Source organism: Anolis carolinensis, chromosome 4 (assembly GCF_035594765.1).
Source record: "Anolis carolinensis isolate JA03-04 chromosome 4, rAnoCar3.1.pri, whole genome shotgun sequence".
In the NCBI taxonomy this organism is placed as follows: Eukaryota; Metazoa; Chordata; class Lepidosauria; order Squamata; family Dactyloidae; genus Anolis; species Anolis carolinensis.
In genome coordinates, this window is record NC_085844.1 from 175,744,191 (window position 1) to 176,231,777 (window position 487,587).

Sequence of the window (487,587 nt, forward strand, 5' to 3'; positions counted from 1 at the left end):
CACTGTAGAATTAATACAGTTTGATTCCACTTTAACTGCTATGGAATCATGGGAGTAGTAGTTTTACAAGTTCTTTAGCTTTCTCTGCTAAATAGAACTGGTGCCTCACCAAGCCACAGCTTCCAGGATTCCATAGGATTAAGCCTTGGCATTAAATAGGTGTGAAATGCGTTAATTCTACAGTGTAAACGCCCCACCTAGAGTTATGTAATCATAACTGTTTCATATTTACAACCCCCAGTTTAGGGGACACATAAAAACCATGGGAGCCCCCCAATCCCCATTTAATGAGAAGCAGCTGCTGTGATTGACAGTAATCTATTCCCAATCACTTTGGAAACAGCCGACGAATGTTCCCATCCACCCTTTTTGTGATCAATCTTCAGTGCAAGGGGAAATTGTGCTTCTCTCTGTTGTAACCAGTATTGTGCACACAAGAGGGTGGGGACACCATTTACCTGCTTCCAAAATACCAGAGGAATAGACCCCTGTTGATCATACCCACTGCCTCCTAATTATGTGAAGATTTTGGTAGTTAGGCTTGGATTTACTGTATAGCCATGTATCTATGAAGGTTACACATTTATTACTCAGCAATATTCTGAGTAATATTCTGTGTATGTTGTACTGAATTACAGCTCTTAGATTTGAGTCAAGCAGTATTTGTGTCTCCATGTTGGACAATATATTAATTCCCCAATAAATAGTGGTGCCAAGCTCATTAATTGTCTATGTTTTGAGGGATGCTGCTGGTAATATATCGTTAACCTTTTGAATTTCAAATAATATTCTTGTTTTCTTCTTTTTATTTCCCCTTCTGCAGTTGTTCCCATGAATGTCAGCTGCACACGAACAGAATTTCAGATCCTAATCCCCACACAGTCATTGGCCCCGCTGGAACGAAACAAGATCTATTTAGGGATCCCATCTTGCCCTGCACAATTGGTTGGCCTGAACTTTAGGATACATGCAAGGTTTGAAACCTGTGGTACAGAACCGCAAGTAAGTGACCAGTGTAAGAAGAAAATATCTATTCATTAAAGATGGCTTGGCTGCCAAGGCTGGGCTAGTTCTACAGCCCAATACATTTGGGTTACTCCTGCATCAAGACCAGTTAATGTTCTAAAACTAAAACTAAAAATAAAATGTTTTAAAAAGAGCAGTTAATGTTCAATATGTTATTGAATATGTCAAACAAGCCTGGTTAGCAAAATCTTCCTTTCAGGATTGCCAGGTTGAATATAAATTGCTGTAATCATTAATAGATTCTAGATCAATTAGAAGTACAGTCGAACCTACATATTCATTGATTCTGTATTCATGGATTGAATCACCCATGGCTTGGAAATATTCTGCAAAGAATTCCAAAAAGCAAATACTGTAATGATTTTTGCCATTTTTTATTTATTTATTTATTTATTTATTTATTTATTTATTACATGCATTTATACCCCGCCCTTCTCCCCGAGGGGACTCAGAGCGGCTTACATTCTGCCACGAGGGCCAGCAACAAATATACTATAAAACAAAACAATTAAAACATGATAAAAACATGATAAAATCGTGATAAAAAGTATATAAAAATTAAAACGCTGCAAGGCAGCGACATTGCACCATCCTCCGTCATTCACTACTGCTACAATTACAGATTTGCGACCCAATTACATCAGCTAGTGAGCTTATTTGCTGAATGCCTGGGCGCAGAGCCAAGTTTTTAGTTTTCTTCTAAATCCCAGGAGGGAAGGGGTTTGCCGGATATCGCTGGGGAGGGAGTTCCACAGCCGGGGAGCCACCACCAAGAAGGCCCTGTCCCTCGTCCCCACCAGCCACGCCTGTAAGGAACTCCATTTTACTATATCATCATATTGTATTTAATAGATTTTGGTATCCATAAGGATCCTGAAACCAAATCCCAGCAAATACCAAATGCCTACTGTACTTTTGGGCTACAGTGGTGCAGCAGGTTAAACTGCTAAGCTGCAGAACTTGCTGACCGGAAGGTCGGTGGTTCGAATCTGCAGGATGAAGTGAGCTCCCATTGTTAGCCCCAGCTTCTGCCAACCTAGCAGTTCAAAAACATGCAAATGTGAGTAGATCAATAGATACCGCTTTGGTGGGAGGTAACGGCACTCCATGCAGTCATGCCAGCCACATAACCTAGGAGGCTTCTACAGACAACGCCAGCTCTTTGGCTTAGAAATTGAGATGAGCACCACCCCCCAGAATAGGACTCGACTAGACTTAATGTCAAGAGGAAACCTTTATCTTTACCTACTGTACTTATAAAGTTCAATCAGGTGAAACTACAGCATGTCTCATGTCTCCTACACCATTGCCTGAAACCCCACCTTTTAGTTACTGCAGCCACTTCCTTAACTATTTATTGGCCACTAGAGATCAGTTGAGATTGGCAGAGAAGTGTTCAGCTCTTTTCTGTTGCCTGATGTAGTGATATAGGATGTGTTTCTCTACACTCCACTGCCATTAAATAGCTGGGATTGAGCCACAACAGCTAAGAAGTGGATTGGGGAGTAGGGGACTGAAGAGGAAACATGGTGTAGTTCCATCTGAATGAATTTTATATACTTCTCCCTATTTCAAAATCTATTGAGATGCAGAAGCATCTTCTATGTTTGTCCTGGTAACACTACTTCCCATCTGGCTTACCTGTCAGTGAAATAGCTTTGTTTGTTCAATACCAATAACAACAAACTGCAAGGCCACAGTTGTACCAGTAAATTAATAAGGAAAGAAAGCGAAATATATTATTTAAAGGATACTATAAACATAGATATTTATCTAATTCACCTTTTATTGCCAAGTAACTCAAGGTGGTAGGCATGAGCTCATCCGGACACACATGTATTCTCCCAACCTCTGACCTGGGATATATATCACCACTAAACTGCTGTCACAAGCGGAAATCTCACATTACTTTCTTACAATGGCGGTTATGTCAATGCATGTGCAGTTGAAGAGATGAAAAGAACTCCTTGGAATGGGACATCTGCTAACATTTCTTGTGCCTTCGTATTTTCCTGACAATGTTTTCTGGTCAGTGCCTTGTGGAAGTACCGACTGACCTCTGTCACTTCCTCTTCTGTCTGCCATGTTAACCTCAGGTCACACTCACTTGGAATAGTGGGTCTTCCCGTTTGGAGATAAGATGAATTTACTGTCTTTATTATACTCTGAAATCAGTGATCTGTGACCTAATGCTTGAACAGAAGTTAGCAATGCAATTGTGGTTTTGTATTTGCTGCTTGCATAGTATCCCATGTGGCATCTGAGTACAGACAGAAAGATCCCTGTGACTTAAATTTTCTTTCAGGGTAGAAGAACATTCCCACACTCAAGTTGATAGTCTGGTATAATAATTTTTTTTTCTGAAAGACGTCATCATAATAATAGGAATGCATACCCACTGCCACTTATGAAGTGCTGTGTGTTTACTATGCAAAATCCTTCCAGATGTTTGCCATGTGTTAAATTATCTTCAGGTTGCACAATTTAAAACGTGAGGGCCAGGCTAGATTCATTACTAAATGTGTCTACACTTTGCATTAAACGTGCATGTTCTTAAACGTGAAAATAGTCTCTGGAAAGGGCTGATAATTATTGTAATGGCAGGGAGAGAGGGAAGAAGGTTAACCCTATACTCTGCTGATGAAGTCCCGACAAAAATCATTCTGAGCCTCTTGTTTGCATTGGGACCAAATCTCCTATGGATGCTAAGAACAGCTTCTGGAAGAGGGATACTTTAGGCAAGTAAAAGGCATAGGAGGCATGCTGGCCCCTCTCAAGCTCTATTAGTGTGTCTGTGCCTTCAAGTCACCTGTTGATTTATGGTAACCTCATGAATTTCATAGAGTTTTCTTTAGTAAGAAATACAGAGAGGTGGTTTGCCAGTTCCTTCCTCTGAAATATAACCTTCCACACCTGGTCTTTGTTGGTTGTCTCCCATTCAAATACTAACCTAGGCTGACCTCTGCTTAGCTTCCAAGATCAGATAGGATCTGGTGCCTTTTGTTGAGGATTGTGGATGATAGGTAGAAGCTCTTACGAGTGCCCATGAACCCAGAGTCACCATGCAGAATGATGCACCACTCAGCTTTGCAGAACAAATAACACAGGAACCTTTACTAAGTCCAAGAGATGAACGGAACAATGGTATTTACAATAGTCCCTCTGATTGCTACAGAAATCAGCAGTCATAAGCAGTCCTTTCTTAGTCCATAAATCTTCAGTGAAGGTCAGCAGTGAACAAGTCCTCAGAAATAGTCAGGCCTCTCTGAATACAGAGCCATCTTCTTTCCAGCCAGTACTCAGTAGACTCACACACATGCACAGAGAAAAACCTGCTCGAACTGGTTCTCCAGCAGCAGGACAGCAACAGTTACAAATCTATTCCCAGGTCCTTGCAAACTCAGCCAATCAGTTTCATGCATTTGATTTTCCAGTTAACACACATGAAGTATCTTTGCAAACCATGACACCTTTAGGATAACCCAGTTAAACACCACACCTTGGGCTGCTTTTGATTTTGAAAAACAATGCCAGGAACTGATTCTGTATCTCCTGCATCATCTATAGGTTTTTGCTGTGGTCCCACATAGCAGTAGGCACCAGTTCCTATAAATACAAATTATATTACTAGCCTAATATAAATGGGCACTGTGATTTATGGAGGCTAAGGTTCACATAAGAATCTGAATGTAAAAAAAGCCCTTGTCTATGATCAGAGTGTGGCAACGGGCAGAGAAAGAGAAAATATAAAATGTCCTTTCCTATCTAGTACATCTAATTACTGGGCCACTAGCTTAATAATCAAAGGTGTTGAGATTCCAAATTGCTCATTAAAATCTTCTTGAAAATATGAGGATACGTAATGCCAGGTAATGCATTAATTATTTAGATTATTTTCAGATCTCGGTCTCTAAAACCATAACCATAACAGCAAAGTCAGGCTTCCTTGTGTCACAGTTTTTATTGGTCATGATGAGATATCCCTCAGAGATAAGATCAGCCTGCATCTCTTTATTGTACCATTTTATGATTCTGTGAGGTGTGAAATCAATCTCTTTAAAATTCACCTAGAACAATTGTCTAATAACCAGGGGTATTTGTCAGTGTATTTCTCAAAACTGATGTCACACACAGGTCAGATGTACAGCAGCACGATAGGATGTTAACAATCCTCTTTTGCTTTTTCTAGTTTTATAGAGTTTGAGAAGCACTCTTCCTGGCACCAGATCTGTTAGATTCTTTTGTGCGCTCTTCCCTCTTTGAACAGGAAAGCTGTACAAGCATTTTAATGCATGTTCTGATAAAGACATACATTGATTGACTGATGTACTCTGCTTGGGGAGGATATGGCATACCTTTAAAATGTAAAGGATTATTCTCCAGCTCTGAGTAGCTCATAATCAGGTCTGTTGTATTGATTTCTTTGCTGCTTGGTGTGCATCCACAGCATCTTCAAGTCAGGTACTTATTTCCACCATGTAAATATAGAATAATACATGCACGTACTGAATATCACAGGAGAAAAGCATATATCTTATCTTTCTCTTGTTAAGACTGGTCTTATTTGTAAGTCAGCAATGTATTGTGGTGTGAGGGCCTCCCAACACAGTCATGTAGTGATGGACAGCCAAGAAACATCTGGCTATATTACTGTATCCAGGTGCATGGTAATGAAGGCATCATCTTAGATCTACCAAGGGTGCTCCAAATGTCCTGGAGGAAATTATGTGTCAACTGTAAAGACATAGCCAGATACTTCTCTGCCTTACTCTCTAAAAGTACCATAAATACCATGAAATATCAAATGTCTTTCTAGCACAAAATTAATGCGCTGCAGTACATCAAGACAGAATGGAATCCATGATATTCTTGCAGGCAAGCTGATGACCTTTAGGCTAGGGAGCACTCCAGTTAGGTGGATTTGCAGTTGGTTGACAGACCAAATCCAAAATGGTGCTTGCCAATGGTTATTCTTCATTCTGAAAAGAAATAATTAGTGGGAGTAGCTCAAGGGTCTGTCCTTCAAAAGGTGTTGTTTAACAGCTGTATAAATAACTTAGATCTGCGCTTTCCAAACATTTCATGTTGGTGACAAATGTTTTATACATGCATCATTTCATGATACAGTAATTCAGTTTTACTAGCAAACCAGAAGTTAAACCAACCCCTTATCAGAGATGTGGACACATATATAAGTCATCATAATGAAATGTATGGGGACACAACATATCTCCTGAAAATCTTTTATATTTTTAAAAATATACAATTTATTGTTATAATAGAGTCTTGCTTATCCAACATTCTGCATTATCCAAAGCAGTCTGCCTTTTAGTAGTCAATGTTTTCAATACATTGCAATGTTTTGGTGGTAAATTCGTAAATACAGTGATAACTACATAATGTTACAGTGTATTGAACTGCTTTATCTGTCCATTTGTTGTAAAACATGATGTTTTGGTGCTTAATTTGTAAAATCATAATGTAATGTAACATTTAATAGGCTTTTCCCTCCTTATTATCCAACATTTTCGCTTATCCAACATTCTGCCAGCCCCTTTATGTTGGCTAAGCGAGACTCTATTGTATTTCACATAGACCCAGGAGTTTCTCATAAATTCATGCAGTACACCTACCCACTGTAGCCAACACACTAATGTATTGTGACACACAGTTTGGAAAGCTCTAACTTAATGATGAAATAGAAGGAACACTTATTACATTTGCAGATGGCACCAAATTACAGGAGGGGACTAATACCGTAGAGCAGTGGTTCCCAACCATTGGTCCTCCAGACGGTTTGGACTTCGGCTCCCACAATTCCTAACAACTGGCAAAATGGCTGAGATTTCTGGAAGTTGAAGTCCAAAAAAACTGGAAGACCAAAGGTTGGGGACCACTGCCCTAGAGCTCAGGGACAGAATTTAAAATAACCTTAACTGATAAGAGACCTGGGCCAAAAGTAACCAGAGTGAGAAGAATGTCAGTCAGGTGCTGCCTGAGCAAGAGGGGAACAGACCCCCAATTTACGGCAGGGTCAGCAGCTTCCTGCGAAGTGAAATGAGCCAAAATTCAGTAAATAGCTGTATAGCAATGGTATCTACTCATTTATAACTTCCCAACAGGATTCTAGCCAGATTTATTTATTTTATTTATCTCTCACTTTCTCCTGACATATCTTTGTCCCCTCCTTGACTGCTTAAAATATAAGATCCCAGAGGATGCATTCCTTAAACAGCTAAAGACCATAGTCATACACGTCTATACATGAATTTCTTAATGTCTCCTTACACAAGGAAAATTCATAATTGGTTTGCTATCTAGTATTCCTTGATGGTCTCCCATCCAAGTATTAACCAGGACTGACTCTTTTCAGCTTCCAGTCTCACTAGAAGTTCAAAAAGTGTGCAGTTATGCTGCTTTTTTTGGCTCCAATCCCTACAAGCTGAACTAGTATGTTGAGAACCTGGTAGAGTCCAAGTATAGCAACCACAATATACTGCTGTTGAGCCATGTTCAATTTGATTAACTACCAGTTAAGCAAACTAATTTGTATATAGTGTTGTATATAGCTGGATGGCCATCTGTTGGGGTACTTTGGTTGCGTGTTACTGCATGGCGAGGGGTTAGACTGCATGGTCCTTGTGGCCTCATCCAATTCTTTGATTTTATCATTTTTAAAATAAAAATAAAAAGCTGTATAACTGATACATGTCACAGAATCAACCTAAGACAACCTCTCATCTTTACAAAAATGAAGGTATTCATAAAGCATTTCTTTCTATTTCTTTTTTAGAAAAGAAATAACACCTCTGTGATAGTCAGCAATCTATACATTGACTTTTCAGATGGAAATCAAGAAGACATTCACCAATATGAAGTCCAATGTGAACCTAAAAGGAAAGAGGCCTCTGTGAATCTTATCTCGGGCTCGGATCCCTATAGGTTGAACCAATACGCTGAAAACCTGGTAGAGTCCCAGCAGGATGATGTAGAGGCAGCAGACGCATATGAGACCAAAAGCCAGGACACCAGTGATATCGTCTTCATCAGCATCTGTATTCTTGCTGGTGTCCTTATGGTGATCGCGATTGTTGGATTAGTTTTGCTGTAAGGATGTTTATGCTTGGACTTCATCCATCAACAGAAACTGAAGCCTCTTTGTGCCTGAATACCCATTCAGTTTTTGTGCCAGCTACTTAAAGCATGCCTGAGAGGCTATGAGGTCTGGAGTCAGATCCGGTGGCTGTTTTCAATGACACCTCACATCTGCAGTGCCAGGTCGTTCTGGACTCCGGCCAGCCTGCATCTCAACAGACCTTGCTCAAAATCACAGTCATAGTTTGGGCAATTCCAGATACTACTGCCAGTTGAATTCCATCTAGTGTTCTCATTTGTTCTCTCTCTCTCTCTTTTTTTTTTCTTTTTTTTTTCTTTTTTTCTTCTTTATTATGGATAGAAGAAAACTGTACAAAAGCAGATGTTATGTAGAAGTTATATGAAGACTGTCACATCATCTGAGTCCCCTGATGGGTGACAAGGGCAGGGTAGAAGTGATGTAATAAATAAATAAATAAATCTGGTCCTGTTTACAATTTTGTCAATGAGGAAGAGCAATTTTAAATAAAGGTAACATCTGGAAGCAACCCAAGTCATTATATGAGCACTCCTGTTCTGTCCCCCAAACCAGTTCAAATAAAATTGTCCTTCATTGTCACATTACTAAGCATTGTATTTGTAGGCAGTTGTCCTTCTCAGAATTTTGAGGATGTTTTTAAAATATAAATTGCATTAGCACGATTTCTGTTCTTCACAGCACTTCTGTTGATGAGTGTGATGCAGTTTACAGAGAAGATGTGTGTGGAGAAGAAGGAAAATCATGTCAGGGTACAATTACATGATAGAATTCATACAGTTTGACACCACTTTAACTGCCATGGCTCAATGCTGTGAAAGAATGGGCATTGTAATTTTACAAGCTCTTTAGCCTTCTCTGTCAAAGAGTACTGACGCCTCACAAACTACACATCTCAGGATTCCATAGGATCGAGACATGGCAATTAAAGTGATGTCAAACTGCATTAATTCCACTGTGTAGAGACTCCGGTGGCGCCAGTGGGTTAAACCACTTGCTGATTGAATCTGGAGAGAAGGTTGATCTCCCTCTGTTAGCCCCAACTTCTGCCAACCTAGCAATTCAAAAACATGCAAATGTGAGTAGATCAATAGGTACCATTCCAGCGGGAAGGTAACAGCGCTCCATGCAGTCATGCTGGCTACGGATAACACCAGCTCTTCAGCTTAGAAATGGAGATGAGCACCAACCCCCAGAGTTGGACACGACTAGACTTAATGTCAGAGGAAAACCTTTACCTTTAATAGACACACCATGAGTGTACTAAAGCAGTGAAAAAAAGTCTTAGTATTGAAAATAATTACGAGTAGACCAAAAAATAAAATAGTGATATATAACACCGTTATAAAAACCTGGTGCCATTCCACAGTTAGAATATTGTGTATAGTTCTTTCACCACATCTTTTAAAAAATGTAATAGAGTTCGGCAAAGGTACGGAAAAAGCAAAACACATTAAGAGGGAGGGTGGAGTAAATTCCATATGAAGAAAGACTTAAGAAAGATTTCTCTAAGAGGACTGCAACACTTGAACTGCTCTTTAACCCTCCTGATTTTGTGAAGAAACCATTGATTAACAAGCATTAACAAGTAACTAATCCACATTAAGTGATCTTGAGTATATAACACCTCCCTCCTTAGGGAAAGAATCACAGATTCCTGTAAATGTGTGGGGAAAATCACAGCAGTCTATAAGATACTTTGGAAGAGAAAGACTACTCTATTACATTATTCTTTTAACCTATAATACAGAGGGATGTTGTTGTAGCCATTAGGTACATTCTTTATATACACTTTCTTTAGATACACTTAGAAGTCAGATTCTGACACAATGAAAATCTTCAAAGGCCTTGAGCTCTAGTATTCCATCTTTTTTCTGCATGAGAAAAGAGGGAAATATATTCACCTTCTCATAATGAATGATTTAGCCTGTTTGTGAAGTAGACTCCTAATAATACAGCCTATACTTCCATCCAAAGTTATGATTTACTTTAAAATTAAAATCTCCCAAAATTATTTTTTTCTCAAGTATATTTGTAACAAACTACTAGAAACTGTAGCTAAAGTCTATTATGTTTAGAAGATAAGAATAAAGTGCTCATTAGGCTCTTTCCAGGTTCTTCACACACCTGAATTGAAGACAGGAATAGATACAAAACAATCCTTTGAATTGTGACTTTACCTTGTCTAGGTACTACCGAAAGCAAAATTTATATAATTGAAAGTGATCTTCAAGAAGCCATCTTTTCCTGGTAGTTTGATTTATGATTCTATTACTAGATATGGTAATCAGATATTTAAATAATCACTTCTTAACGCATGAGAAATTCGTGGTCTTCTACTTAAATATTATCCACAGTGCTTCCTGAAGGAAGTCGGTTTCAATAAATGACCAAGACAGACAGCTGTTGCAAGCCCTCAAGCTCTTTATTTCTAAAGTGTTGCACACACCCACAATGCTTCACAGATTTCTGATACCTCGTATCCTAGATTTAGCAAAGGAGATCAGTAACCACCGTACTAATGGTGTGGACCTGCTATAGCCTAATTACCTGTAATAAATGGGAACAGCATTTCCATTTTGCTTCCTGAATATTCTGTGTTATAGAAAATTTCAGGAATGGGCAGAATAAATTGGTATAAAAATGTACTCGTTGCTGGACTTGTGTAGTGGAAAGGGGTGTTGTTTAGGGATCAAATACATGGTATTCTCACATATTTAATTACATAGTCCAACAAAAAAATTGTGTTTTAGTTTTTAGGCCTATTCCTGGGGTTATTTGGGGTGCTGATTCAGCAAATTGCATGGAATAGAAAAACATCAGCTCTAGTTTTTTAGATATGATTATCATGATTTTTAAGGGGTGAGAAGATCAAGATTGATATATGCATATGTTATGTATCTTGAAAGCTAGAGCTGATCAAATATACCCAGAAATAGGTCTAACATGTGAGACACCAAAATGTGTGTTGACCAGTATAATACTTTTATCTGGTGTTTGCAAGAAAGCCTTATGGGATGAAAGTTCCATCTATACCAGTAGTTCTCAACCTGGGGCTCCCAAATGTTTTTGGCCTACAACTCCCAGAAATCCCAGCCAGTTTACCAACTGTTAGGATTTCTGGGGGTTGAAGGCCAAAAACATCTGGGGATCCCAGGTTGAGCGGCAGAATGTTGGATAATAAGGAGGCATTAAGGAAAAGCCTATTAAACATCAAATTAGATTATGATTTTACAAATGAAGCACCAAAACATCATGTTAGACAACAAATTTGGCGGAAAAAGTAGTTCAATACACAGTAATGCTATGTAGTAATTACTGTATTTATGAATTTAGCACCAAAATATCACGATATATTGAAAACATTGACTACAAAAATGCGTTGGATAATCCAGAATGTTGGATAAGTGAGTGTTGCATAAGTGAGACTCTACTGTACTTCTCCTCCTTCTGCCCACTACATCTGCAGCAGAAGACAGCAGAAGATGTAGTACCTCTATGTCTCCTGGTGTACTTTCTCCACCTGGAACGCTTGCTGGAGAAGGCATGGCAGAAGAACACAGTTTTAACCAGTTGCCTTTTTCCTATATCTGAGGAAGAATGGCTGTCTAATTGTGGTTTTTTAGTGGTGAGTTGAATAACATCTTTAAATTTGTGGTTACTTTAGTTTTTTCAGAATGTCTCCCATGATTTCCTATAGAACAGGCTCCCCTATTTATATCAGTCTCAAGTTACAGTGCAAGTCCAGGAAGGAATCCCAGATGTAAATCAAGACTCATCTGTCTGCTTCTACACTGCCACATAATCTGGATCAGAATGTGGATTAAAGAAATCCAGTCCCACTCCGGAGACTCTCCTCACACACACCCAGGAACTGTGAAAATGCTGCTGTGGTGTCTACAAAGCTCCCCTCATACTGAAGCAATCCAACACAATGATTTTTTTACCCTGTTTGGAGAAATGGGTGAGCATTTTCTACCCCCCCCCCCCCCCCCACACACACACACACAATATAATCTGGATTTTACAGTAGTCAAGTACTCAGCTTGACTACTTGTCTGCATTTTAGTTAAAGAGATAGAAAAATCTTAGTAATGCAGTTTTATTGACATATCTGCCTTAAAACTGACACCCTACTCTAATTTCCTATGCAAATTATTTAGGTTTTTAATTATTTCCCTACTTTCACCTCCTTCTGTTTGTCTTACTGGTAATCTGTATAATCTGTCATCTGAAACTATGCTACTAAAATAAAATAAAATTTAAAAGATTTTTAAAACAGAATTTTCACAGAGATGCTCAGAGATGTAACAATGCCTCCAAATATAAACATACAAATATGGCAGAATTTCATTTTTTTTGGATGCATGTTTTTCTAAATTCTGTGTACTAAAAAAAGACATCTAGACTAAATAAAATAAGACTGTTGAAACAACACTGCAGGGGCAAGGGTAATATAACATAACTCAAACTTTTGCACAGCTATATATACACAGTTGTGAAGATAAAAGAATCCTACTTTTAAAAGTGTAATCTGCACTTTTCTCTTCATAAAGAAAGGCTTTGTAATCAGGGTCTTGACAGAGTCAATGTTTGTTGGAGCAGTACATTGATAAATGAAATATTTATGAGTGAAATATTTGCCAACTGTGTTAAGCTCCATTAAGGAAACATGTTTGTGTGCTGGGCCACACTTTGGAGAGAAGGTCTGCTCTCCCCCCACCTTCCTCAGTCCTTTATGTTTGCTAATTGCTACGTATATAACTGTCAGCTTGGGACTAGTAACAATGGCTGACCATTGAGACAACTTAAGAGATATAATTAACCTTCTTCTGTGGGTGCAAATATATAGCCGCATGATAATGTGTTGGTCAATACTTACTGGTTGTGTAATCTCATTGACACATGCTTGCAGTCCAGTTTCACACATATTATTTGCCTGGACAAAAAGCACATTCATCAGTGTCATGTAATCTTGTCACAGATGTCATTTTCCCTGTGTAAGAGGCATGCGTATCCTGAAAATGAAATGGGAGTAACAGTTCTCTCTCAATATCACAGAGATTGTAGTGATGACAGTCCTGTATTAATCCCCACTTTTCCAGGCACTCTGCCCAGCTTCAATGGGCCCCTCCCTTGGATGCTAATTGCTGCCTCCTGAGGAGAAAAGTGATGGGACAATATGCAAAAAGCAGTGGCAACAGTACTTTCAATAATGTGCTAACATGGATGATGCATATGTCCCCTGGGCTGCAAGAATGTCTATCAGTTAGAGTTGCCAGACTGACATCTAGAAAGGGCTCCTGTGCTGTTCATGGTTCTATAGAAGAGGGAATTTCGGCAAGTGTTGCTTGTCATGCAACCAGATAGCAAGCAACACCTGCTGAAATTCCTGCTTCATGTTTGGAGCCCTCAGGGTTACAAATAAAGTCATGATTTTTTTCTTTAAAAGATTGTTGCCCCCAAATGCCCACCAGTGGCTCAGGAAGATGATGATGATGATGATTATTATTATTATTATTATTATTGCTCCTCAAAGCACAGTAGACAAAAAAAACAGTACAAGAAAACCGCACTACAAACTAGAGCTGACAGCTGGCACAACAAAACATTGCATGGAAAGTTCCTTGACAAAATTGAAGGAAAAGCTGATAAGGAGAAGACCTGGCTTTGACTCACAAATGGGACACTGAAGAAGGAGACAGAGGCCTGATCCTTGCAGCCCAGGAACAAGCCATCAGAATAAATGCAATTAAGGCCAAGATCGAAAAATCAGCTGATGACCCAAAATGCAGACTGTGCAAGGAAACCGATGAAACCATTGATCATATCCTCAGCTGCTGTAAGAAAATCGCACAGACAGACTACAGAGGCACAACTATGTGGCCCAAATGATTCATTGGAACTTATGCCTCAAGTACCACCTCCCAGCAGTAAAGAACTGGTGGGATCACAAACCTGCAAAGGTCGTGGAAAATGAACACGCAAAGATACTGTAGGACTTCTGAATCCAGACTAACAAAGTTCTGGAACACAACACGCCAGACATCACAGTTGTGGGAAAGAAAAAGATTTGGATCATTGATGTCGCCATCCCAGGTGACAGTCGTATTGACGAAAAACAACAGGAAAAACTCAGCCACTATCAGGATCTCAAGATTGAACTTCAAAGACTCTGGCAGAAACCAGTACAGGTGGTCCTGGTGGTGATGGGCACACTGGGTGCCGTGCCAAAAGATCTCAGCCGGCATTTGGAAACAATAGACATTGACAAAATTACGATCTGTCAACTGCAAAAGGCCACCCTGCTGGGATCTGCACGCATCATCCGAAAATACATCACACAGCCCTAGACACTTGGGAAGTGTTCGACTTGTGATTTTGTGATATGAAATACAGCATGTCTATCTTGTTTGCTGTGTCATACAATAAAATAATAATCATAATAATAATAAATCTCTATTTATATCCTTCTTTTCTCCCTAAACGGGACCTAAAGCAGCTTACAACATCATATGAAAGACATTACAAGACAATATACATATGTAAAACAATAACCTATAAAAACAAATTTACAATAAGAAATAAACATATTTAAAAACATTTGTCTAATACAGTTATTATAGGTAACTCAACAAGACAGATAGTAATCTTAGCGTGACTCAATAAAAGTTAGCCTTCCTGTCATTACAGCTAAGTATCTTCAATTCATCAGAAGCTTGCGTGAACAGGAAGATCTTTAGCTGCTTTTAAAAAGATATCAGGGAAGGGGCTATTTTAACCTCTTTGGGGAGGGAGTTCCAAAGAATTGGAGCGGCCACCAAGGAGGCCCTCTCTCTCATCACCACCAACTGCATTTGTGCTGATGGTGGCAACAAAAGGAGGGCCTCACTAGAAGATCTTAACGTTCAGGCAGGTTGGTATGAGGAGATGCGGTCAGATTGGTAAGTAGGACCTGAGCCGTTTAGGACTTTAATGATCAAAACCAGCATCTTGAATCGGGTTTGGAAAGGCATTGGCAGCCGGTGCAGGTGCTTTAGCAAGGAGGTAGTATGCTCCCTGGGTCCAGCACCTGTTAATGACCTGGCTGCAGATCTCTGAACTAATTGAAGTTTCCACACACTCTTCAAACATGCCTCCATGGGCACATATCCATTATAGAATTAATGAAGTTTGACACCACTTTCACTGCCATGGCTCAATGCTATAGAATCACAGGAACTGTAGTTTTTCAAACAGATGCAATCAGCCTTGCTAGGTGTTCCAGATTTAAAGGGACAAACCCTTATTTGCATAAAATGTCCCGCATCCCAGTTTGGGGCATGAATTGTTCTTTAATTCTACCAAGTGAGGGGGGGGGGGTGCTCCCTCTTTGTGGGGCTTGAAGGGACTCTCCCTCCCCACTGGGAAGAGCCTCCAGTTACACATTTAACTCCTTACATGCTGCTCAGAGCTGCTTCAGACCTCTTGGTTGCAGTTCATGAAGGGAATTAACAGAACTAGTCAATGGATTTGAACTTCCCCTTGTTGAATTCTAGACTCTCAAACCCATCTAATTTACATATTATGCCAATCATTTAATTATGCATGCTCCAATTTGTATTTTATTTCATTGTATCCCTTATTTTCACTGTTGACACCTAGCAACCCTGGATGCAATGGAGGGGTGTATCCCTCCAGGCAGCCTGTTACTCCTCCATGGTTGTCCAACACTGCCTTTATAAGAAACAGGCTGCCTAGAACCAGGCTCCAAGTTTTGCTTCAGAATAAAAAGCTTACCTCAATCTCAGACACCAAAGTTCCCCCTAAGCAGGAGCTGGAGCTGATTTTCATTATATCCGCAGCAGGTTGGCTGAAGAAAGTCACTGACCTCGGTATACTCTTTCAAATGTGCAACTATAAAGGTACAAGAACTAAATTGTCAGTTAGCTGAACTGCTACACATGCATGGAGTTTAAACTGCAAATATAAACTCCTTGATATGGAGACACTCAGATTAATCGAGGAAGACCCCTTCTCATCTCTCCATGATGATAACCCGCATCTCCCCACGTTGCAGCTCATCCTGTGTCAACAGAGCAATTTGCACTCCAGATCTGTTCCTGTCCATCTCTGACCTCCCTGCCAGGTGCTCTGACCAAAGACAGAGTGATTAATGTAATTTTAACCAAGAGTAGCATTTCAGGACAAGAGCAGACCATGTAACTCTGTCCTCCTTTTCATCCGAGTGTTTGCATCCTGTCATGTTTCCTCCTTGTAAGTGCTTGTCCTGCTTGCTCTGGCCTATGTTTCTTGGTGGCGTCTGAGATTACAGGCTAGAAGTGATCTGTTCTGCTCCTTTATTGGCTGCTTCCCTTGTTAAGAAAGAGTCCCTTTGCACTCCTTTCCTGCTTGGTCATTTGTTGGCTTTGCTTCCTGCCCTGGGGCATTTGACTTCTGTCAGTAGGATCTGGAAGCTGCTTTCTCCCCGTCCTTCAACACTCCGCATGCCCCTCTCATGTCCTCTTCTAAAAAGCCCCCTTCTCTGCTAATGAATACAGGCCTCATATTCTTAACCCCCAAAGGAGCTTTATCAACCTCTTCTCCCGCCGCTGAAATGCCACTGTAATATCATCAGGCTAATCGACAGTAATTCACCTCACCACCCTGACTTAGGAGGCTAATAGCAGAAATGTCATTCTGCATTTAGAAGGGGTCTCCTATCCGGGAGACCTTCAAAGAGCTTTGCAAGCTATGAGTATGTACCAGCTAATGCAAGTGCTTATGCATGTCAAAATGTCTGGGCATATTAAGAAACGCGTGCCGGAATAGTATAAGATGGAGGTTTTGCAACATTTGAAAGAAGTTAGCATGGGTCAAGACGGCAAAGGGGGCAATGTTTTTGTCTTAAACTGGAATTAATTCACATCTGATGGCACTTTGGTTAATATTTACTGAATTCTCATATAATAAAACAGCCACACTGCACTATTAAAATACTGTTACTCCGCTTTAACTGTTATGGCTGCATCCTGTGGAATTATGGGATTTGTAGTTTAGTGAGGCCCAAGGTCTTCCTGGCTGAGGATCCTAAATGTCCTTTTCCAAACTGCAAGTCCCAGAATTCCATGGGATGATGCCAAGGCAGTTAAAATAAATAAATTGCACCTTGGCAGTGTAATGTAATAAGGATTCACATTAACCTTCCTTTATTAGTACCATAGTAAAAAGTACTCTAAAAATACAAGGCTACAATAGGATAGTCAGATGCAAAGGGTAAGACAGCAGATATTTGTGAAGTTAATAGTCAGACGATATTAACAAGTGCTGCTTTTCACACCCATGCAATACTGTAACGTAAGATGCACCATAAGATGCATACTGCACTAATGTCCCACAATTAAAAGAATGAGTGTGTATATCAAGTTACTTTGGAGGGCTGCTATAACCCAAAAGTGTCCCAGGTATAGTCTCATCACCTGCAATACAGATATGATGACAGTAGATTTCATCTGTAGGAAATGATAGGGTAGCTTTTTGAGAGGGGAGAGTCTGTTTAAATAAAAGCTGAGCTAAACTGTTCTAAAGTCCAGTCTTTGCTTCTACTGTTGGGGAGAACAGACACACTGCCCTACATTCCAAGATATTTAAAAATGGGATAGTGATAATTTCCCCCCTGGAAAAACCAAAATGATAGCTTTACGATGAGCCAGGGAGTTATTTCTTCAAATATATGTATGGCAAACATTGATATTTACCTATTAGCTAAAACATTGGGATGGCTTACAAAACAAATGAGCAGAATAATGTTTGCAATTTTAGTTTCATATCTGTCACACTTTAGCCATACCATAAATCATACTGCAAATTGCTTCTGGTGTGAAAGAATTGGTCATCTACAGAGACGTTACCCAGGGGATGCCCGAATGTGTTACCATCCTGCTGAGAGGCTTCTCTCATGTCCCCGCAAGCTAGAGCTGACAGAGGGGAGCTCTAGAAAGGTAGAAGGAAGGAGGAAAAGAGTAAGACCACATTTACAGGTGGATAGGTTCAGTCAAGGAAGCCACAGTCCTGAGTGTGAATGGCTTGACCAGGACAGTTGATGATATAGGGTGTCTTGGAGGTCTCTCATTTATGAGGTCACCATAAGTTAACAACATTTTATAAAAACAATATTGTCAAACTTTTTTTTTTGGTTATGTGCATTTTGAATTATTCCAATTTCTGGCAACCTTTTCCTAGTATTTTCTTGAAAGATTTATGTAGAGCTTTGCCATTGTCTTCATCTTACAACCTCATCAGATATGCTATATTTGGTGGCGTACACTTGTTCTTCTTCAGTTTTGCTACAGAGCCTGCCATCTCCCATCCCACGTCTTGCATCTAATTCCAGTGAGGCTCCATCGCAAAAGTGAAGAGGAACCGGTATACATCACCACTGCTGCAACATGGGAGGCTTCCCGTGTTGCATTGGCAACAATGGGGGGAAGCCGGATAGCAGATGTTCCCCCCATGGGATGGGGAAATGGGGAAGCCGAGTGATGCGGGGCGTGGGGTGATGGGGTGACGATGCATGGTGAATCCCATGCATCGTCCTTAAAGTGATAAGGTAGTTAGGCTGAAAGGTGTGATTTGTCTAAGTTCACTAAGTAGGTTTCTATGCTGAGTGTGGATTTGAACCCTGGAGCCCAGATCCAAAACTTGAACCACTACACTACCTGCATTCCACATTCTTAGAGAAAGTTGACTAGGCTAATTGTTGGCTAACTTGAAAAATGTATCTAGAAGTAGTGTTGCATGGATAACAAAGGCAGAAAGCTCATACTGCCAGGACCTTTTGATGGACAACACTACCAATTCTTTCTGTATGGGAAGAGTTGTGACTGTGCATTTCACACACTGAGAGAGAGAGAGAGAGAGACAGAATTGTATAATCATAGAATGATAGGATCATAGAGTTGGAAGAGACCTTTAGAGTTGGAAGAGACCGAAACACTGGAGTGTTATGTGGTTTCCAGGCTATATGGCCATTTTCTAGAACAACCATACAGCCCAGAAACTACACAACACTCCATGGAAGATGTTCATTACAGTTGAATTACGACAAATACAAAACGTGTATAGTCATTATAGTATTTTCTAATAATATGGAAAGTCCACTGCAACATGGCTTAAAGGTTAAAGTGGAAGAGCAGTGATATCTTAGCATTTGGAGTCATTTGTCTGGGGCTGGATCTACACAGCCCTATAATCCAGTTTCAGAATGTGGATAAACTGCATTGAACTTGATTATATCAGTCTACACTGCCCTATAACTCATATCAATGCAGTTAATCCACATTCTGAAAGTGGATTCTAGGGCAGTGTAGATCTAGCCTGGAAGTATCCCAGACTTTACATGGGTCATGGAAAGCATTCCTTGGTCTCCTTTTTAATGGCAGGGTCACTGCCACCAAAGCTACATGACTGCTGCCACTATGTGGTGAATGCTGCGTCTGCTTAAGATTCACCTGTCAAGCAGCATTAAAGGCATAGAAGTACAACCTTGCAAAAAAAAGGGGCAATCCTAACAGCGTATTTCAAAAGGGTTAATTATTAAACAACAGAGGGATGTATATATGGTTACTTAGTAGTGAGAGATATGCCTTCTGCAGGTACTTAAAGAAACCATTTTATTTATGATTACAGTACATATTCCAGGGGAGATGCCATATTTCAGTAGTTCAGTATGTGTTTTGCATGCCAAAGTTCCACATTTTGTCTATAGCAATTCTGATTAAAGAATCCTTAGTAGCAAAGCAATGCTAGCCACAGCAGGGTAGACAATACCCCTGACATAAGTGAGGCCAGAATGACAGTGAAGAGAAGTTTTGCTGACCCAGTGTGTCAGCTAACTGTGATCTAGGGACATTCACTACAGGAAAAACGGCAGTGGAAGGAAGGGGTTTCCTTGACTTAAAATTCTGGAAGTACATTTAGCTGACAGAAAAGTGTCCTGGAGAAAGAATTGAAAGGAGAAAGAGATACACTGCCATATAATTCAGTTTCTGAATGTAGATTATCTGCTTTAAACTGGATTATATGAGTCTACACTGAAACTGGATTATATGGCAGTTTAGATGGGGCCTCAGGAACAGTATTACGCACCCCATTTCCTTCTGGATGGTTCTCTATTGCTTCCACTTTTGTGTTTTCCTGTAAACAAAGGGTTATAGGAAAAGCACATTAAGTTTATAACTGAATGTTATTCTCCAATACTCCTCTGAAATGAAACGAGATAACACCATGACATCATGAGGTTTGTGAAGGATGTGTAGTTGCTCAGGTGGGTCTCTCATTTTAATGGCCAGAAAGTTTGGCAAACAAATAACTATGTGAAACACATAGTTGTTAACTGATGTAAAGTTGGCTTCAACCTGTGGTGACCCTATGAATGAGAGATTTCCAAGACAACCTGTCATCAACAGCTTAGAATAATCGAGTTGGAACAGACCTCATGGGCCATCCAGTCCAACCCCCTGTCAAGAAGCAGGAAAATCACATTCAAAGCACCCCCGACAGATGGCCATTCAGCTTCTGTTTAAAAGCCTCCAAAGAAGGAGCCTCCACCACACTCTGGGGCAGAGAGTTCCACTGCTGAACAGCTCTCACAGTTAGGAAGTTCTTCCTAATGTTCAGGTGGAATCAACTTTCCTGTAGTTTGAAGCCATTGTTCTGCATCCTAGTCTCCAGGGCAGTAGAAAACAATCTTGCTCCCTCCTCCCTATGACTTCCCCTTACATATTTATACATGGCTATCATATCTCCTCTCAGCCTTCTCCCCTGCAGGGTAAACATGCTCAGCTCTTTAAGCCACTCCTCATAGGGCTTGTTCTCCAGACCCTGAATCATTTTAGTTGCCCTCCTCTGGACACATTCCAGCTTGTCAACATCTCCCTTCAATTGCGGTGCCCAGAATTGGACACAGTATCCCAGGTGTGGTCTGACCAAGGCAGAATAGAGGGGTAGCATGACTTCCCTGGATCTAGACATTATACTCCTATTGATGCAGGCCAAAATCCTGTTGGCTTTTTTAGCTGCCACATGACATTGTTGGCTCATGTTTAACTTCTTGTCCATGAGGATCTTTTTCACACATACTGTTGTCAAGCCAGGCATCCCCCATTCTGCACACATTTTGGGAACGGCTCTGAGTCCTCTCAAGGAGATGGAGCGGTATATAAATAAAGGTTTATTGTTGTTGTTGTTGTTATTCTGTATCTTTGCATTTCATTTTTTCTGCCTAAGTAGAGTATCTTGCATTTGTCCCTGTTGAACTTCATTGTGTTAGTTTTGGCCCATCTCTCTAATCTGTTAAGATCGTTTTGAATTCTGCTCCTGTCTTCTGGAGTATTGGCTATCCCTCCCAGTTTGGTGTCATCTGCAAACTTGATGATCATGCCTTCTAGCCCTTCATCTATGTCATTAATAAAGATGTTGAACAGAACCAGGTGCAGGACAGAACCCTGTGACGCTCCGCCGTCACATCTTTCCAGGACGAAGAGGAAGCATTGGTGAGCAGGGTTCTGTCCTGGGCCCGGTTCTGTTCAGGTATTGCAGGCTTAGCTCAGATATTGCAGGCTTCCTTGACTGAGTCCATCTATCTGTAATGTGATCTTCCTTTCTTCCTACTACCACCAATTTTACAAAGCATTATCGTATCTCATGATAGGCCCATAGTACAATAGGCTCAGTTTAGTCATCTCTGGGCTTTTTTGTTTTGTTTTCTTAACCCCAGCTTTTGCCTTTTCTTCCTTGACTGTCCTCAGTTCCAGAGCACCTGTGTTCAGTTTTAGGTGGAGCAATCAACATATTTTTCTCCTGCATGGTTTCAAGTCAAAACGCTCCTTGTATTTTAACCTGTCTGCTATCATATTGCTTTGAAGTTTTCAAAAGCTTTTAAATTGTAAGTCATCTTGGGGGCACTTTGGAGATTTAAAGGTGACTCATAAATAATGTTTGTTATGTATGTACAAATAAATAAAATAATTAAGACCCTTTCATGAACACAGTTTTAAAGCCTTGCAATATTATTTCATTCTTTATCTACTCTGATGTATTAATTTTCAGTGCTTATGAAGACAGTCCACATGTTGACATTAACATGTATGTATTAAGAAGGTGTGAGATTGCCAGCTTCCTAGCTATCTGTGATGTCAGGCCCTTTATCAGAAACCTGTTGTGCAAACATTAGCAAATATCAATGTGTCATGCTATGTCAACTTCACCCACTTATTTTTGCATAAACTGGTGTTAAGGCCACAAAAGTAGGTCCTGCTAGCTTTTTTCCTGGGAGGTTGGCCAACATAAATCCTATGAGCAGAAGTGGTGCAGAAAATGAAGGATGTTATCCATTAAAATTAGAGAAGCTTGAGTCAGTGGCAAGTTTGCCAGTTCTTTCCTACTGGCCATGTGCCTTTACCAACAGCCTAAAGAACACATATTAAACAGGCAAAGCTTTGCCCATCAGTGTAGCTCCTGCCAGTTTCCCAGGGCTTCTCTTCTGGCTCATGCAGCAGATGAAGTGACATATGCAAATAGTTGGATAGGAGAAGAGGGACTAGTAATTCTTAAGTGGACAGATTTTTAATGGTAACGTTTTTCTACTTTTAGAAACATGGATGTCCTAATCTCTTTGTGTTGGCTTACCCAAGCAATACAGGCCACAATTGCACACAATCCAGGTACATGCAGGAAGCCTAGTTTAACACTGATGGATGAATAGTGTGGTAGTCCACGCTGATCAGTTATTCCCACTTGCTACAGGAACAGTTTAATAAACCACAGGGCTTCTTTTATATTGCATTTTTTCTCTCTTGCATAGCTGCTCAACGATTTCCCTCTAACAAACCAGTGATATGTATTGTCTAAGGCTTTCATGGCCGGGATCACCTCTGAGGATGCCTGCCATAGATGTGGGCGAAACGTCAGGAGAGAATACTTTTGGAACATGGCCAAAACAGTGATAGTAAAGGTAAAGGTTTTCCCTTGACATTAAGTCTAGTTGTGTCTGATTAGGGGGGATGGTGCTCATCTCCATTTCTAAGCTGCAGAGCCGGTGTTGTCTGTAAACACCTCCAAGGTCATGTGGCTGGCATGACTGCATGAAGCACCATTATCTTCCCGCTGGAGTGATACCTATTGATCTACTCACATTTGCATGTTTTTGAACTGCTAGGTTAACAGAAGCTGGGGCTAACAGTGGGATCTTACCCCACTCCTCAGATGTGAACTGCCGACCTTTCAGTCAGCAAGTTCAGCAGCTCAGTGGTTTAATCCACTGCATCACCAGGGGCATTATTTAGGTTTGGTTGTAGAATCTTTCCCTGGATGACTATCAAAATCCTATATGACCTTTTACATTATGTAACTATATATACAGTGTTCCCTCACTACTTCGCTTTTTGCGGAGTCACTCCTTCGCGGGGAAATTTATTATTTATTTATTATTTACCCCATTGCTGCTTCTCCTCCTCAAGGCTGCCCCGGTGAGTGAGCAAGCAAGCAAGGGAGGGTGGGTGAGAGAGTGAGGCCAGGCAGCGGCGGCGGCAGGAACCTGGAAGAGGCGGCCAGGCTCCTGCTTCTGCCATCGCTCTAGCCGGGCTTTTGTCTTTCAAGAACAGCCTTAACACACTGTGGTAAATAAATGAAAACTGCTTTACTTCAGCAAAGTATAGCACATTCAGTGGAATAATGCAAAAAGAAACAAGGAAGTCATAGGGCAAACACAGTCTCTGGTAAATTAAATCAAACAGCAGTCTTACTTCAGACAAAGAAACAGCAATAAATCCAGATGCAGACTCGAAGCAGACACAAGGACAGTGAAGTGAAGGCATTAGAGTCAGTTTGTTACCAACAAGAGCTGGATGCATCTGCTTCTGTTTTATAGCTCTGAGTCCCCCCACAGCTGCTAGGGCAATTCCTAATTACTCAGCTGCTTTTCTGGCAGCTAATCTAGCTGAATGAAGTCTCTACTCTGTTTCCTTTCTCCTGTCCTGGAATGAGGGTACTTGCAAAGTTTCCTCCTCCGATTCCAACTCATCCTCAGATTCATGAACACTTACCTGCTCCCCTTCCTCTTCTGAAGAAGAGGAATCCCTAACATCAGGAAACGTGGAGGACTCGGAAGAGGTGGTGGGACTCGTGGAAGCCTGGCCTCCGCCATTGCTGCCCACCCTCACTCTTACTCTCTCAACCAGAAAAAAATGCTTCATGAACTGAAATATACCTGCACAAGAATGTATACTACTCAGTTTCTTAGTGGTAGCATGCTTATCTTAGTACAAGTTAGTCCTGGTGCATGCATCGAAGTACAACTGGTACCTTAGCCTGAAAAAATATTTAAATTGAAATTAAGACAAATTTAGATATTTTTATCTCTTTACAAAGGAGCCACAATGGCGCAGTGGGTTAAATCCTTGTGCCAGCTGAACTGCTGACCTTAAAGTTGGAAGTTTGAATCCGAGAGACGAGGAGAGCTCCCATCTGTCAGTTCCAGCTTTCCATGTGGGGACATAAGAGAAGCCTCCCACAGGATGGTAACACATCCGGGTGGCCCCTGGGCAACATTTTTGTAGACAGCCAATTCTCTCACATCAGAAGCGACTTGCAGTATGTTCTCAGTTCGCTTCTGGGCACAATAAAAAAATCATTTTACAAAGGACTAAGCAAGAGAGTATTTTTGGATTGTGGTGAAAAACAATTGTAATTATATATAGCATATATATTCTACAGATGTGTCAGGTTGTTTAAAAATAAGTTTTCACACAGGTGTTAATGTTTGAACATTGTTAACAACGCAAACCCGTTTTTCTGCCTACTTAAGGATGTCGAGTTGACAGTAATGGGTGGGGCAGAAAGTAAAGCTTAATAGACGTTTACTCATATCAGAGGAAACAGAAGAGGAGAAACCAATTTTCGGGGGATCTTGAATTGTGCGTCCTGAAAAGATACTTTGGAGGGTTCCATGACACTCTGGCGCGGCACGAGAGGAAATCCAAGGGCTTGCAGAAGAAAAGGTTAATGTGTTGTTGAAAGCTTTCTTTTTTTTTAATAATATTTTTTATTGTTATTATTGAGAAAATTACAATTATATAAACATATTCTATACATTTCCCCCTCTTTTATTTACATTCACCCCTGTGCTCCCCTTCCCCGGAGCCATCTCTTCTTCTGTAGTCCCACCAAAAGTTCAATTCTTCATTTGGAGGTAAATTCCCATCTTCTTTTTCCAATAATTTTTCTAGAAATTTTCTCCAAATACTTTCAAAATCATTTTTTTTACATAATCCCTTCTTTACTTTTAAATTTGATGTTAGCTTGTCATTCAGTGCCATTCGCCAAACTTCTTTATACCATTCATTAATTTGTATTTTCATTTCTCCTTTCCAATATTTGGCAATTAATAATCTAGCTGCTGTTAATAGCATGTCTATTAAATTTTTTTCCCTCTTATCTTTCTCATCCTCTTTTTTAATTAAAAGTAATATTTCCACTGGATTCCTTCTAATTTTTATATTCATAATATTTTCTATTTCCCTTATGACCAATTCCCAAAAACCTTTTACATGTTTACAATCCCACCACATATGCATGTAGGTTCCAATTTCCTGGCACCCTCGCCAGCATTTGTCATTATTATTCTTATTCATAATATTTAACCTTCTTGGTGTTAAATACCACTTCCAAATTAGTTTGTAATAATTTTCTTTTATTCTAATTGACATGTTTTTTAATTGTCTTGTTTTCCATATCTCCTCCCATTCTTTTTCCATTATCTTTGTTCCTAATTCTTCCTCCCATGATTCTCTTAATGTTAATTGTTGAAAGCTTTCATGGCTGGAATCACTGGGTTGCTGTGAGTTTTCCGGGCTGTATGGCCATTTTCCAGAAGCATTCTCTTCTGACATTTCACCCATATCTATGACAGGCATCCTCAGAGGTTGTGAGGTCTGTTGGACACTAGGCAAGTGGGGTTTATATATCTGTGGAATGTCTAGAATGGGAGAAAAAACTCTTGTCTGTTACAGGCAAGTGTGAATGGGTTCCCCTGGGGGAGAAGAGCGGTATATAAATAAATAAATAAATAAATAAATAAATAAATAAATAAATGTTATAATTGGCCACCTTGATTAGCATTGAATAGCCTTACAGCTTCAAAACCAGGCTGATTTCTGCCTGGGGGAATCCTTTGTTAGGTGGTGTTAGCTGGCCCTGACTGTTTCCTGCCTGGAATTCCACTGTTTTCTGAATTAATGATTTCCCCAAGATTAGGATTCAAGGTATCTTGCAAACTAATGCTTGCCCCTTACTCCTTTGAGTCATCCATGGAATGGAATGGCCATTCGGAATCCAGTCCAGTAGCTCTATCACTTATAACTTCGTCACACACAATAAAATCAGAATTTCTACACATTTATGAAACAGCAACCCACTGTGCAAGCTTCAACTGTGGGGGTGAGGTATTTCGTAGTTACTAAAATGTTGGTTTTTCCAACAATTCCTGAGTCAATTGGTAAGTGACTTATTTTTACATTCCACACATAGAAACGGACCAACTGGCTAATTTCCCAGTGTGGTGTTAATCACTGTTGCCCACTTTTATTACCTGCTTGTAAATAAAATGATGATGCTGTGTATGGGAGGAGATGAAATGCCCATTTCTCCAGATTGCCAATGCAGAGGCCTGGGGAAAGGGTTAATATAAAACTACTTCCTACGATTGCCAATGAAAAGGCTCTGGGAAAGATGAGGAGGGTTAATTTAAAACCACTTCTTACAATCTGGGGTGGTTTTTTTTAAAGATAAATAATCGAAAACCTGGAGGGGCAATGGGAGGAAATCTCAGTACAAACGATCCCAGGGAAAGTGCTGCTTTAGGAAAGGTGCTTCTGTTTCAGTCAAGGGTCTTGAGTGCCACCTTAAGAAAGATACTTCTATTTCAGTTCCTTAAGTGCAAATGACCCCAGTGCCATCTTAAGAAAGGTACTTCTGTTTCAGTCCAAGGGGTTTGAAGGCAGGGTTGCCTTAAAGGATGCCCGTTTAAAAAAGTGTACTTGAAATGGGAAGAGTCATCGCCTACCCATGTGAAGGGAATTAAACAGATGGTTGAGTTAGAAGCTGGAGGAGGCAATCTTAGTGCGATGGGAGCGAGTAAATTCATCTTTAAAAACAGATCTCATGAAACTCCACCCTTTCCCTCACTTTCCCTCATTTTTTCCAGCTCAATGTGATGAAGTCTTTAGAGTACAGTTTGTTATAGTATAGTAAAACTGGTCCTAGCATCCATAGTATAGCAATGCCCAAGTCAAGTTTCTTGGTCTTATCAAATCCAAAGTGGGTGGAAAGTCTGAGGTTCTTTTTATAAGTCTAGAAACTAGAAAAAGCCAGTCTTTCCTTTTGTTATTTATGAATGCTCCCATTACAAAATGCATAAGAATGTGGGTGAACTGCAATTCCCAAAATTGTGGGCCAATCACCCACAAAGCCTGCCAGTATTTACAGTTGGCCTTGTTGGGTCTATGTGCCAAGTTTGGTCCAGATCCGTCACTTCCTGGGTTCAGTGTTATCTGAATACGGGTGAACTATAACTCTCCGATGCCAAGGTCAATCACCCCAATCTCCACCAGTATGCAAGGTTGGCAGCGTTGGGTCTGTATGCTAAGTTTGGTCCAAATCCGTCACTGGTGGGGTTCAAAGGGCTCATGGAATACAGGTGAACTATAACTCACAGAGTTAAAGGTCAGTTACCTCCAAAGTCCACCAGTATTCCCAGCTGGTCATGTTGAATCTGTGTGCCAAGTTTGGTCCAGATCCATCATCATATGGGTTCAGTGTTTTCTGAATTCGGGTGAACTATAACTACTGGATGTCAATGTCAATCACCCCCAAACCCTGCCACTATGTAAAGTTGGCCATGTTGGGTCTGTGTGTTAAGTTAGTTCCAGATCCATCGTTAGTGGGTTTTGGAGTTTTCTTAGATTGCAGGTGAACTATACATCCCAGTTACTACAACTCCTATAAACATAGTGAATTCTCCCCAAACCTCTCTCTCTCTCTAGTATGTTCAATTGCTGTGTGCCACAGAAAAGAATAGGAAAGGGTTAAGGGAGATGCAGTGGGTGGGGTCATGCAAATTCCACACCAATTGAAAGAGAAAGGAACACTGGGATGTGGCTCGCTGTAACCTGCAATGTCCTTGGTGGGAGGGCTTTGGTGGCTCCTCAGCACTGGGCTAAAGCGGTTTGTGGAGGCGGGAGGCTATGTAAACGGACACCTCTGCCACATAGACACACACAGATTTTAACTTTTATTATGTGTATTAGATTGCTATTTTAGGATCTCATCCCACCAGTGGGAGAAAAGTGGAGGGAACCGTCTTACCCCACTCCCGCCTGTCTTTCCCTGTCTTCTGGGATAGCCAGTCATCCTACATCCTTCTTCATTGAGGTCCGTCTTTCCACCACTTTCTAATGCTTTCACCCAATTGGAGTCAGATAACACTCGACTCCTGAAGTCAGCTTTAGGGCTCAGTTTCCATGCGCTGTGGAAACAAAGCCCCACTGAGTCCCACCGGAAGTGTACTTGTGTTATATGATGTCCTCTGAGGGGCTCTGTTTCCAAAGCGCATGGAAATGGGGCCCTAGACCCATGAGATGAAGTCCTCGTCTGTTTTGTGGTAACTGAACATGTTTGGAGATTACAGTTAGCTGATAGAGTATTATGAACCAGAGGCTGATTTTAAGTTCATTTGAGGTACCCACTAGATTTCATAATATGGGCTGAAATTTGCATTACATGCTTGGATGCATTTGTCAAATCACTGGTGGGAGGATACAGTCTGGAACATCAGCACATAGAGTGCCAATTCTCTACTTGTTTGTGTCCTCTCCCAGTAATAGAGGAACACAAAAAATGTTACAACGGCTTTAATGTTCATGAGTTGGCATGAGAATGGACAGGAGTGGATCACCTATGAAAATTTCTGGATCACCTCTGGAAGTCTCTTTTGAAAGTACATCTCTTAAGAGATTTCCATGGGACATTACTGCAGAATCCTGGAGGTTGTGGTTTTATAAGATCTTTAGCCTTCTTTGTCAAAGAGTGCAGCAGCCTCACCAAACAACAATTCGCATGATCCATAATGTTGAGACATGGCAGTCAAAGTAGGGTCAACCCACCCAAGGTTACTCCTTGAGGTCACTGTGATAAATATGTTCCTTTGCAGCACCTACTGGTTTTGTTCATCAGCCTCAAGAGTTCAGCTGGCAGCCCTGTTTTCCAAAGCAGAATATGCAGAATCACTGGCAAACAGCAGGCTCAAACCAACAGGGCATAGCTTTGTCTTCTTTCCCATATGACACAAGAGAGGGGGGGGGGGGGAGGGAGAAAGGGAGGGAGAGAGAGAGATTATGGTCACTCTGTGAGCATAGTGAGCAGTGACCTCTACTGGCTGTCCCATGTATTGCAAGATGTATGGCTCAGTACTTAAATCCACTCAAAGGAGTCCAACTGATACCTGTTCATACAGGTGAGTTTAAACTTTTTTTTTACAAAATCCAAATAAATACAAAACAAACAATGCAGGGATGGAGTAAGATGGGAAAACTATAGCCCCATTTACACTGAACATTTAATGAAGTTTCAAAGCATTATTAAAGAAAATGGTTTCACTGTGCTGATGATTACATAGGAAATCCTAGAACCACTTTGAACCTCAGCTAAGGTAAAGGTAAATGTTTTCCTCTGACATAGTCTAGTCGCGTCTGACTTTGGGGTTTGGTGCTCATCTCCATTTCTAAGCTGAAGAGCGGCAGTGTCCATAGACACCTACAATATAATATAATAATAATAACTTTATTTTTATATCCCGCTCCCATCTCCCCAGAGGGGACTCGGGGCGGCTCACATGGGGACAAGCCCAGTTCCAAAATACAATAAAATACAGCATAATTAAACTAATGTAAGGTAAAATAGTATAATCATACAAACCAGCATAAAATATCAACATAAAACATTAGAACATTAGAGTCTGAACAAAATATACAAACTGTAAGATAAAATTCAGCAGACTCTACAAAAGGGAATTAAGGAGCTCATTACAGAGTTCAATCAATACGAGTGGGGTGTGATAAAGTGCAGTAGTTGTGGCCACTAATACCTAACCGGGACTATTTATTCGAATGCACATTGAAATAACCATGTTTTAAGGTCCTTTCTAAAGATGGACAGTGAGGGTGCCAGTGAGGGTGACAAGGTCATGTGGCCGGCATGACTGCATGGAGTGCCGTTATCTTCCCGCCATTATCTACTCACATTTGCATGTTTTCAAACTGCTAGGTTGGCAGAAGCTGGGGCTAACAGCAGGAGCTCACTCCGCTCCCCGGATTAGGTTTTTGGTTTTGGTGGTATCAAGAGGCATAATGCATGACAATCCTAGGATGCATTTACACATAGGATGTATTTACACTCTTTAAACTGACATGGCTTAATTCTATTGAAACTTGGAATTTGTAGTTTGGTGAGGCAATAGTACTCTGACAGGGAAAGCTAAAGACCTTGTAAAATTACAACTCATATGATTCAACATCTATTTCTGTTTTATTGACTATTTTAGAGCCTTTGACTGTGTGAATTGTATCAAATTGTGGCAAGTTCTTGGTGGTATGGAGATATCAAGTTACCTTACCTGTCTCTTGAGGAATCTGTATAACAACCAAGAAGCAACAGTAAGAACAGATCAAGGAACAACAGACTGGTTCAAGATTGGGAAAGGAGTATGGCAGGGCTGTATACTCTCACCCTCCCTATTCAACTTGAAGGATAACTTCAAGGGAAGGATATGAGAGGCACAGATGAAGTACTTTGGCCACATAATGAGAAGACAGGAAAGCTTGGAGAAGATAATGATGCTGGGAAAAATGGAAGGGAAAAGGAAGAGGGGCCAACTGGCTTGACCTTGAAGGGAGCTCTGACAAAGAGTCAGAAGTGACTGAACGAATATACAACAACATGATTCAATTGCACTGAGTTATGGCAGTTACAGTGAAGTCAATCTGTCTTAGTTCTACAGTGTAGATGCATCCTTAATTGGTTTTCATCTGTACATTTGTTATAGCTTCAACTTTCTGGGTTTAAAAAGGGTCTAATACTTCCAAGAGTAAATCTTGGAAAAAAATTATTTCAGCAGTACAGGTATGAAGAAAGTCTTGGTAATGAAAAAGAACTGGCCTCTTCCTTGATATAAGACTGATAATATCTCATGTCATTTTATGACTTACCATCTTCACACCAGTGCCCATTCCTGGGGATATGCAGGCAGTCTTCGAGTTACAAACATCCAAATTACACATGACTCATAGTTAGGAACAGAGGTGGGACAACAGGAAGTGAGAGAAATCTTCCCCTTAGAAGGGAAATCCACTCCTGGAAGAGTTATCATGGGGAAGAGGTGTCTCCATTGAAGCTTTGTCTCCGATCTCTGTTTCCACAGCAAGCCATTTTTTTTTCAAAATCCAATTATCACAGGGACAGAAAGTAAGATGAAATCTACTGAACAGGGGTACAGACAGCAAAACACACCCCACAAGGCTGTTAACCCTTCCCTATTCAAAGCGAACGCCCCCCCCTCTCTCTCTCTGTCTATATCTATATCTATATCTATCTATCTGTCTATCTATCTATATTAGCTTGGGGACCTGGCGGTGCCCGGGTTATTAGAAAAAGGCATTGTTTGTTTTGAGATGTTAGATAATATCATTGAAGTTTGGTCCAGATCTGTCATTGGCTGTCTGGATAAGGGTGAACTACAACTTCCAGATTCCCAGGGCAATCACCCCCAAACCCTGCCACTATTCGCAGTAGGCCATGTTGGGTCTGTGTGCCAAGTTTAGTCCAGATCTGACGTCAGCTAGGTTCAGTGCTTTCTGGATGCAGGTAAACTATAACTCCCAAAATCAAGGTCCATTCCCATTAACCCATGCAGTATGTTCAGTTGATAACGGGGCTTCTCTGTGCCAAGTTTGGTCTCAGCCCATTGTTGGTGAGGGTCACAGTATCAGTTAAGGTACTGCAAGTCCCATTATCCATGGCAGGTTTGGTCCAGATCCATGGTTATTTGAGTTAACAGTGCTCTCTGGATGTAGGTCAAGTACAACTCTTGTAAATCATTGTGCATTCTCCCCAAACCTCTAGTTCAGTTACTGATCAATTCTTCTATTAACTGTGTGCCATAGGTAAGGGTTAAGGTAGAGGCATGGGCATGGGCAGGGTCATGCAAATTAAGGAACCCTGGGATGTCAATTCTGGAAGAAAAGCAGAACATCTAGTATGAAATGGTCCCTGCATGAAAGCCTTCACTTGGGTGGGGGCAGAATGCTGTTTGTGAAGGACACTGGTAGGGTTTGGGCTGCATGTTCATGGCACTCACTATAACCTGCATGTCAGTGGAGGGAGGGCCAATGGTGTCTCCTGCTCAGTGGGAACTATAGCTGTTTGTGGAGATGGGAGGCTGTCTGTGCAAATGGACACTTCTTCCACATACATACACATTTTCACTTTTATAATGTTTATAGAAGATATAACTATCTATCTATCTATGGCTGGAGTTACATTTAAAAAATTATTCCTGTTCTGACTTACATAAAAATTCAACTTAAAAACAAACCTTCAGAACTGATCTTGTTCATAACTTGGGGATGGCCTATACTCTACAAGATGAGTCTGATTAGGTGATAGCAGGTGTCTTGACAAATATATTTTCAAGGACAGTAATAGTACAAGAAGAATTCTCATGGACTTCCATTTCTGTTCCAAATTGCTCACTTTCAGGGGTGTAGTTACAGGGAGGAAGACAAAACAAGAGTATTGTCCTCCAGTAAGAATTCCCCCGTGAAATGTTCCTTCTTCCCCCAATTTCTGACACTGAAGAGAATGAAGCACTGAAAAACATTAACACTCAGAATTCTTATATTTGTTCCATTCACATTCCTTTGGTAATTTTGCCTGTCCCTTTTCTTTAGATGACTGAACTGCATTTTTAAGTCTGCAGCTGAATAAAATGGCAGTTCCGAAGCATGAAGCATTATTTCAGAATTTCTATTGAATGCTTTCTTGTGTCACATCAAAAATAGGCATTCCTTCCTATATGTGAAATTCCAGTTTTTAAGACAGCCCCATAAGTATTTACATTAACCACAAGTAATACGGTTTAAAATAATTAGGGCCAGATTTTTAGCAATGACAATATTTCAAGCATTTCAAAGTCTCTGTATTTTAACATTTTCTGAGGCAGATGAAGAGCACTTATTGGATCAAAATACAGGAAAACGACTAGGATGTAAAAAAAAAAAAAAAGCTCCACCAGAGCCCCTTCCAAAGTATTTATTTAATAACTCTTTACCTTGGGTATTAACTAAAATATCATGGATTTTGTTAGTTCTTTAACACTGGCCCTCATTTAATTAACTGATAATGAAATTCCAGCCATATGTCAGTCCGTTTAGTTGCCTGTTTTACTTTGAAAAAATTTAAATTCATCCCATATTTCACTTACCGCAGAAGAAACTCTGAAGAGGTAAACACAGAATAGTTACTAGGCTTGCTCAAATAATTCGTTTTCCCCGTTTACCGTTATTGATTCGTTATTTTCGGTTTTTTTGAAGCAATATTGAATCTTGGTTGTCCACACGCCTGGATATCGCGGTTTCGAACCGCGATTGGCCGTTTTCCGTAATGGCGCCTTTTTTTTCGTTTTTAAAAAATGCTTTGTCAAATCATCCAAACTTTTTTAAGTCCACTGGGGCAATCTAGTGTGTTGTTTGCACCTTGTAGCCAATCAGAGAGCACGTTTAACCAGGGGGAGGGGCTGGTAGGACGTGCTTAATGAAAACAGCGTGCACACGCCTCGTGGCTCAGTCGCACTGGGAATTTTGGAGAGGGTGGAAGGGTAGATTAGATTTTGGTGCAGGCAGGCAGGAAACATTGCTGCGTCACAGCATGGCTGTGTGAAGACCAGGACAGGAGAAAAGGTGGGGTGGTCTGTGGCTGAGTTTGGTGGTGTGGGTCTTAGGTCTTTCTATTTCTTTTGTTGTTGCAAAGGGCTGTCCTGTGGGTGTTTTTCCTGTTCAAAATACAACTCCTTTGGGGGAAAGAAAAGGTTCCCTTTGTGCCTTTCCCAGTCTCAAACACCTCCAGGGCTGCCTGTGTGTGTGTCTGCCAGGGACGCTTTGGGAAAGAGTTGCATATCCCATACTTTGCTGTTCAAAATACAACTCCTTCAGGGGAAATAAAAGCTTGCCTTTGTGCCTTGCCTTCCCCAGTCTCAAACACCTCCAGGGCTGCCTGTGTGTGTGTCTGCCAGGGACGCTTTGGGAAAGAGTTGCATATCCCATACTTTGCTGTTCAAAATACAACTCCTTCGGGGGAAATAAAAGCTTGCCTTTGTGCCTTGCCTTCCCCAGTCTCAAACACCTCCAGGGCTGCCTGTGTGTGTGTCTGCCAGGGACGCTTTGGGAAAGAGTTGCATATCCCATACTTTGCTGTTCAAAATACAACTCCTTCGGGGGAAATAAAAGCTTGCCTTTGTGCCTTGCCTTCCCCAGTCTCAAACACCTCCAGGGCTGCCTGTGTGTGTGTCTGCCAGGGACGCTTTGGGAAAGAGTTGCATATCCCATACTTTGCTGTTCAAAATACAACTCCTTCGGGGGAAATAAAAGCTTGCCTTTGTGCCTTGCCTTCCCCAGTCTCAAACACCTCCAGGGCTGCCTGTGTGTGTGTCTGCCAGGGACGCTTTGGGAAAGAGTTGCATATCCCATACTTTGCTGTTCAAAATACAACTCCTTCGGGGGAAATAAAAGCTTGCCTTTGTGCCTTGCCTTCCCCAGTCTCAAACACCTCCAGGGCTGCCTGTGTGTGTGTCTGCCAGGGACGCTTTGGGAAAGAGTTGCATATCCCATACTTTGCTGTTCAAAATACAACTCCTTCGGGGGAAATAAAAGCTTGCCTTTGTGCCTTGCCTTCCCCAGTCTCAAACACCTCCAGGGCTGCCTGTGTGTGTGTCTGCCAGGGACGCTTTGGGAAAGAGTTGCATATCCCATACTTTGCTGTTCAAAATACAACTCCTTCGGGGGAAATAAAAGGTTGCCTTTGTGCCTTGCCTTCCCCAGTCTCAAACACCTCCGGGGCTGCGTGTGTGTGTGTCTGACAGGGACGCTTCCTGATTTTCCCAAGCCAACTTTGGGAAAGAGTTGCATATCCCATACTTTCCTGTAGAACTGGAAAGTACAGGTATCCCCTTGTAAATAAATAAAACTAACTAAATGTTATAGACTACGCTTTTGCAACAGTATATTGGCCAGAATATAACACGTTGCCAATCAAGATTCAACAAATATTTCCCACCAGTAACACAACACCTTACCATCATCCCTTCTGTTACCTGAAAACACTCCCCTTGTCATGAAGCGCTCAGCTGTACGCGGGTCTGGGGGAGCAAGTCCTGGTAGTGGTCAAGCCACGGCCAGGACACTGTGGGGGGCCAAAAAAGTTAAGGTGGGTCCCATACGTCTGGAACGCCGAACTATGGGAGTGGGTGGACTTGATGAAGAACCAGGCTGTTCTAATGCAGACAGTTCACAGGCATCCACCCGGAGCCGGCTGTCGCATGGAGCTGAGACAACTGGACGATCATTGGAACATACAGGTGTTGCCGTCCTGGAACTACAGGTGGTGGATAGTGAGGATATAGATAACCCCACCCCTCCACCAGCTACTGACAGTGAGGAGGAGGTAGAGGAGGTACTACCATCAAAACGTAGACTTTCTCATGCTGCTGAAAGGGTGCCCACGACTCCCATCTCTGAGGGCGTCGCCACAGTGGCTGTGGGGAGGCCAAGGTCAGCTCCCTGGCTGGACCGCTGACACCGCCGGTCCAGGAGGTGGTGAGGAGGTTGTCCTTTGCTGTACGGAAACGGCTAGAGCCACTTCTTTCCAGCAAGGTCCATATGCTGGCGGCCTTGTGTGATCCACGGCTAAAGTACAACGTCTGCCCAAAAGACTTTACCATGTGGAAGGCCCAACTTGTTGACCTTGTGAGGGAGGTCTTTGCTGCCAAGGTGGAGGAAACGGCCACAGCGGCCCCTCTTCCAGAACTGCCTGTCACCCCAAGCACTAGCGCTAGTGGCGAGACGGAAAGTCCCGCGGAGCCGGTAGGGGGTTGCCGTAGGGATACGGATCTCCAGCCGCGAACAGGAAACGTTTTCTTTGCAGAGACGGTGGCCATACTTGCCTGCTCTGAAGAATCCTCTTTGCTGGCTTCTGCTCAAAAGGTAGACTCGGCCGAATGCTCGGTCAACAGGTACTTTGAGGAGCCTCCTGAGATAATTTCTTGTGATCCATTGTCCTATTGGGCTTCACGCGAACACATGTGGCCGGATCTGTCGCACGTAGCCCGCCAGTTCCTCAGCTGTCCTCCCACCAGCGTCCAGAGCGAAAGGGTCTTCAGCATAGCGGGAGATGTAGTCACGCCCCACCGCAGCTTGCTGGACCCTCAAACAGTTGAGAAACTTGTTTTCCTGAAGGCCAACCTTCCTGTGTTGAATTTCCCAGATTTGGATTTTGAGGCCGACTGCTCCTAGAGCAACAGTTCTCCTCCTTTAACCAACTCTGCTTCAGAGTAACTTTGGCCAATTTTTTGGGCGTCCGGGCGGGGGGGTGGCCCCTTTGGACTCTGTCCAACAACTCTCTCCTCTATCCTACAATGCTTTCCTCTCTCTTTTCCCTTCCTTTCTCCTCTTTTTCATCACTCAACGTTGCCCCACTGACGTTTTTGGGTTCATCCATCTCAAGGGGCCGTTTCACGAATCATGTAATCATGGAATCATAGAAAAGTAGAGTTGGAATAGAACTCATGGGCCATCGAGTTCTCCCCCAAGACAGACGCAGGAAGTTTCATTCAAAGCATCCCCGACAGATGGCCATCGAGCCTATGCTTAAAAGCTTCAAAAGAAGGGGCCTCCAACACAGTCCGGGGGAGACAGTTCCACTCCCGAACAACCATCGCGGAGAGAAGTACTATCTTTCATTTGTCCCTGTTGAACTTAATATACTTTTGGCCCATCTCTGTATTCGGAAGTTACAAAACGTTTTCTCTCATGTAATACTGGCTCTGTAGAGGTTGAACGATATTCTGTGGAAAATTAGACCATAAAAGCCAAGGTAGATAATGCTTCCTCTTTGTGTTCTGTTCGGATTTCATTCAATTCCCTTTTTATTTTGGGGGGGGGGGGGAAATATTACCATCACGAGCCATGACTGTTTGGTCTTCTACAGATCCTCGCAGCTCCTGTACAGAAAGAGCACTGTTATATTTGATGTGGATACTTCAGATAATCATTTCAGGTGTAGGAATACGCCAGACTCTCACTTTACAGAGGTATACTATCTGTCCATCTGAACCTTTGAGGATGTCTTTATCCACTGGAATTACTACACCTCGACTTGGGACAGAACTTCTCTAAATTGTCATCTTTCAGTGTCCCATTGTCTAGAGCGGGTGTGGTTGCCGCAGTGGTCATGGGACGGCCGCCTTTGGGTCCCCTAGCCCTCTGCCCGCTTACGCGGAGGGTGCCTTTATAACTCGGAGGGGGGAATCATCAAAGACAGTGGTACTCCTCCGCCTTTGCCAGCATTTCTCCAAATGGTTGTCTAGTGTCCCTTCTCCTTTATATGCCGTGGTCTATGCTGTGGTCGTTAAACGGCCGCTTTTGGGTCCCCTCCCCCTTTGACCTGGCACGCAGAGGGTGCCGTTCCCCCTTCAGGGCGTGTTCCTTTGCGGCTGCTTGCAATGTGTGGGCGCAGGTTACCCAGAGTGGGAACTGCCTTTTGCTGGCTTGTTGGCAGGACGATAGAAGAGGTACACGGCCTTCCCCTGGGGTGGTGGGGTGTTGCTGTGGGTAGAGGCTTAAGTCGCAAAAACAAAAAACTTTGTGGGAGGGCCGTGCCGAATTCTCCGGGATGCATGCCGGCCAACTGTGGCCGGCTGGCTCAGGGTGGGGTCTTTGCTGCCCTTTGTTTTTTTCCCTTACTTTTCTTTTCTTTTTGCTGCCTCTCGGACTACGTGACGCCAGACTCTAGAGGTATATGCCCTACCCCCTTCAGGGCGTGTTCCTTTGCGGCTGCTTGCAATGTGTGGGCGCAGGTTACCCAGAGTGGGAACTGCCTTTTGCTGGCTTGTTGGCAGGACGATAGAAGAGGTACATGGCCTTCCCCTGGGGTGGTGGGGTGTTGCTGTGGGTAGAGGCTTAAGTCGCAAAAACAAAAAACTTTGTGGGAGGGCCGTGCCGAATTCTCCGGGATGCATGCCGGCCAACTGTGGCCGGCTGGCTCAGGGTGGGGTCTTTGCTGCCCTTTGTTTTTTTCCCTTACTTTTCTTTTCTTTTTGCTGCCTCTCGGACTACGTGACGCCAGACTCTAGAGGTATATGCCCTACCCCCTTCAGGGCGTGTTCCTTTGCGGCTGCTTGCAATGTGTGGGCGCAGGTTACCCAGAGTGGGAACTGCCTTTTGCTGGCTTGTTGGCAGGACGATAGAAGAGGTACACGGCCTTCCCCTGGGGTGGTGGGGTGTTGCTGTGGGTAGAGGCTTAAGTCGCAAAAACAAAAAACTTTGTGGGAGGGCCGTGCCGAATTCTCCGGGATGCATGCCGGCCAACTGTGGCTGGCTGGCTCAGGGTGGGGTCTTTGCTGCCCTTTGTTTTTTTCCATACCTTTTTTTTTTTTTTTGCTGCCTCGGACAACGTGACGCCAGACTCTAGAGGTATATGCCCTACCCCCTTCAGGGCGTGTGCCTTTGCGGCTGCTTGCAATGTGTGGGCGCAGGTTACCCAGAGTGGGAACTGCCTTTTGCTGGCCTTTGGGTAAAACGATAGAAGAGGGTGGAACGATCAAAGACAGTGGTACAGTCTCCCATCACCCTGAGAGGTTGTGATTGACGCTGTTGCTGCGGAACGTCCGCCTTTGGTTCCCCTTGCCCACTGTCCGCGCACACGGACGTTGCCGATTGCCCGTCAGGGCGTGTGCCTTTGCGGCTGCTTTCAAGGAGTGGGCGCAAGTTCCGTCTCGTGGAAACTGTTTCTTGCTGGTCTGTTGGTAATAACGAGGGTGGAGTGATCACAGACTGTGGGACAGTGTCCCATTCACCTTAAAAGGAAGTGTACTCAACGATGTGGCGGCAGAACGGCCGCCGTTGTTTCCCCTCGCCCTCTGGCCGCGCACGCGGAATCACTGAAAGAAGTGGGACACCTTGGCCTTTACCACTTCTCAAAATTGTCTTCTTTTACTGTACCATTGCCTTGTGCGGGTGTAGTCGAGAGTATGTGATGATAATCTTACGCAGAGTAAGAAGTAGAGAATCAATCCACTCAGAAACTCTTTTGCTATTAAAAACAATTACTTAATAATGCCTTCATGTTTCCTTTGGAATCAACATTTCTGCTTTGTTTCTACTTTGAATTACTTTCTACTCCATTACACACTATATCTTTCATAATTGTACTTCCTCAAGTTTACTTAAACTGTATACCAACTGAAGTCATTTCCCTCTATCCAGGTCATCTGCAGGAGAACTTTAATAACCCCTGAAGAACACACTAGTCTTCCCTGCAGTGGAACTGCATGGAAACATGTGCCTAACATCAGAGCCTTAAAACCTTCCTCCTCCAAAAAGCATTATAGGTCTGTGTGGTCGTTTGTAGCCTATTTAAGAATAGGTTGACAGGCCAATAGTATTTCGCACTGTATAGTTTTTTAACTGTCAAACTACCTCCTCTTCAGTCCTCGGACTAGAGCCGTGTTTTTACACCACTGTTTTTTAAGCTGGTAATGCTGTATGCTGACTGTGACTTCAGTTATATCTTATGTCTTATTGACCCAACATGAACACAGAAGAGTCTCACTGTTCAAAGCCGAACGGGCCTACCAGTGCTGAAATAAGCAAATTTCTTGGATTGGACTTGTTGAAGAAAAGCATATAACACATCATATCAGGTTATTATTTTCCAAATAAAGCACCATAAATGCATGTTATACAACCAAGGAGACATAAGAAGTCGTTCTATATGCTGAAATGATATGTTGCTATTGCTTACTTTATGAATTTAGCTGCAAAATATCACAATATAATGGAATCATTGACTACAGAAATGGCTAGATTTTTCCAGAGGCTAGACGGTTTGCTGTTATGGAGTGTATCTTTGTGTCATGGGTTGTGGTGTGTGGGCGTGGGGCCGGCCAACGGTGGCCGGCCCCCCGGGTCTGATGGGCTTGGGCCCACATTTTGAAAGCAGACGTGAAGAAAGCATGCCCTTCCCCCTGTGGGTTCAGCGGTGTGGGCGTGGGGCCGGCCAACGGTGGCCGGCCCCCCGGGTCTGAGGGGCTTGGGCCCACATTTTGCAAGCAGACGTGAAGAAAGCATGCCCTTCCCCCTGTGGGTTCAGCGGTGTGGGCGTGGGGCCGGCCAACGGTGGCCGGCCCCCCGGGTCTGAGGGGCTTGGGCCCACATTTTGCAAGCAGACGTGAAGAAAGCCTGCCCTTCCCCGTGGGTTGCGGCGTGTGGGCGTGGGGCCGGCCAACGGTGGCCGGCCCCCCGGGTCTGAGGGGCTTGGGCCCACATTTTGCAAGCAGACGTGAAGAAAGCCTGCCCTTCCCCGTGGGTTGCGGCGTGTGGGCGTGGGGCCGGCCAACGGTGGCCGGCCCCCCGGGTCTGAGGGGCTTGGGCCCACATTTCCTTTTTTTTTTCTTCTCTCTCTTTCTCTGGGAAGCGTGCCGGCCAACGGTGGCCGGCCTAGTATTTTAAAGTGTGGGCCTTTTTGGCGGTGGCTTTTTCTGTCTTTTCTTTGGTCTTTGCTGCCTCTCGGCCTACGTGGCCGAGTTTCCCCCGATGCACCGCCTCTCTCTTCTCTCTCGGCTGTCGTTCTTTACCCCTTTATGCGAGTTTGCACCGAAGCCTCCTTTGGGGCGGCGGCCCCTCTTTCTTCCTGTCTGGGAATCGTGCCGGCCAACGGTGGCCGGCCTAGTATTTTATAGTGTGGGCCTTTTTGGCGGTGGCTTTTTCTGTCTTTTCTTTGGTCTTTGCTGCCTCTCGGCCTACGTGGCCGAGTTTCCCCGATGTACCGCCTCTCTCTTCTCTCGCCGGCTGTCGTTCTTTAGCCCTTTATGCTATTTTGCACAGAAGCCTCCTTTGGGGCGGTGTCCTCTGTTTTTTTTTCTCTCTCTCTCTCTCAGGGATGCGTGCCGGCAAACAGTGGCCGGCCCGGCTTAATGTATGGGCCTTGTCGCCTGTGGCTTTTTTCTTTCTTTTCTTTTCTTTTCTTTTCTTTTTGCTGCCTCTCGGCCTACGTGGTCGGGTTTCCCACGATGCACCGCCTCTCTCTTCTCTCGCCGGCTGTCGTTCTTTACCCCTTTATGCGATTTTGCACAGAAGCCTCCTTTGGGGCGGCGGCCCCTCTTTCTTCCTCACAGGGAAGCGTGCCGGCCAACGGTGGCACGCCTAGTATTTCAACGTGTGGGCCTTGTCGGCCTACGTGGTCGACGTGTTTCCCACGATGCACCGCCTCTGTCTTCTCTCGCGGCTGTCGTTCTTTACCCCTTGGTGCAATCTTGCACAGAACCCTTCTTTGGGGCGGCGGCCTCTATTTCTTCCAGTCAGGGAAGCTTGCCGGCCAACGATGGCCGGCCTAGTATTTCAGTGTGTGGGCCTTGCCGGATGTGGCTTATTCTTTCTTTTCTTTTATTTTCATGAAATCAGCGGGGGAGGATGGGCGGGTTGTGTTTCCACAGAACACCACTCAAAGAAACAGTTAGCGGTATCCTATACTGTTCTAAATTGCTCGACAACAAAATGATAGAATCATAGAAACATGGCACCAAACATCATATAATCATAAAGCTAGAAGAGACCATCCAGTCCAACGCCATTCTGCCATGCAAAAACAATATACAGTAGAGTCTCACTTATCCAACACTCGCTTATCCAATGTTCTGGATTATCCAACTTATTTTTGTAGTCAATGTTTTCAATATATTGTGATATTTTGTTGCTAAATTCGTAATTACTACGTAATATTACTGCGTATTGAACTACCTTTTCTGTCTAATTTGCTGTTAAACAAGATTTTTTGGGGCTTAATTTGTAAAATAACCTAATTTGCTGTTCAAAAGGCTTTTCCTTAATGTCTCCTTATCATCCAACATATTTGCTTATCCAACGTTCTGCTGGCCCGTTAATGTTGGATAAGCGAGACTCTACTGTATCCAGAAATATCTGATGCTGTAACCGATATATCATTTACCGTCCCGGAATACTAGCCAGATGGCCCATGAATGGTCACAAAAGTCATAGAAATATGGTCACAGAAGTCATGGAATAATAGAAACATGGTCCCTAAAGTCATAGACTCAAAGAACCAAGTAACAGAATCATCCCAAAAGTCCTAGAATCCTAAAATGATAGAATCATAGAATCATGGCGCCAAACATCATAGAATCATAAAGCTAGAAGAGACCATCCAGTCCAATGCTATTCTGCCATGCAAAAGCAATATAACACTCTTGCAGGCTTCATCATTACTGGATCCGTCCTTCAGGACTTTGGCAAACGTTGGATGTGCAATGTTGCTATTTCATCCAAGGCAGAAATTCAACTCATTCTTGGATGGACAAACAGAACCACAACTGCTAACGTTCCCTTAAGGCAGTGTTTCTCAACCTGTGGATCTCCAGGTGTTTTTACCTACAAGTCCCAGAAATCCCAGCCATTTTACCAGCTGTTAGGATTTCTGGGAGTTGAAGGCCAAAACATCTGGGGACCCACAAGTCGAGAACCACTGCCTCAAGGGAGAAACTGTGGCATTACCTCCGAAGTGAAAAAATTGGAAAAACCAAACTCTTCCTTGAAAAGCTGTGATTGTCTAGACATGTGGGGGTTAAATCTAGGGCAAAGGAGGGTAAAAATAGATGGGAGGGTCCAATGTGAAAGGTTTGGAACCCCTCCCCTTATATATAAAACAAAGACTCCGCCTCCAATATGTGGCATTCAGTGTGTGTCCACACCAGGGTAGAATTGGCACCATGCTCTCCAGATCAGCCATGCACGTGCCACATTATGCCCCTTCCATGTTCAGGGAGTTTGACAGATGGAAGGGCTATCTGAGCCTTGCGAAAGTGGTTACGGAGATCATCGCGGAACGCAAGAAGGTCCCATTTCCATCTCAGAGTTGGGACACAATGGAGTACGACATGCAGCTAGTCCTCAACGAGGACAACTTTGAAACAGCATCACAATGGGTTAATGGAAGCAGTTCCAGCAGCAAGAGCTCCAAAGGTAGTGCCAATGGCCAGGCTTCCCAAAACAAGGAGATTTGCAATTTCTGCAAACACAACGGGGAATCCAAGCAGGTCTATTCGTCCCACCGGCTGAAGGGGATGGACGGCACCGTGGAGTGCCCCATCTTGCGCAAATACACCTGTCCGCTCTGCGGTGCCACGGGCGAAAAGGCCCATACTTTAAAATACTGCCCACTGAGCCAAGGGAAGAGGTCGCTGTATCGCAAGTGCGGACGTAACTCGGCTGGACGCAAGGTGAGGAGATAAGAAGATCAGGAGAAGACCGAAGCATTTATTCTTAGTTTTAGTTTGACTTTGTAAAAGAACAACATTTGATTTCGAGCATCATTAACACTCTTTACATTTCCTCCCACTTTGTTTCAGGTTTGGAGAATGGAAGCCCAATTCTCTTAGACTACATTTGTGAGTCCAGAAATGTTTTTTTATGTATATTGTTGCCTTCTTTCACATTTGTTGTACCTAGGTTATATTGTGTTTCTTTTAGATGTGTCAGTTGCCTAGTGTGATGACTCATGGGCCCTGCAGTCCTATTCCTGACAGTATTGTGGCAGATGAGGAGGAAAATATGGAGTTTTCCCCAGATTTCCGGTCGGAGTCAGAGCCTTGGCAGCTGCCTGAAGTTCTAGTCCAAGAACCAATTAAACCTGACCTTGGTGGGAACTCTCCCCCTTATGGGAGAAAACAGGCTTACACGACTGATAGAGGATCGAGAGAAAAATTTAGAAGTAGTGCTCGCCTTGCTGCCAAATATGCCACTGATTAGAAGTATTTCCCCTGAGAAAATACGGGGAGTCTTGCACCTGCAAGCTGGTTTCCTTCGCTCCCTGTTCTCTAGGGAAAGTGATTGTTGTTTGGGGAAACGAGACCCAATATAGGGAAATTGCGCGAAGGATTCCTTGCGGAGTCAATTCGTCAGCTCCTGGAGAGAGGTCATGTGTGTGTGGACTTCGAATCCTGTTCCTTGCCTCCTGAATCTAGTTCCAAGCCTTGTCCTCGTCTCACGGATTTACCACAGATCTTGTTCCATGCTTCAAGTTGCTTTGCCTTTAGCCACAGCTCCAGCCACGTTCCAAGTAACTTTCAGCCTTGTGTCAAGCTTCATTGGATTCAAGACTTTTGCTGTTTTCCCAACGCTTTGCTTGGCAAAGCGTGTGTTGCGGTTATTGGATTATAATCTTTGGACTCTAATATTTCATATTGGACAATAATCTGCTGGACTATATTTGGCCTCATTTGAAAGGTCTGCTTCTGAACTTTATTCTACACTTGTTTTTATTGACTTTATATATTCCTTTAATAAAGATATTAGATAGAATCTGGCCTCAGTGTATGGTTATTGGTGCCCAGCAGCCTAGATCCTGACACCTTGTATCATGCTTTTTTATACATATAATCATGTTTTTTACATATGTAATATCACGTTCCTTTTACATCTGTAATTGCCTTATATCATATTTTATATTGTGTTTTATATATGCAGTTACTTTACATGTTTCTTTTATGTATGGATGTATAATTTTTACATGTTTAATTATATTATTTGCAACTATAATTGCCTAATATCATGCTTCTTTTATATATGCAATGACATCATGTTTATTTAACGTATATAAGTGCCTTATATCATGTCCGGGTTATCATGTGTGTCTCCAGAGGGATGCAGCCCTATCCTTTGCAGGGAAAATATAGAAATATCTTCTAAATGGCTACTGTCTAGAATTTTGTTTTGTAAACAAAGGAAAAGTTTATATGCTATTGGAAAGAAAGATACTATTTTATGTTTAAATTTTGGAAAGGAATAGAATTGGTTATTATTACTGTGGTCTAACCTTCAATTGTTTGCAAGTTGTTCTAAAGTTTGGATCGTAGAGTTTAATAAACAGAGTTTATGGTTTTGGCATCAAAACTGTTCATGTTGTGCTTAAATGGGATTGAATTTTCTTTAATTTGTGGCCCATAATAGGCTGGTTATAAGCCTGATCTGGAAGGCAGCCAAGGCAAAGACCATTGAGCTGCTGAACTTGCAGACTGAAAGGTCCCAGGTTCAAATCCCGGGAGCAGAGTGAGCGCCCGCTGTTAGCTCCAGCTTCTGCCAACCTAGCAGCTTGAAAACATGCCAATGTGAGTAGATGAATAGGTACCGCTGTGGCGGGAAGGTAATGGCACTCCATGTAGTCATGCCGACCACATGACCTTGGAGGTGTCTATGGACAACACTGGCTCTTGGGCTTAGAAATGGAGGTGAGCACAACCCCCAGAGTCAGACATGACTGAACTTAACGTCAAGGGATACCTTTACACACACACATATGCAGGGACTACACCAATTTAACAAAGTTTCAGCCACAAAAACAAAGTTTCTAAAGTAGAGCAATGACTTTCACAGTAAAGACAACCCAATTTAACAGGAAATAAGACTTTCAAACCAGGAACAGATTTCTGCAATTATTAAAAAATGGTTTATTATAAAAGCTATGAAAATTTGCCAAAAATCAGAGGATAAGGGAAACGTTCCACATTTTGGTGAGCTATCAGTGTTAAATGTGTTCTACCACTGTACCAAGTTTGAAGAAGATCACTCAAAAAATGAGGGCGGGAGAGCCCCCTAAGTCCCCCCCCCTTCGGGCTGTTTTTGGGCCACCGCGCATGCGCGTCCGCCATTAACGAATTAATTTAGAAAATAACGAATTTTCGTTAATTTCGAAAAATTTTGGGGGCCAAATTCGTTATTAGCAACAAAAACGAAAAACTGCCCCCTCTAGTTTTGAAACGAGTTTAGAATCAAATTTTTCATGGATCGATCAAGCCTAATAGTTACACAATGCCGATCAACTTCTAGTTGTAGGATCCCAGTGTCTGAAAGCACCCATTGTTCAGCTATTCCCAGGGCCGGCCCCACTATTGAGGCACCTGATGCCGCCGCCTCGGGCGCAGGCCCGGGGGGGCGCCGTCAGGCTGGGCGGGAGGCGGGGCACCGCCCTGATGGTGCCCCGCCTCCCGCCCAGTGCGCCCTGGCCCGTCTGGCCTTTTCTAGCAGGCCAGACTGCAGCGGAGGTCCCTCCAGGCCGCAATCGCGGCCTGCAGGGACCTCCGCTGCAGTCTGGCCAGCTAGAAAAGGCCAGACGGGCGAGCGGGAGTAGCGTGGGAGGCGGGGCCAGCTCTGGCCCCGCCCCCCCGCCCAGCGTGCCCTGGCCCCGCCTCCCACGTTGCGTGGGAGGCGGGGCCAAGGCACGCTGGGCGGGAGGGCCAGAGTTGGCCCCGCCTCCCACGCTACTCCCGCTCGCCCGTCTGGCCTTTTCTAGCTGGCCAGACTGCAGCGGAGGTCCCTTCAGGCCGCAATCGCGGCCTGGAGGGACCTCCGCTGCAGTCTGGCCTGCTAGAAAAGGCCAAACGGGCAAGCGGGAGTAGCGTGGGAGGCGGGGCCAACTCTGGCGCCGCCCCCCCGCCCAGCGTGCCCTGGCCCCGCCTCCCACGCTGCGTGGGAGGCGGGGCCAGGGCACGCTGGGCGGGGCCAGGGCGCGGGAGGCGGGGCCGGTGGCGGGGGCGCTTTTCAGCACCCCCGCTTCACATTAAAAAATATCTCCGGCCGGCCCTGGCTATTCCTTCTGTGTAGAAATGATGCTGTGCTTGAAATGAGCCTCAGAGGTTTAGGGAAGATATAAAGACTAGTCCAAGACCAAGAAATTAAGCCCCTTTTGTAAATAGCAGTGTGTGTTCAATCTAATACCATCCAGACCTTTTGGCGGTTCAAAGCTATGTTTACCCCAGGAGTGGCGATGCACTTCTAAAAATAACAGGGTTTATGGTCACCCATCACAGACAGTGTTGGCATCTCTGTGACAACTCAGCCTGTATATGGCAGCTCTCTGCCTTTGCTTTTAAAAGCAGCACCAACAGCAAGTAGTTAGTTAGACACCCTGCCATTCTCCAGTGAGAGGCAGCGTGGTGTAGTGTTTTGAGCATGGGCTACAACTCTGGTGACCAGGGTCCAAATCCTCATAGTAAAGGTAAAGGTTTTCCCCTGACATTAAGTTTAGTCTAGTCCGACTCTGGGGGTCGGTCCTCATCTCCATTTCTAAGCTGAAGAGCGGGGGTTGCCCGTAGACACCTCCTAGGTCATGTGGCCAGCATGACTGGATGGAAAACCGTTACCTTCCCGCCAGAGCAATAGCTATTGATCTACTCACATTTGCAAGTTTTTGAACTGCTAGGTTGGCAGAAACTGGAGCTAACAGTGGGAGCTCACCCCGCTCCCTGGATTTGAACTGCCAACCTTTCAACCAGTAAGTTCAGCAGCTCAGTGGTTTAGCCCACTGCACCACCAGGGGCTCCCCAAATCCTCATACAGCCTTGGAAACCCACTGGGTGACCTTGGGCAAGTCACACTCTCTCAGCCCCAGAGGAGGCAAAGGCAACAGTTCCTTGGAACAAATCTTGCCAAGAAAACCCTGTGACAGATTCACTTTGGGGCCACCATGAATCAGAAATGATTTGAAGACACACAACAACTTCAAGTTGTTTCTTCAAGTGCAAGACCCAAGGCAGTTTACCAGAAATTAAAACCATACAAGTATAATCATATCAATACAAAATGTCTTTAAATGAACAATTAAATAAAAAAGTCTATTAGAAATACCACATTAAAATAGTTTAAAACACACTTAAAACATAATAGAAAAGATGAATGATAAGTCTATTAAAACTGCTAGATTAAAACAGTTTAAAATACACTTAAACATAATAGAAAAATAAATGATAACAGCAAATCTCACCGTGTTAAAATAATCTGCTGTCATAATGAGTTAAGAGGCAAATGCCTGCCTAAATAAAAAGCCTTTTGCTTGCCTATAGAAAAAGGGCAGAAGTAGGGAAAACTGAACTTCTTGTGTGAAGGAATTCCATAGGCTGGGAGCAACCACCAAAAAGACTATCTTCTGTGTCCTCACCAAACAAGCCTATGAGAGGGTGGAATTGAGAGAAAGCTTTCCCCCAAAGATTATTAGACTTGGGCAGTGTCATATGGCGAAACAATCTTTCACAGTGTCTGGACCTAAGCCATACAGGGCTCTATCAATCATAACCAGCACCTTGAATTCTGCCTAGAAATAGAGTGGTGGCTAGAGAAGCTGTTGCAATACGGGAGTTGAGTGTTCCTTGTAACCATCTACTACACCCAGCTTCAGCCTTGTGCTAAAAATTATGAGCAGTTTCTAAAAGCAGTTGTAGATAGAATACATTAAAAAGGTAAAGGTTTTCCCCTGACATTAAGTGTAGTCGTGTCCAACTCTGGGGGTTGGTGCTCATATCCATTTCTAAGGCGAAGAGCCAGCGTTGTCCATAGACACCTCCAAGGTCATGTGGCTGGCTGTCAGGACCCAGGCTGCAGAGCACCAATAACCATGCGCAGAGACCAGAATCTATCTAATATCTTTATTAAGGAAATATATAAAGTCAATAAAAACAAGTGAAGAATATAGTTCAGAAGTAGACCTTTCAGGAAAGGCCAAATATAGTCCAGGAAAATGATGTCCAATATGTGATATTAGAGTCCAAAGTTATAATCCATAAACCGAAACACACACTTTGCCAAGCAATAGTGTGGGGAGATGACAAGGTCTTTTAGTCCATAGAAGCTTGACAACAAGGCTAGAGCATAAACTAGATTCTTGGCAAAACAAGACTTGATGCGAGGCAAAACAAGAAGCAAGAACAAGGTCCGTGGCAAACGCGAAACAAGGCAGGCTTGAACTTGATCCGGGAAACAAGGAACTGGAGTCCACACACGATCTCACTCCTCGAGCTGACGAATTGACTCCGCAAGGTTTCCTTCGCGGCAAAACACCTAAATAGGGCCTCGTTTCCCGCCGAAAGAACACTTTCCCTGGAGAACTAAAAGTGAAACCCAACTCTGTCCAGATGCATGACTCCTTAGAATTTCCCAAGGGAAGCAGGCTTAATCAGCTAATTGTCTGGCAGCGATTCTGAGAGACCGGCGATTAGCCTCTCTCGCCCCTCTATCTCTATTACAATTGTCCTTTCTGGAAAACGGGGGAGAATTCTGCCCAAGGCTTGTTTGGCTGGATTCTTGAGGACAAACATCAACATCCTGCAGGTGAGGAGACTGAGGAGACTCCGGCTCTGGCTGAACCGGCAAAAATCCCATGTTTTCCTCTTCGTCTGTCACAATAGTACTAGGAACAGGACTACAAGGCCCATGAGTCATCACACTGGCATGACTGCATGGAGCACTCTTACCTTCCTGCTAAAGCAGTACCTATTGATCTACTCATATTTGCATGTTTTCGAACTGCTAGGTTGGCAGAAGCTGGGGTTAACACCCCGCTCCCCGGATTCGAACCGCTGACCTTTCGGTCAGCAAGTTCAGCAGCTCAGAAGTTTAATCCACTGCACCACCAGGGCTTCATTGAAAACATAACAATCATCCAAATAAGATCTAATCAAAGCATGTGTTCCCAGGGACAGATCTAATATCTCCAGGAGTGGCTTGTGTTAACTCTGCATACGTACTTCTGGTAACTGAGTTTTACAGCTCCCCCAGTACTGAACCTTTACTGGGTAGAATCGCCTACACATCTAAACTGCAGGAACCTGTGACAGTAGATTTCCTGCACCCCATAGCCATGCAACCACCTTCCAACCCTCACAAGTATAGGGGGGGGGGGGGTTGTCAGGAGAAGGTGCCCAAGAGAGATGCTCCACTCTCCTCCCACCTGAGTCAGCCCACATCTTCCTTGTGGTCCTCACTGTTATTCATTTGCTACAAAGATGGTAAGTAACAAAGGGAGTCAAGAAGGTCACAGAAGGATGGTGAGAAGTACAGAAAACCAGGAGGGCCTGGGAGGAGCAATGGGCTCCCCTGTACTGTTGTAGGTCACAACTGCCTAGCAATATCAATCCTTGATGATGTCCCTAACTTTAAGGCAAAGAAATCAGTATGACTATGAATATTGTTAGCTTTGGCTTGGGGCTCTTCCAGACAGGCCCTATATCCCAAGATCCGATCCCAGGTTTTCTGTTTATCCTAGATTATTTGCCAGTGGGGACTCAAATAATCCAGTTTAATGCAGAAAACCTGGGATCAGATCCTGGGATATAGGGCCTGTTTGGAAGGCCCCTTGGTTTTTGAATGTTGCATATATGAATGTGATTTTCCTGCTTCTTGGCAGGGGGTTGGACTGGATGAACCGTGAGGTCTCTTCCAACTCAATGATTCTATGATTCTATATTCCCCCAAGATCTACAGCAGTAGTTCTCAACCTGGGGTCCCCAGATGTTTTTGGCCTACAACTCCCAGAAATCCCAGCCAGTTTACCAGCTGTTAGGATTTCTGGAAGTTGAAGGCAAAACATCTGGGGACCCCAGGTTGAGAAACACTGATCTACAGTGATGAGAAGACACCTGTTTTCAATTTCCCTAGCCAAAATCTTTCAAAAGAGAGTAAACAGTTAACTAAAAATAGGAAGTTCCTGTCTTGGCAACCTGACTGTCGTATGTATGACAGGGAACTGCTGCTCCTTTCCTCTTCTATCCAAAGCAAGAAGAAGCTTTCTGTACCATTGCTGTTTCTTTAATTGGCTTGCTTTTTAAAATGGTTGTTGCCACCATGAATGATCTGTCATATTGTTGCTCCTGTCAAACGTCTGTTGGGGAATATGGGGAAACATGCCTAATGGCATCCTGCTTTGGGTAACAAGATTCCTAACACAAGATGTTGCTAGAAACATCTGCTTGCCTCATGGCTCACTCTCCCCTCCCACTAGTGCCTGTCAATGACACACATAAACACAGTCACCACATTTTCCCCTCCAGTGAGGCTTTTCATACCTGCAAGTCTTTTAGTTTCCCCTTTCTCCTGCCTGCTAATGCTCTTGGTCCAGGCTTTTTGGAATGTGATGCCCTCCAAATGGGAAGGTCTATAGTCTCCATCATTCCTTATCCAATTGATGCAATAATTCAAGGGTGTGGGATATAGAGCCCTCCAGATGTTGTTGGATTGTAGCTCACAACAGCAGCAGCCAGCAAAGCCGAAAAGAAAATGTAGTTCAACATCTTAAAGTACCATGTATCTCTTACAGCATAACAACACAGCTTTGCACAGCCGGAGAACATTAGGATGTTGGGAATACTGCAATCTGGAACAGTGACTACCAAGTCTGGAGCATAGAGGAGTCAGAGATAGAAAGAACTAAGGAAGGTGGCTGTTCAATTTCTGCTACTATTTTTGGTCATAGTCCACGCTGTTTCTTATCAGCCTTGGACCCATTTCAATATGGACAATTACTTGGTCCAGCAGAATTCATTGGAATTATAATGCATTTACGTTGATTTCACTGGCTAACAGATTGTTCCTGGGCTCTTTCAAAATCCTTATTTTAGATATGCAAGGATGACCATGTATAAGCAGACTGTGTTGTAGCAGTCTATCATTTTGGTAACTGAAAGGGACATCACATCACTCCCAGTCACATTTTGGGGACAGCCAGCATGGCACAGTGAACTACAATTCTGGAGATCAGACTTCAAATCCCTGCTCAGCGATGAAAGCCACTGGGTGACCTTGAGCCTCAGAGGAAGGCAAGAAAACACCTTCTAAATAAATCTTGCAAAAACAAAACAAACAAACCTCAAGATAGGGTTGCCATAAATAGAAAGGAACATGAAGTCACGTAACAATATACTTTTTACAATATATATATTTAAAATTATATGATTATACAATAATATCTTTTTTGTTTAAATATGGTAAAAAGTACTGTAAACATACAATGCAAATCCTTAAAATCCAAACACTTATATACAGAGAGAGTTCACAAAATATCCTTGTATACAAATGAAGTCCATTGTGTAATTACCAGTAATGTTATAATGTGTCCAATATCTAATACAGTTCAGGGACTGTGTTCTAAAATTGACATAAGAAGTTGCCACATTCCAGGTAGAACTATTGATCCATCTTCCCATTGGAAGCACATAGCTTCCCTAATCTCACCTAGAATGCTAGGAATTGCTAGGAATTAAACATGTCTCCTTCTCTATGTAAAGCATGTGCTCTACTATCAAACACAACAATCAAGCATTGCCCACGGTGGCACAATGGGTTAAACCCTTGTGCTGGCAGGACTGCTGACCGGCAGGTTAGCAGTTCAAATCTGGGGGAAACAGGGTGAGCTCCCCTCTATCAGCTCCAGCTCCCCATAAGAGAAGCCTTCCACAGGATGGTAAAACATTAAACATCCAGGTGTCCCCTGGGCAACGTCCTTGCAGACGGCCAATTCTCTCACACCAGAAGCAACGTGCAGTTTCTCAAGTTGCTCCTGACACGAAAAAGTGCTTTGGAAACATATTTTTTTTAAGTAATTCATTTTCACTTTGAGAATGTTGTGAAGGAAGCTATCATTTACCCCCTCAGGTACATCCAATGAACCTGCATCTTGATGGCACCAGGATATGCTCTCATGGAGAATTCGTGGTCAAGAAAGAAAGGGCAGGGCCACCTAGTAGCTTCAAGCTACAATTATGCAGCCCATGTAACATCAAGTGTGTGCTACAATATGTATAGCATGCTCATTGGATTGCAGAGAAGCCACAGAAAGTGACCTTCTTTAACATTGCAAGTGTGGGTTTAGTAGACTATTATATTACTTGCTAATTTTTTTCTTCCTGTTTATTCAAAAATAATATTACAAAGAGTGGCCTAGAATTATTTTAAAGAACACTCACTTACTAGTTTGTGGGCCAGAATTGTTAAGGACTATCTGATAAACGTCCAGCCCCCAGGGCATATAACACAAATGAAAATGTGCCTTCAAAACAAAACAAAAAGTAAAAATAGTTGCTACATAGTTTTAAAGGACCAGTATGAGCCAACATGGTGCTGTGGTTTGAGCATTGGACTATTATCTGGAGACATACTTTAATTCCCTGCTTGGCCATAGAAACTCACTGGATGACTTTGGATGAGTCACAAACTATCAAGAAAACCTGTGATGGATTTGCCACAGGATCGCCATACGTCAGCAACAACCTGTAAGCATAACAACGACAATGGCAACATTATGCCTTTGTTCTCTCTAAAAGTCATGCATCACAAATAACCATTACTTGCAACATATTACAGTACTTTAAAATGAAGCTATCCGTGAAGTTCTGTGAACAGTACTTCATCATTTTCTATGTAGAACTTTAGCAGGCCAAATCCTAGAAAAATGTAAGATTCCAGTTACCTTGGGGGCAATATATATGACCTGGATGCTATAAATGTGCATTTATTGTCCAAACATTTCGTTTTGCCAAAGAAAACTCAGCCCATGAAAATGGTGCTTTCCTGCATGATCTGCTCTATAAAATTCAGGACACTAAAATTCTCTATTTCAAGTTATTTTCAGCCCAAAGCACTATTCAGTTCTGACTTGAACTTGTACCCCAGCATTCAGAATACAGCCATTCTGAAATTTCTCATCCTTGCAATTCCATCTGAAGGCTAAACTCAGGATTTATGGCACATTTTGATTTGTGTTATATGCCCTGGGGGCCAGACATTTATCAGATGGTCCTTAGCAATACCTACCCACAAAATAGCAAGTGTTTGTGTCCCTAATGGTTTGCAGTTCCACGGCAATTGTCCCCACTAAAGATAGCCTGTTCAATCAGGCTTTCACAATGCCACGCTGGCAAGCAATTGGCACCTAGCATGGAGTAACCCTGTTTGCTAGGTACTGTAACACAGAAAAGGAAATGAAATGGCCAAAAGTACACATCTGTGTACTGCTTCTAGAGGCTGGATTGAAGAAAAGGATTAAAAATGTAAGGTTAGCCAAAAAATAATAATAAATAGAAACAAAAGCAGACCTGTATTGTTACAATAATCCTTCCATGTTTGTGGTTTTGACTTTTGTGCCTTTGATTATTCATGGTTTTGAATTGGAGTCGCAGTTGTGCAATGGGTTAAAACATTGTGCCAGCTGGGCTGCCAGGCTGAAGGTTGGGTTACTGACCTGAAGGTTGCCGGTTCAAATTTGTAAGATGGGGTGAGCTCCCATCTGTCAGCTCTAGCTTGCAGGGACATGGTAACACGTCCAGGCATTCTCTGGGCAACGTTTCTGTAGACGGCCAATTTTCTCTCACCATAAGCGACTTGCAGTATGTTCTCAAGTAGCTTCTGACACAATAAAAAAAAAACGGATTTGAATGAAAATGTTTTCTCTAGAAATCTCTTCCAGATTGACTCTAGGGTCAATTTCCTCTAATCAGGCTGGAATTGAGATTTCTAAAGAGTGCAAAGTGTGTGTGCATACACATCTACAGTCAACCATCTGCATTTGCTGCTCTTAGAAGTCCATGTTCCCCCTTGAAAGTGAAAAAGCACTCAGAATCTCCAGTTCTTCTAGTGTGAGTTGCTGTTCAGCTTCCAGCAGAAGATGACCACAGCATCATGCTGGAAAACGTAAAAATTTCTCAGGCTTAAAAAAGGTACTTTCTTTATTCATGGTTTTTCACTTTCAAGGGGGAACCTGTACTTCTAACAGCAGCAAATGCAGAGGGTTGACTGTATGCACACACACTGCATTTTAAAGATGTGCTGGGTGTCTTTTGACATACAGATCAGCTAAAGATTTTTTTTTTTAAATTGATCTCTCTTTTTCTATAAGCTTGCCTTCTTGAATGGAAGGGGGAGTTTGCCTGGGAAGAGGCTGCATTACTGAGGGTGGGTTAGAACTTAGGGAGGAGTTTATTGTGTGCAATGGATGTGGCATTCCTCCCTCTGGGATGCACAAAGCTGCGGCTCTGAAAGGCAGAAGGAAGTCGCTCAAGTCCCCAAAGAGGGACACAGGGCTCTCGCTCGGGCTTTTTCCTCCATCTCTCTGTCTTTCTCTCTCTCATGCTTTCCCCTCCTATTCTATCGGAGATGAAGCCAGCTCCCCCCCCCCCCCCCCCTGAGCTGGCACTGAATCAAGTCAGTGACACCACCAGCCTCGGAAACGTCTGAGCTGCTTCCCTTTGTAACTCTGGGGGATGGGTGGCACCAGATCACATTGCTGAGGGCTGAACAACAACAACAACAACAACACAAAAAATGAGGACGAAGAGGCAGGCGGGGGGGGAGGGGGGAGAGAAGGATGTGGAAGCAGAAGGAAGGAAGCCACAGACCACGCCAGGACACGGCAGCCGTCACTGCCTTCCCAACAAAAACCATCCTAGTCACCATCATACCCACTGCCAACACAATAGGGCTAATGTCATGTGCACAGAGGAAAATGTGGGATGGATAGGAAGAGAGAACGCACACAATTTCAGGGACTTCCACACTGAAGCATCCCAAGGAAAGGGTTTATCTAAAATTTATAATGGTGATCTTCACCACCACCCCTGTTAACCTGCACTAAGGGCCTTTTGACCACATATTTTCCTCGTCTGGTTTTTGAAATCCGCAACAGTCCTGATCTGTGTTCATTCATGTTCGCATGAATGACTGCTGCCTCCTGCTGCTGAACTCTCTGGCTCAGCCTCGATGGAGAAAGTGTTCAGAAGCAGACAATAACCGGAAAAATCATTGTGGGATTCCAGGGGATTATTTCGTTTCTACTTCAGCTTGACAGATCCAGGACTGCTAAACTAGGGAGGGCCAGAGAGCAGTACTCACTGCCACATTCTTTCCTCTCAGATAGGTTGAGAACAGGGACAGACAACCCACATTAGCCTCCTTGGGTCTTACAAACAAACAAACACATATCCCGCCCTTGTCTCTGGTAGATATTGTTGTGTTTTCACAATTTTTGGTTTCAAAAAAAGGCTTCTCCTGGACCAAAATTGACCCACGTGGTCCATATAATGTGATGGAAATGCACCCATCGCCCCTATTAGATGTTTTGTAGCATTTGTGGACAAAAACATATTTTAAAAATATTTTTGCAAAATTATTTTGACCCTTAAGAGTCAGGTACAATAGAAAAGTTCTTCTCTGCCTCTGGAATGCATACCACAAAAATTGACTTTTTTATTCTATGGCATTGAGCCATGGAAGTGATAATAGTGCCAAACCACATTAATTCCCCAGTGCGGGTAGATAGTAAGATTCAGAGCAGATTCACTGCCCCGTTGGCATGCAGCCCTCAGCTACCACCGCTCCTTGAGCCTTTTCTTCAGAACAGTCCAAGTTCCTCTGCTATCCATCCACTATAAAGCATGGACATAGCTGCATGGAGAGGTACAGCTGACCAAGGGGGGGGGGGGAGGGGTTAGGGGTTCAACCCCCCTTCTCGAAATTTGTCAAGTTTAAAAAAAAAAACCTGATTTACTCATGAATTTTAACTGATTAATCAAATCCCTATGAGTATCTACTGAAATTTATCTGTCTTGAGTGTCCACTGAAGTTTATCGATAGAGCCTGATTTCTAATTTATTTTGCGTTATGGAACTACTCTTCATGATTCACCAAAAAAGTTTCAAAACCCTCCCCCCCCCCCCCCCAGCCTGAAACATTTTTCTGGTTATGGCTCTGCATCTGACCCATTATAGCCTCAGATGCAATTGCTGGTTTACAGTCATGTGTAAGTGGGAGAAAGGTAAATATTTATTCAAGTTCGACTGGCCTAATTAATCCACTTCTATCACTATTTCCCTCTCTTCAGCTCAATGCTGGGTCATGGTTGAATGGGATGCTGCATACCTCCTGATGAATGCACATGGCCCTAGATACCTTCAACACCTTGATGGCCTCTTTGCCTTTGCTAATCCCTTTCACACTAGACAACTATAGCATTACTATCCCACTTGAACTGCCATGGCTGCATCCTAGGTGTTTATAGGTGGATGAAGCACTGGATCTCTCTGGCTGAGAAAATTCTCTAAGCTTCCCTTCACTGCAAACCCATATGACGAAACCCTGACAATTAAAACAGAATCACAGCATACCATGCTGTATGAAAGCCCCGCTGGTTACTTTATCATTTTTTCCTCTTCAGACCATGCTTCTTCTATCAATCCTCTTTTGCTCCCCTGTAGAATGAAATTCAAGGAGCCCCGGTGGCGAAGTGTGTTAAAGCACTGAGCTTCTGAACTTGCAGACTGAAAGGTCCCAGGTTCAAATCCCGGGAGTGGAGTGAGCACTCGCTGTTAGTTCCAGCTTCTGCCAACCTAGCAGTTCGAAAACATGCTAATGTGAGTAGATCAATAGGTACCGCTCCGGCGGGAAGGTAACGGCACTCCATGCAGTCATGCCGGCCACATGACCTTGGAGGTATCTACAAACAACGGCGGCTCTTCAGTTTAGAAATGGAGATGAGCACCAACCCCCAGAGTCAGACATGACTGGACTTAACGTTAGGGGAAACCTTTAACTTTTTAGAATGAAATTCAGCAGAATCGTACTTGTGAGTGAATCTTTTCTGTGTAACCCTCACAACTATCCATCCCAAAAGGGGTCTGGCACTTGAGAGGAACTAAAAGGTTAAAATCAAATAAGTTGCCAAATTAAGTTGGACATTTTCCAATGAAAAGGAACAGCTTAATTAATTTTTTCCCCATGAAAGCAATTGAATTAAGTTGGAATTTTAGCAGTTCCTTAATTAACTAATGAAATTAGAGACTCACTAAACAATCTTAAAATGTTTACTGTTTCCCAACTGGTTCTTTATCCATAGCATAATTCTCATGCATTTTTGCAGAGCTTCTTCTTGCTTTCTGTTAGGACCTTCTCAGATGCAGCCTCCTCTGTCTCTTCTCTCCGTTTCTCCCCGCACTGAAACAGATTCGCATGGAGCCCATCACATGACACAAGACAACTTCCAGCAGGACTCCATGGGGCTCTGTTTTGGCCCAGAGTGAAGAATACTGAAGAAGTGGGGAAAAGACAGGAAATATCCTGATTTCCTTGGTGGTCATCATGGTTCTCCTAACCCCTTTTAACTTGTTCAACTCCACATCTTCCTTGAGTTGTAGGTGGCCAGGCTTGAATCCAGCACTTCAAATCAAGCTGGAGCTGACTGCGAAAAAAACCCCAACAACAATACAGTACTGTTGCTTCCCAAGACTGGGCAATGAATGGTACATTCTGTTAATGCAGCCTGAAATAGAACTGACCTTTTGTGCCTTACCGGCACATTGTTGACTCATGATTGGTTTGTCATCCTCTCCATGGCTAAGATGCTTAATCATGTATCTCTGAAGTTTTTGTAGGTGTGAGGGCAGCTTGTTCTCACGCTGTAAATCAGCTTCCCATTAGCACAGCCGTAAGTGGGTATCTGATCATCTATTAGTACATTAGACACTTGCTGCGCTGCTTCCATTTGTGCACTATAAAAGCCAGAGTATTTTCTGTCGTGGCAATAGATCAACTTTTGAGAGATGCTTTCGGAGGTGAAGGCAACATCTGTTATGGCTCTGAGGCAATAGATAGGGCTGTGAAGCCAGAGCCAAGGTGAGGATGAAAGAAACTTTCAATTTTTCTGTTTCTTCATTGTCTTCATGACTCCAGCTCTGACTTCTTAATCTGCCATTTATCAGTGTTACATTTGATTCGTACGAATCCTTCCCCTTCTCCTGAACTGTTCTTCAGGGGCTCGTGATGTAAATAGAACATAGTAATACAATGGCATTGAGGTGTTACATCTTGTACAATAAATGAATGAACCTAGCTGAACTTGGGGCCAGTTCAGCTAATCATTCCAATTATTAACCTACTGTATATTTTTAGCACACTACTATTCCTTGTGGACTTTTAAATTTTGCTTTGGAGGTGAATAATTTTGCATTTTCTCCCACAGAATGGCATTCCTATTTTATATACCAAATTATTCTTCTGTAAACTGAGTATCCTCAATAACTATGTAAGTTTTGTGTTATTACTTATAAAATATATGAAGAAATTGGGCTTGTTTATCCTGGAAAGAGGAAGTGCCAGAAGAGGATTTGTAATTTTGAAAATTAATTATAGATAATAGTAATCAAGAGCATCAACCAAAGCTGACCATTTTTCATTTCCATTAATTTAAATAGGAGAAATTTAAGCAGAGGCTTAACAGTCCCACTACTTTCAATGAAATTAGAAAATAATTTCAGCTGGATTGTATGCTCCAAATATATGAGAATCACTTTACTGGATGAAATGTGTGGTTCTTTATTCTGTGAATGGCCACTAAGACGTCAATGGAAGGATTTAAAAGCAGTAGCCAGTTCAGATCATAGGCTTTGCTAACACATTCATTGGGCAGCTGAATGTTTCTGCCTCTAGGAACTGCAAAACAGTTAAGGCAGTGGTTCTCAACCTGTGGATCCCCAGATGTTTCGGCCTTCAACTCCCAGAAATCCTAAGAGCTGGTAAACTGGCTGCCCAAAGTTTCTATTATGCCTTGTTTGCTTCAATATTGTCTTGAGGATAGTGAGTTAGGTTGTATAGGGCACCATCCTGTGGCATCCTGTGGCACAGCATCCTCTTTGACTAAATCACTATGTGGAAATACTACCGACCCAGAGCACAAAGCGAGAAAGGACCTCTTAGAAAGAAATGCCGAATCAGCCCCAGCCACATATACTGTAGCTATGTGTGACCCAATCTGCATTGCCATATAATACAGTATGAAACTGCATTATATGATCAATGTAGTTTCATTTAAGGCAGTTTAACTGCGTTGGGCTGCATTATAAGATTCTACACTGACCATATAATGCAATTTTAAACTGCATTATATGGCAGTGTAGATGGGGGCTATGAATATATCCTCTAGAACAATGGTTCTCAACCTGTGGGTCCCCAAATGTTTAGGCCTTCAACTCCCAGAAATCCTAACAGCTGGTTTGAGAACCACTGCTCTAGAGAACATAGTGAGGATTATGTTTCTCTGCTCAATAACAAAGGATTCATATTGCCTCCTTGGTTATTTCTTTCTTTTTGTTTGTTTTGTTGTAGCTTTGCTATCATTCTTGAATTAACTGAATCACTTTCATTAACTGTAGTTTATTCTGAAAGATGATTTTACAGCATTGCTATTTCCTGCTAGGTATGAGCAACGTAGGAGTTACTGGTAGGTCTTCATGAAATCTAAAGGAATCCACCAATTAAACAAGGACTATAGCATCAAACCAGCTTGAATTAGCGGAAGGAAAATTGACATTCTTCCTTGCCAAAGTGACCTAAAGTGGAGAGAGTAATAAACTGCAAGACAGAGAGAAGTTTCACAAGCAGTGCATGCTCTCTAACAATTAGAGGGGCTTCAGCTCCCTCAGTGTGTCCCATTTAACTGGCAATAGGTCAGATACAGAAATTGAGAAAATTATGTAGCTGCATATGATTAACTTGGATAGTCTTTTGAATTGTATGCAGAATCTGGCCAATTTTGGCCTTTGGGGTCAAGCATGCTGAGAGCCAGCAAGGTGTAGTGGTTTGTACACTGGACTACAACTTCAGAGATCAGAGATTGAATCCCTTTTACTATGGAAACCTACTGAGTTAGCTTACCTAGCTTGGGCATGTCACTCTCTCTCAGCCTCAAAGGAGGCAAAGGCAAAATTCCTCTGAAAAAATAATTTCAGGAAACCCTGTAATAAGTTTGACTTAGGGTTGCCACCACTCAGAGATGACTTGAAGACACAAACTGTTCATGAATAATTAGAAAGGGAACACTCTGTTCAAATTCCATTTTATAACTGTTCTCACATTTGTGTCTTTAAAGTTAAGTAGACCCCCAGTGTCAGGAATGATAAATTGATCTGTTACATACCATTTGTGTCTGTATGTGCCTTCAAATCACCTGCCAAGCTGTGATGACCTCGTGAATTTCATAGGTTTTTCTTAAAACAATCAATAATCCGAAGTGGTTTCAGCAGCTCCTTCCTCACAAATATAGCTTATAACAACTGGTATTCACTGGGATTAAAAAGTACTGTTTGTTATTTTATTGGTTATATTTGTAATCTGTTCCTCATTCAAACAACTCAAGGCAACATATATATGTTTCTCAAAAAGGAGGTTCTGTTTCAATAGCTTACAGGACTAGACCTTACACTGTTTATTTTATGCAGGAAAAATGCATAATGGACAAAATGTACAGGCATAATTTTGAAATTATTGCAGTAGTGAATTTGAGAAATGCAATAAAAGAAACGTTTTGTGTTATGGTGAAAGACATCTTTTATTTTGTGATTAATCAACATGATTCTAGTGAGTTTTAATGTATGTCAACTGAGTCTGTTTCAAAATACAGCAATTACTCAAAACGAACTCAAGCAAGGACACATGAAAAAGATATACACCAGGTGCCTCGTACCGCTGCTACTCCTTACATCACCTGATTTTAGATGTCACTATTTTTAGCTTTCAAAACATAACAAAAATCATTACCTGAGTATACTCCAGGCAGCGAGAATGTTAGAAAAACTCTTTTTTTTAAATGTTCTTTTTAAACCAAGGTTATCAACATATTCCAAAAAGGAATTATGTGATAGAATAATTATAATTCTTTTCTCAATTGTTATTTTAGCGGTAATATTTGCTTCATATTTCTTCTTGACAGGGATAGTTTAATCTTAAGAACCAAGTAATCATTTTCCTGTCCTATAGACATTGTGAGTGAGAGATGCAATCCTTCACATGTCCACCCATTGAATTTAATAGGATTTATTCCTACTACTATAAGTTCTATCAAAATCACATTTCTAAGCAAATGTGATTCAAACATTGTTGAAAGTATCTGTGTGTGTGTGTGTGTGTGGTCACCTTTTGCTTTATTGTTGCTGACAGATGGTCACTGCCCCAGGACCAAAAACTGAGAGATTCTGCATGTCAGTAACACAGCTACAGAATGAGAAGTACATTAGGTTCTCCATTTTGCACAGATAAGTAACACAGGACCCTCACAAAAGAGGGAAAAATGTGTGGAAAAAAACTTTTTTTAACCTCAAGAGAAAATCTCACTTAAAATCTCTAGATGATCCAGTACAAATCTATGGTCAACTTCCACCAGACATTCATCACAAAATCATGTCTAAAGAAGCATTCTTTCTAGGAATCTAAACTCTATACACAGCTAACTTTTGGTGGAAGTTGTTCCAGAGTTGTTCTGGATGACCTATGGAGAATATATTAACCAAATCCATGAATAATAAAATCCACAAAAGTTAAATCTGCATTTGTGTAAGGCCAACGGTAGCTATTGTTTCTGTCATTGTGTTCAATCCTCAATGTTTTTTGTTGCCTGCCTATCCTGTCTACTCACCTTTAGTGAAGTAAGGCAAAAAGATGACAACAGCAACAAAACAGATCTCTGGGTAACTGCAAAGCCATCCCAGAACTGGGTTAAACATGTCTATCTAAAGGTCACATGGTTATCACTACCTCTACAAAGGGTAACTGAGCTGCAATTATGCCTTCTGTGTCAAAGGCTGAGACCTAACAGAATGAACAGGCTTTAATCATGTCACAGCAAAGCTACTAGGCTCACAGTGAGTCTGAGACAGATGTTTCTTCGTTGATTGGTGATTGGATGAGCTGCTGAGGGACTTTCCATCTGTCAAGCGAAGTGTGCAACCTCAATATGAACAAGGGACTCCATGGGTTAATCTGCTCACAGAGGAGGCAGAAAAAAGGACGACTGATGTAGTGGGATCATTTCCGCTAGTCTAGGAAGCGTCAGGGTTTGCTAGAAGCTAATGGGGAGCAGCTAAGCTTGTCCCATAGGCCCTGTCATGTTAGACTGACGAGTCTAATAGGAAGGAATGGCTTTGCTCAGACAGTGAACAGGATTCACACACAGATTCCCCTTACATATGAAGAATGATGTAGTCCAAAAAAATTTCCGGACAAGCATTTGAAACAACCAGCACAACTTAACTCATGGCTTGACAATACATTTTGATTTCCAATCCTACTTTTTTTAAAACTGTATTTAAATAAAGATTTAAATTGTTACTAGGTTTTAAAAACTGGCTAATTTCTGAGTACAGTTTGTTAAAGTTGAGGTGGCTAGCCAGCAGCCCCTCAAAGTCCTTCACCGTCTTTATACTTTTCTGGAAATAGCAACTTTCAAGCCTTTGAGCATTTTAGAATATCTAAAGACAATCTGAACAGTTAAAACTGTTAAAACAGTTAAAACTGGTGCCACGCACAAAACAGTTCGAAATTTACTTGCTGGGGTCAGGGAATTGACAGATACCTGGACCCATTTCTTTTATTTTCAAATCTTTTTGTAATGAGTGTTGCCTATTATTGAGAATTACAGCATATTACTCCCTTGCATTTTCTGGACTATCAACACATGTTATTCAGCTGTTTTCAGCTGGAGCTGGACCCTCATTCTCAACCAGGATGTTTCCTTATGACTTCGCAGAAATAATTCTGCTATCATAAAGATGTATGGTGGCTTCCTTGCAAAGAAGGGATAGGTGCAGGCAGATTTTGGTAGGTTATGTGGAAAGGCTAAAAATCCTGATATGGTTTGCAGGTTACCCACTGAAGAAAATGCATAAAAATGGCTTGAATTATTATTATTATTTTAAATTAAACTTCTCTTTATTTTACATATGACTTGTTACACTTAACAAATGAAACTATTAACATATGAGCCTGTTACACTGGTTTTATGGCACTGTGCCTGCATCCTTGTTCTTTCCTCTCAACAGTTCATATACATGATAATTAAAACAATCCACCCTGAATGCAAATCCCTCTTGCCTTCTAGCCAGTTATTTCTAGATGTTCTTTCTACCTATCATAGCATTTGAGAGAAGCGAAACATTTTTAGGAAAAACTCTTACAAAACTAGGTCTCTCTATGGTCATCTTTCAGTTTTTAGAACATTAGCAAACACTGCCTTGAAATAACACTATCCTCAAGATTATCTATGAAAGCGTCAAAAATAATTTAAAGAATTTGTGAAAATCCCAGTAATTGTTTGATGTTAAGTTTTCCTTTCCTAACTTCTTGCTTTATTTTCACTCTTCCTATGTTGACTCCTTCTTTTGCTTTCCATTATGAATATTGCCTGTTAGGAAGTTCATGCACTGAGTTGTTCCTAAAATCAGTACTGCCTTAACCATACATATATTATATAGAATTAATACAGAATTAAAACACAAGACTTTGGGGGAATGTGATTGAATTCATTAACATTCGTATCATTACAAATAAGATTTTTTTTAAATGTTAAAAGATTTCAAAATCATTACTAGATTTTATTGCTAACGGTGTTTGCCTTTGTTGGGGAAACAATCTCTCGAAAGGGCTATTTCCACATAGTAAACTGTATTCCAAAATAAGTTTGTTTTACTTTATTTTTTTAAAAAAATATATTACTGTGAACTGAAGAATGGATATGCTTAGAGAGTTTGATATGACGTGATATGAACGCATAGTACATGTTAAAGGAAGATGTCTTATATGCTGGCGGCCTTCCATTTATAAGCTGATTGTGGTCCCATTGCATTTGGCTCCAGTGTTTCTTTGAAGCAGACCCTGTAAGGCTCTACCTTATTTGCAGAGGAACAGATTTTGCCTCCAAATGATTAGCTCACTTTTCAATTAGTTACTTTCCATGCTGCTATAATATAAAGATTTCCTTTCCCCTTCCTATGTACTCTCCAAAGTGTACACCACCTCTTACATCACATAAGTACTGGCCCAAAAGATTTCTCAGAATGTTACATTATTCCAATACAAAGACTATTACATGATTAGTATTATCCTACTCATCCAAGAAAGAGAAGAGGCATCATTTCTTGTTACATGATATGCTTCGGCCAGCCACACAGCTCCCTTCTGCATCAAGCATTTTAGTTACTTTTTGTGGCTTTGCACAAACGTGTTAAGTGACAGTGTGCCACTTTGCACTTGTGTACGAGTTTCAGGCTTGTGCTTTAAAGCGAATACGAGCGCTCGCACGGTCCTGCGGTAGGGTGCATTAATGAGACGGGAAGAGAGATGAAAAGCTTCTCGCTCAATATTTTCCGCCAGCGGGTGCCCAATCTGAAAACAGAAAGTAAGAAATGAGATCCTTACGTTTAATAAGGAGACTGACTGTTTGAAATCAGAGGCTGGTTCCTTAATCAGCTCAAATTCAAGGAAATCCACTTCACATCATAAGTAAAACAGGAAGAGCAATTTAATTTCACTCCAGCAATTAAAGAACAAGGCACTGTGGTCAGCCACTTTTTGCCAACCCAACAGGAAACTAATCGGCAGCCAACCGGGGGTATCGGGTTCAAGTGCAATTATGAAGAAAGTGGTGTTGCCTCCAGTAACACGCACTGATACAGGACACTTTTGATAGCGTTTCAAACCCAAGTCTAAAAACCAACCCCTCAATGCTCTCAATACTTGGCAGGGCTGATTGGCGGGGTTGTAAAGGGAAATGTAGACTCTGTGAGCATGTGTAAGGAGGTGTAATTAAGAAAACAGAAAGGGATTTGCTAGATGTTAATTATGAAGTTATTGCTTCAACATGTGCCAAGCTATGCAATTTGGCACAGCTGAGACATCTAAATAAATTATATAGAAATAAATGAAAAGCAAGTACTGCCTACCAAAAAAGGTTTATTTCTCTTTTGGCCATTAAAGCTAAGGAATTTGATTGCTCAAGAGGATCCAGAAATGCAGTGGTTACTATCTTCTTGCTTGTTCCCTCTCTACTCTAGCTGCAGTCATTTCCTGCTTTGACCTGTATCTTATATTGAAATTAGGCTTTTAGCGTGCCATTGAAAGCAATGTACTCACCAGGATCACTCATTACACTGTTTTTTGTAAAATTGTGAATATAAAATGCAATGTCCAAAGCTCACTGCACCAATGTATTTGAATATCTTCTGTATCAGTCATAGGAAAAGCCATAATGAATCCGAACAAAGGCCTCAGCATGCTGTTCCCACAGTAGTCAACCAAATATCAATGGGAAACTCAGAAGTAGGGCATACGTGAAACAGCTCCTCCTCCTCTGTTCCAGTTCCCCAGCCACTGATTTACAGAGGCCTTTTGCTTCGAGTACTAAAGGGAATGTATATCCCCCATGACTACTAGTCAAAGATAGGAAGGACATAGAGAAGAGGCAGCCTCAGGGTGTTGAAAAAGATGGATATATTCTTACAAATATCTCAACTGTTTCAGTCTTAAAATATTAAATGTCTTGCTTTAGGGGAGTTCAGCTTTCAAACTAATTGCAGGGATACCAAAAAGAGTGTTTCCAATGGCTAGGCCTGGCAACCATGTTTCTGGTACTAAATGGAATATATATTCATCATGGCTACTAGCCAGAGATAGTCACATCCCCAATGAGTTTGTCCAATCTATTTTGAAGCAGCTGTTACTACCTACTTTGTTGATCTGTGGCAGTTTCTTAGAATGGGGTAGATGACAAGAAAGCAAGGAACAAGAAAGTTGTACCCAATGACAGTGGCTAATACACATCCAATCTGTTTTTGGCATGACAGCTATGCCAATTTTCAGCAGTGTGATTTTGACATTGTAGCCAGAGAAGACCACATAACAAGGGGCACAAAAACCTTATAGTATTGTCTATATCTGATGTACATGTTTTATATAGGTGATAATAATCTGTCCTGAACTTGTGTATCTAGCCTGTTGCTGAAAAGAGAACACATTTTGTAAATGTGTACTACTGCACAAATGTAGACAAGAGTGAGCAAGGACAGTGTCCAACTTAAAAGTAATTAGAACAACAACATTAAACGTTTGGATAAAGGCAATGGGTGGGTAATCTTCCTAGGAGTGTCAGTTTCATGGTCGACCATTAGCTCTGTTGCAGAAATGGCTCATAATTTTCTGACCAGTCAACAACGCCTCTGAACACTCCTCCTAAATTGTGCTTTGCAATTCTAGAGTGCCTTGACATGCGATTTAAGGATAATTAATGAATACATTAAAGGATAATTATTGTAGAGTTTAATATAGCTGGCAAACTGATCATTAATGCTTAGAGAGAATTCTTGTTATGTTCATTACTTAAGGATACCACAGGGATCTGATGTTTACCACCACTTTGTACACTATTGACCCTCACTGTAGGTTCTCACAATAAACTTTGATTTACTAATACTTAATTATGGATATAAGAATTTGCCTGAAATATTGAACATCTAAGAGGCTAAAGATATAGCACATAAAAGAACCAAGAATACATTTCCATGCTTTCCTTTCATTCCATCAATTCGCAGAATAACATTTTGTTTACATACTGGTCATGCAAACTGGATGGACCTGGAATAAGGCTTTGCAAATTTGGGTCATTCTTCTGGGAAATGCAGGCATGGATTAATCACTGCTAGAGGTATCTATGCTTTCTTTCTATCCAGATTACAGTAAGATACATTCACATCCACAGATTCTGCATCCATTGATTCTTCATCCATGGATTCCACCATCCACAACATTAATATTTTCATCCCCCAAAACAGAAAAATCTTCCTTTAGTCATGTCATGTAAGGACACCATTTTATTACACAATTGTATATAACAAGACTTGAGCACCCATAGATTTAGGTATCCAAAGGGTTCCTGGAACCAACCCAATCAGGTACCAAGAGCCCCCTGGATTCTCAAATATTCCAATAGCAAGACTTCCTCTGAAAATATCTTGGAAACTTACATTGCTTCAAAACACAGCTGTCAACTAGCTAACTGGGGTTGGTCAGGGGGAAATATCTTATCAGGTTTTAAAACTACTCCAGTTGCTATTGGTCTTTATCTGAAAGGAATTCAAAGTGACTGTGATCACTTTCAAAGCTCTAAATACATCGGGTTTCTGTTATATAAAGGGCCATTTTCTACTACAGTAGAGTCTCACTTATCCAACATTCGCTTATCCAACGTTCTGGATTATCCAACGCAATTTGCCTCCTGCCCCAATCCACAGCTGTTTCTCTAGGCTTTTTATGGTTTAATTTGCGACAATGTTGCTACTGTAAATTCATTTTATGCAATTCTGTCTTTATTTGTAGTCAATTTGTTAGTAGCCAATGTGTTTGTCAATTTTTTCAATATATTGCGTTGTTTTGGTGCTAAATTCAGAAATACAGTAATTACTACATAATATTACCATGTTTTGGACTGCTTTTTCTGTCGATTTGTTGTAAAATGTGATGTTTTTGATGCTTAATTTGTAAAATCATAATGTAATTTGACATTTAATAGGCTTTTCCATAATACCTCCTTATTATCCAACATTTTCGCTTATCCAACATTCTGCTGGCCTGTTAATATGGCATGATCTCTGCTGTGAGGTTCATTAGCAACCACATCTGTATTTTGAGTATCAGCCTCCAAGCAGGTCACTGAACAAGACAATCTCTCTCTCTCTCTCTCTCTCTCTCTCTATATATATATATATATATATACACATACACATACACACACACACACACACACACACACTAGCTGTGCCCGGCCACGCGTTGTTGTGGCAAAGTATGGTGGTATGGGAAATAAAGTATTGAGGAATTGGTGGTAGTTAAGGTAAAGGGTAAAGGTTTTCCCCTGACATTAAGTCCAGTCATGTCTGACTCTGGGGGTTGATGCTCATCCTGAGTCTACACTGCCATATAATCCAGTTGAAATCAGATAATCTTATTTTATAGGCAGTGTGGAAGAGGCCTGATTGAAGTGGCCCTGGGCTGAGTGGGTTGCTAGGAGACCAAGTGGGTGGAGCTTAGCCTTCTAACTGACAGCAGACCAAGTGGGTGGAGCTTAGCCTTCTAACTGGCAGCAATTGGATAAAAACAATTATTCCTCTCCCTCTAATTACGACTTTATTTTTCTTTTCTTTTTGTTGTATGAACGTAGAGGCATGGATGAGGGATTGTACTGCCAAGTTTAGTGTTTCTGGGATGTGTAGTTTTGTTGTTTTGTCCTAGGTCGAAATTTCATTACCTATATATATGTGTGTGTGTGTGTGTGTGTGTGTGTGTGTATATATGTAATGAGGAGTGTATAGAAATGCTCCTGTAAAACTACTTCAATTCAACTGTTTTATTTATTTAGAATGGCCATATCCTTCCATTAAAAGAGCACCCACTCTTTTAATCTTTAGGAAGGAGTTAAAGACCTGACTATTTAAACAGGCTTTTGAAAATGGCTAAGAGCATCAACCACCTCAGCGGATAGGGCTTTGAATGTTTGTTAGAACTACAATTCACAACGCTGGATATCCTGATCATAGGAATTGGCTGGTTTTAAACAGAATTTATATTTTTATTGCTTTTAGAGGGAAAAATAGTTTTTAAACTAATTATGTATTAATGTTTATATTATTGTTATTTTGTTGTATTAAATGATATGTGATCATTGTCTGGGTTATATTATTTACTGTATTCGTTTGTTTGTTGTAAGCTGTCCCAAGTCTCTTTGGGGAGGAGGGGGCAGGATACAAATAAAGTTTATTATTATTATTATTATTATTATTATTATTATTATTATTATTATTATTACACAGCTGCATTTTCGTGGAGACTATTTTAGGATAATATCATATTTGGGATTAATGCCTCTCTACAATAAATTCCTGGGATCAAAGCTGGCAGTGACTGACCAAGAATCTTGGGATTCATAGCACACAGCTTGATAAAAATGTTAGCCCAATGTGTGGCTCCCATTTAAAAAAAACAGGCCAGAATGGGAACTAGAGATAAAACTACTAAAACTACAATGCCCTTATCATACTATCTAGCAACCACATCAGGAATACATGCCTTAGGTAATATTGGAAAGGGAGTAAAATTATGACTAGACCACACCAGATGGAAAGATCATAACATTTGGGACTAAAAGGTGTATAAATAAAGGCATGATGCAAATGTATAAAATCATGCATGGTGTAGGGAAAGAAGACAGGGAAAAGCTTTTCCCTTCCTCTTTTACAATACTAAAACCATGGAAAATTCACTGAAAAATATGGTGAGATGCAGAAATGATAAAAGGAACAGTTTCTTTACACAGCACATGCTTGCATAACATCCAGGTAATTTTAAATCTATATATTTATTTAGACTTACTACTTTCTTCCCACTGCCTGCGAAGTGGAGACTGATGGGGTATATTCAGTTAAAATAATGGTGCTATTCAATTAAACCTGTTTTTTTCTCCTCCTTACAAAGAAAGTTCTGGAAGAAAACACCAATTTTGTAGCTTTTAAGCCTTTCTATGTTCCACTGGGGGAAATCCACTATGATGTTATACACAGAATACCTGCACTAGAACTGCAAGTTAAAAATAATCTCTTCCACAACAATGGTCATCTAAATATGCCTACAGTGCTTTAAAACTTTCTTCTTTTTAAAAACAGTCCTGTTTTGCACCCACATTATCTTAACTACTTGGAAGGTGAACTGGCTGCGCAGGGAACAGATTGGAGACTATATAGTTGAATCAAACAAGAGTTTAACCAACAAGAATTTCAGACTTCCTCTCCTCCAGGAGTCTCACTACAAAGTCTTTATGAGAAGATGTAAAGTCTTTGAGAGACAGACACAGTTCTGGCCAAACTGAGGCTCTTGAATCTTTATTTCTTTTTATTGTCTCTTTCTTGTATGGTGTACAACTGTCTCTAAGATGGCCTCAATATTTAACTCTGACTGGACTTGAATACAATTCTGACTGGACATATTACAGCTCCGACTGGATGTGCTATTTTGTAGACTTTCTAGCCTTCCTTTCTCTTCACCTTCCAGTCACTACAATGCTGAGTTTTCCAAGAACCAGAAGTGCATTGTCTGAGGTGAGGGAGGCTTTAAAGAAAAAGACAATATCTGGACTAAACCCCCACAGAACTATACATACAATGCTAATCCCCTCTAACTAAAAAAGGGGCTGAAATAGGGGTGAACAATTGAGGAGGCACAACAAGCCCCCTAAAACAGGAGGAGAGAGGCAAGAGAATGAACTGAGCTACTGTCACAACAGTTATTTATGTGCATTATGTAAAATGCAAAGCAAACCAACCATTAAAAAAACCCTCTGTGGCCACAGTTTAAATGTTACTTCCCATCTTTAAATCCAGCAATGTATTTCCTTTTGGAATCATCGCATATTGTCTTCCTAACAGACTAATTTATTTTTGTAAATGAAATATTTTTCATACAAAAACATTTCAAAAAGATTAACAACATATAAAACATACCTCGATCTCCAAAGCTTCAGCGAGCATTTTCCGTGCGTTCTGCCTGAGTGTCTCTGTTTTGGGATCACTCCTCACTACTATAGAGGGTCGGTCTGAATGATCCTTAATGAATGTCCTCCACTCAGAATACACCTCCTTGGCAAGAGCAGAAACATCATTGTCTGGATGCTTCCGCATCTTATTAACCGTATGACCTTGCAGAAAATGAAAGATAAATGGATTCGGAGTGCATAATGTATAAGTATATAGTGTAACACAGTACTTTGTTAACCTGAGTGGAACATCTGAAGACTTATAAACATTATTCTACACACACACCACATACTAGGAGCCAAATGCCGTGATAAAGAACAGCAGCAGCCTAGAGAAGAAAACCTAAATTGTGAGGTATTGATATTTAACTCCTTTGACAGCTATTTCTAGAATGACTATCTCTGCTATTAGCCATTGATTCAGAGGGGCAACTGGAACACATGAAGTCTGTGGAAAGTTTGCTCTATAAACTGCATTAGGAACTTCTCTTAGTAGTAGTTTAAATGATCCAAATAAATACAGGTATATATAGATATTGACATATCTGTCTGTCACTGTATTACATAAAAAGGTTGGATGTATTTCTACCAAATCTGAAGTGAATGTTTAGAATAGTCTAATTTAAAATAAAAATTATTTTAATCTCTATATTTATTATTTATTTCAGCAATATAAGTATTATCATACAATGTCTGAAAAACAATAATTCCCCCCCCCCCCTCTGTCTTATATCATTATATACATCAATTTATTTTCCCCATTGGAAAACAATAATATGATATAATAAAAATAAAAAAAATATTTTAATATATACAACATTTACTTGAAGTGGCCATGCAACATCCCAATTATTTTGCATTCATATGGAATAGTACATTTGGCAGCTGATCTGAAGGGGGGTGCTCTCTTAAAGACAACTGAAATGAATGTGCAACATGAGGAACACCCAAAGAGATAGGCAGACATCCTCCACAGAAGTTGAAACTGAATGTTTTTTTTTTTTTAAAGAATGGTTAATTACTCTCCTAGGAGCACTGAGCAGAAACACTAATAAGTACATAAATATTGTAAATGTAAGCTCTTTCAAGGCAGAGAAGGGAAGAAATGTAGAAGTCTTTTCAAAAGTACCTGAAAGAACTTTTTTTCCGGAGGCTAGTCGGATTTAAGGTAACATTATTTTAAAGCATCATCAGAAACAATTTTTAAAGGGACCACTTTAAAAATGTTTCAGTTTATTCCCACCAAACATGATGCATACTTCCAGTGAAAAATAAAAATGCTTTACCTATTTTTGTTGAACGTAAAACTTCCTTAGAGGGTATTTTCTTCTTTAATTCCATTAAGGCCTCTATTAAGTTCTCCTTAGGCTGCGCTGAAAGCTCTAGCATAGTTTTCCATCTTTTTATATCTTCAACAACCACAACTCTCTAGGAGGGAGAATCATCATTAGGAGACAGAAAAGACAGAAGTACTTATTGCAAATAAATTTATTGAGCTTTGTGTCACCTAATGCAGCTGTTATTGGGCTATAAATTATTGATGATGACAGGCAGTCACGTACAGAGAACTTGATAATCCAAACAGATGAATGCTTGTTTCACAGCAAGTCTCTGATATAAAGCAAGTGAGCAAGATCTAGAAAACAAAATCAACTCATTAGCCTGCCAGCTTCAGTTCACTTACTATTCTGAAGTGTTTTGAGCAGGCATTTCTCCTTTTAAAAAATCTTAAAACACCTTTGAGTTCTCCTAAACTCCATGGGCTGATGGTGAAAGAAGGGGATAAGAAAGCCTGCTTGACCCTGTTCTCTTTAGTGCAGTGGTTCCCAATCCGTGGGCTACGAGAATGAAAATCCGGTCTGCAAACCTCCTTCCTCTTTATTTATTCATTTATTTTTTTATTTCCACTGCTTTCTGAATCAGAATCCCAAATAACCAAACCAAATCTAAAGTTGACCAAAAACTGATTTGTAGCCCTTTTGGTACTAATGTTGGAGAGTGGTCCCTAGTAAAAAAAAAAGGTTTGGGAACCACTGGTTTAGTGGATGGGATGCCTGGTTCTCAGGCCACTGGAATTGAATCCTAAACAAATCTTAAAATCCTTCTGATTGGCCAAAGGTTTGGGGAAATTGAATAGTGTATATTGATTATTTGTTTAGTTATTGTAAATATTCAAATCATTTCTGACTTACAGTGGCCCTAATGAAAAACCTAGCACAGCGTTTTCTTGGCAAAATTTATTCAGAGAGGGTTTGCTTTTTGCCTTTCTCCGAGATTGAGAAGGCTTACCCAAGGTCACCCAGTGACTTTCCATGGAAGCAACAATTGAAAAAGGAAGTTGTTAGATAATATAAAAACAAATTAACTAGAAATCAGAAGCAGCTAGGATAGAGAATACTAAAGGAAAAACCAGATTTCAGGGACAGAAAAAGTTTACACAAGAAAAATTTGAAATCAAAGTACAGATCTGGTGGCAGCAGGAGAGCTTACGGTGCCTACTATGCTTGCCTCGGGCTTTTAAAGGACAATGTTTTTAAGACCAAGCCAAGAGGTGTTATGTTTTATGCAATTTAATAGATTTATGAACAATTTTATTGGTTTTAACTATGCATTAGTAATATTCCTATATTTAATTCTATTGTAATGTTTATATTCTTTAGGTTATAATTTGCACATTGTTATGATTCTTAGTCTTAGACATTTTGTCTCTCCTTTGGGAGAGAAAAAGTGGGATATAAACATATAGGAGGAGAAGAAGGAAGAGAGAAAGAGTTATTCTCAAATCTAATTTTCCACTCTTTCTTTCTGTCTCTATTTGGCTGAAACCGCCTTCAAATGTCCTGTCTTTATATGCTTCTTCAAATGTGGGTCAGTGTTCCAATAAAGAATTATGATAATATTAAGCTGAACCAACACCATTACAATTCATTTTTGTGTTGCTGTGAAGATCAAAATTCTCTTCTAACCATGCAGCAACTAAAATTCGCCCCCAAACCTACCTTGTAAGCAGTGTAGCCCCATTTTTCCCACCCTCTCCTCAACATGGCCATTTCTGTTTCGTCAGAGAGTGGAGGGAATTAAATGAGGACACTTCCATCTATTATCTTATAACTGGAGACACTGCAAGAATGTCATCAACAGAGCATTGTGAAAAACCATAGAAGTCCCCTGTGGATATCTCAAACATGGCCATTTCTGTATTGTCAGAGAGTAGAGGGAATCAATTAGGACAATTCCATCTATTCTACAGCAAGACACACTGCAAGGATTGTCATCAACAGAGGCTTCTGAAAGCCCACAGAAGTCCCCAAGGATGTCAACCGCAGCACATCCAGCCAAAGCAAAATACAGACAATCCCCAAGTTATGTACAGGATAGATTCTGTAGGTTTGTTCTTAAGTTGAACTTGTATATTAAGTCAGAAAATATTTATATATCTTTTAGCACTGGATAGCATAGCGAAGGGTTAACAACACTGTGGTGTTTGTCTTGCTGTCTGTGCTCTTATTCAGAGGATTTCTCCTTACTGTCTGTTCCTGTGATAATTGGATTTTGAAAAATTTGGCTTGTTGAGGAAACAAGGATTGGTGAGAAAGCTTCAGTGGAGATACCTTTTCCCCATGAAAACTCTTCCAGGAGTGAATTTCCCTTCCGAGGGGTAGATTTCTTTCACTTCCTGTAGTCTCGCCCCCATTCTTAACTATAAATCATTTGTAATTCAGATGTTTGTAACTCGGAGACTGCCTGTAACCAGATTTGTCCTCACTGATTCCCCTGCTCTAATACAATATGGAAATGTCTGTGTTGTAGAAGCTGTACTGTAAATAAATTGAGTCTGGCATGAACATATAACACAGTTATCTGTGGACTGCTTCCCTGCACACCTCAGAGAAAACATCTTTACAAATCATACTTGCCATTTTTCTACCAATTTTTTCTTACCTACTTTTTACCAAAAGACTCCAAATGTCTCTAATTTGACAAGCTTAGTATCTTAAACTATAATGCTGGCATGAACTGCAGCCCAAACTGAGTTTTGGGGATTGCAGCTGCAGGACAGCTCTAGTATAGTTTATGGCAGCTACAGTATATGATATATGTTTCTGAATGCTTTAGCAACTTAATAGTTCACTGTGTGACATTTTTAGTTAAGGATTCTGTCATTGTGACTTCAAAATACCGCCCTTCATTTGTCATTTATGTTTCAGAGTCCTAGCTGTCCTACATTTCTCTGAAAATAGCTCCTGCATTATTTCTATCCCCAGAAACCTGTTTGAAGTATAAATTAGTTATGTGAAGTGCAAGAACAACTGTAAAAGACTACATTATGCCTTTAAAGAGCTACAGTGGCACAATGGGTTAAACCCTTGTGCTGCTGAACTGCTGACCTAAAGGTTGGCTGAACTGTTGAACTAAAAGTTGGCAGTTCGAATCTGCGTGACAGAGTGAGCTCCTATCTGTCAGCTCCAGCTCTTGCCAACCTAGCAGTTCAAAAACATGTAAATGTGAGTAGATACATAGATACCGCTTCGGCGGGAAAAGGCAAAGAGATGCTCCAAGCAAACTTGCCGGCCACACAACCAGGAGGTGACAATGCAGACTCCTCGGCTTGAAAATGGAGAAAAGCACCTCCCCAGAGCCAGATATAAGCACCGTCTCCAGAAGCTGGAAATGAAAGGAGAAGTCTTTGCCTTTGTTTCTGTGTTTTAATTGTATATGACTATAAAGACATTGGATGTTTGCCTATGTATCTAAAATGCAGTAATCCGCTCTGAGTCCCCTTGGGAAGAAGGATGGAATATAAATAAAGTGTATTATTATTATTATTATTATTATTATTATTATTATAACTATTATTAGAATTTGTTTCTTTTCTGTAAGGAATCTTACCTTCAGAGACTCTATAGTGACTTGCTTGTAATTTTTTTCTCCACATTCTTTCTTCTTTGGTTGGCCTTCAGTTTTGGATGTTCGTATAACAAACTTATCCATGACTAAATTCTGAAACAAGTAAAAGCCACTGGTTATAGCAAGAAAGATCCTTACTTCTCTGTAGAAGAAGAATGCTATATAAGAATCAACATATGAAGTTGATATTGACCATGCAATTAACTAAAAAGCATAGTGACTATTAACCTGAAGATAGAGTGGAAATAATAAAGGAGAGATGGAAAGGAAAAAGATTTTGGGCTCTGTAATGGGTATTTTGGGATAAGGTCACAGATCGTCAAAGTGTTTAGATTATACATATGTTGTTGTAGAAAGCATACCTATGATATGTTAAATATAAGTTATTGTACATGACATACATATGATCTGTTCACCAGATCATAAGCATTCTAACCCACAGAAATAATAGTACATTGGTGGAGGTTTATGGTTAAATTCCTCAAAACAAAGGTGCTAGGTTTGGAGTCATGCCTTCCACTCTTGGCATTCAATTCCAAGGCCAGTTATCAGCAATGGTTCTCCACTTCTTTTTTATTATCTACATATATATAAAAGTCAAAGTTTGTCTGTCCCAGAAAGGTTGTTGTTAGGGGCAGTGGGCCTTCATGATGTCACTGGGAAAGAAAGGTGACATGTTATGAGAAGGAAGGAAAGAGCCACAAAGAGCCTTGTTGTCATAGAGACATTGTGAGGTAGGCCTTCTCAAAGCTGGAGAAGGGAGAAAGGGGAGAGGAAGGAAAGAAAGGGAAGGAAGATAAAAGAAGGGAAAGGAGGAGGAAGGGAGGAAGAAAAAGAAAAAAGGGAAGAAAAAAGAAAAAGAGGAAAAGATATGAAGGGAGGGAAAGAGAAGAAGGGATGAAAGCCGGATATAAACGCTAGTATAACACAAAGGGAAAAAATGGTGAATAGGATCAGACGTGTAATTGGAAGCGATCTATGCTATATTATTTAAAGAAAAGATGGGATGGCCGTACTGTCCATAAAGCAAAAAGATCAGAAAGACAGATGCAGAATTAAAGCAAGAGCCAGCATGGTGCATGGTTTCAGCCCTGGACTATGGCCCAGCCATGGAAACCCACTTGGTATGTCTTTCCATTTTTTAAAGATGCCTTCAGTCTCAGTTCTGGGAAATGATATTGTTATAATAATAATAATAATAATAATAATAATAATAATAATAATACATTTTATTTTTACCCCACCACCTTCTCCCCGAAGGGACTCAGGACGGCTAACAAAATACAGCAAAGTGCCACATATAGACAATATATAAATCTAAAATGGTAAAACCATTAAATTACAATCACACACATATATAATTACAATATAAAACACTTAACATTCATAAAATTTAGTCATAGCTGCGGACAAAATCAAGTTGTTTCCAATTGACACATGCCCAGTGCTGACGTGACGCCAACAGACTAACCCTTAAAAATCTATGTAAGATCAAAGGCTTGTTTTAAAACTGGAATGGAAGGCTTGAAGCAAGGGTGCTAGCCTAATCTCTCTAGGGAGGGCATTCCAGAGCCGGGGTGCCACCACCGAGAAGGCCCTCTCTCTTCCCCATGAACCGTATTTGGGACAGTGGTGGGACCAAGAGAAGGGCCTTCCTGGCAGATCTGAGCCCACACTGGCTCATAGAAGGAGATGTGGTCTTGAAGATAGGTTGGACCCGAAACGTATAGGGCTTTATGGGTAATAACCTGCACTTTGAATTGGAAATGTATCAGAAGCCAGTGGAGCTGCTTTAACAGGAGTGTAGTATGCTCCCTGAAGTTAGCCCCAGATAGCAACCTGGCTGCTGATCTTTGCTCTAATTGCAGCTTCCAAGCTGTTTTCAAAGGCAGCCCCACGTAGAGTGCATTACAGTAGTCCAACCTGGAAATAACTAAGGCGTGGACCACCGCTACAAACCTTCAAGTCATTTCTGATTTAGTCAGAAAGAGATTTCAACATGTAATAACTCCTTTACTATCTAGTTATTGAATTTGCAGTCCCACAGCATCATCATATACAGGAAATAAGACATTACGTTATGTGTGAAATATTTTTTCAAAAACATCAGATGCCTTTGTGACTTTTGACCCATCCTATGCATGAGCAGAACCCAAAAACAGTTTATAATGGAGATTAAAATGGGAACACGAACATAAAAAAAACAAATTAAATAAAACAACATAAAAATAAATGCCAAATAGGAAAAAAGAACAATACACACACACACACACACACACAGCGAAATACTGCATTTCGAGCAACCAGTGAATAACCCATAGGTATAACCTGTATTGTTTTTGGTGTTACATTGTTTTGAATGTTGTTCGACTCTTTGGGTCTCTTTTTAGAGGGGGGGGGGGAATCAGGATGATGATGATGATCATGATGATACCTGTTGAACTGATTCCTGTTCCAAGTAGCTGTAAAAGGCATACAAGTCCCAATCCTGGGACAGATATTATTCAGAGGCAGAAAAAGATGAGGAGCGACACTCCACAAGGTTTCCCAGACTAAATGGGCGAAGCTGGGCCTTTGAGTGGGAGCTCCAACATTCCCCTGGCTGCAGTTCCCAGGCGCCTCTCTTCCCAGCCTCTTGGACTGCATTTCCCGACAAGCCTTGCGCCGCACAGTCTTCCGGGCCGTGACGCATTCTTCTTTTTAAATCCCCGCCCACAATCTTGATCCTAGAGATAGGAAAGAGAAAACTCTAACACATATGGATGGAAGACTTTCTACAAGAGTTACTAAATGGGGATTTCTCTGTTGACCCCACGTTTTGATTGGAGCAGCTCATGGGTTAATGTGTTGTCGAAGGCTTTCATGGCCGGGATCACAGGGTTCTTGTATGTTTTCCGGGCTGTATGGCCATGTTCTAGAAGTATTCTCTCCTGACGTTTCGCCCACATCTATGGCAGGCATCCTCAGAGGTTGTGAGGTATGGAGAAACTAAGCAGAAACTAAGCTCATGGGTTTCCCCCCCCCCCCTCATTTGTTGTATTATTCATCCAATAAGTTAGGAAAACACTCCCAAATAAAGATGGAACTTTCTGGTTTCTTTAGCTCTTACTTCCTTATTTTTAATTAAGCTGTTTTTAATTGTTTCTTATCTCTTTAGGGATGTGCTGAATTCTTTGAACAGGAGATGTAACACTTCGAGTACATCCACACTGGAGAATTAATATAATTTGACACCACTTTAACTGCTATGGCTCAATGATATGGAGTTCCAATGCTTTTGGCTTTCTCTGCTAAAGAGACCTTGTGCCTCACCGAACTACAAATCCCAGTATTATAACAGGCCTTACCTTAAGTATTCCTGGTCTTGTTTCCCAATTAAGATCAGGAACTATGCACAAAAAGCACGACAACAAGCCTCCTGACTGCTGCTTCTCCTCCTCCTCCCTCCCCCTGAGCGGAGCCCTTCCATGTGGCACCTGGAAGCGGGGGCGCCTTGGTGTCTCCATTGTTCAGCCATTCTGGGGTTATTCGGGCTGCTGACTCAGCTGACCACATCAGCTCAAGTTTCTGATATGTAACATATGCCATCCAGTAGTCGCTATCTGCTTTCCCACAGAAAACCACATTTAATAATCTAGAGCTGATGTGGTCTATCCAATGCAATGGTCAGCTCTGCGGAAAGAAGTGGAAATAAAATTAAATAAATAAAGAGGACAGAGGTTTGCGGCCCTGATTTTTGTTCTCGCGGTCCACTGTTGGCCTGCGGCCCCCAGGTTGAGAACCACTGCTCTAGTGTGATGCAGTCCTAGATGCATCTCTAGAAATGTAATAGAGGGAAAAGGGGAGGCCTTCTAATTAAGAATTTCCTAGTGGAAAGCATTTCAAAATTTCCCTTTGCTATCAACCCATTATTTCCATTTACAGTCTGAATCCCTGTGTGGGAGGAAGTCCCATTAGGTGACGTTTTTAAAATACAAACCCAATTGTTTCCTGAGGAATAACATCAAAAAAACAAGAGACTCACAAGTCACTTGCCCGATATGAGTCTATATTTAATTCTATGCGCGTTTGGGGGGAGGGGCGCGGAACCGGAAGACGGAAGCTCGCGCAGAGCGGTTGGCAAAAAATAAACAACCGCCTGGCTGTGGCTTGGAGACAAAATGGCGGGGGCGCGGCGGAGCCGTTTGGGACTGGGGCCCTTCCTCTTCCTGCTCTCCTTCTTCCTGGGCTGCGAGGGGGCTTGGGGGGCCGAGGCGGAGCCCGCCCCACTCTCGCTGTCGGAGGCCTTTGAGCCCGCGCTGGGGAACACGGCGTCCTGCCAGCGCACCTGCCAGGACACCTACCCGCTCCATACTTACCCCAAGGTACAAGCGGCCCGGGCCTCGCGCAGAGCGGCTTACTCTAGAGCAGCCATGGACAAATTTGGGCCCTCTAGGTGTTTTGGACTACAACTCCCACCATTCCTATCTGGCTCAGCCCCCTTTCTTTTTACCTCTCAGCCCCTAAAGCGGTTGAGGGGTAAAAAGGAAGGGGCCTGAGGCTGTTCGGAATGGTGGGACTTGAAGTCCAAAACACCTGGAGGGCCCAAGTTTGCCCATGGCTGCTCTATGTTTATTGTTGTTCCTTATAACCTACTGTCCTCTCTTAAATGAGACCCATGGAGGCTTTCAACACTATTCGCAATGTAACAAATTTTGAAACATTTCTTGTTCCTGTTTTGAAAGTCTTCTTTCCTGTTTAATTGTGCAGTACTTAGAATCACAGAATAATAGAGCCACATGGGCCATCTATTTCAACCTCTGCAGTGCAGGAAAAACACAACCAAAGTACACCTGACAGGTGGACATCCAGCATCTGCTTAAGAGTTTCCAAGGAAGGAGCATTCACTGCACTCTGAGGCAGAGAGTTTCACTGTTGAACAGCTCCTACGGTCAGGAAGTTCTTCTTAACGTTCAAATATAATCTCCTTTCCTGTCATTTGAACCCATTGCTCCTAGTCCTAGTTTTCAAGGGCAGCTGAAAACAAGCCTGCGCCCTCTTCCATATGACACTCTTTCACATATTTATACATGGCTAGCATGTTTCCTCTCAACCTTCTCTTCTGCAGGCTAACCAGTTCTTTAAGACGCTCCTCATAGCTCATGGTCTCCAGACGTTTGCTCATTGTAGTTGCCCTCCTCTGGACACCATCCAGCTTGTCAACTTCTCTCAAACTGTATTCCAGGTGAGGTCTGACCAAAGCAGAATACAAAGGCACCATGACTTCCCTCAGTCTAGACACTATACTCCTTTGGATTCAGCCCAAAATCCCATTGCCTTTTTTAGTTGCTTCATCACACTTTTGGCTCATTTACAATTTGTTGTCCACGAAGACTCCAAGATCTTTATCACATAGACTGTTGTCAAGCCAGGCAACACTTATTTTGCATCTTTGCATTTCATTTTTTCAGCCTAAGTTTAATATCTTACATTTGTCCTTGTTGAAATTCATTTTGTTAGTTTTGGCCGATGAGCTCTCTAATCTGTTAAGATCATTTTTAATTCTGACCCTGCCCTCTGGAGTATTTGCTATCCCTAATAATTTGGTGTCATCTGAAAGCTTGATAAGCACAGTCTCTAAGCTTTCATCCAAGTCATTAATAAAAACATTGAACAGAACTGTACCTAGGAAACTACTTTGAATGTAGTTGTTCTCCTCCACAAACTTCTTTTTTGTGGCTGTCTTTCAATGTGCCATTTTAACCTTTTGTGCAGAATGTAGAAACAAGTTTTTTGTACTTTAATAAACCTTTTCCATGTTTTTATGATAGAACCATTTAAGAAATGAGATTTATAACCCAGAGACAAAAAATATGTTACATTGTGTTAATATTCTTATATTTATATTCAATTTTCTTTCTGAAACAATACTCAAAGTGGCTTACAACACTCTGTATTATTTATTATGTTTATTTCTGTTTTACATTTCTCTTCAGCAATACTCAAAGCAGCTTACAATACTATTTATTATTCATATATTTATATTCCGTTTTTCTCTCTTCAATGAGACTCAAAGCGGCTTACTATTGATTATGTACTTATTATTTATATTAATAATTATTATATAAATTTTTCCCACTGTCCTCTCTTCAACGAGACTCAATGCAGGTTATTACATTAAAAACAATACAGTTTTCCATTTAAAACCCACAACATTTCATGGGTGAAGGTGTTCTTGACTTTTTCCTTTTCGAAGGAAAAATTTTGTGAAGAATTATATAAATATTTATCTTTAAACATTTCAGTAGAGTTAACAGAAATGTGTGTATGTGTATACAGTACAGTATATATGTTGATGCTCACAAAAGTAGTTGTTTAGAATATAGCCAAATGAAAAAATATCATAATAAAGTCATTCATAATAATTAAAACCACAAAGCAAAACAGATTTTTTTCAAATATAACCACCAAGAGAAACAATAAGTAGTGGTGTCCCACTTTTCTAATTTTTTTTTAAAGTATTTACATCCTACTGCAATGGTTCCCAACCTTAGGGCCTCCAGGTGTTTTGGACTTTAGCTCCTACAGTCCTTAACTGCTGGTAAGCCGGCTGGGTTTTCTGGAAATTTAAGTCCAAAACACCTGGAGGCCCAAAGGTTGAGAACCACTGTCCTACTGGAAGCAAGAACCAAAAACATAAGCTTTCTAGAAAGGTGTGATCTTCAGCAGTTGAGAACTGTGGCTCAACAAGCCACTTGCATTGTCTCAAGAAGCTACATTATTTTTCATGCCTTGACCAGCAGTTTATGATCACCAGGGCATTCCTAGAATTTGATGGGAAAATTATGTAAGATGTCATATTTGGTATTTGCAATAACCTCCTACAGCTTTATGTTGATAATGTATAACAAGTGAAATCATATGACAATGGAACTACAACCCAGAAACTGTAAGGTTGAGCAGCAGTTTCCAGTCATATCTGCAAAATTTATTTTTGTGAATTGTGATCTACTTTGTTAGTTACATGCAAGTGTATTTTACAAAGTAGACATCAATTCACAAATTCCTTGTAGTTTCATCCAAACACAATTGTTTCATCCAAACTGAAAACAGTTCCGATCATCCTCAAGACTTGTTTAGTACTGAACATTGGCATACATTTATTGGAAGGCAATTGATGCAATATGTGATCTGTAACAGATACCTATCCAGTAATTTTTGCTTATGTGGGTCCTGTATCCCCACATCAAGCCAATAGTAGAATGGTGTTCCGAAATGACCGGCTCTACCCAGACTGTTCCAAAGCTGCCATTCTAGTTCATTATGGATAGCCATGGGGGTACACCCCTTAGATAAGGCAACTTAAAACTTTAAATATTAGCTCAGAATCATGAGGTAGTAAATTGAGGGTTTTAAATAATATTTCAAGACTGGTGCTCTGTTTGCATCTTAGAGGTTGAAACTATGCAGCACATTGTCTGTCTATGGTTTTGGGCTGTAAATTGTTTAGATAAGTGTTTATCTTAATAAGATGATATAAATAGTGATTCTGACTTGTTGGTATTTAAGGAAGAAGAGCTCTATGCATGTCAAAGGGGTTGCAGGCTGTTCTCCATTTGCCAGTTTGCAGATGATGGGATTGACTTGAATCAAACCAAGTTGGAATGCGATTCTGGTAAGATGTCTTTTTCAGTCCATAAAAGTGGCCCTCTACTGTAGTGGACATGACTACAAAATTGCTGCTATCATGTCCATTAACAAAGGAAATGTAACTTCATCCATAAACTTAAAACAAATGTGGAGATTGGGTTTGAATCCTAAACACTGTCTCGCACTTAGAAATTAACAACAACAGAAGGGAGCTACATAACATCTAGTCACAAAACCAACAAAACAGTTAAACAAAGACAAATTTTATACTGAGCAGTTTGCTTGCCTCTTTGGCTAGTTTTTGAAATCACATTTTGAAATAGTATTTATTGAAATATTACTTCCTGCCCTATATCACAAGATTGCTAGATGGCTTACCTTTGAGTGTTGCATTCTATTATATTGAAGTTAATGACTTATCCAAATGACCTAGAAGACATGTCAGTATTGGTGGCTCAGTTTCATCTAACCTGATAAAATTTACAATAAAACAGTTTCTGTATCAGTGTTTCAGTATTTCTAGGGATAGACTCTAAAAACAATGAGAATTAAATTGTATCATATTTTGAGCAATTAAAACTGCATATTAAACTTTGCAATGAAGAGGCATCAAATTTAATCCCAAGATAAGGAGGTTATCCTGTATAAAGAAGATTTGGTTCCTGGAACTTTACTATCCAAGCCAAAGCTAATTTAAATAAATAAATAAATCAGGAGAGGTAGAGAGCCGTGGATGGCGGGTGGGGGGTATATGAAACTGCTGGCCCCTTGGATACTGCAATGTTGCTTGAGGTACTAATTGAGGAGTCACAACTTTATAGTAATTGGTATAAAAAGTGGGTCTAACCTAATAGGGAAACTACATGAACAGGAATATAAAGATGATTTTAAAAGGATAAAATAAACCTACACAATATCTCTCAAGCACATAATACATTCTGTTCTAGTCAAACTGGTTTCTGTAATATAGTTTTATAGTTTACTCAGGCATAAAGCCTACTGAATCTAGTAGTGCTCACTCCCAAGGAAAAGAATATAAGGATGTGTAGGCATATATGCTTTCAAGTCACCTGTGGATTTATGGTGACTTCCTGGATTTCATTGGGTTTTCTTAGGCAAGGAATACCCAGAAGTAGTTTTGCCAGTTCCTCCTCTGAAATAGAGTGTACTGCACCTGGTATTCATAGGTTGGCTCCCATCTTAGTTTCTAAGGATACCTTTACAGAAGTATTATTTTATTTGCCTCTTTCTACAGTGTTCAAAACTGCAGCTATGAGAAGTTGCATCCCAGTGGCAAAACTGGAACTGAACATGAATGGATTGTTAGTCATTTTTTGTTTTTTGTTTTTTTGTTTTTTAGTATTTCTGTTACTCAGTTCTGTTTTTTAAAGAACTATTAATCCTGTTTAGAAGTACTGTAGTTCAAAATACAATTTTGGTTTGGCATGTTCTATTAGTGTAATAGTGTCACAACCTGGCTCCAACAATAACATGATGAAATGTATGGCCTTTAGAACTGAGGGAATGCCTGTTCTTTTACAGCTTGTTCTGAGGCATATACCTCTCAGTCTGATGAACAGTATGCTTGCCATCTTGGATGCCAGAATCAGTTACCATATGCTGAACTGAGGAGAGAGCAAGTAAGTACCAGCTTGCTGTTAAAATTAATCTCTGTCACTATATTTCTATTTTCTCAATTCATATTTTGTAACAAAGAAGTCTGTCACCTAGTTTGTTTGGTTTTGTTACTGCCATGTACTATATATTAATCTTAAAAGCAATTTTTAAAAACCTCAAACTATTTGCAGCTGATGTCCTTGATGCCCCGAATGCATCTTCTATTTCCTCTGACATTTGTGAGATCATTCTGGAGTGATATGATGGAAACAGCCCACAGCTTCATCACCTCCTCATGGACCTTCTATCTTCAGGCTGATGATGGCAAAATATTAATATTTCAGGTACTTGCTAATCTAGTGCAACTTTCAAACAAGGAAGAGGAAGGGATGATTCTTTTATAAACCTAAATACTGTGTCTAGGTCCATGTGGTATATTTGGAAACGTTGCTTTCTTAAATCTGAGTTTAGGGTATAATATGTGTGTCCATTTTAAAGTGCCATTTAAATGATGATCAGTGTTTTATTTTATAGTAATTTAAATATTTCTTCTTCTGACCTTCCTCTTCCAGGCAAAGCCACAAGTTCAGTATGTAGAAAGCTCTGATCAGGAAAATCTGAATTTAAAAGAATCATCACTTAACAAAGCAGCTCGTAAGTTATCTGAAAAAGCTTTATAGTAATAAATACCATTAACTAAAACTTAAAGCTATGGTAGACAGAGTGTACCCCCCCCCCAGGCTGTTTTGTATCCCCAGTCCCTTGAATACTCCCCCACTCCAAATGTGCAAACTCACCAAAAACATACTATTCTTTTTCAGTAGATCTGCCACCAGGAAGTCCACAGAATCACAAAGGATTCTTTGACGATGATGAAAGTGATGGCTTCTTCAAATGTATTTCAGTGTATGTACCAAAGGACATTTATTATAATGCCAAGTTTTTAACTTTGTTTGTGTTACAGCTGTACCTCTGTTTTGCTTCTGATACGATAAATAAATAAATAAATAAATAAATAGTATCTGTATATCTTAGCTTATTAAGCAATTTCTGAAAGAGATTAAATTTATTTAATTCTGTAATGGTTTGCCATGTGGAAGTAAACCCCCCAGCACAGTGGTCATGCTCTATCCTGCATTTAATAAGATTTTAACAAAACATTTATTAAATTAGCCATCTGACTGTGCTGTAACTAATATGTTATATTAAAACTACATGACTCCATCATAGTATCCCATCCTGTTCTTTATTCATTAACACAGCTTTCATACCAAAAGTACAAAGCATTGTTTCCAAACCCAACCAATTCTGTAATATTGTGGTTTTATTATTATAAAGCCAAATCTAAGGAAAACTATTGGTCCATATAGAACTTTGTCAGTTAATTTGAGAATACAAAGTGCTAATTCTGGTATTCTGATGAGATGTAATGTGTTTATTGCTTAAAAGAGCAAGGTTTTAAAACAAAATTATAGCCATGCTTTAAAAGTTAGCTTTAAGATCACAAAACCAATAGCCATCTTTTCCTAATTTGGATAAAATGGGAAGGTATGTTTAGCCGAAATTTTCCGATTTTCATTCAGGCATATTGAAAGATGGTAGACGGTAGGGAGATCATACAGACACAATACTTCTTTGTTAGTTCATTCTGATGTCAGCGGTTCATTGACTATTTTACTTGAGCAAATTATGGGAGTTTAGGCTTTTTATCTAGTTTCTTTTCTGAAATGTAAGGCAATTGATTTAGATTTGTTTTTAAAATGCTACTCAATATGGATAGTTGTAGGAAGGTTTTAGAGACAGAGAAATATAATTTCTGTATGCTTCAGGCTCACTTTCATAGAAATAGACATAAACATCCTATTTCCTTATGTTACAGAAATTCTGGTTGGATATTAACAACCACCCTTCTCCTCTCTGTCCTGGTGTTGCTCTGGATTTGTTGTGCAACTGTTACTACTGCTGTGGAACAGTATGTTCCATCTGAGGTAAGGTTAATTCCAAAATAGCAGACATCCTACTTCATTATATTCACTGATATGCCATGGTTTTGAGAAAGGATCAAGATGTTTCTTGGCAGAAAAGATATAGTCTCCTAATCTTGCTGTTAGACTATAAATAGCAATGCAAAACTGAATAATTGATTTCATTTAGTAGGAAGATGTTCATAGCTAAACTCTTGAGAAATGGCTTATTCAGGAGGTGGGTTTCCTGTACACCAATTCAGAATATTCTGAACAAATTGAATACAGCAATCATTAGGGAGTGACCCATACATTACATAACACACATATGTATTGCTTTGTTTGATTAGATTAAAACATTTAGCATGACATTTTGGGAGGCTATATACAGTCATTAGGAAATTATGATGACCATCTAAATAGCCAGGAATGCTGTGTCCAAAGTCTGTTCTAGTATTATAAGAGACTTTATTATTTTTGACTGATGCAGAAATAAACTGTGTTAAGACATTTATATAGAAATGTATTTACAGCATGCAGTTATTTCATTTCTGAAGGCCAACTTTCATAATTTTATCCCTTTCCCATGAGTTTGTCATTGAACTAAAGTTTAGAACTTAGCCATATCCTGAAACAAGATTGTAGTTCTTATCAAGGACTTACACCTCTTCCACATTGCCCCTATATCCCAGGATTTGATCCAAGATTATCTTCTTATCCCAGATTATCTGGCAATGGAGATTTATGTAATCTAGTTTAAAACAGATAATCTGGGATCAGATCCTGAGATATAGAGCAGTGTAGAAGGGGCCTTAGATGGGCAGATGGGTTAGTTGGCAGGGAAAGCCTTTCCCCTATTGGCTTCTGTCTGCCTGTCTTCCTTTCTCTCCTCCTTATTACCTTGCTGGTTAGACTGAGGCACTTCTACACAGCCATATAACCCAGAATATCATGGCAGATAATCCATAATATTTGCTTTGAACTGGATTATCCGAGTCTACACTGCCCTATAATCCAGGTGTTCTGTTTATCCCAGATTATCATATAGTCCAGTTTAAAGCAGAAAACCTAGGATCATATCCTGGGATATAGGGCCTGTCTGGAAGGGCCCTTAGTCTACACTGCCATATAATCCACTTCAAAGTAGATTATGTGGATTTTATGAAGCTGTGTAGAAGGGGCCTAATACATCCCAGGGACACATCTTTTTCAGAGCACATGGCAAGCCCCTGAGTCTTACATTTTGTTCTTCTCCTGTGAACATGGAGAGAAATAAGTTGTCTACTGTGAGTTAGCTAGTTAGATAGCTAGGCCCTATGTTATTTTTCCTACCTCGTCATGTAGTTTATTTATTTATTTATTTATTTATTTATTTATTACATTTATATCCAGCCCTTCTCACCCCTAAGGGGACTCAGAGCGGCTTACAAATAATATTTACATACAATACATTATATTATTAGCATAGTACAATAGTAGTATTAAATTACTATACTGTACTATATCATTAAATTGTAATATTAGTAATATTACATTTATTATATCATATATAATTAATATTATTATATTATATTATTATCAGTATTATATCGTAATACATTATAATATTATCAATATATGTATATACAATATATTATATTATTGTATATATTATTGTAAATTATATATATATATATATATATATATATATATATATATATATATATATATAAAATTAGCATGTCACTAGAGGGAAGGGCCTCATCATCCTCCAGCTGATTCCAAAGGAGACAAGATGGAACTCTCTTCCCAACTGGCTCCCTCTGCTCTGGCCCCAGAGCATCAGTTGGTGATGGGAGTGGGGCCATCAGCTGATGCCAAAGGAGACAAGATGGAACTGTCTTCCCGGCTGGCTCCCTCTGCTTTGAGTTCTTTGAGTAAAGTATATAACTTTGAAAACTTGAATCTGCTTCTGAATTACTTAATCCCAGTCACTCTACAGCTGGTTCTAGAAGCGTATGAAACTGATCCTTTTGTTGCTTTACCATTTTAAATGCTTTTTGGAAATTACCTCCCAACACTAAACATGTGCTCCTGTTTTTGACATGTTTACTCAAAAGTAATTTCCTCCGAGTATGACAGGACATATTCTCTTATGCATGTGTAGGATTATAGTTTTAATATGTATGCAACAAAACATATAGGAGTAAAAGTAATGTCTGAAATTGCTCACATCTAATAATATTTATTTTGTTGTTCTAGAAGCTGAGTATCTATGGAGATTTAGAATATATGAACGAACAAAAACTGAACCGATACCCTACTTCTGCACTCATGGTGGTTAAATGTAAGGCTGATGAACAAGAAGCAGGACCTCTACCTACAAAAGTCAACTTGGCTCAGTCATCAATATAGTTTTTAAAAATGAATTTGTTCATCTGATTGACATCGTTAACTCTGGAGATTTTTTTCCCAGTGAAAGGGCCTGAGGGAGCAGGTGGTTTCATTGTTTAGATTAAAATAAAGTCACAGAATCAATAACGAAAGGTTGTACTGCCATGGAATTCAGTCTTTTCCACTAGAGTTGGTCAGATGAGGTTTATAGTGCATTTACGTTAGTCTGCATCCTTTTATTTGCTTACCATAGGATCATAAATATTGTCTATAAATTGAGGTTGTGGGTATTTTCATATTAAGAACGCCTATTGGAATGTATATTTGGAATATGTTTCAAAACCTGTAAGGAATGTTTGGTAATAGAAGATGTCTTTTTAAGTTGTTTTCAGCTGTGGATAAACTAACATGCAGAACTCATTTGAGTACCTTTAGTACTTTGGATGGCTCTTTTCCAGAAATAAGAATATGTTCCTGTTCTAACTTCATGCCAATTTCTGCCACTGAAGTACTAGCAGTCAGCAATAAAACTTACTTAACATGTCTATATATTAAGGCACCTCTTCTGTGTTGTGTTTTGAAACAGCTGTTTAAATTTAGATTGTATTGTTTGCCTTAAGCTTTCCCAGCTTTACATCTGCTGTTTTTGAGAAAATTGGTTCCTAAAGAAACAACGTGACTAACAAATTAAATATGGTCTAGAATTCGACTTTAATTGGTGTATTATTTGACATGAAAAGAACCATAGCAAGTCTCAGGCTCACACACTTCTTCCCTTTTTGATCACTTGCTCACCAGAGTTGGAAGTAAAAAGCTCTTGCTTTCTATTTTAAATTAATCAGCATACCCTCGATTAATAAACTGGCTAGTGAGAAGAAACTTGTTTATATCAACCATGTTTGAAACAAATTCAGTTCCTTGAGAACTGTTACAGAAACCTGGTAAATTTCAATCTCTCCCTTTGATTTTAAAAAGAAAATCGAAAAGTAGATAAACCCAAAGCATGCTGCAGATTGTTTGAGTAATAATAACCCAGGATTTTCCACTATGAAATAACCAAGCCACTATTTATGTTGATTGTTCCTGGTTTATGACTTTAAAGTGCCCAGTTAAAATAAACCACGAAGATGAGATTTGCAATTAAATGTACTTCTTGTCCGATAACAACTCTAAATTACTAATTGGAAAAAGGAGCTTTCAAGTTCCTTTATTTGTTTTTGATGTAATTCTATACATTAAAATATATTGCATTGGGAATTTGTTGAGTCTTATTCATAAGGACTTCTGAAATGTTTGATAGCTACTTATTAACAGCTAAAAAATACTAGGAAGGCTTAATACCTTTAGTCTGTTGAACCTTACTATGTTTTAAGTTACAGAACATATAAAAACAACTATTGTGATTCTGAGGTGAAAGGGCAAGCCAGTGAAATCTGAATAACATTCTGCTGTCTCTAAATGTCACTACATATTGAACATATAAATAAACAACTGTGCAATATACAAAAAAACAAATGCTACTTCAAAGTAATTTTACTATGCAATGATTTCAACCATTGTTGCTTCATATTCTTTCAGGTTTCTGTCTATATATTCATGACAGATTTGTCTGTGAAAAACACTGAATTAAGCATTGCAAATAAGCTAGACTTCATACTTTAGGCTGAAGATACGTGGCTGTTGTTTTGGGGACCAATATTACTGGATTCTGACATTCATATTAAATAACAAATCATGGATGACAACCATTTTTAGGGCTTTACATACTCCTCTTTAGTGGGAGACAGCAGAGTTATCTGTTATCAATTTTTGAAATGTGCCATCATGCCTAATTTTAGTTGATCAAATAGATGTGACCACCATATCATGGTGATCACAATGTTTACTGTAATCTATAGTGAGCCCATTTCCACCCTAAAGTCTTGTTCAGATACTGATATCATCAGGATCACATTTGGATCTGTTCACACTAAGTAAAGTTCCACTGTGTAAAATGGCAGTAGATGTGATGAAAAAGAACAAAACAGCATTTTTGAAATGCTGCAAAATATCAAACATGGACTAAACATACTAAATGTTTGCTTCAGTTGAGGTGTTCATGTGATTAGTTTATCCAAAAGACATCATTTTGAGTACTTCAAAACCATTCAGAACCAACAAGATGCCATAATTTAAACCTGGGATAATTGAATAGTTTTAATTTGCTAAATTTAGTATACAGCAAGGTACCTATTTGTTCAACCTTGTCCCCATTAACATGCAACTCATACTAGCTGTCCTTATTTTTGGCATTTTTGAGTGGGATAAGATTGTTAAATGAAACCTCAATTGCAAAATAAATATATGGATGTGTTTTTCTGAAATCCCTCATAGGGTCTGATGTGTCATTTTATGCGTCCTCTCCCACCTGAAGTTGTCCCCCTGCAAGTGTCTTGCAGCAGTCTGAAGGTTTTACTAGTTTCTAAATTGCTGTGTTGTGCTGTTTTACAAATGCTTCCCTCAGTTCCCCAGCATCCTCAATGCTGGGGAACTGAGAGGAGCTTCACTAAATGATCAACATTTTACACCAGGATTGGTAATCCTCTTGGTCTCCAAATGTTATTTAGAATCATATTCCATCAGTGTCTGCGTAATCATAGTGAAGAATCCTAGCAATTGCAATCTAGAAACAGCCATATGGTCAAATAGTTCAGATCCATGCTTTAGGAGTTGGTGTGGATCACAAAATTATAAAACTTAGTCATTTCCTAACTCATAGTAAACAACTTTTGGTTAACCAGGTTAGGAAGGTGGTTTGAGAAGTCGGATCCTTTCCAAACTTCCATTTTTTTAAAATTGCCGTGGTTTTGGGTGTCCAAATTAAAATTAAAAAGCCACGAATGAACACTGAATTATTATAAGATTAAAAATCAGTCAATGTCTGTGAACAAGATTTGCAGACTAATTTAATTTAAAGGGTCTTTGTGGTATCAGTTAAAATGGAACCTTATCCAGATTAGTGGCTATAAGAAAAAACATACAAAAGGTTGGTTGCTATACTAAAGGAATTAAAGTTAAAAACAGTAATTGACTGTCTTAAGGTACGGAAACAACATTATTTTCCCCATCTACCATATCTATAAAGCCACTGATGTTGCCGCCACTATTGCTTTGGGACATCAGTGGCTACTAATACAAATAGCTGTAATATCACCTCCAGTATCAGTGGCAGGATCCCAACCAGTGGCATGGTTAACACGACTACAATGGCTTCTCAACCTGTTGGAGCTGCTTTTCGCTTTCACAGCCATTGTAACATGTACCATGTTATCTTCTGCCTGATCCCCCGTTGAGGTATTTGGATTGTGCTTGGTCTGGAACCTCCACTGCGCCCCCCCCCCCCCCAGTGCATGGCATTGGTGGTTATGCCCAAAGGTTTATTGGAACATGCAAGCTGACAATCCATCAAAGGGATCCCTCATAATTTCTGGTAAAAGCTGCAAGTGAGCTGATTGTGTGTCATGATCACTCATGCCATGCAACTATCAGTGTGTCCCCATCCCCATCCCCCCAACCCCACTGACATAGAGCACATGGCCAGTGGCCGAAAGAGGACAGGATGCTGCAAGGATGCATGAACTGGCTATAAAAGTCAGTTGTTGTGAGGTGTGAGAAGGTGGGCTCTATGGTATGTGCGAAAGGGCAGGCACCAGAGATTTTGGGTGATTTATGACATTGTAGCTAAGGCCCTATATAGGCGGGCAGTAAACAATAAAGATGTATGGTATCTTCAGCCCCTGTGCGTCTTGCCGTATTCTTTCAAGAGAAGACTAAACCTATAGCAACACAGCTGAAGCAAAGAACCCTTACACTGTGGTATTTGTTTTTGTTATCACTTTCCTTTTCCTAGGCATGGCTGAGTCTAACATTACCCTTTTGTTCTTACATCTGTTTCTCTTAGTAGCCAGGTAACACTACCCCAAGAATGTATTTAGTGGTTTGGTCTTATAAAACAAGGCAGCTTGGAAAAGTCAGTTCCTCTTCCTGTATTAGCAGCAAGATAGTTTGAACAGAGATGAACACTCAGTCAGATTAATTCCTACCTATGAGTTAATATAATCTTGAAGTAATTCATTGGAAAAAGATGACCAGAACTTACCCTCAGGTAATATCACTCATTCTTGAAAATGGTATTTGTAATTATTACTTTGAACATCAGATAAAAACACAAATTTACTGCATTCTTCTGTAATTTTTAATAGATTGAATTAAATTAATTTTAATCTCTGTGTGGTATTTATATGTTGCTGAAAGTATGCAAATAGGATGCATTTAAGTCAACAAAGTTTATCAACCAAATATATGGTAAGGTAAAGGTAAAGGTTTCCCCCTGACACTAAGTCTAGTCTTGTCCGACTCTGGGGGTTGGTGCTCATCTCCATTTCTAAGCCGAAGAACCGGCGTTATCCGTAGACACCTCCAAGGTCATGTGGCCGGCATGACTGCATGAAGCACCGTTACCTTCCCGCTGGAGTACCTATTGATCTATTCACATTTGCATGTTTTTGAACTGCAAGGTTGGCAGAAGCTGGGGCTATCAGCAAGTGCTCACTCCGCTCCCCGAATTCAAACCTGCGACCTTTCGGTTAGCAAGTTCAGCAACTCCATGCTTTAATATGCTGTGCCATCAGGGGCTCCTATCAACCAAACATATTTGATTTAAAAGGCCAGAGGATGCAATAATTTCTTAGTGTCTTGAAGACTTCCCCTACTCAATAAGGTATGTATCTTTTTTGTTTTAATTTCAGAATTTTGATGGAAGCTTCCTTGGTTCAGAAAAATCTCTCTCCGTGACTAAAAGAGGTAATTGGGAGAAATCTACATCCTTTTTCATCCTCTAAAGGAGTCTATTTCATTTCTCTCTGCCCATCTGCTATGTTTTACTGCACACACATTTTCTAGTTAAATACAGGCACTTTCACAGTTCCCAGCCCAAGTGAAATATAAATATTTACAGGAAAAGGCCTTTCAGTGTTTTGGGGTAATGACAACATGTTATATGCTTCATAAAAGGATGTCAATTTTAATTCTCAAACAACTAAAGACAGGGAAGATATGTGAGGCAGGTAGTTATAGAATTCAACAATCCCTGATTCTCGATTTAGCATTTTGTATATTTGAAAGGGACCAGCACTGTACATGCCATGATCCTTGGATTCTATCTTTGGCAACTGCACTTAAAAACAGTTCTCAAGAGACAGATTTCAGAAAGATCTGTTCTAGACATTTTGTTCAGTAACTGCCAGAACAGGAAATTGGTGGTTAAATAGGTTAGTTGCACTTTGACACTTGAATGATTAAAGATAGCTTTACTGGAGTCAGCTCATGACACCATCTGATGTTACTATCTGATGAGATTTGCAAAATATCAGCTGTTCTCTATGATCATGACAATATGAAACTTTTTAACGTATTTTTGATGTTGAAAAAAATAAATAAAACTAAGGGCAACTTCAGATGACATAGTATCACAGCACTGATTCCATTTAACCCCCCCCCCCCCCCCCATGATTTTAAAGACTCCTGGGATTTACAGTTTACATATCATTCTCAGCCAGAAAACTAACTACACATCTCCATTTCATGGTTAGGTACTACTGTGCTCTTGCTGATAATAATTTGTACCTGTCCTTAAACTGCAAGTCCCAGAATCTCATAGGATACTGTCACAGCAATTAAAATGGAATCATTGTGCTTTAATGGTGTCATGCATAGATTCCCAGCCTTTGTTCCAGAAACCCTAGTCTGCTTGGCCAACTGTTAAGATTTCTGGGAACTAAACTTAAAAACATCTGAATGACCAACATTTGGGATTCACTGTATGGTATGAAAGACCTCCTAGACTTATCTGAAACTTTTTCCCAACATTAATAATGGGTTGGTAAGTGTGGGAAAAGCAGAAAACTTTGGGCATTTTTTTATCATTTCAGAAGCGAATTTAAATCGCTTCTGGTGTGAGAGAATTGGCTGTCTACAGAGACGTTACCCAGGGGATGCCCAGGTGTTACCATTCTGCTGGGAGGCTTCTCATGTCCCCACATGGGACGCTAGGGCTGACAGGTGGGAGCTCACCCCATCAAACAGATTCAAACCAACCAACCTTCAGGTCAGCAGTTCAGCCAGCACAAGAGTTTAATCCATTGCACCACCGCGGCCCCTATATAGGTGATATAGTTGTATGGAATAACCTTGAGGATTAGTAACAACCAAAGTGACTTTTTTCAATTAAGGTTTAGTTAATGGTTGGCAAAAGCTGTAGATTTTGTAGTAAAATGCTGGCTTTTATTTGAAGCTGCTCTTTAATGCCTCTCTCCTTGGCAGGTACCATACGTGACCAACAAGATTGCTGCAAGTTTTGCACTCGAAGATGCATCTGTGTATCTGCCATTGGTTTTATTATACTTGCCATTATCATTGCTGCCATTGCAATAATTGTCACAGTTGGTATCCCCCCACGTACAGCAGGTCAGTCACTATTATGTTGACTGTATTATTTCCCACTGGACTAATTGACACGATGCCTTGAATATGTCACAATTATTTCAATATGTCAAAGGTTGAGCTTGTTGAAATATGAAGTGTGTGGACAGAATGAGAAACTGAAGCCTAAATCCAAGGTTGCAGTAACAATATCATACTTCCTCTTAACTCCTTCCTGGAGCTCTGGGCATTTCAAGAAAATCGGGTTTTCTGGATCTCCAGGACTTGTTTATCAGGGGAACTAGCAAAACCAGTTCCTGGAATTACAGTGGTTAACCAGAGTGTAACTATAACATAATATGCATCATTTTGTCATCATGTCCAGTTTACCCTTACCTCACAACCTCTGAGGATGCCTGCCATAGATGTGGGCGAAACTTCAGGAGAGAATGCTTCTGGAACATGGCCACACAGCCCGAAAGACATACAACAACCATGTCCAGTTTTGCTCTCAGGAAAATCTCTGTAACTTGAGTAATTATGTGCCCTCTTCTGCTGCATATTTAAAAGGAAAGCTGCCCATGGACTGATTTTGTAGGTACCTGCAGAGGACATAAGGGGTTAATTTTTGTCCTTGACATGGTTATATTTTTGATACCGAATCACCTGAAAATAGGTCCTGGAAATGACCAGAAGTACACTTCTGATTGTTAGTTTCAGATTTTCTGTTCAGCTGTGAGATTGTTTTGGAAAGGTGTAGCTGGAAAGCTATGTACTGAGCAAGCACCAGTCCAAATGGCACCTTGGAGGACATATCATATTTTTTATGACTTTGGGAAGGTAGGAGCTAGTAAAAAGTAAAGTAAACAACGGAGAACATCCAGTGAACTTCAAAGGAATAAAAAATGGGCGGAGTCCCATCTCAGGATGTTTAAAACTGGTCTTTTATTTACCAAAACATATTATACACATATGCATACAACTACACAAATCTCAAGAGGATAACACATACATGCACAGAATTGAATTACTGTAAAATTTTACAGCCTATAAATGCCCACTTCACATCAAAACTACAAAAACGTCTGTGCCAGGAATTCCAAAACCATTTACTAACAGAATTCATTGTCGTTTGAATGAAGGCGAAGGGTTGTTTAAACATAGTAGATGGTAGAAAGAACAGAGATAGCATTCAAGTGCACAAGGAAATATCTAGACTGAAGGGAAAGAACTTTCTGTCTAAAAGATAAAAGATGGTTATTGTAAAAGTTCCAGCTGCCACATATATCCCTTCTATGCTCACAAAGCCAAATGCCTAAATCAGTCATAGAACATACTTCTATGATTGATAGATCAACTCTCAAAGTTATATTTCAAATTTAGACTGTCCGAACCACTGCATCAAATAATGTATCATAAGTAAGATAGCTTACAATGGGCTTCTATATTTAATTTAATGGTTATTAAAACATTTCCTTTGATGTGCTGTCAGTTTGACTGATTTCATTAAATCTCAGAGCATTTGAAGCCATTTCCTTTCATTTGATTCTGATCAGAAAGTATATCATCTAGCAGAATTAATCATGCAGCTGCCAAAATGAACCATTCACTCATATAGCCTTCCTTAAAGGATCGTCAGAATATTTTGTACAGCTGTGTATTACACTTCTTCATTGAATAAACTCAAATGGTTTCTTTTACTCTTATGTGGATGTTGGATAATGACTGCCACGGTGGCGCAATGTGTTAAATCCATGTGCCGCTGAGCTGATGATCTAAAGATTGACAGTTCGAATCCGCAAGATGGGGTGAGCTCTCATCTGTCAGCCCTAACTCCTTGTCAATCTAGCAGTTTGAAAGCATGCTAGGTGGGAAAATGTAAAGAGATGCTCCAAGCAATCTTGCTGCACATATGACCAGGAGGTAACAACGCAGGCTTCTCAAATTGAAAATGGAGAAAAATGGAGAAAAGCACCTCCCAGAGCCGGAGATGAGCACCGACTCCAAAGCCAGAAATGAAAAGAGAAGTCTTTGCCTTTGTTTGTGTTGTGTGTCTCATTGTATGTTTGTAAATAAGGCACTGAATGTTTGCCTTTGTCTGATCTATAGATACTGTAATCTGCTCCGAGTCCCTCCTGGGAGCAGAGCGGAATATAAATAAAGTGTATTACGGTAGAGTCTCACTTATCCGACCTTCGCTTATCCCACACTCCCCCAAAATAAGACATGGTCTTGTATTACTTTTTGCTCCAAAAGATGTGTTAGGGCTTGTTTTCAGGGGATGTCTTATTTTTCCATATTGACTTTTAAAGTGAACTATATCTAGGGCTTATTTTTGAAATAGGGCTTATATTTCAAGCATTCTCAGAAATGCTGAAAAATCATGATGGGTCTTATTTTGGGAGAAACAGGGTAGGTGCTCCTTCATTCAATCCAGAGCAAGAGTGGGTGGTTCTCTTTCCTGAGTGAAAAAACTGGGAGGAAGAGGAAAGCTCATCTCCAGAGGGAAGGGAGGGAAGGGCAGTGAATTGCCCAGTTGGGGGGCCATTTGTATGTGAGGGAGGGAGGAGGGAAAAAGGAAAAGCGATGGCTCTCCTCTCTCTCTCTGCTCTTGGTGGACCCAGAGCCTCGCTCTCCTGCTTTGGAGACTTCTCTCCAACTCAGCCTTGTTTCCAAATCAATGGGAGAAAGGGGCTCATGATCAGAAGGAAGGAATTGGGTTTTCCAGTGTTGCCATTCCTCTATGCTCAATATGGGATTCTAGAGACGGTTAATCTGCAGTATATCACTGTGTTCCCAACTCTGGTCTTCCAGATGTTTTGGATTTCAAACATGATGTTTTGGCACTTAATTTTAGAACCATAACGTAATTTGATGTTTAATAGGTTTTTCCTTAATCCCTCCTTATTATCCAACATTTTCGCTTATCCAATGTTCTGCCGGCCCCTTTATGTTGGGTAAGTGAGACTCTACTGTATTATTATTTATTTATTATTCTGGAGACCAAGATTAGGATCCCCGCTCAGCTATGGAAGCCCATAGGATTACCTTGGAGAAGTCACACCCTCTCAGCCACAGTGGAAGGCAATTTAAAACCTTTTCTGGACAAGAAACCAGTGCCAAGAAGCCATTGTGATATGGTCGCCATAGGTCGGAAATGACTTGAAGCCACATAACAACAACATGCTTCCAAGGGTTAGGACCCACACTGCCCCTATGTGGAACTTAAATAACCTGAAATGTTATAAAAATGATAACTTCGTGAATGCATCTTCCCCTATGAACCCACACGGGCTCTAAGATCTGCTGGGGAGGCCCTCCTCTCAATCCCACCTCCATCTCAAGAGCAGTTGGTGGGAATGAGAGAGAGGGCCTTCTCGATGGAGGCCCCCAGGCTCTGGAACTCCCTCCCAAAAGAGATTAGATTAGTTCCCACCCTGGATTCCTTCCAGAAGGATCTGAAAACTTGGATGTTCACAGGTGCCTTCTCATAACTGATAATTAATTGTCCATGTGCTTTACCTAGGCCTTGGCCATTCCATGCACTTTATTACCTTTAGTCATTCCCATCTCTAGTCACTGAAGAATATGCATTTTCAGATTTCCATTCCCCTTAAAATGGCAAATGGCCTATGGTGCTTGACTACGGATTGGGATTACTGTCTATGTTTTAAGATAGTAATCCCAATTACTTTTGTAAGATGTCATATTATATGGTGATTTTATTGTGTTACTGTTTTTATTGATGTAATACTGTTTTGGGCTTGTCCCAGTGTAAGCCGCCCTGAGTGGGGTATAAATAAAGTTGTTGTTGTTGTTGTTGTTGTTGTTGTTGTTGTTGTTGTTGTTGTTGTTATATAACTAGGCATGAAGATCAGCCGTGGATCTGCAATTAGATGTTTGAATATACAGGGGATTTTTTTGTGTCAGGAGCAACTTAGGAAACTGCAAGTCGCTTCTGGTGTGAGAGAACTGGAAGTCTGCAAGGATGCTGCCCACAAGGATGTTTTTACCATCCTTGTGGGAGGCTTCTCTCATGTCCCCACATGGGGAGCTGGAGCTGACAGAGGGAGCTCACCTGCTTTTTGCAGATTCAAACCTCCGACCTGTCGGTCAGCAGTCCTGCCGGTACAAAAGTTTAACCCATTGCACCAACGGAGCTTCTGAATATGCAGTAATATAATTACAGAAATGTACTTAATCTGATCAGTGCCAGTATTTATAATTTATTATATTGATCTTATTTTTCAGTAAATCGTTTGTGTGTGACTACCAGTAACCAGACAGGCTTTTTATGTGACAACCGAGAGACCTGCATAACAGCCAGCCAAGTCTGTGACACAAGAAGACATTGTGCAAATGGGGAGGATGAGCAAAAGACGCTATGTAGTAAATGTCACAAAAATCTGAGTTTCATGAGTTATCTTTGCTTCATCGATTTCATTATTTCAAATAACCTTTTATCCTTTGGAATGTCTAGGCTTTTTTTCCAACCAGAGGCGGTCTACCGGCAAGGCCATTTAAGCGGCCTCTGGTGGTGCAATCATTCCGGGGGCGCAGTGAGGCCCCTGGGAAGATGGCGCCACCCCCGCCTCCTTCTTCAGGCCTTGCGGGCCTTCTTCGGCCTGCCCGGCCCACTGGAAGGGCCGACGCGGGCTCCAGAAGGCCCGCTCGGCCCACCAGAAGGGCCGACACGAGCTCCAAAGTGCCCGACGTGGGCTCCGGAAGGGCCAGCGCAGGCTCTGGAAGCCCATGTCGGCCCTTCCGGTGGGCTGGGCAGGCCTTCCGGAGCCCACGCTGGGCCTTCTGGAGCCTGCATCAGGCACTCCGGTGCCTGTGTCAGCCCTTCCAGTGGGCCGGGCGGGCCTTCTGGAAACCGTCTATTGGAAGCAAGGCAAATGGGGTTTATTTGTCTGTGGAATAATATCCAGGCTGGGAGAAAGAGCTCTTGTCTGTTGGGAGGCAGGTGTGGATGTTGTAATTAATCACCTTGATTAGCATTTAAAGGCCCTGTGGCTTCAAGGCCTGACTTCCTCTTGCCTGGGAGAATCTTTTTTGGGAGGTGTTAGCTATCCCTGATTGCTTCCTGTCTGGATTTCCCCTGAGTGTTGTCCTTTATTTAGGCTTTCCTTAATCCCTCCTTATTATCCAACATTTTCACTTATCCAACGCTTTTATTTTTCAGTGATTGGTTTGTGTGTGTGGGGGGGGGGGGGGCAAATTTCTGTTCGCCTATACTTGAAAATTATCTTGGACCTGCTCTGTTTCCAACATCTATATCTTTGTGAGACTGCCTAATAAACGTTGCCATAGTGTTCTCATAAGAAAAATGTTTGGACGTTAGGGGATAATCACAAGACTTTCATGCACATCCCTGCTAAAATGACATATTTTGTTTTATTTTATTTTGGTAGGTGACCTACCTAACAATCTTCCAGGTTACTTAATATTTCATTGCGGCAATCCCCGATATTGGATACCTGCAGACAAAAGATGCAATGGGATCAATGATTGTGGAGACTGCTCTGATGAAGTAGGAACCTGTAAGTCTGTTCATTTTAAGGTGCATATCACTGACAGATGCTTATGATTTATGATAGGCTGATAGCCGTGCAAGTTGTTTTTCTTCTGCACCAGCAGGATTTTTATGTTTAATACAGCAGAATTTACTTGTTTTGTGCGTTTCTTAACATCAACTCTGCAACCTATGTAACGAATATGCACACATTCTTGAGATGAACAATTTTATTCTGTGGCATGGCTTGAAACTCTTTTTCCCCTGACTGGGAGAGACTGATGATGTTATATCCTCCTAGTCTCAAGTGTCCCGATATAAATTGTGTGTGTATGTGTCTTTAAGTCACCTGGAAACCTCATGAATTGCTCATCAGGATTTCTTAAGCACCGAATACTCAGAAATAGCTTTGCCTGTTCGTTCCTCTAAATCAGGAATCCCCAAATTAAGGCCCATGGGCTGGATGCGGCCCTCTAAGGTCATTTGCCCGTCCTCCTAACTTTAGAGTTAGGGCCTCCCTAAGTCTGAAACAATCCTAATTAACTATAACATCAGACAGAAGGAAGCCCAGGCTTCCCACTGAAATATTGGTACGTTTATGTTGATTAAAATTGTTCTTCATTTTAAATATTGTATTGTTCTTTCATTTTTTTGCAGCACAAATAAGATATGTGCAGTGTGCATAGAAAAGTGTTCATTTTTTTTCCAAACTATAGTCTGGCCCCCCAACAGTCAGAGGGACTGTTAACTATCCCTCTGCTTAAAGCGTTTGAGGACCCCTGCTCTAAAATAGTCTATAGCACTGGTTTTCAAACTTTTTTGGTCATGGAACTCTTTAGAAGAGATTTGTTCTCTGCTGAAACCTAACTCTACCCCTGATAGTTTGCCAAAATATCAACAATTATTAGGTATATTATTCTGCTGGGCAGGAATACACAACCAAAGCCTCCTGACAGACAGCTATCCAGCCCGTGCTTGACAACCTCCAGAGGAGATTCTGCCACATTCCAATATATCCTGGATCATTTTAGGCTGTTTCAAATACTTTTCTAGATTTCTTATATAACGTCTAGTTTTTGAGCAAATTTTATTCTTGATATTTTATAAATAATATACCAATATCCCAAAATGTTTTTCATCTCAAAAACTATAAAAGAAAGAAAAATTCAAAGAAGAAATGTAGGATCAAAGTGAAAATTTAGAATCATAAAAATAGAGTTGGAAGACACCACAGGGGCCATCTAATCCAACCCCATCATGTAGGAAATGCACAATCAAAGTACCCTGGACAGATGGCCATCTAAGCTCTGTTTAAAAACCTCCAAAGAAGGAGCTTCCACCACACTCCGAGGCAGAGAGTTCCACTGCTGAACAGCTCTTATGCTTATTTATTTACTTACTTTATTTCTAGCCCTCCTCTCTCTACCCCAGAGGGGACTCAAAGCAGCTTGAACATCAGGAAGTTCTTCCTAATGTTCAAGTGGAACCTCCTTTCCTGTCATTTGAACCCACTGCTCCGAATTCTGGTCTCCAGGGCAGCAAAAAACATGCCTGCTCCCTCTTCCTATGACATCCTTTCAAATATTTATACATGGCTATCATGTTTCTCCTCAACCTTCTCTTCTGCAAGCCAAACATACCCAGCTCTTTAAGCCGCTCCTCATAGGGAATCATGGTCTCCAGATCTTTGATCGTTTTAGTCGCCCTTCTCTGGACACGTTCCAGGTTGTCAATATCTCTTTTAAATTGTGGTGCCCAGAATTGGATACAGAGTGATTCCAGGCGAGGTCTGACCAGGAATACTGTGTCCAATTGACTTCCACACAACCCTATATCCCAGAATATCAAGACAGAAAATCCCACAATATCTGCATTGAAAATCCAACACTGTACCTTTTATTCATTGGTAGTTTTTCATTTAAATACAAATTAGAGCTTACCTTGTCTAGCTTCCAAGATCAGATGGAGTCTGCTGCCTTCAGCAAACATTATTACAAAAGATGCCCTGACAAATTTTAGCAAATAGCAATATACTGGCCAACAGTGTGTTTGTCTACAGGAGTGTACCTAGGTACTGTCCACCTGCCTTATGCATCCAGTTAAGGAGCAGTTTTAATTCTTTGCAAAGGAGACAAAGCAGCTGAACAGTACAAAAACATATGCTGAGTGTCAGTTAGTAGTTGAGCTTTCTTGTGCGCAGGAGCCATGGCATTGCACAAGGGGAATTGTATACTTCCCGTGCCCAACACCTAAAAAGTAATTAATGCTTACACCTAAGCTACCAACAGAATTCTAGCCATACTTTGGATTTGCTATCTTTTTCCTGGTTTTTAATTTTTTTTGTCTTGCTGCCAAATAAGAGGGTCAGACAGGTAATAGTAGCTGAAGTGGCAACTAACCTACAGACTAAGAGGTGCATACAACTTCTCCATCTTGCAAGAAATTGTAAATATGGTGAATATCACAGATCTCCAAATTGGCTTGGTACTTCTCTAATGTCATTTTTTCTAGTTCATTGCAATATCAGTTTAGAATTGCACTAGCCAGTTAGGGTGACCAGACAGAAAGATAGGCAATAGTTTTGACACTTGTAATAATTGAAAGGAAGATTTGAGCATGTGCTGCTTTTTATGTCAGGATTAGAAAATGGCACCTACCAGAGTTGCCCTTTCTACATATTTATGGAAGGTACTTCATAAATATAAACTCTTCCCTATTGGATCAGCCTTTGACATGTCTCTTGTTATAGGGGCCAGCTGCCCTCCTTGTGGGTCTCAGTGGTGGAGCTGCACCATGGTTGTCTTTCATAAGTATTGTACCTGCATTCCCAGAAGCCTTTGTCGAGATGGCATACAGCACTGCTTTGACTGGTCTGATGAATATATCTGCACAAAGTGAGCAGCCAAGGACAGCAAACCTTCACACGATAATGGGAGCAAATCATCAAGTACTGTCATTGTGGAACCACCATTCATTTTAGAGCTTTGCAGAGGATATTTTATGTAGTGTTACATACAGCACTTCCAGATCAATTATTTGTCATCTTTTAAGCTCAGGAAGATATTTATAAACCTCAAAGACATCAGCAAATTGATCAAATTTGGAATAAAAGAAATCTGGACTTGACTTTCATCTAACTTCAAGAGAGAAGACATCACTCAAGCAATAACTGACAAACTTACTGCACAATTCTCTTGCTAAATAAAATGACAGATACACTATCTGTACTTCTGATGATGTAAACTATGTGTTTTTGTTTGCCCACTTTCAACTTACCTGTCAACTTTTGGATGAATTTCACTGGGTTTTATTGGGGAAGGAATACTCAGATGCGGCTTTGCCAGTTTCTGAAATAAGACCTACAACTCCTGGTATTCATTGGCAGTTTCCCATCCAAGTATTAACCGGGACCAACCCTGCTTAGCTTCCAGGTTCAGAAAGTTTTTGGTTCTTTACTAGTATCTATTCATACTCAACATTATGAAATGACTGAGGGCCTCCTGTACCAATTGTAGTTGAACCTTCTTTCCACACTCTCATCTCTGTTATTTTCTCTGAGGCTGGATCAAGACTTGTCATATAATCCAGTTTCAGAATGCAGATTAACTGCATTGAACTGGATTATATGGCAGTGTAGACTCATATAATCCAGTTATATAGTTAATCTGTATTCTGAATTATAGCATTGTGTTATATAGCATTGTAGATCCAGCCTCAGGAAACGATTAACGTTTGCATACATTTAGTTCAAACCACGTCAGCATGTTTGGTAACTTCTTTATCCTTGTATGCATTTTGACGAATGTTGTCTTGCATTCAGAGATTAAATCTTGTTAATTGAAGTGGAAGGCAAAAAGAAACAAAGGCCAGAACAATAGCTATCCAATAAAATGTTAAAAGACGTCAGTAATCATGGTTTTTTATTAGTTCTAGCTAAGGTCTAGTCTTCTTAGATAGAATAACTTTGTATGAGTTTCATACTTTTATGTAGAAGTTAATCATATTATAAAATGTAATCAGTACTTTAGAAATTGTATATCCAATAACCTGATCTCTTTAACTATATCCAGTTTCAGATTCCTTTCTGTCTGTTGTAAAGAGCCATTCAGTATAGCTAATGCAATAAACAAGTATTGCAAGTACTCACCGAAGTAAGCCAAGAATCTTGCATCACAGTATTTGACAAATGTTAAAAGCATCCAAATATTAATGGTACATAGAAACTATGCTCACTGTTGTAGAATCACAATAACCAACGTTGTAATTACATTATGTGTTTGCATAATGATTTTTACACTACATGTGTTCCTTGGCAAATACAGGAATATCTGAGAAAATATTTGAGTCACAATGGAGGCTATTTACATATACAACTATGAATCCTAAAGATTAGTTATGTGATGGAAAAATGTTGATTTAAAATGAAAAACTGTAGGATTATTTTGCAAACTTTTAACTTACATTAGTCATTAGTTGAAATATATAAATTTGTTGACAGAAAAATGACCGTTTGACTCAGTTTTTTGATACCACTGCCTCTTTTCAATAAGAGAGACACAGTATAAATTTACTTTATTAGAATTTTCAGCAATATCATTTTAAAAAGGGTTTCTTTGTAAAATACACAGCATTTTTATAAACTGAATTCAGTAAGAATTTAGCAAGTCCAAATCTTCCACTGAAAACGTAAAATGCTTTGACTGAAAAGTCTGTTCTTTCTGTTCAAGTGTAACACGCTTTTTATTCTGTAATTCTTCATTCATCTCAGTTTTTCCTTGCAGTGCAGAAAGGTTTGCCATATCTGTGCTTTTCCTGTAGAACTGCAAATTCTCAGAAGTCTTGCTTTGCTTCTCTTCTAGAAATTCTTGTAGAGGTTCTTCTTTTTTGCGTCTTTTTCCATCTGTAAAAGAGACCTCATAAATTCCCTACAAAGGGATAATCTTTTAATACAGCTTTATTTTGCTGTATTTGCTGGCTAGCAACATTAAAACAGGAGTATTTTAAAATACAGTTTCAAAGATTCAGATACTTTAAACAACTGAAGAATTCCAGTTGTGACTCATTAATTATTTTCAGTGAGAGTATCCTTTTCTTCCTATCAACAGCTATAGCCATGTTTTGTCAGAAGACGTCTATTGCAGAAAAAACTGGAGCCTGGAGAGGGCACAGACCAGAAATACTGTGGATGAATTCACTTTCTTATCCTTTTTCCCTACCTGTTGCTTTCTTTCCTTGCCCTCTTCCAGCCCCTCAAATGGCTGAGGAAGACACAGATCACTTGTGAAGAGACCTAAACTGATTGCTTGCTCAGGACTACTTTTGAAATGAAACTAAGAACTGATGGATATCAGGTATTTCTCTTTTAAATGGATCATGATGTGATGGAGGGGAGAGCTCTTTTCAAATTATGGGCTGATACAATTAAATGCAAGGTTCTGTGCCTTCAGCACATGCTTCAGAATTACAAAACACAAACATCTGTGCTGTAATCATACACTGCTCTGTTTTAACCCTGTGCACTGTTTGACTGGAGGTAGTGTGTATATAAATAACTAGCTAAACTCCCCAGCAATCTGTTATGAAGCAGCGTGAAATGAGCATTAGGTAAAAAAAAGAAGGAAAAAGCATCTAAAAATGTAAAGAAGCACCAACAGCAGTTTTAACAGACCAGAAGCTCATTGAGCACAGCAGTAGAGCGAATGAGCTTCAGCAATTACAAAAGCAGTCAAGCTTTAGACGCTATAAAAGACTGTATTGAAAGATCTATAAAGGAAAGTAAGGGTCTATCTATCTATTTAGCTCTTTGGAGACATCTTGTCTCTCTCCATGCTCACAGGAGAAAAATAAAAACGGAGGATTTAGGGACTTGCTATGTGGCCAGGAAACTTTGAATAAAAAGAGGTCTAACATTATAAAAATATGTCTAACCAACAAGATAACAGGAGAGAACAGAGTGGCAGGCCGACACAGAGGCCAATGCGGGAAGGGCTTTTCCCTGCCAACTAACTCATCTGCCTATTTCCCTGATGAGGACTATAAACATGTGCAGGATGTGGTTGAGTTCCAACAATAATCAGGGGAGAAAATGGGGGATTCCATGCGGGAGAGCCTTTTGAAAATTTCTGGGACCCACAGGTTGTACATCTCAATCTCGTATTAAACTGGATGAAATCAGCATATCCATCCAGTTCCAGTAAATCCTGTTCTAATGAATCCTTAAAAGTGTTGTTCATGTTAGGATCTAAAGAAGCTATTTGTCAGAAATATTAAAAATAACTAAGTATTTTTAATTTTAAAAATGTGAATCAAGCATTGAAAGGGTTAAATAAGCTATTGTCGCCCTGAGGGGAGTGAGTAGGAGGAAGCCTGTTAGAGTTAGTGGGCCAAAGCTAGTGTTGTCCTGAGGAGTGTGAGTAGGCCTCAGTATGAGAAGCTCCAGCGTGAAGGCTGCTGTGTGCAAAGTTCATATGTGAAGCTCCTGTGTAACTTCAGTGTGAGAGACTCTGTGGGAGCGAAACTAGAAGCTGTTTATCTGCATGAGAAAGAAGTCCAACATGGAAGGAAGTATAAAGAACTTTGTGTTATGGAAACCTTGTTTCTGTAAATAGTGCAACCATATTATTTTGCTATAAAGAAAAACCTCCAAAGGAAGAGATAACATTGTTCTGTGTGTTTTTGTTCTTTTTATCACTTTTGGCTACTGGTGCTGGGGCACGCTGCTGCTAGTAAGTTACTCTGTTATATGTTTATGGGGAGGGTCTTTTGGTAATAAGCCCACTTGCCCAACACTATTTGGGGCTGTTTTCTTGATTTCCACCTTCTGAGTCCCAAAGTCAAATAACTATTAAGAAGTAGGTTGCTTCTTCAGTTCCTGCAGCTGGTGTGTGTGTATCTGTTGTTCTTATCTTCTATTTATGCTTTAAAATAGTCTCAGTGAGCAAAAATACAGCCCAATTCTAATACTCTCTCCAGAAATAGTTCAAATAGTTTTGGTTTAGAAGTAAATATCTTTATTCAGTTACTTACAGAAACGTTGAGTTGATGTTCTAGATTTCATTTTTTCTTTTGCCTTAATTGATTCTAAGATTGCATGCTGCCATTGCAAGACAGTCTAGAAAAATTAAGAAAGGAGATGTTTTAACATCAAAGTTATTCACAAAGCTCAGAGAAAAGACACTAAGGGTCAACATGCCCTATTCAATATGAATACTAAACCAACATTTTAAAGTGCTGGATTTAAATGTTATATGTACCTTCTTTATACAGCAAAACAAGACATTGGGAACAAACACCCTTGCCAAGCACGATTTCAAGTTTGCTTGACAATATTAAAGTAACGTCTTCTGTTGTCGTTAATCTCATTTTAAGGTAACATTTTGTAAAAGAGTGAATGTCTAAACTAATACTGTACTCTTCATGACTCTAAATCCAATCTGAATGTTGAAGGTATTATAAATCCTTCAGAGGCTAACACAGGAGAGGAAGCACAACTATATTAAGACAGTAAGTCTTAATCAATACATACCTGTTCAGCCCAACCTTCTGTTTTGCAGTTGTTATGATCAAATTCTTTCAAAGACTCTTCAGAATGAACCAGACCTATTTTTGTTTGGATCTGATAAATGGTTGTCTTTGAGCACTAATGAAAAGGAGAAACCAAAACAGGTTGTGTAGGAGAACTCATTGCCCACCAAGGTCTGATTTTTATACCAACACAACATTTCTGACTTTTATGTTTTCCTTTTAGAATCCCAATATATATCAAAATAACATCTTTCCATTTCTGTATTTTAAATGCAGCACTCAGCTGTTTAGCATAAACTTTTTTTCACCTTTAGGCCAGTCCCAGAGAGATCCAAATAGTTCAGCTTTTTGAAAGAAAGCAGGTACCCAATTCCCATATGGGTGATTTCTGGATTATCTATACAAAAACAAAAAAGGATAGCATGTACACAAAGGTCATACATACTTGTTAAATAACACAAAGGGGATCAATAGGACCCCATGACTAAAAACTGTTCTATCATACCGACAAAGAAACATTTCATTGGAGAGGTGCTGAAAAAAATGAGAAAGGATTTGCATTTACTTAATTGGAAAACATCTATAACTTGGAGGGGTTGTATTAAACAGTTACTGTATTTATATTTCAAAATCTGAATATGAATTGTCTTGGAATTCTCAAGTACTACCAACTATAGAACACAGAATCAAAATTAACGTACATTCACACTTCACTGTAGTTAAGTAATATATGAACAATATATGGACTGTATGTTCAAATGAACAATACAAGATTGTTTGTTCTGTTACATGATATAACAGAATAAGCTCTTGTGTTAGCTATATTGTATGTACTGTCACTCATCTAATGGCAACTCATTCATTTTTCTTTCTCTCTGCAGTAGCAGACACTTAAATCATTCTAGTTTTTTTTAATTGACTAGGATTAACATTGAATTAAGAAGTATATCTAGACTTTAGACTGAAATCATACTTACAAGATAAATCTAGAACTGTTAGATTTTCAAGACCCCTTTTCATAATCCGAACAGGTGCAGTCATTTTGCGAAGACCAGCATCTGATAAGCAATTATCTTTCAGGAGAAGGCGAACTAGGCTAAAGTAACCAATAGATATGTTTTATACAGAAATCTAGGATGTTTTGTTGTTAACTATCATCAACTCAATTTCAGCTTACAGCAACAGTATTAATGAGAGATTTCCAGGTCACCCTGTTATCAACAGCCCTGTTCTTATTTTGCAAACTTGGCATTCATAAAATATGCTGCAACACTGTCAGGTTAATCTGAATTAAGGCTGTATATAATACATAAAATATTATTATTATTATTATTATTATTATTATTATTATTATTATTATTATTATTATTATTATTATTATTATCTGCATTTCTATACCGCTTTTCTCACCCCTGGGGGGACTCAAAGCAGTTTACAACATAATAAATGGCAAAATTCAATGCCTTACATATATATAAAATATATCACATATTTAAATCAAAAACATACAACTGTAGATTAAAACAATTACAACTATAAAAACATCAAACATAGACATATGTATGAAACATATTACAACAATTAACATAGATCCCTTCTCTCCCACCACCATCCCCCACCACCATCCCCCATCTCCCTCTCCATAGAGTTTCAACCTTTCTTTATATACCCTCCCTGCTCCCCTAGGGAGCAAGATGGTGGAGGCGTTGCTGTGGCTTATGGGAATCATTTGTTGGCCAGGTGGAATAGTAGTGAATAGCCTTGCAGCCTCAAAGCCTGGCCGTTTTCTGGAGTAGCAGAAGTAGCACCCTCAATCAAAGAGCCGCTTTGAAGCCTGGCTACTTCCTTTGTAGGGGAATCCTTGTTTGGCCAGCTTGAACTGCACTGAATAGTCTTGCAGCTTAAAAGCCTGGCCGCTTTCTACATAGGGCATCCTTGTTAAGCCAGGCTGAATGGGATGGCTTCAGAGCTTGGAGGTTTTCTATCTAGGGGAAATCTTGTTTGACCAGGTTGAACAGCACTGAATAGCCTTGCTGCTTGCAAGCCTGGCCGCTTTCTACTTGTGGAATCCTTGGTTGGCCAGTTTGAATAGCAATTAATAGTCTCAGTGTGGCAGGTATGAATGCTGCAATTAGCCACCTTGATTAGCATTTAATGGCCTTGCAGCTTCAAAGCCTGTTTGCTTTGTGGGACATGGTCCGGGAGCTCATGAAACATGTAGCATCCGTGTTTTTCTGGGCATGTAAGCGTGTGTCCAGATATATGTGTTTGGGCATTTGTTTTTTGTGTTATAATTTTCTACTGTTGTTGTCCTGTCTGAGTCGCTGTTGTCTGTCCCTTTATTGCAGTTGTGTGTGTACACAGTTCTATGCATTGGCTGTGCTCTTCATGGGAGATAGGGATTGGATGGGTCTGCTGATGCAAAGCTTTGTAGTGGTATTCATGTTGGTTACTATTGTTTTGCGTTTGGCTGAAAGTGGTGAGGCTAGAGGGGGTTTATGTCCCTGTGGAGTATTGTCTATGTTTGGTGTGTTAATTCTTGTGTGTTGCCTGGCAGTGTTGCTTTCCCCTATTGCAGCTTTTAAAAACTTATCTTTGAACTCAGTCATCGCGTTTGCGCGATGTCCTTTTAGCAATGTCCCTGACAGAATTCTAAAACAAAAAGTTTTTAAAAGCTTGAAAAGGGGAAAGCTTTCCTTCACCCTTTTTCCTCTGTCTCGGATATGGTTGTTTAGGGCTATTGTCCTCCTCCGTAGCGTTATGCAATCCGCCGGGCCGGCGGTTGGAATGCTTGCGCGCAGCTGCCTTTCATGCATGTCTGTCTTCCAAGGGTGCGGGCTGCTCCGCGCATGTGCACAGTGCAGTTTTTTTTGTTTTTTGGGAATTTTGAGTGACTTCCAGTTTGATTTTTTTTTTTTTTTTGGTTTTGCTATCTAAACATAGCGGGGATGACCATGTCTTTTGTGGCCAAATTTCATGGGTTTGGGGTGTGTCGTTTCACTCTTTAAGTTAGAAATGGTCAGAACATTTTTATATAGATAGATAATATTTTTAAAGAATTCAGCAAAGCCACTTGGCAGTTATCATAGATTTCTTTTGGCGATAGTAGAATATTGATCCAATGCAGTGGTTATACAGGACTCAAGACATTACCAGTTAGGGAGCACTTCATATTGCCAATATAACTAATGTGTATGATATTCAAATCCAACTTTAACTTGAATCAGTTACTTAGACAAAACCACTTAAATGTTAAATGTGAATGTCTCTCTACCTCTAGTATAATACAGGAGTGTATAACTCATTATACCTTTAGGAAGCAACATGGAAGAGACCTATTTCACACAGAAAGCTATCAAATCCCTTTCATATACTATTATAATTTGAGATCCCCTAATCATGCTTTCTGGCTTGGAAATTATAATGGAATTTTAAAAAATGCTAGGCTTAAAGAAGGTTAAATTTTGCTTCTTCACATTAACTTCTCTTTAGAGAATGCTATAAAATCTTAAAACAAACAGAGCAGGTTTTGTGTCTGCAGAACATAGCTTGGCCAGCATTTTCAGTTTTAACTCTTACAATGTGGGTAAATCCAATGTTAGAGAATACTATTTGAAAAAAAGAACTGCAAAAATAATTAAGTCAGCTGTGCAATGTACAGCGTATAAGATTTTATAAATTTCAAATATGATTCATTTGAAGGTCGAAATAATTTGAGCCCCTCCCCCCTTTATTTTCTTTAGATATCAGTCTATCACTTGCCCCCAGTAAATTTGTACCTGGATAGTGTTGCATTTGTGATATGTTGTAAGAGGTCATGATCATCTCCAAGTTTACAACAGGACAAATCCAAACAAACAAGACCCTGGAAGGATTTAATTTCTTCAAGTTTTTCAGAAATAACTAGATAGCTGTAAGGAGTAGAAACAAAAGTTAAGTGTTGCCTTGTTCAGTAACCTTTGTTCTTGTACGTTTAAAGTCAATATTAAATATAAAAAATGCAGCTAGTCATAGTAGTTGGTTCAGTTTAAATATATTGGACAAAACAAAATTGCTACAGAATCAGTTAAAAGATCATGTTTGTGAAACAATAATTGTTCTAAAGCCAACCACAAATAAGTCTGACAAAGAGCTAGATAAGACCATTCAGCCCATCCTATTTATTTGGTCCCATTTTAAATTAGCTTCAAGCAACACATGTTCCTATTTGCTGCTTTTTCAATAACAAATGGAACAATGTTCTTTGGATTAAGTTTCAAAAATGCCACTACATCAAAATTATGTAAGCTTACCTCTTTTTCAAGCATAGCGTTTGAAGTACTAAACTTCCGTAAACCTCTGTAAATTTCTGCAGGGCACAAAGTCCTGTTCTTGAGTCTGAAAACTTCTGTCTCGCATCTGCTGCATAGAAAAGCTTTTCTGCTATCTGCTCAGGAAAGCCAATCAATGAATCAACATGATTCATGTTGTCAGCAATGTAACTCAAGACTAAGTTGAAGAGAGATTTGGCCGAATAGCGCAGATTTCCCTCCTTGGTGTAGGTGAAGATGAAATGATCTGTCCTTCCGTTGTCATTACCTCTGTTCACATAAAGCTCAACAGAGAATCCTTTGGAGAACAGCCTTGAAGGCCCTGGATTTACAGCACGGTTGTTTACTCTTCCTGTATTTTTATTCACTTTATATAGCTGTCCATTTTCTCGAACATATATAGGCCCTCTATCAGGGAGATTTTCTTCATGGAGATAGTATGACATTCCTCTTGAAAATTTTTGGGGCAAAATAAACAAAGCAAAACATCAAACAAAGCAGCAGCAAATTCAATTTATGAAAGTGTCTTTTACTGTCATAGCCAGCTTATACTGTACTTCATAATTAAAAAACAAAAGAAAAACCAAGCTTTCAATGGGAGACACAGATATTGAATAAAGGCTAGAATCTATTCAGTATAGCATAAATATCCACTAAGGGAGGCAGACAAAATTTCTTCCTTTTGTAAAAAAAATGATATAGAAATTACAGGCATTCCCCAAGTTATTAACTATTTTTATGCATTTAAACTTGTAATCAACGGCAGTCTTCCCATGAATAGGAAGCCAGATGGTTTAGAAAGCATCCTTTTTGTGTTTCCTTCATGTGTAGGCAATCCTCCAGTTACAAACATTCGACTTACAAACGACTCATAATTTAAAAAGGGACTCATAGTTTAAAAAAGGGCGTGAGAACAACAGGAAGCGAGAGAAATCTATCCTAGGAAGGGGAATTCACTCCTGAAAGAGTTATCATGAGGGAAAGATGTCTCCACTGAAGCTTTCTAACCAATCCTTGTTTCTACAACAAGCCAAATTTTTCCAAATCCAATTATCACAGGGAGAGAAAGTAGGGTATAATCATTTGAATAGGGGCAGAGACAGTAAAACAAACCCCACATGGGTATTAACCCTTCCCTATGCTATTTAAAGCATACACACACACACACACACACATACATATATATGGCTGAAAATGTGTACTACAGTAGAGTCTCACTTATCCAACATAAACGGGCCGGCAGAATGTTGGATAAGCGAATATGTTGGATAATAAGGAGGCATTAAGGAAAAGCCTATTAAACATCAAATTAGGTTATGATTTTACAAATTAAGCACCAAAACATCATGTTATACAACAAATTTGACAGGAAAAGTAGTTCAATACGCAGTAATGTTATGTTGTAATTACTGTATTTACAAATTTAGCACCAAAATATCATGATATATTGAAAACATTGACTGCAAAAATGTGTTGGATAATCCAGAATGTTGGATAAGCGAGTGTTGGATAAGTGAGACTCTACTGTAGTTCCAACTAACATGCAAATTCAATTTATGAACAAACCTACAGAACCTATTTTGTTCGTAGCTTGGTAACTGCCTGTACACCACAGCCAGATGATTAATGTTTTCCATAATATTTTTAATAATTTCACAGATGTAACGAAGTTTGCGTCTCAATTGCCACTCTGCATTACAGTCTAGATGCAAGAGGGATATAATATAATAATTATAACAATAATAGGTTTGTGTGCCATCAGAAAGCAAATCTGTCACAATCTCAGCCAATTGGTCCACCCACACTGTAAAATTAATGTGTTTGGCACCACTTTAAGGACCATAGCTTTTCAATCTTCTTTGCCAAAGAGTGAGTGCCTCATCAAAATGCAACTCCCAGGATGCCATAGCACTGAGCCATGGCAGTTTAAGTGGTGTCAAACTGCATTAATTCTGTAGCATAAATGCACACAAGGTTGGCATTTGTGATTTGAGGACCATTACTCTAATTTACTTATTTCTTATCCCGCCTTCCTCCTCATAAGGACTCAAGGCGGCTAACAATGACATGACACTACACAACAGGATTAAAAAATATGGCAAATAAATATACCTTATATACTCGAGTATAAGCCAACCCGAATATAAGCCGAGGCACCTAATTTTACCACCAAAAAACTGGGAAAACATTGACTCCAGTATAAGCCGAGGGTGGTAAATTTCAGAAATAAAAATAGATACCAATAAAATTACATTAATCGAGGCATCAGTAGGTTAAATGTTTTTGAATATTTACATAAAGCTCAAATTTAAGATAAGACTGTGCAACTCTGATCAAATCATTATTCCCATCTTCTTCAATGTAAATGTGCTTATGTATCCTTTTAATAGAGTAAAATAATACATGTAATAATAATAATAATAATAAATACAGGAAAATACTACATGTAATAATAGAGTAAAATAATAAATTCAATAATAATAATAATAAGATCAGAGTGAAATAATAAATGCATTAATAATAATAATAATAATAATAATAATAGAGTAAAATAAATGTAATAGTAGCAACAATAATAGAGAAAAATAATAAATGTAATAATATCAATAATAATAGAGAAAAACAAATGTACCATATATTCTCGAGTATAAGCTGACCCAAATATAAGCCAACCAGGACCCTCACCCGAGTATAAGCCGAGGGGGGCTTTTTCAGTCTTAAAAAGAGGGCTGAAAAACTAGGCTTATACTTGAGTATATACAGTAATACAGTACAGTCTTGCTTATCCAACATAAACGGGTGTCAGAACGTTGGATAAGTGAAAATGTTGAATAATAAGGAGGGATTAACGGAAAGCCTATTAAACATCAAATTACGTTATGATTTTACAAGTTAGGCACCAAAATATCATATTTTACAACAAAACGACAGAAAAAGCAGTTTAATACACAGTAAAGTTATGTAGTAATTACTGTATTTAAGAGTTTAGCACCAAAACATCACAATGTATTGAAAACATTGACTACAAAAATATTGACTACTAAAAGGCAGACTGTGTTGGCTAACACAAAACGCTGGATGAGTGAAGGTTGGATAATCGAGATTCGAGACTCTACTGTATATAAATACAAAATATCAATATAAAATGTTAGAAAAACAATGAGTGTAAAAGATAAAAACACACCAAGGGGCCCTTCCACACAGCCATATCACCCAGAATATCAAGGCAGAAAATCCCACAATATCTGCTTTGAACTGAGGGCCCTTCCAGGCAGGCCCTAAATCCCTGGGTCAGGTCCCAGGTTTTCTGTTTATCCCAGATTATCTGGCAGTGGGGACTCATATAATCCAGTTTAATGCAGAAAGACTGGGATCAGATCTTGGGATATAGGGCTTGTCTGAAAGGGCCTGGGTTATCTGAGTCCACACTGCCATATATTCCATTTCAAATGAGATAATGTGGCATTTTATTCAGCTGTGTGGAAGGGGCCAAGGAGACCAGGATATGAATGTGCGGCTGGTGGGGACGAGGGAACAAGCCTTCTCGGCAGTGGCCCCCCGGCTCTGGAATGCATTGCCAAAAGAGTTCAGGCAATCCCCTACATTATCCAGTTTCCGTAAGGAACTGAAGACCTGGTGGTGTTTGCAGGTTTTTGAGTAATTACATTGGAATACCACCGATTTCTGGGCCTGAATATATTGCACAAGATTTCTCTAGCCTAAAATGATACATTTTAATATACAGTAGAGTCTCACTTATCCAAGCCTCGCTTATCCAAGCCTCTGGATAATCCAAGCCATTTTTGTAGTCAATGTTTTCAATATATCATGATATTTTGGTGCTAAATTTGTAAATACAGTAACAGGGCCGGCTGGACATATGAGGCTGCTGAAGCGGCGGCCTCGGGCGCTGGCCGCTAGGGGCGCTGTCGAGGCGTCGACAGCAGCCCATAGTGCCACAGCAGAGATTGCCCAATTCTCCCTTAGTTCCTGGACGCGGCCGCAGCTCGCCCTAACGACCTGCGGCCGCGTCCAGGAAGGGAGAATTGGGCGATCCCTGCTGTGTGCACGCACACAGCAGAGATCGCCCAATCCTCCTTTAGTTCCTGGACGCGGCCGCAGCTCGCCCTGGCGACCTGCGGCCGCGTCCAGGAAGGGAGAATTGGGCGATCCCTGCTGTGTGCACGCACACAGCAGAGATCGCCCAATCCTCCTTTAGTTCCTGGACGCGGCCGCAGCTCGCCCTGGCGACCTGCGGCCGCGTCCAGGAAGGGAGAATTGGGCGATCCCTGCTGTGTGCACGCACACAGCAGAGATCGCCCAATCCTCCTTTAGTTCCTGGACGCGGCCGCAGCTCGCCCTGGCGACCTGCGGCCGCGTCCATGAAGGGAGAATTGGGCGATCCCTGCTCTGTGCACGCACACAGCAGAGATCGCCCAATCCTCCTTTAGTTCCTGGGCGCGGCCGCAGCTCGCCCTGGCGACCTGCGGCCGCGTCCAGGAAGGGAGAATTGGGCGATCCCTGCTGTGTGCACGCACACAGCAGAGATCGCCCAATCCTCCTTTAGTTCCTGGGCGCGGCCGCAGCGCGCCCTGGCGACCTGCGGCCGCGTCCAGGAAGGGAGAATTGGGCGATCCCTGCTGTGTGCACGCACACAGCAGAGATCGCCCAATCCTCCTTTAGTTCCTGGACGCGGCCGCAGCTCGCCCTGGCGACCTGCGGCCGCGTCCATGAAGGGAGAATTGGGCGATCCCTGCTCTGTGCACGCACACAGCAGAGATCGCCCAATCCTCCTTTAGTTCCTGGGCGCGGCCGCAGCTCGCCCTGGCGACCTGCGGCCGCGTCCAGGAAGGGAGAATTGGGCGATCCCTGCTGTGTGCACGCACACAGCAGAGATCGCCCAATCCTCCTTTAGTTCCTGGGCGCGGCCGCAGCTCGCCCTGGCGACCTGCGGCCGCGTCCAGGAAGGGAGAATTGGGCGATCCCTGCTGTGTGCACGCACACAGCAGAGATCGCCCAATCCTCCTTTAGTTCCTGGACGCGGCCGCAGCTCGCCCTGGCGACCTGCGGCCGCGTCCAGGAAGGGAGAATTGGGCGATCCCTGCTGTGTGCACGCACACAGCAGAGATTGCCCAATCCTCCTTTAGTTCCTGGACGCGACTGCAGCGCGCCCTGGCGACCTGCAGCCGCGTCCAGGAAGGGAGAATTGGGCAAGGAGGAGGCAAGTGGACAATATCAACAGAAAGGAGGAAACCATGAAAATGAACAAAATCTGGCAAACAGCATTTTAAAACTCTAAAATCAGGACAGTAAATAAAGAAACACACTCTGAAAAAGGGAATTCCAGACATGAAACAACCTGGTAACACCTCCCAACAAAGGATTCCCACAGGTCGGAATCAGCCAGACCTTGAAGCTGCAAGGCTTTTCACTCTAATCAAGGTGATTAATTGCAACATTCACACTTGCCTCCAACAGACAAGAATTCTTTCTCCCACCCTGGACCTTCCACAGATATATAAACCTCTCTTGCTTAGTTTCCAACAGACCTCACAACCTCAGAGGATGCCTGCCATAGATGTGGGCGAAACGTCAGGAGAGAATACTTCTGGAACATGGCCACGCAGCCCGAAAGACATACAACAACCCTAAAGGGCAAATGTTTTTCCCCAGACATTAAGTCCAGTCATGTCTGATTCTGGGGTTTGGTGCTCATCTCCATTTCTAAGCCAAAGAGCCAGCCTTGTCCGTAGACTCCTCCAAGGTCATGTGGGATGACTGCATGGAGCGGCATTACCTTCCCGCTGGAGCAGTACCTATTGATGCACTCACATTTGCATGTTTTTAAACTTCTGGGTTGGCAGAAGCTGGGGCTAACAGTGAGGGCTCACTCTGGTCCCCCAATTCAAATCTGCTGCGGCCTTTCAGTCCAGAATTTCAGCAGCTCAGCGCTTTCACACGCTGTGCCATCAGGGGATATTATTTCCTAAAGGTTGTGAATATACAATATTTCTGATTGTTTTTTTTTGTCTGTTAGAGGCAAGTATGAATGCTGCAATTAGGAAAAATGATAAGGATGTAAAGACCTTGCAGCTTTAAAGCCTGGCTGTTTCCTCCCTGAGTGAATGTTTTGTTGGGAGGTGTTAGCTGGCCCTGATTGTTTCCTGTCTGGAATTCCCGTTTTCAGAGTGGTGTTCTATGCGATATGTTATGTGCTTCTGCCGTCTGTGGCCGTGAGAAAACAGAGGATTTACCAGACTTTGATGATGGGAATACTTTGTTGGGAGGTGTTAGCTGGCCCTGATTGATTCATGACTGGATTTCCCCTGCTTTGCTACACCCATTACAATGGTCCACGCTGGCGTGGCACTTCTGAAGGACAAGAGTTCACTTCCTGAGAAAGGAAGTGTCTCTTCTCCTGGGGCTGCGTTCTCCCAAACAAAACTGATCTGAAGCTAGTCCGAAGTCTGAAAAATCTTCTGAAGAGATATCATGACCAGGAAACCTTTGTGTAGTACTTGTAGACTAGAAATAACAAAAAAATTAAAATTGTTGCAAAGTTTATTAAAATATGTATTTATTAAAATGCAAGATTGGTGTTAATTCTATGTAATGTTACTATATGAACATAATGTTGTTAATAAACTTCTGGTTGTAAGGTAAACTCTTTTATCCATTCTATTCACCTCTACCTTCTACCTTTTATTTCTCGGTGATTGGGGTTTTTTTTGGGGGGGGGGGGGGCACCAAAATCCTGTTTCGCTTACACTTGAAAATTTCCTTGGGCCGGCCCTGTACAGTAATTACAACATAACATTACTGCGTATTGAACTACTTTTTCTGTCAAATTTGTTGTATAACATGAAGTTTTGATGCTTAATTTTTAAAATCATAACCTAATTTGATGTTTAATAGGCTTTTCCTTGATCAGTCCTTATAATCCAAGATATTCACTTATCCAAGCTTCTGCTGGCCCGTTTAGCTTGGATAAGTGAGACTCTACTGTATTGGGTTTATGGTTCCCGTCCCCTTGATCAGGTCATGTAAGTGTTATTTATTTCTATAATTGTATTTTTATTTTGCTTAATAATGTGTTATTATGTTGCTATGTAATGTTTGTGTTGTTTTTATGATTGGAAACCGCCCTGAGTCCCATCCGGGAGATAGGGCGGTATATAAATAAAGTTTTTTTTAATTATTATTATTATTATTATTATTATTATTATTATTATCCCCTGTTAGCCTGGGGAGCCCATTGGGTGAGTCCTTGGGCCCTTCCCAACAGCCCTATATCCCAGAATATCAAGGCAGAAACCCCCACATTATCTGCTTTGAACTGAAATATATGGAAGTATGGACTCAGCTAACCCATTCAAAGCAGATATTGTGGGATATCGGGCCGTGTGGAAGGGCCCACAAACTCTCAGCCACAAAAAAAAACAAAAAACAAACAAACCATGCTATGTTCACCTTAGGGTAGCCATATAAGTAACAAACGAAGTACAAAGGGCGCAATAGATGTAGGAAGACTTTGCACGGCCCTTTGAGTCACCCTCAGCTTTTTAAAAAGGAGAGAAACTCACCCCAGAGGCGCCAGGTTGAGTCTTGAGGAGGAGGAGAGAGGGACCACCACCAGCCAGCCAGCCATTCAGCCTTCGAGGCCAGGGCTTCTTTCCATCTCCACACAAGAGGCAGCAGCGCCACACACACAGAGAGAGAGAAAGCAGAGTCACGCCCGCCTCCTATTCCCCTGCTTCAAGACTTCTCTCTGAGTCGCTTTGTGCTCTTTTTTTATGTCCAGACACCACCGAAAGGCGCAAAACCCTGTGCAGAAGTCGTCCCCACTCTCCAGTGCCTTCGTCAGGCACAGAGTCCGCCTGCACTGCGTGTGGACGAGAAAAAGGGAATGGCGGGGAAGGAGCTCTAGACTCCGCAGAACGGATGCAATTTGACACCGCTTCAGCTGCCATGGCGCTAGGGCAGGCATGGGCAAACTTGGGCCCTCCAGGTGTTTGGGACTTCAACTCCCACAATTCCTAACAGCCGGTAGGCTGTTAGGAATTGTGGGAGTTGAAGTCCCAAACACCTGGAGGGCCCAAGTTTGCCCATGCCTGCCCTAGAATGAACTGGGCATCCCAAACAGCCATTGACAGCCACGAAAGGCGCCCTTTAATGCTGCTGCAGAGGAATATCTTTGCTTTCCAAGTGGACAAGACAAACCAGTCAGTTAGCAAAGTGCTGCCCCGTTTCTCTTTTTATTCCCCTCTCCTTTTTTTGACATTGTACCACGGTCGTTTTAAAAGTACAGTATATCTTTCTTATGCAACTCTCCAGAGGCTTAAAGTGGTATCAGACTGGGTTGCTGTTCATTTTCCGGGCTGTATGGCCATGCTCCAGAAGCATTCTCCTCCTGACGTTTCGCCCACCACTATGGCAGGCATTCTCAGAGGTTGTGAGGTCTGTTGGAAACTAGGCAAGTGGGGTTTATATATCTGTGGAAGGTCCAGGTTGGGAGAAAAGAACTCTGTTTGAGGCAAATGGGAATGTTGCAATTGATCACTTTGATTAGCATTTAATGGCCCTGCAGATTCCTGGCTGCTTCTTGCCCCAGGAAATCCTTTGTTGGAAGGTGTTAGCTGGCCCTGATTGTTTCCTGTCTGGAATTCCCCTGTTTTCAGAGGGTTGTTTTTTATTTACTGTCCTGATTCTAGAGTTTGTTTGTTTTTTAATACTGGTAGCCAGATTTTTTTCATTTCCATGGTTTCCTCCTTTCTGTTGAAATTGTCCAGATGCTTGTGGATTTCAGTGGCTTCTCTGTGTGGCCTGACACGATGGTTGTTAGAGTGGTCCAGCATTTCTGTGTTCTCAATAAATATGCTGTGTCCAGGTTGGTTCATCAAGTGCTCTGCTATGGCTGACTTCTCTGGTTGAGTTTGTCTGCAATGCCTTTCATGTTCCTTGATTTGTGTTTGGGCAATGCTGCTGCATTTGGTGGTCCCTATGTAGACTTGCCCACAGCTGCATGGTATACGGTAGATTCCTGCAGAGGTGAGAGGATCCTTCTTGTCCTTTGCTGAACATAGCATTTCTTTGATTTTCTTCGTGGGTCTGTAGATAGTTTGTAAATTGTGTTCCTTCTTCAGCTTCACTATGTGGTCAGTGGTTCCCTTGATGTATGGTAAGAAGAACACTTTTCCTCTGGGTGAATCTTTGTCTTTACTTTCGGGATTTGTTCTTGGCCTTATAGATCTTCTGATGTCTGTGGCGGTGTCAAACTGCACTAGCTCTACAATGTAGTTGCACTCTATAGCTGGACCTATACTGCTATATAACCCAATTCAAAGAAGATAATCTGAATTATATATGGCAGTATAGAAGAGGCCTAATTTATTTTCTGAATCCAGATTATCCACTTTGAATTGGAATAATATGAGTCTACACTGCCATATAATCTAATTCCATACAGATACTCTGGATTCAGAAACTGGGGGCCCTTCCACAAAACTGAATAAAATCCCACATTATCTGCTTTGAATTGGAATATATGGCAGTATGGACTCAGATAATCCAGTTCAAAGCAGATATTGTGGGATTTTCTGTCTTGCTATTTAGGATTATATGGCAATGTGAAAGGGCCCTTTGTTATAGGGCAGTGTAGAAGGGGCCAAAGTTGAACTTATGTGGACCTATGATGACCCTAAGGCGAATCTGTCACAGGGTCTTCAGGCAAGATTTGTTCAGAAGAGGATTGCCTAATAATAATAATTGGCCAAAGGTAGTAATAACAGTAACAACAACAATGGTAATTGCACAAAGTTTGCCCAGTGGGTTTCAGGTTAATAATAATAATGACTGCCCAAAGGTAATAACAAAAACAATAGCCCCAAGGTCGCCCAATAGATTTCAGGGTTGGATGAGAATTTGAACCTTGGTCTATATAATCCAGGTTAAAGCAGAAAACCTGGAATCAAATCCTGGGATATAGGACCTGTCTGGGGGCCCTTCCACACAGCCCTATATCCCAGAATATCAAGGCAGAAAATCCCACATTATCTGAGTGTGGACTCACATAACCCAGTTCAAAGCAGATATTATAGGATTTTCTGCCTTGGTATTCTGGGATATAGGGCTGTGTGGAAGAGATCCCAGACAGGCTCTATATCCCAGGATCTGATTCCAGGTTTTCTGCTTTAACCTGGATTATATAACTCCACACTGCCACATAATCTGGGATAAACAGAAAACCTAGAATCTGACCCTGGGATATAGGGCCTGTCTGGAAGGGCCCAGTTTCATTGAACTGACTGGGGCTTTATTCGAAGGCCCCTTCCAAACAGTAATATAACCCAGAATATAAAGGCAGATAATCCACAATATCTGCTTTGAAGTGGGTTATCTGAGTCCACACTGCCATATAATGTAGTTCAATGTAGATTTTATACAGCTGTGTGGAAAGAGCTTCTACACTGCCATTAAAAACCAGATTATCTGCTTTGAACTGGATTATATGGCAGTGTGGACTCATATAGTCCAGTTCAAAGCAGATGATGTGGATGATCTGCTTTGATAATCTGGATTATATGGCAGAGTAGAAGGGGCCTAAGTAGAGATGTTCAGGACTGCGATGTATAACCGCATCCACAACCTCCAATATTTGTTCTCTGCTTTATTGATTTATTATGTATATGTTTTTGTTTTGGGGGGAAACCAGAGCCACCCACGCACAACAAAGCACCCGCCCCTTCCGTCATTTCCTGCGAGGAGTTACAGAACCGCCCCTTTCCCCGCCCCTCTCAAGAGGCGCTGACTGGAAATCCTCTTCCGCACCTTGAGCGAGATAGTCCCGCCTCTTCCTGTCCTTCCTTTCCGGGTCCGCAAGGGTTGCTAAGCAACCGAGCAACTCTCAGGGCGGATGGATGAAGTGAGGGACTCGTTCTAGGCAAACCTGTATGAAGAGTGAGAGGAAGGCGAGATGAAGTTTACAGACTATTGCCTCCGCTCGGAAGGAGCTGAAGTTGTATTGGCAACGTCCAGTGATGAAAAATTTCCCCCCGAAAATATCATTGACGGGTAAGGTTTGATCCTGAGCAGAAGTTGTTTGCTGTGTGCCTTCAGTTCAGAAAATGTCTCACTTATGGCGACCCTATTGCTTGGCCATGCCTTCCACGGAGGCTGAATTTTCGTTTCCTCAAAGTTAGAATCCGAATACATATGATCTTTACTCAAGATGCTTTCCCCATAATATATAGTTCGTTTTGTCAATGTTATTGTTACCCTAGTAAATAAAATTATTGTATTGTCGAAGACTTTCATGGCCGGAATCACTGGGTTGAGTTTGTATGGCCATGCTCCAGAAGCATTCTCTCCTGATGTTTCTCCTGCATCTATGGCAGGCATCGTCAAACGTTGTGAAGTCTGTTGGAAACTAGACAAGTGGGGTTTAGGGTGGGAGAAAGAACTGTTGTCTTTCTACCTTGCGGAATCCTTGGTTGGCCAGTTTGAATAGCAATTAATAGTCTCGGTGTGGCAGGTATGAATGCTGCAATTAGCCACCTTGATTAGCAGTTAATGGCCTTGCAGCTTCAAAGCCTGGCTGTTTCCTGCCTGGGGGAATCCTTTGTTGGGAGGTGTTAGCAGGCCCTGATTGTTTCCTTTCTGGAATTCCCAATTTCCCTGCTTTCAGAGTGTTGCTCTTTATTTACTGTCCTGATTTTAGAGATTATATTGTTCTGTATTATTATACCACAGTAATTGTTACATATTATATTTATAATTTTATATTATCTGCTTAGAACTGGATTATATGAGGCCCCTTCTATACAGCTGTATAAAATCCACACTGAACTGGATAATATGGCAGTATCGACTCAGGATAATCCAGTTCAAATCAGATACTGTGGATTATCTGCCTTGGCATCCTGGGTAATATAGCTGTGTGGAAGGGCCTTGAGTCTACACTGCCATATAATCCAGTTCAAATTGGATAATTTGTATTTTATAGTGCAGTGTGGATGAGGCCTAAGTGCACTCTTCCTCTGCCCTGGGTACCATTTTGGCTGAGGGTGTTGCTAGGATACGAAAGGGGCACGGCCTAAAGGCAGGCGGGGGGGGGCTAAAGGCAGCAGAGCTTACCTTTCTAACTGGCAGTTAGTGGGAGAATGGCTCTTTCTCATCCTCTGTAATTTGGACTATTTTTCTAGATTTTTTTGATTGAAAGACATACCTTGGATGACTATGACTTTTGTGGCCAAATGTGGTGTGGGTTCAGTGGTTTTGCTGTTTACTCCATAATAAAGTGCCACATTATATATATATATATATATATATATAGAGAGAGAGAGAGAGAGAGAGAGAGAGAGAAAGATAAATATAAATATCAATACATTTTATTATCAGGATTATATTCTCTGATTTATATATTATAAGTTGAGGTTGCAGTCCTGTTCTGTCTCCGTGCTTAACTAAAAGAACTGGAAGGCACCGTAGCACAAAGGACAGATCAGAGACTATATTTGGCAAATCAAAATGTTTTATTAATAGACAAATTGAACTTCTCTTCGTCTTGGTTGCCGCTATAAAGTCTCTATAAGGAAACGAAACCTTTGAAGTCTATGCAGTTCTGGATGGTTATTGCCATACACCATAAAGTCCCGACATGACTGGATTCTATTATCTTTGCACTGACTTTAATACAATGTTGACATGACTTTATGTATCACTGTATTATACGGCTCTTTAATCTAATTTGAATACAATTCTGATGTGACTTGAATTAATACAGTTCAGATATGTCTTCAGTTAATAACATTCCGACCTGACGTGAATTTCTGCGCACCTTCTACCTTCCTATGCTTCCTTCCAGAACTAAGCGCTAACTGACAAATCCTAACTGACAAAAATAACAGCCATTTCAACGCTAGTACAAGCCAAGGCTAAGCTCTGCCCCTTCAGAACCTTAAAGGGGCAGGGCAGTAGGTTGAGAGCCTTCTGGTGGCATGACGTCCCAATTACTTGAAAATAGGATGCAATAAACACAGTGGGATCTAGACATATATAAGCATACGTTAGCCGCCATAGGAATAAAAATGACAAATTATATCAGAAGACTAACTTGCACACAAAAAAATCCTTTATTGGTTAAGGACTTTATCTGTGTACAGTCAAAATGGAATAACTTAATTCTATTCAGTGTGGTTTGAAGATGGACTGTTAGCTATCATACTAATAATATGATGGGGAACGGGCTTTAGCACAGCAGGTTAACCACCAGCTGCAATAAATCTTGCTAATCAAAAAGTTGGCAGGTCAAAGCCTGGGTCGAGGGTACTCAGAGGTCTTTTTGCCAGTTCTAAATAGGTAGGAATAAGTCCCAATTTAGTCACTTGATCTATTTGTTAGTAAATAGACATAGGCCCAATCTACATTGCCATAGAATGAAGTTTGAAGCTGTATTACATGGTCAATATAGAGTCTTCTAATGCAGTGTAACCTCATTGAACCACTGCTGTGGTTTTTAACTTTGAAAATGTTTTGATGGAGTTTAACTGTGATTTTTAGTGCTGTTTTAGTGTTTGCATATTTGTATATTTTAAATTCTATTCTAATGTTTTTATGTCAAGCTGCTTTGAGTCCTCTTTGGGAGAGATAAAGTGGGGTGTTATTATTGTATGGGTCCACCCACACGGTATTAATTTTAAAACAGTATGTTGGATATCTTTATTTTTCTACATTTTTCTATCTACAAACTTTATGTGTGGCAGATATGTCTGTAAATATGCATCTAACATTATACATTTATAAGGGGTATTTCACTTTGTTTTACTAGACGATCTGACACATTTTGGGCAACAACTGGAATGTTTCCACAAGAATTTATTATTTCTTTAAATAAATGTGTAACCATAAACAAGCTCACAATCCAGTGCTATTTAGGTAAGTTATATTATACTGCAATATTTAGTGTTGTACCTACAATATGTATTAGATTTGCTTTATACTTCTAGAATATAGTTAACTTTATATCAGGAAATGAGCACTTGTGTTTTAATTGTACATTGAGAAATAGCTCTCATTTTCATAAAATAATTAATTCAGGCCTTGACCTACATTAATTAATACTTGTAAACTTTTCATATCTATTTTAATACCCAAGGAAAAAAATAATCACAACTGAAAGTTAAAATAATTCTTGCTGTAAATTATACTTTTATCAAAACGATTTAGAAAGTAGTTGTAAGTGTGTGTCCTTGTTATTTATTTATTTATTTATATTTATTTTTCAAACTTATATGCCGCCACTCCCCTAGGGCTCGGAGCGGCTTACAAAAACCGGCTAAAATCAACAATTTAAAAAACATTTTAAAAACATCTTTAAAAAAAACATCTTAAAAACATCCTAAAAGCACCTTTTAAAACATCAGCAACAGAACTCAAAAGCCTGCCGAAACAGGTGTGTCTTACATGCCCTGCGGAAGGCCAACAAGTCCCGCAAGGCACGGACTTCAGATGGCAAGGTGTTCCACAGAGATGGCGCCACTACTGAAAAGGCTCTGCGTCTAGTTGCAGTTAGACACAAGGTCTTAAAACTGGGGACTTCCAGCAGGTCTTGGTCCTCAGAACGGAGGGATCTCTGGGGTTTGTAGGGGGTGAGGCGGTCCCTCAGGTACATCGGCCCTGGACCATGTAAGGCCTTGAAGGTAAGCACCATCACTTTGAAAGTGATCCGGTGCTCAATTGGTAACCAGTGCAGGTGCCGTAAGATTGGTGTTATGTGGCATCTTTCCGGGACTCCCGCAAGGAGCCGGGCAGCTGCATTTTGCACCAATTTGATTATTTTCTTTGCATGTGGTGTTAACCTTCCTTGAATAGGCATAAGTAAAGTACACCTGAAAATGGGATTTGGTGAGGCCCCATTCCTCTTTGGCAGGAAAGGCTAAAGGCCTTGTAAAACTACAAATCCCAAGGTTTCGTATCATTGAGCCATGGCAGTTAAAATGGAATCAAACTGCATTCATACTACAATGTAGGTGAACCTTCAGATGTATCACTTTATGTCACTTAATAGTTTTGTAGCTCATATTTTCATGAATATTGAGAATTTAGTCTTCTGTAAGTACTATTTTGTAATTGATTTTTAAAAGAGCAAGATAGCTGAAGGTATAACTGATATATATTTTTTAAATTACTACCTCTAGTGCAAACATTACGGATTGAAAAAAGCATGTCGAAAGAGCCAGTTGATTTTGAACTCTGCATTCAAAAAGGTAATTGTACTTAATATAATAGCTGAGGTCAAATAGGTCATTATATGATATACATTAGGGCTTTATTCTGCTTGTCATTCCCAACTGGAGTAGACTCATTTAACAGATGGAACTACATATTTTATTTATTAATTTGAAGGATATTCTCTAATAGGAATTAACAATTGAATGTAGACCTTAAATGGCAGTCATATGTACTTGTTGGACAAACATTTGATTGAATCTGATCAAACTCAGATTGAATTAGTGTGCACATATATGATTGGATTGTGAGTGGATTGGAACAGATGAGTAAGAATTGGAAACAGCAACTAATTCACAACATCTTTCGTAGTATAAGAGTGTATGCCTCTTACACTAATTAACTAAGGATCCTTCCACACAGCCATATAACCCAGAATATCAAGGCAGAAAATTCCACAATATCTGCATTGAAGTGGGTTATGTGAGTCCACACTGCCATGTATTCCAGTTCAAAGCAGAAAATGTAGGATTTTATTCAGTTGTGAGGAAGGGGTCTAAGTTACTAGTCAATTATTCAATTCATGTAACAATTAGATAATAGCCTTACTACATGCTTTACAGGTTCTTTGCAATGATTATTTTCTGAATAATGAAAGAGTCAGTGCATCTTGTTTTCATTTGGGAAGGCTTGTCCATGCATAGAGGGCCACTGTTAAAAATATCTCAATCCTAATTGCTACTCACTTGATGGAAAAAGTTAGGGCAATGGGCTTTGACAGGAAGCTTTTAAACTCTGGATAAATACTTTCAGGAGAAGCAAATACATTTAAAGTTTTTTTTAACGTAATTAAGTACTGGCTCCAATGAAACCAGTAACAAACTACCTGTAGATTTCACTGAGCATTTAATTTTCCACTAGAAGTAGATTGCTTTATTCTTCTCTAGGTTCTCAAATTTATAAGACAAACTATATGTCATATACCCACTTTTTTGATTATTTTTTTAAATCTAGAGTTGCAGTCTACAGAGGGAGAGCTTCAAATTGAAGAATTCTCTGTAAGTATATAGCAATGCAATATATACAATAAATAGGGAGAAATGTGTCAGCAATTTTAAAAAATGAACTGTATCTAACAGTAATTCTCAGTGTGCTCCATCGACGAAGCATACTGAGGGGCTCCACGGTTCGTTCCTTCTCCAAGCTTTCCCTTCTCTTTCCTACTCTTCCTCTTGTCCTCCTTGCCGCCAAAAGCCTTTCCCCATGGCGTTCCTTGCCCCAAAAAGCCTTTTTCCCTCCCCTCACTTGCCCTCAAAAGCCTTTTTTCCTCCCTTCCCCCACCCTCAAAAACCTTTTTTCCTCAATGCCCATAACCTTTCCCCCTTGTTTTGCTTGCTTCCAAAATCCCTTTTCCCTCTCACCACTTAGGGGGTGTTTTGATTGTGCTTTTCCTGCATGGCAGAAGGGGATTGGACTGTATGGCCCTTGGGGTTTTCCATTGAAATACTGTTAAAGTTTATGTTGGTCAAAAAGTCTGCCCATGCCTGATATAAATGTGTTATATATACTATAATATATAATAAAATATATAAACGTTTCTTGGGGCTCCACAATAAACTTTTGCTTTAAAAAGGGCTCTGCAACTGAAAAAGTTTGAGAACCCCTGCTATAGAGGTATCTTTGTGTTTGTGCATATGTCCATATATTACACTGGATAGCTAAAATGTAGATTATTCCATATGTCTAAAATTAAGGAATGCTGACAGTTACTGTTTGGGATTACTGATTTCCGTCTTGACTAGCTTTTTTGATAGTTTGAGATACATGCAGTGATATCAAAAGTATATTATTTACTCAGACATAAATGATTAATATTTTCCAAAACTCAACTGAATTTACTTCTTAGCTAGTTTGTTTAGGGTTTCGGCTTCTGTAATGTGCAAAAATTTTCCATTTATAATTAATGACATCTCAGTTTTTTGGAACTTAAAACTGATTTTTAAAACGTTTAAAGACTGACCTCAATCATACAGATCACCAGCTAATTTTTGTTACTTAACATCATGTTTCAAGATGTTACAGATTGTATTCTCTGTCTTTAGCATTTATAAGAGCACCGGAATCCTCAAAAATTAAAAATATGCTTAAGCCAGCCCCGTTGAAATGGATATTAAACATTTTTACGCGACTAAATTGTGCTCAGAATTTTATAACATTGATATTAATATGATTGTTTTTCTTTTAACAGTTTCCAGAGATGCAAGCTTCATATCTGAGATTCATAATTTTGTCCGCTTTCGATGCTTTTGTATCAGTGCATAGGGTAATAGCAGACGTAATAGCTTGATATTTTATTTCAAACTTAAATATTATTTCTGCAACACAGTAATAACATTGCATTGTGTAATACATTTATAATATGTTTTATAAATAATGTTTTGTTTGTTTTTATTAGAGTATTTTTCTGTTGTTCAGCATTTTTAAATTATTGTTTGTATAATAAATAGGATTCTTCTGCAGAAAGCATAGTGTGTTTTCTGTAAACACGGATCCACTTCTAGCTATCACTAGTTTTCTAATCTAGGGATTAAGTATATGAATGGAAAACATTTGCAAACATGTAACTTGCTCTATGTCAGAAATATTTCTGACTGTCTTTTAATTTGAAATCATTTCAACTGTGTGAAAATGAATTCTGCAGTCCAGCATTTTGTTCCTTCTGGTCCAGTTATGAAGCATACATAAAAGATCCATTTTGTTTCAAATAAATTTTAATAGAAACAGGTAAACCAAGTCCTCTTTGAAGGGTTTTCATACTACAATAGTTTAAGCTGCAGAGAACAATCTGTCCTGGAAGTATTGTATTTTATACATAGTTCAAATCCAAATAACTATGGGATTTGTTCCATCTATATTGAACTACATAACTACGTAGGTTTTGGATGTGTGATGTTTCAAAAAAGCTTTTCACACCACATGACAACTACTTTTGAAATGGACCAGAATTTCAACAGTACTTTGATATATACATGTGTAGTTTTGCAATCTAAAGTAATGTCATTTCAGTGAATGAATTAAAACACTGGTAACACTAGGGATCCTTGCTAATATCCATGCTTTTTACAATAAAAGGTGGGTCACCTCTTATTGTAATGATTAATATTTTTACACCAGCAGTGTTTTTTTTGTCAAAATGTACATGATCATAATATATTTTCAACATAGCCTTGCATCACAATAAATAGCAAAACAGTCTTCCCTTTTCCTCCTTCAGAAATACAAACTCATATCACTATTATTCATATTTATCCAGATGGGGACTATACTTCTGTGTACACCTACAACCATTTTTAAATGGTAGACAAAAACAACCACTTCAGTCTGTTTAAGATAGTTTGACTTAGTTTAATATTGTTTAGCATCCTGTTTCTATCAATATTTTTTCCAAATCAGGCCACAGCTCTTCATGCTTTAAGCTATGACTATCATAAATAAATACAAATAGAAACAAAATGAAGTTAATGAGTACAACAGTTCAATTCAGAAAGCCATTATGTGCTAGTAGACATTCAAAGCATTACATTTGATCATAGGAAGATAAGGTGCCCCCTAAAAAAAGTTTCCATACAGTTATTTCTCAGCTGATTGTGCCACTGTTGTTTATATACATTCCTTAGGCGAAGATGACTGATATTTTGCGGGTAGTCATGTAAATATAGCTATTCAGTGCCTAATTTAATGTGTATATTTGTACTCTATGGACAAATTGTGACTGCTGAACACTTAGTTGATAGTATGTCAGTTCTCATTTTTTCCAGTTTAATGCGGCTTTATCCTCCAAAAATGTTTTTCTTCTAAAGGTATTTTAATACTTTTGAAAATTAACCAGACTAGGAAGTGACCATATATGTATGTGAGCACCACATCTGTTTTATAGGTTTAAAGTAGTTTTTCCAAAACTTCACGGACTTCTTGTGGATTGTAATTCCATGGTCCCACTCCACCCTGTAAAAGGAAAAATACGGTGTTTTTCTGAACAGTTCTGGAAAAATGATTGAAGGGTGTAGGGGAGAAACCAGGAAAAAACTGAAAGAGAGAAGGAAATCTTTTTCCTACACTTTATGAAAATATGATACTGCAATTATTATTTTCATTTTTTTCTGATTACGCAAATATTACAATTCCTCATGTAGGCCATTGGTAGGCATTATTTTCCTTACAGAACCTAAAGGATAAATGACATTACATGGAAATGCACAGAAGGCCCCACCACCACTATCCTGTGCCTTGTGAGGAGTGTGTAGGATCAGAACCATCTGGCTATGTCCTCATATCCTGAAGCAAAATGATTATATTAAGAATAGTCCAGAGATTTCAACCCTGCTTTACTAATTTTATATCTTGCTATGGCAATATAATTGGGTGCTTCCCCAATCCACATAGAGCTATACATGATTGTAGTCACTTTATGTTACTTAACACTTGTTACCTTATAGACAATATTTCCCCCTTGAAGCACATAAAGTCTCTCTGGAAGAGCCGCATAGGTTGAGCTACTCAGGTTTTCCATAGTATCCATGACCACTGAACATAAGGGGTACTGTTTTAGCAGGATCTCTGCAGCTTGCATACGATCATGGAGAGTTCTGTGACTTTTAATAACAATATTGTTCTTAAAAGCCCATCCATCTAAAACAAAGAGTATGGTTAAACACATTACAAAGCATGTTTTCATATTTACATTTATCAATCCAAATAATGTATAGGATCCTAACTATTCAATTCAAACCCACACTATTTTCTGTGTTTCCCCCTTCCAATTAGCATTCTGAAACCACAAAGCAAACACTCAATCCTCATTGGGCTATTGGGGATGGAAGAGGTTTAAGCAACCTTTGTTCCTCCACTAACTGTGGTCATAACCTAGTTATAATTTTCTAGAATTGTTGGGGGGGTGGGTTCTTTCATTTAGTAGATATTAATATAATATAGGTTTATATGCACTATGTAGATGTTTTAAGGTAAGGATCCCTCATGAAGAGGCGAGAGAATGCAGTGTTGGAAGTGAGTGATTGGTGGAATGTCTGAAGAGGTTTTGAAAAGGCTGGTGTTTTGACAGGGTCAGGAATGATAGCTGTATGTTAAAATTAAGAATTAGTATGGTTTAAGATTCTCCATGGTTAGGAGAGTTAAGATCAGATCTAGAGGACAGCTAGAGTTTTAGGATATGAGAGAGAATGAGATATGCATGTTAGAATGAGTTCAGTCAAGATATATGTATTAATTAAGCAATCTAGAATCATAGATTTCAAAAGGGACAAGGGACAACCACCCCGACATGCAGGAACACACAATCAAAACTTTCCTGACAGATGGACATCCTGTATCTGTGATGCTATGTTCATTTTCAATTTTATAAGGCATTTCTCTATTATATACTTGGACCACAGAAACCTACATATTGTAAAGCTTGAGTTCAGACAGAGTGTCTGTGGAGGCAGCAGTTAATAAAGAGCGGTGTTGTCTGGGGCAAAATGAAATAAAATCCCATACGGGAGCCACAGGAACATCAGTTAGGGATCAGTGTTGGGACAGGAAATCCTCACATTTATGGCAGAGGTGGGGATAAGGGAAGAGGCCCCGCCCCTCCTATGGCCCCGCCCCCTTGTCCTAATAGGTGCCATCACCACCCCCCTGGATCGCTGCAGCACCCACTGGAGGGCGGTAGCACCCACTTTGGGAATCACTGCTGTAGTTTATATGCTTCATGTACTGTGCAGAGAGAGCTACAGCAACTATGCTTCACCTGAGGCATGGGCTTCTTCAATGTAGATCACAAGGAAATCTGCTGCAAAACTGAAATCTTCTATAAGCTTCTTGAACTCTCCAAATCTGAACATAAATGAAGGTCAGGTACAGCTTCCAAATGCTAGGACTAAAGGCCTGTTATCTGCAAAAGATGAAGCAGTCTTTGAAGTGAGAGGATACAAAAAGTAACATGTAAGCCTCTATATATAGGAACTTAAGATTTGATTGTATAAACAGCATAAAATGTAGACATTCCAGAGGTCAGTGAGTGCTTCCAGGAAAGGCTTTTGTTGTATTTCCACATAAATTCATTTAAATAAGTTTTTGGGTATGTCTAGAAAATTAGTCTTCTATTTGTAACTCTCCTATGTTTTCTCTGTCCGCTTCCATGTTTGTTCTTCCTGTAGACAGTTTATAAAAGTAGGAAACCAGTAAATAGCTGCACTATTGCTTTTGAATTGTGTGTTAGAAAGAGCATATGTGATTCCAGATAGATAGTTTCTAGGGCTAAGATCAGTCACAAAAACTTCTCAGCAATTTTATTAGGGCTGTCTTATGAAAAGTGACGTTAATAACTGAAATTGTCTGAAATTGTATTGCCTGTGTTGTAATGCCCTTTGTCCGTGGCCCCCACAGGGCCAAAAAGAGAAAACGCCTTTGCGGATGAGACTCACATATAACTTCCTTAAGGTCGCCCAGTGGATTTCCATAGACAAGCGGGAATTTAAACTATAGTCTCCTAAAAATCATTGTGTGAATTGTTGGCCTCAAATCTGTTAAGGTCATTTTGAATCTGAATTCTGTTCTCTGAGATATTAACAATTCCTCCTAATTTGGTATTTGATAATCTTCCCCTTTATCCCATTGTCAAAACATTTATTTTGTTTGAATACCAGCAAGGTTGAATACCAGCAAGTCCAGGAAGGAACTCTATGTCATCCCACTAATCACATCTGTACATGATGGTGAGCATTTTTTGGGTCTGATCCATTAACCAGTTACAAATCTACCTAAAGGTACTACTGTGAACCCCTGCATTTCTCAAGAAGGATCGCTTTACATGAGCTGTCCACATCTTGAGGTCTTCTGAGGAGGGCTTTCCTGTATGTCTTGCCATACTCACCTTAGTGAAACCAGAGGAGGGGGCCTTTTGGGGGGCTATTCTCAAGCTTCGCAACTACCTTTCTAGAGAAGGTACACTGGTGGTCTCCTTGCTATCCTTATGTACTCAGGGGGAAGTTTTTGTATTCAGATACCTTTGAAGGCTGACCGCTTTCATGCATTCTAGTTTTTTTTTTTAACATTCTTAACTATTATGCTTTTGTTTTTAATTTTTCTATGTCATAAAACTTTTTGTTGAATATGTTTTAACTTTTGTAATTAAGATTCACTACATCTAGAATAGGGCATCATAAACTGTGGGTTCCAACCACAAATCAGATCATGAAAAATTTGGCAACAGTAAAAGATTTCTGAATGCCACCTAGACATTTACACAAATCTTTTGGCAACAACATATGGTGTTTACACTGGACTCTGCAGAATATGCTTCAGCTGTATTTCATAAAAAGGAAAACCAACCTATTTAGCAAGCCCTGCAAATGCTGATTTATTATGAGTAAGTGTTTGATTTTTTTTACCTATGTTATATACTTTACCTATAAACCTGGGGTCAGGTAAACATTTTTCAGGCAGAAAGGGGCCATCAGTGGAAAAAAAGTTTAAGAAGCCCCGATCTAGAGCATTCCCTTTGATTTCTGAAGCCATATCATACTTGGTTTCTTGGTGTACTGTTTCCAGTTTCAGTGATACCATCTGAATATTCTTACATTTTACCTACTGAAAAGAATAGTTTAATGATTCATGAATGGTGGAAGAGAGGGCAAAGTACAATTTGTTTTTACTTCTCCAACACAATTTTATACACTAGAACTTTAACAAACATTTCGCTTTAGAGGAGTTTTTCCATTTACTTTTATGTTCGATTAAAATACATCTGAGGTTCAAGCTGTTATCTTTTTAAGATTTACCTGGGAATATGTTATATTCATACTTGAATGTGTTTAGGATTGTGGTATTGTCAGATATAAATATTTTCCATTGCTTTCTCCAGAGATCTGACAGCAAATTATAAGAATAAACATTTAAAGGACCAAAATCAATACACTGTTATTTATGAAAATTATTTTTCCAGTTCATCATATACAGGTGAAAATGGGGGTATGATGCCCTCCACACAAGATAGATATAATTGTTTAAGATGGTTTCTAACAGTTCACACTGGTTTTGATACATTTTGGCTCTAAATTGAGAGATCATGGGTTGTGAAATCATGGCTGAAATTCAAGCTCAGCATGTTCTGAAGGGGATTTTGAAACCCGTTCAGATTATGTTCTAATGATGCAGCGAAGTTTCAAAAATCCCCATCATTTTAAAATTTACCTTGCATGAAGTCCAGGATGTGATGAATTTTCCCATCAAAATCTACCACAGGGGTGTTGGGTGCAGGACAGCCTTGAAGTGCCTTGTCTTCCAGCCTTTTCCACTTTACTTTTAAGACAAAGAGTAAGTACTGGAAGCTGAAGAAAGTTGGACCCCAGTTTTCATAGACAAAATTAGGGTTCCTCCCCATGCTACTCCTCTCGCTCTGTTTCAATATATATCTCTTAGCAGTCGCTGGAAACAAGATCATAAAAAGTTTACCCACAGCAGTAGACAGGCATACTTGCAAGAGAAGCCAAGTCTTTAGCACCAATCTTCCAGCTTTGAACATACTGCTGGAATGAGAAGCGGCAAAGTTGTGCAAAGCAGAATGCCAAACTACAACTGAAGTAAAAGGAAGAGGGAAGAACAAGATGGGGTGGTTAATCATTGATAGACCTGTTTATCTTCAACATGCAGTGATTACTTCTATTGGCTTTTAAGGCTTTGAGATTACATCAGAGTAAACATTTGTCTGTTTAATTATCTGTTAAGTGAAATGTTCATCAGATCACATGTGCCATTTTCAATATGTCAGGAATTATGGTCTATATACTCTTTTGTCTGGAACCAGAATCCGAAGAAATCAAGCTGTTCTAGATTTGCCCACTCATATTGCTTCATACATGGACTGAAACACCATTCATGTAAGGAGATCTCACTTGATTTATGTAGGATTTTTATTGGTCACCAAGTACTGGTACTTATTTTTTTAAGTTATCTTTATCTTCAGTAGTAAATGAGACAAAATGTCTTTCTTTTTTTAGCCTCATAGGAACCATGCAGCACTAGAATGAGAACTACTTGTTTACAACTTTGTTAGGCTTTGAAACCAAAACTCAACAGTCATCCAAATCCATTGTACTATTCAGTGATTTGTCGTGATTATACTTCATATGATCTCCATATCTGAAGGTTTGTGGAGTTCTTAATATGAAGGATAAATATATTCATTCTTGATATGTTAAAATCTGTGCAATTTTTAAAATGTTCTGCAGTGCATTACATCAGACTAGGAGTTCTCAAACTGTGCTCTGTGGAGCTCTTGGGGCTTTGCGGGTGATAGTGAGGGGCTCCATGGCTGCTTCCCGTCTCCTCCTCTTTCCTTCTCCTGAGAAATGCAGGAAAATTAAAGTTTTGAGCTGTTTCAAGCAGCAGCAGATGCAGCAGAGTCCTCCCAGGGCACAGACCCATTCTCTCCCGCCTCCCTTACTGCCCAGACACTTTTTCTCACTGCCCAGACCCCTTCTGCTCTTCCTTTGCTTCCAAAATTCTATTTCCCTCCCACTGCTCAAGCTTTATGTTTTTCTGCATGACAGGAGGTTGGATTGGATGGCCTCTAGGGTTTCTATTATTATTATTATTATTATTATTATTGACACAAAGACATAGTATGACACAGCAAATGAGATATATATATATATGCTTGATTTCATATCACAAAATCACAAGTCTTATTTCATATCACAAAATCACAACACTTCCCAAGTGTTTAGGACTGTGTGATGTATTTTAGAATGATGCATGCAGATCCCAGTAAGGTGGCCTTTTGCAGGTGACAGATCGTAATTTTGTCAACAGCTGAGTTTTTCCTGTTGTTTTTCATCAATTTGACTGTCACTTCGTATGGTGACATCAATAATCCAAACTTTTTTCTTTTCCACAACCATGATGTCTGGTGTGTTGTGTTCCCCTCAATGGATGCCACCTTGTTGTGGTGGGGGGCTCCTTGGAGCAGTTAAGGCCCCCCTGCCTTAACTGCTCCAAGGACGCTGAGAGCTGTGCTGGCGGTAGTGTAACTACCGGCAGGTCCAACTAAGCCAGAGAGGCCTCAGTTGAGGAGTGGAACTAAGAGCACCTAACCCATTAGCACTATGGAGAAACAAACCAAAACAAAGTCTATACTGGCTCGGTCGTTGCCCAGGATAAAAATGATCGCGGTGGATGCTGCTGATTCTGGGCATCCATCGACTAGTGGGCTACAGAATCAAAATACAAATGAACAGTCACAGAAGCGGCAGAAATATACAATGTCAGAAAACTGCACAATTATAATAATACAAAAGGCTTGATGGCCATCTGTTGGCGGTGCTTTTATTGTGTTTTTCCTGCATGGAAGAAGGGGGTGGACTGGATGCCCTTTGGGGTCTTCCACTGAAATGCTGTAGTGTATGTTGTTTACAATTTTTCTTCTTTTTAAACACTGTATTTCCGTTTGTATATACTTAGTGTGTGAATTAGTTCACACAAACATTCTCCATCCATTGCCCCTGGCCCGGCCTATGCCTGATATACATTACATATAATATAATATATAAACATGTCTTGAGGCTCCACAAAAAACCTTTGCTTCAAAATGGGCCCTGCAGATGTAAAAGGTTGAGACTCCTTGCATTAGTCTGTACCTTCACTAACATGTAACAATAAACAAGGAGAAGCATACATTGTGATGTAATTAGCGAATGTTAAGTTTCATTATGCTGGTTTCAATCTAAGGTAATACTTGAAAGAAAGACTACTGTTTCAACTGAAAATGTTCCCTATCATCTCTTGCCAGAGCCAGTGTTGCATCGTGGCTTGAGCACTGGACTACAGTGCTGGAGAATAGAGTTCAAATCCCCATTCAAACATGGAAATCCATTGGGTGACCTTGAAAAAATCACAGCTTCTTGGCCTCAGAGCAAAGCACTGGCAAATCCCCTCTAAATAAATCTTGGCAAGAAAACTATGATAGGGTCACCTTAAGGTTGCTATAATTCAGAAACAACCTGAAGGCACACACAACAAAAAAACATTTATTGCCAGCTATGTTTATATCTTTGGCTTAAGGACCCCCCATTTAATGGTGGTTGATTTAAGACTTTTACAGTAATTTACATTTGAAGATGGAATAGCAAAGCAACCTAAATAGCTTCCCCTGACATATGATCATTTTATAGTTTCTGATTATTATTCACACATTTTGTTTGTATGGACTTTACGTTCCTCCTCACAAAATTCTGCACAAAATATAATTTGTAGAAAAAGCAAAATATCCAGGCTTTTTGGAAGAAATAGTTAGAAACATAAAAATGAAATGATAGCACTGTGAATTAATTTTATTCTATGGCAAACACTAAAATACTCAAAATTATGCAGATTTTTTAATTAAAAAATTAAATAAGGTACAGTAAAATCTTCAGGTGAAACTGACTTCATTTAATTGAAATCTATTTCATTCACCATTTGCTTCAAAAGAGTGGAATTTCAACTAAAGTTCCGTACTGGCCGGTCATTCAAGTGTCATAAACTATGAAATTCAGAATGTTTCAATGATGCTTTCTTCAGATCTTTTGGCTCCTTTTCTTTTATTCAGCATGAGAAAGCCCCAATAAAGTGATATTGCACAGATAAAGATAGACGTAGCTGGGGAGAAAAGTCAAATAATTAGTATTAGTACTATATGGATATTTGAAATAACAGCACACTTAATGGATTAAGTTCTACAATAAAGAGGAATCTATATTCTAACAGCCCAACCACACAAAAAATTATTTTTCTTGTTGTTATAGTTTTTGGGTTTTTTGGGGCTCTGAATCAGAAAATTGGATAGACTGCATCAGCTCTAGTTTTTTCAGATATTGTTATCATTATTCTTTATAGGTGAGTAGATGGTGGCTAGTAGATGGCATATGTTCTGCATCTCAAAAACTAGAGGTTATAGGGAAAAAGCTGCAATTTTTGTAATTAGCAGATCAAATGTACCCAGAAACAGGTGTAACATTTGAGGCACCAAAATGTATGTTGGCCAGTGTAATATTTGTAGAGCTTTCAATTAACTCATTAATCAACTTGTTAAGTTATTATTTCACTAATTCTTCCCAGTGAATTCACTAACTTTTGTGTAGTTGACAATTAACACTCCCCTGAGTGTTAGATTCGTCAAGCACAAAAAACTGGCAGTACATCAATAAATCACTCCTTAATACTGTTAACTGCCCCAAGCATCATACTACCGTGTTTCCCCGAAAATAAGACAGTGTCTTATATTAATTTTTGCTCCCAAAGTTGTGCTAGGTCTTATTTTCAGGGGATGTCTTTTGTCTTATTTTTCCATGAAGAAGAATTCACATTTATTTTTGAACAAAAAAAATGAACATTTCTTACATACTGTAAAGTAGTTGTCATCACAAACCACACAAACTGTGAGTCCTATCAAGAATTTCTTGATACTGCCATTATTTCCATGTACAACAATCTATAGTACGTACATTTACCGATCCTGCATGCTGTGGTGTTCTGTTTGGCAGGCATGCTTCCAAACAAAAACTTTGTTAGGTCTTACTTTTGGGGGAGGCCTTATATTTAGTAATTTAGCAAAACCTCTACTAGGTCATATTTTCTGGGGATGTCTTATTTTAGGGGAAACAGGGTATAGTATGATGTATATAATAGGCCACACTGCAATTGAAAAGAGATGTTGACAAGCTGGAAGGTGTCCAGAGGAGGCCAACTAAAATGATCAAGGGTCTGGAGAACAAGCCCTACGAGGAGCGGCTAAAAGAGCTGGACATGTTTAGCCGGCAGAAGAGAAGGCTGAGAGGAGACATGACAGCCATGTATAACTATGTGAGGGGAAGTCATAGGGAGGATGGAACAAACTTGTTTTCTGCTGCCCTGGAGACTAGGATGCGGAACAATGGCTTCAAACTACAGGAAAGGAGATTCCACCTGAACATTAGGAAGAACTTCCTCACTGTGAGAGCTGTTCGGCAGTGAAACTCTCTACCCCAGAGTATGGTGGAGGATCCTTCTTTGGAGGCTTTTAAGCAGAGGCTGAATGGCCATCTGTCGGGGATGCTTTGAATGTGATTTCCTGCTTCTTGGCCGGGGGTTGGATTGGCTCGCCCATGAGGTCTCTTCCAACTCTATGATTCTGGGCATTTCAGGTAGCAGATTTTTGATGAAATACCTACTCAAGAACATTGCATGATATTAAATCCTACAGTTACCCAAACGGCACAAAAGAAATAGCAACTAAAATAGGACAATATCTTACCTTAGTTAGTGAGCCTTTGCTGCTCCTAGTGTTACATTAAATACAGTAGCTGGTGTAAAGACTTCCAATTCAGGGGCATCAAAAAAGTATGCCTGCATTATAGAAGAATACAGGAACTGTGAACCTCATGAATAAACCTTCTTTTACACACTGAATTTTTTGCCTATGTAGGTAGTAAAGAAGTTTGATTCCCCCCCCGCCAAAGATTATTGAAAAACGAGTAATATGCAAGAGATGAAACAAAGATACATTATCAATAATACATATATGAAAGCTAGCAAAACTAAAACATTTGGGGAAGAAGCAAAACAGCTTAAACATGACAGTGCTTGTGCTATGGGATGTTAGTATTTCCAGAAAAGTGCTTGATTGTCTGTTTCTATATTGACTCCTCAACCCTTCAAGCTGTTCTAGTGCCATGTCAGATACTTATTAAGAAAATTTGCACTACTAGAAAAGTAACGTGACACTTGCCAGCTTTTAACATCTGTAGGATTAACTGTACATGGAAGCATACTGAAGGAAAATTATATATCAAAGAGCTAGAAAACAGGAACTGCCATACCAAACAGCCAACAGCAAGCAAGGCATGAAGAAGTACAACTGTCACAATAGTAGCTACTGCAATTCTTCGGTTGTCATCTCTAACAGCAGGCCAAAATGTCATCGCTAAAACAGATCCTGAAAGACACAGAGCAAATACCACCAAAACCCATCTGAGAGCTTTCTGTGGAATAATCCATAAAATCTGTAATTGAAAAGAAAGGAGAAAAAGTCCGGTCTTTGCCAATTCTAACCAGTAACATTTTATGGCAACATAATACTTGGCTTGTCTTAGATCATGAATTAGTGATATTGAGCACCATCCTCACCTTGATCAAAGACTGTCCTCTAATACAAGTATATTAATTTCCTGAATGTTATTTAGTGGAAAAAGTGAATAGGAGTACTGATAATAAACCCTTTCTTTGTGCTTGCAATGGCTGTCCACATTACTTTGCACAGTTAAAGATAATGAAATGCATGATGTTTATAAGAATCAACATAAACCCTTTCCCCTTTTGAAGCAGACAAAGGCATTTCAAGTGCACTCTATATAATCTGCGCCTTTTATAAATCAGGACTCACAGATATGGAAAAAATGTACAGTGGACTATCAAACAGCACCCACCTTCAAGAAACTGCCCTTCAAAAACAACAGCATCTGACTAGCCACTAACATGCACATAACATGCCTTAAATAAATAAATGCCACTTATGCATCCAATCTAAGCCATCAAGATTCTACAGTTTGAACCAAACCTCCAAGCAAAGAGTGATAAATCATAATTTATATAAATCATTTATGAAAGATAAATGTTTTGTCAGTATCAGTTTTAAAATTGCACATAGTGTAATTACTCAATTAACCTCCCATTTGGAAAGTGAACAAAACTGGAATGATCTGTTTCTTCTAGGTATTCCATAACATTTGTCCTTTTATGGACCTACTTAAGAATTACTTATATTGTACTTACCGCTGTTGGAATGTAAACGAAGAGGGAATAGCCATAAACACATACAATCTCAAGAAAGGAGTAGGATACAATGTTCACAACTTTATTATTTCTCCACATGAGGAATCCCCACAGAGCTAGAGGAACTAGCCAGGCATAAGCATATATAGCTGTTGCTGCTATGGACACTGTAAAAGAGACAGAATCAAACAGTAAAAATCAGGCTATCACATCACAGAAGAGAATCTAAACTATATAGGGGCTTTCAAATGGAGGGTCAATTGATCTCTTATAACTATAGGTTTAATGTAAACTTTTTTGTTTCTATTGCTTTTAAGTTTTTAGCAATTCAGAATTATGATATGATGGAACTTATTCAAACTGAGATGAAATCTCTTAAGTAACTCTTCTTCATTGGTTCTGATTAGAAAAAAGTCAATGTTAGCCAAATAATGCGATTTGCTTCAAATTGGCATTCCAAGTCTGCTATGAACAGATTGGCATACATATTACAAACTGTGTACCATATATGTGTACAAATAGTAGCAACATGAATATAATTTTTCTATTAATTGCTATGAGGCAAAATGAAACATGTTGTTCTTTGGAATTATTCTTAATGATTAATCCTTATGGAGGATTTTGGCATAAAAAGACCCACTTCCAAGAACATAGAGGTGTTATTACACTGAAAATCCCTAGGTGCCCCCTAGATCATTGATGAAGTCACGAGCAACAGTCGATTAATGCATGTAACAGTGACAAATTACATGAGAACTATGCCAGCCTGGTCAAAAATACTCTTTTAAGTTTCCAAGACTGTAAAAGAATTGGAAGCCTCAGGTGGCATATCAAACTTGTCAGATATGATAGGATTTATATTCTTCCACAGGATGAGTTATCAGCGGTTGGAGACTTTATTTCTTTTTTTAACTATTGACTTTTTAATATAGCCAAACGAGTATGATAGCAGCTCTGTCTTTCCCTGCCTGCTAGATAATGACCTCTGTATTCTTTTGGAGTAAGGTTCTGTGTTATCCATTTACTTTTGTTTAATATCTGGATCAACTAAGTAACCTTAAGCAATCAATGTAAAAGAACAGTTTTGGGCTATATTCTTCATGAGGGATCTATGATAGGCTATTGTGCTTTTTATATCTCTGAATTTGATATGCTGGTTTCTCATTTCATGACTTTCTATCATGAAATCAAATCTTTAATATAAAGCTGCTAGAAGCATGATTTAACATCACTGTAGCATGCTTATTTAATAGAACAAAATAGGCCCTCCTTCTTTTGAGTCACATATGTATTTTGACAGATTAATAATATTATCGGAGGCCGACACATCACCTTAGCAAATGTTTGTTTTCATCCATGAGGTGTCTGAAGCTGATCTTGTAATGTTCCTATTTTGCATCTGGCTTGTGTACATATGCCCATTGACTTATGTCAACCCATGAATTTCATAGAGTTTTTTAAGGCAAAGAATACTTCGAGTTGGGTTTACCAGTTCTTTACTTCAAAATAGCCTACAGCTTCTTGCTTCTGTTAATATGTCACAACGTATATGCCACCAAACCCAGTTTCAATTGTCAGTGTAGTCAGCTTTTGCATAAGGAACAGAATGGTAGGTAGAAGTGCCATTTTGCTTTTCACCTCAGACAGCAAAACTTGGACTATCACTGATTACACTATGTTAAAAAAATGACAAATTTCCATTCCTGGTTTGAAAGTGTTATTTCCTGTTTAATTGTGTGATACTTTAAAAGTAGTTGTTATACTCCAGAAACTTCATTTTTGTGGCTGCCACAAACTATATTGAAATGTTTGAGACTCTAGGAGATATTAATTGTGCTGCAAGATGTCCCGGAAAAACAAAGTTTTGGCAGTTAAATAAACTTGTTCCATATTTTAATGATAGAACTAATAAAAATGACAATTATAACCCAGAAACAAAAATCATGTTGCAAAGTGTTGTTTATATTAAATACATTTGGGATTGTTTTACAAACCTTTACGGAACTCAGGCACATAATGGAAAGTTGGTTGTCCCAGATGGATGAAGAATTTTGAAAGATTGCCACTGATAGCAATAACAAAGACCAGGGTGGCACATATCCAGAATGGACCTTGTATCAAGAGGAATAAAAGGACAAAGACAAATTATTCTTATTGATCAATTTCCATTCAGTGCGAAAGACTTCTGACAATGTTTGCATATGTACGTACCATAAAGATCAGGGTTACTTCTAATGTACAGTCTCACAAAATTTTTTCCTGGAACTGGAAAAACAGAACCTTTGATTCTGTCCAAGACCTATTTCAAAAAGTATAAAAGTACAAGATTCATTTGAAAATCAGTTATTTTAATTAGATGTAATATAACATCTAAGCAGGCTATAATATGAAACATCCAGGCAGTTTATCATCTTAGAAACAAGCTATGCTTTTACCTCTCATTCCCAAGGTCAGCTATTGTTTCCCATTGCATCCAAAAGGAGAAACTATAGTTTAAGGCCAGTCTTCAAATCAAGGCATAAACCAGGATCAAATCCACTTCTACACCTTGGTTTGGAGAGAACCCTCAAGCTATAATATATCTGTTCAGATAATAAGAAAACAATGACTGAGAAAACAGGTGGCTTCCCTGAATGATAGGGGCAAGAGGGCTAATGACTCCTCCTGAGCCAAGAGCTACCAACTGCTAATGTTTACTAGCCTTTAAGACACATTTGTTAGAACATAATATATAATCTTGTTATAGTGCTTTGCTATGGTCTTGTGTATTTAAAAAAAAATCCTCATTGAAGTTTCATATCACTAAATAACCTCCTTCCTATTATTATGAACAATAATCCACAGCTCTATCATCATATTTAACAATATAAAAACTGGAATAATTTGATGACTGAACATATACTGCAAGGGACAAACATCAACTATCAATAGAGATTATCGTTATTCTTTGCAATGGTTATGCTTTTCATTTTCTTGAAAATTTCATTGTATTTTAAACCTTTAATATGATGTGATGGTAAGCTGTATCTGTCTTAACCTCTTAAGTCACCTTGAGTGAAAAAGGTGGGATATAAATATAAATGATATAAATATAAATAGATACTGTAACCTAAGCATAAAACAAAATTAATTCTTTTGTTTACAAATAAATGGTGACTAAAAGACTCAACCAGCACGCGGCTTTGGTACTGTAGAGACATAACCGCAGATTACAAACCTGGTATGTATCCACATCAAAAAATGTTTGGTAATACTCAAATGTCCAGAATGGGGCACTTTTCTTCTGCCCAGCAAGCAACTAGAAAACAAGTAAGATTTAGAAATAAATGAAGTTGAGAAGAAATTATTATAAACGGCAGACCATTTTGCTCGCAGAAGAAATGGAAAGAAGTTTTGAGTAGACCACAAAAGCATCTTAAATCAAAAGTAGAGTTTTCAGCAGTGCTTCTCAAGTTGATGAACTTGCATTTCCCCCCCCCCCCCCACATAGGCCAAGAACCACTATCATATACAGTAGAGTCTCACTTATCCAACATTCGCTTATCCAACGTTCTGGATTATCCAACACATTTTTGTAGTCAATGTTTTCAATACATCGTGATATTTTGGTGCTAAATTCATAAATACAGTAATTACTACATAGCATTACTGTGTATTGAACTACTTTTTCTATCAAATTTGTTGTATAACATGATGTTTTGGTGCTTAATTTGTAAAATCATAACCTAATTTGATGTTTAATAGACTTTTCCTTGATCCCTCCTTATTATCCAACATATTCGCTTATCCAACGTTCTGCTGGCCCATTTATGTTGGATAAGTGAGACTCTTTTGTATATGCAATTTCCTTAGCCAAGCTTCTAATGAAAAGCTTGGGCATCCTGTGATCAACAACTTTTGTCCAGGGAGCAAAACAAAAACACTCAGTATCTGCTAAATCCTCCAGGAAGTATCAAAATTAGTCCAGGTTGAGCATTCCTTATCTAAAAGGCTTGGAAATTGCATTGGATTTCAGATCCCCCCCCCTCCAATTTTGGAATACTTGCATTTGAATATATGTACTTAATGAGCTTTCTTCAAGATGAGACACAGGCATAAACATAAAATTCATTTGTTTTAGATACACCTTATACCCAGTCTGAAGGTAACATTTGTTTACACTTTCAGAAAGCAAAGGTGTCACTCTCTTGGCCACCGATGTGGAGAATTTTGGATTTTGAAGTATTCAGACTTTGAATCCTGAATAAGGGACATTCAACCTCCACTGCTTGTTGTCTGCCTTCAAGTCATATCCAACTTATAGCTATTAATATATTTTAATTCGTATTTGGAAAGGAGTCTTGAGCAGTTGTATTTCAGTTAGCATGACAGGGGAGTCAAATAGTAAATGTTAAGGCTACTGCCGCTGAAGAAATTTTTCAGTGTCCAGAAATTTTATTTTAAAAATTAGATATATATTAGAGTGTTATAAAGAGAATGCAAATAGGCCATAAAACATTTATCATGGGGTTTATCTTGAATTTCATAATTTCTCTTCTGCATTTATTTAAACACAAGTACCCCACAAAGTATTCTTGCACTGATTGTAAAAACACCAGTGATTATAAATACACAGCTGCTTATAGATCAGTTTTAGTGGCTAATAAAATATAGGAGTAAGTAGAAAGGCTCCCTACTATTATGTGTCCCCCTTGAGATATCTTCAGATTCTGTGCACAGAAATTATAGCTGTCTCTTAAACTTGACATTAGAACCACTTTTTGGAGTCTGGCCTATGGTAACTGTGTTCTGTGGATGACTACCCTGAAGAGTGTCCGCTATCATTTATATAGAACATATTTGATACGAATTAATACTGTCAAAAACACTTGAATTGTCATCTAACCTCAGTTTTATCTGAATCATCTGTTCCCAATAGCTCATCATCTTCCTCTCTTCCAGCATCTTGCAAATGTCCATGTTTTTTCTTTGGTTTCTCGGGTTCATCAATGCTTATTGTGACAGCATCGGGATTTGCTGCCAACAAGTTGGCTGCGTCATCAAATTCTGAAAAATAAAATGCCAATACAAAAATGTTATCTTTACACACATATCAGAAGATATGCAACTGAACAGAATAAGTAGGATTCCTGCATCATTTTTGTAATACTTTTAAAAGTCTTAAGTTCAATAGATCAGTAGTGATGATGTTCACTTGTGTACACCAACTTCTCCTTATGCAGTTGTGTCACACTGGCATGCTTCCTCCTATTAAACTCTGAATTAGCAAGTAATTTAGCTCCCTGGATTCAACCCTTAAGGCTGAGAGGCTATTTGAACTAGTATATACCTAGGGGACAACATCATAAAAAACAACAGCAAGAAACATGATGCAGGAAATAAAATATATTACAATACTTCTTTCAGGGTGCACCTACACTGTAAAATTGATATAGTTTGACACCACTTTAACTGCCATGGTTCAATGCTATGGAATCATGGGAGCTGTAGTCTGGCAAGGCACCAGCACTCTGGCCAAGAAGGCTAAAGACCTTGTGAAACGACAACTCCCATGATTCCAAAGCATTGAACCATGACAGTTAAGGTAGTGTCAAATTGCATTAATTCTACAATGTAGATGCACCCGCTATTGAAAAAGAGAGGGTGAATTTATTTACACCATTTTGAGGAGCCTCTAAAATCTGGGTTTTTTTTTAAGGGGGAATATTTAACCATGGAAGGAAATCTGCACTTAATCCTAAACTTAACAATACTGCTTTCAGAAAACAAATTCAAAAATATCAGTTAACACATGACTCAATGAACTATGAACCAGACTTTAATAATAATAGAAGAAAATGATTACATCCAATGTGAAAACCACAAATCAATCTGGTGCTTTAGAAGTAAGTAAGTAAGTAAAGTATATACCGTCCTCTCTCCCAGAAGGGACTTAGGGCGGTTTCCAAGCATAAAACAGCAACGTACACTACATAAGCAATACAATGCACACATTATTAAAACAAAATTAAAACATATGCAACTCATAAACAGTAAAAAACCATAAGTAACAATCACAACATTTGACTGAAATAATAAGGATAAATAACCAGATGGGTTGACATGGTCCATTATTAGAGATAGGTGATCCATGTACAACATCTTTCAGGGCCAAGGGTCGGCGGTATACCAGAGAAGATTATTCAAAAACCCACCCAAACCACCAGGTTTTCAACTCCTTGCGAAAGGAGGACAGAGTAGGGGCTTGCCTAATCTCCTTAGGCAGGATATTCCAGAGCAAGGGAGCCACTACCGAGAAGGCCCGCTCCCTCGTCCCCACCAGTTGTGCTTGGGACGAAGGTGGGAGCAAGAGGAGGGCCTCTCCAGACGATCTCAGGGCCCGCACTGGTTCATAGAAGCGGAATTCTACACATTACCTTGAAACTTTAGGTCATCCACAGTTGCCATTCATGCAGCAATGTTTGATGAAGTAGTTCAAAACTGGAAAAAATGGCTGAAAAATATAAAGCAGATACTTACAAAGTGAGATTTAAAGATGCAACTAACATCCACATATTGGTGAAGCCAACTCCTGATAGAATCAATGATGAAATCTGATATTCACTCTGAAACCCAAACATGAGTTGCCTTTAGAATGGAAAAGGCATTGTTCTGGTTTCTGAACATGAGTCAACGGTGCGATGTGGCAGCAAAAAAGCCAATGCAATTCTAGACTGCATCAATAAGAATATAGTGTCTAGAATAGATCAAGGGAAGTCATAGTCCCACTCTATTCTGTGTTGGTTAGACCTCACCTGGAACACTGTGTCCAGTTCCAGGCACCACAATTCACGAGGGATATTGACAAACTGGAACGTGTCCAGTGGAGGGCAACTACGGTAACATGATCAAAGATCTGGAAGCCAAGCCCTATGAGGAACAGCTTAAAGAGCTGGATATGTTTAACTTGCAGAACAGAAGTCTGAAAGGACATGATAGCCATGTTAAAATGATGTCACATTGAGGAGGGGGCAAGTTTGTTTTCAGTTGCTCTGGAGGATTAAGACACAGAGTGATGGATTCAAATCATAGCAAATCAGATTCCACCTAAACATTAGAAAGAACTCTATGATTCTACAATGCTGCCATAAAGCAGCAGAATCAGGGTTCAAATCTCCACTAAGCCATTAAACCTACTGAGTGACTTTGAGCAAGTCACACTCTCTCAGCCTAAAAGGAAGGCAATGGCAAACCTCTTTTGAACAAGCCTTGCTTAGAAAACTCTGTGATAGGTTCAGCATAGGATTGCCATGACTCAGAAATGACTTGAAGGCAAACAACAATTGGGACTGTTAAGCGGTGAAGCTGCCTACCTCCAGGAAATAATCAAACCACAAACTAACAAACCTGGCACCATTCATCTCTCAGAAAAGGAACATTAACAGTGTTTGTTTTGCTATTCCCTCCCAGAAAGAACACTTAGCCTAATGTAGAAATTATGACCTGGGGTTTATGTGAGTAACAATAAAATCCTAGACAGATGTTCAGGAGAGAAAGATAAATTGAATGCCACAGGATCTCCTCTCCCACATTAAATCAAAATTCAGCGAGTGATGCAGAGCAAGCAGAGCAACGCACCACAAAAATCTAATTTGGAGGCAGCATTCTACACAGCACAGCAACTCATTTTAAATCCCTATTTTGTCATAAGAGAAATCCTATTAAAAACCAACCATGTACTAAGAGTGAGTGAAGAGAGAAAATAGCTCCTGACTTTAAAATATATAGTGTGTCCATCCAAAATGCACACAGCCATAACAGCTTATAATTCAGGAATTCTGATTTTATGTATAATGATAATAATAATTCTTTTAAAACGAAATAATGAAAATGGGTTTTTAAATTGCATAGTTTTCAGGGCTGTGAGCAATTTGGACCCCACTCCTAGGAAAGTAACAACAACAACAACGGGTTGCTGTGAATTTTCCAGGCTGTATATAGCCATGTTCCAGAAGCATACTTTAGTGATAATGTGTTGTCAAAGGCTTTCATGGCCGGGATCACAGGGTTGTTGTATATCTTTCGGGCTGTGTGGCCATGTTCTAGAAGTATTCTCTCCTGACGTTTTGCCCACATCTATGGCAGGCATCCTCATGTTTTGCCCACATGTATGGCAAGCATCCTCAGAGGTTGTGAGGATGCCTGCCATAGATGTGGGCGAAACGTCAGGAGAGAATACTTCTGGAACATGGCCACACAGCCCGAAAGACATACAACAACCCTGTACTTTAGTGATGTTTTGCCCACATCTATGGCAGGCATCCTCACAACCTCTGAGGATGCTTGCCATACATGTGGGCAAAACATCACTAAAGTATGCTTCTGGAACATGGCTATATACAGCCTGGAAAACTCACAGCAACCCTGTGACAACACAATAATTATAATGATAGTGTGTACCCCACTTTCCCCCTCAGGATTGGGACCCAAAACAGCCCATAGCCTTAAAATCCATGCCATTAAAAACATAAATCATAAATATTAGAACTAAATTTTACAATTATCAGAACAACAATGTTATGCAGCCTTAACATGATTACAAATCCTAATAATACAGAAGCATCGCAAAACCGCAGGAGAAACTTGAAGACAGGTTTGCAACTTCAGAATTTGACATCAAAAGCAATGCCTATTGCTACACAGGGATGTCTTTTTCGAACCCCATACATCCAATTGTAATTGAAGATGGAATTTGAAACTCTAATGAAAGCATTACAACACTTTATCCTTCAATATAAATGTATTTGTTTAAACATCTAATAATCACTACTAATATTAGCTAATACAAAATACAGTAGAGTCTCTCCAAGCCTCTGGATAATCCAAGCCATTTTTGTAGTCGATGTTTTCAATGTATCGTGATATTTTGGTGCTAAATTCGTAAATACAGTAATTACTACATAGCATTACTGCGTATTGAACTACTTTTTCTGTCAAATTTGTTGTATAACATAGCAAGTTTTGGTGATTAATTTGTAAAATCATAACCTAATTTGATGTTTAATAGGCTTTTCCTTAATCAATCCTTATTATCCAAGATATTCGCTTATCCAAGCTTCTCCCGGCCCGTTTAGCTTGGATAAGTGAGACTCTACTGTACAGACATTTCTGGGGGACATTCTGTACATATTCCAAGCAGGTGATTAAGGACACCACGGAAAAAGGGACCTGCATGAAAGGACAAGGGGGCATCTACACTGAAGAATTAAAGCAGATTGATACCACTTTAGCTGCCATGGCTCAATGCTATGGAATCCACAGTTATAGTTTTACAAGGTCTTTACTATTCTCTCCCTAAAAGTGCTGGTGAATCACCAAACCCCCAGGATTCCGTAGCATTGAGCCATGGCAGTTAAATTTGGGGTCAAACTGCATTAATTCTACAGTGCAGATGCACCCAGGGAGCCTGACACTTATGGCTATGAACCCAGCATCATCCTGCCTGCACATAAAACACAAGTGATTTCATTTGAAAGGGATCTACCAGCAAGGGAGCCGAGTAGGGGTGTGCTTCCGCCTAAACACGTATTTATCTGAACGTGTGAACCCCCTCCTGCAGCCTAGGCCCGGCTCAATTCCCCCTCCGCCAGGCGGCGCCATCACTACCTGTCAGCCGTAAAGCGAGGACGTACGGGCAGGCCTCTGTTGCCGGAAAAAGGCGCTTTCCCCGGCGGTCTCCCTTAAAGTGAAAGAGCGCCCTTGAAGCTTTATATAGGTTCGCTTCTAAGCCCCGCCTCTCTCAGCTCCGCCTTTTAAAGAGACAATTTCGCCTCACATTGGGCAAGCTTGGGCCCTCCAGGTGTTTTGGACTGCAACTCCCACAATTCCTAACAGCCTACCGACTATTAGGAATTGTGGGAGTTGCAGTCCAAAACACCTGGAGGGCCCAGGATTGCCCATGCCTCGTGTAGATGAATCAGTAACTATAAAAAACCCCCAAAGTCCTGTTCTTGGAAGCCCCTGGCAAATGATTGGCGCGTTTCGAAAAACGTCACCCTTCTTCTAGGCTGCCATTGGCCGGGCGGCAAGGTCTGCCGGGATCGTATCCGGGGGCGTCTCCGGCCCCATTCCGCCTTCTGCCCGGGAGAAGGATGCTTCATTCAACGCGGGAACAGCTAAACGTATGTATGGCCTGATGGATGTGCTAAGACACGTGTATAGCATAGTCACGTCTGAATGGTGGGGAAATACGGGTGAGACACGTGCTCATAAGAGCCACAGAGGACACCTACCTTGTAGAATACATGCGATCTGGCACCACTTTTAACTGTCATGGCTTAATGCTATGGAAATTTGGGAGTTGTAGATTGGGGAGGCACCAGCACTCTTTAAAAGCCCTTGTGGAACTACAGCTCCCATAATTCCATAACAATGAGCCAAGGCACTTAAAGTTTCAGACTGCATTCATTGACAAGAAACAATCAGAGCCAGTTAACACCTCCCAACAAAGGATTCCCCCAGGCAGAAAGCAGCCAGGCTTTGAAGCTGCCAGATAATTCAATGCTAATCAAGCTGGCCAATTGCTACATTCACACTTGCCTCCAACAGACAAGAGTTCTTTCTCCCACCCTGGACCTTCCACAGATACATAAACCTCATTTGCCTTCAGACCTCACAACCTCTGAGGATGCCTGCCATAGGTGTGGGCGAAACGTCAGGAGGGAATGCTTCTGGAACTCTAAAACTCTAAAATCAGGATAGTAAATAAAGAACAACACTCTGAAAATGGGAGAATTCCAGACAGGAAACAATCAGGGCCAGCTAACACCTCCCAACAAAGGATTCCCTCAGGCAGGAAGCAGCCAGGCTTTGAACATGCAAGTCAATCAAGGTGATCAACTGCAACATTCACATCTGTCCTAGGCAGACAAAAGTTATTTCTCCCAGCATGGACTTTCCACAGGTATATAAACCCTACTTGCCTAGTTTCCAACAGACCTCACAACCTCTGAGGATGCCTGCCATAGATATGAGCAAAATGTCAGGAGAGAATGCTTCTGGAACATGGCCATACAGCCCAGAAAACTCACAGCAACCCAGTAATTAAGTACTGCAATACATGCCACAGGAAATAATTCCTGCATTTTTAATGAGTGCTTATGTGCTGGAAATTATTTCACTGACCATCTGTAAAATAAATATCAGCATAATTCGTTGAAAAATTAGTTGTCAAGCATATTTGTAAATGCGATTTAGTACAATGGTTGGGGATAGCTTACTTTTTGGGAGTAACTGAAGAGTGCATCTACGTTGCAGAATTAATACAGTTTGACAATAGTTTAACTGCTATGAAATCATGAGAGCTGTAGTTTTACTAGCTCCTTAGCCTTCTCTGACAGTTCTGGTGCCTCACCAAACTACAATTCCCATGATTCCATAGCATTGAGCCATGGCAGTTAAAGTGGTCTCAAACTATTAATTTTAGAATGTAAATCAAGCATGGGTAAACTTCGGCCCTCCAGGTGTTCTGGACTTCAACTCCCACAATTCCTAACAGCCGGCTGTTAGTAAGTGTGGGAGTTGAAGTCCAGAACACCTGGAGGGCCGAAGTTTGCCCGTACCTGATGTAGATTGTATCTAAAGGCAAGGATTTTTTAAACTTTCTGTTTTCTTTCCTAGATCTTGGGATGGAGAGCCGCTGCAACTATAGCTTGGTCTCTGCTTCTGCTTCCTCTTTGTGTTGCAGTTTTCATCACCATCAGCAGTGTTGACCTTGTCCACCCTATACAATGGATCACAAGTATGTACCATATCCTGTATGAGATGTACAAATGCTTCTCAGCATTTATGTTGCATGTTAATCAAAGTGCACATTGTCTTGGTAATTCTTAACAATAGCCCAAGAAAGGGATGGGAGAGAAAGAATGGCTTGACTTAACGACTATTCAGTGACCATCTACATATACCTTGCTAGACCAGACTTCTTGAGTCTGATGTAGTCCAGATGTGTCCCAGCAAGAATAAACCATGACCAAGTTTGTTCAGATAATGGGAGTTGTGGTCCAACACTCAGAGAAGTCTGTGCTAAATCATTTATTTATTTATTTATTTATTTATTTTTCAAACTTATATGCCGCCACTCCCCTAGGGCTCGGAGCGGCTTACAAGAACCGGCTAAAATCAACAATTTAAAAAACATCTTAAAAACATCTTAAAAAACATCTTAAAAAACATCCTAAAGGCACCTTTTAAAACATCAACAACAGAACTCAAAAGCCTGTCGAAACAGGTGTGTCTTACATGGCCTACGGAAGGCCAACAAGTCCCGCAAGGCACGAACTTCCGGTGGCAAGGTGTTCCAGAGAGATGGCGCCACTACTGAAAAGGCTCTGCGTCTAGTTGCAGTTAGATGCAAAGTCTTAAAACTGGGGACTTCCAACAGGTCTTGGTCCTCGGAACGGAGGGATCTCTGGGGTTTGTAGGGAGTGAGGCGGTCCCTCAGGTACATCGGCCCTAGACCATGTAAGGCCTTGAAGGTAAGCACCATCACTTTGAAAGTGATCCGGTGCTCAATTGGTAACCAGTGCAGCTGCCGTAAGATTGGTGTTATGTGGCATCTTATCGGGACTCCCGCAAGGAGCCGGGCAACTGCATTTTGCACCAATTTGAGCTTCCGGATCACCGACACAGGAAAGCCAATGTAAAGGGCGTTACAGTAATCCAGTCTCAAGATAACTGTGGCCTGGATCACCGTAGCCAGGTTGTCCCTAGACAGATAGGGGGCTAGCCGTCTAGCCTGCCGAAGATGAAAGAAGGCAGTTTTGGTAACGGCGGAGACCTGGGCCTCCATCGACAATGAAGGGTCCAAGAGGACTCCCAGACTCTTTACCAGTAAAGATGGGCATAGCACTTCGCCATCCAGGGTTGGCAACTGGATATCCCCACTGCCTGGTTGGCCCATCCATAGGATCTCCGTCTTTGCTGGATTCACCCTCAACCTACTGGAACGCAACCATGGTGAGATTGATAAGTATGAGCTGGTTCTTGCCTTGTGTGCTCTCCTCTTTCCCTCCTAATAGCACCATTATGTAATATTATGTAATATCATTTTTTTTATTGTTACCATGTTTCGTTTCCCTATAAATAAAACCCCTCCAAGAGCCCAAGTCTTTAGCAACCCTGCTGAAGTCTTGCAAACTCTTATTGTGTTTCCCTATGAGTCAAGTTGGATGTATCTGCATGATAAAATTGATGCAGTTTGATGCCACTTCAACTGCCATAGCTCCATGCTATAGAAGCCTGGGGTTTGTGGTTTGGTGTTCGACAGCACTCTTTGGCAGAAAAGGCTATAGACCTTGCAAAACTACATCTCCCATGACTTTGTTGCATTAGCCACGGCAGTCAAAGTGGTGTCACACTGCATTAATTCTGCAGTGTAAATGCATCTGTTGTTTCATGGTATCTCCAAAGCATGACAGAGAGTGGTCAGGCTTCATTTGCTCTTGGAGCCATTTATTTGCCTTTCTGTCAATCCACATTTTCTCTAGAATTTTCCTACAGCACCGCATTTCAAATGAGTTGATTCTCTTCTTACAATTTTCTATTTTAGATGCATTCAATGACTTATATACCTCCTATGTGATCTTTTGCATACTACTGATGTCTGTGGTGATAGTGGTAATAAATATCTTCATTGTTGAATTTCATGCAGGTGAGTTGAACTGAATGTACTGTTAGCTTTCTATGAGACTATTGCTTTATGCTGAATTGTGTTTCAACTTTGCTTTAAGTCTGCTATATTTCACTGCATAACAAGAAACTTGGCCTTTATGATATTTTTAAACTTTATTTTTTCATAAATCTTAAATAACCCTGAAAGCTACTGCTAAATCTATATTTATCTGATTTCACGTTGTCCTCTATCTGTTCTTTTTAAGATGCTCAGTGTCAAGAGTCAGACGCCAATTAGCGAACAAAAATAGAGTTTATTCAGCAGATAAGCCAAAAAGTAATGTTAACACAGAAAAAACCTTGAAACACTTCACTATCAGTGCTTCAAGAGCAGTTCAAACAAAAATGTAATTCAGCAACACAAGCAGGTAAAAACAAAGCTAAACAAACTTAGTGCAAACTGCACTTTCTGAGTCCAAGCCCTGCTAGCCGGCTCTGTAGTTTTCAAAGGAACAATTCCCAAAAGAAAACACCAAATTGGTCAGGAAACAAACAAACAAACTAAGAATGCAGTAGACTGCTTCCACAATGTGTATAAAGCCGAAGGCTCCAAAAGAATGGTGAAAAGACGTCGTCCGGGATTCCAAGGTCAGGTCAGGAGATAACAGCGGTGTCCAAAGAGCAAGCCAGGAGTCAAAAGCCAATAGTAGTCATCAATCACAGGGCGAAGGCAGTAGCAAGGTCAAATTCCGATCCAAGGTCTGAAGAGGGTGCAGTCATCCAAAACAGGTCCACGATAAGACACAGCGAGAGCCAAGCTAGGTGATAACAGCAGATTCAAATCATAGTCCAAGTCCAGTCTTCATGGAAACACAGAGATCCCAATGGCGCCTCAGCAACACCTTGCCACACGCAAAGTGAAGTGGCCAAACATTCCCATTTTATTCCCCTTCCTCCTGGGTGACCAAACACTCACACCCAAACACCAGGTGTCCCAAATCTACTCAGAGTCTGAGCTCCACACAGCTAGAGCTCGTGGATCTGGAGTACCTAGCAATTCGTCGGAGTCCCAATCATCCTGCCCACACTTAGCCCCATGAACACTTAAAGAACCATCCTCCCTTCTCCAAGCATCCCAATTGGGATCAGCTCCTGCAGAAACCCCAGGTTCAGAAGTATCCATAGACCCCAAATCCCCAGACATTGTGGCTGTGCCCATTCAGTGCCCGCTTCCCCAGCCACCACCTGTTCCTCAGCATCCATCTCCCCATCTGAATCTTCCTCAGAAGATCCCCCATATAGCTCTCTAAGTCGCTTCCTGCGCAACTCCTCCAGTGAACCCTCATCACGAGGGTTTTTTCTTCCTCTTCGAATTCCATCCCCATCAACCTTAATCCCCGAAGGCGCAGTCACAACACTCAGGATGCTTGAAAAAACTATCATACCTTCTTTAGGAAAGGCTTCTATCATATTTTGAACTCCTGAAAACTTAAATCAGAGTGAGATGGTTGGAAAGTGATGTTTCAAATCACTTTCCAACCATCAAATGTGACCAAAATAAGAAGTGTTTTGCCTTGCTTTGGGTCAGGGGGTGCCTAATGCTGTTTTTCCTATGTTGCAGTTGTGCCTTCCATTCCTTGCTCTCGATTGGCATTGATCAGTAAGATTATCCACCCACAGCAGGTGATCCATTCAGTTGCCCATGCTGTCATGGGGATGCTGGTGGCTTGGTGTGCTGCCATTATGACGAAAGGGAAGTTCCTGCTTCTATCTGTACCCTGCACAAATACAGAAAGGTGGGTTCTGGGGGGTTATAGAGCTACTTTTACAAACATCACTTCTTGTGAAAATAAATATCAAAATACTCTCAAATGATAGTGTTTTTACATCCTCATTTCCCCCAAGTGTGACTTGTTTCAAATATAGGCAAGTAACGATCTGGCAACCCAGATTTTTGTCTTGAGGAAGTACTGTATATACTTGTGTATAAGTCGAGGGCAGGGAGGCAGTGGCTATCATCACCATTTTCCCAGGCATTCAAAAAAGGCCAGAAGCAGTGCTATAATGAAGAGAATAATGGGGTCAATATTTTTTTTAGGTCTCTGTAGATGAACTAAATCCTTATCTTTCTTTTTAAATTTAAGGAACAGTACTTACACTGATCCATGGATAAGTCAACCCAGAGTTTTTGGTTTTATTTTTTAACTAAAATTTCTAGATTTAAACATGAGTATATGCAGTAAATTGTTTTTATACTTGTCATTGTTTGGTTATGATAAGTCTTTGATTTGAGATACAATTGGACCTTGGCATCCGCTGGGGTTAGGTGCCAGGAATCCATGGGTGTTAAACTCCCATTATATACATTATTAGACATCTGTTACGTACAACAAAAAGGTTTGCTTTTGGGATTTTTGTTCTGAATATTTTCATCCCTAGGTGGTTTCATCCATGGCTACAGAACCAGTGGATATGATAATTGTGCTATTTTTGCTGAATCAGATAGAGATGGAGGAAGTTTATTTATTTATTTACTGTATTTATATACCGCTTTTCTCACCCCTAATGGCAAAATTCAATGCCAAACATACATGTAAACCAAATCATATCTAATCAATAAACGTATAACTATGCATTAAAACAATGAAACCATTAAAACATAAGATATAGACAATATTTAGACAATCAACATAGAATTAAAATAACTAATATAAATATTAAAATCACATGATCCAAAACCATAAACCGGGACTGTCCTCATTGTCAATTGCACATATTCCCTATTTATTTCTTGCCCTGCATTACTTTATTGCCCAAAAGCTTGTTCCCATAACCATGTCTTTTTTTTTCCCTGAAGGCCAAGAGGGAAGGCTCTGATCTAATCTCACTGGGGAGAGGGTTCCAGAGCCAAGGAGCCACCACTGTCTCTTGTCCCCACCAACTGCACTTGTGAAGGAGGTGGGATCGAGAGCAGGGCCTCCCCAGAAGATCTTAACCTCCGTGATGTTCATAGAGGGAGATACGTTTGGACAGATAAGCTGGGCCGGAACCGTTTAGTTGCTTCCTGTTGCCTCAGTTTTCCCATACTCTTGGATAGCTAAAATGTTAGTTTGTTTAACAGAAAAAGAATAGGATAATTGTAAAAAAATAATAGACTGCTTTACCATTAAAACATGCAAACAACTTTTTTAGCATTGGTTCCATTTTTTTAAACTCAAAATTTTAAGGATAAGACTGAGTATAAAGTTGTAGCATATATATACTTGTGGAATTAAATTAATGAAAGTAACTATTTTTGCTTTAGTGCCCCTGATGCTGACCTGCATGTGTGCCTGAATGAATACCACCTCTTTCTCTTGCTCCTTGGTGCTTTTATGGGTTACAGCTACAGCCTCCGATATCTTGTCAACAATATGAACTACCTTCCCTTCCCAATCATACAGGTAGGTGCAGAAAGGTCAGCGGGAATATGACGATGTGGAGTGGAGGGAAGAACCTTAATATCAAGTTGAGTTCAGGAAGGATTCTTTCAGAAGAAATGCCTCAAATGTAATAAGTTTGGTCTGCAGAATGGCCTTTGAGACACTGGGTGATGCTTTCACAAATTCTCCCTGGCATCATAAGAACTTTTTAAAATGTTTTTGGATCACTGGCATCATTTGCCAGTTTTAATTTGATATTAGATGCTGCTACATTTCCCCACTACTGGTTTGATCTTTTTATTATGTTCTTTCTCTTGTACATGGTTAGTATTATATGTTTTTAATGATTTCTTACAATGGCTACATAATGTCTGTTACTGGTCAGTTTAAAAATACTGCTGTATAATAAATAATACATAAATATATAAATAAAATTCTGAGAATCATGTGTAGATAAAAGCTTGTAGAAATAACAATCTTCTCAGGATCCAACTCAGCAATTCTTGGATTTATTTGTTGCCTTTTATAGTTACTATAATACTTAGAAAAGCAGAAATAAACCAAGGTTACCTTATTAGTTAACTTTGTTGGGAGATCCAGAGCAGTTGACATCCCTGAAACAATTTCTAATTTAAAATGAGGCTGCCCTTCCAAATCAAAAGTGCTACATGGATATGTTCTTTAAACTATTCCCTCTTCAAACATTTGTACCATATTTTTCAGCAATACAAGTATCTGCGCTTCAGACGATCCCTTCCCCTCCTGGCAAAGCATAGTTGTGTGGAATCACTTTATATGGTTAGGAACTTCTGTGCTGCCTACTACTTCTTTGGTAAGATTTCACTTGTTCACTTTTCTGTAAACAATCCTAAGGATGAGATCTCTTCCAAGGTAAAATACATGTTGCTTTCCAGAAACTTTTGTATGACTAATATATGAAGAAAGTGTTCTGGAGTACAGAAATTACAAAACGATTCTTCCTTTAGACATCCTGCCATGTGAGATAAGTAATGTTTAGTAGTATTGAGCTCAAAGAAAGAACTGATGAGCACATATGAAAAGTCAAAGCAAATCAGGAGACAAAGCTGCATATGCTGACAGATAGTTTCTTTATTTGTTTTATTTGTATTAAGCATGAAAAATGTGTCCAGTAGGTTATTAGGATGTCTTGTATATCTCTTTTCTTTCATTCTCCCTGCTGTGTTATCCAAGTAGAGCACATTGTTGCAGATGTAATGTGGGTTGAACAATAGTTAGTGTTTTAGCAGGATGTCCTTATATTGGATTGATTCAGACGTAGTCATGCTTACAGTGGACTTGTTGAAATTGATGGACGCATTAGTCATGGCTAACTCAAATCCCAGGGATTTTAGTGGACTTACTCTAAACATGACTATATCTGGATCCAACGTAGTAACTGGAACAGGGACTGTAGCATGGAAGGGCTTTTAGCTTGAGGTAACAGCCAGGGTAAGACTATGTGTCATTAGGCTGGGTATCCATGAAATGTGATGACGTTGACTTATCTTTGTTATATAAATAGTTATGTTAAGCTAGAATAAAATTAATTTTGTCTCAGATTTCCCCCCAAAAAAGGTTATTAAATGTATTGTTCATAATATATTTTTACAAGGAAAATTATTCTTTAAAGATCAAAAAGTATTATATGCCTGTCTTTACACAGCTTGATTTTTCTGCTTGTGGTACTTTAGGTTATATTCCAAGGACGTGGATAATTACCACAATGAACCTTCAAACTGATAGGTTTGTATCTGAAAGCATTACAGTTATTTTTCTTTCTTAATTAATGGTGTGTGAGTAAAAGAGGTATTTCTAGTCATTTTACAGGTTGCAAAAGAATATAGATGTGGTGATTGGCTTTCGGGTATGTTGGGCTTAGGCAATGGAAATTCTTAGATATTAACACCAATTCTAATTTTAATGGAGCTTCAAGTCAAATAAGAAGCTGATTAAAATGCTATTTATAAACCTTCTATACCAGTCTGAGCTTTTATTGCATGTTTCTAGACTCTTTTTAAAGTACCATCATAGACTGCATCTACACTGTAAAATTCATGCAGCTTGACGCCACTTTAACGGCCATAGCTCAGTGCTCTTTAATCCTGGAATTTGAAGTTTAGTTATGCACCAGTACTCATTGATTCCATACTATTAAAGTGTGTGTCAAACTGCATTAATTCTACAGTGTAGATGCACCTTGTTTTAATATAGCTATTGTTTCTAGCTTCATACCAGAAAAAAGAAATTTGTACTAAGGTATGTGTTGCAGAAAACCTTTTCCCTCAGTTGCATTTCTTTCTTTGTTTGTTTGTTTTAGTAAACTCCCTCTTCTTGACACAGTAGCTGGCCTCCTGGATTTGTCTCTTTTGTACCACAGCTGGCTCTGTGGCCTGTTTCTTCTGATGACGTGGTACCTTGCCTGGATGCTTTTCAGAATCTTTGCCACCGAGGTTGGTGCCAAACATCATATGCTGGCCTTCCCCCACCCAACATCCTTTGGATGTATTCGATTAAGGCTCCTTAAACTATTTCCACTCGTGACCCCTTAATTTTTTTACGTGACCCAAAGTATGTATGTGTAGGAAACAGGTATATAAATCAAACATTGACTGATGATAAATCAGAATTTGCAAGACTTGCTAAATAGGCTGATTTTCCTTTTTGAAGCATTTTCTGCAAAGTCCACCGTAAACACCACATATTGGTGCTAACAGGTTTGTGTAAATGGGTGGCATTCAGAAACCTTTTACAGTTGCCAAATATTTTGCGACACCAACATTGAACTAAAGCACATGTGTCAAACTCAAGGCTCACGGGCCAAATCTGGCCCTCCGTGTCATTTTGTGTGAACCTCCAGATACTGGGCTACAACTCCTGTATTACTCATCATTAGACATCATGACTAGAGCTGATGGGAGTTGTGATACAGTAACATTTGGACAGCTGCAGTTTGTTCTGTTTAGTCAGGAGAGTGAGGTTTGGATTTACATACAAGGCTTGTGGATACGGTGTCTGATGTTGAAATGTCCTTTGACCTTTCCCTAATTTCAGAGCCACAAATGCTGTTGGGTTACAATTCCCATTGTCCCCTGTCTGAATGGCAGATAGTAAAAAGTGACAGGGGTTGTTATTCAATAACATCTGGGGACACAAATTGGGTAAAAACTAAAGAGCACCAACTACTATGTAAAAACATTACAGTTGGTCCTTTGTATCTGTGGATTCTCCATCCATGGATTCAGCAACCTTTTGAAGGCAACCCTAAGGCTGACGTGGCCCTCAGTGAAAATGAGTTTGATACCCCAAACTAAAGAGACCCCATTTGAGGTCAGGATTCAGTTTAAAACTACTAATACATTTATCCTTTGGAGGGTGCCAGCTTGGGGGAAAGTGTGTCCAGTGCTGTGTGGTTGCAGGGTCTCTGCTGCCATTGTAGCCTTTGTCATTAGAAGAACATGGAAACTGTCTTCTCTTATTAAAATGCAGCAGAAAATGTTGCGCTAAGGTTCATCTGTTTCCCATTGAAGAGTTTATCCTTCCTTTCTGTCGGGGTTGGCTGGCTGGTTGCCTATCATCTTGGTTGCAAATGGTGGTTGATGTGATTATACTTTAATGTTAATGAATGAAGGTGGTCCCTTATGCTTGCTGCAGCTCCAGTGTGTGTGTATGTTTCTTTTTTAGGCCCATCATTTTCCTGTCCAGGCAACTTTTGTTGAAGAAGCAGACCAGTGTTTACCTAAAATCCTAAACAGCAACCCTCCCTCTCTTTTAAAGGTATGAATGCAGCATGATGCCTAGAATATCAGTCTGTATGTTTTTTGCATAGTCTTTGTAATAGAAGTTATGCAAGAATGTTTATAAAAGTTTGAATGTCACACTATAGTTAATACCGTTCATATGGGAGGCTCACAACCTAGGATTTGGCTGGTGTTTCACACCAGTATGGAAACTTGATCTTTCTTCACCTGTGTAGCTTCTCCACATTTTCCCTTCTCATTTCCACTCTTCCTGCCCTCCTCCCTTTTTCTCAAGTTACTTTGAATGGTTTTCCCTTCATTTCCTAGATCTGATGTTTTTACTCCATCCTTACTTAGAGTGATAAAATCTTCATACTTTATCTCTATGCTACATCTATAGCAGCTCATTCATATGTTATGGGCAATCCTTCATCACAATGTTTTGGTGGATTCCAACATCTATATATATAAAAGAGTGATGGCATCACGGCAATTCACAAAACAACAAAAGTACAGGCCCCCCAACCTCAAAATTTGACAACACAACCCATCATCCACGCCTCAAGGTTGATACAACAAAAAGAAAAGAAAAATAAAGTCCTAATTAGAGGGAGAGCAATAATTTTTTTTATCCAATTGCTGCCAGTTTAGAGGGCTAATCTCTGCCCACTTGGTTGCCTAGCAACCAAGGGACAGCCAGGTTTCAGTTAGGGGACAGGCCGATTTAGGCCTCACTTAGACTTCTTCCACAGATTATCTAATTTGCACTGGATTATATGGCAGTGTAGACTCAAGGCCCTTCAACACAGCTATATAACCCATTTATAATCTTATATTATCTGCTTTGCACTGGATTATCTTGACTCCGCACTACCATATAATCCACTTCAGTGTGCATTTTATACAGCTGTGAAGAAGGGGCCTCAGATAATCCAGTTCTGAGCAGATAATATAAGATTAGAAATATACAGTAGAGTCTCACTTATCCAACATAAACAGGCCGGCAGGATAAGTGAATATGTTGGATAATAAGAAGGGATTCAGGAAAAGCCAATTAAACATCAAATTAGGTAATCGTTATACAAATTAAGCACCAAAACATATTATACAACAAATTTGACAGAAAAAGTAGTTCCATACGCAGTAATGCTATGTAGTATTTACAGTAGAGTCTCACTTATCCAACACTCGCTTATCCAACGTTCTGGATTATCCAACGCATTTTTGTAGTCAATGCTTTCAATATATCGTGATATTTTGGTGCTAAATTCATAAATACAGTAATTACTATATAGCATTACTGTGTACTGAACTACTTTTTCTGACAAATTTGTTGTCTAACATGATGTTTTGGTGCTTAATTTGTAAAATCATAACTTAATTTGATGTTTAATAGGCTTATCCTTAATTCCTCATTATCCAACATATTCGCTTATCCAACGTTCTGCCGGCCCGTTTATGTTGGATAAGTGAGACTCTACTGTACTGTATTTACAAATTTACCACTAAAATATCACAATGAATTTAAAACACTGACTACAAAAACATTGATTATGAAAAGGCAGACTGCGTTGGATAATCCAGAACATTGTATAAGCGAATGTTGGATAAGTGAGATTCTTCTTTAATATGAAATAATTACTGGGATAGAATAATGCAGAACAATATAATCTCTAAAACCAGGACCGTAAATAAACAGGGGAATTCCACACAGGAAACAATCAGGGCCAGCTAACACCTCCCAACAAAGTATTCCCATCATCAAAATCTGGCAAATCCTGTTTTCTCAGGGCCACAGACAGTAGAAGCACATAAAATATCGCAAACAACATCACTCTGAAAACAAGGGTATTCCAGACAGGAAACAATCAGGGCCAGCTAACACCTCCCAACAAAAAATTCACTCAGGGAGGAAACAGCCAGGCTTTAAAGCTGCAAGGCCATTACATCCTAATTATTTTTCCTAATTGCAGCATTCATACTTGCCTCCAATAAACAAAAAAAAAACAATCAGAAATATTGTATATTCACAACCTTTAGGAAATAATATCCCCTGATGGCGCAGCGTGTTAAAGCGCTGAGCTGCTGAATTTCTGGACTAAAAGGCCACAGGTTTGAATTGGGGGAGCGGAGAGAGCCCCCACTTAACAGCTTCTGCCAAACAGAAGCTCCAGCTTCTGCCAAACTAGAAGTTCGAAAACATGCAAATGTGAGTGCATCAATAGGTACTGCTCTGGCGGGATGGTAACGCCGCTCCATGTAGTCATCCCACATGACCTTGGAGGAGTCTACGGACAACGCCGGCTCTTCGGCTTAGAAATGGAGATGAGCACCAACCTCCAGAGTAAGACACGACTGGACTTAATGTCTGGGGAAAACCTTTACCCTTGACCTTAACTACTACCAATTCCTCAATACTTTATTCCACATACCACCATGCTTCGCCACAGCAACGCGTGGCCGGGCACAGCTAGTAAATTTATATAAATCTAATTATCTAAATTTGTTTAGATTTGGTTGAGTAATTAAAATAGCTATATCTTTGAGAGTATCGGTTGTGGTGCCTAATGACAATTCTAGTGATAGAGTTGTGAATTGTTTCCCACATAGTTGGAGGGACTTCTTTCTATATTTTTAATGTACCTGGTTAAAAAATGAAAGAATTATAATTGTTTCCTTAAATGGGCAAATGCAGAGGCAATATGGTTTGCATTCTTTTCTGCCCATCGGTACTATGTTTTACATGAGAACATAATGAAATGGCATAAATTATTTTAATAATGGTGTTAAATATTATGTCTAGCTACATCTAGTAGCAAAACTCTGGAAATCAGAATAGAAATGTGGTCAACTCGATCTAATTTAATACTTGCCAATGTTTTCCTCTGCAGTTCTTGGCTTTACAGGACCTGATGTTTCTCTCCCAGTATTCCTCTGTGCGCCGTCAAGAGGTCTTCAGTCTTAGCCAACCAGGTATTTAGAACATAACCAGAACTTTATTAAATGGGAATGCAGGGAACACCAAATGAGAACCTGATTACAACTGATGACTGGGTGACCTGGAGATCTCTCATTTATGGAGTTGCCATAAGTCAAAGTGATTTGCTGGCAGCTAACCACAACATCAAGCTTTTGATTCTATTGCTGCTGCTTTTCTAGCCCAGTGGTTTGGCTGCAGTCACAGATTTACTAAAGAGAGATGTTATTTTTGATTGATCTGAGTACTTTGCACACTGTTCACACAGACATCATAGTCCTGCAAAATTGAAAGTCATAAAAAACTTTTTTTAAAAGTGGATATGCTGATTATATAGGAATTTGGCTTTGTAAATCCAAAAATGATCTCAATTTTTTCCATCATATACTGCTTTTCCACAAAATTCTTTGATGTTTTTACATTGCAGTATGTGATAGAATGAAATTAGTACTGAAATTTGTGAAAGATCTGTGCATGATACATTTTTATACTGTTTTTCAAATTTAGCACCATTGATTGTAAGACACAGAGAAAAAAATACATTACGATAGCTACAATAAGAAGAAAATGAGACAATATAAGAAGGAACACGGATACAACTACTAGGTTTAAATTTAGATTTGTTAGAATCTTCAGTCTTATGTAATGCATGTTAATGGAATAGAGATGGAGATTTAGTTGTAACAAAGATAATTTTGTGTAAGAACCTCCCACGCCCCAACGGTTCTTACCTTTTTGTTCTTTGCGACATATTAGACATTTGTAAAGGTGTAATTAGGGGCCCCTGGTGTTAAAGTGTGTTACAGCAGTGAGCTGCTGAACTTGCGGACCAAAAGGTGCCAGGTTCAAATCCCGGGAGCGGAATGAGCGCCCGCTATTAGCCCCAGCTCCTGCCAACCTAGCAGTTCGAAAACATGCAAATGTAAGTAGATCAATAGGTACCGCCCCAGCGGTAAGGTAACGGCGCTCCATGCAGTCATGCCGGCCACATGACCTTGGAGGTGTCTATGGACAATGCCAGCTCTTTGGCTTAGAAATGGAGATGAGAACTGCACAGACGTTACTTCAATTGGGATGGTTTAATGTAATTACGAAGACTCAATCCCGACGCTGCCACCAATTGTGATGGTGCTAAAGCCAATTGGGAAGACTCAAGCCAATTGTAATGGTGTCAAAGCAAATTGTAAATGCTGTTTCCACTGCTGAGGGGATTTTTGAATCTTTTAATCCCTCTAGATTATATATATATCACCTTTATATGAGGGGAAGGATTACAGGGGTTGATCTTTATTTCAGGATCCCAGCCTCTGTAGTTAGGGATTTCTGTGTTGTTCCCTTTCTGAGGTAACTGTGACTATTACTCTTCCCCAATTAGGTGATATATTAAGGTAACTGCTACCAACGTGAGGCTTTTGAATTATCACCGATGAAATTTGGCTCCACAGACGCAGATGAGATGTAATGAGTCAGTTGTTAGCAAAGAACAACAAGTTTATTGCATGCAAAGCTTATGGTTGCAGGTTGATTGATTTACTTATGGAACTTTAGATAAACAAGTGGTTTAATAACTCTTATAACCACCACACCAGTAGTCTCTGGTGTAATTCCGCTCTCACTCTCCTACTGATGATATAAATTGTAGTGAATTCTAACCTCAGCTGAGCTCCTTAGTGAACAATGTCCCGACTACAATAAAAGCCTTTAATTTGATCTACTACCGATCAAATTCCTGATCACTAGTCCTTCCCAACTAGAGATCTTGACTAGGCTCCCTTTAGTCTGCCTTGACTAAAGATTTTGGCCAGGCCTGTCTCCTCAGCCCTTCTTGACTGAAAAGCCTCCAGCCACGCTCTCCCTGGCTTCTTTTTTAACTCCCACTTTTTCCTTTTCTTGGCTCCGCCCACTTCTCCCTCTGGTGAGCTAGCCAGCTCCGTCTCCTTGGTAACAGCACTACTGTGGATTGAAACAAGATGGCTTCTGTTTCAGCTACTGTGTCAACTAAACACAAATACATACTCTAACAAATAAAATTAAACAAAATAACTATGACTTCTCCACAAGCACCAACTCCCAGAGTCGGTCACTACTGGACTTATCATCAGGGGAAAACCTTTACCTTTAACCTAAAGGTGCAATTAACCAATAACAACTCTACTATCCCCATATTATTATTTTCTCTCTCTCTTTCCCTCATCTCCCAATTCCCTTAGCATTTTTTAAAAATTTTATTTGAAAATACTTAATAAAAATTATTTGCCAAAAATGTGACAATATTGAAGAAAAATCATTCTTTGCACATGATCAGCTTGGTTGTGAGAAGATAATATGTGCATTTTCCCTCTACCTTGTTGCAGCATAATACTATACAAAGAAAACAACTACAGTACTGTATTTCTTCAATTCTAAGACTCTCTTTTCCTATAAATATCTCTAAAAATGGAGTGTATCTTCGAATCACAGATGTGTCTTGTGTATTTATTGATGGTGGTGATGGTACTAAAATTAGGGTGCATCTTACAATCAATGGTATCGTACAACTGAAGACATACGGTACTACATGTAGGTGTTTTAGAAGCCTATTCTCTGCTTTCCAGTAGCTTGTTTCAGTTGCCAACCTTTGCTTGGTACATACTATAACATTCTCCTTGTCTCTTGCAGGTGGACATCCTCACAACTGGGCTTCCATTTCCAGGGACTGCTTGAGCCTCCTAAATGATCTCACACAGAAACTAATAATTCACCAGGAAGCTGCAGCTGCCAATGGGAGGCTGAAACAGCCACCTGTGGGAGACCCAAGACAACCTCCCACTTCTCCAGGTATTGGACAGGTTCATTACAATACAAGCTTTACGGATTTTGACAACTGGGTCTGTCCACGGAGGGGAAAGCATGTTTAAGATGGATGAAGCAGCATGGTTTACAGGCAGTCCCCGAGTTAAAAACATCCAGTATTGGATTTAGGACAAATAAGGCTCTGTGCTAGTTAAATCATGAGGCCTCTGAAGGAGGTTGGCCTGGTAGACCTAGACTGCCTGCTTTGTGGAACACTCCCATAGACTATCAACTCTGTCATTATGTCTGGAATCACACCAGAACAGAACACCTTCAAATTTAGAATTGCACCACATAAGCAAAATCCATTGTAAAAAAAATGGCAGGAAGATGCTCACCTCTAAGCACAGTGACAATTGTATATACATAAGCACAATAGTCAATACAGCACTGCAAACATTCAACTTGCATCCGACTCTTCGTTACAAACAGGAATGAGACAACAAAGTTAGAGGAAATCTATGCCTAGGCGGGGAAATTAGTTCCTGTAAGATTTATCATAGGAAAGAAAGTGTCTCCACTGAAGCTTTCTCACCAATCTTTGTTTCCTCAACAAGCCAGAATTTTCAAAATCCAATTATCACAGGGATAGAAAGTAGGGTGAAATTTTCTGAACAGGGGCAAGGACAGCAAAACAAATGTTATAGGGGTTTGACCCTACCCTATGCTATCCAAAATTAAAAATAAAATGAAATTGATGAGTTATGCTTAAAAATATATCTGTTCCTACTTACATACAAATTCAACTTAAGAACAAACATAGAAACTGTATTGTTTATAACTCCAGGGACTGCCTGTATTGAAACATTACCAAAGACAAAAGATGACAAAATATGTATTTGGAGGTTGGTCTATAATAAAAACTAAGTTCCTGATGAATGTTTGTTAGAACCCCTTATAAAGAAATGGTGCCTTTCTGTGGTTTTCCAGTAGTGGACGCTCGGTAAATATTTAGAAGATTTGGACTGGGAAATTCTGGGTATGTTTCCATAGTCTTTTTCCACTCTATACTTAGGGAAACATATCTGCCCCTTGTACTTGACTGGTGTTTTCCTTGTACATGATCTATGGCTAGCATTATTGCAATATCTCTAAGGGATAGGCTTCCTAGGCCCCTTCTGCACAACTCTATCAAATCCACATTATCTTCTTTGAACTGGATTATATGGCAATGTAGGCTAAGGTAATCCAGTTCAAATAAGATAAAATGGATTTTCTGCTTTTGATAATCTTGATTATCTGGCAGTGTAGAAGGGGCTTTAGATGTGTATCCTCATGCGTACGAACAATATCAACATCCAGTGTTCAGAATCAAATAAGCCACATTCATTGGGAGATCCCTTAAACATATATGGTGTGGGAAGGGAACTTTTCCACATTCACAGAGCTCTGTGCAATCGTGATATCTGGTAAAGCTGTTCACGTAAAACTCTAACCAAATCCACCTAAATGCAGTTACTTTTTTGCATCAGCCCTTCCTGGTAAACACACAAAGGTCACCGTTTTGTAGGAGTTCACAGCATGCATTTCAACTCCCACATATTTTGAATTTTGTATAAAGGATGATGATGATGATTAACAACTTTATTTATACCCCACGTTTCTCCTCGTGGGTCTTAAGGTGGCTAATAATCACACAATCTAATGACATGTAAGTAAAACTTTATTTCTATCCTGCCCTATCTCCCCAAGAGGACTCAGGGTGGCTTACAACATAAAAGGCAAACATTCAGTGCCATAAAAATACAATAAATTAATCAAATTCAAATAGACAATACATTCAACAATCATACAAATCACATGAGAAGCAATAATAACGTTAAAACAATATCAATAAAGCAAGGGTATTTTTTTTAAAAAAATTAAAACAAAGCAAATACAAACATTAAAATTTACATTAAAAGCTCACCATCCCCCAAAATCTACCCACCAACTTTTCACTCCACCTTTATCTCTCTATCTGTTTGGTTTTAGACCAATCCGTAAAATTTGTCTATGACAGCACTTGGTTTTTAATCTCAGCTAAATTGCAATAAAATTCCATGTGCATCTAGTCATCTAAACTATTCCACTATCTGTTTTGTGATGTTTATAATTGTGTAGAGATACTGTTCATTTAGGTGTATGAAATACTCTAAAGATACTAGGTTTTATTAGCACTACTGTAAGAGTATACCAAGTCTGATAATAGTTGAAATTGCATGTTTAGGAAGTCCATGACTATGTGGCTTTGAAAAAATCATTCTAATCTTACTCCTACAATCTTTTTCCTTGCTAGGAGCAGCAGCCCAAGAGAACTTGTTCCAGAGCCCAAGGTCCAACTTAATCCCTCGAGCCCATATGCCTTCTCTTGTTAAATCATCTTTGTTGCCTTTAAAAACATCACCTGTGTCTGATCTGGGAAGCAATGTAGGGTCACCTTTTAGTCCCTTTCCTCACAAGTCTGGACTAATAGATTTAAGCTCTCCTTGGCATGGATCAATCCAAAGCCCTCACATTATGAGAAGAGGACCAAAATTATGGACATCCAGTTCAGGTAGTAGAAGTTCTTTTGCTTCAACACTGTTATCTCTGTTTGCTACATGTATATTCTCATAAGCTTAAGGCAGTGTGCAACAATAACCATGTGAAGGGGGTTTTGCTCAGAAGGGGTTCATGGCTCAAAAGGGATTTGAACCAGAATTGCCAGTGTCTAAGTCTAACATACTCTCTTCTGGTGCTCTCATCTCTGGTATTTTTGTGGATTAGCAGGACATTTATGTAGGTTTTTTTAATGAACTGGATTTTTTTCTTGTAGATATACCGTGGACCAGCTCTCCTTATGAAACCCGCCCAATGATTCCTGTTGCAAAAAGTGCTAATGAAGTGGTGCCACCAAGTCATTTCTATATATGGTTGCAGAACAAGAAAGAGCAGGTATTAACCAAGTGATTCATTGCTCAACAATTTGTTGTTTTCTCATCTTGGAATACCTTTTAAAACATGATGGAGTTTACTTTAATTCCAATTAAATTGTTTTTGAACTGATATGACAATTAGTGTAGCCAAAAGATTTAGTTTCTTTTCGTAAGAACTTTTAATGAAATATATACTGTTCTGATGTGTCAGATACATTCTTTGCTTCTTCATAGATCTCTTATTTTTGTTTTTCCAGCTCAAAAGTTTCTTGGCAAAACGAGTATTGATTATGTATTTTTTCAGCAAGGTAAGGATGAATGTATGATTATATGGTTAACATTATCTGGAAGAAAATTATTTTTATTGTCGTTCTGTTAAATAGAATCATAAAGTTTCAAGGTGTAAGTGATGCAAGTGATTAAAGTTGGAAGAGACCACAAGGGTCATCCAATCTAACTCCCTGCCATGCAGTAAAAGCACAATCAAAACACCCCTGACAGATGGCCATCCAGCCTCTGTTTAAAAGCCTCCAAGGAATGAACTTTCACCACACTCTGAGGAGGAAGCATATTCCACTACCAAACAGCTCTTACCATCAGGCAGTTCTTCCCAATGTTTAGATAGAATCTCTTTTCCTTTCATTTGAATCTAGGTTTCTTCTCCTGGTTTCCAGAACAGCAAAAAACAAGCTTGTTTCCTTATGATATTCTTTCAGATATTTAAAAATGGCTATCATGTCTCGTCTTGTCCCTTTTTTCTCCCAGCTCTATTGCATATATTCATTATAACTGTTCATCTAGAACATATTGAAGGGTTAGAATCATAGAATCATAGAATCATAGAATAGTAGAGTTGGAAGAGACCTCAAGGGCCATCTAGTCCAACCCCCCGCTAAGAAGCAGGAAATCGCATTCAAAGCACCCCCGACAGATGGCCATCCAGCCTCTGCTTAAAAGCCTCCAAAGAAGGAGCCTCCACCACAGCCCGGGGGAGAGAGTTCCACTGCCGAACAGCCCTCACAGTGAGGAAGTTCTTCCTGATGTTCAGGTGGAATCTCCTTTCCTGTAGTTTGAAGCCATTGTTCCGTGTCCTAGTCTGCAGGGCAGCAGAAAATAAGCTTGCTCCCTCCTCCCTATGACTTCCCCTCACATATTTGTACATGGCTATCATGTCTCCTCTCAGCCTTCTCTTCTGCAGGCTAAACATGCCCAGCTCTTTAAGCCTCTCCTCATAGGGCTTGTTCTCCAGACCCTTAATCATTTTAGTTGCCCTCCTCTGGACGCTTTCCAGCTTGTCAGCATCTCCCTTCATCTGCGGTGCCCAAAACTGGACACAGTATTCCAGGTGTGGTCTGACCAAGGCAGAATAGAGGGGGAGCATGACTTCCCTGGATCTAGACGTTATTCCCCTATTGATGCAGGCCAAAATCCCATTGGCTTTTTTAGCTGCCGCATCACATTGTAGGCTCATGTTTAACTTGTTGTCCACGAGGACTCCAAGATCTTTTTCGCACACACTGCTGTCAAGCCAGGCGTCCCCCATTCTGTATCTTTGATTTCCATTTTTTCTGCCGAAGTGAAGTATCTTGCATTTGTCCCTGTTGAACTTCATTTTGTTAGTTTCGGCCCATCTCTCTAGTCTGTCAAGATCGTTTTGAATTCTGCTCCTGTCTTCTGGAGTGTTAGCTATCCCTCCGAGTTTGGTGTCATCTGCAAACTTGATGATCGTGCCTTCTAACCCTTCGTCTAAGTCGTTAATAAAGATGTTGAACAGAACCGGGCCCAGGACGGAGCCCTGCGGCACTCCACTTGTCACTTCTTTCCATGATGAAGACGACGCATTGGTGAGCACCCTTTGGGTTCGTTCGCTTAGCCAATTACAGATCCACCTAACCGTAGTTTTGTCTAGCCCACATTTTACTAGTTTGTTTGCCAGAAGGTCGTGGGGGACTTTGTCGAAGGCCTTACTGAAATCTAGATATGCTACATCCACGGCATTCCCTGTATCGACCCAACTCGTAACTCTATCGAAAAAAGAGATCAGATTAGTCTGGCATGACTTGTTTTTGGTAAATCCGTGTTGACTATTAGCAATGACCGCATTTGTTTCTAAGTGTTTGCAGACCACTTCCTTAATGATCTTTTCCAGAATCTTGCCTGGTATTGATGTGAGGCTGACCGGACGGTAATTGTTTGGGTCGTTCTTTTTTCCCTTCTTGAAGATAGGGACCACATTCGCCCTCCTCCAATCTGCTGGGACTTCTCCTGTTCTCCAAGAACTCTCGAAGATGATTGCCAGTGGTTCTGAAATAACTTCCGCTAGTTCCTTCAATACTCTTGGATGTAGCTGATCTGGCCCTGGGGACTTGAATTCGTTTAGAGTGGCCAGGTGTTCCTGGACAACTTGTTTCCCTATTTGGGGTTGGATTTCCCCCAATCCTTCGTCCATTCCATGTTGCTGAGGTTGAAGATGGCTTTCTTTTTGTGAGAAGACCGAGGCAAAGAAGGCATTAAGCAGTTCTGCCTTTTCCCTATCCCCTGTCACCATCACCCCATCTACTCCTTGCAGTGGCCCTATCGCCTCCTTTTTCTTCCTTTTTCTACCAACATAAGCAAAAAAACCTTTTTTGTTGTTTTTTATGTCCCTGGCAAGCCTGAGCTCATTTTGCGCTTTAGCCTTGCGAACCTTTTCCCTACAGGAGTTGGCTATACGTTTGAATTCTTCTTTGGTGATTTCTCCCCTTTTCCACTTCTTGTGCATGTCACTTTTGAGCTTTAGCTCAGTTAGAAGTTCTTTGGACATCCATTCTGGCTTCTTTGCACTTGTCTTATTTTTCTTCTTTGTTGGCACTGTTTGCATTTGCGCCTTGAGTATTTCACTTTTGAAAAACTCCCATCCATCCTTAACTCCCTTGTTTTTTAATATCGGCGTCCATGGAATGCCGCTCAGTAATTCCTTCATTTTTTGGAAGTCAGCTCTCTTAAAGTCCAGAATGCGTGTTTGACTTGTCTTAGTTTTGGCATTCCTTTGTATTGCAAACTGCAGGAGCACATGGTCACTTGCCCCTAAGGATCCAACCACTTCAACTGTATTGATCAGGTCTTCCACATTTGTTAAGATTAGATCAAGAGTTGCTGATCCCCTTGTTGCCTCTTCTACCTTCTGGACCATAAAATTATCTGCAAGGCAAGTGAGGAATTTGTTGGACTTTGTACTCTTGGCTGAGTTTGTTTTCCAGCAGATATCGGGATAATTGAAATCGCCCATGACTACTATATCTCTTCTTTGTGCCTGTTTGGTCAGCTGTTGACAGAAGGCTTCATCAAGTCCTTCATCCTGACTCGGAGGTCTGTAGTAGACACCCACGACAAGATCTTTTTGAGTCCCGGTTCCCTTGATTCTTATCCAGATGCTTTCAAGCTGGTTTCCCGGATTACAGTCTTGCATTTCTTCTGCAACGTAACTGTTTTTGACATATAAAGCTACTCCCCCTCCTCTCCCCTTTGTTCTATTTCTGTGAAAGAGGTTATAGCCCTCAATGGTTAAATTCCAGTGATGGGAGTCATCCCACCAGGTTTCAGTGATGCCTATGACATCGTATGTGTGGTGCTGTGCTAGGAGTTGGAGTTCGTCTTGCTTATTTCCCATGCTCTGAGCATTAGTGTAAAGACATGTAAGCCCCTGTGACCTCCCCTCGAACTGTTTATTTGGGATTATTGTGCTCTCTGTACTTGGTCCTTGCTGTGTTTGTGCAGCCCTCCGTTTAGCCTTACGGCGGTTCCCTGTGGTCGTGGGTAATATAGTGTTCGCCAGGCTGTTGTTCCCCTCCCCCAGTGGATTTAGTTTAAAGTGCGCCTGATGAGGTTTGTGAGTCTGTGTGCAAAAAGATGTTTTCCTACTTGTGTGAGATGCACCCCATCGCTTGCCAGTAGTCCATCCTCTTGGAAGAGTAGACCATGGTCAAGGAAGCCAAAATGCTCCTCTTGACACCATTTTCTGAGCCAGTTATTGACCTGTACTATTTTTCCGGCCCTTGTAGAGCCATGTCCTACAACGGGGAGGAGGGATGAAAAGATCACATGTACATTATACAGTTTTAGCTTTGTTCCCAGAGCTCGAAAATCATTTGTGATCTTTTGAAAAGTATGCCTAGCGGTGTCATTGGTACCTACATGAATCAACATAAGGTGGGGAGGGTGATGGGGCTTTAGGAGCCTGCTGAGCCTCTGAGTGATATGGTGTATTTTTGCCCCCGGGAGGCAGCATGTTTCTCGAGCCATCCCATCCGGTCTGGAAATGATGGCTTCCGTTCCTCTAAGGAGGGAGTCACCTACTACCAAGACCTGTTTCCTTTGAGGATTGACAGGGTCCCTTTTGTGCAAGACAGTGTGTATGTCCCCTGAAGAGTGTTCCTGTTGAAATGAATCATGTAGGTGTAAAGTGTTGTCCTCCTCCTCAACATCCCCAGTGCATTCATCAATGACAATCCATTGAGATACATCCGAGAGCCCATTACTCTCCCAAGGATGTTCCTGTTGCTCCTGGTCTATGATTGGGGATGGAGCATTTGCATGATTACATAAGTGTGACTGTGGTGATGCACTGTCCCTGTCAGGGCTATCCCCTGCGCATTGATCCAGGATGGTCCACTGAGTGGTATCTAAGAAACTGTGGTCCTCCACAAGATGTGTTTCCTGATTGTATGTTAATGATGTAAGAATTTCAAATCTGTTGTGTAAATGCAGCTGAGCAGAGGAGTTCTGTGGAGGCTGCCTGGTCCTGCGTCTCCTTATGTGGCTTCAAGTCATTTCTGACTGAGGGCAATCCTAAGGGGAACTTTTATCACAGGGTGTTCTTGGCAAGATTTGTTCAGAAGACAGGATTGTCATTACCTTCCTTTCAGACAGGGCAACTCACCCAAAGTCACCCAGTGTATTTTAATGGCTGAGCAGGGATTCGAATAAATTGAACATTTCACTTCAAATATATTGCTTTCCATCGTTGTTCTGTCTAGTTTGACTAAGGTGATAAAACATTAAGCATTGAAATTATTATCAGAATCAATTTTCACACAGAGTTCTTTATGACTAAATGCTTTACAGTTAGCATCATTAAGGTAGTGCTTGAAACATCTTGTTGATCTGGTTGACTAACTTGCAGAACAATTTACTCTCTTTTAGCACCCAGAGGCCTCAATCCAGGCTCTCTTTTGTGATACCCAAATGCACATTTGGGCTTTGGAAGGTAAGCATTGTGTTCATATCTGAAATATCCTGCAAATGAATGATTTCTGGTGGCCTGTTTGTGTTTAGGACTTTGAGTTCTGTGGTGACTGGCAATACATTTCATTTGAAGTCCAAAACACCTGAAGGGTCGAAATTTTCCCATACCTGATCTAGAACTTTCATCCTTCATTTCTATTCTCAAACCCTGATATCTTACAGGTGACAATATCTAATTTCTAGGTGATTCCAATGGGCAGAAGCTAAGAGCACTGGTTACTTTTTTGTCTAAATTCAGAATTCTTGACAGAGATATAGTATAATGCTTGTCTAAATGGCAACACATCAGAACTAAAATGTATTTGTTTCTTTGAAGGTTTATCGCATCTTGTAGCAGCCTCATTCACGGAAGATAGATATGGAGTTGTCCAAACAACACTGCCAGCTATTCTGAATACATTACTAACTCTTCAGGAGGTACAGAATCTTACTTTCTTCTGTGGGAAAGTAATAGGAACTCTTACTAAACTTGACAATGACTTCTCTGGAACTAACCAGTGAAAGAAAATCTGTGTTACAAACTTCAGCCTCTTGAGATCTACAACTAGTAACAGCATATTTCAGGGCAGATTTATTCAGCAAATGGCATCAACATTTATTTTAACATCTTGCAACCAAAATCACATTGAGACTAGGAGTGCATCTACACTGTAGAATTAATGCAGTTTGTCACCACTTTAACTGCCATGGCGTAATGCTATGGAATCATGATTCCATAGCATTGAGCCATGGCAGTTAAAGTGGTGACAAACTGCATTAATGCACCCTAAGCCTCTGATCTCATATGGTTTCATAAGTGAATTATAGATAGTCATTATTAGTACTTGAGTGGTAGATCACCAGAAAATATCAGGAATCTTCAGGTAGGACTAGGAAATAATCCCGTCTGATGGACCAGAGTATTGTATTAGGCAGCTTTGTTTTCTGTTGACTATAAAATACTAGTTTTCTCTTTCTTCAGAATTTCCTCCATTCAATCCCCAACTCTGCCTTGGAGAAGAACAGAGAAGCTCTTGCACTGAAATAAATAAATCAGTCTCAGATAATCTTGAGAATATTATCCAAGGCACAAAGTTTAGTCCTGTTTGCCAGATGGATTCTCACAGTGTCTCACCAGGCCAATATTTGGGTTGGAAGTTTAACTGCAACCATCAGTTATTATAACCTTGATCTTTCCAGATCTGATTAATATCACAAAGCTTGATCTCTTAAAGTCTGTTTCAGCTGTATTGTGTGACCGGTTCTGATTCATACAGATGAAATGTAAACCTCTGAGCTGCTAGCATGTCCTCTTACTGATTCATTTTGCATCCTAGGTAGTAGACAAGCACTTCAAACTTCCTCATGTTTCCAGCAAACCCCCCAGGACTTCAGGGAATCTGGCAGACACTTCCTACAAAACCTTCGGTTTGCTTTAAGAGCCTCACTGAAAACTGCCATATATCGAATAACCACCACATTTGGAGAACACTTAAAGTAAGTTTTTGAGGAACAAAGGCACCATAATGTTCACTTGGGTCTATATGGTTACAAACAATCTATACCAGATTTCATGCATTAGTTGCAGGAATTATTACTATGTATATATAGTCCACCATTTCCCTAAAAAAGGTTCACATCAACTTGCAATTAAAATTAATGCAATACAATAAAAATATGCAAAATAACGACATTAAAATAGATTTAATCTGAAAGTCTTCTCACCAGTGAATGTAAAGTTCCTAAAAAACTCCATGCTGTATTTTTTGAGGCTCTATAAAGAAGTGTAAAAAAATTCATTATCCAGAATTTTATGTACCATTTTGCATCATTATGAACAGCTGTGAGTCTAATTGCACATTTAAGGATGGTTTCAAGAGCTACATGGTGAGAATTCAAAGGCTAGTCACGCAATAGTCTTTTGTCGTAAATGTTGAGCTCGTGGTATTATTAGTATTTTGTCATAAATGTTGAGCTCACGGTGTTATTATTAGTCTTTTGTCTTGTTATAAATGTTGAGCTCATGGTATTATTAGTATTTTGTCATAAATGTTGAGCTCACAGTATTATTATCATCATTATTAGTCTTTTGTCGTAAATGTTGAGCTTATGGTATTAGTATTTTGTCATAAATTTTGAGCTCATTATTATTATTATTATTATTATTATATTATTAGTCTTTTGTCTTGTCAAAATGTTGAGTTCACCATGATATTACTAGTACCTGCCCTTTGTCATAAATGTTGAGATTATTATTAGTCTTTCCTTGTCATACATTTTGAGCTCACGGTTATTATTTTTAACTTTATTTCTATCCTGCCGTTCTCCTCATAGGGATTCAAGTCAGCTAACAATAACATGACACGACCCACTAAAATTTAAAAACAAGGCCAATAGCAAATAACAATTCAATATTTCTGTCATGACTACAGAGTTAAAATATAGTTAAATACAATAGAAGTACAATTAAAATTTCATTTAAAAGCAAAACATCTAGCCCGACCTCCCACACACAACATCTCAGCACTAGAAAGCTTCTAAGGGTGTCTCCTCAAACATGGCTTCACATTCAACCTGGGAAGATCAGGGTGCAAGGAGTTTGAGGCAGGGTAGCATGCACATCCCTGCACAGGTTGTGCTCTTGGATATCCTTTTGAAGAGCTAAATAGGGCCAAAGTCATGATAGGGTTGGATCAAACAGATGTTATTTGGCTGGTCCAGTTCGTGCAATGCTTTTCAGCCAGGTTGTGTGGACTTTTACATGTTTCAGAAAACAACTCCTTTTTCTAACTTGAATATCATGTTTTTGGAATGGGTTCTGCAGTTTTTTAATGTTGTTTTCTTTTCTCTAGTGCTGTGCAAGTATCTCCAGAACATAAGAAAAGACTCCAGCAGTTCCTTGAGTTCAAGGAATAGAAAGTCAAATTGCCTGGTCTGTTAGAGATGGATAGACCAGCAGCTGTGCATCAAAATATAAGTGACACTAATATGATTTTTCCTACTGGCTTTTTGAAAATGTTCAGTGCAAGTCATACAGTGACTATGCTGTCAGCTGAGCTACCTGAAAAACATGATTTCTTTGGTTTGACATTTTGTATAATAAACTGTTTTTTTAAAAAGATAAATGTTCTTCAGAGTGGTTGAATGGTGTTACTGTTTATGTATGGAGTTGCTCGGATTTGTGGGAGTGGTGTTTTTAACATGCTTCTTGAAGTTGTGCTGCCACTACATGATTCACTTTCTGCTGGTAATTGCTCTATAAACATGAGATCATTCACATCTGACATCCACCTGATCACCATTTGCTTCTTCAGACAAATCACAGAGTTGAGGGCCAAATAGAGTTAACATTGGCCTCAAAGTTCTACATTATTACTCTGTTGAGCCAAAAATGTCATAACTTCAGCCTGCATCTATTCTGATGAGTACTGAAGTGAAAAACTAACTATAAAAACCCTCTTCTTGCAAGTATAAAATGTGTGTTGCCTTAATGTATTACAATATTGGACAGGAGATGTACGTACGTACACTTTTGGTCTTTTAAACTAATGTATTCTATAAGGTCTGGAATGGAGTGGCCACATGTGCCATCGGAACTGATAGCACAGTTCAACCAAAAATAAAATTATTGGCATCTTGGTCTGTAGGCCTGTTCCTGGGATTATTTGGGAACTGATTTTAAAAAATTACATTGGATAGACCACTTCAACTCTAGTTTCTTAGATATGGTTATTGTGGATTTCTATGGGCAAACAGATGGAAACTAGCAGATGGAATATATTCTCTATCTCAAAACGAGAGCTGATAGAAAAAAACCGGTACCGTTTCTGGAATTGGCAGGTCAAATATACCCAGAAACAGAGCTATCATTTGAGGCACCAAATTTAGATGGGGAGATCTAAAAAAGGTAATTTCTGAACCAAGTTTCTGGAATTATTATTTTTATTATTTTATTCATTTCTCGTCTTTCCTTACGGTTCCTTGTAGCACAACATAGTTAAGATACATCATAATACTAAAATACATTCCATAAAAATGTAAATTAAAACATGTTGTTATATAAGAGAAAATCTCCCCAGCTTTTCTATCCTTGAAACCCATGACATCCTGTTTACTCACCCACCACTTTCATCCATTTGTTGAAGTGATGCCATGTAATGTAGAAAGGTTTTTAAAAAGGCTTCCTCCAGCCAGAATATGAGATTGGTGAACACAAACAAACAGCCTCTCTTTCTGTTTGTCCCTTAAGGCTGGGATCCCCAATCTTGCTTCCCCTCTTTTTAAAAATGCTTTCAAATATTGGCATCTATTTATAGTCAGCCCTCCACATTTGAGAGTTTAACTTTTGCAGATTTGAGTATTTCCAAAGTTCATTAATATGACTCAAGGAATCGCTAGGTCCTCAAGGATAACTATGACCAACTTCTTCCAGATCATAAAATAACTTTTTTTCTTTGCGGTTTTCCCACTTTCTTGGAAGTTCTGCATCTTAACTCCTGTGAAAGTGGACAAAACTGCACAATATTGCCAGATATAGTATCTGCTAGATAAAGAAAAATGGCCTTGATATTTGGTCTGAGTCTGTGGTTCTAGAGAAGGCCAGGTTCACATTGTTAACAATTTTTTTTACATCAGATAATACCACTTTTGCATGATTTGAATTTTTGAATGGTACAAATGCTCATCTGGAGCTGTAAATTCTTTATCTGATTGTACATTTTTAAAAGCCCCATATCTTGATGGCCAATGTCCTGCAGACAGCATTCAATTCAGTGTCAGTTTTTACCATTGCAGAGGTATGAGTGGCCAAAGTACCAGATTCATAATGGAGGAAACAGAATATTCTGAAGGTGACCTTAAAGAGCTCTTGGACACCTTCCTTTTTTGCTGGCAGTGCAAATCATTTGGCCAAGGGTTGGATAAGCTTTTAAAAATGAGCTAAATAAACATTATCTCAGTCGTGCCTTCCTGGAAGATTTGCTTTTAGCACTGATACAGAAAACTAGAGCCTTTAAGCTGTGTCAGCACTGTGCTTTTCCTAACACACCGTCATGTATCCATCCTAAGAAATCCTGGGATTTATAGTTTAGTGAAACATTTATCACGGGAAAGTTGGAAAACAAGGATGGAGGATAAAATCAGTTTAATTCTGTTATGTAGACAAGCACTCAATACCACTGGCGCTAGCAAAATAAGTGCTTATCTCAGTAAACGAGATCCTAAAATTCTTTAGAATGGAGCCTTGCCGTGAATCTGATCTACAGAAACAATTTACTGGGGTTGCTCATGAAAATTCTTTGCTCAAATCAACAGTCTAGTTTGCCAACATTTCTTATTGTAGTCCTGCACTAAAAGAACCACCAGAAGCAATGATCAGGAACAGCTACCTACTAAGAAAGACAAATGTTTGTGTGTTCCTCAGAAGGAATGGGATGGAGGTGCCCCAGAAGGTTGACCATGGGTTAGTTTTCAAGCATCAAGGTAAATGAAATAGCAGCCCTGAGATGCTAAACCTCCTCTCGAGGTTCCTTTCAGTGTCAAACAAAAATGCATCCATGAATGCCTTACAACTTCTTCTTGTCCTGGGTTGTGTTTTTTATTTTTTCGTGTCAGGAGCTACTTGAAAAACTGCAAGTCACTTCAGGTGGGTGAGAATTGGCCTTCTGCAAGGATGTTGTCCAGAGGGCACCCAGATGTTTTTGATGCTTAACCATCCTTGTGGAAGGCTTCTCTCATGTCCCTGCATGGGGAGCTGGAGCTGACAAAGGGAGCTCATCCATTCTCCCTGGATTCGAACCGCCAACCTGTTGGTCAACAGTCCCGCTGAGGGCTCCACCTGGGTTCTGGTGGGGAAAGGCTACAGGCAACAATGGTAGATAGCTATGTTACTCTAGCTCAGTATGCAATGGGATTTTGTAGGACCTTTGAAACTGAGAAAGACTCTGGGTAGCATTAAGTTTTATAGACTTAGGATTACATCATCAGATGTCTGAAAATAAATTATTGTTATTATTATACTACTTTTCTCTCTCGTAAAGAGTCTCAAAGCAGTGTCAATAGCCAAGGAAGGTCTGTTCTTGGGTACTTCATTCCATGCTTCTTATGAAGTTCACTTAAGTCTGCAAAGGCTCATGTTTACCAACTTCTTCCTTTCAGTCTCAACATCACTTTGTATACAGACAATGTTTATTCAACTATATGTTCATTCATTCAAAACCTTACCAAAAGGATATTGCTTAAGAAAGCTTGAATGTGCCACTGGCCAGAGAAACAACTCTGAATGCCATGTGTCTTTCCCAAGTGTAAACTACCAAGACTATTCATCTCAGCTGGAATCTTTTCTGGCATTAAAGAGAATCAGTTACTATTACTGGAGACCAAGGAGTCGCAGTGGCGCAATGGGTTAAACCCTTGTGCAGGCTGGACTGCTGACCTGAAGGTTGGGTTGCTGATCTGAAGGTTGCCAGTTTGAATCTGCGAGATGGGGTGAGCTCCTGTCTGTCAGCTCTAGCTTGTGGGGCACGAGAGAAGCCTCCTGGCAGGATGATAACACATTTGGGCATCCCCTGGGCAACATCTCTGTAGACAGCCAATTCTTTTACACCAGAAGCAACTTGCAGTATGTTCTCAAGTCGCTTCTGACACAATTAAAAAAAAAACTGGGGACAAAAAATTAAAATCAGAATGATGTAAGGAGCTAGGCTATAACAGAGCAGCCACAGATTTTGTAAAATGATATCTAACTCTTCCCAATAATGCAAGCTGTATCACTGTAGTCTTGCTCTTAGGGCCAATGGTTGATGTCTTGGGTTTGACACTTTTACTTGAGTAGCAAGCCTGTCCCTCTAATCTGCAAACTAAACAATGATGCAGTACAGATGCAATACAGAATTATTATGGAGTTCTTATGATATAAAAAGCATATTTCTCTAAAGGATCCCATGTATTTTTTTTTCTTATTTCCAAAAGTATTGTTCTCAGCATGACTTCTGTAATGGATCCTACCTACCTTACAAGGTTGGTGAGTGGCTCACCTTGCAGGACTGGTGTGAGGCCACTTTGCATGCCTTACTTGCAACCATAGGTGCAGTCTGATTGGCTGAATGCAAATGAGAAGTTGCTTAGCAACTGGACATGGGCGGAGTCAAAGTGACAGTTAAGCCAGGCAGGCAAAGCATTCTTTTTCTGTTAGGGTTTGTAATCTAGTCAGTGAGCAGTTAGAGTCTGAAAGTCAGTCAGTTAGGAGCTGGTCTTTGGAATTCAGTCAGCTGGGAACTGTGTTTTGAAAAGGAAGCCTCTTTGAGGAAATATAGGTAAAGCCTTCAAGAAAGAAAGGGCTGAGACCTATATTTGTGAGCTCTATAGCCTAGAGCACTACTGTTTAAATCCCAAGAGAAATGGATTTAAAAGTAAATTGTCCTGTTTGTGTTTCCTTGGTGAAGGAACATAGTTACACAGAAACCAAGTTATATGAACATCCTTTGAAGAGAAAAGCATAAGCTGTTAATGTAACTATTAAGCATCTTTACTGTTCAGTATTAATGAAACCATCATACATATTTACTGTTCAAACTACAAATAAACAACCATTTATTTTTTCTCCTCACATAAAGTGTCACGTGTGTCTGTCTCAATATCTTAACCTAGAAGAGGCTCCTGAATAAACATTGGTGGCAGCATTTGATAGAGGTAGCGAGTTCGAATCCTCTACATATTGGTGGCAGCAGAAATAAAAGCCTTTGCAATTCTGGCAATTTGAAAAATTCTCCGTTATATATTGTTGAAACCTCTGATCCTCCAAAACTTCCTCTTTTAGGGTACAGTCCTACACTAGGAGATAGGTTAGACCAGCCACTTAAAGCGACTGAACGGGGAAAGGAATGGGCCTGAGGCTGTTAGGAATTCTGGGAGTTGAAGTCCAAGACACTTGGAGGGCCAAAGTTTGCCCATACCTGGGCTAGACCCACAAACACCTGCTTTTTCTGTGTTATTTATGAGATATTATGTCCTAACACTATACATCAAGTTGGTTAAGGGGGGCACCACTATTATTAGATTAAGACATTTGGCCTTCTAGGTATTTAGGGTTTCAATTTTCAGGATCCCCAGCCACTACAGCCATAGGCAATGACAGTGTGGAGAACCATCTGGAGAGCCAAAAATCCCCCATCCTTGGTCCAGGGGGGGTGCATGGTCCCTTCCTCTCCGGAAACTTGACTCAGGGGCTGCTTAACTGGGATCCATTTTAATCAAACTGCACCAAGAGGAAAATAATAGGAAAACACAAAATTATCCATCTCATTTCTAACAATCTAATCCTTCAAAATATTTTTCTAGCTTTAAAAATATTTATTGAAGTTATATTCCATTTATCTTCCAAAATGGGGTTAAAAGTCAACTCTTATTACATAATCAGGAAGCATGTTACATATCTTAAACATTTCAAAAGGGTATGGATGTGAATGGAAACTGCAGTTTAAGCCGATTGCTTAGTAAATAGACTTTGAGTAATAAGAATTCTGTTTCTTTTCTACAAATTACAATTTAAAAACACAAAACTATTTGTTGAGCTGAAATGGTATTCTTCTGATGGCAAATGTTTCCCCATCGGATTACTGCTAAGCAACATATTTTAAACTCAATTCGCCTACCATCAGAGTGTTCGAAATCTAAATTGTCCAAAATACTTTTTGTGGTCTAAGAAATTCCTTAGCCAAGCCAGTTAATTTGAATTCACTGCCTAAAAAGTGGGGACCCTTAGGACACACAGCCCTATATTCCAGGATATCAAGGCAGAAAATCCCACATTATCTGAGTGTGGACTCACATAACCCAGTTCAAAGCAGATATTGTGGGATTTTCTGCCTTGATATCCTGGGATATAGGGATGTGTGGAAGAGCCCTATAACTAGTTAAAAGACTTTGCAAATGCTGTGGATTCTGGAATTGAATGAGCTTATGTAAATTTATGTTGCATTGATTAAAATTAAGCATACCTATTAACCATAGTATTTGTTTTGCACATGGGACAAACAAGATGTAGCCAACTGAAATGTTGTCAAATAGTGTACATCTTTAGTTGGCCAGCAGAGGTCACTATTCCACACTTGGTAAATAGGTCTATAGTGCGCTGCACATACTTTTTCTCATTGGAAACATCTATTAGCCAGAGCAGAGTTGTGTTTTAAGTTGTCATCAGTAACTGATGTTCATGCAACTTATTTTCACAAACTGTATGAAATTCCAAGAAGGGAAGCGGTTCTGAGACACCCACTAACAGTTGACAGGTTGTTTTTTTTCGTGTCAGGAGCAACTTGAGAACATACTGCAAGTCGCTTCTGGTGTGAGAGAATTGGCCGTCTGCAAGGACGCTGCCCAGGGGATGCCCAGATGTTTTTGATGCTTTACCATCCTTGTGGGAGGCTTCTCTCATGTTCCCACATGGGGAGCTGGAGCTGTCAGAGGGAGCTTATCTGCATTCTCCCCAGATTCGAACTGGCATCCTTCAGATCAGCGACCCTACCTTCAGGTCAGCAGTCTGCCAGGACAAGGGCTTAACCCATTGCATCACCAGAAGTTCCGATAGTTAGGTGGATCGATTTAAATTAACATATTAGAGAGAAGAAACAAAACTAACAAAATGAAGTTCAACAGGGACAAATGCAAGATACTCCACTTAGGCAGAAAAAAATTAAATGCACAGATATAGAATGGGGGACGCTTGGCTTGACAGCAGTTTGTGTGAAAATGATCTTAGAATCCTTGTGGACAAGTTAAACATGAACCAACAATGTGATGTGGCAGCTAAAAAAGCCAATGGGATTTTGGCCTGCATCAATAGGAGTACAGTATAGTGTCTAGAAGATCCAGGGAAGTCATGCTACTCCTGTATTCTGCCTTGGTCAGACCACACCTGGAATACAGTGTCCAATTCTGGGCACCGCAATTGAAGGGAGATGTTAACAAGCTGGAAAGTGTCCAGAGGAGGGCGACTGAAATGATCAAGGGTCTGGAGAACAAGCCCTATGAGGAGCGGCTTAAAGAGCTGGGCATGTTTAGCCTGCAGAAGAGAAGGCTGAGAGGGACATGATAGCCATGTATAAATATGTGAGGGGAAGTCATAGGGAGGAGGGAGCAAGCTTGTTTTCTGCTGCCCTGCAGACTAGGATGCGGAACAATGGTTTCGAACTACAGGAAAGGAGATTCCACCTGAACATCAGGAAGAACTTCCTCACTGTGAGAGCTGTTCAGCAGTGGAACTCTCTGCCACAGAGTGTGGTGGAGGAGCCTCCTTTGGAGGCTGGATGGACATTTGTCGGGGGTGTTTTGAATGTGATTTTCCTCTTTCTTGTAAGAGGATTGGACTGGTTGGCCCACAAGGTCTCTTCCAACTCTATGATTCTATAATTCTATGATTCTATGTGTGGTGGTTGTTGTAGTAGTTGTCGTTATGATAATATTTATTTATATCCCGCTTTTTATGTCCACAAAGGAAACTCAAAGAAGGGCTGGCAGATGACATATTTCCATTATCTTTGCTGAGTAATCTTTGTTCTGATAGCAAATGGTCAGCTATTTCATTCATTGTTGTTGTATTTTTATTGATAAGTAGAAGTCCCCTATATATGTTTGTTTGTTTATTTATTTACAGTATTTATATTCTGCCCTTCTCACCCCGAAGGGGACTCACATTGCACATATAAGGCAAACATTCAATGCCATAACATAGAACAGAGACGGAGACAGACGCAGGTACGGGTGGGCCTCGAACTCATGACCTCTTGGTCAGAGTGATTTGTTGCAGCTGACTGCTAATCAGCCTGCGCCACAGCCCAACCTAATACATAATGACATTATAGTAAAAAAAATCAACCTCGAAAACTTGGGTCGACTTATCCACAGGTGAGTAGTATCAATGTGAGTATCTCTTATTTAAAAAGCAATCATCCCATTCTCTGAGTAGAGTGTGAAAGGCAAGAGCTTTGTCCATCCTGGGAGAACTGAAAAGATGCACTGATCTCCTTTACTTTCTCCACTGTAGCACCGCTTCGGGCCTTTTTTAAAGCCTGGATGTAGGAATGACAGCAGTAGCCAGGGACGGTTGGCCTCAGAGCAGCATTGGTGCTTTCCCTTCTCTCCACAGCATGACTCTCAGCTGGTCCATATCAAAATCCATAATTATGCCATATAAAAATCCATAGTTTTAGCCCCAAGACCTGTCCTTGACTTATACACCAGATTGAATATATACATGAATATATATGGTATTTATTTATCGTGTCAGAAGCAAATTAAAAATACAGCTATAATGTTTTTAAAAAACAGAAACAAAGTTAAAAACTTGGCATTATCTTAAATTTCCTTTGACCAGGAGGTGGCCACTTCAAGTGCCTTCCAAGTCGCCAAGTCTTCTGTGTTCCCAGAAGAGGGTTTCTCATCTGGTATCAGCCATGGATTGAGGTTCTGGGTTTTAGTCTGCCACATTTGGACTCTTGCTTGCTGAGGTGTTCCTGCGAGTATCTCTGTAGATCTTATGAAGCTGCTTCTTGATTTAAGTCGTTGGCATGCTGGCTGATATCTGAACAAAGGATGCCGGGAATACCAATGCCTTGGTCCTTTCATTGTTGGCTGCTACTATACTGCAAAGTATATATGGTAATTGTGGGTTTTTCTCTTTCATCTCCCAAAGACATTGGGCTTGCTTTGAGAACAATGTTTAATCCCTGAGGCAATGTGAGTATTGTATGTTAACTCTTACAAAAATGAAAAGAACCACCCCTTTTTCTGAGCTGAGTGGAATAAGACAAGAACTTAGTATGTATAGGGAGAACCTTAAAAAAGCACTGGCTCTCTTTACTTTATCCAAGGGTCATGTCAAATCCAGAGCCCCTGGTGGAGCAGCGGATTAAACCGCTGAGCTGCTGAACCTGCTGACTGAAAGATTGGTGGTTCAAATCCGGGGAATGGGGTGAGCTCCCGCTGTTAGCCCCAGCTTCTGCCAACGTAGCAGTTCGAAAACATGCAAATGTGAGTAGATCAATAGGTACATCTCCGACAGGTAGTTAACAGTGCTCCAAGCAGTCATGCTGGCCACATGACTTTGGAGGAGTCTACAGAAAATGTAGTTGCTTACCTGTAACTGTGTTTCTTCGAGTGGTGTTCTGTGGAATTCGCACATATGGGTTTTCCTACTGCGTCTGCGCAGCATTTCGGAACCTTCTAGAAGCTCTAATGAAACTTTTTGGCGCGAGCCCCGCCCACTCTCCCCAGTAGAGTATATAAGGCCCTGTGGGCGGGGCTAGGCAGTTCCCCGCCGCCAGGAAGCAGCTGAAGCCCAGTGGCATGAAATCAGCGGGGAGGATGGGCGGGTTGTGCGAATTCCACAGAACACCACTCGAAGAAACACAGTTACAGGTAAGCAACTACATTTTCTTCTTCGTGGTGCTTCTGTGGAAATCGCACATATGGGAGATTAACAAGCTACTCACCAGAGGTGGCGGGTCATGCCACGCATGGAAAAAGGACCGCTCTCCCAAATGCCGCATCTTTCTTTGCCATGATGTCAAGTTTGTAGTGCGAGGCGAAGGTGGAAGATGATGACCACGTTGCAGCCTTGCAAATATCTTCCAGAGGAATCCCCTTGAGGAAGGCTTGGGACACAGCCACGGCCCGTGTGGAGTGCACTGTCACTCTCTGCGGACGTTCTTGGCCTGCAAGCTTGTATGCCAGACGAATCGTCGAGACTATCCAAGCGGCTAAACGCTGAGAGGAGACAGGAGTGCCCAGCGCATCTGGCCTGTACTTAAGGAAGAGACGAGGCGACTTCCTAAACTCCGATGTCCTTTGGGTATAAAACGCCAGGGCCCTTCTGACATCCAAGGAGTGCCGCGCTACCTCCAGTGCTGAGGAGGGGTTTTGAAAAAAGGCCAGCAATGAGATGTCCTGGCACATATGGAATCTCGAGACAACTTTAGGCAAAAAGGTGATGTCCGTTCTCAACACTACCTTGTCGGAGTGGAACTGTAAGTACGGCGAGTCAGCCCTGAGGGCACAGAGTTCACTGGCCCGTCTCGCGGATGTGACGGCTACAAGGAAGGCCACCTTCCAAGAGAGATAACAGATGTCACAGGAGGCCATTGGTTCAAAGGGAGACTTTGAAAGTTGAGAGAGCACCAGCTCCAGGCTCCAGGCGGGTGGTGGTGGTGAAGCTGGAGGGTGCAAGTTCTGGAACCCTTTCAGGAAAAGTTTTATTAGGGGGTCCTGGAAGCAGAACTGACCCGAGGGTCCCTTCCTAAACCATGACAAGGCGGCTACGTAGCATTTTAAGGAAGTCAGCGAGAGGCCCTCCCTCGAGAGGTGCACCAGGAAGTCCAGGATCACCGGTGTGGGAGCAGAAACGGGGTCCAGACCCTGGGGTTCGACAAACTTCCTAAATCTATCCCACTTATACTGATAGGCCTTCTTTGTTGAGGACTTTTGAGCCGCCTGGAGAATTGCCCTTACAGGGGAGGTGAGAACTTGTGGGGCCTGATCCTCCACCCCGTGAGGCGTAGTGTTACTATGTCCGGGTGATTGACGTTGTGGAGTGTCAGAAGATCCGGCGAGGGTTTGAGTCAGAGGTAATTGCCCTTGGCTGCCCGCCAGAGTGGTGCGAACCACGCTTGACGGGGCCACCAAGGGGTTACAAGAATGCAATCCGAGTTGTCCAGGATTAGTTTTGTGACCACCTTGCCGACCAACGGGAGGGGTGGGAACGCGTAGAGCAGGTCCCCCGACCATGTGAAGCGGAACGTGTCTCCCAGACACCCCGGACTGGCATGGGGGCGTAGGCGAGCACAGAAGGAGGGGCAGTGGCTGTTCTGAGGTAACGCAAAGAGGTCTATCGCTGGCCAGCCCCAGCGGCGAGCCAACACTCGGAACTCTCTGTGGTTCAATTGCCATTTGTGGCTGGTTGATGGCGCCCTGCTCAATGCGTCTGCTAGAACATTGTCCTTTCCTGGGAGATGGATAGCCTGGATTCTTATCCGTCTGCGCACGCACCAGTCCCAGATCCTCATGGAGAGGGCCAAAAGGGCCTTCGAGTACGTCCCGCCTTGTTTATTTAGGTAGTACTTGACTGTGGTGTTGTCTGTTACTATTCTCAGTGTCTTCCCTTTGAGGATCTTTGCGAAGGCGTGGAGAGCCTTTTCTACTGCTAGTAGTTCTAATACATTGATGTGAAGGGGACGATGACGACTGGACCACTTCCCATTGACAGTAAGGCCCTCGAGGTGCGCCCCCCAGCCATACTGGGACGCATCTGTCGTGAGCTCGTGAGTAGGCTCTGATGGGTGGAAGGGTAGGCCAGCCAGAAGATTGCGTCTCTTCGTCCACCATCGCAATGAGCTGACGACGCCTGCTGGAGGAGACAGGCGAATGTGTTGACTGTCGAGGAGAGGGTTGAATACTCCCAAGAACCATATCTGGAGCAGGCGCATTCAGAACCTTGATAGGTCCACAAGCGACGTCGTAGAGGCCATATGGCCAAGGATAGACTGGATTCCCCATGCTGTAGTGCGTCTCTTCACCCGAAGCCTGGTTACTGCCGTGCGGATGGTACGAAATTGGTCTTCTGGAAGATAGGCCCTCCCAGTAATGGAGTCCAAAGTGGCCCCAATAAATTGGATTCTTTGTGCCGGGGAAAGCTGGGACTTTTCCTCGTTCACTACTAGTCCAAGTCTCTGGAGGAGGGAGAGGGTAAACGAGATGTCAGATTCAAGGTGAGGCTTAGAGTCGCCGACCAAAAGCCAGTCATCTATATATGGAAAAACTATAATGCCATTCTGCCTGAGGTATGTGGCCACCACGGCCATGCATTTTGTAAATACTCTCGGCGCCGTGGCAAGGCCGAAAGGGAGTACATTGAAGGAAAAACAAGAGTCACCGATCATAAAACTCAAAAACCTCCGGTGTGCGCGCCGTATTGCCACGTGGAAATAGGCATCACGCAGATCAATCGTGGCAAACCACATGTTTTTATGGAGAAAAGGGAGAATGGAGGCTAGAGTCACCATCCTAAACTTGTGGGTCCGAATGTAGCGATTGACTGCCCTCAAATCAAGGATGGGACGCATGCCCACACCTTTTTTGCGAACTAAGAAGTATCTCGAAAAAAAGCATCTCCTGACCCTCCTACAAGGTGTTCTGGAAATGGCCCCTTTCCTTAACAGGGTAGCTATTTCTTCCCGAAGGCAGTCAGAGGGCGCCGTCGGGCGGGGGACCCCTGTAGGGGGGTACGAGAAAAACTCTATGGCATAGCCATTCTGCACAGTGTCTAAAACCCATGCATCTGAAGTTATTTCCTTCCAAGCATCCAGGTATGGAGCTAGCCTGTCCTTGAAGAGAGGACAATCTTCCTCTATGTTATGAGGGTGCAGTGCTAAAAACGATGAAGAGCGAACAAGCTCAAAGGTAACAGACCTCCGAGAAGGCCAACTGCCAACACGGGGTTCCAAACAACTGTCAACATGGGATTCCAAACTTGGAGAGGTTGAAGGGGAGGGAGCGCTAGTGCCCTTGCTAAAAACGGCGCCTTTGCTTCTCACCTGTCAGGACCCAGGCTGCAGAGCACCAATAACCTTACACAGAGGCCAGAATCTATCTAATATCTTTATTAAAGAAATATATAAAGTCAATAAAAACAAGTGAAGAATATAGTTCAGAAGCAGACCTTTCAGATGAGGTCAAATATAGTCCAGAAATGTATTGTCCAATATAAGATATTAGAGTTCAAAGTTTTAATCCACTTGACCGAAACACACACTTTGCCAAGCAATAGTGTGGGGAAATGACAGAGTCTTTAAAGTCCAATGTAGCTTGACAACAAGGCTGGAAAATAAACTTGATTCTTGGCTAGATCAAAGACTTGAAACGAGGCAAACATGAAGCATGAAACAAGGTCCGTGGCAAAACGTGAAACAAGGCTGGCTTGAAACTTGATCCGGGAAGCAAGGAACTGGGGTTACGAAGTCCACACACGATCTCTCTCCTCAAGCTGATCAATTGACTCCGCAAAGTTCCCCTTGCGACAAACACCTATATTGGGTCTCGTTTTCCCGCCAACAGAACACTTTCCCTAGAGAACGAGAAGCAAAACCCAACTCTGTCCAGATGCATGACTCCTTAGAATTTCCCAAGGGAAGCAGACCTAATCAGCTAGTTGTTTGGCAGCGATTCTCAGACTCCGGCGATTAGCCTCTCTGACTCCTCTATCTCTAGTATAATTGTCCCTCCGGGAAAACGGGGGGGGGGGGGAGTTCTGCCCAAGGCCTGTTTGGCTGAATTCTTGAGGGCAAACATCCTCCAGGTGGAGAGGCTCCGGCTCTGGCTGAACCGGCGAAAATCCCATGTTTTCCTCTTCGTCTGCCACAATATTACTAGGAACAGGACTACAAGGCCCATGAGTCATCACATCACCTGACCTGCCTCCTCCCCGTGGCTGGGACCTATAGGGAAAAGATGATCTCCTAGGCCCCTGGGGGCGAAAGGGAGGCCTTTGCTTCCCTCTAGAGGATGGCGGGCTAGATTTCTTGGAGCGGTAGTACTGCCCCCAGCGACGTCTCTGATAGTAGTAGTACGAAGGTTGGACGCCGTACTTATTGGCAGCTTGAGTGACTTCATGAGTGTCTTTAATCTCGGCGTCCGTTTCTGGGTTAAACAACCCGGCCTCATCTAGAGGGAGATCTTCAATGACGGACTTCGCTGACTGAGATAAGTTAGCAGCCCGCAGCCAGGCATGGCGTCTTAGAGAGATAGCCCCCGCCAGGAGCTTGCTGGACGCATCAGCCGTATTCTTCGCCAGCTCCTTTTGAAGGTCTGACAAAAGGGAGGCCTCTTGACGGAACGCCCTCGCTAGGGCTTGGTCCCCTTGAGGAAGCAAATCGATGTACGGGGCAATTTTGTCCCAAAGGTAAGACTGGTATGCCCCCATATAGGCACCGTAATGGGCGATGCGAGCAAACAGGCAGGCTGAGGTGTAGAACCTCTTCCCAAAGCTGTCTAGTTTTTTCCCTTCTTTATCCGGAGTGGGTGGGTTGGGATCTTTGGACTGCCTTAGGTTGTGTCACATTCACCACTCTTGAATTAAGTTTAGGCTGTTTTGCTAGCCATGAAACTTCAGAGAGATTGATCTTATAAAGGAACTCCGCCCTCCTCGGGGTCGCAGGCAAGGAGGCTGGTGGGACCCCTTCGTTCTTTACTAACTCCACCAGGTAAGGGAGATAAGGCAATGATGTAGTAGCTGGGGCCTGTTGTTTTGAAGAAGGAAATACTGGATCCTCAACAATCTTGGAGGGCTTTGGAGTGGGAAGGTTTAAGGCTCTGGAGAGTCTTATCAACAAGGCTGTGAAACTCCTAATGTCCTCCGCTGAGGGGGGATCGATATCCTCATGAGGGTCAACCCCGGGGATTGGGCCTTCCTGAGCCTTGCCATCAGCATTCTCAAACTGGGCTACCTGGTCGGGATCCAGGGATCCGATTTGATGGGTTAGCTTTGAAGTGGAAGCTTGCTCAGGCTGGGAAGCCACTTGCATTAATGGAATGTTCTCGGTCCCGAGAGCAGGCACCATTCCCAGCGCTGCTCCTGAAGCAGGGCGCTTTGCAGAGAGGGAGGAGTCCGGCACTTCAGGAGCCCGCCCCGAATTCAGGGCCTCGCTTTGTGGGCATGACCCTAGTGGTGCACCCAGCGGTGACGCTGTGTGGGCGTGGCTTCTCCCCGAACCCGGCGTTAGCTGGCGGGCATAAAGATCGAGAGGGTAAAACCCCTCGAATCCAGGAGGTGGGAGGGGGTAAGGAGGGAGGCCGTGGCCATAAAACATGAATGGGAACCGAGGATCTGGCAGAAAGTAGCCCGGCCTGCATGGATATGGGGAAAAACGCTGCTGGGGAGATCTGGAGTCCCTCGAGCTTGGAGAGGAGGAGCGGCGGCAGCGGCGGCCCGAGCGGGACTCTTTGGGCCTCTTGGGAGAAGGAGAGGAATTCTGCGAGCTTGATGAGGAACTTGATCTCCTCTCTCTTCTCCTCTCTCTCCTCCTCCCCCTCAGCGCCTCCTGCTGTAAGCTCGGTACACTCGGGACCGGCTGAGCAGGGAGAAGTCCCGACGGGGAAAGCGCTCGTGATGCCATCGGCTCTACCGGAGTTAACCGGGGGGGGGGGCTGCAACCCAGAGGACCCATCCGGTAAGTTTTCGGCATCCTCCGAGGGCTGCACGGTAAGCTGGGGCCGGGATTTCTGCAGAGGGGCGCTCCCCATATGCTTAGTCTTTTTAGTTTTCTTATGCCCCTCCTTCGCCCTGGGAGCTGTTTTCTGAGATGAGGAGATTGGAGCCTCCTCCTCCGTGCCATTTTGAGGCGATTGCAGCAGCGAGGGGCCTACTGTGGAAGGAGAATTTCTCCCTTCAGGAGCGCTTAGCCCGGCTTCGGCCCCCGCCGCTGGAGTTGCTGGGGCCAGGGCCTGCTCATAGAGAAGAGCTTTCAATCTAGATTCGTGATTTTTCCTTGCCTGAGGGGTAAACCCTCAGCACACTTGGCAAGCCTGGGAGTTATGACTCTCTCCCAAGCAGAGGAGGCATTTCGAATGGCCATCGGCCTCAGGAAGCTTGCCTCCACACGCCCCACATTTCTTTAAAAAAAGAAACCATCGTCACTAGCCTGCCTAGGGTCGTCCAAATGCCAAAGTAAAGTCCTTTCCGAGTTCTTAGGGTTGGAGAGAGAGATCAAGTAGTGAAATAACGGTCCGTAGTCAATTCCAAATAGTCAAATAAATCACACTAGAGCTAGAGGTTCCTTAGTTGCTGACTGAGCAGCGGAAAAAAGGAACTGCCTAGCCCCGCCCACAGGGCCTTATATACTCTACTGGGGAGAGTGGGCGGGGCTCGCGCCAAAAAGTTTCATTAGAGCTTCTAGAAGGTTCCGAAATGCTACGCAGGCGCAGTAGGAAAACCCATATGTGCGATTTCCACAGAAGCACCATGAAGAAGAAACACTGGCTCTTCGGCTTAGAAATAGAGATGAGCACCAACCCCAGAGTCGGACACAACTAGACTTAATGTCAAGGGGAAACTTTTGCCTATCTTTATGTCAAATCTATAATTTTAGTTCCCGAATCTGCACTCGACACACATGAGGTCGACTTATACATGAGTTATATACTGTAAAAAAAGATCTTCCTGTCCATCCATAGTCATTCAATACTATCAGAAAATATGTTGCAAGTTGGAAAGGAGTGGCATTTAAAAATACAATAAAATATTAACATAACAATGAATGCCAAAAAAAAATCACAAATCTATCCACTGTTATTTGTCAGTCTGTCTGTCTGTAGCTCTCATTCTCCTTTGAAAAAGTGAAAATGATTAGAAGCAAAAATCCAAACGCTCCATAATCATGTCTCATTGCTTTTCCCTTAGTTCACATCCCCCATTTCATTTCCTGAGAGAGAAATGATTTCTTGAATATCTTTTTTGGGCAACTTAAGTGCCAACTGTAATAGTTTTTCCTGGTAGTAGTATTGTAGGTAAGAATAGGTGGTGCCCAGCATGTTTTAAATAGACCTTTTGGTATTGCTGGTAAATCAAACTCTTGGTCTTGTTTACTGGAACAAACATGGAACTGAGCCTACAGAATACTTTGCTTTAGCGTAGTGTCTAAGAATGTGAGCAGGCAGCCAGGAATTCCCAGTTCACATCTCTCCCCTAGTTATGCACTTTCTATGTGCAAACTTAGATAAATCATTATCCTCTCAGCTTGGTCCACCTATAATATCGGGATGATAATAGTGGTCTTTGTTAAAGGGGTGATGTAAGGGCTGCTTGTGATATGATGTGTTTTACTTTTAAGTAAATCCCACTGAGTTTATGGAAGTCAATTCCTCATAAGTATACATAGATTTATGTCTTTACCGAGGAAATGCTTTTGAAACAATTTAACTTCTTTAGAGCCCTGTGAGGAAAGGGCTGATCTGAGTAGGTTGTAGTGAAATAACAGTAAGGTAAGCCCTTTCCATTCCTACATTTCTGCCTTATGTTTTTCCCCTCCCAAAACTGCTATTGCGTCCCCCCCCACCTTTTCACTATATCGTTCTATTATAATGGGATTTAAATAGCCACAGATCTGGTGTGTGTTTGCGTGCCCTGGAACCAAACTCCAATGTAAATGAGATTCCATACTAAAGCGTTGATATCTTTTGCACTTGCTCATTTATTATTTTTTCTTACCCAAGTGCGAGTTCTCTTGGATTAATGCAAAACTACTTCTTGCTTTTGTTCGTTTTTCTGGTTTGGTAATTACAATGTTTAGGTCACAAGATTTAAACCATTTATTTTAGTCCATGATTAGAGTATGATAATTTATTTAATTCCAAGTTTAACATTTGTTAAACCCACAAGTAGTAAGGGACATTTGGGATGGGCTGATTTATCCATCCAGGTGGTCCTTTTATGTTCTGTGCTAAATACTATATATGTGTATTATGTGTGCCTTCAAGTCACCTGTTGACCTATGCCATGCCATGAATTTCAGATATTTTTAAAAGCAAAATAGAGGTGCATGCCTTACTCTGAAATATAGCATACAGAATCTGGTAATTTGGGTGGTTTTCTGTCAAAACACTAACCAGGGTGGACTCTGCTTTGTTTCCAAGATCAGATGTGATCTGGTGCCTTTGGAGCCTAGAGGTTCCCTATGTGTCTCATGAAAGAGAATGTTGAGAGGAAATTTTGAAACCTTGAGACACTTCTGCAGAGTTTAATGTAGGAATCAGTTAACCAAATATGGAGAAGGAGTTATTTATTGATTGTGTCAGAAGCAAATTGAGAATACAGCTATAATGTATACAAAAACACAAACAAAGTTAAAAACTTGGCATTATGCGAAATTTCCTTTGACCAGACGCTGGCCACTTGGAGTGCCTCTGATGTTGCTATGAGAAGGTCCTCCATTGTGCATGTGGAAGGCTCAGACTGCATTGTAGTAGGTGGTCTGTGGTTTGCCACACGCACATGTTGTGGACTCCACTTTGAGGCCCTGTTTCCTAAGACTGGCTCTGCATTTCATGGTGCCAGAGCACAGTCTGTTCAGCGCCTTCCAAGTCACCCGCTCTTCTGTGAGCAGAAGGAGATGAGATCATAAGGAAGGGGAAAATAACAAAGAGTTTTGGTGGAGTGGATTGATTTTTTTTTAATTCAAACTGTTTCTTTTTCTTCATATTACCAAATGGTGAGAAGAGGCAAGAGGGTAAGACTATATTCCAGTACATCTCTTTGTGTAAGCCTTTACATTTTTAAATGGCAATTTAACATACAATGTAACAGTTAAGTTCCCCTTTCTAATGTAAATGCAGTGGAATCTAATATGTTGGCTTATTAATGATTCAATAAATGCCATACATTTTTCTACTAACATTTCTAGGTCTGTCCATACATATGATTTATGGCTTGCTTTGGGAAAAAGAATATTTTATTTTTAAAAGTCACTCCGTTCCAACCTGCAATATATTTTCTGAAGATATTGATTATTGTGGCTATTTTTTATTCATGTCCTCTTGGTAGGACAGCGAAATCAGTAGTTGTGATGACTAGGAAAGAAAAGTTGACTACAGGTTGTTGAAACAGTGTCATGTCCTGTTTAATTACACCGGATTTTCTTCCACTGTTGTAAAACAATGTCACATTAATCAAATGTGGAGATAGTTCAGCTAATGCAAAGTGGAGTTATATTTATGAACCTTATGTTTAGTTCCAATACATTTTGAAACTCTATAGTAGTTCCTACAGAATAATTGCAGTAAACATAAGGTTACCTCCTCCTATTATTTTCTCATTATATTTTTCTGTATGGAATAGCCTTCTCTCCAGGTTCATTACAATGTATAGTTTGCCATAGACAATTGGGGCAAGCTTGGAGATGAGAAATGTACCACATGAAAACATGAGAACATTTCCCCATATGGCCATGTTCCAGAAGCATTTTCTCCTGATGTTTCGCCCACATCTATGGCAAGCATCCTCAGAGGTTGTGACGTTTGTTGGGAACCAGGAAAGTGGGGTTTATATATCTGTGGAAAGTTCAGGGTGGGAGAAAGAACTCTTGTCTGTTTGAAACAAGTGTGAATGTTGCAATTGGCCAGCTTGATTAGCATTTCATGGCCCCACTTGCCTAGTTTCCAACAGACTTCACAACCTCTGAGGATGCCTGCCATAGATGTGGGTGAAACATCAGGAGATAATGCTTCTGGAACATAACCATAACTGAAAAACTCACAGCAAACCAGTGATTCTGGCCATGAAAGCCTTCAACAACACATTTCCTCATATATTTGGACTATCTGTTCTGAAGAAGGTGATGTTAATATAAGCTTTAATACCATTTCCCCAATCTTCTTTTCATCTTTCTAACCCATTTATTATGCTCATAACTCCATTTTTCTTTGTGTACTTGTCCAATGTAAATAATAAGTAATATAAGTAGTAATAAATAAACTAGCACTTAACAATGATTTATGAAGACGATCATGTTGTTTTCTGAGGGTATTATATAAAAGGAACTTCATAGGAACTTCTTGGGCTAATTTTGTTACAAGAAAATTGTGTAAACCTGGGACAAGTTGAGATGTTGACAGCTGAATGAGAAGCTGAATTTCCTGTTAGGTAAGCCAGTGATTCTCAAGTTTTATTCCCACAGGCGTTTGGACTTTGGATGGTGGCTGTTGTTAATTGCTGTCAAGGCAACTTCGATTTATGGGAATTCAATGAATGAGAGACCTCCACGTCACCCTAACATCAACAGCCCTGCTCAGATCTTGCAGGACTGTGGTTTCCTTCAGTGAATCTATGCATCTGGAATGCTGTCTTTCTAATTTTCTACTGCTTTCATCTCACTGTGCATTATGGTCTTTTCCAGGGAATCATGTCTTCTCATGATATGTCCAAAGTATGACAGTCTCATTTTAGTCATCTTGGCTTCAAGCAAAAAGTTCAGGCTTTATTTCTTTTAGGACAAATTTACTTGTCTTTTTAGCAGTCAATGGTAACTTTTTTCCAGCATCTCATTTCCAGTGAATTTATTTTCTTCTTGTCAGCTTTCTTCACCACACAGCTTTTAAAACCATGCATAGAAACTGGAAATATGATAGGGACACTTCTAACTTTAGTGCAGTGGTCCTCAACCTGGGGTCCCCAGATGTTTTGGCCTACAACTCTCAGAAATCCCAGCCAGTTTACCAGCTGTTAGGATTTCTGGGAGTTGAAGGCTAAAAACATCTGGGGACCCCAGGTTGAGAATCATTGATTCAATGATATACCTTTACATTTCAAGATCCTACCCAATTCCTTCATAGCTGCCCTTCCAAGTCCTCGTCTTCTTTTGATTTTTTGACTGTAGTATTTGTTCTGATTAATGATTGGACCAGATATGGAACATCTTTGATTATTTCAGTGTCTTCATCATCTACTTTAAATAATCTTGGTCATCATTTTTGTTTTCTTAATATTCAACAGCAAATTTTCCTTTTCATTTGATTACTTTTGTGACATGTCTCCTTCAATTAATGCCACCCATTTCTTCTTGGATTTTCATTTCCTGAGTAAATTTTTAACTATCTGATTCACTCTGTAATTCTTTGATTCAGAATGCCCCATTCCTGTCCACTTTAGCTCATTCACCCCAAGAATTGCAGTGATTATACATTACATTTTTTGTTTTGATATGTCTAGCTTCACTTAATTTATGTTTCTCATATTCCATGTTTCTATAATATGTGCTGTGCATCTTTGGAATTTCCTTTCACCTCTGAGCACATAAGCAGCTGAATGTTCTTTCAGCTTGAGTCAAGTTGCTACTCTTGGTTGTCCTCTGCTGCACTCCAGTAGCCTTTTGAGTTATAGCTGACCTGAGAGTTTAATCTTATGGCACTTATTTTATATTGTCGCATCATTGACTTTTTGTGATAATTTTTTTTAAAGGGGGTTTACTATGTCTCTTTTTACATGGTACTGTACTAACAAGTGCTAGCTATGATGCTGCTAGTGTTATCTCAAAGATAGTTGACAGTATCCCCCTGCCCAGCACTCCCACTGCTGCTGCTGCCCAGTAGTTGTTTGGCACCTTTAGTCAGGGTCCTCAACAAAAGCCTTATTGACAGGGGAAACACTACCAGCAGCACTACTAGCATTAGCATAGCTTCTTGTCTCACTGGAGCATGCAATCCCACTATCACAGAAAGATACTGCCGTTTGTAGTTGATTAACATGGACCATCTACAAATGTCACTCTTGACTTCTGGAATTATTCCATCAGCTTTGTCTTTGAAAAATCCAGCAATTCTCTTGGGAAGACAGACAGACAAAAGCCAGCATTGTGGAAGAAGCAAAGACCACTAGCATTGAAGCAATGATTCTCCACAATAAATTTCACCAGAGTGGCCATATTGTCCAAATGCCTGGTTATCATCTTCCAAAGCTCAAGAACAGACAGGAAAAGAAATTTAAAAATTGACTTAAAGCTAACTTTAAAAAATGTGGATGAAACACCGAGAACTGGGAAGCTCTGAACCTGGCACGTTCTAACTGGAGATCATCTGTTGCTAACACTGCTATGGATTTTGATGAGGCACAAATAGAGGGTGAAAGGGAGAAATATGCCAAGAGGAAGGCATATCAAGCAACTCCTCATTGGGACTGTCTTCCATCTAGAAATCTATGTCTTCATTGTGAAAGACTATGCAGATCCAGAATAGGTCTCTACAGTCACTAATGGACCCACCACTAAGACTCTATCCTTGGAAGGCAATCATTCCTGCCAGCTAGTGATCGTCTATGATGAGATTAAGTCATTGTACAAAATTGATGATTATCCCATGTGGGTAGAGCTTACCCTAGGTATGATGTTATCTAAAGCAATGTTGCCTACTGATCTGTGGTTTACCACCTTTGTACAAACCATTCTACCACTTTTAATGAATTGTCAGGAGACGATGGTTGTCTTCTGTTGAAGAACTAGTACAATCCCTTCCATCATGATGTCCCTTGACATCATGATCTTAGAATCATGAAATGAGAAGAGTTCCCTCAGGTCTTTGAATCTAGCCACTCAGTGCAAGAAGTACAGTATATCCAGCAGATAGCCGCCCAACCTGCTTTTGAAGACATCCTGAAATTGTTGTTTTGTTGTGTATTCATTCAGTCACTTCCAACTCTTTGTGACCTCATGGACCAGCCACGCCAGAGCTTTCTGTCGGCCGTTGCCGCCCCCAGTTCCTTCAAGGTCAAGCCAATCACTTCAAGGATACCACCCATCCATCTTGTCCTTGGTCGGCCCCTCTTCCTTTTTTCTTCCATTTTCCCCAGAATCATGGTCTTTTCCAAGCTTTCCTGTCTTCTCATTATGTGGCCAAAGTACTTAATCTTTGCCTCTAATATCCTTCCCTCCAGTGAGCAGTCGGGCATTATTTCCTGGATGGACTGGTTGGATCTTCTTGCGGTCCAAGGCACTCTCAGGATTTTCCTCCAACACCACAGTTCAAAAGCGTCTATCTTCCTTAGCTCAGCCTTCCTTATGGTCCAGCTCTCACATCCATAAGTTACTACGGGGAATACCATTGCTTTAACTATGCGGACCTTCGTTGCCAGTTTGATGTATCTGCTTTTCACTATTTTATCAAGGTTGGCCATTGCTCTCCTCCCAAGCAGTAAACGTCTGATTTCCTGAGATAGAGACCCTATTATTGGCTTCATTGCCGAACCACTCAGTATCAAAACAAACTCCCCAACAATATTAAAACATCTTATGTTTTGACAAAATCTTTCTGGTTTTCAGCTTCACTATTGATTGGATGGTGTTGTAAAATGAATTCATCTTAAGCTGTACTTACCTGGCAATTTTGCTGAAATCCAGTTTTAGGGAAGTATGGCTTTTAGCAGAACAAAGATGATAAGGTGGAAGTGTCACTGGGTTATGCTTTGCATTGGATTATCTTGTTAGTCAACAAACCAACTGCAGATGTATAAATGAATTTTTGCTGTATACGTAGTAAATAATAAATCACACTTCAATGAATAAACTGTTTCTAATCACAAGACAAAACTGGATAGCAAAGCATGGTTTGTGTTAATGTTTTTAAAGTGTAGAGTGCTAGTGCAGAGTCTAGACTGAGTATCCAGGGTCAGTCTTGGTAGCCCCTGGGTGGGAGACCACAAACCAAAACAAGGAGATGTAGGCTATACAGCAGGTATGACCAAACTTTGGCCCTCCTGGTGTTTTGGACTTCAGCTCCCACAATTCCTATCAGCCAGTAAGCTGGCTGGGATTTCTGAGAGTTGAACTCCAAAACACCTGGAGGGCCAAAATTTGCCTGTGCCTGTTATACAAGCCAATCAGTACTGGCCATGCTTCTTTCCCAAGATCTGTTGCTTTTAGGACACGTGTCAAACTCAAGGCCTACGGGCCAAATCCAGCCTGCCACGTCCTTTTATATGACCCTCCAGATGCTGGACCACAATTCCTGTATTCCTCATCACTAGGCATGGTGACTAGAGCTGATGGGAGTTGTGATACAGTATCATCTGGAAGAGTGGGCAGAGTAGGGCTTCAGATACAAGGCTTATAGATATGATGTCCTTCAACTTTCCTCAGCCTGAGAGCCACAAGTGCAGTTAGGTTGCAATTCCCATTATCCCAAGTAATGGGATAATGGGAAATCATAACCTATTAAACATCAAATTAGGTTATGATTTTACAAATTAAGCACAAAAACATCATGTTATACAACAAATTTGACAGAAAAAGTAGTTCAATAAGCAGTAATGTTATGTTGTAATTACTGTATTTAGGAATTTAGCACCAAAATATCACGATATATTGAAAACATTGACTACAAGAATGCCTTGGATAATCCAGAACCTTGGATAAGCGAGTCTTGGATAAGTGAGACTCTACTGAATTTGTTAATGTATATATTTGCTAACCTGTGTTTTATCTGTATGCTTTGCCAGTTTAACTGTATCTCTTTGGTGTGGGCGGGGTTATAGACATATGATTATACTAATCATGTTCAGACTCAGGACTCCATTTTGTAGTCAGTCTGCTCTACACCTCAGTGGAGGTGGAAATCTGCTTTAGACCTCATTGGAGGTGGATGCATGCTGCTGTTTGGACTGTTTGGAGAAGTATGACTTATGGATTTCAGTGAGTACAACTATATTTAAAGACTATGGATTATTGATTAGGAATGATACCCTGTGTGCTCAACCCAGAGGGAAACTACATCCTATCTATAACTGAACCTTAATAAGAAATGTGCCTGTATGGTGAATTAATACAAGATGTTTATGAGTAAACAAGATATTTTTCAAATAAGACTTTGTTTTTTTTTAATCTCTGAGTGTATACTTTAAAATAAGAGGTTTCAAGGGAGTGGGTATCTTTTGGACAATTACAACTGCAATTTCAACTTCAAAGAAACAACCATCCTTTGCTTCTTTTTGTGTGTGTCAGGCGTGACTTGAAAAACTGCATGTTGCTTCTGGTGTGAGAGAATTGGCCGTCTGCAAGGACTTTGCCCAGGGGATGCCTAGATGTTTGATGTTTTACCATCCTGTGGGAGGCTTCTCTCATGTTCCCACATGGGAGCTGGAGCTGAAGCTGATAGATGAGAGCTCACCCTACTCCCTGGATTTGAAGTGCTGACCAGTTCGGTCAGCAGTCCTGCCGGCACAAGGGTTTAACCCATTGCGCCACCGGGGGCTTCTCTGCTAACCAAATATATTATTGTAGTGGCATGTATTTGTCCTTGGCAGTTCAGAGACATGGCTCATCAGTTTAACAGCTGAGTTACCTGTGTGCCGTTGCATGAATGCTTATGAATATCACTTATTCAAAGGGTTGATTTCTAACAAGGTTGCGCTCTTCTTGTCTAGTCATTGTCAAAAGGTGGTCTCCACATGTTCATGGAGAGTCACATTGGCCAAACGAATATGTTATCGGGGTTGTTGTATGTTTTTCGGGTTGTATGGCCATGTTCCAGAAGCATTATTTCCTGACGTTTCACCCACATCTATGGCAGGCATCCTCAGAGGTTGTGAGGTATGGAGAAACTAAGCAAGGAAGGTTTATATATCTGTGGAAAGTCCAGGGTGAGATAAGAACTCTTGTCAGTTGGAGGGCAGTGTGAATCTTGTAGTTAATCACCTAAATTAGCATTGAATAGCTTCATCTCCTGGCTTCTTCCTGCCTGGGGCATCCCTTGTTCAGAGTCGTTAGCTGCCCCTGGTTGATTCATGTCCGGAACTCCTGTTTTCAGAGTTTTGCTTCTTATTTACTGTTCTGATTTTTGAGTTTTTTAAATACTGGTAGCCAGATTTTGTTCATTTTCATGGTTTCATACTTCTGGAACATGGCCATACAGCCTGAAAAACATACAACAACCCTGTGATCCTTTTGTGTGTGTCAGGAGCCACTTGAGTCACTTCTGGAGTGAGAGAATTGGCCGTCTGCAAGGACGTTGTCCAGGGGTTGCCCAGAAGTTTTGATGTTTTTACCATCCTTGTGGGAAGCTTCTCTCATGTCCCCGCATGGAGCTGGAGCTGATAGAGGTAGCTCATCTGCACTCTCCCCGGGGTGGGATTCGAACTTGGCAGCCTTCAGGCCAGCAACCCAACCTTCAAGTCACAAGGCTTTAGTCCACTACGCCATCGGGGGCTCCTCATCCTAGTCATTAAAGCCTTCGACAATACATTGGATATGTTATCATTTTTCCTTTTCAGTAAGGTTATGATTGCCATTTATTTCCAAAGGGATGCGTGCCTAGAGATTGGATGCAGTGTTTTTCCAATAAAAGCACACTGATAGCTATGAAAAAAGTACAGTAGAGTCTCACTTATCCAACGTTCTGGATTATCTCAATCGACTCAATCGACAGACCCAGTTTTTTGAACTGAACACGCCTACCTGTATTTTATAATGTGTTTTATGAATACTGATGTAAGTTAATAATAATTTTTTAACTGATTTATATTGCACTGTATAATTTTTATATATGTGTTTTATTGTAAGCCGCCCTGAGTCCCCTAAATAAATAATAAATTATCCAACGCATTTTTGTAGTCAATGTTTTCAATACATTGTGATATTTTGGTGCTAAATTCGTAAATACAGTAATTACTACATAGCATTACTGTGTATTGAACTACTTTTTCTGTCAAATTTGTTGTGTAACATGATGTTTTGGTGCTTAATTTGTAAAATCATAACCTAATGTGATGTTTAATCGGCTTCTCCTTAATCTCTCCTTATTAACCAACATATTCGCTTATCCAACGTTCTGCCGGCCCGTTTATGTTGGATATTTATTTATTTATTTATTTACAGCATTTATATTCCGCCCTTCTCACCCCGAAGGGGACTCAGGGCGGATCACATTACACATACAGTAGAGTCTCACTTATCCAACGTAAACGGGCCGGCAGAATGCTGGATAAGCGAATATGTTGGATAATAAGGAGAGATTAAGGAAAAGCCTATTCAACATCAAATTAGGTTATGATTTCACAAATTAAGCACCAAAACATCATGTTATACAACAAATTTGACAGAAAAGGTAGTTCAATACGCACTCTGCACTTGCCCTATAAGCCTTATATATCACCTGTCACATCAGCACTTTTAATCTTGTACCCATTACTCTGGCCCGGCCCAGTTCTATTGTGTTTTAGCATATTGTTATTGCTTGTGGTTTATACTGTTTTAATTCTTTTAATTTGCCTTTGTTTGTATTGTTATATTGTGTGTTGAGGCCTTGGCCTTTGTAAGCCGCATCGAGTCCTTCGGGAGATGCTAGCGGGGTACAAATAAAGTTTAATAATAATAATAATAATAAAAAATGCTGTGTAGTAATTACTGTATTTATGAATTTAGCACCAAAATATCACGATATATTGAAAACATTGACTACAAAAATGCGTTGGATAATCCAGAACGTTGGATAAGTGAGACTCTACTGTATAGGCAAACATTCAATGCCTTTTAATATAGAACAAAGACAAGACAAACCTAGGCTCCGAGCGGGCCTCGAACTCATGACCTCCTGGTCAGAGTGATTCATTGCAGTGATTCATTGCAGCTGCTCTCCAGCCTGCGCCACAGCCCGAGCTGGATAAGTGAGACTCTACTGTATTTCCAAAGGGATACGTGCCTAGAGATTGGATGCAGTGATTTTCCAATAAGAAGTAGAGCTGACCCCCTGTATCCACGGATGCAATGGCCATTTGAAGGCAATCTAAAGGCTGATGTGGCCCGGGATGAGAATGAGTTGGACACAGATCTGCTTCGGACTCCCCGGTGTGTGGGTTTGTTCGTGGCCTCCTCCGAGGCGAGTGAGTGGGCGCGTGTGTCGGTGGCCACTCGCTTTCTTTGCCCAGGCGCTGCCCGTCGCCCTCCCCTGCCCTCCTTCCCTCTCTCCGAGGGGCGGGCCCGTCCCCTTCTCTCTCTCGCCGCCTCGCCTCCAACCCGAGAGGAAGCGAAGAGAGCGAGCGGAGGGAACCCCGGCAGGTAGGAGGGGAGCGGGAGTGGGCACCGGGACTGCAGGCAGGTAGAGCCAGCCTCAGAGTTGAGGGCACTCGGCATCACTTGGACTCAGTCCTCTTTCGCCTCCTCTGCTCAAGACCAAGCGACCGCTCTCAGGGTTCTAGAGCATTGAGCCACTGAAGTTCAAGTGGTCCCGACTGCATTCACTCCACAGTACAGGTCGGGCATGGGCAAACTTGGGTCTTCCAGGTGTTTTGGACGCTTAAGCGGCTGAGGGGCAAAAGGAAGGGGCCTGAGGCTGTTAGGAATGGCGGGAGTTGAAGTCCAAAACACCTGGAAGACCCAAGTTTGCCCATGCCTCGTCTAGATCCGCCAAACGACGCAGTGATTTCTGCTTGGTTGCATTCCTCCAGCGCTTTCTCTTTCGAAACGCAGCATTAGATCGCTCCCTGGATAGAGTCATTCTTCGGCTTGGCAAAGTCTTTTGCCGGGAATCAATGAAGAGCCATTTCCTCCATTGGACATCGGGCATCACTAAAGTCTGGCCACTGGTTTTCTTTAAGGCAACCTTTTGTTGCATTTGAGCTAGGGAAATCTTTGCAAGGCTTTGCTCCAAGACATTGGTCTAGAGATCAGCACCCTCCCCACTTTCCACAGCTTCCAAACATCTAGCAGGAAAAAAAAATATATGTTGCAAAATAACCTCCCAGCTTTCTTAGCAGGGCATTTATTGTTCTCCCTAAAATTGCATTTGATGGAGACTTTATTGGACACAAATGCTTGGACAAAACAATATGCAGCGTCATTGTTGTCTCCTTATTGTTTAGGATTTTTAAATGCTGGAGGAGGGAAATATTATATACTTCTCTCAGTGGCAAAGTGAGTTAAAGCACTGAGCTGGAGACTGAAAGGTCCCAGGTTCAAAGCCCGGGAGCAGCGTGAGCGGCCACTGTTAGCTTCAGCTCCTGCCAACCTAGCAGTTCGAAAACATGCCAATGTGGGTAGATCAATAGGTACCGCTCCGGCGGGAAGGTAACGGCGCTCCATGCAATCATGCCAGCCACATGACCTAGGAGGTGTCTATGGACAACGCCGGCTCTTCGGCTTAGAAATGGAGATGAGCACCAACCCCCAGAGTCAGACATGACTGGACTTAACATCAGGGGAAACCTCTACCTTTACCTATATACTGTAGAGTCTCGCTTATCCAACATAAACGGGCCGGCAGAACGTTGGATAGGCGAATATGTTGGATAATAAGGAGGGATTAAGGAAAAGCTTCAAATTAGGTTATGATTTTACAAATTAAGCACCAAAACATCATGTTATACAACAAATGTGACAGAAAAAGTAGTTCAATACACAGTAATGCTATATAGTAATTACTCTATTTACGAATTTAGCACCAAAATATCACGATGTATTGAAAACATTGACTACAAAAATGCGTTGGATAATCCAGAACATTGGATAAGCGAGTGTTGGATAAGTGAGACTCTACTGTATGTGTACAGTGTTCCCTCACAACTTCGCGGTTCACTTTTCGTGGATTCGCTATTTTGTGGTTTTTCAATAAACTCTAAAAGAATATTATAAATCATAAAAAATTACAATTTACAGCCTAAGGAAGGGAGGAAGGAGAAGCCGAAGGGAGAGAAAATGAGCCCAAGCACCAACGGAAAGAGAAGGAGGCGATTTATCAACACACGATTAGTTGATAAAGGCTTGAAATAGTGTATAACTACTAAAATAATGTATAAATATTAAAATAAATATAGCATCCCTACTTTGCAGATTTTCACTTATTGCGGGTGGTTCTGGAACGTAACCCCTGCGATAAGTGAGGGAACACTGTATACATATGTGTGTATGTATGTGTAATAAATAATAATAATAATAATATTTTATATAAAACAACAACAACATCAGAAAACAAGAATGATCCATGATCTGGGAATTACTTTATTTATATTCAACCCTATCTGCCCAGAGCGACTCAGGGCGTATTACAAACATTAAAGACAAAGATAAAAATTCAATACCCAAATCCAAGAATAATATACCCATAATAACAAAAATTGCCAACCCAATATATAGAAACATATTATTACCTAACAACTAAAATTAAATAAAAAACGCAACCTGTTGTATCAGACATAAAACAAAACATTAAACATCGAACAGAAGTGTCAGTTTCCCAGTTCCTTGGGGGGCAAATAGATTGATCATTGCTCAAGGTGTCTATCGAGCTGATGGGGCAAACGGCACAGATACGGGATGGTAGCTATTAATCAGAAGTATAATGGTAGTATTACCATCTACTCCTGTATGTATATATGTGCGTATGTATGTGTGTGTATATGTATATACACACACACACATATATCGGTATGTGTGTGCATATATATGTCTATGTGCATTCAGTGCCCAACTGGAATGTGTATCCAGGATGGGCATAGAGTGAGTGCCATTTTATCGGGTATTTTCTGTAATGTTTCGTAACCTTTTTCTCTTGGAATTGAAAAGCTTGATTTTATTTTAATTTTGACCCCTCCCCACCAAGGTTCTCTGTCTGTTGAGAGCATTTTCTTGTTCCTGCAAAGGTCTTAGGTTTAGCTCATCTCTCTCTGTTTTAGGAGAAAGAGAGACCCATCCCAGAAACTGGGATTTGAAATGGTCCCTCTTTCAATTATACTAGTTAGTGTGTGCTTTGTATGAAAAGTAGTTTTGCAACACCGAATGACAAAATTATACTGAAATGTTTAAAACAGAGTATTTTCCAAATATAACCATTTATTTAATGTTCAGAAACACACAATTGGTTAACATAAATTACTCTTGTGAATTAGCCAGTTATTGGTGAGTTCTGGATCAGCTAGAAGATAGGCTTTGATTGTTTCCAGTTATAGACAGAAAATTGCTGTCGATACAACAAATCTGACTATGAAGTACTTCCAAAGCAATGCAGTTTTCTCAAAATAAGTTGAATTCATTTGCCTCTCTGTGGGGCTAGAGCTTAGAAAAGGCCCCTTTTTGGGCCACTGGCAATGCTGGAAGGTTTATTCAAAAAGTGTGCTGTTGAAGGCTTTCATGGCCGGAATCACTGGGTTGCTGTGAGTTTTCCGGGCGGCATGGCCATGTTCCTGAAGCATTCTCTCCTGATGTTTCATCCACATCAATGGCAGGCAAGCTCATTTATTGTGAGGTTTGTTGGAAACTAGGAAAGGGGGGTTTATATATCTGGGGAAGGCCCAGGGTGGAAAAAAGAAGTCTTGTCTGCTTGAGGCAAGTTTGAATGTTGCAATTGATCACCTTGATTAACATTAAATATCCTTGCAGCTTCAAAGCTTGGCTGCTTCCTGCCTGGGGGAATTCTTTGTTCTTTCTCTCACTCTGGACATTTCACAAATATATAAACCCCACTTGTCTGGTTTCCAACAAACCTCACAACCTTGGAGGATGCCTTCCATAGATATAGGTGAAATGTCAGGAGGAAATGCTTCTGGAACATGGCCATACATGTGAAAACTCACAGCAACCCAGTTTATTCAAAGAGTTATAGTCCAAAAATGTATTTTTTTTTACAATCTCTGAGGAAGTTCATAGGAGTGTGAGAAAGAATATTCTTAATCTTTTAAATCTAAAATTGAAAGCAATCAACTTTGAGACTAGAAATCTTTTGCTTGTTGGTAGCCAAGAGTGCCTCTTACCTGTTATAAAGAAGCTAATATGTTTCCAAACCTGCATTAAATCACTGTTGTTGAGTGACTAACTTTTCATCAGTTGGCAGGCTTCATCTCTCTTCCTTTTGCCATTTTTCCACCGCTGGATGTAGGAGATTTTGGAGGCTCCCTCCTGCAGAAGGATGTCAATATGCACTATGAGGTGGCAGAGCATCCCAAGTCCAACAGCAGCGTGGCTTTCTTTGACGTCTTTGACAAATGCCAAGCCATGCCTGGGAAAGACATGCCTCCAGTGACTTGCTCTAACAACGCCGGCCAATCATTCTTGAATTCCCAGATGTCCTTTAAAATAACTGTTAGCAATGGTGGTGACAGCACTGATGCTCAGCGGAGTCCGCCTGAGCTGCCGGTACCGCTGCTAAATCTCTTTCCAAAAAGATCTAGCTTATTTGAGAGATTTCCTATTCTTCAGCGGGCGCAGGAGACACGGTGCCCTAAAGTTAGCGGAGAATGTCTCCAGCAGAAGGGTGAGTAACAGAATACACAGATGGTAAAATATATTACTTCTGAAATCCACCCCTTGTTTCTTAAGATGCTATTTGTATTCTTAGTCATTTATTTAATTGTTAGCTCAGTATCTTTTTATCCTTCCTCTCACCACAAGGTAATTTAAACCAGATCTTCCCATTTAATTTCCTGCTCGGTTGTTGATATTTACAAGAAATCACAAAACCAAGTGTTGCAATGTATCGGCACACAATTCTGTGAAAGGCACCATGTCAATGAAAGGCAATCCCTGCTCATTCTTTCAGAGACAGAGAAATTGTCATACTTTTATATAGACTTAATATCTATTTATTTGATGTTTTAAAATTAAATTAACTATAGAATTTGTGTAAAAAATCAATGTCATTTGAGAATGTACTAACAGAAGGAGTTTGCTGTGCTTGGACTGAGACATTCCAGTTTCAAAATTACTATTTGTCATTTTCTCTGTACCAATTTAGTATAGCACTCTGTTGCAAATTGATGGGCATCTTCATTGTAGCTTATTCTTGTTGTAATCTAATCTTATTCTTGTAATCCTTTTGAAAATTTGGAAGTGAGTTTAAATGAGGGATTAATAGGATCTGAATAGAGATCTTCTGAAAGGAGATCTGGTAACATGTATAGACAATATGAGTTGGCTGTATCATGATAGTCCAGTGTGTATGCTATCCTCAAAAACTAAAATGAAAATAAAATCTGCATTTACTAAGGCAGAACGATACATATTGTATCTTCTACACACCAAAGAAAATGCTGAAGTGGTAAGTGGGTGATTCCCATTATGTGGTGAAAATGCTGAACTTGACGTGCACATTTTTTTGTGTGTGGATGTGCCTAGCATTTTAATATTAACTTCACATTATCATTAACCATCTAAAGGCCTGTCAGGGTAGGTAGCCATAAAAACGTAATCACTGGATCCACACAGAATACATTGGAAAACCCCCCGATAAAGTCTTTAAAAAGCATAAGCTTTCTCTCCATTAATATTTTCCCCAAACCTCTGGATCAGACCAAAGTCTTTTTAAGTTTGACTGCCTGTTTCCCTCGGTGGCCAATGGGAAAGGCAACATCAGGACATGAGCAATAGTCCTCTCATGTTATTGTTCCCTAGCAGCTATTGTTGCATCTGTTCCTTAAGATCTGATCCTGGAGAAGGTATACAGTTATAACAACTGATCGCCATTGATATCTTACTTTTGCCGAGTCTTCAAATTCCCCTTTCAAACATCCCAAATTAGTGGGCATCTTGAGGAAATCAATGTCACACTTTCATTATGCATATCAGGAGGTAGTACATTGTTTTGGCTATCCTAAGTCCTCCAATGGTCTCTTTTTAGTTTGATAACCCGTGTTCTAGCATTATGGTAAATAATGAAAACTTATTTTTCTGCAGCATGCATCATTCTACAAACTTTCATTATATCTCACTATTTTTTTTCCTAATCTAAAAATCCTCAGATGTTTTAATCTTTCTATTAGGGTAGCTGCTGAAACCAATGATCATGTTAGCTGTTTTTTTCTGCACTCGGATGCTTGTTGAAATAATAAAAAGGCCCAGGCCTGTTTTCTGCAAGGGAAATTGAATGCCACCAACTGGATTTCAGGTTGATCTGCTGGAACTTGTGGTGGCACAGTAAACCTGTTCATCGAGAGATGACATTTTACTTCCAAGAAGTCATAGGCCCCTTCCACGTACCTTAATAAAATCCCACATTATTTGCTTTTTGAACTGGAATATATGGCAGTGTGGACCCAGATAATCCAGTTCAAAGCAGATAATGTGGATCATCTGCCTTGATATTCTGGATTATATGGCAGTGTAGAAGGGCCCATAGATGTTCTTGAAGTGATCCAATGAGATATAATGGAGATTGCTGTACATTTTCATAGGAAAATCCATAGAGATCCAGCCCATAGAGAAGAGGCGAGGAGAACAATTTGAAAGTAAGGCCTTGATGCAGAAGCAAATCTGGGTTTATTCAGGCTGTTGGTTTTCTGTTTCAAAGTAGTAACAAAAGAAGTAGGTTGCCTATCTTTTGTTAAACTTTTGGTTATTATGCAAACGTCTGTTGAGATTCTAATCCATATATTTCAGAAAGTTCTCTTAATAATATGTTATTGTATCTCTGTATTTTCTTTCTTCTAAAAACATGTCGGTTTTAATGCATCAATTTTCAAGTATCAGATTTCCGCTTGAAACATTTTCTCCTGCTTTAGCACATATCTCTTAAAGCAGCAGTTGGCATCTGGGTGGCAGACTATATTGATGTGCTCCTACTATACTGGAAGGAATGTCACTGATCTTCTGTCTTAATTTTTATTATTACAGTAGAGTCTCACTTATCCAACATAAACGGGCCGGCAGAATGTTGGATAAGCGAATATGTTGGATAATAAGGAGGCATTAAGGAAAAGCCTATTAAACATCAAATTAGGTTATGATTTTACAAATTAAGCACAAAAACATCATGTTATACAACAAATTTGACAGAAAAAGTAGTTCAATACGCAGTAATGCTATGTAGTAATTACTGTATTTAGGAATTTAGCACCAAAATATCACGATGTATTGAAAACATTGACTATAAAAATGTGTTGGATAATCCAGAACGTTGGATAAGCGAGTGTTGGATAAGTGAGACTCTACTGTATTAAAGGGGACTTTGGGGTTTGGAATGGATTTGGGGAGGAAGAGGCAACACCTGGGGGACTGAGTGGCATAGAGATAATTGTGGTCTGGGCTACAATATACATATAGGGGGGTTTGTTGCTTTTTGCGGGTAAAAAGGGTGGTTGGGAACAATATGCAGCCTATGGGTCTCCATCCTTGGGCGACAAGAAGAATAGTGATCTATGAAGCTATTTGAAGTGGTCTCTGTTTAATTTCCATTTGTTTTTTTTTTGTTTTGTTTTTTGGGATTTACAGAATCATCTGCCCACTGTTATATAATATACTTAGGAAGAAAGGGGATTCAAGCAGGATTTGCTGCATTTGTGTGCCTTCAAGTGATTTCTGACTTTGGGAGACTATAAAGGAGTTTCCATGCAAGACTTGTTCAGAGGGGACTCACCTTTTCCTTCCTCTGAGGCTGAGAGAATGTGACTTGCCCAGTGTCACCCAGTGGGATTACTTGGGCAAATGGGGATTCAGAGCTTCGTCTTTAGAATCGAAGTCCAAAGGCCATACTGCGCCATACTGACTTATCCAGAATCAAGTACTGTATTCCTTCTTTAAAACTGGAGTACTTACTTAAGGAGTACTTAGGTCCCTTCCACGCAGTTGTATAAAACCCACATTATCTGCTTTGAACTGGAATATATGGCAGTGTGGACTCAGATAACCCAGTTCAAAGCAGATATTGTGGGATTTTCTGCCTTGATATTTTGGGTTATATGGCTGTGTGGGAGGGCCCTTACTTACATAATCCAGTTTTAAGTATTTCCCTTATTTGTTATATCCAAACATTTAGTGTTTGAATTACAAGGTCCTTTTCAAGAAGGAATTGTTAGTTACTTGGATGGGAAACCAATAAATTGTATATAACTAAGCAGTTGATATTGTGGTGGGATTAAGGGTGTTACAATATGAACTTAGTTAATAGCTTTGACCCGTCACACAATTATATGTGATTTGTGTTCACTTGTGGCAATTTATTCTCCACCTTTTCAAAGGTCTGCATGCGGAGTACTTAATAATGAGAACCTGTAACTTCTGTCTCTTTTTAAATTGCCTTCATTTGTACTTTTAACTGGAGAACAGTGATGCAGACAGTGAGATGTTAAGGAAGGGGGATTTAAACTGAAAAAACAAATGGTCTTCCATTGTCAATAGGACTGGTATTTAAAAGACATCCCACTTCTTTGCAACACAGTCCCATTTGCCTTTAATGCTGAGATTTCTCAGTATGGTTCAAAGAAAAGACAGGGGAGGGTGAGAGCTTTTGCAAACAAATAGTTACCCAGGGACAGGGATTGTATTGTTCCCCACTTAATATGGATTGCCAGCTTTTTCCAGTTGTAGAGACGCAAACTATGTTCTTAGTTATGATTTATTTCTGGTCTAAATTACTGTCACCAAATAAATATCTGTGGAATAGGCTTGTGTGTGTGTACACTTGTTCATTCATAGCCCTTCGTCTCAGTAAAGCAACAAAATGGCTAATAAACTCAACATGCGTTTAAATTGTTGATTCTGTAATTGGAATAAATACTTTTAAAATAAGTAAAAATATATGTAAAACAAAAAAACAATTACTGTATTAGAGATATAAAAGCAGAAGACAGCGCTCAAAGACAAGCAACACTATTCATATGGATTAGCCTGATATTTGCGTGGTTCTTTGATTCTTTTCTTTTTCAATTTATCTTGGCATAGATCAGGACTGTAACACGGAGGTTTTAAAACTCTTTGCTGTTATCATGATTTTGATTGGAAAAATATTAACTCTGTTCCTTCTGTTTCCAATCTGAGAAAGGTCTCTGGGCATCTTTTCTCTCATTGCAAGTGTCAGGTGTTTCCAGTTTGAACTTTGGCATCCCTCCCAAATTGAATTTATCTAAAGCAGCTAGAAATGTCATTGCTGAAGATAACTTTGAGCCAGGGGCTTCCTGAGTCTCACACTTTGAAGTGGAACCATGCACATACTTCTTGCCTTGAAATCAATGTGTTTAGTGTGATACAGGCAACGCAGACATAAAACAGAGTTTCACTCATATATGACAATAAAAAGTTAAATGTACATATTTACTTAAGCATATCATTGTGTAAATTCATGCCCCTTTTACTCTGCTAGGTTATCAAAGCTGAACATCCACATTATCTGCTTTAAACTGGATTATCTGAGGCCCCTTCTACACTGCCATATAATCCAGGTTATCAAAGTAGATAATCCATATTATCTGCTTTAAACTAAATTATTGGAGGCCCCTTCCACACAGCTGAATAAAATCTTACGTTATCTGCTTTGAACTGGAATATATGGCAGTGTGGACCCGGATAACCCAGTTCAAAGTAAGCAGCCCCGAGTCCCGAAGGGGAGATGGGACGGGATATAAATAAAGTAGACTTGACTCAAAGCAGATATTGTGGGATCTTCTGCCTGGATATTCTGGGTTATATGACTGTGTAGAAGGGCCTTTAGTCTACACTGCCATATAATCCAGTTCAAAGCAGATAATCTGGATTTTATACAGCAGGGTAGATAGGGCCTCAGTTTCAACTTACTTAAAAACTGGAATATCTGGTGCAAAAGGCTCTGGGTCTGTGGGAAGCAGGCTAGAATTATTGGGGGCAAATGCTGGAAGTCCCTCTTTAGCTGGGGTATCTGTAATTATTTGGCTGTCAGAATTATATGTTAGCAATAATAGGAGAGGAATATTTTGTAACTTGCTATTTTGTAGGAGATAGTATAGATGAGATTATATTATTGACATTTTTGATAATGGTATTCATTTAATGGCTAACATTATTCTTAGGTTCCGAAATGTCTAAACATTGTTATGTGCTATTAAATTAACTCTGCTCTAAACTTTTTGAAAGTAACCATGTTTTCTCCACACACAGCCTCTATCTCTGGTAATAGTGGTAATTATTAAAATAAGTTTACTTTGATTTAAGAAGACTCTATGAATGAAAGATTTCCAAAATACTGTAGAGTCTCACTTATCCAACATAAATGGGTCAGTAGAACGTTGGATAAGCAAAAATGTTGGATAATAAGGAGGGATTAAGGAAAAGCCTATTAAATGTCAAATTACATTATAATTTTACAAATTCAGCACCAAAACATCATGTTTTACAACAAATCAGCAAAATTTGTTCTCTCAAAGCCATCTTCTATAGCTGTAGTTTAGCTATACCATGCCAGTTAACTATTTTAGAATGATGGGTTCAAGCTCTCAAGGGGTTCTGAAGGCATAGTTAATTGGAAACACTGGGAAATTATCTCCTGTTTTCTAATTAAGATGAGATATCTTCTGCAGAAATGTATTTTCTGAGATGGGATGAATTGACCAGAAACATAATTGACTGACCAAAAGAGCTCCAAGAGTAATTAAAACATGCAATGGTATATGTAGTACTGGTGTATCCTTTTCTTGATTGTATCATATCAGAATGCACGTATTGACAGACGGCAAAAGTGTATGCCTATGCAAAGCTGCTGTGTCTGTAGTCTGTAGAAGGCCCGATAAAACCATTTCTCCCTGACATATCAGTAGTGACGTTTGATAGGCATAGATATTTTGAGTTTGAACATTCAGACTAGCAACTATCTCTAATGCAGTGTTTATTAACAAGAGTTCACTGGAATCTTAGGGTTCCACAAGAGATCATGATAGGAAAAAATTTCTTTTGAGCTGTAGATAGAATAATTTGTATCTGTTCCGTCCCCCAGGACGATGGTTTGCCTTACCTATTGGTCGTTTGTTTGTTTTCCCTCCTTTACATTTTGTTTCAGCCTCTGGCTGCAAAGGCCCAGGAAAGGTGGCTTGGAGTCTGCAAGAGCTGGCTGCAGTCTTCTTTGCAATGATTGGTCAAAGAGTACAACATCTTAGGACCGCCCTTTTTTACCAGGGTCTAGTCTCCATTTTGGAGCCTCATTTTGGCTATAGTCTTCCAACGTGCTGCAGCTGTGCAAAGCTAACTGGGACAAATCATCCTCAAAACCAGGCCAATCTAAGCCTATCCAAATTAGATAAGTATTGAATTATACTGATCTGGAATAGAAAATCTAATTAGAGGAGCAAGGTTATTCCGTCGCTTCTAGAACTAATCTTTGCTGTAAAGATAGGGAAGGAAAGAGTTTCTCCTTCTATTATAGACAGCGTGATTAGGGTGTAGTGGTTATATAATCACCTTTGCCTTCTGGAACCAGGGATAATTCTGTAACTAAAACCCATAGAAATTTGTTTCATTTTCTGTAACTTTAAGATCTGTGCCAAGTTTACAACCTTGTATGAATAAACATCCTTTTTTTGAAGTTTTCCAGACTCAGTCGTTCAATATTTTTAGGACAGCTTATAGGGATTTGCAGTTCGCCCGGATAAAGGACGGCACGTTTCAGCTTTATAGTTTTTTTTTATTGTCTGGCGGACGGCACAGTTTTGAGGACGATCAGCGGTTTTTCCGCTTGAGCTAGCTTGCACGGCTTTATAGTTTTTTATAGTTTAGGAAGTTTTAGTATAGGCTGCGGCTTTTCCGCCTGAGCTCAGTCTGCATACCTAAAGACTCTACCAGCGTCTGAGTCAGTGGAGCCCGCTCTCAGACCTGAAGGAGTCAAATAGTGAGGCTCTATTTCCTTGCTATTTGGCTCGCGTGTGCGCACGTGGCCCAGTGGCTTTCTGGGTTTGCACAGGCTGTGCAGTTCCCAGCAACGTCCAGGGCTCCCTCGGCGGTAGATCTCGAGCCGCGGAGCTCCAGCGACAGTTCTTTGGCTGGCTCTGAGGCGTGGAGCCCACCAGAACCAGGCCAGAACCTGGACAGGCCTGGCAACGCTGCTGCGAGTTCGGCCGGAGCACTCAACCGACTTTGACCTGCCTCTTCATCTCCCAGCCATCAGGATTTCGGCCAGAGCACTCGGCCGGCAGCGCTTGCCACTTCGTCCTTCTGAGTGTCCTTCATTTACAGTATTTCTTCTCCCCTCCTCTCTAGTTCCAGCTTCGGTGCCCTTTCGGTGGTAGGCCCCGAGCCACGGTGCACGTAGGGTTTGCAAATTTGGCAAAGTCGTCATTTTGGCAGCTTGAGTCAGTTGAGCAAAGGAGATCCCCTCCTTCCTTTCTCAAGGAAGGTAGCAAGTGGTAACTGACCACCAGTTGTCATGTTGCAGTTTGTCCGCCAAAGTTTGGCACCAAAGGTTCTTTCTTTTGCAAAGTAGATTTTTAAGTGTTGAATCTTGCCGTACATTGGGCTATTCATATTGCTTTGTGTTCGTATAATTTAACTTGCTGTAAGGGTCATAATGTCTGTGCAATCTCAAAGGGGTGCTGATGGTAAACCTACTTCTCAAGTTGAAGGCAGGGAGGATAGGCCTCAAAGAGTTAAACACCCCTCAGCCAAGTTACTAGCCCAACTTGAGGAGGAAAAAGATCTCCTCCATGTGAAGTTGGAATCAACATGGGAGCGCATAACAATAATGATAGCCAGAATAGAGAGCATAGATGCTTCGAAGGTACCATCGTTTTTAAGGTTAGACCTGGAAAAAACCTTTAGTCTCTGGAAGCGTTTGGCAGCAAAGGTAGTCCAAGTTGCTGAACGCATTAATAGAAAGGACACAGAGCTAGAAATAGTGGATTTCCTAGTCGATACTAGAGAGAAAGAAGATAGGGTGAGGGTCACTCTGGATGCCCTAGAGGCCAGTTCCCCATCGGTACAGCCAAGGGCTGGGCCCAGGGAAGGACAGTCCCCTTTGGGTAGCCTGAAGTCTGGTTGTTCTAGCCAGGCATCTGATTTGAGGGAGCGCGCTTTGTTCGACTGCAGCCGTTCCAACAGATCTTCCGCTGCTGGAAGTGCCATCTCCTCCCTAGCTGCCCTTCGCATCAAGGAGGCTGCATGTCTGGAGCTGCAGAGTAAAGTGGCGGGGGCGGAGGCTGATGCTAAGGCAGCTGATCTCACCCTTCCCTTTAAAGAAGAAGAGCAACGACTGCAAATAGAACAGGCCCTTAGACAAAGCAAAATGCAAATAGAACAGGCTCGTATAGAGATGCTTAGAATAAAGATGGATGCCGCTGCCAAAAGGGTAAGGGCTGAGACTTTGGCCAAAGCCCTAATTGAGCCACTTACAGAAGAAAATGTAAGCCAGTTACCAATACAGGATCCTTCTGCCAAAGTGTTTGCGCACCTCGGCAGCATGAACAGCCAGTTTTCGGATGAGGAACAGGAAGACTTCTCTCCCTACCCAGAGCAGGGCCCCAAAGTCGCCTTTGAGTTTCCTGCAGAGCAGAGCGTCATAGCGGGGAGCTCACCCTTGCTCGAGCTACCTGTGCCTCCTGCTAAAACCCTAGGTCAGTCAATCAGGGCCTCAAGGCCGAGTGCTAATTGGCCCCTACAGACAGCTGCACAGGGAGCCATCGATTCGTCAGCGGTCGATGTCATCCCTCCAAGAGGCCAAAGGTTGACGCAAGGTGCACGGTGGGAGTCCACTCCACAACAGCAAACTCCTCACTTGTTCCCTTCGACGCCAGAGTCCCAGCTTGTCTCCATCAGAAGCCCCAGAAGAGATCTTAAGGACAAGGGTGTCGAAAAGTTTTCGGACAAGCCTGAGGAATTTCTTCTCTGGAAGGCCACCTTCCAGAGAGCAATCAGAGACTTAAAGTTATTGCCTGAGGAAGAACTGACTCTTCTGGCTGCATGGTTGGGCCCAGCCTCATCCTCACAAGTTAAGAAGATCTACGCAGCCCACGTAGCCGATCCCGACAAAGCCCTGGAAAAGGCCTGGGCCAGGTTGCAGCAGAGGTATGGGGCCAGCACAGAGATTGAAGCATCTCTTATGGACAAGCTCCAAAGGTTCCCAGCTTTAAAACTCAAAGACTTCAAACTCTTGTGGGACCTCAGCGATCTCCTTACGGAATTAGAGTCGGCCAAGGAGAATCCAGAACTGCCCGGTTTGAGATGCCTCAGAGGCAGATCTTGACCAAGCTACCCTTCACTTTGCAAGAACGCTGGGGACAGGAGGTCTTCAACTACAAGGAGGCCCACTCCCAGGCTTACCCTCCATTTTCTCATTTGGTCCAGTTCATCACCAGGGCGGCCAGAGAAAGGAATGATCCACAGACGGGCCTCCCCACCTTATACCAAGGGACCCAGCCAGAGAAGGCACCTAAAGTGGAGAAAAAACCATCCAGAGAGGCCAAAAGACCGGTTAGTGTTAAGGCCGTTGAAACTCAGCACAGGGCCAACGAATCCAAGTCAGAGGTGAAGGAGGTGCTCTGCCCCATTCACCAAAAGCCTCACAGTTTAGCCAACTGCCGGGAATTTGGCAAGAAGCCTTATAAAGAAAGACAACAGATTGTTCAGAAGCTGGGCATATGTTTTAGGTGCTGTGGAGCAACTCTTCACTTTGCATCCAACTGCAAAGAGGACGTCAAATGCGCAAGGTGTAACAGCCTTAAGCATTGCACCGCGATGCACAACTCTGACGCTGTCTCCCACGCCAAAGGGGACACGTTTTCCAAAGAAGGGTCATCTACTGAAGCCACCAACATGCAGGCCGCGTCACGGATGCAGGAGGATGCTCCATCGGTCGCCTGCACTGAACTACGCTCTGACGTACACCAGTTCAGAGTCTGCCATCCCATCTGCCTATCAGATGTATATCCAGCCAGAAGACCTTGGCTTAAAAAGAGACTTTACGTGGCTTTGGATTCACAAAGCGACGCCTCCCTGGCGACTCCAGAGTTCTTCCAACTGTTTGACATAAAAACCCAGACGGTTGACTACACCATGTCCACCTGTGTAGGGAAAAAGAAGTTGCAGGGTCGCATAGCATCCGGCTTTGTTGTTTCCTCTTGTGACCAGAAGAGACTGTTCGAGTTACCAGACCTCATAGAGTGTTCCTCTATTCCCCGGAACAAAAGGCAGATTGTCACCAGAGAAGTCGTGGAAGCCCATCCTCACTTGCGAAGGCTGAAGAACGCCTTACCTGCTTTCCGTCCAGATGTGGACATTGCCCTTCTACTTGGTGCGGACTGCCCGAACTTGTTCTATGTGAACGACCAAGTTAAGGGACCTCCAGGGGCGCCCATTGCTCAGCTGCTACCACTAGGCTGGACAGTTACAGGCCCGGTGTGCATAAATAGGATGCACCCTCCATCGTCGGTGGGCACTCGTCATGCGCACGTGCTTCAAGGCAGTCGCCCCACACTAATGCATAGCTGTTTGAGTCATATCTCGGTCTATTGTCAGGGGATAACACCAGAGTATTCTTCCATCTTTGAAGTCTCCGAAAGGGATGAAACTACAGCGCTTTCCAAAGATGAACAGAGGTTTTTAGAGATCATGAACTCTCAAGTTTCCCGGAGTCCAGAGGGAAATTGGATAGCCCCTCTGCCTTTTAAAGCAGAAAAACCCACTTTGCCAAACAACAGGCATGTGACAGAAAAAAGACTCTGGTCACTGAAGAAGATAGGATGGGATCAAGAGCTGACCCCATCGGTGAAAGCAGCTTGGGCAAATTGGACTTCTCAAGCTGAAGGACTGGAAACCATCACAGTTCCCAGACAATTTGTTCCCTGCAAGGCGATGATAGAACCCACCACAGAACTTCACATCTTCTGTGATGCATTGGAACGAGCCATAGCAGCTGTGGGATACATGCGGCAAAGGGACAAGAATGACTGCCACGTTGGGTTCATCATGGCAAAAGCCAAAATAGCTCCTATGGGAACTTCAATACCCCGGCTGGAATTGTGTGCAGCAGTTCTTGCTGTCCAGCTCTGGCGCATCATCCAGCAAGAGATAGGAGACTTGTTTCAAGATGTCCATTTCCACACGGACAGTACAGTTGTGCTTGGTTACATCAACAACACAACCAAAAGATTCAAAGTGTACGTAGCAAATAGAATTAACAACATTCTATCTAGCTCCACACCTAGCCAGTGGCATCATGTTGCCACAAATGACAACCCAGCCGACATCGCTTCTAGAGGAGCATCAGCTCAACGAGTTTTAAGATCCAGTTGGTTGATGGGTCCCCGATGTTTAGCGGATGTCTACTTCCCGTTGGTCTTTTCACCTTCGGAAAGCATAGAATTACCAGAGTCTGTTCCAGAAATAACAGCCTGCAAGACCACCACTGCAATCAAGACAGGCCAAAGATCTTACCTGGAACTACACCGCTTTGAGCATTTTTCAGAGTGGCGCAGTCTTCAGAGAGCAGTTGCTAGGCTCATACATCACTTAGTCTGCAAAGATAGTCAGCCTTTGCAAGTTCAGGACATGTTGAAGGCTAAGGGAGTAATACTCAGGTCAGTTCAGAGGCATGAGTTTAGTCTAGAAATAGCCAGGTTAGAACAAGGGCTTAACACCCCCAGCCGGAGTTTCTTGCGTGAGCTGAACCCATTTCTGGATAAAGAGGGCATTTTAAGAGTGGGAGGGAGGTTAGCTAAGGCTAAACTCAAAGTGTGTATAAAGAACCCTATCATTGTACCCCCCAATAGCCATATTGCTTTGTTGTTGGTTCGTCACTACCATGAGAAAATTCACCATCAAGGTAGAACTCTGACTGAGGCGACCCTTAGAAATGAAGGCCTGTGGGTGGTAAATGCTAAAAGTTTGGTCAGCAGTGTTATTTTTAAGTGTGTCAAATGTCGGCGACTCAGACGTAACAGTCAGAGTCAGCTGATGGCTGAGTTACCTCAGGACAGGACTTTGACAGACCCCCCTTTTTCCCACATGGGAATTGATGTATTTGGTCCTTGGGAGGTTGTCACTAGGAAAACCAGGGGTGGTGTTGTAAATAACAAGAGGTGGGCAGTTTTGTTTACTTGTTTAGTAATACGAGCTGTCCATATAGAAGTCATAGAAGGAATGGACACTTCATCATTTTTAAACGCATTGAAAAGGTTCATAGCTCTCAGAGGGCCGATTAAGTCTATTAGATCTGACTGTGGCACCAATTTTGTAGGTGCGACCAAAGAACTCAATTGTGTGTCTAGGTTTGGGAGAGACCCAAAGGTTCAGAACTTTACGAATACTGAACAAATTATGTGGACTTTCAATGTTCCCCACGCCTCCCATATGGGTGGTGTTTGGGAGAGGATGATTGGTATTAGTCGCAAAATCCTTAATGCCATGTTTTTGAGTCATAGGTCATTGACGCATGATGTTTTGGTAACACTTATGGCTGAAGTTACAGCAATCATCAACAACCGACCGCTGGTTCCTCTTACTAGCGACCCAGAGAACTTGCAGCCATTGACCCCTGCACTTATTTTGACACGAAAGGTGCCAGGATGGAAGGACATCATGTTGCCAGTTCCGGACGGAACTCACTGTGCCCTGTGGAAACAGGTGCAGTCCTTGGCCAACCACTTTTGGAAAAGGTGGAAAGCTGAGTACTTAAGACAGCTTCAAGCTAGAAGAATCTGGCAAAGCCCACAGGACAACATTGAGGTTGACAACGTTGTGTTGTTAAAGGACAAAGACTCGCCCCGCCATGCGTGGCCCATGGGCATTGTATTAAAGACCTTTCCTTGCCCGGACGGTAAGGTCAGGAAAGTTCAATTAAAGACTTGCAACAGAGACAAAGTGTCCATTTTGGACAGACCAATTAGTGATCTCGTGTTGCTTATTGGAGATGTTTAAAGTTCTAGTGTTTGTATTGTCATATGTGCAAAGGTGTTTGTATTTTGGGGTGGTAAATTCCCACATCCTGGGAATTTAAGCGGGGAGTGTTCCGTCCCCCAGGACGATGGTTTGCCTTACCTATTGGTCGTTTGTTTGTTTTCCCTCCTTTACATTTTGTTTCAGCCTCTGGCTGCAAAGGCCCAGGAAAGGTGGCTTGGAGTCTGCAAGAGCTGGCTGCAGTCTTCTTTGCAATGACTGGTCAAAGAGTACAACATCTTAGGACCGCCCTTTTTTACCAGGGTCTAGTCTCCATTTTGGAGCCTCATTTTGGCTATAGTCTTCCAACGTGCTGCAGCTGTGCAAAGCTAACTGGGACAAATCATCCTCAAAACCAGGCCAATCTAAGCCTATCCAAATTAGATAAGTATTGAATTATACTGATCTGGAATAGAAAATCTAATTAGAGGAGCAAGGTTATTCCGTCGCTTCTAGAACTAATCTTTGCTGTAAAGATAGGGAAGGAAAGAGTTTCTCCTTCTATTATAGACAGCGTGATTAGGGTGTAGTGGTTATATAATCACCTTTGCCTTCTGGAACCAGGGATAATTCTGTAACAAACCCATAGAAATTTGTTTCATTTTCTGTAACTTTAAGATCTGTGCCAAGTTTACAACCTTGTATGAATAAACATCCTTTTTTTTGAAGTTTTCCAGACTCAGTCGTTCAATATTTTTAGGACAGCTTATAGGGATTTGCAGTTCGCCCGGATAAAGGACGGCACGTTTCAGCTTTATAGTTTTTTTTTATTGTCTGGCGGACGGCACAGTATCTATGGGTTCTGTTACCTGGAAATTATTTTAAGTGTTCCTCCAGGGTAAAAGATTGAGAAAGGCTAGTCTAATGTGATACAGTTCTGCAAGGAACTCTTCCTATATATTTGAATCTTCTTTTGAGAGTGCATCTCTCCAACCATACCCTTTTAAGTTGGGCATTTGTCTATTGATTTGTAGCTATTTCTGTATGTGTGGACTATATTTTGAGGACAGTTTTTTGATGCTGTGGATTTGAGAAGTCTGTTATAATTCATCTACCATTGAAATACATTCTCATATGAAATTGGTGAAAACAGTAAACGTTCATGGAGGAGAGTTGTGACTAAAGAAGAACTGGATATCTGTTTGAGATACATTACAATGGGCATAATCTCGAATATCTTGATCTATGGCTGTTCATACAGGTGTTTTATTTTAAACAAGACATAGGGATCACATTCCAACATATAATTAAGCAGTTTTAATTTTAGTTTGGCTTTCATTAGTTTTGGTGCACTTCACATCATTACTCTTTATGCTAAGAATATCCTCAGGTCTCTGTGGATGGATTCTTCTATAGCCAAAACAGCAACATCCAAGCCCAAGAAAACGATATCAGCAAGGTTAAAGGAATCTCAAGGTTCACAGAGATTCAAATATTCCTAAGACACAACCTAAAAAACTGTATTGAGATGTACTGAGCATCCTTGGTGAGCACAATAGGCGCTGAAGGTCAATGTGGTCTAAACATTTGAAGCAGTGGTGTCCAACCTGTGGCCTTCGAGGTGTTTTGGACTTCGGCTCTCAGAATTACTGACCATTGGACAAACTGGCCAAAGCTTCTGGGAGTTGGAGGCCAAAACATCTGGAGGGCCACAAGTTGGACACCACTGATTTAGACTGATACACTGGGACCTGGGAGATCCAGGTTTAAAGCCACACTGAGCCATGGAAATCATGAAGCCAGTCACTCTCAGCTTGAACTACCCTGTAGAGTTGTGATGAGGATGAAGTACGAGAGGAGGAGGAATATGTATGCTGGCTTGAACTAATTGGAAAAAGGCTGAGATATTAGTATCATCACTTGCTGTAGGAACAATGCTTAGTGAAAACAAGAAATGAAAAATCAGGAAAGGAATGTGGTATGGAATATTCAGACAACACTGAAAAATAGCACGCCACAACAGTGGTCCACATACTGGAGGCACTTCATTGGCTATTGTTCCGTGGCAAGGAAATAAATTATTATAACCAGTGGGTGCAAATACAGCACCAGTCACTGGAATACATTTGGAGGGGAAATCTGTTTCATCACATTAGAGAGCTTAAGACACATTGTTCTACAACATTTTGAAGCTCTCCTCTATATGATCTGAGGACCATATTAGCATTTGGCCTGACTTTCTGTGATTAAGGGAGGGTGAAGTTTCTATTATGCCGTTGAAAAAGCACAGAGCAACCTTAACAGTTTTGGAAAAGCAAGGTTTGAAGCCAAATACATGGTTCATAACTTGTTATATTTGTGAGATTTCAGAAAGCACTCATGGAACTTGTAAACTGAAGCAAAGTTGTCTCATAAATATTTTGAATTTGTTATTTCTGCATAGCCTTGTTAGCATGAGGAAAATTGTGGTTCTAGTAGGAGAAAAAACAAACAGAACTCACAAAAGAAGAATTACAGCTTTAAAATTAAAAAAGTCATGATCCAGTGATACCTATAGTGTTGCTCAAGGCTTTAAGCAGCACTTCTGGTCCCAGTAAACATGGTGGAAGTTCCTGCTGAAAAGAAAAGCTGTATTTGTGGCCTACCCTTTTCAAATATCAGTAGCTGTATACTTCTTTACAAAAACACAGTATCAAAATACATAAAATGTAAATGATTGTAGTATATTGGAATAAAAACTGGGATGAACTTTGCGAATTTAGGCAGCATTAAAGAAAAATGCTGGATGTGCACGGCTTGTGAAGTATAAGGGGTAAGCCAATAAATATGTTTCTTAAACTGATGTGGAGCTGGACATTGGTAAGAATTATTGTTTTTATAAATGTGTATTAGATAAATGCTGATAGCTACTTGTTACAGTTATGTACTGTATACTGGTTGAGTATCCAATTTCAAAATCCTCCAAGACCTGAAACTGGCGACATGGGTAGCAGATCTAGTAACATCTTTGCTTTCCAATGGTTCAGTGTACACAACAAAATTATTAAAACTGTGGTGTATACAATTACCTTCAGGCTATTTGTATAATTTGTATATGAAATATAAATTACCGTATATACTCGAAGATAAGCCGAGTTTTTCAGCCCTTATTTATGAGCTGAAAAAGCCTCCCCCGGCTTATAATGGGGTCAAGGTCAAGGCCGCAATGGAGCCTGCAGGCTATTGCTTGCAATATGTGATCTATTTCTCTCTTCTCCTCCCTTATCAGTGTGTTTACTTTTGCAAAGCCGCCCTCACTCTTAATCAAGGGAATGTTTTGAAAAGAGAGACACCCTTGCAAGTCAGGAAGAAGGAAAATATATATTAATTAATCTTATGAAAGCATTTCCCCCTGAAATATTTGTTAAACTCTCCTACAGATATATAGGCATTAACCCTTTGCAAGCTTTTGCAATTTCTATGTACCTTTATATGTGTATCTATCTATATACATTAATTTTATATATGAATTTCCCCTCATATGTTTGCAGGTCTTTGCAAATCCTTTATACATATAGATCCATGTACCTGTGTATCTGTAGCCATACATATAAATTATTTTTATATATGAATTTACCCTCATATGTTTGCAAGTCTCTGCAAATATCTATATAAAGAGAGATGTCTGGATATATATGAATATATTCTTACCTACTTATATATAGGGCTTGGAAATATTACAGGGGGGAATGAACACACAAATATATAGACATGTCTAGAAAAATATGAATATATATATATATATATATATATATATATATATATATATATATATAGGGCTTGCAAATATTGTAGGGGAAATGCACACACACACACATAGAGGGATTTGCAAACGTTTCAGGGGGAAATGCATATGTGAAATTAGTATCTATAATTATAGATTTATATCTAGCTCTACATTGTTTATATAAGCATTGAATGTTTGCCTGTTACTATGTTGGAAGCCGGCCTGAGTCCCCATGGGGAGATAGGGTGGGATCCAAATGAAGTTATTATTATTATTATTATTAGGTTATTGTTGATACCATATTGTTTTTGTTGCCCCTACTTTTCCACTTAGAGAGCTAGTTTATTGCTTTTCTTTGAAATACGGTAAATATTCAAAAACATTTAACCTACTGATGCCTCAATTAATGAAATTTTATTGGTATCTATTTTTATTTTGAAATTTACCCATAATTGCTGCATTTCCCACCCTCTGCTTATACTCGAGTCAATAAGTTATCCCAGTTTTTTTTGTGATAAAATTAGGTGCCTCGGCTTATATTGGCTTATATTTGTTATATTATATTGGCTTATATTTGAGTATATACAGTAATTTCATCCCCAGGATATCTCATTATGTATATATCTGGAAATACATATATTCCAAAATAAAATCCAAAATACTTCTAATGCCAAGCATTTTGGATAACGGATATTCAATTTGTACTGACTGTTTAAAGTGAAGGGTGTTGTAATATACTTATTATCCAGGGAAATACAAGATTGTATCATTGAAAGCAGGGTCTTTCAATGCAGCCTAGAAAGGGATATATGTAAACTGGACTGCGGATTATTATAAAATGTTAATTTATTGCTTTCAAATGAATGTATGTATAGAAGATTCTAAAATTTTCCTTAATAATTGCAAATGTCTTTCCCTCCCCATGGCCTGTGAAAAGCCAAAGACTAATTCGTCTAAATTCAGTTCCAATTCCAATTTTGAGTTTAGTCATGAATGCCTTTTGAACACAAGATGCCAAGTTTTCTCTCTAACCTTTTCTTACTTAAGACACCCAGCATGTGTGAAGGCTTTCTTATTTGAAAAACGCTTGCCTCATTTCTAACCTGGCAAAAGGATTTTCCCACTTTTCTGAGGTTTAATTTGTGTTTTATTACGTTATTATTCATCGCTGACGATTACTGGGAAAAATGCTGCTGTATGAAATAGATCCAACTTACGCCCTTTCAATTTTCATGTGGTTTTGTATATTTACAAATTGCAAGAACTTATTCAAACCATTGCAAAGTAATGAGCCAAGTTCTATTTGGCCAATCAGTACATTAACGTAAATATTGTAAGGTTTGATGTCCTGGTTGATGTTGATTGGTTTTTGGTATTGTTATGCTTGAATGGTTCTTTGATGGTTTTACACAATTTCCTAATAAAAAGCATAGCAATGAAATAAATCTGATTTGTAAATTTGTCTCAGAGATCAGACAAATGATTTTTAGATTCACAGGATCCTTGATGTTCGAAGGAGTTACTGATAACATCAAGAGGCTTGATTGAGGAATGAAAAATAGATTTTTTGTGTTTATTTGCATGTTTTACTTTAGAGGAAAATGGCTCTAAAAAGACATCAGCAAATACCATAAAACTAACTTTTAAATGCATATTTCAATTGCTGTTATTTTAAGCTCTTAAGGGGTTGAAGACTTAGTTTATTCTGGAACGGTGCTGAACTGTATGAAATGTGACTCTTGGGACCTGATATTTTAATACTTAGTAGAAATACGTATAATAGTAGATGATGTATTTTGCCTGCCTTTCTGGTCTGAAGGATTTAGACATACTGGCTGAGACAGAGCATATTCAATGTGTAAATCAATGCCTAACTTTTCATAAAATAATAATCATTCTGTAGTCAAATAACTTTACAAGTGAATATATATACAAGAGTAGGAATATATGCTCGCACTCAGAAGCCAAAGACCTTCCCGGCAAGTAGCATAAGGTCTAAACTTTATTGCCAGTGTGTGCCAATGATTCACTGCTATTGCTCGATTTATTGGAGTGAAGTACTTAAAAACTAAAGCTAAACCTTAGGTGAAAAAAAATACCAAACCTAGCAAAAATAATTTAGAGTTGTTCATACAAATCTATTTCCAATGTTGTGCAAAATACTAAAATAAAAATATTTCTTTTGTTGCTAAATATATTTTTCCTTGTTGGAGATTGACAGTAATATAACTTCCAAATAAAAAATGAAACACTTTTCTAGATGGATATGATCCTAAGGACTTTATGCTTAACATGTTCCAGGTTTTTAAATATATATATGTATAATATTTAAATGGTAATTCTTTGGAATGTTGGATGCCTAAAGCTAGGCTCTTAATGATGTGTCCTTTCAGATATCTCAAAGCAGGTCTATGAAATGGGATATTTTGTTGAGAGGGATGAGTGGCGTGCTTCAATGCTACCATAACTAAAGGCAACAGAACGGGGTGATGTTCTTTGTAAAAATTATCTTACCTTAATGGCTTTTAGATGTGATACATCTAATTTGCTTCACACAAATTAAATTATATTATTTCCAAATGTGAAAGTGTTCTTTATTGTTTGCCAAATTCTAAATTTTGAGGTAGGAGGGCAAAGAGGGATTGCTGGGAAAAGCAAGAGAAGGGATGGGAGCAGAAACATTTTCAACAGAGTAACCATTCTGCCTTATAAAGACCACTTATATGTTTTCATTGCAGTAGTTTTAGAGTTCACCCATTTATTGATCTGGTTTGTATAGTACTTATGAGGTATAATTGGAGTTATTTCTTTGGTAATCATAATCCCTCAATATATACATTCAAAAGGTGGAAGCTACAGGGTAGCCAGTTTTGCAGTTTCTGGACAGCTTTCATTTGAAACAAGGGAAGTCCCTGTTGACATCAAGGGGAGGAGAAGTATGTTCTGAGGGTATTATGAAACACCAGCCTGGTTGGTTTGGGGAACATAGACACGCTGAGTATGACCTTGATTTTGCTCCTATTGAGATAGTATTATTGCCATCCATGAGGAATTGACTTTTCATATTTTGTGGAGTAGGGTAAGACATGTGGGGGAGAGACAGGTTGCCTTGGCAAGCAGCATGCAGGTTATACTTTGCTCTGCCTGCTTGATCTACAGCTAAACAACATTTGTGAATGAGGAGGAAATGCCACAGAGATGTTGTCCACATGAATGGTGACAGCTTTGCGGCCAGGCTTTCCAGCATCTTTGTTTGTCATATTTAATTCCTCAGCATTAAACCATTTTATTGTGTAATATGAGCTCCTTGTTCCCCTTGATATAATTTCCTTTGATGAAGCTGATGGTGTGAGTTTCCTGAAGACCATACAATAATGCCACACTACAGTTAGCCTTTCATATTCACTCGGGTTAGAAGCACAGGACGCCCCCCCCCCCCCATGAAAATGAATTTCTAGGTCTTCCACCATAACTTTATGGCCCACTTCTACAGGAAGCTGACACAGAATCTTACTGAAAGATCTAGATATTCCTAGAGAGGTGTTGTCTCCTTAACTTTACTGCAAGAAACATGAGGAGAAGCATTATGGGCATATTGCTTTTAGTAGTTCGTAAAATACAGCTCCAAGAACCTGATGTTCAGGGGTTTCCCAAGACCAAGTTGTTCTTATTGCTAGTTGGTCATTCTAAGGCCTCTTCCACACTGCCCTATATCCCAGGATCTGATCCCAGATTATCTGCTTTAAACTGGATTATGTGAGTCCCCACTGCCAGATAACCTGGGATAAACAGATAATTTGGGATCAGATCCTGGGATATAAAGACAGTATGGATATAAATGCAGTATTCCATTGATTTTGCCTGGCTTCTTCATTTGCTTTCATTTCTTCTTATGTGTATGGTGATAATACCCACTCCAGAACAGTTGTATGGGAGGTGGTTGGCTTGTTCTCTAACTAGAAATAAAAGGGGACCAATTCCATGGGAGCAAAACCATAGGTGAGAGGTTGTGAATACACTTTGCTGTTTCCTTTCCCATCCCAAACAATTAGTAGGTTTAGTTGACTTTCCCAGCAACTCTGAATTGCAAAGATGGTGTTTCATTCTTGATTGCTCAGTGATTGCTGCAATGACTTTTTAGTATGCCACTAAGATTACAGGCTGCAATTTACTCATGTGTTTTCTTTCTGTGGACAGACCAAAAAGCTAACTCGCAAATAACCTCTTTAGAAGCTGAGTTAGTCACACATTTTAAGACATTCCAAGAATCCTGCTAAGCTCCTTCTGAACTTGTTCTGTTGACTACCAAGTGAGTCAAAGGTCTGAAATCTCTCCCTGTACGTTTGATTTACTTTTTTGTCATCTCCAGTAAAACATAAAATTAATATACATTTGATTTTAATAAAAGAAAAACAAAGCCTACTACTTGGCGGATTTACAACACTTCATGTTGTCTAACTTTTTATTTCCTGCAATGCAGTAAGAAACAGTTCAGTTAGACACAAAGGAAGTGTAAAAATGCAGTGAGGAAGTACAGAATACCTAGATGAAATTATCGTGTAACTAGTTGTATGCTGACTGAAGGGCAGGTTTGGAGGTAAAAATTATGGAAAGGTTCTTGCCTTTTGCTACTCTGCTCAAAGAAAAGAATAGTCTTCTTAATAAGAATTCGGTTACAGTACTCAATTTGACACATGGATAAGTCAAACCAGGTTTTGGGGGTTGATTTCTTGATTAAAATTTCTAGAATGAGTATGTAGGGTATATTATCTCAATATGGAGCCCCCGATGGCATAGTGGGTTAAAGCCTTGTGACTTGAAGGTTGGGTTGCTGACCTGAAGGCTGCCAAGTTTGAATCCAACCCGGGGAGAGTGTGGATGAGCTCCCTCTATCAGCTCCAGCTCCATGCGCGGACATGAGAGAAGCCTCCCACAAGGATGGTAAAAACATCAAAACATCTGGGTGTCCCCTGGACAACATCCTTGCCAATTCTATCACACCAGAAGCGACTTGCAGTTTCTCAAGTCACTCCTGACACGCACACACACACACACAAAAAAATCTCAATAGGCTCACTTCAAAGGGAAATTTGGCTCTAATGGGTGAAACAGAGGGGAGTCTGTAATACGTTAGATTGGGGAGTGTGAAGCCAAAGCAGTGTTATGGATGTGCAGAAAGCACAAGCCCAATACTTCTATTGTACTTGGGAAGGTGTAATTCCCAGATGGAGGGACTGGACTGGATAACTTGAGATCTCTTTCATTCTATGAATCTAACTGCGACACAATTTCTCAGCGAAGTATTGCATTAGCTTGATGCTTTCTAGATGTTTTGACTGTAGCTCCCATCATTCCCAACCATTGTCTTTGTTGACTGGGGTGAAGACATCTGAAATTCAGCAAGTTAAGAGGAACTTCATTAGGCCTTCTCCATGTCTCTTATGAATTCTTTTTGCACCTCTGATTAATTCTTGTCAAAATAGATGCAAACACAATGACAAAACTATCATATCTCAGATAAGATCAGGTATGCTTTATAGATGCTTTCAACTCTGAATGTTTCTAGGTCCTGCAACAAGGAGACGTGTAGACCATATCGCAAGCTGCAGGAAACTGAAAAGGAACCAAGTATTCATCTTAATCATAGATATATACATTGTTTTCTTATGGTTCTCATGAAACACATTACTTGATTTGTTGGACTTTCCTTGATAATTTAAATTTTTACTGGTTACTGGTGCATCCACCTGCTCATCCTCCTAACTGTCTGAGCCATGACAACTCATCACCCATGAATTGGTTTGGACAGTAATTATTTTTGGTTTATGTTCAAATATGCATTTTTGTCACTACCTGCAAGCTATAATTAAGCAAGAAATAGCCATATATATATATATATATGTATGTGTGTGTGTGTGTGTGTGTGTGTGTGTGTATATATATATATATATATATATATGTTTCTTTGGTATTGGCAACCATGTTTACTAGTTTTCCTCTCTCTCACTCTTTTGTTTCCAAATAAACATCACAAAACCCCACAATCTTGATAGTCTGTGACATTTTCCTTACATATATACATACATATACATTTCTGCTAGAATAGAATAAGCCATTTGATTAAAAAGTTTTAAAAGTTTTAAAGAAGAATGCATACAATGAAATACTCAGGCTATCCATAACCGAGTAGTCATGGATTGAAGCTCTGGGATCAAAAATATTCTCCTACCACTGTTCAGCTATAACTGACTTCAGCATTCCATTATATTGATGCTTAAACAGAACTTTCCAGACTGGAAATAATAGTTTCTAGCTCCAGATGAAATGGAAAATTCTCTAGTTAATTGGCGACATCATAGTTTGCTTGCATGAAAGTAGAACCAACAAACTTTTTGATATATTATCCTGTGAATTCAAGTTATGAATATTTTAGCCTGATCCACTATCTTATAAAGTCTGTAACTCTTCCATGTTTGCCACTGCACCATATTCATGGCTGCAAAATGCTTCCAAGTTAATATAGTTCACTCCTTCCACTAGTCTTTCTTAATTGCTATACATAACGGGTTTTCCGAGTTATGAGGGAATTTTATAGTAGAGTTGCCTGGTGAAGGAAACTGGCGTTCATTGTGCAATTCCACCTATCAGTGTCAGCCACAGAAGCAATGATATGATTTAACAGGTGCCTTGCAGGCATGGCTCTCGTTTAATCACCATCTACATATCAACATTATGTAAATCGAAATTGCTTAGGTACACAATTAATTGTGAACATTAAAACGTTTCTGAAGGTATAAAACAATACCTAAGAGTTCCCATTTCTTAAGATGTCTCAGGTCAAAGGACACACATGTTTTTATTTTCTTATTTGTGGTATAATGCGTTCAAGGCAGATTTATGGCACAACCTTTGTTTATTGACTTGTACTTTTTCTGCATGAAACTAATGGAACATGACAGATGATATTTATGAGGCATGTGTTTCTGATTAAAGTGCATTGGACATTAAAACCTGATAAAAGAGCATATTTTAAAGGGCAGGTTAATAGAAAAGGCTGCAACCCTGATTGGAAAGTTTACGCTGAATGAGACACATTAGCTTTTGATTGACCATTTACAGGCGAAATACCTGGTTATGAAAATTGGCTTTGTCTGGAAAAGAAAACTAATAAGCATTCATGTGGAACGCAAGAAAATCAATTGCTTGCCCTTTTTGTGATCAGTTTTTAAGTAGATTGATTTTTAAACTGATTTCCTGTTTAATGTAATCTTATAGCTGCCTCTCTTTCTGCTTTCAGAGAGTCTAGATACATCTATGCTTTAGAATTAATGCAGTTTGACATCACTTTGTCAGTATCATGGAATTTTGGTAATTTTACAAGGTCTGTAGCATTCTCTGCCAAATGGAGTTGGTACCTCACCAAACTACAACTTCCATTCTGGAGCATTGAGCCATGGCAGTCAAACTGCATTAATTCTACAGTGTAAATGTAGTTGGAGATGTTTTATTTTTTTACAGTTGAATGGACTGTAAGAAAAATTGAAAAGTTTATGAAAGTAATAAATAATGGGAAGCTGTTTTGAACACATTTATTATTTTATAACACTGTTACTTCTAAATTATTATTTGGTTTCCTTACAACCATAACTAGTTCATTTTTAAGTTAGTATAATTGTTTTTGTTATGGTTTTTTTAAAATAGTGTCAGAAGTGACTTGAGAACATACTGCAAGTCGTTTCTGGTGTTAGAGAATTGGCCGTCTACAGTGACCTTGCCCAGGGGACACCCAGATGTGTTACTGGGAGGCTTCTCTCATGTCCCCGCAAGCTAGCGCTGACAGATAGAAGTTCACCTCATCTCACGGATTCGAACTGGCAACCTTCAGGTCAGCTGTTCACAAGGGTTTAACCCACTGCGCGACCGCGGCTCCTCTTTGTTATAGTTGCACGACATTAATGTTGAGAATATTTGATTGTTATTTGACAACACAGAATATTTCTACATTTGCTTCATTATCACCTTTTCTGTGCATGTATATGTACACATTGTGTCTGGTCTCTACTGTTTGCAGGACTTTTCTTAATTTGTTCAACTTCTTAATTTGTTTCAACTTAAAGGGTTTGGAGGGGCCCCTGGTGGCACAGTGTGTTAAAGTGCTGAGCTGCTGAACTTGCGGACCAAAAGGTCCCAGGTTCAAATCCCGGGAGTGGAATAAGCAACCGCTGTTAGCCCCAGCTCCTGCCAACCTAGCAGTTTGAAAACATGCAAATGTGAGTAGATCAATAGGTACCGCTCTGACGGGAAGGTAACGGCGCTCCATGCAATCATGCTGGCCACATGACCTTGGAGGTGTCTATGGACAACGCACGCTCTTCGGCTTAGAAATGGAGATGAGCACCAACCCCCAGAGTCGGTCACGACTGGACTTAACGTCAGGGGAAACCTTTACCTTTTCCTAAAGGGTTTGGAAAATTGAATTTATGGCCATTGTGATATTAGACAAGGCAGGCTCTCCAGGTTGACATCAGCAGAAATCTTCATTTTGCTTCTCTCAGGATTTTAAGCATTTCAGTAACCTACAAAATGCACATCATTATATATAGTAATTTATTTGTTTATTCAAGGAACAAAATAACAAAAGATGGCCCAAACTTTCAAAATACTTCCATCCCTGCATACACATACCTGATTCTGAAACAGAATTCTACCTTCAAGTATCACTGAGGAAAGTGCATTCAAATCTGCACTCGACAAAATTTTCTGTATTTTGAGTGTATTAAGTGCTGTAAATAAAAGGGTATCGAATTTTTTAAAGAAACCATAGATGCGCTCTTGTCAGAGTAAGGGCTGAGGTTTTTCATTATAGACAAATTGTTTTCCAGGTCGATATCCAGCAAGTGTTTCAATATTTATTAGCTTTGGTAATGTCTAGCCATCATTGTTGAGATGAAAAACCAATTATGTTCAACTCCATATTTACAGCTTTCAATCAGTTTTATGAATCTGTCTGAACTAAGGAGCATGCCCATTTGAGCTAAATGCAGCTACAACCAGTAAATAAATGTTCTCAGCAAAGTCTGCCCATAAACAGAAGTAATGCCAGGTTTTAGCCGCAAAGCAGCATTTGAAACATAGTTTGGTGCTGACCAAAAATTGTCTAAAAATAGACTGCATAAACTTTCAATGTTTTTAAATTGACATTAGTCTGAATTTGTATACCAAAAAACACTTGGGCTGTGGGGTTAGCTTGAACTTAAAAGTAGTATGGTAATAAGGTTACAATCCCTTTGTTTGAATGCATCCTATTTGACTTGAATATTTATTTATTTTATTTCCCATATTTATACCCCGCTCTTCTAACCCTGTGGATGGACTTAGAACAACTTACAGATTGGCCACTTCAGTGCCACATTGCCATACAAAAAATATAAATTACAACACATTAAACATCAACTGACTTAACATACAAATACATACACTTTTAAAACCTGTTAAAAAACCATATAGCTAAAACCGTGGTCATCCTTTATGTTGCTGCATATCAATTCTGTGTTGTACTGTTCCCAAAAGGATAATATAGTCTACAATATCAAAGGCCGTTGAGAGGTCCAAGAGAACTAACAGGGACACATTCCCCCCGTCCAACTCTCTTCGTAGATCATTCACTAAGGAGACCAAGGCTGATTTAGTTCCATGTCCCGGCCTAAAGCCAGTTAGCACCGAATCCAGATAATCAGTTTCTTCCAGGAACACCTGGAGTTTTGAAATAATGTCTTCAGATAATTGAATAACAACATGTTCTATAATCTGCTCAATCCAGGTACCTTTTCTGGGCCTTACAGCACCTGGAAAAAGCAATCACTTTAACTTTGTTATAAGTCCAAGGAAAATGTTCTCTTTATGTAGTATTAACAAAATGCCACTACTATCCTCCTCCATTCAACTTAAGTTTGTGATAAAATTACTGCATTTCTGCATACAACAGGATCGCAATCGTATTTATAGCTATCTTTGAAAACTGAATGATTGGAGATTATAAGAAATCAAAAATATCACTGATGTACAAATAAATGAGAACCAGTGATGTGTTGAGTTTGAATGTTGTTGGCACTACGACTCTGGAGACCACGGTTCGAATCCATGCTCAGTCATGGGAAACCACTTTGGGCAATTCATTCTCTGTTAGTCAAAGACAGTATCTGTGGATTTTACTGAGGGCATATTTGTCAGTAAATTGTTCCAGAACTAAGCCTTGCTCCATATTTAATTATCTTGTCTATAACAAATACCTTAGATTTTCTGGAGCAAAACTGGCTCCTCAAAATTCGGTGTGCATTTTAGACACCTGCCCATGTTGAAGTGGATTATCGAACCCAGGACAGGGGCTGTCATTAAAAGGCCCCAAGGACATGGCTGGGCAGCAAGGCCACCTGGAAGAGATTGTTGATTATCTCTGCTCCCACCTGTCACTTTCCCTTTTTTTCACCTCATGTATCTCAGAGCATTGATATGCATTTATCCTAGAAGTGGGGAAAAATTCCCGCAGAGTGATTTGAGGCCTGGCTTCATGGTTAATGTAGTCATTCAGCTGGCTTCTAACAAGTTCCAAACCTGTCAATCTAATCACCTGCACAGCAAAACAATTTCCTCCTTTTGTGTTCTGGGGCTCTCCTGGTTACAAGGACTGAGATTTATTTATTTACAGTAATTATATTCCGCCCTTCTCACCCCAAAGGGGACTCAGGGCGGATCACATTGAACACATATAAGGCAAACATTCAATGCCATATAACATAGAACAGAGACAGATGCAGAGGCAATTTAAACCTTCTCCAGCTTCCAGCTTCCTGAGGGTATGCTTGATTCCGGCCACAGGGGGAGCAGCTGCTTCATCATCCACTGCGACGGCAACTGTCTCATTCCAATGGTGGCCGGATGATTTTTATGGTGTCGTAAATTAGCCTCCCCACATATAAGGGGTACCTAAATTTCCTACTTGATAGATGCAACTATCTTTCCGGTTGCTCAGGTCAGCAACGAGCAGGTGCTATATTTTATTTTTAATTGTCGGGTGCTCACCCCGACACGGGCTGGCCTCGAACTCATGACCTCTTGGTCAGAGTGATTTATTGCAGCTGGCTGCTAACCAGCCTGCGCCACCGCATCAAGACATATTTACTTGAAAGTAAAACTAAAGCCTTGAGTCTTTCAAAGGTCTGACCAACTAAACAGAATTACAGTCCACAGCTGGAGTAACACAAATCAAGGTCAAGAGTCCAATTAATGTTGATAAATGGAGTACTACTTAGCCAGTTCAGGAGCAAGGACAAACAATAGCCAAAGTTACAGTCCAGTTAGTCAGATGCTAAGATTTCGCTTAGAAAAACATTCCAGAAGTCAAGAGTACAAACCTGAGCCAGATTTTTAAAGTCAAGTCAGATTGTCAGAGGTCAAACTGAAATCCAAGTCCATAATTCAAAGCCAGGAAGTTAGTCCACAATTCAGATTCCAGATTTCAGGATAGAACTAGGTCCAAAACGAAGTTATAGGAACAGCAGAGTACAAAACAGAATTATAGGAACAAGGTTAGGGTCCAGAATTCAGACCCAGGGTAACAGAGTCAAAATCCGGGACAAGAGTATCAAATACGCCATTATCTGTTATCAAATAGCTATCTCTTCCAGACCCTTTTTTATCCAGAGATTCTTAGCATCTGCTCATTTCAACAAGCATTCCCAGATAATCCCCAATGCCCGCGAAGCTTTCCTTGGGAAGAAGGTCAGATTAACTCCTTCCAAGCCTCCAGCAGCAATCAAGTCAGGCCAGACAAACTACTGCAGTGTCAATGTAGGTGCGCATGGCAATTTCTGATAGCAGTCTCCACAGTCATGACACTAGCAAAGGTCTGGAACTTCCTGGATGTTCTGGAGCTTTGCTGGTGTTTTTGTAACCTGGAATATTTGGATGCCTCAGGCTAATGCGTCCTCTACACTATATGATCTGGCAGTGTAGATGGGCCCTGTGTTTCAGATACCCTGCAGATACAGGGTTTCTTCCTGTAATACTGAATTTTGGAGAAACGTATTGAAATGCATGAATGCTGTGCTTGATACAATGTTGCGAAAGATGCTGGCATAAAATAATGTGTGTTGGTATTTTATGAATGTTTGCCTTTAGTTCTGAATAAAGTGAATTGTTTATTAAAGTCAATGGTCTGTGAAAAACTGAACTGAACTGTAATTGTAAGACTGAAAGTGCAGCCTACAAAGAATTGGCTGAGTGGTAACTCAATATTTGAAAACTATAAAAGATACCTTAGCTTTTAATGAGAGAGACTATATTTCATTGGTAGTGATTAAAGTGGTTCAGAACTTTGCAGCTAAAACCTTTATTTTCAGTAAGGAAGGAATTAGAGAGCCTTATACTGTAATGTAATTACTTGAAGAAATAATATTATTTTATTGTCATCCATTGCCTACTTCTACTGCTAATAAACTCATGCAAATTCTTTGTGTAATGTAATAATTTGTACTATATTCCTTAGTTTAAAACCATACTTGATGTGTTTTAGTTCAGAACCAGTCCATGTGATACATTGTGCATGCCAACATGAAGTTTAAATTAGCATAGATTGCAGATTTTTGAATTGTACCATAAATTTTATTACTTATGGCATTTAACACCCATTCCCGGTGCTACTTCATTACATATGCAGTGGTATTTTTTAATTAAACATGTGTTGTCTCTCGTCCATTAAAAGAATACCCATAATTTACAAATGGTTGGACAAATCAAGGAACAGATACAGAATATTGCAGGTAGCACCAAGGAGTCCCACCATTCATCTCTCTGTGTTCTGTACATTGAAACATGACAATTCACCATTGAGTTTTTTATACTAAGGCCAATGCTTTAATCTCCTATTTTTGGAAATCATATGCACTTTATTTTGATCTTTCATAGCTCTATCCTGTGAGTGTCCATTTAGGGCACTGTTTCCCAAACTCTGGTCTTTCAGGTGTTTTCATCTCTGCTCAGTGACCAAAGCAGGTGGAAGACTAGAGTTTGGGAATTGTTTTGTTTTAGGATCTAAAAAAAGCTTGGGGATGCACCTCCAGAGAAGTGGTGTGAAAGGAGAGCTTAAGCCTTTTCTCATCCACCTGTAAATTCTTCCTTGCAAATATCCCCTTTCATGTCTGAATTCCCACTATTTAGGAAATTCATAAATTGTAGCCCACATTGGTTAAGATAAAGGGACAAATCAGACAGGGCTCTAAGGTAGGGCTGGGGAGCATTAGGTGCTTCTGTCATCCCAGTTCTGGTCTTCAAGTTCTCTAAATAGTTGCTCCACCTTTCTCAGACTAGTGAAATCCCAGGTCCTATATGGTTATATCCTTTTCAGAAAAAGTGAAGTGCTTTGTGAGGGATTTAGTTACTGGCTGCAAAATTTTTAGCAGCCAGGAAATCAGAAGATGTTTACTTCTTGGGAGGAGAGCAATGAGCAATCTTGATAAAATAGTGAAGAGAAGAGACATCACACTGGCAACGAAGGTCCGCATAGTTAAAGCAATGCTATTCCCCGTAGTAACCTATGGATGTGAGAACTGGGCCATAAGGAAGGCTGAGCAAACGAAGATAGATGCTTTTGAACTGTGGTGTTGGGGGAAATTCTGAGAGTGCCTTGGACCGCAAGAAGATCAAACAAGTCCATCCTCCAGGAAATAATGCCCGGCTGCTTACTGGAGGGAAGGATATTAGAGGCAAAGATGAAGTACTTTGGCCACATAATGAGAAGACAGAAAAGTTTGGAAAAGAGAATGATGCTGGGGAAAATGGGAAGAAAGAGGAAGAGGGGCCAAACAAGGGCAAGAAGGATGGACTGTATCCTTGAAGTGACTGGCCTGACCTTGAAGGAGCTGGAGGTGGCAATGGCTGTCAGGAAGCTCTGGCGTGGGCTGATCCATGAGGTCACTAAGAGTTGGAAGTGACTGAACGGATAAACAACAATAAAATCCTAATATTTTTGGCATCTCTTTTTTTGCAGAGACAGTGAGCAGGGAGGCAGAGCTGTGCTGCATGGGCTGGTAGGAAGGATGGAGCTCCCTCTCTTTCCCCTTCTTCCTCCTCCCTCTCTCTCTTCACTTCAGGGCTTCTCACCTGAGGTCTGATCCAAGCAAATGGAGGAACAATCTTATTTAGTGGGAGGAGTTTGGGGGCAGGTGATGCATACTAGGCATAGTTTATGAAAGGAGTCCCTTTGCCTGTCTTCTGTCCTTTAACTTACGAGATGCTTTGATACGAGTCTTGTGTTCTTTCATTTATAAAGCAAATTTGTTGTTATTCCCCAGGGTTGAGGACCAAACCATATATTTTGCCCATGGGCAAGATCCACAAAAATTCTGCAGAACAGAGTCTAAATCAGGCATGGGCAAACTAACAGCCTGTTAGGAATTGTGGGAGTTGAAGTCCAAAACACCTGGAGGACCAAAGTTTGCCCATGCCTGGTCTAAATCCATGAAGGCACTACCAGCAGTTACTTTTATGAAATCATCAAAATTAACTCCTACAGAACATAGTGTGCAGGGACGGGAGCTTTAACCCTTTCTTCCCAGTGGCACAGTGGGTTAAACCGCAGAGCTGCTGAACTTGTTTGACTCCGGGGAGTGGGGTGAGCTCCTGCTGTTAGCCCCAGCTTCTGACAACCTAGCAGTTCGAAAACATGCAAATATGAGTAGATCAATAGGTACCACTCCGGAGAGGAGGTAACAGCACTCCATGCAGTCATGCTGGCCACATGACCTTGGAGGTGTCTACGGACAACGCCGGCTCTTCGGCTTAAAAATGGAGATGAGCACCAACTCCCAGAGTCCGACATGACTAGACTTAATATCAGGGGAAAACCTTTACCTTTTATCTCTGTAGTCACATATGGAACTGACAAATCCTCTTTCGCTTACAATGTTCAAGAAAAACTAGTTGGGGGTGTCATGGGGGTTAATCTGGGTTAGGAATATTTTTTTCTGCTTGATATGGTTTCAGTTCATTCACCCATACCAGTGGTTCTTAACCTGTGGCCCCCAAACCTGCAGGGCAGGCACAATGTTCTCACAGAGAACCAGGGCATATCGGGTATGCATGCCAAGTTTGGGCCAGATCAATCATTGTTTGGGTTCATAGTGCATTCTGGGTGTAGGTGAACTACAGCTCCTCTAAATCCCTCAGTAGGAGTCACAGTGCTCTGACTTGAAGCAGGGTAAACAACATCCATCATGTGGAGTCAATCCCCCAAACTCCTCCAGTATGTTTAGTTGCTGCTCAGTTCTGCTTTGTTTGTTATGCAGAGATTTGAAAGGGAGAGGCAGTGGGCAGGGTAATGCAAATTCCACACCAATGGAGAACCCTGGGATGCCTGCTTGTGTGGGAGGAAAACATACAATCTAGGATGAAATTGACCCCAAGTGAAAGCATTCCTTTGGTGGTGGGCCGTAGTGTTTGGAGAGGACATTGGCAGGGGTTGGGGCTCCATGTTCATGGTGCTCGCTATAACCTGCAATGCCCTAGGAGGGAGTGACTTGGTGGCTCCTCAGCACTGGGAACTATAGCCTGTTTGTGGAGATGGGAAGCTGTCTGTGTAACAGACACCTCTGTCACACACACACACATATTTTCACTTTTATTATGTGTTCAGATTATCTTTCTGCTGTTATGCTGTAGGAGATGTTGCCCTGTTCACATACAAAATGTGACATTTACTTCCCTCCACCATCCTGAATTTTCAAGACACCAATTCTCCATTTGCACGTTATCACCTAGTTTTGTCTGTTTTCTGGATTTTTAGTATGAAACTAGACAAACTCATACATCTATGTGACTAACAAATTTCAGTTGCCTAATTCATCATTTCATTTCCTTTGTATGTGCAAAGAGCTTTTATAATCCTTATTTTATTCATTCTTGCATTGCTGGAGATATTTTGACTTGCTCAAGGCTACCCAGTCAGAGTCCCAGACTGAGCTGGGATTTGTGTTAAGTCCAATACTGTCCATTCTCTGGGCTTCTTGAAGTTGTAATCATTATGTGGTTCCCACGGGTCCTCTGTTTACCTCACTAGAGTCTGTTCTCCCCTCGTGTCCTATCATAAGAATAATTTATAGTTTGAAGATTTTCAATGGCACCATAAACATAAATCAGTTTAAACTGACCTTTGTTCCTGATATAAAACTGCAAGTACTTAACTAGCCTGCATGTGTCTTTATCTTTTTGAAATTGTTCATTTATTGAAATATTTATATGTGTGATCATATTGGCCTCTGTACTGGTCCCTAAGCAGTTTCAAAAATAATAAAATCCAATCTAGGTACAACTAAACATGAAAACTGTAAAACCACTACAAAAAAGCAGTCAGTAAAGTTAACATAGTTAAATAAAACTCATTAAAAGTCTGCCTGAAAATAATCAAGAGCAGAGGGGAGACATCTGTAAAATGGGTGTTACTACCAAAAAAAAGCAAAAAAAAAAAAAAAACAAAAAAAAAAAAACGGTGGCTTGCCACAAACCAGGATCAGAATGAGACAAGGAGGAAAGACACACATTTTTGGAATCCTAAATCTTGATGCTACATATGAACCAGCCTATTTTTCATTACTCCATTTTTTGAGACTGCTATTCCCCAACCAAACCAGAAACCCGGTATCTCACCTTTCCTTTAATAGGATTGTTATTTTCCCCTTTAGAATAATAATTCCAGGAGATGGTTTAGGCTGAGTTCTGGTAATTTGCACAAGTGTACCACTTGCTTAAGCAGGAAGACTGGGTTACCCACATCATGCTTCTTAATTAAAACTCAGCCTGTGAGAAGTAGCCATCAAATGAAGGTGTAGAGGTTCATTTGTGGGTCCTCCTAAACATGCTCACTATTTTGTGGGAAGGCTTAGTTAATTACAAGGTTCTCCCACAACTGAATGGCAAAACTCAGCTTCATAATACTTTGTGTGCGGTCTGTTTCTCACTAGAAAATAGAACAGATTACAGCACTAACAAAGATGTTTTCAGATGCTTCTCTTTATTCCAGAAAGACATGTATGCTTGCACCAGCAGATTGTTATGGACATACACTGTGTTAGTGATGTGCAAGTATATCATACTGTTGGTATTCAGATTTTTCAGTTCTTTTCACCCTTGTTATGGAAACACTAGACCACTTGCTTTAGTAGCTTTGGGCAACTAGCAAGCTTCATGAACAGGCAGAATATTACAGACAAAATAATGTATAGTGATATCTTGAGTTAAAGGTTTAATTTGTTCCATGATCAAGCTCTTTACTCAAATTGTTCTTATCTCATTGAAATTCATTGAGATGTTATTAATCCATTCCACCCACCTGAACCTCCCCCAATTTTTGTTACGTGTTTTAAAATAAGAAAATGTACTTTATAAATAACAAATAATCTCTCCCTGTGCAGAGCACCAGTTAGTAACCTGGTTGCCGATCTCTGAACCAGTTGAAGCTTCTGGACTATTTTCAAAGGCAGCCTCACATGGAGCACATTGCAGTAATCCAAACGGGATGTGACTAAGGCGTGGACTATCATGGCCAGATCTGGTGTCTCAAGGTATGGGCCCAGCTGGCACACAAGTTTTAATTGTGCACTCCTGGCCACCACCGACACCTGAGGCTCCTGGGTAAGCGGTGAGTCACCCACAAGCTGTGAGCCTGTGTCTTCAGGAGGGGTGTAACCCCATCTAGCACAGGCTGTAACCCTATACCCTGATCTGCCTTGCAACTGACCAGGAGCACCTCTGTCTTGTCAGGATTCAGTTTCAGTTTGTTAGCCCTCATTCAGCCCATTACTTACAACAGGCGTTTAGGATCGGGACTGCATCCTTGGGTTTTGGTGGAAAAGAGTAATATAGTTGGCTGTTGTTTACATAAATATGACACCGAACTCCAAAACTCGGGATGATCTCAGCCAGTGGTTTCATATACATATTAAACAACATGGGGGGACAGGATAGAACCCTGTGTAACCCCACAGGCCACAGGTGAGGAGCCCCCAGCACCACCTTCTGAATCCGATCCTCTAGGAAGGAACGGAACCACTATAAAACAGTGCCTCCTAGCCCCATCCCAGAGAGACGACTCAGAAGGATACCATGGTTGATGGAACTGAACGCAGCTGAGATGTCCAGGAGAACCAACAGGGACTCAATCTCCTGTCGAGCTCTCTTCATCGATAATCTACCAAGGTGACCAATGCCGTCTGTGTTCCATGGCCAGGTTTGAAACCAGATGAAATGAATCTAGATAATCAGTTTCATCCAAGAAACTTTGGAGCTGAGAGGCCACAACCTTCTCCAGAACCTTGCCCAAAAAAGGGAGATTTGAAACTGACCAGTAGTTGACCAATTGAGTAGGATCCAGTGCTGGTTTCTTTAATAACGGTCTTATTACTGCCTCCTTGAAGCTGACTGGCATTGCAACTTGTGCCAAGGAGGCCTTCACCAGCACCTTCACCCACTCAGTCCCCCTCTGGCCTGCTTAATTAGCCAGGAAGGGCAAGGGTCCAGAGAACAGGTGGTCGCCTTCATCTCTCCCAAGATCTTGTCCACGTCATTAGGCTAGCCTTCAAGAAGCAAGAAAAGTATAAGAAACAAGACATGTAAATCATTCAGAAGACAAAGTTTACTGAAATAAAAGGAGGCATACCTTATATTTCTAGATGCTCTAGGCCAGGCATGGGCAAACTTCGGCCCTCCAGGTGTTTTGGACTTCAACTCCCACAATTCCTAACAGCCTATTGGTTATTAGGAATTGTGGGAGTTAAAGTCCAAAACACCTGGAGAGCTGAAGTTTGCCCATGCCTGCTCTAGGCCAATGTACACAGGACTATGTTACATGGCAAAAGTTTGGTGTAGCCATATTCTCAGTAAGGAGCAATGCTGCCTTTTGTGTTCTCTGGATAATTGTTTCAGCTTGAAAATGCAAATAGTATTCTTTTTAAAAATCTTCACTCAACCGCTTTCTTTGTCTGTTTTATATAAAAAGTTACTTGATTATCTGAAAACACTGGCTACGTAAATTGCCTTTTTAAAGTCAAACTCATATGCTCCCAATTGAATAGAACAGTTAGGCTGAAGACAGATGTTACATTTAAAATGTGGTTACTCTATAATTCAAGACTAGGATGAAGAATGCTAGAACTGGATGTAATGACCAGTGAAGGCAAAGGTAGTATTTTAAATGTGGTAAAAGCAGTTTGAACATACATTGCCTTCACTGCATTCTGAGGTTCTCCTCTCTCCAGATAAATAGTTTACTAAACCATTTCCACCACACTTAATTGGTTTTTTTCTTTGCACTAGTTAAGACTGTTGGTAGCATTCAGTATTCAGGAGAATCCAAATACGAGGGTTGAATGAAAAGTAATGCTTCCAACTTCGTTACTTCGGTTTGGATGGGAATATTTTAATAAAGCAAACACAGAAATAATCCTTAGAATTAACTACCACTGTTCACTTTTCCACAAAATCACCAGACAATTGGATACATTTCTGCCAATGATGAACAAGTTTTCAGAAGCCATCACGGAAGAGGTCAACACTGTTTTCACAACCAGCATCTCACATTACCCATCGTGATCTTCCGATAGCCAAGCAAAGCAATAATGTGACCCACACATTCTTGTGAAATGCTGATTATGCTTGAGATCTCTTTCTGAGTGATACGACAATCGTCCTGAATCAATCTGTCAACCTTTTGCTTGTGAAACTCGGTGGTTCCTGTCACAGGATGTCCAACTCTTTGTTTGTCACGCAAGTCAGATGTTCCCACCTCGACATGTTTAAACTTACTCGCCCAACAATGCACAGTACTCACATCAACACAATCACCATAAACAGCTTTCATTCTCTAATGAATCTCCTTTGGGGTGACACCTGCTGTCAAGAATTCAATGATTGCATGTTGCTTAAGTCGCATTGACCTATCGTCTGCGCAGGGTTCCATACTTCGCACTTTAACAACACATCCGTTCAATGCTAAGGCTTCCCGTTAAATGGCACTGTAGAGGAGAGTCTATTGAACAAGCCAGTGCCTGCTGCATACCAGTACTGCCATCTGTTGAGGAGTTCCTAAGGTGGAGGCATTACTTTTCATTCAACCTTCATAGATTATGGTATAAGCATTCATTCTTGTTTTTCCCTCAGGTGATGTCCTCATCTTTAAATTGGATTATCTGTTATAGTTGTAAAGCAAGTATAAGCTGTAAGAGCACTGTTGTCTCACTTGGCTTGGAGAGTGTAACCTCTCTCAATTATCATATTTTCTCTTCTCCTTTTTCAAAATGCTGATTTTCTGCTGATACCACTATACTGTAGTTTCAGTGTAGTGAATTAGTGAATCCTCACAAATTTCTCACTTTATCCCCTCAGAATAGTAAATACTATAGTCTTATATTGTTTAGAAATAGTAGCCATGCCTGTCTATCTACAGCTGTTAAATCTGAAAAATAGAAATTGTCTCCGTACTACTATACATCTACTGCTGAACATGCAAGTTTATGTTCAAATCAAAATTATAGTACATGGGAATGGTGCATTGGGGACAAAGCGTGGATAGACCTCAGATACTTAAAATATCCCCTCGTATGTTTGTTCCACTACATGCATTCGTTGCTCAGATCTGTTCAAAGTTCAGTACCTGGTAAGCCCTTTAAAAGCTCTAAATAGCTTATAATAATGGTGCCTAAGTACTTTTCCAGCATGAACCTATTGAATAAAAATTATCAGAGACATTTTTATATACTGCTTGGATCTATGAGCCATTTGTTTTCAGCATCCTACAGAAATGGTGTGGGCTCTGGAACTTGTGATCACAGCATGGATTGATATGTTTTTAAAACAGCAATCCAATAATTTGTTCTGTAGTCTAGATTCTTCTTCACAGGTTATTTCCCTCTATCTTGGGCCTCATCTACACTGCCATATAATACAGTTTAATTGCATTAACTCTACACTGATTATATAACGCAGTTTCAAACTGCATTATATGGCAGTGTAGTTGGGGTCTTGGATAGTTTTTACTAGAGGTGAGCAAACATGTGGTTTGGGAAAGAAAGCAGACATGTCTGATGGATCAATGGCATTGCCAAAGTAAGACCATGCTTAGCAATTATGTAAAAGAATTATTAAAAAAATAATGTTAACACACCAATAACAGGGTTTGCCCAACCATTCTGTGCAATTTCAAGTTAGGGCAGGGTATTTTCTATAAATCCCTTCATTATTTGCTTGTGTTCTGGACTATAAGCTTGGCTTTGCTTCTTATCCTTTGATGGTTTCATTTTTCCCCCTCCAACGTTCTTTTCCAATATCCAGTCCATGCTCTCCAACTGCAGTTTTGATGTGATTTGTTTTTTTTAAATTAAGGCTTTCCTTTTCATTTGTAATATAAAATCACAAAATACATACATTCATCTCACAAAGAAAGAGAGTTATTTCTAAGCAGTATTCTGCTGCCAAAGGAACTATTGACGAGAATGCAATAATTTCTCATGCATAAATGAACACAGAACTCCATACTCTTCAATATTACTTGATGATGAGCTAAATATTTCCACATAATTGGTTATTGAAGCATAACATCAATTAATTGCCTGTGCTTTGCAGGGTGGAGTGACCAGTGCAATAATGTAAAACTCAGAAAACTATTTTTTTCTGAATCTGCAACTAGCATGGCAACTTGGATTCTGCAAATTGTAGTCCAAAAAGTGACTTCTCTGTGCCCTTTTCAATAAAATAATATAATAAAAATATTGTTCACAGTGGTTGTAATGGTGTGAACTTCCTTTGCTACCAATGCCAGCCTGAAATCTTTCTGTGTATCTTGCCATTATATATTCACTTGGGGGGGGGGGGGGTGAGACCTTTGGCTATATCTGTATTGTATCTTAAAGGTTTGTGTTCATTAATGAGTTTTCTTGGCACTTTCTTTCTGGTCATTTTCATGATGTGTTGCTTATTAGTGCGTACAATTTATAAGATATCCTATAATAGGTATAAGTGAGTTTTTGGCATAAACAGGGAACATTGAAATCAGCAATTACAGTAAAAGAACAACAAAAAATGCATCTCATATACCAGAACTATAAAAATGATTTAGCATCCCTATTCAATTTCTGAAGCAAGGTAAAGAGACTGATGATGCTCACGATCCTAACTTGTGGAAATAGCACCCTAAAAATGTGGATGCCATAAATATGGGGCTGACATCACTGGCTTTGCTTTGACTTGCATTGACTGTCAGTAGCATCACAATATCTTACTTTTCCTTCCCTATTCTTGCTCCCTGTCTCCTTCCACAATCTTTTTGCTTATTTATTTTATTTATTTACAGTATTTATATTCTGCCCTTCTCATCCCGAAGGGGACTCAGGACGGATCACATTATATACATATAGGGCAAACATTCAATGCCCATATACACATAGGACAGAGACAGACGCAGAGGCAATTTAACCTTCTCCCGAGGGGATATTCTATTCTGGCCACAGGAGGGAGCAGTTAGTATCAGTTAAATTTTAACCGTATGTCTGCTGTTGGCATAAAGAGAGCAGATTTCTCTGTAGTTTTTATGGTGTTTTGGCTAGGAATATGGCAATAGTAGTGCCATATATTGATATAGATAGAAGTAGAGGTGAGGATGAACATTGTCTTTGGAAGCAGTCTGTTATCATTTTCAAACTCTCCTGTCCATATCTTGAAATAGGAATGTGACCAAGTGCAAACATCTATGAAGTGTCACATTAAATAAACACTGACTTCTCTTCAACATTTGAGGTAATCCAGTGACAAGATTTAGGATATAGTTCTAGAAATTCTAAATCCAAAATTGAATGTTAATATTGATGTAAAAACATAACTGTGTACTTTATACTGTATTTTCATATTCTGAAGTTGTACCAATAGTTTACATATTGCTAGATTTTAATAGATTTGATAAAAGTTGGCTGTAGCTTCCTTTGAACAGCGTTTGAAAGAAGTGGTTATGTGACATGAGAGAAAACGTCTCTATTCTTCTTGCCCCTTGTCTCATGTCTGTGCAGATTATGAGTGGGGGCAAACAATATGCCAAAATGGGAGCCAATTGTATGCCTTTTTAGTTTCCTGTAGGCAATTTTGCAACAAACTCAAAAAATTCCTTTATGATCAGTGACAGCAATAGAGATAAGGGCAGTCACTAGGGTTACAAATCATATGTTTAATTCTTCGGCGAGAAGCATACTTTTCTTGGAAGTTAGTACTGATGTGGGAATTAACCAGTTGATTTGAACAACCTATTGGATTGGTATTTGTGTGTTAATACCCTGAAGTTGTTCTAACTGCATATTTGGACCAGCAAAATAATGGGCAGTTGACAGGTGCAATGGTGAGGGTCTTACAATTGATAGAGCAGAGTATATGGATCACTGGTTTTTAAAAATACATTGTGGTTATGTGGGTTGAAGAAATACTACATTCAAAGTATTTTGCTTTTATTTATTTATTTATTTATTTATTTTTCAAACTTATATGCCGCCACTCCCCTAGGGCTCGGAGCGGCTTACAAGAACCGGCTAAAATCAACAATTTAAAAAACATTTTAAAAACATCATTTAAAAAAATCTTTAAAACATCCTAAAAGCACCTTTTAAAACATCAGCAACAGAACTCAAAAGCCTGCCGAAACAGGTGTGTCTTACATGCCCTGCGGAAGGCCAACAAGTCCCGCAAGGCACGAACTTCAGGTGGCAAGGTGTTCCACAGAGATGGCGCCACTACTGAAAAGGCTCTGCGTCTAGTTGCAGTTAGACGCAAGGTCTTAAAACTGGGGACTTCCAGCAGGTCTTGGTCCTCAGAACGGAGGGATCTCTGGGGTTTGTAAGGGGTGAGGCGGTCCCTCAGGTACATCGGCCCTGGACCATGTAAGGCCTTGAAGGTAAGCACCATCACTTTGAAAGTGATCCGGTGCTCAATTGGTAACCAGTGCAGCTGCCGTAAGATTGGTGTTATGTGGCATCTTATGGGGACTCCCGCAAGGAGCCGGGCAGCTGCATTTTGCACCAATTTGAGCTTCCGGATCACCGACACAGGAAGGCCAATGTAAAGGGCATTACAGTAATCCAGTCTCGAGATGACTGTAGCCTGGATCACTGTAGCCAGGTTGTCCCTAGATAGATAGGGGGCTAGCCGTCTAGCCTGCCGAAGATGAAAAAAGGCAGTTTTGGTAACGGCGGAGACCTGGGCCTGCATCGTCAGTGAAGGGTCCAAGAGGACTCCCAGACTCTTTACTAGTGAAGACGGGCGTAGCACTTCACCATCCAGGGTTGGCAACTGGATATCCCCACTGCCCGGTCGGCCCAGCCATAGGAACTCCGTCTTTGCTGGATTCACCCTCAAACTACTGGAACGCAACCATCCAATAATGGCCTCGAGGCACTGGTGAAAACTGTCAGGTACAGACTCCGGTTGGCCTTCCATCTTTAACACAAGCTGAGTGTCGTCAGCATATTGATAACACGAATCTCGGACCAGCTGAGCCCGAAATCTCGGACCAGCTGAGCAAGTGGTTGCATATAGATGTTAAACAACAGAGGGGAGAGAATGGCCCCCTGAGGAACCCCACAATGTAGAGGGGACCTCTCAGAGACCAGGCCCCCCCTCTCCACTCGCTGTCCACGGTTGTGAAGAAAGGAGGCCAGCCAATTTAAAGCTGTCCCCCTAACTCCAGCAACGGCAAGGCGGTGGGTCAGAAGATTGTGATCGACTGTGTCAAATGCTGCTGTGAGATCCAATAACACAAGCAACACCGACCCGCCCCGGTCAAGCTGGCATCGGAGATGATCTGTGATGGAAACCAATACAGTCTCTGTCCCATGCCCCGCACGGAAGCCAGACTGGAAAGGATCCAGTCCGGCTGTGTCGTCTAGGAACTGCTGCAGCTGCACCGCTACTGCCCTCTCAATCACCTTGCCCAGAAATGAAAGATTCGAAACTGGGCGGTAGCTGGAGGGAACCAAACGATCTAAATCTGGTTTTTTCAGCAGAGGAGAGACCACTGCCTCTTTTAATCCCTCTGGAAAGACTCCTTGCTCAAGGGAGCTGTTTATTATCTTCAGCAGCGGGTCACGTAATCCCTCCAAGCAGGATTTTACTAACCAAGAGGGACACGGGTCAAGGGAGCAAGTGGTCGGTCTAGCTGCAGCTATGAGCCTATCGAGACCCTCTGCGTCCAGTGGGATGAACTGGTCGAGGGTGGGCCCAGCAAGTGGCCACGGAGTCTCAAGTTCTCTCATTGTATCAGTTGTGGCGGGGAGGTCCCGGCGTAGTAGTGAGATCTTGTCAGCAAAATAGCTTTGAAAAGCCTCGGCTGAAGGGGTCTGATCATCACTTTTTGGGTTGGTAGGAACCGTCGTTAGAGATCTAATTATTTTGAACAATTTTGCCGGGCGTGAGCTGGCGGACTCTATCAAAGAGGCATAGTATACTCTCTTTGCTTCGATGGTAGCATGCTCATAGGACTCCATAAATGCCCTGTAAGCTGATCTTGAAGCTCTGTCATGAAGTTCTCGCCACACGCCCTCTAGCCGTCTCTTTTCCCGCTTCATCGATCGAAGTTCCTCGGTGAACCAAGGAGACCGATTTCGGCGGGGTTGGAGAGGGCGTCTAGGGGCGATCTCGTCGAGTGCATTGGACAGCCTGATGTTCCACATGTCCACCTGCACATCGATTGAGTCGCTGACAGGCTCCAGATCCTTCAGAGCATTCTGGAACCTACTAGGTTCCATAAGTCTTCTTGGGCGAGCCCAAATCGGCTCGGCGCCCTTGCCAGGTGGGTAGGCATGCTCCAGCCTGACTCTCAGGGCACAGTGATCCGACCATGGAACCTCTAAAATAGAGGCTTGGGTCACTTGAATTCCTGCGCTGAAGATCAAGTCTAGCGTATGTCCTGCTTGATGCGTGGGCCCAGTACTGCAGAGCAAGAGTCCTAGTGTCTCCATGGTAGACACTAGGTCCATAGCCGCTGCTGAGCAAGAGTCCGTATCAGCGTGGACATTGAAGTCCCCCAGGACAACAAGTCTGGGGAACCTCAAGGACCACTCCGACACAGTCTCGAGCAGCTGGGATAGGCTGTCTGCTGGTGCACTAGGCGCACGGTACACCAGCAGAAAGGCCATGCTCTCAGGGGAATCCCACACCAGACCAACACATTCAGTGCCAGAGATGTCCACAACAGGAACTGCCCTAAGAGAAAAGCTTTCTCGGGAGAGCATAGCCACCCCACCCCCCCGCCTCCCACTCCGCATCTGGTGGGTGATTACATAACCTGGAGATGTTATTTCCTGGAGTAGGATCTCGTCCCCCTCTTGGATCCAGGTTTCAGTGATACACACTAGGTCAGCTCCCTGGTCAGTAAGAAAATCTCTGATAGTAGCAGTTTTATTCCTTATGGACCTAGCATTCACCAACACCAGGGTAGGAGGGGAGGAAACTGGTCGCCTGTCATAGGTGCACTTGGGGATAGGCCGCAGGTCAGAGGGGGGCCGAGTCTTCCGTCGACTCAGCCTCCCTCTAATATTCGGCCTGAGCCTACCGTCATATCTCCCCCTCCCAGAGATCGTAGGGATTCCCATACACAGACCTACTTCTCTTGGGGGCTCTACAGCAGAAACTAGGTGCCCAATGTTCGACTGGCCCCCTGAAAAGGAGGTGGGGCATGGCCAATTACCAAGTGGTCATAAATAGAGCCCTCAAAGTAATGAGGGGCAGGTGTAAAGGTCAGAACACCCGGCCAGCATTGTGGGTGGGGGGGTGATCTAGGGGACGTCAAGTCTAGGTTCCCTCGAGAGTGTTGGGATAAGTTCTTAACTCCACCACACCGGGAGGTCACTCTCTCTTTTATGTCCACAGTTCTGATACTCGAATCCCAGGTACTAGTGTTTTGGGGGCGTGCTCCCTTCTCCATATTAACAGATCTAGAACCACTTGGTGGAACATTGGCCAATTTGTGGGAGAAGGGAGTAGTTGCAGGTCTTGTCCGGTTACCGAATCCTACTCCCCAGAAGATTCTAGTCTTAAATTTCTTTTGATGACAGCCACGTCTCTGAGACCTACGATTTGGAGGCTTACCGGTTCCCATCATTGTATATTTGTCCATGTCTGGGGCTTCAGGTTCTCCAGAGTCTGTGGTCAGACCATCTTGGCCCGCTGCCAATTCAGCACTCTGCAAAGTGCCAGGAACTCCCTCTGCTAGAAAAATAATTTGTTCTGGCTTCTCACCAGAAGTCCGGCGCATATCATGGCAGCGTTTCTGTCTCCAGTCGGTGTGACCCGCACGCCTGTGCCGAAGCTTTTTGGGGTTTGGAGAAGAAGGCATGAGCTCACCGATGGCGTCCCCAAGGTCAGCCGCCATCTTTGGTGCTTGCCTCTTTGACAGGGAGAGGCAGCGACGTCGTTGGGGGCTTCCACAAAAGGGGGGCACTGAAGGAGAGACAGGCACCCGTCCAAGGATCTCTGTCACATCCAATGCGTCCATTTCAGGCAGAGAGGGCCAGTCCTTTTCCTGTCTGGTGGTCCCAGGGGGTCCCTGCCCAGACCAGGGACATGGGTTGGTCGGCCCAAGATCAAGAGGGCATAGACCACCAAACAAGCAGCCATGGGAAGCTGACTCTAAAATCTCCCCCTTCGGCATCGAGAGCGCATCCTGGCTCATCATGGGACTCTCAAATGGCTCTCCAGTTTCCAGCGAAGCTCTTCGCAGAATTGAAGAAGGCTCCATGGGGTGGTCCCGGTTTTGAGCCCAAGCTAGGTCTCTGGCATTCTGAGGGTCAGGATCCAATGAATTCCATATGGTTCTCCCTTGTGTGTAATCTAGGGATTGAGCTGATGGGTGGTTCAGTAGGCAAAGCAATCTCCCAAACCGATTAAGCTGATCGGCCAGTTGGTTGAATTCTGCAAACAGCAGACTCACCAATCTTGAATCTGATCTTCCACCATCTTGACCAGGTCTCTGATCATCCGAACAGTTTGAGCGGTCTGGCCCCTTCAGATTTTCTTCCAGGGGTTTCGGTAGATCCAAGATCGCATTCAGATCCAGGAATCGCACGGGGCTGTTTGTGGTCCCCTCATGGAGATCCACTGAGGCCCGAGAAACCTGGAAAACTTGAGGAGACTGGGGAACCTGAGGAATCTGAAGATCTTCCCTCTCAGGACTCAGGTATATATCACGAGCCTTGTGGAATTGATCAGGGAGTGGTGTCAGCTCCCCAACCCTCAAGGGCTCAAATCTGTTGGTTAAAGTGATAGCTGTCTCTTCAGGCGTCCTTGAGGCTTGAGCTTGGCGTGCAGCTGCAGAGTCCTCTAAGTAACTTTTGGATTGCTTTTTAGGAACACTCATGTTCTGTCAGCACTGCTCTTTTTCTAATTGTCCCATGCAACCAACCTAAAAAAAAGAGGTTGCACTTGGCAGGAAGTATTCATGGTTTGTAATCATGGTCACTATTATTTATCACTTACTTTTCTGTTATGTTTATTTCATTTCCTTTTGAAAAATGAGAAAATCCAGGGAGATGCAGGGACGGCTTGAAGAAGAAAGACTGTAAAGTCACTAGGGCATGAAGTGTTGGCTTCAAATAGCATAGCAGTTTCTATCCTTCCCTTCCGTCTTGTATTTGTCACTTTAATTGCTTGAAATGTATTTCTTAGCAATAGTCAAAATACAAGCCCAGACATACGTATTTTGTATTTTATGCATCCCTGCTGGTACATTTTTAGATGCAAAACCTGTGGAGGTGTTTGGACAGAAAACACCATGTTATGGAAGTCTTGCTGTGGATTTTGTATTGATAGTGGTAGCAGTAAATCAGGAGAGTCAATTGTTTTATCTTGCTCCCTATGCAGCACCAGCTTGTCATATTGCATGAAAATTTTACCGATCAGCTCCTCTTGTGCTAATGCCAGTTAGTGTTTAAGCTGCATTGGGATATGATGTCAATCTCTGCATAAGCAGAAAAGAATGCAGCTCTTAGTAATATATGAACTAGTAAGCGATGCTGTGGTCAGTTGTGTGTGTGCATAAATAAAGATATACCATGGCTAACAGTCAGGGACCTGTTAAGGTTAGACTTGAAACACTGAGTTAGGAAAATTTTCAAAAATCCAAAAGATCATTTTAACCCTTATTGCCCTTTGTAACTATCATAGAAGTCTCATCTTGGCCCTGGCATGTAAAAGAATAATATTGAAGCCAGTATATATTTTGTGTGCTTCAGTCTGATGCAGCTATACAAGGTAGGCATTTGAATAGCAGTGTCTTCAAATTTTGGCCAACATACACATATTATTAAAATAAACACAGAAAACAACTGGAGAAAAGATTGTCTGATTTCCCATTTAGATACTTTCATTCCTGACAAAATGTAGTCTGTGTGTATGTGTCTTCAAGTCACCTGCTGACTTATGGTGACCTCATGAATTTCATAGGGTTTTCTTCGGCAACGTCTACTCAAGAGGTTCTTTTGTCAGATCCTTCCTCTGAAATACAGCCTATAGCTCTTGGGCTTTGTTGGCAATCTCTCATCCAAGGACTAACCAGGCTAGGAACATAAAATGCCCCATATCGCTTTGTAATCTGCATTAGGAATAAATTAGTTCCCATTGATAATGGCTAGTTCAAACAAATTAGTATGTAATTCCATGTTTTTTCCCTTGGACCTACAAGGTAGTTGGACTTATATTCCTCTATCATCAGTTTCTGATCCTGCACAGCAAACTAATTTTGGAATGCTTTTTTTCAGGAACTCCATCAGCTCTCAGAAACATATATTGCTCACAGTTGTTATCTTGGAATATGCTATTGCCACAGCATATGCCCTTATGAAGTATAATGTTTCTAAACACAAGGGGAAAAAAGGAGAAAAAAGCAGACATTATGTAATGCGAAAAAACCCATAAAAGGAAGTTGCGGCCCTGAAATTATGTTTAGCTGTTTGGGTGTGCATAAACTCAGCAGCAAGGGGAACAACATACAAGGAATCAACATATTTTGTTGAACATGCCTTCCCAAAATAAAATATAAATGTCAAGGGGAGAATAAAATTATGATTAGATGGCAACTACATGCACCATTCCAACAGGTAAACAAAAAACTCTAGGTTTATGAACAAATGTTCATTTTCAGACAAGTATATTAACTTGTGCTTATGAACCATAGTAGATGGTTAGATTCTGATTTCTTGGTGCGTTCATTCGCGGCCAGTATAGTCTTACCACTATATAGTATGCAAAGCAACTATATAGTGGTATATATTCCTGTATAATATGCTATATTTTGGAACTGTAGAAAGATTTGATTGAGACATGTCTGGTTTCCTTAGAATTAAGAGTTTGTTGACTCTGTCTGACACATTTGCACAGATTCATTCAAGTCTAAGGTTATGTTGATTGTCTAAGTTGAAATTAGCAAGAGCCTGCTATAAACCTTTGCTTTCTATTTCTTTGTATCTTAGCAAAAACATGAGGAATCTATGCAAAACTTGTCTAATTTGGAGTGAGTAATGTTTGCCTACTAAGAACCTGTTGCTGTACAAGACAGATCTACTGTAGCAACATGTTGACAGCATACAAGACAGTTCACCAGCATAAGTAATTTTAGTGATGACTTTATTAAATTTATTGCCTAAGAGGTAATCCACAGAGGCAGCCCATTAATCTTCCATTTCGTGTATATTTTTCTGTGCTACATACTTGTTTTTTCACTGACACACATAACTGTTTACATTATAATGCTCTTCATCTATTAGATAAATGAATACAGTGTTGAAGATGGTCTGTTTCAGATTAAATGTTACATTGAATTATAGTAACATTTATGTAAAAATATTGTAAAGTCAGGCATTTCTTATTTGTCTAAAATAATTGGCAAAACCAACACAGCAGCCAATTTGGCTGCCTTTTCTATTCTGAAATGTAATATTTTGAAACTTTTCTTGAAAAGACCCCACAATAGTTTTCCAGCATACAACATGCTGAGCAATTTTTAATTTTTTTAATAAACTTGTGGTTTATTAACTTTACTTGTGATTCAGATTAATTCTTCAAAGAAATACAGTACATTCACTTGCTTTCTGTAGGCCAATATAGAATTATGACTTACAGAATTGCTTTCTGTGCATGTACAGTATTCCCTCACTACTTCGCGATTCACTTTTCGTGGATTCACTGTTTCGCAGTTTTTCAATAAACTCTAAAAGACTATTATAAATCATAAGGAGAAGGCAAAGGGAGAGAAAAGGAGCCCAAGCAGCAACAGGAGGAGAAGGAGGCAATTTATCAACACACAATTGGTTGTTAAAGACTTAAAATAGTGTATAACTACTAAAATAATGTATAAATATTAAAATAAATATAGCATCCCTACTTCGCGGATTTTCACTTATTGCGGGTGGTCCTGGAACCTAACTCCAGCGATAAGTGAGGGAACACTGTTTTCCTATGTTGTGAAGATGGATTGTCCTCAATGGAATTTCAACTTGTTGTTGTGAAGGGGCTTGCGTGTTCCATTGAACCTGTGGTCATAACCGTCGGAGTCATGTACTCCCAGGAGGGGCCACAGGGGAGGTTCCAGATCAAGCACAATCCGAAGACCTGAAGACCTCAACAGCAGATAAGGTGGAAGATAACATGGTACAGCAGATAAGGTGGAAGATAACAATGGCTGTGAAGGCAGAAGAAGGCTGCATCAGATTGAGAAGCCACTGTTGTTGTGTTAACCATGCCACGGGTTGGGATCCTCACTCTGTGGAGACTGTGTGTTGATCGACTGTGCACCAACCTCCACATATTAAAAAAAAAACAACCTTACACACAGGCATCTTCCAAAAAAAAATTAAACCTTGGAAGGTCATCATACTCGGACCACGAGGGATCACCTAAGAAGAAAGAAGATGTTGTGAGGTAAAGAACCTCACTCCTTTATTTAACTTTATTTTGTATCCTGCCTCCATCTCCCCATCTCGAAGTGGCTTACATGGGGACAAGCCCGGTCAACATTGTAGAATATAATCACATTAAAATACATACACAGTATCATAAAACAGAATAAAACAACAACAATTATAAACAACATAGCAGTTGTGATAGAATAAAAACAATCTCAAACCAACCATAATGAGCCTGCAATAAAGTCCATTTCTAGGCATGGATGTGTGGGCTGGTGCAACTCACTTTTGAAAGTAGGGCTAATGCAGTGATTCCCAAAGTGGGTGCTACCACCCCCTGGTGGGCGCTGCAGCGATCCAGGGGGGTGGTGATGCCACTTATTAGGACACGGGGGCGGGGCCTCTTCCCAAGTGCCGGAGACAGGGCTGAGCACCTGAGGCGCCTGTTAGGACACAGGGGGTGGAGCTAGATGATTGGGCATGGTTTCTTTCCAAGAGCCTGAGATAAGGCTGAAAATCTATACCTCTCCTGAGGTGTTTGTTGGGACACAGAGGGCGGAGCTAGGGAAGGGGGCGGGGCCTCCTTCCAAGAGCCCGAGACAGGGCTGAGCTTCTATATCTCTCCTGAGAGGCCTTTTAGGACTAAAGGGTGGGGCTGGGGTGGCGTGGGGGCGGGGCCTCTTCCCAAGAGTGTGAGACAGGGCTGAGCCTCTGTATACCTCCCCTGAGATGCTTGTTAGAACACGGGGGCGGGGTCTAGAGGTTCAACCCCATCAGGCACTTGGGAAGAGGCCCCGCCCCCTCCTCTAACCCTGCCCCCTGAGTCCTGGCAGGCACCACAGGACACGGATAGAAGCTCAACCCTGCCTCAGAGCTCGTAACTTCACCCATCCCAGTCCTGGCCACCCATTTGTGGCCCCGCCCACCTCCCCCTCCCCCTCCCCTCCCAGCCCTGCATCTTGGACGAGGGGAGAGGCTCAGCCCCGCCCTCTTGAGCAGGAGCCATGCCCACCCCTCTAAGCCACACACACCCCCTTTCCAGGGGGCGATGAGTAATATTTTTTCTGGAAAGGGGGCGGCAGGCCAAATAAGTTTGGGAACCACTGGGCTAATGGATAAAATGCATAAGTCCGATGACTAGGGAAAGCAATGTAAGATGGGGAATAATATCTTTGTATAGACGACAACAGTAAAGTTCCAGGACAGATTTCAAGTCTTGATTGGAGCCAGGTTATTTAGGGGATTATCTAGTCAAATGCACAGCAAAACATCCATGTTTTTAGTTCTTTATCGAAGATGGAAATAGTGGGTGCTAACCTAATCTCCCTGGGGAGGGAGTTCCAGAGCCCGGGGGGTGGGTACCACTAAGAAGGCTCTCTCTTGCGTCCCCACCAACTGTGCTTGTGATGGGGGCGGAAGTGAGAAAAGAGCCTCCCCAGAAGATCTTAGAGATCAGGCGGGTTCATAGGGGAAGATGCAGTCGTGAAGATAGGCCAGTCGTGAACAGTTCATCATCATTATCATCTCCTCTTCTCCCTGCTTCTTCCTCCTCTTCCTTTGTATTTATATCCTGCTTTTTCTCTCCTAAAGGAGACACAAAGCAGATAACACTAGAAGTCATACAATATGTAAATTAATACCCAAACATACTAACATTAACATAGAATCAAACACAGGACTTATTAACAAAGAATCAAACACAGGGCCTTCTCAATGGTGACCCCTCGTCTATGGAATTTCTTCCCCAGTAAAATTAGATCGGCCCCCTACCTCCAGCTAGAAACATGCCTTTGGGACCAGGCTTTTGGTCAATAATGGGATCAGTGCAATGATAGACTATAAATTAATTTAATGATGACCCAGACTGGCCTTGGATTATGTGATTTTAATTCTTGTTTTAATGTTATGTTTTAATTGGTTGGTTTTAATGTTTTGTTTATTCATTGATGTATGTATACATGTAGTATTGAATTGTTGCCTTTGTAAGGCCGCCTTGAGTTCCCTTCGGAGTTGAGAAAGGCAGAATAAAAGTATGGCAAATAAATAAATAAATAAATAAAATACATAATTAAAACCAATGAAAGTATTTAAAAACCTGTTAAACTACATAAAAAACACAACACCCCCACCCCCCGGCTTGATCTTAAAACTTTTTTCTTTAAAAGCCTGCCCAAAAAGAAAGGCTTTAGCCTTCTGTGCCTGCTATGGGTGGAAAACTGCATCAATGGAAAAAGCCCTTAAAATTCAAATCACAGGCAAGGGGTCATTTCCTGTAGGGCTCCATCTGAACGAGATCCCTGTTCTTCCTATATTTCTAATGATGCAGTTTCTGATGGCATCAGTGATATCAAATCTTATTTTGACACTGAGTCATCCATTCCTTGGGCCTTATTCACTAACTCTTTACATTGGATATCCTACAAATATGCAAGTGTGGAAAACTGCCATGTAATCCTTTCAAGAAATGTTTCAAAATATTACATTTCAGGATAGAAAAGACAGCTAGATTTACTGCTATGTTGCTTTTCTGTATTATCTTAAACCCATCAGAAACATCTAGATTTACCAGGTTGTGTATAGATTTTGGCTTACCCAATATTTTGGTTGGGATTAAAGGGCACTTTGCAAAACAGTCCTTCATAATTGCCTGTCTCTTAAATATTGGCCTCTTAGTTATTTGCTACTGTGCTTTCAAGTTGTGATGCGCCTCTAAATATAGGACTAAATATACTGTACTGCATTCTAAATATGTTGCTATATCTTTTCCATCTAAAGTTGCTTACATAAAGATACTGCTGAAGATCACTACCGATTCTTTCTGCAAATTACCATTTAGTCTTTGTATCTGATTGATAAATATATTCTCTTTCAGAGCTGTTCAGCTTTTAAACATCGACTTTTATTTAATTTTTGAATACAAAATTTTTGAATATAAACCTATTCAGCTTAGAATGTAACTTTTCCTATGATTCTGAATGGACCATCACTTCTTGCTGATACATTTTGTAGGCTGTGTAGTTTTCAGAGCAAGGAAAGCTTCAAATGTTTTGCTAAAGAATGTTGTATGATGTTGCTCTTAAACTAAGGACTCCCTTACATAATTTCCATCTGTCTCCATAGTTTTTAGTTATGACCTGCTATATTGGGCGAGCAGCTATGGCTCTCCACATGTTTGTAAGACTGCAGCTGCAGCAGGTTTTGCCAGCATAACCAATAGTGATGAGAGATGAATTACAGTCCAGCAAATTCTGGTGATGCATAAGACATCATGACATCTTAAAGCAGTTGGTCTTTATTTGCTATTAGCCTTTATCAGCAAATAGTTTCATTTTAATTCAATTTTAAAAGCTTCTTGTTAGTATTTGGATATGGGTAGGCATGTCAACAAAAACTGATGTAAGCAACAAACAGTAATAAGTCAACTCATAATACAGCAGTGTAATCTTGGCTGGATCCCCCTAACAATATCATAAGCCTTAGATGACTCTCAAATGGATTCTAGGCAATATGGATCAATGTGTAGTCTTAAATACCCCATTCTCCCTGAATCCAATTTTGAACCTTAGGAACAAAATAAACATGCAGAAGGATCAGTAGATTGTAAAATAGCACAGTTTTTGAAATTTTGCATATTATTAATGATTGTCAGACATGTCTGTTAAGATGTTAGCTTATACCTCTAGTTGTCTAGTTTTCTGGAGCACTGGCCAACATGGAATAGTCTTAATTCATGTCTAAAACTGGCTTTTGTTGTATATCCTGTGGCTATTGGATTGATAGCATAGACTGGAAGTATTGAGTTAGAGTTGGTATGGTATATCAGTATGAGTTCAAATACCTGTTGTCAAGCCATGGCACCTCCCCTCCTCAAAGATGTCTAAACCATAATTACTTCAGGCAAGAGATATTTTTTCCTTTATTTTAAAAACATTTTTCGCAAAGTTGCAAAATGTCAAAGCCGCTAGAAGTTCTGGAATGAACCTAGCAGCAGCTATATCCTAGAAACTCCTTATCAAATCTAACCCTTTAATAAATATATCAACTTGATAATTTATGTGTAACTTATATCATGTATAGTGTCAATTCCTAAATGTAAAAACTGTATCAAATGTATCAAAATGTATCTAGAAGGCACGCCCCCAGTTTGCACAATCCCTTGGGAAAGGAGATCACTGCCAGGGTCCCTCCAGCTATTTCCCAAACTAAATCAATATCAATATAGTACCTTTGTGTGTGTGCAGACAGATGATCCTCTTTGTCACCGAGATGAACTCAAGATGTTTGTCTATTTAACTTGAGGCTGAGAGTATGCTTCTCCCACAGAAGAGGGGGCTCAGCAAACAGGAATTCATTATCTTTCTGAATGGGTAGCCAAGCCCCTGATTGTCTAGAACTCCCTTGAGTCCCCTTCGGGGTAGAGAAAGGCGGGGTATAAATAGGGTAAATAAATAAAAAATAATTATTTGGGTCAATCTATTGGAATAATAAGAATAATAGCAATAATAATATGGACATTTCTACTTAAATGAATTATCCACATGTCTTATTCCTAGATGGCCTTTCTCTACTTATTCCACCTCTTCATAAACTTTATAAACTTTGCATGCTACTGAAGGAAGTGTAAACTCCCTGTTTTGATATCACTTATTTTATATGAAATATTTAGACAATATGAAAGAAAAAGGCTCTCTTCCAAGATGCATAAAAATAACAAGCAGAGATCTATTTTTTAAGTTTTCTTAAAAAATTATATAAGAAGTGCAATTAAATCAGTAAAGAAATAATTCATGCTGATTATAATTTGTAATCTGTCATTGATATGTTTGTGGAACAGCTGGAGTAAAAAAAACAAGCTAAAAGCCGCTTGCCCAATAAAAATGGGTATATACATTGTATAGCACATGTAAGTTTTGTTTGCATGTATTAGTCAGAAAAACATAAACAGTTGTACTTGACTGAAATTTGATCAGACATTTGAAGGGTTTATTCACAGGAAATAAATGGAAACCATGAAACATGCCATCTTTATTAAAATTAGGATTTCTTGCCTCCTGCAGTTTCTGAGTAAATTTCTACAGAATACTAAATGTTACCAATCCATTGCTGGTTAGTTGGATTCTTTTGGAAGTTATGCATGACTTTGCAGCTGTATGCAATTGCTTATGAAGATGCTTAACTGCCTGAGTAATGAGAAAGCAGTATAGCTGTAGGTACTAATGAAGCAAGAGTATGGAATAGTTCAATTCTTTTCAGGACATCAGCATAGCAGAGAAATTCCCCTGTATAAACTTAATAAGACAACTCTATCATTCTTCTCAGTCATCCAAACACAATACTTAATGTCCTGAACCCCTGGCTGTGTTTTTCATATTCTTCAGCACATCCAAAGCAAACAAGTTGAACACACAGAACATAAAGTCAATGTATTTGCAGATGTAATTATATTTTATATATTAAATTCCAGTGTGAGTGCTGCAGAATTAATAGTCCCACTTCATTTTGTCTAAGCTTTTATTTACAAAGCAAACTATCAGAAGTCGTTTTAGATCAGCTGATTTATCCACAACTACACAAGCCAACCTGGAAAGAAAATTTCCCTTTATGAGAGTTACTAAGCATGGTGACATTTGTGTATCCAGTACACATGTCTCTGAAAATGGACCTGGCACACACAAATTATTACTACTATTCTGGTTCATACACAGAATAACTAGACACAGTTTTTTGTTGTTGTTTATTCGTTCAGTCGCTTCTGACTCTTAGTGACCTCATGGACCAGCCCATGCCAGAGCTCTCTGTCAGCCATCACCACCCGCAGTTCCTTCAAGGTCAAGCTAGTCACTTCAAGGATGCCATCCTTCCATCTTGCCCTCCACCTTCCCTCTAGTGAGCAGTCGGGCATTATTTCCTGAAATATGGACTGATTGGAACTTCTTGTGGTCCATGACACGCTCAAGATTTTCCTCCAACACCACAGTTCAAAAATGTCTATCTTCCTTGGCTCAGCTTTCTTCATGGTCCAGCTCTTGCATCCATAGGTTACTACGAGGAATACCATTGTTTTAACTATGCTTTAACTAGATAGGTTCACTGTGTTAAAATATAAAAGGCCCAGGTTGAGGGAAAGATGGAAGTTGTGTGTCAGCTAGACACTGGTAAGAAGCAAAGTCCTGGAGGATAGTCAAGAAAAATGTCTCCAACACATTCCCCCAAATTGTTTTACTGACCAGATATACAAATAAATGATGCTGAATTGGGCTTTGTTCAGTTCAGGTAGATTCAAACCTCATGTGTCTTCTAGGTCAGGTATTATTGAGTAATGGTTTTGCAAATCCTGTCTTGATTCCTAGTACAGGTTACCCTATAAGCCAAGAGTGAGAATTGTGCACACATCCCCCACCCCAAATGTTGTTGAGTTGCAACTCCCAGAATTTCCTAATGCTGCTGTTTCTGGCTAGGACTGTAGAGACTTGTGTGAACTCAGCTCCACCCATAGATTCCCTATATCAGTTCTACTCAAAGTGTAGTCTCAAACTAGTGTTAATCACTGAGCCATTGGCCCCTTCCACACAGACGTATAACCCAGAATATCAAAGCAGAAAATCTCACAATATCTGCTCTGAACTGGGATAGCTGAGTCCACACTGCCATATATTCCAGTTCAAAGCAGATAATGTGGGATTTTATTCAGCTGTGTGGAAGAGGCCATTGTCTCTTATAAAAATTCCAGGAAAGAAATAAAATAATGGGCAAAAGGTGATCCTTGGCATCTTTGGGGTAAAAATAGTTGTCAGTCCATCACATCATATCACATGAGAAGCAATGCTGCGGGTCTCTCCTTTTGATGAGGAAGTAAGCATAAGAAGCAGGTGATTTGAAAAATGCTATGAACATTGGTTCTTGCTGGATCAGACCCAAGTTGTTTCTCATTCAGCATAGTATCAAAATATATCTATGGAAAAGCAATCAAATGGAACATAAGAAGAGTAGACTTCCCCCATGAATGTGCCTTAATATGTTGAATTCAGAAGCTGATCTTGGAAGTAGTAAATACTCGTAATGGCTGTCTTTTACAATAGGGAAGTTCTCTGGAGGATCTGAAGTGATGAAACAAGACAAATTTCCTAAATTCTAAGCAAAGGGGAGAGAAAGAGATATGGTGCAGCTAAGGCATGATGAACTGCCTAGCAAGGGGAAATAGGTTAGGAATCTAATGTCACCTCTGTGAGGTTTTCCTTCCCAACCCTGTATGTTGAGCAAGAGATGCATGTGAGACAGAGACAGGCAGGACGCTCTGTTCTGAGTTGTCTTTTGAGGAGTGAAAGTAGAATGAAATTTTGGAGAGAGCAGATGTGCGTCCTGAATCAAAACAAAATGCTGGGGTTAAAGAGCATCACTGAGAGATCCAAGCCCTGGGAGACCTGTCTAGTCAAAGAAGCAAAGCCCAAAATTAAATACATTTTGTTTATGCCCATGCCATAATCTGTTTAGTCAGAAAAACAAATTCTGATTAGACTCTAAACAAGCAATTCCCTATGCTACAGAACTGGCCTCTATCACATGTGCCAGAAAAAGAGCCTCAAGAATACTTATAAACGTAGAACTGTTATTTCCTCTTCTTTTGTCTTGATTGTAAAAGTTAATTTGAATTTATTTAACTTGGAGACAGGGCGAGCAAGGTACTTAATGGGAAAGAAAAATAAATCAGATTGTGTTATGCTTTTCCTGAAATACATGCATAAGGATTTATTATCTAATGGAATTTTTTGTCTTAAGTAGTAAAGATTTTCAATATCAGTCAAATCTTAATCTTGTGACATTTTCCCTTCATCTCCACTGTCATCAGCTGTTCATCTTCCATGTATTTTTTGCTGTAGCATCCATACCTTATGGTCCTCCCTAGAATCTCTGGCCCCTTCCACACAGCTGAATAAAATCCACATTGAACTGGATTATATGGCAGTGTGAACTCAGATAATCCAGTTCAAAGCAGATATTGTGTATTTTCTGCCTTGATATTCTGGGTTATATGACTGTGTGGAAGGGCCCTGTATGTGATGCCATCTCTCCCTTTCTTCCACCCTGTCTTGTTTCAAAGCAACGTCTTCCATGAACCCTAAAAAGGTTCTTGTTGATCGTAGTCCAGGCATTGGCAAACTTGGGCCCTCCAGAGATTTTGGACTTCAACTCCCACAATTCCTAACAGCCAGTAGGCTGTTAGGAATTGTGGGAGTTGAAGTCCAAAACCCCTGGAAGGCCTAAGTTTGCCCTTCTTCTTAGGCGATCCCTCGTAGGTCGAGGATGATGGTCCTCTGTTTCTGGTGTCTTGGGGGTGTGTCCATAGGTGGCTGAAGAGACCTATTCTTGATTCGCATGTTCTCCTGCAGTGAGGACATGGGTTTCCAGGTGGAAGGCGGTCCCAGTCAGGGTTGGCTTGACACGCCTTGCTCTTGGCACGTTTCTCCCTTAAGCCCTCCATTTGTGCCTCTTCGAACTCCACAGCACTGATGGTCACAGCTGACCTCCAATTAGAGCGCTCAAGGGCCAGGGCTTCCCAGTTCTCAGTGTCTATGCCACAGTTTTTAAGGTTGGCTTTAAGTTTGCCCATGCCTGTCACAGTAGCATCTTTGAATTGGGAATTTTGCATGTATATGTTATTTTCCGTTGAGAACACCATGTAACTGATAAACGTATCTGAAAAGCATTTTCTAAAAAAACACATATAAACAAATTATCTTTGCAGTATTGAATACTGCATTTCCCAGCCATTGGTGGAATACAGTTGTCAAGGGGAGATGAAGACCCAGACCTATACTTCAAGCAACCAGTTTCAGTGGTTTATACTTGTTAAGGCCATTATAAGATTCCTTAGAGACACAGCATTGCATGTTTCTCCATGTGATTCAGTGGTCCAAGCAATCATCATGATCAAATACTGTGATGGCATGGCACTGGGTGTTGTGACATGGCTTATTGCTAGTGTTGAGACCAGGTGGAGATGTGTTCCACAGCAGTTGTGCAGCCTGTGAGAATGTTTTCGACATACATTATGAAGCTATGTATCCCCATAAGGGATACAGTATAATAATTCAAATATAATATGACTTTCCACAGCTGAAATAAATAATCCTTCTATAAAGGCCCACAAACCTAGACTTGTATAATTCCCATAACGTTGTTACTCAGAAGTTGCAACTCCCCCTACCTCACACACAGTTGGTGCCAAGGGAAGATCTCTTTGGATTCTGCATACACGTACTTGGTTTCTTGGTGATAATATATTTTTCTGGCACTCAGGGACTTTTTAGTGATTTGTCTATTACCTCTTCACTCACTGCAGGTGCTGTAAGTATTGGAGTCCCCGTGTTCCTGCAGTGATAGTAAGGAATACCTGTGGTTATTTACAGAGTACCAGCCAAGGTCAATGAAGTAGATACTTATATCTTTAGATGGTAATTGTTCGTTGTTGTTGTTGTTGTTTGCCTTCAAATCATTTTCAACTTAGTGAACCTGTCACATGATTTTCTTGGCAAGGTTTTCCCAAAGGAGGGTTGCCTTTACCTTCCTCTGATGGTAATGGAGTGTGACTTGCTTGAAGTCACCAAGTGTGTTTCCATGGCCAAGCAAGAATTCATACTCTCACAACCTCTGAGGATGCCTGCCATAGATGTGGGCGAAATGTCAGGAGAGAATGTTTCTGGAACATGGCCATACAGCCCAGAAAATACACAACAATCCCAATTCATATTCTGGTTTCCAGAGTTGTAGTGCAGCACTCAAACCACTACGCCCGAGGTAATTATCAAGCTATATGAACCACAGTACAATTTCTTCTAAAGCATAATTTAGGTATGATACTTTCTTATGTTAGGGTTGTTGTATGTCTTTTGGGCTGTGTGGCCATGTTCCAGAAGCATTCTCTCCTGACGTTTCGCCCACATCTATGGCAGGCATCCTCAGAGGTTGTGAGGTATGGAGAAAACTAAGCAAAGAGGTTAATATATATCTGTGGAAAGTCTAGGGTGAGAGAGGTCAGTGTGAATGTTGTGTAGTTAATCACTTTAATTAGCATTGAAAAGCTTATCTGCTGTCTTCTTCCTGCCTCTGGGGCATCCTTTGTTTAGAGTCGTTAACTGCCCTAGGTTGATTCATGTCTGGAAATCCTCTGTTTTCAGAGTATTGCTTTTTATTTACTGTTCTGATTTTTGAGTTTTTTAATACTGGTAGCCAGATTTTGTTCATTTTCATGGTTTCTTCCTTTCTGTTGAAGTTGTCCACATGCTTGTGGATTTCAATGGCTTCTCTGTGTAGTCTGACATGATAGTTGTTAGAATGGTCCAGCATTTTTGTGTTCTCAAATAGTATTCTGTGTCCAGGCTGGTTCATCAAATGCTCTGCTATGGCTGATTTCTCTGGTTGAATTAGTCTGCAGTGCCTTTCATGTTCTTTGACTCTTGTTTGGGCGCTGCGTTTGGTGGTCCCTATGTAGACTTGTCCACAGCTGCATGGTATCCGGTAGACTCCTGCAGAAGAGAGAGGATCCCTCTTGTCCTTCGCTGACCGTAGCATTTGTTGGATTTTCTTCGTGGGTCTGTAGATAGTTTGTAGGTTGTGCTTCTTCATCAGCTTCCCTATGCGGTCAGTAGTTCCCTTGATGTATGGTAAGAACACCTTTCCTCTGGGTGGATCTTTGTCTTGACTCTCATGGCTTGTTCTTGGCCTTGCAGCTCTTCTGATGTCTGTGGTGGAGTATCCATTGGCCTGTAGAGCCCAGTTTAGGTGGTTGAGTTCACCTTGGAGGAGGTGAGGTTCGCAGATTCTTTGTGCACGGTCTGTCAGGGCTTTGATTGTGCTCCTTTTTTGACTTGGGTGATGGTTGGAGTTTTTATGAAGGTATCTATCTGTGTGTGTAGGTTTTCTGTAAACTGTGTGGCCCAATTGTTGATTGGGTTTGCGGATGACCAGAACATCTAGAAATGGCAGTTTTCCTTCCTTTTCTTTTTCCATGGTGAATTGGATGTTTGGGTGGATGCTGTTAAGATGGTCCAGGAACTTGCTGAGTTCTTCCTCTCCATGGCTCCAAATTGTGAAGGTGTCATCTACGTATCTGAACCAAACAGTTGGCTTTTTTGGTGCTGTTTCTAGGGCCTGTTTTTCAAAGTATTCCATATAGAAATTTGCTACTACTGGGCTGAGAGGGCTCCCCATGGCCACTCCATCCTTCTGTTCATAGAATCCAGTGTCCCACTGAAAGTAGCTAGTGGTGAGGCAATGGTGAAACAGGGCTGTGATGTCTTCTGGGAAGTTTTGTTTGATTAGTGTGAGGGTGTCAGCTACTGGGACTTTGGTAAAAAGGGACACCACATCAAAGCTGATCAGGATGTCCTTGGTGCTTAGATTGAGGTTGCTGATCTTTTCTATAAAGTGTGTAGAGTCCTTGATATAATGTGCAGTGAGCCCAATGTGGGTTTGTAGCTGTGTAGCCAGAAATTTTGCCAGGTTGTAAGTCGGCGATCCAATGGCACTTCCAATGGGTCTGAGTGGGATGGAGTCCTTGTGGATTTTGGGGAGTCCGTAAAGCCTGGGTGGGAGGGCTTCTGATTTGCACAGCTGTTGGCGTATGTCAAAGTTAATGGAGGAGTTCTTGATTAGAGTGTTCGTTTTTCTGGTGATTTTGTTAGTGGGGTCTTGTTTCAGTTTCTTGTAAATTGTGGGATCTAGAAGTTGTCTGATTTTTTCTTTGTATTGTTTTGTTTCCATGATTACTGTGGCATTCCCCTTGTCAGCTGGAAGAATGATGATTTCAGGATCTGAGTTGAGATCTTTGATGGCCTGTCTTTCTTTTCTCGTTATGTTGCTGGGGGGGAGTTTTGCATTTCTCAGGATCCTTGCTGTTTCCATTCTTACCTCCTCTGCTTCTTCCTCAGGGAGCTGGTAAATTGCTGATTCAACATTGGCAATGATGTTTTCTACTGGGATCCTGGTGGTGGTGACTGCAAAATTTCCTCCTTTTTCTAGAATGGATACTTGGTCTTCAGTGAGTTGTCTGTCTGTCAGGTTGATGATGGTCCGTGATTTATCCAGTTCTGGCTTTGGCTGTTGCTTACGGCATTTGTCAAATTTTTGTTTTTGTCTCTTGGTGTGGAGAACCATGTCTTTCTCCATTTTCTTGTAGGTAAGGCTGTCTATTTTATCCCAGTCCTGGGTATTCATCTTTTGGCTGATGTTGATGTGGAGGTGCAGCAGTTCTTTGTCTGTGTTTGCGAGTTCTTTACGGATGGTGTGGATTCTCTCTCTCAAGAGGTTGCGTTCCAGGCGGTTGTAAATGCGATGAGCCTGTGGTGTTTTGAAGGTCCTTTTGGCTGCAAGAAATTGTGGGATGGTATCTGTGTCTCTGCAGCGTAGAAGGAAGGTCAGGGAGCACAGTAGATGTGCTTTCCTGGTCCTTAGTTTTTCCAATCTCCGTGTGTCTTGGAACAATTTCTCCCCGTAGAGATGTTCAATGTGTTGTCGAAGGCTTTCATGGCCAGGATCACAGGGTTGTTGTATGTCTTTCGGGCTGTGTGGCCATGTTCCAGAAGCATTCTCTCCTGATGTTTCACCCACATCTATGGCAGGCATCCTCAGAGGTTGTGAGGTATGGAGAAAACTAAGCAAAGAGGTTAGTATATATCTGTGGAAAGTCTAGGGTGAGAGAGGTCAGTGTGAATGTTGTGTAGTTAATCACTTTAATTAGCATTGAAAAGCTTATCTGCTGTCTTCTTCCTGCCTCTGGGGCATCCTTTGTTTAGAGTCGTTAACTGCCCTAGGTTGATTCATGTCTGGAAATCCTCTGTTTTCAGAGTATAGCTTTTTATTTACTGTTCTGATTTTTGAGTTTTTTAATACTGGTAGCCAGATTTTGTTCATTTTCATGGTTTCTTCCTTTCTGTTGAAGTTGTCCACATGCTTGTGGATTTCAATGGCTTCTCTGTGTAGTCTGACATGATAGTTGTTAGAATGGTCCAGCATTTTTGTGTTCTCAAATAGTATTCTGTGTCCAGGCTGGTTCATCAAATGCTCTGCTATGGCTGATTTCTCTGGTTGAATTAGTCTGCAGTGCCTTTCATGTTCTTTGACTCTTGTTTGGGCGCTGCGTTTGGTGGTCCCTATGTAGACTTGTCTGTCATGGAACCCAGTTACAGGGCTTTGGTAATTCAGCTCTGTAACTGGGAGTCATAACATAAACAATCCCAGAAGCACCTGGCAGAAGAAGATAGAATACGCCTGGAAACTTGGGGCCGAAAGTATAAACAAACATAATTGGTTTAGTGTGTGAAAATGGTAGTAATGTGATATTGGAGGTGGGGCTTGATGATGATATTTACGTGTGGTGTTACGTAGCATCAAAAGTTATAAAAATAGTTGTATGTAAACATTGAGTCATTCCTGACTTTTCCAAAGTCATGTGTTCTTCAATAAAGATTGGATTTGAGAGCAGTTATCTCTAATCTGCGTTCAGACTGATCCTTTGAAGTGAGCAGGACAATTAAGTCAGGAATCCAGTTCTCACCCTCCTGCAAATTTGCAGTGAAGTGATAATGAGCAGGGAAGGAGATCAAAGCCATGACGGAGCAAAGGGGCCTCCGCTGGGAGATCGGCCGTTGGCGGAAGAGACATTGCAAGCCATAGCTTCCTCTACGGGGTACCCCAAGCCGGACGGTGTGACTCAGAGGATTCCCAGAGGGGGAAGAGGCGTTCCGGCGGCGGCAGAAACCAGCTGGGGATCTGGAGGAAGCATGCCGGAGACCGTGGCCCTGCGGTTATCCATCCTGGAAACAAATTTATCCAGGCTGTCGGAAACCGTGGGGAGGTTGGTGCCACTATTGGAAGAGAATCTCCAAAGGGAACCCATCCAATATGGCGCCGAGAGAGAGCCAAGTAAAGAAGGAGATTGGAGCCAGAGGGGCCAGCGAGCGTCAACGCAGAGTCCCGTGGCGACAAGGGACGAGGGGGACGAGGAATACTGGCAGGAACTGCAGTTCCGAGACAGAATGGCGCGCGAAGTGGAGCGCCAGCGAGCTCTGGGAACTCTGAGGCCGCCATCTCCAACAGAGCTCCCAACCCCCCGGATGGGCGTCGGGGTGGAAAGGCCACTGGGGCCAGGGATCGGGTCCAGTGGATTTGCAGACGGAGGCGGAGAGGAGCAGGGGATCCAGGAAGAGGAGGAGGATGTGCCGTACGACGAGGAAAGGCGTGATGAGGGAGCTACAGCGAGGCCAGTATGCGGATGGGCGGAAGGGCCGACAGCGGCGGCAGACTTTCGGGAGCCGCGCAGAATGACCACCGGAGTGGGGCGCGGCGTGTTCCAAGGAGCCACCCGAGGAAACCTGATGCAACCCTTCCCCATGCCTCCCAGACAGCATCAACGGGCCGCAGAATGGATGCCGAGAAGGGAAGATCTCAAACTGGAATACGGAGGGGAATCAGATGAACTGAACTTTTTTCTAATTAGCATCAGAGGATACATGGAAGACAATGCACACACATTCCCCTCCGAAGCAAGCAGGGTTCGAGCCATCGGCAACACACTAAAGCGAGGAGCAGCCAGCTGGTACGTACAACTCCATGCCAGACACGACCCATGTCTGAGGTCAGTACCCCGCTTCCTCGCCGCACTGGAAAACCGGTTCAGAGACCGGCTAGAACAATTGAGGGCTCGAGACCAGCTGAAAGGAATAAAGCAGAGGGACAGAACAGTGCCCGAGTACGCAGAGGAATTCCTCCACCTCGCGGAAAGGGTACCAGAGTGGTCTGAAGTGACCAAAGTGGAGTTATTCAAAGAGGGACTACGCCCCGAGATTTTCAGCTGGGCAGCGCACAGAGATGACCCCGAAACGCTCCAGGGATGGATTCAACTAGCGGGGCGCGTCGAATCAACCCTGACCCAAATAAAGCGCTTCAGAAGCAGCGGCGGCCAGCAAAGACCGGTGGCGAGAGGTCGAGGAGAAACGAGGAAGCAGGAAAGACCCGGAGGGAGGCCGGGGATTCCCTCCAGAGGAGACGACAACAAACCTAGACCGGGATGCTTTGTATGTGGGAAAACGGGCCATCGAGCAGCAGAATGCTGGGCACGGAAGGGGGAGCCGCCAAAACCCCCAAAGCCCAAGCCAGCAACCGGGAGGCGCGCGGAAGAGGAGGTGCAGGCCCCAGAATCTTCAGAAAAATTGGTGAGTCGGGACAAACGCATGATAGTAGTGCCAATCTGCCTCTCGGGACTAGAGAATCAGGCCACCTGCAAGGCATTTGTGGATTGTGGTTGTTCTAGAAATATTATAACTCCGGAATTAGCAGGAGCGCTGAAATGCCAGCAGATGGCGCTTGACTCCCCAATTGCATTTTCGCAGCTAGATGGATCAGTCGCTGCTGGGGAAGTATCTACAAAGGAAATACGGGAGGTCCCATGTAAAATAGGCAAATGGGAAGGAAGAATATCCTTTGTAATAGCCCCTATTGCCACATACCACGTAATATTAGGGATACCATGGCTCGAACAGGCAAATCCTGAAGTAGATTGGAGAGGAAAGAGCTTAGCATTCAAAGAACAGCAGACGCAATGGGAGATAAGCAAAATTGCAGAAGAGGAGGACGAGGAAGATGAAGCAGGTGAGATAAACCCACAGCTATTGCCACCTGAATACAGAGACTTTGTGGATGTTTTCAATCAGAAAGAGGCCAGTAAATTGCCTCCCAAAAGGAATATAGAAGTAGAAATTGAAATAACCCCAGGAGCAGACTTACCAAAACCAAAAGTGTATCCCATGTCCGTGCAGGAGAAGGAGGAATTGAGGAAATATATTGATAAAAACCTGGCGCGAGGCTTCATTAAGCCATCCAACTCTCCTCTCGGAGCCCCAGTGTTATTTAGGAGAAAGAAAGACAACTCCCTACGATTGTGCATTGATTATCGAAATTTAAACGCAATTACTAAGGACAATAAATACCCTATGCCCTTAGTAAAGGATTTAATTACCGTATTGAAGAAAGGGAGCATATTTACTAAACTTGATTTAATTGAAGCGTACCATAAATTGAGAATAAAACCGGAGGATACTTGGAAAACTGCATTTTCCTGTGCATTCGGCCATTTTGAATATGAAATTTTGCCTTTCGGTTTAAAAAATGGAGGGGGTTGCTTTATGCAGCTTATAAATGAAATACTACACCCATTGTTGTACAGAGGGGTATTCATATTTCTTGATGATATCTTGATTGTGACTGAAGATAAGGAAAAGCACGTGAAATTGGTCCGGGAAGTTTTGCAGAGACTAAGAGAAGCAAAGCTGTACGCAAAACTGTCCAAATGTGAATTTAATAAAACTCAAATTGACTTTCTGGGGTATCGGATATCTCCAGAAGGGTTAGCTATGGATCCAGCTAAAGTATCAGATGTAAAAGAATGGGGAGTGCCTCAAACAAGGAGGCAATTGCAATCGTTTCTGGGGTTTGCAAATTTTTATAGATCCTTCATAAAAGGCTTTGCGCAAATAACCGCACCCCTTACTGAACTTTTAAAAACAAAAGGGAAAGGAGAGACAGCAAAAGTAAAAGCTCCTGGCGCCAAACTAAGTTGGACGCCAGAATGCCAAAAGGCATTTGAAACCCTAAAAGAATGCTTCACAGAAGAACCCATTCTAAAACACCCCGATATCAGGAGCCCTTTCATAATCCATTGCGATGCCTCAGACTGCGCGTATGGGGCAGTACTATTGCAAAAGGATCAAAATGGGAACTTAAAGCCCTGTGGATATTTGTCCCGGAAGTTCAGCGAAACTGAAAAGTGTTGGCCGATATGGGAAAAAGAGGCACTAGCCATATTAAAAGCCTTAGAATGCTGGCGACACTTTCTCGAAGGAAGCGGAATCCCATTTGAAATTTGGTCTGACCATAAGAACCTCCAGTATTTAAAGTCCCCTCGGAAATTGTCCCCCAAACAGATTAGATGGGCACAATACTTCAGCAGGTTCGATTTCCAATTAAAGTTTTTTCAAGGGAAGCAGAATGTCTTGGCAGATGCTCTTTCACGCATGCCTCAACACGAAGGAATACCCACAGCAAAAGAGGGAACAATATTCTCTGATAAACAATGGGGCTTAGCTGTCAGGACAAGAGCACAAACCCAAAAGGAGAACACTGCTATGGTTGAACTCGACGGAAAAGATAATTGGGGAAACGAGCTGAAACAGTCTTATGAAGGAGACCAATGGATCGCGTCCAATGCAGAACAGGGGGAGCAGAAGGGGGGATTTTGGTTTGTGAACAAGAAACTGTATATCCCAGCAACATTAAGGATCAAGATTTTGCATCGTTTTCACAATAACCAGAGCGCTGGTCATACAGGGATTACAAAAACAACCAAAGCAATAGCAAAACATTGCTGGTGGCCAGGGATGAGGAAGGACATAAAAAATCATGTTGTTCAATGTGATGATTGTGCCAGAAATAAATCGAGAGGAGGGAAGCCAATGGGATTATTACAAACAGTAGCAGAACCTACCAGACCTTGGGAATGTGTAGCTATGGACTTTGTGGGGGAACTACCGGTTAGCAAAGGACATCGTTATATTTGGACAGTATTGGACCTGTTTTCTAAACAGGCCCACTTTATAGCACTGACGAAACTACCATCAGCCGAGAAACTAGCTGAATTGTACATAAACCACATTTACAAACTGCATGGATGTCCCAGTAGAGTAATCAGTGACAGAGGAGTACAATTCACAGCAAAATTTTGGGAAAAATTCCTGGAAATACTAGGAGCAGAAAGGAGTTTAAGTTCTGCTTTTCACCCCATGACAAATGGGGCGGTAGAACGTACTCAGCAGACACTTGGGCAGTTCCTTCGAATGTACTCTAACATGAGACAAAATGACTGGTCTCGGTGGTTGGCTTTTGCAGAACTAGCTTTTAATTCGACTATACATTCAGCAACAAATAAAACCCCCTTTGAAGTAGTTTACGGGTATGAAATACAGCCTCTACCCCGGATGCCAAGATGGACAGAGGATGAGGGAACAGAGGCAGGGAAATGGAAAACACAAATGGTGGAATGCTGGAGTCAAGTGACTGCATCATTGAAGGAAGCACATAAAAAGTATAAAGCGTTCGCAGATAAAAAGAGAGTGGAAGGTGATAAATTGGAGAAAGGAGATTTAGTGTGGTTAAGTACCCAAAACATCAAACTGGGGCTACCTTCGAAAAAATTGGGCCCTAAATATATTGGACCATTTAGAATACAGGGTGTTATCAACGAAGTGACTTTCCAGTTGGCATTGCCAAGAAGTTTGGGGAAAATACACCCTGTATTCCATCGTAGCTTACTGAAAAAATATATGGGTACTTTGGACAAAATGGACACATAGAATTATTGTTTTGTTTCAGGTTTGTGATGAAGGAAGAACTGAAGAGGAGGACGAAGAAAAGGAGGGCACCATGTCATGGAACCCAGTTACAGGGCTTTGGTAATTCAGCTCTGTAACTGGGAGTCATAACATAAACAATCCCAGAAGCACCTGGCAGAAGAAGATAGAATACGCCTGGGAACTTGGGGCCGAAAGTATAAACAAACATAATTGGTTTAGTGTGTGAAAATGGTAGTAATGTGATATTGGAGGTGGGGCTTGATGATGATATTTACGTGTGGTGTTACGTAGCATCAAAAGTTATAAAAATAGTTGTATGTAAACATTGAGTCATTCCTGACTTTTCCAAAGTCATGTGTTCTTCAATAAAGATTGGATTTGAGAGCAGTTATCTCTAATCTGCGTTCAGACTGATCCTTTGAAGTGAGCAGGACACTTGTCCACAGCTGCATGGTATCCGGTAGACTCCTGCAGAAGAGAGAGGATCCCTCTTGTCCTTCGCTGACCGTAGCATTTGTTGGATTTTCTTCGTGGGTCTGTAGATAGTTTGTAGGTTGTGCTTCTTCATCAGCTCCCCTATGCGGTCAGTAGTTCCCTTGATGTATGGTAAGAACACCTTTCCTCTGGGTGGATCTTTGTCTTGACTCTCATGGCTTGTTCTTGGCCTTGCAGCTCTTCTGATGTCTGTGGTGGAGTATCCATTGGCCTGTAGAGCCCAGTTTAGGTGGTTGAGTTCACCTTGGAGGAGGTGAGGTTCGCAGATTCTTTGTGCACGGTCCGTCAGGGCTTTGATTGTGCTCCTTTTTTGACTTGGGTGATGGTTGGAGTTTTTATGAAGGTATCTATCTGTATGTGTAGGTTTTCTGTAAACTGTGTGGCCCAATTGTTGATTGGGTTTGCGGATGACCAGAACATCTAGAAATGGCAGTTTTCCTTCCTTTTCTTTTTCCATGGTGAATTGGATGTTTGGGTGGATGCTGTTAAGATGGTCCAGGAACTTGCTGAGTTCTTCCTCTCCATGGCTCCAAATTGTGAAGGTGTCATCTACGTATCTGAACCAAACAGTTGGCTTTTTTGGTGCTGTTTCTAGGGCCTGTTTTTCAAAGTATTCCATATAGAAATTTGCTACTACTGGGCTGAGAGGGCTCCCCATGGCCACTCCATCCTTCTGTTCATAGAATCCAGTGTCCCACTGAAAGTAGCTAGTGGTGAGGCAATGGTGAAACAGGGCTGTGATGTCTTCTGGGAAGTTTTGTTTGATTAGTGTGAGGGTGTCAGCTACTGGGACTTTGGTAAAAAGGGACACCACATCAAAGCTGATCAGGATGTCCTTGGTGCTTAGATTGAGGTTGCTGATCTTTTCTATAAAGTGTGTAGAGTCCTTGATATAATGTGCAGTGAGCCCAATGTGGGTTTGTAGCTGTGTAGCCAGAAATTTTGCCAGGTTGTAAGTCGGCGATCCAATGTTCATAGAATCCAGTGTCCCACTGAAAGTAGCTAGTGGTGAGGCAATGGTGAAACATTCACACTGACCTCTCTCACCCTAGACTTTCCACAGATATATATTAACCTCTTTGCTTAGTTTTCTCCATACCTCACAACCTCTGAGGATGCCTGCCATAGATGTGGGCGAAACGTCAGGAGAGAATGCTTCTGGAACATGGCCACACAGCCCGAAAGACATACAACAACCCTGTGATCCTGGCCATGAAAGCCTTCGACAACACATTTTCTTATGTTACTTTCCAGGCCAATTCATCAAACCCAGTGTAGTGTTTACTGAGGGAAAACATTAAGGAAAAGGCAGAGTATTTTAATCCTTTGTAGTGGTTTATAATTTATGAGGGAACTGAAGTGTGTGGCACATCACATTCAATGCTGAAGCCCTCAAATGCCTTGGAAAATGCACTACAGAGGAAAATGAGATGCCTGTGGGTGAGATGCTATGGGACTCTGTGTAAGACTAAAGAGCCAAGATAACAGATAAGGGAGTGGGAAGATGATACTTTAAATTGAGGTTCTTTACAATACAACTGACATCTCAGTACAAGAGGAAATACTAGGTTTGTGAAGTTCTTTCTTCCAAGATACACTGAACATAATCAACAGAGGAACTAATTGTCCCTCCATTAAGACACTGGGCATTTTATTAACTTTGGTGAAAGTAGAAGTACCTGTATATTTAAAGGTGCTTGTTTTGTTGTTATACTGCATTTGTATTCTTTGTTTTTGCACAGCAGTATGCAATATATGGTCTTTCTGAACTTGTTGACCAAAGGTCAGCAGTTTGAATCCACGGAGTGGGGTGAGCTCCCGTCATTAGCCCCAGCTTCTGCCAACCTAGTGGTTCGAAAACATGCAAATGTGAGTAGATAAATAGGTACCACTCCAGTGGGAAGGTAATGGCACTCCATGCAATCATGTTGGCCACATGACCTAGGAGGTGTCTATGGACAACGCTGGCTCTTTGGCTTAGAAAATGATATGAGCATCACCCCCCAGAGTCAGAATTGACTAGACATAATGTTGAGGGGAAACCTTTACTACTACTGCTACTGCTACTACTACTACTACTACTACTACTACTTTGTGTTGTCAAATTCATCACAAAATTGTATGACAAGATTGAAGACCAGGGGACCATTCATATCCTTGTTTCTTCATCCCAACTTTTTTTTTACACACCACGTAATGGTTACCAGTCAGCAGTTTCTTGTTATAGTGGATTCAGGCATGGGAACGCAAATCATGGGGTCAGTTGTGAATCTTCCTAACTTGAGTGCTGGAAGATGCCCGTCCTTTGACAAAAGAAAGGTGAAAGGAGCAGCTTAAGAGCATAAAGTGATGGAAGATTTATAGTGTTCTCAGCCATTGTCAACATCAGTACACCCATGCCTTGTTCATAATATACTTTCTTTGCATATAGGTTTCTCCTCTTGGGTTTGTGAGTTGTTGTAGGTAATCAGATGTAAAAATAAAAACTCACTGTATAATTAAAACACACATATTTAAAATACTTAATTAATACAGACATGCACTGTTTATTATTAGTGCCAACACCACTGATTTCCAATTCAAAAACTGATTTTGTGTCTGTCTCTATTACTGAATTGTGACTTGTATATTTATCAGAGCCAGATTCAGACTCAACCATTCTGTTTTCACCTATTATTGCTTTATAAAATTCCGTAACTGAATTGTTTTTGGAGTTTGGATGAAAGCCAGAACCAATAACCAAAGAATTTGTTCCATGAAATTTAGTTCTGTGCTTTATTTACTATATTTTGGAGAAGGTGAAAAAATACTGGTATTTTTCAAGGTGAATCTATTGCCTTCAGTGTAACTGCTCAGGACTACATGAGTTAAGGTGAAGTATGGGTTGATTTTTAGAAGCTATAGTTCTTAACCTTTAACCAAATTAAAGTATGAACAAACAGAAGATAATAATTTACATTTTTATTTTAGTGCCACTAGGGGGAATTCAACTCATTACACTCATTGAGCAGCTGTCCACAGCTGATGTATTGTTAACTGGATAAAGCAGCCTGCTGCTTGAATCCTTCATAATTGTTTCTCTATAGTGTAATGTGAAAACAGTCCTTACACTAATATTTATTGTGGCATAACCTTTCGTGTACTAGAGCCCACTTTGTTAAATGCATGAAATACTCTCCTAAAATGGCTCTCTGTGTGTATGAAATGTGTCTGTATATCTTATTACATTCCCTCTCCCACACTGGTAAGAAGAGAAGAACATGCTTCACACAGCGTGGCTAGAAAGCCAAAGAAAATGCAGCAGACATGAATGAAAGGTTTAATGGGTGTGAAGACAAAATTGAAAGCAATAAGGATTATTCATTACTTCTTTTATGATTCCTAACTTCTAGTCATCTACTGGCATACACATAATATATTGTGATACACTCTGTTCTCATTTTGTGTTGTGAGATGAATAAAATATGAGAGGTCTGTCATATGAATTCAGTTTCTTGTTTTCTCTGGCCGTGCTGTGGGTCTACTGTATATTTTAAGGTTCTTGGTCACCTATATAACCATTTCATAGTTATGTTCTCAATAGCCATTTGTTGCATGAAAACTTAAGCACTTGTTAATTTTTGTAATACTGGCGTGAACAAGGAATAAGTTAAGGGGGAGCTTAGATGTAATGACCATAATTTGGCACTAAATAAATGAGACTAGTGTTCACACCATTGGTACTAGCTGGTAGCTTCTGTGTCAATGGGATGGTGAATTTGCTCCAGGATTTAGTCCAGATTTTAAGGGAGCAGAGTACTGAACCTCATCCACAAAATGGGATCAGGACCTTGGACAGCAAATTCTCTGCCTCAAGTCTCCAGATGCCATTGATTCACATTGGTTGTTGTTAATTGCCATCAAGTCAGTTTCAATGTATGGCAATTAACACAACAACCAATCTGAACCAATGGTGTCTGGGGACTTCAATATAACTGAGGAATAACAGATCTGTCCCTTGTCATCAACTGTTCTGTTCAAGTCCTGCAAACTTTACGTTCTGGGTTGTAAGTTCTCTCATGTAATGCAGTCTTCCCCTTTTCCTTCTGCCTTCTACTTTACCACACATTATTGCCTTTTCTAATGAGACATGTCTTCTCATAATATGATCAAAGAACAAAATTTTGACTTTTAGGGAGAGTCCAGGCTTGATTTGCTCTGGGACCAAATTTTCCATCTTTTTGGCACCCCATGGTACTCTAGAACCCTCCTCCAGCATCATGTTTCCAATGAGTTGATTCTCTTTGTAACAGCACAGTCACACATAAAAGTACAATGTCATAGACAGTTCTGCTTTTGGTATTCCATTGTGTGTCCTTACCATTGAAGAACTTGATTAGTTCATTCATAGCTGCACTTGCAAGTCCAAGTCTTCTGATTTTTTTTTACTCCCATCTCCAATTTTGATTGGTGATTGAACTAAGGTATCTTTGGCTATTTTGGTATCTTCATCTCTCACACTAAGAACAAACTGTTGGGAATTAGAAATGAGACTGATGGACTTTTATTTCTTTTCCTGCAGTGCTTTATTTTATAGGCTTGGAAAAATAGTAGTTTGAACACTACTGTGTGTTTTTAATGTCAGAAACTTTGCTTAAGATATCAAATTATAATTGGAAAACAATAGTCTTGGTTGCAGCCAATCCAGTATTAGCCAAACCTTTGACAAATTGTTGGAAAATGTTAATGAACATGTGACAAAGCAAAGCAAAACAAGTTCCCAGGGCCACCATCCTACCACAGCCTTCTCAAGAAAAAGTCAATAATAGAATAAGTAGCTACCTGTTTGGTTGCTCTTTCGTGACATGGAAAAGTGACTGTCTCATGGGTGGACTGGTAGTAGTGCCCTCACTACATGTGCCATGTGGAAATGCCCCAGAAGCTGGGTAAAGGCATTTGGCCATTGTCTTCTTCTGTCCTTTTGATGCCCTTGTGTTTTTTTTTTTTGTAAAGTCAAATACTGTATGTATTAACTTTCAGTCTTAAAACTACCCTGAGGAGTTTAATACTTCTCTGGATGTATACTATGGTGATTGGAGTTTAGACCAGCGCTGTATTCTTATGCTCCTCTAGTTTTGTACTTACCAGATGTTTCTTTCTTTTGCCAGAAAGGCTCTTAAAGGGCAAGTAAAGAGGGGAACAGCTTTTTGCCCATCTTTGATTACCCATAGACTATACTTCTCTGTGCTGAATGAATTTATTTTTTAAATCCTCATTTGTATATGAATTAATTTGTATATGAATCATAATTACATTTGTATATGTCATTTGTATATGTATCATAATTTCAGCACTTGGATGACTAAACAACTTGGACTAATTGATAAATAAATGTGAATTGGTAGAGGGTTTGATAGTCCAGGGCAAGCATGGGCTCCTTCGGTGGGGGAATTAGAGGGAACATCTAGAACAGGCATCCTCAAACTATGGTCCTCCCGCTGTTTTGGCCTCCAATCCCAGAAGCCCTTGCCTGCTTGTTCAATGGCCAGGAATTCTGGGTGTTGGAGGCCCAAACAGCTGGAGGGCCACAGTTTGAGGATGCCTGATCTAAAAGATACACCAAAGGATAATTATTACTGGTTCAGTCTTGCCCCTGTCAATTTACAATACACCACAGAGCCTGCTTTCCTCTGTGTTCTAAGTAAATCTTTTATTAAAACATTGAAGCAGAAGGTGTATGTATTTTCCCCCCTCAGAATTAACTTACTAGACATTTTGGAAAAATGAACCCAATCCATAGAGACTGAATGACACCCCAGTTTTCATGCAGTGCACTAGATGAAGTAAAAGTCTACATGCCTATACATTCACGGCCTTTCACTGCATGAACTCACTGTCTACCTAGACAGGCATTCTTTAGTGCCAAAACCTCTTCCCGGCTTTTCTGATCCATTTCTCAACCACGTATGGTTTAATTGTTGCAAATGGAATACTTGTTCTACAGAAGTCCAATAAATCTGCAGACCGTCTCCCCAGTAATCAATCACAGGTTACGAATTGCATGAGGAAAAAATCTATAAGCTATGTTCTTCATGTCTAGTAAGCTGGGTTATTTTCATGTCTTGTGGTTTGCATTTGGCCACTGTCATTTTGAAGGAATTTCCTGCCATCTGCGTTCAATTGAATTTTCTCACAGATTTGGACTTGCTTGTAAATACTGAGATTTGGCAAAAGGAGAATCTTTGTTTGTCCGGAGCATTTCTTGAAAACCATTATTATGGGTTTGGCACTATGCCAGCCCAGGAGAAACTCAGTAGGTAAAAAAAGGTGCAATGTACTCTCTTAATATCTTAAATGGGTGAAATAGCTAACACTGTTATCACTGTATCTTTCTTCCTGTTCAGGCTGTCATTCGATGTTATATATTCTCATTAGTGGAGTGCAAGCTGGGTTTCAGCAGCAAACCAAGAGCCCCTGGAATTATATTTATTTCCCAAGGGGAGTTGTTACTTTGCACCAATCACATCATGACTTTATTTACTATCCGCCCTAATGAAGTATATTTGGCTGCTGGATTTGTGTTGCAAATTAATACCCTAACTACAAAAATCAGTACCAGGCAATTCTTGAAAATAAAGCTGGGTAGGGTCTTAATTCTTCGATCCAGAACACTTTTTTACTTTAGTAATGGCTTCACAGGAATCTTCTCATGCTGATTTAGGATACCAAGATCATGTCTTTTGGTTTATCTCTGAGTTGGATTTTTTTTAAAGCAAAAACTACTTTAACATTATTTTTTAGGGCAATCATAATCCACATTCCAAAAAAAGTTTTTTCTTCTGGAAATGCTTTTGCGCTTCTTTAAGTCTTCCAGTGAAATTCTGTGGCATGCTTCTGGCCAAATACAGTAAAAATATAGAGGGTTTGCTCTTTTCATAGTTTCTGGTATCCACCAGAATGTATCTCCAGTGGATAAGGTGGTCATACTGTATTTAACATTAAGGTTATATATGTGTGTGTGTGTGTGTGTTCCTTCAAGATATTTTTGGTTTATGGCAACCCAAATGCCATTCTCTTATGGAGTTTTCTTGGCAAGATTTGTTCAGAGGAATCTTGCAATTCTTTCCATGGAAGCTGAGAGAGTAAGACTTCAAGGTCGCCCCGTGCGTTTGCATCACTGAGAGACAATTTGAAAATGAGTGAGTGAACAATCCTTCTATATATTTATATATGTCTACAAAAACATCAGAATGTCAACCCAAAAAAAACCCCTGTGTTCATTAATGAACTGGTCAGTGTGAGTACTATATTTTAAAACTTATTATGTGATTTTAATTCTTGTTTTAATGTTATGTTTTAATTGGTTGGTTTTAATATTTTTAACACACCTTGATTTCCCTTTGGGGATGAGAAATGTGGGATACAAGTATGGTAAATAAATAAATAAATAAATAACATCAAATTACTGGATCACCTGAATACCAAGGGGTTTTTTTGTTTTAATATTTTGAATGCATGTTTTAATCCTGTTATTCATTCTTCAACTTTTGAGATTGGATTAGCAAAATATCTCAAACAAAGTAATATTCTGACTTTTTTGTAGGCTGTGGACAGACCGCCTGGGATCTACGAATTAGTCTCCTGTTTTTAACACTGTATCCTGCTTGTTGATTTTAATGATTGTTTTTATTGATGTTGATGTTTTTTTTACTGGGATAATTGTTTTATTGCTTTGTTACTGTTTTGTTTGTTTTATCGGGCCTGGCCCCATGTAAGCCGCCCCGAGTCCCTTCGGGGAGATGGGGCGAGGTATAAAAATAAAGTTATTATTATTATTATTATTATTATTATTATTATTATTATTATTATTATTATTATTATTATTATTATAGTACTATGATATCCCATCTATGGAATTTACTTTTCAAAGTTTTGAAAGACTCTGGTTCTCAAAGAGCAAGGCTCTTTGATTTCAGTGAAGTTTCCAAGATTCTTTGAGTCACTGGTTTATAGTTTATTTGTTTACTAAAGAAAGCACTGGCTGTGTTTTGAACAAGCCAAATAAGGCTGGCACCACAAATAGAAAACAGATTACAACTGTTGCCATTAGTCAGAAAATGGATGGGTGTGTATGAAGCCCATAGAGATGTTTCTCTGGCTTTTGCTGCCTTACAGGCCCCAGAATGAAAGGTGCTAATTCTGCAAATAAAATGGGATTCTCTTTGCTGATTTATGTTTGTAGTCTAGCAGCTCTGAACAAAATGGGATGGGTGAGCTCATTCGCATCTCCACACATGATCTGGCCCTTTAATTTAATATTAAAAGATAAAATGTCTTCAGGGTATTTCTCATTCAATGTTAGGAAAGTACATATTTTTCCATACTAGAATCTGCCAAGACGACCCATGTCTAATGGAATTCTTTGTTGGTGCCTGCCCACATTACTGTATGTGCATTTAGGAATGCAAATGTTAATGTCTTTAAAATAGGGATGTATGGGTACTGGAGTTTCCTTCTTAATGCAATCTTGAAATGTTCATCTGTAAACTCAGAGCTGTTAACACAATCTCCATAATATAATGAAACATGGGTTGAGGTTATGTTGGTATTTGCTTCTGTGCTATTGTCTGGCTTATTGCTTTGACTTCTTTATCTCTGTTAAACTAACTGGATGACTTATTCACTGTTTATTGAATTTGGTAGCTGTGTTTTATAATGTATAAGACCTTTTGGATTGTATGAGGAAAGTAAGCTTAGCAACACAATCTCATTATGTTACAGAACCTTTGATTTCATGGATGCTTCTTGGTTGCAGAATTGTAATCTAAATATTGCAAATACGTGCAAGCTGTGAATTTATTTTTTTGGTGTATATGATTGGAGCAGATTGATTTAATTGGGTTTCCCATGAATACTTTTCATATCTTTCCTGTGCTATGGTGACAACCTGCCCACTAAATTTTAATGAGTAAAATGTGCTGTTTTATAACTAAGTATTGACCAACCATTTCATTCTTAACACCTCAGGGGATTGGGGTTTTTTGTGTGTGTCAGGAGCGACTTGAGAAACTGCAAGTTGCTTCTGGTGTGAGAGAATTGGCTGTCTGCAAGGATGTTGCCCAGGGGATGCCCAGATGTTTTTGATATTTTTACCATCCTTGTGGGAGGCTTCTCTCATGTCCCCGCATGGAGCTGGAGTTGATAGAGGGAGCTCATCCGCACTATCCCCGGGTTGGATTTGAACCGGCAACCTTCAGGTCAGCAACCCAACCTTCAAGTCATCAGGCCTGTTGGCACAAGGGTTTAACCCATTGCACCATCGGGGCCTCCAGGGTGTTGGTGACATGTCAGTTAAAGCCATATCTCACTGTGTCAATCCTGTAGTGTAGATGCACCCACATTAAATTAGAAATCTCATTGCTAGAGATATATGCATTAAGGACAGAATTGGGAAAGAGATTGCGTCCGATACTGGACTCAAAGCAGACAGCAAAGGAAAGAGAAACAAGAGACAATAGTATCAGACTCTTGGTTCAATGTTTTTGCCGGTTAGTTGTGTTGAAATACGACAATCAGCCCTTCCTATGTAGGTTGAAAATGAGTGGACAGCTGTATTTCTTTAGATATTGCTGGACTGCAGCTCCATGAAGCCCAGTCTTCGTAGACATTGGAGGGGAATACTAGGAACTGATGTTCAGCAACATCTGGAGGGATGCATTCTTTCTCCTTTGCAATATGGAGTTAACACAATGTATTAAAAAGAATAAATGGTCCTCTTTCTTTCATCTGTGTTTTTAAAACACAGCCTACAGGGAATTGTATTAATATTTGCCTTAACTGTTCAGAGAATATTATATTATTTTGTCTTTTTATGAGGCTTAGCTTCTAAGACAAATCAGTCCTTAGAAGTGAAGGGAGGATTGAAAGATTAAAAATGTGAGTGAAACAGCAATAAAAATTGAAGGAGTGTTTACTGATATTTCTTTTTGTGGCTCTCTGTCCTTTCAGCAGCTCTTTACAAATAATGGGCTTAATTTTTAAAAGATTGTTTTCATAAAAAACATTATTTTTCCTATTATAAACCCCTCATTTGTGGCATCACACAGTTACCATGAGAAAAACCTCCTGTTGGCATGCGGAGAGTTGCACTGTAGCATTGAAGGTAAAGCCTTGAATTCTTGGAGAAATGCCTTAATAGACAGACTTTGGGCAATTAGTATACAGTTTGCCAAACCACAGTTAAAGTACAAACTAAGATGTGGGTTAAAACGGCATGCACTAGTAAGCTAGCTTGAAGAGCTTTGCAATAAAGATTGAGGCTATATAGATCCACAGGCAAAATAATGTATCTTGACGTTGATATCAGTCTTGTTGGAACACACAACAGGCACATCTACACTGATAATTTAATACAGTTTCAAACTGATATTGAAGAAAGTGGTTTTGCTATGCAAATGTTTATGTATGAAATCCTGGAAACCCTTTGAGGCCTGGATGGTGATTACACAAACCAAAGATGTCCATTAAGGGCTTGCTTTCTTAGGCTTTTGTGGATGTTTGCTGTCTGCAATCTGAAGGTAGCTTAGAACGGCATTAAGTGACTACTGTAGATTTGGACATATATCGTCCTTCTCATCCTGATGTGGAAACACTTTTTCATACTTGAGGGGTTTAAGATGATTTTTGGAAAAAATCCCAACTCCTGTTTAATCCACTGTCTTGGGAAGAACCTTTTTAGACAAAACATGTCTAGTTTAACCATTGAATTGGTATTAGGATAGATCAGAGGTTGGGTGAGTATGGACCATGTTGTGGAGCACAGAGATGCAGGAGATGTGCCATCAAGGTTCTTGCCTGCCTATGAAGGACCGTGAGAGTTAGTGCCATTTTTCTTTGTACTTCTATCATATGTAAAGTTTATAATTTGGTGTTGGAATATTTGCATGCCCCTCAGTTGGGGGAATGGAATGGGATCTCTTGTAAACATTTTCCTGGAAATATATTGATTTTTTTTTTTACATTGAAATAGATCTGTAGAAGATTGTCAATTCTTCACCCACTTTCTTGGAATTAATTAACAAAAGGCAGCAAATTAGGGGGAGGGAGGAAACATATGTGCAGGCTCTGAAAACTGTATGCACCCAAACACACTGGGAGTGCAGGCGAGCAATTGGATATGCATGTGAATGGCAGGAAAAAGAGCAACAAAAACACCTACAGCTGCCGTGATTGTGTGACCAGACATAAACAGATATAGAAAACACAGAGAGTCCTGTCCTGATATGACTACATTTTGGAGGTCCCATTTGGTTTTCCAAACTGGTTAAAACAGTTTCATGTCATGGTAAGGAGATCAAAACAGGGTGGGATATTGTGCCATGGAGTTGAGATTCAACCCAGTCAACCTTCCTCTTTCTGTGAGAGAGTTAGCATGCTCTAATTTGAATTTAGATATTGATGTGTTCAAGATCATTGCTTATGTCTTAAAAAGGAAGAATTCTTCCTTGAGTTATTTTGGAAAGCTCCCTAAAGTAAATGGATAGACAATTGTCACCTTTGAAGTGATGATACTTGGTTTAGAGTTGCCATTTTCCATTGCAGCTTTCTCTGATTTTGAAAAAAGATATTGGGATTACGAATATGATAAAGACGTGCATTGTATGATCAGAAGGGCACATTGTTAACCTACTGTGCTATATTCCTCACTATCTTGAACATATCCAGGTTATAGCCCAGCTTTTCCCAACCTGGTGCCCTCCAGATGTATTGACTATAGCTCCTTACTCTGCATCAAGCTGATAGAAAATAATGGAAATTGTAGTCTGCCACTTCTAGAGTACACCAGATTGGGAGCATCTGTGATAGGCGTTACTTTTTCTTTTCCTTAGCTTTGAAGAAATATGCCTAATGGTGCCTCACAGTTTAATCATTCATTTTGCCAGTGAATGATGTGAAGCTGTTGGGATAGTCAATCCTCAAACATTTGTGAAACCTAGTTGGAAATTTTGCCATTAACAGTGTATTTATTTAAAAGCAAGTGGGAAAAAATCAGTTTCATACTTTAGGGGGAATATTGTGCACATAAAACGCCAAAGCATTTTGTTGCCAACTGCTTAATAGTTTTTACTGAATTTATTTGAAAATAAGAACTTTTGCTTTCATTCTTTAATAAAACCAAACAACTTCCACATTTTTGCCCATAGCCAGTGAAGTTATACAGTGTTCTGCAAAATGGGCTTAAAGTTATTTTTCTTTCCATGTGTAGAAGGAATAATTTTGTGTACGGGATTTATTGATACACTTTATTTGGGGGGAATTGTTTGCTCACAGATCTGGGTTATTAAGTACTGCATACCCAATTTCATGCTGTGTCAGATGTTTGTAAAACTAAGCAAACTTATTGAGGGACAAAAGCTGACACATTTCAACCATTTTTAGAATTCTAGGTGTTGTAAGAAGAACAATGAGGGTTGATAACTTGGTTATCTAGTGATAAGGACAGATCAGTTAAGAAATCATTTGATATGTTCATGTAATTATGGGCACTTTGCAATGGTTCTGTAGTTCAAACTATCTCCAGTTTAGATTCCAAGAAAAAAAATTGTGGCTGGCGTGTTGGTAAGAGCTGAATCATTCAGACCTTAATTTAATAAGTGTGTCCTTAGTTTTCCTGGTAATCTGCAGTTCCAGCCTTATAGAGTAAAATAGCAACGACAATGCAATCTATAAACAGATGTGTTACAGATTTTCTTGCAACCATATTCTTTAATTGAATTATGAAAAAGTGGTGTTATTTATTTGCATGTTTGGGGCTCAGTTGTTTTACAGAGAATACTGGGTTGGTAGAGGAAATTTTAAGTTGTGTTGGTTGCAATGGCTGTGATGAGACAGAAAATTGTGGAAATGAAGGGAAGCTTTGTAGGGTACTTCACGATTCTGTTTACGCCTTGTGTTCCTTTCCTAATGCTTTAGCAGGATCTGTCTACAAATTTCTCTGTTATTCTTTTACATTATTGGCTATTGATCAGGGTTATGAATATGACCCATGTGTCTTACAAGAAACCCATCGCTTTGCTGGTCCTAAACACAAACTGTGGTTAACATTTTATATTAATAACTAGGGAAATGCCGGGGATTCAGCAAGTCACCATGTGATGAGTAGAAATGAGTAGGAATGGGGAGATCCAAGGTGTAGTGTTTGTTATATTATTCCCTTGCATACTGCAGGATTTGAAACATACAGCATTTTCACTACTTTGGACCATTATAGCAGAATCAGGGCTTAGCACAGCAGGTTAAATCGCTAGCTACTAAAAAATCCTGCCGATCAAAAGGTCAGCAGTTCAAGGCCGGGTTGGGGTGAGCACCTGCCATTATCCCCAGCTCCCTGCCCACCTAGCAGATCGAAAGTAGAAATGCGAGTGGATGAATAGATACCGATTTTAGCGGGGAAATAATAAATGTGCCCTTAAGGACATCGATCGGGAGGATATCTAAGGATGACAAAGCTCCTCAGCATAGAAGATGGAGTGACAGCACCCCCCCCCCCCCGGTGGTCGGAGTCGAGCACAGCCTCTAAGATGCCAGAAATAAGAAATGCCGTTACCTCTGTGTATTGTTTGCCCTTGTTAATTGTATAATGGCATTGAATGCTTGCAGTATGTGTGTTCTGTAGTTTGCCCTGAGTCCCCTCAGGGAGATAGAGCAGAATATAAATAAAGTATATTATTATTATTATTATTATTATTATTCCTCAGAATTGCAGAATAGCATGAATTAAGACTCAGCTCTCTTGGTAGATCTCAAGGTGATTTAATTGCAGTAACATTGCTAAGATTTTGATTTCCCAGCTGTAACCAAATGACCTCTCATCTCTGAATTGTATTCATGACACTGAAAACAATCTTGAAAAACCAATAGAGAATTTTTATATGGAAGGTTTGTAAGGTCTGTTCCATTCTGCTACTCAGAACAAATTTCTGTATTCAGAATGCTTTAATTATGTGTCTTTTACACCAACAACCAATCAACAGGTTTTCAAATTCTGAGGAAAAAAAATAAACAAACTCGAAACAGCTCCTGAAAATCAGAATCTTTTGCACCTCTGCAGTAGGCAAACATGAGATTTGTTCCTTTTAAATCAATGATAAAATGGTGGTGTAAAGGCAAATGATATTTAAGAACGATAATTAAGAAATGGCTAACAAAGCTTTTGTGCCTTTACTAGGAAGAGAATTTGTAGCAAAGCATGTTTTGGTCATTGGAGAAAGCTGTCCCATCCATCTGAGAGAGGGGGGAGGGATAATGTTTAAAAATGGTTCATCCTAAAGAATGTTTAGGGAAATACACTGGTCTCTAGGTTTTGAGGAGCAGATTTTCACATCTGTTCTCATTATGAGATTTAGATTTGTTATCTGTCACATTTTTATACCAAGATGCTTATGGTTCACGATAACATATTGATAAATGCAAAGCTTTTTCTCTGTGAACTAGTCGTAGTGTGTTTGATATAATATGTGAAAGTAGAGACTGATGATATGTGGAAGTGGTGACTGATGATTTCCGAATCATATTGAGACTTGCACCTGATCCAGCTTGAGTTTTAAATTTATGATCCTTCTATCAAGAAGAAACCCAATCATAAATCCCAGTTTATGGTCTTGATAATATTATGCCTGTTCCAACGGATATTTTATTTCTTTAGCCTTTTGATTCTTTCCATATGAAAGGGGGTAATGCCTATTGGGATAGTATATATATTTTTCTTTAGCAGTTGACTGTCTTTTTAGTACAGATTGAAGCATGGATTCCTTGAAATGTAAATACATAAATAAGACCTCTGGTTGTATGGTATACTGATGCTTGGTGTCTTTAATATTAGATGATTAAAGATATTGCAATTTAGTAATGAAAAGATGCATTTTGGAAGAGTAAAGGTCAAAGTTATACTTGAAGGCTTCCATTGCCTGAAATGCCAAAAGTAATTTTAATCAGGGAGTTTTTCTAAGCCGTCGTCAAACTGCTTTTCCTTTCATGATTCAGAAAGCCCATACTGCTGATGTTTATAATTATGGTACACCATCAAAATCTTTGTTCATCAAACTTCATTACAGTGATTTATTTGACATAACATAATACTGGTAATGCAGAACAGAAACGAGGCTATAGGTTTACCAGCAAATTCATTAAAATAGTGTAAGCATTATTGCCAATAGATACACCAGGAACATAAATTATTCTGTTCTGCCTCTTGGTTTTATACGTACTCTGTTGTTAACAGCTTCATATAATATGATATAAAGTGACTACATTTTCACAGATTAGTGAATATTTCTGGAACACATGTATATGTGTTTATCGGAATAATTGAGCTTCCCTTAAGGAAGTACTTTGGCTAGAGCAACATTTCATTTTCTCTTACTAAACTGGGAATCACAGACTTCTGATACTTTTGTAGTTTGTAACAAAAGAAATTGTAAGCCCATGGTGAAGTTTCCTAGATTTAATTTTTACAGTGTCTCTGTTAATTGATTGCAAAATAAGATACTATTATAGCTAGTTAGCTGATCATTATATTTATAAAACTCTTTAGACATAATTTATGTCTGTTGGCCCAGTTCCATTTTGTTAGCATACAGATAACATAATCTACGTAATAGTGAGCTCATATTGCTTAGATTATTTCCCTATTTTGAAAAACATCGGGGTGATGTTAAATCTTTTTTTTGAATCATGGAACACATTTGCCATCATTTCAGTGGACTAGTTAGCCACTTAAATTATTGATATGTTTAGGTGAATCATGAGCTGTTTGGGTCCACAGTATCCAGATCCACACATGCGACCTGCGGTGGATGATCTTTCCCCATATTATTGAATGGCAGCAACATGAACGTGGACACCAACATTTAATAATGTGTGGCATCATCATCCATGCTTTTTTTGTATCCACACAGGATCCTGGAAGCAACCCCGCTCCCCTGGATACTGTGGCCCATTGCATCTGTATTTTGCATGTGAATAATTCTTTCATATTTTGTGTTCATGATTGTAAAGTTAAACTGAACGAATGACTTGTCATGCTGTGCACTGATAAAATAAATAATTTATGACAATGTCTGAGTCCAAGACATGTCTATATTGTAACCCTTCTATATTTACTTTGTCTTAGACTAGGAATTTGGTTCCAAATTCTCTTTGTAGATAAACACGATCCATTTGTACTAGTAAGGAGAACATCTGGACTTATCAAACTAACCCAATTTTGTGTCAAGAGACAGATGATTATGTTGAGATTTGGATAGTTTTTCCCCCTTTTCCTATTTTTCCTATTTTTATTTTTCCAGTTTCCTTAGCAGTTGCATGCTTTCCTTCTTGTGGTTTTCTCAGCTGCTGCAGTGATCTGTCTCTTCCCAGAACCAACTGTATAACATATCTTCCAATGTGATATGGATTCTATTATTATTAGATTTTTCCATTCCAACCTAAGGGCATGATTTTTTTGTAATTGCCTATTTCTTCCCTCCTCTCCTTGTTCTTAATTTCTGGGCATAGGTCAAATAGTCAAGAGTAGTGTGCAAACAGTGTATGGCTCCTGTATAGCCATAACAGGTTTTATATATGCAAACACATTTGCAAATATTTCACTGGACTGTGAAAATTAATACATGGTGAAAGCTATGATAATCATAAGAAAAGGCAGTGGTCAAAACTGTGTTAGTTGTCCATAGAAACTCCTGTTAATGAGCTTAGCTTCTAAGCGTAAATAGCACATGATCATCTGGTTCACTTTGTTTTTCCACAATAGCTACTCATCCATTCAAAACCACAGAACTTAGCCAAAAGGTCATCTGGATGCCATCTTCCTGATCCTGCTCGAGCTTTCCTTTTAAAAGATCTGAGGTTGTTCTTAAATTGAATGCTTATGTGTGTTCAAACAGACATCCCATTAGATTGTATCCACACTTGTATACTGTAGAGGCTGTGATTTGCATTTGACTGACTGTCTTAATTTATACACCGAACTCTGGACCCAGAAAATTGTAAGTGTGCAGAAGAACCTGGCTTGCATGAATGGGCTGTCATGGGGGACATGGCATGCCTGGTATAGTCAGACAGAAATCCTCAAGGTTATTAATTGGGCTTAGAACACCTCTTTATTTCAAAACTGTTTTAGAAAAGAGAGTAGTTCTTCTGTCACTTTTGATACGTTTTGTGCCAGAAATCTGGAAAATTTACAAAAACCTAATTAATTTATGAGTAAAGGTATAGGAAAAGGTTTCCCCTTGACATTAAGTCTAATTGTGTCTGACTCTAGGGGATGGAGCTCATCTCCATTTCTAAGCCGAACAGCCAGCGTTGTCCGTAGACATCTCCAAGGTCATGTGGCTGGCATGATTACATGGAGCGCCGTTACCTTCCCTATTGATCTACTCACATATGCATGTTTTCGAACTGCTAGGTTGGCAGAAGCTGTGGCTAACAGTAGGAGCTCACTCCGCTCACTGGATTCGAACCACCGATCTTTCAGTCAGCAAGTTCAGCAAAACATTGGCTGCCATTGCAAATTAACATTCTCTCTTTGTCTAGTATTGCATAGATAATTTATTCTGCTTGATAAAATATCAGAATAATAAATGTTGTGCTGGAGTTTAATAGACATCAGAAGTGGATTAAAGATGAAAAAAAACCTTAAACTTCTCTGTTCCAGGAGGATTTTCTGATGTTAAGAAGAAAGAACTATTTCTTAACATTCTTAAAGGGTTTTCTCCAGAAATAAGAAAACCAATACCATCTCTTTTGCAGTAATTAGCTGTACCATCCTTGATAGCAGTTTCAGATGCTTTTGCCTACTATGGCCCGGGTGCCATATTTCTAGAAAATCTGATTTATTGAAGATAAGTATTTGATACTAACTGTAATGTAATGATTAAAATGTACTTAATAGTGACAACTATGATGGCTACCAGGCCTGTAGTGTGTGTGTGTGTGTGTGTGTGTGTGGGGGGGGGGGTTAGGGGTTCAAACCCCCCCCCCCCAAATTTTTCAAGTTAAAAAAAAACCTGGTTTACTCATGAATTTTAACTGGTTAACCAAATCCCCATGCTAAATCTATGAGATGCAAAAAATTAAGAGTACCTCCAGACACTATCTCAAGCAGATATTGACAGGTCTGAACCTGGGGGGTGGGTGGTTCAGGGGTTCAACCCCCCCTCCCGAAATTTTCAAAACCCCTCCCAATTTTTTTTCTGGCTATGGTCCTGATGGCTACTATTTACTATTTTTAGCATTTTGGAAACTATTGGGTATATAGAATGTAAATGTCCTTAATTACCAATAAATTGCAAGGCAAGCAAGGAAGGTTCAGTATTTATGAAGCTTGTCCAAGAGCCCTATGGGTCAGCTATTCATCACTAACTCTCTCGGCTATTGTGACCATTGGTTGCAGTAAGTCTTTGTGGGCAGTTTATACCACAAACCACAGGCCAAAATTCTATTGTTTTACAGAATTCATGCAGTTTGACTTTAACTGCAATGGCTCGGTGCTATGGGAACACAAATGCTGTAGTTTTGTTAGGTCTTTGGGTTTATCTACTGGTGCAGTTATAACCCCTATTTATTTATTTATTTATTTATTGTGTCAGAAGAGAATTGAAAATGCAGTTATATTGTACAGAAAAACTACAGAGTTAAAAACTTGCCATTATACTAAATTTCCTTTGACCAGAAGTTGGCCACTTCAAGTGCCTCTGTTATCACTGTGAGAAGGTCTCCATTGTGCATGTGGCCGGGCTCAGGCTGCATTGTGGTTTGTATCATAGAATTATAGAATAGTAGAGTTAGAAGAGACCTCATTGGCCATCTAGTCCAACCCCCTGCCAAGAAGCAGGAAATCGCATTCAAAGCACCCCCGACAGATGGCCATCCAGCCTCTGCTTAAAAGCCTCCAAAGAAGGAGCCTCCACCACAGTCCGGGGGAGAGAGTTCCACTGTCGAACAGCTCTCACAGTGAGGAAGTTCTTCCTGATGTTCAGGTGGAATCTCCTTTCCTGTAGTTTGAAGCCATTGTTCCGCGTCCTAGTCTGCAGGGCAGCAGAAAACAAGCTTGCTCCCTCCTCCCTATGACTTCCCTTCACGTATTTGTACATGGCTATCATGTCTCCTCTCAGCCTTCTCTTCTGCAGGCTAAACATGCCTAGTTCTTTAAGCCGCTCCTCATAGGGCTTATTTTCCAGACCCTTGATCATTTTAGTTGCCCTCCTCTGGACACCTTCCAGCTTGTCAACATCTCCCTTAAATTGTGGTGCCCAGAACTGGACAACGTATTCCAGGTGGGGTCTGACCAAGGTAGAATAGAGGGGGAGCATGACTTCCCTGAATCTAGACACTATATCCCTATTTATGCCGCCAGAATCCCATTGGCTTTTTTTAGCAGCCGCATCACATTGTAGGCTCATATTTAACTTGTTGTCCACAAGGAGGTTAATTTCAGTATTTTAAGAACAGGCCCTTGGGCATTAGATTCCCCATTTCTGACCAATGTTTTGTCACAAGAGCATATGGCACAAATAAATAAAAGGTTCTGCTGAAGACCTAGGATTATCTACAGATACATGTTTGGGTAGTGATGGCTCTAACTCAGTGATTCTCAACCTGTGGGTCCCCAGATGTTTTGGCCTTCAACTCCCAGAAATCCTAACAGCACCCGCAATAAGTGAAAATCTGCGAAGTAGGGGCACTATATTTATTTTAATATTTATACATTATTTTAGTAGTTATACACTATTTTAAGTCTTTATCAACCAATTGTGTATTGATAAATCGCCTCCTCCTCCTCGTGTTGCCACTTGGGCACATTTTCTCTCCCTCCTGTTGCCACTTGGGCACATTTTCTCTCCTTCTTCCCTTCCTTAGGCTGTAAATTGTAATTTTTAAATGATTTATAATAGTCTTTTAGAGTTTATTGAAAAACCGCAAAACAGCGAATCCACGAAAAGTGAACCGCGAAGTAGTGAGGGAATACTGTAATGTTGAAATTGGTATGATAACTTTTTTGGTTTCTTCTTTTTCCATGATTGCTTCAAATAATTCAAGGGAACTGCAGGTTATTGTCTTATCTTAATGTAAGTTTTCCATACAAATATTATCCAAGTAAATATTGAATTTGTTTGAATGTTAACATTAAACTACATTAAATGTACTTTTGAACTTCACTCCTCCAAATAATTGTTCATTTTAACTGCTTTTGGCAATTGGAATTTTTTTTTGAAATATTCATAGTACATGAATTAATATAAATATGCATTCATTTATATTCTGAGTATGTGAAATGAGATTTCAATCAACACAGAGAATCAGGAGATGTTTCAAATTCAGTATTTTGTAAAAACAACCCTCAAACCTAAATGCTGAACTTACCCAAATGCACAATGAAGAGAATGTACTCTTCCCTTAGAGTTCAGAAGCAATGAAATACAAGTAATGTTACTTATAAAGAATAATTTATTTAGTTGTGATAACAACTAGGGCAAAACAGTCACATTTAAGAAGTAACACAGTGAGTGGCAACAACAATTTGATGTGTGCATAATTCTTTCAAATAATCTTTAGTTGTTTCCCAACTATTTTCTGATACATTTTTCTTAGTTTTATGCCATTATGTTGTGAATACTAAGATTTTTTCTCTTAAAAGTAAGAAATAACGCAGCCTTATTTTGTATTGTAATGAGCTGCACAAGAAATTACAATTACAATGAAAAAATAAAGCAGCAAGCACATTCCAGTTTACAAATGTTTACACATGTTAAGAAGTCTAGGGGAAAAGATAAACACATGGAGGTGAATGTGTGTTACGACTTCATTGTACAGATATTCCTTATGAGAAAATCCACAAGGATCCCAAATCCTAAATGGTTCATTTGGATAGCTGAAGTAGTAACACCTTTGCTTTCTGATGGCTCAGTACACACAAACTTTGTTTCATGCACAAAATTATGATAAATACTGTACCGTGTTTCCCCTAAAATAAGACCTCCCCAAAGAATAAGACCTAGCAGGGGTTTGGGGGGATTGCCAAATATAAGGCCTCCCTTGAAAGTAAGACCTAGCAACTAAGGCTGCAGCAGAGTTCCATTGGGAAACATGGCTGCAGGGCAGAAGCAGCACTCATTCATACACACCGGAGGGAAGGAGGGAGAGAAAGTGCTTCCTGGCCTTGCCTTGCCTGTCCCCCAGCCTCCGTGGCTGCTGCTGCACTGCCGTTTCTTCCTTCCGTCTCCGTCCTGGCCATGCTCCCTTCGCCCCCCAAGGCTTCTGATTGGCTCCTGGAGCCAGGGCAAGGGAGGGTGGGAGGGAAGGAAGAGGGCTTTCCACTCGTCCTGCTCTTTCTGTTTCTTAAAGGTACAGGACGCATAGGGATTCTCCTCTCATCCTTATTCCTATCCTATGCCATGAAACTTATTATTTTATACTATTATTCTATTACCATATTATTATCGTCATATCTGTTACTATTATTATATCCCATTATTATATTATCCTATTAATATATTTTATATCATTATATTATATTTTTCTATTATTATTATTATATCATTATATTATTATTATTATTCTATTATATTTTCATATTATAATATTATTATTCGGTTATTATTATATTCCATTTTATATTATCCTATTAATATATTTTATATCATTATATTCTATACTATTATTCTATTATATTATCATATTATTATTTTATTATTATTAGCATATTCTGTTTTATTATTATATTCCATTTAATATTATCCTATTAATATATTTTATATCATTCTATTCTATTCTATTATTCTATTATATTATCCTATTATTATTATATTATTATGCTATTCTGTTATTATATCCCGTTATTATATTATCCTATTAATACCATATTATTATCATATTCTGTTATTTTTATATCCTATTATTATATTATCTCATTAATATATTGTATATCATTATATTATTATTATATTATCATATTATTATTATAGTATATTATATTATTCATCATTCATGACTACACTGAAACTAGAATAGAAAGAAATCAGCATGGAAACTTTGTGAAACCTAAACTGCAAGAGGTACCATAGATTGTTGTACATGTAAATAATGGTAGTAACAAGAAATTCTTGATAGGATTCATAGTTTGTCTGGTTATGCTGGTTTGTGATGACAACTACTTTACAGTATATAATAAATGTTCATTTTGTTGTTATAAATGTGAGCTCTTCTTCATGGAAAAATAAGACATCCCCTGAAAATAAGACCTAGTGCATCTTTGGGAGCAAAAATTAATATAAGACCCTGTCTTATTTTCAGGGAAACAGGGTAGTACATAAAACTACTTTAATTCCCCATTTAGATTTGAGTTCCATCTCCAAGTTATCTCATTATGTACATGAATGCAAATACAGTAGAGTCTCGCTTATCCAAGCCTTACTTATCCAAGTTTCTGGATTATCCAAGCCATTTTTGTAGTCAATGTTTTCAATATATCGTGATATTTTGGTGCTAAATTCGTAAATACAGTAATTACAACATAACATTACTGCGTATTGAACTGCCTTTTCTGTCAAATTTGTTGTAAAACATGATGTTTGGTGCTTAATTTGTCAAACCATAACCTAATTTGATGTTTAATAGGCTTTTCCTTAATCCCTCCTTATTATCCAAGATATTCGCTTATCTAAGCTTCTGCCAGCCCGTTTAGCATGGATAAGTGAGACTCTACTGTATAGGTATTCCAAAATCCAAAATCCACTTTTGGTCTCAAGCAGATAAGGAATACTCAACCTGTAACATAGTGAAGTGCCTTATGCAGAGTTAGACAGGTGTTCCATCTAGCTGAGTACTGAATGGCAATGGCTTTCCAGTATTTCATGCAGGATTCTTTTTATAGTTCTCCCTGGGGATTTCTGATATTATTGGGTGTTCTTCCATCCAAGTATTAAACCTGGCCCTGCTTAGCTTCCAGAATCAGAAAAGGCTTGGAAGTTTAACACACAAGGGAGGCAAATGGCTGTTTTGTTTGGATCAAGGATGGGCAGAAGATACATAAGACCCCCTTGGACCACACTTTCATAGTACCTGAAGCTCTTCACCAGTTGCCCAAATTTTTAACAACTCTTCATTAAAAAAGAGCAATTTTTGTCAGGAAATCACACACAGAAACCCCACACATGAAAACAAGCAGTAACATCTCCAGCCCAACAAAACCCCTGTAACCTTCCTCTACCTCGTTATTCCTCTTTTTTCCTCTCTAGTTCCTTTCAAAGTCATAATCTTAAGTTATATGATGACCCTTCTGGTCACAATTTGGTGATGGACTATAAAGTGGGTGCTTGCTATGGAGTGGGTAGCTTGTGGGAAGTGGGTGGGGGGAGGGGGTGTCTAGTGGGGGAATTTGGCCTTGTACCCCTCTCCTAACCCCTGGTGCCCATTCCTGGTCTAAACAAAACCATGTTACATCAGTTCTGAAGAAAACATAGTGTCTCTATTTTTTACAAAGTCAGAATTAAGACGCTACTGCTTTTCTTACATCCTTAAACACTAGGTAAAGGTAAAGGTTTTCCCCTGACATTAAGTCTAGTTGGTGCTCATCTCCATTTCAAAGCCAAAGAGCTGGCATTGTCCATAGACACCTCCAAGGTCATGTGGGCGGCATGACTGCATGGAGCGCTGTTACCTTCCCGCTGAAGCAGTACCTATTAATCTCACATTTGCATGTTTTCGAACTGCTAGGCTGGCAGAAGCTGGGGCTAACAGTGGGAGCTCACCCCACTCCCCGGATTTGAACCGTCGATCTTTCAGTCAACAAGTTCAACAACTCAGCGATTTAATCCGCTGCACCACTGGGGGCTCCTTAAACACTATGGTGTTCAAATATCTGAAGATGCACCTCCTCCCATATTAAACTACCCCAAAATTAAGAAAATCAGAACAGACCATATTCCATCTGGAAGCACATGTTTCATCTACAAAGAAGCCACTTTCTCTCTAGTGATACGCCAGTTTAGGAATAAATTTCCATTGGAGGTATATCTGGCATTAACACTGTAGTTATTTAAACCCTTTATTAATTGTCCCATGGCTGTTCAATAAAGTGTTTATGCACCTCCCTTTTGTTATATTGATACTGGGGCTTATGCTGCTTTTATTTTTTCGAACATTTAATTTTTGTATATATGTTCTGAAATTTTTTCTTGGAAGAAGGTATTATCTGCAATTTAAAACAAACAAAGAAATAAATAATACCGTGTAGCTGAGCAACAGTTTCTGGAAGGCTCATTACTTGCTTCCACCTTTGCTGCATCTATAAAACAATGTATCTATAAAATAAAGTAAATCAAAATCACTCAGAGGAATTTTTGTTAAACTATTACGCACTTTGGCTCAAATCGGTGGTGTCATCTAGTTGCTAAGCCTTTTCATTTAATTTATACTTTCAATCTTATTTTACCTTTACGTTATCAACAATATTGTGTAAAATATTGGCTTTCTGAGCAATACTTTATTGTGATAGCCTCAAATGTAACATAAATTGTATTTCAAAGTGCGGAAGATAAACACTTTGTCAGGAATACATCTAATAATGCTTTAAAATATGTTGGAGATCATAAACTGCAAGAGATTATTGCATTACTTTAAATCAATATGTATTAATCCTCAACAACATCATCTTGCCTCTGTTGCTACATTTTTCTGTCCTGCACACTATATCAGGCATGGGCAAACTTCAGCTCTCTAAATGTTCTGGACTTCAACTCCCAGAAATCCCAGCCAGCTTACCAGCTGCTAGGAATTGTGGGAGTTGAAGTCCAAAACACCTGGAGGGCCAAGTTTGTCCATGCCTGCACTATACAAACACACACACATATGCATACTCAGTTTTTCTTAGGTCTGCAAGCATTGCAGAATCATGTCTAGTTCTGAGTCAGTATGGTTTATGCATTTTTGAACCATTAGATAATTTTTCCCATCATTACGGAGATTATTTTGAGAATGGTATAATTTCCATACCACATTTAATTACTGCGGTGTAAGAGCTAATGGGAAATGACCATGGCTCAGTGGCTGAGTACATGCTATGCACATGAAAGATTCCAGTCAGTCTCCACTATCTGCAATAGCAATAAGCAACATTGTTTGATTGATACCTTTGAGATCTGATAAATATAGATAATACAGATAATACTCAGCAAGGTGGATTAGTGATGTGACGATATCAATCTTGTGCTACAGTGGTTGGCTAAGAACCTTACACATTAAGATAGATTCCATTTCTGAGACCCTTTGAATGTGATTCAGAACAGATTCTATCATATGACATTTATCCCATTCTGTTAGTAATCCATTGGAATACATCTGCAAAACATTGTAGAAATGGATTAAAACCCCACGTGTAGAATTGCACCCAGGATTCTAATTGTGTTTTTTTAAATATGGTTATTTTTATCATGATGTATTACTGATTTTAATAATCCTTCCCACAAAATATGTATGTCAGATATGCAAATACTTCTGAAGCAAAGCAAATCCCCTACAAACATCAAATATTTATCCATATAATATGATGGAGTGACAAGGAAGGCAAAGCAGCAAGTTCACCATTTGCTTTTTAAACTAATTTCAGTTTAATAGTCTCTGTCTCCATTTTAAATGTAGAATGCAAAATATTTCAAAATTTTAAAGAAGAAAAGTTCTTCATTTAAAAAATGGAAACTAGGATAACATTGATGGAATCAAGGAAACTACTTGTTATGCTGGACAATCAATGCTAAACACCATACTATAATAGCCCTGCAAGTATAAACCATAGCCATAATGGGACTGCCGTCCATGTTGGGAGAAGGACATTTGTCTTTGATGGTACTGGGAATAGCTGTTCGCGGAGCCTCTGTCTTGCCACTGGTTGGACCTGTAGCTTCCTTGCTGGTCATATCGGTCTCCTCTGCCTTTAAACTGTCGGTTGTCTCTGAATCGATCTCTGTATCGCTGGTTTCCACCCAAGCTGCTTCTAAACTCTTGTATTAAAGGAGGTTGGTCTGTGGAATGCTGGACATATTTTTGATATTCTTCATCCTCTGCCGTAAATTGATGTGCAAACAACATATCATACTTCTGGAGAATCTCTGAAACTCTGGGTTCTCTGCTCAGGCTATCTTCGATTTTAGGAGGTGGGTCTTCAGGCGGCCAGATATCCTTCTGGTTTTCCTCGTCTTCCAAAGTACATTGAGGAGTCTCTGGTGGAAACCATTCTGTAATCTCTGCTAATACTTCTGCTCCGCTACTTTTTAAAATATAGTTCTGAGGCACTGTTTTTAGGTGTGATAGAAAAATCAGTACACATTCTGTCAGCTAAAATCTCATAAGAACGGTAGTTTGAGACTTCTAGGCTATGTCAATGTGCAATGTTAGAGTTGAAGTGATGTAGCGAGACATCTAAATGAATTGGGAGAGGCCAGCTTTCAATGGTGTGATGTGTCAATTCACAGTATTTTCAAAACATAAGAATCGGGTGTGATGGTGTCAGTATGCATCCTATCCGAATTAAATACGGGATGCATACTGATGTAAATGAAGTATATACCAATGTGACAAGGTCCTAAGTCAGTAGCTTCACAAGTATTTTGCTAGTGTGTTCATGTTTTTGCCATGGTAACTTTGAATCATTTGGGGAGTTTTGGAAAGACAGTGGTACCTTTTTAAGAACTGGGATTTGAGTTATATATGTTGACTTACGTTGACCCTCTGAATTTCATAGGGTTTTTAAAGGCAAGGAATACTCAGAGGTGGTATTCCCAGTTCTTCCTCTGAAATATAGCCAGCAGTATGTGTTATTGGTAAACTATCTCTCATCGAAATGCTAACCATGGCTAACCCGGCTTAGTTTCCAAAATCAGACATGATGCAATGCCATTAGGTTACCTGGCTTTCAATTTATTGAAATGAGGTTTTCATGGTTGCTTTAAGATGTTTCTGGCTGAGGGTTTCTCCTTTTTCCTCTGCTGAAATATCAGAAATTTGAGAGGAAGGGGAAAGAGGGAAAGGCCCTTGATACAAATCATACTAGCATTGTATTTCCTTGAAGCTACCAGATCATTTCATGGTGCTAATCTCTACAGAGGTCTCTGAATCCATAAAACATTCCTCAGTGGAAATGTTTGCTTTGGCACAATTACTTCGACAGTTGTACGTGCAAATCCAATATTTTCTCTAGTGGCTTCAAATGTGCAGAAATGTATGTGACTCAATATACCACTCCTCCTAAAGTTGGAACTTTCCATGAGACTTTATTCTATCAGCTAAGTTTTAAATCAAAGAACTATATGCCATGATACAATTTGGGGAAAATTTGTCTTTATAAAATGCAAATTTATATAATGGGATACGCTATCATATAACAATATTTAATATAATATTTGATACTTAACAATCTGGGTTTTATTTTGTTTTTTGGAAAATGGCGTTCACAATCATTTGGAGATCATAACCTTTTGGAAAAGTTTGATCTTTCAGAGAAGAGCCAAAACCCCGTTTGAGTAGAATCTTCTCGTATGGTATACAACCAGATGTAATATGCAAGGCAATGTCTTCAGTTGTTAAACTGGACCTATTGTCTCTGGTCTGTTAGGAAAAAGAGATTTGCCAGTGCAGAGTTTTAGAAGTGTTTTTCAGTGTTCAAAAATATATCTACTATCCTATAAAACAACTAGTTTTATATGATTCACTCAAGAGGCAAAAATGAAGTAGGCTTTGGTAAAATAACATATTTGGTTTACTCACAACTTCATGTGTTCAGCATGACACAAGTACATAGCTTATCAGTCCAGTTGCAGATATGTTTAAAATAATTTCTCTGTGCAGATGACACAGGGCATCTTTCTTACAAACAACAGCATGCATGTGTGTGTTGGTCTGAGCAGTCCAAAGTCTAAGAAGAATCTAAAATGGAGTCTGAGGTCTGAGCAGTCTCAGATCGGATCATGTGGTCTGCAGCCCCTTCCACAGCCTCTCAGGAAACATAGAACAAAAGAAGCTGCATACCAGAACATACATATTAAACAGTACACAAACAGAATCATAGATTTGTTGTCGAAGGCTTTCATGGCCAGAATCACAGGGTTGTTGTATGTCTTTCGGGCTGTGTGGCCATGTTCCAGAAGCATTCTCTCCTGACGTTTCGCCCACATCTATGGCAGGCATCCTCAGAGGTTGTGAGGTATGGATTAACAAATTACTAGAGGAGGCTTGAACAAGGTTGCAATTTCCAACAGTTTTATTGGAAAAATACATTGTGCATTTCAGTCACATTTACCTTCAGATTTTCATGTTGAGTCCTAGCTACTGAATTGTGATGATGTGAATATTTAGTCAATGTGGTTAAACTTTTAAAAATTTTAAAAGATAATAGCCATTGCAGGAAGATCCCTAAGGAGGGAAAGGAATTTAATGTTTAGATAAATATTTAAAAAATACAAGTCTCTGTTACTTTAGGAACATAAAATGCATTATGTATAAGTTGATTTGGCAAGAAAACCAAATCTAGGAAATGAGTATGTGCATCTTATGTAGATTTGGGAAAGGGAAGAGCCCACTGTTGATTTAGATACTAAAGGGTGAGAGTACAAAGATCTGTCTTTTCACTGCATAATAAGATAGGGTCACCCAGCAAAAGGGCTATAGCATGGAAATAACTGATACTGCAGTGAGTTATAACCAACCTCTGTTATGTCAGCAATAGCTCAATATCACCCCAGCTATAACACTGGAATCCAGGAGTTGTGAGGTTATAAAGGGAATTCTCCAGATTTCTTAAAATATATGGCTAAAACATTGTTCCCAATCACTCTGCTTAAGTTAATTAACAGCCCCTTTTCTTGCCAATTTGTGTGTACTAGTAAGAAAATAACTTCATATCAGTTCCACTAGAAGTAACATCCAAGTCTTGTTCTTACCATTCTTTGGCAATAATTTCAAAGCTGAACTATTGCTTGCTCTCTTCTGCTCTGTGTAAGAATCTATTCAGAAAGGCAATATGACAGCAGAGAAGCTAATTTCCTCTGGTTTGAGCCCATTATTGGTTTCTCATACATTGTGATAACTGAGTCCATATGATTTTCTGTATGGTCAATGATATTCATCTGTGGCCTCTTTCTGTGAACAGTTCTTTTGTCCAGCAAGACTACTACAGTCACTGGTCTGAGACAACACATGCACACATCTACAGTAGAGTCTCACTTATCCAACATAAACGGGCCGGCAGAATGTTGGATAAGCGAATATGTTGGATAATAAGGAGAGATTAAGGAAAAGCCTATTACACATCAAATTAGGTTATGATTTTACAAATTAAGCACCAAAACATCATGTTTAACAACAAATTTGACAGAAAAAGTAGTTCAATACGCAGTAATGCTATGTAGTAATTACTGTATTTACGAATTTAGCACCAAAATATCACGATGTATTGAAAACATCGATTACAAAAATGCGTTGGATAATCCAGAACGTTGGATAAGCGAGTGTTGGATAAGTGAGACTACTGTATATCCAGTTCATTTTTAATGCCATTAATTCATTGCATCTTATGTTACAAATTACAGTTTTAGCATTCATGGTTTGAAAAAAAAAATTGAAATTCGCATTATACGGTGGAAAATTATTGAAAACATCGATTACAAAAATGCGTTGGATAATCCAGAACGTTGGATAAGCGAGTGTTGGATAAGTGAGACTACTGTATATCCAGTTCATTTTTAATGCCATTAATTCATTGCATCTTATGTTACAAATTACAGTTTTAGCATTCATGGTTTAAAAAAAAATTGAAATTCGCATTATACGGTGGAAAATTACTGTTTCTTGCACAAATTTTTTTTGGAAAACAGAATTTTGCATGGAAAATGGGTTTTCCATTAAATAAAAACCTTACATTTTTCATGGTAAAATCCCTGTCTCCATACCATGTTTGATTTTTTAAACTACTTCCCACCCATAACAATTTTCACAAGAAGTGGTTTTGTTTTTTTAAAAAAAATCTTCTAGTTAACTTTGGGGACAAAATTATTGTTTTTGTATAAAACCCCAACAATATTGTGCTCCTCCAAACCATATACAGTACCTATCCAAGGTAATCATCCTGTTATAGTGAGCATTCAGTACCTTGGATAGCTCTTTTAAAATAAAACTTTAAATCTAGGGTGGATTTATGACTATACCGATATGAAAGATAGCATAAACACTGTCCAAACAATTACCTTTGTCTGAATGCATTCAGTGAATCAGAAAATTAGAAACCCAAATTAGAATGCACCCAACAATTTAATGTGTCTTTAAAAATTTATATTTTGTCTTGTTAATATTTTAGCACTGAATGAGAACAAGTGCTTGATACTGACATAACTCCCTGATAAGTGTGTTCATATCAACAATGTTTTGTGTAACTACAGGACAATATATATGTGATTCCTCATAAGTTTCAGCTGGAACTAAATGATACTACCTACACAGTAAGATCCATTGTGATGTAGTTGTTTGAGCATTGGACTATGACTTTGGAGGCCAGTATCCTCACTGGCCTCGAGAACTCACTAGGAGACCTTGGCCAAGCCACACTGTCTCAGTGTCATTAGAAGCAAAGGCAAATGCTCTCTGGAAAAATCTTGCCTAGAAAACTCCATAATAGGGTTACCTTAAGGTTGCCAATAAGTCGGAAATGACTTGAAAGCACACAACGAGTTACATAGCACTCAATCTCTCATAGAACCAAATAGGTCCTTGGCAGTGTGAAATGAGGTCAAACATTAGAAATTGTCATCATTTAGAAGTCTGAGCTCTTATGCAGACCAGTTCAGTCCTTTCTTGATGAGGATATGCAATGGGAAGTGATTTTTCTCCTCTTAGAATTTAGACTTTCAATTTAAAATGGTGTAAAGCTGAAGGTGATACTATCTTACATACCTTTCTAGTTGTCAAAGAAGATTTCCTTGGTCCTGCCTACAAATGTTCAGTCTTACTGTGATAAATGTAAATGCTATGATACTGAAAAGTCTGTTTCTGAAAGGATACTGCACTGCTAGTCGCCAGTAAAAATGTTATTTCCATTAGACGTGTCATAGGTGCATTCTGTATGATGTCTCCAAGCAGTGAGAGTAAGCAAATGACCTAGTTTGGCAGACACCACAAAAGCCACAAAAAAACTCTGGGGATAGTTAAGTATACTAGGCAAATATTTCAAATCTATCTTTGTTTTGAATGTGAGTCATTGCAATTGTATGTGTCATTGCAGCTATTTATTCATTGTTTTTAATTAAGTACAATTCTAATGCATAACAGGAAATATTTTTTAAAAAACCATTCACCCTTTTCATTTGGTCTTATCTCAATATGAAGTTCCAATGACTAATTTTATCAAAAACCTGTGTATACCACAAGGAATCAAAAGCTAAAACAGTTTTAGAAATCAAGGCGACTTATCCTTAATACTTGTATTGCTAATAAATGAAGCCCCGATATGTATTTTAAAATGATAAGCAAACTCAAGAAACTCAAGAACTTCCAAACTCTTGGAAGTTCTAGATTAATTGTCCCTTCCATCTCCTTGGGATGATGTTTGGGGCCAGGAGAGCCAAAGGCCTGAATCCTTATTGTGTGCCTCATTTCTGGTCCTGGTTAAATGTATAGCTGTATACTTCTAAGTAAAGTCTGTTTCACATTTTGTATTTTGAATGTGAATATGAAGAAAGTATCTGAACTGTAATGACACAATACAACAGGCTGTGGATTTTGAATTTCTCTAGGATAACTATGGATTTGGTCATGCATATTTGTTGTTTGTTTAGAAATCAGCATCACTGTGATTCCTGTAAAATGAAATATTGGGTGTAAATAAATCATAGACAAATTCTTGTAATCTGTTATTGGTACACTACAATAATAGGATAAATGCCCATACACAGATTCCCTTCAAAGAACAAATATAGCCCCAGGCAAGTAAAATATCTGCTTCTCCTGCTAGCTGTATTAAGAAACTGGAAACAAACAACATCCATATTTTGTCCCTCATAATTTTAAATAGATGTTGATATCATTTGATTGTATTATTTTTGAATAATGGATTTATTGCGGCCTCTTCTTTTTATTTTTCTTATTTTTTTTAGTCTGGTCTGTATTTCCTCGCAAAAGGAAGTGTTCTATTGTCATGTCTCATTTACTCTTATTGTACCTGCCATATGGTTAGTACGTTCTTAATGACAACTTGACATAAAAGTGACCTGACATTATAGTAGAACAGAATGAAAGTATGATGAAAACATTAGCCCATTGCTCATGGGCTGACTTTCTAAAATAGTATTCTGAATTTGACATTTTTGTCCTTTTTTCTTACATGTCAGAATTAAAGAGAGATTTTGTACAAGTGGGAAAGAGGAACATGGTTAATATTATGGGGAGTAGTCTGCTATTTTTTCCTGCATAGTAATAACAGAACATTGCTAATATTATGGGGAGTAGGCAGCAAATTTTCCTGCAATATCAGTTACCACAAAGGAACATGATCCCATCTGATTTTGGATGCTAAGCAGGAACAACCCTGGTTAATACTTGTATGGAGACCACCAATGAATACCAGATGGTCTAGGTTCTATTTCATGGCTCAATGTTATGTAATCATGGGAACAGTAGTTTGGTGAAGCACCCACACTCTTTGCCAATGAAAGCTTGTAAAATGACAATTACCATGATTCCATAGCATTGAGGCATGGTTATTGAGGCCATTTCAACATTGCATTAATTTTACAGTGTGGATGTATCCTTAGTAAAAGAATTGTATCAGAAATGGATCCATCAATCTAAACCATTTGTTTGTTTTTCAAACTTTTATCTTTCCTTGATTGGTAGGGAGGGGAGGACATTCAGCAAAATGAACCAGAAATCCTTTTAATTTCAACTTAAAAGCAGAATATTTCGAAAAACTATTATCTAGTATTGAGAAGGACTTTCCGAGGTTTTTGGTCAAAGAGAATACCACATAGAGGTTTTTCCATTCCCAAAATATCTTTCCCCTTGTAAAATAAATTTCTGTCTGAAATGTTACCATTTCCAAGATATAATATAATGAAAAACAACCATAAATCACGGTGGATAATTCCTTTGTGAAGGAATCTTGATTAATTTGAAATTCTTTGCATTCTCCCAATTTGATGAAGCTGTCTACTAACAGAGGATAGAGCGTGCTGAGAGGAATAAGGGAGATGAAGGAACAGTCTTACTGAAGAGCTTATATTATGTTTTTCTCTCCCACCTCCCTTTTATTTAACAGTGAATGGTGCCTACAATCATTGTAATTTGATATGTGAGAAGAATAACGTGATGGACATGGACGTGACAAATGGCTTGGGGCCTGTATGTAGACAAAACCGGCTCATCCACTCAGGAAACCCGCTTACCCGAGACCACCCATTGTCTTGTGAAAGACTCCTACATGTTAGTCAGCTGAATTTATCTCGCTCAGATACAAGGTATTGTTTAATCTTTTATTGCCTTATGTGCTCTTATCATTTTGAAAGTTGTCATAGTTCAGAAAACTTCTGTCTTGGGTGTAAATGAAAGGTTCTAGTCACCAGCATTCACCAACTAGAACTTGTCAGAGAAAGCATTCCATACTTCAAGTAGACCCTCAGTTTCTGTATAGCTCCCAAGAATCAAAGAAAAGCCTCTGCTTCAAATTCTGATTCCTTTATGATCCAAGAGGAGAGGACCACTAAAGTTGTTTCCATCAGCCCTCTATCAATTCACAAAATGCTACAGTGCTTAAAAATGGTTGCTCAGCCTCTGCTTACAAGCCCATAATGAAGGAGATTTCTTCACTTTCAGAAATGAGTTTTTCATTGTTTAGAAGTTGCAAGTAATATCTGGAAGTTTTTCTTAATGTTTATGCTGTCATACTAGATCAATTTGAATCTATTGATTTGGGTTATTTCTTTTGGAGCAACAGCAAATAAATTTACTTCATCATATATGTGATTATCCTTAAAATATTTGAAGTGGTTATTAACTTATGACTTAATTTGTCTTCAATGACTTAGCTTTATTAGTCTGGATCAATTTGTAAAGAGATTTTGTGCCACGTTTTGGATTAACTGAGGTTGCTTCTACATAGCCATTTAAACCAGTTCAGGATGTGGATTAAAGAAACTGGTTCCATGTGAGATGCCTACACAGGCATCCAAAAAACTGGCTAGAAGCTGAAACAAAGTGTACAAAAATCCAGTGATTGCAAATCAATCCATATTTTCCCCCTACATTCTCTGATGAGATGTGATAAGAAGCAACCTGTTCGGTGAAAATCAGTACTGGACAAAACCAGGGCAGAGGAAGAAAGTGAAAGTGAGCATTCCTGTGTTGTGGTTTCCTCTCAGGGGGAGGTGTTTGTTTATCTTCCATCCCAACTGTGTATTCTGTTTCTTCCACCAAATGCTTCAGCGCTAGCCCTGTGTTCACAAACACTCTGCATCTTGGTCTTTGCTTTCAGCTTTGCATGAAATATATACTGATCAGATGCGGTAGATTTTATGGATTGAACTAGAAGTTTTGGTGAGTTTTTTTTAAATATTGAGTTTCTGGCTTTATATGCGTTTGCAGCCCATATGTGGGTGTATGTTTTGTGGACACCCTGACCTTGAGCTGGTTTGCAACTGGATTTCAGTGACTGTGTAGAAGGGCCCTGAGAGAGAAGCATAAGCTTCAGAGACTCTTCATCAGATACATGGAATAAAATCTACAAAAGTAATGCTACAGACTTTTTTCTCTGTTAGTCTCAAAGACTCTACAAGATCTCTTTGCATGTCTTAATCAGTTTTCTCCATGTGTCACAACTTTTGGTATGATTTAGTGTGCTTAAGATTAAGATTAATCAAACACAACTTGTTTGTTGCTTCTTTCTCTCTGCCAAACATGCAGTATCCACATGCATAAGTGATGATTAGATTACATGCAAAGATTGAGAATCTGAATGAAGCAGTTCATTCAGAAAATAGATATTAGGTTATATTAATAACTGTTTACATATTTCAATAAAACACATCATGGGTATTTGATTGTAAAGCTTGACTATAAAAGATTTTTTTTGGCAGAACAGTATTGTAAGTTGTATTGTCAAAAGCTTTCACAGCCAGAATCGAGTGTTGTGTGGTTTCTGGGCTGTATGCAGGGCCGGCCCCACCATGGAGTCCACGTGACGACGCCGCCTCGGGCGCAGGTCCCGGGGGGTGCCGTCAGGCTGGGTGGGAGGCGGGGCACCGCTCTGACGGTGCCCCGCCGCCTGACCAGTGCGCCCTGGCCTTGTGGCCTGGCTGGCCTTGCCCAGGCTCTCTCTTTCGCCGCCCGGGAAGGGGAGGAGGGATCCCTTCCTCCCCTCCCCGGGCGGCGAAGCCTCTCTCTTTCGCCGCCCGGCAAGGGGAGGAGGGATCCCATCCTCCCCTCCCCGGGCGGCGAAGCCTCCCTCTTTCCAACCCTGGCCCCGCCTCCCACACTGCATGGGAGGCGGGGCCAAGGCACGCTGGGCAGGGGCGGGGCCAGGGCACAGGAGGCGGGGCCGGCGGGGGGCGCTTTTCAGCACCCCCGCTTAATATTTAAATTTATCTCCAGCCGGCCCTGGCTGTATGGCCATGTTCTAGCAGCATTTTCTCCTGATGTTTAACCTGCATCTGTGGCTGGCATCTTCAGAGAGTTGCCAGCCACAGAAGACTCAAAATCCCAGTATTGTAAGTTGATTATTACTGGACTATTGGAAAGCTTTTGCATTCATTATAGCTCCACTTCAGGCTTAGATGTGTTATTGAAATCCTGGGTCAACAAAACAGACCCCCAAACCCACTACTACAGGAGCACCAAGATATGGTGACCTTTCCCCCAGAAACTCAGTTGCAGGCAACCTTCACCCTGGATCTATCAAAGCTGCATAAGCACAAATACACATATCAGGGCAAATCTCACAATTCCTCCAAACAGGAGACAATTCTTTCACAATAGTTATGTATACCTAACAATGGATCCAGACTGAAAAATCCTGGAAGTTACCCAACACCTCGGCAGACCCTCTTCTCAAGAACTCATTCAAACTGTGCAAACACCCTTGAACCCATTTTTTAGCTAAGCAAGACCCATCGTCTTACTTTGGGCAAACAGAGCTACAAGCACACATTAACTCAAACCCTACAAACATTCCTTTCATGCCCCCATGAGAGGCAGATGAAGAAACAGCCACAAAACTTCAAACTGAGCAATGGCAATTTATTAAGTTCCCACTTAAGAGCCAATCAACACCAGTGGAAGATGGCTCATCTCATCCAACCAACGTGTGGATCCTAGCTGGCCCCAGACTGAGCCAATCTGTGCTCGGGGTGACAAAAGTCCTTTGTTTTGAACTGCTGTCAAAGTCCTAAAATATTTCTATAGGTTTTCATTGTAGCATGTCAGTTTTGAGAGCATAGAATCTGCTGGCATCCACTTTGGCCTCTGTTCCTTTTGCTTTCAACTCATTCGTGCCTCATTTGATCTTTGGGGTTAGGTATGCTGGGCCCCGTACCTGCAGTTCTTGAGGTAGCTTCAATTACGTATCAGATGGTACAACATTTGGTGGATTGAGGAAGATTTACAATTGTATTAAAGTCTGGGAAACACAGCCAGTTGTAGAAGCAGACTGTCTTGCAAGATGGCGACTGTGGAATTAATTGAAGAAGGAAAACAAGATTTCAATTTATGAATTCTTTCTTCTCTAGCTGTAACCCCTAGAACTGTTTGCCTCAGTTGAAATACTTGGCAACTGAAATAAATTATTGCTAATATGCAATAACAACAAGCTAGCTTTGTCAGCAAAGCTGGAAAGATATTAAAGGTTGACAGCAATAGGTGAAAGAGTAAACAAAAGCCAAATCGGTAGTCTTGCCTAGTGATTGGAGGGAGGCAGAAACCTCGTTTAAGCATAGTCATGTGAAAAAACTGCTTTACCTTTCTTTAAATCTTGGCCAGGAGAAGCTCATCATGGAAATTCAAAGGGAAATAAAAAGAGTATATCCCCATAGCGAAAAGGGGAAATGCTAAAGAATGCTCAAACTTCTGTACAGTGGCACTTATTTCCCATGCTAGCAAGGTAATGCTCAAGATCCTGCAAGGTAGACTCCAGCAATACATGGAGCGAGAGTTGCCAGATGTCTGGCAGAGGAATAAGAGACCAAATTGCCAATATCTGCTGGATAATGTAGGAAGCCAGGGAGTTTCAGAAAAACATCTATTTCTGCTTTATTGACTATTCCAAAGCCTTCGACTGCGTGGATCATAATAAATTGTGGCATGTTCTTGGTGGTATGGTGATACCAAGTCACCTTGTCTGTCTCCTGAGAAATCTATACAAAGACCAAGTAGCCACATAAAGAACAGACCATGGAACAACAGATTGGTTCAAGATTGGGAAAGGAGTGCGGCAGGGCTGTACACTTTCACCCTCCCTATTCAACTTGTACGCAGAACACATCATGCGACATGCGGGGCTTGACGATTCCAAGTCCGGAGTTAAAGTTGCTGGAAGAAACATTAACAACCTTAGGTATGTAGATGATACCACTCTGATGGCTGAAAGTGAGGAAGAGTTGAGGAGCCTTATCAACAAGGTGAAAGAAGAAAGTGCAAAAGCCGGGCTGCAGTTAAACATCAAGAAAACCAAGATTATGGCAACCACACATATTGACAACTGGCAAATAGAAGGAGAAAGCGTGAGGCAGTGACAGACTTTATATTTCTAGGCGCGAAGTGCACTTCAGATGCAGACTGCAGCCAGGAAATCAGAAGACGTGTACTTCTTGGGAGGAGAGCAATGGCCAACCTTGACAAAATAGTGAAAAGCAGAGACATCACACTGGCAACGAATGTCCGCATAGTCAAAGCAATGGTATTCCCCATAGTAACCTATGGATGCGAGAGCTGGACCATAAGGAAGGCTGAGCGAAGGAAGATAGACGCTTTTGAACTTTGGTGCTGGAGGAAAATCCCGAGAGTGCCTTGGACCGCAAGAAGATCCAACCAGTCCATCCTCCAGGAAATAATGCCCGGCTGCTCACTAGAGGGAAGGATATTGGAGGCAAAGTTGAAATATTTTGGCCACATCATGAGAAGACAGGAAAGTTTGGAAAAGATCATGATGCTGGGGAAAATGGAAGGAAAAAGGAAGAGAGGACGACCAAGGGCAAGATGGATGGACGGTATCCCTGAAGTTACTGGCATGAACTTGAAGGAACTGGGGGCGGCGACGGACGATAGGGAGCTCTGGCTCAGACTGCTCCATGCGGTCACGAAGAGCCGGAAATGACTGACCGAATAAAGAAGAAGAAGATATTTGGTTACTGCATCTTTTAATTTTGGAATACATTCTGTTGTATTAATGGTAGTTTCCTATTTTGGTGTTTGTCTTTATTCATTATGGAAAAGTTTAAATTTCAGTGTTTAATTTATTTGTAAAATAATATTTTTCTGAGTTTTAAATCGAATGTTCTTCTAAACAGATATGGGCTGTTAAATTAACTTGCTATGAGCTGAAAGTATTGGCAAAACCAAAAGTCCCAGTTACAACAGAGCCATTGAAATGAGCATAGCTTAAGGTCATCATGACTCCTGAATTATATTAATTTCAGTGGCTCTGCTCTACATAAACACTGGGTTTAGTTGTCTGCATAGTAGAATCATAGACTACTGAAGTTGGAAGGCCATATAGTTATTGGAAGACTTTGAGTAAGCATTGAAGGCTTGCAGGGTGGGTGCATGTAGGATTGCCTCCTCATTGGGCCATTGTAAACAATGAAACAATTTTGTCTTTTTGGAAAATCTAAACAGAAAAAATATTCTTTCAACATTTCAACTTTTATTTGCGATATTTTGATTAATAAGTCATCTTTGTCTAGAACCATTTAATCCAAATTTCCATCAACACAGCACTGAGGAAAGAACTCTAACACAGTCATGGAAATTGTGCTGTTTTGATTTTCTTATACGTATATGTTTGTTAACGCCATCTTGACCTCGTTATGAATCCACATGGTGCTCACTGCTAACAAGCTGGTTTTATTCTGTCACTGAAGACAATTATGATGCAAAGATAATTGAGGTTGGAGCAAACAAAAGAAGGAAGAGAAGACCCTGCTTAGATCTTTTCAGGAGCTTTTTGAAAAATCCATAATGAGGGAATGACAGATGGCTCTATACAGAGGATCATAGTACTCCCTTACGAAATATGAACTCCTTACAACTTTGTCTCAGGGAAGATTCCCAGAACAACACAGGATTAAATGCCACAGAACATGAGAGAGACACTATTGTGCTATAAAGCAGCAGGTGACGGAGATATTTCCCTTTATTCCTAAAGCTTGGCCTAAATTCTCTAGGTTTGCTGTTTTTTCAGTCACTAGGAAAACGTAGGGCAAATATCAGTATTTTTCAGAGGTCTCGCAGTTGGATGGTTTCCTTTGTCACTTGTTCAGCTATCTCATAATTTTATGTTTCTGCATATGCATCAAGAATCCCTCCCTGTGATGCCATCCCACTTTTTGTGGTATTTAAAAAGCACACCCGTCCACCCAACTCACAAATTGGCTTTGCAAACTCTTGATTGTTTAATCTGCTTCATTGAACTCCACTAAAGATTGGTTCATTGTTGTGTGCCTTCAAGTAGTTTCCAATCTATGGGGACCATAATATCACAGGGTGTGATTGGCAAGATTTGTTCAGAAAAGTGATGCCATTGCCTTTCTCTGAAGCTGAGAGAATGTTACTTGCTCAACATTAGACAGAGAGTTTCATAGCCAAACAGGGATTTGAACTCCAGAGCTGTGGCCCAACACGTTAAAAAAAACTTACACAATTCTGGCAATCCTTAAGATAGGTATATAAAGGTAAAGGTTTTTCCCTGACATTAAGTCTAGTCGTGTCTGACTCTGGGGGCTGGTGCTCATCTCCATTTCTAAGTCGAAGAGCCGGCGTTGTCCATAGACACCTCTAAGGTCATGTGGCCAGCATGACTGCATGGAGTGCTGTTACTTTCCCACTGGAGCGGTACCTAGTGATCTGCCCACATTTGCATGTTTTCAAACTGCAAGATTGGCAGAAGCTGGGGCTAAATGTGGGTGCTCATTCTGCACCCCGAATTCAAATTGCCGACCTTTCATTCAGCAAATTCAGCAGCTCAACAGTTTAACCCACTGCGTCATCGGGGGCAAAGGTAGGTAGGACCAGTTAAATGACATACTTGTCTTAAAGTGACTTAATATAGTAATGCATTGTTTTGTGATGTTATTAGTTTATTGGATTGCAACATGTTACAATATATAGGGGTCGTGATTTCACAGTTATGTAGGGTTTTGTTTGGTTTTGAGTTCAGCTAAGTGCCTGATCTCCATGATTTCACTACAGTGCTACACTTATTGCTTCTTCACATTTTCCAAATTCAGAGTTTTGACAATATTCATGCAGGAGGATTGGAAGCTGAGAGTTTTTATTGGGATGTACTCTCTGCTTTGTTTATTATTTTGTGGAACAATACAAATAGGCGTATTGATACCATGGGCTCCTGGATCTCTGCCAATTATTACAAGCACAACTGATGGCCTCTGTCACCAAGTGTGTCGGTATTCCTGTGTTTTGTATTTTCCTATGGTATCCTTCTAGATTTGTAAAAATGAGAGGAGGTCATCATTATTATTCTTGTCATTCCATGGAATCAAATACAACTTGACAGTGCTTAGTAGGTTAAGACCATTTTTGTGGCTAGACATGTGTATGGCGGTGAAAGCGTAGACAGCTAAACTTCATTTATACCTCTTTTAGAATCAGGTGTGTCAATTTGCCTAGGATTGGAGGAAATGGATATAAACACAATAAAAAGAATGTGGGTATGGCACACTGCTGCCTTTCAGTGCAAAAGACTTAGGTTGGATCAACACTGCCAGTTTCAGAATGGAGATTTAATTGCATTGAACTAGATTATATGAGTCTGCACTGCCATATAATCCAGTTCAATGCAGTTAATTCACATTCTGAAACTAGTTTATATTGCAGTATAGATCCTGCCTTAGACTGGCTCTACACTGCCATATTAATGCAGTCTGAACTTCATTTAACTGCATTATATGGGTCTACCTTTTTTGTGTCAGGAGCGACTTAAGAAACTGCAAGTCGCTACTGGTGTGAGAGAACTGGCCGACTGCAAGGGGACACCGGATGTTTTGATGTTTTTACCATCCCCGTGGAAGGCTTCTCTCATGTCCTCGTGTGGAGCTGGAGCCGATAGAGGGAGCTCATCCTTGCTGTCCCCAGGTTGGATTTGAACCTGCAACCTTCATGTCAGCAGTCCTGCCGGCACAAGGGTTTAACCCACTGTACCACCGGGGGCTCCACACACAAGAGTGAATTAAAGCAGTGCCAATTTTGAGAGTCTTTTGCTACATGATCTTCAGAGAATGCTATCTCTGCTGTATCTGCAAATGCATCCAGGAATAGAAAGATCTCTGGGTCTAATAATAATCTCAAAATCAGCAAATTAGCGATTTATTGGGGGAAGTTGTAGTAAAGAGACCATTTAGACATCTCCAGAAGAACATATGCATTTAACTGGTCTGAATAGTGGAAAATGCACTAAAAGCCTTCAGATAAACTAGTGGAATCAGAAATAATGGCTCTCTTTGGAATACCATTCTCAAACACATTAAGAAGAAATGGAAGAAGACAAAGGTTTTTTCCATATTTTAGGGGGAAATGGTCTATTTTATTTGTAACAGTAAATTATCTGGGATATTTTTCTTAACAGAGACTTAAACAACCAACCATAAAGATTACATGAGAGACATATTTATTAAAAATCAACAAAGTTCATTCACAGAGATTTATTATGGGTTTACAATGTTAGTATTATATGTGTGTCTTTCCACATGTCTCCAGTTTGATGGATTTCACTAGAGTGGTATTTTGTTAATAGGTTATCTGCTCACAATCCTTTTCTTAAATGCCAGAGGCTATAAGCTTCAGGAAGAAAGAAAATTGCATCACTAACATATAAGTGTTAGTATTTGTGTGTGTGCCTGCATTGATGTGTGGATTTTCATCTAGAAAAAAAGAAACATCCTAAGTGAAATACAAACAAAATCACACTAAATTTATCCAGAGCTTATTGCTTCAAACATTTTATGACAAGTTATAATTATGGTAGAATCATAAAGAATAATAGAATCAAAGAGTTGGAAGAGACCTCGTGGGCCATTCAGTCCAACTTCCTGCCAAGAAGCAGAAAAATTGCATTCAAAGCACTCCTGACAGATGGCCATCCAGCCTCTGTTTAAAAGCCTCCAAAGAAGGAGCCTCCACCAAACTCAGGATCTAGTCACTATAATCCTTTTGATGCAGGCTAAAATCCCATTGGCTTTTTTAGCTGCCGAATCACATTGTTGGCTTGGTGGAACTACTAAAGTCAATGTTACCCAGTCTTACGGAGAACTAATCTGATGTTTCAATAGTTCATTTTTGTGTGAGTCTAATGCATACAGCCCCATTATTTTGCAATCCAAATGTTAACTACTTTTTCGTGGTAAGGTATATGGGGCTCCTGCAAAAGTGGAAAACTGTGATTAAAAAAAGATAATTTTTTTAACACGAGAGAACACATCTCTAGCAATCTCTTATTCCTTCAGAGTAACTCTATGGTCTATGTCTGATCACAGACTTGTCCTGGAGAATATAGGCATTTGTAGAAATAACATATTAATCAAATATGTGAATAATTAAAACTGCAACAGCTAGCCACACATTTGCTATCACCAGATAAATTTTCTGGGGATCCAGGAAATGTCTATAGGTTCATTTGGACGCAAAATTAAGTTACAGAATTGATCACGGGTTGTGTACATCTTTATTTTCTACTTACTTACTTACTTAGGCGATCCCTCGTAATTCGAGGATGATGGTCCTCTGTTTCTGTTGTCTTGGGGATGGATCCGTAGATGGCTGGAGAGACCTATTCTTGATCTGCATGTTCTCCCACAGTGAGGACATCAGTTTTCAGGTGGAAGGCGGTCCCGGTCAGGGTTGGCTTGACGAGCCTTCCTCTTGGCACGTTTCTCCCTTAAGCCCTCAATTTGTGCCTCTTCGAACTCCGCAGCACTGCTGGTCACAGCTGACCTCTAATTAGAGTGCTCAAGAGCCAGGGCTTCCCAGTTCTCAGTGTCTATGCCACAGTTTTTAAGATTGGCTTTAAGCCCATCTTTAAATCTCTTTTCCTGCCCACCAACATTCCGTTTCCCATTCTTGAGTTTGGAGTAGAGTAGCTGCTTTGGGAGATGGTGATCGGGCATTCGGACAACGTGGCCAGTCCAGCGAAGTTGATGGCGTAGGAGCATTGCTTCAATGCTGGTGGTTTTTGCTTCCTCAAGCATGCTGACATTTGTCCGCCTGTCTTCCCAAGAGATTTGCAGGATTTTTCTGAGGCAACGCTGATGGAAACGCTCCAGGAGTTGGGTGTAATGTCTATAGACCGTCCACGTTTCGCAGGCATAGAGCAGGGTTGGGAGGACAATGGCTTTATAAACAAGCACCTTGGTATCTCTACGGATATCCCGGTTGTTACGGGTTTGTTGAAAAACAAACTGCGTGTAGTCCTGTCCAGACTTATCCAGTCCTTTGCTGTATCCACAATGAGCAAAAGAAAACAAGCCACGAAAATGGAAGAGAAATCAAAAATTTACTCTTAAGTAGCAGAGTAAAAAAAAATCACAATAAAACTTCCAGCAACAAAACTCACATAAAATCCCTTGCATTAAATTCATGCATCTTCATAGTAGGCTCTCAGCAAGTATTCAGTAAGTCCCCAAAAGACATTACAAACATTTCCCAGATATACCCCATTCAGGAAGTGGCTCAAGCCTGATAGCCTTGATTGTTCTAATTACTCAACTATGAGTTGTAATTGACCAGGTGTTTTTCCCTTAACACACACATACACAAGTAGTGATCCCACAGAAACTTAGTCACATACATGCATATACAGTAATACCGGTCATCAAACACTCTCTGCTTCATTCGGAAAAATGCTGCACTCGCAGAGCTCAGGCAGTGTTGTATTTCAGTGTCGATGTTGACTTTTGTGGAGAGGTGGCTGCCAAGGTAGCAGAAATGGTCAACATTTTCTAATGTTACACCATTACATTACATCCTGGAAGTGCATGACTCCAGTGGTTGTGCCCACAGGTTCATTGGAACACGCAAGCCCCCTCACCACGGCAAGGTGACAATCTATCGAGGGGGATTTCCTAGGGGTGTGCCAAAGGCAATAAGATAGTTACTAAATGCTAATGTCTGTAATCTCAGATGTTACTATGCCATCAAAAGCACAAGTTGGGCCATTTTAACCATTCTTATTAGGTTTTGTACCAGAGAAGAGGCCACAGCCAGTTTTCAATCACTTTGCTCCAGGACAGCTATTTCTTTGAAAAGGCCTAGTATTAGGCTGAGTTGTAATCACAGAGGGTTCAGTAATGTTTCATTACAGTAGAATCTCACTTATCCAACATGAACGGGCCTGCAGAACGTTGGATAAATAAATATATTGGATATTAAAGAGGGATTAAGAAAAGCCTATTAAATGTCAAATTATGTTATGATTTTACAAATGAAGCACCAAAACATCATGTTTTTACAACAAATCATCAGAAAAAGCAGTTCAATACATGGTGACATTATGTAGTAATTACTGTATTTATGAGTTTAGCACCAAAACATCACAATGACTACAAATAAAGATAGAATTGCATAAAATGAAGTTGCAGTAACAAAATTGTTGAAGTTAAATCTGTAAAAAGTTCAGTCCCTGCTGCCTAGAGAAACAGCTGTAGATCCGGGCGGGAGGCAGATTGCGTTGAATAATCCAGAACGTTGGATACGCGAAGCTTGGATAAGTGAGACTTATTGCAAAGCAGATAGCAGAATTGGAATGTTGTTTGGTCAATTTCAGTTGGTTTAATATTAAAAAAATAGACTTTACCTAGAACAGAGGATTACATATATCACCAAAATTGAATCATAAGGTCTGGGTCTAGGAAGCTTTGGTTGCTTTATCAATGGAAACCCTTATCCATACTCATGCCATATATTTGGATTATCTCAATCTGATATATGAAAATATTCATATGCTTTCCCAGCTTGATATATTAAGGGTAGACTTGGCTGACCCTTTCTAAATTTAGGTTGGTGTGTTTTGATATATTCTGAAGATGTGTGTTGGATTTGTCCCAGCAAGAGCTGCTTGTTTTTAAACTTGGGCACCACATTTTTAAAGGCCTGTTGTGCCTCCGCAAGATTTTTCACTGGTTACTCCTGTTTAAGACCCCATTTAGGAGATTAGCATTTTATGTATAGTTTGTGGGGTCAGTCTAGACAGCCTCTTCCTCCTTGTGTTTGAAACCTCCCTCGCCCTGTTCCTTTAAGACTCCTCTGAGAGGCGGATCCTTAGCCATGTCCCTTTTAGCTCCTTGGGGAGTCAGGCAGTGTGGTATTGGAAGGTGAAGAGTAAGGAAGGTGGAAGAACCACAAAATACAACGTCACGTCAAAGTCACATCAAAGCTACACAAGTCACGTTGAAGCCACACATGTCATAAAAGTTACATCAAAGCTATATAAAAGTACAGATACAAAGTAAAGCCATGTCGGAAACAGATTCAGATCCAATTCAAGCTATATTAAAGTAACATCAAGTCAGAACTGTGGTTGTGTTTCAAGGACTTTAACTCCCTTCACAAAGACTAGCAGTAAAACTCTGGAGGAGAAGGAGTTTGAGATCTTTTATTTAATACATTGTTTTTACTTCAAATGTGTAGCATTCGATCTGTCTCCTGCATCACAGACACCTTCCAAATAAATAGCTAGTGCGGGGGCAGAACAGGGCTCCAAAAAGAAACAGATATGGGCAACACTATTTTTATTTCTTTCTGAGACCTCTAAAAGTATGTGGTCTGAGCTATTAGCAGTACAGGTGTTTAAAAATTCCCCTCCCCCCCCCCCCCCCCCCCAGGACCGTGAGGGCAGATTAAATTCTAAAATGCCCAAAGGCTTGAAAGTTTCTGTTTCTAAGGACAGTGAAGGGCTTTGAGGGGCTGCTGGCTAGCCACCCCAACTTTAAAAAGTTTTACTCAGAAATGAGCCAATTTTAAAAATCTAGTAACAGATTTGAATGCAGTGAAAAAGTAGAACTGGAATTTAAAATGCATTGTAAAGCGATGAGTTAAGCTATGCTGGTTGTTCCAAATACTTGTCAGGAAAAGATTTTATACTACATCATTCTTCATTTTACTGGTATGCCTCATATTTTATAGACACACTTTTAAGAAGTGTTAATAAATGTGTATTTACTGTTTCACCTGTAAAAGCCAGGTGTGTTGGTTACTATCAGAAGAAGTGTAAAGGATTAAGATATTATAAAAAAATTACATTCTGGCCAAGTAATAAACATTATTTGAAATAGAATTTTTACAAGCCATCATGCGAGAGATGAAAGGTTTGAATGTGGAGATTCAATGGAAAGAGAGGAATGTTTCCAATGGGAATAAAAATTCTAAAATTCTCTCATTTATTCCATAAGATACTGTCTTGTAAACCTGTCACAAATCAAGGACAAAATTTTGCCAGACCTTCTAATGTTATGAAGCCACATTTTGTAGGTTCTTTGTGACATTTTTGAATTACTAATATTTATTAGAAAGATGGCATGCAGCTGAGGTAGAAGCATCTTTAAAATATGGGTATCCCATACCATGTTACTGATATTATATAACAATGTGCTGCACATATGTGTGGAAAATACCTGAGAGAGTTCTTTTCGATGTTCATTCTCAAGCTTTTCAGCCACAACACACATTCTCCCAGTTTCTGTGTTTTCCTAGTCAAGTGAATGGCTTGGTTTATGTTTTTTTGGGAACCCTAAAGTGTGTTTTTACATAATGGGGGTCTGTTAGGGTTAATTAGGAATATATGTCTGTATATATAGAGAGCAGTGGTTCTCCACCCTTAGGTTCCCCAGGTGTTTTGGCCTACAATTCCCCTTTCTGAGTAAGGGGATCCTTACTCAGTAGGGGGATATCTACTCTTTGCCTTGTGGTATAGTCAGTCACAGGTAGTTAAGATAGAATTGAATAGAGAAGGACGCTGGTCTTTCTTAGCTCAAATTTTGCTTATGTCAGCGGTTCTCAACCTGTGGGTCCCCAAGTGTTTTGGCCTACAAATCCCAGAAATCCCAGCCAGTTTACCAGCTGTTAGGATTTCTGGGAGTTGAAGGCCAAAACATCTGGGGACCCACGGGTTGAGAACCACTGGTATAGACGAAGAACTGTAATAAATTATCTGTGGAATCAGGTTTGTCAGCTATCTTGGACTTAAGGCTCAAGTTTGTTAAATTTTTTATTAAAAACGATTAAACATGGCTTCCGTAGTACCTTTGCAGAGAAGCTTATGTAATAAAAAGACTGTGTTAAAAATGGCCACCAAAAAGATTTCTCACGTTGCTGGTTTATTCCTCTCATATATAAAAAGAGGGTGAGGGAACAGGATCCCTAATGGAAGCAAGTTGCTTTCCTTGCTCTTTTCCCTGCTGCTCCTTTTTTCAGGCTGCATTCCCATTCTTTTTCCTCTTTTATATTATTTCCCCTGTCTGTATTTGTATAGATGTGTATAATTTATGCTCAGCAATCCACTTCACATCTTCAATTGTAACCCCTCAAATAAAGAGATTCTATTCTACTCTTTAACTCTTTTTAAATATATTGCTTTATGCATTTAAAAAACTTTTACCCTTGACTTATCCATAAATCAAAGCAAAATCCACAAATTTGGCCCTTAACTCTGTCCTCTACTTATACACAAGATCGATTTATACCTGAGTATATACTGTAATTGAATTTCACCCTGTAATGCCTTTGCACACGAAACAGAATGAGGTAGTAGAATGTACTATCAGATGTCACAATGTATCTTAAAGCATGCAATTTTTTAATGCGTCCATGCTTTCTGCAATGTATTGTCTTCTAGAAATGGAACAGGCTGCTCAGAGGGGGGAAATGTATGCCTTGTGTTATTTTCAAATGAGAAACAACTATGGCTCTGGGTAAAATAATTTGAAAGTGTGAGCTGATTTTTTTTTCCTGGACATGGTAGTAAAATTCCAAGAGTTTTTGGTTCATGTAATTTTACTAAACTGTGTATAATTGGGAAAATGTGGCTAGAGCTAATGAGTTCTATTTTGTCCCCATTTCCCGCATAAGACACAGAGAGACATTTAAAAGGATCATGTCATTCTAAGAGAGCCAGTATGGTATAGAGGTTTGCGTTTTGAATTCTAGGGGATCAAGCTTCCAATCCCCTCTGGCCTATAAAAACCCAATGGGTGAACTTGGGCAAGTCACATTTTCTCAGCTTCAGAAGAAAGCAATGGCAATCCCCCCTTTGAACAAATCTTGCCAAGTAAATGCTATGAGCAATTGTCTTAGGATCTCCATAAGTCAGAAAGGCAAAACAAGGACATCATTTTGAAAACGGCTGCACAGGTACGTTACACTTTGTAAAGGAAAAACTAGTATCATACAAAATGCTTCCCATATTTTATTTTATTTTTTAAATGCAATTTATTATTTATTGTTTTATTAATGTCTACATGAATTAAAATAATATTCAGGTAAGTAAGGGTTCTAATAAAAGTGCATCTTGCATGAAAATAGTAAAATGCCTTTCCACTTAGTGATGACAATTGAAACTGTGTTGCAGGCCTCCGTCTTTCCACGACTCAGCAGACTCTACCACGGCATGTATGAATGGGAGCCACACTACTCATCATATAAAACAAGAGCACCCAAGCCATTATAAAGGACTTTCTGAGGTTTCCGCCTACAGAGGCATTGCTGAAGGAATGGAACTGAGAAGCTCGGGCAACCTCCATCCTGAAATAGACCTCATGAACAATGGCCTTACAAATTCACTTTCACCGTACTTGTTTAATAATGAACATTGCTCCTCCCTGAGCTCAGTGTCACTCAGCAGCCCTCAGCATTTGAGCAGGCACCAGGCTAACAACCTGAAGAAGAGATGCCTTTCCATGCTGCCGTCTTCTGCCGATGGGATTGATATTACAACTATCATTCACACGTCACAGACGTCACTGGTTACCTGCGTGAATGGACTGCGGACTAATTCGACTGGCATTTCCTCTTCTCCTGGAGAGATTCCTCTCCACGGAGCACAGAAACCTTCTCACCCCCTGTCTTGCTCCCACCCTGGAAACCATTGCCATCTTCCTTCCCCTTCTGTATGCCTTGTGCCTCTTTCCGCTGAAATCACCCGATCGGACTGTGACCATCCGCCAATGCAGCAACCGGGCGAAAATGCAAGCCGCTGCTTTATCGCAAACAGTGCTAATTCTCCTCAGCGGGATACTTCACTTAGCAACCAGAAGGTGAATTTTTTAAAACAAGAACCACTGGATGAATATTCTCCTTCCTCAGATCTTTTTCAGCATCACCAAGAGCTGCCACCACCTTATCATTTACACCAGCCCCAAAACCAAAGTCAAGGGAGGCTCTCACATCTACATGCCTCCATGTCTCCAAAGTCTCTTCAAATGAGTGAAGGAGATGAACAAGAGATCAGCAATGGAAAACAGGCCTGTCGGTGGATTGACTGTAGCGCTGCCTATGATCAACAAGACGAACTGGTCCGCCACATAGAAAAGACACATATTGATCAACGGAAAGGGGAGGACTTCACTTGCTTCTGGACTGGTTGTGTCCGTCGGTACAAGCCTTTCAATGCCCGATACAAACTGCTGATCCATATGAGAGTTCATTCTGGCGAAAAACCAAACAAATGTATGGTAAGTCTGGAATGTATTTATTTGACTAGAAATATGATGAGGTCTTTGCACTTTCCCCTCCTTTTAAAAATATTCTGCAAAATCTAATTATTGTGTTTTACTGTTAACATATTCTGTTATATTTCTAAACAGAATTGGACTGGAAACATACACTGAATCCTTTCCAATCATTGCTGTCTTGGAGTACATTTCCACTACAATTATATTGGTCTGTGATGCTTCCATGGGGGAACTGTGGGGAGGGGGGTGCATGGAATAATCTTATTTCTGAGAGGAAGCGCTTGAATTATGAAGGTAATGTCAGCGAATAATGTTTTGTTGCCCTCATCAAAAAGCTTAACATTTAATGTGGTGGTTTGTTCTTGAAGTAGCCTCTGAAACATCCATGTGATGATCAAAGTAACCTGCAGCAATTTGATGTAAAATGGGGAGAGAGTTTTGTGCCTCGGGCAATGTTTTAAATCAAGAAGCACATTTAATGAAAATTCTTTTCATTCTGCCTTTTGAACAGTATCCCAACAGAGCAGAAGCCTTTGAAATGACAGATTACAGAAAAGGAAGAGAATCCTAGCATTTATTAACAATTAAAATTGAGCATGTAATATTACTTGAAGGGTGGGTTTCATTTTATGTTAAACAACAGCATCAAGAGTTTTGAGATGACCAATAAAAGTTTTCTTTTCAGACCAGGCATTTTCAGATACATAATAATTCCAAAGAAGACATCTCAGGGACACTATTGTCTCTGTATTATTACCGTAATGTGGGCAATTAAAATAAAAGCTAATGACTAGCAATTGGCTTTTCACATGCTGAAAGCATCCATAATATGAAACCCCGAATAGAATAGATAACAACAAGACAAGATTGGCCAGAGCTTCCAAACCCAGCTGTGAAATATGAAACTTTTGTTTGCAGCCCCAAAAGTATTGCTTACAAAGGAATAACCACACCAGCAGATTGGGTTGCCTCATCAAAATGTCAGCAAAGATGGAATACTCTGGAGATATAGTGTGTGTTCACTAGAGTACAGCTGATATACTTTCTGAAAAAAAGGAACACCCACCACATACTATGTCCTCAGAAATTAGAGGAATTCCCTTTGAAGGTTTTAAACTCAAGGGATATATGATAATTTTACAACAAGTTATATGCCACTGTTGATCCGGTGTTACGGAAATGTAAGTATGTTGCCAACTCAGTGGAGTCTTTGAATGAGAAGTCCTGTAGGTTGGTTATCTTCATATGACAATATGCAGACCTTCTGGATCTGCATATCCATATTTGCTGTTTTAGCTGTCCGTGGATCTTTACACCCAGTATTATTTAATTTCAGTGGTGAGAATGAAGATGTGTGTGAGTGTTAACAATACCGCCATTTAATACCATTGCACTTGATCATTTTTTTCATATCTGTGATCCCGGAACCAAGTCCCTGTGGATATGGTGGGTCCACTGTATATTCCTGTGAAATCATAGGGCACATCTAGATAGACCAAGTAATGCAAAATGGAAGAGGCAGAGAAGGATGCAAAGCCAACATGCAGCTGATCAGGGTCAGGTCTGGAGAGGTAGTCTCCAACCCATCTCCTAGATCCAGAGTATTAATGGCTTCATGTGGAGGATTTATTTTTTCAACTCTCCCTGCTTCAGTGTGCATGTGCAGATCACCGGAACATCTGTCTCTTAATCAGTCTCGCCATACAATGTAGTTTACACCTGAGCACAGTGATGCACAATAGAGGGCCTATTCAAAACGCCATGCGTCTTTGCTTATTTTGGGGTAATGACTTTAAGGCATGCTTCTATGCACATTCACGCCATATGTCATTTGCATACCATGTTTTTGAGATGCCTTCAATCCATATTAAGTGGTCAGTGTGGATGTGCCAGTTTTATCTCTATCTTCTGGCATACCCAGGGATACATAAAGGATCTAGTCCTAATCTTTTTTATACTGGTTTTAAACCCCTTCATTGGATGTGTTGCAATAGCAGATTCCCAGATTAGCTTAGTGTTTACACCTTACTTATTTTTTTGGTTATTTAATATTTAATGTTTATTTTACTTAAGTGATATTTGTCTTTACTGTTCTTATGTAACACAAATCCTATGTAAAATCATACTACGTATTTTTGACATTAATATTGAAATCTGAAATATATACAGGTAGTCTTTTTGTGAAGAAGCAAAATAGTGGGCAGGACTTGGCAGGATCTTTCTGTGGATAGAACTGTTTTCTTCAGTGGATCTGAGAAGGACACAATTCATCCCCCTCCCAGCAGTGTACTGTGCATCTTCAAATCCTGTTTGGAAGGCCTAGGGAACTCTCCAGGGCAGGTATTTAGGTAATTGCATAGTGCTACACAGAAATGGGTAGCAGAAGAAGATGCCATTGTGTTGGTGGGTGTCCATTAGTAAGCCAATATTATAAGAGTTGTTCTGCATCTGCTTTCTTCTGTATATAGGAATCAATCTTCCATATATGTATATATGTTTCTATTTATGGGTAGTTTCACTTTCTTATGTTAGACACTCCTTATTTAATTTCTTACCAAATATTTTGAACTATGAAGATTGCAGGCACATTGCTCTTTTTAGCCATAGTAATTTGATGTGTAAGTATTTTGACTGAGTGAGTAAAGTTTATGAACAGAATAATAATAATAATAATAATAATAATAATAATAATAATAATAATAATAATAATAATGGATAAACCATTTTTCTTATCAACTATATTGCTTTCTAGAAAGATTTAGAAAGTTCTTAATTACAAAAATTACCCCTTGTTAGCATACTAAACAGCACAGATACTTGCATAAAGCTAGATTTAGTAAATCTTCAGTTTATCTGTATTTTTTTAAAAAAGATAATTTATTCTTAGTATTAGAAATTTAAAACTGAAAATATCTGGGTTGCACAGCCAAGTTCGATGTATAATATTAAAAATCTTTTAAACCATATTTTCTTCATTTTTCTCTTCCATTTTAAAACTTTGTTTTCAGACTAAAGAAGCTCAGTTTTTTATACTGATGAAAGATGTGATACAGAAATCTAGGCACAGCAAGAAATACTCTCCACATATTCTTTGAACTGTGTCTTTGACAGCTTTTGAATGGCAGTTTTCTAATGTTACCTTTGCTGTTAGATGTTTTGCACAAACCAGTTCTTGTAATTCATGTTGAAGAATGCTTTGAGATTACTATCATGATGTCATTGTGTTAATTTGCATTGAAAAATGAATGATTTCAGTTCAGTATTTTGAGTGTGCTTTGTATTCCAATAATAATTGGGGACCTGCCATTACAGAAGCAACTGTACAATTTTGTGCCAACTGTGAAAGATTTTATGGTAAGACTAAGTGTATTTGTTTAGAAAAGGAGAGTTTGGGCAGGGGGAAGGAGGGTTAAATATTTGAAATAACGAATGCATTATTAAGATCCTGCGTTTACCACTGAAGTAAGCTGTGACTCTGGGCTGTTAAAAGCATCTTTTTTCAGCATTAGTTGAAAAATGTTCTGAAGTTGGAATTTTAAGCACTGAGCTCACCTCTTTGAAATGAGCATCACTTGGGAGTATGTTTATTTACAGAACATAATAAAATGTTATTACCTACTAACTATACTAAGACTGTATGTACAGTATATGTTTTGTTCAGTATTACTTGAAATTTTCAGGTGAAATTAATAACCATGAGTTCAAACAGGGTATTGTTTTGCACACTTTAACATCTTTACACGATTTAAAAATAATTTGCAGAGTTTACTGTATGTGTTTGTGTCTCTCTGTGTTTAAAATACTCGTGTAAGTAAGAATCAACAGCCTTTCTGTTGATTCTCATTCCCTTTCCCTTCCCACTCCTGTCAGAAAGACATTTCTTCTTCTGTTGCTTCCAGTACCCTTCCAATGCACATTCTTGCTTTCTTTGAGTCTGGGTATCATTCCAGTCTTTTCAGCAAAAATTGCTGGCTAAATCTGCGTTGAGCGTGTTCAAGGGAGGCTGGCAACAAGTAGCTCCCTGTCTGTGTGCATAAAAGCTCCTGTCCATGTAAAATTATTAATTTCTTATGACAGGCCTTGCTACTAGTACAGTAATAGACAAAGGAATTTTGGAATTCAGGCTACTTGAGAACAGGAAGTACATGAGACATTTTGATTGAAAAGTAAATGGTCCACTAAAATGGCAGTTAATCCTTTTATTATCTTTCCAACAGCGGTTTCCACAGTATACTTTCATGAGGTAAGCTTCCCTTCAGTCCAACTGTAACACTCATCATTACAGCTGGTTTAAATTTAGCCCCTGTGCTTCTCTTCTCAGCAACAGGCAGTGGAAAAGCAAAAGTCTATCTGCTGCAAAGGACTTACTGATATTTTTGGGTTCTTTCTTCTGTTTTGATGCCAACATCTCTATGAGTAGTGTTTTTATTTTCTGTTAAATATTTTAATTAATTGATTCCTTTTTTACATCATGTCCTTTCATTTGTGTGGGTTTGCCATTTGTTTCGTTTCTGGTCTTGCTGTCTTTATTCTTTGGGCTATGTAAGTAGTCTGAAGGAAACTACCTAATCTCTTTGCAATATCCTGTTATGTTTCATACTTAACTTGTGTTATTTTAGTTTTATTAAATTTGGTGCTCATCTGCATTATGATCAAAAATATATCCAACAAAAATAATGATGCAATGCCTCTCGGATCTGAACTTTTGAAGATTAATTTCATGCTTTTTTAGATTTGATGTCCCAGACAATTGGAATTTTGATTGTCTGAGAGCAAAAATTAACTAGCTTACATGTTTTCTGTTTAGAAAATCAAAACAAAACAAGAGGATTTCTCACATTGTCTTTTTGTCCCACTGTCATTCTGAGTAATAATAAATAGTGACCTCAGTAATATATAATAATATTTAAGGCTCTGCTTTCAAATGTAAATGTGTTATTTGAATGAATGTGTACCATTGTAAACCTAATATTCAGCTACACAGCTTTCATATCTATTATGCTGCTTACATAAAATTACAATAATGCTGCTACAGTTAATGTTTGTGTCACTGTCTAATATAACTTGTGATGAATGAATATCACAACTCCTGTTGGCTTACTGGTGTGGAATACTTTTAAAATTGCCCTTGGTGTAAATGCATTCTTGGGACCAACCTTCCAATGATTAGGTCCTGCATGGATTGTCTTTAAGTGCAGCAGCCAGTTGATAAGGGATGCATTTGGTTTGTTTTTAAATTGTAAGGTTGACCTTTTTGTCGATGCTGTTCATGATGAGTAGAATGTGAAGAAGACTCTGTTGGTTGATATGATGACTCCTATGCACAATTTGTTGTGATGGAGTCTTCAAGTAGAGATCCTACTAGTTGTATTAGAAGAGGCAGGAAGACTGCTCGTGAGCAAGACTCCGAAGAGGAGCAACAAAGGAAGAGAATCTGGGAAATACTTATGGAGCCCTCTGATGATGATACCTTTGAGGGTTTTGAAGAGGATTGTGGGACTGGGAGTCAGGAGGATGGGATGTCAGAGTCTAGGAGTGAGGTGATGGATTGGACTAAGGTTCAGGAGATCCGGGAGATTCTTGAGGAGCCCACAAGCAGTGGTACATTTGAGGGATGGCACGGAGAAGATACAGATGGATCCTGGGGAGTTATGGGTTTGGATAGAAGGTGATCTGGCTGGAGAGATCATAGAAGGGCTGCAGCTGGAGGTGGGGCATTGGGTGACTCCAGCTCTAATGAGGATTTGCAGGAACCAGCTGTGGATGGGGCGTTGGCTGGCTCAAGTTCAGAGGAGGACTTGTAGATAAAAGTAAGTTTGTTGCTAATGTAACTTTGCAATCGGCAAGGTGTTTTGTTGGGCACTTTTCGGGATCTCTGTTTCAGAAGACGTGTTTGGAAGACTGCTTTGGGACGTAAGTTACCCCGGGTTTTTAGTGGCAATGGGGGCTGACATTGTGTGGGTTTGCGCTGGATTGTCTTGTGTTGGTTTTATGCATTAGCTGCCGGCTTGCCTCCGTCGCTTTGGCTCTTTGTGTTTACCTTGGACTGGAATTCGGTGACTGTGACTTCTTCCTGATGACCTGGACTGGAATTCAGTGACTGTGACTTCTTCCGGACAACCTGGACAACCTGGACTGGAATTTGGTGACTGAGACTTCTCCCTGACGACTTGGACTGGAACTTGACACCTGTGACTTCTCCCTAACAACGCGGACCGGACGTGGCAGCTGTGACTTCTCCTTTACAACGTGGTTTTGCTTTAGTAACGTTTTGGGACATTGTGTGGCCATTGGTCATTGTGGGTTACTGCTGATAGCTTTAATGTGTTTGTTTAGCTCCAACCAGCAGGTGGAGCAAGTTTCCAGCCTTTTCAACTAAGTTTGTTTTAATATGGATTATTTCCCAGGACAATCCAGATTATATCCCAAGTTTGGGTCTTTTCCGTTCTTTTTGGACATTGTTACTTCACACTGAAGAGAAAGTGTTTTGAGCCTCCTTTTGGTTGTTTCTTAGGCTTCTTTGTGTTGTTTTTGCAATAAACTGAGTTGTTTATATTGGCTGGTGTCTGACTCGTAACACAATTACCCTGATTATAGTCTTTGCCTTTACCTAGGAACTGAGATAGATTAAACAGTTTGGTAGACAATTTCAATATATCTAGCAAAAGGCTTGTGACTGATTGTAAGATCATTATTGAACCTATCCTTTGGCAATAATTATGAAGAAACAGTGGTTTTCTGCCATATCTTTGGCGTGCTCATGTTCTGTCACAGTTAATCTTCTCTTGCACAGGAATACTAAAGTTTGGAACATGTTTTCTAAGATCATTAAGTATCAATGTGACTGATTATTTGAATGCATTTTGATTGGCTTCAGACCTCATTATGATTGCCCTAATGTTGGGTTGAGGAGCTTGTGACTGTCCTGATGTTATTGGACTACAGCTCCCATCAGTCCAAGCCAGTCCCAGGTTTATGATATGTCTCCAAAGGGACAGAGTTGAATGCCATCCCCATTTAGTCACTAGGTTTTAGTGACATACTGGACATTAGTGAAACAGAAACAGTGATGCCTGTCAAGTTTAAGTTAGATTTGATAGCAGTAGGTGAACATAGGGGACCACACCATATGTTTGGTGCCTTCATGCAAGATATAGCTTGTGCACCTTGCCCTGAAGGATCACATTACATAATAGTCATATGGTAGTTGTGACACTTGGAGGTCCAAAGGGATCTTAGTGGTTTGGAATGGTTTTTCACCATAGATTTTAATCATAACTCTCTTTCTGGATGGGGTCCTTGGACCTCAGGATAGTCCCTTAATTGTTGACCTGTAGCTATGTGGTTATATGGTCATTCATTATAAGTATGGCCTGATTTCTAATTCAACTTGATAGAGATAGGCAAAAACAGTTAAAAAAATAACAAATTTAGATTTATTAAAATTTAATGCTATAACTTTTCAACATTCTGTTCTTTCATAGTTCCCCAGAATGGAGTCAGTCCTTTCTTTCTGATTGTGCTGTCTTGAGAAATGTGAACCCCATCTATGCCTGTTGTCTTCTCTGTTAAATCCATACCTGATCTCTGTCAAAACCGAATCCTATCTGTTCCAAACCCTGCATGGCTCTCTCAAAGAGAAGTTTCTGTTTTTGTTATATTCTGTTCACCTGCAGCTCTTCTTCACAGCCTCCCTGAGTTGCGATTGGCTGTCCTCAGCAGATCTACCCAGTACCTTCTTTAACAACTGATATCCCACTTTTCTCCCAAAATTAAGATTCAGGGAGGCTTACTGTAAGATTTAATACAAGGAATAAAAATAAATCTTAAAATCCACCAGCAATAATATCAAAGGCCCATTTAGAGAGATGGCATTTGCTTTTCAAAATGCTATAATTTGTGCCTTTCAAAATAAGCTACACGGTAGAGAATCTAGGTCTACATCATAGCATTGATTGAGGAATGATTCCTAGATAGATGCTATATGCTGATAGGACAAAATTGACTAAACAGTACAGTGTTCCCTCACTACTTCGCGGTTCACTTTTCACGGATTCACTGTTTTGCGGTTTTTCAATAAACTCTAAAAGACTATTATAAATCATAAAAATTACAATTTTCAGCCTAAGGAAGGGAGGAAGGAGAAGCCAAAGGGAGAGAAAAGGAGCCCAAGCTGCAACAGGAGAAGGCGATTTATCAACACACGATTGGTTGATAAAGACTTAAAATAGTGTATAACTACTAAAATAATGTATAAATATTAAAATAAATATAGTGTCCCTACTTCGCAGATTTTCACTTATTGCGGGTGGTCCTGGAACGTAACCCCAGCAATAAGTGAGGGAACACTATTCATCTTTAAAACAAACCGTTTTATAGATACCACACCCTTTTATTTTGACAATATAAATCACTTAATCAGCAAACTAAATCAGATGTTTTAGTTATAGCTTGGTGCTTTTTGTGCAGTCTTCACAGTGCAAATCTCACTGCTGTATATTTTGCTCTTTCTCATGTCAGTTTTAATTCTTCTTTGGACTACAATTGCCATTATCCCCTAACCTTTTTAATTTTATTTCCTTAATTGATTTCATTATATTAAAATCAAGCAGAATGAATTTGTACTGTGATGTGGGAGCTATGCAAATTAAATGGCTGAAAGATACTGTAAATTTCCCAGCAGAAATTTGATTTTTTTAAAAGCTCAAATGAGCACTGGCTTTAGTCCTCTTAGCAACTTCAGCATGGTTTGAGAAAAAACAAATGTATGCAGTTCAAAAATTGATTTCAAAGCAATGCGACACTTTGTGGACAAATTGATACACTTTGGTTATTAGATGCACATTGGTTATTTTTTAACCGACCTCATGTCATTTCGGCTTTCTACGCTAGACAAGCTAGTTTTCAGGCAGTGTTTTAGAGTTTGAAGCACTGCCACCACATTATTTAACGTCTTAAGAGTGATCTTCTGGTGAAAACTCCCTCAAATGCTGAAAATTCTAAATTTCCTTTCTTGGGTGAAAATGAGAACTTTGGAGAACTTCCAAGTGCTTGGGCTCCTGGAGAAATGGGGTTGGGGCTTCACTTTCCCCATCCCTATAATAGTAGATAATGGATTTATTATGTGGGAGGAAATTAAAAGAAAAATTAATCATTTCACAAGGGCCAATATTTTCAGTTGAACAGCTTTGCAACTCAAATATTTTCTAATCATTGCCAGTTAAGAGCTCTAGCAACATATGATGTATTTAGAGGGTGGGGGGTGGGAAGGAATGAAAGAGACAGACTGAAATAATACAGATTCATATCTCACAATAGATATGATTCAAAACCATATAAAACTGGCTATAATGCCATGTCATAATTTTCAACATTTGTTTCCTTCAGGTAAGCTTTTTTTCCTCCAGTGGTATGTTAATCCTGGCAAGGTGTCATAAAACTTTGAAAGCAAATGAATTTAAGAATTGAAACTATAGCAATGGGAATATGCTGTCTTCTATGTGTATGAAAACTTCCCAAACAATTAATCATATTGGAATCCTATATCAGGGTCCATTTTGCTAATAATAGGACTGAGATTAACACTGAAACCAGAGGTTACATGGAATGTGTTAGATGATAATCAGCATGGAATAACTATTTTTATTACAGAATGTATTGGGAGTTATAAAACTTTCCTAATATGTGTGTTTTATTGTAAGCCGCCCTGTGGTCCCCTGTTGGGTCAGAAGGGCGGGATATAAATGTTGTAATAAATAAATAAATAAATAATCTCATTGGCTATATTTAAATTTAAGAACAAATATTTAAGTTTTAGAAATAGCAGGGACAAAGAAATTGACAGATAACAGTTTGTTTTGGGGATGAATTCACTCTCACAACAACTTTAGTGCAGAAATGGTTTCTTTTCATTGAATATTGAATTACAAATATGTATATTTGGAAAATGCTTTGTTTTAGTGAATTAGATTTTAATTAAAACTGAGATATAAGGGGAAAAATAAATAGTAATAATTCTGTTAGTCTGTGTGTCTTCCTTTGTGGTATTCGCACATGAATTTGTGTGTGTGTGTGTCAGGAGCAACTTGAGTCGCTTCTGGAGTGAGAGAATTGGCCGTCTGCAAGGACATTGCCCAGGGGACGCCCGGATGTTTTGATGTTTTTACCATCCTTGTGGGAGGCTTCTCTCATGTCCCCACATGGAGCTGGAGCTGATAGAGGGAGCTCATCCACACTCTCCCCAGGTGGGATTTGAACCTGGCAGCTTTCAGGTTAGCAACCCAACCCTCAAGTCACGAGGCACGTGAAATAAACAGGGCACATTGTTAGTTCTGCTCTCTGTTCTTGTATTATTCTTGCTGTGTATACAGATAGCGTGTCCACAAAGAGGTTCCTGTGTTCAAATATCTTGCAACTTGCTTAGTTGAATAACTTATCTTGGTCTTTCTTTTGAAAGTGCACCCAAAGGCATTTGAAAATGGGAAATGGAAAAAGTATGTTCTCATAATCCAACTCCACAAAGTTTGCACAGCCTACTCTTTGTTTCATCATCCCAACAATAAATCTTTCATTTGTGTCAGCTGAGAGTGCCTGCTGGGTCTGCTAGTGATTACATCTATGAAATGTGTTGATACCTTTGCAGTACATAGGTAAATGTTAAAATATGGAGTTGATCAAGTTTTTTTATGGCTGGGCATCAGATCTCTTATTCTGTTACCACTATATGCAAAGCTAAATTGTTATCTAGAATATAAAAATCAAACTTATCTGACCAGTGATTGCTCAGAATTAGGATGAGTTTGTAACAAGGGTGGGCAGCTTCTTGGGCTTCTTATCTTGGTCTCATGCAGGACCTTGGACTGCAGCTTTTGTCTTATTTTTTGAATCAAAAAGGTTTGGGCCAAAAATGTGTATTGAAACATTAAAAATGCATCTTCATGGCTACTAGCCTTGCACAAAGATCAAGTTGTGCTGTACTTTGTAGTGCAAAAGCTTGCACAATAACAGAACAATGCTTTTGTGTTTTCTGCTGAATTTTCATGACAGTGTGGAAGTTCAACATAACGGCTGTAAGTTTTCTGGTTATTCAATAGGTTCTATATAACTTCATCCTTCATGGAAAACTATACATATAGTGCACTATCAAAATGACAAATAATTGGATCCAAAAGGATTTTAACCATATGATTCTTATTAGAAGTCAAAAAGACCAAACTGACATATCAAGAGATCATCTGACTCATTTGGAAAGACCATAGCTTTTAATAAAGCAAAAGGCAGCACCTATAGACAATCAATAATGCTGTACTTTTATGTTAAATACAGAAGCTTTACTTTGTATAGATAGTTGCTGTAATATTTTCATTTTGTGATCCACATTAAAAAATTCTTTTAGTAAGGATGCTGGATTTATCCTCTTTTGTGTAAAGAAGACGGCATGGCTATTGTTAATTAGTTAAAATGTAGTAGGGACTCCCTTCATTAAACTGAAGATCAGCCATCTGGTTTTGTGTCTAGAACTTTAGGAATTCCATTTTGCCGTGGCAAGTCTTCATATCACATTTTAGTGTATTTGGTCTTGCTTAAGTGGGTGGGAAATTAAAGAATTATTTGAAGAACTGAAATACTGGCTTTTGATGGAAGATTAAAAGCATGAACTCTGTCCAGATCACACAAAGACAGCACTAAGAAAGACAAGAAAGAAAAGATTATTTGTTTGCTTAGAAGAGTTGAGGAAATGATGAAGAGTTTAGATGAAAAAGAGAAGAACAAATTGGAAAGGATCAGTCATGAACTGAGACCTCTTGGGGTATGAAGTGATTTCATAGAAATGTCCTGTGTTCCATTCAGCAAGTGATCGAGGAACCCAATGGTTTGAGTTTAAGAACTGTTGGGAGTTAATTTAGTTCAGGTCAGAGAGAGGATATCCAGCAGGATGAAAGGAAAAGCAATAGAGTGGTCATCAGCCAGTCCAGACATTGTTCAGCAAGTCGGCAGTCCAGATAAATTAAGCCAGCAAAAAGTACAATAAAATCAGCAATTGTAGCCAGTCCAAAGTCAGGAAAACATGGACATCCAAAAAGCACTGCTAGTTGTTAAGAAGGAGGGTTGAAAGCAATAATGCTACCAGGCAGAAGCTAGGAGATTTGAATCAGGAGCCTGATTAGGTTCAAGTCTCCTACTTAATAACTTCTGAAAACAACACAATCTCTCTTTTATCTAGAGAGACAATTCCTGGCAGTCTGCTTTCTCCTGTCCATCAGAATCATACTTCCCCAGAAGCAGATATGACAGGAAGAGTGATCTTTACTGGAGCTGCCCTCTCACTATTTACTAAAAGGGTGTTACAGTAATATCTATGATAATTTTTCATTTTCATTTAAGTATTGCAGCCCATGGATCACTTATTCTGGTTAAAAGGCTGTTTGTGTATAGCTTTAGGCTGAAAAGGCAGCAGCTCTACATCTCTTCTTCTTTCTCCTGAACGTGCTGCCGTTCATTGGCTGTCATTTGCAAAGCACAGAAACTCCTAATGCTGTGGTTCCCAGCCTTTAGTTCTCCAGGTAGGTGTTTGGGACTTCAGCTCCCACAATTCCTAACCACTGGTAAGATGGCTGGGATTTCTGAAAGTTGAAGTCCAAAAGACCCGGAGGACCAAAGGTTGGGAACCACTGCACTAGTCTGATGGTGTCACCTTAAACATTTCATTTCACAAGGAGTTGCTGGAGAGTGTGTGTGGCTAGTTTTAATAGTAGCCACGCAATCAATGTTTAGCTTCACCCTCAATCCTCTAAAGTTGGAATTAAGATATAACGAGCTCATTATGCTAATTTGAATAATTTGGTCCAAATTGATTTAGAAGCTGATACTAACAAATCAGGAAAGTGACAACTCTTCCAAATAATAATATTACACAAAAGGCCAGTAAGTCAGAAGGGAGGTAATTTCCAGGAATGTTCTCTTCAGCAAAATAGGACCAAAGGGAGACACAGTGCCAGGTAGGAATAGGATAATAGACATTTATTTAGTTAGCAAAGAACACCTCTTTCTTTCCTTTGGTATCTTGAACTCCAATTCCTTCCAGTTCCGTGATTTTCATTCTGGATTTCCTCAGGTGTGCATTGGTCTTTAGATCTCTCTTTTTAAAATAACTTTAGACCAATCTAATGCAATATAACCAGTAAGGTGGGCTCTATGATAAGGCTTGGATAAATTGGATATGATTTCTGTATCTATGCTCTAAGTAGGAATTGTGAGCAAAGTTGATACTAAAGGGCTTTCCTTTGGAAAGACTCCAGTTCAGACTCTCACAAAACACTTGAAAGCAGTTGTATCTTCCTTCTGCCACTTCTGATGCCTTCCATAGGACTTCGTCATTAATTTCTGTCAGTCACAAGCGTACAAACAGAGGCATCTTTAAATATTTCTGAGAGCTTAGTCATAGTCACTGAAAGGTGACAAGTGAGAGACAGGACTCAGTGGCGACTGCTCCCATGTCATTGCAGCTACAAATCTGCTCTGGGTTTCAGTCCACCCTTTAAATGAGCTGTCCATAGTGCTGAACTCTGCCCTCTTTTGGTTTCAATTTGTTTTAAATGCCAGATTGAAACCCAAAGGGTATTCACTGTTCCATTGACATAAATGCCACAAGTCACTCTTGGAAAAAAATATTCTTCATAAGCCTCTAAAAAGGTAGTATATCCATTCATTATGCCTTTTAAATACTGCAGCCCAGTCTGACCTCTTCCCACCAGCCACAACTGGTTTCATGGCACAGGAAAATCACTCATATAAATTATTATTGTTGTCTCTTTAGTTTACCTCGGTGTGTTTCATTACCAAAATTGAGGTTTTGAAAGTTATGTTTAAAAAAACTTGCTCTGAGGTTTTAAAGTTCATTTTTCTAAGGACAATCTATGAATGCATCCATTGTAACTTAAACAAAACCACATTTTTTTCATAGAAACCTATCTATTACTCACTTTAAAACCATGATGTGATGGCCAGAAATTATTTGAAAGAAAGGAATCAAATGTAAACGTAGCCACCTTGGACCAAAAAAGAAAAAAAAATAGAGAGAGAGACTGTTAAGCTGTGTTTTTATATTGTGTGGTTTGGATTCAGACTCTGCATTGAAAAGGTTATAATTATTTTAATGCTGCCTTTCCTTGTCATCAAGTGCACTGAAAAATATGGGGGGGGGGGGGAGGGAAAATGGAAACACAGAATAGAGTGCTGGCTTAAATAGACTAACTAGCAAACAAATGGCAAACAATGATGTTGATTATGAAAAAGATTGTAATCCTGATTTGTATTTTGTGTGTGATAGGACCTTATCACATTGAGATATAGTCTGTTTATATCAGTATGTATCCCATATTTTTTAGGACTGGATGCATACTGTATTGAGACAGGATGTATACTCTCCTCATCATACCTGATTATTATGATTCTTTGACTCATCACACCATGGAAGGCTGGTTCCTCCTAATCCATTCAAAACACTATCAACACCACTGTATGACCTTTTAAAAATCACAATTGCTGATGGGATGCATACAGATTTTCCTATCACACACAAAAACAGCTTTTCAGCAATGGAAGAATCTGTAATATTTCAAAAACACGATTAGAATTCCATCTGCAAATAATCTGTTTCTGCAACGCTTTGCAAACGGATTCTGACAGAATATTGACAGAATGGGGTAAACGTCATGTGATGGGATCTGTTCAAAATCATTCTTCAACAGATTCAGAAGCTGAGTATTTCCTAATGTCATAAGGTCCATAGATAGAAACATACATAATATTTATTTTATGGCTTGAATCTGGTTTTAATAATAATACATCTGGTATTTCTAAGCAGGAAATAAAGAAATATTTATGGTGTATAAATAACAATGCAATTTAGATTTGTAGCTATGTACACTTGAATAATGCTAAATGTACAAATATGTTACCCATGAAAACCCTATACGCAGATTGCAAATTAATTCCATTTCACATACAATAGTTCTATTATTTTAGAAGAAAAACTGGATTTGTCCAGTATGTAATTGCTTTGAGGACCCTCTATGTACGTCACTCAGTAATCAGATTTTAGCCATCTTACAGTTATTGCATATGCACAATACAGTAAGGTAGCAAAGTGTTGCATTCCAGATATGAAGGAACTACAATTTCCAGTATTCCTCATAACTGGATATGATGGTTAGAACAGGTGAGAGTTAGAGGCCAACGGCCTCTGGAAAGCCACACTACCTACTCCTGCTATACAGAATTTTTCTGGAGATAGCTTTATATCAAGTGAATTTTTCTCTGTTGGAAAGTTTGATTTATTCCCCTTCTCCCTTAGTATCACTATTTTACATAAATGTATATTTATTACTAGCTTTGCCCAGCCACACATTGCTGTGGCTTTTTGGAATCATTTGTTGTTCAGGTGACCGGTTTGTTCTTATGGGAATCCTTGTTTGGTAAGATGGAATACAATGAGTAGTCTCTGTGAGGGAGGTTTGAATGGTGTTGTTAGTCACCCTGATTAGCATGTAATGGATTTGCAGGTTGAAAACCTGGGTGTTTTTCCCCTGGGGTAATCCTTTGTTTGGAGGTGTTAGCTGGCGGTGATGGTTAATTTAGATAAATCTAATTTGTAAGTCTGAACAGGGACATTTTGAAAGTATAATTCCAGCCATACACATCCACATATATACATATATGTTATATAATTACCCTATCTGTCCAGGGGGTCTGTCTGTCTTTCTCTCTCTCTCTCTCTTTCTCTCTCTCTCTCTCTCTCTCTCTCTCTCTCTCTCTCTCACACACACACACACACACACACACACACACACACACACACACAAATGTAATATAAACTTCTATTTATTATACAGAGATGTATTATCTAAAGAAATATAATGTGTTTGTAAGCTGGAACAGGGTCATTGTGAAAGTGTAAGTCCAGGCATACACACACACAGACATTCATACAGACAGCTGGAGTTACAATGTAAAAATGTCTCTGGATGTTGAGTCCTGGAAGGTGTAGTTCAGGCATGGGCCAACTTGGGCCCTCCCTCCAGGTCTTTTGGACTCCCAGTCCCACTATTCCTAACAACCTCCCTTTCCTTATTTCCTCCTTCCTTTTCTATCTTCCTCCGTTTCTTTCTCTCTCTCTCTCTCTCTCTCTCTCTCTCTCTCTCTCTCTCTCTCTCCTTCCCTCTTTCTCTCTTCCTTTCTGTTTTTCTCTCTTGCCCTTCCAGGCACCACCTTGAGAGGAGAGAGAGAGAGAGAGAGAGAGGCCTCTTCCTTTCCCTTACTCCTCCCCTTCTTCCCTCTTTTCTCTCTACTTTCCTTCTTCCCTCCTTCCTCGGAGCTCAGCAGCAGCGTCAGTGCCCAGGCCGGAAGCGACGGTTGAGGGGTGGTGGTGGTGTTGGGCATGTGCCGTTGTGTGTTTGGCGCATGCACTGTTCATTTTTCCTGGTTTTGGGGGTTTTTTTGGGTCCCGATTCGGTTAGAGATGTTTGGTTTCATGGTAGGAACCTAGCGGCAAGGCCGCTGGGTTCTGTTGTCAAATTTCGTGGTTCTGGAATGTTTAGTTTTGTTGTTTACTTCTAGGCCCAAATTTCATTACCCTTTTATATATATAGAAGATTTATCATGTCAGAAGTCAATTGAGGGTATAGTTTTATAATGTATTTTTTAAAAAACACAAACAAAATTAAAAACTTGGTATTATACTAGATTTCCTTTGACCAGAAGCTGGCCACTTGGAGACACGATGAATAGGTATTCTGTTATTCAAAATTCAGAACAAAAAACAACCATAATGTACACTGTTCTTCCACTGCAATTTATCGCTTTAGAATGATATCCAAATACTTTACAAAAGAAAGCAGATTTTCCTTGCATGGGATATTTTGGAAGATTTAGTGCCATCTGCTTAAAATGAAAACATGGACATTAACAGGTTTTAAAACAGGAAGAAAGAAGTAGATAGGAAGCCAAAGAGAGCATCATCATATTCGAGGAAATCATTATTTTGTCTTCACATGTTTTCTAAGGGAATATCTTGTATTCCCAATTCTAAAGAAACTAGAGACAAAACACACAGTGTACAGTTCTGTTTTATGTACTGATTACTGCTTCCAACAAAGCATTGACTCAGTACCCAAGCTTATTTCTCTAGGAGTTATACCGACTTCTTTCTCTCCCGTGTGTAGTTTCAGAGAAACACTGTAAAAGATTAAATGCACCTGTCCCTGGAAAGGCCCCAGTTTGTCACAGGCCCCATCTACATTGCCATATAATCCAGTTTCTGAATCCAGATTGATTTGAACTGGATTATATGGCAATGTAGACTCATATGATCCAGTTCAAAGCAGTTAATCTTGATTCAGAAACTGGATTATATAGCAGTGTAGATCCAGTCAGAGAGGCTATAAAAATCATGAAGACCAAGGAGCGATCAAATCAGCTCTAGGGTAGGCTTCTGCGGAAACAATTAATCGGACAGAGCTATAAAAATTATTCCAAACTACAAACACAATTTAGAGCGTATTTATATTCATTACTGCAGAATGTAAAAGGCTGTCCATGGCAAAATCCAACAACTAGATGAAGAAAAGGAACCTAAAACAACTGGAGAGGTCTGTAATTGAGATGGATGCAACTGTTCATGGGGCAACTATCAATGCAATGCTCCACAGAGCGGCTCCAACAAAAATGAGCAGAAGTTGCAGGATTCAAATATGGGAAACTGATCGAGGATATGCAGCTGTAATTGCTGACAAAGTTGTGTTTATAACAAGCGTCACGTGGGGTGCATACTTATGTAATAGATCAATTTGTTTTTGTTTTCTTTTGTATCACAATAATGATTTTGGTACCTTCATAATGTTAAGTATTTTGTTTACATCCAGCGGTAACACTGCCAGTTAAATAAATTTTATTTCTGACTTACAATGCAGCAATAAGTCAAGGTTTGGTGTATTCCTGTGTGAGTATTCCTGCAAGACTAATCACACAGCTCTCCTTTAAGTAAAGTTCTTAGATTTGGAACAATGGCAGATTTCCTCTGAATAAATCTTGCAACAATTTTTAAAATTTAATTTTCAAAAAGGTACAGTTTTAATCTCCCTAATTAAAACAAACAAAAAACCCATGAAAATAAAACAACTGAAATAAAACTAAAACAGTGCTCTGTCCTCCTTCCTCATGGTCAACCCTTGTTTCCACTCTTGCCAAGATCTTGCTGAGAAAACACATTTTCTAGGTTTGCATAGCATTGTCATAAGTTAAAAATTATTTGAAGCCACCAAACAACAAGAAAAATGTGCTACATGCATACATATAATTTGTATATCACCTTTGTGTTGATAAGACTAGTTACGTACCTTGTGAAATCCCCCCCCCCCAAGTACTTTGATATTTTAGAAAGAAGGTGCAAAGTGTGGCAAGCAAGCAGTAGTGGAGGTCTATTTATACAGCTGATTCCCCCACACTTTCCCATGATGTCCTGGCAACCACATGGCAGTGAGACACAGCTGGTGAGGAGGCAAGATGAATGATCCCCAGAATTGGCTAGAGCTGTGATTCCCAACCTTCAAATGTTTTGGACCATCTCTTGGAATTCCATTCAGTTGGAAAAGGGGCTGGAGCTTCTTGGAGTCGAAGGCTTGAACATCTGGAGATTGGAAACCAGTGGGCTAGAAGGATCTTCTGCACTCAGAGCCTTTATTGTACTGTAAGGCAGATTCTTGACTCAACTGAGGCTGGATCTACACTGCCCTATATCCCAGAATCTGATCCCAGATTATCTGCCTTGAACTGGATTATATGAGTCTCCTCTGTCAGATAATGTGGGAGAAGCAGGTATCAGATCCTGGCGTATAGGGCACTGTAGATCCAGCCTGAGTATCTGGTGGTGAGTGACATGATAAGAAAACCTACAAATGGTGTTGAAAAAAAAGCCAAGGAGTAGAGTTATTCTGCGATTTGGTCTCAGGCTGGATCTACACTGCCCTATATTCCAGTATCTGATCTCAAATTTCCTGCTTCTCCCACATTATCTGGCAATGTAACTCATATAATCCAGTTCACAGCAGATAATCTGGGATTAGATCCTGGAATATAGTGCAGTGCAGATCCAGCGATTGAGGTTATAGTGAAAACCACCCTGCAATGCTTCCTGTGTTTGCATAATAAGACAGAAGCTATACTACAGGGGTCCTCAAACTTTTTAAGCCGAGGGCCGGTCCACAATCCTTCAGACTGTTGAGGGGCCGGATTTTCATTAAAAAAAAATACAAATAAATTCCGATGCACACTGCACATGTCTTATTTGTAGTGCAAAAACAACAACAACAACAACAACAATGAAAGAACAATACAATATTTAAAAATAAAAATAATTTTAACCAACATACATTTATCAGGATTTCAATGGGAAGCGTGCTCCTGCTTCTGGCCAATGAGATAGTCAAGTTAATTAGGGTTGTTGTTGTTGTTGTTGTTGTTGTTGTGTGCCTTCAAGTCATTTCAGACTTTGGGCGAGCCAAAGTCTAAAATGTATTTATTTATTATTTATTTATTTGCTGCATTTATTTACTACATTTGTATCACACCCTTCTCACCCCAAAGGGGACTTATTTGTAGTGCAAAAACAACATCAACAACAACAACAATGAAAGAACAATACAATATTTAAAAATAAAAATAATTTTAACCAACATACATTTATCAGGATTTCAATGGGAAGCGTGCTCCTGCTTCTGGCCAATGAGATAGTCAAGTTAATTAGGGTTGTTGTTGTTGTTGTTGTTGTTGTTGTGTGCCTTCAAGTCATTTCAGACTTTGGGCGAGCCAAAGTCTAAAATGTATTTATTTATTATTTATTTATTTGCTGCATTTATTTACTACATTTGTATCACACCCTTCTCACCCCAAAGGGGACTTATTTGTAGTGCAAAAACAACATCAACAACAACAACAATGAAAGAACAATACAATATTTAAAAATAAAAATAATTTTAACCAACATACATTTATCAGGATTTCAATGGGAAGCGTGCTCCTGCTTCTGGCCAATGAGATAGTCAAGTTAATTAGGGTTGTTGTTGTTGTTGTTGTTGTGTGCCTTCAAGTCATTTCAGACTTTGGGCGAGCCTAAGTCTAAAATGTATTTATTTATTATTTATTTATTTGCTGCATTTATTTACTACATTTGTATCACACCCTTCTCACCCCAAAGGGGACTCAGAGTGGCTTACAAATTATATGTACATACAATATATTATATTATTAGCATAGCACAATATTAGCATTATATATTACTTTATTGAACTATACCACTATACTGTAATATTATTAGTAATATTATACGAATGTAATATAGAATATATAATTAATATTATTATATGGTATTATTATTAGTGTGATATTGTATTACATTATAATATTATTATCAATATTATATGTATATACAATATATTATATTATAAAACTGAGGGCGGGGGCCAGGTAAATGAGCTCGGAGGGCCGCATCCGGCCCCCGGGCCTTAGTTTGGGGACCCCTGCTATACTACATTGTTGTGTAAATAATTTGTGTAGATGGTATAAATCTATTGTAGAGAAAAAATGACATATATGTAGTCCCATACAGTTGCAATTTAGGTGTGTTTGTTCAATGGACTCATGCAAACACTGCTTCCATCTAGGAAATAAAATATCTGTTAACATTGAAGTATAATTGGCAATAACCTTCATCATAGCAATACTTTTTATCTGTATTATTAAGCCTTGTAAACTAACACTAATAGCTTAATTCAAACAGTTCTTTTAGAAATGCCATTCAAGCTTGTGTTGTACTTTCCTTCGGTTTCATAATCTCCTTCCAAATTTATATTGGTTTCTGGAAAGGAGGACTCGTTAGGAGTGTTTTTCCAAATTGGCCACAATAATCCACTGAAATCTGCCAACTGAATCATTGCTATGCTTGTGAAGTTGCCAAGCGTGCTGTTGGGGAGGGGTTGAAATGTTCACAATACTGCTCTGTTATTCAAACCTCTTCTTACAACTGACTCCAAGATGCTGACTGAACTACATGTTCATTTGTTGCTCACAAGGCTTATTTGGTCAGTCTTTTGGCTTACCTTGGTTGTCTGTGCTGTTGCAAACGTCTGTTTTAGAATACTTTCTATCTTTAATGAAAAATGCCTTTATGTTACCATAATCTGAAACTTTATTGGAGACATAGATTTGTATCAGATCCAATATAGTGTAGTGACATTAGTACTGGACTGTGTTTCTGGAGACCAGGATTCGAATCCTCATTCAGCCGTGGAAACCCATTGGGTGATCTTGGGAAAATCATACCCTCTCAGCCTCAAAGGAAAGCAAGAGAAACCCTCTCTGAACAAATCTTTAAAAAAACCCAATGATGGCTACTGGAAATCAGAAATGACTTAAAGGCGCACAGTAACAACATGATGGCTCATTAAATGGATTTTGGTTATTGTAAATAAAGGAAGTTACTCATTACAGTTTATGTAACATTTTCTCACAGATAAACACTCTCTATAGCAACCTTTCCCAACATTGTCCCTTCTGAATGTGTTGGTTTGCAACACCTAGCATCCTTAGCAAACATGACCAAACAAAATGAGGATCATGGGTGCTGTTCATTTGTCGCTGATTGCCATCACGTTAATGGCAGTGTAAGGTGATCCAATGAATGAGAGACAGCTTGTTAGTAACAGCTCTGCTAAGATATTACATATTCAGGATTATGGGTTTATTGAGCACTTCCACTGTAATGCAATCTTCCTATTTTCTTCTTGCCTTCCACCAAGCATTATCATATTTTCTAATGAGTCATACCATCCCATTATGGAAAGCATTTCATCAGAATCTTATTACTGATGTCATAGATATAAATGGATTTGACCATTAATTTTCATCTTGGAGGAATGATTGGATATCAGTACTATTATCCATTTGTGATGTCATGGAACATCTAGTTTTATAAAAAGCTATATTTCATTTTAATGCATACTGCACAAAGCAAGAGCATATCTCCTTTCTAGTATTTGCTATATTCAAAAAATAATTAGCTAAAACACTTACCAGTCTGCTTACTCTTTATTATGCTTTGTACATTTTGGTTGCCTCAGTATTTTTGGAACCATTAAAAACATTACTTGACAACCGCAGCAAGAATTGTCTACGCAAGGCATTAGAGGACAAATGAAATACCTTCCACTAAGGAATGGCTGACAAAGATGATAGAAATAATGAGCTTGGACAGACTGACATACAAATTAGCCATAGGTCAAAATAAATGGAAAAAGGAAACGGACTGGACTTTATTGATGAACTTTATGAAACAGGAAGAATTGAGAATATTACTTTAAAGCAGGAAGAAAAATAAAAGGTATTAACCTTAGGGAACCCACGACAATCTCGAGGAAGAATAGATATACGAAATAAAGTTTTGAAGGACTATATTTCATAATGAAGAGGATTGGAAGCCACCATATAACTTTTTTTCTCTTTTTTCTTTTCTTATTTTTCTTATCTTTTTTTTTTGGAAATCTTTAATAAAAATTTATTTTAAAAAAAATTACTTGCATCAGTCTAGGCTTCCCCAATCAAGATCTACTTCAATTACGTACTGCTACTTAAAAAGTTTACAAAAATACAATATTATTTCACAGCCTTATAATTTGTAAGACAGTTTTTATGGCTCTTATTGGAACTGCAACTATGGTTTAAATGGGTTTGTTTATATGGATTTGTTTATGCCAGTGTGAATTTAAGAATAAATCTAATTTGGCTTATAGAGGAAATGCTGTGGCATTGCTACTATAAATTATTGCTCCCCACCAGCTCCCTTTCATTCTGGCCTAGACAGTATGTTCATTGAAACACAAATAAATCATGGGAAGGGGAAAAGTTTAATTTATTTGCAAATATGTTATTATTGCCGCCCAGTTTGGATTGAAGCTTGTTTTAGTAGATGAACACAGAACATTAGAGGCAGGTTTGGTCTGAAGGTTTACAGTGTTCTCATTATAAAAAGCCATAATGATGTATGACAATGTACAACAGGAAAATATTTGCAAAAAGATGCCACTAAGGACTGTGCTGGTGGTCCAGTTCCCTTTCTAAGAGCTAATCCTAAATGTGTGAACATGTTTGTTAAGCCATTCTTTGTAGCCAGAACCTGTTCTACACTGTCCAATAGTCTGCAGCACGATAGTTTTGTTCTGGCATCATGTATTCCTCCATTTTCGGACACAGGATCAATTCCTGTGATAGGGCAAGAATAGCTTTATGCCTGGATTTGCCACAGCTCTTTATTCACAGCTCTGGTAGTGTAATTCTGGGAAAACAGATGAGGAAGGGAGATGTGCTGGGCTAGTAAATTAAAAGAGTGGAGAAGAACTTGCAACTCTTACCTTCTAAGGTAGGGTTGCTTGTAACCTCCATCCTTTGCAGCTAAAGTGACAATAATAGCACAGGAATAGCTTTTATTGACAACAGGATGCCATGAAGGAATTTTCTTCAACCTAGAAGTGGATGTTCCCCGCTGTTGTCACACATCGTTTCTGAATATGTGGAGACATTTAGGGCTGTCTGCATTTAAAAGGAAACAACTGAAATCAGCATTTTAAAACAATTTTAGACAATAATAGATCTGATAACGTATCTTACAGATTATTCTGGTGCATACACCTTTTGGCTCCTTGAAGTAGCTTCAAAAGAGAGAGACTGAGAGCTCCTAAACTTGTGCTTGTAATGTAACTGGACATACTGAAGTGTCCTCTTGCATTGTTGCACTGAGATTTAATACATGCTCATATTGGAACATCATGCCGTCTCTCTCCTAGTAAGAATATAGAGGTTGCTGCATTTGAAACTACATTCTGCCCATATATTACAGTCTAGAAAGAAGGAAAATGATGTGAACTTACAGGTTTCTCCTTTATACTCAGTGGTGCCTGATATGTGTACCTGTTTCGTACTCTTTCAGTTGTGATTAAAACTTAATTCTAAATATGTTACATGACTCAGTTACATTGATTTCAGTGGGACTTACTTCTATGTGAAACTATTTTAGCAGAACAGTTTAAATCTAATGCAGATGTTTTGAAGAGGAAATACAAACCCTACAGTGGCAACTATATTTCAAGAAGTAGTTCTAGCAGTAAACTGGTTGTAAAAATGAATCCCTCAGCAAATATGTGTGCAAATTGAGTATTAAAGGCCAATCAGAGTTCTCTTGAAATAGGCTTTCTGCTTGGGCTGTGTTCAGTTTTCAATTTTGTCTCGATGCAAGTTTTATGAACTAAAAATGTTGCAATTATTTAATTCTTTGGTAAGATGTTGCATGTATGCAGAACAGTGTCTGCACATTTTGGCTGGCGTTAGTTGTTGTCACCTCCAGAGCCAAAATGCCCAAGTCTGTTGCCTAGCAAATGATATTTGCTTCTGGAAACCTGCAATAAGCATGTAAACTTATAGTAACACCCCTTCACCCATGGAATTAGATGTGTTGCATTACAACACAAGATATACGACTGGCTCTTTGTGCTTCCCTGTTAAAAATATATCCTCCTATAAAGGAAAACATAAGCACTTCTCCTTGTTGTTAGAACTGACATGGTGTTGCACTAAGGGTGCATCTACACTGTATAATTAATTTAGTTCAACATCACTTTAACTGCCGTGGTTCAATGCTATGAAATAATTTATTCCACAACCTAAATGTATCCTAGGACTCTAGAAGCTAGGTTTTGACTCTTTGCTTAGCCATGGACAACTAATGGACGGTCATGGGCAAGTGATGCTGCCTCAGTCTCAGAAAAAGGCAAAGGCAACCCCCTTCTGAGCAAATCTTGTCAAGAAAGCCCCTTGTTAGGCTCATTTTAGAAACAACTTGAAAGCATATTGTCACGACCCAGGCTGCAGAGCACCAATAACCATACACAGAGGCCAGAATCTATCTAATATCTTTATTAAGGGAATATATAAGGTTAATAAAAACAAGTGTAAGAAATAGTTCAGAAGTAGACCTTTCAGGGAAGGTCAAAATTAGTCCAAAGAAACAATGTCCAGTATGAAATATTAAGGTCCAAAGTTGTAATCCAATAACCGAAACACTCACTTTGCCAAGCAAAGTGAGGGGAGATGACAAGGTCCTTTAGTCCATGAAACTTGAGCAAGGCTAGGAAGTAACTTGATTCTTGGAACACAAGGCTTGAAACAAGGCAACAAGAAACGAGGAGCAAGAACAAGATCCGTGGTAATTACTTGGCAAGGTCCGGGAAGCAAGGCAAGATCCGGGGAGTAAACAAGGCTGGGAGCGGAGGCTTGGAAACAGGAACGAGGCTTGGAAGCGGGAGTAGCGCTGTCCACACACACTACTCCAGTAGCTGACGAATTGACTCCGCAAGATTCCTAAAGGGCAAGGAACCTAAATAGGTTCTCGTTTTCCCACCAAAGAACACTTCTCTGGGGAATCAGAAACGAAAGTCAATCTCTGTGCCCAGATGTATGACTCCCTAAAATTTCTCATGGAAGCAGGCTTAATCATCTGAATGCTTTGCTGCGATTCTCAGGCTTCTGCGATTAGCCTGCTGAACTCCTTTTTGTTGCTGATAATAATTACGGCGAGAAAATGGGGGAGATTTTGACTCAGGGCTTGTTTGGCAGATTTCTGGAGGACAAACCTCCTGCAGGTGCAAGGGCTCCAATTCTGGCTGGGAAAGTTCCCTTTCTGGCTGAAATGGTGGAAAACCCAAGTTTTCCTCTTCATCCGTCACAACAGCACTAGGAACGGGACTACATGGCCCATGAGTCATCACACATATGTACACAACAACAACGACTTCCTGCTCATCAGTATTAAATTCTGGTTGCCCGTGGTAATTTAATTATTGTGTTTGTCAGGTCTGTCCTGGAATCCAAAGCTTATAGTTCAGTGCAAATGTTAAATTCATCAAATTTTGTTAGCAACTAGTATTTGACAATTTAAAAGGGATTCCATTTAGTGCAGGTTTTATGTAAAGCTGTTTATGTTAAAGTAACATCCAATTAAAATGTATTATTTAACCCACATCAGAGTTGAGCACAGATTTTCTGTTTTAAGTGACATATGGCCTTATTTATGAAAATAAAATTCAGCATGTTTTGATGATATGTTCACATAATTTATGTGGAAAGCCATGGGGGAATGCTTTTACTGAGTAAGCTATTATATTCTGGGATTCATTAGGTTTCTTTTAACCCTTATGTGCAGTTGCCCTTCCCCATTCAATTTTCTATCCTGGAACAAAGGGCCCAATATCAAATACGAGAAGAGATTGGGAACAGGGAAGAACAAGTTGTACTATACCATCCTGTGCCATCAGTAGTCTGTGTTTAGAAGCGCAAATTCATTTGACTTATTGAATAACAAAACTTTTAAATAAATCCCAGACCTGGTGTTGCAGGCAGGAGTCCAGAAACACACATAAGTCAACTGGAGTACGTTTCTGTTCCTTTTGAATTGAGCTGTAATGTTTTTACTCCACAATTGTTTCAAAATGAGTCTTCAAAAAAGTTCGTATATGTAACATTTGTCTTTTCCCCAAATAAAACTGGTTTCCTTAACTAGGCAAAGCAAACAAGGAAGCTTACATTTGTTCATCTCTTCCTTTTGTTTCATGATTTTTCTTGACCTTTGTCATATTTGAATATCCTTCAGTTGCTCAAACCAGATCTCTATAATGTTTAGGTGAAAGGAGGATGAAGTGGAGGAATGTGTCTTGTGGTGCAAGAAGTTGGTAGTAAGAAAGGCATGGATACTTTCGGCAGGTTACTTTGTGTGGCAGAAAATCAGCCCACAGTGTGAATGTGTCTGTGGTGCAATGATCATAGATTAGTTCATTTTTTCATATTCCATTCAACATTTTTTATCAATGACTGTGATGACAAAGTGGATGGAATCATTATCATGTTTACAAATAACACAAAACTCAAAGGTGTGGCTAACACATTGAAAAACAGGAACAGAATTCAGAAGGAATTCATTAATGCTTAGTGAACCATGGTGGATGTGGTTTTAATGAGATATGCCGCATTTTCACAGTTTCTCATCCGGTGTCAGCTACTGAGGTCCACGCCCTACACCACTAGAGAAATTATATGGTTTAGCTAGTATTGCACCACCTGAAATCTGTCGGGAAGTAGCAACCTGTAATGAAAGAACCAAGGCATTGACATCTCCAGCCCATCCTCTGTTCAGATATCAGCCAGCAAGCCAACACCTTAAGTAAAGAAATAGCTTTCTAAGATCTGCAGAGACACTCAAAGGAACACCTCAACATGCGAGAGTCCAAAATAACCTCAATCAGTGGCTGACAACAGATGGGAAACTCCTCACTGGGCACTCAGAAGACTGAGTGACTTGGAAGGTGCTAAACAGACTGTGTTCTGGCACCACAAGATGCAGAGTCCATCTTAAGAAATGGCGCTACAAAGTGGAATCTGCGACATGTGAGTATGGAGAAGAGCAAACCACAGACCACTTACTACAATGCAGTCTGAGTCCTTCCACATGCACAATGGAGAACTTTCTTACAGTGACACCAGAGGCACTCAATGTGATCAGCTTCTGGTCAAAGCAAATCGAGTATATGCCAAGTTTTTAACTTTCTGTTTTTTTCTATACATTATAACTGTATTCTGAATTCGCTTCTGACATGATAAATAAAATAAATAATAGTGAACCATGGTAGAATTTGATGTGTTGTTGTTCTCCAAAATTTTAATTTCGGTTGTCAGTTAGTCTGAATCGAACCTCCAAAGTTCTAAGCAGCCATTGCTTGTTGGATTAGGATCATCTTGATGGCTCAATCTCGTCAAGCAATGGACATATTCCAAGAGATCAAAAATATTTAGTGGCATTTTTCAAATAAAACATGTTTTGGTATAAAATGAGTGAAGGAAAAAGGAGGAAATTTTGAGACCAATAATTTAATTTCAACATAAGATTTCATGGATTAGCTACACCCCCTCCCCTCAACTGTATATGAAATGTCTGATAAACCAGCCATCTGGTATGTCTTCTTTGACTGACAACACAGTCAATCAGTAAATATGTAAATTGCTAGACTAATTTTTAACTGATTCTTGATGATCAATGGATATTGTATACATGAACTCAATGGCTAAGAATTGTACACAATCTGAATTTTGCGCACTATATGTGGGACTGCCCTTGAAGATGGACCAGAAACTACAACTGGTACAAAGGTCGGCAGCCAGGTTGCTAACTGGAGCTAATTATAGGGAGCGGACAACGCCCTATTAAAACAGCTCCACTGTCTGTCTATAAGTTTCCAGTCCCAATTCAAAATGCAGGTGATTACCTAGAAATCCCTAAACGGTTCGGGCCCTGCCTATCTTTGCAACTGCATTCCCCCCCATGTACCTGCGAGAGCATTAAGATCTGTTGGGGAGGCCCTTCTTGCGGTCCTGCCATCGTCACAAGCACAGTTGGTGGGGACGAGGGAGAGAGCCTTCTCGGTAATGGCCCCACAGCTTTGCAACCCCCACCCCAGGGAGATTAGTCAGGCCCCCACCCTGTCTTCTTTCTGGATGGAATTGAAGACTTGGATGTTTAGACAAGCCTTTGAGAATGTCTAGCCCTGTGGTCTGCAATTATGATACAGCACAGCACTTTCATCCCATTCCCTTGTTCCTTAGCTACAACTTGCACAATCCCTTTCTTTCTTCTTGTTTATAGTTGGCCATGTTTTTATGACAGATGACACTTTAGGTTTTTGGGCACTGTTCTGAGTTCAAATTGTTGTTATATATACTAGTGGGTTTTATTTTGTATTGTACTATGTGTTTATTTTATGCATTGTTTTAGGCACCTTGTGTCATATGTAAACTGTCCCAAGTCCCTTCGGGGAGATGGAGGCGGGGTACAAAAATAAAGTTGTTGTTGTTGTTGTTGTTGTTGTTATCAGAAAGGCTCCTCAACAATGTTGTCAGAAATACTCTGTATCTAGTGCATCTTTCAAAGATAAAAAAGTTCATGTTGACGTCTTTCAATTGTGAAATATCAACAAGAAATCTTCTGCTTTTAAACTACATATGTTAAATATATATTCATACTAGCTGTGCCCGGCCACGCATTGCTGTGGCAAAGTATAGTGGTATGGGAAATAAAGTATTGAGGAATTGGTGGTAGTTAAGGTAAAGGGTAAAGGTTTTCCCCTGACATTAAGTGCAGTCGTGTCTGGCTCTGGGGGTTGGTGCTCATCTCCATTTCTAAGCCGAAGAGCTGGCATTGTCCATAGACTCCTCCAAGGTCATGTGGCCAGCATGATTGTATGGAGTGCCGTTACCTTCCCGCCAGAGCAGTACCTATTCATCTACTCTCATTTGCATGTTTTCGAACTTCTGGGTTAGCAGAAGCTGGGGCTAACAGTGGGGGCTCTCTCCACTCCTCCAATTCAAACCTGTAGCCTTTCGGTCCAGAAGTTCAGCAGCTCAGTGCTTTAACACACTGCGCAATTGGGATATTATTTTCTAAAGGTTGTGAATATACAATATTTCTGGGGGTTTTTTGTCTGTTGGAGGCAAGTATGAATGTGCAATTAGGGGAAATGATTAGCATGTAATGGCCTTGCAGCTTTAAAGCCTGGCTGTTTCCTCCCTGAGTGATTTTTTTGTTGGGAGGTGTTAGCTGGCCCTGATTGTTTCCTGTCTCGAATTACCTTGTTTTCAGAGTGGTGTTGTTTGCGATATTTTATGTGCTCCTACTGTCTGTGGCCCTCAGAAAATAGAGGATTTGCCAGACTTTGGTGATGGGAATACTTTGTTGGGAGGTGTTAGCTGACCCTGATTGTTTCCTGTGTGGAATTCCCCTGTTTTCAGAGTGTTGTTCTTTATTTAGTGTTCTGATTTTAGAGATTGTATTGTTCTGTTTTATTATACCACAGTAATTTTTATATATTCAGATTTTAGTGTTTTTAAATACTTGGAGCCAGATTGTATTCATTTTCACAGTTCACAGCAACACAATAATAATAATAATAATAATAATAATAATAATAATAATAATAATAATAATAATAATAATAATGATGATGATAATGATAGTAATGATAATGACTTTGGTAATACACACTGCTTGTACTCCCTTCTCAACTTCCTTTCTGGAAGAATCGTTTCTTGGGAGATGTTAGCTGGCCCTGATTGTTTCCTTTGTGGATTTTCCAATTTCCCTGCTTTCAGAGTGTTGTTCTTTATTTACTGTCCTGGTTTTAGAGATTATGTTGTTCTGTATTATTCTATCACAGTAATTATTTCATATCAAAGTAGAATCTCACTTATCCAACATTCGCTTATCCAATGTTCTGGATTATCCAACGCAGTCTGCCTTTTCATAAGCAATGTTTTTGTAGTCAGTGTTTTGAATTCATTGTGATATTTTGGTGGTAAATTTGTAAATACAGTAATTACTATATAGCATTACTGTGCATGGAACTACTTTTTCTGTCAAATTTGTTGTATAACATGATGTTTTGGTGCTTAATTTGTATAATGATGACCTAATTTGATGTTTAATCGGCTTTTCCCGAATCCCTTCTTATTATCCAACATATTCACTTATCCAATGTTCTGCTGGCCTGTTTATGTTGGATAAGTGAGACTCTACTGTATATTTATAATCTTATGTTATCTGCTTAGAACTGGATTATATGAGTCGATAAAATGCACAGTGAAGTGGATTATATGGCAGTGTGGAGTCAATATAATCCAGTTCAAAGCAGATAATATAAGATTCTAAATGGGTTATATAGCTGTGTGGAAGAGCCTTGAGTCTACACTGCCATATAATCCAGTTAAAATCTGATAATCTGTGGAAGAGGCCTAAGTGAGGCCTAACTGTGCCTGTCCCCTGGGCTGAGTAGGTTGCTAGGAGACCAAGTGGGCGGAGCTTAGTGTTCTAACTGGCAGCAATTGGATAAAAAACAATTATTGCTCTCCCTCTAATTAGGACTTTATTTTTCTTTTCTTTTTGTTGTATCAACCTAGAGCCGTGGATGATGGGTTTTGTTGTCAAATTTCAAGGTTGGGGGGCCTGTAGTTTTGTTGTTTTGTCGGCTGCCCTGATTCCATCACTCTTTTATATATAGAGATAACATGGGTGCCAAGCTGTAGACAGCATATTTGTCAAATATAATATCCTGCTCTGGCATCATCATTCGCTAATAATGTTGTAAAGAAAACCCACAATGCCCTTGGCAAATGGCAGTGCATTATGGGAAAGAGAAGTTACTTTCATTGTACTGCTCCTTGCGATTGGCAGATCTTTATGGGAAACATGTTGTCTTCGTTTTCTTGTTGGATGACTTCTAGAATCATCACTCCCAAAGCAAGTAAAGTAAAGCAATCTCAAAGCGTGTTTACTTGCCAGAATCTCTTTAACAATTGTGAAAGCTAATAAATGTATTAGTTACCATTTCAAATCTACTGAGACCTAATCCACATGATGGTAGTATTCATTTCTGAGAATTGTAATAGTTCCAATCAACTGTGGCAGCTGCTGGCAGCACCTCCTATGCTTAATGCAATTTGCTGTTTTATGTACTGTTGGATAGCTAAATCCATCTAGGTTAACAAAGAACTGTGCTCTCTGGTCTTGATTATTATTACTAAAATTAAATAGGCCAAGAGCCAGATTGTGTAGAACAAAATAACCTATGAGCAGGATGAGAGAACAAAAGCCACAATGAGCAGACTTAATATTTCTCGTCTAAATAAGGTTAATAGTTTTTCAGTCTACTCATCTGCCCACCTTTTCCTAATGGGAAGACCATGACATGATACTTTACAAGCAATGATCAGTCATGAATTCAGAATAATTATTTCTATTTTAGGCTGTGCAAAGTGTCCTGCTCTTCCGTATACCATTTCAATTTTGCTATTTTAAAATTTTAATTCACATCTTGTTACTGGGTTTATAGAGTGCTTATAATGTCTGATGTTGTTGAGAACATGGTGGAACAACTGGGATTGAAAGGCAAATGAGATTGATACAGACAGGAAGAGCCTTAGAGGTCAGTTTTCAGGTATCTTTTTATTCTCGTTCCTTCTTATTAACTAGTTTTCACACACTCGTGATATAGACTTGAACAGCAATGGAATTATAGGGCTCTCCAGATGCTAGATTTCAACTTCCAGCAGTCCTAGCCAGCATTGGCCAATGGTGAGAATTCCTGGGAGTTCAGCCCAAAATTATTCACTGCTAATAATCTCATGGGGCCGTATCTGCATAAAATAAATGATTGTTTCTCGGGTCCTGCCTATCTTCGCTATCGCATCTTCCCCTATGAACCTGCCCGGGCTCAACGATCTTCTGGGGAGGCCCTTCTCTTGCTCCTGCCCCTGTCACAAGTGTGGTTGGTGGGGACGAGGGAAAGGGCCTTCTTGGTAGTGGCCCCCCTGACTCTAGAAATCTCTCCCCAGGGAGATTAGATTAGCGCCCACCCTGCCCACTTTCCGTAAAGAATTAAAAACGTGAATGTTCCATTGTGCTTTTGATTAAACACTTTGCAAGAAAATTGTGGTCCCTCCAGCCATAAGTCAACATTTTGCTCTTGCACTTTACTATTGTCCCTGCCCTATAGCTGTTTTGCTCAAAATGTCTTGGCCCTTCTAGCCCAAACTTATCTAGCTATTGCACTTTCCCACCAGCCCTATCTTTACAACTATTTTGCACAAGCTCCTGCCTCGCCATTTATTTAAGTAAATGGCCACTATGTTAGGCTATTGATTGTTTGCTGATTGTGGTGTTTTTATAATGTTTGTTAATTGTAAAATGTACTGTATTATATTTTAACCTGTGTTGTCTGGGCTTGTCCCCATGTAAGCTGCACCAAGTCTCTCCGGGGAGATGGTGGGGGGGGGTACAGAAATAAAGTTGTTATTATTATTATTATATAATATATGCTTCTAATATTTTTGAGTAAAAATCAAGACAAAGGGCTTTGTACAACAGCAGCATGAAGATGAACAAAGTTGTAAATGTTTGTGGACTGGAGTGTCATTCATGAAATGTTATTGTGAACTGCAAGTTGATTTAAAGGCATGTAACAACAGCAAATATATGCATGTGGTTGTGTGCTGGTGGGAGGCAATCTCATTGTAATCTTCCTTTGAAGTTCCTTTACTGAGGAATAGCAAAGATAACACTGTACTTCATGAATCTGAAGCGAACCATGCGCTATGAAAGCTTGTGCTGCTATAAATGTGTTTTTTTCTCTCTGCCTGGACATTAGGTCCGTAAAGGTTGAATGGAAGATTAATCATCACATAATATTTTACAGAGGCACTCTTGGTTATTTATTTTTAAATGGAAGATTAATCGTCACATAATATTTTACAGAGGTCCTTTTGGTTATTTATTTTAGAGAGTCTAAGCCATTGTAGTTTATTCTGAACAATACTTTGTTGGTATAATCCTGCAGTTGGACTGTCAATGTCTTTGATTTAAGTAAGAGCCTGCTGTGAAGGAAGACCTTTGCCAAACCAAACCAGCCTGAGTTTGTCTTCTCTCTTGCCTCAGATATGTTTCTCTGTGGATCCTGCCATTCTGTGAAAAATCTGTACTGTCTTACTGACTCCCACTGGAAATATGCAGTGGATCATGCAGACTGTCCATGATGGCAGCGAATTGCATATTGCGATAGTTTGGCTGGAGGAGAAGAGTTCACACTGAGCGTAAATGGGGAGGTTGCATTTAAGAATTTTAATATAATACTTACATTAATTCCCATACTGGATAACCTATCCAGTCTTCACAATAAGGGCAGGAAAAGTGTGACTTGCGCCTTTCTCGCAGCCTGTAAAGCCCTCTAATAACCATCTCCCAGTAGAAATTTTATTCAGCTTATTTTTTAGCAGAAAGATGATTCGGGTTTCCCTTGCTCCCTATCACCGCCATAGCTGGCCTATGTTCTTGTTTCATAAAAGGGGAAAGATTTTATACCATCTGAAGAGAAACCAGGGTATGCCCATGTTCCTGTTTCATATGTGGGGTCTAAGTTGATTTTTTTCACTTGGCTACTGCTCATCTAGGGCATATCTCAAAAGTTCTTCATGATTTTGGCTTATCCCCGAGAGTCAGTTTGGCAAACTGTTGAGAGATTAGTATTAGAGGTGCCATGCTTTTTCATCATAATGAGGCACTGGTTTACAGAATTCAGCTACCACATTAAGGCTATGTGTGGTGGGTTTTGTTATGTGCTGAGCAAACATGTTTTGTATTTAAACATATAATCCAAGTATTTATCTCCAGATAACTGCAAAAACTTCTGTTTGCTATGATACAAAACAAATTGCCAGCTCATCTGGTGATTTGGTATGTGTTGACAGTTGTCTAGGGTAGCTATGCAAAGTCAGTTCATAATAGTGGCCAGAATGCTGCCATTCTGACAGTTAGTGCACAGCACAATAAGGTAGCTGTGAACTAACTCTGAGTGTGCTTGGAAGTCTGCCACAATTATGTTGTAACAAATCTCATTAATGTTCATGTATAATCGTGAACAAGAATACAGATCACAACCATTTCCTTTGCTTAATTTCACATACATTTTGGGCTCCTACAATACCTCTATCACTACTTCTGTCTCGCAGTGTAACGTGTGAGTAGGTGCTATTAACTGAAATCTTGTGTTGTGTAGCTGGGAAACCTCTGGCTCATCAGATATTGTTTAGTTCTATCACTGTTCAGTCCTAAATATAGTTGACGACTGGAATAGCAGGAGTTGTGATAGAAGGCCACCGGCAGGAGGGCCACAGATGATCACTAATCAGGGATCATTGGAGTGATCATAGAAAACCATTTGCAGGATGGCATATTCCCGAGATCTGTTTGAGGGATTATATCTCATTGTCCCATATAAGGCATTTTATATATACTGAAATTAAGAGTTGAGCAAGATGTAAAGTTTAGAAGCTCTTTGCTCATGAGGCCTGTCAGAGCCCCACATTTTTATTCCTGGAAATACAGTATAACGTTCATGTCCACTGAACAACTACCGGTATAGGTGTTTTCATTTATCCATGGTTTCAGTTATTCACTTAAAGTCTTCTGTATAAACTATACAGTCTTCTCAGTAATGCCAGTGTTTGTTTTATTGAAAGTAATAAGGTTTAGTATTATTTGTGGTTTCACATATAAATGCGAAGTCTAAGAACATATACCCTGTGGCTATGGGGATCATACCTGAAGCAAAAATAAAACAAATTACCCCGTAAATTTTCTTTTCTTTTTCTTTTTTTCATTCAGTGGACTCTGAGTGATTTTATAGTTTTATGGAGTATGGCTATGTATGATTTCTCACTGTATTTAACTGTTGTAAATATGAATTGTATTGCAGTTTTAATTATATTTCCTAATGTTATTAGCGCAACATTTTACAATGCATCATACATTTTATTCTGCTCTGGTCAAATTACTGTTATAATTAAACTATACAATCATTGGAAGATATTTCCTCTGGGTTTTTTTCAGATGGCTATATAGATTTTCAATAGTCCCATAATTTACATATACAAATAAATCCTCTGAATCTATAACATGTTCTCATCCCACTACAGAGATCTGTAAGCTCGCAGCTGCTGCAGCAGAGGCCACTCTTTGACTAAAGTAAACAGGTAGAGCAAAAGTGTGAACAAACCCATAACTGTTACAAACAGGGAAATTAATCAGAATGTTATTTTGCCCCGTGTTACAGGGGACAGTTGTAATTTGAATGGATGAATATATTAATTGTTTTGTTTAATTAAATGCATTCATTCAGTCCTAATAGATTGAAGTCTAACCAGTGTTCCAGTTTGTTTGGACTGGACAGAATCCATACGAATATTTGGTAAACTCAAGCTGCTTAGATTCTTTTTTAAGAAATTAATAGACATCTTGACAGGGCTTGCCTTAGTTGTACCCTGAAGAAATATGTTGAATTAAGTGAGGTGAGAAGACAGGTTGGAATGATTAGTTTATTTTGCTATGTGATATTAAATACTTTTTTAAAAACACAGTTTTCTTTAAGAAAAAGGTAAGAAAATAAACATGCTGAGTAGGTTCTGAGTATTGCCTTGACAATGTAGAGTTTCTGGAGCAATAAAATAAGATTTTAAGTCAGGAGCACATGACCCATGTTTGATGTTATCCAGGTTGATATTCACATGGCAGCATAATTCCCTGGTGTAGGTTGTTATTGTTTAGAAAGCACTAAATCATGTTTCCTGGTAGAAAATACTAAGAAGATATCAAAAAGATATTGAAGGATTTGATGTTATCTTTCCCTTATTTTTCCCTAAAATTGAGTTTCCTTTCCATGAGATAGACAATTTGACACAGATGGGCACACTTGGAGGTCCTGATTTACCTGTGTTGTGTTCTGTGGTGGCCAAAATGATCCTCATTTCTAGTTCTCTTCCTCTTAAATCCATTAGGTTTTCTGTTGCTAGGTTGCTTTTAGGTTTACTGCATGTATGTCTTTAAGACAAATGAGAGTGAGACCATGTCATGAAAATGAGGTTGCCATTTTGCTCATCAGCTTTTTGATACACTCTCTTGGTGAGAACAATGACAGAGAATACATATGATCACCTAAGAATATGATTTCATATGTTAATAAATTAATGTATAAGTTGATCTCCTGTATAAGTTTAGGGCAAGTTTTGGGGACAAAAATATGGATGTTGATCTGTGGATAAGTCTAGATCAGGGGTCCTCAAACTTTTTATAGTTTTGGGGGAAAAAAGAAAGAATTCCTCTGCATACTGCACATATTGTTTTTGTAGTGCAAAGAAAATAATGAAAGAAAAATACAATATTTAAATTGAAGAAATTTTTTAAACATAAACTTACCAGTATTTCAATGGGTATTGGGGGCTGCTTTTGGCTGATGAGATAGTCAAGTTAATTAGGATTGTTGTAGTTGCGTGCCTTGAAGTCCTTTCAGACTTAGGGCGACCCTAAGTCTAAAGTTTCAGCTGGGGGCTGGGAAAATGACTTTGGAGGGCTGCATCCGGCCCATGGGCCTTAGTATGGGGACCCCTGGTCTAGAGTCAGTCCACAGAGAGGAGGAAACACTATTGCTGTCTAAGGGGCAGCTGCCCTGGCCACCCTGTAATTTTCCCACCCAGGCATTTTAAAAAGCTACAAATGGTGCCTTGGTGGAGAAGTAGAGGGGCTTGTGCTTGTTTTAGGATTGAGCTCCTGCCTTTCACCACTCTGCTAAGAGAAGATAGTCTTTCCCTTTTTAAAATAAGAGTAAGTTGCATTACTGTTTCTCCTGTATGCTTTTTGACATCCTTGCCTGATGAGGAAGCCAAAGAGCTTTGTTTGATTGGCTTCATAAAGGTGCTCACCATGATGTGTATTTTGGATTTTGTTGCATTTTGATAAATGGCCAACACAGCTGCCCTTGAATATGTTTTATTTATTTAAAATCTTCATATTCAGATTTGTCTCATGCAAGACTATGACTGAAATACATTGGTTGTATATGCCAATTTTTTAAATAAATAAATAACACATTCTCCAAAATCAGGCAACCTGCAAGTCTGTTCCTTTGGATAAGCTTTTTACCTGTTCTATTTGGTGCTGTTCCAATACGAACCACTTATATCCCTCTTCAATCTTGATTCCAGTATAGAAGAAGAAGCTGCCAAAAGCAGATGTTTTCCTTGGGAACACAGGCTCTTATCCTGTAACATTTCAACAGCCACAGCTAAATAAAAGATTTATGGACTTTGTAGCACTGAAATAATTTCAGTACTTGTTAGCCAAAAATAATGTAAAGACATATAGTGCTTGTTTTTGTTTAAAGAAAAAAGTTTGTAATTAGGAGCCTGTATTTCGGTTTGATTTACAATGTTAGCTCAGTATCCAATTAGCAATAATAGTGTTCTTTTAACTAAACACGTATCCTTCCAGAATTATGCAGACTTTCCAATTACGATTCTCTGATGAAGTTATAGCGAGAGACTTGTAAAGTAGTGCATAGTTTATAAAGGCAATATATTCTTAACTGCCTTGCCATGCGGTATACTACTGAGCTTCATATGCTCTCTAGGTTATATGGGGACCTGTTAAAAATACAACATGTATAAGATGATTGAAAAAGTATGTCAGAGGATATTTATATGCTTTTTTGTGAAATAGAGTAGTTAGTCCTCCAAAGCAGGCTGACAGGCATACGTCTTTCAATCAACCTCTTGGTTGATATTTGAGGCTAAGCTCCATTCTTATGTCTGTGTCTAGCATCATTGCAAGTCAGAGTGACATTCTGCAACTTGACACCAAAAACATGTAGTTTAAGCTGCCCAGAGTGTTTTGCTGAGCTTTCTTCAATGAACACTGTTGACTTCAGTCTAAGAAAACACTAGTGGTGCTGCATCTTCTTTATATAAAACCCTGGACTGATGTAGCAAGTGGAGCTAAAATTCCCTTAGGAGCCATCTGTGAATGAAACTGTAGTAGAGAACACTTAGACCCTGCATTGCTGCCAGATGTGCCGATTCATGTTAAGCACCACTCCACCCTAAACAAATCCAAAGAGAAGAATGGGTTAGATGAAAAGATCTCAGTCCCTTCATCCAAATCTGTGCTTAATTTCAAAGAAAAAAAAATAAACTAACATGCTGACCCTCCAGCATCTATGTGAGAAAAGTTCCCTCTGATGTGGAAGCCTCTGTGATGTGTGGAGATTTCCTCTATCTATTCAGTTGGTTGCAGGCTTACTGCTTGTATGAGCAAGGATACATTCACCTATTTTAGATCTGGGCTATTTTTTTTTATTCCAGGGACCTGACCCTGATGAGTCAAGACAGAAATCAGGATAGCAAAGTTGGGGCCATGATCAAGAAAGTTCCGTTCAGTGCATCTTCAAGTTTACTTTTCCGCAGTAAGGTTTCTCTCTTTTACAAGGAGCCATCTATCATCATTTCAAGGTGGCTTTCAAAATCTGTTTTATTTATAGCATTTCTATCCACTAATAATGAAATCTCTAAGACACCTATGTAAAAAATGTAGAATCACAACGCCATGGTTGGAAGAGGCCACAAGGGCCATCCAGGACCTGAAAGATGGCTATCTGGCCTCAACAAAATAGATTCCATCATACTCTAAGGAAGGGGTTTTCAAACCTTTTCAACTATGGAGCTCTTTTTGAAGCAAAAGTTTCTTGTGGAGATCAAGAAATGTTTATATATTATACTAGCTGTGCCCGGCCACGCGTTGCTGTGGCGAAGTATGGTGGTATGGGAAATAAAGTATTGAGGAATTGGCGGTAGTTAAGGTAAAGGGTAAACGTTTTCCCCTGACGTTAAGTCCAGTCATGTCTGACTCTGGGGGTTGGTGCTCATCTCCATTTCTAAGCCAAAGAGCCGGAATTGTCCGTAGACTCCTCCAAGGTTATGTGGGATGACTGCATGGAGTGGCGTTACCTTCCCACCGGAGCAATACATATTGATGCACTCACATTTGCATGTTTTTGAACTTCTGGGTTGGCAGAAGCTGGGGCTAACAGTGGGGGCTCTGTCCGCTCCTCCAATTCAAACCTGCGGCCTTTCAGTCCAGAAGTTCAGCAGCTCAGTGCTTTAACACGCTGCGCCATCAGGGAATATTATTTCCTAAAGGTTGTGAATATACAATATTTCTGATTGTTTTGTTTTTTGTTTTTGTCTCTTGGAGGCAAGTATGAATGCTGCAATTAGGAAAAATGATTAGGATGTAATGGCCTTGCACCTTTAAAGCCTGGCTGTTTCCTCCCTGAGTGATTTTTTTGTTGGGAGGTGTTAGTTGGCCCTGATTGTTTCCTGTCTGGAATTCCCTTGTTTTCAGAGTGGTGTTGTTTGCGATATTTTATGTGCTTCTACTGTCTATGGCCCTGAGAAAACAGAGGATTTGCCAGACTTTGATGATGGGAATACTTTGTTGGGAGGTGTTAGCTGGCCCTGATTGTTTCCTGTGTGGAATTCCCCTGTTTTCAGAGTGTTGTTCTTTATGTAGTGTTCTGATTTTAGAGATTGTATTGTTCTGTTTTATTATACCACATTAATTTTTATATATTCTGATTTTAGTGTTTTTGAATACTTGGAGAAAGTTGTATTCATTTTCACGCAACACAATAATAATAATTATAATGATGATAGTAATAATAATGACTTTGGTAATACACAGTGCTTCACTGCCTTCTCAGCTTCCTTTCTGGAAGAATCCTTTCTTGGGAGGTGTTAGCTGGCCCTGATTGTTTCCTTTGTGGAATTTCCAATTTCCCTGCTTTATTTACTTTCTTTATTTCTTTATTTACTGTCCTGGTTTTAGAGATTATATTGTTCTGCATTATTCTACCCCAGAAATTATTTCATATCAAAGTAGAATCTCACTTATCCAACATTCGCTTATACAATGTTCTGGATTATCCAACGCAGTCTGCCTTTTCATAATCAATGTTTTTGTAGTCAGTGTTTTAAATTCATTGTGATATTTTAGTGGTAAATTTGTAAATACAGTACAGTAGAGTCTCACTTATCCAACATAAACGGGCCGGCAGAATGTTGGATAAGCAAATATGTTGGATAATAAGGAGGCATTGAGGAAAAGCTTATTAAATATCAAATTAGGTTATGATTTTACAAATGAAACACCAAAACATCATGTTATACAACAAATTTGGCAGAAAAAGTAGTTCAATACGCAGTAATGCTATGTATTCATTACTGTATTTATGAATTTAGCACCAAAATATCACAATATATTGAAAACATTGACTACAAAAATGTGTTGGATAATCCAGAACGTTGGATAAGCGAGTGTTGGATAAGTGAGACTCTACTGTAATTACTACATAGCATTACTGCGCGTGGAACTACCTTTTCTGTCAAATTTGTTGTATAATATGATGTTTTGGTGCTTAATTTGTATAACGATTACCTAATTTGATGTTTAATTGGCTTTTCCTGAATCCCTTCTTATTATCCAACATATTCACTTATCCTGCCGGCCTGTTTATGTTGGATAAGTGAGAGTCTACTGTATATTGATAATCTTAAATTATCTGCTTAGAACTGGATTACATGAGGCCCCTTCTTCACAGCTGTATAAAATGCACACTGAAGTGGATTATATGGCAGTGTGGAGTCAAGATAATCCAGTGCAAAGCAGATAATATAAGATTATAAATGGGTTATATAGCTGTGTAGAAGGGCCTTGAGTCTACACTGCCATATAATCCAGTGCAAATTAGATAATCTGTGGAAGAAGCCTAAGTGAGGCCTAAATCTGCCTGTCCCCTAACTGAACCCTGCCTGTCCTTTGGCTGAATTGGTTGCTAGGCGACCAAGTGGGCAGAGGTTAGCCCTCTAAACTGGCAGCAATTGGATAAAAACAATTATTGCTCTCCCTCTAATTAGGACTTTATTTTTCTTTTCTTTTTGTTGTATCAACCCTGACGTGTGGGTGATGGGTTGTGTTGTCAAATTTTGAGGTTGGGGGGCCTGTACTTTTGTTGTTTTGTGGGTCGCCGTGATGCCATCACTCTTTTATATACAGTAGAGTCTCACTTATCCAAGCTAAACGGGCCGGCAGAAACTTGGATAAGTGAATATCTTGGATAATAAGGAGAGATTAAGGAAAAGCCTATTAAACATCAAATTAGGTTATGATTTTACAAATTAAGCACCAAAACATCACGTTATACAATAAATTTGACAGAAAAAGTAGTTCAATAGGCAGTAATGTTATGTTGTAATTGCTGTATTTACGAATTTAGCACCAAAATATCACACTATATTGAAAACATTGACTACAAAAATGGCTTGGATTATCCAGAGGCTTGGATAAGCGAGGCTTGGATAAGTGAGACTCTACTGTATATAGATTATATATTGTATTATATATAATGTATATACAGTAGAGTCTCACTTATCCAACACTCGCTTATCCAACGTTCTGGATTATCCAATGCATTTTTGTAGTCAATGTTTTCAATACATCGTGATATTTTGGTGCTCAATTTGTAAATACAGTAATTACTACATAGCATTATTGCGTATTGAACTACTTTTTCTGTCAAATTTGTTGTATAACGTGATGTTTTGGTGCTTAATTTGTAAAATTATAACTTAATTTGATGTTTAATAGGCTTTTCCTTAATCCCTCCTTATTATCCAACATATTCGCTTATCCAACATTCTGCTGGCCTGTTTATGTTGGATAAGTGAGACTCTACTGTATATTAGGCACGGAAAAACTTTTTGATCAACATAAATTTAACAGTATTTCAGTGGAAGACCCCAGGGGCCACCCAGTCCAATCCCCTTCTTCCATGCAGTAAAAGCACCATCAAAGCACCCCCTGAGCAGTGGGAGGGAAATAGAGTTTTGGAAGCAAGCAAGTCAAGGAGGAAAGGTTCTGGGTGGCAAAGAAGGTGAGGAAAAAGGGCTTTTGGCAACAAGGGATGTGAGGAAAAAAAAGATTTTTGTGGGTGAGGGAGGGGAGGAAGAAAATGTAGCAAGGGAGACTTCCGGTTGGAGCTGAGGAGAGAAAGCTGCATGGAGCCTCAGCTCCGTGCATCGGAGATAGACGGTGAAGGGAAAGGTTATCTTCACCCCTCAAATTCCTCATCTTTGGGCGAGACAAAGAGAGGAGAGTGTCTGCCGGCAAAGAGCATCTCGAATGGAAAGCTCGAAGGCACAGAGAAATCCTCCCGTCTCCACGATCTCGCCGCATAAGGCTCCAACTCTTCTTCTCTTAAGTAAGCACATGATTTACGTTTATTTGATTTAGCACTGAGCACTGAAGCTATAAATAAGTTCCTTTGACAATTAAAAGCTTGGACTTTTCCTGCTGGAGATAAGATAATTTGCTAAGCTAACTCCTTGAGAGACAAGAGCCTAAAAGTATTGTATTCCAAAGTTTAAAAGCTGCACTGTAATACTGTGCTGAAAGAGGCAGGTCGTAACAAAAGACTATGAATATGCATGCTACTGACCATGCCTGATAGGAGGCTTGATCCAGATGTCTCCAATCCAGAAGATGTATAGTTGCAAGGACTTTAATTGAACTAAGATTCAGAAGAATAATAATTGGATTAAAAGACACTGTTTTCCTCTTATGTTTGAGGTTTAACTATACCTATCCCCACCACCACCCATCTTGGCAGATTCCTATAAGCAGCACTCTCCGGAATAGTTGTTTTGTCTACAGAACTGAACGGCCTTGAACGGCCTTGAGCAAGAAGGAGGAGAGAGAAGGAGAGGAAAAGGGAAAAAAAAAGTCAAGATCTAGATACAAAAAGGAGTGGGGAAAAAAATGGATAAACGCTCCCCCAAAGTGACGGGGCCGGGGATGAAAGGCCTGATATCATCTTATGCCACAGTCCCTGCAGCATCTGAAAAAATAAAAAAACAAGTCTCCACAGCAGCAGCAGCAGCAGCACCAGACCAAACCCTCCTGGAGATTAGATCAATGTTTGAAAATCTGACACAAGCAATAGGAGCAGTGCAGCAGGACTTACAAAAAATTGCTAATAGGCAAGACCAAATGGACAATAAACTTGCAAAACTGGACAAAGACCAAAAATCTGTTAAAAAAAGAGTGGAAAGACTGGAAGAGCAGAGTCAAACCTATGAAGACCACCATGAACAGGTCTTAGATGCCATAGCGATGCAAGAATTGAAAGCCTGTGTGTCAAGGACAGAACGCCACAAGATCAAAGATAACAGAGTTTATTGGATTACAGAACTCAAAATGCCCGTAAAATACAAGGGCCAGGCAGTATTAGCCTTTAAAAGCAAAAAGGGGCAATGAAAAACGCTCAAAAGATAAACCGGATTAAACCGAAGTTTAATCCGGGTAAAAACAAACAGCTTGCTTCAGCCTGGAGATAAACAAAACAAAAGCCGGGGAACAAAGTGTTCAAAAGAATGCAGCTAATTGGCAGCAGATTCCTCTCTGCTGCCAGCACTGTGCTTTGAGTAACTTGAGTCACTCCTCCACACAGCAGGCAAGATTTCCAATACACACAGATCAGCCGAGGATTGAAGCAGTAGAGTAGACCCAGTTCCTTTCCGTAGTTCAAGCCAGAAGCAGACGTTTGTAGTTTCACCAAGTCCGAGTAGGGGGAAGTCAAGCCGTGGTCAGTTCAGTCCGAAATCCAAAGCAGGAGATGGCGTCCGTCAAGAAGACGACGGAAGGTCAAAGCTAATGAGATTAAGCACAAGTTTGCACAAACAAAAGCCCACACAATTCCTCCCGCCGTCTGACCCCAAATTCCAAAACAACTTACGTATCAGCACACGAAAACACACCAGTCTTCAGGAAAGCGTCCCACACAGATCCCAAGCGTTCGTCCAGATTACCTTGCCCAACGCAATTTGCAATTGCTCCCAAGCCTCATTTTATGCCAGTTACAAATCCTCATCACTATCAGCTGCCCTCCTTAACCCGGGCGTTTCCTCATCACTTTCCTCATCAGAGCTGGAACACCTCTGACTACGCCCCACAGCATCCCCAGCTGTGGATCCCGTCCCATCCCTCCAGCTTGTCCATGGGTCTAATCCTGAAGGTCCCCATTCATCTTCCATCCCATCATTGCCAGTGGCACCCAATTCCTCCCTCACCCGAGTCCAATCCATCTCATCCTCCTCCGAGCTAACCAGCCCCTCCTCCATTCTCTCCGTAAACCCCTCAAAAGACTCTTCGTCAGATGGTGCTGCAAAGATATCTCGCAGTCTCTTTCTTTCTCGCTCCTCGAGAGTATCTGACTCTCGAGGAGTCTTACGCCCACGTCTGCCAGTAACAGAGCCATGAGGCTCAATCATAACACTATCCCCTCTCACAAAGGCCTCCTCCCCCGAAGGCGGAGAGGTGGCAGTGATACCCTCCGCTATAGCACCACGACGACTGGAGGTATCTAATTTTAACAGTGAACGATGGAAAACTGGATGGACCTTTAAACTAGACGGTAAACGCAAACGAAACGCAACGGAAGAAATCTTTTTAACGATAGGAAAGGGACCCAAATACCGAGGCGCAAACTTTCCCCCAGCCTGTTTAATATGTTTGGAAGACAACCACACCAAATCCCCTTCTTCCAACTCCTCCCCTGCCTGCCTGCGGCGATCGGCCTGAGTCTTTTGCGTTGCCTTAGCTTCCAACAGTAAGCGACGGGCAACATCATGCAACGCAGCCATTTCCGAAGAGCGGTACACAGGGTCAGAAGAGACCACATTGGTCGACGGCGCCACACCTCCCCGTGGGTGAAAACCATAAGTTAGCTCAAATGGCGTATGCTGACTAGACGTGTGCACCGCATTGTTGTAAGCGAACTCCGCCACCGGTAGCCACTTCACCCAAGCAGTGGGTTGATCTAAACAAAAACAACGTAAATATTGCTCTAAGAGCCCATTAACCCGTTCCGACTGACCATCCGTTTGCGGATGAAACGCAGAAGAAACGTTTAACTTAGTACCTAAGCACTCATGGAAGTGTTTCCAAAAGCGTGACACAAATTGCGGAGCCCTATCCGAAATAATCACCTCGGGAGCTCCGTGCAAACGATAGATGTGCTTAGTAAACAGTAAGGCCAACGTAGGGGCCGCCGGAATGGTTGAACAAGGAATAAAATGAGCCAGTTTGCTAAATAAATCCACCACCACCCAAATACAAGTATAACCCCCAGACTTAGGCAAATCCGAAATAAAATCCATGGAAATGATTTGCCATGGCCTCTCAGGAACAGGTAGAGACGACAACAAACCTCTAGGGCGCCCAACAGGCGTCTTACTCTGCTGGCAAACAGCGCAGCTGTCACAAAAGCGCAGAATGTCTTGCCGCATCTTTGGCCACCAGTAGCTCCTGGTGATAAGCTGCACGGTCTTCAACCTGCCAAAGTGCCCAGCCATGGGTTCGTCATGGTGGGCTCTAATCACCTCCAACCTGAGGGCCCCCACTGGTACATAGACCTGCCCCCTGCGTACCAATACTCCGTCTTGATCTTGTAGATGAGGCAGTATTGTACGGTTACCTGCTGATAACAGCATAAGTTGCTCCTGAGTCCACACATCGTCCCTCTGAGCCTCAAGGATCTGGTCATGTAACCCGAGCTCATTATCTACAACACATAGAGAGGCAGTAGGCAAGATGGTCTGACATACTACCTGCTCATTGGTCTTAAACTCCGGCTTGCGGGACAAGGCGTCGGCCCGCAAGTTTGCCTTCCCCTCCACGAACTGCACTTTGAAGTTAAACCTGGAGAAAAACAAAGCCCATCGGATTTGACGCTGGTTTAACTTTTTTGCTGTTTGCAAGTGCTCCAAATTCTTGTGATCAGACCTGACCACGATTTGGTGCCGCGCCCCTTCTAGCCAGTGCCGCCACACCTCAAACACCACCTTAATCGCCAACAACTCCTTCTCCCATATGGTATAGTTCTGCTCGAATGGTGTTAGTTGCCGCGAGTAAAATCCACAGGGACGCAAGGTCCCTGAGGAATCTTTCTGAGACAATACAGCCCCCAACGCGTAGCTAGAAGCGTCCGCTTCTACCACGAACGGTTTGTCAACATCAGGATGTGTTAGTATGTTGTCTGATTGAAAGCTAGACTTTAGTTGTAAAAACGCGTCGTGAGCTTCCCGCCCCCACACAAATGGCTGTTTCTTACGCAGGAGCTGCGTCAAAGGCACCGTGAGCTTTGCAAAATTCGGAATAAACTCCCGGTAGTAATTAGCGAATCCTAAGAACCTTTGCACATCCTTCTTAGTCTTAAGCTCCTGCCATGAGTTGACGGCGTCAACCTTATGTGGGTCCATTTTAAGTTCCCTACCTGACACTACATGACCTAGGAACTCCACTTCAGGCACATGAAAGACGCACTTGGAAGCCTTGGCGAAAAGCCCATTAGCCTGCAGACGGTGCAGAACCTGCTTGACATGTTGACGATGTTCTTTCTCGTCCTTAGAAAAAATCAAGATATCATCCAAATAAATCACTAAAAATTGGTCAATTAGGTCCCTAAACACATCGTTCATGAACCTCTGGAAGACCGCAGGCGCATTGCAAAGTCCGAAAGGCATGACTCGGAACTCGTGGCATCCGAAGCACGTGTTAAATGCCGTCTTCCATTCATCACCTTCCCGTATTCGGATTAAGTTATACGCCCCCCGCAGGTCAAGCTTGGTAAAGACCTTAGCCCCTTGCACCCTTGATAACAGTTCCGAGATTAAAGGCAGCGGGTACCTATCCCGAATGGTGTATTTGTTTAGGATCCGATAATCGCAGACCAACCTAAGTTCCCCAGTCTTTTTGGCTACAAAGAATACCGGTGCCGCAGTTGGAGAGCTAGATGGGCGAATAAACCCCTTGGCTAAATTTTCATCTAGGAACTCTCGCAAAGCTTGCCTTTCCGGTACAGTCAAGGCATACAGCCTTCCTGCTGGCAATTTCGCACCTTCCGCTAGCTTAATGGCGCAATCATACGGCCTGTGCGGCGGTAACTTGTCCGCTTCTTTTTTACAAAATACATCAGAGAACTCCCCATACTCAGCAGGCACTCCCTCCATATCAGATTGAGAAACGTTCAGAGTGCAACAATCCTGCCTCTTTAAGGTCAACTTGCGTGTCACCCAATCTACTTGTGGATTTACTACAGCTAGCCAATCCATCCCCAGGATCACATCGTATCTGGGCAAGCTTGTAATATCCCACACAAACGTTCCCGTTACTCCCTGCACCTCCCACATTACTGCTGAGGTCTCATGGTTAACCACCCCAGTCTCCAGCAGTCTCCCATCCGCTCCTTCCACCCACACGTCGCATGCCTTGCGCACTCTAGGAATGCCATGCTTCCTAGCAAACTCAATATCCACGTAAGAGACCGTAGCCCCTGAGTCCAGCAGTGCCAAAGTAGAAACAAGTTCCTTTCCCCCAACAGATAATGTAATGGGTACGAAAACATGCTTCCTCCCCTCAGTTGACTGCTTTAGTAGCCCTAATGCGTTGGACTCACGTCGCACTAGGGCTGGCCTTTTCCCGAAAGCTGGGAAGGTTTCACATTACAGTTTTTGGCAAAATGCCCAGCATTCCCACAGTACAAACACAACCCCAGCTGCCTCCTGCGGTTCTTTTCTTCTGTAGACAGCTTTTTAAAAACCCCAAGCTCCATAGGCTCTTCCCCCATCACCACAGGTGCCCTGGTTACATGCATAGGTGGCGCACACATTGCTTTCGAGTGTTTACGGGACTCGAACCTGGCGTCCAAACGCAACACCTTAGCTACTAAGGCATCCCAATTCTCAGCCGGCTCCAAGCGTGCTAATTCATCCTGGAGATAATCACTTAACCCAGCAGTAAACAAAAGCATGAATGCATTTTCCCCCCAGTCCAGCTGGTGGCGATACAAATTAAACTTATTTAAGTAATCCAAAACAGTCCCCTTTCCCTGTTTCAACCGATACAGAGCCCACCCAGCATTCTCCGTGCGGAGAGGGTCCCCAAAAGTGTCAGTTAGTAACTTCTTGAAATTATTCAAATTGTCCTTGACTGGGTCATTTCCCAAAATTAAATTAGTGGCCCATTGTCCTGCGGGACCAGTCAACAAACTCAAAATAAATGCCACCTTGCTAGTGTCTGTAGGGTAAGCAGGAGCACTGAGCTGGGAAAAATAAAGCTCAACTTGTGCCAAAAAAGTTGGCAACTTGCACCTGGTTCCGTCAAAGCGTTCAGGAGTCAAAACATGTCCTTTAACAGCATTAGCTGTTTGACTGACAGTAAAGGCCGTTTGTAATTGATCGAACTTAGCCCTTAACTCATCCATCGTCTTCCTGACGGGATTTATTACTGCAATAAACCTTTTTTATGGCGTTGGGCAATCTGTCAAGGACAGAACGCCACAAGATCAAAGATAACAGAGTTTATTGGATTACAGAACTCAAAATGCCCGTAAAATACAAGGGCCAGGCAGTATTAGCCTTTAAAAGCAAAAAGGGGCAATGAAAAACGCTCAAAAGATAAACCGGATTAAACCGAAGTTTAATCCGGGTAAAAACAAACAGCTTGCTTCAGCCTGGAGATAAACAAAACAAAAGCCGGGGAACAAAGTGTTCAAAAGAATGCAGCTAATTGGCAGCAGATTCCTCTCTGCTGCCAGCACTGTGCTTTGAGTAACTTGAGTCACTCCTCCACACAGCAGGCAAGATTTCCAATACACACAGATCAGCCGAGGATTGAAGCAGTAGAGTAGACCCAGTTCCTTTCCGTAGTTCAAGCCAGAAGCAGACGTTTGTAGTTTCACCAAGTCCGAGTAGGGGGAAGTCAAGCCGTGGTCAGTTCAGTCCGAAATCCAAAGCAGGAGATGGCGTCCGTCAAGAAGACGACGGAAGGTCAAAGCTAATGAGATTAAGCACAAGTTTGCACAAACAAAAGCCCACACAATTCCTCCCGCCGTCTGACCCCAAATTCCAAAACAACTTACGTATCAGCACACGAAAACACACCAGTCTTCAGGAAAGCGTCCCACACAGATCCCAAGCGTTCGTCCAGATTACCTTGCCCAACGCAATTTGCAATTGCTCCCAAGCCTCATTTTATGCCAGTTACAAATCCTCATCACTATCAGCTGCCCTCCTTAACCCGGGCGTTTCCTCATCACTTTCCTCATCAGAGCTGGAACACCTCTGACTACGCCCCACAGCATCCCCAGCTGTGGATCCCGTCCCATCCCTCCAGCTTGTCCATGGGTCTAATCCTGAAGGTCCCCATTCATCTTCCATCCCATCATTGCCAGTGGCACCCAATTCCTCCCTCACCCGAGTCCAATCCATCTCATCCTCCTCCGAGCTAACCAGCCCCTCCTCCATTCTCTCCGTAAACCCCTCAAAAGACTCTTCGTCAGATGGTGCTGCAAAGATATCTCGCAGTCTCTTTCTTTCTCGCTCCTCGAGAGTATCTGACTCTCGAGGAGTCTTACGCCCACGTCTGCCAGTAACAGAGCCATGAGGCTCAATCATAACACTGTGAGTGCTCTTTGAGGATACGAGGTCTTAAGGAGGGCCTGGAAAGAGAAAGTCTCATCTCTTTCATTGCTAATATGTTGGCAGGGCTGCTGAAAGAGCAAGATCTGGACATTATTCATGCTTCAATTTCGTCTTGTTTCAGAATCAACTCAGCCTTCGCAAGACAAAAAAAAGTACCTCGGGACTGTATAGTACAATTTGTTGCCAAAACATTTAAGGAGATAGTGCTGAAAAAACAATATGAAACCCCAATTGTGATTGAGGGAAAGAAAATATTAATGATGAAGGAGATCCCAGGAAGGCTTCTTAGAAAAAGGAAAGAATTCAATGCACTGGTGGTTAAACTGAAGAACAAAGGCACCCCCTTTCGTTGGCTCTTCCCAAAGGGTGTCTCCTTCTACCATAAGTCAAAGAGACACTATATTACAGATGCAGGGAAGGTTGAACAGTTCCTAAGGAAATATGCCCAGGACTTTCCGGGGGGAGAACAACAGCTTGCAGGCGATGAGAGCCAGGGGCACAGAAGGGGTAAAGGGGTGCCACAGGAAAGGAAAGAGCGAAAGCAGAAGGAGCAGGATGAAAATGAGAAGGAGGGCACCCAGACAGATGAAGAAAAAGAAGAGGAAGATGAAGTTGAAGAAGTGGAAGAAGATGAAAAAAGTGGGGGAACAGACTAACAAATAAAGAGACATTAAGAGTAATAAACTGATTATTGGGAAATACAATATGTTTCTTTTGCTGACTGGGATGGGGAAAAGGTGGGGGGATGGGATTGAGTAGATTCAAATGTCTGTACAAAATTTAAAAATCATGTCTTGTAACATTAACGGTTTGAATAATGGCTATAAACGTAAGAAAGTGGTTCATTTCTTGCAGAAAATCAAATCAGACATAGTGTGTTTGGTTGAGACACATCTGATATACAAGGATAGTCACCTGTTAAAAAGAGAAAGGCTGGGCCATTTATTCACAGCATGTAACAGTAAAAAGACCAATGGAGTACTCTTCTATATAAAAAAAGATCTGGCACCAGAGAAAATATTCTGTGATGAGGATGGCAGAATATTAATAATTAAAGTATATATACAAAAAGCCCCTGTACTATTAGTTGGAGTCTACGCACCAAACAACAAACAAAAACTGTTCTATAAAAAATTGACACGTATATTAGCAGAATATGGGGAAAAGGAAATGTTATGGATGGGGGATTTTAATGGAGTCATGGTGCCCAAAGAGGACAGAGATAGTAAAGTTAAAAAGGACAGGAAGGAAGGCCGACTCCCAGGATCCTTCCTAAGGGAAATTCAGTATTGGGAACTTTATGATATCTGGAGAGTCCACAATCCAACAAGGAAAGAGTATTCATACTATTCACATAGACATGGCACATCCTCAAGAATTGATCTGATATTTGGCACTAAGGAACTAGTGGGTAAAACAGAGAAGATTGAATTATTACCAAGAGTATTAGCCGACCATAATCCGATATTAATGAAATTAAGAGTGGGATATAAAAGAAACAGAGCCTGGAGAATGAATGATTATATTTTGAAAATCAAGTCACATAGGGAAAAAATTAGAATGGGGATTAATAATTACTTTAAGGACAATGCTAAAGAAGAAATGAAGGAGGGAATAGTCTGGGATGCTGGTAAAGCAGTAATTAGAGGGTTATTGATACAACAAAACTCGATCTGGTACAAAGGAAAAAATAAGGCCCAACTGGAGTTGTTATCAAAAATCAGGACAAAGGAATTAGAAATAGAAAAAGAAAAAGGTACAAAGACAAGACTACAAGGTGAACTAAAAAAATTGCACCAACAATACGAACAGCTAATTGCTAGTGAAATAGAAAGGAAAGTTATGTATAATAGATACAACTTTTTTGAAAATGCAAACAAACCAGGGAAATTATTAGCTTTGCAAATAAAAGATGCAAAGAAAAAACCATTGATAATGAGGATAAAAAATAAAGGAGAAACTGTCACCGATTCATAACAGATACAAAAACTATTCGAAGAATATTATGCCAACTTATACAAAAAACTCAGGGGGAGATTAAGACAATCTCCCAGTATGTGGAGGAGACAAACTTAAAACAAATTTCAGAAGCAATGAAAGCTGACTTAGACAAACAAATTACACCAGAGGAAGTAATCAGGACAATAAATATGGCTAAAGTAAATAAGTCCCCTGGGGCAGATGGACTTTCGACCCTATACTATAAAACGTTTAAGGAAGAGCTAGTACCACAGTTGGTGTCAGTGATGAATGTGGTCTTGAAAAAGGGGGAACTTCCAGAATCTTGGAAGGAATCCATAATTGTTTTAGTCCCTAAACAGGATAAAGATTTAGACTTAATTAAAAATTATAGACCAATATCATTGCTGAACTGCGATTACAAAATATTTGCCACTATATTGGTAAATAGAATTAAGCAAGCTCTAGCACAGATCATTCATAAAGACCAGGTGGGGTTTCTCCCAGGAAGACAAGTAAATCAAAACATCAGACTGATATTGAACACCCTGGAAGTAGCAGAAAAAGACCCAAATAGAGATTTGGCATTGTTCTTTATTGATGCAGAAAAAGCCTTTGACCATGTTAGATGGGATTATTTGGAAAAAGTGTTAGAAAAATTTGAAGTTGGCCACCAATTCAAAAGGGCAGTAGGGGCTATATACACTAATCAAAGAGCAAGGTTAAACATCAATGGTCAACTATCAGATTACATCGACATACAAAAAGGGACCAGACAAGGTTGCCCGCTGTCCCCACTATTATTTATTATGGGTCTGGAAATCTTAAATGTCAGAATAAGAGAAGAGAAGGAAATTACGGGTTTAAAGATCAGTGACCAAGAACTAAAAATTAGGGCTTATGCAGACGATATAGTCTGTATTCTAACTAACCCACTACAAAGTATTAAAAAAGTATTGGACATTATTCAAAGACATGGTGACATATCAGGATTTATTATAAACAAGGAAAAATCTAAGTTTTTAGTAAAAAATATAGATGCTAAAAGCTGTAAGAAATTGGAGGCCGCAGCAGACTGCGAGGTGATCCCAAAAGTAAAATATTTAGGTATATGGGTCACAAACAAAAATATCAATTTATTCCAGGATAATTACGTCAAAGTATGGGAAGACATTAAAAAAGATCTTACTAGATGGCAAACAATCCCACTAACATGGATGGGCAGAATTGCAGTAATAAAGATGATGGTACTCCCCAAAATGCTATTCCTGTTTCAAAATATACCCATTATCAAAGGAATAAAATTTTTTGAGAAATTGAAAAGAAAGATTACAGATTTTATTTGGGCTGGAAAAAGAGCGAGGATAGCATACCGGAATTTAATTGATGATAAAGGAAGAGGGGGGCTAAGCTTACCCGATCTAAGGACCTATTACGAGGCTGCAGCTCTGTCCTGGATGAAGGAATGGATAAAATTAGAAAATAAGACCCTATTAAATTTGGAAGGATATGAATTAAGATTCGGCTGGCATGCATATGTATGGTACGATGGAGACAAATTAAATAAAGACTTTAATAAACATATAATTAGAGGGGGACTATTAGACATTTGGAAAAAATATAGAAAAGGTATGGAACCGAAAACACCCCTTTGGTTGAGGCCATTAGAAGCAGTTATAAGACCAGCCTTAAGTGTAGAAACAAGAACATATAAAGAATACCTTATTAGAGAAAATGAAGAATGGAAATTAAAAGGGCGGGAAGAATTGGAGATTAATGATTGGTTTCGATATCACCAATTGCATGAAAGATATAAAAAAGATATGAGGGTTGGTTTCGCAACTAAAAAATCAGAACTGGAAAGAATATGGGAAAAGGGAAATAAAGGGTTAATATCCAGATTATACAAATACATATTAAGTTATAATATGGAGGATAATACAGTCAAGACAGTAATGATATCCTGGGCCAAGGACCTAGGTAGGCCAATAGAATTGGATAACTGGGAGTACCTATGGAAGAAAGAATTCAAATTCACAATATCTGGATCAATTAGGGAGAATCAATATAAAATGTTTTATAGATGCTATATCACCCCAGCAACATTGGCAAAAATAGATAAATCACAACAAGGTATTTGCTGGAGGTGTAGGAAACAGAAAGGGACATTCATCCACATGTGGTGGACGTGTATGACCATACAGGCATTTTGGGACAAGGTAATTAAAGAGACTAATAAAATGCTACATAATAAGATTAAAAAAAGCCCAGGATTGTGTCTATTAGGTCTACATAGAGAAAACAATAACCAAAAGGACCAAGAAATATACCAATATAGCTTTGCGGCAGCAAGATTGACCATAGCCAAAGACTGGAAAGGGGAAAAAGGTTTAACTAAAAAGGATTGGAGAGAAAGAATGCGGGAATATATGCTAATGGCCAAACTTACCAACAATAGGAAGAACAAAAGTAATGAGGACTTTTTAGAAACATGGAAGCTGGCCATAGCATATTTGAATAAGGAGTCAGTAACATAGAGGAGTTCCATTAGGAATTTAGGGTTACTATTAACAAGGATATATAAATTGGCTTAAAGGCTTCATAGTGCTTCAGGGTTGGAAGTCATGGTGAAGGGTGCACGGGTGTGGGGAAGGGGTTTTATTTTATGTGGGATAGGGGTTTTGGGTGCGTGCAGGGTTTGTTGTGTGTAATACGTTGTATGTTTTTGTTTTGTTTGAATGTTAGGGTAAACTCTTATATTTAATTTCTAAAAAAAATAAATAAAAATGAATAGAAACCTGGATTGAGAGTGGTGGATGACATGTGGAAAGAGCTGTTTTGAGTAACAGATAATAATATGTACTGTGTTAGAATTGGCAGGCTGGTTGACTAATGTAGATATGTATGTACATTTCAAAATGATTGTTATCTGACTATATTTGCGATAATTTGCTGTTTTGTTATGTAACGTTTCATTAATAAACTGTTTACCCACAAAAAAAAAATGTAGCAAGGGAGGCGGGGAGGGAGAGGAGTAGGAAAGAGGAGGAAAAGCTTGGCGGGAGGGAGGACCCACAGAGCCCTTCAGTATGCACACTTTGAGAACCACTGCTCTAAGGTAATATACAGGGCAGTGTGAAACACATGTATTGCAAAAATTCAATAAAACAATTCAAATTAATTTAAAAATAAATATTCGAAAATGCTCAAAAAGCTCATATATCAGTGTAACATGGTTTATATAGTCTAAGATAAGCACATTTATTCTGTTGGACAAAACGGACATAAAAACATTTGCATCATTGCAAATTAAAGCTATTGTTCAAAATGTGTGTTTTTTTTGGATAGCGTGGAACTGGTGCATAATATCTCTAGTCAGGTGCTTGATCCTGAGTCTGCAGTGAGGGATCTATGTATCCACTCAGTGTTTGTTCTCTTGAGGTCTAGAACCAGGCAGGTTTCATTACATATGAACAACAATATATTGTCTTGATCTGCATACTTTGAAACTCCACTGATTTTCAAAGTTTTCAACATTATATTAGAGGTATTTGTTTGCATCCTCTAATCTCAGAATCCTGTCTTTGTGTGACGATCCTTGGTGGAAGGCGCGTTTGCAGTATCTTCTATGTCATGGATATGTCTTGGAAGACTTGAGGCTTACAATTTATTTGTTAATTTACTTACTAAATTATTTATTTGCTGTGCTTATATCTCATCCTTCCTGAAAGAAATCACATTACCTTGTCCCTCTTGCTCTGAAATTTATACTCATACAGCTTTGAAGGCAATTAGGGTAGGTGGGATAGTAACTTGTCCATATAGAAAGAAATGGTCTTCCAGTCCTCAGATTTCTTTATTACAACTTGGGCTTCTTTTATTTCAACTTAAGACCTGCAATGGTGGATTTCAGGCTCAGCGATTAGTTTAAAGGGCAGTTTGTCTCACATTAAAATCAGTTTAAATACCTTTGTGGAAAGCCAATATGAATTTTTCCTGTACTGTATTTTTCAAGTTCATATATATTTAATGCAAAACTTCTAATTTAGCATTCCTACGGTGCAGCTGTTTGGCTATGACATTTAGCTATCTGGTCATGTTGCTGAACAAATAGCTTATTTTTATATTGAAGGTATTTTATTTTGTTATCGTACAAATGCAATGCCTTATTCTATTAAAAGTTATTGTGGTTTTGAATGCCATTACAAAAAAGGATAAATTTGGCTTTAAGGAGACTGTGATCTACAGAGATATCCACAATCTCCAGTTACCACAGACTTCCTGTAATATAGCACAGACTAGGTAAATATATATCTTCTCTAATGAGGCACGGTAAAGTTTTTAAATGGTTTATATCCATGTTGTTCTTAGATTTTATGTACTTCTGATTTCTAAGTATTCCGTTATTTGTACCATATGCTCCACTGAAGTCATTGTTTAACCATACAGCAAAAGAAAGATACAAATAAACTGGCAATTTAACATAAGCGTATGCTTTTATTTCAGTCACTGTCAATCAACTACCATTCATATAAGTTGAAATCAGAGTGGAACCAAGCATGTAATTAAATCAAACATGATGTGCTGGAGAGGGGGGTGTTAATGAATACTCCTGTAGAGCATGCTGTATGCAGCTGGCATTGGATATACTGGCAAAGAAACAGTAGTGTATAGAATAATTTTGCATGGCAGTATCACAATTCTGAAGCCACCCAAACAATGCTGAATCTCTGTCCTACTCTTTTGAAATCTTCTCCTTACAGCTCTACTGTTTGCTGCCTTCAGCAGTATTGGCAGTCCACAGGACCTTCATGAATATTCTCCCTAAGCAGCAGCAGCTGCTGTGTTCAACATATATATATATATATATATATATATATATATATATATATATATATATATATATATATACACACACACACACACACACACACATATACATCTTAACAATAGACATAATTCTGCATAAACTAGGTGTATATTTCAGCATAACTATTGTTGTGGAATGATCAGAGATTTATTTCCCTTTCTCTTGCAATAAATTGAAAAAACATTTTTATTGTTCCCTGGAGAGGAAATCCCCAAAGAATTCTAGAAGCAAAGGAGACATCCTGTATAGCCCTCTCCGTGCCCAAAGAAACCATTATTTGTTATGTTCACTTGCATGTTTTGTAACTTCACATAGAGTGTACTTACCGGTGTATTTACCATTAGGCTGATGAGTTTTTGAGTCCTTGTTAGCATCATGGAAAAAACGTTAACAATTGTGCTGTGGTATGAATGGGTTCATTTTTTATATACTTTTTGTATATTTGTTTGCAGTTTAAGCTGGGAATAACTGAAAATGTGATTTTCTCTCTCTCTGTTCTTAACCTTTTTGCACAGTTCTCAAAGGTATTTGGAAAGAAGTGATGGGTTAAGCTTGTGCACTTTCACTGGCCAGGTAGAATTTGTTTTGCGGGGCAGTCCTACCATTACATGTGAGGGGTTTCTAGCGTAAAAGCTGGAATGCTTCTTTGCTGCATACCATCTGCAGTTTTGTTTACCACAAATAAAGCTTATCTTATGGAATTAAACATATGTCAGTGTTTAGCAGTGAAAACGTATTGAGGAGGCCTAGAATTACACCTGGTTCTGGCATGAGACATTGGGGGGGGGGGGGGCAATGCCAAATACATAGGGATGCCAAAAGTCAAAACTGAAACAACAACACAACAAGTGCTTTTGAACATTGGGGTAACCCAAATGAAAAATGTTAAAAGTTAAATATATACCAAGGATGGGCAAGATGGCATTCCAAATGTTTTTTGGACTATAGCATTTGGACTACTTTTGCCATCATAGCAAATTATGTGGGATTACAGGAGCTGAAGTCCAAAATATCAGAAGGATCACAGTTGCCATGCCAGACATTATATAGTGGCTACTGTGCATACAAGGCAGCATGTCTTTATACCACATATAGTTTTACAGAAGGTTCCCAAAGTCTCCTTCCAGTGTACACATGAGGATGCTGCTGGATTAGACCAGCATAGCAGCAGGCTGTTACACACTGGGACTTAGTGGAATTTGGCCAGGAAATTTGGGTTAATGTCTGTGTTCACTCTAAAGTTTTCATAGGACCTTAAACATCATATTTTTCAGCTTTTGCTCTTCACTTTATATGGTTATAATTTGCAGGTGCAAATAAGTCTATTATGTTTAATAGCTTAAGGGTACAATGTAGCATAAAGTTTAACTTTAGTTCAGTTATTTTCAGAGGGAATTAGTGGAGCTGACTTTCATTAGATTGCTTCAAGGCTGCTATTCTTAAGTTGCATTCTCTTATATATTTTTCAAGTAGCCCTGGTTGGTTTTAAGAATACTTGTAAGCATGCAGCCTGGTCTCCTACATATATATGAAGAAGAAAATCCTCTGTCTACTGTGAGGTTTACATCCATGTAATCATGATTGGTCCATGCTCTTGTTACATCCCGAATAGACTACTGCAACACACTCTATGTGGGGTTGCCTTTGAAGACTGTTCGGAAGCTTCAACTAGTCCAATGGGTAGCAGCCAGATTGCTCACTGGAACGGCGTACAGCGAGCATACCACCTCCCTGTTATGTCAGGTCCACTGGCTGCCAGTCTGCTTCCGAGCACAATTCAAAGTGCTGGCTTTAGCCTATAAAGCTCTAAATGGTTCTGGCCCAGCTTACTTGTTCGAACGTATCTCCCTCTATGATCCACCTCGGAGGTTTAGATCAGGAGAGGCCCTACTCTCAATCCCACCATCCTCGCAGTTGTGATTGGTGGAGACAAGTGACAGGGCCTTCTCAGTGGTGCCCCCCCATCTGTGAAACTCCCTCCCTAATGAAATCAGGTCAACCATGTTACTAGATAGGTATTTCAGGCAATGGGCTTTTAGGAATGCACTTCAGGTATTTGCACACTGCTCTATGAAGGTCTTACTGGTTTGTTTGTTTTTAATTCCATCAATTCATCTTTCTCCTTTCCACTCTCTGGAGATGTTCTCTATTACACCTGTTAGCAATCACCCTTCAGTCTCACAAAAGGAAAAAAAGTCTGCTCTCTCATTAAAACCTGCAAAAGCTTTTGTCATCTGCAGCACAGTGCTGGTCAATTCCTATCTATTTCTGATCTCATTAAAACAAGCAAGTAAGATGTACAGTTTTTAATTAAAAGCATACATTTGAGGCAACTAAAGCACCAGAATGTAGATCCTAAGGAATGGTGGCCAGGCATAAGCTTTTAACACCATGTGAAAAAAATCTGACTTTATAGCAGCATCTGGGAACAGTCTTTATGTTTCCTTTATCACTTTAATTCCATTTGTATTGAACAACACAATCTGGGAATTCAAGGAAAATACAATGGTGTGTATTGTATTAATCAAAAAGCACCGTAATTGAAAATGTTTGCATCCCATTGGAATAAAATCACATATCCTGCACTTACTGCTTGCATACAAGCCTGCTGTTTATCTGTAGTCGAGTTTGAACTTCCAGGTCAAAAGGAAGTTGGATGGGTATATAAGAAGAGCATTCTCATGTTTGCAGTTTCCTTCTTGGAAGTCATAGCCTTCCACTTCTTTGGAGCAAAATCTAAAATGATTATTTTTTAAGAGGAGGAAGGGATGATTATCGCTGTGTTCCATGAAGGCAGGAAGCTACAGTCGATATGACTAGATAACAGCTGCAAAGCACCCATTTGAAAGATTAAAATATAGAATAAGCTAGTTAAAGGTTTAAGTTAACATTATACAGATTGGGGAAACTGGTGATGTAGACCTAGATGCCAGTGAGTGAGTGTAATCAATGGCTTGACACCTCTTTAGGACTATTCCCAGCTATTCATATTGGATGAATTTTGCAAGGGGAGATGGAATAATCAGTTTCATTGTGAAAGGTCATCTGTTTAAAGAAGAACGTTGTATGTTTCTGCAAATATATTGTGAGTGATAGTGCTCAGTTAAATGCCTGGAGTCATCCTTGGCGCGTTGAAACTCTACAGAGTTTAAAATAGGGTGGAGGAATTTATTTAAATTACCCAGCATGATCTAATCCAATTCAGTGTGCAGGCTAAACAGTACAGACTTTTACAGTTTGCTGTCCCCTTGGTAACCAAGAAAATAGACAGTTCCAAACACAATACCAGATCAAAGAAATTGCAATACTATGTTTCCATTGGGAACTGTTTCTGACACATCACAGATACACAGCAATAAGCTCCCTCACAGCTAAATTACCAGTTGTGGAGTTGTGGCCAATAACAGTTGTGGAGTTGTGGCCAACAACAAACCAGGTCACAGTGACATTTCTTTATTATGCTAAATTAGTGTTTCCATTATCTTATTTATGATCTGTGTTATATTTCCTCTCAGGTCATATCTCTGCTTTAACAAGGGCACAAACAATGTTGGGCATTAAAGAATGAGATTGAATGTCCAACAAGCATTCTTTCAACCCCTTACGCAATTGTGTTTTTTGTCTTTGTCCCTCTGATTCCTATTTCTCATTCCAAATGTAAGCATATTGTTTGGAACTGGCCAGAGAGTCTTGGCAAAGAAACCAGTCCAATGTTTGTTTGTTTGTCACTTTAGATAGTCAGATAAATAACCATCTGGAACATCTGTGTCAACATTTTGCACACTGTAGCATTTTCTGGTTGCAGTGGCAAAAATAATTCTAGTGTCCAGCTAACAGAATCTTCTGCAGCATGGATATCTTGTATGCAGATAGCCCAATTCCATACACCACAATAGATATTTAGATGCTACTGTCCCTGTTATTATGCCTCACTAGATAAAGCTTTGTGTGTGTTGGAATGGTGGAATATGTAGTCCTCCATTGGACAGCTACATCCATCAACCTCAGCCAGTATAAATAATTGAAAGACAATGATGAAATTGAAGTCTGTGAACATCTACACTGTTGAATCAATGCAGTTTGACACTATTTTAACTGCTGTGATTCAATACTGTAGAATCATGGGAGTTGTACTTTTACTAGGCATTTAACCTCCTCTGCCAGAGGTGCCTCACCAAACTACAGTTCCCAGGATTCCATAGCATTGAGCCATGATAGTTAAAGTGGCAGAAACTGCATTAATTTAACAATGTAGATCCACCCTCCAGTAACAGTTGGGAAGTCACAGTTTCTTATCCTTGACATATAGAAATAAGTCAACTGTACACACAGGTCTTAGCTTGACTCAGCTGCCAGGGCCATCACTCTGAATAGAAAATTGAAGGGAATGTCAATGAGTTGTTTGGAAAAAAATACTAAGGGCTCAAAAAAGTGAAAATGAGTATAAAACAAAGATTGATGTGTGGACTTATTGTTTAGAGTGATCAGTTATAGCTTTTGAAGGTAGAATAAGACATCTATATCAATGGAGGACATATTCCTGGCCATACTTCAGTTATGTGAATCTGTACATTTGACCAAATGCCATTGAATTACTTCAGTTCGGGCCCAGAATAACATAGAGTTGCATTAAAAGATCTAAATATTCCCAGATTACTTTGCCTATGCCCTGCAGTTCAGATGATTACCTATGAAGTTCTCTAATGTTAACATGTCCCAGCGCAGCAGAGCTTAGAATGTTGGCTTCTTCTTGAGTGCAAAACAGCCTTTTCATCCATTATAATAATCATAACCATTTAAATAATTCATTCTCTTTTCAGTTTTTCTGTATCAACTGGGCTGTCCTAACTCAGCACCACCAACCACCTGTTACACGGTTGATCACCTGAAGATTTTCATAGGAAATCTGGTATGAAGAACATGCTTCTGTGTAGAAGCATCCATGAACTTAGTCAAAGAGACAATGAGGGATGTTTCATTGGGATTATTTCTCCTTTTCTTGTCTCAATCAATATTATTCTTTGGGCATCATATCTGCCAGTGGATAGAACATAGATTGAGAAAATAGAAGCATCACTACTACTTGCAGGTTAAAAGCGTAATAGCTACATACTGTAGTTAGAGTCTATGTTACAGCACTATAGCCCTTCTTTCCCTTGTTTGCAGATAATTGCATGGTAAATCAACAAGACTTATATAACCATGAGTTTTGCACCAAAAGCTACTGTGCCCCAAACCTTTCTGCCTACCTCTTTATGCAGATGATTTTTTTTTCTCTAGAGTATTCTGTTTCTTTCCTCCTCATAATCTTATTTAGATTCCTCTTGGTCTTATTTAGAAGTGTATTTCCTGATTCACGGAAGGTCGAATTTGCAGGTTACAGTCATGTTCTAGATACTGGAGTTGCTTCTCCTTCCCATTGTTTTCCTAAACTGGGTCTACACTACTCTATATCCCAGGATTAGATCCCAGATTATCTGATTTAAACTGGATTATATGAGCCTACACTGCCAGATAATCTGGGATAGGAAGATAATCTGGGCTCAGATCCTGGGATATAGGGCAGCGTGGAAGAGGCCCTAGGCTCCAGTATGGACCAAAAAGGCCAGTCATTCAGAGGCAGCATAGTTGGCTGGTGGGGATGGGTTGTGAGCAAGTGAAGATTTCACTCAGGTCCTCTCATGATCCTCATAATCTGCTCCCCCTCAAACACCCACACATCAGATGATTTTGCTCCCATGATATTGAATGAAATACATCGATTTAAATTCATAGGTCTTGCAATTCAAAACAAAAGTTCATTTATGATAGTAGCAACACTGACGAGAAGTATACCATGTAAAACATGAAACCCTTTTCTTTTTGGTGTTGCACACAACATACTATGCATATAAATTTAAATTCTGCCCATATATGAGGATGATCTTTTTTATATACCATTTTTTTCTCCCCAGTTTGAGCCATGTGGCTTTCGGGAGAGAATGCTCAAACAAGAATGCTGTAATCTGATAGCAGAATCCTTTGTGGTTATATTTGTCCTCTAAGCTGTTGTTCTTTATGGTTTGCTTTAACCCAAAATGCCTGCAGGCCACACACTTATGTTTAAGGCCTCTGATTTTGTCATGGTACATTCTGAGGGAAAATCTTGAATTAGTCATGGTTTCAAAACAAGCTGAGGAGTGTTATGATTTTTATGAAAATCATAACAAGTCGTCAGCATTTTTTCTCTATGACATGTGCATATGCCATACCAGTGGAGAGCTGGTTGCATTATTGTTTTTTAGATACACGTACATAAAGTATATTGAAAAATTTTTTAGGAACTAGCTTTTGTGTTTCAAATTATATTTGCTTCTTCTGCCACTTCTTTAAGGTTGATATCTAGCACAATAGCCTTAATCCTAAATCCAGTTTCCAGTCCCAACTAGAACTGATTCATTGGGTCAGTAGTTGAGTGGTAAATCAACATGGTGAATATGGGTTTTTAGGCCTGTGCAGAAGAATCCTTCAAGTTTATTAACTGTTTACAAGTTTTGTCTCTGGTGTGTAGCAAGATGTCAGAATCATGACGGGATTTTCTGCATGTTTTCTATATGTTTGTTTTAGTAGATACTTATATATTTTAGTATATCTCTAGGTTTTCATTGACTGGAATTTTTTGGTGCTGTGAGATCTCTTTCAAAAATAATTTTGAGAAATTTCTAAATGAGGTCTTTACATCATTCAGTTATAAATTTCCTTTGCCTTCTGATTTTGACAATCTGCAAACCCTTTGGTCATATTGACAACTGCAGCCCTCCAGGTTTTCCATCTTTAGCTCTATCTCTTGTGTAAGTGGTAAGTTTCACTTACACTTATGTAAGTTCCACACCCACAAAGATTTAAACCTTATTGAAAGGTGTGGATCTTTACAGGTGTTTTTATTTAACCTGGAATAAACCTGGATTTCCAGGGACCCTTCCACACTGCCATATAAACCAGATTATCAAAGCAGATAATCTTCATTATCTGCTTTGAGCTGGATGGCATGAGTCTACACTGCCATATAATCTAGTTCAAATTAGAGAATCTGAATTTTATATGGCAGTGTAGATGGGGCCCAGGTTTATTACAGGTTAATCTGCATTGTTATGAGGGTTGTTTGGATGCCTCATGATAATGCATCCTTTACACCGCATTATTTCCCATGCTAGTAAGGTAATGCTCAAGATCCTCCAAGGCAGACTCCAGCAATACATGGAGCGAGAGTTGCTAGATGTACAAGCTGGGTTTAGAAAAGGCAGAGGAACGAGAGACCAAATTGCCAATATCTTCTGGATAATGGAGGCAGCCAGGGAGTTTCAGAAAAAACATCTATTTCTGCTTTACTGACTATTCTAAAGCCTTCGACTGTGTGGATCATAATAAACTGTGGCATGTGCTTGGTGGTATGAGGATACCAAGTCACCTTGTCTGTCTCCTGAGAAATCTGTATAAAGACCAAGTAGCCACAGTAAGAACAGACCACGGAACAACAGACTGGTTCAAGATTGGGAAAGGAGTACGACAGGGCTGCATACTTTCACCCGACCTATTCAACTTGTACGCAGAACACATCATGCAACGTGTGGGGCTTGATGAATCCAAGGCTGGAATTAAAATTGCTGGAAGAAACATCAACAGCCTTAGGTATGCAGATGATACCACTCTGATGGCTGAAAATGAGAAGGAGCTGAGAAGCCTTATCACCAAGTTGAAAGAAGAAAGTGCAAAAGCTGGGCTGTAGTTAAACATCAAGAAAACCAAGATTATGGCAACAAGACTGTTTGATAACTGGCAAATAGAAGGGGAAAACGTGGAGGCAGTGACAGACTTTATATTTCTAGGTGCGAAGATCACTGCAGATGCAGACTGCAGCCAGGAAATCAGAAGACGCTTACTTCTTGGGAGGAGAGCAATGGCCAACCTCGATAAAATAGTGAAGAGCAGAGACATCACACTGGCAACAAAGGTCTGCATAATTAAAGCAATGGTATTCCCCATAGTAACCTATGGATGCAAGAGTTGGATCATAAGGAAGGCTGAGCGAAGGGAGTTAGATGCTTTTGAACTGAGAGTGCCTTGAACCACAAGAAGATCCAACCAATCCATCCTCCTGGAAATAATGCCCGGCTGCTTACTGGAGGGAAGGATATTAGAGGCAAAGATGAAGTAGGGTTGTTGTATGTCTTTCGGGCTGTGTGGCCATGTTCCAGAAGCATTCTCTCCTGACGTTTCGCCCACATCTATGGCAGGCATCCTCAGAGGTTGTGAGGTATGAAGTATTTTGGCCACATCATGAGAAGACAGGAAAGCTTGGAAAAGATCGTGATGCTGGGGAAAATGGAAGGAAAAAAGAAGAGAGGCCAACCAAGGGCAAGATGGATGGATGGTATCCTTGAAGTGACTGGCTTGACCTTGAAGGAGCTGGGGGCGGTGACGGCCAACAGGGAACTCTGGCGTGGACTGTCCATGAGGTCACGAAGAGTTGGAAACGACTGTGTGAATGAAGAAGAAGACACCGAATTAAACGACAGTGTAGATTAGGCCCATATCATGCAGTTTGATCTGCATCATATGGTCAATGTAGATAATGCCTAAGAGTCTTTGTGCAGTGATTGGTAGTGCTTACTTGAGCTGGATCATTCCGATGAAACAGCTGATGATGGTTAAATGAAATGATTGCCTTGGCACAAATACCAGAACTGAAGTTTAATCATGAAGGACAAAATGACTCCTTGAGTATCGTGTATCATTTTTACTGAAGAACGTTGAATGCGTCTTTTTAAAAAGACAGAGAGGAGAGCTGGTGATGTAGTTTTTCCTTTGGGGGGAAGAGACGGAGAGGCATTCTTTTTTAAAAGAATATTGATAAAGATTGGGAAGTAGCCTAAGTACTTACTGAATTATGTGAAGCTTTGTTTTTCTTTACAAAGAACGCATTGTGGTCATGCAAATAGCCATTATGACTAAGCATATTAAAGCTTGCAAGATATTTATTTTCTGTATTTTTCAAAATAACCATCAAACATTCAAAATAACCATCAAACCGCTTTTTCTGCATTTTTCTAAAGTATTGTAGACAATGGGGAAGTAAAATAACACATAAACAATTTAAGTGCAAAGTCATCCATGGAGGTTTAATGTGATTTAAGTTAGAAGAGCACATGAAGGACACAGTTTCACAATAGCTGGAATACAATGAAGCAATAAAACCATGCTGAACATTGTCCCAAATTCTGACATGTTTTTAAACAGCCGTCGCATGATGCATAGAAAGTGGTTGCACAATTGAAAATGTCCTGGATGTTGAATTTTCAAAAGAATTCTAGGAGTCAGTATAGGCAGCCACCATTACCTGGAGGCACTTATTGACTCATGGAATCCAGTCCAACTCCATTCCGCCATGCAGGAAAACACAATCAAAGTACTCTTTGAAAGCATCTGCTTAGCAACCTCCAGAGAAAGAGAAATGAGATTCAACAGAGGCTTCTAGCAGAATTGGGGGAAGGCAATATCTGTGTCAGTTCTCCAGTTCCCCCTGCATCCATATATAACAAATTCCAGAAAGGTCACTTAGCTTAAATTAGGTTGTTGGTAGGTTGAATGGTAAATCAGCAAATATCACTTCCCTCACTTTCTTCCCATGAGACAAGTTACACTAACATAAAGTCCAAATCCCTCCTATATATCATGGTGGAGAGGAGTTTACATATACCACTAAAAAACCACACCCAGATATATGGGTCCTAGAGCAATGAAGTCCACTGAAGATGAAAGAATTAGTAGCTTTTGTACTGAATTCATGGCTAATGCAAGTTTGGTATCTGAGACTTTGTAGCTCACAATTAAGCTAAGAGCTAGTTTTGTCAAAGCTTCTTTAATATGTGAACTTCTCAGCTTAAGTAAAAAATAGAAACAGAAACGTAGCAGTTGAATAAAAGTTGCCTCATCAGTTGTAATTATGGATTAGATCTCACTTGTTTCCAATGTTGGCTTAAGCTACTAACCATTACCCATATCCAGGGCAATTTGCCTAATTTAGACTTTGGCACTCCTAATGTCAATAACATAGTCATTTCAAAGATGTGCAGAGAGTACTTAATTAAATATATGGATGTATAATGTCCACACAGATAATGCCTAATAAAGGGCAAAGCTCATTACCCAGATAAAAACACTTAAACTATTCTGCACAAGAAGTCAATTTCCATTGAAAAATAAGTTAAACTCTTCAGAACAATGCTGGTTTCTGAGTTTTAAATTTAATTTTAGAAGCCAAAACTAAATGTTTTAATTTGACATTATTCTTAACATCATGCTAATTTGTTCCAGACATCTCCACAAAGCCAAGTGCTGCAATTTTTGCATAGAAAGCATGTGCTGCAGTGATTTATTCCAAAAGAGCTTCTATTTTACTGCATTTCATTTTCTTCTCAATGAAGCACTTAACAACATGTTTCTTTTTAAAGCTCTTACTTAATCATATGGATATAATCTTTTTCAATTTACATTTTCAGTTCTTTAGTGCAGTGGCCATGGGACGTTCCTTCAACTAGGCAGATTAAATGCACATGTCAAAAGCATCTTATGTGCAATTTGAAACATTCTCTGTAGCAGAAGCTTTAATAGAAGATCAAATGATAATTACAAGTTTTTGCTAGATTGTGAGACAAAGGTAAATGATACAATGAACCCATTACTATTTTCCCTCCAAAATATTACATAATCATGTATGATGATAATGTAACTTCATGTTTGAATTTTTTAAAAGCACAGTACATTGTGAACACTTAAGACACAAGCAGGAAAGGGAGCCAGAGAAAAACACACTAATTTTTTTGTCATTTCTGGGCTGATGTTCAACATTTCAATTTCCGTTGGGTAATGTTTCCAGTTTTTCTCTAATATGATCTTGGAAAACTTTGCAATTAAATTGGTATTTTTAGAGCTGCACACGAAATGCGAGACACTTCCAATGTGAAGCCTGTCACATTCGAACATCTTGTACAGCCATTGCTATACCTAGAAACGCTATTCCTGAAGCATTCCAAGAATGTCATTTGGCTAAATTCTCTTGAAAGATGGCATACTTGTAATGCAGCTCATCACGGTTGGAAGCTGGGAACAACATCCAGAAGAGGGGGCCCTTCCAGTTTCCATGTTTCAAAGAGAAAACACAGTTCTCAATTAGAACATTGTGTCAAGATATATTCTCTCTGTATTTGGTCAGTTTTATCAACTCTTGAGGCCAGATCAGATAATTTTAAAATAAAGTGAAAATACACTGCCATGTGATACTGTAACCAGAGCTAATTATTGCTGCAGCAATACCTCATTGTTGGCTAAATGCTTTTGTTGTAAAAGTTAAATGTAAATGCACCCTGTACCTCATATGACACTAAACATGGCTTTCCTGCAGTGAGGGTACTGTATGTCCCTTCTGACACGCATGCCATAGGTTTGCTATACATATATTCATGTATAAGTCTAGAAATTTTAGTCAAAATATCAACCTAGAAAACCTGGGTTGACTTATCCACAGGTCAATTTGAGTACTTTACCTTTACTGTTATCAAAAAGGAATCCATCCCCTGAGAGAAGTTGTGAAAGGCATGAGCTTAGTCCAAACCACTCTATTCGATCTGCTATGGTGCTACTTCTGGCTGTTTTGGATGCCTGGGCAGGGAAATGGCAATGGTGGCCTGGGGAGCTGATTCCCTAAGAAAGCATTGGTGCCTCCCCTTCTTTGTAGAATGACCATCAACTTGTTCAAGAGTTAGATCAAAGTCCATACTTTTGGCCTCTAAATTTGCCCTTGACTTATACATGAAGTCAATGTATACTTGAGTATTACTTAGGCGATCCCTCGTAGGCCGAGGATGATGGTCCTCCAGTTATAGGGTCTTGGGTGTGTGTCCGTAGATGGCTGAAGAGACCTATTCTTGATCTGGATGTTCTCCCACAGTAAGGACATCGGTTTCCAGGTGGAAGGCAGTCCCGGTCAGGGTTGGCTTGACGCTCCTTCCTCTTGGCACGTTTCTCCCTTAAGCCCTCCATTCGTGCCTCTTCCAACTCCGCAGCACTGCTGGTCACAGCTGACCTCCAATTAGAGCGCTCAAGGGCCAGGGCTTCCCAGTTCTCAGTGTCTATGCCACAGTTTTTAAGGTTGGCTTTAAGCCCATCTTTAAATCTCTTTTCCTGCCCACCAACATTCCATTTTCCATTCTTGAGTTGGGAGTAGAGTAGCTGCTTTGGGAGACAGTGATCGGGCATTCGGACAACGTGGCCAGTCCAGCGGAGTTGATGGCATAGGAGCATCGCTTCAATGCTGGTGATCTTTGCTTCTTCCAGCACACTGACATTTGTCTGCCTGTCTTCCCAAGAGATTTGCAGGATTTTTCTGAGGCAACGCTGATGGAAACGCTCCAGGAGTTTGAGGTGATGTCTGTAGACCGTCCACGTTTTGCAGGCGTAGAGCAGGGTTGGGAGCACAATCTATATATATAAAAGAGTGATGGCATCACGGCAATTCACAAAACAACAAAAGTACAGGCCCCCCAACCTCAAAATTTGACAACACAACCCATCATCCACGCCTCAAGGTTGATACAACAAAAAGAAAAGAAAAATAAAGTCCTAATTAGAGGGAGAGCAATAATTTTTTTTATCCAATTGCTGCCAGTTTAGAGGGCTAATCTCTGCCCACTTGGTTGCCTAGCAACCAAGGGACAGCCAGGTTTCAGTTAGGGGACAGGCAGATTTAGGCCTCACTTAGACTTCTTCCACAGATTATCTAATTTGCACTGGATTATATGGCAGTGTAGACTCAAGGCCCTTCTACACAGCTATATAACCCATTTATAATCTTATATTATCTGCACCAAAACATCATGTTATACAACAAATTTGACAGAAAAAGTAGTTCCATGCGCAGTAATGCTATGTAGTATTTACAGTAGAGTCTCACTTATCCAACACTCGCTTATCCAACGTTCTTGATTATCCAACGCATTTTTGTAGTCAATGCTTTCAATATATCGTGATATTTTGGTGCTAAATTCATAAATACAGTAATTACTATATAGCATTACTGTGTACTGAACTACTTTTTCTGACAAATTTGTTGTCTAACATGATGTTTTGGTGCTTAATTTGTAAAATCATAACTTAATTTGATGTTTAATAGGGTTATCCTTAATTCCTCATTATCCAACATATTCGCTTATCCAACGTTCTGCCGGCCCGTTTATGTTGGATAAGTGAGACTCTACTGTACTGCATTTACAAATTTACCACTAAAATATCACAATGAATTTAAAACACTGACTACAAAAACATTGATTATGAAAAGGCAGACTGCGTTGTATAAGCGAATGTTGGATAAGTGAGATTCTTCTTTAATATGAAATAATTACTGGGATAGAATAATGCAGAACAATATCATCTCTAAAACCAGGACAGTAAATAAACAGGGGAATTCCACACAGGAAATAATCAGGGCCAGCTAACACCTCCCAACAAAGTATTCCCATCATCAAAGTCTGGCAAATCCTGTTTTCTCAGGGCCACAGACAGTAGAAGCACATAAAATATCGCAAACAACACCACTCTGAAAACAAGGGAATTCCAGACAGGAAACAATCAGGGCCAGCTAACACCTCCCAACAAAAAATTCACTCAGGGAGGAAAAAGCCAGGCTTTAAAGCTGCAAGGCCATTACATCCTAATCATTTTTCCTAATTGCAGCATTCATACTTGCCTCCAACAAACAAAAAAAACCAATCAGAAATATTGTATATTCACAACCTTTAGGAAATAATATCCCCTGATGGCGCAGCGTGTTAAAGCGCTGAGCTGCTGAACTTCTGGACCGAAAGGCCACAAGTTTGAATTGGGGGAGCGGAGAGAGCCCCCACTGTTAGCCCCAGCTTCTGCCAACCCAGAAGTTCGAAAACATGCAAATGTGAGTGCATCAATAGGTACTGCTCCGGCGGGAAGGTAACGCCGCTCCATGCAGTCATCCCACATGACCTTGGAGGAGTCTACGGACAACGCCGGCTCTTCGGCTTAGAAATGGAGATGAGCACCAACCCCCAGAGTAAGACACGACTGGACTTAATGTCTGGGGAAAACCTTTACCCTTGACCTTAACTACCACCAATTCCTCAATACTTTATTTCCCATACCACCAGACTTCGCCACAGCAATGCGTGGCCGGGCACAGCTAGTGGCTTTATAAACAAGCACCTTGGTACCTCTACGGATGTTAAAAAGAGAAAAGAGGAAAGACTGTTCTTCTGGTTCTTTGAGGCGCATTTTAAGGAGCAGTGTGATTTCTCTAAATGGAGATTCTAAAAGTGTGTCTGATGTATTCTGCATATTAGTGTGTTCTGTTGTATTTTTTATTCTTTCAAGTTAGGCTTTTATTTAATTGTGTTCTAATTTTTGAAATAGTTTGTCTTTTATATGCGTTTTGTCTGATTTTAATAGGAAATGCCTTGAGCCAAATTTTGAGAGAGAATATGGGATATAATTCCAATAAATAAAATGCAATCATGCCCTAGATCTACATGTACTGTTGTTTTTCGAAAAATGTAGAGTTAGAAATTTATATACGTCTTTTAAGTACATATTTTTCTCTGTTTTACCTTTTGTAAGCCTCCTTGAATTGAAAGCAGATTATAAAAAAAGCAAACAAATAAAATAATAATACGTCAAGATAGGTGTGGGCCTCAGTGTTGCAATGGGTTAAACCCTTGTGCAGACAGGACTGTTGACTTGAAGGTTGGATTGTTGATCTGAAGGGTGCCAGTTTGAATCTGGGGAGAGCGTGGATGAGCTCCCTCTGTTACCTCCAGTTCCCCATGTGGGGACATGAGAAAAGCCTCCCACAAGGATGGTAAAAACATCAAACATCTGGGCGTCCCCTGGGCAACGTCCTTGCAGACGACCAATTCTCTCACACCAAAAGCGACTTGCATTATCTCAAATCACTCCTGACATGGAAAAAAAAATCAAGATAGGCCTTGTTTTCAAAAGGAATCAGCAGCTAGAATTGTATTCTAACGCTGAATTGAATATTGTATAGAAGTTTCAATGTTAAAAATAATATATGTCAATCAAAGAACTGAGAATGAGCAAATAACTTGAATGAAATGATCTATTTCACAAGGATCATTCCATCCATGTGATCTACCCAGTTATCGTCAGAGATGCATTTGTTGATCAAACATTTCACATTTAGTCATAATCTGGTTGATAAAGTGGATAACCCTGAAAATAGCTTATTCTTTTACCTCTTTAGAAGACTCTTAAAATATAAATACATTTCCCTTGTTTTTTTTTCTACTCTTTTCCTTGCTTTGATTTGCTTTCATCTGTCTTTTACTCAATTCCGCCAGGCTTCATTGTATAATGTAGTGCAGTGGACTATTACAGTTGGGTTTTACCCTTTCTTGTTGCTGTTAAACTCCAGATGTTTCATGGTTCTCTGAACAGTCTTTTCCTTAATTTTAATTTTCTCTTATAACATGCCACACGTGTGGTATTTTGGCTTTTAAAAGATTCTGTTCTAATCAGCCATGGATTTTCCCATTTTTCTTCTGCATCATTTTAACTTTATTGCCTTTTGTTGGATCAGTAGCATAAACCTCTCATTTATTTATTTATTTACCATATTTCTATTATTTCTGCTTTTTGTTTGAAAATGCCCAGATACCTGATTTATTTTATCTAATTAGACCAGTGGTTCTCAACCTGTGGGTCCCCAGGTGTTTTGGCCTGGGAGTTGAAGGCCAAAACATCTGGGGACCCATAGGTTGAGAATCACTGAGTTAGAGCCATCACTAGCCAAACATGTACAGTAGAGTCTCACTTATCCAACATAAACGGGCCGGCAGAACGTTGGATAAGTGAATATGTTGGATAATAAGGAGGGATTAAGGAAAAGCCTATTAAACATCAAATTAGGTTATGATTTTATAAATTAAGCACCAAAACATCATGTTATACAACAAATTTGACAGAAAAAGTAGTTCAATATGCAGGAATGCTACATAGTAATTACTGTATTTACTAATTTAGCACCAAAATACTACAATGTATTGAAAACGCTGACTACAAAAATGTGTTGGATAATCCAGAACGTTGGATAAGCGAGTTTTGGATAAGTGAGACTCTACTGTATCTGTAGTTAATCCTAGGTCTTCAGCAGAACCTTTTATTTATTTGTGCCATATGCTCTTGTGACAAAACATTGGTGAGAAATGGGGAATCTAATGCCCAAGGGCCTGTTCTTAAAATACTGAAATTAACCTTCTTGTGGACAACAAGTTAAACATGAGCCAACAATGTGATGTGGCAGCTAAAGAAGCCAATGGGATTTTGGCCTGCATAAATAGGAGTATAGTGTCTAATCCAGGGAAGTCATGCTACCCCTCTATTCTGCCTTAGTCAGACCCCACCTGGAATACGGTATCCAATTCTGGGCACCGCAGTTGAAGGGAGATGTTGACAAACTGGAATGTTTCCAGAGGAGGGCAACTAAAATGATCAAGGGTCTGGAGAACAAGCCCTATGAGAAGTGGCTTAAATTGCTGAGCAGGTTAGCCTACAGAAGAGAAGGCTGAGAGGAGACATGATAGCCATGTATAAATATGTGAGGGAAAATCATAGGGAGGAGAGAGCAAGCTTGTTTTCTGCTGCCCTGAAGACTAGGATGCGGAATAACATCTTCAAACTACAGGAAAGGAGATTCCACCTGAACATTAGGAAGAACTTCCTCACTGTGGGAGCTGTTCGGCAGTGGAACTCTCTGCCTCGGAATACAGTGGAGGCTCCTTCTTTGGAAGCTTTTAAGCAGAGGCTGGATGATCATCTGCCGGGAGTGCTTTGAATGCGATTTTCCTGCTTTTTGGCAGGGGGTTGGACTGGATGGCCCATGAGATCTCTTCCAACTTTATGATTCCATGATTCTGTCATTCAGAGTGAACTGAAAAGTAGCATTTGAGGAAGCGCATCACTGCTTTAATTATCCTGGAAAAAGAAGCAGTTGGAATTCACAGAGCAGTGGTGGAATAAAGCAGATGCTCAAAGGGTTTTCAATAGAGTATCTGGAATGTCTCTCTTTGTAAATCTCTTATTTTAGATATCAGTATATTCTTCAGAACATGAAAATGATGTTCAAATCGCATATCTTTGTAGGGCAGTTGATAATTCCATATTGTCTTCTATTTGGAGACCCAAAGGCTGCCATGAACCTGCCCTGGTCTCATCAATTTAGAGTAAGAAGTCTGCTCTTCTGTTTTCTCTGCTGGATATTGAAAACTTCATTTGTCTGTTATATTACTACTACAGTACTGCTAAATTGTACAAAGACAGAGTTGAGTGCCTCTTGTTGAGATTTATAAAAGCAAAGGAACATCTGCCATTCTGCTGTTTACACATTTACTCCCAACCCCATAGTCTAGAAGGCCTCCAAGCCATTTGATTGAATAATACGTTATTGTATTTTGTCCCAAGCTTTCGAGTTGCAAACATCTGAATTTTATGAGGACTTCATAGGAAGTAAGTTCTCTGAAATGATATAAACATGCATAGATATTATGTTTTCAGAATTGGGACCTTGTGCCCTTTTACTGCAATAATTCTGGCACTGAGTTTCATAATGTTTATTTTTAAAAAAGAAAGAAAACAAAAGCTTTTGACTGCTCTCTCACACATTTTTCCTTATGTGTGAGTAGTAAAATGTGTATAAATGTTAGCCAATTAGTGTTTGTCATGTATTAGAAAGCTTTGTAATTGCTTTGAAAGAAGAAAAAAACATTTCATAACTGCTCAGAAGCTCAGATATTTTAGCAGACAGATGACTTCCTATTGATAGTCATAAATGTTTTGAGAATGAAACATTTCAGGTTTTCCATCTGTAGGCTGTCTGAGATGTCAACAGCCAATATGACCTGCTGTTTCCCTTGTAGGTCTATAAATAAAAGGTAGTTTGTTTAGCTGATCTTGTAGCTGAAAGCAGAGGTGTGTATTAATGAGCTTTCTCTAATAGCACACTGACTCTATTTACAGCTCCGCCACTATGAAACTTTCTCTTCCAGTCATAACTCATTTCTGAAGAAAATGTGGCCCAAAACGGTTTGATTTGTCTGATGGTTTCTTCCCTTTACTGACACCTGAAAGTTATTCTAGACACGAGTTTGATCAAGTATCCCAAGGAAAGCAGTCAGAGTTTGATAATATATGGGCATACATGCTCGTGCCAAATCCCTACATTTATGATGTTGCATAAAAGCAAACAAAAATGCATGACATAATATGATATGCTTACAATCCTTTCAATATAATTTTATATCCAATAATGATTTTTTTCTGGAAGTCAGTGGCAATGAGACTTGAGACCCCATGGGGAAATAGAGCAAGATATAACTAAAGTTGTTTATTATTGACACAACGACGTTGTATGACACAGCAAACAAGATAGATATGCTGGGTTTCGTTTCACAAAATCACAAGTCGAACACTTCCCAAGTGTCTAGGACTGTGTGATGTATTTTCGGATGATCCGTGCAGATCCCAGCAGGGTGGCCTTTTGCAGTTGACAGATCGTGATTTTGTCAATGTCTATTGTTTCCAAATGCCGGCTGAGATCTTTCGGCACGGCACCCAGTTGTTTATTATTATTATTATTATTATTATTATTAGCTTTGCCCAGCCATGCGTTAATGTGGCTTATGGGAATCATTTGTTGGCCAGGTGAAATAGCAGTGAATAGCCTTGCAGTCTCAAAGCCTGGCCGTTTTCTTCTTACGGGAATCCTTGTTTGGTGAGCTAGAATACAATGAATAGTCTCGATGTGGCAGGTATGAATGCTGTTATTAGTCACCTTGATTAGCACGTAATGGCCTTGCAGCTTCAAAGCCTGGTTGCTTCGTCCCTTGGGGAATCATTTGTTGGGAAGTGTTAGCTGGCCCTGATCGTTAATGTAGACAAATATAATTTGTATGTCGGAACAGGGACATTTTGAAAGTGTAATTCCAGCCACATACATACACACACCCACACCCTCAGCCACAGAGATATATATATATATATATATATATATATATAACCTGCCCTATGTACCCCAGGGATCTCTCTCTCTCACACACAAATGTAATACAGTAGAGTCTCACTTATCCAACATAAACGGGCCGGCAGAATGTTGGATAAGCGAATATGTTGGATAATAAGGAGGCATTAAGGAAAAGCCTATTAAACATCAAATTAGGTTATGATTTTACAAATTAAGCACCAAAACATGTTATACAACAAATTTGACAGAAAAAGTAGTTCAATACACAGGAATGCTATGTAGTAATTACTATATTTATGAATTTAGCACCAAAATATCACGATGTATTGAAAACATTGACTACAAAAATGCATTGGATAATCCAGAACGTTGGATAAGTGAGACTCTACTGTATATATGTGTGTGTGTGTGTGTGTGTGTGTGTATATATATATATATATATTATACAAATATGCATAATATAAAGAAATATAACGTGTTTGTAAGTTTGAACAGGGATATTTTGAAAGTGTAACTCCAGACATACACACAGACACACACAGACACACACACACACACAGAGCTGGAGTGACACTTTAAAAGTTTCCCTGTTCCGACTTGCAAATCAGTTCAACTGGAGCCAACCTACAGCACCAATTTTGTTCCTAACTTGGGGGAATTACCTGTGTCTGGAAACCTTAAATAAGGATGATGATTTCTATTTGGTTGGGGATATTTTGGTGGAATGCGGGGGGAGGGCTCCCTTTTCCTCGCTCCCGGTGCGGCTGGTGGTTCTGCCTGGGTTTCGTTGGCGGCGCCCCATGTTCGGAGCCTGCCTTGCAAGTGAGGCTTCTCCTTCCTTTGGCTTCTCCTCCTCAATGCTCCGCAGTGGGAGGAGGCGGGGGAGGCAGTGGCGGGGCTCCAGAGGCAAGGGGAGGGCGCAGGTGGGTCCCTTGAAAGCCCCCTTACTTGGCCTTGGATGCCGTAGGAGTCCTGGAAGCTGTAGTTCGGGCATGGGCCAACTTGGGCCCTCCCTCCAGGTGTTGTGGACTCCAACTCCCCCAATTCCCAACAGCTGGTAGGCCATGCCTGGCCTAACTGCATTCCTTCCCTATAAAAACATGGGAAAGGCTTATTAAAGTTCGGTTGGGCCTCACGCACTGCTGCGTCAGTCTTCAATGGGGGTGGGGGCTGCTGATCCGCGTTTGCGCAGATAGCAATATGGTGTTTTTGGGTTTTTTTCTGTTCTTTCCATGTAATATTGTTAGATTTTTTGATGTAAAAACACTGACCAGATGACTATGTCTTTTGTGGCCAAATTTGGTGTGATTTGGTTCTGTAGTTTTGTTGTTTAAGTTAAGGGAAAAACGATCAGAACATTTTAATATACAGTAGAGTCTCACTAATCCAAGCCTCACTTATCCAAGCCTCTGGATAATCCAAGCCATTTTTGTAGTCAATGTTTCCAATATATCGTGATATTTTGGTGCTAAATTCGTAAATACAGTAATTACAACATAACATTATTGCATATTGAACTACTTTTTCTGTCAAATTTGTTGTATAACATGAAGTTTTGGTGCTTAATTTGTAAAATCATAACCTAATTTGATGTTTAATAGGCTTTTCCTTGATCAGTCCTTATAATCCAAGATATTCGCTTATCCAAGCTTCTGCCGGTCCGTTTAGCTTGGATTAGTGAGACTCTACTGCAGGGGTCCCCAAACTTTTTAAGCAGAGGGCCGGTCCACAATCCTTCAGACTGTTGAGGGGCCGAATTATCATTTGAAAAAAACAAAAAAAACAAATTCCTATGCATACTGCACATGTCTTATTTGTAGTGCAACAACAACAACAACGAAAGAATACAATATTTAAAAATGAAAACAATTTCAACCAACATAAACCTATTAGGATTTCAATGGAAAGTGTAGGCCTGCTACTGGCCAATGAGATAGTCAAGTTAATTAGGATTGTTGTTGTTGTGTGCCTTCAAGTCATTTCAGACTTTGGCCGAGCCTAAAATTAATTATTTATTTACTGCATTTATTTACTACATTCATATCCCACCCTTCTCACCCTGAAGGGGACTCAGAGCAGCTGTATGTACATACAATATATTATATTATTAGCATAACACAATATTAGCATTATATATTACTATATTGAACTATACCACTATACTATTATATAATATGTAATTTATAACATATAATTAATATTATTATATGGTATTACTATTAGTATTATATTGTATAACATAAGATTATTATCAATATTATATGTATATACATTATATTATATTATTAAAACTGATATAAAAATATTATATTATAAAACTGAGGGCGGGGGCCAGGTAAATGACCTTGGAGGGCCGCATCCGGCCCCCGGGCCTTAGTTTGGGGACCCCTGCTCTACTGTATATAGATTATATTTAAGAAAATACTTTTTAGCATTGATAGTAAGAGAAAATGGCTAGCTAGCTACTTTGTTAAAAGGTGTTTCGTGTGTTAAGATTTTCAAATGTAAGCACTTTGACAGACAGGAACAGTATTGGGTTGCTGTGAGTTTTCCGGGCTGTATGGCCATGTTCCAGAAGCATTCTCCTGGCGTTTCGCCCACATCTATGGCAGGCATCCTCAGACCTCACAACCTCTGAGGATGCCTGCCATAGATGTGAGCGAAATATCAGGAGAGGAGAGAATGTTTCTGGAACATGGCCATACAGCCCGGAAAACTCAACGCAACCCAGTGATTCTGACCATGAAAGCATTCGACAACACAAGGAACAGCATTGATGCAGATCCATCTTATTTGCCCAAAAAGTTGAAATCACAAGCCATTTCTGAAATTGGTTTGTCCTATTATTGCTGCTTCCCTTTTACATACTCTCCCCTTAGTTTTTAAATTCCTGTACTGCTAAACCAGTCTGATTTTTAATTCCTCTCCCATTTTTTCCTCAGCCTGACCAATTTGAATTATTTACAGTACTTGAGATAAGGCACAATAGATTACTTGGGTTACTCGTGACTACTGATTTACAAGGCAAGGAAAGAAAGCAAACAAAATGGATGAAGCCAAAGACGTTTGCCTAAGTAATTTAAATAATTTAAAATGAATTTGATTGGTCAATTTGATTCAATGAATTCATTGAATGTAAATGGTTATTAGAATGGGATGGATTTGTTATATCAATCAAATGATAAAACCAGAAACAGAATGAGATTTCTATAGAGATATGCTGTTGATCAACTAAAGCTTCAAAATGCAAATATGATGTATTGGCTTAGTTTTTTTTTCCCCTCCTCTGCTTCACCTCCTTGTTTAGTTCTCCCTTTGGTGTGAACTTTTCCATTTGAACTTAGTTTTAGGGGTGGAGCTTAACCCCAACCCCCCCCCCCCCCCAGAGGTCTGGCTTAGTTGGTTTAGCCCTTTTGGCTCAGAGCTTGGCTGAAAGGTTTTTCCCTCCTTTTTATTCTGTGTCAGAGTTTTAGAAGAGAAGGCCAGAAATTGTCTGGGTTCCTTGGCCTCGCCAATCCAGACAGGCATCCTTAGCACGTATTTTACCAACATAGCTTACCATATAGTTATCACAGTCCAGAATTTACCATAGCAAAGTCCAATATTTTTCCACCAAAATAGTACTTTACCAATATAGCTTAGTGTACTTCACCATAGTTCTGTACTTTACCATCTTAGTTCTGTATTATATCTATAGCCAAGTACTTACCACCATTATAGTCAAGTATTTATTACCAGTGTAACTAAGTTCAACCAACAAACTTCATCTTTGTAATATATTATTTTGATTCACCTTTCAAGAACCCTGACTGAAGTTAACTTTGCCTTTTGTTTCCAGTAAACATTCGGTTAACTTTATCCTGCCTCAAGAGTCTTTATTTTAAGGAACTGAAGTACATCAGAGGGTATACTGATAGCCACCGGGTATAGCCAGACATTATAGTTTTCCTTTTAACCCCAGTGTGTCATCACATCAAACAAAATACATAACATAGAAATAAAACAGAAAATCAAGTTACTAGAAAAGTGTCTGAAAGTAATTTAGATTTGCCAGAACTGAATCAGATTTTGGAAATGGTGGAGATAAGTTGAAGAGTGAAACCAAAATCTTTTCTGAGGAGGAGGCAGATAAGGAAGAAAAAATACACAGATAATTTGAGATTCAGCATTGAAAGGGTTCCCAGTTAAGGTACTATTTACCTTAGATTTAAATTGAAATAGAAATTCAAACCAGAAATCCCTCAGGGACAAAAAAGGATCAACAAGTTGGCTACAATCATGTAACAGATTCCAGCATAGAACATCCTACCAGAAATTACTCAGATTTGATTGGGAAAATCCAATAAATAATGGGAGATTTATTAGTTCTGGCAAAAGATATAGTAATGGCAATAGATCTGGCATTTTTTATCCACCCAAACTTTGGCAGGTTCAATTTCATTTATTCTAAAGTCAATTCTGATGGGAGCAAATAGTCAATTATTAGGATTAAGCACATTTTGCCCTAATGCTATGTATAGATCCACTATAGAAAATGTAACATTTTTTCACTGTCAAGAGGACAGTGAAAGTCTATCTACAAAGAATGCAAAGAATTAGAAGAGGTTGTTTTTCTTAATGCGAGCATAGAACCATAGAATCGTAGAGTTGGAAGAGACCTCATCCAGTTCAACCCCCTGCAAGAAACAGAAAAATCTCATTCAAAGCACCCCCGACAGATGGCCATCCAGCCTCTGCTTAAAAGCCTCCAAAGAAGGAGCCTCCACCACTGTCCGGGGCAGAGAGTTCCACTTTCGAACAGCCCTCACAGTGAGGAAATTCTTCCTGATGTTCAGGTGGAATCTCCTTTCCTGTAGTTTGAAGCCATTGTTCCGTGTCCTAGTCTGCAGGGCAGCAGAAAACAAGCTTGCTCCCTCCTCCCTATGACTTCCCTTCACGTATTTGTACATGGCTATCATGTCTCCTCTTAGCCTTCATTTCTGCAGGCTAAACATGCCCAGTTCTTTAAGCCGTTCCTCATAGGGCTTGTTCTCCAGACCCTTGATCATTTTAGTTGTCCTCCTCTGGACAGAATAGGAAGAATAGAGGGGTAACATGACTTCCCTGGATCTAGAGGCTATACTCCTATTTATTCAAACCAAAATCTCATTGGCTTTTTTTGCCGCCGCATCACATTGTAGGCTCATTTTTAACTTGTTGTCCACGAGGACTCCAGGGTCTTTTTCACACGTACTGCTGTCGAATCAGGCGTCCCCTATTCTGTATCTTTGCATTTCATTTTTTATGCCAAAGTGAAGTGTCTTGCATTTGTCCCTGTTGAACTTCATTTTGTTAGTTTGGGGCCATCTCTCTAATCTGTCAAGATCGTTTTGAATTCTAATTCTGTCTTCTGGAGCTATCCCTCCCAGTTTGGTGTCATCTGCAAACTTGATGATCGTGCCTTCTAACCCTTCGTTTAAGTCGTTAATAAAGATGTTGAACAGAACCGGGCCCAGGACGAAATCCTGTGGTACTCCACTCGTGACTTCTTTCCAAGATGAAGACGACGCATTGGTGAGCACCCTTTGGGTTCGTTCGCTTAACCAATTACAGATCCACCTAACCGTAGTTTTGCCTAGCCCACATTTGACTAGCTTGTTTGCCAGAAGGTCATGGAGGACCTTGTCGAAGGCCTTACTGAAATCCAAATACGCTACATCCACGGCACTCCCTGCATCTACCCAGCTTGTAACTTTATCAAAAAAAGAGATCAGATTAGTCTGGCATGATTTGTTTTTGGTAAATCCATGTTGACCATTAGCAATGACCGCATTTGTTTCTAAGTGTTTGCAGACCACCTCCTTAATGATCTTTTCCAGAATCTTGCCTTGTATTGACGTGAAGCTAACCGGACGGTAATTGTTTGAGTTGTCCTTTCTTCCCTTCTTGAAGATAGGGATCACATTCGCCCTCCTCCAATCTGCTGGGACTTCTCCCGTGCTCCAAGAACTCTCAAAATTGATTGCTAGTGGTTCCAAAATAACTTCTGCTAGTTCCTTCAATACTCTTGGGTGTAGTTGATCCGGCCATGGAGACTTAAATTCATTTAGAGCAGGCATTCCTGGACGACTTCTTTCCCTATTTGGGGTTGGATTTTCCCCAATCCTTCATCCACTCCATGTTGCTGAGGTTGAGGCCGGCTTTCTTTTTGTGAGAAGACTAAGGCAAAGAAGGCATTAAATAATTCTGCCTTTTCCCTATCCCCTGTCAGAATTTCCCCATCTTCTCCTCGCAGAGGCCCCATCGCCTCCTTGTTCTTCCTTTTCCTACCGACGTAAGCAAATAAGTCCTTTTTATTGTTTTTAATGTCTCTGGCAAGCTTGAACTCATTTTGCGCTTTAGCCCTGTGAACCTTTTCCCTATTCGTTTGAATTCTTCTTTGGTGATTTCTCCCTTTTTCCACTTTTTCCACTTCTTGTGCATGTCTTTTTTTTTTAGTCTTAGACCAGTTAGAAGTTCTTTTAACATCCATTCTGGCTTCTTTGCACTTGTCTTGTTTTTATTCTTTGTTGGCACTGTTTGCATTTGCGCCTTGAGTATTTCACTTTTGAAAAACTCCCATCCATCCTTGACTCCCTTGTCTTTTAGTATTGGCGTCCATGGAATGTCGCTCAGTATTTCCTTCATTTTTTGGAATTTAACTCTCCCAAAGTCCAGAATGTGGGTTTGACAATGCAGATGTTGTCTAAATGGCTAGCGTTGTATTTAACTTTACTGTGGTTTGGAAATGATCTATGTTGTTATGAGTGGAGATCTCCACAACATGGAGAATGGTACCAAACTCAGCCGATGCTCCAAATCCCGAGCCAGAATTCAGACTATTCCATGATTTTGGTTAATGCTGAGAAAGTCCCTGATAAGTTGGGCTTGCCTAAGTTTACTCCGGATCAATTCTTTGCAGCATTTGGGCACTACAGGGCTGATCTGCAGCTCTTCCACATTAAGTGGTCAGTGTAGATGTGCTCTTGGACAAAGTTCCATGACCATAAAGTGTTTGGGCACGCTTTAAAACATCAAAGCTACAACAACAGTGTAGCAACTTCAGTTGAGCAGATTTGCAATGCTGCTGACTGCTGCGTGGAAGGAGCCTTTCATGTTCGTTAGGCACTACAAAGTGGGGAAATACACATTAGGTCAAACAGCATTTGGTTTTGTATTACCATTTCTAACTGTTTTATTACTGTTCAATTCATTGGTGGTCAGCAAAGCTATATACAGCAGACTCTCTGTTAACTGGCACCTGTGGGGGATCGGGAGATGCTAAATAAATGTAGTTTCTGGTTGCTTGAGAATTAATATTAAAAGTAGGCTTAACTAATACTATACCTCATACTATACCATAACAGAAATTCCGCATTGACTTGATATCATATTCAAACACAGTAATTAAAAGTAAATTAAGAAAAACAAACCAACTTAGGCTGGATCTACACTGTCCTATATTCCAGTTTCAGAGTGCAGATTACCTGCATTATATGAGTATAGATTGCCATAGAATCCAGTTCAATGAACTTATTCTCCATTCTGAAACTGGATTTTATGGCATTGTAGATCCAATCTTAATATAACCCAGTTTTAGTATAAAAAGATATTTTTAAATTGAACCCATTATTTCTTCAACTTTTTGCTGGTTGCTTGAGAGTTTTGCTTGCTTGAGTTCTGGTTAGCTGAGATCTACTATAATCAGATTGTTTAAAATTTGGAGGATTTCTGCTTTGATTAGATTGGCTTAAGAAGATGACCAACATGTAGCGGATTGATCCTTCAGCCTGCCTAAAATATGAAATTTTAACAGTGAAACATTTCTGATGAAATTGTTTTAATTTTTCTTGCATATATGGGATTTGTGGAGAGTGAAATGTGCATGGATTTAAAAGTGTTTGTGAAATGTGGTAGTTCTCCGAAATATGCATACATGATGTCATAGAAAGACAAATGTGTTTACTCAAGCTACGATTAAAAAATAATAAATCCATTTACAGCTGGATTTTACAGACGCAAAAGATTGTTACTGTTATCCCAGGTGTCAATCTTGAGAAAAATGTGTAAGGGAGTGAAATGAAGGAATGACAGATTAATGCCAGATGTCTGGAGGATATAACTAGTAGCCCTTCTAAGTTTATCAAGTATACTTCTCTTTGGAAACTATATATCAAGCCTTGTTGACATACTGGATATTCTGTAAAATGTAACCAATAAGTTCCATTATAAATAAGTTGAAAACAACTGTGAAGGGTGCCAGCTTTTCAAGGGAACTTAGAAAGTTTTCATAAATGTCCATATATTTCAGAGTGGAGTAAATGTGATGCTGGAAACATTGCTCTCACTCTGAAATGGCAATATTTTATTTAAACAGCTCAATCATTGAGGCCAACTTGTTTAAACACTCGGACATGGAAACCCATTGGGTGACCTTAGGAAAGTGACATTTTCTCAGCCTCAGAAGATGGCAAAAGTATACTCCCCCTGAGCAAAACTTTCCAAGCAAACCCTATGTAGTTACTGCTTTAGGGTTCCATAAGTCAGGAATGGTTTGAAGCCCCAACAACAAAAACAAGCAGATAACCAAAAGTTCTTGGAAGTATGAGATCATGGCATCATCACACCAATAATATGATTGGTGGTTGATTGAAAATGAAATCATTATGATTCAGGATGCTTTTATTTTATTCTGTTTTGCGTTTAGTGGTGCCATTGTATGACCGTATGACAAAAAAAAAAAAAAAAGGCCAAGTGCAGCAAACCAAATGGCACAGAACAGCAAGCAGGATATGAACCAGGGGTGAGCAAGGGAGAGGAATTCTGAGATCTCCCTTCACCCACTTCATTATGAGTGCCTTGAAAATATTAATAAATTATTATCATGCTGGTGCTTTTCAAAATGAGAACAACTCCAGAAGAGTGGTTGGCCATTTGCAATCATGGTAATATGAAGTTTGAAGCAGGTATTTTAACTTGTAGCAGTTTTGCTTGAGACTGAGTTCAGATACTGGAGTCCTGAAAATATGGTTGTTCGTTTCCATCCCGAATGATTGTGCAGAAGTGTTCTTATAGCATGTACCAGAGGAAGAAAATGCAGAACAGGCTGTGTGAATAATTCAGTGATTTAAAGTTGGGGCATTTACGTCAGGGGGCTTCTTTACAACATCTGTATTTCATGGCTTTTCTCTGATCCTCTGGTATGTTGTTGCATTGTTTTCAGTGGAGTCATGCCAGAGCTAGCAACATGTTCAACAGCTAGGGAAAAACGTTGCTCATGGATTACATAATTAGTTACTCCAAAGGAAACGGCAGCAAAATGGCTGTCATCAGGTTTTAGAAGTGGAAACAACACAGTGGATCTTCTAGCCCAGGGATTGCCAACTGTCCGGCACTGAGCCAGATGTGGTGTACAAAGCTCTGCTGTCTTAATAGCTCTATCAAATTTCAAAGAAGGGATCTTGATTTTTTTGGGTTACAGTATATGTGTATGTACTTGTGCACACATAGATTTTTCAAGCGTTGTGAATTGTCCCATAATTAACATTTTTCTCCAGCTGAAATTTTCATTTTTATTTAATCTTTCAGCAAATATTCAGAAACAATGAGAGCTGTGTGTATTTTTTGCACTTGTTTATGTATATATTGACTTCCAATTAATTTTCCTTGAAAGGCAATGGATGGGTCATGTGTTTTTGAGGGAATATTTAGGGAATCACATTTCTTCCTCAGCTCTTCCAACAGTCAGTGGCCTTATTGGGAAAAAAACACTTTATTCAGCAAAATGTGTACCCTGCATACAGACAGTTGTCTGTGGGACTGTTGAAAATGCCGAAAGTTATATCCAGTTGAACATTCGGTTGAGAACTGTTAACAGAAATTTGCTAAGCCCTTTCTTGAAAGTGTTAAAGTAATGTGTACTTGGGCTGATTTGTAACAGTGATTGAGATGATTTTAGAGGGTGAGATACAATCCAGAGACTGCAGAAGAAGAATCCTCTTAATTCATTTCCTGAGTTTTATGGACAACATCTACACTGACCATTGGATGCAGTTCGAAGCTAGTTGGAGCAGTTAGACAACAAACTTCCACAAAAGTGCGTGAAAGAAAGGCCTTAATGCATATCAGTGCTCTGTAGTTAGTGTAATCGCCATCCAAACTTCAAACTGTTTCCAGAATTTCCTGTGTATTTATCTACAGAATTTTAGTCAAGGTGTTCAGAAGTGAGAGTGGGAGGCAAACATGAGTTTTACATTTTCAGTTACCTGGGCTGTAAAAGTTACATCTAATTTAATGTACATTTTCACATTAGTGGAGGTGCAGGTTTGTCCAACCACAATTAAAAGAAAACTTAGAAATCAGGTTGCTTGCTTTTTTTAAAGGTTGTTTTCTAAAATACGTGTTTCAGTCCATAGATTTTTATATACTGGGATTCTGTATACTGTATACTGGGATTCTTCCCCAGTTCAGACAAAACTTCATGCATAGCCTATTCAGTAGCCATTAAGGCCACAAGTAGATTTATTTGATAATTAACAGATGCAGCAAATATATATAACAAAGTAAGCCTATTTCCCCACGCAGTCATATCCTGACTTCATGACATATAAACAGGATCACTGTTTTGTCCCCCTGAGCTAACTTTCAGGTGGCCAGTTCTCGGTGAGAACAGCGTTAGAAGCAATACACCCTTTTGGCGTATTTTAGTGTATTGATAGACTAAAAGGGTGTGACAATAAATAAAAAACAATTTAATGGTAAGAAAAATCAGTATCCAGTCAAATTTCAGGGGAAAGTTATAAAACAGATTGCCTTTCTTTTCAGTTTTTATCTGTGCTGGTTTTTGCCCATGTTCTGAAAGGCACTGAGAAGGGTGGCAATTAAAACACGACTTCTCTAGAAAGTGGGGAAATCCCCTTCCCATCAGTGTGATAAGATTGAGGAATATGGAGACGTGCATATCATTAGATATATATATTGCTGAATCGGCTGTGTATCACTACCAATAGGCAGTAGGTGACTGGCTCAGCTGTATCTCTGCCCATTCCCGACAGAGCAATAAAGAAGGAGTGGCTATTTCTGATTCCCACACATTTTACTCCTTTCTTGTCCTTTCTCATCCTTTTCTCTTCCATTGATCTTCTCATTTGAAAATATATTACACAATAACAGCACTCACAAATCATACCTCCTGTCCTTTCTCTTGAAAATCCTATAGTCACCTGCTCAATTTCTTTCCTCTTATGTGTTATCATTATCTGGGAAAATATGTTTTGATATTTTTCCTTTGCCTCCAAGATTACATGATCCATATTCTGCACACCTTGATACCCAGTATTTGCCATTTTGACTCTACATACAGCAGCCTTCCCTCTGGCAGAAATAAATCAGAGACACATTGAGGTCCTGCTCCCTTAGCACACATTTGAGCTAGATTCTCCCACCCCCTTGATCTAGAAGTGCTGTTCTTTAAACATGGAAAAGTATTCTGCAGGCAGATTTAGAGACACATGTCCCAAACAAGCATAATAACGAAGTGCTGCATACCACACTGAATACATGACTGTTCATCTGCCAAGTTAGGAATTTGAAGTCAAAAACAAATCCTGACTTCTTGAGTCCAACTTGTTCAGAGAGTGTTAAGCCAGAAAGCTCAGTTTGGACATAATGCTAAACAAACATGGGTTTCCTGGTTTGTTTAGTTGCTCTTTCTAGATAAAGGAGCCAAGCAGAAACAATCAGGGAGTGTATAGAAGCACACTGATCATAAATGATAATTCAGAATTGTCAGCAATAATTGTTTATAGTTACAGGCCTTTCTTTATATTTGAATATTTTCATTAATTTTGTCTAGACTGTATTTGCATGCATTAAAAACTTCATATTGCTCTATGACCTGTGGGTCCCCAGATGTTTTGGCCTTCAACTCCCAGAAATCCTAACAGCTGGTAAACTGGCTGGGATTTCTGGGAGTTGTAGGCCCACAGGTTGAAAACCACTCCTATATGAGCAGGGCTGTCCTGAGTAATACATGGCGTTAAAAAGAATGACTGTGATTTCATACAGTTTTAAAGATTTGTTCCACCACTTTTATCTATGTCCAACAAAAACAGAAATAACATCTGATACGACATTTAATGACTCCAGCATTGTCACCCTTTCTTTTCCTCCAGTATGATTTGTAAGCATATTTTGCCTGATGAAAAAAGTAGTGGAGCTTCAAAAGTGTGCATGATTTGTTTTGCACATTGTGGATGGCCAATCAGGTTATTGCTATTAATGGATTTTTATTTTGTGTATGGCTAACCCAGCCACTCTTGAGTACTATGTACTATGAGATACAGCTGCTCCAACTATCTGCCATGTATCTCAATTCCTACACTTTGCCATAGTTTGTTGTTGGTTTAAGCAAGACTGTGTCTTCCTTGTCATCTTATATGGCAGTGGTTCTCAACCCTTTCTTCACTATGGACCCCCTTTTGTGGCTGTGGACCTCTAAGACTTAACTCAAAATTTAAGGCACTAGAATGCATCAAATAATTTATTTTTCATGAAAGTCCTTCAAATTTAGAGGGAAGAGGATATAAGTTAATCTGTTAATGCACACACTCCTATTATAATATTTTGAGTGTAATAATTCCATATACATTTAAAATAATAGTATCAACACTAATAATAGTTAATAATTAATGTTAATCCTTTCCAGACCCCCTGTGACAACATCATGGATCCCTAGGGGTCCCTGGACCCCAGGTTGAGAACTACTGTTGTATGGTCTAGTCAGGGAAGATTATCATTTAAAGGTTAACAAAGGCCACTCACTCTCCGAAGACTATTAACAGTTATGGCCTTGCAGCATCATAGCCTAGCACATGCAGTGAAACAAAGGTTTACCTTTAATGCCTTCTCAGAGGAGAATGTTGCACCAAGCCCTGGAGGCTAACAGCATAGTTCCCAGGGCACTCTATATTGTCACTTGGGATAGAACTGGGGTTAATCCTATGAGACCTGAAATAGTTTCATGCTAGATCTCAAGGAAGTCTTGCAAGGCTACAAATCTCACAGGATTTCCTAGGAGCATGGGCAGGCTTGCATATAAGCCTGCAAACACCATGGGTGGTCATTTTCAGATGGGCCTTCATTGTGACCCATCCTTCTGTCTTATGATTCTCAGGCTGTGACTGGTCACATTTGGAGAATCCTCCCCCCCCCCCCCCAAATGTTCTTTTAGCATGTGTTGTTGCCTTCTCTGTGATTGCTCCTTACTCCCTGTGAGAACATCTTTTGGACTGTCCAGTTGCTCTATTACTATTTTGGCTCATCTCACAGATTGGCTGATAACATAAGTCTTGAAGACACTTATAATATACCCATGGCTTGATATTCTGCTTGAGCATTTGTTACCTGGAAACCATTGAGCCCAGTGTCCCTTCTACTTTTCTTGGTCTACATATTGTCTGCTAGAGAGGAATTATATGTGAACATAGATTATTGATAGTTGAGCCACTGTAAACAGGCTTCCCCCATGTGATGAGGGGGGGGGGAGCCATGACGGAGTGGGGCATGGGGGACCAGGTCCCCACGCCCCCTGAGCAAGTGTTGCTGGGACACAGTGATACCCATCAATTCCAGCAGCCACATGTGATGAGGTGGTAAGACACAAAGTAAGATTAAAATGGCAGGAAAAGAGATTCTACCTAAACATTAGGAGAACATTATTGACAGTAAAAGCTGTTCAACAGTGGATTGTGCTGCCTTGGAGTGTGATGGAGTCTGCTTCTTTGGAAATATTTAAACCCAGGCTAGATAGTCAACTCTCAGGAATGCTTTGATTGTGTTTCTGGATGGCTAGACTGGATAGCCTTTGTGATCTCTTACAAATCTATGAGCTTGGAAGTATTATGTTACAGTATTAAATCAAAATCTTTATTATGGTCATAGATCTGCATAAGTGGGGTACAGTCTTATAGAAGCATGTACATAAAATCTAAAAGGCTAAAAAAACAAAGGTATGTTGAGGGGTAAAACACAAAACTCTTTAGAGAAGGGATTGGACAAAAAGGGATGGAGAGAGAGGGAGGAGGGAGGGAGATTGGTATGAGCATTCAGGGCACAAGTCTGAGGGACTGGGGTGAAAATAACTGATTTACATTTCAATTAGCTGATAGTTGGATTCAATTAGCTGTTGGATCCGGTCATCAATCGGCGGATTTTAAGTGCTGTTGCACAAAACTTGGCAGTATTGTAGATTATAACTGGATTGGTATCTGAGAGCAGCAGGTTAGTGTTACAGTAAGCTATAATGGTTGAGTGCCCTAGAATATTATATTATCTTTATTGGAGGCTCTAACAATATAGTGATGTGTGGTATTAATGTATGTTGCATAATACACTGTTTTTTAAATACAGACTTCACTATACTAACCAATATGAAGATCACTTTTCAAGAGGCTGCTGCCCGCAATAGAGATGGGAGACACCTTTTCTAACTTTAAAATAGAGGAATATTAATAGCAGTACTTGTTTTGACTGTGTAACATATTGAAATCCGACAATGGTAATGATAGCTAGTCACCGACTAGTGATGAGAATCAACATGAGAGACACCTTTTTTTGATATGTATCAAAATATGTATTTATTTGGGGAATAATACGCTCTTTTTTGTATTTGCTTAAAGGGATATATACAGCCATGTTTCTCTTTATCTCCCATCTTTTCATTTTTCTGCTGTGCTACTTCATTATTCAGAATAGTGTGCTTTTGTGCTTGGCAGCCAAATGTCTGATTCCTCTCAGTAGCTCTGGTGTCAATACTTCATGGTGTTCGTCATGTTGAAGAAAATGTCCCCGCATAAGCTGAACACTTGTTCTTTCTTCATGTTTAAGCTTCTTTACTTAAACCGTATCCTGAAGCCTTAACACCATGCATGCAAGAACACAGTGTTACAGATGCTTATGCCATGTCGAGTGATGGATTAAAGCAGCGAAGCAGAATGTGTTTCAACCATAAATGTCAGCAGATGTTCTGAATTCTGTTTGATTTGTTGCATGTCCAGTTGGATTGGGTTTTTTTCAGACATTATATTCATTATTGCAGGATGTGGTTTATTTAATAAAGCTTTACAGTGGGTTTTTTATGGCTTTATTGTAGTTTGAAGGGTGCAACAAAGCATTTTCCCGACTTGAAAACCTTAAGATCCACCTGCGGAGCCACACGGGTGAGAAGCCTTATCTTTGTCAGCATCCTGGCTGCCAGAAAGCTTTCAGCAACTCTAGTGACCGGGCCAAGCATCAGCGAACACACCTGGATACTGTAAGCATGACGTTATTCTATATGGCCTTCTATGGGGTGCAGACATCTTAGTGGGGCTTTTCCTTTCTTTCATGAAAATTTAGCATCCTAGTAAACTTTAATGTGGGAAGAGGAATGGGAGCAGTTGTGCACTTTTAGAAAGATAGTACTTGAATAATATATTGAAAGATTTTGTGTGTGCTTTCTTTTATTTATTCAAGTATTTCTATCTCACTTTTCACTCATAATCAACATTGATTCCTGGACGTTTATATTCAATACAAAAATTTAAAATTGACTTGATATTGTACATAGAAAAAACACAGGCTCACAGGAGATAATAGAGTCAGCAGCAATATTTGATACACTTGTGAAGATGGAAATAGTCCCATAGGTCTAACTAAAAATGGGAGCAAATAAGGATAAGGTCCCTTTAGATAAGGATGTTGATCTCCTGCAATGAAATTTTCCTTCATTCCTCACATTTCTATCATTTTGAAAAAGAACTCTGAAAATCATCCACACCTAGAATGCATATATTTCTGTGTTTACATTCTCATGCTATTTCTGTCTTTCCCCTTTCTTTTAATGTATACAGTGTATTTTAAATACTTGACTGATATTTACAGCTAATGCAATGTTAGAAATTTGGGGACTGGAGGAAAACTCTCATTGGGAGGTGGCACAATTCTTATGGGTGGGATAATGCCCTCATTTTGCTCTTTGCATGGCTACACTCCTGAATAGTTTTACACTGAAGTTAAATGATAACAAAGTGGAGCCAAACAAGTCATTGGCAAAGGGCATTCCAAAACTAGGGGCAGCATTACAAAAAAGTATTTTCTATGCAGTTAATCTCAGTGAAGGAGGAAGGCTATGCCCTTCAAGCTTATGTAAAATGATATAGGAGTAAGTATATCTTAAGGTGCTTGGAAACAGATAAACACCAGACTTTGGAAGTTTGCTCAGAAGTACACTGGCAGTCAGTGAAAAGGTTCTTAAAAACAGGTAATATATATTCATTTAAAATTGCCCCACTAAGCAGTCTTTTCACCTGTGTCCTGTGTGTATGGAACTTTCCCAATCACCTTCAAAGGAAATCTCACATAAAGGCGTGTTCCAAAATGGAGATTACCAATGTGAAAATAAGATACGTCATCTAAACTCTTCCTCAGAGTGTAGTGGAAGCTCCTTCCTTGGAAACTTTAAAAAAACAGAGGGTGGATGGCTATCAGTCAGGAATGCTTTGTGCTTTTCCTGCATGGAGGGGGTTGGACTAGATGACCCATGCGGTCTCTTCCAACTCGTATTATTCTATAATGCTATGATTCTATACTGGTGAAATATCCTTGGCTAAAGGGGCCGGGCTGTGGCGCAGCTGGCTAGTAACCAGCTGCTATAAATCACTACTGACCGAGAGGTCATGAGTTTGAAGCCCTGGTCGGGTTAAGCCTCCGACCATTAATAGCCCCGGCTTGCTGTTGACCTATGCAGCCCCAAAAGACAGTTGCACCTGTCAATTAGGGAAATTTAGGGACGCTTTATGCGGGAGGCTAATTTACAACACCATAAAACTGCCAGCAAAACACGAGGAAAGGAATGCGGAAGTACAGTCACTACTGGACGGTGAAGCAACAGCTCCCCCTGTGGCTGGAATTGTGAAGCTGGAAAGATGTTAAAAATGCCTCTGTGTCTGTCTAAAACTGAATGTTGTTTGTCTGTTGGCATTGAATGTTTGCCATATATGTGTTCATTGTAATCCACCCTGAGTCCCCTTCGGGGTGAGAAGGGCGGAATATAAATACTGTAAATAAATAAAGCAAGGCTACAGTGAGCCAGTAACATAGTACTAACTGGCAACTTTCTTTTCAAGGTTTTGATGCCCTGAATAGAACAGATGTATAACTAGGACAATAGGGGATTGTGTTATCCCAACTAGCTCAGAAGTTATGGTATTTCTGATACAAGAGCTATCATACATAAACTGATGTTAGTAGCAGAACACCAAAGTCCAATTCATTGCTGTTTTGCATTTTAGCAAATGTATACTGAACAAAATTCAGCCTAAGTTTTCCATGCAACTTTTCATGGTCCCCAACACTGTCTCTTCCCAAGCCCATTTTAGAAAACAGAAATAATAGTATTTATAACCCGCCCTATCTCCCCAAGGGGACTCAGGGCGGTATCCAACAATTTTAAAAATGGCAAACATTCACTGCCAAACATACGAGCAACAAATCAAATCAAAACAATAAGCAGAAATTGCTGAGCCCTCACTTCATGTCTTTTAAAAAGACCTGGTACCTTATGTTTAAATAGCAGGTCAGAGAATCGGGGGTTTCTGAAGACATCTTTTCTCATCTTGGAGAAAAATGGTGGGTGTGATTATTGAGAGATCACCCCAAACAAGAGCTCAGAAAGGGCAAAACAGTCATCTAGACCGTCAGAATTTGCTTATCCCTGAATTAATGTGACTTTCTGAATAAACATTCTGCGTGTCTAAATATGTTTCCTGTTATACTAGATTTTGGTTGTTGTCATGATTAGAGAATGGGAACATTCTATTTAGAAAATCTTGTATGATTTTTCTATAATTGGAAGTGGAAAGCTTTGGTGATTCGAAAATAAAATACAGTTGGTTACAAATGGTAGTAAACAACTAGCAATGTTAAACTTTTGCATATTTTCCACCCAATTGTTCACTGGCCTATTTTTTGCATGTCAACTGAAAGGATAATCATCCTCGTGAGATGCCACTGCCAATTTAATTATCCAGAAAAGGACAAGAGTATGCTTTGTTTAGTCAGGTGTTATCTAAAACTTATAACAAGACAGAGTACCCCCAAATACAACAGAACATCTAAAGTCCTTGCCAGATTTTGCATAAGTCTTGAACCAGAAATTATGTCACCTTAAATATGGCCTTTAGGAGCAATGCAGTAATATCTGATGGCTTCCATGCCAGTGGAATGGTAAATCTACTCCTCATTTTAATCTGAACTTCAACGGAACTATCCTATTCCCAAAATAGGAACACATCGAATGACTTTAAAATCTGAATTAAATGCAGAGTAAATTCAATGCCACACTAACCTAGGTCTCACTAATTGCCCCTGAAGTTTTGAAGTGTATTCCTCCGTTTTTTTCTCCTAAGCTTGCTTTTAGTACTATAATAAAGCTTCACTACTCAAGATAGTCTATAGAAGTCCATAGTACCCCTCAAACTGGGGGCAACTTATTATTTGGATGATTGCTATTAATGTTCCCGCATTTGCTAGCCATTTTAGCTTCTCCAGTCAACCCACATTTGAAAGCAAAGCAGATTCTTAAGCTCCTGGTCCAAAGCTCATAACAGCAAGACACCTTCCTTTGTCTTTTTGAAAGAGGTGAACATGTGGTTTAACGTTTGGCCGCGTGTTTATGGGGCAGAAACCTGCCGGTTAATTGATATTTACTTTTAAACTAGCTACATGTCTCAGACAGTGCAGCATTAAGGAATGTGTAATGTACATTATGCCTTCCAAAAACAAACAAACCAGTCAGTCAGATTTTCCAAACCCAGGCATACTTACAATAACAATGTTTTATTTATTTGAAAGTCAGCTTTAGAAATTTGAATTTGTAATTACTTCTAAAATGTGGCACTTTTGAAACTTAATATACCATCTAGGATGCTATTTTTTGAAGTTCAATGGCTTGATGTTAATGTAAGGGGAATGATGGGGAGGGGGTGTCAGACCAATTTGAGTCACATAAATAATTTTCTAGACTGCATCATATACTATATACAGGCCCAAGTCCTTCTGTCTCCCTTTATCTTTTTAATGTGGCTGTTGTTACAAAGTGAGCCTTTAACTTTCTGTTCTCTTTTTCTTTCTTCCTGTCTCTATCTCTTTCCTCATATCTCTTGTTACTGTCTGAGATAAGTGCTGAAATTCAGCAAAAAGGTATAGTAATAATTTTGACTAACCATTTTATCAATGTTCCTGTTTACCTTTCCACACATTGGTTGAAGTTTTATTGTATTCACATACTGCATAAGCTAGCATTCATTTGTTTACATTACTGTCCAGTTTATTATCTGAGAATTTTAGCTTTGCAATATTGTTCTGCTTTGATTTTTTATTTGCTTCGGATTACACACCATAGATATAAGAAATCATGTATCCCTCATGATGGCAATAGAAATCGAAATGCATGTAACAGAAGACTTGCTGTTAATGGAAGCAAACCCTGATCCCCTATATATTCCTGCTGTGTAACTGAATCCTGTGTGAAAGTGAGATTGAAAAGGTTTAGACTAACATAGATGGACTTTTCCTGATCTAGTTTCCCCATCCTTAATAATGCGTTACTATAACGGGGGAAATACTCTGCCCAGTTAATTCCACCAAGGAATTGTTTAATGGTTTCCATCATCCTTCTTCAAATTTCGATTCTCTGTGTGTTCCAGGCACTTTCAATAAATAGACTTTCATATGTAAGTTTCTGGGTACATATCAGGTTAGCCTTTGGAGCCTTGAGCTGGTGAATGATCTTATTATTCCTTTGGAAATTTCCTGCTGGTACAAGGAGCAGGGCTACTTATTCCTCTGGAGGCACCTACAAAGAAAAAGGATTTATATGCTTAGTTCTTATTGGATGCATGTGGAAGTGATTTGAGATTCCAAATGTAGGTCAATCTGTCATTTATCTTCTCTGAAAGGAGAATCTGTAAATAATTACAAAGAACTGTTAGAATGTGCTGGGTTGATCGAATAACAGATTATTAGGTTAGGGTTAGGTCTGGGGCTGCACTGAAAACTGGTTTGAAATCTACCTTTTAAGGAAGAGTGATAAGATGACTCTCTTTATTGGAAAGATTTACTATTATTGTTGTAATACAGAATTGTTTAATTTTGTCCAAAATGAGGGGAAAACATTCTATAGAGCTCAAAGACCAATGAAAAGTTGAATATTTTCAGTATAGTTTGATCATCATAAAATTCTGGTATCTTAGCATAATGGCCTACATTGTGCAATGTCAAATGTATTGAGCAGTGGTGAGGAAGATATACCACAAAGTTAGAATTGCCAGCAAAATAAAAATAAGGAAAATTGATAATAATACCAGTTTTTCAAAGTAGGGCAGATGAAAGCAAACATAATTTAAACATTGGGACAATGTGACTTGGGAAATGTTTTTCAAATAAATTAGAGCTCTGAACCTGTTGGTTTGCAGTTTGTTTACAGTTGATTGTTTCTGCTCTCTAGGGCCACTGAAGTGATGTACAAGAGATTTAAATGCTGTCTTTTAAAACCAGTTTTTGAAACCAATAGTCAGTGGTAACCACCCAATGGAAACTCAACACAGATAGAACCAACCTATTGTCCCTTGGGGGAGAATATTATGACTGAATTACAATGATGTCATATAGAAATTCCTGTCTCATTCTTACCAAGTCAGTCTCTCAAGGTGGTGGATCCTCTACTGAATATCCCAGATTCCAGCAGGCTCATTACAGAAGAATTCTGTGTTCCAGATATCCTGCCCCCAACACGTTAAATAATAAATAATAAAACTTTATTTATATCCCGCCCTGTCTCCCTGTGGAGACTCAGGGCAGTTACCAATAAACAAAGGCAAACATTCAATGCCCATAGCAAAGACAATAACCATAAAATGTAAACACTAATAAATTAATTTACAACATCAGACACTATATGACATGAAGTTAAAATTAAGCAATTAAGAACACACGTTAAATTAAAGGTTTTCTAGATCAAAACTGACACCTTGAATGGAGTTGAGAAACAAATTGGATTGCACTGCAGTTAGTTCAAAACCAATGACATATGCCTTCTGATGTGCACATCAGATAAATAGTTTGAGTGCTACATTTTACATTAATTATAGCATTTAAACATTACTGCATTCAGGAGGTAATTAAGTCATGGATCACTCTTAAAGTCTGCCTACCTTACCTTAGAAGGGATTACAGTTGGTCACCAGTCAAAACTAGGCAAAGGTATCCTTGGCTAGAGCAGTCACCTGGACCTCAAGTAACAATGTTGGGTTCAAGATCACTTCCTAGCATTTGGTTTATATTTCTCTTCTAGCTCACGAGTGCATCAAGGATTATACAAGGCTGCTAGGTTTCTGAAATCCCATGGTGATGTAGTGTTTGTATGAACCAATTCCATCTCTGTTTCTGATACATCCATATGCTGTGTCCAGTACTCATTTTGATCATCTGATAGATAGCCAAACTTTATTATTACATCTGATCTTTGTTTTTAAAACTGTGTTCTTTATTAGCTTTCCAATTGTTTTTCATCTATCTTAACAATATAAAATCTGTTTTACAATATTGTGCATTTATTTCAGAGTCTAGTAAGCAGAGCACCAATTAACAATAAATAATACGTCCATCATACATACTTGCATACTCGATAGCTTCTATATACTGTGTAAAATTAGAAAAGAATATAAATAAGTAATGTTATTTCATCATTAGTAAGACGTTCAGATATTGTAGAATTTTCAAGATTTGGGATAATACTTATTGTAATTTAATCCAGGTCACTTTATCCGCAAAATCACATTAAGTATCCAGATGTGTAAGTGTTATGAGCATTTGGACTGAGTTCAGGATACAAGAGTAATGTACTATATCTGCTCTTTGCCAGGCTTGTTAGTACCATTATACAGTTACATTTGCACAACTGAGCAAGCAGCTAAAAGCTTTATAATATGCTTGCACGTCGCCAACAATCCCTGAACATTTTATGTCCTGACCATAATAGTTCATACCTTGAGGGGGACATTTCCAAAGCAGACATCCTTTCCAAGTTATCATTTTTGCTTCCCTTTCCACATGCTTACAGAAACCATATGCTTGTCAGATCCCTGGGTGCTCCAAACGCTACACTGACCCAAGTTCCCTCCGAAAACATGTGAAAGCTCATTCTGCCAAAGAACAACAGGTGCGTAAGAAGGTAAGACCAGAAAGATGAAGGATAGCAATGGGAAGTAAATGCTTCCTTAGCATGATGATTTGGATGGTGATACATTTGTATTTTAGAGCTTTTTATTGCAATTGAAAGGATAAATCAGAAACTGCATTTGTTTTCTTAACCTTATATTGCTTGCATGTCTTAAGCTATGCCACTTTGACGTTATTTTAGATACAATAAAATTATGTTTTGATATGAATAATCTGCACTGATTAGTTGGATGCTATTCAAATCCTTAGTCCAATCTAATGAAGCATGATTATAAACACTTGGCAGAATTGCTGTCAGGAGATTGGCAGAATCTGAATTTTAGAAAACTTAAAAGGAAGCTGAAATTTACTCAGTTGTTTTAGACGTCAAGTTCGTATCATTGTTGTCTAATTGGTTTAATTTTTGAACTATAAAAAACGTAAAAACTTTCATTATTGAGTGATGTAAATGTCATAAGGGTAAAAAACAATGCTGACTACATTTACTGATTTTCTCCCATGGTAAAATGAGCTCTGGAATGTACTGTGAAATCAAACAGCACAGGATTGGTTTCATTATATGTGAGTCTCCAATTGTTGCAGAGTTAGGAAACTTTCTGCCTTTTATTGCATGTTGTATATCCAGTGAGCACATCATTTCCTCTCTACTCATCCATCAAATGTGTGGCTCTATTTCTTCTTCTACTGCACACATGAGGACAATGTTATATAGCATAGAGTTACAGTTTTTAAGGCAGTCTAGTCACTCTTATAGTAAAGGGAGATTTAGCTCCTTTAACATGGTTCATCAACCATAGGGCTCCTCTAAACAGGACAAACGTTTTGGAAGCTTTGGTATTTCCTGGAAATTCTTGACAACGGTGGTAACATTTTCTTACCACTTGGAGTGGATTACTTTTTTAATTTTAAGACATATTACAACAATAAAATATGCTTTGCCCATGTCTCTTTTTAAATTGTTATTTTTGTAGAGTTGTTGTGTATAAGTCAAATGACACTTTTGCATTATAGCAGTATAATTCTATAGTTTTAAATCCTACAAAGTGCTTCAGCAATGGTGGTTGTCTACAGTGTGCTCTGCATTCTACATATCTGCCTGGGATCTGGAACACTGGGGTCCACCACAGTGCATTAAACAGCTTAATTCAGACTTTTTTGCTTCTTCATGAATGAGTTGTATACCCTCTAATCTGTTCTGCAACATGCATTGGCAGTGTGCGTTTTGTGGCTACTGGAGTTTCAAATTCATTTGGAGCCACATCAAATGGTCATTGTAGATATGAGCCCTAAGAGGCAGACCTTGGGAAAGTTACGTTTATTGGGTTACAAATCCCTGAATCACTTCACCAATATGGCCACTGCCCATGCTACCTGGGAGTTTCCAAGAACTGCAGTTACAGTACATTATTCGTAATTGTTTGTTTCCAGGTCAAAAAATAGTTTTTATGGCCATCAGGAAATCCTGTTAGGAAGAATACAGATCAGCAAGAATTTGGCATATTCCATGATATTCCATGAAGGAGAATATTACAGTTATTTGTCCTCATGTTATTTGTCCTGTGTTATACTGAGTCATATTGTTGCCCCATCTATCTATTATAACAGGTAGTAGCTCTGCAGAAATAGGCATGTTTGTCCCAGCCCTTTATGGATATGGCAGAGAATGGATTTTGGTATTGTAGGCAAATTATGATCTCCTAATGTCCCTTCTCAAGTATTGGAATTTTCACCTTTGTTTTGGCAGTGTTACATCGAGAAAATCTATCAATTCTTTCACAGAATAAAATGTAATTATTTAGTAGTAGTGGTTTAAATCTTTAGCAGCTACTGCTGTTGATTGTGATGCAGAATCTTCAGTCTTTGTTTTGAGAGAGAAAGAAAAGCTGCCTGTAGGACAGAACGTTCAGCTTATTTGCCTAGATCTTTAAGTTTAAAATAACTGAGCCCCAAGGGAAGGTGGAATGCAAAACTGTAAACTTCAAAACAATAAGCATTTATTAACGGCCACAGCATCAACTGGTTGTTTCTGTGTAATTTGAGTCTTGTGTTATGACAAAAGTTTGGCAACATCAGCATGTTTAAAAGAGAATTAGAAATGCTTTTCTTTCTTAATTCTCCTCTCCTGCTGTTTTTAATATGATCGACATTGTGGTTTGCAAAGAGCATGCTTTGGACACTTTTGGCAGTGCATTAATTTACATGAAATACAGCTGACATATCAGCAGCACCACTTGCATATTACTAACAGGCCGCCATCTTGCCAACTCTACTCTGATAAGTGCAAATATCTTCCGCTATCAAATATCTTTCCAAGTATTGCAGATACTGAAGTGATGCAATCCTTTCAAAAGAAGGAAATCATGTGCAACTAAATTAATTCATAAAATGGTGACAGATATAACAGAACATTATGTGTCTAAGCACCAAAATGCTGCCAGTTTCAGATTAGCGCACTTTATTTGTGTGCTCAAGAAACCCAACTGATTTCTAATTAGAAGCACTGAGTACCTCATAGATCCTCAGTTATTTCAGTGCTGGAAACAATGACATTTTGTTTCTTCTTCTATATGTTCTGCACATTGAAAATGAAAATCTTTTTATTTTATCCTCCTCTTATAGCTACATTCGTGCTCTGATGCTGAACAGGACATAATAAGTGAGTGCTTGGCCATGCAGCAACTTCACCCTTCTTCGCAACACATTTTGGATGGGAAGTGCGGGCGATCAATGGGCCAACATGACCTAATAACAGGTGGGAACATTTCTAATAAATACTCTGCAGTATAAAGGCCATGGGAAACTCAGCTGTAAGTCCCCAACCAGTGACAAATCTCATCAAGTAGATCTGAACCTGATGACTATCTCTTGGTCCAGCATATTTCACTATGCATATCTCACTATGAGCTCCCCAGACAAAAAATAAGATCTACGGTAATAAATGCAAAAATGAAACATAACCTTTATTGTATTCAAAATAGAGAGAAGAGCATTCACTAGTTACCCTATACTGTTACAGATAGTAAAGCCAAAAACTTGAAAAATGCCCTCAGAAAGAATTTTTGTGGTCAATAGCCTTCCTATGACTTCTTGATTCAAGCAATGTGTTTATGTTGATTTTTCCAGTAGTAAATTTATTCACATTTGCACCACAAAGGTAGGCCTCAAGCAGATGGTTTAGGAAAATTAGGCATTTGCTTACAGGTCAATATCCACAGCAAATCTATTACAAGTTTATTATTCCTTAGTGCAGTAGTTTTTAATCTGTGGGTCCCCAGGTGATTTGGCCTACAATTCCCAGAAATCCCAGCCAGTTTACCAGCTGTTAGGATTTCTGGGAGTTGAATGTCAAAACATCTGGGGTCTCACAGGTTGAGAACCACTGCAATGGGACCAAAACTGTTTTGGATTTTTAAATGTCTATGAAATGGCTGGAATGCAAGTGTAGTGCTCAGCATGAATCCACACCTCTCTCCATTTCTTCTTCTCTTCAGCCTTATGTGTAATCCATTTGTTACATGTGTCATGTGTGAGGTGCAAGTCTGGAGAGAGACTGAGGATCTGAGAGATCGAGGATATAAGGGACATGATATCTGGATTTGGGGCAGAGAGGAGATCTGGGGGAGGGGGGAATGCTGCTGCTATGACCTCGAAAGCAAAAGCAGGTGACTGGTGACAAAAAGTTTTGGATTTGATGCAGCTATACAAAGCTAGTAATTCATAACTAGAGAGTCAGAGCCTTGTGGGTGCGTTTGGGGAATTATAGGTGGGATTCCAGGCTGCCAGAAAATGTATAAGATAGAACATAAAGTGCTAAATATGTTATTTTTTCCAGTTTAGTAATTGGAACCAACAGGTGGGTCTCAAGCAGAGGTAGAATTCCATTTGGAAGGTTACTTAAGTAAAATGTTTGGTAACCAAAATTCTTGTATAGTCTAAACACTAGACTACACAGGCTTCAAAAATAATGTGCAGTCAGATACACTGTATAATGCTTCCTTTTATTCCACTTGAAAATACTTGTTTATGCTGGGTTGTTTTCCTAGAGAAACCACAGCATTAAGGTACAGAGTGCTGTGCCATTGGGATTACTTGGATTACGAACCTTTCCCACTAAGCTAAGGCAACAGCATATTTTAAATATGTCAAGGATGAAAGTTAACACAGGGAGATGAATCATTTTTCAAGTCTTCTGTCCCTTGTGTTGAACTTCAAAGCAAGCCTATGCTTTAGTCATAAGTTGAGACTATCTGAGAAAGAATACTCTCTGTAATCATAATATATGGACTTTACAAGTCTGCATTGTTAAAAATATTCATGTAGTTGTGCTTTAGGACTGCATCACTGAAACTTTGAGTGTTTATGAAATTGCTTTTAGAACATAAGACCAGTCCTGCTGGGAAAAACTGAGGGCATGTCTAGTCTAGAATGCTGTCACCAATAAGCCAGATAAGCCCTTGGGACACAAGCAAGCAAGTGAAAATTGTTTTATGCTTGCCTTCCCACATTTGATAACCTCTCCATCTTTTGGACTACAGCTCCCATTAGCTCCAGAAAGTAGGGTTAGTGGTAAAAGACAGTGGAAGTCGTTTCTTGAAAACATCAGGAGGGCAAGCGATTGAGGGAGACTGCTGAATACAGAAAGTATCCAACAACTCTGTGTAGTAGAATGTTATTGATGCTACCTTGATTTTCAAGATAGGAATTCAGAATAAGCTTATTTAGATCTTGCCAATTAACATTTGTTCTGATTATATATGGTCCTGTTCCTATCAAATAAAAGTTTAATGGGAAGAGACTGAAGATCACAGGTCACTTTGCCATGAGTATCTTGGGTTACAATTCATTTCACTTTAGGTCTGAGAGAGAGTTTTCTTTCAAAGAATCTAAATCCTCTTGTCCCATCCTTCTCCGTAAGCTGTACTTTTAAAATGTTACTGGAATTAGGTGAAATTTGCCTTTTATTATAATAGTACTCCTTTCTAAATCAGCAAAGTCTGCCAACTGTCAAATAGATTTAGAGATCTTGATCCTGGGATGATGGAGTCTTTTAAAAGGAATGCTTCTAATAACCTTCCAACGATTTATTTAAACATCTAGCTATATGATCCTCCTTCCGAGAGAACAAAGTTTCATACATTTCAGATAGGTAAACATGGGAATTTTATGCAAGTTGCAAAATGGAGAGCCAGAGTTCTTTAGTGGTGTGAGTGTTGGACTAGTACTCTAGAGAACAGGGTTCAAATCCTGTCTCAAGAGAACTATAAAGTACTTTAGAGCACCAATTTTCTATTATTTCAGGCAAAATGCATGCAGAAATACTACAACTATTATTCACATAATTAAATTTCTTCTTCTTCTCCACTTTTATGGAGATGGCATCATTTTTTTAACTGAACAACTGTCTTTTGCAAAATGGATATGAAATTTTAGAAGCAATTCATTTTTGACCACTTTTAGGAAGGTTACATCACTTCTGATGAGACCCAAATCAATATGTCCAAGGAACTCCTAGGTAAAGTGTAGATGTCTTTTATTTCCATTTCCTCTATTCTGTATTTTCTGGAATTGCCCCCTGCCATTTTCCTTCCCCCCTAGTTATTTGGCAGAGCCCAAAAAAGTCTTTATCCCAGATGATCTGCGAAGCTAGTTTAGTAACAGATGTTAGTGCTAAAGGTTAAACCATTTAGATTTTGATGGATGACATGTATTTATAAACCGAAGTGGTTAATGTGTTAAGAAGCACAAGGCACCCACTTCTAAGCTGTGGTGCATAGCTGAAGAATGGCATTTCTATTGCTTACGTACAACACATTAGACATTGCAGATTGTTCTTCATTGGGGAATGAAATATCTGATTTTTCAACCTTCTGAAATTATTGCATTTGAAGATGTGTTATCAGTTAGTGATGACAGTCATAATCAACAGCAATCTCATTTTACACTGGAGTTGTGTAAAATTTTGATAAACTTGACCATCACTTTTAGGGCAGTTTGGAACCCTGTGAGGGAAAATCGTAGCCCTTCTGAGATGTGAATTTGTGCACAGAGGGAATGTAGACAGCATCATTCCTGAACCTTCAGTCTCAACCTTTTACTCGTTCATCAAACTGCCTGAGCACCCATTTAATGTCTACATACAGGGCCTTGCTAGAAACTATACTGCATGTGCAGGAGATCCCTTTAAACATTTTAATAAATATACCTTGCTCAGCAATGAAGTAATAACCATTCTACCATTCTTACCCACTGCCATTCATTTTGTGAGGAAATTCATATGTGTAAAGGCCTTGTGTTTTCCTTATAAGTATTTATTGCTACAGAGATCTGAAGTTCTGAACATTGGGAACTCAGGTCAAACTTGATAGGTATTATAGGTATTTATTAAATGTTTTCCTTGTGCTTAAGACTTATTTGAATCATGGTTCCAGACAGTTGTTTTACACACACACACACAGTGTTTAGGAGAAGGCCAAGTTTGTCAAGCTTGTCAAGTTTGTCAAGTTTGTCAAGCTATACATACATTTAAACAACCTCAAACAAGCTTAGGTCAGCTCCATATATCTGGTTCATAAGAACCATCCAGTTTTAGAGAGGTCAGAAATTTAGCACAAAATGGCACCTGTGATCCAACCCTTGTGGGATAATTATTATGGTAGGTGGGCCATTACTTTTTTGAGTATGGGAATTTTGTGCTTCGCCATAGCCTAACTGAACTGTCATGCTGGATACAGATCTCTAGAGATTAAGTGCACTATAACGAATTCTCTCAACTTCTGGCATGATTCCATCCGAAAAATCCTGCAAATGTCTTGGGAAAACAGACAGACAAATGTCAGTATTCTGGAAAAAAAGCATAGACCACCAGCACTGAAGCAATGAACCTCCGCCATCAACTGTGCTGAACTGGCCATCTGAATGAACTGGCCATCTGAACTGAATGACCGATCACTGTCTCCCAATGCAGTTACTATACTCTCAAGAACAGAAAATGGAAGGTTGGTTGAAAGCAAGACACATTTTAAAATGGGCTTAAAGCTAATTTTAAAAACTGTGGCATAGACACTGAGAACTGGGAAGCTCTGGCCCTTGTGTGATCTAACTGGAGGTCAGCTGTTACCAATAGTGCTGTGGAATTTGAAGAGGCACGAGTGGAGGGCAAAAGGGAGAAATGTGTCAAGAGGATGACGCATCAAGCCAATCCTTGTTGGGACCGCCTTCCATCTAGAAATAGATGTCCTCACTGCAAAAGATAAGAATAGGTCTCTACAGTCACTTACAGACCCACCACCAAGACTCTACACTTGGAAGGCGACTGCCACGAGTGATAGCCAATGATAATGATAATTCAAAATGATAAAAAGAAGTTATCTCATGAAAATAATTTTTCAAAGGAAGTAAATTCTTTTAGCAAATAACCTGCAATCAGCTAAGTAATTTATAAATAAAAATTATGAACATGATGATAAAGCATTTCATTCTGCTAATGAGTAACATTTCACAAATAATGTAGTCTATATTGTTGTATGGGGGGAAATAAAGAAATTTTCACTCTCCACACTCCTGAAATATAGTTCAAGACCCACAAATGATTGAGCTATGAGATTAATTGCATACTTGCATATACTTCACAAGGCAGTTTATGTTAGACATTCATTTTCTGTGCAGAGACCACCCTGATGCATCAAGGCAAAAGTGTTTATTATTGAAATTAGACAGTAGTTTCTCACTCAGCTGTAATGGCTTACAATTTGAACCATGGGAGGGCAGCCTGGTGATCTCATCAAAAGCTAGGCTGCAGTTGAACTGATGGGAACTGAACTGATTTGAAGAGAATTGTGTTCTTTTTTTAAAAAGAAAGAATCAAAAGGAACTGATTTTAACTCATTTCAAAGTCTTGTATGAGTATGAGGTTCCTTCATAGCCCATAGGAGAGTCCCATTGATGTCCTAGTTCTCAGACTTTCGATAATTTGAAATTTATTTCATTAGTACATCTGTATCACATAGGAAGAACTAAGATGGAGAAAAGACAAAGCTCTGGGCCAGCAGCTAATCAGACCTCTAGGCCACTGCTTGTCTCTCCCCAAGTACCAAATATGAAAGGAGGGAAAGCAGAAGTTACAAACTCCAGTGGCCTAACTTGCACAATGCTGAGAAATTCAGAGCCCATCTTTCATGTATTTTGAACTGGATCAAATACACTGGAGGAGTAAGGGCCAAGAAAATCACCTTTTCTGCTGCTACCACAGTATCCTCCTCCTCCGCCTCCTCCTCCTCCTCCCATGGCTGGGAAGATGTAGATAGAGATATTCACTGGCACCCATGAGTGACAATAGTAGTTACTGTTATAAAAAGAATAGATTGTCCCGTGGTAGGAGGAGAGAAACCCTGGGAAGGGTGGAGTTTGGCTTCTTGGTTTTGGATCAACTCCACCATTAGGAAGAAGAGATACTGTTTCTGTTGATGGTATTTCTATTCATCTTAAGATATAAAATTAGTTGTGGGTTGAAAGTGATGTTCATAGGTGCTAAAATTTATCAATGCGATTAACTTGATCAAGATAGATCGAAACAGAGATGCGTGGCTTTGTTAGCTGAACTGTATTTTTTTATTACTCAAAGCTAAAAATGTTATGAGAACTGGAATTGTTTGATTTTCTCTGACTGAAATTCGTTACATAATTAGTTTTTCACATCAATGTTTTTGTACAGTATACGAAGATAATGCCAAAGTTGGCAATCATGCACCATGCAGGCTTCATGGGGCTTTGGGAAGCTTTGGTGAGGTTTTCTCATAGCACAGCAATACTGTTATACAATACTACTTTTCACTGAAGAAAAAGAAAATCCAATTCCTGGGAGCACCTAGAGCTCAATTCTTATTTTGTCAAAATGGCAGGGATACAGCCAACATGTGATCCACTGGAACCAAAAATGGCCGTTCGAATAATCTCTGGCAGCCCACTTCTGAGGTACAGGAAACTACAATTATTTGGTGCAGCCCTGTCCTCTCCATCCCAAACCTTCCTATATTGTCAGGGAATATCTGCAAAAGAGTTGCAGCTACATTAAAGTGAATGTGACTCCAAAATTCCAAATATCAGGAAGTCTGGCTGCCTTATTAAAGGCTCTGTAAGTATAACCAACAAAATGAGAATGCAAATATCAGGGTTTAAATCCACATGTTAATTTCACCTAAGCAATGTATACCTGCAAGCCCCATGTAGCCCTCAGGCCCCTTTCTGCAGTGGATTTTTTTTAAAAAAAAAACAAACCCAAAACAAAATGGATTATTTCATCCCCAAACTTCACAACACACTCAGAATTGCTTAAGATGTTACATTTTTGCTCCCCTTAACCCTAGAGAAAGTACACTAACTGCAAAACATGACCAAAATGACATATTATGTCATGTCTCTGGTTTTGGTTAGGCATGGCATTATGATGGGAGTGAAAATGGCCATCATTCCTAGCACAGGTGCTTCTCCAATACTAGTAGACATCTATATATAAAAAAGAGTGATGGAATCCTGGCGACCGACAAAACAACAAAACTACAGTCCTCCCCAACCTCGAAATTTGACAACACAACCCATCATACACGCCTCTAGGTTGATACAACAAAAAGAAAAGAAAAATAAAGTCCTAATTAGAGGGAGAGGAATAATTGTTTTTATCCAATTGCTGCCAGTTAGAAGGCTAAGCTCCGCCCACTTGGTCTCCTAGCAACCCACTCAGCCCAGGGGACAGGCACAGTTAGGCCTCACTTAGGCCTCTTCCACAGATTATCAGATTTTAACTGGATTATATGGCAGTGTAGACTCAAGGCCTTTCCACACAGCTATATAACCCATTTAGAATCTTATATTATCTGCTTTGCACTGGATTATCTTGACTCCACACTGCCATATAATCCACTTCAGTGTGCATTTTATACAGCTGTGATGAAGGGGCCTCATATAATCCAGTTCTAAGCAGATAATATAAGATTATCAATATACAGTAGAGTCTCACTTATCCAACATAAACAGGCCGGCAGAACGTTGGATAAGTGAATATGTTGCATAATAAGAAGGGATTCAGGAAAAGCCAATTAAACATCAAATTAGGTAATCATTATACAAATTAAGCACCAAAACATCATGTTATACAACAAATTTGACAGAAAAAGTAGTTCCATGCGCAGTAATGCTATGTAGTAATTATTGTATTTACAAATTTACCACCAAAATATCACAATGAATTTAAAACACCGACTACAAAAACATTGATTACGAAAAGGCAGACTGCGTTGGATAATCCAGAACATTGGATAAGCGAATGTTGGATAAGTGAGATTCTACTTTAATATGAAATAATTACTGTGATAGAATAATACAGAACAATATAATCTCTAAAACCAGGACAGTAAATAAAGAGAAACACTCTGAAAGCAAGGAAATTGGAAATACCACAAAGGAAACAATCAAGGCCAGCTAACACAGACAAAAAAAACCCCCCAAAATATTGTATATTCACAACCTTTAGGAAATAATATCCCCTGATGACGCAGCGTGTTAAAGCGCTAACGTGCTGAACTTCTGGACCGAAAGGTCGCAGGTTTGAATTGGCGGACTGGAGAGAGCCCCCACTGTTAGCCCCAGCTTCTGTCAACTCTAAAGTTCAAAAACATGCAAATGAGAGTAGATGAATAGGTACTGCTCCGGCGGGAAGGTAACAGTGCTTCATGCAGTCATCCCACATGACCTTGGAGGAGTCTACGGACAACGCCAGCTCTTCGGCTTACAAATGGAGATAAGCACCAACCTCCAAAGTCAGACACGACTGGACTTAATGTCAGGGGAAAACCTTTGCCCTTTACCTTAGCTACCACCAACTCCTCAATACTTTATTTCCCATACCACCATACTTCGCCACAGCAACGCGTGGCCGGGCATAGCTAGTATTCAATAAATTGCTATGTTATATTTCAGCAATTTTGTCAATTCCTACGCAGACCCCCCCCCCCCCCCCCCCTGAATGTTTCACACAAAATCCTGGACATTCGAGATGAGTTTAGTCTTCTTGGGATTAACAACTGGATTTTGGCCTTGGGTCTTTCTTTTTCTTCATGCTAAATTTGTAATTAATACAGTCTGTGTTCCAGTCCTGTAATTAAATTAAGTAGCAGCTCTGTGATGTCTAGCTAGAATTCCTTGCATCTTTTAAATATGTCATCCGGCTGCCACTATCACAGGTTTAACAGCTAGAGTGGTGCCAAAAGGAAATTATAACACCCTGGAAACACACAGCTGTCTGATATATAAAAGAAAGCAGAGTCAGTGATAGTGTCTGTAGAGAGAACAAGTGCTAAAACAATATTTTTCCAACTGTTAGTAATAGACTGTCATATATTCCCCAGAGGGGCATTCACATAACAAAGAATAGGTCTTGTGGTTTGCAGCCCTTCTTGTAAAAATACAGATATCTGGAAATAGGTTTAAATTCAAGTACCCCAGTCTGTTCCAAACTGACTGAAGTTAATGGGAAAGTAAAGTCATTGATAATATCAAGGTGGGACTAAAAGATGTCATGATGTTTCATGAGATTCTCAGTATGAAGCAGAGCCAGTTTTGATTTTAGAAATCTGGAAAGACATCAGGTTGTCCCATTCAAGATGTGGGTCACTGAGTTCATATTCTTTCTTCCTTATTGATGGTTATTATCATTTCTTTATTTTACTCTGATGAGTGATATGCACATTCACATGACACATATGCTATATTCTTCCAAGTGGGACAGGCACACTGAAGTCTGGAGAACGAGCCCTATGAGGAGTGGTTTAAAGAGCTGGACATGTTTAGCCTGCAAGAGAAGGCTGAGAGGAGACATGATAGCCATGTATAAATATGTGAGGGGAAGTCATAAGGAGGAGGGAGCAAGCTTGTTTTCTACTGCCCTGGAGACTAGGACAGGGAACAATGGCTTTAAACTACAGGAAAGGAGATTTCACCTGAACATCAGGAAGAACTTCCTAACTCTGAGAGCTGTTCTGCAGTGGGACTCTCTGCCCCGGACTGTAGTCAAGGCTCCTTCTTTGGAGGCTTTTAAGCAGAGGCTGGATGGCCATCTGTCGGGGATGCTTTGAATGCGATTTCCTGCTTCTTAGCAGGGGGTTAGACTGGATGGCCCATGAAGTCTCTTCCAACTCTATTATTCTATGATTCTATGATTCTATAGTGTATATGTCATATATAAGATTTCTGTCTTATTTGTGACTAGGGAGGAACACAGTATGAATTGGGAAGGGAAGGACTGAAACAGCTATTAATGGGGAAATATTCTGAAGTTGGTTGGATTCACAGAACATAGTTTGGTACTGCACAGATATTGCTACAAAATTGAACCCCCCCCCCATGTTATTCTCTATCTTCTTCCAGGTTTTAATGTATATCTGTTTGATGCATGTTTCTCAGTCAAATGTGGAATTTATCTTACTTCGGGCTATACTACATTATAGCACTACAATTATACTTTAACTGCCATGCCTGTATCCTGTGTCATTCTGAGATTGGGAGTGAGGCAATAGAGTTCTCTAGCTAATAATGCTTTAAGGCCCTTCCCTAAACTAAAGACCTTAAGATTTCATAGGATGGAACCTTGGTGGTTAAAGTGATAGCTATAAGTGTACAGCATCATAGGGCTCTGAGAGAATGGCGAGATGGGAAATGGGAAGGAGTTGAAAGGATGAGGCTCATGGGAAAGACTCAGGCAGAACTCAAGACACACTTAATAATTTGTACTTGCCATGTTTTTGTACCATTACGGAATGAGAGCACAGTGCCTTCTCTCTTGAAACTGTCATCTGTCATCTATCTATCATCTCTCCAACTACTTACTTATCTGCCTGGACATTACTTTGCTCACAGGGTTGGGTCCTGCCTTCATGCCTTACTTGGAATTTGCTTCTACAATATGTAATGATCGTCACCTATGCATATGACTTTAAAAGGGGATTAGACAAATTCATAAAAGATAAGGCTGTCCTAATGTGTAGCAGTAATGCTGGCTATATACTTCATCCAGTATCTGAAACGCAATGCCTCTAAATATTAGTTGCTGGGGATCATGAATGAGAAGATGCTGCTGCACTCATGTCCTGCTTTTGAGCTTGTCCACCTTGTCAACAGAATGCTAATCTAGATGGCTTCTGGTCTCCTCCAGCAGGACTTTTCTTTATGTTCTTTATTTTATTTTTACATATTTAAATTGAACATTTCTTTGTAATAAAGTACATCAGTATTAAAAGTGAGGACTGCTCAATAAATACTGAGCATGCTCACTTCCTTGGAATGTTGATTGACTAAAGGAGAGGGAATTCAGGGGAGAATAAAATGGAGTAGCATAAAGAAGCTTGTTTTGAGATTCTAGCAGGGGAGCGCAGCTGTCGTATACCTGGGACCGAAGACTGGAGACCTCAGTACACTCCTTCTATACCTAGGACGTCGTCCTCTTCCACCGAGCATGCAGCTTCGGGAGGGATGCACATGGAGCAGTGAGGGAGGAAGGGGACACCTGCCTAGCCAGCCAGATCAGCCGAATCAACCCTGGCGATCAATGGGGTGACAAAATGTCGCAGCCAGATCGCCCTCATGGCTTACTGAGGACATGGCTTACTGACTGAATTCTCAGATAAGAGCACTCTGTACTTACACATTCCCACTGGGTCATTCTAAAGCAATTCTTTCTAACCCAATCCAGGAAAGCAACTATTGTAGGGGTAAGGAAATGGTAAAAGGAATTTAGCTTCTGACACTGGATTGGACTCATCTGTGCTAAGAAGAGGTTAAACAAAGATTTCAGAGCTGACTCTTTTTCACTGGGTCTCTTTCCTTCTTAGGCATGTACACTGGTTCCAGCACTAACCCCAATGGGCCATCACCTGGTCTCCTGGCACCACCTCATGACGTACCTTCAAGGCAACATATGCTTGAGTGCACCAGTGCACACCCTCACTTATCACCCTTACAAAACAACAGAGAAAGGTACGTATTAAAACTTAGCAGACCAGCTTACCCACACATACCATAACCAAACACATACTCATTTCTATGCTTGCTTAGCAACAAATGTATGTTCATTAATGACTTGTAATGACATTATTATTAAATATAATTTTGAGAATCTTTCAAAAGCTACATAGATAGAAACATAATACCAAAACACCAGTTCTTTCTGAACTCTGCTCAACATCTTATTGGGATCAGAATAGTGGGACCATGGATGGTGTTGCCATGTCGCAAAATGTAATGTGGATCTGAAAGAGTCTGCTATTGGGGAGCATGAATCTATATAGCTCTTGAATGTGGGAGATAACACTTGTCTCAGGGTCTCTACACTCCCAGGAACCGTATATTTCTACCATTCTCAAGTTTCACAGGAAAATTCCTAGCATATTTCCCTCCCTCTCTCCATTGCATCCTTCCCATCTTTTCAGCAATGGTAAAGCCTTTCAGAAACTACCTGAATGTCTTTTTTTTCAGTTTTACATACATATATTCCCACCATAATATTTTGGAGCACTATAGCAATATGGTATGATAGAAACTAGGAAGCAAATTAGAGTAAGCTAAATTCTGGTAAGTTCAAAGGGCATGGTCATTTATTCAGAAGCATACTTAGAAGAAGAGCTTAAGATTTTAGTTTCCAAATATCACCAGAACTTGTGAGTAGAGAAAAAGCAGAGGTAAATACATGTGACTCAATAACTTTTCAAGCTCTTGGATATACCATCCTAGCATCATGTATCAACTCATTTTGGATAATGAGAAAATTGGGTTTTTAGAGGTTCCATGTTTGTAAACCAACATTCAGTAGATCATATTTAAAGTCAGAAAGTTTTCCATCCAGGGATCTGTTTTCTAAGAGAACATCATTAACCAGTTGACTTACATTCTACTTCAATTCTTCTCTTACAAAGCCTTATCTACATGCTGCAGTAATGCAGGTACTTTTGTTTGCAAGAATAAATGAAAACTGGAAGAGGCTACATTCAGTTAAGATAAATACATTAAACGCTGCTGTCCTTGGGACTGCTTCTCTGTCTTCAATTACACAATTAAAATATTTTCAATACTGTAGCTGTTTCTAATATATTTTGGGTTCTGAATTCAGAAAATACAAATGTTGTACCATGCAAAATCTTTCACAATTTAATTACTAATTTCAGTATTACGGCCAACCCGCTACTTTTGGGGGGTGGGACATCAGAAAGTGGAGAAGACATGAATATTCCAACTATATTTAATTTTCTTGCTGGCTCCAGGAGCCCAGATATTATAAGTCAGCATTTGGTTCTGTGTTTTACCTTGAACCGCCTGCTTTTCCAGGGAACCAGAAAAACAAAAAGGAGAGCCTGGCCATGTTGGTCTGTATTTGTTTTCCTATTTCTCCTGTCTGAAGTGAGTTCTCATGCAAAATGCAGCAATGAATGTTCTCAGCCTCTCCTCTTTGTTTTCTGTTTTTCCAAGGATGAAGTGGGCAAGTGACAAAGAGAAGGAGAGACTTGGTTGGCGCACACAAGGTTCTCCTGCCCTTTGTTCCTGTGTTTTGCCTGGGCAATGTTCTGTAAGAAAAAGAATAAGTGATTCATACATTTCTTAAAAGGAAGAAAGGGTTTGTTCTTGAGGTCTTGCCTGCCAGAGAGCAGAAAAGGACTCAAACCCAAGGCTATCTCCTGGTAATTTGTGAAATGTGATTTATCCTGAGCGAGCTTGCAGGTCAACTGGGGCATTTCAGACAGTAGTAAAGTGCTAATTTTATTAAGTTCTCATTGATCCATCTCTTTTGTCATGCTTTCACTAATAAATTAAAAATAAAATATATGTCCTAAATTAGTTTTTTGGGAATATATCTCAATGCTTACTATGTGCCACTTTGTGATGTCTCATGGGCCTTGTAGTCCCGTTCCTAGTACTATTGTGGCAGACGAAGAGGAAAACATGGGATTTACACCGTTTCAGCCAGAAACGGAGCCCTTGCACCTGGAGGATGTTTGCCCTCAAGAAGTCAGCCAAACAAGCCTTGGGCAGAATTCTCCCCCGTTTTCTCGTAAAAATAATTATAATAAAGATAGAGGCGCTAGGGAGGCGAAGCGCCGAAGCGCCAGAATCGCAGCCAAACAATTAGCTGATTAGGTCTGCTTCCCTTGGGAAATTCTAAGGAGTTTTGCATCTGGACTAAGTTGAGTTTCACTTCTAGTTCTCCAGGGAAAGTGTTCTTCTGGCGGGAAACGAGACCCTATTTAGGTGTTTGCCGCAAAGGAAACTTTGCGGAGTCAATTCGTCAGCTGGAGGAGTGAGATCGTGTGTAGACTTCGTACTCCAGTTCCCTGTTTCCTGGATCAAGTTTCCAGCCTTGCCTTGTCCCGCGTTTTACCACGGACCTTGTTTTTGCTCTTGTTGCCTTGTTTCGAGTCTTGTTCTAGCCAAGTATCAAGTTTGCTTCCAGCCTATTTGCCAAGTTTCTATGGACTTAAGGACCTTGTCTTCTCCCCACACTTTGCTTGGCAAAGTGTGTGTTTCGGTTATTGGATTATAACTTTGGACTTTAATATCACATATTGGACATTATTTTCCTGGACTATATTTGATCTTTCCTGAAAGGTCTACTTCTGAACTATATTCTACACTTGTTTTTATTGACTTTATATATTTTCTTAATAAAGATATTAGATAGATTCTGGTCTCTGCGCATGGTTATTGGTGCTCTGCAGCCAGGGTCCTGACACACTTATTAAATCTGAGTAAAATACAGTGTGTTTGTTTGTTTGTGGATTATGGCAAGGAGATGTCTGTTTTCTTGAAAGAAGAGGATTTTGGTTCATAAAATGTGGAATTAAAAACATTGGCCATTTATTTTATAGTTGTTCTTTCACATCTTTCCCCTTATTTCTCAAATATTTGGTTGTTCTCTTTCTCTTATCCCCATAGTGTTACTATCGTGATACTGCTTAAGATTATTTCTCCATCCTGAACATATTGCTTGGCTCTGCATTCTGATTTATTTATTCCCATTGAAGTAGTCTCCATTGCATGGAAAGAAATAAGCCAAATTGTTTAAGTTTTTATTAGATGTTCCCTTGTAAGCTTCAGCTGCTAGGAACAAATTTGTATTTACTGGCTTTGCTCACAACTGGATTAAAAACCTTTTTTTGTTTTTTTAATTTATTTCTTTTTCTCAGAGCATGTCATGGAAGACCATGCTAATCTATTACTTTTTAATGTTTGGTAAGCAAAGCAAGCAGTGTAGTCATATCCTATCTTTAAAAGCAGATCTGTAAAGGATTGCAGTTTGTCTCTAACTTAATACAAAGCTAAAATAATGGCAAGATTCTAATCAACATGCAAGTGTCTTGAAACTAAGAATGAAGTTTGAAGCATGGCTTTGTTCAATACACTGATTTTCAAATGAGATTATTTGATTTAATTATATAATTTTTGTCTTATTAGTGATGTATTCCTGCAAATACTATTTTGCATAATAACTTGTTATCTGCTGTCATTACCAAATTCAAAATAAAACACTTTAAAAATATTTTAAATGATCCTTGTTTTAATATCAGTTTCAAATCAAATAGATTTCAGACATAATTTATCTCTATACCACAAATGAATGTCGGAGCTAAATATGTGACTTTCTATAATGGTAGATAATTTTACTTCTTGTTTCAGCAGCAGATCTGAAGCAAATTTTATTCACGGTGCTATTTATTTTCCACCATCTCAGGTCTCCGTTTGGACCATCTCTTGCTATAAATGAGCCTCTTGCTATAACGGAAATAGAATAGTTACATTATGAAGCTATAACTCACAGAGTCCTCCAAGCAGCAGGTCACTAGCCACATTGCCTGAGAGATTTTGGGAATTGTAGTCCAAAATAGTAACTTTTCCCAGTTCTGAAAAAGAAGGACTTCAGAGATGGGTGGGGCTTGGGATTGATTTGCTATCCACCTTGGACTAAGCATATATTTAAAAGAAATCCACCAAAACTTGGAAGGAGAAGCCATACTTGTGAAATTATGCAAAGGACCATAGAGAAAATCCCAGTCATAATAAATTGGTCAACATCTGTAGAAATGAGAATCAGGGGAGAAAGCTGTCAACCTGACAAGTCAAGTGAAATAAGTTAGAAAGGGTACGTGTAAATCAGGTAAGGTGAGTGCTATTTTAAAATTTCCTGTACATATAAAATTGAGTTGTCTTCAGACTTCAGAACAAGTATGGAAACATACTGAGTACTTCCTTGACCAAGACATTGAAGGCTGGTCAACATTTATGCGTAAACATTTTGTGTTAAAACACTGCTTCTTAAACTATGGGTTCCAACCCCAAATGGGGTCCTCATAGCTCAATGTTGAGGTTATGAAAAATTTGGCAAAATGTTTCTAACCACCACTAATTTAAACACATCTGTTAGCAACAATATGCAGTGTTACAGTAGACTCTGCAGAAACTGCTTCAGTTGTACTCCACAAAAAGGAAAATCTTGCTGTTTACTAAGCCTTGCAAATGCTGATTTATTATCAGTAAAAGTTTGGTTTTTAATACCTATTTTATATACCTATATACCCAGGATAATGTAAAATTTCTCAGGTGGAAAGGGGTTGCAATACCAAAAAAATTATTAAGAAGCCCTGTTCTAAAGGACGGGTCTGTTCTGAAATGGGTTAATGCCATTTCCACTTATAGCTGTCTTCCTTTTGAGAGCTTATAGAAATCTTACATCTAATAATTTGACTTAACACATTATTTGAGGCACACTTACTTCTTGGATATAGAAATGTTGCAGCTTTGTCAGTAGGGCACCTGGATTCCTTCAGATAAAAAATTAACTACCTAAATTAAGTAAATGCTGTAGCTATTCTTCTTTATACACACTGTTTTAGACTTCTGGAAACTGTGCAGTGTTTTGCCTCATTCATCACCTATCTCAGCCCCCTTGTATAAGTGTATGTACAGAATTTCTGTACTGTGAACCAATGTGATGACAAGGTTGGATTCCTGGATTTAAGTCTTTGGGACAGACCAAAATGATTGCTATCAAAAACTGTAGTGACTGAGTCATCATGGGTGAAAGAAGCCAAAAGCTACAAGCAACAGGGCACAAGAAGTCTGCTTACATTTGACAGAAAGACTAAGATTTTGATTTAAAGCCTTTTTTAAAACAAAAAAACTCTTGTTATACTAATCTTTGCCAAAGTCAATACCAAGTGCAGCTCTCCATTTTCCCAAATGATTTGCTAAGACATTTAAATAGTTTGACAAAAATTATTTAATTTACTTGAAAATGTTCTAACAAAATCTGACTTCATTACCAAATATATTTACACTGGCTATATATGTGATGTATAATTTTTTTTCTGTTCAGCAAAGAAGTGTGTGAAGTGTACAGAATGCTGGATCAAGTAATTTTATACTAATTTATATTAATATTAATTAAAGGAGAAGTGTTTGATTTAGAAATATTTTGGCATGTAGAAAGTGGAGCTTGTCATGATCAAGCTTTTTGTTTTTGTTTTTGAGTTTCAAGTAGTGAAGTGTTATTTTAGCATTACTTACAGCACTCACTATAAATAATGACAAGCTCTGTTTAATTTCAGCAGTTGTGAAGATAGTAAAATTTGATTTGTGGCAGCTTGAAAATGGAAAAACAACCATATGCTTTAAGACGTGTATGTATTAGAAGAAAAATCATGTATGTTTGGTGTATGTGTGTGGAATCTAATTTATATACAATTGTACGTCTACTACTACTAAAATAGCAATTTTTCTGGTATGCACTGGAAATATGTCCACATATTTCAGTGCTAATCCCAACTGGTCTCATTTTTTGTTAGATGAATGGAACTGTCTGAATAGACGGTTTTGTTTTTCATAGAAGAGGAAATAGAAAGGGTAAGAATGTCATTTTCATCAAAGTAGGGACATCTATCTAGTAGTCCTCAGCATATAAACCCAGGCCATCCAAGGTAGAGTGTGACACTAGTCGAGAGCAGAGATTTCTCAAAAGGTATCAGTAAAACAAATACAGTGAAGTAATTCAGGCCTATTCTCAGAAACATTAGGTTAATTTATAACATGGAGCTTTTCGAATGATGAACTGTACGTTTGCATTCTTGGAATCTTGGGACAGCCTATAAGTGAATGTTAGCAACCATGTAATGCACAAACTTGAAATAATTTTATAGCAAACTTTTTGGTTTAAAAAAAGCTAAAATAAAAGATTTGCAGCAGGTGTGTCCTTTTGTATATAATATTTTATGTGGAAGAACATAAAGGTATGTTGCTTTCCAATGTGCAGCTTTGTCTTAAGTGTTTATTAGATTTTGGTGCATATTGACTAGGGAGTATTTTAGAGTCTTAAGCTATCTAGTGCTTCAAGTAAAAGGGATTCAGGAAACACTGCTGTAAATTGGAATTTAACTCAATGCCAATACAAATGTGAGGAGAGTAAAACAAATAGTTGACAACAAGAGTTTCTTGAAGTCAATTATGTTCCTCAGAGCCAACATTTTACTCCTCACCTGAAGAGCCAAGGGTCTTATATTTACAAAGAAAATTGATAGTTCCCATATGTATAGTAGTTTGTTATCCCAGCTTCATTGCACAACTCTAGGGACAAATAGAAAATACAGAACATTTGGAAGGATTAGGTAGGTTCCATAACTGGATGTGAGATCCATCATTTAGGATTTTATTGTTATTTAGGAAAGGGCTGCTTTCCAGATAGTGGACAGACTGCTGGAACAATATAAAGCACTGCTTATTGAATGTAAAACAAGTGGTAATGCTTTCAGTTAAAAACATTTTTGTTACATCGAGAAATAGTCCTGTAATCAATGAGGAAAATGGATTTGGAGCAACTTTAGCATTGCAGTGGAAAACAAACAAAACAGAGTAGATCTTATTTATACAAAATAGCTGTGGCTGGAATCCAGTATGGGATTTACATATTTGTAAGCACCATAGTTACTGTGCTACATAGTGAATTTTAACCAAATCTCAGAAGAAGCTGGTTGCTGTTTACACTTCCTCCTGTGGACAATCTCTAGTGCAATAGACAGAAGCAGAACCCTGGCACAATTTCCCTGTACATCAGATATGGCTCACACAGAGACAAATGGAATTTCAGCCAGCTACTACCTGATAAACAAGGGAATAGACTGCCATTGATCACAATTATAGCTAACCAGTAATTGCAGATTGGAGGATTTTTAGTCTCTACATAACCCCTAAACTAGGGGCCATATAGAGACTGCAAGTACACAATAGCCATGGTTACACATTTCTGACTGTCAAAGGGGATTCTGGCTAATACAGTATATATCATTATGTGAGTACACTTATTTGGAAGTTTATACAAAGTGAAAAATAGAGGAGAATTTGGTTTATTGTGGTTCAGAATGCTCTCCATAGTCTACATACAGACCTGACTATGGAAATAGGCCACCACTCAAGCGGATGAAGTGTTAAAATGCCATTGGTCTGAATCTCATTCATATTGCCTATTAAAATAGACAACTGAATCCACTGTTGTGGAGTGAGTCAACCCTTGTGAAAATCCCATGGAATTGGTACATCTGCTCTGATTGGAACTACTGATAGGGAAATTTGGCCCTTTAAACATCAAGAATGGAGTCTCCAGTAGAATAAATAAGCTGTTTATTTAGAGAGATGCAGTGCCAAGCAGAATCTGGCAAGCATGTTAAAATCTATTTTCAAGCAAGCTTATATAGTAATTTAGCATTTTTGCAAAATTATACAACATCAGCAGTTGAGCAATAGAAAATGCTGCAACAATAATACAAGCTAACTAACAATAAACAAGCCCTTTTTTCAAAATCATACATGTCCCAACTATTCATAGTAACAAATTGATGTTCTAGCTCAGTGCTACTCTGGTTCTGGTTTCTGGTCCTCAGAAAGGTGCCTGTCCATGAGTGATTAGTCGACTGTTCAGAAATGAAACAGTTGTAGCCATGGGATCAGACATGGTACCAGCACTGGCACATTGGATTAAAAGAAGTCGTGGTCCCTTACAATGTGTCAGGATATCTAGGAATGCCCACCTTTTCTGCATATAAAAACATTTTCTTCAGCATTGCTCTCCTTACTTAGGACTTATGGTTAGTTTGGTCAACTTTTCTTCATCATTAAATGGAATCTGACCGCCAGGACTGTTTTTAAGGTTTGGGGGGGGGGGGGGGGGTCGATATTGGCAGGCAAGTCATTATTAATTTTGCCGACTTATTGGTAATTTTTACAAAACAAAGAAATACAGTATACATTAAGATCTAGATATAAATACATCTTTGATCCTTTTGATTGATCACTTCTAAGGGAGCATGATTTTAGAGAAGTCTTGATGGTCCAAGTTTGCCTAATAATTTTGGGGATGGACTCAGGTGTCCTCCGCCTAGTCTGGGCAGGTGACACTAACCCATTCATTCTACCATCCATGCTTTTGTAGGCCATTGTGTTCAAATATAGCAGGTTAAAAGTCAAGAATATTCTTGAGTCTTTCTTCCTGTGTCACTGCAGTAAAAAAAGCCAAAGCAAATTTGTAGAAAGGTACCGGTAAGTGTCTGTATAAAATGCCTTTCAAAATGTGTTCAGGTAGTATTTCTGACGCATCATATTGCTTCTTTAAAAGTAAATTGTTTATGTTCTAGGGAAGAGTAGTTGGCATTCTTTTTCCAAAAACCAAATTACCAGAGTAATTTGGGGTTTTACTTCATACTTGGTTATCTTCTGTCTGTCAACTCTTGTTGGGTAATTTTGTATATGCCATGACCCACTTGGCTTTTCTGCAACGTCAGAGTATCTGTGGTGAACCATCTAACAGGTTTCCGGTTATGTTGTTGGGAGAAGTAAGGAACAAAAGGGCAATTTCTGGTCATTCTGACCTTAGTTGGGGCTCCATCCCATGGCAGCCAGCTAGATCCTGAGCCAAGCAACCTCTTTTCACTAAGCACAGCTGGAGTTCCAGTATGTTTCATTGTATGCTATGCCCAAAAGTATGTTTGCTTATTTCATAGCAGAATATAAAATAATGAAAAATTAATTCTTCAGAAGAGTAAATTACACTGACTGATTTGGTAAATTACTCTGATGAAGGAATCAATTATTTTAAGAGGTATTTAGTTGCCATAGATTAAATGTAGTTGTGCAGATTTTAAAAACATATAACCTCAAAAAACCCTTGTTTGCATGTTCTATTGCTCTTGTGTAACCATGTCTTTTGCTTTTTTGAATAAAAATATTATTTTTAAAAAGAGGAGTAAACTACCCTGACTGATTTAGTATCAAACTGTTGGAAGAATCTCACATATTCTGTAAAATGAGGCAAAGGCACCTGGGACTGATTAGCAGCAAAATTCACCATACTTCAGATAGAAAGGGAAGATTTTTTTTCTTCTCTAAGAAGTGAACAGTATAACTGTTTCCTGAGCTTGTGTTGACAGAAACTCCCCGCGGGCAGGACCCAGAAAAGAAACACGTGGCAAGAAACTGGGCATCATCCAGAAACCAGATTAGTTGAGCTTTGCACATCATTTTTAATATTATTGGAAGGGATGAAAATCAGTGCTAACCTTTTCTCTTTCCTGGTTTTTGCTATTTTCCCCTTTACTCTAATCTCCTAATCCCGTAGCTGTCTTGGAATTTTAAATAATTCAAGTAATTACACATAACCTTCTTGTATGCTATTGATTACAAGCATTTACTGTATGAGGACATTGCAATTTTGGTTTTTGAAATATACTGTTATTGCATGTACCGAGTCACAAGTTTCACACTGACCTTGTTTACACAAGAAGGGAATTCTGTTATGCATTAGACACACCTTCTCACAGACTAACATAAGATACTCAACCAAACAACATCCCACAAATCTTCCTATGAATTGTGGTGTTGACAAAATATTAGGGACAATTTCACCTCACAATGTTTTAAATAATTTTAATGGCTTTAACTATTTTAATAGACCAAGGGCTAGTTCTCTTTTAGTGTTTATATGTTTTAGGTTTTTAATTTGGACATTATATTGCTTTTAGTATTGTTAGTTTCTGGTTGCTTGAGAGTTACTATTAAAAATAGAACTAATGCTATACCCTGTACTATATCATACAATCAACTCTATATTGACTTGATATTATTGAAAAACAGTCAATAACTGCAAATAAAGACAAACTTAAATCAATGTTAGTCAGTTTTACTGTTTAACTGTATTGTAAAAACAGCTTTTTAATTTAAAGTATTATTTCTTTGTTTTTTGTTTGCAGTTGCTTGAGAGTTCTGATTAACTGAGAGTCCATTGTACATCAGAATTAGTAGTTATGTAAAAGAGAAGTTGAAATTTCCTTTTAATTATGACATTTGGCTATCAAAATCAGTTTTGATGCTTCTTGATGCGTGTCATATATTCAATATTCCCTTTATCGTCTTGAAATCTTGTTACTAGCACACAAACTATTGCTGAGTTTCTGACACTTATCCTAATATACAGTCATGTAGGATTTGTCTGTGCATGTATCTGTTCAGGATTTACAAGTTTGTAAACTAGATACTCTGGGAACTTACATTTATGGCTTTGCTCAAGTGCAGTGACCAAAAGTTCTCCCAAAAATCTACTATGTCAACCTGGCAGCTCAACTAACAGAAAGCCTTCCTAAGCAGTAGGGAGTGGTGCAGGTATCTGAAGAAGCTTCTAGCCCTCTCCCAGCAGTAATGGAGGTTACATTCAGAAATGTAGTTACAATGCCAGGGCTCACTTTTCATAACTAGCTTGGTGATACAAGATCTCAGCTAAATACACAAGGCAAATTCATTGTTGTTAGATATCATACATTTGAAGTGAACTGAAGCCCTAAAAAAAACCCCCACCTTGTTGGTTTTTCTGTTGGTTTTGCTGCTAATAACTAATATTGTTACCAGTCTAGATGCAAATGTTTGGATGAATTTCTATATTAGGAGCCCATGGTTTATTGCTGATTTTCTTGTTTTCTGTGAATGGTTTATTTATATTCTATTTGTGATACACAATAACTGGTTCAGATTGTGTAAGAACTTAAAAGAATGATACAGGGCACTTCCTTTTCTTCCATGGTATACATTTTATATTATCATAAAACATTCATGTTTTTAGCTAACATAGAAATAAGTGGGATATAAAGTAGGAATCCACCTTTAGTCTCTTCACATTTTAATGGTATTAGTGTCTCTCTTTGTGTTACTTTTCCAGTGAACAAGGGCGGTTCAACCATTAGGCAAAGTACGTGGGTGCTGAAGGCGCTGTCCTCTAGAGGGCGCAGTTGAGGCGCCTCCAGGAAGTGGAAGAGTGCTCAGCTTTCTCTGCCACGAGGAGGAGAGACAAGACTCCCTCTTCCCTTCTCTCTCCCCTTCCCTCCCTGCTTCTCTCTCTCTCTCTCTCTCTCTCTCACTGAGACCTCTCAGAGGGAGAGAAGCAGGGAGGGAAGGGGAGAGAGAAAAGAAGAGGGAGCCTTGCCAGCCGCTTGCCCTTCTCCTCACCCTGCCTTGGAGCCTGGCAGAGAGAAAGCCAGGCGAGGCCTGAGGTGAGGTGGCAACGACGTGGGTTTTCAGGCTGTATGGCCATGTTCCAAAAGCATTCTCCCCTGACGTTTCGCCTGCATCTATGGCAGGCATCTTCAGAGGTTGGAAACTAGTCAAGTGAGGTTTATATATCAACAGAAGGTCCAGGGTGGGAGAAAGAACACTTGTCTGTTGGAGGCAGGTGTGAATGTTTCAATTGCCCACCTTGGTTAACATTGAATAGCCTTTCAGCTTCAAAGCTTGGCTGCTTCCTGCCTGGGGGAATCCTTCGTTGGGATATTATTATTATTATTATTATTATTATTATTATTATTATTAAAGGCCTTGCTCCCGGGAAGGTTCCTCCGCTGTGGCTCCCAACCTACAGTATCTATCTACCTTGCTACATATTCTCCACATTATGTGTATGTCTATGTATATATATTATACACACACACACACACACACACAAACATACAAACACATATGCAGGGACCATATGTGCCATCCATATATATATATATATATATATATATATATATATATTCTGTTAACTTATACCTTTTATTTTTCAATGATTGGTTTGGGGATGTGTGCCAAAAATACTGTTTGCTTACACTTGAAAATTACCTAGGGTCGGCCCTGCCAGTGAATAATCACCCTGAAAGCCAGCATTTATTACATGCTATTTGACAGCATTTGATAAATGGTTTGAAGAATGGGGTAAGCACCACATCACAAAAAAATTAGGAATTTATTTGAGATAAAGTACAGATGGACTGAACTCTGGATCTGATCTCTTTCCTGCTGAGAAGGATGGAAGAAATATCAGGAACCATGGTCTAACAGAGGAATCTGACAGTCAAAGCTTTCCTCCCCCAACATCAACAAAGTGAGACAGTATTCATATTGGAAACATCCATGTCTCTATTGTGGTTGTATTTTGCCCCCAAGTATAAGTAAAAGAGAAACGGATTTCTCTGTCTTCTAGTTTTATATTCCCCCCAAATAGTTACCAATTATACATGCTGTGTTGCATTTTCTATTGTCAGGAAAGCATTAAAGAACACTAACTGGTCAGTGGAGCATGAAAAATTTCTTAAAATTGAATATTTTCTTCTGTAAGCTGTAGTTAGTTAAAAGGGATTTTAGGGATGAAATTTCCTGATGTTGTTGTTACATCAACATTTGTGACAAAATAAAAAAATCAAGCATTCAGTTTTCCTAAAATTGCATACTTGGGAATAGGTTCACAATATTTTTCTGCAGCTGTCTGCTTTTCTTTTGCTTTGTTCTTTCCTTCATTTCATTTATATGCTAGCAGTAGAGTCGGTCACATGTACTGAAATGAGCCCCTATTTATGGAACCACATCACAGCCCCCAATCACTTTAGTGCAACTTTGCTTAGTGGAATTGCTCATGTACTAGAGAAAAGAAACAGGAGGTTCTTCTCCTGCATTCCCAGGAGAATAGATCTGTAGGGCAGAGAAACTCTTTGGGGCAGCATCACAGGAAACATGAGGGGCTGCAAGGTGAAAGGCTACAGCAGTGAGCTTCTACTAGACCTAGTGACTCCTTCTATTTGTAGGTTGGCTATTCTGGACTCAGCCCATTAATTAATTAATTAATTAATTACAATAGATGTATTTTTCTTAAACATGCAAATGGTAAAGTAAAAACAACCCAACACTTATTTTATGCCTAGTTATAGCTAAGGTGTGGGGGAGAAGGAAGAACGGTCACCAACGACCCAGGGAGAAGTGCAACAGAGTTATTGCGACCCTGGAGAGGAATAGGTGTGGTAGTCTTCAGGACAGACCCCTCAGCCTTAAGGTCCTGCTTCTGAATGCCAGATCCGTCAATGGTAAGACAGCTATCATCCAGGATTTAATCCTGGATGAGGGGGCGGATCTGGCATGTATTACCGAGACATGGTTGGATGAACTGGGTGGGGTAAATCTCACCCAGATGTGTCCACCGGGTTTCGGGGTTCATCAGCAGGCCAGGGTTGAGGGGCGGGGAGGAGGAGTCGCGGTGATCTTCCGGCAGTCCATCACCCTGATCAGGTGCGCCGTTCCGCAATCTACGAGGTTTGAATGTGTCCTGCTGAAGGTGGGAGCCCGAGACAGCTTGGGGATTCTGTTGGTGTACCGTCCACCCCGCGACCCAGCAGTCTCCCTGTCTGAGCTAGCAGAAGTGGTTTCTAATGCGGCCTTGGTCTCCCAACAACTTATTGTTTTGGGAGACTTTAACATCCATGCCGAGACCACATCAACAGGTGCAGCTCAGGATTTCATGGTTGCCATGACGACCATGGGGCTGACTCAAGTTATATCTAGGCCCACACATCAGGCGGGACACATGTTGGACCTTGTCTTCATTGTGGACGGTGGGACAGTCAGAGTGGAAGAACAAAATATCCTTCCATTGTCATGGTCTGACCATCATCTGATCTGTCTAAGTCTCGCCGTGTCTTCTAACCTCCGCAGGGGTGGTGGACCCACTAAGATGGTCCGCCCCAGGAGGCTGATGGATCCGGATGGACTTCTGAGGTCTCTTGGGGATCTTCCTGTTCTGGAGACTGGCGATCCTGTCGATGTCCTGGCTGATTGCTATAATAGTGAGCTGGCAAGAGCATTGGACACGATCGCCCCCGAACGCCCCCTCTCGCTGCGTAGAGTCACGTCTACTCCTTGGTTCACTGAGGAGCTGGCTGTGATGAAGCGTGCGAGGAGGGGACTAGAGTGCATCTGGAGGAAATCTCAGGATGTGTCCGACCAAGCACGGGCTAAAGCCGCTATTAAGGCTTACTCCGTGGCTCTGCGGGCAGCCAGGAAAGCTTTCATGACTGCCCGCATAGCGTCTGCGGCCAATAGGCCATCGGAGTTGTTCCGAGTTGTTGGGGAGCTCCTGCGGCCCCCTGAGACCCAGGAGCTTCTCGATGACTTGGCAACTCGGTGCAGCGAGTTCGCACACCATTTCGCAGGCAAAGTTGCTCGGATACGTCGTGAGTTGGACTCCAGCTTAACTGTGGTTTCAGCGGAGGTAACCGAGGAACCTGCCGGTTCGATCTTATGGGATTCTTTCCGGCTTGTTCTTCCTGATGACGTGGAGGGGATTCTTGGGTCTGTGAGGGCGACCACTTGCGCTCTGGATCCTTGTCCTTCTTGGCTGGTTAAACTGGCCAAAGATGGGTTGTTGGAGTGGTTTGTGGCTATAATAAATGCCTCCTTGGGTCAGGGATCATTTCCATCCTGTTTTAAACAAGTGGTGGTAAAACCGCTATTTAAAAAAACCCTCGTTAGACCCATTGGTTTGTGACAATTACAGACCAATCTCCAACCTCCCATTCTTGGGCAAGGTGCTGGAGCGGGTGGTTGCCACGCAGCTCCAGGGGTTTCTTGATGACACCGATTTTCTGGACTGCTCGCAGTCTGGCTTCAGGCCTGGGCACAGTACCGAGACGGCTTTGGTCGCCTTGGTGGATGACCTCCGCAGGGAGCTGGACAGGGGGAGTGTGACCCTGCTGGTTCTCCTGGATATCTCAGCGGCTTTCGATACCATCGACCATGGTATCCTTCTGGGGAGGCTCTCTGGGATGGGGCTCGGTGGCACAGTTTTGCAGTGGCTCCAGTCCTTCCTGGAGGGCCGTTCCCAGATGGTGAAGCTGGGGGACACCTGCTCGGACCCCTGGCCATTGACCTGTGGGGTTCCGCAGGGGTCTATCTTATCCCCCATGCTATTTAACATCTACATGAAACCGCTGGGAGAGGTCATCCGGAGTTTTGGAGGTTGTTGCCATCTCTACGCAGATGACACGCAAATCCACTACTCGTTTCCATCTGATTCCAAGGAAGCCCCTCGGATGCTGAACCAGTGCCTGGCCGCTGTGGCGGACTGGATGAGGAGGAACAAGCTGAGAATCAATCCCGACAAGACAGAGGCCCTCCTGGTCAGTCGTGCGGCAGATCGGGGTATTGGGTGGAAACCTGTGCTGGACGGGGTTGCACTCCCCCTGAAACCACAGGTCCGCAGTTTGGAGGTCCTTCTGGATTCAGCGCTGACGCTTGAAGCACAGGTGTCGGCGGTGGCTGGGAGGGCCTTTGCACAACTCAAACTTGTGCGCCAACTGCGACCATACCTCGTGAAGTCTGACTTGACCACGGTGGTCCATGCCTTAGTTACCTCTAGACTGGACTACTGTAATGCACTCTACGTGGGGCTTCCCTTGAAGACGGCCCGGAAATTACAATTGGTCCAACGCTCGGCTGCCAGATTAATAACAGGGGCAAATTACAGGGAGAGATCCACTCCCTTGTTTAAGGAGCTCCACTGGCTGCCGTTCATCTTCCAGTCCCAATTCAAGGTGCAGACCATCATCTATAAAGCCCTGAACGGTTTGGGACCCACCTGCCTCCATGACCGTATCTCCTTCCATAAACCTGCCCGTTCTTTGCGATCATCCGGGGAGGCCCTGTTATCACCATTGCCTATATCCCAGGCTCGCCTTGTAAGTACAAGGGAGAGGGCCTTCTCTGCTGTGGCCCCCCGACTGTGGAACTCACTACCTACTGAAATAAGGCAAGCTCCCACTCTGTTAGCTTTTAGGAAAGAATTGAAAACATGGCTCTTCCGCTGTGCTTTCGGTGAGTAATTTCTGTCATATATCTCCGTATTACTCCCCTCCGAACATCTATCCTCTAGATTACCCCTTCCAAATGTCCCTGCCCATAGTGGAGTACTCCTCTGTCCCTCTCACTCCGGGTTTTATCTCTGTGTTCACGCAGCCTTCCCTTGCTTTATTGTTTTTTGATTTCTTGATGTTCTGTTTATTATTATTTATTGTATTTTAAATGGTGTTATGATATGTTGTTTCTATATTTTATTATGTTGTATTGCTCTGGGCATGGCCCCATGTTAGCCGCCCCGAGTCCCCATTGGGGAGATGGTGGCGGGGTATAAATAAAGTTTTTTTTTATTATTATTATTATTATTATTATTATTATTATTATTATTATTATTATTATTATTATTAAGACATCTTAGAAAAGGTAGATTGGACCAATCTTCAGGAAAATGTTTTTAGCATGCCTTCTAAAAGGCAGTAATTTTGATTATAATCAGGGCTCTTTGCAGAAAGTGTTTCTCAAACAGTTTATCATGTTCTATTAGTTAAATGTGTCATATTTGTACCTGTGCAACTAGATATTATATCTATTACAGTACTCAAAGAATCAAAATTGTAGGGTTCTCATTGCTTACTACTAAACCTGGATTTGTAGCATAGTACCATTCTATGTGAATCTTTTCTTTTCATTTTATGAAAACTTCCATAAAAGAGTCATCTAAATAAGTGTGGTCCAACCTGACCAAGACTGGAATACAGATGTTACAGGGGAGTTAACCCTTCCCTATGCTATCCAAAACTGGACTGGAGTTGACTGGAGTTGCACTTAAATAATATTCAGACTTACATACAAATTCAACTTAAAAACAAACCTAGAGAACCTATCTTGTTCGTACCCAGAGGACTACCTGTATTCAGATTTCTGTCATCTATATTTGGGATGAAAAAGTCTTAAGATGATAATGAGTACACTTCTACCTCTGTGCAATAATACTTTTCTTCATGGACACTGCATTGCTTTATAATACTGTTTGAATGCTCAAATGACCCAGACTAGGTGGAGTCAGCTATATGGGGTAGCTGGAAAAAATGCAGTGGTCTTGGCATATGTACAAGTTAATATGCATATATACAAATTAATATGCACTGCTGCATGATAAACTGCTGAAACCATGTATTAAATGTCACAAAGTAATAAATGGTAGTCTCTGGGGACTTCTCCCAAGAAAGAGACTATGAGACTGGATCAATAGTCAGTCATAACTTGCACAGACAAATTAAAATAAAGGAGTTAAGTCCTATTCATTATATGGTTGGAAGTAGCTGTCAACTTTTTGATGTTAATAAGCGGCTACTTGGCCAGTTCACTACATTAATCAGTGCTGGGTTTCTATGCCAGGTGCTTTACAACATAGGAATAAAATAGCTAAGACGTGCTAAAGAAAACAAAATAAAACCAGTCTCACCTGTTTTATTATGTCTTGGCACTACAACTCTTGATCACTGCAGCTGTCTGAGATTGATTTTAACAATATAATTCTGTTTGGTCGTTTGTTGTCATGCTTTAAAGAAGGACTTCTAGTTATATTGTATATTTAACCTACATTTAGATTATACATAACATTCACTTTTATGGAAAGCAATAGCAAAAGTTAAAACCATTCACTTTTGTGAAAAACAATTGTTGTTGGAGTAGTTAATGTGCTCATAATAAAACAGGCACAAGCTGATTATCTCTTGCGTTCTTTTCTTGTTTTAGGATTGTTCCAAATATTTGTCCATCTCTTGTCAGTCCATCAAAAAACGTAGTTGCTTCCTCCCTTCTTCAGAAACATGGCTCCCCATCATCGCACAGCCAGTCTCCAAATGGGCAGCGCTTCTCAACAGCTAAATCATACACACAGTTTCAAAACCAGTCTACACAGCAGGGACCACAAGGTAATACTCTACTGTATGTGTTTTTGTTTTTATCATATTATTTTTACATCTTAGCCATGTATACAAGAAGTGTCAATTGCATGTGCACATTCTCTTCTGTGGGTTGAGCTAAGTATGACCAGAGAATTGCAGAGCAACTTGCTTAAACTGGTATCCTGTTGGTCCAGTATAACCAGGCTAACACAGCAGTGATGGCAAGAAGAAAACTCCATGAATGCAACCATCATGGAGAAAGGAAGGAAGCATTGGAGAAACAATCAGCTCAGAGATTACCAGTTTTGACTATTTTCCCTCACCACTGCTGCACATCCCTGGGGAAAAGGGAAACTGTAACTTAAAAAACAATTCTGCTTTGTGTGTTGATGGAAAAAGGCCATCCAGTATAATCTATTGACACAATGGTACGTTTTAATTGCCATTATGGCCGGGAAAGAATAATGATATGAAGCTGTTGGTTTTGACAGCAGTTCCCCATTTCTTAGAATCTTTAATTGCATATAGGGAAGCTTTTTGGTATTTTCACCAAACCTCTGGATTGTTTGATGGCCATTAGCTGCTATGTTTACTTGCTTTAAAGTAACAACCTGGGAAATGCACCACACTTCTCTTATATCAGAAAACCTTCATCTTCTCCAGTATGAAAAAGAGGACCATATAAACAGTGACACAGCCATAATTTAACAGGGTCAAAAAGGACAGCTGCTCTTGATGAAAGAATACAGTGTAAATGAAGTGCATGGGATAGGTTTTGACACATACAAATGTAGTAGCAGCTTAAATACAGATGTGGAAAATGTATCTAGTGTATTATATTTACTGCTGCCAAAATATCTATGTACTTCACTTTTCATATCAGAAGTCACCTTTTCAACAAGAGAAAAGTCTTTGCTTGAATTGCAGACTATCCAAACTGTTTGGTGTTTTTAAAGCTGTTTCCTAATTTTGGATCTGAAATCTTCAGATGTTTAGCCTTTGAACGTAGTGTGTGTGTTGTGTAATTTCAAGTTATTCCCTATATAGAGATCCTAAGGTGAAGAGGGGTTTTTTGTTGCAAGATTTGTTCAGAGAGGGTTTGCCTTTGCCTTCCTCTGAGTGTGAGGGTATGTGACTTACTACAGAACATCTGGTGGGCTTCCACATCTGATCGGAAATGTGAACCTTCGTCTCCAGAGTTGTAGTTCAGTGCTCAAACCACTATATCATACTGACTTTCCTTAACAAAAGAGCAATGCTGAGGGGAAGTCCCAATGTCACCTCAACCAGTTTCTATTTCATATGCCATTTCTATCTGATTTTAGCAAGACCACTAGTACTTATGTAGATTGACACCCAGGATACATTAGTGGAATCCAGTTGAGTTCAGAGTAATTTAGCTATACAACCTTCTTGAATTGAATCCTTGAGGTTGGTTAAATTCTTCTACAGTTCAGACAAGAGTTTGCTAATTTTTGAGTACCAAAATTGTATTATACCAAACTGAATAAAAAAGCCAGCAGTGTGTTGTGATTTAAGCATTGGATTATAACTCTGGAGAGCAGTGTTCAAATCCCTGTTTGGCAATGAAACACACTGGCGATTTTGGCCATGTCACATTTTCTCAGCCTTAGAAGAAGAGAAACCTCTGAAGAAAACCCTATTTTCAGGTTGCCTTAGTCATCATAAGTTAGAAAGGGCTTTAAGGCACACAACAACAACGAGTAAGCTCATACAATCAGAGGGTTTTGCCAAAGTGAAATAACTTGGTAAGATAGACATCCTCCTAGCAAATCTCACTGAGTCTTTTATTGTCATTTGCTCATCCTGTTTACGAAGCCTAGAATAGATGGTAAGCAGCTTCAAAAGTTTTAAAAAATGTTTAAAAGCAATGCTTTTGGGTTGGAAAGATTAGCCGTTTACAAAAAACGTTGCCCGGGGATACCCGACTAGATTTACTCAGTTTTCGGGGAGGCTCTTTGTTAGCTTCTGTGTCAGAGAAGCTATCAAGCGATGTAAAACTGGTAAAGCACCTGGCCTAGATGACTTAATGATAGAGCAAATCAAACACTTGGGGCCCAAAGCTGAAAACTGGCTTTTGAAATTCTACAATCAATGCTTGACACACAAACAGATTCCCAGAATATGGAGGAAAACTAAGATAATTGCCATTTTAAAACCTGGTAAAGATGCCTGCAATGCCAGGAACTACCGACCAATCTCTTCTCTTATGTCATCTATATAAAGTATATAAGAGGATGCTATTAAATCGATTAGGACCTGTTATCGAACCCAAGCTTATTGCACAACAAGCAGGTTTCAGACCAGGAAAAAACTGTACAGGTCAAATTCTTCATCTGACTGAGCATAACATCTTCATGAACGATCAGCCACAACCACCACTCACAAAGAGTTTTATATATGCTGATGACCTTGGTCTAACAACACAAGCAAAAGATTTTGAAACAGTTGAAAACCAACTCACTAATGCCTTAAAAGATCTCTCCAGCTACTACAAAGAGAACCACCTGAAGCCTAACCCTGCCAAGACACAAGTGCACTTTCCACCTACGTAACCATGAAGCTAACAGGAAACGGAAAGTTAGTTGGGAATGCCAAGAGCTCAAACACTGTTTCCATCTAAATATCTTGGTGTCACCTTAGATCGAACACTAACATATAGGAAACACAGCATGAACACCAAGCACAGAGTAGCTGCACGCAACAACATTCTGCGGAAACTTATTGGCAGTGCATGGGGTGCAGACCCAAAATTGATAAGAACATCATCCCTGGCATTGTCTTACTCAACTGATGAGTATGCCTGTCCTGTGTGGCACAAGTCTGCCCATGTGAAGCAGGTGGACATAGCACTGAATGAAACATGCAGAATAATCACAGGATGCCTTAAACCTACATTGCCCCCCCGATGTGCCATGGGAAGTTGCTGCTAACTGTGAGAGAAATAAGGTCAAACATTGTGAATGCCATCCACTGCATGACTATCAGCCTCCTCCCAGTAGACTCAAATCAAGGAAAAAGCTTCATGAGAACCACCACTCTTCTTAATGTTTCTTTGGCAACAGCAAGAGTATCTCTCCAGGCAACTAAACCAGGCCATTCCAACTGGATGGCCCCCATGAGGGTCTGCCTCCAGGGGCAAACCAAGAATGGGCAACTTGGAAGTCCCTAAATAGACTCAGAAGCGGAGTGGGCAGATCAAAAAACAACTTGGCAAGATGGCACTACCTGGAGGGATCCTCCACCTTATGTGACTGTGGAGCAGAACAAACAACCCCGCATGTGTATGCTTGCGCACAATGTCCTGCCTCATGTACCGAGGAGGAGTTGTTTAAAGCTACAGACAATGCAGTTGCTGTTGCCTACTTTTGGTTTAAAACTATTTAGCTGCTTGTGTTCCCTTTATTTTATCACTATTAAACTTATTTATAATGCAATGCTTTTGACACGAAATAAAAAAAGTAAAAGCTTCAAAAAGTAAAAGCATTCAGTATAAATTACTAAGGAATATGAAATGTAACATATATTTGTCCCCACACAGAAACTAATATCAGCAGACATAGGTTATTCTGGAAAAATGGTTTTAATTGAAGCAACAAATTTATGATAGGCAATAAATTATATATGAACACATTATAGTAATATGTTAACTACAAAACAACAGGGGAACATTATCTCCACAAGAATACAGCAGAAACACATGCCTCTGAACAAAGGGATCAACCAGATGGCCAGAGGAAGGGCACTTGAATCCCCCGCAAAAGACCAGCATTTCCAGCTGGTGTTCGTGCCAGTCGGCAGAGGGGAGGAGCCTAAGGAACCTTCCTGCAGGTAGCCCCTCCCCCTTCCTTTCAGCTTTCCTGCAGCATAGATTCTATGGCTAGGGGGTCCCCCAAAATATCTCCATTAGAACTTAACTTGGGGGGTTTGCCTCTCTCCTATGGGACTTCATGGCTCGGGGGGAGGTTCCCAGGGATGGCCTTCCAGTAATAACTGGCCGGGATAGCAAACCATTAATGTGGAGTGCCTCCTGAGTTAGGTATTTTGCCGAGTGCTTAGCTTGGCAAGTAGTCAGAGAATGATACCTGGCCTCACACCATTACCCATGCCACAGTGCTCCCCCCACAGCTAATTACTTAGCTCAATTACCAGTTTTCTAATTAGGTCAATAAATGGCCCATTTCTCCACAACTCGTGTCTGGTCTCTTTATTTTGTGGTGGGGATTTAACAAGTGCACATGGCAAGTATTGAGTTCTTGTAATGAATTGAGCTCTAGACTTCCCACCATTTTGGGTGGTTGAAAAGAATTTCAGCAGCAGTGGCCATTTCTAAGATAGGGTTACTGTACAACTCTTGCCCAGTTGGTGCCATTTTTAATAGGGGCTTACTAATATAAGCTTTTCCAGGTTGATGGCCATTTTTAATAGGGACTTACAGCCTCATTACACTAGAGCATGAATCCACGTTAAATCCAGTTTCTGCTTCCTGCAGAATTCTAGGGCTTGTAGTTTGGGGAGATGCCTTTAAACTTCTCAGCCATACAAGTCCTGGGCCTCACTAAACTACAAATCCCAGAATTCTGCATTAGGCAGAAACTGGATTTAAAGTGGATCCATGCTCTAGTGTGATAAGGCTGTATAAACACACCCATATTGCTTCTCAGGCCAAAACATGTGATAAAAGAGCGATGGCAGCCTGTGTTTCTCATGAGTATAATTTTTAAGTGTGTCTCAAACCTTTAGTCTCTCTAAGTGTGCAAGTTTTACCCTTGAGTTATGCATGAATCATAGCAAAATCTATAACTTTGGTCCCCAAACCTGTCCTTGACTTATAGATGAAGTCAAGATATACGTGGTAGACAAAGGAGAAAAATAGTTGGCATTTTTTTCTTTTCTTTTACAATGTCATGAAGGAAGAAGGTTTTGTTAATATTTGTTTTCATTCAGAACCTAGCTCAGGTTTCAGATGGATTTGCCCCTAGGGTATAGTTAGAGATGATAGGCAGAAAAATAATAATTTATTTTTGAAAATATAAAATCCATCTGAAAACAGAATGGCCAGAGCGGATACTAAATTATATATGACTAGCTATCTGGCCAGTCTTAGTATTTTTACTCTCAAATAGATCTTTGGACAAATTATGGATGAGAATACATGGACAATAAAAAAATGATAACCCCATAGAATTTCTTACTTCAACTAAAATAAAATCAGATGGAAATTGTTATGCAGTGAAAGAATTTGGCAACCAAATGAAATAGCACAGCTATTTATATCATACATGATGTCTTTTCATAAAGGTTTTATGTAATTTGACGAGTTTGACTTATTTGTGCTCATACTTCTAAGTGCAATGACATGAATGAATTGGCATTTAATAGACATATTCCAATAATTTCCTTATTACATCATTCGTTTAAAAAGCGTTTGAGATTTTTAGGTTGTGGCTTGAGGGAAATGGAGGCAACCAGCACACTTTGTGATGTGGTTAACTACAGCTTTTCTGTGTCACTTTCAAAGCAAAATTGTAACTGAATGTTATGTTTGGAACAGACTCGATTCCTTTATTAACTGTTATACTTCTACATTTTATTCCACATAAAACATTTAACAGTGATCATTTAAACCGACAGGGTGTTTGGGAAATTCTTCATTGGAAATTAGCTGCCACAGATTTGATTTAAATCTGACAAACTGAAGGAATGCCTGAATGTTGGAGTGGAGGGAATGTCAGCTCAGCTCCAGCAGCTGCCAGAATGTGCTACATTTCTTAAGAGAAATAGAAATGTTTCTTTATGAAAAGCTTTTTTCTTTTTTTCCAAAATGAGGAAACAGCTGAGAGGCCAATTTTATATCATTCCACGGAATGGTTTGTATTTAAACCCTTTTTAAAAGTTCCACGTTCCGAATTTTGTACTAAACCACATGTGGTTGTTAATACCCCTATCGTTATGGGATTTGAACCTCATTTTAAGCTCCTGCTGTGACCCTGTTCCATCTTGAAAGAAATTTTGGCATGCGGGGCCAACAAATCTGTAAGAACTTAAGAACAAAATATAAAAACTCAAGACAAAACAAAACATAACCCACAACAGAACGAATATTTTTCCTCTACCCCTTTAAAGTGATATAACAGTAAGATGATGAGTAACATGAAAGATGCCCAAGACTAACTGACAGCACTTCCAAAGTGAAATGTAATGGAGAATGAGTGCAGCAGAGAGAGATCTTAATGAAGGTAGCCAAGAAATCACTGCCTCCGAGAACAAACCAGAAACCTCAATACAGGAATGCTGTGCCAAAATAAGAAAAGTTTTTAGGCTTCTAAGCACATCCAGCTTCATTTAAAGACTGAGAGAGAGAAACTGGAGGAAAGAGAAGAGGTGGCAGTCTTCTTTCGTTTTCTTCAGCATTTTCCCCACTTAGTGGCGGGGTCCACTTCACTGGTTTGTTGGCACCATTTCACTCAGTTGTGCACCTGATCAGGGTGTCGATTCCTGTGGGTCCACGGGCACCGTATCTTTTATGCAGGATCCATGGGCAACAACCATGTGATTTGATATTGATGATCTTCCATCAGCCGGCCTGTCACCTAGGCCTATCGCCAGAGTGTCCGTATTCAGCTCATCCCGACAGTTGTTGAGAGTTTCCAGTGGCATCAACATGGAGGAATGGATTCGCAACCAAGAGGTGGCACTATCTCCTCAAAAATATTAGATTATATCACTGAAGGGTCAGGAGAAGTACAACCAGAGGACGTTTCAAGTCTCTAAAACCAGCTAGCCCAATTACTACTATCATCTCTAGGACATTCTTGATTCTTCAGCACAAGGTGTTGTTGCACTTAAAACAAACTATTAGTAAAGTAACCACAATTCTGCCTTCAGAATTTATTTATATATTTTAATTTATGTATGTACAGTAGAGTCTCGCTTATCCAAGGTTCTGGATTATCCAAGCCATTTTTGTAGTCAATGTTTTCAATATATCGTGATATTTTGGTGCTAAATTCGTAAATACAGTAGAGTCTCACTTATCCAACACTCGCTTATCCAACATTCTAGATTATCCAACACATTTTTGTAGTCAATGTTTACAATACATCATGATATTTTGGTGCTAAATCCGTAAATACAGTAATTACTACATAGCATTACTGTGTATTGAACTACTTTTTCCATCAAATTTGTTATATAACATAATGTTTTGGTGCTTAATTTGTAAAATCATAACCTAATTTGATGTTTAATAGACTTTCCTTAATCTCTCCTTATTATCCAACATATTCGCTTATCCAACGTTCTGCCGGCCCGTTTACGTTGGATAAGCGAGACTCTACTGTACATTAATTACAACATAACATTACTGCGTATTGAACTACTTTTTCTGTCAAATTTGTTGTATAACATGATGTTTTGGTGCTTAATTTGTAAAATCATAATCTAATTTGATGTTTAATAGGTTTTCCTTAATCCCTCCTTATTATCCAAGATATTCACTTATCCAACATTCTGCCGGCCTGTTTAGCTTGGATAAGTGAGACTCTACTGTATATCTTGTTTTTTTCCTAAATGTGACTCAAAGTGACATGCATGTATCTCTAGGTGAGTGTCTTCTTTCACTCTTCTCAGATTTAATCCATTCAAAACTTAGCCAATGCCTCATAACCAACTATCTGTTGTCCATGTTTGTTTATATGCCTGCTTACAGAGTAATGTCTTTGAGCTTTGGTCTACCTGGCACCAGGATTCAGGTAGTAAGAACAAAACAGTTGGGCATCCAGATAGTGTTGGCATTATTAACAGGGCAGTATTGGCCACTATGTGTTCCCCAGACACACTTGGAATTTGACACTGTATTTATTCCAGGGATTACTCCACTATTTACACCAGTGTTTTGGGTGCTAATACCAGATCTACTTTTTGCTAACTTTGAATCCAAGCCATGCATTTAAAACTGACCTAAAATGTCAAATTCTATAGTATCGCTAAACCTAAGTACCAGAGATTGATGTCTAGTCTGGAATAGAAATGTTTAGGAGATAGCAATTTTGAGACAAAATTTTCAATAAACAAACTACCATAACTGTTTTTCTGCTCCACTGTAACTTTCTAATTTACATTTGCTTGCAGGTTATCAAGGCAGCTTTCATTCTATACAGAACTGTTTCCACTATGGAGACTGTTACAGAGCAATGGACTCATCTGTCAACAGCAACGTGGTATCAGGGGAATCACATTGCTTTAACCCTTTGCGACAAAATGGATATCACATTCTCAGTGCACCTGTTGCTCCAACAGGTAAATTGATTTAACCATTTTCATTTAATCTTCTTTGGTTATTCCCTGTACATGTTATAGAACTATTAAAATTCTAAACACAGGTAAGACGCTACTTTAAAAGAAAAACAGAGATTGAAATTATAATTATCTTGGTTTCAAAAAGTAAACTTTAATCTCAAACTAGCGGTTTCATATTAGAGGAAAAATTCAGGCCTCCCTTGTGTGTGGAATAGAGATGGAAATAATGTTTGTAATTATTGATCCCAAGGTCAAAAACAAGTTTTAGAAAGAATAACAGACCAGTACAGGTTTTGTGAAATTTTCTACTGCTTTTCAGCATTTCAAAGTGCTGTACAGGAATTCTGATTGGAACATATTTCTGAACTTGTTTTCTGTGCAGAAAATGTGTTTTCTATGCTAAAATGCTTATTGGAATCTTATATGGGAATTACAGTATATACTCAAGTGTAAGTCAAGGGTTTGCAGGTCTTATTATGATATGAACAGTAGATCATTCTGCAGAGAGGAAAAAGCCCCAATGTCAGGAGGCTAGCTGCTTCAGCTGTTGGTACTACTTCCCCACTCAGGAATTCAAAAATGCCACAGCATTGAGAGTAGAATGGGTCGGTGCTTCTTTTAAGTTTTCCCAGGACAATCATAAGCTCTTGCCTTTTGCCACTGTACTCAGAGAAGAGGATAGTTCTTTTATTTATATGAACTAAGATATAGTATTCAAACTGACCTGTGGATAAGTCGCCCCAGGCTTTCAGGCTTGATCTTTTTACTGAAATTTCTTTGACATATATATATGTATAGATAAGGTATGTCTCATAAGGGGAGTTACATATTTAGAAATTATAATTTCCCAGTTTTGTAATGTTCCTATCCAGTAGAGGGATACTTCTATGTTATTACATAGCAGAGCTAACAAAGTATGCATTATGCACCAGTATGCATTATGCACTGATGCACATTAGTCCAAATGCATATCTGTTTCTCACTGGTGTTCCAGTGTGTATCTTTTTAATAAACTAACAGGGCTTCTTAAACCTTTGCACTTGGGACCCCTTTTGGCCTGACAAATGTTTACATGGCCCCGTTATATAAGTATATAAAATAGGTATAAAATCAGACAATAATAAATTAGCATTTGCAAGGCTTGCTAAACACACTTATTTTCCTTTTTATGGTGTACATCTGAATCATCTTCTGAAGAGTCCATGTAAACACCCCAAAACAGATTCATATGAATTTCTAAAACAGCAACTAGGTGACATTCAGAAAAAATTGGGATGCCAGCATTGAGCTCAGGGGACCCCATTTGGGCCATGATCTGTAGGGATTGGTGCTATGCGTTATCTGTGTGGGGGTTTATTATTTTAACATGTTTAAGGGGTTTAAACATGTATTTATATGTTTATTGATTTTAGTAATTTTATACAGTTTTATTCGTTTATGCATAATGAGGCATTGAATTTTTGCTTAGAGCAGGGGTCCCCAAACTAAGGCCCGGGGGCCGGATGCGGCCCATCGAAGCCATTTATCCGGCCCCCATGGCACAAGGGCAGAAGAGGGTTAGGCTAAATGACCCAAGGGGTCTCTTCTTCTCTTACAACCCTTATTATTAATATTAATATTAATATTGAGGCTGGGAGGACATCTGTCAGGGGTGCTTTGCTTGTGCTTTTGGTGCACACAGGCAGAAGGGGGTTGGACTCAATGGCCCAAGGGGTTTCTTCCAACACTCTTCATTATTATTATTATTATTAACATTGAGGCTGGGAGGCCATCTGTCAGGGGTGCTTTGCTTGTTCTTTCGGTGCACAAAGGCAGAAGGGGATTGGACTCAATGGCCCAAGGGTCTGTTGTTGTTTTTGTTTTTGTTGTTGTTGTTATTTTTATTATTATTATTATTAACATTGAGGCTGAGAGGCCATCTGTCAGGGGTGCTTTGCTTGTTCTTTCAGCGCACAAAGGCAGAAGGGATTGGACTCAATGGCCCAAGGGTCTATTATTATTATTATTATTATTATTATTATTATTATTATTATTATTAACATTGAGGCTGAGAGGCCATCTGTCAGGGGTGCTTTGCTTGTTCTTTCAGCGCACAAAGGCAGAAGGGATTGGACTCAATGGCCCAAGGGTCTATTATTATTATTATTATTATTATTATTATTATTATTATTATTATTATTAACATTGAGGCTGGGAGGCCATCTGTCAGGGGTGCTTTGCTTGTTCTTTCAGCGCACAAAGGCAGAAGGGATTGGACTCAATGGCCCAAGGGTCTATTATTATTATTATTATTATTATTATTATTATTATTATTATTATTATTAACATTGAGGCTGGGTGGCCATCTGTCAGGGGTGCTTTGCTTGTTCTTTCGGTGCACAAAGGCAGAAGGGGATTGGACTCAATGGCCCAAGGGTTTGTTGTTGTTGTTGTTGTTATTATTATTATTATTATTATTATTATTAACATTGAGGCTGAGAGGCCATCTGTCAGGGGTGCTTTGCTTGTTCTTTCAGTGCACAAAGGCAGAAGGGGATTGGACTCAATGGCCCAAGGGTCTATTATTATTATTATTATTATTATTATTATTATTATTATTATTTATTGTATGACACAGCAAACAAGATAGATATGCTGGATTTCGTTTCACAAAATCACAAGTCGAACACTTCCCAAGACTGTGTGATATATTTTCAGATGATGCACACAGATCCCAGTAGGGTGGCCTTTTGCCATTATTATTATTATTATTATTATTATTATTATTATTATTATTATTATTATTATTATTGAGATTGAGGGTGGGAGGCCATCCGTCAGGGGTGCTTTGCTTGTTCTTTCAGTGCACAAAGGCAGAAGGGGATTGGACTCAATGGCCCAAGGGTCTATTATTATTATTATTATTATTATTATTATTATTATTATTATTATTATTAACATTGAGGCTGGGAGGCCATCTGTCAGGGGTGCTTTGCTTGTTCCTTTTGTGCACTAAGGCAGAAGGGGATTGGACTCAATGGCTCAAGGGGTCTCTTCCAATCCTCATTATTATTATTATTATTATTATTATTATTATTAATTATTATTGCTCGGTGGCCAACTATAGTCCGGCCCTCCAACGGTTGAAAGGATCGTGAACTGGCCCCCTGTTTAAAAAGTTTGGGGACCCTTGGCTTAGACATATGATGTTCGCCTCTCTGAGTCCCCCACGGGATGAGAAGAGCGGAAAATAAATGAAATAAATAAATAAATAAATAAATTTAGGAAGCAATGAGCCAAAACACAGGAAAAAAACAGAGTGGAATTTTTAATTCTCACTTGGCATTTGGGATTTATATTTTCTCAGCCTTTTTGAAGTTGCCCCTTTGATGGCACAAAACTTCCTTTCTTTAGATTAACATCAGATCTCAAATTTGCATTGACAGACAACTGTAAGCCAGAAAGAACAGACAAAATAAACCATTCAAAAGAAATTATAAGGGCAAAGGATAATATCATGGCAAGATACCAGATTCAACAGCCATCAGTATACTGTATATATATATATTGTCTGAGGAATAACCTTTATGAAATATTTTAGTTCAGTAATATTTATTTTATAACGTTTATATAAATCCCTTTAACTAGGGGGAAGAGAACAAATAATTCTGTAATTTTATATAAATTCTGTAGGTAAATTAAAGACATTAGCACTATCAGACAACCTTAATTTTAGTGGGGTCGATTTTATGTTGACATCAGAATTGAGTATGGCTGGCATACTGCTAATGTCAGGTGCAGGTGTAAGACCACTTTAGACCTACATATCTGGGCAGGAAGGGAGCCAATGCAGAGGTTTCATTCCCTTCCTTCCAGTGTAATAACCAGGGCCTTTCCCCAATTTACTATTCAGCTCCTGCAGTACCCTCTACCTGCAATTTTATGGCTGGTGGAGAGAAGAAAATGAGCAAATCATCTGACTCTTTTTCTGTAAGGAGCTGCAGAATGGTTACATCATTTCTTGAAATCTCTGGAGAACCCTGATGGGTCTCAGTAGAAGCTATAACCATTCTGAGTGTGATTGTGGGGATATAGCCAGATACTTCAATAACCTTCCTACCCTTCTGCTCTCCTTCAGGGGAAGGGTAGCAAGTGCCATACTTTCTCCATCCACATCTTACTCTTATCTTCATGACAGCCCTCTTCTACCACCTTTTCCCTTGAGACAATATAATGGTTTGCACCAACAGTTTGTGAATTTAGCTTTTTAAAAGAAAGAATTATAAACGTATAATTTAATGGAGAAGATTAAAAAAAACCTTGAGGAAACACTAACCCTTTGACAACACACACTCCAAAATAGAAAACATCCATTCTGTTTATGTTTGTTCATTTATTGTGTCCCACACCACAGCTTGGAAACATTCACGTACAAATACTTGTAACTAACTCCTTTCTCTAATACTCAAAGCATATGTTACATTGTACTTGAGTTACAACTTGACTCATTTTGCCGTCTATCACATTTAGGAAGGTCACATTTGGCTTCATCTCAAATCACAGTTTAAACCACTAATTCTCAACCTGTGGGTCCCCAGGTGTTTTGGCCTACAACTCCCGGAAATTCCAGCCAGTTTACCAGCTGTTAGGATTTCTGGGAGTTGAAGGCCAAAGCATCTGGGGACCCACAGGTTGAGAAACACTGGTTTAAACTATTAAGAATGACATACTACACCAGTGTAGTTCCATTGGAGGTCTGAGAGACTGAAGGGTGCCAGCTGCTCCTTTATTCCTGACTACACATGGCAGCCAAGTGTACCCCTGTCGCCAACTGGAAGATGATGGGGTAGAGCTGTGTATGAGCACTGTCTGGTTACCATGCACAGCTGAGGAAGAAGATCCATGAAGAGGAAGACTACTCCTTTTTTCTGGCTGCACAATGGCAGCTAGGTGGTGGCTGAAAGAAACTCTACCCCGTGCCCATCAATTTGCTGTGCCACTGTGCCAGAGCTCCCATTACACAGCCAGAGAAAACATACTGAACAAGCAGATACTATGCCTCCTTTTTGTAACATCCATAAAAGTACTTAAGTTGGCATAATGTGATGTTACACTGGCATGGGTCACCAAAAGAAGTCTACCCTCCAGCAAAAGGTGCCTGTAGGTATCTGCTGCAACCACACACAAGGCTGAACAGACTAGCCAGTTTCACACTACCTTGGCTTTTTATCTGTACAAGTGGCTGTAAATGTGAGATGCCACAGGGTTGTTATTGCTTTACTGTAGCTTACAAACGCAAATGAAGTCACGTAAATTCTGTGTAGTCTCACTAACTGGAAATCAGTAACAAAAGCCATGCGTACAAAGTTTATTTCTTACTTCAAGACAAATTGTGTTCACTGTATATATAGACTACAAGTGGCAACTGGGCAATGAAACTGCATTTGTTCTGCCAAAATTATATGCAATGGGAAATGTCTATACGTGATGAAGCAGCTGTCAATTTCTCAACTCCAGGGCTTAGACAGACTACAAATGTAGACCACTTTACTGTCTTTTTCTATACAGACATTATATTGACAGGGAATGGGAAAATTTTGCGTGACACAAATGGCAAGAAGAGACTGGTTTAAGTGACCCCTCCCCACATGTTTTCACTTTTCCTTTATAAAAGAATCTGACAACCAGTCATCACTATTTAGACTCCAGTTCTATTAACTATCTTGCAGTATTAATCAGTCTCACTTGCTTACCATATTTCCAGGCTATGAGGTCATTTCTGAAGCACAATGTTTATCGGAAGAAGAAGCCATCAATGGAACAGAAGAGAATAATGGATTTTTCCAAAATGGCACTTTTGATCACTGTTTAAATCATATTCCTCCCATCTACACTGATACTTAAACCCAGCTTGAACTTTTGTCTTCTCTATCACACTTATAATGCCTTTTGTATTTACAGAATTTTGTTCGAACACTGTTACCTGTATTTAATCTGCTACCTTTTATGTGCTCATTTAACTCACTCGCATGTTTACCAATCTTATTTTTTTATAAAGGAATATACTGTATAATTCATTGGTATCTATTCCTTTGCTGTGGCACTTTGAAAATTATTCTCTTAAAGGAGAAGGAGGGGCATCTAAAACGGCTTGATGTGTAAGTTCCTTTTAGTAAAATCTAAATCTAAATTATATAATATGCTTGTAAAGATTTTTTTTTTGAGAAATAAGTTTTCAATTTAAGAATGCTGGTCCCTTTAATCAGAGTTAATTCATTGGATGTTTTCTTTACTATAAAAGGACTTCTTAAAAAAATCACAGACCTCATGTACATAAAAGTGTTCACTTTGCTGAGCTGGTTTTATATGTTCAATTTTACATGAAACCATTAAAAACTGGAAACAAGTCTATTGTCATTTGCAACCTTAATTCTGACAAATTTTAATGTCAGTAACTTGGAACTCTTATAGTTGTATACTTCAGTTATTTGTAACTCTAACGTGCTAAAGTTCAGAAAGTTGATCACCTGAGGGTCTTCCCACACCATTTATCTTCTTTAAGAGTGTGGGATAATTGACTTAAAATAAAAATGACTTTTTGGTACCATAAGGAATAACGGATTTATGGGACAACTTTTCCTGGAGTAGATTCCAAAGAAGCTGATGTCATAATACATTTGGTTTGTTCGTCTTTAAGGTACTTTGTTGTTTTGGCTGCCACATGCTAACACAGCTCCTCTGAAACTGATTTATGAAACAGCCATAAATTAATAGACATGGTTATGAAGCTAAGTAGTTTTGTATTGGTCACTCAGTCACCTTATGCACAGTGCGTATAATTTCAGAGAACTTCCCACTGTGATCCTTTACCATAAAAGGGGGGCTATACATGGCATACAGCCTTCTCTTGAAACTGAACACTGTGTATGTACCAGAATAGGATGGATTCAAGTTTTTTTCACCCTATTGAAAGCAGAATTGTGCATATTTTGGATGGGAAGTCCCTGCACTAATACCAGTTTCTGAATGTATATTCCTATTCTTTCAATTGTGGGCCAATTTTATTCAATTTCTTTTTCTTTGGGCAAGGTATGTTTTTAAATAGCAAGAGCTGATATTCACATAAAATTTCTTAAAATAGTTTTCTTGGACCTAGACTACTATGTTGCATCACCAGTTTGTGTTATCAAAAGCAACACTGTTTCCTGGATTGTTTAAAAATGATAACAATGGAAGACAGGCTAAATAATTTTTCAATAGATCATGCCTATACCTCCCTCTAGTGGATATTGTAAATGAAGTTAAGGAGACATCAATATTTCTTCATAAAAAAAGAAATTCAATTGCCAGAAGTCAGTCAAAAAGATTGACATTTTGTACTTTTCCACAAGCAATTCCTTAAGATTTTCACTGCCATTTTCCAACTCTGGAGATTCTCAGTGATATTTTTTGATTTGTTATTGACAGTGAAAGAATCTAAACAATATCAGCAGCATTAAGACTGTTTGAACGTTTAGAATTAAGATTATAATCTTGTAAACTTTCAACAAAGCAAAATATCTTGCTAGTGTTGTCATTCCGCATTACCTAGTGATAGTGCATGTTTGTCTCACCATTTCTGAACAGTCTGCTTCATCAGCAATTGGTTTTGAAGGATCCTGTAACAAAAAATCTGTAAGAGGGTGATTTGGGGAAAATTCTTGTATTATTTCAACAGGCAATAATACAAGAATGTTCCCCAAATCACCCTCTTATAGATTTTGCACCATTGGGTGCAGCTTAAGACAATTTACGCAACTACAGATAACCTCTAAATTAACCAGAAGACTAGAATGTTTCTGCTAGCACCGTGATTACCTCATCTACAAAGTTTAAAGCAAAACAAAATAGCTGAAAAATGCATGCCACACTCACTATCAATCCCCAGATAGCACATAACTTTATGTAGTGGGACCATGCTTGTGAAGGAAACGACTGATAGATTTATTCTGACACAAATCAGAATAAAATGGGAATAATTTAGGGCCTGGAAAATTGGGGAGTTAACTAAGAAAATAAGACAGCTTTGAATAAGAAGTGAATGATTGGAAATTAAGGGAGTTGCAAAATAGAAGGTGAAAACTTGAAATGATAGCTATAAATCTTTATTTAATCAAGTTTAAAGAATATATTTACTCTGCTTTCTAATGTTTTTTTAAATTGCCATTTCAAAATCCATATCATAATGTAGTTTCAGTTAAGCTATTTTTGAATGGAATATTCAGTGAAATGTCATGTTTAATGAAGTTTTAGTACAGCCTTAAAACAAGAAAAAGAATGTGCTGTCATTTGCCATTTGTCTTAAGGGATAAAATGTATTGAGGTTTCCATCTTAGTGTAATTTTAGTGCAATTTAGTAACAGATGTATTTTTTTAGTCAGCAGCTTTTAAAGCTCAGACAGCCATCTTTCAATAAGCTCATACTGAAGCTCCTAAGTTGATGAAAAATTCACATCAGTATAGTTATAAGCCATTTAATAAAACATTATTTTATGTATGACATTTTAAAAACACGAGCTGACATTCTGCATGCTCAAATGTTAACATCTGATATTACCACATGTATACCCCTCCCACAAGCCCTACTTTTTCAGCCAAGCAGTGCACCGACCAAATAGTTTTCCAGGATCAAGGTGTTAGAAAATGACATCTATTGTGGTCTTGTAACCGCAAGGCATATTGAGAACAGGCAGCTGGAGAGACCTCCCAGGGTTGTGTCACAATTGCTTTTGTCATCACAACTTGTGACGAGGAGAGTTGCAATTAATAGCAGATGTAATTAGTTCACATCACCCTGTACTGCATCACTTTGGAAACCCTTGATGAGGAAACTGCCTGGATGAAGAATTAGGTTTTCAGCTTAATTTCTATCACTACTAACCATGAATATAAATTCAAGCAAATACGAGATCATAAATCTCCTCTAGCCACTTTGGGTGGCTAGATGAGATCTTGTTAGAGAGATAAAGTGGGATAGAAATCTATACACATAATAAAAGCGAAAATCGGTATGTGTATATGTGGCATGGATTCTGAACATCAGAGTTGGAATCACTGTCCAGCCATGGAAGCCCACTGAGTGACTTTGAACAAATCACATTCTCCCAGCCTCAGAGGAAGATTTGACTGTGGACAAATCAAGAAAACCCCACAATAGATTTGTCTTAGGATCACCGTAAATCCAGAAAACTGTATGGCACACAACACCACCTTAGGTGATAGATATCATTATTCAGTGGGAACTTTTAACCATATTAATAAATTCAGGCATCAGTCCAGGTGTTTATCATTTGTGCCTCTAATATGTTCGATTTTTCTTCCCTTATTAATGTTGTCATGATTACCAATTTTGCTTCTGTTTTAAAGAAAGAACATATAATATTAATCTGTAACAACACTCAGTTCAGATAGAAGATCTAGCTGTTGTTAATTAGAGGAATACATACAGGTCCCTATGTTATTTCAACATTCTGCTCAACATCCTGCTTCAATTATTTCCTTTGCGAAACATAATTCAATAAGGCAAAGCAGTTGTCTTAACCTGATCCTTTAATCCAGAAGCAGGTAACCTCCAAGGACTCCAAATGTTTTGACAATTGGCCCTGCTAAGGTAGTAAAGGTTTTCCCCTGACATTAAGTCCAGTCGTGTCTGACTCTAGGGGTTGGTGCTCATCTCTATTTCTAAGCCAAAGAGCCGGTGTTGTCCATAGACACCTCCAAGGTCATGTGGCCATAGGCATGACTGCATGGAGCGCCGTTACCTTCCCACCGAAGCGGTACCTATTGATCAAGTCACATTTGCATGTTTTCGAACTGCTAGGTTGGCAGAAGCTGGGGCTAACAGCAGGTGCTTATTCCGCTCCGCAGATTTGAACCTACGACCTTTTGGTCCGCAAGTTCAGCGGCTCAGCACTTTAACATGCTGTGCCACCCGGGGCTCCTGGTCATGCTAGCTGGGGCTAATACAAGTCATTGAAAATATTCACAGGGCACCAGGTTGCTTATCTATTTTAATCCTACAGTTCAGTGAAAAACAATTTTGTTCTTTTAGCAGATAGATAATAATAAAACTTTGAAGCTTTTCAGGGGCAAACTTAAAATTCCCCAGCCAGTAGGAATTGCAGCATTGCAACCAATCAGTAATTTCAGCCCAAGAGCATGAGCTGCACTATTAATGATTTGCAGTCAATAGTAGTTCACCCTAGGATTCACTCTATGATCTCTTATCACAAGGTCAACATCAACAATTCCCTATTATAAATAAGAGTGGCTCAGGTTTTCAGGTTTCAATCATCAAGAAGACCAATTCCCTCCTTCTCTTTCTTCTGTGTAAGGGTAGAGCAGAGCATAAAAGATCCTTTACCACAACTTTGTGAGCCGCTTCCTGTCAAGGTCCACAACTTCAGTTGGCTAAAGGCCTCTTGTGTCCAGAAAGAGAGACCGGACACAGGCCAGCATACAGCTCTCTTACTAAAGATGGCTGTCCAGAGGAACAAGCATCTGAGTGCCCTTTTCTACCTTAATAAATGCCAGCATTCTACCCAAAGGAAAATGAGAGTTGAAGGCTATGGTTTTTGTTTCACAATCTCCACAATTCTGCTTCAACCATTTGGGGGTTCAGGTTCTTTGACAATAGGGTTTTTCTTCGAGTACTCTGTGAATGCACACTAATGGAGAAGGCTGCGCTTGCGCAGGCTCCAACGGATACTCTTCAAAGCTAAAGTTTGAAATTTGGCGGTAACCCCGCCCCTCTCCCCGGAGGGTATAAAGGGCGCCCTCCGCGCTCGCTCTCCAGTTCCTTTTTTTCCGCCACAAAGCTCACTTCGGACTCTTCGTTCTTATGTCAACTACGCGTTTTAAGCGGTGCTAAGATTCCAGATTCCGACGGTCACACTAAGTGCCTTTTCTGCCTCGGCGAAAGTCACGTCGTCGGTACCTGCTGTTTTTGCCTGGCCTTTACAGCTCAGGCCCGAAGAAATAGGGCTGCGAGACTCCGGGCAGCTCTCTACGAAAAAACTCTTGCTCCTGAGGCTTCTACTTCCACCCCGGCCTCGATGGCGTCCAGGCCTACTCCATCGGTATCATCCAAGGCCTCGAAAACTTCGAGAGCTAAACCGGCCAAACCGCCCTGCACGGTGACTACAGACACGGTTTTGACCCGGTCGAGCAAAATGGGCCCTTCATCGACTTCGAGTTCGGTAACTTCGGCCATTTCCACTCGATCCCGCCTGGCTTCGCCGCCATCTTCTTCCGCCATGAAGATTGCCTTTAAGAGGGCCCAGGAGGAATCCAGACGAGCCCAGTCTGACTCGGCAGCTGTGTGCCCGATTCCACCGACACCTGGAAAATCGCTAAGGGTCGCGTCGAAGCAACCTCCAGCAAAGAAGCGAATGATCCAGAGGTCGTCCTCCTCAGCTTCTTCTAAAAAGGACGTTCCCTCCTCTGTGGCCTCCTCCAGGAGATCCTCACCTATCCAACCGGCGCAACGCCTCCGCTCTTCTTCTTCTCCTCATAGTCAGTCCTCAGATGCGGACGCTCAAGCCTCTCCCGACGGGTCGGTCAGGACAGTTATTAAGGCTCCCCAGTCAGCGCCATCACGCCCTCTGGCTCGACAAGAGCTTTTCCCTCCGGCTCAGACACCCGAGAGGGGTAGACAGATGACGTGCCTAGCCCGTGCCGCCCAGGCTTCTGCGTCCAAGGGCGTTCGTCCACAGCCGGTTCCTGCTGCTCTTTAGGTGATACCTCAACAGGACTTGTTCTCCTCCCCAATCCCCTCAAGGGCCCGAGGAGGATGACCCCGATATCGAACACCCTGAGTCAATCCTCTCCGCCTCGGTTGTCTCTCTCGGCCTCGACCTCTCCCCGCCTCACAACGCCTACGAGGTCGACCCACCCTCTCCGACGGATAATATCCGGGCTTTCTCCGACCAGATGGTCAGAATGGCAGACGCTCTGGGGATGGAAATTAAACAAACCTCAAAAGCTGTCACCGACCCCGTTTTCAAAAGGGTCCAGGCTCAAGCCCCACCAGCCACCTTGCTGCCTTTTCTTCCATACCTCCTGGATGTAATCCAGGCATCTTGGAAGACTCCATCTTAGATACCTCCAACCTCTAAGAAAATAGAGGCCTGGTACCGAACCGATGACGAAGCCCTGGAATGGCTCAAACATCACCCTGATCCAAACTCCATGCCGACAGGGAGGGCAAAAGATTCGATGCCGTAGGCCGCAAGCTGTACTCCAGCGCTCTCCTCCTTTGCCGCATGGCGAACTACGGAGCCTGTATGGGCGCTTATCAACAGATCCTCTGGGAAAAAGCCCAACCTTTCTTCGCCAAACTTTCTGACGAAGACCGGTCAGTTCTCTCAACCCTCCAACAGGAGGCGGACTCCCTTGCACACCACCAAATCCAAATGGCTAAGCACACCGGCGATACCGCCGGAAAAATGATTGCCCACGCAGTTGCGATCAGACGACATGCATGGCTTTGGTCCTCAGGACTCTCTTCTTCCTCTCGACAAGTGATCGAAGAACTTCCCTTTGACACTCAGGGTATTTTCAACTTGGGTACTGATGACAAACTGAAGTCCAATCATGACTTCAAGATCCTCGCAGCAAAGTGCGGGACCGATCAGCCTCAAGCTCAGCGGACCCGATGGTTCCCTCAACGATACCGTCGCTTCCCTCAGCCTTTTCGTCACCAACAGTTTCGACGCTCGTCGAGCTCGAGTCACCACAGTCAGCAACAACAACCTCGCCGCCAGCACCAGGTCCCGAAAGGTCGAGGCAAGAGCGCTACAGCTATGCCATAACCCCAACGACGGGCCTGACGCCCACTCTCTCGGGGTTTTTTCTACCTTCACTACTACTGTCACTACCATGCCTTTCCTAAGCTCGGACCAGAACTTTCCTCTCTGCTCTTTCCGCGATCGCCTAGCTCCTTTCTACCACGAATGGGAGTCTATCACCTCAGATGCCTGGGTTCTCCGCATTGTCAGAGATGGCTATGCCTTGGAATTCGAAACTTTGCCCCCCATGGGTCACATCCTCCACACTGACCCTTCACCGGAGATATGCTCCAAGGTCAACTCCCTTCTGGCGAAGGGCGCAATCCAGCCTTCTCCTTCCGAGCAGGACACTCGAGGTTTCTTCTTGAGATACTTTACGGTTCCCAAGAGGGGCGGAGGTCTTCGGCCCATCCTCGACCTGCGAGCCTTAAACCTCTTCATTCTGCCTTCAAAATTTCGAATGGTCTCGGTAGCCTCCATTCTCCCAATGCTCCGACACGGAGACTACTTTGCCTCTATAGACTTACGCGATGCGTATTTCCACGTCTCGGTACGCCGATCTCACAGGCGCTTCCTCTCCTTCAAACTCCTGGGACAGCCTTACCAGTTCACAGTTCTCCCTTTCGGCCTCGTCACGGCCCCAAGGGTCTTCACGAAGGTGGTCGCCGTGGTGGCAGTGCACCTAAGGAAACAGGGCATAATGATCTTTCCTTATTTGGACGATTGGATGATTGTCGCATCCGACCCCTCATCCCTTCAAAGCCACGTTTCTCAGGCTCTCTCTCTTCTACAACGGCTGGGCCTTCAGTTGAATATCAAAAAATCCCAACTCCTCCCGGCCACAGAAATCCGCTTCATCAGAGCTCTCTTCAACTCCATCGCGGAAACCGCCTCCCTACCGAAGGACAGGTTCCTAGCCCTTCAACAACACCTTTCTCTCCTCCTCCGCAACCGCAGGATCCGAGCCCACTCTGTCCAGGTCCTTCTGGGTCACATGGCCTCCACGGTCATGGTCACTCTTTTCGCCAGACTGCGTCTCAGACCTCTTCAAAGATGGTTTATAGACTCTTTCAAACCCCATCGGCATCCGAGCTCAATGTTTCTCACGGTACCGGACCAAGTTCGCCTCTCCTTTCGTTGGTGGCAGGACCCAGCGAACGTTTGTGTGGGACTTCCCTTCCATTCCCCCCTTCCGTCAGTCACCATCACGACCGACGCCTCCAATTTTGCATGAGGAGCCCCCCTTCCATCTCATCTCGAGGGTAATAGAGAGACTCTATCTAACGCTGACATCGGCCATCCTGATCGCCCCTGCATGGCCACGCCAGCCGTGGTACCCAACTCTACTCCGGATGTGTGCGCATCCTCCTCGCACTCTCCCAACTCTCCCTCATCTACTATCTTCACAGAAGGGACAGGTCCTCCACCCCGACGTCCCGTCCCTACACCTAAATGCTTGGAGGATACTTCATTAAATTCTCTCCACCCAGACCTGCAGGCGATCCTTCGTGCTGCCCATAAGCCGGCCACGTCAAAGGCCTATGCTTACAAGCTTGCAAAATTCCAAACCTTCCTTCGGGACCGACACGTCGATCCCTCCTCTGCTTCGATCCCGCTGGTCCTGGACTTCCTACTTTCTCTTGCGGATCGTCAACTCTCTCTGGCCTCGATAAAATCCTATCTCGCTGCTCTCTCCTGGCATTTCCAATGTCAAGGACAACCCTCTCTCTTTTCTAACAACCTCATTAAGACCTTTCTTCGAGGTTACAACAACCTCCATCCTCCGGTTCAACCTCCGACCCCAGGGTGGAGCCTCGAACTCGTTCTTTCTCAACTGGCTTCAGCTCCCTTTGAACCTATGGCCTCCGCCGACCTTCACCTTCTCTCTTGGAAGACTGCCTTCCTAGTTGCTATCACCTCTGCGCGCAGGCCTTCGGAACTGGCTGCTCTTTGGGTGGACGAACCCTACCTCCGTTTCCACCACGACAGGGCTGTTCTTCGCCCGGACATCACCTTCCTACCTAAGGTGGTCTCTGCTTTTCACCTTAACCAGGACATAATACTTCCTGCCTTTTTTCCTAATCCATCTTCTTCTTTGGAACGGAGACTTCATCTCCTGGATGTCAGAAGAGCCCTCCTTTTCTACAAGGACAGGACTAAAGACATACGTAAGTCGCCTAGACTTTTTGTGGCTTATGCTACCCATAAGCTGGGCGAACCACTTTCTTCTCAAAGACTCTCACACTGGATTGCTCAGGCTATCGAACTTGCTTACCAGCTGGCTAAACGCCAATCCCCCCTTCGATCCGCCCTAGATCAACGAGGGGCCTTTCCACTTCTACTGCCTTCCTGAGGGGTGTCCCTCTCGACTCCATCTGTCGAGCGGCTATCTGGTCCACTCCATCCACCTTTGTTTCACACTACAGGATGGACTCAAAGAACCTCAGGGACTCGGCCTTCGCTAGGTCCATCCTTTCCTCCTGCCTTTCCTAACGTTACTTGCCTTACTCAGAGCCAGTTTTGCTGTTTTCTTTACGAGTTCACTGATGTCATTCAACCTTTATTTCACATGATATGTTCATGGGTTCATTAATGTAGTGCTTGTGTACTATACTTACCCACTACACTGTAATTTATTTCCTGAATACCTCTACCTCCGTTTCAGGGAATTGGTCTATACTTACGTCTGTAACTCTTACAGATTATCGCTCACATACAATGTTGTGATTATGTTCTGGATCCTAATAACTAGGATCGGTTCTGCATTATATGCTGTTACATTGTTTTGACCATTGCACTTGCATTTGCACCTTGTGCTCAATAAAAGTGTTGTTTGGACACTAAACTCATTGTCGGGTTTGCTATGTCCCACCTACCTATACCTCAGCTTGCTAGTCTCCATTTGTGTGCATTCAGAGTACACGAAGAAAAAGGACAGGTTGCTTACCTGTAACCGTGTTTCTTCGAGTGTACTCTGTAAATTCACACAATCCCGCCCTTCCTTCCCCATGTGCAAACCTCTCCCTTTCTCGTCACCTTTGCGGCGTAGGAACTGGAGAGCGAGCGCGGAGGGCGCCCTTTATACCCTCCGGGGAGAGGGGCGGGGTTACCGCCAAATTTCAAACTTTAGCTTGGAAGAGTATCCGTTGAAGCCTGCGCAGGCGCAGCCTTCTCCATTAGTGTGAATTCACAGAGTACACTCGAAGAAACACGGTTACAGGTAAGCAACCTGTCCATATTATAATAGCCCTGAGTCTAACACTTAGCCCTCAACAGACCCACTAGACCAGTTGTTTCCAACCTTTGGTCCTCCAGTTGTTTTGGACTTCAACCCCCCAGAAATCTGTCAATTTACCAGCTGTTAGGAATGATGGGAGCTGAAGTCCAAAATACTGGAGGACCAAAGGTTGGGAACCACTGCACTGGACCAATGGTAAAGTGTTGAATTATCATGTTACCATTGATACAATGAGCTTGCTTTACCTAAGCCTCTTAGATGACTTTAAGCCAGAAGTAGGAATTGTGCTGTTAGACTGTAGCACCTCACTGTTGGTTAAGATGGTTGCAGCTATTAAGCATGGCTATCCAACAATATCTAAAAGGCCATTTGATTCCTACCCTTAGTTTAGGCCACGGCAAAATGAAGTTTGGGCAAATGGAACAAATAACGTTTTATAAATGAAAAAAACCAGTATTGTGACTCAAATCTGAATTATGCTTGCTCCCGATTTGGATTTGGAATGATAGAGAAAGTAGAACCTACTAATTTCTGTGGGCTGTAACCCATCCAGTAAGCACACAAAACCTCACTGTGTATAGCAAGGGTCCTCAAACTTTTTACATGGAGGGCCGGTTCACTGTTGGGGGGTTGGACTATCATGAAATAGTCCAAAATTAGGATTGTTGTTGTGTGCCTTCAAGTCGTTTCACCACTCACAAAGAGTTTTATATATGATGATGACCTTGGCCTCACAACACAAGCGAAAGATTTTGAAACAGTTGAAAAGCAACTCACTAATGCCTTGAAAGATCTCTCCAGCTACTACAAAGAGAACCACCTGAAGCCTAACCCTGCCAAGACACAAGTGTGTGCTTTCCACCTATGTAACCATGAAGCCAACAGGAAACTGAAAGTTACTTGGGAAGGCCAAGAGCTCAAACACTGTTTCCATCCTAAATATCTTGGTGTCACCTTAGATCGAACATTAACATATAGGAAACACTGCATGAACACCAAGCACAAAGTAGCTGCACGCAACAACATCCTGCGGAAACTGACTGGCAGCTCATGGGGTGCAGACCCACAAGTAATAAGAACATTAGCCCTGGCCTTGTCTTTCTCAACTGCTGAGTACGCCTGTCCTGTCTGGCAAAAGTCTGCCCATGAGAAGCAGGTGGACATAGCACTAAACGAAACATGCAGAATAATCACAGGATGCCTTAAACCTACGCCTGTTGATAAA

The 487,587-nt window shown here is 40.1% G+C and overlaps 12 protein-coding genes across 19 annotated transcripts in view; 6 read left to right on the plus strand and 6 right to left on the minus strand.

Moving 5' to 3' along the window:
- The window catches only part of cdcp2 (CUB domain containing protein 2), a gene marked incomplete at its 5' end in the record, with an annotated part of 17,219 nt that extends 8,550 nt beyond the window's left edge, over positions 1-8,669 (plus strand). Inside the window, 2 exons of the mRNA XM_062979616.1 lie at positions 824-1,002; positions 7,820-8,669. Coding sequence (XP_062835686.1) covers positions 824-1,002; positions 7,820-8,137 — 497 coding nt within the window. The remainder of the gene's footprint in view (positions 1-823; positions 1,003-7,819) is intronic.
- A 55,386-nt stretch (positions 8,670-64,055) lies between these two features.
- tceanc2 (transcription elongation factor A N-terminal and central domain containing 2) lies at positions 64,056-80,413 on the minus strand. 2 transcript variants are annotated; one of them, XM_062979620.1, is made up of 6 exons: positions 79,993-80,413; positions 79,080-79,371; positions 76,628-76,738; positions 73,024-73,165; positions 71,706-71,899; positions 64,056-65,547 (listed from the first exon to the last, which is right to left on the minus strand). In XM_062979620.1, the coding sequence occupies exons 3-6, from the start codon at positions 76,727-76,729 to the stop codon at positions 65,359-65,361; spliced, it is 627 nt and encodes a 208-aa protein (XP_062835690.1). In that variant the 5' UTR covers positions 76,730-76,738; positions 79,080-79,371; positions 79,993-80,413; the 3' UTR covers positions 64,056-65,358. The 2 variants fall into 2 exon arrangements, with proteins under 2 accessions (XP_062835690.1, XP_062835691.1); XM_062979621.1 differs by lacking the exons at positions 76,628-76,738; positions 79,080-79,371; positions 79,993-80,413 and adding an exon at positions 76,263-76,397.
- A 304-nt stretch (positions 80,414-80,717) lies between these two features.
- On the plus strand, positions 80,718-90,937 carry tmem59 (transmembrane protein 59). 2 transcript variants are annotated; one of them, XM_008109410.3, is made up of 8 exons: positions 80,718-81,009; positions 84,194-84,299; positions 85,817-85,914; positions 86,083-86,235; positions 86,464-86,545; positions 86,716-86,797; positions 87,771-87,879; positions 90,097-90,937. In XM_008109410.3, exons 1-8 carry the CDS (start codon positions 80,806-80,808, stop codon positions 90,247-90,249), a joined length of 987 nt encoding a protein of 328 aa, XP_008107617.1. In that variant the 5' UTR covers positions 80,718-80,805; the 3' UTR covers positions 90,250-90,937. The 2 variants fall into 2 exon arrangements, with proteins under 2 accessions (XP_008107617.1, XP_003220212.1); XM_003220164.4 differs by having other exon boundaries at positions 80,719-81,009; positions 86,713-86,797.
- Positions 90,938-91,962: 1,025 nt separating this feature from the next.
- ldlrad1 (low density lipoprotein receptor class A domain containing 1) lies at positions 91,963-106,689 on the plus strand. The gene is made up of 6 exons (XM_008109412.3): positions 91,963-94,372; positions 95,016-95,070; positions 96,589-96,732; positions 100,939-101,076; positions 102,102-102,230; positions 104,952-106,689. Exons 1-6 carry the CDS (start codon positions 94,352-94,354, stop codon positions 105,098-105,100), a joined length of 636 nt encoding a protein of 211 aa, XP_008107619.1. The 5' UTR covers positions 91,963-94,351; the 3' UTR covers positions 105,101-106,689.
- A 68-nt stretch (positions 106,690-106,757) lies between these two features.
- Positions 106,758-122,009, minus strand: lrrc42 (leucine rich repeat containing 42). Of its 3 annotated transcripts, none has more exons than XM_062979608.1 (8): positions 121,620-122,009; positions 114,019-114,486; positions 113,506-113,637; positions 110,704-110,822; positions 110,035-110,123; positions 109,728-109,841; positions 109,229-109,313; positions 106,758-107,102 (listed from the first exon to the last, which is right to left on the minus strand). In XM_062979608.1, the coding sequence occupies exons 1-8, from the start codon at positions 121,682-121,684 to the stop codon at positions 106,849-106,851; spliced, it is 1,326 nt and encodes a 441-aa protein (XP_062835678.1). In that variant the 5' UTR covers positions 121,685-122,009; the 3' UTR covers positions 106,758-106,848. The 3 variants fall into 3 exon arrangements, with proteins under 3 accessions (XP_062835678.1, XP_062835679.1, XP_062835680.1); XM_062979609.1 differs by having other exon boundaries at positions 114,019-115,738; XM_062979610.1 differs by lacking the exon at positions 121,620-122,009 and adding an exon at positions 115,607-118,051.
- Positions 122,010-124,839: 2,830 nt separating this feature from the next.
- ift25 (intraflagellar transport 25) lies at positions 124,840-132,516 on the plus strand. Its single transcript, XM_003220316.4, has 5 exons — positions 124,840-125,106; positions 127,862-127,968; positions 129,231-129,299; positions 130,276-130,319; positions 131,510-132,516. The coding sequence occupies exons 1-5, from the start codon at positions 125,009-125,011 to the stop codon at positions 131,606-131,608; spliced, it is 417 nt and encodes a 138-aa protein (XP_003220364.1). The 5' UTR covers positions 124,840-125,008; the 3' UTR covers positions 131,609-132,516.
- Positions 132,517-132,645: 129 nt separating this feature from the next.
- dio1 (iodothyronine deiodinase 1) lies at positions 132,646-140,480 on the minus strand. The gene is made up of 4 exons (XM_003220303.4): positions 137,512-140,480; positions 135,068-135,211; positions 133,751-133,950; positions 132,646-133,266 (listed from the first exon to the last, which is right to left on the minus strand). The coding sequence occupies exons 1-4, from the start codon at positions 137,939-137,941 to the stop codon at positions 133,201-133,203; spliced, it is 840 nt and encodes a 279-aa protein (XP_003220351.3). The 5' UTR covers positions 137,942-140,480; the 3' UTR covers positions 132,646-133,200.
- Positions 140,481-140,633: 153 nt separating this feature from the next.
- Positions 140,634-153,996, minus strand: yipf1 (Yip1 domain family member 1). Of its 3 annotated transcripts, none has more exons than XM_062979619.1 (10): positions 153,777-153,996; positions 150,522-150,598; positions 148,991-149,151; positions 147,323-147,403; positions 146,317-146,404; positions 146,100-146,216; positions 144,106-144,272; positions 143,154-143,336; positions 142,589-142,680; positions 140,634-140,955 (listed from the first exon to the last, which is right to left on the minus strand). In XM_062979619.1, exons 2-9 carry the CDS (start codon positions 150,550-150,552, stop codon positions 142,594-142,596), a joined length of 915 nt encoding a protein of 304 aa, XP_062835689.1. In that variant the 5' UTR covers positions 150,553-150,598; positions 153,777-153,996; the 3' UTR covers positions 140,634-140,955; positions 142,589-142,593. The 3 variants fall into 3 exon arrangements, with proteins under 3 accessions (XP_062835689.1, XP_003220363.1, XP_008107803.1); XM_003220315.4 differs by having other exon boundaries at positions 153,751-153,994; XM_008109596.2 differs by lacking the exon at positions 153,777-153,996 and adding an exon at positions 153,629-153,767.
- Positions 153,997-154,058: 62 nt separating this feature from the next.
- ndc1 (NDC1 transmembrane nucleoporin) lies at positions 154,059-182,028 on the plus strand. The gene is given in 19 exon segments (XM_008109594.3): positions 154,059-154,265; positions 155,764-155,884; positions 157,694-157,795; positions 159,377-159,551; positions 161,060-161,198; positions 161,901-162,009; positions 162,890-162,941; positions 163,516-163,648; positions 164,880-164,972; positions 167,827-167,908; positions 170,571-170,729; positions 173,023-173,280; positions 173,542-173,660; positions 173,899-173,949; positions 178,823-178,886; positions 179,241-179,341; positions 180,241-180,325; positions 180,328-180,400; positions 181,756-182,028. Coding segments are annotated over 19 exon segments (2,010 nt in total). The 5' UTR covers positions 154,059-154,235; the 3' UTR covers positions 181,820-182,028.
- Positions 182,029-209,270: 27,242 nt separating this feature from the next.
- Positions 209,271-476,704, plus strand: glis1 (GLIS family zinc finger 1). 2 transcript variants are annotated; one of them, XM_062979605.1, is made up of 11 exons: positions 209,271-209,478; positions 213,290-213,664; positions 314,911-315,109; positions 330,430-331,531; positions 422,744-422,905; positions 429,752-429,862; positions 432,490-432,622; positions 443,748-443,892; positions 461,845-462,023; positions 470,151-470,318; positions 476,062-476,704. In XM_062979605.1, exons 2-11 carry the CDS (start codon positions 213,328-213,330, stop codon positions 476,199-476,201), a joined length of 2,676 nt encoding a protein of 891 aa, XP_062835675.1. In that variant the 5' UTR covers positions 209,271-209,478; positions 213,290-213,327; the 3' UTR covers positions 476,202-476,704. The 2 variants fall into 2 exon arrangements, with proteins under 2 accessions (XP_062835675.1, XP_062835676.1); XM_062979606.1 differs by lacking the exons at positions 209,271-209,478; positions 314,911-315,109 and having other exon boundaries at positions 213,534-213,664.
- Positions 272,767-275,307, minus strand: LOC134298662 (uncharacterized). The gene has a single exon (XM_062979607.1). The coding sequence runs from the start codon at positions 275,305-275,307 to the stop codon at positions 272,767-272,769; it is 2,541 nt and encodes an 846-aa protein (XP_062835677.1).
- On the minus strand, positions 281,482-282,773 carry LOC134298663 (uncharacterized). Its single transcript, XM_062979615.1, has one exon. The coding sequence runs from the start codon at positions 282,556-282,558 to the stop codon at positions 281,482-281,484; it is 1,077 nt and encodes a 358-aa protein (XP_062835685.1). The 5' UTR covers positions 282,559-282,773.
- Positions 476,705-487,587: the final 10,883 nt, after the last annotated feature.

Excerpts from the sequence above, each read along its gene's own strand:
- tmem59 (XM_003220164.4), top strand. The coding sequence starts at position 80,806 with ATGGCGGGGGCGCGGCGGAGCCGTTTGGGACTGGGGCCCTTCCTCTTC. Across the intron at positions 84,300-85,816 it reads CAAGTTGGAATGCGATTCTG|CTTGTTCTGAGGCATATACC; the intron begins GTAAGATGTCTT and ends GTTCTTTTACAG. Across the intron at positions 86,798-87,770 it reads TTCTTCAAATGTATTTCAGT|AAATTCTGGTTGGATATTAA; the intron begins GTATGTACCAAA and ends CTTATGTTACAG.
- yipf1 (XM_062979619.1), bottom strand. The coding sequence starts at position 150,552 with ATGGCAACTGTGGATGACCTAAAGTTTCAAG. Across the intron at positions 149,152-150,521 it reads GGATGACCTAAAGTTTCAAG|AATTTGATGACGCAGCCAAC; the intron begins GTAATGTGTAGA and ends TTTATTTTTCAG. Across the intron at positions 142,681-143,153 it reads TGCTTGCTGTTGGCTGTTTG|GCATACTTTTTTGATGCCCC; the intron begins GTATGGCAGTTC and ends TCTATAATGCAG.
- lrrc42 (XM_062979608.1), bottom strand. The coding sequence starts at position 121,684 with ATGGCTGGCTGGCTGGTGGTGGTCCCTCTCTCCTCCTCCTCAAGACTC. Across the intron at positions 114,487-121,619 it reads CTCAACCTGGCGCCTCTGGG|AGGAATGTCATACTATCTCC; the intron begins GTGAGTTTCTCT and ends AAAATTTTCAAG. Across the intron at positions 109,314-109,727 it reads CAGAAGGTTGGGCTGAACAG|ACTGTCTTGCAATGGCAGCA; the intron begins GTATGTATTGAT and ends TAATTTTTCTAG.
- LOC134298662 (XM_062979607.1), bottom strand. The coding sequence starts at position 275,307 with ATGCCTGCCATAGATGTGGGTGAAACATCAGGAGAGAATGCTTCTGGA.
- tceanc2 (XM_062979620.1), bottom strand. The coding sequence starts at position 76,729 with ATGGATAAGTTTGTTATACGAACATCCAAAACTGAAGGCCAACCAAAG. Across the intron at positions 71,900-73,023 it reads TTTACGTTCAACAAAAATAG|GTCATACGGTTAATAAGATG; the intron begins GTAAAGCATTTT and ends ATTTTCTGCAAG. Across the intron at positions 65,548-71,705 it reads CTGAAGCTTTGGAGATCGAG|ATTGGGCACCCGCTGGCGGA; the intron begins GTATGTTTTATA and ends TTCTGTTTTCAG.
- ift25 (XM_003220316.4), top strand. The coding sequence starts at position 125,009 with ATGAAGTTTACAGACTATTGCCTCCGCTCGGAAGGAGCTGAAGTTGTA. Across the intron at positions 127,969-129,230 it reads CACAATCCAGTGCTATTTAG|TGCAAACATTACGGATTGAA; the intron begins GTAAGTTATATT and ends TACTACCTCTAG. Across the intron at positions 129,300-130,275 it reads TGAACTCTGCATTCAAAAAG|AGTTGCAGTCTACAGAGGGA; the intron begins GTAATTGTACTT and ends TTTTAAATCTAG.
- glis1 (XM_062979605.1), top strand. The coding sequence starts at position 213,328 with ATGCACTATGAGGTGGCAGAGCATCCCAAGTCCAACAGCAGCGTGGCT. Across the intron at positions 315,110-330,429 it reads TTATCTCGCTCAGATACAAG|GCCTCCGTCTTTCCACGACT; the intron begins GTATTGTTTAAT and ends ACTGTGTTGCAG. Across the intron at positions 331,532-422,743 it reads AAAAACCAAACAAATGTATG|TTTGAAGGGTGCAACAAAGC; the intron begins GTAAGTCTGGAA and ends GCTTTATTGTAG.
- LOC134298663 (XM_062979615.1), bottom strand. The coding sequence starts at position 282,558 with ATGAACATTGGATCGCCGACTTACAACCTGGCAAAATTTCTGGCTACA.
- ldlrad1 (XM_008109412.3), top strand. The coding sequence starts at position 94,352 with ATGACCAGAACTTACCCTCAG. Across the intron at positions 94,373-95,015 it reads TGACCAGAACTTACCCTCAG|AATTTTGATGGAAGCTTCCT; the intron begins GTAATATCACTC and ends TTTTAATTTCAG. Across the intron at positions 96,733-100,938 it reads TATCCCCCCACGTACAGCAG|TAAATCGTTTGTGTGTGACT; the intron begins GTCAGTCACTAT and ends CTTATTTTTCAG.